Genomic DNA, 508,360 nt, shown 5'->3' on the forward strand with positions numbered 1-508,360 from the left:
AAAGTGCTGCTAATGAAGTACATACTTTCAAGCCCATCAATCATAAAAATAAAGCTTTAGCGTAAGTTCTGCCAGGAAGACTCCATTGTTACGTCACTTATTACCTTCTCATCTAACCAATCGTGTTCTAATACTCGTAGTATAAAAGATCGGTACTTACACGTCTGAGTTCGCAGATTCTGACGCCAACGTTCACCTCCATCCTCCCCACCACCACCAGGATGGTCCCTTCCCATAGCTCCCAGGGGGTCGGCTGCGCCCCGCCTTCGTCTTCAGGCAGGATATGCAGAATCCGTTACCCTCGGATTGCGATCTAAGGACGGGGCCTACTTCAAAGAACTTTATAACTCCATATTTATATATCAATATTCAGAAGTCAAAAAATGTGGCCTTTAGTGTCAAAGTAACATGTTTTTACCTTGTGACCGAATCACAATGAGCCCTTTATTTTTTGTCTGGCAGTGCAATGCCCTGCTGGGTGCTTTTAAAGTCATGTCTTTCACAGAGAGCACAACAGGGTTTTGATCAGACAACAGCCCCTCATGTTAAACATGCCCTTCCCTGGTTTAAAGCGCTGTCATCTCTTTCAAAGAATGCTTTCATGATGTCATGGCAAATATTTCAGTAAGGCCATCATTGCCATTTATAGCAGCTAATGGAATAATCAGTAGTACAGTTATGGTGAAACAGGCCTCTAATAGTTCTCAAGGACTGGGTTATCCATTTATGGCTCAAATGAGGAGCAAAGAGGAAAAAGCATCATCTTGGAGAACATTGATAGAGGTAAAACTAATATGAGAAATGATATTCATGGTTGTCAACTAAAATGATAAGACATCCGTAGCATAGGGCCGTATTAATATGACTTCTCTAAAAAGTGATTCAGTAATACAACCATAAGAATAAGTTGAATCATTGGTAGTACTTAAATGTACTTATATTTCAAATTATTTATACAAAGAGTTTTATATTGCTGTACATTATTCATATATTTTGCATCCATAAACCGACTAGGAAAATAAGTAATCATCGAATGAAGCAATTGAAAAACATAATAAAAAATTGGAAACATATATATATTTTTTAATTCTCAATAGAAATACAAGTTTGCAAAGTTTACGGAACAACTTAAAATATTATTACTCTATTACATTCCATTCATCAAGGTTGCAGAGAAATATCACTCCCTCCATGCAGTTGTAAATCATTTTATGGGAAAAAAAAAATCCTTTATAATTTTCTTTCAACTGTGGGATTTTCTGTGCCAGTGCCCTTCAGATTCTTTGAAGAAATTTGCCTCCCACTTCACGTTCTTCAACGAAAACATATTTCCTGCATTTGGATTCAAAGCTATTCACTATTTTGTTGAGCCACTGGGCATCTGGCACACTTTCCCCCACAGCTTTGAGGAAAATGCTTCATTTAATAATTAATGCTAATCTTTAGCCACATAATTATACATTGGCAGTTCACCAACATGCATATTTTTAGATCTTTATACATTTCCATTGCCATAAAATTCATTTTATGAATTTTGATTCAAATTTACTTTGACTTGCAAAAAGGTTTAAGCCTGAAAAAAATTATCATCATCACTTTCTTCATGTATCTGTCAGTTACAGGCAGTTGTGACTCTTTCTAAATAGTACCAAAATTCACCCAGTTTTCTTAGATTAAGCAGTGACACATCTTAACTCCACATAGGAGTTCTACATACAACTCACACCACACAGTTAAATTTAATTCATTTGACAGCATACACTAATGAACTGTGAGTCCTTGTTTTCTAGATTACTTGATGGATGAATAATTGTAAATGTTCTGTTGTAGTTGGGAAACTCAATACACCTTTGCATTGTGTCTCATCTTTAATGAGGCGATAGCAACAGACCTGGATGAGCATGACTGGCCTTGACCGACACCAAAGTGTGTTTCACCCTAGCTAAGTGAGTGAGTGAAATCTATACATCATATTGATCCTTACCTCTGGGTCATAGTGGTTTAGCTCGAAACCAAAAGGTCTGACACTACTGTAACAACAAACCAACAGTGCCGCCACGTAATTGCTCCAGTCAGAAGCTACATTTTCACAATCAATTCTGCAGTGACTTCATCAATATGGATACATTTCGTCAACGTTATGTCATAAAAGCTGTCCTTGATAACCACAGAAATCGGATATTTTATTCAAGGAGTGCTATGGGAATGAAGCACAATATACACTATATACTGTAACCAGTTTGTACTGATAACTGATAACCACAGAAAGCTGATGACATTTACACTACCGTTCAAAAGTTTGGGGTCAGAAGTTTTATTTATTGATGTATATATTTATTTTGGTAAAGACATTTTTTTATTCAGCAAGGATGCATTAGGTTGATCAAAAGCTACACTAATGACTTTTACATTATTAGATACAAATTCAAAATAAAATATTCATCAAAGTATCTTGAAAATAATCTATTGTATCACAAATATTAAGCAGCACAACTGTTCTCAACACTGATTATAATAAGAAATGTTGGTAACATGGGTCCAATTCTCACTATAGTTTCTTATTAGCATGCATATTACTGATAGTGTCTGTTTATTACTTATATAACACATATTAATGCCTTTTTCTGCATGACCATATTCTACTAGCCTGGTAATACCAGACTCTGCTACTTCGCTTTGCTTCGTAGAGAGAGTCTGGAGTTCCGTAATAGAAAAACGTTTTCTTTACCGACTGGGGGCGCTAGTCTGAAGCTTAAAATCATTGGTTACCTGTAAGCCAATCACATAACGTTTGGTTATGGCGTGTGTTATGCGCATGCTCAGCCGCATCTAACTTCCACTGTAAACACATGTATGATGCGAAAACAAAACCATCGAGCGAAATACCGGAGTGAACATGGCTGTGAACGACTTTTGCAGATTATGTGAAGTAAATCTACACATCCACGGTACAATCAGCGTCTACGTCACGGCTCTCAGCCCGCCCTCTGTTCGTTGATTGGCCGGCTGTTTTCAGGCCGGAGAAAAACGGAAAGCTCTGACGCGGTCTCAGACTGAGTACAGAAGCGAAATGAAATTGAGCGGAAGTACGAAGTCTGACGTAGTCAGGCTAATATTCTACATTCCTTAATCCCTAAACTTAAATTACTGGTAAGTTTGAACTTTAACTTTCACAGCTTTATTTAGACTATAAACAGTTAATGAGGTAGGAAGTGCCACACCCAACAGATGAGCTATTGCGTGACTGAAAGCAGGTGGTTATATAATTACATACACAGTATATGTTCTCAGCTACTTTTCAACTCCCTAATGACCCAAAATATGTTGGGTGGGAGAGCACTTGTCTCCTCGCCTCATTTGTGTTTATTGCCAAGTTCAGCAAATTTATTCACTGACCTTATTTCCTGCTACATTTGTTTATCCGATGATTTTCGCTTCAAATAATGATGGCCTTACTCGCATCTTCTAATTTCGAATTTGTTAATACCGAAGAGCAGATGCTCCGGCAGGTAGCCACAAAGAACGGTTACAATCTACCCGCTCGTTTGAAAATGTAGGACGTCTCGGTTCGCTTCAAATCATTTTAAATACACCATATTATCCCCTTTGAAAATCCAGCCACACACTGTGAAATGGCAGCGCCAGTGAATTGCAGCAGAGGATTTTCTATAATCATATGGTGTTCTAAAACAAACACAGATGAGATTGAAGAGTCCTAATGACATTTTAGACACATTTAACAAGAGGGCTGTGAATTGGAAAGGATCTCTCTAACCTGATTTGCAGAGATGAGCCTTCCTTGTTAAGAGGTAATGGTCCCATTTGTAATACAATAAAGGGAATATGAGATTGCTCTCCAAAAAGCTGGGGCTTAATTATATGTAATTAGGCACGTTGCTTTGGGTTGCTTCTATGAGGGGCCAACCCCTGGGTAAAAATGATGTTGTAATAACTCCGAACGTGACAATATTAACATCCAAAATAAAATGCAGCGTTGTCTATTCCTATGGGTTATGAATGCTTAATGAGGAAAGGAATGTTGTAGAAAGAGGCAGAATTGTGAAAATATGTTTTTGTCACTGTGAAAATGGAAATTTTGGCATTAATTGAGGACAAATACAGACCTGTTGGGCCCTGACTTTAGATTTAGAGTTTAGTTTCAACGATGATGTGGCAACGAGTCTCTTGATGCATTTTACGCTGATAAACTGCAAATAGACTAGACTAGACTAGACTTCATACACTAGAATATTCCACACGCAAAGCGTTGGAAAAGCATGTTAGAAGCAGTTTTTCTTTCATATCTACTTAAGGAGATTTTCCTTTCCTCAGTTGGGGGCTTTTAAAAAACACTATTGTAAAGCTGGAGCAATATGCATTATGAACAGTGCTGTATAAATAAATTCAATTAATTTGTGTATTCATGTGTGTTCTCAGGAGATATTTAACATGCTTGACCTGAAGAGCACCACTATGTTCATGGCTGCTTTATTTTAATTGTCACTAGGCCTTATTGAAAACATACTTTAACCTACTTTTTGCTTGTCATGCACTCACATGAATAAATATTTGCATCTCTGGAGAACAGAGCCTCAGGGATTATCCTAGCAAGTGCAGTACAGCATGTAAGGGTAGAAGTAACACTTGATGTTAAGTGCGTAATCCCTGATCACAGGTGCACTGTGCTTCATCAGGTCTCCGAAGAGAGAAACAGGAAAAGAAAGTGAAAGAGAGTAAATTAGAGAGAGATAGAGGCGGAAAGAAACAGGGATACAGTGAATGTGAATAAGCCAGACTGACAGCTGTTAGTTCCAGAAAGGCACAGCATGCAAATGTTTCCCTAGGCGGAGAGGTATGGAGTCATATAGGACAGTCTATTGCTTTGACTTTAGCACTGCACTGTTCACTCAAAAATGAAATTATGTCATCATTTACTCACCCTCGTGTCGTTCCAAAGCCTATAAATTTCTTCCTTCTGTGGATCAACAAAGGAGAAAATTTGAACAGGTACTGGCTGTTCTCTGCCATGCAGTTACAATAAACTAAACGAACTACACTGTAAAAAAAATTGAAATGAAAGTTGTGATAGTCTTTTCTTCCCTATTGTGACGTATATCCAGTTGAACCGGCTTCTTGAAAAAAAAAAAAAAGAAAAAAAAATGTTGAGCGTGACTTAATTTTGTCCATCAGGAATTGCTTGGATGTTTGTGGTTTGGCATTGCTGTCATGTAGGTGACAATTACTATTGTTTTACATGCTTGTAATTTATTGTTTGCTGTCTGAACTTATGATGTTACTTTATAGTATAACATCAATAAAGCTACTCTAAAGAAATAGGTGATGTAGAATATTATACTGTTATAAAGGTAATCCATATGATTTTGTTGAAGCCATTCAGAAACTTTGTTTAAGGGACAGTCCAAAAGTCATTATTTATGGAAAATTGTGGCATTCAATCTACTTTGCAAGAGAAGTAGTAATGCCCAATTCAAGAGCGAATCAGATATGATTCACTAAACTGTCTGAAGGATTTATTCACAAACTGACAGATTCAGTTCTCGAGTTCACTCATTGATATAATGATCTTGTCACAGAGGTTATCAGCTCACTGATAGGAGACATTATAAGAGAATAACAACTTAAAAGCTGTCGATATAGTTCACTTATTATATAGACAACATTTTTGCTGCTTTTTTGTCTTTTTGAAACTATGATTATATATTAATGAATAGGTCTGGGTGAGTAAATGATGACAGAACTTTTACTTCATGGCTGAAGTTTTCCTTGCTTTACCCAGGCCAAAAAGCCATTAGTTGGCTGTGAAACAGTGGACTTGAATTCTAAGCATTTATAGTAAAATACATTTTGACTACATTACTGCATCTGCACTTCACTGCAGAGTGAATGCTCCAACCTTCTAACATGCACTGTAAAAAATTATCGTGATTTTAACGGTAAAAATGCTACAGTGAAAAACTGTTAATTGGTTAACAGAAAGTTTCCGTACTATATACGGTAAATAACTGTGATAGATCTAATGGTACATTTAATGTAATTTTACTGTAAAATACCGTTAAATTTACAGTTTTTGAAAGTGAAAAAAACAACAACTCATTATATAATTTACAGTGAAAAAACGTAAATTGACATTCCCACAATTCTTCACAGTTTTCTTAGTTTGTTCTAATCAGTTATGTACATTAGGGTTTTATGTTACATTTAATGTTGTTAAATTAATTTTTATTCCATTTTTAAAATTTCATGTGTGTTACCATGATGGTGTTTAATGTTTGTGTGAATGACACTGTGCAGCTTCTATTATATTAGTATTACATTTCTTGTGGAAGAGCTGCTTGTGATGAGCTTTGATTGATCATGTGACTCTCATCACTGCTGTGATTGTTGGTTATCAGTGTATTACAATGATACAAAACAGATATTAATATTTCAATAGGACGTTAAATTCACATTATATCAGATAATGAATTACGGTTTATTACTGTAAATTTTAAGACCAATAACGTTGCTACCATATTTTTGACGGTAAAGTACTGGCAACCACAGCCGCCGTTTTTTTACCGTAAAAATCACGGTTTAATTTTTTACAGTGTAGGCACTGATACAAATACAGTACGTACCGCATACATAGTTGAATGCAGCTGTCATTGCGATGAATGTGAATGCTAACAGATAGCACTTTTCAGGTATTATAGATCTCCTTGTCATCAGTTCAGACAGTAATTAACTTTCATTGCTACCAGAGTGCTCACAATTACCCCTAGCAGCTAGCAGTTTATTTCATTAGACGCAGCTACATTTCACTTTGATACTATGCTACATCCTGCCTGGATGATAATCCAGTACAATATCTTATGTGAGATGTGATTTATCCATTAATAAATGTTCCAGGTGACTGTACATATCAACGAATTTAAGGTAATTTCCATCCTGGAGTAGCCAGTGATTGAATTGAATTGAATTCATTGAGAAAGAGAGATAAAAGTCCTGTGAGAAATGTATTCAGTGTTTTATAGATACTTTATGCAAATGAGGCTGTGACTGACGTGAAATATAATGACAGGATGTTTTACATCAGAATGTGGACATATGGTGTTTAATTTGAAGTCATGGGCTGTTGATTGTAGAACAGCCTTCATGTAAGCGTTGGCATAAGAGCTGTCAAAATCGATGTACTCCAAACCTTGTTAAAAAAGTTTCTGTGAGAAGGCTAGGCTCTTTCATCCAGATTCTTATTTTCGATGGTTACAGAATAAAAATCTTCGCAGCCTTCTGAAATACTTTTTCTAAGTAAAGAGGTTCCCTGCACAAAGATTACAAAGAAAAGTTTCAAAACTGAAGCTTTGTGTGATTTTACTGCTAGATATCTCAGCATTGATTTTTCTATTGTGGGGAAAGAAATTAATAATGCATGCTGTTTACACATTATCAATATAATGTTACGGTGGAGGGAGAGGTAAAACCTTTCACTTAAACGAATTGATTGTTATAGTTATTTGCTCGTTGCAAGCTTAAAACAGTGTTGGAAGAATTAGCTTGTAAAAAGATAGCCGGATCATCGGTTACACAAAGGAAGCGACAAGAACAAAAAGCAACAGAACACAGTCCTTTATCTAACATGGTAACATGGTCTAGTATTTGTCTCAGTATGTCACTGCAGAACAGCGCTGTTTATGAACTGCTTAACCTCTTAGTGAACAGAATCTAGTTGTTTGAGACAACAAAGAAATAGCTGAGCAAATAAAGAAGAAGCATCATCATTTAAAAAAAGAGAAAACAACTACACATTTCCTCACATTTAGAAAAACAAGGCAACGTAATGGATGGCACATGTGTGTTCTTGGAGGTGATGTATGAGCCGCAGGATTTCTTATATGAAGTTTTAAATGCAAAGGCCATCATAGAAAGTCGACTGTTTGAATGGATGGTAAGTTTTAATTTAACCCTTGTGCTGTTGAAAATCCTTTACCTATTTTGGTGTTCACGGTCAAAAATAACAGGCCTTTCAAATTGCTTATAAATCTCTCATGCTATCACCAAATATTGGATCAACTCTTTTTCTTTCAGTTAGCACAGGTTTTGTATTTCTTTTTAGAACTGATAGATCATAGTTCTCATTGACCTGAGCTTATGCACCTCAGTTTAAGAAATTCACTCAAGCTCATTCACTCATACTGTGTAAAGAACTGAAAACGCATTTGCAGTACCGCACACGGACTGACATAATGCAAACAGATGATATGTGAAACGGGCGTTATAATGTATTTGCGTATGATTTATTATAAAAAATGCAAAAAAAACAAAACATTTTGAAATCAGATTTTGAATAGCCACTAATGGAGAAATATCATTTTTGCCCCATAACGGTGATGTTGGGGGCAACTGCTGGCAAGGGCTAACTTTACCTTTCCAACCATCTAGATCTTGACCTTTGACTGAGGAGTGTGCATGTCATCATTAGTGTGGAATACTTGTGGAAATGTTGGACTGAGGGACAGCTCATTTCACTTTAAGAGGGAAGGGCTGACAGGAAAACAAGACACATTAGCCTTGGTCATTAAAAAGATTTTGCGGTTCAGATTTTCAGAGGAAGTTGAGTTGGCATTAGTGGTTACTTCATAATAATAATAACAACATTAAAAATACATTATGTAATGTTTCATACATCTTAATGTGCATTAATACAGATGGAAATGTCATAAAACTTTGAGACATATGTATGGCATTCTGGGGTAAATTCTAGTAATTTAGAATATGAATGACACTATTAATGTTTCTCATTTCCTGGCTGTACGATCCTTGGTGCTTAAAACCTAGCAAGTATTTCATTATTATTGTAATCGAATATATGCCATTGTGAATTATGAAACATCCATTTTATCTATATTTTTAAAATCTATGTAATGCCTTTCTGAGAGCAAGAAAATGACAACTATCTCATATAATGTTTTCCCCCAGTTCAACCTCAAAATCAATCAACTAAATTGACCAAAATTGATTTCAGACCAGGTAATTATCAAAGGACTGTCCAGATACTGTGATTTAAAATGTGATGAATTAAAGAAGCATTACACTTGTGGGTTCCCTTTCAAGGGAACTCGCGTTGCGTCGAGATTGACGCTAGGGGAACGCTACGCGTGATGATGTCTTGAAGCACATGTAAAATCAGCCCAATGGCGTGGCGGAACGTCAGATGCGGGTGACGTCACGTACCAGGAAACTATAAAGCCTGCTTGAAAACCAGAGAACAACAGCTTCTGTGTCTTCAGTAGCGCTCTATGTGAAATCTGTCTCTGTCTATTTATTGTTGTCTTGTCACTGAAAGCAATTATGTCCAGCGAACAGTTCAGAATGTGTGTGCATCCCTGCCCGCGTTTTATTACGGGTAGGGACACTCACGTTCTGTGCATTGTTTGTTTGGGAGAGGAGCATGCCCAGTCAGCACTCGAGGGTGCTGGCTGTGTGCATTGCGAGGCGCTGTCCATGCGCTCGCTCCGATCCCGGCTGAGTTTCTTCCGGGAAGCTCGCGTCCCCCAGGGCTCTGGTCCCGCTGCTGCCGAGGCACAGCGGCGATCTCAGTCCTGGGGTTCGCAAATGGATCTATCAGCGGGGTCTGAGACGGGCTCTGCCCTATCTCAGCCCTTACCTGATAGACCTGATGTCTGTCATCAGGGTTCGGAAGCACGCGCTGCGGTTTCTTCCGCCCCGATGATAGAACAAACACTGCAATTGTCCAGTTCTGAGGAACTGGATGTTGTTAGTGTTGAGGCTGAGTCTGAGGAAGCCCCACCTCAGTCTCATGCATTTGAAGAATTGCTGGATGTAGTGACGAGAGCAGTTGATAGATTATGTATTGAATGGCCATCTGATAAACAGGACGTTCGTTCAAAAAGTAAACTTGATGAACGCTTCCTGCCCTCACGTGCACAACCTGAACACCGAAATCTGCCGTTTTTCCCCGATCTCCACACCGAGGTGTCGAGATCGTGGGGGAGACCAGTTTCTTATAGAGTTTTTAATTCACAAACCACGAATTATTCTGCTATATCTGGGTATAAAGAGCATGGTTATGGGGAGATGCCGAAGGTGGAAGAGACGCTTGCGAGCTATCTCTCTCCAGCGACGGCATCTTCACTAAAAGCTCCGGCGTTGCCTAATAAGCCCCTCAGAGTAACATCTTCTCTGGTGGGCAAGGCTTATTCAGCTTCTGGTCAGGCTGCAGCGTGTCTTCATACTATGTCACTGCTGCAGGCTTATCAGGCTGAATTATTGAGTGATGTGGATGAGGGCGGGGGTATTAGTCCTGAGGCTGTTGCTGAACTACGCAGAGCCACAGATCTGTCTCTCAGGGCCACCAAGGAGACCGCTAAATCAATCGGGCGGTCTATGGCAGCCCTGGTGGCCACTGAGAGGCATCTGTGGCTCAACCTCAGTGATATTAAGGACAAAGAGAAAAATGTTCTGTTAGATTCTCCTGTTTCTACGCATGGTCTCTTTGGCAACGCTGTTACTGCTGCTGTTGATAAGCTTCAGGAAGCATCTAAGCAGGGAGCTGCTTTGCAAAAACTTCTCCCCCGCCGATCTTTTCATGAGGCTGCTGAGCGGGAGCAGCCTCACTCATCTAAAAAGAGCACTGAACATCGTGCAACTCAAAAACAGAGCGTGTCCGCCCGCGCTCCCCCACATAAACCACGGGGACACGGAGGGCACGCTCAAACCCAGCAGCCTTCGAGGGGTAGAACGGATCTGAGGACCGTTATTACCGCCAAGAAGGCTGCTGGGAAAAAGTCCTGACGTCCGAGGGCTCAGGACAAATGAGGGTAGCCCCCCCCGAAGTGCAGCGGTCAACACCTCTTTTTACGGTGCCCGTCTCCCTTCGGTACCCTCAGGGGAGCGTTCTGCCAACCCTGCCACCTCCGGTGTTTCAGGGCGCAGCGGTCTCCGGCGAGCACATATCTCAAGGACCACCCGGAAACGTAGTGGTCCGCCCCCTCTGAGGAGGGTGTTAGAGCAGTCCGTTCAGTCGTTCCCTGCCGGTGCGCCGCTACAGGGCGACGAGCCGACTACTCAACAGCAACAAAATCCAGAAACCAGTCTCGAGAGACTGGTACCTCTAGTAGAATCTTTGACAGCGTGGAAGCTACTGTCAAATGTGTCTCGTTGGGTCCTGCAGACCGTGGAAAAAGGGTATCAAATACAATTCAAGAAACGCCCACCTCGGTTTATGGGGGTTCTACCCACAGTGGTGGGCCCCGAGCAGGTTCTGGTTATGGAACAGGAAGTAAACACTCTGTTAGAGAAAGGGGCCATAGAATATGTACCTCCCTCCAGCAGGGAAACCGTGTTTTACAGCCGGTACTTCATAGTTCTAAAGAAGGACGGGGGATTGCGTCCCATTTTAGATCTTCGAGTTCTGAACGAGTCAGTCATGCAGCTCAAGTTCAAAATGTTAACATTGAGACAGATCGTGCCACAGATCAGGTCCGAGGACTGGTTTGTCACGATAGATCTCAAGGACGCATATTTCCACATTTCCATCCGTCCATGTCACTGGAAGTTCCTGAGGTTTGCTTTCGGGGGCAAAGCATACCAATATCGAGTTCTTCCATTCGGCCTAGCTTTATCACCCCGCACTTTCACGAAATGCGTAGATGCAGCTCTGGCGCCTCTGCGCCTCCAGGGCATTCGCATAATGAACTACATCGACGATTGGTTGATTTTAGCTCAGTCGCATCAGTTGGCGGTTCGACATCGAGATGTCGTTCTCGCCCATATGAAAGAGTTGGGGTTACGGTTGAACGCCAAGAAGAGTGTGCTTTCTCCACTACAGAGGACCACTTTCTTAGGCGTGGTTTGGGATTCTGTGTCGATGCAGGCGCGCCTGTCACCGCCACGTATAGAGTCCATCCTTGCAGCTGTGAAAAGTGTAAAGCTAGGCCAGCTACTCACTGTCAAACAGTTCCAGAGACTGTTGGGTCTCATGGCAGCAGCTTCCAATGTGATACCTTTTGGACTGCTACACATGAGGCCCCTGCAGTGGTGGCTCAGGACCAGGGGGTTTTCCCCAAGGGGCAACCCATTTCGCACAATCAAGGTCACGTGGCGATGCCTACGTGCCTTGGTTATGTGGAAGAAACCTTGGTTCCTGTCCCAAGGCCCAGTGCTGGGAGCTCCTTGTCGTCGCAAACTGCTAACGACGGATGCTTCCCTCACGGGCTGGGGAGCGATCCTAGAGGGTCGCTCATCTCAAGGTCTGTGGGAAGACCATCATCGTTCCTGGCATATCAATCGCCTAGAGATGTTAGCTGTCTTCCGGGCTCTGAGGAGCTTTATCACAGATCTCAGGGGACACCATGTGCTAGTACATACGGACAACACTTCGGTAGTCTCCTATATAAATCACCAAGGGGGTTTGCGCTCGCGCCCATTATCCAATCTGGCACGCCATATCCTCTTGTGGTCCCAGGGGAAGTTGCTGTCTCTCAGGGCAGCCTACATCCCCGGGGTCCAGAATTTAGGAGCAGACACTCTGTCGAGACAGGGGCTGAGGCCCGGGGAATGGAGGCTCCACCCCAAGGTGGTGGAGCTGATATGGAGGGAGTTTGGCCAAGCACAAGTGGATCTGTTTGCGTCTCGAGAGACGTCTTACTGTCCACTTTGGTTCTCCCTCACGCACCCAGCTCCTCTGGGACTGGATGCTATGGTGCAGACGTGGCCGAGGCTACGTCTGTACGCTTTTCCCCCAGTTGCTCTGCTCCCGGGAGTTCTGGAGAGAGTTCGCAGGGACCGGGTTTGCCTGCTTCTTATAGCCCCGCGCTGGCCGGGCAGAGTATGGTTTCCCGATCTTGTGTCGCTCCTCGACGGGCCTCCTCTGGAGCTACCCGTCAGGAGGGACCTTCTGTCCCAGGCGGAGGGCTCGATATTTCACCCTCGGCCAGAACTGTGGAACCTGTGGGCTTGGCCTCTGAGGGGGCCCAGCTCATAGAGTCAGGTCTCTCAACTGAGGTTGTTGAGACCATTCTACAGTCCAGAGCTCCCTCCACGAGGAAACTTTATGCCCTGAAGTGGAGAGTATTCACTTCTTGGTGTAGTGACCGTCGGCTGGACCCAGTTCACTGCCCAGTTGGTACAGTGATGGAATTCCTGCAAGAACGGTTCACTGCAGGTCTGACCCCGTCCACTTTAAAGGTTTATGTGGCGGCCATAGGTGCTTACCAAATTCCTTTGGGTGGAATGTCTGTGGGGAAGGACCCTCTGGTATCTCGTTTCCTTCGTGGCACCTGGAGGCTGAGGCCTGCAGTTCGCTCTAGGGTGCCACCGTGGTATTTGTCCATTGCCCTGCAAGGCCTTTCCCTGGCCCCCTTTGAGCCTATTGAGGAGGTTCCTGAGAAGTTTTTAACATTGAAAGCTCTGTTCCTCCTAGCCATTTCCTCTCTTAAGAGGATAGGGGACCTCCAAGCACTGTCGGTTGCCCCGTCATGCTTGGAGTTTGCTCCGGGTATGGTGAAAGCTTTTCTGCATCCAAGACCGGGCTATATCCCCAAGGTCCCCACTAACGTGGCCAGACCTATTATATTGCAGGCCTTCTGTCCTCCTCCCTTTCAGAATGCGGACCAGGAGACTAATAATTTGCTTTGCCCAGTCCGGGCATTAGACGCTTATGTCCACAGAGCTGCCCTGTGGCGTAAAAGTGATCAATTATTTGTGTGCTTTGGGTCCCCTAACAAGGGATCTCCAGTGTCTAAGCAAAGGATGAGCAAGTGGGTGGTTGAGGCCATTTCGCTTGCTTATGAGGCAGCCGGACAGCCTTCTCCTATGGCTGTCCGGTCGCACTCTACTAGGAGTATGGCGGCCTCCAAGGCCCTTATATCAGGAGTGTCCTTACAGGACGTTTGTGATGCGGCAGGCTGGTCCTCACCGCACACTTTCGTCAGATTTTACTCCTTGGACCTGGACTCTACTCCAGGGTCTCATGTTCTGTCTTCCTAGTGCTGCTCTTCGTGATTTCACACAGGACAGACATTTGTAGCTATGGTGGCGTTGGTATAAACGTTCCCCTAGCGTCAATCTCGACGCAACGCGAGTTCCCTTGAAAGGGAACGCCTCAGTTACGACTGTAACCTCGGTTCCCTTAAGAGGGAACGAGCGTTGCGTCACCTTGCCATATCTCCTTCATGCTGTCAGTGGCTACTTCAGACTTTCAGAGCTGTTGTTCTCTGGTTTTCAAGCAGGCTTTATAGTTTCCTGGTACGTGACGTCACCCGCATCTGACGTTCCGCCACGCCATTGGGCTGATTTTACATGTGCTTCAAGACATCATCACGCGAAGCGTTCCCCTAGCGTCAATCTCGACGCAACGCTCGTTCCCTCTTCAGGGAACCGAGGTTACAGTCGTAACCGAGGCGTTTTGTTGAGTCGCAATCCAAAAATGGATCACAGATATGTTCTTATAGACTCGAAAAGCAATGTTAAATGCAACTAACTATGGAATGGTGCATAGTAAGGATAGCAAAATAAACTTCCTATATCTTTTAGTGTGAAACATACAGTATCAGCAGAAGCTAATGGGACCATGCTAACTAGCAAAACTTTGATGTCTAATGTAAAATCTGGGACCCAAAGCAAAATTACAATTAAAGTGCCCCCATGCTATTTTAAATGTTACTAATTTAGTTTTGGAGGTCTCCTACAGCAGGGTTACATGCATCAAAGGTCGGAAAACACTTACATTTTCTCAACACCACATTTTTCAATGATTCTCAAACAACTCGTCAGATACTGTGAGAGGAGGAGCAAGTTGGTCCAAAAATACTGGGTACTGTCCCATCTTTTAAGAGCAAGCATTTTGCGAATCCCGTGTTGAAGGGCGAGTCAAGTTGTTTGTGACACGAGCGGACAACGTAGAACATAGGCGGGCATTATGCAAATGTATTAGCTAGTAACGTGTAGCCGTAACTGATTGGGATTTGAATTCCAGACGACTCGTGTAGGTGGTTCAGAGTTGATTCTTTCTTTTGGGAAACAATAACTTTATTTATCGTGCACTTTCGACTTACAAATTTGCAGACCATTTACATTCACAGACAGCTATATTTCACACTGCATGAAAGGAAATATTCTGGGGGGAAAACATAATAGGGGCCCTTTTATAATTAGTTAAAACCACTGCATAAAACCTCATGTGACATAAAAGTACTTTCTGTTTTTGTGCTTCTCCTATCTGCTTATTCGAAGGCCTACAAGGGTGTGCCTGATCACACAGTACAAATGAGTCACAACAGTACTAATTGGAAATATAAAATGGAATGCACGGCTCGAAAAGGTCATTACAAGGCATTCTTACTATTACAGAGCATTCACAACACAAGCACACAAATAATGAGCTGAATCCTATTGAGGGTCTCCGTGCAGCTCTGTCATTATCAGATGAATGCACAACAGAAACATGGGCCAGAAACAGAAGGGAATGCAGGGGACCATGGAAAGACTTCATTAATAATCGGCGTCACCTTTTGCTATTTAATTGATTTGTTTAATTAATTCAGCTGCACATATCGAGAGAGCACACAACTGTCGCATTGCTCTTTAGGACTATTAAATGGCAAATGGTTTGTTTGCCGTCACGGAGGAAAATTGTGCCGTATGCTAATGCAGAAGGCAGATCATTTGTTTCGGGCTTTTAATGAAAAGAGCTCATCATGAGGAGCCAAGGAGTCTGTTAATTATCCCCTGTCCATTTTTTATTCATGTTTGAGCATGCAAGTGCACAGAAAAAATTATCTACATCATTATGATTGGTATGGCTAGTTTATGAAGTGCTAGCTGCTTCTTTTATATAAATGGTGTACAGTATTAGCAAGGGTTAAATTTTGAACATGGGGGAACTAGGCTCTGTATATGAATAAAATATACTGTCACTGAAGACTATAAACCATAGGCAGGGTAGCGCCATTCATTTCCGACAGGAAAGAAAACAAGGCTGTGAGGGACAGAAGTTCAGTGTGTTCAATGGATCGTACTGTACAGCAGTTGTTCAGCTGACGAAACATCTTTCAAAAAAACTTGACGAAAACATTCTGAAAGTGTGATTTTTGCAAATTGCATGTGATCTAGAACCTTTAAACAGCTCATCTACTGTAAAGACTGTAAGTCTATCCCTCACAGCCTCGTTTTCATCTGTGTTAACAGAATGTTACAGACAGTTAACCTGTCATAACTTGATTTTTATTTATTTTTAGTTTTCAGTTTTCATTTCGCCGTTTGTAGAGAAACACAATTTTAAGAAAATAAAAAAAGTCTCAGCTTTCAAAGTGTAAATTTTATTACAAAAATCATACAGCAAATGTCATTTTAATGCGCTTTAATGCACAGTAAACTAAAACTGTAGAACTAAACACACTTAATTTGTCAGAAAACAAAACCTAATATAAGACTTAAAAAGTCATTGTGCTTCTCAAGTAAATGTATCTTGATGTAAGAATGTTTAGATATTTGTAATGGTAAACATAAGAAAATCATTTATTGCAATGCGTGAACAAGTGTCACATCACATTCACCTCAAGGAAGTAAATAAATGGCATTAGCACATTAGTTAGTTAGTTAGTTAGTTAGAACTTTAGAGAAGTGCATGCCGCTACAACTGTAAATATATTGTTATACACTATGATGTCTAATTATGTTAATGTATGCATCAAATACAAGTTCTTATAACAGCCACTATTTACAGTAAATTATATGGCGGTTTAAAGTAGAGTAGTAGAAGCAGAGACTTTCTCTTTTTATTCAGTCTATAAAAAATGTCTAATGGGCCCAAATGACTCAGGTCATGAAAGGTCTGTGATGCTCATCCGGATCAATCCTGGCCAGTTTAACGACTGTGTACTAGCTTGTTTTGATATTTAAAAAAAAGAAGCAGAGAGTGGTTTGTTGGAAGGAAGACGGAGGGAGAGGAAAATGACGTGGTGGAGGAACAGATGGGTGTACTCACACTTCCCACAGAGAATCCAAATCAAAGGAAAATAACGCCGCCAACATCCTTTAGTGCTGAATCATCACACTTCAAACTGTGGACAGAAAAAGAGAACACAAAATCTGGAACTTCTCCTCCATCCAGATCAAAATGTCCTTGTTGGACAGCTCATTTTGTTCAATTTGATTTTTTTTTGTTCGCCAGCTGACTATGAAATAACAGATCTACCATGTGACCCATTAATTCCCAGAAGTATTGTTAGCATGACTAGCTTTCCCTCACAAACCAATCATCGAAGTTTAATTATGCAGTGCTGTCTCAAACCACCTCTCAGGCATATCAAACTTATTTTCTGACCTAATTGTCACTTTGATGACATGTTTAAGGTGAAGAATTTCATTGTTTGACATTTCATTAGCTGCGTAATTGGAGCGGTTGATTAGACTGACTTTGATACTCAGTGGATTTGCACTGATCTTGTTCTCCTAGTAACACTTTTAGACACCTTTTCACCAGCTCTCTAGCACTGGTGGGAACTTGTCATCTGGAGGAGCTGAAGTGTCAAAACACTGCCTTTTTTATCAATGCTCTTTGTGCATTTTACGTAGTCATATCCTCCAGGCCTGTAGCTGGAAGTACATTATTCATGTTGCCCAAAAGCCCTCTCAGAACTCTGACAAGTTCTTTCTTAGCCTGCGAGGAGCATGACAGTGTTAAAATTCATTGTCCTTGTTAAAGCAGAGCTTTCGGTTAACAGGGTTCGCTCATTACAAATTTCATTAGATACGTACAACCTTTTAGGAAAAAACAGGGTTAAGTAGCATCATATATAGTTCCTGTCACCGCATGTACAATATACTATATCCTCATAACCTTTAGGCTCAGAGAGTCTTTACTGCACATGATATATAACTTACAGTAGACAAATAATTATGGTGCAGTTATGAAAGATTGCGGTGGTCACATTTTCCTGAACTTTCCTTTCAAGGTACAACTGTATTGGAGTCATGAAACAATCAGCGGCGACTTCTCACTTCAATCGCAGATGTTAAAAACAACCACAGAGCTTCTGAAATGAAACTGTTGTGAGGGATTCAGGTAGACCAGACATTTATATGGCTCTGCATGGTGCTATCCTTTGGACATGATGTACCTAGGCACATGCCAAAATACCCATATGGTTAAAATAGCCTTGAGAGGACCACATGAGAAAATTGGTACATTAAAATGTGCTTTTTGCATATCAAAGTACATTTTTACATCAAGTAAAATGCCATGAGAAAATATTTTGAATGTTACGCTTTTTGATCACAAAGGGAATAAATTGCATACCCAAATTAAAATGGTTGCAGAATAACTTAAAGAAAACACTTGGGTGTTTGGAATCCAAAAGTAGGAATTAATTAAAACCATAAAGAAAAGTAGATAGAAAAGCAAAGATTTATTGGAAAGTGATAAGAAATAGATATTTGTATCTCTTTGTAGGCATGTCAAAGCCTCTTTGTTCTGACTGCTTTATACTGTAGATATATTGTGTATTGTGTTTATTTATTTATTATAACAAAGATACTGACTTAGTTTTTTTGGCTGCATTCAGCTAGTACTTTTTTGGGGATATTTTATGTAAAATGAGCAGAAACCATGTGGACTTTGCATTGAGAAAAGATTTTTGCTCTGTTGTGCTGCTGGCACAGATTTCCTGCTGGCTTCTGTGTGATTTGAAGGTGATCAATTCACACTGCAATAGGAAAGAGAAATCTGACAGGAAGAATGCTGCCTGCTCAGCTGAGACTCTGATAGTCATTGAGTGGACACTGACAAATACATCTGACATATCTGATATAAAACATATCTGCCTCTACTTGCTCTATATTATGTGTATATTTTACATGGGAATGTGTATTTTATATAAAAATTCATCATTCTGTTGTCTGAAAACATTACCTCAGTGTCTCTGGCTGAACATGCTTTTAAATAGAGTATGAATATCAAAGGGTCGGCACAGGTAGACACGTGTGTGTAACAGGGCGAAGGAAACTACATGTAGTTGTGGCTGCCTCACTGTGTATAATTGGATATGACAAAGTTCAGCGTTCCTGGAGGGGGAGATTAAAAACACATCAGCGAATGTAGCCCCCCTTGGAAATGAATTGATTATGACAGAAACCTTGATGAATAATAAATTTGGACATTATCCTGGGAAATACGCCTAAGGTGCCCAATGCACTGGTGAGAGATCCTGGACAGTAAGAAAAGAGAAATCAAAACACAAGGCCGACACTGTTTTTTTTTTGTTTTTTTTTGGCAAGAAGCACAAATACATGCTGTATGATTATTTATGTCCTACTAAAACGGAATACACATTTTATCCTGTATTTCTACTGAGGAGCAAAGGTTGATTCTGGAGAATGAGCAATACATATGTTACAGTACTTATTGATATTATTTAAAAATACAAGTGTCATGTTAGCTCATGTGCATTAAATAATATTAAAAGATACAAGTTTTGATTTTAATAATGTATTAGTGAATGATAAGTATACGATTAATAAATGCTTTAAAAGTATTTTTCACTGTTAGTTCATGTTAACTAATGTAGTTATCCAATGTTAATAAACGGGGCCTTATTGTTAAATGTTACCGAAAAAATATTTACGGTCCAATTGAAAAACAAAACAAAAAAAACCCTTCAAATATTCAAAATTAGTCTTAATTAGTCAAAATATGTTACAGATAAAGTGTGAAAAAAGATAGTCAGGTATAGTTCAATTAGGACATTTAAGTAGCTTAAGTCTTTATGAGTGAGTCATTGAATCATTTTAACAGCTTCAAAAAAAACTGCTTCATTCACCCAACAAAACAAGTGACTCTTGCTGCGTCCCAATTCGCCTATATACTTCGCCCTAAAAGTATGTACTGTTTTTGTGATGAAAAAGAACATACTTTTGAGTGTGTAGCAAAAGAGTACACAAGCTTTTGGACATACTATCACGTCATACAATTGCATCTTTAACGGTTGTTCTATGTCGCATCCTTGTACCATAAACTGGCCTGTCAATCATCTTATCACAGTTACAATCCTCCAAATTTCATTTAATTTCATATCCTACTGTATCGGAGAGAAATGCAGTATCACGTTGATCTGCAGTCGCGGGTCTTTCATGCGGAAAAGTCTCCTCATATTAATACATGATGCATTTAAAAGTTAATGGCCAAACAGTTCACATTGTTATTGCAGATGAAATATAACATGGATAACGTTAAACAATTAAACTTTGATATTAGTCACTCAAACCTTTATTTAAACCTCTTACCGTCAGTCGTGCATACCGTCGGTCACGCATATCTGCCATGTTTTGTAGTTTTTTTAACACTTTTTACTCTTGTTTGTAGTTCTGAACTAAATCCTCCTCCAAAGCGCAATGGGTTGTGAGCAATTTTAGCCTTTAGAGTGTGCACGGATCCACACTTCGAAAATATACCGGAAATAGTAGACCATCCGGGGACTTTTGACATTTACTTTTCAACGTACTATGCTTTGGGACACACTTATTCTAATCTCACATACTATTTAGGATGGATAGTATTGACATTGGGATGCAGGGTGACTGTACGGGTGGGCCACAGGGGTCATTCGCTCAACTGATTCATTCAAAACACGGATTCATTCAGGACCAAAACAAGAGAATACCTTTATGACCGAGTCACTGAATCGTTCACTCAAATGTTTCGTTCAAAAACACAGAATCGTTGCTCGGAGACATGGTGCAACTATAAATATTGTCTAAAATGAAAGTCACTAAATATTGTCTTCTTGTTTATTTAACAGTGGTATAAAAAAACAACAATGTCAGACTAGCAATCATGCTTTAGGGAAAATCATCCAGTGAATTGCTTACTCATAATTTTCTCTTCATAGTAAGCTGGAATGTAAAAACTGTGTTAACATCGAATTTCCAAACTTCTGCTTTAAGAGATTAAACTTACTGTTCTGAAATTGATGCTGCCAGGAAAAAGCTTAAAAATAGCCTAAGATAGGACAAAGTACTTCATTAGAATGACAACAACTTACAGCATTTCTTGAGCAATGTATGAAGATGAAAGACCTAAGCTTGTCATCTCAATGACCCAACAACTTGCTTTTCAATTTGCCTTTCTGTGCCAAATGGAGTTGATTCCAGCTCAGATTCCAGATGAATAGCCCCAGTCGTCTCTCTCTCTCTTTGGTGTTTTTTCTGCTCCTCCCTGACCCTGAAGATTCATGAGTGATGTGAGTGAGCTGGATCACTCCATTTATAACAGAGACACAGCCTGACTTACTGATTTATGAACAGTCATGTTCTCACAGGAATCCATTAACTGCAAGGGTCATGGTGGCTTTGAGACAGATAAATACGTAAATGAAGAGAAGGTTCTTTCGCAGCCCAATGCAAGGTGGGAGAGGGGTAATGTATAAACTTGCATAAATGAGATCAAAACATGATGTTGAATCATTTAACATCTCACAAACTTGATTAGCAAATGTACAGGGCAGGTCTTAGGGGGCTGGGGGCCCCTGGGTTTGAGATTATGTTTGCAAACAACCTCAACTAACATCATTATGGAGTAGAACAAAATACACAACAGTAATACTTTTAATACTTAAGTACATTAAAAATCAAGTACTTTCACACTTTTCCTCAAGTAAAATCGAAAACGAGTACTTAAAAAAAAAAAAATTAACTGTAGTTTTACTCAAGTACCAAAATACCACAAGTTTTACTTGTTACCAAAATAAATGAAGAAATACCTAGCATATTCCTAGAATTACCAATTTACAGGATGTTAAAATCTGCTCAAACCAGAATTTAAAATCATTAAAATAATTTTTTCTCTTAATTGCGATATTGTTATAAAAGAAAACAAATATATTTGATTGGGACACGTTTTTCCATTGAGATGACCTGTGTCCCAATCAACCTGAATTCACCATAATTATTATTATTCTTTTAATATTGGGAGTTAATTATAAGAATATTTTATTCAACATAATAAGTCACGTGCATGTGATGCAGATGTGAAAATGTACTTCATAGTAGAAATGACCTCCTAACCTGATGACTCAAATGTGTTTGTAAGTTGCATTACTATGCAACACTATGAAACCAAACTGCCTGTGCGCAGCATATTTAACTATAGCATCATGGAAGAATAGCATTTGTATGCTATTCTAATATAGAATATGGCTCCATTAGACCCCATCATTGCTGCTAATCCTTAACTATATGTTCTTTATTTCAACAGGGATATGAGATTCATGTTTTTAAATAAACTGCAACACTGCTCAGGGGTCTTTTAACCGGAAAAGCACAGCAGGGCCTGTAACACAACTCCCCTCTGAAATGTGTTGCAATTTAAATGCTTTGACAGATACAAGCACTCTGTGACAGAGGAAGGCTATTACAATAAGTCTGTGATTCATTATGCAGCTAAGAGGAGACAGCTTTGCGGGTTACCCTCACAGACGATCCTTTTCAGTCAAGATCAACCCCCCCGCCCCCCCACCTCTGGAACCTCACCTGTCTCATTGCATCTGCTCAAGCAAACTCAGTTAGATGGTTACAACTCTATCTTCTGTCTTTGAGGTGGACCTGTGCGACTGGTGTTAGTGTCTGGTTGGGAATAGTACAGGCTGAAGACACAGGATGGCACAGAAATCAAAAAGATAAAACACTGCTTATTATTCACCCAGCGAGAGGTAATTAAGCCTGGTAGCGGTAATATCCAGCAATGAGAGAAGTAATGTATCTCTAAATGATCAGATGTCAAGCAAGTCCTGACAGGAGAGTGATAACAAACATTTCTCATGCAGTTTTACTCTTTTTTTCAACTATTATCAGAGATAATCAAAGCAATTATCCTAACTTAATGTCTTGGCATAAGCAATTCATTACCTTTAAAAACACTGAAATTAAAATTCTTAACTAATTACCACCAGCTAAATACATGATTTCTGTATTTACTTCAACAGTTTGATGTCTTGTCATTATTGATGCTTTCCCCTCCTCTATTATAATGCATTTCTAGGCCAGGCTGCTGAAGAAAATGTTTTCACATTTAATTTCCTTCCAGATAATACCACTTTTCATGAGGTCTCTGGGGTCAAAGTCACGCTCGTCTTTATTTAACAGCAAAGATATTCACTTGTCCAATAGGATAACCCTTCCCTCCCTGAGGGGTTGTGTTTACTCTTCTAAATGACCTGCGAAAAGAAAAGAGTTGTTTTTTTTGTCGATAAAAAGGCGAAGAGCACAATAGGCGTGAGAAAATAATACATTATGTTTTAAATATTCCATTTCTTCACATCTGCCATACATAGCCAGGGATAAAAGCCGATCAAAATGCAAAAGAACTGTGATTAAAACAGTTTACTTACTTTTAAAGCAGTGAAAGGGGCAAAGGGCAGAGCTGAATGCATTTCATCCATTCCACTTTCACCGCCCTCCTTTTCTCATCAAGCATTTGCTGCGAACGCCCAATGAATACTTCAGATCAAATAAAACCTCTGGAAATCTCTGGCTGATGGGGTGTATTATACATTTTCATTCTGCTCATTAGGTTAAGGTTTACAATGTATTGTAAGGCCATCAATACAGGGTTTAAAATCCACTCTCGATCCATTCATAACTGCATTTACAATATCAAAAAAAGTCTTCATTACAGCTCAATAGTAATATAATGGCATCAAATTAGATTCCACTGTCTCCGGTAGCACTATCCATATCTGACTGGCGGCTAAATATGCAGCCACAAATGATTCATAACAGCTCTTTATGCGTCATGGCACTGACAGAGAAAATGTAAGACAGATAAAAGGAGACAATGGGATTATTTGATTAGATGGACAACTGAACTTAGTGGTTCACTCCAAGTTTCAGCTTTAGTTGAGAAGTGAAATCAACAGAAATGTTTTGTGCTCGATTTCAATTCCATTATCTGTTTCCATATTTTTCTCTCCTAAAAATTTAAATGACTTGAAGAAGGCTTTGAAGAGGACATCTGGTCCCTTGGCGAGCCCAGTTTTCATAGCTGTGATATAGGCCGCCACATTAGTCCTTGACAGGAAAGGGTTGTTTTTGATGAACTGCAGTGCTTTGGTGACAGCGTCTACTCTCATGAAGAATATTTACACTAGCACAAGTAGAGGGCTGTAAATAAATGGCTTTGTGGTACACCGCCAGACCACACCACAGAACAGCTCTTCCCTTGCAAGACTGATGGAAAGAAAGAGAGTGATACAGAGAGAGTATCTATACTGTACATACATTGTAGTAGTTCATATACGAGTAAAGCCTTTATTGATATATTTTGTAATGACTAAATTATCTGCTACTGTATCTGCATTGAGTTGGAATGGGGTATGGGCAGGGCTTAAGTGTCAATTCTAAATTAAAGATTTTTTATTATTATAATTTTTTTATTTTTAGTTTCACTATAAGCATATAGGCCTTGTATAGTTCATAAAACTATTTATATTTATTACAAATGTAACGGACATAGGCCAGTAAGAGTTGTGCGTGTAAACCTCACTTCCCTGGCCTCGAGAGGCACGACAGATGCTATAGGCTGCAGTATTTGGCGTCATTGCTAGCGCGCCAGCCTCCCATTCCAGAGACCTTGGTTTGAATCCTGCTCAGAGCACATTTCCCACTCTGTTACATTTGGTGCCGTGACCCGGGTGGGAGGTGGACGGTTTAGGGGTGTGTGTAATGGCGCTTTTCCACTGCATGGTACGGTACAGCTCAGTTCGGTACGGCTCACTTATGGCGCATTTCCACTGCATGGTACGGTACGGTACGGCTCGCTTCAGCTCGCTTTAAATGGTACCACCTCTGTTGAGGTTCCAAGCGTACCGTACCAGAGAATGTCTAATAGGACGTGAAAACACTGCAGATCACTGATTGGTCAGACAGAATCATCACTACCAGCGTCACTGTATTTACGACACGAGACACTAAACCCGCTAGATTTAAATAGCCAGTAGACAACAGCCAACACTGTAGCGCCTGTTTTAAAAGTATTTGCTTTAAAAAAAAAGAGTATAAACTTCAAAAAAGAAATGGCTGAATCGTGGTCAGTGGACGAGGTGCAGACGTGCCTCTCGTTGGTTACCGAGGAGTGGATAGGGAAACACGGAATGAAAAATTCGCTTTTAAAATGATGTCATGGCAGTAGAGACGGCAACTATAAAACGATCAGTCACACCCACTTTGAAGCGGTACTAACTGCAGTGGAAAAGCAACCGAGCTAAAGCGAACCGAACCGTGCCGTACCGAGTCGAGTCGTACCACGCAGAGGAAAAGCGAAGCGAGCCGAACCGTTCCGCGCCGAGTCGAACCGTACCGAGCCAAACCGAGCCGTACCATGCAGTGGAAAAGCGCCATAATGAACAGTAAGAGCTGTGGCATGTAAACCTCACTCCCTTGGCCTCAAGAGGCGCACTTGCAGCTGCGGTCTTTAGCATCCTTCTCAGCACGCCCGCTAGAGGTCTGCGCGGGACTGTTTTTTAAGTCCCGCTCCCGCCCGCTCCCGCTGGGGTTATATCCCGCACCCACCCGTTCCCGCTATATATACACTATTTGTTCACCCGCTGTCTGCTTAGAATAATTTTCTTCCCGACCCGACCATCCCGCTTAATATAGATCTCCCAGAATTTCACATGTACATTTTCACAGAGAAAATAAAAATGTAGTCTGCACAAACATTTTTTATTATTATTTTATTCGCCTTGTCAATATACAAAATTTAACATTTTGCTGCAGACAGTAGGGGAAAAAATGTCGCAGCGAAAAAAAAAAGTTTAGGCTATTATTTTTATTCGTATTATCAAAATTCGTAACATTTTGCTGTCAACACAGGAAAAGTGTCAGAGAAAGAAAGAAAATATGACATGTCATTAAGCAAAATATGTAGGCCTTAACCGAACAATATGTAGGCCTTAACCTTCTCATCCCTGAGAAGAATGTGCTGACGTACGTCTCTCCAACAAAATATATAAATTCAACAATAACTAAAAAAAATATTAACAACTCAAAATTGTAGGCAAAATATGTAGGCCTTCCATCGCGAAATTAAATCACTTTTTAACCAAACAATTTAAGAAAAGAATATGCCGACATCGATTTCAACGTCTCCCCTACAAACGAAATAAATTCAACAATAACTAATAATAAATTAACAACTCAAAATTGTAGGCCTTCCATCGCGAAATTAAACCACTTTAAAACAATTTAACATCCCTGGGAATGTGCCGACATCGGTTTCAAGTCTCTCCTACAAACAAAACATAAATTAAATTCAACAATAACTAATAATAAATTAACATCTCAAAATTGTAGGCAATATGAAATGAACGAAAGCCGTTTACTTACTTGGAAAAATCAGCTTTTTCCAGACTATTTTAAATATCCATGCAAGAAAAGAATGTCATTGACAAATGATCCAGCAAATACAATCAATGAGAAAGAACCGTTACTGGTCCGTGCGTGCAGCGCGTGCATAACGGTCCTGAGTAGCTACAGGGCAGACTGTAGCCTATACCGGGTGGTCGTTAAGATTAAGATTAGGTAAAGCGAAGATATGCTGTTCTGAAAGAACGTCGGCGTCGGGAACGTGATATTGAATGACCGACCGCTCCCGTTCAAATTACACCAGAGTTACCGACCGCTACCGTTTTTTAGTCGGAAATTTAATCCCGCGGCGCAAAATATCTGGTCGGGTCCCGCGGGTCCCGCGGGACAGCCGCGGGAATGCAGACCTCTAACGCCCGCCTCCCACGCCAGAGACCCCGGTTCGAATTCTGCTCGGAGCGAATCGAGTTAGACCGGTTACATTTGGTGCCGTGACCCGGATGGAAGTGCGATTTATGGGGTGAGTGTAATGGATGTAGGCCAGTAAGAGCTGTACGTGTAAACCTCACTCCCCTGGCCTCAAGAGACATGCTAGTGGAGCGAGTTGAGTAGGACCGGTTACATAAACTATATGTAAAATGTCAAGAAACGTTCCTTGAACTGATTCTTTTAAATATGTTAGCCAAAAAATCTTGCATTCACCCCCCTAAACCTCACTCCCACCCGGGTCACGCCATTAAATGTAACCGGTCCTACTCGACCCGCTCTGAGCGGGATTCGAACCGGGGTGTCTGGCGTGGGAGGCGGGCACGCTAACAAAGATGCCAATGACCACAGCTGCAAGTGCGCCTCTTGAGGCCAAGGGAGTGAGGTTTACATGCACAGCTCTTACTGGCCTATAGTATGTCCTTTACACACGGAAACAATAGACAGCCCGTTACAGGTTTGGGATGAGATGTGGGTGAGTAAATGAATTTTCGTTTTTGGGTGAACTATTCCTTTAGGGCCTCTAACATTGGTCTTTTGGTTTTTCAATTCACTGTGAGAGACACCATAATCGGCCACAGGCTAGCTCCAGTCACCTAGAAAAGTAACACGTATAATAAGAATGCAGATAGTGCATTGAATTTCTGACTGGTTCACCGTATTACTAAGAGAGAACAATTGCCAGCCCCTGACAGCAATGGCTGGGGAGTCTGCTCCTTCAGGGGAGGACACTCTTCCCTTTCATTACTGTTTGTTCAATGAGATGTTGCCCTTGGCTGTCAGATGTGTGTTAAGGACTTTGTGCGCTAAGGACTTTGAGTGGTCACCCTGAAAACACGGCAGTAACTGAAGCGCCCTCTAATCTGCATGCTGACTGTCACGATGATTTAGGCGGATTCTTTAACTGTCTGGCTTGTACCGTTATTTAATTAAACAAAAAGTAACTTCTGGTGGGTTGTCAATCCAAAGTAGGAGTTCACTTGTGTTATCCAGCCTGTGGTAATTTAGGACTTTCAAACTGTGGTGTGTGAGAAAGTCTACATTGAGTTCACACTTTTATCATTTTTCTATGATGTCTTTTTTCCTCATTGCTGTCATGGATAAATATAGAATACATTATTTGGTGTTTGCACTTCTTTCTAGCCAATTATGAGGAAAAAAAGAAAGAAAGTGAAGACAGAAGAGAAAAAGATGCAATATATCTGTAATGGAACATAGAATGCTTCTTAATATCGTATATATTTATGGCAGTTCTTAGTGCAGACTTTTCTACAGTGTCACATTGGTATAATATTTGATTCTATTTATTTTCATGCTTTTGTTTTTGGACAAAAACTTTTTTTCCCCTGAAAGTCATGTCCACTTCTGTCACAATGTAATTTCCACAGCACCTCAAAGTATGCATTTTTGATAACATTCTGTTGTGGAAATTAAACTTTACACATTTTTAGAATAAAATGGCCAACTCCATGCTTAGCATTTTATGGATACTAAATACACACGATTAAGTAATATTTTCAAATTATTTGGACACTTTCACAAAATGCCGCTTAATTGTAAAATTACACAATAAACACATTATGTTTAAAAGAGATATTTTCTGTGATGTTTCATTGTTTTCTTCACACATCACATACTATTTCACTTCACTGACCATGTTGTCTCCTTGGTTTCCACACTCGTGCTGTTGGGGTAAACTTGTTTGTTGTGGTAGAAATGAGGCCATAACTGTAAAACTGTGAGAAAATGGTTTATACAGTATATGTAATATTACATAATATATGTAATGTAATATTTTCATAACAAATTTTCATAGTTTAAGATAAAAAGTCTGAGTCTGGAACAAGGGTAAAACAAAATCTAATAGACATTAAAAATGTATTAGTAGTAAAAACAAATGCTCAAATTAAGTGTGATTAGGTGATCCATGCATCTCATTATGCTTATTTTATACAAGGCCCAGTATAGCTATAAAGTTTGTGAGGATTGCTCATTTTATAATGCAAGATAAGTCCCTTGTGTATCCATGTCTCCACGGCCAATCTAACATGCTGGCTATGTCCTCTTTTCTATTTGCATCTCTCTGAGTCATGTATTTAATGTGGTTCTTTCCTTCTCGCTTTTATCTCTCATCTAGTTGGAGATAGCATCGGTTAGTGTCAAGCAAAATAACGATGAACAGTGAATCTCTCCATGCATGATTACATACGCACAAACCCTGATGAACATCGACACACACACACACACACACACACGTGTGGAACTACACAAGTGCGCACAATGCCGATCCAGACATCTCATTAAAAACACTCCAGTTATCAAAGGTCTGCTTTTGTTTTCCATTTCCAGAGTGTGGTCACTGAACACTGACGCTTGTGATCTTTCAGTTGGAATTTGTTTATTCGTTCTTGGGGTAATCTTGTTTGTTAAACCTGATCAAACCTTTAAACTATAATTCATGCTTTCTGAGGGCATACTTCAGGCCCCCTGTGTTAAATGAAGCGTTTCTCTACTATACACACGGGTTCAGGAACACAATCCAGGCCAAGCACTGTTTCGCACTGTTTGGCTGTAGGTCATGCATCACTGCTGTGCCCACATTGTGAGCTCTTCTTCACAAGATCCTCCAGTCCTCAGCATGGGCCCATCTTCCTGTCTCTATACGGGCCGCAGTTATCATACGGCCCAGAAAATGAGCTTGGCCTCCGATTCAGCCCATCACCGCTGCTCTCCTGGGGCTTCCCAGCATTCTTTTGAGAAACAGATGGGCAGGTTAATACCTGGGCTGTTTTTCGATGCTTCATACTATCTTATCGCAGGCTGGCAATACCCAGGGCAAAGGGATTTTATTGTCCAGCCATACCGCAAAAGCCTTAACTGTGTCATGGTGGAGGGCTTATCATGGTCTCAGCAGCCACACTCTCTACCTGGCCCTGTGAAGCTCAGGGAGGTCTGCTTCTGATTTACAAATGCTTCGTACTGCTGGCACCATCTTGGCTCCAATGAATAGGCATCATTACCATCATTATTACTGGTTATGTTGTTGATGGAGGAAGACAATCGCTGTTGTGGGGTTGTTTTACCAGGGTGTAAGTGGAAGGTTCATGAGGTTCCAAGGGAGAGAATAATCTATTCAGCACCCTGTCGGGATGCAGAGCCTTCCTTTGTAGTTTTTTTTTTTTTTTTTTGGATGGGCACAAGAGAGAATGGCGAATAATGGTTTCAGATGAGCTTGATTCTTGCCAACCGCTGTCTGTTTAGTTTTGAATGATGCCAAATGCAATATAAAGCCACTATAATTTATTTATTTCAAAGGCTATTTGCCTGAACCAAATCACTAAGTGCCAGACTGGCATGATTATTATTAAAAATGATGAACATCCTGTCATGTTTTTGTATCAAAACTTGGACAAAAGAAATTTTGATGTCAAACTGAATTTTCTGTTTCAAGAGCTTGACATTTTCTATCACAAACTATTTTAGACCATAAGTGAGAATTGAGATGTAATTTTGGCCTGAGGGTGGTTTCTTAGACATTTATTTTTCACAATATTCCCTACCTGCAATTCACATTACAAAGGAGTGTTCACATAAAAATTTAAAAATCTAAATTCTAAGCACACCTCATGCATCGGTAAAAATATATGAGAAAAAACAACAACAGGCATCTTTACTGAATTTGCTTGTATTTAAAGGCATAATTTGAACTATTCCCATGTTAACTTGAGAATGTTTTTGGACCACATTTTAGTTGAAACTCAAGCCACTCTGAAGGATGAAAATCATTTAATTAAGTCCCCATAGTTCATTAACATTCATACTAGGCCCCAGCCACAGATTATGTACACAACACTGAAAAGCTGACAAGTGCTTTAATTCATAAGTTATTAACTTTTTAAGCACCCAATTACACCAACCGCATAACTTAAACTATTCCAAATCCACTGGGCTTTGTCAATAAATGTGTGTGGTCAATTCTAAGCTTCTTAAGCTGACAGTATAGATGAGAGAATGTGTTGGTTCAAATAACATTTTATTCAAGACAAACTGACACAACTGCCGTACTGTTGCAAACTGGCAGAAATATGCTTATGCTGAGCAAAATAAATTTCATTTTTTTGATGCAGATGATTTCTGAGACACTGTGGAATATATCCAGAAGCTGAAACATGGAAATTCGCTTTACAGACATTCTGTCTGGCTGTGTTTGGTGCATATTGCTGATATTGTTTGTCCCACACAACTCATCATGGGTCAGTGAAAATGCTGGACAGCATTTGTTTTTCATGCTCACATGGAGATCTATAACAGTGAAGAGAAAATTGGGAATGTTAAGCTGCGCCTGCTTTGACAGATATGACAAACGGCGAAAAAGAGGTTTAGATTAAGTGCAGGTTTTATATTGATCTCTGCATCAATTTGAAATTATATCTAAACAACATAGCACTGAAATGATCTGAGAGTCTAAGGGGCCATTTACACGACATTGTTTACAACTAAAAATGGAAAACTTTGTATGTGTTTGTGACAAAGGCGTTTTGGCAGCCTGAAAATGCAAGCTTTTGAAATAGGGTTTCAAAGTGCACGTTTTTGAAAAACGTTACCATTATATTCTCCATGTAAATAACAAAAATTTGTTGAAACAAATTTGTGAAAACGGTGACGTCATGCGCATGTGTATTATGTGTTCATTCTATGGGTGCATAATGTTTCTTTACAAAATTACATTGCCGACTACTGGCCTGGCAGACATAACAGTGTTTTTTTGTAATTTTTTGCGGATCCATGTGAATGGGGATAGTTTTGACAACACTGTCATCTGTACGCGAAACAAATCATCAGGCGCGTTTTTATCGAGGAGGAAAGAGAGGCAATGCCTCCTCAAAAAATTGAATGAGAAAATAATCCATATTAGAACAATTAAACAACGCAAATATTACAAAATGTGATATGAAAAAGTGTATAGATCACTCGTTTTTCTGAAGTAACACTGTCCAACAGCAATACCAGCAGTTACAGCGGGAGTTCCATTGAGTTTTAATAGACCCCCTAAAGCATGTGGTGGGTTTGATGGGGGGTAAAAAAAAAAGAAAACTGGCAGGGAAAGAGTTAATGAAGATTAATTAAAAAGCAAGTAAACAACTCAGCAATTTAGATATCACCACTTTATGTCACGTCAAAATCAAAGTTGAAATGGACTGAAAACATGATGACTGTGGGGGGTATTTAGTGAGCAATCAGCATGGTAAAATTAAAGGTACATCTTTGCCTGTGATCAGTGTTTACCGAGCTGGTGAAAATAAGTTGACTAATAAAAAGAACAGCTGAACATCATTATGTAATGTTTATTTAACCAGGAAGATGTGACAACATTAAGTGTAACTGGGACATGAATTTACATTTGAGATATAAATATTCACAATTTTGTGAACTGCATCAACTGATTTATTGAAAAGTTCTGACTCTGAAGAATGATTCATTCACCAATTGGACATCACTTCCTTTAAGAGGTCTCCAAGCAAAGGGTGAATGTTTCCTTTACCACCCCATCTATCATACATAGCATTTACTAAACGTGTTCTACCATACTCCACTCACATCATGTTGATTCCACACGCAGTGTTACAAGAGATGAAAATGAGTCTAAAAACTTCACCTGCCTTTCTCCTTTGATCTGCTAATTCTTACCAAACTTGCCTGATGTGTCTTAATTTCCCCTCTTTCATGTTTGCTGGTTCTGTCACTAACGCACAACCCCCAGCATTCCCGAAACGTATGAGCAGCACAGACACTTTGTTTGTTATTCCCAACCCTTTCTCTGTTCGCCCACAGTTAGTAATGTGCAGTAGTGTGATAAAAGACAGCGAGGCACGTTGGCATTTCAAATGCATCGCATACGCTCACACTCTGCAGCAGAGCATTTGAAGAAGTGTTTCCTTTTAACAATGTCTCCCGAAGAGAGGGGTGGATAGTTAAAACGCAGCTTTACAAAATTTTCTCCATGGGGTCTTCTGTACCATCTGAAAACCTTCTAAATGTGTTAAGTTGGTGTATTTATTGATCCATGTGAATGGAACCATATGGCACATTTCTCATATGGCAGAAAATCATTCAATACCTTGACCTTTTCAGAACGAGGACCCTCTAGCCTGTGGCCCTTTGAGGCCACTCTGAGGTTACTAATCTTTATTAAGGGTTTAATCACATTTAATGTCAAAAGAGTTATGTAAAATCTTATATATAATTTATTAGAGACAAAATGGGTGTGGAATGAATTTTGAATGCAACACATAATGTGACAAAATCCCTAAGCAATGTGATCATCTACAGGAAACTTGTCATAAAGTGACATTACACAATATATATATACATACACACACACACACACACACACACACATACATACACACACCGGTTTAGTCACCCGAATGAGTGGTTTAAAAGAATGGAAATATCTGAATGCCACGACTGACCAATATGAAATCAAGTATCCCAAAGCACTGTGTAATAAAGTGTTATATATTATAGAACACTTAATGTAAGATCAAAATAAGAACAGAAAATTTAAGAGAAACTCTTTGTAACAAACATTCAATATACTTGAAATTGTCATGAATTCCTAAATATATATCATCAGAGGCATAATCATTGCTTTACTTCCATATTTACATACTTATGACATGATTTTTAAGCAAAGCAGGAACTGAAAAAAATAGGAAACTGATGTAATGGAGTGGTTAATTGCAACATGAAAAAGATAAAGATAAAAAAAAAAAATACAAAGATATTACAGTGTATTACAGTGATATTAGGTGTATTAGTCATATATATGCACTGAAGTGCTATTATACAGCCTGCATGTGTTTTCTTACACAGTTCTCACATAATGTCAGATTTAAAGTGATTCTTTAGGACAGTGGTAAGTTGCAGCAAAAGAGACTTAAATCCCACTCTAAGCCTGCGCCCAGCCCCGACAAGAGTCCAGAGCCCTAGACTTAAATCTGACGTGCAAGTGAATGGCCATCAGCCGAGCTCCTACTTTGACACAAATTTATTTGCTTTTAATCCTCTTAGGGAGTCCGAAAACTAGCCATTTCAAAGACAGGCCGAAAAGAATTTAAATTGCATACAAATGAGGCCTAATTCAGATTTCTCAGTCTGCTTGTCCCTCAGTGACCACATCCAATTTTCACCGTAATTTTATCAACTTGGGTGAAGCAAGTCATAGATGGAAAGAGCTAATATCTAGAAGACTAGCCACTCAGTTGAGCCAATAGGAGGATATTATTATACATTTACTTTTACAGATATAGAATACATTATGTTTCATTCATGGCAAATGATTATATTTACAGCTTATATTTAGTCATTGGCCATATATAAAGCTCCCTGAAGGGCTCTACCTTTATACAGCATGTGTCGATTCAAAATACTTTTTTAAAAAACAAATTAAGGTCTCAAATCCCAAAGGGATTTTTTTTTTTGTATTATGAAGCTAAGTACAGAGACTGACTTGCCTTTACAGAAACAGCCTTGACCTGTACTGTACAGCACTATTATTATCCCCCGCCCACATTTACTGTAGCACTGAAGACATTTGTTTATGAGCAGAATGCTTAGACTATTTCTATGGAAAGCGGACAGACAGCAGCCAAAGATTGAGACCAGAGACTGGGTGGAAAATGTAAAAATAACAGTGAGATTCATAATTCCTTTTTAGCGAGAGGGCTGAGTGAAACAAAGAGAGCGGGCACAATCCAATAAAAGCCCCAAATATGAGGTGTGGGTCTGAGAGCTGTCTCCATTCTCAAAGGAAGCTGCTTCCCTAAAGGCCTTTATCACCTATGCTCAAATTATTGTTTCCCTATTAATTTGAACATTTATTCATTTTATAATGCAGTCCCATATCATAGCTATTAAAAAGAGAAAAACACAAAAATATAGTTTGGGCAAATGTGCATTTTTGTGCATGATGCTAGGCTTGCTCGGCCTTCGGAACTAAATAAAGAATGACTTTCAAATTTCAATTCAACTCCTGAATTTCAGTTAAATAGAATTAATATTCAAATTTGGATATAAGGGAAGGGATTTCAAATTCATTTAAATTCAAACTATAAAAAGCAAAGTTCATCCAGACAATCTTTGAAAGTTGGCTTGACAAGTTTAAAAAAAAAGAAAAGTTTTTAAAAGCCTTTATGTCTGAAGGTTTATAGGCCTTACTCTAACTATAACCCCACGAACACTCCATTTGCACTCCATCTCATTCAGTGGCTTCAAAGCTTGTGAATTTTGAATAAAATAATTCGCAGACCTTTCCATCACGCCACATTTTCACAGAAAGCACACTCCCACTTAGACACAGCCATGGAAATTAAATTATAAATTATTAGAGATGAATAACCCCATAGCTTCCTCAACATAATTTCTATTTCGGGGCAACTCATTGAAAGAACTGACTCCACACTCGTTTTTGTAATCACAGTCTTTTCTACTTGAGATAGTTATTTGGTAACTTGCCACTGAAGAATTGTAATAACTGATAAATGCCCTACTGAATTCAAAGAGCAAACTTAAAGCTATCAATAAAAAAGAAGTACAAGCTTGCCTTGACCTTTTTCTTCTATGATTTATACACACTTTTATACCAAGGGGAGGTTACAGTACATTTTGTTCCGTAAGTCTTGACAGTGGATTGAACTACAGATACTCTTCACAGAGCCACGATGCCTTATAAGCCTTTATAAGAAAAGCGGAAAAAAAACACCTGCTCATTCTCATAAGCACATGCCCCGAACATGATTGAGACGCACAGATTAATGTCAAGATGAGTGCGGCGGAGACATTTAGAGATGAAAGTGCCCCGACTTAAATGTTGGCCGTGATTTCTAAGCACTTATTCAAGGCTAATGGAGGAGTGAAAAAAGAAGAAATACAGTGCACTACATTCTTTATGATTGCAAGAATAGCGATGATTGGTGGAATAGTCCTTTTGACAGGCCTGCGCTCTCGATCTTCGCATCGCGGTTCGAATCCAAAGATCACCAATCCTGGAAAAAGGCATCCTGTCAGCCATTATCACAAACAGCATTATCTCAGCTGGGTGGCACTTGTAGAGAAATCCTAGCAGCCATTTTCACATCTAAATGACCTGCCATTCCCTTGTCATATTTAAGTTAAACTGATTCTCCATTAATCAGCTTAGCCCCTCATCCCAAAGGACAGGGAGATAAAGGGAATCTTCTGGAATCCTTGTCATTACTCATAATGATTTTGGAATCCATAACATTTGTTAGAGGTTGTTTGACTTGCTGTACATGTTAATAAAAAGGTGCTGACTCTTGAGTGATGGCTTATTCCTTGTAATATATTTTCCAGGAAATGACAGAGTCTGTGTTGCATCCATCAGCATATCCAATATGCATGGGGGGCGAATGGAGAGTCTGATGGGCCTAATGTATTATTTTGGTGGAAGCCTTCAGGCAGTAACGATTGACGGTTCTGAGGAAAGTTTAAATATGTAATTACACAGATGGATGGGTATTCTAACTTGCACAAGCTAATCTTAAGTCCTAGTAATTAATGGCTTCTTTTCCATCTCATGCTTTTTTAATGTGACATTCTGATGTAAACAAGTGTTCTGCATTTAGTAGATTTTGCACCATGTACATCTGCTTCTGTTCGGAGATAACTAATGTTAACAATTTGAACCTTATTGTAAAATGTTACCACATGACATTAATATGGGACAATTTAACAACAAGCATGGAATCATGCATTAAAAAGCAACCGTGCATGTAGAGGGCGCTCTTAGGAGTGATGGTTCATCGGGAAACATGGGCCTGGACATGAAGCACCTGCTAAATGCTAATAAGTGCTCTTAAATTTCTTCAAATACAAGCCAGAAAAGCTAGTGAAATATTTTTTTTTCAATGCAGAAACACAGTCAAGCCTGAATAGATCTAGAAATGGATGACAATATATCTTCAGAAGTATCACTTTATCTTCTGAACTGGGATGTCAGAATAATTCAAGGCATGCTAAGAAAATGTTCTTGCTCAGGATCTTACAGGCAGGGGCATGCAAGTGTTTCATCAATTTTACCCTTGTTATTTTTAGCCTCACAGCCTACTAGAGAGCCCTTTGTCACAGCATTTATCTATTCCAATGTGACTGATGTCCATGTTTGATGACAGCCTGAAAAATACGTCCATCAAAAGCCGTACGCCACAGTTTCGCTCTGTCACTTGTTGATGGTTTGCTTGCCCAGGCAGCCTCCTTCTGTCTTTCTGTCACTGAGTCGCCAGCATGCCACGATGACTTAGTAAATCACATTTCTGCATGCAAGGACACAGAAGCAGTCTCAACCTTCCATTCAACATGACACCTTTTCACTGCAGTAGTAACCAATAGTAACCATTCTTTCATTAGGTTCGTCATATCTGCTAACATTCAATGTTACATGACTCTCTTCTCTTCTCTTCTCTTCTCTTCTCTTCTCTTCTCTTCTCTTCTCTTCTCTATTGTGATGGGAAAAGTAGTAAAATTAGTAAACATAAGAATGATCTATCAGCTTGATGCATGTTCCACATGTACAGAAAGACATTTATTCAGATGATGTAGGCAGTTTATACACTTGGGTTTGGTTAGCATTCCATAAAGATTAATTAACAATTGGATGTACATGGTTTCTATTCATTTTCAAACACTGACTCACTGATTGCTCTTCAGAACAACCAGCGCAGATGTAAAAAAAAGAACAGATAAACATGTTTCTGATGCATGCTTGGTTAAATCAGTGCAATCAGATTTTATGTCTTAGTTTAAATGACATTTAGTTTTCAGGTTTGGAGTTCGATGTAATTTGCTGGATAAAAAGATTTCTTCTTTATTTGGAGTCATGATCCTTGGCCTCATACAGTTGTGCTTGAAGTATTTCATCTTTGTGTCCCTATTATTCTAGAGCAAACACTGGGAGAAATTCAATCTGGCAGTTCAAACACTATACTTCTAAAAGTCTGATTTCTTGGAAGTATGTTTACATTGGGCCTATTCTGGATTGATTGCAAACTGTGAAGGGCTGTAATTTTAAAATGAAGTCAGATTTTGTGCTCATGACAATTTGTTCTATTGTTTGTTTGATTCCCGTTCCCGTCACTGTCAACAAATACTTACTATGATTGTTTTGAATAAAAAACGTCATTATTGAAAGATACGTATACTACTACGAGGAAACATTTTGAGAATGTTTAAAGTGATTGTATCCTTTAGTATAAAAGCAGTGAGGCAGGTTCTGTGTATGTCACTGATCTAATTTTGTGTAAAACATAAGCTGTTTGATCATAAGAGCCATAATTATCAAATTCCTTTTATACATTAGACTCTCATTAATTAGTACATTGTGTCTTCAGTGAATCGACAGACACAGCAAGAAGTCCATTTGCATAAACTACATTCATTTCAAAGGGACTCACAAAAAACTCAACAACAACTAATTTAATGAGAGAAAGTTTGTGAATCCTTTGATTAATTAATTAATTTGCCTGAAATGGGAGCTGATCCTCATTTATGTTGTAATATTTGATTAAATAACTAAAAGAAAATATTTTCCAAGCATTCTTAATTTTGCTGGGAAAACTGTATGTGAACTTTTTGAAAAATTAGCTGCAATTATTCCTCCACAGGCTGTAAACCCATCTAGTAACCATTAGATTCATTAGGGTTCATATCTGCTCACTTTGTTTTCCAAGCTCGTATGCAACTGAAGCATGCATCATCAGAAGCATCTGGACATTTAAAGGGCTTGAAAGGAAAATCATCCAAAAAGGTTAGCAAGAAAGAAAACTTTGTCCACATCTGTTTTATCTAATATAATAAAGTTCTCAGCCTCTTCATTTCACTTTTTAACAGCCATCACCTTCCTCTCTTTCTTGTTAAAATTTTCCTTCCTCATATTTTAGATGTCAAATAATTTTTTTGTGAACATTTCAATGTTTGCACACTCAATTCAAATGTATTAGTTTTGCAATTTTAACACTGAAAACCCTTTATAAAACTACTGACAGTCTTCTGAAGTCATTTCGATAGCTTTGTGTGAGAAACACACTGAAATTAAAGTCAAATCTTTATAATCACTTCAGTCAGTCCACAAAATCAGTCCACTCTAAATGATTTGTTCATGAATCAGATTGATCCAGTTCTCAAGTTCTGACTCTGGGTGAGTAAATTATGACATAATTTACATTTTTGGATGAGCTATCCCTTGAATAATTCAGTTTGAAGCAGATCATTTCAAGTAAACAAGATATCTCAGCATGTTCACCAATCAACCATTTTTTTAAACAATTTTTTGCACAGCATGCTGGTCTGTTACCCCCCACTAAACATCACATAAAACATGACAGTCAGACTGCCTGAATGAAAAGAATGTTAACTCTAAAAATAATTTCACAAATATCTAAATAAGGTATCTGGGCAGTAAGCTTTAAAAACATTACAAAACAAATAGGTTTTTATTTTTGAAAGTTCATAATTGAGTATATGTGGCTGGAACTGAGCCATAATGAATAGACATTGGTTGAAATTCAAGTGACGTTCTCCGTGCTCCTTCTGCCCTTGTGAAGTACAGTACGTAAACGTGTCAGTGGTATAATGCCGAAACGTCTTCCTCTGCGCCTCATTAGTTTACCATACAGAACCTGCTCTTTTAAACCTCTCATTAAACCCTGTTGATTAGTCTTTTACTCCCTATAGGGTGAATGCAGAAACTCATTAAAATCCCCAGTCAGGACGGAATGCAGTGTCACATTACGTAATGCTTATCTATATCTGAACTGGACAGTGATGTGTTCGGGGATGTGGAGACTGTGACACTTCGTTTCCAGCAGGTAGTGATTATTTTCCAGGCATCAGGATTTAATGGTGTTTGGCTTGCTCCAAGCGGGATGGGTTTCCGCACCCCTCTGACCTTTCCTGGTAAAAACAAATGGCACGCATCTGCTTCTGTGTCAGTTTACTGCTGATAGAGATGTTCTGTTAAGGGAACCTGAATCACCTATGAGCTTGTCCCCCAGGTCACACAGTTTAGATGCGACCTTCTCGTTGCCCCGAACCGATGGGTGCAGCTCCTCTCTTACATATACTGACCTTGGGAACTAGAATAGATGCTGGCCATAATTGGCCAGCTGATGTTTCATGGCTCTCTATATATGGGCGTTTTAAAAAGACTTAAGTAGATGTTTCTCTCAACTGTCCTTGAAATGAAATATAAAAGTGTGCAGGAGCTTGACACTATAATTAATATGCAGCCTGAAAACAAGATGAATTCAAGAGTGTTATGAATGAGAATATTTACAGATGTTCTGTTCACTGACATATACCGAGGCCAGATACAAATTCGTTCTTGCAACCCTTTAATATTTCCAAAGAACATGGCTCATGAATTTATATGTTGATGCTCGATAAATCAAATTAAACTGATTTGCTTCAAGACAGCCAAATGCACTTGTGGTAAAGTCAGCTATTTTTGAAACACATTTTGACTCCTGCATGGATTTTTTTCTTGGTTTTATTATTTTATTTTTGAGAATAGAGCAGTTTAGTCATGACATCTACACTCTAAAAAGTAATGGTCCTTTATTGGCATTAATCATTCCACGGAGAACCTTTAACAATCATGAAACCTTTGCATTGGACAAAAGGTTCTTTATAGTGGATAAAAAAGGTTCTTTAGATTATTAAAATGCATTTTTAAGATGCATAATAGGTTTGCGGCTGTTGAAGGTTGTTTGCTTGAAGACATTTTGTGTACCACTGATGAACAATAGAGGTTGTGCAACTAAACTATATTTTCCATTATCTGTGGCAACACAGAATGATAAAATGCATAGATAAATCATCAATATCTCACCTAATTACCATCTTTGGTTCTTCATTATGTCACAAATGATAAATCAGCCTGCTGTCTTTGGGAAGTGAAAGTGAGAAATACGAATTTGTGGAGCAATGACATCATGTCATAATTTTCCAAACTCACAAGTACTGTAGGAATTCCCAGGAGAAGTTAAATGCAGCAAAGTGCAGTGATATTTCAAACAAAAATTTAAATCCTGTCATTATTCACTCTCCCTTATACTGTTGTTTCAAAACTCTCTGAAACACAAAATAGATTTGGAAAAATATCTCAGTACTAATACTAATACTAATACTAATACTTTTATAAAGTGAATTTCCAAAGCTCAAGGTTGTCAGTGTTTTTTTGTGTGTGTTTTTTTGCTCCATACAATTAAAGTCAATGGGGTCCAAAACTTCATTTTATGGACAAAAACAACTGACAAATTCTTCAAAATAACTTATTTTATGTTCCACAGAAGAAAGACATACAGGTTTGAAATGACATGAGGGTGAGTAAATGATGACATAATTTTCATTTTCACTTAAGCAACTTAATTTTAAAACACATAATGTTTTTAAAACCATTTTTGTAATTTATATTGTACAACAAAATGTAAAGATCGCTTTAAACAACTTTAACAAAATACCTTATTTAATTCACAAATTGAAAACCAATATTTTAAAAACCCAAAGGATATTCCAGAGTGTCTTCTGGATTTTAGCACTGCAAACTGTACAGCTCTATTCCCAGACTGCTGCTTCCTTTAACATATTCCCGTGTCTTGTTACTCAGCCCACATGGTGAGAATCTCATTTCAATTATGTAGTCACCCAGAGAATGATAATGTCCTACAATCTTCGTTCTGAGCACGACACCTCTACTTTGCGACCTTTCTGTCTACTAAGCGCCCAAGGGTATAGATAATTACTGTACTTGTAATTGCAGCAGGTGTCAGTGCAATGCTTTTGCTGCTGAGGCAATATGCCTAAAAGGTCATTTGTTATAATGATGAACATTTAAATGTTTGGAAATACGCTGTGGCTTGAAAGCGCGTGTTGGAATTCCCTACAATTGCAGGCTTAATGGAGGTTATCCCTTTCACATTTATCTTTCGGAATTAATGTTAATTATGGAAACGATTGATTGGCACTGGTCCGTTATGGCTTATCATAATTGCTTTGCCATGTACATCTGACTGACAGCATTAGACAAATAGAAGGCAGTCCTGACGCAAAGTGCAACCGCAGCTGTATCTCGTAATTAATCACTAGACGTATCCAAAGAGTTAAGGAGACGCATGCTGTATGAGGAGGGCACTGAAGGGTCTGCTGCAATTAAACACGCATTTACAGTTTTGTGAAAGCACCAATTTTTATTTTATTTTATATAAACCAGAGTAATTGCACGGCAAGTGGCAGCAACTTTGTTTCAGAAGATTTAGCTTTAAATGGGAAATGAAAAGCCTCTGAAAGCCTAGCTTTTGACTTTCTCATTCTCTAATGACTCGGGCGCCCTTGCTGTTTATTGTATTTTACCACATGGGTCCTATTTGCTTCCCCTTTGAAAATTAAAACACTAATTAGTTCCCATTGCTTGTAATGCCAGAGGAAATGACATTAGAAGGATTATCAGATGGGGTAGAACATGCTTTGCCTCATGGAATCATAGCCACAGAACTTTCAAATGATTTGCATTCATTTAGATCCTCCATTCACCTGGAGCAAGTTTTCTGGAAGATTATCGTTGTTACAATGGTCTACTAATGAACAAACCTTGCCGTGGGATCTTATTTAAGAAGATGAGACATTTTTCTGATACTTGATTATCACAAATGGTCGCCTACCCAGAGCCAACATAATAAGTCAGTTCTTCGGAGATTTTATCAAAGAATGGTTTGCGCTAGGCGTACCGTGGCACATAGAGGTTAAATAAAAAGAGAGATAAAAAAAAGTGCCACTGGTTTGTCTTGTTACTTTAATTGGGTCACAAATTTGATGTGTGTAACATTTACAATTTGTTAAAAAAGAAAATTGAAAATGTTTACAATAGTAAAATCCGATTCATTTGTTATCTGTCAGTAATCTTAGTCATCCATAAGCATCCAAAATAGTCTTCTCTAGCAACCCATTCTCACTCCCAAGGCGTCAAACACTGAAGCATGGTCAAGCGCCCCCGGCGTCACAACGAAGACGCCAAAGGCGTCCCTTGGCGTCACTCTATGGACGAATTTGGAACTCCGTTGCTTTCAATGGGAAACCTGTGGCATCAACAACAGACGCAAATTTTTTCAGTAGAAAATCGCGCTGATATTTGGCATCAGTTCACGTGTGCCAGATGTTGGTAAGTAGTTGTAAATACTGTCCTAATAATGTTTGATATAATGTCTTTTCTGTTTTTTGATATTAATCAGATTAGCTCATGTTCAGTCTCTGCATTAGGCTATATCTGTCATCTGCACGGAGGCTTTGGTTTCATTGCTTTCTAATTCAAAACAGGGTGATTAAACACTGTCTGTCACGTGACGTGCTATAGGTCTAGACCTTCAATCAGTTAATCATATTCATATCAGGTTTAAAGTAGTAGAATTAGTTCCAAAGTGGTATTTGTAGTAAAAGCACAGTAAAAACAACACCATGCGCTTTTACCACAGTAACCTTAGTTTTACTGTGATAAGTGTAGTATAAAGACAGTAATCACAAAACTTTTACCACACTATTGGTAGTTTTAATGTGATACTTATTATAAATGCACAGTAACCACAACACTTACCATGCTTTTAATGCCTAATCCAATATTTGTAAGGTAAATCAGTACTTTTTCCTATAATCCTATATATAATATTTTCTTTTTTCTTTTTTCTCCTGAAAAGAACAAAAGGGCCTTTCGGGACTCAGCCAGCCCATTATTGTTTGAGGAGAAGTAAACGGAGGAGATGGAAAGCTGCAAAGGAAAATATTCGCAATGGTATGTGTTGGTTTTAACCCTAAATCAAACATTTTATCAAGCATTTGTTGTTTCTTAAACCTTTTATTACAAAACCAATAGGCCAATCAGTATACGAACATAGTCTCAGAGTCTTAATCATTTACAAGATTTAACATCAAATTCGTATGATACTCGTACATATTTGTACTCGTACATAAGCGACTAGTATGGAAGTAAAATAATGCCAAATGTTTTTGAAACAAAAAAGCCTGTTGAATTGCACTACATGAAAAATTACAAGATTTAACGTCAAATTTGTATGATACTCTTACATATTTGTATACTCGTACATAATCGACTAGTATGGAAGTAAAATAATGCCAAATGTTTTTGAAACAAAAAAGCCTGTTGAATTGCACTACTTGAAAAAATATGCATTGCATTAACCATGCTTGCATTTTAATTAGGGCTGTCAATCGATTCAATTTTTTAATCGATTAATCGCATGATTGTCGTGAGTTAACTCGTGATTAATCGCATTTAATCGCACATTTTTTTATTTGTTCTAAATATACCTTAAATTAATACTTTTCAAGTTTGTAATACTCTAATCAACGTGGGCATGGATAAATATAGATGCTTTATGCAAATGTATGTTTATTATTGAAACCATAGTCAATATAGAGCATGAAAACGAGACATGTTTCAAAGGTCATAGCCTAGATGTTTTTTCAAAGAACTTGTTCATGTCTATTACTAGACACATGTAGAAAGAACAAAGAAATACCATGTTCCCATTACTTCTCTTTCTTTGCACTGAGCAATTTACTAACTCTTTCTTTGCACTGAGCAATTTACTAACAAATTTTTTTTTAGATTTTTGCATGACAGGGCAGTCAAATGTACATTTAGCATTTATTATTACATTGTAGTTTGTCTCTCTCTGTGCCCATTTTGATGAAGCTAAATTCTCAATAAAACTTTTTTCATTGGTATATTTTACTGTTTCTCTTGTCAAACAACGGAATGAATTTGAAATGGTGACTGAAACGCCACCCAATAAACATAACCAGCTCTCCCTTCCAAGACGTTAATCTGCACAAAAATTCTGATAATCGAGCCGTCGTCTGGTGAAATCAAATACACATAAGCTAAAGACAATATCCGTGTATATTTGTAAAACTAGAGAAGCAACATAATATCTGTTTAACTGAATTAAAGCGCTGCTCCTCCACGCGAGACGCAGAGAGAGAGAGAGAGAGAGAGAGAGAGAGAGAGGCGCGCGCGCGCGCGTGCGTGCTGAGAGAGCAGTACCGGCGGTACCGGTAGATTCTCAGAAACTAAATAAGGTTTGGGCGCTTTGTTGAAGGAAAAAAAATCGCTAAAGGGGTCTGCAATGTGGCTAAGTTGCCAACACTGTGTATCTCCATTTCTCTAACTAGGGGTTGGGCCACGGGTCAAACAGAAAATATGTGCTGCGTTAATCGCCCGTTAAAAAAATTTGTGCCGTTAATATGATTTTGCGTTAACGCGTTATTAACATGCTAACTTTGACAGCCCTAATTTTAATGCATTGTATTTTTAGAGCTTGCATTTTTATGGGCTGAAATTCAGCATGGTTGAATATTTAAGCTGTGAATATTTCAATTCAAAACATTTCAAACACATTTTCATTATTAAAAATTCAATAATCCATATTCACCATTCATATTTCACTTCCAAAATATTCAAACTTTTAAAAATACAACCTATAATATTCAACAGGCAATTTTCGGTCCATTTTATTTCGCTTTGAAAATTCACTTCCACAAATTCAGTGGTTCAAATTCGACAGAAAATTCAACATTGACATCCATATCTTTTTTTTTCAAGTAGTGCAATTCAACTGGCTTTTTTGTTTCAAAAACATTTGGCATTTTTTTACTTCCATAGACTAGGCTGCACCTGACAATAAACACTTCCCTTTCCAGGGTTCATTTTAATCAGAAACGGCAGTCTGGGGACATACTGAGCTGCGTTTAATAGGCATCATTTTCCATATACATCCCTCTTCAATCAGTAGAGCACCACTGCAGGGTGGCTGAACAGCCTTGTGTTTTTTAAGTAGCCATCAGTATATGGCACGATACTCAAAACTCAAGAAAGGCGTACAGCACAAAGTTTAAATGACTTTCCACAGACGTTACATAATTACGTGCTTGAAATCACAACTCAATGTTGTCTATAATTTACTGTAGTGATGCACCGTTTCAGGGATGCTAACTTTTTCCGTGTGGTTATGGACATGTTTTGGTGGACTCCAAACACAAGGCTTAATTGCGTATTGACAATTAAAGACCATTTAAATGGTCATAGCGGTTATTTTTGACTGACAAGGTCTTACAAAGTTGAACTTTAAGGATTTTTGTAATAAACAGCAAAAACAAAGAAACAAAAAAAAATGAGATCATGAAGCAAATTTCAGATCTCTCAAGATTAATCCCATAACTGACAGAGTCAGTGGAATACATGGATAAATCACATTTTAAAGCTCCACCCAAATGCCAGCAAATTCTTCAAACCATAGTATTTCTGTTTTTTATCTAGCAAGCCTCAATGCATTTAAATAGGATGTTTAACTTTGCTGTATCAGGCTTCAGTCTCTGGTGTGGTGGGATGTGTAATTTACAGCCATCATGGTAACATTTTCACTTAGTCACTCAAATATTTCCAATTACTTTCCCCTGTATGCTGCCTACAAGGTAAAACACACAAATGATCCACTACATTACTGCATTTAGTCTAAATAATAATTATAATACAAATAATAATTGGATAAACATGAAGAATTGTTGCATGAACTCGGCCCTAAATTCATTTATTTGTTTACTAAAACTTGTCTGAGAGGAATAAAATATATTATGTGTGCAGACAGTCTTGAATGAATACAAACTTAAAGTCACAGTGGAATTTAAATGGTCAATTCTTTTTGCAGAGTTTATTATAAATGGTTTATATATAATACTAATTTGACAATAATAATAATAATAACAATATATGACCTGGCTCTTTTTAATGAGTCAGTCAAAAAGATTGACAAACTGTTTTGAACTATTGAGCTAGTTAAAGGAATAGTTCACTTTAAAATGAAAATTCTGTCATCATATACTCACCCTCATGTTATTTCAAACCTGTATGCATTTCTTTCTTCTGCTGAACACAAAGGAAGATATTTAGAAGAATGTCAGTAACCAGACAGTTTCTGGGTCCCATTGACTTCCATAGTATATTTTTTTGTCTGGTTACTGACATTCTTCTAAATATCTTCCTTTCTGTTCAGCAGAAGAAAGAAATTCATACAGGTTTGAAACAACATGAGGGTGAGTATATGATGACAGAATTTTCATTTTAAAGTGAACTATTCCTTTAAGGGTTTGAATCAGACTCACTCAGTCAGAGAATCATTTAAAGCCATTGCAGAGATCACAACTAACTCCCTCACTGAAACAGAAAGCCACTTTCAGTTATGTCTGATGGTTGTTTACTGATTAAAGATATGTACAGTATTAACAACATAGTTTTGTTATTGTAATAAATGAATAATGGTATATCAAACATTTATTTCATGTTTCATTTTCAGTTAATCACACACTCATCATTGAACAGAAGCCATGCACAGGCACTGCACTGTCAACACAAAATAAATTAATTGGGAAAAAGTAAATAAAAACAACTTCCTCTATCAATAAATGTTTTGCAAGGGAAATAAAGTCATAAATATAATTTCCCCTATTGTTATCATCAACAGTTCTTGTAATATTTTGCTGTTCTCCAAACCCTGATTCATACCAACTGCCTTTCGCAGCACAGATATACTGTACCACCGTACAAAGACAAATGTGTATTTTATATCAGTGCATAGTATAAGTTTATAAGTTTATATGTAATCTCTAAAGTCTGGAATCTACACACAATAAATATACCCTTCACATAATTTATGGAAAATGCCTAAATAAATCTTCAAAAACATTTGCTACTCAATCATGTCTACTGAGAGGTGAATCTTGCAAACATTCTGAAAAATAAATAAATAAATAAATAAACAAATAAATCTGTTTGCAAGGCATGACATGAAATTAAAACGTCAGCATCAGAGGACACTCCTCTTGACTCCTGTACTTTTGCATTGTGAATTTCATTTCCCAGTGTCCTTTGCCTGTGCTCATGATTGTTGTGATCATGTTCAGCTGTTTCTTGTTATCTGGTTAATGTTTCTCAAGCCCTTGTGTTTCCTGTGTTCTTTGTTTGGTCTTTTCCTTTGCATGATGTTGCATTGCTGTTTCTCAGTTCTGCTCCCTGGTTCTCTGGATTTGCTTGTATTTATTTATTTTATTTGTTTGATATAATTCTAATAATTTTCTCTGAGAGCTCGATGTGACAATATATAAAAAAAGATAAGTAACTAGATTAGCCATATAAAACAATTAATTATGAAAATAACATATTTCAGAAAGAGAAGTCAGAAAAGACTATAATCATCGTTTGGACAAATGATAGTCATTACTGAAAACTGTTTGTAAAATATATTGTGTCAAAGCATTATAACAACTAGAAATCATTTGAGAGACTTCTCTAGTGGCAGCTGTTGAAAATAATCTATTATAACAATGAAAGTCCAAAATAAATGGTCTCCACGCCCTCGTTTAGTGGCCATGGCGATAAAATGACCTCTAATAAGAAAACACTGACTGTGGGCTATTCGGGTAATAGTTTTTAAAGGACTTGTTACTGCAGGTGTATTACTGCTATGAGAAGTAATTGCACCTGAATTAATTTCTTTCTTTTTTTTTTCGTCACGCAACGACACCACTAATTAAGACTTGAACTCTTCACAGAATTCAAAGAAAAAAGGTTTGTAAAATAAAGTAAAACAAAATAGAAATAAAATTTATAAGCTTACAGCATGTTATATTAAACCTTAGATAAGTCAGCAAATATTATACAAATTTACACACACAATATCTAATTACTATCTTATATGTATTGTTTACTACTGTCATTCAGGATATACTGCATTACATATTAAAAAGGGTTTGCTGGCTCTAAGCCTCTAGACGCTAGAAGTCATATGACCTAAAATATACCACAATTACAAGTCCAAAAGCAAGTTTTCATCTGTCACTGTCCACAAACCCCCTGTGACACTGACAAAAGAGACTAAACAGCTGAGCTAGGTGTTGCAGCCCCGTTCGGCTCAGCTAACTTCAGCTTGTGGTAGACCAACAGATAGAACCCCACCACCTCCCTCCCTGTTGTCAGCTAATGGCCTTACGGGGATGTAGCTATCTCACAGTGCCACGGACAATAATGTTCCCATTTCTTCTTTAGCCTCCAAAAGGGACTCGGCTAGTAAAGTTTCTAAACCTCCCTGGCCATCCACACAATAGTGTCATCCATCACAAACAGTCCCTTTGATGCAACGCATTCTGTTGCACTGTAGTCATCCAGAGAGCTATTGTAGCGATAGAGTCTTTTAAATATTTCTTCTCGAAAATTGGAAGGCAAATAAAAACCTGTATACTGTGAATACATCTGTAGGTTGGAGAAAAAATTTATTTAAAAGGATGTCTGTGAACTATCATCTTTATTTATGCTGAACAAATGTAACCGTATACATGTCTCGTTATCCCGGCTGATCAGCGCTAGCTGATCCTCATCGAGTACCCTATTTATTGTCTGTGATTTCGCCCTGTCTTTGTCAGATCGTTGTGAGGCTTCACTAGAGCACTGAGCACCCGTCACTCCTGTTTCCGCTGGTTTTCCTCGAGTGGATCGCCTTCCCGGATCTACCGCTTCCTGTCTGGATTCTGCCTGGATTTATCTGCCCATTGCGTCCCTGCGTTGCCAGTGCCTCATCAACTCTGTTCGATCAACGCTGACCAGCTTTACTGCTTTTCCTGTTTATAATAAACATTGCTGTTTTCTCGCAATTGGATTCTACTCTCGTTCTTTCTATACGGAGTGTGACAACCTGCCACTTTGGCGGGTGGAATTTTATGCATAATACATTTTTCAATTGAAACTAAGTGCAATGTAGTTTTGTCAAAAATATAGATTTTTCAATACATATCGACACTGAAATATCTGAAACTCTTCCAATACTCATTTTCCACAGAATAGATACACGATTCCAGCTGATACACGGTCCGGAGATATTTAACTCGGCGAAGAAAGTGCATGGATACTTTTTGGGGATTTCTAAGAGTTGTATTACTTTTAATTAATCTTGATTTCTCACAACTTGTGAGCTTCTTCTGCAAGTCGGAGTGAACCGTAGCGCTAATAGATTGTCATGAACGTGCGCCGTGCACAGAAGACCATTGGCTATGGTCAAGATTTTTGTTAAATAAAACATTACATTTTGGTTTATTTTTCACCAAACCCTATAATATACCCCCATAATACTTTTAATTTACGACATGTGTCACATGGGACCTTTTGGATACTTTTGCATATATTTTTAAAAAACTTGATGTTGGTTGCTCTTCACTGCCATTAAATGGACTAACATGAGCAGGAGATTTTATTTTTATTTCTCTTTTTTGTGGTCTTGGTAGCCAAGAAAGTGTGAAACTTTGGAACACACTGGAATTTTACATACTTGCAGAACTTTCCAGACCACAAGCAAGGCACAAATACCACAGGCGTTGACTTTAATTCTGATACTGGGAGTCATTTTAAGCGGATCTAAATGGAGTGAGGCATATTAACATTTGAAAGACATCTAAACGACTAACCCAGGGAATCAAATCCAATGAACTGTAGCGATGCTGTTAAATGTTACGTTACGAAACACAAACCCATCAGAATAACGATGAGTATATTGGTTAATATAGGTCGGTAATCATGCAATGGGTTCGTAATTGGAATGTATCTGACATTGATAAAGGACAAATAAAATGGTCATGCTTGACCTGTAGCTGCTGATAAAAAAGCAAATGTTCAAATAGCAGTTAAAGGTTATCTATTCTTCCCAGATCTTTTCATTTGGATAATCATAAAGTTTCAGTCAAAATAATTTTTTTTTATTGTGTAATAGCTGATTCCAAAACCTCAAATTCTTTCTTTCTTTCTTTCTTTCTTTCTTTCTTTCTTTCTTTCTTTCTTTCTTTCTTTCTTAAAATAAATCAATTTGATGTGGTCACTACAGTAATAGGGAACCATGTCAATTTATTTAGGTTGCAAAAATTCCATAACAAAACATTCTAATAATTAAAAGGATAACGGCGAGTTTAATGGCTGAGGTGTTTATTCCTGACTGCACAAAGATTCCAGCATTTAATGGGCAATTCCACTTCAACACTTCATCATATTTGGCGATCAGATATCTGAATATTGCATCTGTTATGTTAATTGGGGTCATTTAATATACAATAACAAATGTGTGTTGATAATCTGGTTCTGAGGGCACTTTTGAGTGAAACAAACAGCTAAGTAGAGCTTTGAAACAACACAATTATAAGTATAATTCGTCAGGCAAAAGTAATTTATTGTACTAACTACAGCAGTACTGGGATATTTCATTACCTGTGTTTGCAGCACTCCTGGTCAGAACACATGCAACTGAGAGTAATTTTAGAGCAACTTTGCTTTGGCATCTTTTGATACTATCTGCATTAGAGGAGGAAAACAAATACAAACTAACCAGCAAAACTGTGCTCTGCAGATTCTATAAAAACCTTGTTTGGTACTATGGGTTTACCTAATCAGTACATGCTGATAACAGACGAGACAGCACACTCCTTGCACAGCTGAAACCGAAATGGATCAATAAGCAGCACCAAGGAACAGGACAAAATGGAGCCATTGCAATTTTGAAATCTCATCAATGTTTAGTTTCCAAGGGCACATCTACCGAAGATGGGCACATCAGGCAAATGCTGTTTCTCTTAGTGATCAGCAATCACTGATGTGATATGGGAGAAATCTTCATAGGAAGGCTCAATTGAGTCTTTCCATAAACTGTTTAGCATGTTTCTCGGTTTGAAATCCAATTCATTCAGTGACAAAAGTTTATCTAATGAGACCTTGTTTCATTCATCATATAGTGTTGACTGCATGAGCTTTATTTTTTTGCTCAAGGCAATATCAGCAATGGGCTGAATCAGGTTTCATTACTTCTAATTATCTCCAGTGTTTATTACATTCAACAATGCTATACCTAGGGTACAACAGGGCTAAAGGACACCGGTATATAGACGCATTTGATTTTATTTTCTTCTAAACCATTATATGGCACAAAACTCACCTCACATGTTATAGATTTATGAAGCAAATGAGAATCATTAAAATGATCACATTTTACAGACAATGGTCTTGTTAATGATTTTTTGTTTTGTTCAATGTAATTAAATGATTTTTTTTTTTTTTTTTCATAACAGGAATATGTGAAAGAATGGGAAAGTATTGGGGTAAAAAGCACCAGTATTGTTGCGACTAAAGGTACAATAATTGATGTGATGATAAAAATTCAAATGGTTAACACCAGTTATTTAGTTTGATATCTACTGTAGATTGGAGATAAATCACCATCTTTACAATAAAACCATCAAATTTAAAAGTGTGCAAAGTTCTGTCATGAAACTCTAGAAGGCGAATGCTAATATGTCCTTTAACTCCACCTGCTTGTAATCACATCGTTATCTATAGGAAACAGCTGAATCAGTAGCCAATGAGCTTGCATGCTCAACCTTTAAATACTGGGTCGCATTTGCCTTAGCAGTGCAGCACGCTTTCAGAAACCCTCCAACTTCCCCAGCTCCACCTTTATAGATCTGCTACGGGTAATTCATGTATGCTATATTGTACAGTAGCAGCATGTCTTACTTGCTCACAGCAGCGTGCCATGTGTGTATTGGCAGTAGCAAGTCCAGTACTTGTTCTGCAGCAGCAATAACCTACAGCAGCAGCATAGCAGATCTATTCCGCCAAGACCAGACATATCAACATTGGCATATCCATTACCATCCCAAACACTACGAGAGTTGTCATGACAGAAATTAAATTAATTATATCTTCCAAAAATCATGTTATGTTAAAGGTACTCTATGTGCTGTAACTATACTCTAGCGGTTAAAAAAGGGTTACTTCAGACAGTAGTGCAGGTCACCTGAGGACAGTGAGCGCGCTTCCTCGAGGAACCAACCCCCTAGGAACCCTCATCCCTCCCACGCTCCGCAGCCAGTAGAGCCGCCAACGGAACGCGCTGGACCATCCACGAGGTGTGTACCAGCTGTATCCAAGTCAGACCCGGAGATGATGGCTAAAAAACTGGCTTTACCTTCACATTATAGATCACAGCACCGTCTTCTTAACTTGATGCTATCCAGTATCCACAGAAATCTGCTGCTGGTTTAAGGTTGAAGTTTTCCCTGGTGTGTGCGCATGCAATAAGTGGGCAAACACATTTTCCTAAGCCTGTCATTTTTTCCATTGATGTGCACACTCCTAAGTAAAACAGAAGGCACATTAATATATTTCTGTATTTGATTTTGTATTTCTTCTTTTTTTAAATGAATACTCAGCATGGTAGAGCCTGCTATTGTGACAAAACCGCCTGATGCACAGGGAAGATATTACCCAACACCTCAGATTTATGATAATTTGCGTGGTATCAACCCATCACGTTCATTCATGCTAAATTTAGATTAAATTGTGCAGATACAACGCAAGGGGATAGGACTGACTTACGCTTTATGCATCTTTAATTTTCTCATTTGATAACTAATTACTGAAACCTATGCTGGCGATCAACCTGTCAGTCATTTACTTTTTGCTTTGTATGTTACATAATATGTCAATGAATTTCACTCATGAGTTGATAATGGCTGGTTTATCAATCTTTTGTCCTATTCATCTCATGAAAACACATCTCATTATAGTGAGTCTGATGCAATTAGGATGACAATTCCTGCAGAAAGTTAACAGTTTAGCATTCCCATTCATCTCAATAGTCAGTTACTTGACTGGGGAAGAAATCTGCCATCTTTTCCAATTCCACAGGGAAATGACTCCTGTCAATGGAGAAAGACTTTAGAATTCAGGGGCTGGGATTGCGAAATTCTTTTTAAGAAAGAAGTTTATTTTCTTAATTTTCTTAATATATTTTTCTTAAGAAAATAATGACCCAAGACAAACCTAACTTTAATATGTTATTTACAATGATTTTTAAAAATAATATTTTCAAGAATTTAAATTCTACTTAAGTTTTGTCTCAAGAACAATCTTAAGAAAAAAAGATAACATTCTTTGTAATAAAAATATGGTAACACTTTACAATAAGGCCTGATTAGTTTACGTTAGTTAATGCATCAAGTTAATGCAAAAACTAACAATGTACAACACATAGTATTTATTAATCTTTAATAACGTTGGTTAATACAAATATAACTGCTCATTGTTAGGTCATGTGAACTCAGGTCAATTAAATAATATTAACAGATATAACTTTTGATTTTAATAATATATTAGTAAATGCTGAAATTAACATTAACTGAGATTAATGAATGCTTTACAAGAATTTTTCATTGTTAGTTCATGTTAACTAATGTAGTTAACTAATGTTCTGTCATGACAACTCTGAGTGTTTGGCATGGTAATGAATATGACAATGTTAATGTGATATATATATATATATATATATATATATATATATATATATATATATATACCAGTTATATACCAATTATTAATAAATGGCTATTACTAATAAATGGATATTAAAATTAAATTCTATTTAGTTTAAAAAAGAAAGTAATAAAAAAAACTGAAATCAGTCATTTTAAATGCTACAAGTGGATTTAGGCATCACAAAATTACAAAGTACAGTAAGAAAAATATAGATTCATTTTGAGATTTGCTAAAGATTACATTTATGTTATTCAATAATTAGTGTTTTAAAAATTAACTTTGAGTGAGATTTAGATGACAGTAAGTGTAATCTAAATGTAAATACATTACTTAAATGTAAAAAATACTGTACAATGTCAACCAATATTGAAAAAATCTCCATTACTACACGGTATAATTTATTGTTGTGTATCTCTAAATGTATTTTAATAACATCTATGTATAATGTATCCATTCAATGCAAGAAAAATACTCTCATATTCAGGGGAAAACAAGCCAAATGATTTGGCACCAGATGTGTTGCGTGTGAACGAAGCTTTCCTCTCATTGGACTGATGGACGTGGTCGGTTTCTTGGCAGCGGACTGCCGCACACACTCTCTTCATGCAGTGGAACACAAGCCCCCGCTGAGCACAGATCAATAACACCGACTGAGATTATTGCTAAAGTGGGTCTCCTGTCAAGTGTAACAAACACTTTGCAATTATACTTCACACAGACGTATCGACTGGAGAGGTGCTGTTGCGTATCACTTGTTAGCAGAAATCAGAAGCTGATGATCATTAGACAGTTTAATGACCTCTATTAAAACAGCATAATACGATGGCCTGGTTCATGGGTAAATGATGAACATAGATGCTGCATCTGAAATGGAACCCTTCAAAAGAGTTGTATGTCCGTGTGTGCATAGCATTTGGGAATGGCGGTGAAGGAAGGCGGATTTGGGAATGGCGGTGAAGGAACACAAATGATGCTGGCCACGTGACAGTAGCAACATGGCGGACGTAGTACATCCGAATATTATTCATACTAACCATATTCATACTATATAGAATGTAAATTTTTAACTGTCAAAAAGTAAATTCAAATTCAAATGTAATACCTACTAAGAAAGTATGTGATTTCAGACGCAGCAAGAGTCTTTACCACATCAATGAGATGTGAGTCATCGAGAGTCTTACCTTGATCACAAGCTTGATCACAAGCAGCTTGACATCAAGGTCAACGCACACTTTCTCAAACGCCTTAAAGCTGAATGTTAACCCACCTCATCTTTCTCCAGACCATATTTCCTCTGTTTGTTCCAAGTGATTTACATGTCACTGCAGATTTCTGGACATCCACATAATTTATCCATAAGTCATTGTGGCACTGTGAGGGGAAATAAACAGAACTCTCTGTAAAATTGTCACAAGAATCTGCTGAAATGTTGACAGAAATGGATATGACACACTCATTATCGTGTTAGGACAATGTGCCTTTAGCGTGGGGACTTGGAAGACAGAAAATCCCACAATTCGCTCTTTGCACATAAGAATCAAATCTTCATTTCCAGGTTTTCATGCTCGGTGCTTATGGATTCCATCATTTTGGCAGCTCAGCTGTACTTGCAGTGATTGCAATAGTCCACATATATTCCCCTCATGCCTGTACTATTTAGAAATTCCATTTGATTGACAGCCAATAGTTTCTTGTGAGTCTGCATGCTAGTAGGGGATGAGGAGGCAGCTGTCATGCTGCTCAGTGGCCAATCTGTCAAGACTGCCTTATATACCGTTTCAGTCTCTGCAAAAGTTCCTTTTCCTGTAAGTACAAGTAATATCATTCATTTATTTGAATTTCAACGGTTTCCAAAATTTGTTCCAGCATGAAAGCACATCATTATTTGTAAATGCAAACCCTAACTTCAGTGCACATATAACTTATTCTTTGGTTGAATTGCCCAGTGACCTAGAAGAGTATTTTTTTATTTATTTTTTATAAAATGTGCACTCAACAGTTTTGTCTATATATCACTGTTAATCTTTGCTGTTCACCTCCATTTCAAAGATAATATACACACATATTTTACATTGATGTTTTTCACAATATCAAAAACAGTAAAATAAAAAAAGTACCAAGACGGTACATATAAGACTATTCAAAAGTTTGGGGCCAGTAATTTATATAGAAATTAATACTTTTATACAACAAGGAGAAAAAAAAGTATGAATTGCAAGTTTATATCACACAATTCTGACTTTTTTTCCATAATTGCGAGATATAATCTTTGACTTTATAACTCATTAGAATTGTGAGATGTAAACTTGCAGTTGTGAGAGAAAAAAAGTCAGAATTTCAAGATTTAAAGTCACAACTACTTTATTTTACTTATTTTGTGTCATCAGTCTTCTGTGTCATAATCAGCCAGTCTCAAGTCCTTCAGTGACTTCTCTTCACTATCTGCAATAAGACTTTCATTCACATGCCAGTATCACCAGAACTATCTGGAATCAAGAGACTCACCTGCTAATCACCTGTGTCATTCAATAAACTCCATTCATATTTTACCTGTGTTTGCTATCTTCTGTTCCATGACAGTGATATTTTTTCACACTGTATTTTTTTACTTTTTATTAGTCCATCTGTAAGGTAATTTGTGTTAATAAAGTACTGGTTGCAGTACATTGGTTTGAGACAATTTGTATAGCATATCTTTATATTCCTTTATGTATTATAAAGATTATATGAAAAAAAGTGAAATAATGAATACTTTTTTGGTTTGGACAGATATAAAAGTCTATTACTATTTGAACACAATAATTAGATTCATCCACGCTGGTCTGTTATTGGGGCATTATGTTTTTCAAATATAACCTTTTCCCTAAACATTACATAAAAAACGAAATGAATGGTCGCTTGACGTTCACTTTATACAAAAAAGAGTGAGACTTTACTTTACTCAAAGTAACTCACAGCTCATCCACAAGTTTCTGACTTATACATCGCACACTCTAACTTTAGACGTGTTTCAGAGAAAACCTTGACCACAATTGATTTTCTCCTGATGGACATTTGATCCCTCCCGGTCAGCGTCAAGTTACGACTGATAAGACAATGATGAGGAGACAGTGTCTTCACATTCAGACACATAAAGCAGAACCTGGCTGAATTGTAAAAGAGCACAAATTAATTTAGTGTATATGTAAGAGAGATAGTTGGTCAATGTATTTCAGCTCTTTTTTGCTTCATGGCTTGTTAAAAAAATCCTAGTGTAAGTTTGGAAAAAGAGTTTCAACAGTGATCATCAAAAAGTATATCTGATAAAAGATGGTCATGAAGGTTATTGTTTAGTTAGCCAACCAAAACAGAAAAGCCGAACTGAAAAAAAAAAAAAAAAAAAAAAAACTGAACAGTTTTTGTACTGAACATACAAAATAAATGCCATGATCACTAGATTTTATACAGGTGTTACTATAATGATTTTGTTAATGGTGATCAGCAACCAAATATTGAAAATGTGGAAGTTACTGCCTTTTGCCTTGGCATGACTTCTCACTTTTTGCTGACAATACAAAGGCAGAGTACAGTAATTTTAAAATGGTCAAAAGTCAAGTTTGAGCTCAATTTTTTTATGTGGATAATTTTCATTACTAAAACATCTAATTGCCAGATTTCCAGTGTCTAATTTGGCGGGACAACTACAAATCTTTAAAGTAATTTTTCTCAGTTCCACAAGTGGGTTAAGGTTTTTTGCCTTTGTAGGGCAGTATATGTCAGTGTCATTATTCTACCGTTATTTTCATAATTAATTAAAAAGTTTCTCACCTCAGAAAAATAACTTGTCTTGTCAATAGTCTTGACATACTTTATAGGCTACTGTTCATTTATACTTTTCAATTTCACATGCAAATGTGGAGGCGTGCCTTGTATATCACTTCACTATATATAAAGAGCAAGTGAAATCACGAGCATGCAACATCGTAGTTACGTTAAGTAAGTCATAAAATTTCCAAATAAAGTTACAATAAATGGTGTAATACGTTGTGTGTTAGCTGGGAAAGATTTGCATGCAGGTATGATGATCATATTCATCAGGATCATATGTTTCACTTCATGTTATGTTACGTATTTACTATGGTAACTGTAGTTGCAGAGTTTCCAAAATACCACTTTATTTTCACTTATTTTGTTATTTTTCTTCTGATGACTGTGGTGGCTCATTCTAACTTTATTGTATTTATACTAGTTTGGGACTGCTAGTCTTACCTTAAACTGTTTGTTCATCAGTGTTAGTGATATTCTTACAATGTATGTGTATGTTAAGTAAACAGGGACAGTACTTATGTGTTTTAACCATTGTTAAGACATAAATTTGGTTGGGTCAAATTCCTACAAATTTGGGTCACAGCTGACCATGGGGAAATGTGGGTCTCACGGCCAAACCAGTTGAGAACCACTGGTATAGAATAATGTGTAATAAGAATGAAACAGCATATAGTATAGACAGATATATAGTCTAAAACAGTAATAAATAGCATATAATCTAGACCTTATGTAGCCCCGCCCCTTTTCAGCACTGTGCTCGTTGTGTTTTGTCTTCCGGTTTGTACTTCCACAGCATGAAGGTAAGATCTTAAGGATTTATACTGTAAATGAACCGCTTACTTTAAAAGGTTATCTTGAGTGCTGTGATGACACTGAGCTCAACAGAGGGATATGTTGCGTATGCATTTCAGTGGTGAAAGTAACAATAACACAGCAACAGAAAGCAAGCATACGTCAGGAACAGACAGTTTAACTACTGCTAACTTTTGACCTTTAAAAAACGCAAGAGTGATTGTCACTTTGTGTGTCTTTATCAAATCCCAGTGACATACGTAGTTGATGAATGCCGTTCAGAATCTGCGACTTTGAAACAAGCCAGCCAAATTTGAAAGACCGGGGCATGTGACAGTCTAGTAAACATGAGATGACGCTTGACTGAGCTACAGGCCACAGAGAACAAATCAGAATAGCATGTCTGTGACAGGCTATGGGAACAGTGGTTTTTAAAACCCACAGAGGAATGTCTGTTGTGTGCTGCTAGATCAAGAGTGGAATGTGGATAGGTTTTAGATTTTCTGTTCAAATTACTCATACATCATGGTATGTTTTCCTCTGGGCTCTCTGACAGCCAGAGTGCAGTGTCCATTTCACAACCTTATAGGTCACGTCTGTTGTTGTTTGGACGCAGTGTAGAATTCAAATGGATTTTTGAAAACTGTGAGGGAAAACAAAGTAGAAGTTGAGGTGGTCGAAGTATTATTTTTTTTCAAATCCCAACAAAGCACTATCATTATGTTACTAATCTTTGATTGTTACGCTGATTGCATTTCCACATCTTTTTTTCTGGTCTATTCTAGTCTATTCAAAGACTGTTAAAATGAAAAGAGATGAAGAGCTCTCAAATGTATTTTGTGGATTCATTTTCTGTAGCAACTGTTGAGATGTTACTTTTTCTCATAACGTTTAAATACATTTACTGTATTAAAAGGCAGACATTTTTATGACTATTTAGCATAAGTGCACAGATACTTAAGATACACTGAAGTGAAGGACTCAATCACTCAATAAAAAAATGCAATCAAGTCACATTGAACTTCACCACTACACCACAAGCGTTCTAGTGTTGTAGTCAAGACACCTAAACCAAGACCAAGTCAAGACCAAAACCAGTGTGTGTTGAGATCAAGACAAGACCAAGACTTTGAGGGATTGAGACCAAGACAAGACCAGTATGTGTTAAAACCAAGACAAGACCAAGACTTTGAGGGGTTGAGACCAAGACAAGACCAGTATGTGTTAAAACCAAGACAAGACCAAGACTTTGAGGGGTTGAGACCAAGACCAAGACCAGCGTGTTTTGAGTCCAAGACAAGATCAAGACTTTGAGGGGTTGAGACCAAGACAAAACCAAGGCAGGGCAAGACGAAGATGAGACCAGCACTTTTTAAATTCATCTAAAAGATTCACATTTACTGCCTGAGAAATTTCTTATATTTAATCAATAAATACAATTCAAATAATAAGACCCTATACAGAGCTGTTACTAATCAAATAAAATCATTAACAACAAAATGCATCTTTGTACTGCAGAGGTGGCACAGAAGCTGCATCTGAGTTGGTACAATTACACCTGCATAAATAATATTGAGAATAATGCTTTAAAAATAAAATTCAGCATAATTGAACGTTTGTATAAAATCAATAATATGTTTGCAATTGTGCTTATATTTGTGAAAACAGCTTTCTTGTTCTTGTGATATTGCTTAAATCATAATATAAAAAACAAGATCTCATACAAGTACTTTTTTTCCATTCATATTTTGCATTTTGTGGCTATTTGTATTAATGTTGGTGACATTTTTTGACACAATCAGCTGTTAATTTCTGACACTGCACAACAGTACCAAAAAAAATCAGATTAGAAATAAGTTATTGATTGCATTTGAAGCAGGAACATCTGATCACATTAATGATGTTAACAAATAAATCAGACAATGCGTCGGCAATTCAGTGATATCCCCGCAGTTGTGGTCTTGAAATAAAATCCCAAATCCTCTTAGTCTGAGACAGAGACAAGACCAAGACCTTCAAAAATTGGTCTCAAGACCAAGACCAGTCTTGAGTCTACAACACTACCTAAAAGTATTCTGTTTTAGTTTATATCTGAAAAATGTTTTTGCTTTCTTATGCAGTAGGATTGGAAAAAAACAAGACATTTGTGTTTCATAGTCATAGAGTCAACAGAGGTTTTGAATGCCATGAGGGTGAGAAAATGATGACGAAACCTTGATTTTTGGATGAAATGAAAGCTTTAGCGTAAGTTCTGCTAGGAAGACTCAATTGTTACGTCACTTATTACTTTCTCATCTAACCAATCGTGTTCTAATACTCGTAGTATAAAAGATCGGTACTCATGTCTGAGTTCGCAGATGCTGACGCCAACGTTCACCTCCATCCTCCCCACCACTACCAGGATGGTCCCTTCCCATAGCTCCCAGGGGGTCGGCTGCGCCCCGCCTTCGTCTTCAGGCAGGATATGCAGAATCTGTTACCCTCGGATTGCGAGTTACGGACGGGGCCTACTTCAAAGAACTTTATATCACGATACTTGCTTGCTGGGCTGTTAATAAATGTATGCTTTGTTACGTCATTTTGCCTCCCGAGTCTTTCTGGTAGAACTGTTCCTTTAAGAGTTCAGAGAGTTTTGTTTAATGAACAAAATGCTGGTCAGCCAGTCTCTAAATAGTCTGACTTCCTCAATGACCTCTATTTCAATATTTCTCTGTGTTTGCTAAAAGCACTGAATCGTGGAATGCTTTTGAGGACATTAAGCAATGAGGTATGAAAATACATAAGTGTGTGAAAAACTGTTTTTTGAACTTTATTAACACCTTTTCCTTTGATGAAAATTGGTTTGCCAAATTTGTCAGTGGAGACTGTGGAAAGCATTGGGGGAAAAAACACTAACACTTTCTGCACAGTGATTTATAATCTGAAGCTTTGTGACCAAGTCAAACACTTTGTGTTATAAGCATAATAATGCTAGCCTGGTTACCAAGTTTTAAGGCTCCAACTAGTGGGATACTATTTGGAAAATCAAATTTAATTTTTCATAGTTTAACAAAATGCGCCTCATTTGTGAATCTCTGTCGGCTTCTGCTAATGGCAGACAGATGTGTGGAGAATAATTTTCATCAATAATAGATGAACAGCACGAGTTCTTATATTAAGATTTCTGTCTATGTACACTTACATTAAAATATGTTAAACAAACTAAATTTCACATTTCAGATGAGCGTGCAGTATAAAATCAAGGCGATCATGATTTTAAAACATCACACTAAATGAATATGGTTTTATTGTACACAAGTATCTGTCTGAGCATAGTTTTTTAGCTAGACAGCCTTGTAATACTACGACGACACATTGATGCAGCAAAAAAAGGACAAAGGTTGTGGATTAAAGTTCCTCTCCAACTTTTAGACCACATGTGTCTTCCTCTAAAATATAAGACATTTTGTGCCAAAAAACAAAAAACAAAAATTGCTCTGGCCTTGGTCCATGAAACCTGGCAACTCACCACATTGTCAAATACAACCAAAATGTTATCTTGAAAAAGGGCACTTGAAATACTTCCTGAGTGGGTGTAATAGGTTTATATAACTGGGTTTAATATGTCATGACGCACAATAAAAAGTCTGATGGGTTGAGAAAAAAAGTTTTATTAAATTACATAACCTCAGCAAATTTTCAGTGATTAATTAATGCACAAACATGCACTGTTGTTCTGATCCTAAACCTGATCTATACCTAGCATTTTTATGGCATTCAAACCAGAACGCAACCTCGTCATAAGTGGCTGATTTTGAATGCTCTATAGTCAGGAATTCCAAACACCAAGTGCACTCAAGACACCGACTCAAAATAGTTCTACCAGAAAGACTCGGGAGATAAAATGATGTAACAAAAGCATACATTTATTGACAGCCCAGCAAGCAAATATTTATAAAGTTCTTTGGCATAGCGCGTAATCCGAGGGTAACGGAATCTGCATTTCCTGCCTGAAGATGAAGGCAGGGGCGCAGCCGACCCCCTGGGAGCTATGGGAAGGGACTATGGTGGTGGTGGGGAGGATGGAGGTGAATGGTGGCGTCAGCATTTGTGAACTCAGACATGTGTAAGTACCGATCTTTTACTGCAAGTATTAGAACATGACTGGTTAGATGTGACGTAACAGTTGAGTCTTCCTGGCAGAACTTACGCTAAAGCTTTCATTTTTCAGCAAGCAAGAGGAACAGCACAATGTTACAAACATACATACTGTAACACAAACATTAGGAGTAAAACAGTTTTAAACAGTTTTCATTATTTTTATATTAAGATAAGACATTCAAATTTTAAAATGATATTAAAATATATATTTTTTAAATATTTTATTAATTAAGTTTGGGTTAGCATATTTGTAATACTTTTATTCAACAAAGACTTGTGGAATTGATTAAAAGTGATATTAAAGACATTAAAAGCCAAATTTGACATTTAAAAAGGCTGTTCTTTTGAACTTCTATTCATCAAGGAATCCTGAATAAGTGTATCACAGTTTCCACAAAAAAATATTAAGGAATGCAAAGGTTTTCTACACTGACTGTTTCTTGAACTCCAAATAAGCATATTAGAAAGATTTCTGAAGGATTGTGAAGACTGAAGACTGAATTAATGGCTGCTGAAAATTCAGATAAGCCATCACATTATACATTATATTTTAAAATATAATTAATTGTATTTTTGATCAAATAAACCCAGCCTTGGTGAGCACTTGGTGATTTTTATTTTATTTTATTTAAATCTTACCAATCCTAAACTTTTGAAAGGTAGTGTATAATTAACATTTTTCTCACTTTCCATCTTGGATTTTCCTCCTGATCTTGTTGCCGTGTATTTTGAGATTGTCTTCTCCACAACAAACACATGCAATGCTGCCTTAGTGGTGAAGATGAGGTATCATAAGAGACAGCTTACATAGTAGAAAAGCCTATTAAATATGCCTTAAATAGATACAGATTTTAACTGTAGACTGTACAGCGTGTAAACACACAGCCTATATTCAACAGGATGAACAAGGTGCTAGAAGGTAATAACTAATATATTTAAAATCCTGTAAGTGCAACAGTATAAGCAGTTAGCAGAGGTGCTCTTCTGTTGATAATGAAAGTCGCTGCCAATGAGTGTGTATTTACAAGCTCAAATGTTGTTGGACACACTGAAAAGGTGGGTTTATGGCATAAACCAAAAGTAACCCTTTTTCCACCCATGCTTTTCAAAACCATGCCGAAGATGCTTTCTAAACATATAAGCTGACATTTCCAAAGGTCATTTTGACACCAGAGTAAATATTAGTTTTTGGTGTCATGCTCAGCAGAGGTTATAGCAATTTATCCAGTTGATGTGTGCATAACGGCAGGTTTAGGAATGTGGAATGGTAGTGACATCCTATCTGTTAGTCAGGGATGTTTCTCCTTGTTCATGCTTTTTTGAGATCTAATAATGACTCCAATTACATGTGGAGGCAGACAGGCTTTCAAAAGTCCACCACTGGAGTGCCTTTTCACAGCCTTGGTGCAAGACTGCTTTTACTGCCAAGCAGTAATATCCACTCCTGTCATAGTGATGTCTCTCAAGTATGTGTGCTTTCATCTATCCACACTGGGGAGTTAGAAGCATAAAATCTCAATTCAAAGTAGGTATAAAGCCATAATTTTCTCTCTATCTGTCTTTCTTTTCCAAGCCATTCTGAAAGCCTTTATCTGATAAATATATTATATTTCAAGCTATGCCTTTTTTGGCCTTTGCCTTGTTTCATGGTAATAATATCTGATCAAATGTAATTTATGAGGCGCACTAGCACAGCTGTTGGCACCCCGTTGTTTTTGGCAGTATCATCATTTTTATCATTGCTGATGTTACAATTTCAGCTCTAAATTGGCTGTAACAAAGAATTATGGCATACTGCACACTTGCGGAAAACTATAGGTTATATAGGCTATAGGTTATGTCACTACCATTACATATTACACATATTACAGAAATTATATATATTATTTAAATATTATGTATGGGTATTTCATATATGTTTAATACATATAAATTTGGTAAATAATGTGGTTTTTGGTAAGTGTGCAATTCTTTGTTACAGCCTAGTTAGAGCTGAAATTGTAACAACATCAGCAATTTATATATATCAAATTTGAAAAACCTGTATAATAGTATTAGCATTGATCAAATCCTGTCATTTGTCATTATGAAAGAGTTGCTTAGGTTTTTTTTATTATTGTTGTTTCATCAGCCCACCTCCACCTTCAAGCTCCATGTTTTGATGTGCTCGCCTTGTGAACTGCATTGTTTTGAGCTGACAGAGCCTCTGTTGTGTTGGCTGGGGATGTCTCATGAATTATTTAGAATGAGGTATTATTACGCTAAATGAATTTACACACAGAACCTAATAAAGATTTGTATGTCCATCATCAGAACCTACATTAGAATATCTTATTATAGCCATTCATTTTGTCATTGTGTGTCATTGTTTTCTATTCTCTTAGGACCATAACACCTGTAACCATGATCCACTGCAAAATATAGACAGGGTCAAATGCTTTATAACCAGACATGATGTGACATAATGGCATATAAAAAGATTTGATCAATGATGATATATGTTTTCCTGCATTTATGCCAGACTTCAGTAAGCTAAGCTCAGGTTATTGCTAATAAAGTGTGCATTCTCATTACAGTTTTACTGTATTTTTGCTTAAAATAAATGCAGTCTGGGTGAGCATAAGAGTCTCCTTTCAAAAGCATACAAAAATATCAGCAAAAATAGCTCTTCGTCCACAAGGAAAACCATAAAAAGCATGCCATCTATTGAAGCATTACTGAAATCCTTATTCTCTTCAGATTGGTTGTGATTGTGTTCCATTATGCAGATTTTTTTCTTTTTCATTGTAGACGAAAACGAAAACCTTGACTGGTTGCGACAAACTACCGGTTAACCGTTAATAACCAATAATAAACGGCATTGTCTGAATGAGTGTAATGTTCCCTAGCACCGCAAGCTAGCACCCAAAAACTATATTCTCTGAATGAGAGAAATTGGCAGTTACCTTCATTGGTGCACAGTTTGTGTCAATTTAAGTAGACCATCAGAGTTACTGCTAAGGTTTTACATTACCCACACAACAATGAAGGCTCAATTTAAACAACAAAACTCCCTTGGCCAAAAGGGAGATTTTTCCTTTAGTCAAAAGTTTGAAGTAAACTTGTGGACCTCTGAGGAGACAATCTTTCACACAATTGCCTCTACGTTTGAATGTTCAATATTTGTCCTTGCATGGCTCCAATTAAGGTTAAATGACTGTGAAATTGCGGCTGGGTTGAAAAAAAAGCTCACAATGGCAACAATGATATCTGGGGTCTTGACTGGAAAGGTACAAGAAAGGAATTATACGGGCTGTCTGCAATCAAAATACCTGTCAAAAACAGTATTGCAATTGTGAAGGCTATGCTCTCAGCTGAAGCTGTAATTTAAGCAAAGACTTCCAAATTAGACACTGTACTTTGATTGTCATTTTAATGTCTTTTTAAATGCAATCTGCTTCAGCAAATGCAGGACAATGAGATTTTCGCCTAAAGCATTCAACTACTTCTTCATGACACTAGAAGCCATGATTTAATAAACCTCTCAAAAGGAACCCATGGAACCATGAGATTATTGCATAGCATTCTTTCATAGACTCCAGGAAAAAAGAAAAAGAAAAAAACACCTTAAAGACTTTTTGTGAGTGTTAGTATAGACCCTCTCTAAAACATTGCACTGAAAATCCCATATACAATAAGGTCTAGTTCAAAAGGGTGGTCAATAAACTGTCCCTGTTGTGTTCTCTTATTTTCTAGCTTCACACCTTCAAATTGTCAGCACACCTACTGTGGAATATATGAAACAAAGAGAATTCAGAGTGAATTCACAATGAGCTGCAGTTAAAACAATACCAGGACAGAGATTGAGAAAATACCCAATGCTCTGCATCTATTCTTTCTCCTACTTTTGATCATAATGCTCCACAAGTGTCTGACCTTAGTGACCTCCTCCCTGGTTTGACCTACCGGGACCCTCAAAGGGCAGTTGTCTGAAGTTGTCTGAACTACTTGAAATACAAAAGTGTAAACTACTTGATGTACAAAACTTAATCAAAAGTACTTAACCTGTGCTGACATTTAGTCCTGCATGACTTAGAGTTAAAAGATAAGTTGGTTTTGTACTGTTGGGTATTCTTCTGCAGTATTTGCCTTCTTTATATTCTCTTTACAGTAACTGTGGATAACTCAGAGGAGAAAAACAGGCTTTCATAGAGATGAGCATTCAACAGCAGTTTCAGGCAAAAGTAAAAGATTTCCTCTGAATGTTAAAAAAATATTTATGTTGCAAAAAAGATTCAGTAAAAAATTCCCAGCAGAAAACCTTTTGTCATTATAGGCAAACATAACTTTCCACAGACGTTGGGTAAAAACATAATCAAAGTGCATTACAGTGCTAATTTCATGCATCAGTAAAGAATGGGCGTGGGACCAATAAAAACATGGCTCTTGATTAAAGAAGGCCACATTCACTGCACATGAGCACACTGACCGACCTCACACACTTTCTCTGATACAAAATCATTTTTACTTCCACAGAAAAATTTCCCTTAGGTTCTTGACTAGATCTCGTGGGATGAATAGCCCCTGTGAGTTAGGCAGGGTTATCAGGACTGAAAATGAACTGTTCGCTGCCATATATATGAGCTGAATAGAATGGAAGAAGATAATAATTTGAAGAAGAAGAAGCATTGAATTTACAGGAACTGTCGAGTTGTAGAAGCAGCAGCCTCTGAGTTGAAAAGCACATCCCTGCTGAAAAGACCAGTTTATATCAGCATAATTTTCATCAATAAAACCATACATTTAAATTTGAACCCAGTTAACCGAGGTAGTCTGGTTTGTTAAAGAATCAAAACACCAGATATCCTGGTCTTTTTAGCAGGCATGTGGCGGATGTCAATATATTTTCTTTTAAATTATGATGAAAATTTGCAATAAACAGTACTGTTAAGCGTGTAAGCTATTAGTCAAATTTTTGTCACCACAGTAAATCCACGTCTCCTCAGAAGTGTGTTGATAGTGCCCTTGAATTATCGCCTCATTTATTTTGATTCATCAGCGTGCTTGAGCCCACTGTTCCAATCAAGGGTGGGGCGCATTAGTTTCAAGGGAATTATTAGACTTCAAAAGTTTGCCTTGAAACCACTTTGGCACTTTTTTGATCTCATGGAGTCCTGATAAGACAAGAAATCTAATAGTTTTTGAAGACTGATAAGAAGAGCTTGTCACCGCTAGTTGCCGGAGTGGAGCGAACCACGGCTTCAAAAACAGCTCATCTCCACCCTCTTTTATAAAGAAATGAACAGGCAGCCATGCGTTTGATGTACATGGTCATCAGGGACATCAACTGTTTGTAATTTTACACTGACTGAACTAATTTTGACTTTAGTTCAGAACAAGAAAAAAAACTAAACTGTTTAGTAGGGCTGCTCGATTTTGGGAAAAAAATTTATTTTTCTGATACAAAAAAAAAAAAAAATTGGCCAAATTTTGTTAATATATGTCAATATGGCTACAAAAAATAAATAACAATAACACTATATTATTTTACTTATTTTAGTAAATATTAGATTATTATTATTATATAATAATATAAAAAATAATAATAATGTCAATTGCTTTTGTGTTATATTATTATTATTATATTATCACTAAATAAAAATATAAAATAATTACTAAATAAAAACTATTATAATAAAATCAAATATTATAAAGAAAAATAATACAATCATTTTATTTTACAGTACAACTGTAAAATTATAATACTAATATTAATGGCTTAAATGATTCATTTTCAAACATTAAACCATCAAACTTTGACGCTCTGAGACGCTGCAAACATCGGCAGATAATGAGCTACTCACATGTGAGAACCCATTGTCGTGCTTCAATCTGAAACACACAGCGCATATATTTATTTGCGATTTGATAACTGCACCAAGCCATATTGCATTTTCTTTTTATTTCAATTACTCATGCAGCCCTACTGTTTAAAGACTTGACACCGAGCTAAATTTAAAGAAAGACACTTTTAGCAAAGATACTAATAAAAGAAAAGAAAAACAGTAATACACAAAAGAGGTTCGGTTGATTACATTTTGTCCCTTAGGTATGAATGTCTGATTCATTTGCTCACTGCCACATGGTGAAAAGCACGCGCATCATCTTAGATACTAATTAGAAGCCACAAGCTACTCATGATTCAGAGGTTTGAAATGATTGCATGATTCCAAAGGGAACAACAACACGACACAACGACTGACTCACTGGTACCGACTCTCAAGATCAGCTCTCTTAATACCTACTTGCGATACTTTCACTAGGGGTAACGTAACGTAGCCATTTACATTTATTCATTTAGCAAACGCTTTTATCCAAAGCGACTTACAAATGAGAACAACAGAAGCAGTTAAACTAACAATAGGACAAGATATGCAAGTGCTATGACCCAGTATAAAAAGATGCGTCCTCAGCCGTTTCTTGAAAATGGCTACGGACTCAGCAGCTCTGGTTGAGTTAGGCAGATCATTCCACCAGCAGGGAACAGACCAGAAAAAGGTCAGAGAAAGAGATTTTGTGCCTCTGAGATGGCACCACAAGACGACGTTCACTTGCAGAGCGCAAGTTTCTGGATGGCACATAAGTCTGAAGTAATGAGTTTAGGTAAAAGGGAGCAGAACCAGTGGTTGTTGTGTAGGCAAACGTCAGTGACTTGAATTTGATGCGAGCGGCAACTGGCAACCAGTGCAATTTTGTGAGGAGAGGAGTGACGTGTGCCCTCTTCGGCTCGTTAAAGACCACTCTAGCTGCAGCATTCTGGATCAGTTGCAGAGGTTTGACAGTACAAGCTGGAAGACCAGCCAGGAGAGCATTACAATAGTCCAGTCTGGATAGAACAAGCGCATTTGAGGATGTTGAAAGAAATTGCATGATTAGTATGTTTCTGCTTGTTTGGTCTTTGACGAGGTTGTTTCTTATTGAGACTGTTTGCATTTTTTGGGCCATGACAAACAGTGTGCACATTTAAGATTTTTCTTCTTTTTTTTTTTGGATGGCTTTATCTTGGAATTCAAGGAAGTAATTAAGTTGGGTCTTACTCAGGGAACTGGCATTGAGGCATCTTACATCCATCAAACCTGCTTGTTGTTTTGACGTCCATCAAAAATGTTGTTCTTTCTGTACAATATCCAAGTGCACTTACACTACCTGTGGGAAAGCAAAACCTGTAAAATCATTCTTTTCTTCATTTATTGCGGACAGCCAGTGAAAAATGTTATTGTTCAGGGATTGCTCTAGCTCATGAGAGTTTTATTTTTAAGCATCAAATTTGTCTTAACATTCTTTAATAACATTTCCTGAGAAGCAATAAAAATAGAAACAAATGATATCTACAAAGAGTAGCTAAATATGAATCTGGATAGCATTGTCATTTTGTCTTGAATTTAATGAGAAAGGTTTCAGATTGTTTTGAAATTAAGGTTTCACCAATAATACAATTCTGGCTGATGTGGTTGAGCAGATCACTTTTTATTATTATTTTCATGTTATGGACAATAACATGATAACTGGTAAATGGCCAATATTACAATTTTGTACTGTTTTTGTCAAAAAAAAAAAAAAACGTTAAATGCAATTTTTAGTTAATCTAAAAATGAATATGAATATTTCATCCATACATATAAAAAAACCTAGAGATTTTAAATATTGACATACAATGGGTGTTTATGACAGCAAGAAAATCATAGACCAATACATTGTTCCTTTAGTTATTTATTTATTTATTTATTTATTTTTGTCGATAACAATAGCATCTCTAGTTGAAATAGACAACTCCAGAAGAAAAGAAAAATTCTAGGACACAGAAGTTTACATTTGCTTTCCATTTAGCTTTTCCGCTGTCTGTCAGAAACTATCGAACTATTAAAGAGACCAAATTTGTGATTCTTCATTCTTAAAATGATGTGAATTTTGAAGTGAAATGAATTTTCTCCTTTTGTGGTTGTCACTTCCCCAAAACGTTTAAAGCTAAAAAACAAAGAGAATTGACACAGTTATTTGCAGTGGACAGATTACAGCCAGGAGGCTTGTCAGTCAGAGCGTTTCATTAACTTCTCCAGAGCAGCTTGTTTATAACAGCATTGTACTGTAAGTATTTACAGTCAGGCACCCCGGAGACTAGAGAGTCCCCAGTCAAGGCCTTTATGTCTCTTATCTGTCCTTCAAATACACATTTGGTGGAAAGGGCAAATTGGATTACACTGCATACCAATCACACTAGAGATCCACCAGCAGGGCAGATGCCAATAATGCAACCTTAAAATAAAATTCATGATGCTATACATGTACATCCATAGATGCAGAAACTTCTGTGGTATTATTAGAAAAGTTAACTTTTAGTATTTGTAAAGAATTAATTAGAAATAACAGGCTCATAAGAGGTGTACACATTCATACGGTTTACTGCACTTTACTACACAAAGAACATTACAGAAAATGCCAACACGTGAGGCCTTGAGCTCGTGGACTTAAAGACAGGGTCTGTTTTATTTCATTTAAATTGCTGGCTATGAATGATATCTGATGAGGTTGAAGCAGATAATGGATTTATGTGGAGCTGGATTTGAACACTACTCTCCCTTGCATGTGCTCTGGAGTCCCGGGCCAAGGTTCTTGGTGAGGTAAAATTTACATCTGAATGGCCACTTTCATTGTGTTCACCACATGTAATCCTCTGTTTGCATGGTTAAGCATTATTCATTCCCTACAGCATCTGAATGTCACTGGCATGTACTGACAGTGCTGCAGCTTATTATTTATCATAATGCAACAATCACAACAATGACCATGATAAACACTGTATCTATGCTCCTTTGAAATATTACTTCAAATGCATATCCAAACAAGTATTCATTCAGTTTCTGACCTTTCTTAATTAAAATCTCTTTAGGCACAAGCTACCTGAATTTTTGTGTTTCGGTATTATGCACGTGGCGTAATTAAACAGAAATATGTTCGCCGGAGCAGATGTTCAAATGACTGTATTCAAAGAAGAGAGCAAAAGACAAGGAGAAAAATAAGACAGCCATCTGTTACAGAAGGTTGTCATTTTCTGTGCCATTTACATCCGCCGTTCAGCATTCATTTTGGCAGGCTGTGTTTTGAACAAGCAATTTGAGAATGTTTGCACACAGACCATCTTAAGAACTGGAATTCACAGTTGATCATTGTTTACATGCAGAAAACATTTTATGGCCTCATTCAAGTTTACCAATAAAATAATGATAATAATAAAAAATTTCATTCTGCAGATCTACTTAAGCCACTTTATTGCCCTGTCCATCTGAAATAAAATTATTCTTTATTTTACATTAATTTCTTTATATATATATATATATATATATATATATATATATATATATATATATATAGCCTATATATATATATATATATATATATATATATATATATATATATATATATATATATACATACTCTGAATATTTTAAAGTCTTTTAAAAATCTAAAATAAAATGAGGTGACAAGCAGCTTCACGGCTTCCAGTGCAGTGAAGCCTCATCGGTCACTGAGTTCATAGACACAATATAACAGTACAGAAAAGAGTGTCTTTGATCAACTCGGTGTGAACAGATGGAAGTTCTCACTGCAAACTTCACAGGTAAAAATAATCTAGTCAATCATTCCAATTCATGAGCACTAGAGAAAACAGTAGATTAAGAATGTACTTCTATGTAGCTGTGATTAATGCTTATGCTGTCACTTTAATTCCAACAACCAAACTATTTCGAGCAGTTCTGTTAATACGCATTTAAAATAAGCAAAGGTTGCCCCAGTGATGACAAAACGCCTACAAAATGTTCCTTCATGAACATTATTATTGACATTATTATTAACAAATATGAAGTTGCGGTTTATTCTGGCTATAAAGATTTCAAATCGATGTAGCGTTGTCATTGACGAAACTCACAGGGGTCATAAAATGATGTTGTGCAATGTCACGGAAGAGAATTCAATATTATGGTAATATAGAGGGGGGGAAACACTGTAAAGGTCATCACAGTGAATAGAGGCATTCTTATGACACTGTTGACAGTCAGACTTACTTTGCTGTCAGCAGGCAAATGCCACTAAACCGCAGGGTGTTTCACATCGCCCTGCTCCTTCAAATCTTCCCCTCACGAAAGCCTACCAGGCAGGTACATTGCTGGCATGTGGTGTGTAAAAAACAAAAGTCAGCGCTGGGAAAAAATGGCATACAATTTCCAACCATTCAATTGATTCTAATGACTAATTTGTACCTCAAAACCATTTTTTCCGTGTCATCTTGAAATACTCTGACTTTCACCATTATCGCTTCAACTGTAATTGCTTCTTCATTAATTAAGTACTTACTCGAGCACAAAAATAGTTCACCATTAAGTGGTGCGGTTTTTAAATATATTCTGCACTTCAAACTGTGCCAGATATGAAAGAATTTTTTTTTAATGCACTCTCTCACAGCCTCAACAATGGGCTGAAAAGAGAAGAATTTTTGGAAAAGAAAGTGGGATGATCCATAACGTGGCCTACAACACTGCTGTGGATGGGAAGAATGAAGACCAACGTGTCACAAGCTTTGATTCAATATAGAGGATGACACACAGGTGCTAACACATAGACCAACGTCTGCTCCACTCAGGCAAACATGCATGTCCACTAAAGTGGTTTCTTGAGAAAACGACGAGAGACATCTTTTTCCGCGAGGCATGCAATTACTGACTCGTGCCTCCTAGCTAAGATTAGCATATAATTGACAATAATGTCAGTGCTTTCACGGCATGAAACTGGTATAAGACGCCTGCTTTTAGTATCAATGAGGTGGATGAAGTCTTTTTATATATTAAATTAGGACTGTATGGGAGGGAAAGCTGTTGTAACCTGGTCAACCAACTTCTGTTCGGTTTTTAGGTACACAGTAAAAAATGATCGTGATTTTAACGGTCAAAGACTATAGTAATGCTGCAATGAAAAACTGTTAACTGGTTAACAGAAAGTTTACAGAAAGTTTCCCTACTATATACGGTAAATTATTGTGATAGATCTAACGGTACATTTAATTACACAGTTTTTGGAAGTGAAAAACCATAAATTGATATTCCCACAATTCCCTGCCTGACACTTCCATGTTTATTGCACACTATGCAGTTTCTGTTTTTCTCAAACAGCGATGGAGTACTTGTATTTAACGTTACTGTCGTAAATACCACTCACGCAGAGCCGTCTCTGCACTCTTTCGACCGCGTTTTCTTCGTCGACTCCACCATGATTCACGTCTGAAATGCGTGCTAGTGTCTTCCATAGATGCTGCTTCATATGTTGTTGATGTATGCGACGTCGTGCCGTAAAGCAAGTCATGATTCTCGCAAGATTTGTCGGGGTGCCTCCTCTCAAACTTGCATTGCTGGTCTTTCCAGCGGTAAATTTCTGGCAACCACAGCTACCATTTTTTTACCGTAAATTTAACGGATTTTTATTTTTTTTTACACTGTAGGCTACTGTATGGCTACGTTCACACTGTCAGTTTTTGGGGATTGACAACCACATTTTCTTACAAGTTTAAGTCTCGAAATGTCCCGTTCAAACAGTAACTTACAGTAGCATTTCAAATACGGTCTGTATAAACATGCAACGGGAATCAAGTGTTCTCTTACCAATAACCATAGTGAAAGTGACCAAAGTAATATCAAAGATGGTGACGTCCATAAAACTGAAGTCTTATCTCTTTTGATATGACAAGAGTCCAATAATTAAAGTTAATCCGTCAAACCGACAGCAGCTTTTATGGGTGGAGAGCGGAGCATTTGAGTTGCACGTTGAACACGAAACTGACGGGAGCAGCTCCGGTGGAGAACATTGACTGGATCTAAAAAAAACCTTCAGATGACACTGCTCATTCGCTGTAAGTTACTGAAACCAGACATGAAAACCCATAACACACGACACTCTCTCGCACTATGACGTGACACAACTAGTTGTCCAGTCCGGTTGCATTCACACAGCACAGGTTTTCAGAGAATGCGGTTGTGAGCCCTGAAGATGAACAGGTGCGAGTTCAGTTACAGAATGCGTTTGTCACTCCCGTAAATGACTGAATTATGTGTGCGAACATAACCATATTAAGGACTTGAATACATGACTGACAACCGGATATGTATATATTAAGGAATACATATATGTCACCTCTGCTTTATTTTCTTCTCTGAAAACAGAAATGAAAAGACATTCACCGATTACTTATTTCAAGGTCTCGCTGAGTAACAAAGAGTCTAATAATACTTTTACTAAAAAATAAAGAAAGGCAAAAAAGTTGAATCAGCAACAGCAAATTCGTGAGCTCCTTTCTCAGACTTATATAATGTACATATGTTTTAGCATACAGTCATAGTATTGTACTGTAATGCATAATGGCAACAGTATTGTTGAAATTGCTGTTGTAGAATGATTCTCAGTATCAGTATTGTTCATGTTCCATTTAATCATATAAATAGTTTTCTGTTTGGCCTTGAAGTCAAGCTTGTTGAGGAATTTAATAATGTAAAAATGGTCAGAAACATTTCACTTTCACTGTCCTGGTTGCAACAGATTATTAATCTAACTCTGTCATAAAGCACATAAAACAATACATAGGCCGTAAGCTGTGTGTTTCTTAAATTGTATATACAAGCCGAACACTGACCTTATTTGCCAAGATATCATGACTGACACACATATTTATAGCTCTCTCTACAAATCTATCATGGATCTGAAACGCATGTATTTTCCTGTTTATAAAAAAAAAAACATTATACATCTGAATAACCTGCCCTAGATTACAGCTATTTCATACCTAAAACTGGATATTACTAAACTGTCTTCCAAAGTGCACTGTTAGAGCCGTTGTACTGTTCTGTAAAGTGGGCAATTTTTTTAACGAATTATGAACTACAACAAAAGCTGGTACTGTATGCAGTCTAGCTCTGACTGGCTGAGTTTCCGCAGTAAAATAATATGATCGATTGCAAAAATAGTTTAGACTCCTCAGCTGACTCATTTTCAGACTAATTTTTACAATATATAAGCCTGCGTTTTCTTTTGTGAGGTAGCAACTCACAATTCATAACAATTAATGTTTTGCTGTTGCAGTTTCTCAATAAAAAATGCCAGTGCAAGGGGTCTGGTAAAATAAGCTGTTAAGAGACATCCGAAGGTCTCCTCACTTATGAATCTTCTCAGTGGTATTGGTTTTTCTACAGTTTGCGCGGTCCCATGATTCAATAGCAGTCTCTTTGCAAGGCTGGCATTACATTGTGACAGGCTCACGAAACAATCCACCCTGAAAAGTGCCACGCAAACAGTTCTTTCTGGGAAAATCATGGATAAAATGTCCCAACTACCTGACAGATCTCAGTGAAATGGGTGTCCAGAGGATAGGTGTCTCTTTGACAGTCAGAGGAGCAGCCCACATGATCAGCTAGTTTTCGGATGATCCAAATAGGTAAAATCGAACCTTCCACTTTAGTTCTAAGGCAAAAAGTGTGAGGCATTCGGTTACAAGACACACAAGAACCCATGATGCCAAAAGGAGGAACGGCTTATCTGTGGAAGCCAACAAATCCTGGTTACCATAGTTAAAAATTAATTTCTAAGAAAAAAAAAAAAAAAGAAGAGAGATTTTGGTTATTTATAGACCGGTAAACACACATGCGGATGTCATTTATGTCTAGTGATGCCCCAGATAATATCAATCTCATTCAGTTGCAGATGTTAATAATGAGATGTCTTTGCTACTAAATAAAAAAAATAATAATAATTATAATAATATTTTTCAAAAAAATCTAAAAATTCAATTTAGTATCTATTCAATATTATTGACTAATATTTACTTATCTAATTTGTAGTCAAAATATAAAATCAGAGGTCCTGTTGTTTGATAAGCCTCATATTTCTAAAAAGAAAATCTTCATGGTCAGTACCAGTTGATCTATTGGCCAGAGGAACAGCTGATATGACAAGGTGAAAGTCTGCCTTTATATTACAGCAGACCTTTTATGAAGCTTATATGCTTGCAGAAGTGAGAAAAATCGATCAACAGTCTGACCCTATTGCACAAGGGCAGCTTTTCTTTTCCTCGACTGTGTAAACAGATAAAATGTTACTGAGTGAGAAGAGCCAAAAATAAACTAGAACAACCAGTTTTAAATGTACACAACAGTATAGCAACCATAAATTCAGCATGACTGAAGTTTAAACTTCTTAAACAAGCTCTTGGAGCAATACCAAGAGCCATACCGTCTGTACTTTCACAGGTCCTCTCAACCAATGAGGAGCAAGACAGGAGCATCTTCACCGAGGGACAAACTCTTGTTCCTGAGATTTATTACGCAATGCTTCCAAACTTAAAATTAATTCCTCGTACTTTCCTTGCATATCGGTAACATCTGTTTAGCTGCCTCATTGACTACACACACCTAAGGATTACTAAACTATGAGCCTGAGCCAAAAGTGATTTTTCTTTCCAAGCTTGATTTGAAGAGACCGGGGATATTTCTGCCGAGGAATCTCTAGAGACATGAGCCTGTTCATTAATAAAATGTGTCATTGGCCAACACCCTAATGAGCGCTAGTGCATTACATTCCAAAGCCCCTCATTGTTTTAATTACAGGCCCAAAAGCATTTTTATTTTCAATCATCAAAAAATCTTGTTTCTCTGCTACCTGCAACACCTTCTGATATGTCCAGAGAGTGTGCTTACCCTATAAAGTACTGGGTGACATAAGGTTAACAACATGGGTTAAGGTTAGGTTTAGGGGTAGGTTCAGGGTTATCACTTAGTTATTACCCAGTTATTGCAATTACTATAGACCTTATGTAGCCCAGCCCCTTTTCACCGCTGCGCTTGTCTTTTGACTTCCGGACTGTATTTTCACAGCGATTCTGCGTGTTTATTAATGAATGGCTCGTTTTAAAATATTCCCGGTCGACTGAGATTTGTTAAGACATCTGCTTTAAACATTACAGTCCTCATGATAACTTTCGTTAACTTTACATTAAGTAAATCCACTTCAAAAGCTAATTACTCATGGACAGCAATGCCATAGAAATATACAGAGTGACCGCAAAAACGGAAGTTAAAAGACAATATTCTAAAGATGGCGGCGCCCTCGTTTCTCTGGCGCATAAGTACATAGTATGTACAGGTACATGGGTAACAAGACAGTATAATAAACTAACGATAATTTAATTTAATTTTTAAATAAAAAATACAGTAAAACAATAATATTGTGAAATATTATTTCAAATGTAAAACTGTTTTCTATTTGAATATATTTTAAAATATATTTTATTCCTGTCATGGCAAAGCTGAATTTTCAGCAGCCATTACTCAATTACTCTAGTCTTTAGTGTCATAAGAGTTACAGAAATCATTCTAATATGCTAATTTGGTGCTCAAGTAAAATGTCTTATTTTTATTGTTATGTTAATTTTTGAATAAGTATGTTTTTAATAAGTAGATAACTAGACAAGACAGCTAAGGGTGTGAGTGTGTGGATTTTACATTGTAGAACAAAACGTTAAAGTATAGTCAAGTTATGTTTACCACAAGCTTTATTTTATACATAAATAGAAAAACTCCATTATCTTGAAGGATCCAGCGGTGAATTAGACTGCCGGGTTCTGACGTCATACCTGCACCACTCTATAGTGAGTTATCGGCATTTTGACCTTGGGTTCTATTCACACATTACCTTTAAATGGAAAAATGTTACAAAATTTACATAAAATGGCTGTATATGCTGAATGTGAAAGTACCTACTGATAAGCATGACACATAATCTAAAACCACAATACCATGCTTTTTAAAGACAATATTCTAAAGATGGCGGCGCCCTCATTTCTCTGGCGGATAAGGTCTATACAGCACTATAGTTTATACTTTCCAGTTCTGTTTTAATCCTCAAAGGCAATTCTGTCTGAACACTCTTTTATTGTGTAATAATATTTTCAAATCTGCCATCGTAGGTGAGACAGTCTGTTATTCAGCACGTCTGTCAAGAGGACAGCGCAATGCCAAACAACAAGGCTCTCAGGGCCAGTTTCAATCAAAGAGACAATGACGCGTCTACACGGCACATCTGCTGAAACTTCGCCGAACAGGCGAGCTTTCACAAATAATAATGAGGTAAGTTTTCAAAAGAGACATGAAGGAGAGAAAAGTCAAAGCAAAACACGACAGGCCTACTGTGCATGCAGTTTGCACCACTAATAGCTTATTTTCCTAAGGAAACCCATAACTAATCCGTTTCTACTCAATCACAAATATGTGGATTATTGGAGACTAGCTCGAGCTGGGTTTGCCGAGATGGGAGTCATTTTTTCTGGTGATGCATTCCACCGCCGCACCACTTGTCTTTGGCCCAGGCATCAGGATATCAGTCTCTTTTGCCAACATTTAATGGAATTTCACTGCCATCCAGAGCAATCTGTCTGGATCCAGATGGATTTGCTCATTTCATTAACGTTCAACTTGTTCGGAGACCACCTTGAGCAACCCAAAAATTAGCACATGAACGATTGGGTGGCAGAAATTACCAGCCGCCCTGAGATTTGATAATAGAGATTGACTGACCGACCACAAATTTTCATACATAAACATAAATTGAAAGGAACAAGCTATATAGCATTAAAATGGAAGACTGAAGTGTACTGTTCTTTTCGTAACCAAACTGCACACAGTAACAAAATGTCAGTGTCACAAGTCTGTTTTGTTGTTAGACTGAACAGTCTCTTAATTTGGTCATGAAAAAGGGACATGAAGTGTAAATGAAGTAATTAAGTATTGCTATGTGCAGCGACAGAAAAAAGGAACCTGATATCGATTTTATATTCTTGTAGTGTAAAGTAGTGAAATACTGTTTTGCCAGGATGACAGACAACAGATTTAGATGACATTTATTGATTTACTGTAGCTATATTCATACACTTATCAAACAATGCACGCATGCAAAGTAATACTTCTGTAGAATTGAAAATAATCCAAGATATTTGAAATGAACCAAGACATTTGCTTTACTGTTTCCACCCCCTCTTTCTACCAGAAGGACCATTTGGAGTTCCTAAAGACAGAGGGGCTGATAGTGATCAAGGCCTGTAGGCCAAGATGTGTGTACTTTGGGGGTCGATGAATTGTCACACCTTTAGTATGGTGGGGGAAGTTGTAATTATCTGATTGGTCAGTTTGAATGTCTCACATTTGGGTTTTAGTCACATGGTCAGGAAAGGATAAAATAATATTGAAACTGCTGCTCTGTTTCTTTGGTGCTCTGGCTCTCTTTTTCTCTGGGTCCCTTTCTTGGGGCATATCATCTCATACATATATTTTGTAACTATTTTAAGTATAACTTAACCCCCTGAGGTCGGCTATCGCGCCGGCGCGATAGGCTCGTTTTTTTCCTTATCAGTGAAAAAAATAAATAAAATATATATATATATATATATATATATATATTTATCTTATATGCTTGTGTTATACATTAATCGATCCTGTTAAGTGTGTATTATTTTTGTGTATACTCACAATAAAAACAAAGTGTTGTGCTTTTCGCCAAATAAAGAAAAATAAACATGATGCGAGTTCTGCCTCCTCTCTGTCAGTGAAGTCCATTCTGAAACACGTCCGAAAATGAACCATAACTCAGCGAATACTCAGTCAAACAGACATACAGACACACAGGCATGCAGCTTGAATTCTCTTCTTTTAAATGAAGTCATTTTTATAAAAAACAAATATTCTCTGTTTATGTAATCTTTATGAAAAGAGAGAGATGTCAGTCGTTCTCATCTCAGCTAATTATTTTTAATGTGACTCCGCCCACGGAGAGCGCGCGCTATTCAAACGCAAATGACTGAGGCTAGAGGTCTTCACGGGTCCAAAAATTCGTGCCCGAACCCGAAAGAGACCCGTAATGTGCTACACCGAACCGACCCGGACCCGTCTATTATTTGAAAGCTGGACCCAAAACCGCCGGGAAGACACAGACCCGACTGGACCCGATTGTCACATATTCCACCTTAAACTGCTATTACAAGTCAATAAACCTGTTGCGAAAAATACAACTTTTTGTCTTACCTAATTTAAGGAGCCGAGGTAGTGTAGTCTCCCTTCCTTATAACGCTAACGTTACCTGACTGGCTGTGATCATGCATTACAATCCTCCGACAAGAAAGTTATCCATGTTATTCCTCTCGTTATTTCAAGTCCAAGCTTAATCCACTCATTATTTCAGCTTCAAAAATCCACTTGATGTCACGGTGACGGATGACAAATGCAACTTTGCACATGTAACTTACATTCTGACTCGAGTTAACTCGCATAATAACTTTGACTGTTTGCCCTTTTGAACTATAATAACGATTGCTCGTTCAGTGCCATGGCCGCTGACGTTATTTATTTGCTATCATCTCCGTGCTCTCTGCTCTGCATCGAGTCTGAATCTGACCACTAAAACTTTAAGATTAAACAAGACGGTTAATTTATATTGTAAAATCTAAAGCGCGGTTTGGCGGTCCCTCACTGAAGCTCTGGTAACTGGTTGCCATAGAAACATGACACGCGGTTGAGACTGCACATGCGCGCTAGCTGGATCAACCTAAAATATGCTTTTTAACGCAATTTATTTTGAGTGTTCTAATTTTACAAGTTGCAAGTTAAAAAACAAAACAAAAAAAACACAAACAGTGTCTAATCACGGCTTGGTTTTCTCCGAGTCTGATCTGATGACTCCGATCGGACGGGTATTACCATAGACTGTAAAAATTGATGGACGACGCCCCTTCGCTCTCGTCCATTGATGAGAACTGAAGCCGCCAGTGTCCCGATATGGCGCTGACATATTGGAACTTGAGTGCGCAGTAGCGATCTCGGGACCAGACCTGCGCAGTAGTGAGCAGGAAGTAAAGCCGCAAAATCAAGGCTCCGCCCTCACTCTCGCAGAATGCACTCAGGGAGAGTGGATTCTACACACTTTTTTAAAAATTGATTGCAGTATGACAAGAGGCTTGTTAAAATAAAGTAAATACAATCTCCTCAGTCCTCCGAAGATCCCGAAAAAATGTCCGTTGGTGCTTCAGTGACTACTTCGCTCAGAGAACCTGTCAATCACAGCTGTCAATCATGACGTTACACCACCGCATCACGTAACTAACTAAAAAACAACTTATTTTTGAAACAGACACTTGAACTCACATCAGCGTGATAAAAACGACAGCAAATGAAAGAAACCACGTTTGGAAAAAAGATATTTGAAGTGTATTTTATTTGTTTAGTTGGTCTCACGTCCCGTTGAATAACACGGGGAGGCGGGGCTTATGACCTATACTAGGACCAGTCACCGGGGGGCGATCGAGACGTTTTGGCTTCACTTTTCAGGGCTTGTGCGGCACGCTTGGGTATTACACACAATGTTAAACAGACCCGGGACCTGAAGTAATAGATTCGGACCCGACCCGGACCCGGCTGATCATTTAAAATATAGACCCGAACCCGTAGGGGTCCCGGGTCGGGTCCCGGGTCGACTGTGAAGACCTCTAACTGAGGCGATCCGTGCAAACTGTGAACGCCCCCATATCAGCTCGAGTAAACACATCAAGCTTATACAGACATAGGCGTAATTTGCAGGTGGGACGTGTCCCCACCACTTTTTTCTAAGTTCGATATTGTCCCCACCACTTTTGAAACATCTCGCGGCATGAATGTACCAATACAAATAAACAAAACATCTCCAGTTAACTACCAGAGCATTAATTTCATTCGTTTGTCAAATAAGAGGCGATCTAGCGGTGAAATGTGTTGTTTTTGAAATCAAGTGATCAAAGTGCTCGTTGCCGCTGCGATCAGTGGCGCGGATAATGTGTTTGTTTGTGGCTCGCGCACAGTCTTCACTCGGACGCGAGTGAATGAATGAACGGCAGAGATGCGCTGTTTACCACAGCTCGCACACTCGCGTTTGTGTGTGAATGAATGATCTGCTTTTAGCAAACTGTATTGCTATACTGAGATGAGTAAAAATTGACTGAAATATGTTGAAATAAAATGTATTTGTATAAGCAACGTATTAAACTGCAAATTAACATTTATATTCCTTATAATAAAAACGAAAGACCTATGTTACAGACATATGAAAGACAACATTTCATTGACTAGTTTTGGATAGATTATATATTTTTACTGTAAAATATCTGCCACCTCAAATAAGCTTTTGTTTGCCAATTTTTGCTAATATGTTAAATATAGTATGTTTTGTCAATGTAGGCTATATTCAAAGTAATGAAATATGTATGATAAAATGTATACTTAAACCACTGAAAATACAGTATGAGAATTAACTGCACAATTACTAGACATGTTTTCCTTGGATATTATACAATTTGCAAGCACAATTTGTGGAAAAATAAAATAAAATTGTAATGCTTCCAACTGTGAACCATGCTCTTGCATTCTTTCTTGTGGCTATAGGTGACACACCTGAATGAATGGCTCATTAAGTATGTGGGCCCCATTGTCTCCTGAGGTGTGAACCACTAAATATGCATGATCGTTGACGCCCTTTGCGCATATTGCCTTTCCAAACAAAAAGTGTTTTACAAGATTTAAATCAATGTTTTGTGTTATGTGAATGATTAGGCAGGATGATTTTCACATAATTTTGAAGAAAAAACTCTAGGCAAACGACATCCATTAGTCAAAAGTCTTATTGACACATATTTAGTATGTGTTTTGTAGCCTTATTTCAGAAACTTTAGTTTTTAGTTTTTTCAATAACCATGCATAAACATTATTCTCTCAAAAATACAAACATGTACATGCGCGTTGCTCACATATCATGGTAACCCTGTTTGTGCTAAATATAGTGTAATTACACCTTTTCCATTAATATGTTTATAAGCAACTGAAAAAAGCACAAATGCAGGGATTAAAGTTCTCCGTCACTACGACGGATTTCCGTTAATTGCGGCAAGTCTATGACGGATTTCCGTCAATATGGTTCCAGTCTGTCCTTAATGTCTTAAATTCACTTTTCATAATTTTAAGGCCGTAAATAGGCTTTCATTTCTCAAATAGTGTAATAAATGTCTTAATTTTAGTTTGAATAGGTCTTAAATTAAGGAAAGACGAGGTGTATTCACCCTGCTGAGGGGGATGTGATCAAAGCCTGGAGTGGAGCAAAAGCAGGTTCCTCTCTCCACTCTAAGCATTCTGTAATCACTTCGCTGATGGTCCACTCCGGATTTTCAATTACTGCTCACGGAAAGTGCATGTCAGGCTACAGTTGAGCGCTGTAACCATGGACACACTTATAATGCAGGTAGGGTTGGGCGATATATCGATATAAAAAAATATATCGATATATTTTTGAAATGCGATATGGAATTAGACCATATCATATATATCGATATAGTTCAAATTTGCGCTGTGATCTTTGCTCCCCGCGCCCCCGCTCCTCCTATTCCACTCTGCGTGCGTGTTTAGAGCATGTTATGTTATGAGAGGCGAATCATGACTACTTCAGAAAACCCAGCACAATAGGAACTACCAGGCAGTGACATAAGTGTACGCTGAAATAAAGTTTTTCACCTCAGAAAAACGGACTTTCTTGTCCTGTCAGCCATTATACTGTTCTCGTAGCGCACACTCAATTGCACGCGCAAATGCAGCGGCGCGCGCTGTATCGCCTCACTGATCAAGCTAGTGCAAAAGAAACTACGAGCATGCAACGCCGTTACGTTGTAAATTACCCGAAATAAAAGCAATGCAGGGATGATCACCAGGAGGAGTAGTTTCCATGTTTCATTAACAGTTATTGTGTAGTCACCATCGTAACTGTCGTTTCCATATTAACCCCAAAATGCCACTATTTTTCTTTGTATTATTTTTTATATTTTTAAATGACTGTAGTGGCTCATACCAACATTGTATTAACAAAAACTAGTTTGGGACTGCTATTTAATAGCTTTAGCATAGGCATAATGTTTATTTATTAGTACTAGTCTTTACATTCTTACAATTTATGTTAAGTAAAGGGGAAAAGTACTTGTGTGTGTTAACAAATTTTGTGTAAACATGTTATAATTTGCCTATATATAATATATATTTTCCCCTTTACTTAACGAAAGTTTAAGTAAAGGGGAAGGCTTAGCGAAATGGGGGGAAAATGGCAAGCCTTTTAGTTCGTGGACTAAAAAAATCTAACAGCCAGGTATGTGTCTTTGCACAGTATGTCACAGGAGACTTCAATATGGCAATAATGGTAAAAAAGTGCTAGGTCACCATCAATCAGAAGCTAGTCACAATGCTGCCATTCGTGCTCTACAGTAGCCTACATGCTCCCTGCCTGGTTTTCATAGATTAAAATAGCTTTTAAAATACGCCTACTGGCAATATTAAAGCGGTTTAAAACATCTCCCCTTAAAACGCTATTGGTCTCGACTATGTAAAAAGTTAAAGGAATGACTTGGCCTAAAAAAAAGAAAGAAAATAGAATAGAAAAAAAAATAAAAAAAATAATTTTTTTCACTTTAATCCCTGCAAATGTCAGGGCATGTCAGAACATCTCAAGGACCCCAAAAACCCCTTAGACCCCAGAGGGTTAAGTCAACTAAGTCATTAAACCTTTTCAATTACAACTAATGTGCTAAATAGTTTTGATTTGGAATTGACTTTGAAGTGCTACCTATTGCAATACAATATTGTCACTCTCTAAAGCAACGCTCTCCCACATATTAAGCTATTATAACTGTGCTTATTTCTGTCATTGGTATAAGTGGCAGTGGGTGGAATAGACAAGAAATGTACAGTTTTCTACCATCTTGCTAATAACATTTCTTTAGTCATTCAGCAATCTTGCAGCTTGAACCCCTGCAGGAAATCCGCCTTTACACTTCAGAGCCAGAGGTGAACATATATCTAAAACAGCATTTGGCTATCAAAATTAATTTGCATGCAGTTTTATGAGCTCATTTTAATTGAGAAACTACATGGAATATTTGTACTTTTAAAAACGGATTTGCCACACTGCAGGAATAATTAAAGGAGGAAAAGGTTGCTTAAAATTGTGATAAACCTAACTAAGACTTCAAACACATTTTCCCTTATACATTCACATATATTTTAATCCAAAATCTTGATTTTAAAAAGGTCCAGTTAATTACCCATCTCCAGAAAACTAGAAGAATATTCCCTACTCATTTTAGTAAAATTCTTGCCATTTCCAAGGTGATTTCTGTTTATTAAAAGTTAAATATCTGACAGAGTAAAATCATACATATCCTAAAATACTAAACAAATAACAGAAAATCCTCACATCAAAACCATCTGTCATCTGTCAGATTGATTTTGAAAAAGACATTAAAGATTTACATGAGGATAAATTATTTGTGACCAGTAAGCTTGAGGAATATATTTTGTCAAAGGACAACATTAAAGGTGGAATAGGTCCTCTGGAAAATGCTAACTTTAGCCTGCTAGCATTGAAAGCATATGATCCCACCCCACAGACCAGAAGCTAGACGACCAGTGACAACTTCATTGGATTACATCATGTCATTCGCTTGCTTGCATAGATAAGTATGTGATTGTGAAATGACTCCAGTTCAGAAGATGACCAGTTGACATAAAGGAAAGAATGCACTGTATTTCAGCTTTATTCATATGCAATTTCAGGACAAAGCGGCAACACAGTCGAATCTCATTTATCTGCATAGGGCAAAGTCAGCGGTACATAGAACTGTACCGTCAAACACACGTTGACTGACAGGGAACACATGGTACATCGGTCCGAATGAAATGATTGAACAAACATTTTATAGTCCTACGCCTTCCACAGACGATATATATTTATAAAAATACATTTTATACAGCTTAACATAGTGATTGCTATGCAGGATATGAGGAAAATTTCAACCAGCATAAAAAAACATTTTTCTGTAATCACCTATTGCACCTTTAACGACAGATATTTTTTTCAATCATCATTGCAGTCCAAAATGACCAAATTTGACGTTTCGTTGCTCAGAATGCTATAATTTGTTTGCTGCATTTTTTGATATTTTGCCTTTAGAACGCACCATCATTATGTGAGTGTGTAATTAGTGTCAGTAACTGTAGGAGAATAACTGCATGTAAATATTTTAGAGCATCGACCAAATATGCAGTAAGCAAGCAAATACTTGGCTATTTTTCAGTCACTGACATACATGTTATGAGGGCAATTACGGTTGCTGCATTTTGAACTCGACACAACCAGCTGCATGATCTACACAAATACACACAAACTTACTAAAGGAAAATTGTTTAGTCGATAAATGAGAATGTTAAGAAAGCAGTGCCTTTTCTGTGTGATTTTAACGTAAAGATCAAGAGCTGAATTCCAGATACTGTAGCACTTTCCCAAACAAAAACTGCACATCCAGTCTTATCCCAGCTGTAGCTAACTCAGTGGCTGTGATTAAATGTCAACTCAGAGCAACATTGAGGAGTGTCCAGGTTAACCTCGGGCCACCTAACAAGTGAACACATAATAAGAGGATTCTTTAGGGACCTGTCTTCTATGATGCCCTGATTCTGAAGACTTGGGGCCCTATTTTAACGATCTGAAACGCAAGTGTCAAAGCGCAAAGCGCAAGTAACTTTGTGGGCGGGTCTCGGCGCTGTTGCTATTTTCCCAGCGGGATAAATGGCTCTTGCGCCCGGCGCAAATCTAAAAGGGGTTGGTCTTTTCATTATTCATATGTGTGGTTTGGGCGTAACGTGAAATAAACCAATCAGAGCGTCATCTCACATTCCCTTTAAGAGCAGACGCGCTTTTTCCTTGGTGTATTGCTATTATAACGGCGGATTTGCCAGGCGCGCGCCAGGAGCGGTTCACAGCCGAGGAGAGCAACGCTCTCGTCATGGCCGTAAAAGAGAGAGAAGTGACATTGGGGATGGAGAAACACACCCAAATTAAACAGGCATATAATAATGTGGGAAATTGGGAAAGCTAGATGTATGCTTATAATAAACTATCTATCTATCTATCTATCTATCTATCTATCTATCTATCTATCTATCTATCTATCTATCTATCTATCTATCTATCTATCTATCGTTTGTAATAATATGATTTGCAAAAATGAAAACTGCTGCTTCTGTGTAGATTAGAGAATCAAAGTGTATGCGCGTTGTGCACGCTATACATTATGGTCAAGCATGCACCCTTAAAATAGCATAATGCGCGACGCGCCACTGACTTTAGACTAGGTTTTTTCTGGCCAGTGGCGCAATTGTTTTATGGAACAGTAAAATAGCACCAGGGATTGTTTGCGCCGGGATACGCCTCCTTTTTTGCGCTGAACCGCCCAGGGAGCGCAAGTTCATTCCCTAGTTTAGTGACGTGCTTCTGTGGAGGGAAAAGCGCGCTTTGCGCGGGTGCAAAATAGGAATGAAACATGCGTCGGTGTACAAAGTCAATTGCGCTGGGTGCAAGATAGGGCCCTTGGTCTGTAACGACTAAATTGTTTAAAGCTCTGCTGTTTACACTATATTTCTTCATCAACACTAGCCAGAGGGCATAGAAAAGGATCAAACCGCTTTGTTTGCCTGTGAAAACCTGTGCCCTCTTTACTTGCTTGAAATAGGAAGCACTTTATATTACCTGTCCATAAGTTTTATTTTACTCTTTTCCATTTTTAGATCTTCTGTGAAGGATTTTTTACAAATTTCGCCTCATGCTAGTAAGAATATGTAACCTAAACAGTAAGTTAAACTGCACTATGTATCTCTATTACGGCTTAAATTCGCTAGGTTGGGGGAGAAATTCTCATGTGCAATGAGACATAACTAAAGGACATATTTACATGCTTCTTACAAGAGCACCATCTGCTCAACAGCTCTTATGTTTTGATCATAATGTATTTACCCTGAAGTGTGTAGGACTGTGCCAGTGAGATCAGGTGGGCTTTAACTCAGGTGGTGATGGAGCAAAAGGTCAATATGCCAGGCTATGGATCACACCATATGGTACTGAACGGCGGGGGAAGATGATCTTCTGACTGAGCCTTTTCTTATCGGGCCAATAAAAGCATGTTTAACAGAGCTGTTGTACCTTGCCTTGTTTTACTTTTTGGAGAGATGACAGATCTTCCTAAGCTATCTTCTCAATCTTCAGTGAAAATGTTCCTCACTTTTTTTTCTACCTTGAAAAAAAAAAAAAAAATAAATAAATAAATAAATGTTTGGTTTTCATCAAAACAATTTTAATTAATTTATCCTTTATAGATCCATGACAGAAGAATTTTACCCATCTAAACAAATATAATATCCACCACATAATCAATGGTTGATTGATTCTATGGTTTAAAATGCAGTTCGTGTTATTTGAGAATTAAAAAAATTTTCTTACTTGTTTGTTTTGCTAAATCTACCTTCATAGTTAACATTTTACAGTATGTATGCTAAATACACACAATTCAATCATTTTAATCTTTTTGCATGAATTTGACAAAATTACAGCTTTATTTGTAATGATGCACACAACACACATCTTTGTTTTCCTCACACAACACATATTTATTTCAGTATGCTCTTCACTTAGTTACCCTTGGTAAACAAGTATGGGAAAAACAAACAAAACATTAGTGGCTGGTTATGATGTAAATGTTGAAACACACAGTTCACATAATGCTATAAAGAAGGTTTATGCTATCTACACTACCATTCATATTATATATTTTTATATTAATTAATTAATTTAAAATATTAATTAATATTTTTGAAATAAATTTAGAAATGTATTCAGCAAGAATGCATTAGATTGATTAACATTAAAGATTTACATTGTTGCAAAATTTCTATTTCAAATAAATCCTATTCATTTGGAATTTCTTTTCACCAAACAAAAAATCATCATGATTTCTACAAAAAATAAATTTAAGCAGCACAATTGATAATTTGTGATAATCATTGATAATAATAAAAAAAGAGCACTAAATCTGCATATTAGAATGATTTCTGAAGGATCATGTGAGACTGAAGTAATGATGCTGAAAATGCATCTTTGCCATCAGGAATGAATTACATTTTAAAATAAATTCAAATAGAAAGGTTATTTTAAATTATAGTAATATTTCACAACATTACTGTTTTATTGTTTGATCAAATAATTGCAACCTTGGTGAGCATAAGAGACTTCTTTCAAAAACATTTAAAAAAAATACTGAGCATAAACTTGAACCATATAGTGTACTTTTTTTTAGAAAAACCTTCATGTCGTGCTTGAAGTTCTACTCCACTTTTAAAGCAGTCAGCCCACTCTGACTGTTTAACATACTATTTTGCATGATCATCCATCCATCCTTGTGCCACTGGCCTCTGAATATCCCATGGAACAGGTCACAGACTGTCAGGATAGCTAATCAATCATCCCTCAGACTGGCCATGGGCACTGGGAGCCTCAGGGTTTTGTCCTCTACTCCCTGCTCCTCTCACTTTTCACATATGATACAACCTTCTCAAAATTCCTGATGCATGGCTGTCTCCTTGCATTTCACTCCTTAGTTAACTATTACACAAATCAGTATACCATGAAAACTGCTAGCAAGGGCAATGACTAAGAGGTTGTGCATTAAAACAGACCTGGCATTTTTCAACATCACTGACTGATATCTGACTTCTTCAAACTACTTGGCATACACATCAACAGATCATTAAAATGGGATATAAACTCTTTTTACAGGAAAGGTTCTGATATAATCATGGCAAAGTTCTTTTTCGTTCTTCGCTTAGGGGTAAAAATAAGTTTGAAACATGTGACCAGCGATATACTGTTAGTGAACATCTTGTTTAGATGAATATGTGCTGTGTGCTTTCCTCTCAATAACAAAATAGAAAAAAAAAAAAAATGACAGCAGTGAGAAAACAGCAGTTAAGAAAGCATCTGATCATAGCACATTGGACATGTTTGCACATTCTCTGCAATTCGGCTCTCCAGTTAAGTCACGTCACATTTATTTATAGAATTTTATAAAATGGATTGAAATTAAAATAGATTAAAATATTAGATTAGAAAATAGATTAGAATAAATCGATTAGATTAAAATCGATTTTTTTTTTTTTAAATAACAGTGACACTTTCAATTAACTTCATTTTGTACTATAAAGTGTTTTTTCAGTGTGTTCATGTTTTTACTCTTGTGGACGATCGACCTTGACAGACTGAACAGTAATTAATCGGAGAAGATTTCCAAATCAAAGAAGGCGGGGCCTTAGCAGACACCAACCTATTACATTATCACCATGGATAAATGGTGTGCGAAGGTGTTTACCAGCGAAGTGTACTTTGAGAGGCTGCTCACTGCAGAGCCAATGGGTGAAGCTTGACGTCCAGCTCCCCCTCGCTGGACGTAATGGGTGGAGCTAGATGGCCCAACCACCTTTTAACCCTACCCATAAACCTTTTGTCCATTGATGGGCAGCTGGATGTAATTTGGCTCTGCAGTAAGAACCATTTTAACCATTTTCCGGAAAGTTTGCTTTGGAATGCGGTTTTAAACTCCCGAAACAATCTCCAAACAAACTTATTTTGCCTGATTTTGATAGAAATTGTTCAAGTTTTTTTTTTTCTGAAAGAAGTCTCTTACACTCATTGAGGCTCCATTTAATTGATTAAAAAAAAAAAAACATTAAAAACAATATAAATGAAAAGTTTAAAGGAACCGTATGTAAGATTGTGGCCAAAACTGGTACTGCAATCACTTTCACTCCCCCTCCCCAGGCTGCAGGATCCAGCAGGAACGTAGACTGCTACAAGGAGCTTCCAATGGCAAGTGACGAGTCCTACACAGTAATTTTTTTTTCTGTTAATTATGTTTATGCTTCATGAGAGTTTTGCTCACGAGGTCTTTTAGGTTTCGTAACGTTAGACATTTTTTATCCGACACGTTTGTAGCTGCAGCTGTGTTAACTAGAGCAGAGCTGGCAACCCGGATGCCGAAACACTACTGACTTCGTGATTGGTAGATAGGTGGAGGGTGGAGCATCAGGCCAAAACACAACTTGACAACATCAACATCAGTTGAGGGCTGCAACTTCACTTTTAAATGACAATATCCTGTCCGGACTACTGTTGTCAGTGATATAAGTATTTGAAATGAACATGATTTCTTAATGTCTAGTGACATATCAGGGCCATTTTATGATTAATTGAAATACATTTCTTACATACGGTTCCTTTAAAAGATCAGCTTTTATTTGAAACAGAAATATTATGTAACATTACAAATGTCTTTACTGTCACTTTTTACTAGTGTGTTCTTCGTGAATAAAGGTTTTTTATTATTTTTTACAAGAAATTATACTTTCTCAGGGAAGTTAGGGAACAGTAGCCTTCGATCCGACCATCATTAGACAGTTTCTTGTCAACATCAATAATCATCTGGTCTAGTATCTCTGGCATGAGTCTAGCGGTACTGGAACAGAGTATTCAGCAGAAAATCCAAGATGCAGACTTTCAATACATTTGTTTTTCTCAAACTTTTGCCCAGGGTAAGCCAAACCCATCTCTCGGATGAATTCTTTACCCCAGCCCATTTGTTCTTCCAGCCTTTACCCTCTGGAAAATTCCACAGGTCTCTTTCCTCAATGAGCTGCTGTGTAATAAACAGCATCTTTCCCACTGCAATCAGGGTCCTTAACTCACAATATTAATCGCTAATGACCTCCTCAGAGCTTCTGTTCATTGTTTTATACACTGACGTGTCATTTATCTACTGTATTTATTGGTGTACTTCCTTGCACTCTCGCCTCAGCGCCGTACAAGACTGTTTTCCTCCTTCCACGGCACACAATCATCCACAACACGGCAATAAAAAAACCATGAATGCTGAATTTTAAATGTTGTTTGGGTGTGTGAGAAACACAGTCCTCAAATCAATGAGTTCCTGCCAGCTAGCTAGTTGTAATAGACAGGATAGTATTAGCTTCTAATTTAAGACAATCAAAATATTGCAAAGCGAAATGCTCACTTATAATCTTCAACTGGATGAGTGTTATGCATTCTGATACTGAACATCAATTGAAATTTTACAGCTGTTCAAACTCTCAGTGTGGCTTCCCATCAAGAAAACAAACAGTGGTGATGCATAGGCTTATTAATGGTAGCTGTGCCATGGAAACAAACACGTTTTTCCTAATGCTCCTTTCTGATAGGGTTTAATGTACTGTGACTCATATGCATGAAAGAAAAACGCCAGGCTTAACCTCTCACCACAGATGCCAGAGATTGCTAAAATGTCATTTTTGATTAAAAAAAAAACTTGTGTCCTTGTAACTACAAAAAGAACACCATGCGGTAGCATTCATGTGACACTGAATTGTGACAAAGTGAGACCCTTTGACCCCCCCAAAATATTTGGACACTGAAGTCACAAAAAAACCTGAGCATTAGCAAACTTGTCAGAACTATTTGCACTTTTATGCTATGTTTGGAACTTATTTGGTAGATGTGTGTCACCATTATGTTCAGTTTAGTTTTGTTTTCATGGACTTGCAGTTTGTTGTCATTTGTCACGTGTCTTTGTTCAGATTCCTGCCACTCATCTGTCTCCTTGGTTACAGTCATTATTAGTTCATCCGTATCAGCTGTGTTCTATTAATTATCCTTGTTTGTGTTTGCTTTATAAGTTCAGTTTTGGTCTATGTTACCGTTAGTGTGTGTTGCCCAGCCTGTCTTTGTGTTATTTGTATTATCCTCATTAAAGTTCGTATTGGAACTTTATTCATAATCTTCGTCTGCCTTCCTGCAACCACCCATGACAGTATGAAGGTACCTCCTAAGAAAACAGACAAAGGCATAATGTCACATTTATGAATCTAGAAAAAAATTCAAGTAAGTTTTAGATCCAACCGAGTGAATACTAAGGACTACAATGATTATTTCTTGCTTTAATACGTTGAAAATATTTAATAATTAAACAAACTATTATCAGAAAATATTTTATTCCCTCCACCAACCTCCAAACCACACACAGGTTTGTGGTATGGTATATCATATCAGTGAAGGATACATTTACGCTGTCTTTATCTTAAGATGAAGACACCTAATGCTATATGACAGAATATTATGAGGATATTGAATTTGGATGTGCATTGATGTCTTTCTACCTCTGAAATTCAGACCCAGCTTAATTAGACAAATAAAAGTGTCCAGACTTGGTCTTTTTGGATAGTACATTGATTGTGTTCATTTTAAAGGGGTGTTATAATGCCCTTTTCACAAGATGTAAAATAAGTCTTTGATGTCCCCAGAGTGTGTACTGTATGTGAAGTTTAATTCAAAATACCCCACAGATATTTGTATGCGTGTTAAAATGGTCACTTTTTGAGGGTGAGCAAAAACGCACCATTTTTGTGTCCCTTTAAATGCAAATGAGCTGCTGCTCCCGGCACAGAGGGCGGAGCTTCAAGAGCTTATTTTACCTCACACAGACATGCACTGAAAATATCAAACTTTTAGCCTTTTATGTTCAAACCGGAGTCAGCCAAAGATGGAGAAGTGACATGTAGAATGCAACAGGACATTTCTGAATGGTTAGTTGATGAATTTATGTAGCTTATGTGTAGTTATATTTTAATCATTGATTAGCATATTCTGTCATACGATGTAACATTTGTCCCTCTAGAAGTTAATAAACAAAACTGCATGCATTTTGCAGAAGAACATTGTTTTGGTTGTGCTTCGGCCCTGTGCTGATGAATATGGTTATCCTACTGCTCATAAAACATTCACTACTATGGCTTAAGAGATATAACCAGTTTAGATGGAAAGGATCTCAAGCTGACTAGCTAAAGACGTTACTGCTATACCCATTTATAGACATAGTACTTCCTTTAAAACAAATTCAAGCATAACTACAACAACCATATATTTTAATGACCCTTCACAATAGTTAATACTTTACAATGAGCTCTGTTTGGGAGCTTCATGTGGCAATTTATCTGTTAAATAAAATACCTTACTCACCTTTTAAGTAATAAAAATGCCATCTCCACATAATTTCTACAACTTTTCAAACCTCTCAGTTCTCACCATCTCCGAACAGCCACGCCAATAGGCTTGTTTGAGATGCGCCTTGCCTCGCCTGAAATGTATGCGAGAGTCGGCGGCTGCAGTGAGGGGAGGAGGGAAAAAAGTGCAGGCAAGACGGACAGTTCACTGAACTTCACTTCTCGCAGTGGATCAGACACCTGCGAGATCAAAGACAGATATCGCGGGATTCACGCTCGTGTACGGTGTTGCTAATAAACTGACACATTTCTAACCGGCATGCATCTCGCAGTGATCACCGGTGATCGGTTCTGTGCGGATTTTGCTAATCTCAAACAAGCCTAATGTTAACTCACTCGTTGTGACAACTAACCTATGCCACTCCCCAGGGATGGGCAGTATTTCAGATACATGTATTTAAAATACGTATTTGAAATACAAAATACTATTTTGTATTTTAATGCCTTTGGAAAAAATCTAATGTAATTTGTATTTAAATACATTTAAGATGAGTATTTTTGTATTTTTAAAATACATAAAATACTTTTTGCCAGTCAACCTCTTTATCAGGGTACATTTGTGCATTCACTAGCTCAGCATTGGATTAGAGATTTTTTTTCTCTTTTTTTTCTTTCTTTTTTTTATATAAGGTGAGAATGTCATGATCAATTCTACTTGTTGATTAAAGTTAAAATAGTGCATTATTCACTTCAGTTAACATGAAAGAATAAAAGAAAGAATAGTTGATTTTTATCAACTAGCTTGTCAAATGTGTTTAAAGCATTACTGCATGTTAGGGCTGGGTGATATGACACTACATATCATAGCAATGATATAAAGTGTGAATTGATGGAACTTTTTCTAAATCGTTTACATAGATGAGCCTATTTGTGGGGTGAGCAAATTTATCCGTGCAGCTTTTAGTGGGCAGGAATTATTGGAACGTTGGAGTGGAAAAAGAAACACTGATGAATGATACTCCACAAACATCTTCAGCTTTTAGTTTTATTGTACATAAAAAATAATAATCAAAAAGGGGTAAATAGTGTCAAATGAATCTAAATGAATTCTAATTTACAATTTTAGATACACTTTCTAATTTTAATAAAGTTATAGAAACAAATAAACTTTACATAAAATAAACATAAAATTACTTAAAAAGCATTGGACTACAACAACAACAACAACAACAAAAAAACAACAACAAAAAACTCAAAAGAGTTTGAAATTCAGTTTATTCTGTGGAATCAAAACTGATATTGAGAATTGTGAAACCATGATATTGTTACTGTGAAGTAAAATTGAGATTTTGGTCATATTCTTCAAAGAAAGAAAGAAAGGGCAGAGATGAGGTTAGGAATGAATGTAGTTTCTTATGCCTATGTAGTTTCTTCATTCACTGTGACCTATACCTGCACTGGATGGACAATTTCACATGTATTTAGTGTATTTTCAAAATACAAAATACTGTATTTGTATTTAAATACATTTTTTCACACAGTATTTTGTATTTGTATTTAAATAAATTTTTTCACACAGTATTTTGTATTTGTATTTAAATACATTTTTTTCACACAGTATTTTGTATTTGTATTTTAAATACATTTCCATGTATTTATGCCCATCTCTGCCACTCCCACATCAAAGTAGCTGGAGCAACTTTTCTCTATTTACGTATATAACGAGACAAGCACGTATGTACACAATTTCCCCCCAAAAAATTATTCCGCTAGGTCTAAAATATAGGCTTACCATAGTGAATCAGGGTAAGACAAAAACATGTTTTGGAAGAAGGATTGATAATGTATTGACTCATTATTTAAATTTTGTTCATTTTGAACCATTACAAGTTACATAGTATACCTTTAAGCAAACACTGATTTGCTTCTTTCTTTAATATAAAATCCACCCAGTATTCTGTGTCTATTGCAATGACTTTTAGAAAGTTTAGAATAAGTTTCAAAATATTTTATGGGCCACTGTTACTAAAGAAAAGTTATTTAGAGATTTTTCATAAGCTTACAGTTTCTGTGCAAGTGGCAGATCCTTCACACATTGGAAAAACAATCTTTTTTTCAGTACAATACATACTTTTCTCATCCTGCAGTCTTTCACTCGAGGGAGGAACATACAATAGTTCTCTCTCTCAGTGCGCTGAACTGAACTTTGATTCCCAACCTTTGAATTAAACAAAGTGTAAGAAATCTCCGGACGATACGTGTTTTTTGTTTTAATTCATGTCAGCAATGTTTCTATTTGCAATATGCCCTAGAAAGGTTGGCAGTAAAACATTCAACGCATTCCAGTACTAAGCAGTATTCGTATTTACCCCTTCTTCATCAGTCAATAGGCAACAACTTAAAGATTAAAAGAAGAAATTGGTTTGCTAACCCTGTCAGCTACATTAGCCGCTTTCCGACCAAGTAGTTACAGGAACTTAGTTCTAGGAACTGTCCACTTCTAAACAGTTCTAAGAACTACTCTCCCCCAAACTCGGTTTTGCTGTTTGCGTTTGCACTGGCCAAGTGGCCATAGGAACTGGTAGGAGGGGTAAGGGAGTGACGCAAGCACGGTGACTTTTATTTTGACGGCGTAACGGACCTTTATTTTGGCGGCGCTGAGAACGCCAGAGCAAATAATGCTTGCATTCTCTGTGTTTATTAGTTAGTGATCTGTCTAACAGTACTGTTTAACATGTTATTAGATAGAACTGTTATAGAAAGTAGACAGTATATGACAAAAAGGTTATTAGCCTATGCCGTGTGGTTGATGTCCAGTGTTGCTAGCTGGGCAGATAAACATAATCATGTTTGACTTGGTCCCCTCAAAGTTGCGTTGGATTTTCTCTTCAGCATAAAGGTTTAGAGACCCATCTATCACTGTTTTCCATGTTTTATAGTTAGTTTATGGAGTAAATATATAGGCTATAATCTGTGTGTTTACATTCTAGCCGTTTTAAAAATGGCGGGTGCTGGTGCTCCGTGTGCGTTCGGTCAATCAGCGAACACTAACGTCACGGGTAGTTCCTATAGTGCTGGTTTAGACCCTACTCTGAAGTAGGACCTAAATTAGTTCCTCCAAATGGAGTTCCTAGAACTAAAATCGTTCCTAGTTCCTGCGGTGCGAACACGCCGACATCCGGGTACTTTAGCCAATAGTTCTAGGAACTGTGAAAAGGTTCCTCCGGTCGGAAAGCGGCTATTGACACAGTCTGCACTTTGGGGTTTCAGCACTTTTTGTGTTTGACGGATAATGTTTATGCATTACTAAACGACAAAGCTTTTAATGCACTGAGAAAAACAATAAGTAGAATTTACTCAATTTTTATAAGGCAAGTTTTTGCACGAATTTTTTTCAAGTAAATTTCACAATGATGGAAATTAAGTAAATCTACTTAACTAAGCCGAGTAAAATTCACAAAGTGAATAAGTACAAATAACTTGGCCTGTTAAATTATATTGAGTAATTTTTACTTACAAATCTGATGTAATTAATATAATTAAGTAAAACCACTTGATATTTTAAATAAATTTTACTTGTTTTATGCAGTGCTGGAAATTATTTTAAATTAAATGTTACTTGTATAATCTGACAAAATAATACTGTGACAATGTGCTGTTAAGATTAATTTATTAAGCAATAAGCATACTGAAACATTTCAGTGATACATTAAATGCAAAATACAATTAGCAGGTTTTTCCTCAAGGGTACAGTTCTGCAGTCACAAAATGAGTGAGTCAACAAAGCAGATAAATGCCTATGAACATCCACTGTACAAAAACATGCAAATTAAGTCCATTTTAAATTTCAGTATCAAAACATGACATTAACAAACTGCTGTCACAAATTAAACCTGCTAACCAAGCCTTATCCTTAAAAAGGAAACTCATAAAAGTCCTTACCCACTACATTTAGAAAGCCGTTTAAGATAATAAAAAACCTGAAATACAAATCCTGCAATTTGTAAATGTAAAAATTTTTGTACAAAACAGTTTTCTCAAATGATGGCAACCATTATCAACTCGGTTGCATGCACATCTGTTATGTTAAAAACAAATACAAATATAAATGTAAAGGTTGCACACAAAGAACATTTTGGAGCAAGAGTCAACAAGGCAGATAAATGCCTATTAACATCCACAGTACAAAAACATGTAAATTAAATCGAGATCAATCTAAATTTCAGTATCAAAACATGACATTAACAAACTGCTGTCACAAATTGCTAACCAAGCCCCTACCCTTAAAAAGAAAACTCATAAAGTCCTTACCCAATACATTTAGAAAGCCGTTTAAGCTAATAAAAAAACTGAAATACAAATCCTGCAATTTGTAAATGTAAAAACATTTGTACAAAACAGTTTTCTCAAATGATGGCAACCATTGTCATCTCAGTTGAATGCACATCTGTTATGTAAACAACAAATACAAATATAAATGTAAAGGCAGCACACAATGAACATTATGGATCAAGAGTCAAAAAGGCAGATAAATGCCATATGAACATCCAGGGAAACATTTCAAGCAAGCAGCTTGTTTTTCAAAGATCGCACTTTCGGAGAGAGCTTCAGACCATCAAGATCCAGAAACAGCTTCTGGAAAACCTCAAATGTGTACTTTAGCTTGGAGGGATATTGAAGATTTAAGGCATAAATCAGTCCCATCAGAAGAGCACAAGCTTTCACAGTATTTCCACATTTAGTTAGGACATTTCTTCCTTCAAGCACAATGGACACCACTGGCTCTCCGTCTCCATTTCCATGGACAAGAATCTTCAGGACATCTTCCGCGAAGTTTTCTTGATTGCCATCCTTAAGCAATCCAGGAGGATGAGGGGAAAAGCACATTTAAAAGGTTAATACCCTCATAAGCTGTAATGTTGTATAAACATTAAAGAAAAAATGTCCTTCTTTGCACATGACAGGCTGGAGCAGCCTACCAGGCTTTGCAGTCTTGTGTCACCAATATGAGAATGACTGGTCTTCAGTGATTGGGAAATTAGTCATTTTTACTTAAGTTCCAAATTTATATTTTTGGATGAAATATTTGATGGCTTATTTACCCAAACTTGTATTGTTTGAACATCCGAACCAATAAACATCCCAATATCCAGTGTGTTGTGTGGAGTCAGCATCTACCCCTCACAAGGATCACTGAGTTTCTTGGGCCGGTTGCCTTGATGACTGTTGCCAGGGGTGACACTGACCACATGCAACACACACTTGAGGAGAATGGTTTAAATTTATTAATTCATTTACTCAACCTCATTTCATTCCAAACCTATAAGACCTTTTCTCATCTTCAAAACACAAATGAAGATAATTTTGATGAAAGCCGAGCTAAAAATCTGAACTAAAATTTTAACAGTAAATATTTACTCTTTTCATTTTTGGGTGTACTATCTTCATAAATATTTTTCATTTCTAACACTTTGAATATCTTATGTGGCAGATTGGATAGAAATGATTAGCATAACATGTCTGGGACTTACACTGCAGTCTTTGAAAAGATTCTCCTCCACCTCACCCAGATATTCAATGAGACTGCGGATCACGGTATCTCGTTTTTTCTCAATGGTGTGGCCCTGTGAAGAGATTTATTTATAATAATCAATACTAAAGAATTGTCATTTGACAACCTTTTTTCAATTTTTAAGATTTCATAAAAGTAAACATTTTAAAAATGTTTGTTTGTTTGAAGGGTTTCAGTTAGTAAAATAGACAGAAAGACAGATGGAGGGACAGATAGAAGAGTGTGGAGGAATGGGTGTCATCGAGCAGCATTTGTAATTGATGACCACCACATTTTAGCAGCCATTACACAAATCAACATAACAGAATATTAACAGAGGTGTAAAGTCCAGGGATCAGAAAGTAAAAGTCCTGCCATGTTTATTCCACCCATGAACTCAGCCAGCTGATTTCACTAATTAGTTCTCTCTCCTGGCTGAAAAACTGTGCTAATAGGTTGGTTTTACGTGACGTCACGCTGCTGCAATGGAGAGCACGAAATTCAGTTGGAGGGCAGGAAGTGAAATAGCTGAGGATCTGCCGTCTGAAAAAGGCCAATGTTTTGTGTAGTTTACAGCTGCTCCAATCGTTCTAACCAAGAAAAGGGAAAGGGTTTTTATAGAGTACTGAAGATTGTCACTCATAAAGGTGAGAAATGTAAAAAGCTCACAGAACAACACCGTAAAAAGTGGATTTTTAACACAAGTTACGTCTGCGGTCGGGAGGAGCAGAGTCTGTTAAAGGGATAGTTCACACAAAAATGAAAATTCTGTCATCATTTACAAGTTCCAAACTTGTGTGAGTTTCTTTGTTCTGCTCAACACAAAGGAAGATGTTTGGAAGAATGTTTGTAACCAAACAGATCTCGGTCCCCATTGACTATAATAGACTATGGTAGTCAATGGGGACCGAGATCTGTTGATTACAAACATTCTTCCAAACATCTTCCTTTGTGTTGAGCAGAACAAAGAAACTCACACAAGTTTGGAACTTGTAAATGATGACAGAATTTTCATTTTTGTGTGAACTATCCCTTTAACAGACTCTGCTCCTCCCGACCGCAGACGTAACTTGTGTTAAAAATCCACTTTTTACGGTGTTGTTCTGTGAGCTTTTTACATTTCTCACCTTTATGAGTGACAATCTTCAGTACTCTATAAAAACCCTTTCCCTTTTCTTGGTTAGAACGATTGGAGCAGCCGTAAACTACACAACACATTGGCATTTTTTCAGACGGCAGATCCTCAGCTATTTCACTTCCTGCCCTCCATCTGAATTCCGCGCTCTCGCGATACAGCAGCGTGACGTCACGTAAAACCAACCTATGGGAAGAGGTATATATGAAGAGTTCAGATGCAAAAGCCTTTAAATGCCATCTGAAATTTTCTTATAGAATGATCATTTTTATCAAGCTCGTATATTTAAATTCAATAATTTCACTTAAATGGAAATAAAGATTACCTATTAATTATCATTTAAGTGAAATTACTGAACTTAAATAATACAAGCTTGATAAAAATTATCATTCTAGAAGAAAATTTCAAATGGCATTTAGAGGCTTTTGCATCTGAACTCTTCATATACACACAGCAGTCTCACCTCAATCCATTGACCGTTTTGCAGCATCCTCCCACCACCCCTTCTCCACACTTCTAGTCCTAAACACTTACATACGGGGGGAGTACTCTGGGTTCGGTCCGAACTCGGAGCCCTCCCACCGGACAGCACGCCAAATACGCATTAAACTTTACCCCCCCAAATTGTATGTAAGTGTGAACTCGTGAATTAAACACAATATGCTCCCACCAGTCCTGAGATCTCTCACACACAATAACTGAAGCATATGTGCAATGATGACACTTTTCATCCTCCTTTGCCTCAAAATCATGGTGATGTTTGGCAAACTTCTCATACATCGCAGAGCTAGGATCAAGCATATTTCGCGTCCGCCCATCTGTGCAAGAGAATTTAACCCTTTAAGCATGCGCGATGTTTCAGATAGTATGGCAAGTGTAAACACATGAATCGGATATAAGAATGTGTAAACGGACGGTCAAAAAAAAAAAAAAAAACTCTGATAAAGGTACAATACGGACACTCCGCAACAGTTTACTCAATAGACGTATTCTCCATGTTTACTTCCTGCCCTCCATCTGAAATCGCCCTGCCTTCGTGCACGTGACTGAAACCCAGCTATTAGCAAATCCAGGTGATTGGAACAAATTACCAGCCCGTTCTCATCCCAAGGCGTCATAATACTGACGCTGTTGACATTTCGTCTGCATCAAACGCACATTGCACCCTTTATCGTCAATATGAGACGCAGATAGAAATGAGCCAGGAGGCGCCTCCTAGCGGTCTAACCCTAAACCTACCCCAGAACTAAACCTACCCATATCCTGTGCGTGTCATATTGACGCTAAAGGGTGCCATGTGCGTTCGATGTAGACGAAATGTCACAAGGGTCAGTATGTGACGTCCAAGGATGAGAATGCGTTGAAATTACTGAGGACTTTTACTTTCTGACCCTGGACTTTACACCTCTGTTCATACAGCTACTTTTTTTGCATACCTGAAGCAATGCACTGAGCCGTGGCTGTATCTTGACTCCTGCAACACCTCCCTTAGCTTTCAAAAGCTCCAAGATTTTTGGTGTGTAGCCATCTAGTTTGTACATAAAGGTTTGCTCCAGGGGTACAGCAGTAATTCTTCGGAATTCCTCCTTAATCTGTAAAGAGTTAAATAATTCATACAGAAAAAAATCCTTATATGGATATCAAACAATCAAAATATAACACCTACAATAATGTAACTTACCTGTGCTTCTGTGAATAAAGCAGGCCATCTCTCCTGGCAATCTTTAATTGGTGGGCTGAGATTGACAAATTCATGTCGTCTGTATGAGAATGTTTTAGACATTTTCTCTGCAATGACTCTCTGATTGTCTTTCTTTTTGATTTCCTCCAGCAAAGTTTGATGTTCATTTTCTAGACTCTCAAGGGATTCCCCGTTAGGGTGTGGTGGAAGATAATTCAGTTCAGCTTTTTTTGGTTTTTTGACATTCTTGCTAGGAACTCTTTCATTTGGATGCTTCGTTTTCAAGGTGTTAACTGCAAGCTCTGGGTAGGCTAGCTCTCGGTTTCTTAACTTAGAACGATAGTTGCCCATTTTGTATTTCAGACTCTGTTGCCAGCCGTACATCCCTGAAAAACATCCAGGTTCCTTCAGGCATGGATTCTTTTCTATCAAAGCCTCTATGACTGACTGTATTTGGAGATTTGTGGGATATGCAGTGTATTTAAATATGGATTCAGCAAGCTTCTGCAGGATGTCAGATTTCACACTATGATTTTGAAGGAGAGTACCATCTTCAAAATATGTTTGATTTCCAGTTTGTAGAACTCTTTCAATATCAAAGGAAAACTCTGGAACTTCAAATTTTTCTGGCCACTTTTCCGTGCGACCCTCAGATGGTGCCAATCGCAATGTCTCTCTAGAACTGGTTGAGGCTTGGTCATCTGTAGAATGCTGATCCAAATCTCTTGGAGTTAAGATGTCAGAGTCACAAACCGGTGTCAGTGTCAAAATTACTGATGGCTCTTCTACTTTTCGAACGATTTTGATTGAGCCCTTGTTCATAATGTCATCAGTAGAGGTCAGAGTAAAAAACTGACCAAAATCAGTGTCCATGTACATGAGACTGAAATGTCCATCCAATTGAAAAGTCTCTTTTACAATTGTCAGAAGATCATCGACTGTGTTTGGAATCCCATTTGGAAGGAACAATTTCCGTACGTCATGGTCCTGTAGAATTACTCGTAGTACAGCTGGGCTAGGTGAGGACATTGTTGGTTTTTCACAATCTCAACCTAAAAGGAAAAACAAAGTAAAGAAATGGATTTAGCTGCTTAATTTTAATTTCATAACTGCTACCACAGTCTCTCTTACTTTCTCTTGCATATATTTTACACGACATGCACCTGCACACACACACACTTCATTACATTAATACAATCTTTTCATCATCATCATCATTAACAAAATACTACACAATAGGGTTGGGCGGCATTACGGTAATATCGGATACCGCGGGATCTTAAAATAGCACCGTTATCAGTTTCAATACCGTCATAACCGGCACTTATATAGCCTATAATATATATAATTTATTTATTGCCTAAAAAATGCTTATGTGTGGTTGCAGTTTGGCAATATTTCTGGTTCCAACCGAATGAGAAGGGAGAGGCGGTAAATACTGACGAGGCAATTTGTAAATTAAATTTGTAAAAAGGTGACCAAGAGAGATGTAAACACCTCTAACCTAATGTCGCATCTCCGAAACAACTGCTGCCAGGATGCATTTTGTTCTAGAGTTCATTAAATAAGCGCATTAATTTTCGTATTTGTTAAAATATTATAATGTTATTTTTTCCATCTTTGTTGATTATGAAAAGTGAACTGCACAAATAAGATAGGATGCATCGGGAGTCAGACGATTTGACTACTTCAATAAATTTCGTTTTGTAAAAGGTCTCTTTAAAACGAATTTTGTTTTGTATAAATTGTATCTTAATTTAATAAATTTTTCATCAATCAATTGCCTGGATTTAATATAATCATGACATGATGGGCGCTGGCATGCCGCGGTCACTTGCATTGAAATCTCATAAATTAACCGAAACTCGGAGATGGCGATCGTCAATTTCTTTAAACAAAACAATTCAAAACGAAAAGAAATATACGGTAGCCTACTCTGATTAATCCATGATGTGCATTTCTCTCTATAGCGTTCACAGAAGATGGCTATCGTCAATTTCTTTAAACGAAACAATTCAAAACGAAAAGAAAAAGGCCACTCTGATTATTTAATCCATGATGTGCATTTCACTCTAGGCACGTTCATACGGAGATGCGATCATCAATTTCATTAAACGAAACCATACAAAACGAAAAGAAATAAACTAGCCTACTCTCTGTAATCCATGATGTGCATTTCTCTCTATTGTTCACTATGGAGATGGCGATCGTCAATTTCTTTAAATGAAACATTTCAAAACGAATAGAAATATAGTCTTAAATAATCAATAATGTGCATTTCTCTCTATAGGCGCGTTCACTACAGAGATGGCGATCGTCAACTTCCATCTTTGCAGAAAAGTTTTATTAATAAAAATCAATGGACACGCGTCACCGGATTACAAAGGCACTTCTTGCTTGTTGCACGCACACAGATATGTTGAATAATGGTGGGCTCGGGCTCATAATAACAGTTAATGCCGTCGGCCGGACTCAGACACAACGTGCACGGCTTGAATTTTTTTTTTTTTTTTTTTTTTTTTTGCCCAATCTGGCATTCAGTTTCTGAACGGTGTAGGCACAAGCCAACAGTTTGGTGATGCCGTCTGAGCCCATTATGTCATATTTTTTAATTAGTCACGGTAATACCGTATACCCCGGTAAAATAGGGAGGAGGTTTGACGGTATCAAAATTCGAATACCGCCCAAGCCTACTACACAAGCACACTCTTATTGAGAAAAAAAAATATCATAGCAGTTTTGTATAATGAAAATGACTCGTAATAATGTAATATAATTTTGGGTACATAACCTTTTAATTAATGCAAATGTAGTGTTTTAGAGACACCATCGATTTTCCTCCCATGGTGTAAGCTGCCAGTGGATAAACGTCCGTTAGCTGGGCTTGTTGGAGGACTTTAATATTACGAGTGGGTTCTAACATAAAAACCCTGAGATGTTCATTGTACCAGGCACTTTGCAGCCTGACAACAAAAATTAGGTCATCTTGAACAACAGCCATTTGAATAATTTCTGCGAAGTCAGGTAATCCTCCAGTTGAGCCAAATGCTAACATCATTCCAACAGTGTAGTCTGTACCCAAATACTCCACCTTATTTGTCACGTGTACTGCAGTGGCATTGGGCAATTGTTTTCTCACGGTTTCTTTTATTCCTTCATTTAGCAGTTCAAGTGGCACTTTGGACATTTTTGTCACAGAAATGGCAGGCCTTGCATGATCAGAGTCATACAAATGGAACGCAATCATTGTTTGATGCTTTCTTGCCAGAGACATCAAAACATTCCTGAAGCAACCAGTTTGCCGAAGAACCTTCTTAAAGAAGCGGTGTTTGGCCTCGAACCTCATAGTCCATAATGCCACCAGGGGGCCGAAGTCTTTAATAAGCTGAGGGTAGTGCTCAAGAAAGTGATGTTTGGGAAGCAGCCTCTTTTGGGGAAAAAGTTCAAGAAACCTATGTCGATGTTCAGATATCTTGCTGTCAAGAAAACCGATGCTTGCATCTGAAAAGACAGGTGATAGAGCAAGATCAACAACATCTTTTAGAGTCATTATCAACTGCCATGCCTTTTCATCCTCTGGTATTTTATCTCCAATCATTAGTGACAGCAACCTCAGTAAACACCAGTTTTCGTGGGCGTTGCCACCGATGCTGGTTTTACTTGTAGACACAAAGTTTGGTGCAACAACTTGAGGTGAGTTTGTTCTGTCGCTCCATTTGTATGGGAATGTTTTGATTCGATGGTTGAGCTCAGCAAGAGTGAAATACTTCTTCTTGATCAATACATCCAAACACAGCGCCAATTCAACTGGTACAATTCCCTCAAGCAAGTCATGAAGCACATCAGGAGGATAACCTGATATTACATGAAAGTGATTCAGTCTGTTGCTAATTGGACATTGGGCTTTCACCCCAAAGCAATGGGTTCCAGTCCTTAAAGCTGTCTGAACATGTGTTTCGTGTTTTTGTTTATTTCTTGGGGAAAATGCACCAGATCTGACCTCGAACTCTTGGAATTGGGAACGTGACCCCGTACAAAATCTGCAGATGTATGACCCGGTAAAGTTTTCAAGAAAACCTCCAACTGCATGAGCACCAAGATTGTCAGCAATCACACAGAACACTGTGCCCTTGATAAATCTCCCAAAAGAGGACACAAAAACACCATCTTGCTCCAAGCTCTTGAGATCAGTCAACAATGGTTCAAGTACACGAGAATATCCATATTTCTTTGCATCATTTGCTTTACAAAGCAAAGCCAGATAGATGGATGTCAATGAGGAGCGTGAGATACTTCGAATGTTTCCCAGCACCCAATAAACGGCAGTAACTTTGTGTTTTTTTCTAGATGTCCCGAGAGGATTACACACCTCAAAATCATCAATGTAGAGTATAATAGGGATTTTTACACCATCTCCAGAAAAAAAGATACTTTCTTTGAAATGTGAACCATCACAAAAGGATTCATAAGTACTTTTAGAGCTTTGTGTATTCCTAAGCGCCTCATCGTTCCTTTCTAAAATCTGTGACAACAATTGCAAAAGGGGAACATACTGGAATGTGCTGTTTTCATCTAGTATGTACTCTACAGGTTCAACAATAGAGAATTGCTCCTTCAGAAATCTCTCTCTTTTGTATGAGGTGTGGAAAGGTCCATCCACCCCAAGAGCTGCATTTAGCGGATTAAGGGAGGTAAGATTTTCCACCAAGTCTAAGACTACCGACTCATCAACATGGCAACAATTACTTTTTAAAGTCGTCTCAATAATCTGTTTGATAACTGGACTTGAAGCAGTTGATGTTATAAATTGTAATTCATCTATTATTTCATCAATGCACTTATTAGAAACATTAAAAACACTTTCTAATTTAATAAAAAGACAACCCAACTTTTTGTTGATTATTTTGACAAAATCTAGTTCTTCCTCAACAGGTTCACAGAAATTACTATTATCAACAATCAATTCAGTATCTTCAGGTGTTTGACAAGTGTAATTTTGAAGGATTGATGGTTTGAAATGTTCAAGTGAGTGGGGAGTATGCTTCCTGCTTTTATGAGATGCAAAAGTTGAATATATATTTGTACTGTACTCACAATTATTGAAAACACAGGTCACTGTTTCATATTTTTTTAGATGACCTCGAATGTGCTCAAAGTATTGTTTTTCTGAATGGTTAGTAACTGAATTACAAACCAGACACCTAAACGATAAGGCCTGTGTAGAGTCCAATGACTCTCTGTGATTTTTGGACAAATGAGAGTGAAGTGCACTCCAGGTCCTTAAGCAACAAGGACAATCTGAGTAAGGGCAAGGAATTGAGCGGTTTTGTGTGCTGTGCCAGTGCTTCAGTCTGTAATGTTTTAAAAGTTCAGATCTTTTCAATGTAGCAAAGTTACATGTTTTGCACAACCACCTCATGTGAAAATTAATGAAGATTTGATTGAAGAAAGTTCATTCTGAAATGCTTGAATCAATACAAAAAAAAACACTGTACCCCTGTGGACTTAAGGGAGTGTGTTCGGTCTCTCACTTTGTCCCTTTCAAATGGTTTACAGCAGCGGAAAAATACCCGAGAAATATCCTGCAATTAAGAAAAGAAAGAGAAAAATTACTTTTTAATTAAAGTTAATTAATTTGTATTAACATTATTAATTTCACTTATACCAAATCAAATTAAAAACATTAAAACATCCTGCATGACCTTATCTCATAGTCATTTCCTCACATTAAAGCTAACATGTACTAGGCTAACACACAGCATGCAGATATCATGGCTACGAATTAGGAATTTGGGAGTACATATTTTTCATTCGTTTTGATTTGTTTTTGTAACTTATTAAGGCACCTAATTATTGTCATTTAAAACGTCACGATTTAGTAAAAGCAGGGACCATTTAATAGATAGTATGCACGATTTAGCAAATGAATGAGGGAATGAATTATATTGTGCACGATGAGGGAACGAGAACATTCTCGCTTAGGCCTATTGTTAATTCGTGGCCAATATTTGTCACCTATAAAGAAAATTGCACACATATTAACAAATATTAAACAAAAAGATCATGATTTAAGTATCATATTCATGGTTTTTAGGTGTAATTACTGATAAATCGTGTAAAACGTAAAGTTTAAAACTGAGAAAAAAATATGGCTAACGTCTTACAAAGCTAACTCGTCATTAACCCTCTTGGGTCGACAAACGCGTCCGCGCGTTTTGCTCGATTTTTTTTTCACATAGGCCTACATAGCAGCAAAAACTTAAAATACTCATTTTTGGTCATGATGAAGATTACAGACGTGAGAAATATGAAAAAATAAACTGTTAAATGACTACTTTTCCCACTTACAATCGAAATAAAACATTGTGCTTTTGTAAAAGGAAGGAAATAAAAAGGGTGCTGCCTCTCCATCTCCGTGAATTTTTTTTCTGGAGCACATCTCTAAACTTAAGAACACTAAACTTTTCAAATGTATAATGAAGTGATGACAAGACAATCGTTGAATTAATCAAAAAATCCGTAAAATAATGCAGTTTTTAACTGTTGCTTACCTGTCGAGAGCAGTCCGGTCGAGATGGTCGAGACTCGAGACCCGTTGAAGTGGAGATTCGAAATCCCTCAATCATCGCGTGTGTTCTTCTTGCCGCGCATGCGCAGATTCCTTTCTTCAAGGACTAAATTTTACTTGATTTTTTTAAATTTCCTTCAAGTACTTAATTAATGCATGTAAATATGCTAGAGAGTCAGAAGTCAATTTTACTTGTCTGTTGAATGTCTAATATTTACAAGTAAAAAATGAGTATATAATTAGGATTTACTTAATATACTGTAGTTTTCATTTTTACAAAATGATTCTTAGCAAAAGATACATGATTTTTCCTGTTTTATTTACTTTGACATAAAATCATTTTTTACAGTGTGCAAAAGCTTTGTAGATACATTAAACAGGAGTTCTATATAAAACAATGTTGGTTTAATGATATTATATAAAAAATAAAATTATATCAAATAAAATGTCAAGTAAAATCAAGATTATAAAATTATATGAATCATAATAAATTTAATTTAATCCTAATTTAATCCCTTCAGGTTTTTATTCAGTTTATGTTCAGGTCTTCGAGTTTCAGGAAACCAATTATTTTAAAAGGAAATTCTGTGAAACTAAATGGTAATTTTCTGGGCGCAATATTTCTTTCATGCAATACAAATCATAATTTGGCACTATTAGCACAGTTAGCTAAATGTTGATCATTCAAAAAACCAAAAAACATTATTTTTGTGACTTGTCCATTTATCATAAAGAAACACATAATCTGATAAATTATTTGCAAGAAAGCATGCAAGTAGCGTACTTTTGCTGTGTTTCCCTCCTCTAGTGAATGTCACTATGTTAGCTAATGTCTAGTTCGGAAAAAATGAAAATACACACTCTGACTAACTTTAAATCAAACTTGTGTCATTATTGAAACATTATTGAAAACTTTTACTATGTTCATGTCTTAGTTTGCAAAGTCAGAATCCCAACAAACCCCACCATAATTAGCACTCTATCCCAGAATAACAGGTAAACCAGGACCGCAATTTCCTATATGGCTGACAAATCTGACAGGCAATTTAAACATTCCGGATCAGACATATCTGAGAAATAATGGTTTACCTTTAATAAATCCATGGAACTTTGTATCTTTGCAGCCAATTATTCCTGAACCAAACTTCTGTCAAAGGTCTCCCTGCAATTTGGAGGTCTCAGTGTTTCATATGATAGGAAGGAGAAAATAGTTTCTTCCTCAACTTTTGTCCATTAGCATGAAACTTTAATTCAATATTTTTTTTTAATTAAAATGTACAGCACTGTGTTATACGGCATGAAAGTTTGCTAGCAATAATTATATATCTCAATGCATGTCCAGGTGTCTTGTAGTTTTATGAACACACTGGTTAATCTGGATAAAAGAGCATGTATTTTTGTGAAGGTTCCAAGCCTAGTTAATGGAGCTGCGAATAGACAGTGTTATCTTCAATAAGCACTAGATAATTGGCATTTCTCTTTGCCTTGCATGGAAATTTCCCATTTGTTTACATTGGTCCAGAAAGAAGAAAATGCAGTAGCTATGAAAATTACCTGATAAATTCTCTGCCTTGATTCTCTATCTCCCTCCACCAGACACAGGAGGAAAGGAGAGAGAATTAAAGAGAGAGTGACAAAGGGGAGAAGAGAGAAAAATTGAGAATGTGTGTGTGTGCCAGTGGGTCGAAGTTTGGCTAGTTAGCTAGCTAACTACATCATTCTGCATATGAAAAAACCTCATACTCTACTGATGGCCATATCAATGTGTTTTTATTATTATTATTATTATTATTATTATTATTGTATTAAATAAATAATTTTGCACATTTTTTTTCAACATAGATACATGTATATTGATACATTTATATTAACATTTGTAATCGATTGACAGCCCAAATGCGCTATATAAAATTCCTCTTCCTGACAGTAGTGAATCTGTAATAAGAATAGAATATGCCAAGGTATATTGCATTCAATAAAGTACAGTTCAAAGAGCCATTTTTAGCCAATTTCTTACAGTTTGAAAAGTCATACTCCTAGACATTTCTTATACTGGTAGAAAATAGTTTTTTTTTTTTTTATTGCATGCAATTTAAAAAAAATAACTGGGTTACTGGAATAATTTCATGCTGATTCTACTATCGTTCTAATTATTTGATTTCTCAGTTTTGCTCAAATGATTTGTGCACTGGATTTCCAATCTACCAGTTAATGTATGCAGTTCCATTACTGGTAATATTTGTGACCATTAACAGGCAGAATTGGATTCAGTGATGGGTGCATCATTCATTCCTTTCACAGAACATATACATACAGAAATGGTGCAGCTGGTAATGGGTTAACCGTAAATGTAATGCTTCCAGATTACATACAGGGCCCTGCTGCACTGTTAGGGGTATTAGTGATGCGATATACTGTATCTGGTGTGGGTTTTGGTAGAACAGTTGTTCCACTTTCAGTAACTGGTTTAATCTCTACTCTTACTTGTCCCAGATTAATCCTGACAAGGCTGGCATTATCAGCTCTCTGACACAGGACACAGCAGGAAACCAGTTTCCTCACATTCTGGCTACAGGGCCCTATGGAGACCCCCACAGCATCATGATCGTCCATAAAGGGCAGATGATACAGAACTATACCTATATCTATGCTACACACAACTGGTCAAAAGTTTGGAATAATTGTGTTTTTTCCATGTAAAAAAAAGCCTGCATTCGTTTGATGAAAAATTCAGTAAAAACAGTCATATTCTGAAACATCCCAATGTAAAATAACTGTTTTCTATTTTAATATATTTTAAAATGTATTTTATGGCAATGCTACATTTTTAGCAGCCATTACTAGTCTTCAGTGTCACATGATCCATCTGAAATAAGCATGAGCATGTACAAATTCATATCCACTATATCCAAAACTGACAGATACATTAAAATACAAAAATAAATAAATAAATTAGAATGTACATACAAAATCTGAAATATCTCCCAATAATCATATGGTACTGATATATAAGTGCATACTTGAAACAAGTATAAAAATCACCCTGTGTAAGGTGATGTGATGGTCTCATATTTGAAAACAAGGAGCCTGGAGGTGCTCTGTGCTCTGACAAACACATGCGATTAATTATCTTTATAATTTAGAAGCAAATGCTGTTTGATGTAGCGTGACAGATTGATGTAATACAGGCAGAGTGTTGCAGCCGTGGCTGTTCTTAATAAAGCAAACGGAGGCCTCTCTCATCTCAATAGCAACTTCAAAGGCAACATCAAGAACTTTTTTAAAAGTAGACAAATTACCGAGGGGCAATTACTACTTTCCCCCCGTACTGAGAGATGTTGTATTTGCCAGACAATTTGGGCTTTAAGTACTGCTACAATTACAGCAAGACAAGAAAATAACATAGGAGCCATTTGGAGTGGCCACTTGCGGTCACATCAGGACAAGGAAAAGGACTTCCGAGTACTCATGGATATGCATTAGGACTGTGATGATTGAGTAGGACAACCACAAAAGAGATCTGGCAGAGCGATGGAAAGCCAGAGTGTCAGTAGTTCCTCTGTCGTAAAATGACATGCAGTGGCGATAAGAAAAATTTAGACACTTTTCAGCCAACTGCACAGTTTGATGGGATCAAAAAATAAGCCAATTTTCGCTTTAAGTGGAGAGTACATTCAAAGACCCCCTTCGAAAAACCTCCCCATGAAGTTTTTCAATCTTGTCTGACTCTCTGCAACAGTACGCCAACAGTTGGACGCTGCACTCTCTCCTTTATACCCCCTGGACCAAACTGCTTAAGAGCTGTCACTGGTCTCGGAGATAAACCGGCTCACTAAGACCTCTCTTTTATGTGAATGTCAAAGGCCGCATGCTAAGGCTAGTAAGAGCTACTGAAGTCTGCAAATAAACCCTGCCTCCGCAGTGACTGTAGATGGAGACCTTTTAACCCACACTGGGACAAAGCAGGGCCGCTGACACCTCCGCAGCCTCACTCCGCAAGTTTTAGGACACAGTAACTCCTGCTGGTTCCTTTCTTTCAGCTTTATATTACAGCATCCTGGGTTAAAGTTGGCACTTAATCATTTTCTCAGGACACGAAAACAGCAGGCTTCTGCACCCATCGATCACTGCTCTTATCACATTAAACCCAGGTTTCCGACGTCAAACTGCGTGGATCTCTGGGTCCTGGCATGTGTCACTTTACTCGGTTCTTTACAGCTGTTAAACAATTGGGCCACCGGGGATGAACTCAGACTCTAGATGGCAAATGTATTCTTTAAACGTAACATCCTGGCGCTTGACCAGACACAGAATATACACACTTTCTCACAAACAAGGGTGATCAAAATATACTTCTGAGACTAATTTGGGCCTTTTCTTCAATGTATTGTAATATTAGTCTTGCAATTATTGTTTATATCAAATATTTTTTAATGCCTTTGTCTTGCTCAGTGATTCAGTTTACTGATTAGTAGTGGTCCATTTCTGTCCCCCAAGGTACATTCTACACTAACGTACCCCATAGGGCTTATTATTGGACCTCAAGGTACATATATGTACCTTTTTGAGGGCCAAAAAGCATTAAAAGGTACATATATGTTTTGACCTTTTAAAGGTTAAGGTACAATATTGTACCCTTGAGGGTACAGCCCCAGTGACAAGCCATTGTACCCCTAAAGGTACAATTATGTATTTTATTTTCTGAGAGTGTATTATGTAAACTCCATTTATGACATTTGCTCCGTTTCTTTGTATTGCAACAATAGTCTCGCAGTCTTTGTTTAAATCTTAAAGAGGACATTGTGTTGCTCAATGATTTTTTTTAAAACTCAGAAGTATGGGTGTGACAATACACTCATATCACGATTCAATACAAATCGCAATACTGAACTCACGACATGATACTATCGCGATATTATAAGCCAAAATAAAGAGAGGTTTATATCACTATCTAGAAGATATATATGTAGCATCATAAAAGCAAAGAAATAAAATGGAAAGACAGCCTTTGAAAAAAAAAAATAATAAAGAAAAGAAAAGAATCAAATCCACGCATATTTGTAAAAATGGCCAAGAAGACATTGAGGTATTTAGGCTTATTGGAAAACAAAAAGGAAATGACAAAAAAGACAAACTGAGCAGAATAATGCAGCTTGGCATTTCCTCGACTGCTTGCAATTTACCTCAGAAGCAAAGATTTATGGCTTGTCTACATACTGAAATTATTTTATTCTCACCAATGCAAAATATATTAAAGATGTGACAAGAAGCTGGGCCACCGCTAACTTTCTAATGAGATATCACATAAGGCAAAGGTTTGGAGAAAATCATTGACAGGGCCGGCCCGAGGCATAAGCGAACTAAGCGGCTGCTGGCGGCCCCCTCACCACCAGGGGGCCCCCAAGCGAGTTTTTTTTATTTTTTTTATACATATTAATTAAATTAAACAAGTGACATAAATGAATGAATGGATTAATAATTCAAGACAAGAATATTCTGATTTCATGATCAATATACCTGCCTACAACTGCTGCTGTGTTTGCCTGTGTTTGAGTCATGCGCATAACCTCGCGTGCATAGACAATTCGTGTGCAAAGTCACGGTAATGTTAAGCCATGTCACAAAAATTTTATTTGATCAATGATTTATCTTTTAAATTTAATGATATTCAGAACAGAACAAGAATAAAAAATAACTATAAACAAGCCAAAACGAAATAATTTAAAGCTAAAGTGAAAGCGGCGTTGGGCTCACGTATCTCTCTCATTAGAATCAAAATATTTCAACATTCGCGATGGATTTGGATGGTAAACTATTCTTTATTATAGGCTTCTTTGTACTTCACCCACGTTCCAATATTGAGGGAACAAAATCATTCTCTTCACATGCGCAAAAATGTGCTTGAAATCCAATATCGAGGGAAAAAATCATTCTCTTCACATGCGCAAAAATGTGCTTGGAAACATCACAGTGGAGTGGTGCTTAGGCTACGCAGCTCTGAATGGTACGAATTGTAGGCTACTACTAACTATTTAAACAGAGCAGTGTAATTTTTATATGTTAGGTTGACTATTTTATTATTATAATTTATTACGGCTATAACGAACAGGCTGCGATGTCAAGATTGCAATGCTGGAATATGTTGTGTGTGTGTGTGTGTGTGAGGCGCGGGCGCGATCGAACAGTGGAAACATAAAAACATACTCCGTCATGTTCATACAAGACATCATTCAAACTGCAAAGTGTTGCAAAACGTTGGAGGATATTTTGCAAATATTTTTTTTAATATGTTTTGTGACAATTTGTTTTCAGAAGTTTCAAAGAGTAAGTAAAAGAGTAAAGAAAAAGTTAAAACATTTTTATTTAAGTATCTATTTTTTATTAAGTATTTATTTTGTATTAATGCATAACCTCATTGTATTAATTTATAATGTAACATTATAGAGTGACATTGTGTCAATAATCGTCAAGCACAGGTGACTCCGCGTGGTGGGAGGGGGCCCCCAAATCAAATTCTGCTTAGGGCCCCCAAAAGGCTCGAGCCGGCACTGATCATTGATTCAGAGCTGTGTGTGACAATTTACAGTAGGGGTGCGCCAAAATATCGATATGGCGATATCTCGCGATATTTTCTCCCGCAATCGATTCTCGATGCGCTCTTGCCAAGTATCGATATTAAAAGCCGTTAGGGCGGGCGTACACGGTGCGAGTTCGGACACTCGAGAGGTCGTGAGATCAGTTTAACTGATAATCGCATCAAAGCAGCTGGTACAAGGCACGACTGTCCTGCATGAATTTTATCCCGAGCCGGCAGCTATATGTGTCATTACATATTCGGCAAATGTGGCAATAAAGCCACTCCCCCAGTTGCTCTTGCTCCAGATTAAAGGTCAACATATAGTAACATATTTTTAAGGGCAAAATTGTCTGGCTATAGCGATTATTATTTATTCACGAGTTCACACTTACGAATGATCAGAGAATAAATAGTTATGCGTATTTGGCGTGCTGTCCAGGGGGAGGTCTCCGAGCTCGGAAATTGGAACTGGAATTAGAAACTAATTAGTCACCTGTGTGTATTTATAGGCCTTTAATCATGCTGATTGAGTGGACCTGTTGATTACTGATTGCTGACAGCTGGTTGGAATGACTTGATTGTTTGATCATTAGAACGTGTTCCTCCCGAACCTTGTAAATAAAACATCATTTAAAATTATTTTATATGATTTATATTTTATTTGTAGAAATATTATACCCCTTATCCATTACAAATGAACAATTTAATTTAACAATTATTATTAAGCATTTAGTTTAAATTAATATAAATATATACAGATAATATGTAATATAAATAAGATTTGAAATCAGTAGATGAAGCTTTAAAAATGACTACATGTGAGCATATGTTCGAGTCTCTGTATACCTAATACAAAAAATAGATATATTAAAAATAATATTAATATTACCATATCACCATTTAAAATTTTGTTACAAAAAATAGAACATTTCATACAGCTGCGTTCACTCCTATGTAGAAGTAAACTAGATGAAGTGTACAAAAAATCTGATTGGTTTTACTGACAGTGATGCTTAGGGTACAGCTTGAAGAAATCGCAGTTGAACAATTTTGACAAGTTGTGACCCTGCCACTCAGAGAACCCACTGTGACAGACTCAATATCACTCTGAAGGCCCAAACCCCCATTGCTTAAATGACCCAGCTTTCCTCCGTTAAATATTTCAGCTGCTAGCAGGGAAGGTCAGTCTCTGTATGTGACATCTCAAACAAGCCTCGCAGTGTCCACGGTTTGGACCCAGTATTGAATGAGTTCCGCATTCATATACCATGGTATTTACAGTACAGATCAGTCCAAACATGATACTTTGTTTTTGTACTTCAAGTGCATTCATGTAGGCTACTGACAGTGTAATTGCTATTTGTTTTGCATATGCATTTACCTTAAGCACAATGTTCTACAGAAGCCCACGCGTAGATGTTGGAAATAATAAATACCTTCTTCATTGCTGACAGACGAAGGATGCATAGGTTGGTTTCAAATGATGTTTGTCCTTAAGCTTTTTGTATTCTGTTTCTTTAAATGTTGACTGAGTGAGAAACCGCTATGAAAAGTATGAAAAGTATGAATGATTCAGACTAAATAGCGAACCAATTCAGTTTTCATAATCCGTTCGACCAATTAATTTAAAATAAACTATTCAAAACTGTGTCCAAATCCCTCCTATACACTAAACCAATGGATAACAAGTGTACTACCGATGCACGCTCAACCATTGACATAAAATATTCGCTCAACGGCAAAAGAATGAGTCGCGCGCCGAATAAATTCCCGCGTCTCGTCAGAAGATGGCGCCAGCATCTGTATAGCGTAACATCACACAGGTATAAATTATTTTTAATTGATTATTAAATTGTTTCATTAAGGTTTATACATAGTTTCCAAGACAGAGTTCAAGATAAATCTTTTCATCTTACTATTGGAGCGGAGCTGCCAGTTTGCTAGTTTCAAATGATATTAAACAGCAAGCACAAACTGCAAAAATGACAGCCCTTCTAGCGCAGTGTCCGGAATTTACTCGCTTGTTTTCATTCACTCCTTCAAGTGGACTATATTGGTGGAGCAATGTAGTGAATTAGTACTAGTGACGATTTCAAACTCAGTCATTCATTCACGAATCGGGCTTCGCTGGTTCTGATACCAAACAGCGAAAATTCAGACACAACTTGATTACTGAAATATTGTGAGGGGTAATGTCATCTGCTCGGGGTTATACCGTTAGATAGATTTATATAGGTTATGGAACATATTCAAAGAGTGATTATATAAATCGTGAGTCGCGAAACCTATAGCTACTATAAACAACTGACAGAAAACACGTAGGCCTACTGTACACTACTTACTTGCTGAAAATATTTATCTCAGGTCGGTTCGGTTGCAGACAGTTATGATAACCGTTTGAATGATTCATTGGAAAGAAACGACTCAAAGAATTATTCACTGGCGAATTGGGAATCGTTCTGAACAGTAGTCAGAGATCCACGACTCGGTTGCTCAGTGAATGGGGATCCGTAGATATTCGCTACTGTGCTCATAGGATCGCACGTACGATTGTGCTAAAATTGGCTTGGTAAATTGCAGCTCTAGTTGGCCTGCATCAAGTCAACCTACATATGTACGTTTACTGCAATTGTCTTCGCACATTAAAATAGGATAGGAAAATATTTTATCATTAAAAAATACTAGGCTAAAAAAGGCACCTAGGCCTACATCACCTTTAAATGTATATATAGGCCTATAGGCTACTATATCCATACAGTTGTCTATGTCAAATGCGGAAACAGACTATTGGCAAGCTGTATAATAGAGTGTATCTGTATCTGTATTGAAGATAAATAGCATTCTAAATGTGTAGTAGATAACAAAACAACTTCGTGTGGTGTCTGGCATTGTAGTCCCAAAAATGGTTGCAACAGAGGTAATGACTTTTTAAATGGCCCTTAACTAAAGGCTACAAAAGCACTGCCTACAAGCAAATAATTGTTTTGGAGAGAAAAGGAATGACTCAGGAATTCTTTTGCAAACATTTCTGCTGCACATGTTTATCTACTAAGTGTTCACTAGGGGCCAGTGAAGAAAAAAAAAAACAAAGCCCGGTACTAGGTGGGAGGATTCTCATCCCAGTGTTAATTTGGCATCTCTCTGTGCCAACTTTAGATTAATCCAATTTAAAGGCTTATATCGAATTGACTTGAGCTAATCCAAATTCCATCCACATGCCTGCATAGATACAGCATGATTCATGCCACTGATGCACTCTCTTCTATGATGAGCTCACCCGGGTTCTGGCCACATCCTATGAATACTGATGTCCCACAAAAACACACACACATTTGCAGTCTCAATCAACAGTGACCCCAGAGGATATTTTAACGGATTGAGGAGGCCGACCCCCTCGTGGTACTCTGACGTTATACTGATCCTGACGTATGGCTTCACTAAATTAAAAGGAATGGTGGAGTTCATTAATCTGACGATCTAAAACAGCGTTTCCTCTTCATGGCCCGCAGACTGTACAGTTTATCTGGACTTTGCATCTGCAATCTCTCAGGCTGTGGAAAACATCTCACCAGTAGTCAATAATAGTTAGACATGATGGACTATTCGTATTGCACCTACAAATTGAATTGCGCAAAGTGGCCATTAGATACATTTCCGTCTTGATCCTACCAGTTCGTGTTGGATTTCATACAATGATAGGAAATGTACATAAGATATCCGCACTTTGCTGCATGAGACAGACAGATACTTTACATGGATACTTTGTGATCTAATTAAAGGGATGGTTGACCCAAAAATGGAAATCTGCTGTCTCACCCTCATGTCGTTCCAACCCTGTATGAATTTGTTTTTTTGAAGAGCAAAAAGGGAGAATCTTATGAAAATTGTACTGGCTGAGCTTTTCCATGTAATTATAATGAAAGTATATCAGAGCTTTTAAGCTTCAAATCTTGGCGAATTCATTGGAGAAGCAGACACCTTCAGAAAAGTGAACACATCAACTGATTAATTGAAAAGATCCAAATCAAAAGAACCATTCTTTAACATGAACAGTAAATGACGTGGGTTTTGCAGCAATGAAAGAAATGACCGTTATTGTGAGGTGACCAGGATCAGTACTGAATGATTCATATCCTAAATGGTGATAATATGCTTGCATTCCATGCAGGTTATATATTTGTCAAGGCTATTATGTGGGTCATTGTCAGATAGTTAATGGAGGATCAGGCAGAGTATATTCTTCCCATTACTGACATTAATATCACCCTTAAGCACTATTTGTGGGCTGTGTTGTTGATTATCGAATGTTTTTTTATATATTTTTTTTATCCCTTCTGTTGTCGCAATACAGAGAAAAGCTGAAGAACATCTTTGAAGCAACTGGCAATTATCCTTATTTTTTCCTCACATTTTTTGCAAACGAAGAAAAGTAAAATAAATCCCTCCTCATCACTGTTATTAAAAGAAGCAGACTTCCAATTGACTTTGTTGCCTAAATTAATGAGGCTTGTAATTAATTGAACTGCAGCTGTGCTCTGTTAATAGATAAATTTTACCCTCTTTATTTGCCACAGATTAATAACTGAATTTAATCTGATGTGTCCCAGACCTTATTCTTATTCTCGTTGTAGGTCATTGCTTCATAGGACGTTAGCTGTGTCACCTCTGGCAGCACAAAAATGCAGATGGACATCAAAACATGCAAAGCACAAGGAGTCCTAAAAACTGTGAAAATTCCCATTCATCTCAACTGCAGTTGCTCGGCTAGTGCAGGACTCCCGTAAATAGTGGTCACATTGACATAGACGGGCAACAGTGCCCATCCCCTTTTTCAGCGTCACTGGTTCCAGAAGTATTTTTTTCAATATATTTTAAGTTTATTGCAAAATATGCATATATATATATATAAACTTAAGTATTTTTAGAGCATAGAGAGATTGACATGTTCCTTTTTTTCTTTCTTTTCTTTTTTCAACCTTCTGATTGATGTAATCTATACAGCATCAATCGTAATGTAGTTTTACGTCCGGTACCCGCCTGTTACACTCTATTGTTTCAATACCAGAAAAGTTAGTAGTTTAGCTAATGCTAATAAACAGGTTTCTGTTGTGTTCCATATATGAAATATGTGTCATAATTGAGGGCATTTTCATTGATAGGTATTCACATAAACATTTGCATATTGAATACAATATACTATATCAGTGTATTGACAGAAATTGGCAGATTGTACAATTGGCAAATTGTACAATGTAAACAATGTTACAGATTTAGAGATGTACAAATATGTATGAATTCTTTAAGTTATGTGTACTAAAATTTAAAGAACTTTTGAAAGGCACCCTAATTATCAGTCAAATAGTTATCTAACCAAACAAACACCACTTTATGAATGAATACTTACAAATACTAATGAGATAACTTTGCATAATCAACTAGGGTATAGAGGAAGCCTCAAATGCTTTAATAATGTCTCACTGAAAAGCTTGTATGTGTTCATGAAGTTGTTAACGTAAAATACAACCTTAAGAAACGTGCACACTGACCTAATTGTGAATTGTGATTTAATTTCTCACCTCTCCAGAGCTAGAAACTATTTGACAGGCTCAAGAAGCTTTTCTAAGCCACGCTGCATTCTGATTGATAGTAAAATTCTGAGCACTTGACAATTAATCTTTCAAAGAGAGAGTCATTAATAATGCATAGTGTAATTCCCCTGAGTACAGAGAGCAATAAGACATAAACGTTTTTTTTAAGTGAAATGTGGAGCAGTGGCTGGATTTCAGATTCATCATTTACACTGGATATGGCCAACATCTGGTTTGGTGACTATAAACAAGATTGTTTAATTTCCAAAGCAATGCGGTTGCAGCTGTTATACAGATACCATTAATGCAGAGTGGCGTTTAAGAGGTTGTTGTACAGTTTATACAAAGATAGGATCATATCTCACATAATTCACAATTGAAAAGAATAATTCAAGTGGAGTTTTATGCAGTTGTGAAGGTCATGTGGTATCAGTCTGTTTTTGCATATTTAAAGTTCGTTAATTTTATCATAGCTGGTTTTGATAACATGCTATTGCATATGTTGGTTTTAATTTGTGTTTTTCAGATGTAATTGAATTATGTATTTATGTATTTATTGATTTATATTTTTATTTTTATTTTTTTAAAGATATCTGCATCCTGCACTCTCTAAATAAAACATTAAAGGGTTCAGTCAAGCGTTTCATATATATAAAACCTTTTAGGGGCTCCCATCATGGGATTATTTTATGGAATTAGTTTTATTTGTTAACAATTTTTATTTTTTATGAAACTGTATGAATTAAACGGCTTATATTTTTGCCATCATAAGTGATTTACAAAATTTCGAAGATCAAGACAGGTAGATAAACAGATAAACAGGCAGAAATACAGAAGAAAAAAATGTCTAGGCACTACAGTAAACAAATTGTATTAAATTCACAATGATGTATCACTGAAATGACACAGGCCATTGCTTTAGGATCAGATGTGCAATTAAATTGGCTATTTGTGACGCTATGCATGCATGTAACCCCAATACAGACAGAGTGTCGAGAAGCTTCACACATATCTTTTATTTGAAGAAACCCAAGGTCTTCTTTTTATTCAGATCAGTTATGTGACCTCTATTACCCATACTATTACTCATGACTGTTTTGTACTTCATGGAAACAACAACATTAAAATGAACAAAACAGATTACATTGTCATACAGCCATTGTACGATGTTACTTTGAACAGCAATTCAAATTTAAAGCCTTAACTTTTCCTTAAGATATACATTTTCACATAATATCTCTCTTTTAGTCACTTACGCTGCTGAATCTGAACTTAAGTGTGTTTTGCAATGGTCATTGCATTAATTTCTGACTTTCATATTGAAACTCTTATACTTGAATAGCAGTTCTCAGAACACAAATTCCTAAAAAAAAGTTATTAAGTGCAGAGTGTTCATAATGTGCCTTTTCACAAACATACTGTGATTGTGAATATATGCTATATCTAAAGAATCATTAAGTGAATGAGTTCTTAAATTGAATTTTATGAAAGCAAGAACATAATTGATTAACTTTTTTAATGGGTTACTAAATCGTGCCAGTCTTACACTAGGCATGTTCCTTCCAGTCAAATGTATTATACTTTTCCCCCCTTTAATTAGAAGTGAGTTTTTAATTAGAAAATAGTTATTTTCCAAAGAGAGATGAAGTCATCACACAAAAGCGATTCTGATAAATTTGCTTGGCGTACAATAATATTGCATGGTCAGGATAATGCATTTCAGAACTAATTAAATCAAACACCCTTATGAAATACCCATGTGCTTCCGGCTTTCTAACTTGTCGGCACTCCTGGTAAGAGCAAAAGCTGTGCCATTACATTGTTTTTTGCAGTAACTGACTGTTGTATAGAGTACTTTGAGTTTTCCAGGTCTTTCAAGAGATACTTCTGCCATCATTTACACTCCCTCATGTTCCAAACCCATATGACTTTCCTTTTTTTGCATAAAAAACACAAACGCAAAATTAGATGTTTTGAAAAATTTACACACTGCTCTTTCCCATACAATGAAAGTGAATAGTGACCAAGCGTTTTTAAGCATCATAAAAAACGTGTGTGCATGTGTGAATGCGTAAAATGTGTGCATTTTCCTCCAAGTCCAAGTGAAGTCTGGTTTAGCTGTAGACATGCAAGTCTTTGGTCACTAACAATCTTGTTGTGGTTACCATTCGCTTTCATTGTATGGAAAATAGCAGTGTGGAAAACTAAATATCAATAACTTCTGTGTTCCACAGAAGAAAGAAATTCATGTGGGCTTCAAAACTACATGAGGGTGAGTAAATGATGACAGAACTTCATTTTTGCTTGAACATTGACTGCAGGCTCTCACTATTAAAGTCTAAGTGGGAGCAGTTGTACGAGAGATCGATCAACAACATTTCTCTGTGAAGTGCCTCTGCCATACATTTGTATAAGTGCGTAATTGATTATACAACTCAAGCTTCACATCCCTCCGGCTACTCCTTCCAGCTATTTGCTTTTCATCCATGTCCAAATTTTCCGTAATGGCTGCTAACACGGTTAGCTTGAACCTGGATTTTTCAACTTGACCCCTAAAGGACTTTGCCTAATTAGTTCTTAAGAAAAGCACAATTAATCTTTCTTAGTGGGTGTAGGTGGGGTCCAGCTCTTTCCAGCAGACTTCCATAGAAAACCAAGGAACCATTTCCACCTGATTTGTGGTTTAATATATTCAAATCCTCGTGACTTTCCCTGCAGCTTGTTTGTTTGTGTGTATACCATTTTTTTTTTTTTTAAATCTGTTTGGATTTATGATAGTTGAATGTTTTTTTTTTTAAATGTGATTACAAGCAAATTCAATTTGATTGGTAATAAATTGTGCAGCATGCCATCTGCAATTTTGTCCCGGTTGATCAGAACACACAGGCCATCTGATGTAGCTTTCAAGGTATTTATGCATCTCCCTGCTCTGTCTCAACTAGATGGGGGATAAATATATTGATTGGCCAAATAATACTTAAAGGACTATTAAGGATTAATATTAAAAATTAAAATACAACATCATTTACTCACCCTCTTATTTTTCGAAGCCTGTAACGTGTGTTAACGTTCGAAGCCACGCGTGTGTAGCGGTTTCACTCGGATATACATCTTAATAGGGAAGAATAATCAATAATCTAATAATCATCTCAAATATTGAAAAAAAAAAAAAGAAGAAAAATAGTGCACACGTTTTATAATGTTGTTATTGTGCATTTTTTTGGAGCTTGACAGCCCCTGGTACATTCTTCAAAACTTACTTTGTGTTCCACAGAAGAAAGAAGGATGAGATTTGAGCAATATGAGGGTGAGTAAATTCTGACAGAATTTAATTTTTTTTTGTGTGTACTATTCCTTTACTATTCCAAACTGAACTCCTTGCGACCAGCTACTGGTCCATTTTTGGAAATTTTGGGCTGGTTGATGTTCCCCTGAAAATGTCAATGTAGCATCTCACTTTTGTAAAGGTTAAGCTACTTAAATATCCATTCATATCCCTCCATTGACAGAGGTCATAATATAAAGTATGTCCTTTGTTATTATAGTCTGTGGTAGCTAGAGACATTTTGTATTCCTGGAAGGCACTTGACTTAAAGATCAAAGATAAGAATTCCATGGATGTTCGTGCTCAAATACTTTGAGAGTGTCTGTCTTCAAGTGCTGAATTCGTAAAGGCTTTTTATGTGACTTCTGCTATCCTCTTCAATATTCTGTTGTGCTGGCCTGATTCTGGCTGAGTGTGAGCGCTAGAGTTGTTGAAGATGAGATCAGCCTCTGGTTACTTTTAAACTTCATCTAAACTTAGGGGTGCATTTCCTTAGCCAACTATGGTCGCAAGTTCTGTCATTATCAGCATAGTTCAACAAGTCGATGTTTCTCGAAACCATAGTTCCAATAAACATTCGCAAACAGCATCGCAAAGTTGTGTGGAAGGAACGACAGAGCTGTGGTTAGAAGCATATTTTCTTGTTTGCATGACATGTGGACATAATCAACCCTTATCTTGAGCAAAATAAACAAGCTGACATTCAGTACAATCTATATCTTTCATTTCGAGTATATACAAATTGAATTTGTCTTTTAGTTTGTCAAGAGATTTAAAGAGTTTTGAAGAGTGCGCATGTGCATAGTACGTACGAAGGAGCCTATGATTAAAAATGGAAATAACGGAGAAAATGAGAATCAGTCTTCAGATGACATGTCCGTAATTTATAACAAAAATATGGCATTAATTCGATCTCAAATGGATTAATTAAAAGAAGTTATAACTCCACCAACTGCGTGATGTCATTAACCAACATGGTTCTGGAATCAGTTATAACTAGCTAGTTGATTTCTTCAGCGATACCTACAATTGTAGTTAAGCAGTGAGTTACATTGTTGTATGGGAAACACACCCCAGATTGATCTAGTAATTAAAGAACTGATGGGATATTGTACCACATACAGGTATGTGATTATATATTTTTCTTGTTTAAGTCTAATTTGACTAATTTGGTGCAGTGCTGACATGACACCTCTCAAAACTAACCATTTGGCATAAGCAAATCATCTGTCACTTTAACTCTCAAGCTGTAACAAGAGGTTGATTTCCTACCCTCTTCTCCTTGGTAGAATCATGTGTGGCTCAAAGAAGTAGACTGACAGTTGTGTTTATCTAAAATGCTTCAGGTGTATTTGCACCAAGATATTGGGGAATTAATTTTTAAAGTCAATTAATCCGCCTCTGATTCCTTCTTAGGCACAAAACCTGAACATTTCACAGAACTGTTATGCATCAGCTCGAAAACAATCCTCTGAGATTGGAGACATATTTCATAGTTGACCGTTCCAAAGGTCCTCGGGAAAATTGGTAGTGGCTAGCAAACAAGAAAACATGAAAATCTCTTACCTAAATTACCCTTGAGAAGAGGAAGCAGTATTGGATTATCAAATTAATGCTTTATGATATGGAGCCATTTTGAGCTATTTTCTGTCTTTGCTTCAAAGAGCTGAAATGGTTATGAGGCAAGCAGTGAAACTAGGCTTCCAACAGCTTGACATTAAGATAGAAAGCTGTTGAAAGGAGGAGAACAGCAAACCTCCTTATGAATATCTGTGTTGTATCTCTGTAGGATGCTGATCTGAAAGAGTTTTGCAGTTTTGCTTAATTGCTGTCAGGCTCAGTTTGTGATCGTATTCCTAAACCAGTACAAAAGGACATGCTTTTGCTGACTCAGCACAGTAATATAGTATAGGGTATTTACATATATAGTACTTTAAATCCATCTTATCCAGGGAGAGATATGGAATTCAAAGCGAGTTAGATGTATGCTTTATTTCGAAAACCCTGAAATAATTCACATACAGTAACGTAAAACCTTGTACAATATGCAATGCAACTGTTGTTGTTTTTTCTCATCGATATTTCATTTCTGTTCAAATAACACTGTATAAGAAGAACTCAATTTAATGTGAGAATAAGCTTTAGACCCATTCTGTATGACTTTCCATTATCTCAATTTGTCAGTAGTGGAAAATTAAAGAAGCATGCTGAATTTGCAGAACACTTTTTTGGAATTAATGGTGTTGCAGGCCACTGCACACATTCATATACTGTTATTGCTTACTATCAACATAAAATGGAGAGGAGCTGGGTGACAAGGTCTGTTCCCTGCAGTGAAGGGAGCCTGATAGAATACAGGGGAGAAAATGGCAAGCCCACTAATATAGTTATGATGACAGAGAGTGAGAGCAAGAAAGAGAGAGAGATCAAAGTCAGCTAGATCTGACGCAGGCAAAGCACTTATAGAAAGGGGAAAAGGGCCATCTGATCTTGAGGCGTCCCCACAGCTCAGCAATCTGCATAGCATTGCACTATACTTTAGTTTTTGCCATTATTTTAAACCATTGAAAAGATTTACGAGTGTCCAATGGTGTTCCTAGTGTGCATATTCTTATTCCAAGGAGGTTGAGGGAAACATGTTGGGGAGGGGGTGGATGGTGGAGGGTGTTGGATGAGAAAAAGAATAAAAGCTCAACTTGTAATGTTTTAAGAAAAGTGTTTGGAAGCTAGTTTTCATTAGCGTGTAAAGCAGTTTTTCTGGCGCAAAAAGGATTGGCTGTAAAATAATATTTATTAATGGAATGTGGCCACTATTCTGTATTCCTGCCAAGATACCTGGAACAAATATATAAAAAAGATAAAAATAAAAAAATAGACATTGCCCAGTCCAGAGGGAGATAACACATATTAAAAAAGGACCCCTCGGGTTTGGTTCAAGCTGTGCTTTTGTAAGTATTGTACAGTACAATTTCTCAAAGGATCTTCTCTCTCATGAAACTTGCCCTAAAACATTTTTGATTTTTTTTTTTTTTTTTAGAAAATAAGAATTTTTCAGATAATAAAAAGACTTAACAGTTGGAAACTGAATCAAACTGAAGATTGTCTCTGACAGACAAAAAAAAAAAAAAAAAAAGGGAGGGGAGGGGGGGTGGGGGGGTTTGTTGGTGGAGAGGTAATTTTGACTCTCCACAAATGCTGTTGAATTTAATATCTCAAAATATAAAACTATTTACTTTTCACTGTTTTATAATTTACTCGATGTGAAAACTATGTGTCCTCAATAGGATCATCAGTGTGACATTTAAAAAAATGGAGTAAAGAAAATATGGCCTTATGTGATCTTTCTTTTCTTCAATTCTACATGCCATTTTTTGCTCACATTTGCACTCTTCCCTGCTATTATCCCGGATAAACTTCATAGCATCCCTCACACAACTTTCAGCAGTAGCTGTACTAATCGACTGTGGCAGCTAGTAAATGATGTTAAAAGCAACTTGAATCACTTGGTGAAGGGCCAGTTAGTGCCTTTCTGTCTGACCGAAGATTCTACGAGGAGTAATAACAGTAAACATCCAGTAATATACCGTTCCAATGAAGCTTGTAAGGCAATGTCATGACAAAATATTACTTTCATTACTTTACTGTTTGGGTATGTGGTCTAGCAAGTAAGCTATCCAGACATCCTGTTGTTAGAGTTTATAAAATGCCAATTATTTAGTGTTATGGACGGTAGAATTTGTTGCACTTTAGCTCACTTTAAATCCTAAGTTTATGACTGTTTTGTTTAATTTGCCTTATTATCTTACAAATATTATTCATAGATATTACCATAATGGATGTTATGCTCATATAGTGGCAAGACTATTGTGACTCAGGCAATAATGCAGTTCTTTTCATTCAGTGATTCAAAGCTCAATGGCATTTTTAATTTAGTTGTATTTGCACCAATTGGTCAGTTCAGTAGTCTTGTTTGATCTTGGGTGGTCTGCCAAAATATCAGTTAATTAGAACAAACTAATTTGAATTAACTCAAAGTTTGATATGAGGTTTGAATATCATTGCATAAGTAGTATGTGTGTTATTCGTGTAACCTGCAAATGATTAATTTGAAATGCACTGCAAAACTATGTGTTGAGTACATACGATCCATCCATTATACATTCAGTTTATTCGGATTTAAAAGCAGTGTCATCAATCGGAACGGTTTTCTGCGCGGTAGATGGATGTCTGCATGATGTAAATTGTTGCAACCTCACCACTGCTGCTGCCGACTCAACCTGGTCACACCCTGGAGCTGGGAAACGTCCCATTTTCCAAAGTTGCTCCTAATCTGGAGTGATAGTGCGGACTTGCTGCAACATTTTTCCTGCTGGCGCTGTTACAAGCCTGCCTTCCACATGCATAATATCCATGCAATACTGCCCCTGACAGATCCTATAATCCCTTTGAAAACCAGCATTTGCACAATGGGAAAGTCTTGGAGCTGCTGCTTTGACTAACATGGAGAAATAGAGAGGAGCTTAACTTCCTGGATGTATATGTTGAGGTACACCTGGATAGGTGGCACTTGTATATTTCCACTTATTTTATTAGGTTGGAAAACTTTATATGCGTGTATGTATCACATCTCCGAAAATGTCTAAAGAAATTTTCAAACAGGTGCGATGTGAATATATTCACCTCAATTTAGTTTAATGTCTATTCAGTTTAGTTCAATAACAGTGCCAGCTATGATGCAAAGTTCATTAGTAATGAAGCGTAGTAGTCAATTCAACTGTAATGCACCTCTTCAGAAGATAATAGTGTATTACTCAGCTTAAGTCAGCTCAGTGTTGATTCGCTTCAGTTTAATAATAGTCTTGAGTTGTGGCTTTGACTAAAATGGAGAAATAGAGAGGGGCTTAATTTTTTGGACGTCTATGTAGAGGAACACCTGGACAAGTGTATACGCTATATTATGGTTAGTAAACCTATTGACTGAAAGATCTTGATTTTGTATTAGGTTGCACACCTTTATACATTACATATAATGTGTTTAAAGTGCCATATTTCCCCCACTCTACATACTCTTTTACAGACAATATGCAATTTGTGATGCCATGTTCAGATTTTTCTCACAGGAATATCCTTGCTGAATGATGCAGGAGCACCAGGGCTGTTGGAAAGGCCTCATTTGCATATTATATTATGTGTTTGTTTGTTAGGCTTGTTTTTTGTGAGACATGTTCTGGTTGACTGATGCTGTGACAGCCCTTGTTTGCAAGGTAAGAAAGTTCAATAGGCGTCCTGTGAGAAGCATGAGGGAATCCTTAAGCAGGTTCGTCCACACTTGGATGATCCTGCTTCTCCTGTATGAGGTCTGGGCTTTAGCTCTCTAGATGCGTAAGGCTCTGTAAAAACCACAGCTTAGATCTACAGCAGCTTGTTGGGATTGAGGTTGTGCTCCACCCTACATCACATTTCAATTAACAGAGCTGGAGTTCGAGACATGGAGAGATACTTTTTTTAGTTTTGTTAATAGCATGAAAGATGTGGGGGGTTTTTTATTTATTTTTTTATGTGTTTGCACTGGAGACACAATTATTACATTTAAAACTAAAGAGTAGATTTTTTATTCTAATTCATTGGTTTTTTTTGTGTTTTTTTGTTTGTTTGTTTTTAATTCTTTATTGAATGGCTATGATGTAGTTCCAGGATTGTTAAAAGCATTTGCATGTAAATTTGCTTCCATTGCATATATTTTTACATATTTAATTGTTAGGTGAACACACACACACACACACACACACACTGACTATCTGACTATGTATGTACGCACATCCATCCATCCATCCATCCATCCATCCATCCATCCATCCATCCATCCATCCATCCATCCATCCAAAACTTCTCATTGCCTGTGACTAATTAAACCACATATATTGTTATAGCACTTATACCTGGTAGAATTAATTAAGTATTAATTATTGAATTAGCTACTTTTTTTTACTCTACTACAATAATGAGCATCTAATTTGAAACACCATTTATGATAATGGGAATTAAAAAAAACGGAATTGAGAAATGTGCGGGGAAATATGCTTATTTATCATGTAAATGTAAAAGTATGAACATCAGTTTTTATTGTCTTGAAATAGGCTTAATATTCATGATGTAAAATAATAAATAATTTCTTATTTGGAGTAAAATGTGTTAAACGAGTCAAATGTATTTCATGCCAGAGTTTCTATATTGTGGCTTGAATTGTGTGTAAGGAATATTCTTATTAGAATAATATACTCCAGATAGTGTACTCCATCTCCTAAAGCACAATTTGGTCTCATTACTGTCTGTTGTCATCTATTCTATTCTATTCTATTCTATTCTATTCTATTCTATTCTATTCTATTCTATTCAGTGGCGGTATTGGTTTGTTTCAGAGCATTTCTGCTTCCATGTCTCTACACATGCATGCGTGATGATCAAAAATGAGTCATCCTAAAATGCAAATAAAGTCACCTAGAAGAATTCGAATACGTTTTGTTTTGACAGCAATTTTGTATAGGACTACCACACAAGCTTTCCTTCACTGAATTTTGCAGCTTAAACTGCAAGTCTAGCTAAGTGTGATAAAAGACTGCAGGCACCAAGAACGACAGCTGATGGAAATGTATCTGGTACGCAAAGAGAATGTTTACTGATGTCAATGAGAATCGGAAATTTCATCTGTCCAGCCCTCTTTTCCCTGCCTGCTGAGTTAACTCCAGGCAGTTTAGAGGACAGAAAGTGTCAAGTGTTCAAAAAAAGGACAAGAAAAATGTAAGTGGAAGAAAATGGGATTTGTTCTTCCGCCTGCATGTCTGTCTCTTTTTGTCCGAGGAACTCTCCTCAGCTGTCAGTCAGACCAACAATCAGAATGCAAATACCATTTAGGATTTATCGAACCAAGAGCCTAGTCTTAAATTAAACTTAAAGAGATTGTCATCGTTTACTCAACCCCATGTTGTTCCAAACCCACCCATAAGACTTTGATTAATCTTCGACACACAAATTAAGATATTTTTAATAAAAACCTGTTTCTGTCCCTCCAGGTAAACAAAACTGAAAAGATCCAAAAAAGGTTATAAAGGCATCGTAAAACAAGAGGTTTAATCTGAGTCTTGTGAAGACATTAATTCGCTTGATACGATGCACAGAGATTTGATTTAAGATTTTATCCACATATAAACACACACATAGGCTACATATAGTGCATCAAATATGGTAAACACAGAAGCTTGTGTGTGCGTCTTTCGGTAGAACAAACCTCATTGGTTCTCGTGAGTGTATGAAGCAAGAAAACCAATTAATTTGTTCTAGTGCGTGACGCGCACACAAGCTTCCGTATTTATGTTTATTTCTGTCATGACAACTCCCGGAGTGTTTGGCATGGTAATGGATATAACAGTGTTGATAAGTTTGGTCTTGGCAGAATAGATCTGCTACACTGCTGCTTCTTTTATTGCTGCTGCTGCGAGTACGGGACTTGCTACTGCCAATACATACATGACACTCTGCTGTGAGCAAGTAAGACATGCTGCTGCTTTACAATAAATCATACATGAATTAGAAGATCTATTCAGGTGGAGCTGGGGAAGTTGGAGGGTTTCTGAAAGCGCGCTGCCCTGCTAAGGCAAATGCTACGCATGTATTTGAAGGTTGAGCATGTGAGCTCATTGGCTACTGATACAGCAGGAACCAATCAGCTGCGCCCTACAGATAATGATGTGATTACGAGCGATTACGTTTTTCGTGTACTGTCGACAATGTTGTCAAAACGATCCCTGTTCACACAGATCCGCAAAAACGATTAAAACCACTGTTTTACGCTGCCAGGCCAGTAGTTGGTGATGTCACTTTGTAAATAAACAGTTTATACACGCCTATAGACTGAACACGTAATACGAATGATATCACAAATTCACCGTTTTTTTTTTTTTTTTTTAACGTGCACTTTGAAACCCGTTTTCAAAACCAAAGCCAAAGCACGTAAAAAGTTTTCCGATTTTAGTTGAAAACGGTGTCGTGTAAACGGCCCCTGAATTTATTTCAAATTTTCATTTTTAGGTGAACTATCACTTTAACATCTACAGGACTAAAGTCAGACAACTGGAGAAGGTGCAGCTGCTTCTGAAGAGGTCTGTCAGTGTCCAAGGGGCAGGTGCCAAATGGACAGGAACATGTTGAGCTGTGTTGCTTCAATAAATTGTTGTTGACACTGCCCTCTAGAGATGCACGATATCGCATTAGTATTGTAGGTCCCTGCCCAGGCGTCAGCACTACCCAGACCAGAAGCTCCGCAGCCTCTTCATCTTGAGCAGAGTGCTTACATGCTCTAGAGAGGTGCTGTCTTTGTCCATTAATGAGGCCTCACATTTTGTTTTTCCTTTCCTCCCGTGTGTTCATTCCCTTACGTCACAGCACCGCCATCTCATAAATCATCAGAGAGACTTACCAAGGGTCTTGTCATGACTCCACAAGCACGTGTGAGTATCACAGAGTATCCAACTGACACCAAGCTCTGTCTGGCATAGCTCAGACAATAAATATGCAGTATAGGAGCATTTGCAAGCAAGAGTGTCAGTCAGGTATCACTGGATGGCTTTGTCATTCTCTTTTCAAGTTTCTTCAGCACATAAAAACAAATACACATTCAAATGAGCCAAATGCAGGCTATACGATATATATTTTTCCAAGCTCCCCAGACTCCCAACAAGATTGCACAAGAACTTGTCATCTGTGGTGTGTGTGTAGGTGAATACAAAGTGTTCGGCACAATGGAGTTCAACATCAGGAAGACCTTAAACTGCCTCAGGTATGTGCAAGTACACCCACATTTCTTTAATTAGGACTTGTGGCAGGTTCTCTTGGAGAGTTCAGAAATATATTTCTAATTTGTGCCTTTGATTGAATTTCAGAGCGCCTGGAACGAGGTCTTGACCCCAGAGTATTGCATAATATTCTCATCCTTGCTTCCCTCCTTCCTTGTGGGTGTTGTCGGAAGCAAGATTAGCATTTCATTAATGTACTCTCGGGTGCAGGTAAAGTGCTAGACTGTATGCATCGTGTGGGAGCTCACCAAAACTGCCTCATTCATGGTAAAGACCCATATGGCCACATTAACCTTTGCAATGATTAAACAATACTCTTGCCACACTAATCTATTTGTCTACCAGCATGCATAGCAATGCCTGCTAAATTGTGGTACATTATCCTTTGTCAGCATGCAATGTTGTATAATTTTATGAGGCCAATAAAATATTTCTCACTATTTTTATGATAATAGCATCATCATCCAGGGGCGAGATGGTGGCCCTATAGGCAGCCCTACAATTTGATTGGCTATCTGAGATGCCACTCCAAATGTACTATAAACTATGATTGGCCAACTTCTACATCAAAGGAGGGAAAATTACACCAAATATAACCTTTTTGGTTATATAAAGTGCAAATTTTACCTTGTGATTCAATTCATTAACCATCAATTTGTTCTTGGCTAATTTATATTATTATATGTCATATTCAAATGAATGAATTAATGAATTGTTGTAACATTTTTAAACCCTTAATCCATTTTGTTGTCATGTGACCAGAATCACAAGAACTAAATGTGTGTTTTTTTGTGTGTGTTTTTTACTGTAGTGATAATTACCTTGAAAAATGTCTGAAATAATCATTTAGTACTTTTAAATGATGTATCTACCATTTTCAGAGTAATTCAATCAAAATATTTGTTTAGAACAGGCTTTTCAAAAAATGTTTGAAACCCACATGAATGCAAAGACTACATTTCTAATAACCTGACGCGTGTATTTTAGCCTATGATTTTTTTTTTTTTTTTTTTAAAGAATTTGTCTTTTTTTTAATCTTTACAGACATCCCATTTGACCCTCATGCACGAAAACTTACTGAAACACGAAAACTCACTGATGCTGAGTGGGGTTCATTTGCAGATACCCTAGGTGACGCTGTTCGTAGAAACATTTCCAGCGCTTGATCTTTCCAGGTTCTATGCAGTTAATGCAGAGTAAGGCATCTCACCACGTATGCCTATAATGATCTTTCAAAACCTTTTCAGTCTGGGGAAAAAATCCAGCACGAATAAATCGGCTTAGTGGACAGAATTAGAGGGGAAGGGTTTGGAGCCAGAGTAGGATTAAGGAAAATTGTGTGAAATAAAAAGCGAGTGATCACGAGTGACTCTGTTCGTGTGTGTTTCGGGAGGGAGGGAGAGAGAGAGAAAGAGGGAGAGAGATTTTCATCCAAATCCATATCTATTTTTTAATCCTCGTCTGTGCGTAAACGTTGTTTGCTGCCTTCGCGAGGAGACTATTTCACAATGCAACGCTTTTAATTATCTTTACTTAATATTCAACAACCTTATATCTTTTGAAGTGCGCATTTGTTTTAAACTTCAATCTTCCCTCCGACACTTGGACAGCATCATGACCAGTTTGTGGAATCGCATCCCTTTGGAATGGTGGGAATTACGCAGCGAGCTGCCGGAGAGCATGTAAACGCAAATGGAGTTTGGGATTTATTGCAAAATATGGGAAAGATGACCGTCCTGTCTTTGTGTTTTCTCTTGTGCGCTGATCTACTGCAAGTAGCTGTTGGTAAGTAGCCTAATTGTTGTGTTTTGTATTATCATACTCGTATGCGCTTTTTAGTAGAACACACTCATTCTGCACAGCGCTTCGAATCCCGCACACACATATTCTCATCAGAAACCGCTGCACGCACATTTTGAGACATCTTTCATATTGACTTAGATCAAGTTTGTCCGTTTTGTGCGAGACCCCGCTTAGTTTGGATTCTCCGAGAATAGCCAGGCTTCAGTCGCGGTACTTTGGGCTATAGTGTTTGCTGGGTAAGAGCACAGACACTGGGTGAATGTCATTTTTCATACAGTACATTGTGAAACAGCAGTAGGCTACGTTTGAACATTCTGACGCCCAGGAATAAATTAGGCTGAAAGCATTAGTGCCAAGAGCTATTGACTTTCACCCTGACCATATTTATTATTTCATAGTCAAATCTCATGATTACATAGCCTATCCATAATTCGATGACTTTTATTGTAAATGTGAAAAGAGGCACACATTTGGCTTTTTGTTTTAGATGAACCGAGACATACCTTAACCATGGGATCATCCTCTCTCTCTCTCTCTCTCTCTCTCTCTCTCTCTCTCTCTCTCTCTCTCTCTCTCTCTCTCTCTCGGCTAAATAATAACCGTGTTGTATTATGGTATAATGGAGTCATTTACCATTTTCTTATTCTTTTTGTTAATTATTTTCTCTTTTTCATAGCGAATTTGACCCCCATAAATAAGGTTTGGACGTCACTAAATTAAGTTGGTAGAATTCCAAAGTATATTCCTTTTACAAGTATGTTTCATCAGCATTTCTAGTAACCAAAAAAGTTAGATTACAAGTTAGTCAGAATGGGCTATTGATGCTCATGAACTGAAATCATTGTGAGAAGGTAACCATGACAACAGTAAACGCATGTTCTCTTTCCTTTACAATGCGGTACATCGACGAAAACCTGCATTATTTGTGGGGTTTTTTATATGCATTTGGAAAAAAAATACATTTGACATTTGGTTAACTGTACATAGCCTACTGTGACGCCATTATACAGTTGTACATGTCCCGGAAATTACTAAAATATTTTCTTTAAGAAAAGTAACCCCCATGAAAGTCATTGAATAATTCACACACTGACCCTATGTAGCCTAATAGTACTGAATGCAGTTGGTTGCACTGTATTCTTACTTTCTGTAGTTTAATCTAATGTAAAACTGCAAACATGACTGTCATTTCACAGCAAAAATAAAAAAAAGAAGAAAAAAACTACTGTGGAAGTACTAGGAACATTGTAAATTCACACTGAATAGCTTTCCCTTCATTCGACTCTGAACCAAGATGTTCTTCCACCCCCCAATCTTTCTATGCCTTGATTTACAAAATGCACAGACCATGTACTGTATGTTGTAACAGCCTGATACCTGGAGGAAAATTTATATTTACTGAGAAAAGTGTTACTGCTGTGTTGATGGCATTTTTCATTGCTGACAGTGATCTCTTGTAAACAGTGGGGGAAAAAAATGTAATAAACACTGTTTGAACCATTGTGATATGCTGTGAATTTGTCTATTGCGGTCCCTGAGTTGACTGAAAGTCTGTATGGGGTGTCCCTGGGTCTGTAAAGGTTGAAATCCCCAGTTACTTGATGATTGATGTGTGAAGGTTCTAATCTCTGGGCGACATCTGGCACGTTTACAATAATCATCTTGACTCCCACCCAGCTGTTTTCATTCTCTCTGTACTGGAAGATTACATGTCCTCATGCAAAAACCCTACAAAGAAATTTAAATCAAGACAAAGTCAGTGATATAACACCAGCGATGTCCTGCAAATAATGCCTTACAGAGTGAAGTGATCATTCATAATTTCTGACTGCACTGGTGGTTGGCGTGTCCCATATTTTAATACAGGCCACCGGAGCATAATGCAGTCTGGTGAGTGAGCGAGAGACAGAGAGAATCATTTATTGTTGCATAAACCATCAGGTCACAAAGTTCAGCTGAGGTTGTGGTCACAAACTGCGGTATGGACAGTCTACAGCCACAATTAATGGACAGGAGATGGTTTTTATGGGTCGAATGCCATTGTCATCCACCTGTTTCATTTCATCATCATTTCAGCGTCCTGCTGCCTGGCTGGTGTACAATTTTGCACATAATTTTGTGATCAGCGTTTTCGATGAGAGCAATAAAATAAGGACTGACAAATGCATAGCTTTGCAATCTTATGCTGCCATTCAATTATCTGATACAAATGATTTACATCATTTATTTACTGTCATGTCGTTCGAAACTAGGGTTATTACTTAACCAAGCCAAACTAAAATGAAAATAGGAAATAGGAAAATAAAAATGAATTCAAAATATTAATAAAACAATAATAGTAACAATGACACTAAATTAACACTGTTCAAAACCTGTATGAATATCTTTGATCTCGATTATGCATTTTTGGCAAACTATGCCCTTTAAATCTTGGAAACACTACCAAAATATTATCTTTTATGCAAATCCTCAACTATGATCTCTTTCAGTAGACGAGGACGACTGACTGTACATGAAGATTTGAAATCACGACCAATCCAAATAAACAACTTCCCTTTCTGTTTCTTTTAATAGTTAAAGACAACATTTCATCCTTTAAAAAATGAACCCATCTTTCATCGAGGAGCTGTTTTGCCCTACTGACATTACGACTACCTCAGACTTTGGAAAAATCTTCTAGAAATATAACTTGTCTGGAGGTGCTGTTACTCCTAATGACCTTTAACTCCAGGACTGACCCACAACATCACCCTCAACACACCTCAGAGCTCAGGGCAGTGCAGGCTCTCCACAACTGAGCCATTCAACCCCCCATGTGGATTCCTCCATTTCCCCTTCTTAAGAGACTTCTTCCCTAACAGATCCATCTTGATCAAGTGCACTAGCTGCAGTCAGAGACAGGTGTTGGCAATTCCTGCTTTAGTCTTCAATAATCACTCTTTGATTTCCTGCCTCCTTTAGAAGACATAAATGTGACCTTCAGGAGCTTCTTTGTCACCCAATACAAACTTGAATCTTCCAAATGAAGAATTCAAATGAGTTCTCTTTATGCTAACAGTTTAAATGCACACTTACTTCTTGGCTCAGTTCAGTTGCATTGGGGTGAATTGAGATGAATCTGAATCAACTGCTTTTAATTTTTAGATGTTACAAAGGAGCATTTCATCTGATCATGCAGTTACAGTACAAAAATATGATACATCAATTTCATTTTGATCTGATAATGTCTTTTGATGATGAAACATCAAAGCAAGTACATTCAAATGCTGATCTCTTTTAGCCAGAACTGAGTGTAGTGAGTCTTCTCTTTCAACAGTTTCATCATCCACATGTTAGAGGTTCATAGAGCAGCTGTTCTCAACTGGTGGTTCGTGGAGCAGTAAAAATTGGTCACAGGTCTGTTTTAGTTACTTTTATGCATTTAGAAGAAGCATCTTAAATTGCACTCACTGTATACATTTTACCAACTCATGCTTTCCAAGGGAATTGAACCCAAGAGCTTGCCGTTGCTAGTGTTATGATCTACTGTTTGAGCAACAGGAATGCTGTTATAAGTGGCAAATAAATAAATAAATAAATAAATAAATAAATAAAATAAAATAACAAAAACAACTAACCATATAATAATTTTTTTTTAAAGGATTAGTTCACCCAAAAATTTAAATCCTGTCATCAATTACTCACTCTCGTCGTTCCAAACCCATGACTTGCATTCATCTTCAGATCACAAATAAAGTTTTTTTTTTTTTTTTTTTTTTTGAAATCTGAGAGATTTCTGTACCAGTGTCCCCACATTTAAAGTCTGTTCACCCAAAGCTCTGATGGTTCAAAACATCCGTAAAGAGATTGTATGATGTAAAATAAATCCATATGAATCAAGCGATTCAATCCAAGTCTTCTGAAGAGACATGATCGATGGAATGATGTGAGGGTGAGTAATTGATGACAGAATTCAATTTTTTGGGTGAACTAACCCTTTAACATAGCAAAATCAATAGAAACTAAAAACAGGAGGCAATGCTTCCCATATCATTTTGCTGTTGATGTCCAAGTGTGTCTAACTCAACTAAAATGTTCGGGGGAAATTGTCTCCAATCAATCTGTCACCGTTTTAAAAAAAGTGTATTTGAGTAGATATCTTGACATCAAACGTGTAGATTATGTAAATACAGGTTCACTTTGCAGCAAAGATAAATATATGGCTGGTGACATTTAGACATTTAGAACCAAAATTGATAATTTTCCTTTTCAGCCAATGTCATGTTAAAGCCAAACTAAGTAGAAATTGTGTTTTTGTCAAACAGCGACCCCTAGAGTCGCTGTGGAATACTTGCACTGTCGTAAATATATTATATTATAACGTTTTTACATGATTGCAGCTAGCCTAAATCAAAAGTAAATAGTCTATAGTCTAGGCCTATTGTATAATTTAATTTGTGTTGTTTTTATTGGAATGTAAACATTACAAAATGCCAGATAACATCAATTAAGTTAAATGTACGTCGCATTATTTCATAACATTGGCCGTTATGATGTCATTAGACATGATTATTGCAACTTATCATAATAGTTTGCAAATTGTGCCCGTTTACACTATTTACAACCTCTATGTTAGGCTTATTCATGTCCTGATAATTATGTGAGATATTGAAAGCTGTTCTCATGATAATCGCAGGAATCAACGTCAACAGCGTCGTCTGATATCCCTCAGGACTACGTGATAAATACACCTCACAACACCTGAGTACAGCTGGCAAACTAATTCGTGAGGCATAGCTATCTGATTTATCAAAACGATTCCATTTACACCTGGTCACATAAATGTATTTTTGTGAAACGGATTTAAATTCGATCTTCAATTCTCGCGCTATATGAAGATTTAATGGAGTGCACGTCACCGAAAGCAACAGATATGAGCTGCATTTTATAGATCATCAGCTAAAATTTCTAAATCAAAGACCGCAATAAGAGATAGCAGTAACAGCCCTGGTAAGATCATTTCATTTCTTTACTTTTAATGATGAAGATTGTGTGTTAAGCGTCTGCGACTTACTTTCACTTTGATTTGTGATAGTTTGCACGTTGGCTTGATGCAGTTGCTCATCTGCGGTGATGCGTGTTCCAGTAGCGTCGTCATATCTGGATATAACATATAGCCTATAACACGCTCTCACACGTTGTTTTTGGGTTTTTTTTTTGCATTTTTGGGAGGAGTACAATTTACATATGTGGTTTCAACAACCATATGCATTTACACTTGTCCAGTTTCGTCTGGAATGCGTCTCAGATCTCCTCCTGAAGTGGTTTGAGGGATCGGATTCAAATCCGTCTCAAATGTTTCGGAGGGCATTTAAACCTGGACTTTTCACGATCGGATAGCTATCCGATCTGAGAAAACGCATGAAGTGGCCAGGTGTAAACAGCCCCCATGACAAAAACATACGCACGAAAGCCGAAAACAAACGCGGTTGGCCTCTCACGTCCAAATTTGACGAAGTGGTGGGGGAAGTGACGTATGCCGTAAAGCAGTCGAATTTTGTAGTTCTTTTTGTGCTCTGGTTACTACCCGAACCCGAGCTGAACACGCAGCAACATTGAAAGCACGAGTCCTGATTGTTCTGGTAGTGGTGATCTAGTAGTGTATCTTGTCTCTGATCTATTACCCACAGTAGATGGCGGTAATGCTCTTTTTAAGAATGCGAACCGCCAAATAAGCACAAAGAAGAAGAAGAAGAAGAAGACTACCCGAACCCCGAAGTTACATAGTGCCAGTAAAAGCGATACAGACCCTGTCAGGCTATGGCAGACGTGTCATTCAACCTATTGTAAGTCGATGTACCATCACAAGGATCTTGGAAATATATTATGAAGGTTGAAAAGTTACATAGTGTTGCTTTAACAATTTTGCATATTGTTTCCGAGTCTGTGCGGTTCATGGTAATATTTATGAATGTTCTATTGTTCCTGCTTCTGCTGTTCGCGTTGTAAATGTAACAGAGCTTAGGGCTTCCCAAGCCAATGCTGCCATGTCTTAACAGCAAATGAAAACAAACATAATCCATATGAATATTGACGGATGTACCATACCGGCTGTGTTCTCTTCCCACACTCCATGTCATACAAAGAACATAATGCTTTCTGCAAACTGTGTTCTCCAACTTACTGGTGTAAGCAGGTCACTGTATTGTGTAAAAAGCTTTAAGGGCTTCAGTCAGAAGGGGAAGAATAGAAGAGCACATATAAACTGCAATGTGGCTGTGCTTGTAAAAATTCTTGTTTACAGAAGGCTGGCATAGTTCATCAATACTGTACTTACAGTACTGCACTTTTGTGTGTATGTTTATAATGGATGAAGGGAGGCAGGGTAAAGGGAACAACTTCTGATAGCCAATGGAAAAAGTTGGACTGGCATGTTCGGTGCAACCACAGAAAACACTATAAATTCATTACACTGTCATTTCATGATCAAAGGACAGAGTTAAAGGGATTAATTTCAGCTATATTCTCATCAGAACCATTCATTAGAATTGAAGATACTAGGTGCAGACTTCAGAGCTGTTAACTAATAGCATTGCAATGTTTATTTGTGTTTGGATGCTCGTATCTGTGCACCTGCGAAAATGATTCTGATTAATGAGCAGGCTGGGGTGATCTTTACTGGCATGCCTGTCCTTTGACATGGAAATTTGCTCAAGTTGGGCAGCTTTGTCTTTTGTTTTTGCAAGCATAAATTAAATGATTACATGGTTATGCGCTGAGCTGTGGATTTGGCAGCCCTGTACTGAAAATTGATTACCTTTGACAATTTCTAGTTTGCAGACAAAGCTATCGTCAACTCTGGGATAGATGTTTTGAAACTACAGTCAAATGAATTGAGATTTAATTCATCTAGCTGCGTTTCTCAAAAAGTCAAGGTGAGTGGTGGACCAGATGACCCCTGTGACGCTTACATTTCAATCCAGCTTTATTTGAAACATAATAGGACATTTTTGAAATTCAAATTCAAAACTATGAATGGGAAGGAAATGTTTTTTTTTTTTTTTGCATTTCTTTTAGAAAAAGTTTCACTGGCCTTCGATCACATTTAGGACTAATAACTAGGACTACTGTCCCAAGAATTTTTTTATATTTCATTTAACGTGTCATATCTCTATTGTAGAGTTTACTGTATGTATATTATAAATGTATATAATTATGAAATAAAATCATAGGTAACACTTTACAATAATTTTTCATTTGTTAACATTATTTAACTACATTAGTTGAACTAAAAATAACTATTTCTAAAGCATTATAGTTAAAGGGATAGTTCACCCCAAAATGAAAATTCTGTCATTGTTTACTTATTCTCTCGTTGTTCCAAACTTGGATTCATTTCTTTCCACTACTGAACACAAAGGAAGATATTTTGAAGAATGTTTGTTACCAAACAGTTGTGGGGCACCATTCCCCCATACTATGGAAGTCAATGGTGCCCCAGATCTGTGTGGTTACAAACATTCGGTTTCACTTTATTTTGATGGTCCCTTTAACACGTTCTGTTGACTATAAGTAATGCTGCACCTACATGTCTACTAACTCTCATTACAGTGTTAGTTAAGTATTAGTAGACTGGTAGGGTTAGGGTTAGATTAAGTTGACATGTAGTTGCAAAATTACTTACAGTCAGTAGAGTGTCTGTTGGAGGACCATCACAATAAAGTGTTTGCAGATATTAAGCAGACAGTCTACTTATACTCCAATTAAAGTTAGTTGACATATAGTTGCAAAGTTACTTGTTACCCATTCTTCTAATGTTAAGTTGTATCTGTTAATATTAGTTAATGGACCTGAGCTAACATGAACTAATAATGATCAGCTGTATTTTTTTAACTAACGTAAAAAATAAATAATAATAATACTGTAACAAAAGCATTGCTCATTGTTAGTTAAGTTATTTTATGCATTAACTAATGTTAACCAATAGAAGCTTATTATAAACTGTTACCATAATATATAATTATTGTTGTGATTTCAATAATTATAATGTATAGGCTACAATCAAAAGTATTAAATGTTAATCGTAATATTTTTTTTTACCATTTAATAAAGTTAATTTCTCGGGGGAATTTTGTTTTGTTTTGGCGAGAGGCTCAATGCTCCATGGTCGGTTCAGGGGCAGCAGTGTTTCCTGTCTCTTCTTTAGATATGTGGTTGTGTAAATAAATGCTTTTAATTGCAGACAATTGCAGAGAGTAGAAACAATCTGAAGCTCTTCACCCATCTCCTCTGAGCTCATCATCAAGTCTCTAATGCAAAGGATGTGCATCTCTTCAGATGAATCATGTTATGAAGGGCTCTCATCATGACATACATACAGACAGACAAAAAAAAAAAAAGTTAAGATGTGTTTTATGGCTGTACATGATATGGCTGCGACATCAGATTAGCTGATTGAGTTAATATTTTCCATAATAATATATACAGCACAGCATCACTGCAGGGATTCAATAAGGCAATAGCACCATTGGGCTGTTGGTGGGCGTCGGTCGGGCTAGTTTTTGCAGTGTGTTCCACAAGTCAGTAGCAGTATGTTGAATCTGCATCAGGGCCGCCTGTGAGAGATCACTCTGATTGGCTGTTCAGTTTTGCTAATGAGTCAGTGCATGAGAATAAAAGCAAGCACATAAGTCAACACAACACAGACAGAAGGCTATTCTAATTTTATTCCATATCTGAGCATTCCAAACTGTGATATTTTCATAACAACATGAGCCTCCTGGAATGAAGAAAGTGATCAACATGAGTGATATTCAAAATGGCAAGCAAGCGCTATACTTTATTAACAGTTTGTATATCTGCAGTCCTAGTTTTGGTTTCTCTTTTTAAATGACTAATGTAGACTATTGATACCTGCTGATATAGACAGTTATTTCCTTACACACAGGCACAGAACACATGTGCTATAGTTGGCAGTCAGCTGTAGTCTTTGCGGTGTGTTAAAGTGCAGCTTTATATCCAAGATGCAGCCAAAGCGAGGTAACAACACAGTCGCCTTGTGCATTTCTTGGACATTGAACCCATGACCTTGGCATTGTTAAAAGCCACACTCTATAGGATCCCACTTTGGCATTTGAATGAAACCACAGTGGGATTAATCGTTCTGTATTGTGACTAAATTAAAATTTTGAGGATACAATATTGTGTCCCGTGCAACATGGTGGCTCAGTTGGTAGCATTTAAGTTGCTGGTCCGTTTTGCATCCATAGTTTCAAGCTCAGTAACATGCAAACTCTACATCTCCTAGATTTTAGCAGTAAATGTTGGAATTAAATGTTATGTTATGTTTTTGTGAGCAAATGAAATGGCTGTTTAGTGCTTAATGTTCATTTATGATGGAGATTTAATTTCCCCTACAGTCCAAAGACATGTAGGATAGGTGAATTTTAGAAACTAAATTGTCTGTTAGTGAGAGTGTGAATGGCGATGCGTAAGTGCTGCGACAGACTGGCCCGAGATGTTGGGATAGGCTTCATCATCCCAACATTGCGGTTTAGAAAATGGATGGATATTCTGGATAATCCAACATATAGACTATAGTAACATGTCTGCTGATACATTTTGCAGTAATATGCATTGTTCTCCAGCAGTGTCACTGGCTTTCCCCTGCAAAGATTCACACACTCCTTTAAATTCCACCTGCAGTGGAATCTGTGGCATTTCCCTTGCCACAGATTCAGGATGCTGCATGCCTCATATATATTTTTCTTGTCCGTGTACTTTGTCATTTATATCACTAAATTCACTTTTTTGTGCCATTGTACGGATTGTTGTTTTCACACTATGATATAGTTATTTAAAAATCTGTCCAAATGACTTGCGTCTTAGTCTCCCGCTTGCTCTTAATAAGGTGTAAAAGGAGTTTATGCATCGATTTCTCAAGGTTATTGTGCTGTATATTGATTTTAATCCCCGGGAGGTCAAAGTTCAGACTTGAGCTTCTCAGTAATGAACCTCTAATAATCTTGATTCTAATCTTGCTTGGAAGTCCCTCTGTTGCAGGAGTGGACGCAGCGCTGGCACAAACTCATAGACATTTACTGACTGATGTTCTTCAGTGCGTTTTCAAGATTACTTTTCCTTTTATCTCCGTACTTGTGAAGATCATTCAAGCTGTGCTGCCCAGTGAATGAGAAATTCAAGAACGCATACTGTAGTAACAAAATTGTAACAAATATAAACAAAATTTTAGGAGACCTCCAAAACAAAATTAGGAACTTTTAAAATCGTATAATTGGGGCACTTTAATCTCAAGGGGATTGTTTTGAACCCGGACACATCATAAAAAGTCCTACATTTGATGGCCATGTACAGTATAGGATGTCACAGCATCTCAAGAGATTTTCGTGACCACCTGATCTGACCCTGAATTCACAGAACTGGAAGTGGAGCCGTAATTATAGGCCACATTAACCTTAAAATAAAGGAAGAATGGTGCTGCATTTTATCACAAGCACCCACTGTAGCCTCTTGTTTTTCCACCATTCTCATCTAAACAGGCCTTGTTCTCTATGTATTGACCCCTGAAACTGCTTCCAACTGTTAATATTAATGATATTCTTTTGGCTTGTGTTCACTACTTTATCTTTCGAGCACTTTGTTAGTGACCCTTAAATATGTATAATCGTCTTCTTTTTTAAGAGTACAAGAACAATTAGATCCAATATGTTAAGATATTCAAGGTAAAAAAAAAAAAAACACTTTATTTTTTCACAGTAGTATATAGATTGCAACATCAACTCTTTCCTCACAGTGTCAGAAACGGTTCGATCAAGGATTCAGTCTCTCTAAACTCCTTTTTGAGAGCCAACTCTGCTCTGATTGGTCAGATGGCCCAGTCTGTTGTGATTGGTCAACTGTTTACAGTGTCGAAAAACAAAACGCCCATTACCATATTTGAATTTCAGCTCAGGAGGGTTTCTTGGCATTTGTTCACACAGTGTTAAGAACGGTAAAGATGGCCTGAGTTCTCATCCTTTGAAAATGCGTGCAAAGTGGATTTGCTTTCACAGTGCAAAAAATATATATATATATTTTTTCGACATTTCGACAACACAAACCAAAGTCCTCCAGGCCTCAGCTAAAACCACAGTGTTTGAGGGCCGGGTTAAGGTAGATTGATGCCAATGGCAGCCAATGAAGACCATAGGCAGGCATTATGCAAATTCTTTACAAACGTAGGTTCGAGTAAGGCTGGAATTACTGATGACTTGTTTCAGGCAGCCCAGAATCATTTCTTTCCTTTGGGAGACAATAACTCCCATTTATCGTGCATTTTGATCTTTGAAACTTTGCAGACCTTTGACATTCACAACTACAGTATGTTACACCATAATACCCGAAAAAGCGTAATAGAGGCACTTTAAAGCTCTAGGTTGCTACATTAGAAAGCGTAAGAAACAGCTCTTTTTCTTGACTTCCATCTCACCAAGTTAAGGTGGTGAGAATTTAAGGATTGTGATCCGTGAGCTGATCTGAGGCTTTCCTCTCTCTGTTTCGGTCTGCCTGTGACAGCTGGGCTCGACTCAGAGGAAGTGAGAATAGATATTGGCAGGGAAGAAGAATGTGCCAACTTTTGTCTACCAATCATTGGCCATTGGCATGGTGCCTCAATCGCTACTTGCATTTAATGATTAGACAAGAAAAAAGGGAAATCATTAGGGTATGCATGATTTATAGTTTATATATTTAAATTAACAGTTTCTTTATGCTACATATGATTTGCTAGATACCATGTGGGTTTTTCTCTCTTAATTCAGGTTAGTGGAGACACATCCACACCCTCTACAGTGACTCTGAATGCCCCGAAACCCTTGTATTAATACAGGAGTGACAACAGCACAAACATAAAACGATCTTGCAAATTGTGGTTTCTATTGAAGATTTTCAGCCTTTACAGTAAAAGTAATGGACTGCAAGTGATTGGCCAATTTTAGAAGAATAAAATCTTTCTGGCTTTAGATTTTGTGTTCACAGTATGCTGGCCTTTATCATTACATTTGTTTTTGTTCTGTTGACAGGGCTGTTATTGCCCTTCCATTTCTATTTTTGCTTGAAGAGTGATCATTCCCTTTTCCAAGCCTGTGTAATAATCAAACACCAGTTCATTGCAATTAACCAAACAAAAATGAAAGGTTTAATGAATTGCTTTTGCATGAATGTTTCATTTTCAACTCTGCCATACCATGTGTCATGAAACAGGATTCACACAGGTAAAGTAATCAACAGGTTTATGTGCAGAAATATGTGATCACAACAATGGAAGCAGGTGAGTAACTGATGAATATAGTGTTAAGGATGGATATCTGGATGAGTAAGGGTCTTATCTGTTGCAGGTTCGGAAATGGAGATCGATGTAGATGACTGAAGACAAATCGTTCTGGTAGGTATCGTGCAGGTAAGGAGTCAGGTAAGTTTTCTTTGAGGGAACGACGAGACCAGACAATGGTGAACTGCATTGGGAAGAGTTATATAGTGCTGGGTGATGATCAGTGAAGATTGGTGGCATGTGATGGTGATTAGTACTCTGGTGATTGGGAACGAGTGGGTGGAGTGTAGAGGTCTGGTGCTGTCGATGTTGTTGACTATGTGACAGTACCCCCTCCTCCACGGCCAGGTCCTGATGGCTGAAGTGGACAGTGACGGGGACGGCCTCTGCCTCTCAGGGTTGGACGGTTGGGATAAGCGTTACGGAAGTCGTGCAGCAGTGAAGGGTCCAGAATGTCATCACGAGCGACCCATGACCTCTCCTCTGGGACAAATCCCTCCCAGTCGACGAGGTATTCCAATAGGCCGCCCCGTCGCCGGGAGTCTAGGATGATGTTGACTCGATTAGATGTTCTCCTCTGACGGGTCCACAGGAGGATGAGGCATGTCCTCCGCACCAGACCCTGGGGAAGAAGGAACCGGAGGATTAGTGAATGGTTTGAGTAGGGAAACATGAAATGAAGGAGAAATTTTGTAGTGAGAAGGAAGGGTTAACCGGTACGTGACATCATTGATCTGCCTCTGTATTGTGAAGGGACCGATATAGCGGGGACTCAGCTTACAGCAGGGCAGTCGAAGACGGATATCCCTGGTTTAGAGCCAGACCTTTTGCCCGGGATGGTCTCGGGGTGTTGCTGATCTTCTTGCGTTGGCTCTTGTGTCTCCAAACTGCCTGCTGTAGATGAATGTGCGCTGAGAACCAGACCCTCTCGCTCGCTTGGAACCAGTGGTGGACAGCTGGAATGTCCGAAGGCTCTCCTGACCAGGGAAACAGGGGCGGTTGGTAGCCAAATATGCACTGGAAGGGAGTAAGTCCTGTGGTGGCTTGTCACAGGGAGTTTTGTGCATACTCGGCCCAGGGAAGAAAACGGCTCCAGCTGTCCTGATGGTCGTGACAATATGACCGCAGGTACCTCCTGATCTCTTGTATCTTCTGCTCAGTCTGGCCGTTGGACTGCGGATGATATCCAGGGGCCCTATCTTGCACCCAGTGCAATTGACTTTGTACACCGACGCATGTATCATTCCTATTTTGCACCCGCGCAAAGCGTGCTTTTCCCTCCACTGAAGCATGTCGCTAAACTAGGGAATGAACTTGCGCTCCCTGGGCGGTTCTGCGCAAAAAAAGGAGGCGTGTTCCGGCGCAAACGTTTTTGCAGGTTTAGAAAACAATTGCGCCACTTACCAGGAAAAAATTGTTTAAAGTCAGTGGCGCGTTGCGCATGTTATTCATATGCTATTTTAAGGGCGCATGCTTGGCCATAATCAATGTAGCGTGTGCACAACGCGCATACACTTTGATTCTCTCATCTACACAGAAGCAGCAGTTTTCATTTTTGCAAATCATACATTATTACGATGGATAGATAGATAGATAGATAGATAGATAGATAGATAGATAGATAGATAGATAGATAGACAATTTATAATTTTAATTTTATAAAGTTAATTTGGGTGGGTTTCTCCATTTCAATGTAACTTCTCTCTTTTATGGCCGTGACGAGAGCGTTGCTCTCCTTGGCTGTGAACCGCTCCTGGCGTGCGCCTGGCAAATCCGCCGTTACAAAAGCAATCCGCTATGGAAAAAGCGCATCTGCTCTTAAAGGGAATGTGAGATGACGCTCTGATTGGTTTATTTTACGTTACGCCCAAACCACACCTATGAATAATGAAGCTACTTCAGACCAACCCATTTTAGATTTGCGCCTGGCGCAAGAGTCATTTATCCCGCCAGGAAAATAGCAACAGCGCCCAAGACCCGCCCACAAAGTTACTTGCGCTTTGCGCTTGACACTTGCGTTTCAGATCGTTAAAATAGGGCCCCAGATGTGAGACTGACAGTGACTTCGAGTAGTTTGAAGAAGGCTCGCCATACACGGGAGATAAACTGAGGGCCGCGGTCTGAGACGATGTCTTCGGGAATTCCAAGGTGATGAAAGAGTTGCTGGAAGAGGGTTTCAGCCGTCTCGAAGGCAGTGGGAAGTCCCTGCAGCGGGATTAATTTACAGGCTTTGGAGAAGTGATCCACTATGACGAGGATGCAGGTGTGAGAATTAGAAGATGGGAGGTCGGTGATGAAGTCCACTCCAATATGCGACCAGTGTTGGTTAGGAACGGGGAGAGGGACTAGTTTGCCTTTCCGGAAGGTGACGGGGAACTTTGGATATGGCACAGACTGAGCATCCCTGAACATATCGGGATACTTCCTGGGTCATATTGGGCCACCAGTAGCGATTGCTGATGAGCGAGAGGGTTTGCTGGCTGCCTGGGTGTCCAGAGCCCAGTGATGTGTGGACTGAGTCCATGAGGGACAGACGGAGACAAGTGGGCACATAGGTCCGTCCTTCAGGACCTCCTGGCAGAGCAGGCTCTGACTGTGTGGCTTCGGCGATTTGGTGTTGAAGGGGTGTTGAGCTCCCTCCAGCTAATGTCTCCACTCTTCTAGAGCCAGTCTGATCGCCAGTAGTTCCCAGTTACCAATATCATAGTGTTTCTCCACCGGGGACAGTTTTTTAGAATAGAAGGCGCATGGATGGAGTTTGGGAGGCTCACCCTGCCGCTGCGATAGTACAGCTCCTACTCGTCTGGTGTAGACGTCCACCTCGACGATGAAGGGGAGATCCAGATTGGGATGAACAAGGGTAGGAGGTGTACTGAAGGTTTTCTTAAATTGGTAGAAGGCGGTGCTAGCTTCCGAGTTCCAGGACAGAGACTTGGCCCCATTGCTCAGTAAGGAGGTGAGTGATGAGCTGAGTTTACTGAAGCCATTGATGAATCAACGGTAGAAGTTGGCGAACCCCAGGAAGCGTTGGAGTTCCTTGATGGAAGTGGGTTGTGGCCAGTTTTCCACCGTCTTTACCTTCCTCAGGTCCATCTTTATGCAGTGTTGATCGATGATGTACCCGAGGAAGTGGACTGTGTCACGGTGGAACTCACATTTTTTGAGTTTCAAGAAGAGGTGGAACTTTCAAAGCTTCTGTAGGACCTGCGTTTCGTGGTGGCGGTGGTCAGCCAGGTTTCCGGGAATAGATGAGAATATCATTTATATACACGATGACAAAGCGGTGAAGGAATTCCCGGAACACCTCGTTCATGAACCCTTAGAAGACGGAAGGTGCGTTGGAAAGCCTGTACGGCATAACCTGTTACTTGTAGTGCCCTGATGGAGTGACGAAAGCCGTCTTCCACTCGTTACCTTTGCGGATTTGAACATGGTTATATGCACTCTGCAGGTCCAACTTTGTGAAAATACGAGCACCACGTAACTGCTCTAGGGTGGCTGGAACTAAAGGAAGAGAGCAGCGAAATTTGACGGTTTGAGAGTTGAGAACACGATAATCGATGCAGGGGCGCAAGCCTCCGTCCTTTTTACACACAAAGAAGAAATTCGAAGCGGCAGGGGAAGTAGATGGATGGATGAACTCCTGCTGAAGAACCTCCTCGATGTACTCCTCCATGGCCTTCTGTTCTGGGATGACAGTGGATAGATCTTACCACGTGGTAGGGTGGCCCCAGGCAGCAGGTCGATCGCACAGTCCCATGGCCGATGAGGTGGTGGTGTGGTCGCCAACTGCTTGCTGAAGACATCCTTGAACGCCCGGTATGCAAGGGAAATTTCGTGCTGCGTTGTGGTGGTCGGACTCTCGATGGAAGTGGAACAAAGATTCACTTTGGGTGAATATGAAGGTTGATGGCAGGTAGAACGCTGGTAGGTGAAATTCTTAATGGATTGCAGGCAGTGGTTAAAGCAGTTTTCCCCCTACTGTTGGATCTCACCAGTGCTCCAGCAGATGAGAGGCGAATGTTGTAACCACGGGTGTCCCAGGATGATGTCAGCCGTTGAGCCCTCCAGCACCAAGAACGATAACTTCTCCTGATGGAGACATCCGATGCACAGAGTCAGTGATGGGGTACAGTGCCGAATGTGCCCACGGCCCAGTGGTTTTCCCAGGATCGAATGTACATGAAGAGCTTGAGAAAAGGGTCTCTGACGGAGATGAAGCTTTTGAAAGAAGTTGAGTGACGTGAAGTTACCAGCAGCACCTGAGTCTATGAGGGCTTTCGCTGAAAGAGATCATTGATGGGAGATTAACATTACATAAGGGCTTTTTAGTGAAGATATCGGAGGTGGTAATTGGAGGGCACTCAACGCTGGATGTGGAGGTCGCACCGGACAGCTGGGCAGGAGATGTCCTTCCACTCCGCAGTATAAGCAGAGACGATTTACTATGCGACGCTGACGCTCAACATTAGACAGGTGAGTGGAGTCAAGTTGCATGGGCTCTGGTGCTGGAGGGGCGGCAGATGTTGAAGTGGGTGGAGGATGCAGCACGGGTTGATCCAAGGTACAGGCTGTGAGCCATTGGGATATCCTGATGGCACGTTGAATGAAGTTCTCTAGGCCAATGACATCAAAGATAGCCATCTATTGACGGATGTTAATGGTGAGTCCCTGGTGAAATGCCGTGATCAACGCGGTCTCATCCCACCCGCTGACGGCAGCCAGAATGCGGAATTGAAGAGCATATTCGTTCACTGAAGACTTCCCTTGACGAAGACGGAACAGCTGGTCATGAACAGAAATGGAACTGGCGGTTTGGCCAAATACCTCTATAAAATGCATGGTGAATGCCACCAGCGAGTGAATGACCAGTCCATTAGTGTCCCACATGGCACGCGCCCACTGAAGTGCACGTCCTGTCAGCAATGAAATGATGTAGGCGATCATCGCACAATCATTGGTAAACTGCTGCGGCTGCATTTCAAAGAAGAGAGAGCATTGTAACATGAACCCGCTGCATTCCTCCGCCTCACCTGAATATGTCGCTGGTCGGGCCATGATACTGACAGAGGCAGATGGTGAAGGACTGATGATTGATGACTAATGGTTGGTGAAGGGCATGTCGAAGGGCTTGAACGAGATCGGAAAAGGGATCCGGTGGAGGAGTTCTTGCATCGCTGGGATCGGTAGTACTTTGCATGTTGGTCTAGTCTTCTGTCATGAAACAGAAGGATTCACACAGGTAAAGTAATCAATAGGTTTATTTGCAGAAGTATGTGATCACAATGATGGAAGCAGGTGAGTAACAGATGAATATAGTGTTCAGGATGGATATCTGGATGAGTAAGGGTCTTATCTGTTGCAGGTTTGGAAATGGAGATCGATGCAGATGACTGAAGACGGATGAAGGAAGCAGATGACTGAAGACAAATCATTCTGGTAGGTATCGTGTAGGTATCGTGCAGGTATCATGCAGGTATCATGCAGGTAAGTGTTCTTTGAGGGAACGACGAGACCAGACAATGGTGAACTGCATTGGGAAGTGTTATATAGTGCTGGGTGATGATCAGTGAAGATTGGTGACAGATGATTAGTACTCTGGTGACTGGGAACGAGTGGGTGGAGTGTAGAGGTCTGGTGCTATCGATGTTGTTGAGACTGTGACACCATGATGTGATGCTCATTTTTGTCAGGATTTTTTAAACTGTTAAAAAAATGCACAAAATAATAATATGACTATTTTATTTATATATTTATGTATTATTTGTAATAAATCTTTAAAAAAAACCTGTTCATATTTAAATATTTCTGAAATTATTTGAAAGGCCTAGTTTGGCTCAACCTTTTTTCTTTTATTTACACATTTCTTATATATTTCTATAAAAACATGTTTTAACTAATACAATTTAAATATTGATCATATTTTGCTATTTCATATTTGTTCACCAAATCAAGGTCAGTGTACTCATCACAGAAGACCAACATAAAGGCAGCCATTTTGATGTAATTTGACATAACCAAGTAGTAATAACACAGAGAAGACACCTGCAGGCATTGGGTGCTTCTTAAACAGAAGGCTGCATCCTAGTAATGCTGCATATCTCGGCTGCCACGTCATCAAGCGCTGCCGAAGGCCATATAAATTTAAAGAATCCTCGGAAGGCAGACTTTGTTTCACATCCTTTATTCATCTGCTTTTGAAGGATGCATCAAGTATATTCTTTGCACCCTTCACTCACCGACAATCATTTGCACACATTCCAATTCACGAAAAAGAACTGATGGAAAACAAGTTGGCACCGAGCTCATCTGAGTTCATTTTGAAATGTAAGACAAAAACAATGTTTTCAGTGTGTCACAACAATGTTATAAAAACATAAATCTCTGATATTTTGTTTTGGTGTAAATTAATCACTTAACACTAAACTTCTCATAATGTAAGCCACTGGGAGAGCACAGACGGGTTGTCATTTACTGTATTGCATTAATAGAAAGGTAGTTAATATAAAGATTTTTAATATAAAGTATTTTTCCAAAATGAGTTCATTTTGACTCCTTTTAATCGTTTAAAGCCTTCCACAAATCGTTATTTAGCTAAAAACTGAACTCTAGACAGGAACATTTTGATAAACATATGCACTATATTACATTCATTATATTTTACTTAACCTGTTCTTCAATATGTAGTGAATGTTTGAATACATCAATTATGAAAACAAGGGTTTATGACAGCCATTGTGTAGTTTCAATTTCACAAACGGAGTAGAAACATAATGTCATTAAAAAAGTTGTTGTGGTTATGTTGTTAGCGGTTAGGCTACATGATTACTAGTGTATGATGCTTTACATAGGTTTCCATTACACAAGAACTTCAATTAAGTTTGTTCAGCAAAGCATTCTTTGTGTAAATGCAGTTGTTCTAGTCATGTGATACCAACTTGCATTAATTGTGTGGAAAAGTTATCTTTTTTTTGCAAGATACTTTATGATATAATATAGATAGGCTACTGTAGGCATTTAACAATTTGAGAGGTTTGTTCTGAAGGTGTGATGTATGCTATCCTGTTACGTGCTTAAAATGATACAAATCTATGTGTTTTTCCATCTCAGCCTCATTATGCTTTTTTTGTTTTATCATATTGTCCATTCAGGAAACAATTCCCTTAGTAAAAACTTATTTTTTTAGTTGTTGTCTCCATAGGCACATATAACATTCACAAGATTAAGCTCACAGGTAACAGATAAACCTAAAATTAAAATATTTGTTTATTGTCTTTGGAGAGTTGTTTTGGTGCTAAGTAAAAGAAATTAAAAATGGTGAGAGGCTATTACCATATTTTATTAACACAAGAAAATGTCTTGACTTCTTCCTGCTTGGCTGGTTCGGATTCCTGAGAGAGAAGCTCAGAGGACTTAAGGCTCCCTCAGTACAAATAATAGAGTGGGTCTCAGCCCATTATCCCAAATGCCCTGTTCTTTATGTGTCTTGAGAGTGATGCAGATGAGAGGGAATCCAGAGGGTGTGCATAATAGCAACTGAACTTACTTTGGCCTTTACGATTTTGGCGGTGTGTTATCACATGCTGCATAGGCATGTCTCTAGAGTGGGTAATTTTTAAAGGCAAGACAAATGCCATGGGTAAAAAAAAAAAAAAAAAAAGAGAAAGTTGTCCAAGAAGAAGGCTTTTTCTAGACCCTGAGCACTCTAATGGCGCTTTTCCATTACCAGTACCAGCTCAACTCGACTCGCCTCGCCTCGCTTTTCGCTCCATTTTCCATTGCAGATAGTACCTCCACAATAGTACCTGGTCGTCATAGCGCCGCCGCAGTAAACTGCCATGACATAATCTTGCCGTAGACTCTCTGACCAATCAGCAGTCTGCCGTGTTTTCACGTCACATTTTAGTATCGCCTCAGCTCGCTTAGAACCTCGCCGGAGTTGATACGAAAAAAAGTACAGGTACAACTTTTACACAGTGGAAAACCAAACAAAGGCGAGTCGAGTCGAGTCGAGCTGGTACTGTGTAGTGGAAAAGCGCCATAAGGTTTGTGGCAGGCATGCAGTGGCAGGGTTTTCACATGGTCCTGAGAGAAGCGGCTTTGTTTGCTTTATTTGATTCACCATTATATAAAACTAATATAAATAGTAACCTGCTTTAAAGAGGCTTTACTGTATTATTTAGGTCAGGTCATTTTAGGACCTATTTCATATCTAGGATCAAATTACACTTAAGGGAGTTGCATTATTTGTAGCATTAGCATATAATGCCTTTATTTCCATTTATAATTTCTGAGATTAAAAATTCTACAAAGTGTTATTTTGTATTATTTTCTTTGTTCGAGTATAAGTAATGAGAAGGATCATGTGTTGCTTCTTCTCAGACGCCCTGTAGACCATCGTCTCTTGCGGTGACAGACAAGTATTGATGACACTTTAGTCCCTAGCTTCACTTTTTTGGAAGGATCATCAGTAGACGACTGGTTTTTGCTTAGACAGGCATCGTAAGAAATTTCTCCGCTGCATTTCCTCGTGTTATGCTGTAAATATGGATTGTGTGACTTGTTTATCATCGTTAAACGGTACTAGACATATAAAATGCATTCTGTCGCTATCAATGTATATTACTGTTGGACAGACTGTCAGCAGCTTTGCTTACGCAATCATGAGATGTTAAGAGTAGAACATCTCATGATTCACTCCATCACAATTTGGGATTTTTGGCACTGTTGGCCCTCAGAAGCATCAAGCATATGAGATTTGAGTCAAGTGGGTTTTTAAATCAACTTAAAAAACAAAATGAATTGTATCTTTGATAACTGAAGTGTATGATGCTTGTTTTGGTCCTTATCTTCTTGCTAGCGATGCACAATATATGCAGGTACCATACCGGTTATTGGCCAATATTAGAAAAAAATATTGGCTTAAGGGCACATAATGTGAGTTTCGCCACTAGAGGTCGCTTATTCAAAACAATAACAAAGGTGTAGCTTGATGATGCCATGAATGAGTGTGGATTCACCTTCACAACCGATGGAAAGCAATCCGACGGTACTCATTATTATGTTCATGGGTGAGCTAATGTAAAGTTTTTTTTTTTTTTATGTTACTGTGGTATGAAGCAGGGCGGGGCCAAAAGCCTGGGATATATGAACTCCCTTTTTATTTTATCTGTTCCAAGAAAGTACATTTTCTGAATGTAGTCAAACAAAACTGAAGTCTGATCACAGCAAATACTAAAAACGTAGTGTACTTAAGTTTCAATAATGCACGTTCACACACACGCACGCACATGCTCACACGCACTCAAACACTTGCTCGCTTACACGCACACACACATGCTCACACGCTGTAAATGTTAAAATTGTGGGTGTATTTTTTATGACTTGCTTTTGTTTTGCCTCCCTTGTTTTGCCGCCATTTTACACTAGCGAGACGAGCATGTATGCGACAAATGACGTCAGAGAAACGTCAGTAGGCTATAACGGCTATAATCTATTATGCATCAATGCAGAATCGCCCACTTTTGCATCGCGATGCATTGTAGAAACGATTATTTTAACACCCCTAGTTTTTATTATTCTGACTCGCTGCCGGTCCTTATTGTGTTTATTTTACAATTAAAGATACATTTAATGTCCGCCTCCTTTTTCCCTGAACTTTATTACAGTTACGTTTGATTACTTAAATTAAACATTTTTTATTTAATTCTAATGAAACAGCTGCAAGTGCTGAATTTCTACTCGTACATGTCACTTTATTAGACAGATTAAAATTGTGGGGTGACGCAGCACTGTTTTACTTGGTCAAAACAATCTTAATAAAATGCATTTGAATGTGTTGAAAGCAATGTTATAACATTAGAAAAAAAAGAAAAAAAACTACAATAGAACAAATCATGTTTATTAGGCTGCTGTCACTTTAAGATCGAATGCACTGATCTAATATACTGATCCACATGCACTTTCTTTCTCAAGCATTTACGTTCACTTTAGCCACAAACTACTGTGATTATGAGGATACTCGCAAAGACGGGCATTTTGACATACAAGTGTGTGTATTTGACTGTTCAAGCCCAGCAAGGCACTAAAAATAACTCTAGGCGCTAAGTTCAGTACTCATATGCTGTATGAGCAGCGGATCATATAATATAACATATAATGAAATGAGGCTGCTTACTGCACTTCAATGGTTTAAAATCACTTGTTTTTTTAACTGCAAAGCTTAAAAACTGATTAAAACGATAAGCTTTCAAGACTGCACAGAACGGCATCGTCACGTGAGCGTAACTGCGATAGAGATGATAGTCCAAAATCTCTACCGGTTTATAAATTTCTACTGGTTAATCGTTTCTACCGGTATATCGGTATACCCACCCCTAATAATAATAATAATAATAATAATAATTTTGTAAATCTTCTTACAATGGTTTACAATGAATAGGTGATGAACACATTGGAAATATATTGAATAATTGAAAGGAAGCATTAGGAGCAGAGATGCATCTCACTCCTCTTCCTGCAACACCTTTTTTTATGTAAATAAATGTGGGAATAATAGAGTTACACTATTACAAAGATGCAGATAAAAAAAAAAATCATTCTCTCTCTGGCTCAGGGATTTTCGATCTTTGTTACACATGTCGCTGTTTTGCTTCCTGGGAAAGCAGCTTTTAGATTATTAATAAGGGAGGAGGGAGTGAAAGAGATGAAAACATTCTAATCCACATATTGACGTCATGCTGGATGGACCAAGGCGGAGGAAAGGGAGAGAGCGTTTCAAGAAAAACTATCGCCATTTTATACACACAGAAACTTCAGGACAACATCAAAATAAAAGTTTGATTTAACATGAAGAAATTATAACAGGAATATATTAATATAGCACAGTATTGTACTTCCTAAAATAATTATTATAATAATATCATTTATTAAAATTATTATTAAGGATAATTTACATTTTCATTTGATTACATTTTAAAAGTTTTTTTCAAATTGATTTTATAAATTTTTGTTTTGTTTTATACATTGAATTTGATTTAGTTAGGGACAGGAAGACCTCAATATTTAACTGACTGGCTATTATAGCTAACCTCTTTCCATGTGAAACAAAGCAAAACATGTCTAAAGGTTGAGATGTTAAATGGCAGTTGTATTTTAGGGTGCATGTTGTTGTTTTTAACCCATTTTTGCTGTTTACTGAACACTGAAACTGAAAAATAGTAAAGTATTTTGAATATTAAAATGTATTTTGTACAAGCATGGAGAATCCAGATTTTAATTGGTCTGTCCTCTTGAAGGAGTTCATTGGTGAGATTTGAAAAGGATGCTGCTGGGTAGCCTAGATGCTGGTGGTCTTTGGCAGGGCAGCAGTTAATTTGAACAATAGAGTAGAGGTCTGGGTTGATGTTTACCATAGAAAAGCTTGCCAGCCTCACACTTTTCAATAAATATGCATGGTCACGCACCCCTCTGATAGTTGTAAATAATGTATGGAATAGTACGTGTTTGCACAGCTTTGATAAAATCCAGTACAACTTCAGCGCTTCTAGACATAATCCTTTCTTTGAGAAAGAAAATAACAACAAATGCAAGGCAATGCAATGAGCAATCAACACCACACTTGAGTGTTTTCCCAATATTCTAATGCAGAGCAGGCACTCTGGATTTGGGTTAGAAACAGCGTGAGTCAGATGCTTGAGGCTTATCTGTTCAGTGTGGGACATGGCCTAATTTTGGCTGAAGGAGGCAGATCATAGGTCACCGACCTATAAACAGGACATATGATATAAAGAGTTTGATTAACCAAATGTCCTAAAATTAACAAGCAAATTAACCAGTGTACCGTTTAAAAGTCAGTTGCCAGAAGGAAAAACCAGATGATTAAACATGATGTAAAGACACAGCAAGTTTTAATCACATATTAGTCATTCCAAAACTGTATGCTATTATTATTATTATTATTATTATTATTATTATTATTTTCAGTGGAAAATATCATTCTATATATTTTTTTTTAATTTTTTTTAGATACACTTTTCCTTTAATTTCTGGATGGAGTTTTTAAGGTTTTATTCAGTTGTTATCAATAATGGATGATATTGGAACAGGTCATTAACAATTTAGTACAACAAATCGCTTTGTGGCGAAATGGAGGGTTACATTTATAATCTAGCTCACCCTGTAAAACCTAGACACCCTTTTTACAGTGTTTACTGTACCATTACTTTGTAGATCTGACGTTAAAGACGAGACTCTCACAACTGTTGATCTAAAATTCAGATTGATTTTAAGGGGTGTTAATCAGAATCACAATACAATTTAATATTGATTCTCATGATATTTGCCAATACCCTTAAAAACGATTACGTTTTGATCTGATTCAGGCATATATTAATCAATATATTTGATATTATGATAGTATGTGCCTATTTTACACAACCAGTTACATTTTTATTATCTCACAAATAAAAATAAAAAAAGTATAACAAACATTTCTCTGAAAATGGCACATCCTTTACCCCTATTGGGACATCCACACACACACACACAAAAAATAATGGGGGTAAAAATCAAGTCACACATGAGATCAATAATCTGATGACAGCTTGTGACATGATAACAGTCAAGTCTGTCAGGCTTCTGTGCTAAAATGTGCAATGTGTAAATTTTAGTGCAAATCCTCAACAAAAATTTGCTATTCCAGTTGTAGAAAAAAATACATTAATTTAGAAAAATGTATATTTTTATTTGTATTTTTATTTGAGACTATTTTTTGGCTGCTACTATACATCGCAATCTGGGGCAGATGCAGACATGATGCTAAGAATATTTTCTACAGATAACCAAATTACAAGCAATAGCACAAATACATACAGTAGAACAAAGACACAAATTAAATAGCCTAGCGGTTTTCAGGTTTTTCAGATAGATCTTTCAGGTACAGAAAATTTAATAGAGTAGTCAAATGTAAAATAACACGGCATAGTCTTCACTATGTAAATTAAATGTAGATTAATCCTTATTAAAGTCACAAAAGTTATTCAGTCAAGAATAAGACTTTGTCTTTTGTTGTTTGATTAACATTAATGACACAGACACCAGCAGGTATATTAGGCTACTGTCACTTTAAGACCAAATGCACAGATCTAATATACTGATACAAATTCATTTTTTTTTTCTCAACTGTTTTTGTTCACTTAAGAAATAACTGGCTGTGTTTATGAGGATATTCGCCAAGATGGGCATTTTTAACATATTTGTCCGCTCAAGGACAAAAAGTGAAAGAGAACTCTCTCTCTGTGTGCGCTATGGATGTACAGAAAACCTCTCACACAGCGCGCAAGTCCAAAAGTGAGTTATCTGTCGCGTCTTTTTACACTTGAATGCTTAATTGACAAGGATTAAAAACATGTGCCACTCATCAACTAATAAACCCATACAGAGAAAATCTGAATTTGGACTCCAGCCAGCTGACATTTTATTAGTTTGCCGTTTAAGTAGAGCTGCTTTTTGTTGTTATTGTTGTTGTTGTTGTATTTAATTTAATTTAATTTTTTAAGTTATCGAACATCTGGTTGAAAGATGTGGTAGACATCTGTCATCTGATCCAAAAGCAGATTCTGTCTCCTCTCTCTCTTTCTCTCTCGAGTATCCCTGACACACTCTGTTTGGAAATTAAGTAAGCCATGCTGTTACACGTGAAAACATCAATAGGTATTTCTCAGATTTGGACATTTTTGGAATAAAATGTCAGACTCCTTTGTTTAGCCAAGGCTAGAATGTTGTTTTTTCCAGTCTTTCACATAATTATATTGGACATGAATCATGATACACATGAAATATTCTGCTCACCATTACTTTTTACCTTAATTATAATTTGTTTTAATTGATCTCAGTTATCCCTGTTACAGGTAAATCACTACAGTTTTAAACAAACAAAAAAAAAAAACTTAATTGATATTAGCATAGGTAGTCATGGTGAAAATGGCAATTTAGCTATATAAATTTGTACATAATTTGTGTAAAAATGTAAATTTCCGTTAAAAAGTTATGGGGTTGGTAAGATTTTTTTAATGTTTTTGAAAGTCTAATAATTCATACTAATTAATAAGATTAATGAGAAGTCTTATCAAGAACAAGGCTAAAACCGCAAAAATAAATTATAAACAGTGTCTTGATAAAAAGTGTTTAATTCTAATAAAATTGCACATGAAAGTGCCTGTAGTTGAAGAAACACCCTACATGGAGGACCTGACGGATTGTTTGATATGATCAGGGTCAGGTCATCTTAAGTAACTCACGCAACTAGCTTGTGTTTTAAATTTTGTGATTGAAAAGTTGATTGCTATTTCATAGAAATGGTGAAAGTCATCATTGTCGAATTATGCAGCCCCACTGAGATCTTCACTTGAATTCTGTGCTGTGTAAAGTAAAAACAAAACTTACATCTAAGCTACAAAAGGAACTGTCTAAAAACATTTAAAACCTTTGAAACAAAGTAATCTAGATTCTGCAGCCTCTACGCATTTGTTTTCAGGAGCAACTCTAATAAAAACTTTGAACTGTTCTCTATTAATGATCTCTGTTCACAGCTGGACGCTTCAGTTCACCTCGCTTTTTAAAAAGTAAGCTACGTGCAGGAAGAATACAATTGCTGACTGACTTGACTTCAACTTTTCTTTAACTTTCATGCTGGTACAAAGGGGATTTTGATTGAGAGACAGACACTTTGCATCTTTTTTTTCACTCTTTCTTTCAAGATGTCAGTTTGAAATCACACAGGAGCATCTGAGGCGCAAGGCAGAATGGCTTCTCGTCCTTACTGTGCCGGATGGCACCGCTTTTTTCTAGCAGAATATGACACATTTTACACTTTCAAGCGCACCTGATAAGAGGAAAGAGCATTTCTGTGAGAAGATTGCTTCATGACAATTCTTAATTTTGCTTTCACACCTTATGCCGGTCTGAAAGAATTGAATAGACTCTGTTGGGGAGAGAAAATAGAGTAGCAAGACTTCAGACTGAAATGAGACGACTCTAACCCACTCACAGTGCCAATGCATTTCCCCCAAGGTCAAACGGGCAGGATATTTTTGTTTTAGGCTTGGATTTCTAACATTTCTTTCTCTGTTAATAATGTTCAATTCCTCCATTCATTCTTTGTTCACACTTATCATTGTTTTGTGTAAACTAACTTTCAGTTACCTTGTGTTAAAGATACTGTTTGTTAAATTAGACACACTCTTCAGACATTTACTCCATTATACTGTTGCGACTATAATAATCCTAGATGGGGCAGTAGAGCATCAGCACATCATCTTAGTTGTCAAAGTTGTCAAATGCATTTTCAACCAACTTCTCATATAGAAGAAAATTGCATTTATAGAGTTGACCTTAAAATTGACATTTTGCGATCGTTTACTCACCTTCCTGTCACTCAAAACCTGTATGACTTCTGTAGGACACAAGGGAAGTTTTTTTTTTTTTTTAAGTCTCAGAGTTTTGGACCCCATTGAGTTTCATTGTATGAACAAAAACTTAGTCTTCAAAATATCTTTTGTGTTCTGCAGACAAAATTAAGTCATGTAGGTTTGGAACATAAGGTTTGGGATCTATGGAAGTTAATGGTACCCCAAGACTGTTTGGTTACAAACATTCTTCAAAATATCATCCTTTTTGTTCAGCAGAAGAGATACATTTATGAAGGTTTGGAACAACTTGAGGGTGAGTAAATGATGACAGAATTTTCATTTTTGGGTGAACTATCACTTTAAAATCATTCCAATCCTCCAATCATTCTTTGCTACTTCAATTAAAGTTACTACATTCAAACTACTTGCATTTCAAGGTTACCTTATGTTAAACAGTTTTAAAACTGATTCATGCGATTTATAAATAGATCTTTTTTGAACTTAAAATGAATGCATTTCTGTTCTTAGGCAGACTCTGTAAGAAAAAAAGAGAAATCATTTAGGAAAGAAAATGGCGCCTCAGATGAACTTGAAGGGAGAAGTGATGCAAAGATTCTGAATAGACTGCAAAAAGGCTTATTAGATCACTTAGTGGTTTCTAATAAAGAGTTGTCTAAAACAATGTCTTGGACTAATTAAGGAGAGTGCTGAACAGACCCCAGCATGGCATCATGATTTTTATTTTATTTTATGCTATTCAGGCTCTGATAAAAGCCCGACACGTTTTCTTCTGTGCGGACATCTTGACTGGAAATGTCTGTTTTTACAGGGAAAGACCTTGTAGATAATTAGTTTCGGGATGCAGCAGAAATTACGTTACAATTGAGACTGAGAATGATTCTGTGGTTCGACTTTATGTAAAACGTCTTACCAGACATGCATGTATTCACATTGTATGTGAATGTTTAAGATGTTTAAACACATTTTATGCCAGAAAATCAGTGTGGTTGGTATACAGTGGCCTTAAAAATGGTTTTCACATGTATATCACGTTAAATGTCATTGATATTGTGTATCAACAAATATGCAAACCTATTCAAATGACTTCTCAGCCATTTTTCTGAAATGTGTGTTAAAAGCACAATACACTACCATTCAAAAGTTTTGGGGTTAAGATTTTTCTATTATTTTTGAAAGAAGTCTCTTCTGTAATTATTTGATCAAACATAGTAGCATTTCACAATATTACTGTTTTATTTTATTTTTATGTTTGTGTGTTTTTTAAGTTTTCAGTAATGGACTGAAACAACTTTATCAACTTTTCTATTAAGGCCAAATTAGATGTTGTCCAGTCAATGATGGACTGTCTCTATGCTAAATGTGTTCCTTGCATAACAGACTGTGTGATGGCTGAGCTTGAGAAATTAGGAATGAAGTTTTGAGTGGCTTTGCGGATTGCCAAAGATTCCCCCTTTGATCGCTTGCCTTGCTCACACAAAGGAACGTATGCTGATGACTGCTTGGTACAAACAGTAACACAGCACAAGTGTTACATTGTGGCCACGGTGGACAGGGACCTAAAAAGGGGGATTCGGAAGATCCCAGGAGTCCCAATCATGTACATCTCCAATCACAGGTATAACATTGAGAGAATGCCCGATGATTATGGCGCACCACGTTTGTAGTACACAGAAGTGTTTCAGTTATTCAGTAATAAAATATATAATTTTTCTTTTTGGAAATAGAAACTTTTTGTAATATTAGCTGTAGCTAAATATATATATATATATATATACGGATCCCAACTTTTTTCAACATTAGTGCATGTTATTAAAATAAATTCTGCTTGGTTTAATATTTTGTTATATAATGCTTTTGTTATAAAGTGTCTTATGAACCTCATATTCTTCCATGAATGTGAGCCATAATACGACCCAGCTGTACTTGATACACCAATATTATTTATCACTGTACAATATCATAAAACCAACATACTTTTGTCTCTATATATAGCCTGAATGCAGATTATCTTCTGAGTGCAATTATGGCTGCTTTATGAGTGTTTGTATTTTCATTAGTGGTACAGTCTTGTTCATCATTATGCAAAAATAGAGCATGTCTCCCAACTGGCGTAATATGAAAATAGGTCAGTGAATGTTCTCTCACTAAAGTTCTGAAATGACTGAGCAATCATTCTCTGAGAAACTGAAAGACAGGGATGTGAGCGGCAATATCACAGACATATTTGCTCTCTTCGCATTTATATCAAACATGTAAGCAGGTGACAGATCTGAAATTGAACATTGATTGTTTTTCTATACTGTGTGGATTCAGCATTTTAATTGTAATTCATCACCTGTCTCGATACATCCCTCAGCTGTGCCTGTTCTTTGGCTCTGCTCTTTTGATATTTTTGAACACAGAGGTGCATGTGTACAAAATAATAAATACACCCAGGGTTATTGTGTGATAAAAAATTATTGATTTAAAAGCATTTTTGTGAACTCAAATAAAAAAATCTTTTTGCAGTTATCAATCTCTCTTTTCAAAGTGTTATTGTAGTGGTTTGGGAGAAGACATTCCGCCTGCAGATGGCAATATGGTTTGTGACACAAGGATTGCCAATAATGTTATAAAGTTCATCTCGCAAGTTAGGGTTAGAGTGAGTTCAGCTGATTTGGTCTGACAGTAAGTCTTGTTTTCAGATTCTTGCTTTAGAATGAAGAAGTGGCAGATGTATTGAGCTTAAATAGTTTCCAGTGGTTGTGCTTTAAATGTAAATGCATTTTAATTAGTGGTGGAACGGATCACAAAATTCACAGTTCAGATCATTTACGGTTTTTGAGCCATGGATCGGATCATTTTTCGGATCAGCCCAAAAAAAAAAAAAAATAGGGGTGGATGTAACTTTGCTTTTCATTCATTACTTAAAGCTCACTTGAAGTTCTTTGATACTACTTCAAAAACTACTTGCCAAACTGATAAAGTTCAAACATTATTAAATTTAACTGAACAGTCGGTAATAAAATAAGAACAAATACACAAATTACAAGCAGAGATGAATACTAAATAACAAAGTTACAAAGTCTAACAGTAGTATTCAGGTCCAGAAATGAATAATTAAGCCTAAATGCAAAATAACACTATTTGTTCACTTAAAGCTGTATTTTGTTGTTTTATTAACATTAATGACACTGACAACAGTAGGAATATTAGGTGTGTGCTGTCACTTTAAGACCGACTGCACAGACCGAAAAAACTGACAAACATCCAGTTTCTTTCTCGACTGTTCACCTATGACATAACCGAGAGAATGCTTGCCGAGACGGGTATTTTGTCATAATTTTGTGTTTGTGTCCGTTCAAGGGCAAGGAAACGCGAAAGAGGAATCAATTCAGTATTCGAGCGCTATCTGAAACGCATCTCTTTCTCTCTCTCTCTTTGGGTGTGTGTGGCTGTGCACACAGATAACGCGCGAGTCCTGATTTTCGCCTCTTCTTCTGCGTTTAAAATAGTTTGAATGTATAAATTGGCGAGACAAAACACGTCCAAATGATAAACTTTCACTTTATGATGGTTAAATTTAGCAGTTAATCCGCGAATCACATGCGTGCCGAACCATGGGGCCTGATCCGTACGACACACGGATCAACTGCGATCTGTTCCACCCCTAATTTTAATGCATTATTGATTAATGCATACAAATAAACAGCATAATTTATGTACTATCGTTCGAAACTTTGGGCCTTTGGGGTCATTAAGATTTCAGCAAGGATACATTAGATGCTAAAGTGACAGACTGTTACATTGTTACAAAATATTTCTATTTCTGATAAATGCTTTTGTTTTGAACTTTCTATTAATTAAAGAATTTTTACCAACCTGTTAAGCTTGTTAGCACAGGGATGGGCAACTGGCGGCCCGTGGGCCTCATATGGCCCACTGATCCATATTATACTCGGATTATAAATTTTAAAACATTTTGAAAAGTCAGTCACGAAAGATAGCTTTTAGATTATGATGTTGATACTAACTCCAACTAGGAGAGATCGCTAGTTTCCAGCCGATTCCCGTAATTTCTTCTGGGGGACGATGCCCCCAGACCCCGCTACAAGGATTACATTCACACACGTCACCTTTTTCACCTCTTCTGGGTGTGCAGGTATGATTAAAGTAAAAGCTGAAAGTGAACCTACTGCTTTATATGTTGTTAATATGAATCAAACAACAAAAGAAAAACGGGAAATCACTCAGTGCTCTTGATTGAATAATTTAGTAGCTTTAATTAGAATAAAATACTGCTGTTAAATGCTCTGGAGAGGAGATAAACATGGCTGACCGTGTGTACAGCTCACTCAGGGCGGGTGAGCCCATAGACTCTATAGGGTCCATAATAACTCTTAATAGGTTAGAGTCTATCAGCAGTCGTGGGCGGGGCCTAAGCATTTGTGATGTCACAAAAGCTACAATCTGCAGACGGCTCGTTCTGAGACACTGCTTATGATTTATGGGGATTAAAAAAAGAGAGTGTGTGGATTTTTACCATTATAGGGTGGTTGTGTACACACACTGCCGACACACATTTATGTTCAAATTTTGCCTAATAGGTATCAACTCTACAATTGCATAACTCCACAAATAACTCTGTGTATATATAACTCAAATAAATTGGTCTAATGACATGGCCTTATTGGCGAAATAGAAAACACATTGCTGAATTTAAATTTTTGCTTAAGTTTATATTGCAAGTAAAATTATTGTGAATAATGTGAATATTGGATATCGCTAGTTCACAGGTAAAGACAAACACAAAACCCAGAGGACTGTCTGATGAAAGGAGAGGAACACATTATAATATTCTGTGTGTCTCTATTGTGAGCGTTGAATACACCCTATAGATGAGATCGAGCTTCTGGCAGAATGTCTGGCGCATGCTCATTAACTCGCAGGATGCATGCTCTTTGTAATTAGTGTCTGACACTTGTCTAAGCCCGGATCCGAGCCTCATGAAAGGAGAAGGCAACGCCAACAGAACAATCCACAATTATACCGACATTCCAAACACGTTCGTTCTCATCTTTTCAATGGCTGTCAATAATTAAAAATCACATCAGGGACTGTTAGCTTTGAGATGCTCAATGCTAATCATTACTCTGGCACTTCTGAATGTTTCACTGTTTATGTACCTGAGACTTTTTTAGAAATTCAATTTAATTAGAGATGGGTATTTTGGTAATTTGTACAGTGCGAGATGGACATATTTAGCTCCGCAGTGCATGCAAAAGGGTTTACAGTCACTGAGATCCATTAGCATTCCCATTAATCTCAATGGCAACTGCTTGACTGCCCAGGTACATGGTTTAAAACAAAACCTTTCTTTATCGACTATCCCAACATATTTGTTACGGTTGATGAACATTGTTATTGTGTTTTCATGAGCGATGGCCATAGATACTTTCTCATTCCAATTTTTAATAATTTTGCACCTAAACCACTGTAAAAATGTAATTTTCATAATTTATGTTACATATTTCAAAACTTGCAGTTGGTTTTCAATTGCCCGGAGGGTTTGAAGCCAGCGGTTTAAAATGAGAAGTGTTATTGTGGTGTTTCATTTGCTTAAGGATGCAAACACTGAGTCACAGAGTTGTGGCTCTTCATCAATGTGATGAGTGTGCTTTCAAAGTCCCACATTTGGCCACAGTATTTATATCGAGTTCCAGTTCTTTGCCAGAACAGGCAGACAGAATTAGCCTGAACTATTTACTAGATCTTTTTGAGAGTGTATTCAGGTTTTAATAGAGAGTGCCAGAGTGAAACATCATGTTTTTGGAACACAGCTGCTTCGACAATATTATATGAAGCAGCTCAACTAATTTTTGGTATTTTCAGTGTAGTGCACTTATGAAAGTGTAGGAGACATTTTGTTGAATGTTTTAAGGAGCCGAATGGGTAAGATTTGCCATTATAAGCATGTCTGCAACTGGTGTTTAGCAAAAACTGAAAGCTCCTAAAGCATTATGAAATATGATATTGAACTTTATTAATCCTTTTTTTAAAATCAGGCTTCATTATAGGAGGAGGACATATCAATGCATTTCAAATAGTGTGTGGCTAAGTCATAAAGTATGCCCATGTGCATAAGATAACTAAAAAGGATTTTAATAAAAGTCATGCAAGCTTAAAAAAACTTTATATGATTTATAATCACTGGGTGTTGATTCATTAGAATTTTTTTATTTTTATATATAGCTGATTCTATTTGCACGTTGAACATGTACAATACAGCATAGTTCGCTTTCTAGCAGATTCATGTGGGTATGCTAACTGGCTAAAATAATATCTTTAAAAATTGCTTAAATCTAGTATCATATATTTACGTGTGTTAAAATACTGTACATGTAAAGTTGTCATATACTAATTCTGCTACTTCAGAAAGTCAACTTAACTGTAGCTATTATTATACCGAAAATTACAATAGGACTCTACAGTAAAGTTCCTATATTAAGGGAGGTCATTCATTCTATGTTCAAAGTTTTCAAGTTGAGAGAAATGTTGTTTCAATCACACATGATGTGTTGCTGCTAGCTTTAACACGTTTAGCTTCTTCCCTGCCATTAAGAAGGGAAAATGGCAATTGTTGAGTGTCCAGTATTCCACACTTTTTCCATTTTTTTTTTTTTTTCAGTTTAAAAAGTAGCAGGAGTATGTTTACATTGCAAAACGCAGTATGATATGGTGCACTTCATACACACAAATTATATATACTTGTATTGCACTTCATCATGCTACCTTTTGCAGTGTAAAAATACTCCTAGAAGTATGTTAAAGGACAAATCCAGTGAAAAATGAACCTAGGGGTAATTAACACATGGTTACCGAGTCGATCGTTCCCTGCGATGCGTTTTCATGAAAATCGAATGTAAAGAGTTTTATCTTTAAAAACAGATTAGCTCATAACACTAGTATATGGGGCACAGAGTAAGTAAAAATAAATCGCTAGTTAATACCACTAACAAGGCTCAAAATAGCCTCACACTAACACGGTAACATAATGAGGGTCCCTACATGCAAACCGAAGCATTGAGAACTTTGTAAGTGTACAGACAGTTTAATAAGAAGATACTTTATAAAGACAGTACATTACTCGTTGACATGCAGGATCCATCTTGGAAAACAGTCTCGACTAATCGAGTCACGAACGCCGTCGATAGGATAGCTGGTCGATAGGATAGCTGGTCGATAGGAATTACGTTTGTGAAATCTAACGTAGCACGGCGTTCGTGGCTCGATTAGTCGAGACTGTTTTCCAAGATGGCTCCTGCATGTCAACGCGTAATGTACTGTCTTTATAAAGTATCTTCTTATTAAACTGTCTGTACACTTACAAAGTTCTCAATGCTTCGGTTTGCATGTAGGGACCCTCATTATGTTACCGTGTTAGTGTGAGGCTATTTTGAGCCTTGTTAGTGGTATTAACTAGCGATTTATTTTTACTTACTCTGTGCCCCATATACTACTGTTATGAGCTAATCTGTTTTTAAAGATAAAACTCTATACATTCGATTTTCATGAAAACGCATCGCAGGGAACGATCGACTCGGTAACCATGTGTTAATTACCCCTAGGTTAATTTTTCACTGGATTTGTCCTTTAAGGGCGTGATCTCAGAAGAGGGATGGGGTGCGTGCAGTTCACGGGAGGTTGTGGCGGGGTCAGATGTGAGTTTTGGATTTGGACTTTGGCTATTTGAACCTGGTTTAATGGAAATGTGTGAAATAAAATGTGTGCAGTATAACAGAATATTTTAAAATATACTTTGAAATATTAACAGAGGTAAACAACCTCATCCAACACAATCTCTTCTGATTTCATGTCCACGCTCTTCGCTGCATTCGTCTTGAGATTTTTCAGCTAAGGAATTAAACTTCAGAATTTTTAGTGTGGGATGATTTGGCCGGCTGTTTTTGCTGAAATATTGCCCAAAGAGGGACAGTTTTTATTTCTCTTTCGTAACTCCCTGCAGTGCCAGCTTGGGTGGAATGACCAAAAGATGGGCAGCTCTTTGTGGACGTGTCCTCCAGGCTTGGCTGCTTGTTTTGGGGATGTGTGGAGAGACGAGAGAGCAACGCAGAAGCAATGGGAGACTGCCAAGCCTCCCACTGGGTGTTTATGGTCCTCATCAGTTTGAAATGTCAGCCTGACTTGAGAAGTTACACTAGGCTCTTCTATAAACGCCGTTCTTTTCACTCAAGTGATTTGGACGAAATCAACCTCCTGCCAGTCTTGGCTATAAAAGTCAGGAGGTCAATCATTCTGCCCGAAACAGTTGTAGTGCACATCCTTAAAATGGCAGGTTCAGACTGCACAATGTCAGCCCGAATTTGGAACGATCTGTTTGATGTAGGGTCTCGTGGTGATTTGTCAATGACAATGGGCGTCGGGATGCAAGGATTGATCATTTTATCTCGTATAGTGTAAAGCAGCACGATTCTGGAAAAATTAAGAATCAAGATTTTTTGGGTGCAAACAGAGATCATGATTCTTCCACTATTCTGAACAGACAACTAAACAAAATAACGTAATTTACAAGAGGTTCTGACAAATGTTAATTGTTGCAGTCAATTTGCTGCAGTCAAAAATCTAGGTGGAATTACAATATGCAATAGAGGAAAGGTTCGTGGAGCTGTGGCAGCGATACTCCTGCCTTTATGATGTTTCCTTGAGTGTTTACAATGACAAAGTGAAAACAGATAAATGCAATGAATACTGCAATTAGCATTAAGCTAGCAAATCATTCATCGCTTTGGTAGTCATTGTTTGTTTACGCTCTTGTTTCCGGAAGTCAGTTACTAGTTCTCGATGACATCACGCACGTCCTTTAAGATGGCAAGCGATGATTGGTCGGAAAGCAACATTTAGTCTGACATGTTTCTTGTCCATGACGCAGCAAGAATTCAGGAGTCAAAATCGCATAATCTGACAGTCACTAGCATAACAGACAAAAATATTGTGCATAAGACACTGCAACACAAAACTTATTTTTCAAATCCCCTCTATGTCATCATCTAAAATCCGAAGATCCTTTATTTGCGTACAAGTGCGATTGAGAATTTTTTCTACTCCTGGAGACCAGGTAGAATGATAACAGAATTTATATTTTTGGGTGAACTATTCCTTTAACAACATCAAGAGTGCAGAAAAACATGTCTAGATGTGTCTAATTATTCGCATTTAAATCCCCTAGTGAACAACATGCTAATTTCACTCCCTCCTCCATTTCCTACTATTCTTCTGGAGGCTTTTCAGCAATCGGCATGTGACCAAGCCATTGATCGGATCTTCTGCGCTTAAACAAACAGATGCAAATGGATTTTATATGCATCTTCCACTCAGCCCTTGAATGTTTTTTTCCCCCTTATATTACAGACGCCACACTACACAAGTAAACAATCTGTGTTAAAAGGAGTGAAATAAGTGCTATGGCTGTGCTGTTCTAGTTCAAAATCCCAAATTTTTCATCCACGTGTAGGGCTGAAATGTGAAACAGCCTCCACAGCTGTATGATATGAATTGATTAAATGGACGATTAAACGCTAGACCGAGCAGGATGGCTGTTTAATTCAAAGGCATATGCAAATAATCTTGCTGTGTAGATTGTTAGCCTACTACACACACACATACACACTCGTACACACTCTCACTTCAGGATAATATGAACAGGAGCCCGGGAGAGCGTACTAAAGAGGATTACAACTCTCACAGACACCGTTTTCTATATGCAGCCTCAGAGATATGCATTTGTAGTATAGATGGCTCAGCAGACTCATAACCTGTATGCATGTTGGCAAGTTTCTTTCTGATCTCGAACAACAACATTGCTTCGTTTGCGTCAGATTTTTCTCACTAGTGCTATTTCGGTTGTTACATCCATGATTAAGCTGGCAAATCCTTCCAACACTGACTGTTGTTGCTTGTGCTTGGACGTGGCAGTGGTTCTCAGGAGGTTTTGCTTCTGAACGCGTCAAGTGTTTAATAGAGTAGGCTATTGTGACAATCATCTAAAACTTCCTTGTATTGGAGAGTATAAAGAATATTCATTTCTATTTCACTGTAAATTTTATGTTTCAATTGATTAGTTTGTTTTATTTTACCTCATTGTGTATATCGTCTTTGCAACTGGTTTCTACCATAATCTGGCTACAGTATCTGGCTTTGGTTTCTGCATCTGTCTAATTTATCTAGCTTTTCCATGTGACAGATGCATATGTGGCAGAATATTGAGTGTTAATGGTTGCATGGCATTTGATGTCAACAACATTTGATGCGTTTCTCTTCCATCTAAAATTGATAAGCTTAATTAATTTCTCTAATATAATTATTCATGATTATTCACCTTATTCCGGAAGTAGCACTGGGTGGCGCCATCCGCGTAATCTCACTTCCTGGTTTAGCTACTTAGCGCTTTGTTTGCCCTGGTCCAATCTGTTATCTGTCTTGATATAAGTAGATAGACTATAATATTATAGCCAAATGCGTTGGCCTATGGTTATTAACAACTGCTGCAACGTACTAAAGTACATTTCACTTGAAGCTTTTGAAACAATGCCACAATCAAATTATTTAATAGATGTGTCTTTCTAATAGCTATTACTTAGTTATGAAGATGTGCACAAACACTACTACATGTAAAGTTTGAAACATTATTACACCACAGTTTGTTTGCTTAATCACCAGATACATTTGCAGTGTATAGCCAACAGATGAGAAAAAAAATAGCCACGAACTGGTGTAGAAAGAAAGTAGAGCCTCAACTAGATGAACAAGAGGGTAACGTTAGCTTAGCTAACTGCTAGCTGCAATTTCTTATGGTTTGATCTCTAACACAAGTAATGGCTGTAAAATAAATCCAGCGACTGAATTCTAGAGGACCATAGCTTTCAAACAAGGTATAGCATGCGTATGTGTCCTGTAGTGAGACCATTACAACATTAGATGTTTGTGGCTAATGTAGGCTAAACACTACACATCGGCCGGGCTGCGATCAGACAGGCAGACGGGTCATATAAACACCTAAAAGTCATTTAAAAATTACCCCGAGAAACAGTGCATTGCTGTGCTGTTGGTACACACGTACATAGCACATTTGGCACAAATTAGCTCATCTTTTTTGACATTTTATCAGTGAGACTTCTCTGCAGTTCTCCTCGAAATTGAATGAGGGTCCGCTAAACCGGAAGGTGGTTTACAACGGAAGTACTGGACAGAAGTAAAAGTGGGCGGGGCGGAATAAGGTGAATACCATTAGCCTACATTTTTAGCTGCATTTTTGCCTTTAGCACATTTTTCTCCCTGCTGTTTGCGGCCTTATCAGAACAGACCTGCAACCCACCAGTTGAGGACTGGTCTAAATGACATGTCCCTGAAAGAACCCTTTGAAAGCGTCCTAAAAAACAAATCTATTCCGCACACCTGCAGCATTATCACAGCAAATGAGCACGGGTGATCTTCCTCATATTACTTCCACATTTATCACCACATCTTTCTCGCTCTGCACTAAAAATCACAATGCGCCCCATGCATGTTCTGACATGCCTGTATATCCACCAACATTTCACACTTGACAAAACCCACAAGCCCACCTGTCACTACCTGTGCCAGCAGGTGATATGGAAACTCATAGCGGCGTGGTGTCGGGCTCCACACTGACCCAGTTAGCTGTGGACTCGGTAATGAGGCAGTAACTCGCTTCAGCTCTTGCGATCCATGCGTGCCAGTGCCCTGCGGCTGCACAGCATCTGGACCTCAGCTGCATCTTGTCAGGTTCAGCAAACATGCCCAGGACCATGACAGAACAGCCAATATGTGCAGTCCGCCGCATACATCATATGCTACCTGAGTGCTGTTTTCCAGGAAATCGCTATTATCTAGAGCGCATAGATGAGTCTTTAGGGACCTGTTAGATACAGCAACAGTTCAATATGTTTGTTATTTGGACGGGTGGATATGTAGTCTATGTTGGATTTACGTTTACTGTAGTTTCAATGTAAATTTCACATTAGCTTAGCAGATTTACACCACATCTCTGAGATATAATGTCTGTATTGTCCATGTATAGCTCTAATTAAATGTAGAATTCTCTATTGTACATCTTGTTAGGCATGACTGTGGTGGACACAGTATAAAGATGCTTTTGAGCTTCAGATTGGTACAATACTCAAGTCAGACAGCTGTACTTATTGCATTTCTCCATAAGTTCTCTCCAAAAACAAATTTGAAGATGCTTTGTGGGCAGGATTGCATCATGCTTATAAAACTAGAAGCAACTTTGGCTTGAACATTAACTTCTTTTCTGTCTCCAAGATCTCAGTTTTTAGATGAATTATTATGAAGAACTCTTGGACTAACTTGTTTACGTTACCTCACACAGCAATGAAGCAGCCAGAATACCGCATGTGCAGTAATTGCTTCAACTAATGGGATCTGAAAATCGAAGAGGATGGATAGATTAAGGAAAAGCCAGTCTTTTTAAAACAATCACCCACTGCTGCGTATTGTGATCTACAGGCTATTATACTCTGAATATAATCAAGAAATCTTGAAAGAGTAATAGAGGAGCTTTGTTTATTTAAATGGTCCTATTATTTCCAAATCCATAAAAGCAGTACATAGTTGTATACATTCATTGCTGCTTCGGGTTGTTGGCAGTAATGAAGGTAGTTAGGCGGCATTGGAACTGTTCTGTGTAGTGAACCCCAAGAGAATCATTACCCCTTTTTTTGCAGTCTTTAGCCATTGTATTTAAAGACATACAAAACTGAAGAGCTCAGCTCTCAGTGGAACTGCTTAAACCAATAGAAAATCCCCTTGTTTAAAAAAATCCATGCTCTTAATTTACATTGAGCTGATACAACTCTGCACTTTTTGCGGTCTTGGTGAGCAGGTGAAGAATATAGAAACTGCTAAAGGGTCAGTCGCTATTTTTATTGTATTTCTTATAGAAAAACAAGCAAACCCACAAATAAACTTTCTGAAAGTGAGGAGAACATAACATTTGCTCAAACAAGTGACTTCAGACTTGAATCTTTTACCTTATACAGTATGCCTCTAATGAGATTTATAACTTGATGTACACATGTTTCATTAAAAATAAAGTATACTAATAATATTATTTAGGACCACATGATACATTGGTAACATATCAGTAATGATCCGATATGAACTGGTTAATATTGTGTGTGTGGCATATGAATATTGAGTTATGGCAAAGGCAATCTAAATGTGACCCTGGATCACAAAACCAGTCATATGTCGCACGGGTATATTTGTGGCAATAGCGAAAAAATACATTGTATGGATCAAAATTATCGATTTTTCTTTTATGCCAAAAATCATTAGGATATTAAGTAAAGATCATGTTCCATGAAAATATTTTGTAAATTTCCTACCGTAAATATATAAAACATGTATTTTTGTGAGTGAATGCAGCACAATCACAAACATAAATGGAAAACTTTAAAGGAGATTTTCTCAATGTTTCGATTTTTTTGCACCCTCAGATTCCAGATTTTCAGTAGTTGTATCTTGGCCAAATATTGTTATTTATAAACAAACCATACATCATTGGAAAGCTTATTTATCAGCTTTCGGGTGATGTATAAATCTCAAATAAAAAAAAACTGACCCATGTGACTGGTTTTGTGGTCCAGGGTCACAAATGTAAAAATAGGGGAAACTGGTGACATTATATTTGTCGTTATATTTGATAATTAAATAAGTAATTTAATGAAATATTCATCACATCGACTCATTTTACAATCCTACTAGCCCTTTATTTAGACTAAAAACCCTTCTCATTCATTTGGTGAGGAACATAGCATTTTGAGCAGCATTTGCACAGCCTGCCATGCTGTTGGCTATATGCCACTGCAGTAGACGCATATGCCGTATTAATGCTAATGATTAATTGATCGTTAATTTTAAAATGATGCTCGATCATGGGAATTTGTGTAAATTGACACACCTAGTCCAGCTCAATCCAGATAAAATCAACAGCGCTGGCTTGCAGCCCCAGTGCAACCTTTCAGATCTCGCATCACTGATTATATTACTTCTTGTGTGGATACAACATCAGGGTGTGTTTATTTGTGTGTGATTGTTTGACATGATGATAATGTGCGTTCCTAATGCATCCGGTACATGAAACTCTCTATATTCAGTATGCAGACGGGAATAAATGAAGCACAATATGGCCTGTAGTTAATACGCCTCAATGAGGAAGTCTGCAGAAAATAACGATCTGCCCATCAGCGCTCTTGATTGGCAGGCATATGATTAATCTCAAACTGTGATTAGGCACTTTGGGTCCAGGGCAGCCGAGGTGAAAGGGTATTTTCATTAGGGCCTCATGGATAGTGAAGATGAAAATATTACCATGATTATTAACTATTGTTCTGAATTTGATTACTTTTGATTGCATGGATGAAATTTAAAGCCGCAACAGTGGAAATCTGGACTCGTTCGAAGGTCATCATTGACTTCATCTCACACTTCATGATGATTTATTTATTTTTTTGTCTGGTAGAAGCATGTTTCCAAAAGATGTTTTCTAATCATGTGTCTGGGATATCAGCCCGTAGAATATGTTAATTTGGCCAGATTCATACACGTACAGAGCCCGTACCAAAACAAATGAAATCAGGCAATCCGGTTTCATTCTTGGAGTCGAGCCAGGACAGTTCTGAAAATTATTTCTAGTGAGTCTTAAGGGATACTCATTAGTTCCGGCAGGAGCATAACATTTCTACACGCTCTTTTTGAATAAATGCAAGCAGGTAACATCCTGCCAAAGGCCATTTAATTCTCTCGTTTATCAAATTGCGAGCCGAGTTTCAGAGCACTTTTTGGTCCCCACCAAGACATTCAGTGAGCGCACTAATCATTTAAAGCACTGAAATGCAATTTCAAACCTGCATTTTTGCACTATAATTACAAGCTTTTGTTCTTGTATGATTTCCCTCTACTTTTTTATGTCCTTGCTTGTCCCTGAGAGTTAGCAGACGAGAGCTTGTCTAATCCGAGATGGGACTTGCTGGCTTGGTGTTTGGGATTGAGAATTCTATGTTTATTTACAGACCTGTGACCTCTTCATGTAACAGCTTAGTAGCAGCTTGAATTCTGATGAATAACAGCATGAATATAACCTCTGTAAGTAACTATACTGACAGTGTTTAAAATACCTATAAAAGATGGTGACCTCTGAAAAGTCTCATCACAGTGGACATGACGTTATTTAATATCATTAAATCAAACTGGATAGTGTTTGGGGGTTCTCAGAAAATTTTAACAATGTATTTTTTATGGTTGTCAAAGTTAAAACGCTAAATTAAGATATGAATTAATGCATTTTTTATTCTATATTTATTCAATTTAATTTTACAGTTTATTTTACTTCAGACTGGTTGAATTATTTTGTTTATATTTATTTTTAATTGTATTTATAATTCTTTATTATAATTTATATTTTTTGTTCTATTGACAGTCATTATTACTTTAAACTAAATATGCAGTTATTCTACTGATTCTAACATTTACTATAATAGTGGGCAGAAAAAAAATCTTAGTCTTAATGTAATTAATACAAAGTAAATATTTTCCAGATTCTATTTTAATTTTGCTTCAGTAAGCTAGTTAAATAATTTTGCTTTGACATTGTGACAATGCTAAAGCCAATTATTTCATTTTGCAAACAATGTGCTATCTTTATAATGTGACTTGTAATAGTTTTACAAACAGTTTATATGGGTCTTTTACATGAAAATATGTAACTGCCTTTATATTTTAGGAAGGGTGACCCTTGCAAGGGGATCATCATATTTGGTGGTCCTCTGGGCCAAAAAGTTTGAAAACCCCCGATTTAACAATCCAGTTCACACAATTCAAACAATTCACCAGTCAATTCTCAGTTAACCATCAGCAGCTTCTAAGTGAATGGAGAGCGTGGCAATTGGGACCACAAAACTTATGAGAGCAGCTCCGATGGAAGACAGTGATTTAAAACCTTCGGATGACATACAGCTCATATCTCCATCTCTGTGAATTACCAGAACCCCACATAAAAAAACACTCTTGAGACAGGCATGTGTGCAGTGTAGAGTAGCGATTGTGACAAACAACTCGCTGTCCACTGGAAGATTTAAAAAGAAAGTATTTGGCAGCTGCTCATGAGGCATAGGCCTAATGACAATTGTAATTTTGCAGTTTCATCAGTTTTTTCATATTTACTATAAGTTCACCAGGAATTCTTAATTATAGCCGTCTGTCTTTGCTTGCGTTATGACAAAGGAAAGAAACACAACTGTAGTTTGATCATATACATGATAATAGGACCATCTGTGTATATTCCTAAGGATTTATTATTATTATTATTATTATTATTATTATTATTTAGCCTTTTCCAGGGAGGTTTTGGAGTCCAATTTTTCCTTATTTATGAAAATATAGTGCACATAATTATGTACTCATACATTTGTGTAATGATGACCAGATGCTTATTTATTTTATAGATATATTATGTGCATATGTACTTTAAGATGAAAATGTACTTGCACTCTCTGCTATTGCATGATTCGTGTCTACGCCTATCTCAGTTCCATCTGGGATGAGCTCTGCCACGGTGACTGTGAAATCACATGGAAATCCAGATGAATAATAAAGTGACTTACAGTTTAGAGTGGTTTGTATTATGCCAGGAATGTTGTTGCCATTTTCAGATATTGTGGGTGGGAGGACTGGCAGAAGAGATATCACAAAATTGAACACCCCTTAATTAGTAATGAACATTAAATTCATGCATTTGCATAAAACAGGTCTTTGGCTTTGTCTCCTGTAGTCCTATAGAGGCTAAACATAAAGCTAGTTTGCTGTAGGCTGTAGGATTATTTTGTGAAATGTTCTTTCTGTTAAGCTTTGAACAAGGAAAAGCTGGGTCGAATTGAAAGAAAGTAGCATCTACACATTTTTTTATCCTCATAAATATATAAAAGGAATACGCTAACAAATTAGCCAGTAGCAACGTTGTCATTAGCACTTCGAATATAACGGCTTTTCCAAACTCTATGATCTACCTCATAACTTGGTGATTTCTTTGTTCTTTTCTTCTGTGACTATTGACAAAATCACCCCATTTATTATGAATTATCATATTGTGTTGACATCACTCCCTGAGATGAACCAATTAAGAACCATTAATGCAGCACTAATACTCAATATCGACAGAACGATAAGCTTTAAAATGTGCTAAAGAACCTTTCTGTCTAACAATGGGGAATCATTCCTTCCTGGGGTAAAGTGGAAGTATAAATGGACCATTTTTCAATTTGAAAGTCTCTCTTTTTCTGCAATGTGAGCAATTAAGTTGAGCTCTTGTGGAAGTCACTCACAGCACTCACCGCAGCCTTCGGCAGAAAGAGATCTTGAAAATCCTCTCGTCCGCTCATTTTTCATTTTCCCTTTTACCCTGTCACCCAGAATGATAGCATGAATATTCACAACACAGTATGGCATACTATGTCTTAATCCAAGTTATTATCTAAAAATGCATTCACACAAGAAAGAAAAGATAGATGGTTGAAAATACAAGATATTAGCCTTTTAAAGGGAAAGTTCTCCAAAAATCTTTATTTACTTACCCTCAAGTTGTTCCAAACCTGTATGTCTATCATGGAACACATAAAATGGACTTTGCCTTCATGTCATTAAAATAGAATAGTCACTCATTGCCATCATGACATTAAAAGTTATCCTTTTGTGTTTACTGAAAACAATTAATGTCATATCTTATTGGAATGACATGAGGGTGAGTAAAGGATGACAGAATGTTCCCTTTTGGGTCAACTAATCCTTTAGATCAGTGAAGTTGCTTCACTGTATGTGGATAAATCATATATTTATTTAATTAAAAATCGTGATGCTATTTCATAATCGCACTATGCCAAATTGCTATTTCAGTTAGATTCCGATTAATCGTGCAGGCCTAGTATGAAATATCTAATATCCTAATATTCCTGGGAGAAGAAATATCACAGGAGTAAAGTTCGTTTGCCCTTTTTAGATTCATAAAAAAGGTCTTTAAAAGGGATATTATGACAGGAAAATAGGCCTTAATGGCCTCGTCCTCTGATGGGTTTCATAACACATTTATTTGAACTTTGAATCTTTTCTGGGTCAATCTCCCTCAAACATTTTTATTGGAATTTATGTTCTTTCTGCTGAGTGAGGGTGTTGTATAAAGACTGTCGGTTTCTTTTCAGGGAGTGATGGAGACAGATTTCACTTAAACACAATGCTTAATGACTCATTAATGCGGTCAGCCATTGAAAATTGATGAGATAGACATTTTATCCCGATTAGCTCCGTTAATGGGCATGCCTGTAAAACCAAACTGTCATTTTAATGATGCATGCACATTCCCAGGGCCTCTTATTTTTAGATCAATAATGCGTTTAGTAATCCATCAAGATTGACAGCGATCATTAAAATAATAAGGAAAGTGGATATTTGATATGAGGCGCTCCTGGTGGCTGCTTTTCGTGGAGGCTAATTGTCTGAGGCTGAACAAGGCAAGCTGCCCTGACAAGCTAAGCATCACCACAATGCCAAATCAATGGTGATTCTACCAAGAAAGTGTTTACCCCCATGTTCTATTGAGATTGACTTTACTGCTTTTGTCTGGGGTCCCAGAGATCATTCATCTCTTATTTTCTATTATTTTCCAGTTCTAGACATGGACATGTCAGAAATGTGACTGGCATCCATTTTGGTAGTATGACATCTTTTCGGGGATAATTTCATCTCAGCAAAAATACAATAAATCAAAATAAAGAACTGTGGAGTGTGTGAAACCAATCTGAAAATCTTATCCTGTGAAAAATCATTGAATTTAATTCATATTTTATGTCTGGGGTCTCTGAGATTCCAAACAGAACTACTGTAAACTGTTTAATGGACAGTGGTTGCAGGGTGTTATCAAATTGATATTTTGTTGACATTTAGTAGAAATCATGTATGTAGAAATGACTCAATGTAAAAATGGTCTTTCAGGCCCCAATCAAAACAGTCAGTATGAATGAGATGTTGAATTTTTCTCTGTAAGGATATGTTACATTATGCACCACACATTTTGAATGCCAGAAAAAGCCTATATTATGTAAATTGCATGTTGGATTGTTGGTAAATGCTGTTCTGTCTTGGCTGACATATTTTTATGCTGAACTTAGTTGGAGACTCTCAAATGGCTTCCATGTTGCCTGGTAATACAAGGCTGTTGGAGTTTGTTATGGATGTCTAAAACGGATTTAAAAGCAGACTCGATGTGTCAGTGTTACAGTCACAATTGGACTGAGAGTCATTGCTTTGAGTTGTCCATTAGGAGCATTTCCAGGATTGTAGAGAACGCTTGTGCCACTTCCTGTCACTTTCCATTTACATCATATTTATTCATTTTGGCAGACTGCTTGACCAAAGCTACGTCCAATTGCTGTATACAATTTATGGCTGATACAAATACAAGTGGAGGTTACAATGAAGAAACAGAGTGGCGCAAAACAAACAATAACCTTGATTTTGTGGTCATGCTGCTGAGATTAGCCTGGTTCTACCAGACTCTCGTACATTTCATTTGTACAGAGAGTCTGGCCTCTCTCCATTGACAAGCGTTAACTTCCTTGTAGGCGGGTATTCTGTTGAAGTTTAAAACTATTGGATCTGTCCAGAGTCACTCTGGATCTGCCATAACCAATCGCTAACCTTTGGTCGTGACGTAACCCTACAACTCAAACTAACGCACGACATCAATGTCATCGTTCTCAGCCACTCCCTCTGTTCGCTGATTGGGCCGCCAAAAATTTGGCCGGAGAAAACCAAAGAATACACCACAATCCCAGACGTGGTACTGAAGGGAAATAAAATTGAGCGGAATTACGCAGGAGGGCGGAGCCAGACTAGAGATATATAGTTGACTTGAAGTAAGTTATCCAGTAGTCTCGCTTGTGACAAAGTCTGGTCCCCATTGCAGCTTAAACTGGGTAGCAGAATTGGTGAATAATCATTATTATTATTATTATTATTATTATTATTCCAATGTGACCACCCATTAAGAACAGACTATCCTATAAAGCATGATGAAATACAGTGTGATTTGTCATTTGTACATTTCTACCAGTTATTGACCAGTTTTGAAACAAGATTCCTACTTATCAGCATTTCAAAGCTCTAAAAATGAGATGTAAGACTCATAAAGGTCATTTTTGTAAATGAGTTTGATTGAAGATATCTCAATTTTCATTCTGCTTTTAGAAATTAACATAACAAAGTAAGTTTTTAATAGGAGTAATAGGGTGTTTCTTCAACCTTGGGCACTTATCTCTCAGGGTTTTACCTTTTTTATTATTTAATTTTTATAACTTTATATTATATGAAGGTCACATTAAAACTGTCTTGGAAACTTTTTACCATGCTTTCTTGGTATGGAGGCAGTCGTGGCCTAATTGTTAGAGAGTCAGACGGGAAACCTGAAGGTTGCGGGTTTGATTCTTAATACTGGCAAGAAATGAGTGAGGTGCCCTTGAGCAAGGCACCTAACCCCCAAACGCTCCCCAGGGTGCCACAGCAAAAATGGCTGAGTATTGTAAGTTAGTGTAAGTGGTTACCAAGTAAATAACAGTGTCAGTAAAGAGCATACTCAAGATATGAGAATATGTGATGTGTGAAGATAACAAATAAGTCTGAAAATATTTGAAATGATGTGTCTGGTTTTATATTTTATTTTATAAAAATAAAAAAATCTATAGACTGCTATTAAACATACTATGAAATTTGAGATGTGATAGCAATGACAGTGCAGTGGAAATGCTGAATGAAATCTCCTATACATGTATAATCCACTTTTGGAGAGTTAGAAAATAAACTCACTTAAAACACTCTTCCAAAAAAAGTGCCCAGGGTTGAAGAAACACCCAATGATCACTGAGAGCTCTGTTAAGAGGATTTTTGTTGTACATCCCTAGTGAAAAATAAATATACTAAATGTATTTGAAATGTATTTATTTTATGCTAAGTATACTACAAATACATTATGTACTTTAAAGGCATGAAAATGACCTTTCATGTAGTGTGTAACATAGCTCTAAGTGAATGAAAACATCCTGCAAAGTTTTAAATCTGAAAGTGTACCATATATAAAGTTATTGTCTTTCAAAAGTAATTGTCGACTCTGAGTCAATGAAATTAATCGTTTTTCAAATGAGTCATAAGCCGTTTCGTTGAGACATCAAGACGAAACTTTAACATATTGCCCGCCCACTTATTGCACGCAGACACCAGGGAAAACTTCAACCTCATGTCGAGAAGACTGTGCTCTACAATGTGAAGGTAAAGCACATTATTACTGTCTTACTGAAATACTTCTGCTAATCAGTTGGGGGCCACTATTACCCAAAATTCTGTCTATTAATGCAGATTGTCTGTCGTTCTCACTACTTTGAGGAAAGATTAAAGGTGCAATGTGTAATATTTCTGAGGATATATTGACAGAAATGCAATATAAGATCCATTACTATGTTTTCAGTGGTGTATAAAGACCTTATTTAATGAACCGTTATGTTTTTATTACCTTAGAATGAGTCATTTATATCTACATAACCGCGGGCACCCCCCTTCTATGAAGGTCAACATATTGTGACGTCATGTTTCTACCGTAGCCGACAGCGAACAAACATCGCTACAGAGCGCGTTTCGTCACTAACTTGAATGAGAAGCAGCAGAAAAAGACGCAGCAGAATACTCAGGTTGTCCCTGACTCCGCAAACGTGGAGAAAAACATGATGTGTGAACGACGCCTCGGACATCGTAACGTTAGCTATTTCCCCTTACCCAGCTGCTTTGATGCTCTTATCCATAGCTCTTATCTTATACTAACTAGCATGGAAACAACAAGCTATGGTAAAGTCAGTGAATCAAAGACTAACACAATGATGAACATGTAAAAATAACAATCGCAATAACATGTGGTTTTACTGAACAATTAAGTAAATATAATTTAATATAAAATATAATATAAAGAAACCTCATTGCTTGACTTGCTACTCTCTGCTGACTCAAACTCAGATGACGACATCTTCCGATCCTACATCGGCCACCGTAGCTTCTCCTTAGAGTTTGCAAACGGAGGGATAGGCCGTGAGTGACTAGCTGTTTGCAATTCGCAAACCTCACCACTAGATGCCGCTAAAAATTACACACTGCACCTTTTTAGCATGGAGCAAGATTTGTTTTACCAACATTTGTTACATCAGTCATTCACGCTAGAGTTCGGCTAATGTATACATTGCATACATGCACTGTTATTGGTACAGTTTCCACATGTTCACCGCAATATATTAGAAAAATACTCGGCAAATAAATTAGTAGAAGTAAAATAATCGGTTTGTTGATGGACATGCACTTGTTAATGCTGATGGTGAGGAATTACAGTTGCAACATCTCATAATGTACCTCAAACTGAGTAGAGTATCACTGAGAAACACTGAGTCCTGCTTGAGTCGTCCTTGCGATGGAGGTTCAGTTTGAATAACTAGTTCTTCCAATGTTTCATCGTCAGACTCGCGCTCGGATTGATATGGTAAAATCGACGTCATTGTTCGTTACTGTCTTTAGTTTACGGTGTAGGAAGTCTTAGGACAGCTGACGTTGTTATGGCAATGGGCGTTTTTGTTTTCAATGCGCGCTGTACGCGGTAAACCAATCACAACAAACTGAGCTGTCTGGCCAATCAGAGCAGAGTAGCTCGCGGAAAGGCGGGATATAGAGAGATTGATTCATTTGACGAGTCATTTGAGAATCATTAAAAATGTGATGATATGCAAATGCATATTATGAGAAAATGAAACAGTTTTTTTACCTTTGATGCATGTAAACCTGTTGTAGGAGACTCCAAAACAACATTAGGAGACTTTAAAATAGCATAATAGAGGCACTTTAATATAAATGTCCTACAATTGTACTTTTGGTATTCTAAATTGATATACTTAAAGTCTGCTAAATTGGAACAAGTAGGCTAATTGTATACTTAATGTACTTGAGTATATCTTTAGTTGGACCTCAGCACTGTTTCTGAATAACTAAAGTATATTTGATTTTGCTTAAGTGGAACTATTGCAAGAATAATTTAGGTACATATGAAATATTTTGCATTTAAAGATATTATATAGAGATCACACTATCCTTACTAATAGTGATATAAACACATTTTAGGCTTAATATTTAGAAATGTGCATTGTGCAATAAAGAAGTAGACCACATATAGTTTCATTATAATATTCTCAAGTCTCAAACGATATGTCAGTAAATATGTTAATGGTTTTGTAGTATACTTAGTATGAAATAAATGTACTTTAAATACATTTTGGTATAGGTTTTTTCACTAGGGATATCCTGAAATTATATTCTAGAGCAGTTACAGATTTCATAACCTAAACCCAAAGAATGACAGATTTTATTCTGTTTGCTATGAGAAGAGACACATTAATTAATTTCCTAGGCACTAATTGCAATAAGCCAATGAACTAATGTGTCATGCATTTAGTTAATTGATTTAATTTACTTACTGTAATTAATAGTCACTGACTCTGCTGTTCTCTTGTAAATTGATAGTGAGTAAATGTATTGGAAAGCATGGCATCAGTGCACATTTTGAATAATGGTGTCTGTGCTTTGCTCACTGTTTACAGTATGTGGACCATTTTGAATAGATGCTTAGCAAGAGATACATTTTGGTCAGAGGAGGAATGCTACAATAAAAACCATACTGGATATATTATCATCAGAGTGCTACTTCAATCAGGCCCAAAAAAGACTCTTGTGAATGTTCTCCTCATATGCACTGACCGGGCCGCCTTGAACTCCAGCGAATTTTTACTTTAAAATGAAATCTCATTGAATCTTGTGATAATGCTTTATTCTTGCAGCCAAATCTTGCTCAGTCAAGGGCATTTGAGTTGCAACCTCACTGTTCTCGCAGGGAGGAGAAAGATTCATCTTCACAGCATCCAATATGGTTCCAGGCTGAGCTGATTAGCCGTTTAATAAAATGTCTAGATGAATTTAGCACTGATGTGCGCTCGTATGCGGCATGGCTGAAGATATTGGACTTGCCCTCCCACCGTGTCCTTTTCAGAAGAACAGTTACAGCGGGCTCCTTTGAGATGGGCACTTCCACCTGTCGTCCTCGTCAGGAGCAGATGAATCTTATTAGAGATGCATTTTGTCAAAAAGACCGTCACCTCTGCTTTTCTTCACACGCTCTTTTTCTGCGTGGAGAGAAAACGATATTGAAATGGATTTTTGCTTCTCATTGCATCCAACATATTAATATTGTGCATGGCAAATGTTCCACTTGCAAAAGCCAAATTTCCGACTGAAGCGCACCTGATCAATAATTTTCACGCAGTGCAATGTGAACTCCAGGCCGTGAAAGTACGGAGACGCATACCAAGCAGAGCCTCTAAGGTATACTGTGGTCAGCATAGCATGAGTCGCTTGCTTTTCTTACCATAGAAGAACCATCATTTACATCCATATGAAAAGAAGGTGCATAAAATGTGGCCTTCTGAACATTGTGAGGGCAGGTAATTTCTTCACTGTGTGTGTCTGTTGGATCCAATTTGAAATATAATTTTGTATTCTATTTTAAAGTGTACTTTTTCTAAACAATAAGGGTCTTAAGCTAACGAAGAGCACACTACACTAAATGCAACCAATAAAAAAGATTTATGTGAAGTTAAGACATAGTAATGAACAGCAGCATTTGCGAAATATTTTTCTAATAACAGATGACATAAAAATACAGTGACTGAATAATTTTTTATTCATCCATCATGGCCTCCTAATCATCCCCATATACTGATTGACTTCATCACTGTAAGCGGGGCGTTCTGCCGCAATATGGCTGCCGTTGCATCATCCAAGTGGATGCTGCACATTGGTGGTGGCTGAGGAGATTCCCCCTTCCATTTAAAGCGCTTTGACGTAGTGTAATAGCGCAGCGCTTCTGTGTTGTGTAAGTATATTAAGATTTTTTTTTTTACTAACATTTGTAGGAGTACTGACCACAAAACTATGACTCCGACAAGAACATTTATTTGTTAATGACCCTGGATGTAGCTCTATCTCTCCACACTGTTTATTAGGAAGTAGATTGATACTGCAGCTATTTTGAAAACCAATGAACTACTATCTACTGAAGACAGTAGTTATTTTAGCAGTTAATACTGCTGCTTTTAGTTAGTTACTCACCAACACTGCTGTCTTCCTGTCTCTGTCCATCGGCCTGTGTCCATATGGCTTGTAGCCTATTCCATGCTGAACATTAATGGGCTATAGTTTTCTATGGCCCTACATTGGCTGGCCTCTGCAAGCTCCTCATTAAATGATATGAATGGCATATCTGTCAGGCCTCATGTTCTTTTGGCTGTTGAGAGAAAATATGTGCTACCATTGGCACCCAGTACGGGCTCACCAAGGCACCCATTTTGAGGTGCAAATAAATAAAAAACGCCCTCTCGGAATGCTAGCACCTCTGCTAACGCTTGTCAGTCCTGTTCGGAGGTGTCAACAGCTGTGTACCAGCCTGGACGGCTCACCTTTACTTTTTCTCCTCCAATGCCAGACCGTGCTTAGCATGACAGAGTGATTGGCAGACTGATATTTATGTGTGCTTTCAAACCCTTGACATCTAAACAACATGAATCTAATGGTGCAAGTGCAAAGTTATTTCCTATGGAAATGGTGGAAGGGGGTTCTTCATTCCTCTGATTTGGCAAGTGAACATGCCCATAAAATCAGATCGTTAATCAATTCCCGTGCCAAATTGAAGCCGTTTAAGAGATGTTGTGTCGTTGTGGCTTTCCTGCTGTTTTTCATTACATACCCCTTTCGGCACTGAGTTATATAAACTGAATGTTGATGATTAGATGTGGCTTTATTTTCCAAATGCATTTATGTGCAGTTCTTGCTAACCTCTGTCTCTCTGTTTTTCATCATTGTTCTGCATTACCACGCTGCGTCTAGCTAGTAGAGATGCTATGATGTGGGAGTCTGAACTGCATGACCCGAATGACCGATTGTCATTGTTTTTTTTTCTCTCTTTTAAAGGGATAGTTCACCTAAAAATAAAAATGATGTCATGTCATTCCAAACACATATGACCTTGCTTCTATGGAACACAAATGTGAATATTTTATGAAGTAAAGCTGCACGATTCTGGGTAAATTGAGAATCATGATATTTTGATTTAATGGATGCGATTTAATGCGCTAATGTATCCTAGGCTGTATCTCGTAAATTACCCCACTAATAATGCCCGGAATCGTACCAAACTTCTACAGTAGTACAAATAGGTTCTGTACTCATAAAACGAGGCATTGGAAAGTTTGTAAGTATACATCAGAAGTTTATTTAAATAACACTTGCCTGATGGCTAATGCTACTGCTAACCCGGGCGTCGAGGTCACTTCAGTGATTAGGGAAAAGCACGTAAAAGTCCTGGCAGAAAGCCAGTATATCCAACTTTTTTTTTTTTTTTTTTTTTTCGAAGTTAGTGTTAACTAACAATTGTTGCAAACTGGTACTACCAACAAAATATTAGTGCATTCCTGGAACTGGGCGTCGTTACACTACATCCATATGCATCGCTTTCTGCCAGGACTTTTACGTGATCCCTAATCACTGAAGTGACCTTGACGGTTCAAAAGACTGTTTGTGAAGCTGTTTCATATCTATACATGACAACTGCTCTTTCTCTGTCAGTGGCAGGGCCAACGCAGATCTGAATCACTGTGGTCGTACTTTTAAAAAGTTTAATAGACTTGAATTTAGGAATAAGGTCACGTGGGTGTTTGAATCAAGATCACAATCTTTTAACGATTAATCATGCAGCTTTATGACGGCGAGTAAAGAATTTACATGTTTGAAAGTAACCTTATAACGCATTCTGAGATTTGTCGTTTACTTTTTAAAAGGTTTTTTTTTTTCTTACTAAAACATCTTGCACCTCATTGTATTCAGACTCTGATCTATTATATCATGATTGTATACATCTGTCCACTTCTAAATAAGCATTTAGGACATTAGGACTGTAGCTCATTTATTTAAAATGAATGCAATTTGTAATTATGCAGATTTCAAGCCATGAATTAGTTCATAGCATGTGTGCAAGTGCAGAATAAAAAACATATATATGTATTCAAAGTAATGTAACAATAAGTGTGTGTTAACCTTTAGAATGGTATTCAATGTGACATGAATACAAAATGGAGGGAGCATTATGAAAAAGAACATGGCATTACGTTCTACATACTTTTTATACAAAAGGTTATTAATATATTTTTCATTGTGCCTCTGTAATTATTGAACATACCGTTTTTTTTTGTTTTTTTTTGTCTCCTGAATGTCTTACTGATTACTTCACTGGATCCAAACACTGCACTTTTGTATCTGCTCTCACAGAAAGAAAAGCTGAGGGGTCACAACCACTCTCATTCACAATCAGTTTGTGTGAAGTTTGAGCTACACTCTATGGTACAGAGTGTCTACAACACAACTCTGTTGGAGCACATGCTGAATGAGGCCTGCCATTGTCTTGCTTCCCAGGAAAGATGTCATCTTGATGCCATTAAATGTCTCTGTACAATCTAAGGTTATTACAGTTCTGCATTTTTAAATTAGTTTTAATTAGAAAATTTTAATATCATTTTCAAATTTCCTATACATTTCAGTTTAGTCTTAGTTGGTTTCATCAATTTTTTGTTTTGTTTAGTTTAGTTTTTATTTTGTGTACACATTTTATATTTAGATTTTATATATTTAGTTTTAGTTTAAATTTTAGTAATTATAGTTTAGCAGAGTTAACAGAACACTTCCAGGTAAAGACATTTCATTTCAGCAATTTATTTAATGTTTACAGCTATAAAAATAAAATAAAAAAAAATAAAATAAAATAATGGTTTGAGATTGAACAAAAAAACAAACAAATGCAACTTAAAAGTAAAAATTATTCATTCATGCTCATTCATGTGGTGTATAAGGAAAATAAAGAAATATGCGTATGATTATTTTGATTATTATGGTTATTTCTATGATTAATCCTTTCAAACATTATTATTGTATTGATACATTTATGCTTTTTGTCTATTGCATATTTTAATATCATATACTCATATTTATACTCAGATTCATGTGTTCTATTCAGACCAGACATTTAGTTTACTTCTACTCTGACAAATTGTACGTCTATTTGTGGGCTAGACATGCTATTTGTTTTTTTTCCGTTTTCTGCTCAGTGTGGTTTCCCTTTTCTAATAATGTGCTATATCTTGTTTCATTTCACATGAGATGGTTACTTGGAATTAAGGTACAGCTGTATCTGCATAAGGTCTAGACATAATGGAAATACTTATTTGGCCATTTCTGCTTCTTAGATCTGGTTCACACAAAAAGCGGTTTTGCTTTGAAACGTTTGAAGACGGGCAATGGAATGGGAAAAAAGCACAAGGTCTCGAGATGTGTCTTTTAAAAGTTGAACTTATTTTAACTTGAGTGCTGCGTTTTTAGAACGTTGTGTCATGCATGAGACGCTGCAAAAGACGCAAGCTCACCCATTCCGTTTGCATGGATGAACCCTCATACCATGACAGATGTTTGCTTTTCCACCTGTAGCTGATGAGTCTGGACCCTTTCGTCTTTGTATTCCCAAGCACACGTGGCTGTATTTTAACACAGTAGCTTGATGATTTCTCATGTAATGCCGTCTGTGGGCTCGAAGGTCACACACATTCAACAGAGGTTTTCTGCCTTGCCCTGCACAGACTGAGATTTCTCTGGATTCCCTGAATCTTTTAACAATATTATGTATGGTAGATGGTGAAAGACCTAAATACTTTACAATCTTGCGTTGAGAAATGTGATTTGTTTTTAATAGTTTGACAATTATCGCATGATATTTGGCACAAAGTGATGAACCATGACTCATCTTTGCTTGCAAAGTCTGAGATGCTCCTTTTACACTCAATCACAATATTACCAATTCACCTACTTATTGTTAAACTTGGATATTTTATAAGCTTTTTTCTTTTATTTTGCCTCGGTCCCAACTTTTTTGGAGTGTGTTGCAGTCATCAATATCAAAATCTCTTTATATTTACAAAATACAATTAAGATATTCAGTGAAAACATTAGAAATCTTTTCTTTGTTCTTTTGGCAGTTAAATAAAGTTGAAAGTGAATTCTTCATTTTTTGCATTTAACTTTTCTTGAGTTGGGGTTGTATTTTACCACAAATTATAAAATAATTTTTACTTGCACAAAAACATTTTAAATATATTTCACAGGTTAAATAATCTATTTTCCTCTAATTCTCTTAAAAAAAATTGTTTAAAAAAAAAAAAAAACTCTGATTAACAGGTGCAGTAATGTAAAATATGCCGAAAATACAAAATAGCATTTTAAATGTAGAGCAGAGACCTGGATTTCCATATGGAGCTTTGTGATTAGCAATAATTCTGTCTGTGGGGCCACAAACATAACTCAGCAAAAGCCAGGATGTCACCTGGTTATTATGTATGTTTATCAAAGGTTTTTGCATTCCCAGCTGTATATTAGCATGGACGTTTGCTTCAGTAGCATGCATAGGTTTGCTCAATTCTCAACTTTACTTCAAGATCCCCCCCCCCCCCCCCCATTTATCTTTTTATTTTTTATTTTTTAGCTATCCAGAGTCATTTTAATTTATATGCGCTAAACATCTAATGAAAAGTATCTATAAAGCAGTATGATTTGCCAACTCAGTCTTTGTAGTATGATTGGTATTCTTTAGCCTATTTTAAAATGGACTATTGGGATGAACTGAAGTATGTACTGGTGTCAAGCCTGGGACAAGCCAACATACCTTATGCAATATACGTAACTATCCATAATTAATGTCATTTCCCGCTCCAGACTCCCTCTGGTTCTGCAGTTTAGCGCCACTGGCTAAAAGGTCAACCTCAGCAAATTAGTCTTGTCATTCCATGAGACCACCTGCATGCTTCAAATAGGAACATTTCAAACCACAGGTATAGTGTCACTTTGAGTTATCGCCAGTTGCAGAGTAGCTCTGGGTTTTTGGCACAAAGCTTGGCTGTCGCAGCAGAACAGAGGAAGCTAGGAACTCTGAAGGAAGGTTGTCAAAAACATTCTCACAAGAGAGCCAGAAAACGGATCTGCATCTCACCCCCCGTGTCCTTTCCTGTGAGTCCCACTTGGATTACCCATCATCATGTGAATCATTACCTGCTCTTGACCTGGCGGAGATAGACACTGAATGGGCTTCCGTGGTAATGGTTATGTGAATAATTAGTTTAATCACTGAATTAGGGGCTCATGGGGCTTTGTCAGCCCTTGGGGACTCGCATCAAGGATCCCACTCAAGTGCAGTGAAACACAGAAGCTTCAGCACTTCAGACAGAAGTCTACAGAGCTGCTTTTGTGTAGATCCATTCATCTTGCACAAAACAGAGGCTAACGCAGGCTTTTTGTCCTACTCATTAGAGGTGCACTTAAGAGCTAATGAGGGAAGAGGAGGGATGGCAGCCTTGGCATGGAGATGCACAGCGGTCACCCCATTTAAACTTGAAGAAGAGCTTGTTTTGTGTGTTTGTATTCGGCTGCACACTGTAGATCCTCCTCTACGGGGGTTATTTAAAGCTTGTGTGTGTGTTTGTTTGTGTGGTTTCTTTCTTTTTCCCCTGTCCCAGTTTATTATGCAGAGACGTAGGTTGCTTTCCGTGAAAAGTGTTAACACTGTGGCTCTGTGGTTCTGTCAAATCATTGCTAGTTTGTTAGTGCAGCAACATTTTGTAGCAACATTAATGTAACCAATAGCATGAGTTTGAGGGTGGGATTATCTCTATGAACAATGGCAGATGGATGAAATCACATAGTCGTCCATTGAAGGAGGGACTCAAGCAATATGTGGAACCAGAATATAGACTTTTTTTTTTTCTTAAAGGGATTCACCCAGAAAGGAAATTTCTATCACAATTTACTCACCCTCATGCCATTGCAAACCCATAAGTCTTTCGTTCATCTTCAGAACACAGACATTTTTAAGAAAATCTGAGGCCTTTGGAATGACATGAAAGTGAACTAGGTGAACTAGTTTTTAGGTGAACTAACCCTTTAAGAAAACCATAATAGAAACTGCTTAGCAACACCCTAGCAATCAGAATACCCTAACAACTGCATATAATTTCATTGGAAACCATCCAGAACACCTGGCATTGCTCTTCAGAAAACTTTAGCTGTTTTTGCTGTTGCGTTTGTTGCCGCTAGTGACATATAAATTGCACACAGCATCAGTGTACTCTGACATTAAGCTCTCAGTGTAAATGTTCTTGTTGTTGTGTAGTTTTAGGATGCACACTCTCTTGTGTATAAGGGACGTCAGCAGTAAAGGCTTGTCAAAAAAAGTGACTGCTTTAAAACCTTGCTGCGTCCTATAACCACAAATGAATGTTGAGAAACGCAATGTCAAAACCATCTCTTTGCCTTTCACTCTGTGCGTACACCGGTCAACAATCCCGGTGTCATTTTCCCCTTCAGCCAGGCAGAAAGCTACCGCGGTTCGTCTGTAGGTCAAACATCTATATACAGCGTTTACCTTTTGGAAATGCAATGAATGACAGCTAAATGTGGCCTTAAAGTGTCAACATTCAGGGATGCATATCGCTTCAATGATAATGTTTATTGTATCTGTCTCTATGACATTGACTGACATTGACTTCTTCCCCCCTGTGTTTATGATGCATGTTAAACCTTTTAGTTTGTTTAACTCAATATCAAACAGGTGCAACCGGTTATTCAGACCACCAGTTGATCTGGCTGGCTTTATTTTTCTTTTCTCAAGGTTTTTATCTAGCTTCCTATGCATGTTATGCTGTATTCTCAGATGCATCAGCAGTCAGGGCGAACCGTTTCCCCTTCAGTGTTTAATACAATAACATACACAACACAGAGTTGAGGCTCAAATTGCACCCTGTTAAAAGTCAGTGAGGCATTGCTCAGATGTTTTAGGCTGCTGTTAGGCAGTTCAAAGTATAATTTAACATGCATCAAGAGTCACAATCTAATATTTGAGGAACAAAATTAGAGTAATCCTTAAAAGGGGGTTTTAACATATATGTATATATAAATAATTAATATATATAATGAATAATGAATAAATAAATAAATAAATAAATAAATAAAAAAAAAATTAAAAAAAAATATATATATATATTTATTTATTTATTCATTATTCATTATATATATTATTTATATATATATATATATATATACACACTCACCTAAAGGATTATTAGGAACACCATACTAATACTGTGTTTGACCCCCTTTCGCCTTCAGAACTGCCTTAATTCTACGTGGCATTGATTCAACAAGGTGCTGAAAGCATTCTTTAGAAATGTTGGCCCATATTGATAGGATAGCATCTTGCAGTTGATGGAGATTTGTGGGATGCACATCCAGGGCACGAAGCTCCCGTTCCACCACATCCCAAAGATGCTCTATTGGGTTGAGATCTGGTGACTGTGGGGGCCATTTTAGTACAGTGAACTTATTGTCATGTTCAAGAAACCAATTTGAAATGATTCGAGCTTTGTGACATGGTGCATTATCCTGCTGGAAGTAGCCATCAGAGGATGGGTACATGGTGGTCATAAAGGGATGGACATGGTCAGAAACAATGCTCAGGTAGGCCGTGGCATTTAAACGATGCCAAGTGTGCCAAGAAAACATCCCCCACACAATTACACCACCACCACCAACCTGCACAGTGGTAACAAGGCATGATGGATCCATGTTCTCATTCTGTTTACGCCAAATTCTGACTCTACCATCTGAATGTCTCAACAGAAATCGAGACTCATCAGACCAGGCAACATTTTTCCAGTCTTCAACTGTCCAATTTTGGTGAGCTTGTGCAAATTGTAGCCTCTTTTTCCTATTTGTAGTGGAGATGAGTGGTACCCGGTGGGGTCTTCTGCTGTTGTAGCCCATCCGCCTCAAGGTTGTGCGTGTTGTGGCTTCACAAATGCTTTGCTGCATACCTCGGTTGTAACGAGTGGTTATTTCAGTCAAAGTTGCTCTTCTATCAGCTTGAATCAGTCGGCCCATTCTCCTCTGACCTCTAGCATCAACAAGGCATTTTCGCCCACAGGACTGCCGCATACTGGATGTTTTTCCCTTTTCACACCATTCTTTGTAAACCCTAGAAATGGTTGTGCGTGAAAATCCCAGTAACTGAGCAGATTGTGAAATACTCAGACCGGCTTGTCTGGCACCAACAACCATGCCTCGCTCAAAATTGCTTAAATCACCTTTCTTTCCCATTCTGACATTCAGTTTGGAGTTCAGGAGATTGTCTTGACCAGGACCACACCCCTAAATGCATTGAAGCAACTGCCATGTGATTGGTTGATTAGATAATTGCATTAATGAGAAATTGAACAGGTGTTCCTAATAATCCTTTAGGTGAGTGTATATATATATAAAAAGGTGGTAACACAGGCCCGGGCCTCTCTGTCAAAAAATTAACAGAGAAGATAAAAAAAAACCAGTAGATGCCCTAACTGGCAAGCATTTGTGTGAGAGGGATTAGGAGATACCCACAACTCTAGTTTAAATGAGTACAAAGACATTATTTTGCAAATCCACGGACAACTAACAGCATTAGGACGAACGTAAAGAGGGCGCTTGAGACACGCTCAAGTCAGCAATATTTCTGATGATTTACTGGCGTGAAGTTTTGTGCACAATGACAAACAGAAGTGCAACATTCTCGAAAAACAATAAGCCAACGGGGAAGTCATATAAGATCATAGGTCATATAACAATAAGCCAACAATATGGAAGTCAACAGGGCCCATCAACTGTCTGGTTCAAATAGTATTATTTTGTGTTCAGCAGAAGAAAGAAACTCATACAGGTTTGGAACAACTTGAGGGTAAGTAAATTGTTTGATTTTCCCAAAGAATTGATTTTTGGGTGAACTAACCATTTAAGCTGTTTTCAAAATAAAGTAGCATTTCCAACAATCGAGAAGTGATATTGTAACGTCTAGGTCCATATAATAAAAATGAATAGTTCAAAAGGTTCAATAAAACAACAGATTTATTAAAATTAAAACAAACTCTGGTAATCCACCTGAAGAAAGAAAACTTGACAGCGTGTAGAACAACAGTACCAGATCACTGAATGGAGGACAAAAAGGAACATAAATGCACAGTGATGATGACAAAATAACAAACAGTTGTGATGATTGAATGAGTTTCCATGACAACTAATGACTGGTGAGAAACTAGGAACTAAGGAAACACAGGAAATAGGTAACTGAGGAATACAAACTAAAAGTCCATGAACATGAAACTAGACACACTGATCTTGACATGTATAACATATGACAAAAATATTGTTGTATTTTGATCACATTGTTTTCACGGCTGAAGCTTTTAGTGATGGGAAGTTCGGATCATTTTACCTGACTCGGATCTTTGAATTATGTTCAGCAAAAATAATGAATAATTTTTCACACCATTTAGTTCATTTCAGCAGAAAATAATTAAAATGTTGTTTTAATAGCCAAATTCCCCAACACATCTACGTATACAAATGTTGATCAGATTTTGACTAAGAAAAAAAATATGATTCATTGATTCATTGATGATTGAAATGATTCATTCATTGCTTAGCTGCTATGCAGTCTGTTAGTTCACCTCACCTCCTGATCCAAGTCTTTTGTTAAGTCACATCCCCATATACTGAAGCTATGTACCGGAAAATATATTATTCGTTTACCTCCCGAGTCTTCGAGTCTTCGAGTCTGAATCGTTCATTCATCACGTGACAGCCATCTCTTTATTACCACATTCTATGTCATGGGAAAATAACCATCATGACAAAAATTCACAAATTGTAAGAAATTTGAGACCAGAAACGCATCACGTAAAAGAAAAACTATGCACTTGTAAAGATTTGTTCAAAATCAACATTCATGATTGACCCATCACTAGAAGCTTTACAGTTGAACGAGCTGATAAACACGTTCTGTCCTAATTTTCGTGTGCACTGTAGCATTGGGAAGTCCTATTAAATCAGTACGTTCACATGAACAAATCAAAATACTGTAACTTGACTCTACATAAACATTAGTCTGTAGCTTGGGAAGCTAGCTGTAGCTTTCCCAGTTCTCTTCAGGATAATGTGAGCGAATGGGAGGCTTGAAATAAAAACAAAACAGTCTGCAAGACAAAGAACTGTACTGTAGATGGGAGGCTGTGTGAAATGCCTGGGGTGGGTTTGATGTAGTCCCAGTGTATTCCTCCTCAAGAACTTGACTAACTGTGGTTTGCCAAATGACAACTGAGAATGACAGTCAATTGGTGTGCCAAATAATGGTCTTTCCACGCTACCATACAGGAATGTGTCTCCATCGGCCCCAGCCAGGCGTGGACTTGAAATGGAGAGACAAAATGATGTATTGATTTATCCATTCTCTTTAGAACCGTTGTGCGTGTGTTCGTGGGCACGTCTGGTTCTGTGTTTGATTGTGAGAGTGAGAGAGAGAAAGAGGGTGAAATTGCTTATTGAATGATGGAGATAATCTCCCATTGTAGTGTCAAGATTGTCTGGAACGCAGATTTAGGATATGTAGAATACCAAGAATTTCCTTGCTGCTGTTCTTAGCAATTCCGACTGGACATTTTTCATTTTGCCGTAGCCGCTAGTTAGACAAGTAGGACTCCATCAACCCTGCAGCAGTTCCCCATGATTAGATAACTGCTGCTTCGCTGCGATTCCTCAACTAGTCACGTGAACCTCAGAACCCCCCATAAAATTAATTCCCCAGGGCAGCAGTGGTTGGGTGTACGTGCATGTTGAATGGCGGGGGGATTTGCTCTTCCTGAGCAGATGTACACACCTGATTGCTTCAGACTCCCCTGACAGTAGCCCAGAGCCCCGCTGAGATGGGTGACCTTGTAGAGACACGCAGGCAAACCACGACTGCCTCCTGTGTTACCTTATTTAGGAAGCTTTTGACACAGCTCGCCAGAGACAAACGAGCATCCTCTGTGTCTCTGTGGCTGGGTCACATCGTGACCTACGGAGCACTCCACGGATTCCCCACTGCAATGCCTCATTGATCTGGTGGTTTTTTGGGAGGGGGGCGGAGGGGGGGATCTACTCACTTACTTCAAACATCATGTTATTCAGACTTTCACATTCCTCTTGACATATCTTTTTTATTTTGTTTATTTATTTCATTTTATTTTAGTCTTTCACTTCTGTTTTATATAATTTCATTTGACTATTTAATTTAATTTAAAATATTTTATTTTAGTCTTTTTATATTTAATTATTTGACTATTTACATTTATATTTTGTTTATATTTATATATTATTACATTTTAAGTTTTCTATTTAGGTTTTTAATACTTTGTTTCATTTTTTATATATATTTTATATTTTATTTTAATAATAGTTTTTCATTTATTTTATTGCATTTTATTTTTCATGACTTTTTTCCACTGTCTCTTTGTCCCTTAGAATTAAAGTTTTTTTTCTTTACTTTTTTTTTTCTTCTTTTTTGCTACTGCACCTTTAAGAAATGCCCTTTTCAAAAGCACACTGAATTACTGAAGTTATCTGGGTGCTACAGAAACACAATGTTCTCCTTATTATCTCTCCGTAACTTGATTAGTCGTGTTGATGCATCAGTTATTCATGGTCTGATGTTAGAAAGTTGTGGAATGAATCATTTTTCCAGGTTATTTTTCCTGATTTTTCAGCTTCTTTTTCCTGATTTCCAAACCTGTAAGACATTCATTCATCTTCAGAACACACATGAAGATCTTTTTGATCAAATCTGAGCTTTTTCTGTCCCTTCATTGATAGACTACGCACCTACCACTTTCACAAGAGCTCCATGACGCATGCATGCTGTGTTGATGCGAGAGCAGACGTTGTTGCGTGAATGCACGTGGAAGATTAATATTTTGTAAATAAAGTAGTAAATTATGCTTTTTGCGCAAAGAAAGCTCTCAGATTTCATCAAAAAGATCTTCATTTGTGTCCCTAAGATGAACAAATGTTTTAAGGGTTTGGAAAGACATGAAAGTGAGTATTTAATAACAGAATTGTCATTTTTCTGTGAATTCACCCTTTACAGACTTGTTTAATGAAAGCGTGTTTTGTTGCATATGCAAATTCAATTAGTTCTAGACACAGACGAAAACAGACACGCACCCATTCTCACAGTGGCTTTGTTATGCAGCATATCAACAAAACAAACCAGGAAACCGTGCCACAGTACAGCGGCAACAATACCTAGTGAAGCGTTGAGCCACTTGTATCTCTTTTGAAACATGTACTGTAGCTGTCCTCGGCTGAAATCCATTCTCTGTACTCGCCACCCACAATTATTGCCTTCTCTAAGGCGTGAAACGAGCTGTCAAAACATCATATTGTTTTCCATGTCGCTGTAAAGAAAACTTTTAAGCTGTTTTTATTGATCAGCTCAGCTGTTTCGCCCAGACGTGTTATTTGCTTATAATGGTATGATGTCAATGGCACAAAGTCAAATCATATTGAGAATCATGTTCTACCATCTGGTTATAATTTTCATTAAAAAATAAATAAATAATAAAAAAAATCCTTTCTGTTTGCATTTTGCTTCCCATATTGTTTGAATATTATTATGACTGACAATGTTGTCTTGAGCTGATTGTGAATGTATACATGTTGAATATTAAAGAATATTAAGCAAATAACAGAACATTTTAAGCAGCCTAACCAAGCTTTTGTCCACCATACGGCACTAGAGAGCATTTAATCCAGTGCAATGTGCTTTAGTTCTTCCAGTAAGTGCCTCTGTGAAAAAAAAACAGAAAAAAAAGATGATTGGATAATGTTTGCTGTGTCCTGGCAGAGATATTGATCACACTTTGATCCCAGGCTGGAAGTGAAACTCAAGATATTCTTAAAAGTGAGATTTAATTACATTTCAAATATGCGCTCTCTCTTTGCTTTCTAGAATTTCCCCCAATGCAAGAAAAAGTGCTTAGAATTTTTAAGTGGCATATTTATTTCTCAGTAACATCTAAGTTTGTAGTCTTTTACTAAGCATTAGAAACATGATTATTCTCAACATGACCATTCATTTCAGGCCATTTTGTGTGCGTGTGGGTGTTTTTTTTTTTTTTTTTGCTTTGAGATATTTAGTCCATTTCAATTTCAAAGAGTATGATGATACCATAAATAATTTCAGATGGTAATACCATGGTAAATATATTATGGGACTGAATATTGGTGTTTATATAATCTGTGGGCCAGATTAACTAACAGCTTGTGCCAACGCAAACCCTCTTTTGGCGTTAAAAACTACTGTCAGGATTTAGGATGCATTTATAGAAGTTTCCCTTTCAGATGCAACATTTATGGGAGGAGAATATTTAAATGAATCATGCAAGGTGATTTAGGTTTGCGCTCGTCAATTTACTGGTATTTGCACCATTATTTACCTCCCAAAATAAGTCTTAAAACAGATGCTAATTTGCGCTGCTCTAAGTAGATTGTGTTGGTCATTATGGAAATGATCTGGCTGCGTCTGTGTTTTTTTATTTGCTCGTCTTCAGTTGCTCACGCGCAGAACTTTCCACTCCCATCTGCGCTTTTATGGAATTTCGCTCTCACGCTAATTTGTCTTGTTTAGTAAATCTGGCCCTTAGTGTCTTAAAGTCCCACTGTAGTCAATTAATTTATCCCTTAAAACTCATCTTTGATCACCAAAATAACATATTTAAATGCATTAAAATAGCTTGAATGTAATGTTCAGTTAGTATACACGGATCCATGAAATTAGCCCCGCCTCCACTCACTTACACCAGCTCAGAGATCCACTCGCTAAACTTTATTGTAGTAAACGCTGCACGATGGCATCGCTCTTTACAACGCCGGACACATAACTGTAATTAATATGAGTAGATTTTGCTTGACTACGTTATCAAACAGCTAATAATGTGTTGGTGATATTGCACAAACCATGTTGCCGCTCACCATCTCAGAGTCAGACAGCTGCCTTCCAAGAATCAGCATAGAAACGCTTTGAACATCATTGAACTTAGCATCGTAATATACATCATATTCATCATTCACCCGCTATATTGCTAAAAGTTCCTGATTTTTCACATCAACAGAAAAATATACTGGGATAACCTGGATTCTCTTGAGGCTCCACTGCTTCAGAGTGGTCATAGTTAATGATATGCTAAAGCCCGCCCGTACGTTGATGTGATTGGTTACAAGGTAGTTTGAGACGTAAGGAACACCAGTGATTTCAAAACAGTGAGTTTTAAGGAGAAAATACTCAGCAATGGTGCTGACTTATGAATTTGCACATGGTTTGTCTTAAAGGATATTAAAATATCACATAGACACATCAACAACATTAAAAACGTAACTTTTTCACCACAGGGAGTCTTTAAAAACCAGGGTGCTTTTTGCTTGGTCAGAGTGCGTGAGTTGGGTACCAGCAACAACATTTTATTATTTGTGTTGCATTATTTTGTTTATTTGACCTTCTGCCATTTGGCTTGACTTGTTTGATTTGGTACACGCATATCTTGAAGTGTCAGCTTCAGAGTTACTGTACCTCCCGCTCAAGACTTCAACATTAATTTAACATGTTAATCTATTTAAATCCACTATATCTGGAGTAATTAATTCTATTAACACAACCTGTACTCATGCAGATCATTTCTCCCCAGGTGTCCATGGGTTACTTTAATTATAATCATAATTGCACTGATAATTACACTGATTGGCTTTGTGAAACTATCAGTGAACGTTGTGAAGCGAAAAGCAATATGATTAACTTACAGTCAGAGATGGGTCGCGCTATTTAAAGGCAGTCGCGCATGGGTGAATTCAGTGCCTGTCAGAACGCTGATGATTCTGTCCTAGCTCAAGTCCACTAGAATCATTTATTTGCTGTGAGAGTGATCTATGCGTTTGTGCTGAATTACCACCTGGTGAATTGCATCCAGAGAAGTATGCCATGCTCCAGGGAGATCGTAATCATTTGTGCAATGCTGCCGCTATATCATGACAACATAATATGTAAACAGAGCTCTCAAATACATTCTTCAAGTCAATATATTGTTACGATTTTACCATCAGCCAGAGTTGACAGATTTAGATCTGAGATGAGGTAATCGCCATACTTTAGTTGAAATGTGAACATGTACTGTGAGAAATATTTCACCTGTATTTGTACATAAAATTTACAAAATCTCTAGGCTGAGTTCTGACTTGAGAACATTTCTTGGCAAGACTAGTGTGAGTAGAGCAGAGATAATTGTAGAGCAGAGATAATTGTATCTCAGAAAATGTAATAAATGTATCAGTAATAACTTAATGCACAATCAGCACTCACTTTGGGCATATCCGGTATGTGCATGTACAATTTAATCCTCTACCTTTTTTCGAAATAATTGATAGTATCAGTAATGATGGGAAACCGTTTTAAGTGGTAGAAATATAAACTGCTTTACAAAAAAGTCCTATTATTTAAAGATGTTATTGTGTTGTTTTTAACCCTGATTTAATAGCAGTTTTACAAAACATTTATGATGTATCCTGTTTGCATTAATAATAATAAAAATTGGTGATGCACAAATTATTGCTACCACATTGGTTTTCGGCTGATATATATATATATATATATAAAAAAAAAATAATAATAATAATATATTTTGTAGCATTTAGTAATTAATAATTATTATTAATAATAATTAATACTTATTTGTTTTAATTGTTTTTTAATATTGGCCATTTATCAGTTATTGGCAATATGTGCATATCTGTATCTGCCAGAATGTTAATATTGGTGGACATTTTATGTCAGGTTAAATATAATTTACATGGATAATGTAGCCTATGAGACATTTTGTGAATGAGTGAGCAAAAACCTAAATTATATCCTCTGTACTGTATAGGCCTATCTCATTTTAGAGCATTTTGGCTTTTTTTGATGAAAACAAAGAACTGCCAGCTTTGCTTGGCAGTTTAGATAATTTCTTCAATATGCACGCGAAGGAATAAAATACTGAAGACACATTGCCCTGTGTGCCGTCTTTGATCTCATAAACCTGACAGATGCAATTCCTCTACCACTTAGAGCTGTGCAGTAATTCTAACTCTATCCGACTAATACACTTTAGTCCAATTAACACTCCTGCCTCCTCGCCATCAAAACAGGAACCCGTAGTTGTCCATAGTGCCCGAATGCTGAAGGAGCTCCAGACGGGCCTAAATGAATGCCAATGTTGCCTCTCATTCCCTTACTGCTTGAACTAGAAAAAGACTGCGAAGCCGATGGACCAAAAAAGGTGACCGGGAACAGAGAGGTGTGGAAGCAGGAAAAGGGCGTAATGGAGGTCGGCAATAAAGGACAGCAAAAATAGAAGCAACAAAGCTTTTCTGCAATAGAGGAAGAAAAAAAAAAAACAGAATACAAAGAGCAAAGGGTGAGAGGGATGGAAAAGTGAAAGAGAGAAGTTTGCGTAGGGAATAATGCTTACCATTTCACTCGTGCTATCAGAGGGAACAACAAATAGAACTGTCAGCCGCTAAGATTCTCCTCTCTATCTTAATGAAATACACTGAGGGTAATATGATGGTGGCGATAGAGATCTCCCAAGGCTATTGTCAGATTGGGCTCCACTCAACTGAGAACGGTGCACTTTGTCCCCCCCACCCATTCCATTCTCCGTCCTGTTCCTGCAGATGTGGGCTGACGCATGTTCTCCATCCTGTGAAAGGTATAATAGCGGCGGGAAGATGACACGAGGGGAGCTCAGCTTAGTTGCTCTCACACCTGCTCTATGACAGGCCGGAACGCAAGGATGAATCGGGCGTGTGACAGCGCATAGACACAGCTGAGACGGTGAGGATAATAAAGGCTGATTAATACTGGGCCGTCATCGTGGCGATACAGTGAAATTTGCGGGGAGTTGATTGCTCCAGCATTGCGGCTAATCGCGCCGGACGCCCTTGACTCATCACAAGCAAATGTGTTTGCGTGCGAGTGTGTGTGCACATGCACGGAGACAGCTGTAAGGGAAAGGAGGAGGTGGCAGCGTTGACGTCTGACGGCAGAAAGGGGAAAGTGAAAGTCAAAAGAGTGCTGTAATCACCTCACAACGCCAGCAACCATTAGCTCAAGTTAATGGCAAGATTTATACCGATGTTTACCCTTTCTGAGTGCGTGCATCTCCGTCTGTGGATCTCCGCTGGTAATGACTTCTTCTGGAGCGAGAGGAGTCAAATTTGTTCTCTGAACCGACGTCACACGTGGAGATGGAGGTCGAAGGAAATTGTCATTCCGCTCTTGATGCAGCCTGTCCCTATTCGACATGCTATAATTAATTGCTGGAAAAATGTTGTCCCTAAAATTGTCTCCTTGAAAGAGGCAATTGCATCATTGTGGCTCCGGCAGTAATGGATAAATGGCGGAGTGCTTACCTCTCACCAAAAGAATATACAATAAAAATGGCAATGAATGCATTCTGTGGAAAAACTGCTGGTGAAAAGTATTGTTCGGCTTGCTCACTTTGTCACGTCACGTCTAAGACAAATGTGCAACACTGTTGGTAATCGAATTGTCCTATGCTGGAGACGTACGTTTGTTTATTCTCAGCATAACTGCCAAGTTATTTCAGTCAAACAGAAAAGTTCTAACTAGATTGATGTGATGAAAACATTTTTGATGTAAGCATATAAGAAAACATCTCATGCTTTGTTTTTTTATGTTTTCCACATTCTTTAAAAAATATGAGGTGCTGTAGCAAATTAGCTCAAGGGAAATATGAATAATTAATTATCACTCGTTATAATTAATTATTCATATTTGGATCAGTTAATAGAATTAACTTGATATAGCAGAATTAATACCACAATCAACTAACCTGGTCGTCCAGCGAACCCTCAGTATTAATTATTTATTAATTCTAAGAGATGTTAATTTCCAGGGTAAGGGAAATAACTTACTGTACAGTACTACTCAGAGCGTGTAGCCAAAATCTGCATGATTAGGGACTCCAGTATATGAGCATAAACCACAAATGACTTTATGTAACATGAACAAGACTTTAACACACACACATACATGCATACAGTTAAGCAATGGAAAGAGAACTGAAGCAGAATGCAGGAAAGCAAGAATTTATATAAATTCAGCAGATCAACAGCCTTGAGCAAACCATCAGTTTCTTAGTTCTTTAAAAGGGGTAGGGATACTTAATGCATCAAATAATGAGACTAAGTTTGATACTTGCATGTCTCGTCCATTTGAATAAAACTGTCCTGATGCAATTTGTTGAGGCTCCAGCTGATCTTTGCCGATGTTGTCTTGAGAGAGAACCAGTTGGAGTCAGAGGATCTTTGGTGAATGGAAAGACAAGCCCACAGCCTGACACAAACTTAGGGGTCCTTAGAAGACTTATCTGGGGGGCATATCATGAAAATCAGACTTTTTCCGTGTTTAGTCCCTGGTGCATCTACCAACCCAGATTCCGCTCCCCTTCTGACGTAGGGAGGGGATCTTATTATGATATTTCCACCGCTTAATCTGCCCGTTTCCACCCACGCCACCCGCCATTTGGTTTTCGCAAATGACAACAGTGTAACCAGTTCTAACGCAATGGCAAAACTTAAAGCAAAGCATGCTATCTCTTGCTCAGGCTTCATCCTTGTGGTATTTTGACCACAAAATGTCACAGCTGTCTGCGGTCTAAAGACCTCAGGGAACTGTATCAACTTGTGTAAAAGTTAAACATGATGATACATGCACAAACTCTATGTAAATCTACAACAACTACATAAATGTATCCATTAACCATTCAGAAACGTCCAGGTGCGTCTAATAGTTGCAACCTCTTCCTGAGTCTCTCTGTAAGGCTCTACTCCGCTACTGGTTATTTCTGAGATTTTGGATGATTGAGATTTGAGTGTTTTGTTATTGCTGGAGTATCTGAAGCTCGTGTAAACGATCGGCCTTCTTCTGAACCGGGGCATGGAGCAGCAGATCATTTGCATTTAAAGGGACACACAAAAATTTGCGTAAATTTGACAAGCTATAATAAATGATCTGGGAGGTATTTTTGAGCTGAAATTTCACAGACACATTCTGGGGACACCATCGATTTATATTACATCTTGTGAAAAGGGGCATAATATGTCACCTTTAAAGTGTGAAGATGTCACACACTCTGGAGGTGTGTGAGCCAATAAGAAGTTGTTCCTTTGGAGGGAAACTTTAAGACTCTTTGTGTTCTAGCAAGGCATTTGCATGTAATTTGATTGGGTGTTTAAGAGAATAAGTTAAACATTAGTATTTCTTATAATACTAATGTGTAACAGTGTTATAAGGAATGAAAATTAGAGTTCATAGATACCATTGCAATTTTAGTTAACCTAAACCTAGTTTAGGTATATTATGGATTATTTGTTAAATATTACAAATAATTGTGTCTGATCCGTCTCAGTCGCTACAGTGCAAATTCATATATCCAATTTTAAGATGAGAAATGACATGACAGCAAACTTTACAACAGGACATCCAGTGACATTACTTGTGTCTCATATATAAAAATGACATGAAATGACATGAGAGTTGACATTACAAAGTGGCATTTCTGTAACAACCCAGTTTCTAGTTATGGATATCAAAATAAACATGCAAAAGGTCACTATGGTGGACACCAGGCGGATCTGTGCCATTCCTAGAACAGCATAAAGCACTAGCTTCAGTGCCAAGCTGTAATCCGCTTTAATTTGTTTTCAGATCAGGCTTTGGAAACAGCAGCCCGCTCTCAGTACCGCGCTCTCTGAAGAATGTGGGCAGGGACAGCTGTCTTCTCTTCCGGCGCTGTTTAATACAGGTTTTCTCCCTGCTTTGCCACCTCAGGCCTCCGCTCTGATGAATAATTCTTACTGGGGTGGAAAGAGTATTCCTTACCAGTTATTTTGAGAGGGCTACTTTGCAATCACACAGCATTCAGTGGTCCACTCTGGCTTGTTATTTGCAATCGGAAGAGAGGGGTCTGCGGCCACCCGGATTAGTATGCGTGCGAGCTGCCTTTCACGTAAAAAAAATAAATAAATAACATAAAAAGCAGCAATTGAGTTTGAGGCTCGCTTGTCTGTCCTTCATTTGATAGTTAAGGTTGAGCTATAAAAAGACAGAAAAGATTAAAAAAGCCCCCTTCCGTTTTGCTTCTGACCGTGTTGTGCTAGATGTAGGTGATTTGTATCCATGAACGCTGGCTCTCCATACAACATTATTTTAATATTGCTTTTTGTTCCCCCGAATGTTCGAACGAAGGCATAATTCTATTGAAATGATGAAGCACATCTTGAGAGACAGAGGGGGTTTAAAATGCACTGAAACAAAGCATGCAGGCAGAAGGTTGGCAACGCAGGCAGGGCGGCTGGCAGTCTTTTAATCCGTGGCGCTGCACTGATAAATCGCCACACGTGTTTCATTTTTATCCTTCTCACCAGTTGTCTGGCCCCTGAGTAATGAGCAGCCCTGGGTCTTCTCTCAGACCCTTAGATATAATGTCCAAACAGTGGGATTAGTGACTCGCCTGTGCAGTGAATTGAGTGGGAAAGTGCTGCTCGAGGTGCCAGGTGAATGTTTAGGAGGCCGCTCTCCCACAGATCCCAGGCACGGCTACAAAGCGATGGGGGGAAAGTAGTATACTATGGTGAGCTGGTGCAAAGACATGGAGGCTCAGCCCATGGGCCAGAATGCTTCGGCACACAAGGACGCTGTGTCCTTTGCTAAGTGTGGGGTTACACTGAGCCCTGAAATCCTGTGCATTTCATATGGACTTCCAGCCTCTTAAACAATGGGAGACAGATTAGCTGTTGTTAGGCAGCTGAACTTAGCCTGACCCAGCTCAGTTGCTGGCACAAGCACATCTTTTTACTTGCCGATGAAAAGCCTTCAAAAGTTAAAACGGGTCAGTGGCAGAGTCCTGCACGGGTCCGATTTTATAAATCCGCACCCGCCCGTACCCGCAGTGCTTAAAACCGCATCCGACCCATTATCCGTCAACAGCACTAATTAAAATCCGTACCCGACCCGACCCGCACCCGAAATAAAATAAGTTTAGCCAATCACATTAGATACACTTACAAAAATGTTACATACAGAAGTTATTACACGACAATTAACACAAGGACAACTTCAGCCGAAGCTGTCAAAAGGCCGGTACATGAAGAACATGGCTAACGTTACCACAAAACTGAGTAGCCTTATAACATTTTACCAATCAAACAGACGCGGCTACAACATCTGCCACGCAATTTCGTCTAGCCTACATCAGACAATTTTGGGTTCAAACACGCCCTGCACACCACACATACTTAACAGTGTTACATTTGAAAAATACTGTTCGATAGAACTGCTTGGTTACCACAGTTATCTGCGTGCTTCCTCAGCGATGAAGTTCCACATCTGCGGCTATCCAACACGAAAATGCAGCAAGCCTTTCACAATATTTTCTTCAGATAACTCCAAATTTCTCCCACACACTGGACTTGATTTTTGATGACGTACTGTCGACAACTTTACAATCTCCACTAGCTGTTCTTTTCTTCAACTCCTCAGCATCCATCTCGACGACTGCAAGCAGATCGCGCGCTCGCGGTAATGATGAATTTTTAAAAGTGAAAGTAGCCTAGGTAACGTTATAGATCCTGGGAGGGCGTGGGCACAAATAAACTGATATGGATTTTAAATTATTTTATTAACTTGAAAAAAAGGCATATTTTTGTAGATGTGTTCCTAAAAATATGCATTATTTTTACGTTTGCATGTGATTGTTTTAAACCCGTGTTTAGACCCGTGTTTTCCCCGTGTCCGACCCGACCCGCACCCGTATCCGACACGGCTGGATATTTTTCACCCGTTTGAGCAAAATTTGCGGGTCATCCGTCGGGTACCCGGGGGTACCCGCACCCGTGCAGGACTCTAGTCAGTGGTGCAGAGAATTTAATTCTGATGTTGTTTACTCTGTTGTTTAGAAAAGTCTCACTGTGGAGATGGTGAAAATGGCTTGTCATGCATTACAAAAATACTTTCTGTTATTGTAATTTAGTTCCTATTTGTCTGATATAACTAAAAACATATTGAGATTCTCAGAGAGTGCTATTTGGAATTCCAAAATGTGGAGTTATGATTTTTTTGTATGTCTGAAAGGAATCTCTTATGCTCACCAAGGCTGCATTTTATTTGATCAAACAGGTAAAAATAGTAATATTCTGAAATACAATTTCTCAATTTTTCAATTTTAATAGATTTTAAAATGAAAAAGAGCAGCATTTATTTGACATAATATTTTTGTAAGATAATGATTTTACTGCCATATATATGGCAGTAAAATCATTATTATATATGCCTGCATTACTTATATGTGTGTGTATATATATATATATATATATATATATATATATATATATATATATATATATATATAATATTATTATTATTATTATTATTATTATTATTTATTTATTTATTTTTTGAAAAGTACAACACTATAAATGCACAGCATAATATATCTGCAAAAATTGGTAATAGGTTCTCTGTTTTGTCTTCGGACATTGTTGGCAGTTTTTTCCCAATGATCGGATAAAATTCATAATTTATCTGTTCCAATCTGTATGACAAATATAGGCTAGCTTTTAGATATTAAGATTCCTTGTAAAGAAAAACCTTTAAACGCAGCCATGGTTAAAAACTAGAGCACAGAAGGATTTCTGCTTCAGCCTGTCCGTATTTCCTGTCATTTAACAGATCGATGGAAGCAGCGCTGTCAGTAATCTTTTCCTGTGTGTGTGGGTGTAGACAGCAGATTATATGCTCCAGTGTTTGGTTACGTCAGTGTCCTACCTCCCCTTTCTTTTTTAAATGTGTAATGGTGTTCTGATTTAAAGAATGAGTGTACTACTGACAGTACCTTAACAGACTTTTAGCAAGAAGCTTTTTTATTGTATTTTTGAGCTTTTGATAGAGAAAGAGGGAAAATGAAAATTATGGGTATTGAGGTTGGGAATGAGTTGGATTCAAAGCGGTTTTCCTGGATGAGTACCAAAGCACAACATTTCTGTTACATGTGCAGTAGTAGTAGTAGTAGTAGTAATAGACCACAGATCTTATATTAGGAAAACCACTGTACTGACAGACTTTGTGAAAGCCTTCATTGCTGAATGGTATTGAAAAAATGATATTGCACAAGTCACATATTACATTGCTTCTTTATTGTTTCATGGCATGTTTAGTTTTATCCAAAACAGATGAATGTGATTCTGGCATAATTTATGTTGGTGGTTGTATGTATCACGGCAGTTCTGCATGAACTGCATGAAAATGTCTGCATGAAAAAAGTCTTTTTTTTTAATCTATTGTCTTCCCCTGTAAGTTGTAACCATAATTTATATTAAAATTAATCAAAGTTAGAGGCATTTTACCGCCACTAGCGTTCATTTCAGCTGAAAATTGTAGTGAATTGGATGTTTAAGTATGTTTATGGAGTTTTACAAAAATGTAGGTAAAGGCACTTTTTTTCCCTAGAATGGCTGAGCCTCAGCTCTGATATAAAAAAGCTTGTTTGAGCTTCTGTACTAAAAGACTTTTTGAAACCCTTCCCTGCAGAATAGGATCAGGGTTTGGTCCACATGTAGCAATTATGCTAACTGTTTAGCCACAGTTACTGTACAATACTGTATGTGGAAAGTTGTTTAGACTGCTGAAAGAGTCTGTCTTCCCTAAATAACGAATTCCCTGAAGAACAAAATGAGCTCCATCAACCAATCATAATGCTTGGGGGCGCTGTTGTGCTTTGAGAATGTAAGACGTGTTTTCGATCGCTCACGGAAAAGGTATCAGATTTACTCATATATTGAAGAGCACAATCACTTTTTGTTGTTGCATGGCTTAAAACTAGCTTCCTAAACCCTGGTACTATTCTTACACTGATTATAAGTTATAAATATGCTGTCGTCTCGGTCCAAAGGCGACACGGGTAAAGGAGGCCGCAACAAAGCCCCTCTCTCTTCAGGCGACGCTAACGGGTCCACGGCTTGTCTTCAGACAACATTGGACTCTTGTCAATCATAATGCTTTTTGATATCTTTTGTGCATTAACTGTGACACAGTTTCTGATCATGTGAAAGGGGTTTCATGCCTGGAGTGTCAGTCAGTCGTCTGTCTTTCTGTCTTTGTATTTTGATGAAGGGGATATTTTATTTTGAGGGACGCTTGACAGAGACAAGAGGCTGTGGATAGAGAGAGGACAATGCAAAGGACCACTCACTGGACAGGCTCACTCCACCAAGATCAGAGAAGCGCTTGTTTGACTTTGATAAATGAACTCTGCTATTTATACTCTCGGATTCACTGGGAACTCTCTCTTGATTGACATGAAGCAGCCACTTCTTCATTGCATCCTTGTCTCGTTCCGTATCGGGCAGTGTTGCACATGTGACCTGCAGCGGTGCTGGGGTCTCCTGATTAAACATACAAACCATGATTGATCATAGGGGTTAGTCAAACAACTGCCTCGCTCTGCTACAAGGACCTTCCACCTGGCTGGTAGTCCGATTTAGCTGGCAGCAAAGGTTGTATTTACCTTATTAAAACAGATTGAAATATCTATTTGCTAGCCACCGTGCTATTTAATCTTTATCTGGGTTTCTTTTGAGAGCTTTTGGATGTCCTTGGTTTGACTAAAACAAATAAACGAGGAAATATTGTCTAACATTTGAGTCACTATAGGCTATACATTTGAAAGTAGTTCCCTGGTTTCCTAGTACTGAGATACCTTTTACAACACTTTACTATTCAGCATTACATAACTTTAGATTGGTGTTTATCAGGACACTTTGTTTGCACATTACAACTGAGTGAACCAATTATCAGCCATTTTTCTCTTAAACTTGAACTTTCAGATTCATTCTAGTGAATCCGTTTATTTGGATAGTTTGTTTAAATGAATCCAAATGATAATTCTCTAATTGCTCGACATTTCAAGTTGTTGCTGCTTTTGACCAAAGTACATCACAGACTTAAAATTTAAGACTAAATGAGACTAAAAGATGAATATGTGCTATTTTAGTTGAAATAGTCAAAATCAGTGATACTGTAGCAGTTTACTCCAAGATTATTTGTGGTTGTTTGTACGTGTGCCTGTTTCTTTTTACTGTGCACTGGCTTTCAAAAACAAGGCTCAGTTATCATGAATATAGGCATGAATGTGTGTTAATGAATACAGATGATCCATCAGTTGATGCTGAGGAGCCTGTATCATCACAATCCACAGGGAAACGAGAGTGGATTTTGCTTCATTTACATCGATTATGTGATCATAATTGCATAACCTATAAATCAATTTGTACTGTGTAGGCTGCATGCATGATGCACATGCGGATGCCATCTCCTCTCACAGATGGGTTCTCTAAAAATGTCTTTGTCTGTTCATGATGGAATGCAGAAATGTCAAACACATTTCAAAATTGCCTACCTACCATCACATTCATGGTAAAGGAGTATTTCTGAAACTACTGACCTAAGATATGATGTTTTTTATATAATAGCAGTGCAGTTATTGTAATAATTTGCAGATCTGGAGTTTTGACTCGACTTGTATAAGTCATAAAAAAAGGTCTGGAAATCAAGTACACTTATATATATACAGTACTTGTTAACATTTTATGAATTTTTTATTATTATTTGATTTGCATTTATGCAGTTTTTTTTTTTTTTTTTTTTTACTGAAATCATGGATTTAATTTGTCTTTAAGGCATATATTTCTATATATATGGGCAGTACATGTTTGTTATCTGAACTGAAATTTTATAGGTCATGTAGAAATCCATACACAAGATAAATCCTGTTCAAATATAGCCTGAAACAGCTGTTTAATTCCCTAAAGTCCTGATTTTAACTAAGCTGTATGACTCATGACCAGTGACGAGAGCTCAAGGCCACATTCAAGTTAGGTTAAATTTTATCTTGTTAACTTCTCTTGCCAGTGATTATTTCGCCTACAGGCTTTTTTCGCCATAATTTAAAGATATTGTAGGCTGGATTTTGAACCAATCGAACAAGAAACTGGCCTTGAGCCGAATGGTTTGTGAACTGCTCTTAAAACATAATAAATGCGAGGGCATTACTGTTTGCATGTCACTTGAACGCTCTAACTTTAAATTAACAGCGTACAAACATGCTGACTTCCCCTTTTTAGGACCTTGGCAGAGCTCAGCATATTTATGTCCAACTTGCATTTTGTGAGGAATAAAAAAAAGACAGAATCTGGAACACAGAAGTAACAACTGCTGTCTCGCTCTTACTGCATGTTTGCAATAGGTTGTTTATCTGACTGGGAATACAGACTCCGAAACCTCCCCGTCTGTGACTTATGCCAAAAACAGAAAGACTGATTGATTTAGGGGATATATATTGAATATGCAGGTTTGTAGCTCTTAATTTCTTTTTATTAATTAACCACTTGTAAACTTATGTTCACTTTCTTTTTATTTTATTTTATAAATATAGGATTTGTATTAAATGTATATTCATTGAGTCGAATCGAAATCGAATTTAGAATCGAAATCGAAATCGAAAATCGAATCGAAATCGAATAGAATTGAGAGCCGAATTGGAACATCTGAATCGATACCCAGCCCATATATATATATATATATATATATATATATATATAAGGGCTGGGTAACCTGCTTATGTCACGTAGTAGTACCGTTTACGTCACGCAGCACCGCAAACATCCAATAGTAAAATTAAACTGCAGTTGCCACCGTTCAACCTGAAGAGGGCAGCACTCAGACGTTTTTACACCATATATTGTAGAATTAAAACACTTTATACCCAAATGTCAAAAAAGTTACTTGAATCAATGAACAGCACTAATAAAGCCCCATCCTTAGAGATCATTAACTAAAAAAAGTTGGTTTAGGGTTTAGTTACCCTTTAAGAACTAGAGAATAAAAGTTATTTGTGGAACTTTCTATCACTATCAAGCTCTAAACCTTTTAGGAGTATTTCTGAAGAGTTTGAGGCTCATCCTCTTCTTCATGGTAGTATATGAGATCTAAAAATCAGATGTAGCCATGTAAACCTGATCCAGCTGCATCAGGTGCTTCGGTACCAGGGCATCTGGTCACACTTAGATGGGTTCCCCCCCGTCCATCAGACTTAGCACTCCAATCGGCAGAGAAGTGAGATAATGTCGACAGCCCACAGCAATTAAAACCCTTGAGTCTAGAAGCAGCTGATTTGGGCTCCTGATTGCTGTCTATTCTGTCGTGCATGGGGAGGAGGTAGATTAGATATGTGTCATGCATCCCTAAGCCTAATACTCTCTGGGCTCGAGCTTGTCATTAAACAGTAAATCATTCTGATTGAACATGCATCATCTCGTAGCAACTTCACGACAAACCCAGTCCCAGCTCCAGAAGGCAGATCATCTTTTTAAGCGGCATAAATCAGCTGCCATCCACGTTCATCATTCACAAATCCGCTCTTAATGCTCACAGTTCCCACTCACTTTTTCCTAAATCTTTGAATATTAAAGCCTATTCAACACATGGGGCCCGGGCTCCTGGCTTCATCAACCATTAAGGTGCTACATTCGGTTTGCTGCTTTGCCTAAAATTATCTTAAAGGAATGTTTCAGGTTCAATAAAAGCTCTATTGACAGCTTTTGTGGCATAATGTTAAAGGGGTGATGAACTGAGAAATCAAATTTTCCTTGAGCTTTTGGCAGAGGTCAAGAGGTCATCATACTATAAGAATATCCTGTAAGTTTCAGAACTGAAAACTTCCTTGTTAGTCCAATAAAAGCTTTTATTGACACCAGGCACAGCGAACGACAGGTTTTTCAAAGTGGGGATCTATGACATCAAAGGGTATAAAATACCGCCTCCGCAGAAGAAGATCAATGCCTACTTCAACAATTCCTATTTAGCCCCGCCCACCGATTCACGCATTAAATGAAACTCATTATAATATGCAAAACTGTTATCCCATCATAGCAGTGGGCGTTTACTTCCAAGTCTTCAATGCGTGCGAGCGTTTCAGGAGCTAGGCTCAAAACCAGGGTAGAACATAGCCTATTACTTATTCATTCTGATGTTTTTGAATGTAAAAACCAAGCGAACGCTGACCTCAGACAACAATATAAAAAAATTTAAAAAGCCAATTCATGACCCCTTTAATTATTTCAGAAAATAATTTCAAAAACATCTCTCCGATTTTTTATTTTATTTTTATTACTTTATCTGAGGTGAGATTTATTATTTATAAATAGTTGAATGTATATATATTATTATATTATAATTTAATTTATATTCAAATCATATATAATGTGTGTTTTAATTCTGTACTTAAGACAGTTTATTTTAATGTTTACTGCCTTTTCCTTTGCAATGTAAGTCTGTTTCTGTAACCGTTTTGCTTTTATTAAAAACTCATAAATGATGCTCTGTGGTAATCAACATTGTGCCACAAAAGAGCATGACTTTAAGAAGTGGAATTGTCTTGGACGCAATATCATATTTAGAGGAGTCGGCATCACAATATTTATTAAAAAACAAGATTTTTTCTCAAATGTTGTTTATTGTGGCAAAGAAACAGCTATTCTCTATGCCTGAATGATGCTTGGCATGATTACATTGATTGCACATTTTTGTTCTGGGTCTCTAATTGGCTGCTGCTCAATCTGAAGTGCAGTAATGTGTAGATTGTGTGGGCATCTGAAATCTGATGTATTTCAAAAATAAATCTTTGATTTGTTTTAGTTTGTTTGACTTGTGGTGTTACATATAGAACATCACTACAAGCAACCTATGATAATGCACTGAATACAATCAACATTACAAGAACAGAAAAGCTGAAACATTTAACAAACATGGTTAGCCTTCTAGGAACTAATTAATGTCAATCACTGATATGATTAATTGGTTTTAATTATTAATAACCTTAGATAAATAACAATTTCCCAGGTGCACATTGGTTCATAATCTTGAAATGTAATGGCTAAATTTATATAAGTGCTAGAAATCGCAGGGATTGTGGTTATCTTCATTACCAATCTTGATTAAAGGGCTTTATATTTATGAGGCGACTATAATCACTTCATTACGTTGGAATACATTGTGCATAATTGCTGGTCTCTTGAATCATTGTAGAAAAATATCCATTGTTACCTAATAATGGAAAAGTATCAATTGTCTCTGCAAACTTTGCAAAGTAACTAGTTTGCCTGTTGTTTCCTCGTACTGCTTAAAGGTGTGTGTTTATGAAGTTGGTGTTTTCTGCCAAACGCCAACCGAACAAGAGGCAATCAAGAAATATTTACTGTACGCTTCTGCTCTTTTGAAGGGTTTTAATTGCCCAGTGAGACAAATTATCTCCTATTCTTGAATTAAGTATGAAATCTGAAGAGGGACACTTAGTGTTAAAATGGCTCAATCTATGTTTTGTGAACATGCTGATTGTTTTGTTTGCTTTTAAAAGTGTTTTCCATGATTCGTCCATGGTCCATTATGGTTGCCAACAGTAACGTTTTTTTTTTTTCCTCTGTAAAATATAATATAATATGGGGGGGGGGGGGGGATAAATAAAATAATATATATAATTAGGCTGCATGTATTTATTTGACAAAAATAATACAGTAAAAACAGTACTATTGTAATCTCAATCTTGAGTTTGGTCTCTCTTCCTTATCTTCTCTCTCACAGCAGTTTCTTGGCTCAACAGGACACCATTTGCTGAATTAGATTTAAAATGCACGGTTGCCAGAGCACCTGCTTCTAAAATACATTGAGGAACAAGGAGCATCTCTAAATCTTCTCTAGAACAACATGTCTGAGCTTTAAGCACCATGTGGCCTTGCTGCTTAATGTGTCTCAAGGCTTTGTTCCAGAGATGCTTTCTCAGCATAAACACACACATTTCATCTACTCCTTTTTTTTTTCCCTGAGGAACAACAGGACTGCTTTGTTCCACCCTATTTTCTCCTGCGAGGTACCATGAAAGTGCTTAAAAATGTCCGTGACACCACAAATCAGTGGACTGTTTATCCCACTTATGATAAAGTATAGAGTAATGCTTGTAGACAACAAAGTCGGCAATTCCTCTCTTCCTGGAGACATTTGCTTCGCCATTGATGCCTAGGAAAGCCATTACCATTAATCACACCAAAGAATTACACAGTGCGCAGTCCAGCCCGGTCCATCTCGGAGTTGTTTAGATTTCTTATTGTGCCTTTGGCAGATTACTGTTATTAATGGCAGAAAGGGCACTTTGCAAACGCTCATTAGATGTTATTTTAATGGTGAGACTGATGGATTAAGATGTGGAAGAGACCATGCTTGCTTCTACAACCAGTTAATATGAACCAATTACTGTGGCACGTTCGTAGCCTCAACATTTTTTATTTTTTCAATGATTGTCAACTTGGTTCAAGTTCATTTCAGAATGATTTTAGCACTGGTGTACTCAGCATTTTGCTACGTAGTCCGTGCTATACTTAGCCATCCCTTCAGATCCCAACTGCTTCCTGAGGCGATCCATGAGCAGTGCTGGATTTTTTTTAATGCATTTGTTACTCAGTAGTTGGTGATGTGTTTTTTATGAGACATTGCAGCAGCTTCATGTCAGCCCCGCGCTCCATCTCTCCAGACATTTAAGGCACCGTTTTAACATTGACATACCAGGCGGCACAAGAACTGCATTAATAAATGTTAGGAGCACAGTGGAGATGTCTCACTGACATTTAACAGTAATATCCAGCCTGGCAGAGTCTCCGAAACATGTGGTGGTTGAAGGTGAGGAGTGGATGGAGAGCTGGAGGCTATAAACAGGTCTGTCTGACTTCCTCTGGGCGAAGGCTTATGCCATAGGGCGGATCAATACAACACTGCAACGAGCCAGAGTAACGGAATGTACTGGAAGCCTGTTTAGTGGATTTAGGCTTGGTCAAAGCTCAGCTCAACACATGAGTGGGCATAGTAGTCCAGCTGTATTAGATATGTTCAGCCTTCAAATCTTTAGTTATTCTGATCACAATCTCTGAAGAGAAGGCTCTGAAGTTGGTGCAGAAGGTCCTGAACATTGGAGGGCACACACCTGGCCGTTGTTGCTGTTGCAGTTTCCAAACTCCCAAAAATTCCTTTCTTGCAGAACTCTTGATTCTCTTTAAGAGCTTCAGAGTCGCCGACTTAAAACAACAACTTAGTTACTGAGTTGCTACCTGTTTTTCACAGAGATAACCTTTTTATCCTTTCTGAGAAGGAGGTATTTGCAAATTGGAGCCTTTCCAATCCAGCACTGATTGGCTGTTGTTGTCAGAGGTGGCCACAGTATGGCTCCTCAGGTTATTTGCATATTTTAACATTTACTTTTCTGTGACAGTGAAGGTTTTTCCTATGTCATGTCAAAGTCATTTTGAGAAAACGGTATTTTCACCACAAGTCTGAAAGAAGACAAAAATCTCAAAATTGACCAGTGAAAAAAAAAAAAAAAAAACGATGTTTTTGCCTGCTGTGTCTCGCCTTAATAAGTAGGTTTGTACACATTGTTTAAGTGTATATGGATTTGGAGATGATCTGCTCCATTTTGTGTCCATAGAAGTATGTGTGAAGTCTGTGAAGATCTGTCCTTCCTTTGTGGCTTCACCCATGTGGCAACCTCTTTTTTTCCTGGGAGTCCTAATGAGTTTATGATCATTCACATTTGTGGATAAGAATGAGGGAGAACAAAGGAGTTGATTGAGGTTGTCACTCTGAGTTGATAAATCCCCTCCTCCTGCTCTCCACAAGAAGTTGTTATCTGAAGGCAAAAGGGATCTGTTTTTGTTGTCCACATAAATCCAATCAGATTAAAGTGAAACTCGTTCCACACGAGGGGTGGAAAGGTGTTGCCATTCTTTTCTCCTGCTGTTCCCTACATACTCATTAGGGGTGTGAACCGACACTGGTCTCACGGTTCGGTTCGATTACGATTATCATGTCATCGATTCAGTTCAATTCGATATCACAATGCATCGCGATGCACCGCATCCTCAATTAAAAAATTTTCTTCAAAAGTAATGTGTGCGCGCGTGTGTGTGCTCGCCTGTTCAAACAGTAACATTCCAGTTTAAGTTTCAAGGGAGTAAAGCTTGTTTATGCCATTAAGAAAAGGAAAATCTGTCAAATAAATTTTGTTTTAAAGAAATGTTCATTTAAAAGCAGCGCTCATTAATCAGTGTATTATGTTACCATTAAAGATGCGCGCATCAACCGTCGCCGAATCTGCCGTTGAAGGTGACGATCATCCATTTATAATCACGCATGCATAACAACACAGAATAATTGTAATTTGACCATCGGGTGTGGATACTTAAATCAGAGAAAGTTATTGGGACGGGTGGATGATTTATTTTTGGGTACGGATTCGGGAGACGTTGGAGCTCATCCGCTTACTCTAAAGCAGTCAGACTCTGCCAGGCGTTAACAGCTCGGGGTAAAAACGGCTAATGTGGTTTATCAAGTTAGTGGTATTACCTCCTGCATATTCTATTTGTGCGTGACATGAGCGCACACAGCGCGTGTCTTCTGCAAGTCGTGCTTACCAGGTTGTTCATAAAAGCCGAAATGTGCCCAGATGTAGGCTTTAAAAGTAGTTGGAGCATTTTTAATTACTCGCACTCGCGCCTCACCTCCCTCTGCCATTGTATGCTACCGCGACAAAGCACGTACGCGACAAATGATGTCAGAAAAGCGTCAGTACATTATAATCGGTTATGGTCTATTACTGAACCGATACCGAATCGTCCTCGTCTGCATCGCGATGCATCGTAGAAACGATAAATTTTGACACCCCTAATACTCATTGACTTATACACATTCATGAGGGGTCTACTCCATTATATAATTTTCTCTTTTTTTCTTTTTTCCCTTTGCATGTCCCCCCACCACAAATATATAAAATAATATTAATACAGAAATTAAAAATGCTTGTCATAGATATATGCAAATCATTGTATGTATGAAGTGCATTAGTAATGTATTTTTAATACAATAATAGAGAGAATATAAATAGAGTGATAAAGTGAAGTCAGGTTTTCATAGGTTTGAAATCATAAATAGCACATAAACACAAAATGAAATGTGGTCGGTCTCTTTAAATGTTGTTCAGATGTTCTCTTCCTGTCTAAGTGGGCGATTCTTGGGCAGAATAAGCTGTGAAGTGACTCCCTACCAATCAAAATCTGACTATGTGAGACTACTGGGACTGGCATCAGAAACTTCTGAAAGTTTTTAATGTGTTTTGAGGAGGTGGACACTGTTAGAATGATGGTGACAGGCTCTTTAAAAAAAGAGCAAATTAATAGGCAGAAAATGTTGTGGCAGAAGTGTTATAAAATAGGGGGCGTGGTGTCCTTATTGTGCCAAGAGAAGTGAAGGTCAGGCTGTAAAGGAGGGATGTGCATCCAGAGGCCCAGGAACGTCGTCATCGTCTTATACTTAGACCTCAAGGACACCTTGTGCATGCAGGGACGTCTGGACCTTTGCAAAGGAGTGACATAATGCTGAATTTATGGTAGTGGTGACAGGCATAATTAGCATCAGGTGCTAATAAGTTGCCAGCAGCGGTACATTGTCATTCCCGCTCTTGTCCATCCTTTTATTAGCTTGGATATTTAGTGTTCTTGAAATAAAAGATCCATGAATTAAAATTAAAGTTTTGTGGCTTTTTAGTCCATGTCTGTTGCATAATATACTGAAAAACACATATACGGTATGTATTTTACTCATATATATGTATGTTTTTTGTGTGTCTGTGTATAGATAGATAGATAGATAGATAGATAGATAGATAGATAAATAGAAGAAAATTATAATTAAAATATAATTCTGTGAGAAAAATGTAATCTAGATGACATACAAATGTTCAATGTACAAGTGACTAATCAAATGCTCTCTAGTATGAGAAGTCTCTCTCCCTAATAACATCTGCCTTTGACTAGCAATAGCAACAAGTAAAACCTAGTTCACAGACTCATGTTGACTCAAGGCTATTGGTTATTTTGAAGAAAAAAAAAACAACCTTTTAATATGTTTCAACAATAAATAAAACCTTTTTTTTTTTTTTTTTTACTGATTGCAATTGTTAACACTTAGAAATCTGTCATGATGATGAAGTTTGTGTAAATCACATTAGCTGATTCCATTTTACCTGCTTAGCTAAGGTCTATTTACATTCTGATTGTTGTATCCGTCCCTCAACTTAACACTGACAGGCTGAATCCTTCCGCCCATGGGAGCGCATACCCGGATTGGCAGCAGACATTTATGTGATGTGAGTTTATGCTGGTTAGGGCATGATGCTTACAGTTTGTTGACATCAAAAGGATTGAGCATTGGGGAGACCCAGGTGTGACGGGATACAGGATGTGTCATCTGTCAGAGGTTCACTGGATTGGGCTGATTTCCCAACAGTCCAGAGCAGGTGTGAACGTATGCCCTCCTTAGTGATATGGAGACGGCGTGAAAGGGATTTAGATGGAGGTATGTGCCAAGAATAGTTTGGTTTTAAATCATTTAGCTTTACCTCACAGAATTCCAATGCTGCCTTGGGCTAAACGCTAAATGTGTCCTTTATTTGGCTGTAGACAATATGCTACCCGGAGTTATCGTGAACACCCTTGTTTAGTCGTCCTTCCTACCAACCTCATTAGTATTTTCATTCAGTATTCAACAAATATGAAGACAAATCATATCGGAGGAAATTCCGGACTATTAGTCCCCAGCACAAAAAATGACGGATGGCATTTCTGCTAGAAGGTGCAATGAGGTTATTCAATTACAGCTGAGTTGTAGGCTGACTCGTATGATGTAACGTGTAGCAGCGAAGTAGAAATTGAACTGCCTGTGTGGTTAACAGCTACGCCGATACCGAAGTGAACTTCTTGGCCAACTCTCTCATCATTGCTCCGTGTAATTGGGTAATCCGGCCGTGGTCTTTCCTTAAGCTAGCTCTAGCAGAGACTTCATGGCTTAGCCAAGCCTGACCGCTTGCCCATAGGCGAAGTTATTGGAGAATCAGTGAGTCCCTCCAAAAACTCCCCTTCTCGCTGTGGCCGTTTGCCCTATCATTAAAAGATTTTGTTTGTCGGCTGTCATTTCTTTTGAAGGCTTATGAAACCTGGACCTTTTTCGGTTGGACATCAGTTTGGGGGGTGTGGGGAGTGTTTGAAATATGTACTGCTCAGACTCAAGTGCACAAGTCCATGTAATGAGCTATTTTAAAGTCGCTGCTCATGGCTCTTTCCGTATCAGTAAGTCACGCAATATCACACAATTCTGCTCATAGCCCTTTTTCGCCCCTAAATTAGCATGCAAACACAAAGGCATATGTAGCCTCACGCTAAGGAGGCCGCTACCGTAGCCGTGATTGGGTGGGAAACTGTCTCTCATTTGAATTTCAAAAGCGGAACGATTAACAATGCAGGAAGAAAAGATCGGACAAAAGAAGTATTTTACATCAACGTGATTTGTACAACGCTGGTTCCAATTTACAACTTGTAATTTTTCTTTAGTCGCTATTGTTTAAGCAGTGACCCTATAAGGATGCTATTAAAATGCAGGCAGAAGTTAAGTTAGTTATTCTAGAAAGTAGACTTTCTAGATTTTAAAAAAAATATTTTCAGTGTATTATTATTATTATTATTTTATTTATGTGGATTGTAAAAAAAAAAAAAAAAGAGTGGATGGATTTTTACCATAGGCTGGTTGTTTACATACATTACATGTTTGTACATCAGTGTTCAAACATCATGTAAAAGTGAATTTTACATAAGTCTCTCTCTCTCTCTCTCTCTCTCTCTCTCTCTCTCTCTGTGTGTATACATATCCATCCATCCATCCATCCATCCATCCATCCATCTATATCTATATATACTGTGTTTATATATGCATACTGTTCATACACTGTTTTTACCCACACAAAGTAAATCTCTTTCAGCTAGAATAAATTGCTCTGTTTCTTTAAGTAGTGATTTTCTCACTCTTTAAGTATCTTATTTTTTTTACCCTACTTAATGATTTGACATTTAAATAAAAATACCACATATGAACATAATGCTTCCCTTGCACCAATTTCTCGAGACTTTCAAAGCTCTTTATGGATGTATGGGTGCTAAGTGGAAGGGATTTTATTTGAGAGCTTCAGCTCCTTTTAATGACCTGTAGCTCTCGAGGCTTATCCATTCAAATCTCCTCCGGCGTAAAGATCCCTCGAGCGTGATGATTAAATTAAGATTCTTTAACAAGCACATCAAGGTGCAGCTAGATCTCAGAGAGAATGCTTCGCGTGTTGCATTGGCAGGCCACCGAACGTAACATTTCAGAACGACTCTTTCCGACAGAGGACTGATATAAATCAGTCTTCATAATTTAAAAGAAAAGGCCATCTGACTGTGTCAATGTCTTCATGTGTATATGTTTTCAGCAATCTAGCTGTGCTCAATACGTCTTGCTTTAGGACCCAGGAACCGACTCAATTTCTAGAGGGCAAAGTTTGGGAGAAAGTGATTTCTTGGGGTTCAGGCTCCATCACAGTTTGGGAATTTTGAAACGAGGTGAGGTCGCAGATCTGCTGGAATTTGTTCCTATCCTTGCTCCCTTATTTCCCTCGAGGCTTAGAGAGAGCTGCTCAGTCTTCCACCGAGATAAACGTACAGAATTGCAAGTCAATTCTGTCAGTCTGACACAGTGATAAGGCCTTGGACGATGCGGTGAGCAATTGAGCTGTTTTGTCTGACAAGAGCTAATTGAGACCTCAAGATGGACAGATTATTGAAAAGCACGGAATTGGTCCGGCGAATCATTTCATTTTACGTTCCTAGATTACGCTGAGGCATAACGATTCATGCTCACATACTTGTTTGAGCACTTGACAACAATTGTTGTTTTGGGTGCAATGCATAATTCATTCAGAGACTTAAAAACATTAAATGGGTTTTAAAAGTAATGTTGGTCTAAAAACGCTGTGGAATCTTGGGGAAATTCTTGTGTGTTGCTGTTTGTGGTCCTGAAATTGTATTACAGCATTGTTGAAATGAAGAGTAGTATCTAATGTGACACATCACTATTAGGTGGAATGTAAATACGATGTAAATGTAAAAGATATTTGATTGTAAAACAGCACGTCAAGGCTGTAATCACATGAACGTCAACTGAGATTTTCGGTTGAAAATGGCAATGGATATAGATTTGGCTATTATAATATTTAATTCTCCAGGTAATAATCACTCCCCTAGGGAGCTTTCAAAACACCATGTTTTTAATTTTACATCAATATTCAATAAATCTGCTGTAGTCTATAGTCTTCAATTAAATGTCTTATCTCTTAAGGTAAATGAGCAGATTGGCAGAGAGCGCTAAGGAGTTTTATTTTAATTTGTCCCCCACGATGAGGGACTTAATTTCCCAGCATGCATTATCATGTAAGATTGGATATCTCCTTATGAAGTGATGTTCCAGATGAATATGAAACATATGCAATTATTATTCCCTCCTGTAATAGGAAATGAATGCTTAGGGGCATACTAAGATTTGGTATTAATAAAAATAAACAAAAAAACATCCATCTATATATCGTCTGTCTATCTGTCTATCTATCTGTCTATCTATACACAGACACAGAAACACACACACACACACACACACACACACACACACAAACACATATATATAAGTTTAGTTCATACCGATATTTGTTTTTAATAAATTAAGTTTCCTCACATTGATGATGTGGCTCTCCCTCCTCTTTCACTGTGGTAAGAGGAGTATTGACTGGTTAGATGGATAGACTGTGCAGTCAGTAGGATCCAGGCCACCTGCTAGGCAGCTAGAGAGAGCACTCACTAGAGCAGGACATTCCCATCTTTATCCTTAAGAGGCGAGAGCTCTTCCATTTGTCATTCATGTCTGCACCCAAGCATTTTGATAAATGTGTTTTCAGTGTGTCGAAAATGTGATCAACTTTGTAATTGCGCTCATTAACTCCCTAAACCGAGAGCACGTATTTGGTTAATCAGAAATTATCCAGAGATCCGCATATGTGAATTAGGTGCACAGTCTAATGTGGAAGAATTTGTTTCCCATAGAATTCTTATGAAATGATGCAAAACTTGTTACAAAGCATTTTAGAACAAGAAAAAAAGCGTTTATATAGCATGCATAAAAAGGTCGGCCATATGCCATGATGAAGTGCAGGTCCTCAAAAGGCTGTATATAAAGACGCAGGCTAATTGTTATAGTGGTGGCTAGCAGGAGTTAGCCGAAGCGTCAGTTTATTTGTGGGGTGGGACTGCAATAGCCAAGCTGATTTGGAGACTAAATTAAACAGATGGCAAAGTGTCCATGGCTTAAGTGTAATTAATGAAGCAAATGAAACTCTCCTTCACACTTCTGAGTGTGTGTGATGTGCTGTTGAGAAGGTCTGAGTTTGAGAATGTGGCTCTAATGAAAAAAAAAAAAAAAAAAAAAAGTTTTCACATTGTACTTTTTAATTTTTTTGATACTAGGGAAATGCAGATCCACTTGAAGAGCCGGTCAAGAGTTGTGGGGCCTTTTTGTTTCGTGTTCATATCTTTGAATATTAGAACAGAATAAATTATATGATTTCTCATTTAATTTTTGATTACACAAAATTAGCATAACTTAAAGATTAAAGATTTACATGTAATTTACATAACTAATTTGTCAAAAACATTACATAACATTTACTTCTTTTTTTATCAACAAATGCATACCATAGTTAATGTGCAATTTTATATAAAACTGAAGGTACATCTCAGAAGTGGATGTGATGTTAAACACTTTTACAGCAAAGTACTGCAAAAAAAACTGTTACACTGTAAAATGTGGTAACCTGCAGTTATTACTTTAAAGAGCTATTTCTATCTGATTTCACCCATAAAAATTCATTTTGTTGGTATACATGAATATACAGTATGTTTAGGTTGATTCTGCGATCTTAATATTTTTGTCTTGAATAAACCCAGTTTATTTCGATTTTTTTTTTTTTTTTTTCAGTGTGTTATTCTTTGTTTGTTTACTTGTGCAAATGTGTTTGTGGCCTTGTTATATTCATGATCATAAAACGTGTCTCTTTGAGCAAGTCTCATTTTACAGACTTCAGATTCAGCATGACAGACATGCTTTAGTTATTTTGAAGTGAAAGTCTTAGTTTCCCTAGAAACAAAGGTGTTTTAATTAGTTTCAGTTCATTCTGTAATAATTCTGAATAATTTAAATTGTATCATGGAGTGGTATGGTTGTTAATCTTTTCAACCTGCACCCCGTGTATTACCATCTGGTCATCATTTGGCTCTTTTTTAAATGTGTGAAAATGAACATGGTTCCAGTGATGTCTCACTTTGCCTCTGCAGGATATCTGACTGTAACGATAGAACCCTTGCTACCAGTTGTTGTGGGAGAAACGGTGACTCTAAAGTGCAACTTCAAGACAGATGGAAGATTGAGAGAGATCGTTTGGTACAGGGTAAGTTGCTGTTTTCTGCATATGTGCTAATATTTCATCATTAATGTACTGTTTAAGTTCATAATCTGTTCTTTTCTTCTCTGATTTGACCTGTTATTGCAATATAACTTGTTAAAGTTCTGCCTTTTAAACTGTGTGATCTTGAGGCCATAGAGACGTTTATTATTAAACGTCTCTGTGAAATACTTGCTTCTTATTGGTCAGCTGCAGATAGGCCTATACATTAATATTCACTGTTGTCCATGGAAACACTGTATATCTGACTGATCAACACAACCCACCGCTACTTTCATGTTTTGGGCACCGCACTGTTGACTTGCTCAAGTGATCGCTGTTGTTTCATACAAATTCAACTGCCACCAATCTATCTTCTCATTTATGGAGTGAAAATGGCCTTAGAGGCTGATTGTTTTGTTGACTGTTTTAAATTTAGCATAAGCTATAAGGTAAAATTATATTTCAAATTTTTATTTCATGTCAACATATTTATTTATTTGGTTAAAACATTGCTTTGTATGTTTTGACCATAGAGTGGTTTTCCTAATAGGGATTATGATAAGGTCTTTAAAGAGTTAAAAGCCATGAGCCAATCCAACCAGTTACAAGGTGAATCACAACATTACAAACTTTAATTTGAAGGAAATAAGTATTTGAAAATCAGACAAAAATACAAAGGTACAAGATTGTGTACTTAATGACTTTAAAGGGATAGTTCACACAAAATGTTTAATTCTGTAATAATTATTTACTCACCCTCAGACCTGTATGAGTTTGTTTCTTCTGTTGGACACAAAAGAAGATATTTTGAAGAATGTTAACCAGACAGTTGACTGTAGTCGTTGACTTTCATAGATGCCGTTGCCGTTGTGATTCTCTGATTGGTAAAGATTTATCTGCAAAATCATGGGCAATGTAGTTTTTCCCCAGGAGTATTGTTAAACATGATTTCTTTTAAAGGGGACATATCATGCCAAATGCACTTTTTTAGCCCTTAAATGCATTTTGTTGTATATTGGAGTGTTACAGAAAATATGAAATTATTCTCCTCAGGTGCTTCGTTGATATCTTTATATTCTGTTTTGGTCATATTTTTCAACCTGTTCCTATTTTTCTGTTATCTATGACGTTTTTTGAACTATTACGTCACAGTATTTGCATCGGAACTGCCAAATAAGGACATTGACTTCCGGCCCAACACTTCGAGCAATCCGCCATTTTTATTTCTCGCTGCAATTTTGTAGTCCAAGCTAAAGGATGCAGAAGTTACGAGAGGGTAAGTTAAAATGTTCGGTTGTTGGATGTAGTAACTCACACGCTTCATTACACCGTCTAATGTAGATGAACTGCCGCGCTTGTTACAGGACGCATGTTTAACTTAAAGAACAAGCAGAGAGAGAGACCCGGTCGCGCGCGCGCTCACTCTCTCTCGGAGCCAGGCGAAAGTGTAAACAAGACATCACCGTCTCCAAACTAGACGCTGTCTTGCTCTCTCTCCCTCGCACATATTAATCAAAATAAATCGGCACGGTGGTAAAAGGTCGGAAGACCAAAGTTTCATGTGTAAATACAGTACACACCATTGCGATACATCCATATGAAGACGTTGTTCTACAGGTTCGTTGTCTTCATTTTCATCTCGCTCCTGCTCCGACTCTGGCTCGAACATGTAAGGCTGGCTGGACAAGTCTTCCGTTGTTGACATTTTGTTAATAACGTGTGAATAAAAAGTTTCTGTGCCGCTAGATAATCGTATCTCTGCTATCAAACTACAAAAATGGCCGAACGGGGTGGAGTTGAACCGAATGTGGGCGGGGTATGAAGTGTCTCAATTGTATTTAAAGAGACCACACCAAAACGAGTGGCTCTCAGACGCACATCAGAAAAGGGGTAGAAAAGGGGCCTGTGGAGCTATAATAATGAGGAATTCAGACCCAAGCATTGCAGTTCCGCTTTATATAGACTACAAATGTATGATTTATATGTAAAAAGGAACAATTTAAAAGCATGATATGTCTCCTTTAAGTTGAGATAATAAAGGCTGATTGCTTCGACAAAAGCATATACCACTGCTTAACAAACTTGTAGCTCACAGTAGGTCTGTCTTTAACAGCTAATAAGTTATCATTAAAAATCAATTCCTATATGGAGAAAATTAATGGGAATGTTACTTCCAAAACCAGACTGTTGCACTGTCTATTTCGACCAGCAACATTGGCTCAACCAATGATGTGCATTTGGGGAGGGACTGTCTGTTTGTTTGACCAATGGCAGACCGGGGAGTGTTTAGGAATCATTTTTACAATTCTGTTTGTTGATGATAGTGGCACAGAAATACTTAATCTTCAATTTTCATCTGGTCATGATGGACCTGTCTTAATGGATCCCAGCTGGATGCTTCACATTTTACCACCCACTATTAGCTCTTTGCCTAGCAATAAGCGAATGGATTATTTAAGAATTTTTTGCAAGAGACATTTCTGAATAAATTTTACAGTACATAGCTGTATAAATCACATATGCAATATATATGAACTGACTGCCCTAGAGTAAAATCTGTATAATGTAGTAAAACCAATATGGACGAATCTCTTAGCTCGGCTGTGGATGTACCGTATATCAATACACAGTCAAAATCTGTGATCTGATCATGTTCAGACAGATGGTTGAGGCCATATCTTTTTAAGACCTAAACAGTCTTTGATTCAACCTTCTGTTCACAAATGCAACACATCTACTGTCTCCATACTTGTCTTTGCAAATGCTGACCTTTCCAGACAGAACAAAAAGAGATTAATAGCACTTTACATATTAGCTATAGTCTCATACATCATACTGAACGGTTAGACAGTCCCACTGAATCAGTACAGGTTCCAGGAAGCTTGTTTGTTTGCACAAGGTCTCTTCCCTGCATGATTGGCTGTTTATTGCTCAGATGAAAGTTAACTTTGTTGGGGGGGTTTTGACAGAAAAAAAGAATACATAAATTTTTTATGAAGATAATATTCAAATCCTAATTCATATCCTCAGAGTTCTGTGCCTGTGAAAATAGCAAAAAGCACAGCCCTTTTTTTTTTGCAACAGAACACATTCGTGTGACAATGAACGGATGCAAAGCACGCACTTCTGATTGACTTAACAGCTGAGAAGAAATGTCTATTTTGCACATTGACAACCGCAATTTAAGGGAAATGCCTCTGCGGGCATTTGGCGTATGATCAAAACCACAAGGTGGTAAAATGAACCAACTCGCTCTCCTATGACTGCTGATCAGCACAGGGCTTAATACATAATAAATCAATTATCTGCACTTGGTTGATAAAGTTTCTTAAATCTCAGGTTTTTATTTGACTGAACTGTCGACTTCTCAGTTTTTGCTTTTGTTCGAAATGTAACCCTGGTTGATATCCACCTTTGGGATTTACAATATCTAATCAACAGCTCTGGCAGATGACACAGAGGCTGTTTGAATAAAAGATCGCAGCTGTGGGTTGTTCATTACGGGGATGCTGTTATCTTGACGGGCCCAGTTTGAGGGTTTTGTAATGCACACCACAGCCCGACTTCTCCTTTAAGATTCTCTGTCGGGCTGAGGCGCTTCCTCTGCTGCTCAGATAAAGGATATTACTATGGAGAGGCTCTTTAACCAGCGCTGCCAAAAAGCACTCATGCCAAATTGAGGCTTGTTGCCTGATTGGAGGATTCGTTTTCTTCTTAATAGCTGCCTCTGCTTCAGGTCCATGACAACAGCAAATCAAGTTTTGAGTGGAGTGTGCATTTCAATATCCTCTGGTGTTTTACATGCATAATATGTGATGAATGAAAGCTAGTTCACACTTCTCCAACAAAACAACAATTGTTGGATTATGGCATTTGTTGAGGCAATGCAAAAAAATTATGTCACAGACTGTTGTAGAATATTAGTAGCACAGTCAACATTTGAAGTGGATCAAAAAAGTTAATCAAAGTTATATATATATATATATATATATATATATATATATGGGGTGTAACGGTACACAAACATTACAGTTTGGTACGTACCTCATATTGAAGTCATGGTTTGGTACAGGTTCGGTACATCAGGGGGGACAAATGTGTTTTTAACAAATGTGTATATGTTTAAATAAATTCTATTCTAATTACTTTTCTTAAAGGAACACTCCGACTTTTTGGGACTTTAGCTTATTCACAGTATCCCCCAGAGTTAGATAAGTCCATACATACCTTTTTCATTTCTGTGCGTTCTGTAAGTGTTATTTGACGCACCCACCGCTAGCCTAGCTTAGCACAAAGACTGGATGTAAATGGATAATGGTAGCATACTAATCCCAATAAGTGACAAAATAATGCAAACATTTTCCTATTTACATGTTGTGATCTGTATAGTCACAGCGTGTACAAATAACAAGGCTATATGAGACAGAGACCATTTTTAATCGTATAAATACTGGGAACTATATTCACACTAGGCGTAGGAGCACAGCTAACGTTACTTGGGCGGAGTGGCTACTTGGGCGGAGTGATTAGCGCCGCACACGAGACGCCCTGTTGATGGTTCCGTAAACAAAACAAACGTGACTAACTAGCTAGACGTGACTCGTGATCATGGCTGACTTTGAGGAATTGTCAGAGGAATTTTACTGTGTATCAAACCAAGATCCAGAACCATATACAGTGAGGAAAATAAGTATTTGAACACCCTGCTATTTTCCAAGTTCTCCCACTTGGAAATCATGGAGGGGTCTGAAATTGTCATCGTAGGTGCATGTCCACTGTGAGAGACATAATCTAAAAAACAAAATCCAGAAATCACAATGTATGATTTTTTAACTATTTATTTGTATGATACAGCTGCAAATAAGTATTTGAACACCTGAGAAAATCAATGTTAATATTTGGTACAGTAGCCTTTGTTTGCAATTACAGAGGTCAAACGTTTCCTGTAGTTTTTCACCAGGTTTGCACACACTGCAGGAGGGATTTTGGCCCACTCCTCCACACAGATCTTCTCTAGATCAGTCAGGTTTCTGGGCTGTCGCTGAGAAACATGGAGTTTGAGCTCCCTCCAAAGATTCTCTATTGGGTTTAGGTCTGGAGACTGGCTAGGCCACGCCAGAACCTTGATATGCTTTTTACAGAGCCACTCCTTGGTTATCCTGGCTATGTGCTTCGGGTCATTGTCATGTTGGAAGACCCAGCCTCGACCCATCTTCAATGCTCTAACTGAGGGAAGGAGGTTGTTCCCCAAAATCTCGCAATACATGGCCCCGGTCATCCTCTCCTTAATACAGTGCAGTCGCCCTGTCCCATGTGCAGAAAAACACCCCCAAAGCATGATGCTACCACCCCCATGCTTCACAGTAGGGATGGTGTTCTTGGGATGGTACTCATCATTCTTCTTCCTCCAAACACGTTTAGTGGAATTATGACCAAAAAGTTCTATTTTGGTCTCATCTGACCACATGACTTTCTCCCATGACTCCTCTGGATCATCCAAATGGTCATTGGCAAACTTAAGACGGGCCTTGACATGTGCTGGTTTAAGCAGGGGAACCTTCCGTGCCATGCATGATTTCAAACCATGACGTCTTAGTGTATTACCAACAGTAACCTTCGAAACGGTGGTCCCAGCTCTTTTCAGGTCATTGACCAGCTCCCCCCGTGTAGTTCTGGGCTGATTTCTCACCTTTCTTAGGATCATTGAGACCCCACGAGGTGAGATCTTGCATGGAGCCCCAGTCCGAGGGAGATTGACAGTCATGTTTAGCTTCTTCCATTTTCTAATGATTGCTCCAACAGTGGACCTTTTTTCACCAAGCTGCTTGGCAATTTCCCCGTAGCCCTTTCCAGCCTTGTGGAGGTGTACAATTTTGTCTCTAGTGTCTTTGGACAGCTCTTTGGTCTTGGCCATGTTAGTAGTTGGATTCTTACTGATTGTATGGGGTGGACAGGTGTCTTTATGCAGCTAACGACCTCAAACAGGTGCATCTAATTTAGGATAATAAATGGAGTGGAGGTGGACATTTTAAAGGCAGACTAACAGGTCTTTGAGGGTCAGAATTCTAGCTGATAGACAGGTGTTCAAATACTTATTTGCAGCTGTATCATACAAATAAATAGTTAAAAAATCATATATTGTGATTTCTGGATTTTTTTTTTTAGATTATGTCTCTCACAGTGGACATGCACCTACGATGACAATTTCAGACCCCTCCATGATTTCCAAGTGGGAGAACTTGGAAAATAGCAGGGTGTTCAAATACTTATTTTCCTCACTGTAGTTTTGAGCCAGAATACACAGACGAGGAGTTACAAACTTTGGAAGCTGTAAGACAAGATGCCGAACAGATTGATGTCGAAGGGAGAATCAGAACGAACACGGACTGGTGGTGTAAATGTGGAACATGCCAACCTATGCCGACAGAAACCGAGTGCCTTTGTTGTAATGAATGGGACCGGGTATTGCCATCAATGTCAAGGCTTGATGACAATCAAAATATTTGCGTCACTACCACGGAAGATTTCTCTGCCCTAATACACCCGGCAGTTGTAACTTAGTTTTTTTCCCCCATTGTGACAAGATCAACTGGAAGAAACGCCCCATGCAGAGTGAACCTAATGGTCAGCTGTCCACCAAGTAAGTTATTTTGTTATAATGATCATTCATAGTTCAGTGAAATTGTAGTATAGCCATTGCATATAGTGTGGTCATGACAACACAATAATAACAATAAAGGGGATACACGGAGCCCCTATTCACGTAATAGTGTCACTACTAAGGTTACATTACATTAGCATGGCACTGTTACAGTATGGCTAATGTTAGTCATCTCAAAACATAACGGAACACTTACCGCAGCAACAGGTGGTCCAATTTGTCCTGTCTTTATTATCGATGGGATGGCTGTATCCTTTAGCACACGTTTCATGGTCCGTGTGGCAACTTGCATTTTTACAAAATAGTCGTCTATAGTAAAATGTTCAGAGCAAACGAAATACTTCGTGATGCTGTTTACAGGTGTGTTTAGTAGCCATCGATTCATCAGGTCAGCGTTTTTGGTTGGAATTCTATGAAACATCATTGTATTACCTGGTCTCCCCTGTTTATTGTCGCAGCTCTTTACAATACAGCGAACACCCATGATTGTAAACTATAAATTTACTATCTAGTAATTGCTGACTCTATTACTCCAACTCTGAGCGAACTCTCTGCTCCTCACCACAGGGCGTCTCTGGTGCTGCGCTAATCACTCCGCCCAAGTAGCTGTGCTCCTACGCCTAGTGAGATAGTTCCCAGTATAAATACGATTAAAAATGGTCTCTGTCTCATATAGCCTTGTTATTTGTACACGCTGTGACTATACAGATCACAACATGTAAATAGGAAAATGTTTGCATTATTTTGTCACTTATTGGGATTAGTATGCTACCATTATCCATTTACATCCAGTCTTTGTGCTAAGCTAGGCTAGCGGTGGGTGCGTCAAACAACACTTACAGAACGCACAGAAATGAAAAAGGTATGTATGGACTTATCTAACTCTGGGGGATACTGTGAATAAGCTAAAGTCCCAAAAAGTCGGAGTGTTCCTTTAAGGATGAAAAAATCTATCTTAGCTAATGCTGTAAACTATATGGGGAGCCCTTAATTACACATTGCTATAATATTAAAGGTTACAATTGACAACAGAGCCCAAATTATTATATTTAGTTGCTATTTTAATAATCATCACTCAAAAAGAAAAAAAGAAAAAAAAAAGTTTACTGTAAATTGCACATAAGGCAGGTTTTGCATTAACTTCTAAATCTAGAGTTAATTTCTCGAGCGAACTAACCTGCTGTCGAGACTAAATGCTTGAGGGAAATGTAATGCTACGTGAGATATTTTCTCAGGCTGTTTTGATATCTTTCCGCAGTTGAAACACTGGTTAAGAGATGTAAACATCGCGTAATCGCCTCTTCTTCTGCGCTTTTTACTGGTAGAAAACAGCGTTGCATTGCTGTGCGCACCCCCTTCTGGACTGGAGTGTGGATCGCCTGTGACTGAATGTATTCGCCGTGCGACTGTATGCACCGAACAAGCGTGCCGCACAAGCGTGCCCTAGTATAGGTCATAAGCCCCGCCTCCCCGTGTTATTCAACGGGACGTGAGACCAACTAAACAATTAAATTACACTTCAAATATCTTTTTTACAAAGGTGGTTTCTTTCATTTGCTGTCGTTTTTATCACGCTGATGTATGTCTGTTTCAAAAATAAGTTGGTTTTTTAGTTAGTTACGTGATGCTATAAAAACGGTGGTGTAACGTCATGATTGACAGCTGTGATTGACAGGTTCTCCGAGCGAAGTAGTCACTGAAGCACCAACGGACATTTTTTTCGGGATCTTCGGAGGACTGAGGAGATTGTATTTACTTTATTTTAACAAGCCTCTTGTCGTACTGCAATCAATTTTTTAAAAAGTGCACTCAGGGAGAGTGCATTCTGCGAGAGTGAGGGCGGAGCGTTGATTTCGCGGCTTTACTTCCTGCTTACTACTGCGCAGGTCTGGTCCCGAGATCGCTACTGCGCAGACTCAAGCCCCAAGATGTCAGCGCCATATCGGGACACTGGCGGCTTCAGTTCTCACCAATGGAAGAGAGCGAAGGGGCGTCGTCCATATTTTTTTACAGTCTATGGTTCGGGATAAATACATGTACCGTTACACCACTAATGGAACCTGAGGATGGAAAATGTGAACAGATCAAGTGCTGCATGATGCAAGCTGAAAAGGTTTTTCTTTTATTAATTTAAATGGATTCCTTGTCCTGAGGTTTATAATGTTCTTGAGCACAGATGTTAAAGTCATGGAGGAGCCCACCTATCACATTCACCATATCTTTAGAAGTTAAAGTATTAATGCAAATAGTAGTCCAAATGCATTAAAGCATCCTGAGTAAGTGCAATGTTGCAAAACATCTTTAATTATCACATACATGTCCCTGTTTCCCAGTGAGACCGTTAGAATGGTCTTATATTAAACTACAGACAAACCATTGATGCCTTGATAATGCACCATGGGTGTTGCTAAAAATAGACTTAGAAATCACTTTGAAGCCGTTTTATAATACGCCCATGGAGTTGGGCGCGAGCTTAGAATCCTGGGAAGGCCCATGGAGAATTTTCCTCAATGAAACGCCTGGCAGTTCATCTCACATTGTGCTTGTACTGATTATGTCATTCTAATGAAGAGATAGCCTCGGCCCCGTCCCACCGGGCAGCTCGACGGTGACGGCTGCTAACACTGAGTTTCCGCCTGACTGCCTGTTGAGTGCCACTCTGAATTACCTATGATCTCACCAGATTAACCCTCTCCTGCTCATTACTCTTCACAGAGTGCTGGTTTACACATGCTGGGCAGCGGTTTGCACCCAATAGAGGGAGTTTAACACCGGGACCGGATTTGCCCTCAGGACTCATGCAGCTTGTAACATTATTTTTCACTGAAAGGTTTGCTGCAATAGGCCATGCAGATTAGACAGGCTAGCATTAGATAAAGCTTCTTTTTTCCCATTTTTTCTTTATGAAAGTTCTTAATATACACTGTAATAAAATGATTTTTCGAAGTTGTAAATAAAACAGATTATTGGAGTACGTTTTACAAAAAAATGCTTTTTTTTACGTTTAATTGTGTTACTTGCCATTTCTTTGTAATTCAATGTAAAATTTTCTGAGTAAAAAATAGTTTCTACACCAAATTTTTGAAAAAAAGTATTTTTTGATAAAGGAACAAGGCTTCACTGAAATAGTGGTTGAAAAATGTCTGATATTGCAGAGTCATCAACATAATGCTATTTCAAGGTGAGCCTTCATTGAAAAGATGTGAATATCACCCAGCAACATCTCAGAAAGCTCATTTTATGTTTTTCAAAGTAAGGTCAACCTTTAACTCTCATGTGCACATCTTCGGCATTCTGGCTCCCACTCAGCTCTAATATTCCGGACACTTTGGTTGTTTCCCCGGCTTAGTTTGTAGCCCACGTCTTCGCAAATCTCATTACCAGTATTGACACTGAAGCACACCATTACAGTATGCAAATGACTTTGCTCTTGGCAAGATAATGCAGCTTTAAGGAGTGGAGGAGTGTGCAGATTAACACGCCTGTCTTTCGGACCACCATAACGGAATGCTACCTCAACCACTTTCTTTTTGTTTGTTAGTGCTATGTGTACTGTCAACTTCAGAAGACCTCTTGACCCAGAGGTGGTGATCTCAGACTGAATAACAAAACAGTTTCTTAACATTAAACCTGCGAGGCACCGCATTCCGATTCCTGGTTTGAGAAATTCCTACACTTGGTTGCTATAGTAACAGAAGTGTTGGATGGAGTCTGTGCATTCTCACTTTGTATAGTTGCTACACTCCTGTGGGGCTCCCACATGCCACTCTTTCTGCTATTTTAGAAGCCCTTGTGTAATTGTGTCATGCAAATTTTCTTCCCAGGCGGGAAAAAAAGCTCTTTAGTCTTCGCCGAGAGTTGCACTGCGTAGCTAAAAATATTGTTTTCTGGATATTTTTACCCTCCCACGACTCTAAAGAATCTAGATTGCTTTCTGAAGGCGATGCTTTATGCTGTGTAGGCTGTCTGAGGTGAAGACTGTGAAAACAATGTGATTATTAGGGTTTTCGTTAAAGCTTCAGATTAAGGCACTGAGGTGAGATGACCTACAAAATGATGGGAAACATGCGGTTTTAATAATTTAACAAGGGTTTAAATACCCTGGATGTTGCACAAGGAGCAAATTATTGCCAAGCAACTCTGGCTTATAAGGGTAATACAGCATATAATAATAATCAAACAAATGGTCCACGTAATTGTTTGATGTCCTCTGATATTTACGCTGAATGTGGCTCTGAAAAGCTTTGAATCAATATTCAGATGTAAAAATAAAAAGCAAAGATTCTAACTTCTTTATATCCACACAAGCAAACTCTCCAGAGCAAATGATGCTCTAAATGTAATGTTGCTGTTTAATGAGCCCCTAAAAGACCGATTTTGCTTAGAGAATTACTGCCATTGAGAGTGTTATCTCTGAAATGAAAAAAAAAAAAAAAAATGAAATGCTAAAATTTCTTCTCAATTAGTTTTTAAAGGCCTCTACCTTCGTTCATTAAACGTACTGTGGTTTTTGCAGAATAAATGGTGTGAAAATAAAGAAATGAATTACGAAAATCAAACAAACTAGACTTGTTAGTATTTCTTACCAGTATTTCGAGCTGCACTCCATACTAAGACTGTTTAATATTCCTCACAGAAGCTGTGTCCCATTAAATTACATGGGTTTTTAAAGGAAAATGATGAGTTGTTTTTTCGAAAGGAATCTGCATCTGATTGTCCCAGAATGTCTTGTGTGTGCGGTGTGCAAAAGTGGAACAACATGCAAAATACATTTATTAAGAGACACTGAATACCATTTATGCATTGACTGTTTTCATTATGTTGAGTGTGTATAATACAGTATGCTATTAAAATACTGTGTACACATTAAGAAAAGCTATTGTTTGTTAAATAGTTGAAGTGTTGCTGTTATTAGTGAAGGGTCATGATGATTGACTCTAGTTAATTAGTGGGGTCGATTAGTGAGCTTTGAGTTTTGTCATTTTCTTTATGTAATTTGGTGGTTCTTTATTTTGCAGGCTGACAGCATGGTGCACTTACCACCATACATTTGCAAACAGGCATATTTGGACAGTTTTTAGAGCGTCTTGCACCATGAGTGTTGTTTTTTGACAGCATTTCAAATTAAAAATAGTGCCACTTTTTAAAACCCTTCTCAAGACCCGTACCATTTTTTGAATGTAAGAATGTGTGTTATGTGAACGCACTCCAAGAAATGTGTCTGATCAATCTGGAATCCAGCCTAATGATTTTGTGCTTCTTTAAGACCAATTTGTTGACTAATTATTCAAGGCAGTGGTTTTCAACCCAGTTGATTCCAAGGACCCCCAAATTCGCTGATTCCAGTGGGACCCCCTTTTAAAATATAAATGCAGGTACACTACCTTTCAAAAGTTTGGGGCTACCTTTCAATTTATTTTGTTGATGCCATTTATTTTCTTCTGAATTTTCAGCATCATTACTCCAGTCTTTAGTGTCTCATAATCCTTCAGAAATTATTCTAATTTGCTGATTTGATGTTCAGGAAACATTTATTATTATCACAGCTTGAAAACTGTTGTACTGCTTAATATTTTTGTGGAAATCCAAAGAAACTCAAAGTTTTGAATGGTAGTGTATACATTTTCATGTAAAGACCTATTTATAGTGTATATCAAAACATATTAAATGTTAAAATATAAAGACAGCATGTTGTTTGCTAAATTAAATTTTAAAGCTGCAGTCTGTAACTTTTTTGGGTTAAAAATGATCCAAAATAAATTTAAGCAAATATATAACCAGCCAGTGTTCAAAACTATCTGCTTGCCTTAGCTCGATTCAAAACGGTAAGCTTGTAGTCATGTTTTTAATTCCAGTGTTACTGGTGGACTTCCGAGGGGAAATTCGAGCATGTCTTTGCGCCATTACGTCACATCTATACACATAAAGAAGGTGTCTCGGCTAGTAGGCTATGTTGCGTGTGAGGATGTTGGAGGTGGAGATTTATAGCCTTTTCTCACAGCACTTGATATAATTAAACTTATCAATTTGATGGCGGATCCAGAAAGGTTCAAATGACAATCACCAGTGACAACTGGAGATTCACCCGTTGTAAAACGCAAAAGACTTTGGACTTCGGAGAAAAACAAAGAGACTGCATCCGGGCCCCATGCGAAAACAAGGATAAATATCGGAAGGGTTAAATGTAGTCACGCAATGCTGATGTTGTTAACATTAACAATTTGAGAACAAAGTATAATTTGCACGGTTTGATGTGATATGATAAGCGATCGTTAGATTTAATCAGAGCGATTTACTGCAATGCTTTTTTCCCTTAGTTGGTCAGAACAAAAGTGGATGTTACTTGTTCAGATGACATTTTCCGGCGAAAATTCTTATGTTGGTCATACTTACAAAAAGTAGAATCTGTGATTCCGAATGACAGTATCCACACCGGCGCGGTGACTGACAGCCGCACATTCTCCTCAAAACATGCCGAGGCACAGCGCACGTAAAGTTGATAATTCCGCGAATAACTGCAATTGCAGATTTCGAACAGAGATGAGGAAAAACTACGTACTGCAGCTTTAAATATTTTATATTGTTTATTTAAAATGTTCTAAAGCCAAAATTAGTGAAAGAAACCCCCACTTCTTGACAACTTTTGAAAATATGCACTCTTAAAATCTGCATGGATTCTGAGTGTTCATTTCTATTGTATCACTAGAAATCAGTCACCAATCTTAGAATAGCAGCAATACTCTGTATAAAGAAAGCAAAACCTCTTTAGGACACTTTAAGTAATAAGGTTTTTCTCATGACATTGAGGACATCGTTGGTCTCAAAACAGATTTTCTAAATCTATCTTGCTATCACAGGATGATCAAACAAGGCTGTGTTTATTGAGCGATTAGGAGTGGATCAAAGGCTGATTGTGACATTTGCATTAGAATAGGAAAGAGATTTTAATTCGGGCGACATTGGCATAGCCCCCTGCCAAAAGCGTGTTGTCTTTAGGAATATGAAAATAATGTGGAGAATAAAAAATAAAAAAAGGCCAATTCACCTTGAGTTTTTTTTTTTGTTTTTTTTGCTTTGTCACGCTGCAGTTTAGGGAGAAAGTTTTCTCAGCAGAAAGCACGTCCGGGAGAGACAATGCCTGTCTTTGTTCAGAAGAATCAAATGTTCTTGCTGCCCATTGCTGCCATCCAGATATTTTCTATTCCTCTTTTTTGAAGCACTCAGAACAAACTGGCTGGACTTGATGTATGTCTGAAAGGTTCAGTGATGTGGCCTTTGCCATTTGAAAGAGGCAAAATCTTGGAGAGGGCTGATTGTGCCAGAAAAGTGTACCCTTGAGTTGATTTTAGAAAGGGGTGTACGTGGGCACGCTGCACTCTGAAACACATTTTTCCAACAGATGCCAGCAGGTGCCAAACTGCGCGTTGAAATGGTAGGGAAAATACAACACGAGAGAATGGTAGGGAAAACACGAGAGAAGTTCTCTATCCAGCTAAAGCAACATTGCAACAAGGCAAAATATAGTGGAGGAAATGTAGCACATTTAAAAAGCTGTCAGCATACAAAGAAAAAAAAAAGTTTAAAATCACTTTAGCAACTTCATGCGGGAATAGCTGATTTTTCCACAGTTGGCACAAATTGTGGTAACTCTAAGTGGTTTTGACAACTGTAAATCAGTCGTGGAACATGGTCATTACTGTCAAAATGAAGCGTCTCTCTTGCCCTTTCAATCCTCCAGTGGCTGAAGTTTTGAGCTAGATCAATGGCCACTGCTTCTCATCCTGCGCTTATCTTTGCGCTGCGGACCACAGCTATTTGGGTCAGCTGTGTGGCAGAGGAGAAACAATTAAAGAAACCTCCCTCTCCTCCTCTGGGTATAACTCTTTGTGCGGAAAGATGGGTTTTGTAATAGATTTTTGTCGGTGTAAAATGAGACGCTGACCTCTGAGTCCGCCAAGCTCAAAGGCATCTGGAGAGGCGAGGGCAGCGTTGTCCCTGTGGGCTCGGAGCAATTTTAATTCTACCCATCACTCAGTGATGATGTTAGTCATGCTTCTGATAATGAAAAAACACATTCATGCCATCACTGAAAAAGCACTTTTAAAAGCACGATTGTATCCAAACAATTATGGTTTATATTATACTTTGTCTGTGTTTGTTTTGGCTTTTATATGTCCTCAGCAATGTTTAATTGTGTCTTGATTGATATAATTTTTTTTTTTTTTTTTTTTTTTTTTTTGCATCCACTCATCATGGACTGACTCATATCGAAATTGGATTCATGAAGTAGAATGTTTTGTTAATTTTGTCTGGGGCTTTTTCCCCTTGTTGCAGTTTGCTCCAACATGAACTGCTTGTGGACATATTGTTCTTCCACTCTTATTCTGTTTAGAGTAATGAATTGCAGACATGCTGATCTATACAATTTATCTGGACTATGCTGTTGACTCAGGCTCGACTTATGTTGGGTGTTAAATATGTGTGTGTTTGTTGTTAAGTTGTTTGGCATGCTTGTTTTGTTTAATGTACTTTTATATTTATGCATTTTTTATTGTTATTATACATTGTGTTACGTGTTGTGGTAGATTTTTCCCTAAAGCTAACGGTAACTACGTACCTGGGTCTCATCTACAATCAACGTTCCCTAACGTCTACAGTCGACGTTTAGTCTATCTGGGTCTCGTCTACAATCGACGTCCCCGTTCAATAATACTCTAGTCTAGCGCGTCTACAGTTGACGTCGACCGAGTCACCTAACTAACTTGTTCCCCTAACTAGCTTGCTGTGCAGCAAAAAAACGACAAACAGACTTCTGCAAATGTCCTTTAAATGCTTTAATCACGGCCGAAGGAGATCCCGAGCATTTCTCAAAGAATCTCCCCCAAGAAGAGAGAAATAAGGTTAGGGTCCCTATTTTAACGATCTGAAACGCAAGTATCAAACGTGAAACGCAAGTAACTTTGTGGGCAGATCTCGGGCGCTGTTGCTATTATGGGGATGGGAGAAACCCACCCAAATTAGCTTCGGTTAAACAGGTGTATAATAATTTGGGTAAATGTGTAAGCTAGATTTATGCATATTTTTTCACATCTTCATGGACACCACAATGATTTCCCTCATGTGGAATATTTTTCCTTTGTTTTGTATATTTAGATATTTTGTTCATAAAAATATCAACAAAACACTTCAAATGTATGAAAAACAAACACAATGCACAACATGTATTGTTCATAAGATATATGGAATATATTTAAAAAACATACAAAATATATAAACAATAAAATGCATAATGTAAAATGTTGTGCATATTTTAGTTTACATAATTTGTGTTATACATTATTATGATTTATATATTTTATATGATGCAGTTTGTAAAGCATCCTGAGCACTGGGGTAGCACTATATAAAGTAAGCTTATTCTTATTGGTGGTTGTAGAAACAAGGCTGGTCATGTGATCTCAACATGATGGCATGACCCACTATACTGTATGTACAGATATGAGTGATCTTGTGTGAATTTACATCATTTTAATCATATTTGTTAAAAAAATGCTATTAATTTTTGTGTAAATCGTTTTTAATGAGGAAAATATGACCGAGTGCCACTTTAAGCAGTGGCATTTGTACAGATGGGTCACTCTCAGCCTCACTCTGCATTTAAAAGGCTGACTTTCAGCCGTACAGAACTGGGATAAAAACCCTTCTCCACTTATCTTTCCATAAAGTGACACATCTCACCCTCTCTTCCTCCCTAACCACTCAAACCCTCTATCTTTGTTATAATTCATCCTTCCAAGGGCTGTTCATTTCACTTCTAATCTGTACCCAACCTTGCCTCGCCCTTCTCCAATCTGTTCGTCTCTTGTGACCAGTCGTGGTTTAAGTCACATTGTGTTATCATTCAATTTTGGCTTCCTGACAGATGTGTTGATGCACCATGTTATCCTTGGTATAGCATAGTGTGCCACTTAATGTTCATGTAAGAGTAGATTTTATTACAGATGATGGTGTTGACAACTGTGTGTGTGTGTGTGTGTGTGTGTGTGTGTGTGTGTGTGTGTGTGTGTGTGTGTGTGTGTGTGTGTACCTGTTTTTCTATCCCGGTGGGGACTTCAACCTGAATGCACACAGACTCATGGGGACTCGTGTCACAGTGGGGACCTAAATAGAGGTCCCCATGGGTAAACAAGCTTATAAATCATACAGAATGAGTTTTTTTGGAAATGTAAAAATGCAGAATGTCTCCTGTGATGGGTAGGTTTAGGGGTAGGGTTAGTGTAAGGAGATAGAATATACCGTTTGTACAGTATAAAAACCATTAAGTCTATGGAGAGTCCCCACAAAGATAGTAAACCAGACATGTGTGTGTGTGTGTGTGTGTGTGTGTGTGTGTGTGAGTGAGTGAGTGAGTGAGTGAGTGTGTGTGTGTGTGTGAGAGTTTTATTAAATGGTCACTGAAAGAAGGTGTTTTAGGAGCTTGAACTAAATATTAGATGAGCTTTTAGTTTGTATTCATTTTATATGTGGCTTTACATTTTTGCAATCCAGTTATCTAAAGTTAAAACGTGTCTAATTTTATTTATATACAGTCATGGCCGAAAGTGATGTCCGGCCTAGGAAAATTTACATCTTAACCCTTTATCCAAATATTATAAAACATTTGTTAAAGGTTTTGTGTAGTTGTGCTTGGAGTCAATTGTTTTATTTGTGATACTGCAATGACATTTTTGGCCAGGCTGTCATACAAAGAAAATTGGAACCCATGCAAAAACAAGAGGGAACCAATTAAATATAATTTACTGATTATGCTGTAGTTTACTTTTTTCCTGCAAACTTTTTGTTTTCTATGTTTTTTTGTTTTTTTGGGGTTTTTTTGCATAGTAAAATTAAACCTGTAGATGTAGTTTGCCATTTTTGGGCCTTGTTTCATTCTTCCCTCATATTGCAAATATAATTTTTTTTTTTAATTAAATATTTTCCTCCAATTTCGATTATTTAATCGAAACTGTAGGGTCATTAAAAACAAATATCGACGTCACTTTTGGCCACTACTGTAATATATACTACTAGTCCGACTACTACTACTACTACTACTAATAATAATAATGAGGTTGCACGCATGACAGGGTTGCAAATATTTTATCACTGTTTTTCTGCCAACTTGCACACGTGAGATCACATGACCCACTCTGGGCTGCTTACATAAATAAAGCTGGTTAAGTAGGAACTGAAGAATTACTAGGATCACAGTCCCGCTCCATGAATGTTGTGCCCTTGAGCATGTTTTAAGTCTACAGACTTGACTGTTTGCCAGTATGTTTGCTAAATACACCATTCAAGAAAGAATTTGTGATTTACATTGGTGGAGTTGATGGATAGGGCTGGAATGTTGCAGAGAGAGCATTGTGCAGAGGTTGCATTCCTGGTGCTGTTCCCATCTGGAGCATTTATATTTTTTATGTTCCTCATCTTTGATGTTCACTCACATTTCCATCTTATGATTCATCTGATGTATAAAGGATAGTTATGGGTAATCCCCGAAGCGTAGAGAATATACGTTAGTCTGTTTCAAAGAAAACAGACATAAATTTGATCTTTTATTTATTTATTTTCCACTGGACAGCTAACTCAAAACTAAGCCTTTCCTCTAGAGCCAGGGTTTTTAGCTTAGGGGATCCAAGGTTCAGCAGGTGGTCTATGGGTTGATAAATACAGCATTTTATATATATACAGTATATAGCTCGTTAACACAAATATCTAATCAGCCAATCACATGGCAGCAACTCAATGCATTTAGGCATGTAGACATTGTCAAGAAAATCTGCTGAAGTTCAAACTGAGCGTCAGAATGAGGAAGAAAGGTGATTTAAGAGACTTTGAATGTGGCCTGGTTGTTGGTGCCAGACGGGCTTTGAGTGTTTCAGAAACTGCTGGCAGACTGGCAAAAACGTTGCCTGGTCTGATGAGTCTAGATTTCTGCTGCAACATTTAGATGGTAAGATTAAAATTTGGCGTAAACAAAATGAAAGCATGGATCCATCCTGCCTCGTGTCAATGTTTCAGGCTGCTGCTGGTTGTGTAATGATGTGTTGGATATTTCCTTGCCACACTTTCAGCCCCTTAGTACCAATTGTGTATCATTTAAACACCACAGCCTACATGAGGATGGTTGCTGACCATGTCCATCCCTTTACGACCACAGTGTATCCATCTTCTGATGACTACTGCCAGCAGGATAATGCACATGTCACAAAAGGGGCTTTCGCACCGGAGGAACCTTTACATAGTTCCTAGAACTATTGGCGGAAGTACCCGGATTTTGGCATGTTTGCACCGCAGGAACTAGGAATGATTTTAGTTCTAGGAACTCCTTTTGGAAGAACAAATTTAGCTCCTACTTCAGAGTATAGGGTCTAAACCAGCACTATAGGACCAGTGATGTTCGTGTACGCTGATTGGCACACGAAACACCAGCTGCCACATTTAAAAAAAAAAAAAAGCTGTGTAAACACACAGATTATAGCCTATATATTCACTCCACAAACTAACTCATGGAAAACAGTGATAGATGGGCCTCTATATTTCCCCCTCCAAAATTCCCTGCTCGTGAGGTAGTACTTTTTCAAAGTTCAGGAACTTTCAGGGGTGGGACTTGGGCGCTGAACATGCTGATTGGTCGAGTTCATGCCGCATTTTGATTGGTTGACTCCACGTAGCATTTTATTCAACCACCATCTGTTGCGGTGCGTGTAGTAACAGCCGTCTGCTATTCGAATCAACAATGGAGTTTAAAAAATTACAACCGATAGACCAACGACGAGGTTCAGGCTTTTTTAAGCTTAAATTCAGTGGATGAAATCCAGTGGGAACTGTAAAGTCGCGCACAGTCCTACGTCACCGGACTATTTGCCTAATCTTCACGGTACTTTAGACCGCGGTGGAAATGCGGCTAGCAACAGGTCTGGGGGAAAAAAAAGATCCTGGGACAAATTGTTCCGGTTAATTTCGGTGGAAAAGCGGCTAATGTATTTCTGCTCAGCTAGCAACACTGGACATCAACCACAAGCCATATGCTAATACCTTTTCATATACTGTCTATTTTCTATGTATAACAGTTCTATCTAATAACATATTAGACAGGACTGTTAGACAGATCGTAAAATAATGAACTTGGAGAATGCCAGCACTATATGCCCAGCCTCTTCTCAACGGTGTCAAAATAAAAGTCACGACAACAAGCGTGGCTGACGTCACTTCAGAGTTCCTACTGGCGGTGCAAATGCAACCAGGAAAATGTTCCTAAGGGAACTGTTAGTTCTCGGTGGCTAGTTCTTAGAACTACCCGTTGCGAAAGCCCCTAAAGCTCAAATCATCTCAATGTTTTTTTTGTTTGTTTTTTTTAATCATGACAGTGAGTTCACTATACTCAAATAGCCTCCACAGTCACCAGATCTAAATCCAATAGAGCACCTTTGGGATGTGGAGGAACGGGAGTTTCGCATCATTGATGTGCAGCCAACAAATCTGCAGCAACTGCGTATTGCAATCATGTCAATAAGGACCAAAATCTCTAAGGAATGTTTCCAGCGCTTTGTTGAATCTATGCCATGAATGATTTAAGCAGTTCTGAAAACAAAAATGGGTCCAACCCAGTACTAGAAAGGTGTATCTAATAAAGTGGTCGGTGAGTGTATATGTTTAGCTACACTACCATTCAAAAGTTTTGGATTGGTACGTTTTTTTTTTTTTTTTTTAGGTTTCTGAAAGAAGTCGATGTTCATCAAGACTGTAAAATGCAGTAAAATTTAAAAATACAACAAAAACACTTCTTTGCTCAAACATGAAGTACCTGAAATATCCATAAACACTCACTCCAAGTCATTAAACATCATTGACTTTTGTGACATGGGTTTAATACAAAAGTCAAATTTACCAAAAAGAAGATAAAAACATCCTCAAGGTAAAGAAAAATCTGCCAGTTTTCTTGAAGCCTGTCTATAGTGAGGCAAATAGGAAAAGATAAGTATCTTCCTTTCTTTTGTTGACCAGAACAAACAAAACGTATAATCCGAGGGTCAAATTGATCCCTTGTCGGATTTCGACCAGCACCACTTATCAGGTGTGATTTTAGAGAACAAAGTTACACTGGATAGCATTGTATTTGAGGAACAAAGAGCGGAAAAGATATGAGATTTGGAGCAGTTTCATTGAGTACACTGTTATGGTGGCTATGACAGTTATGAGATTGTATCTAAAGCAATAACTCAACAAGTGCTAATAACACATAGCCATGCTATTTCCCATAAGTCACTGCTCGCTTAATGCCAATGGCACAGTGCTGTTCAACTCCCAGATAAAATTACATCATTTCAGCAACTAATGCTGATGACAATTCTCGTCTTTCTTACCTTCGTTGTGAAATAGGAGATACTGATGGCATACTAGGGAAACCAAGATGAGGATTTCAACTTAGACGTTAGAGTGCTGCAGTCTTGATCTACAATATAATATTATGCCACCTTCAAAGACACATTCTTTTAGAATTATGACTCAATTCTAAGGAAGCATTGAAGTGAAAAAGTAATAGTAATACCTTACTGAAATTTCTAATTTGGGTTGCTGGTCTTAGCTGGTCTCATCATCAATCATATTTGTATTTGTTTTAATAGGTTTTTATTTATTTATATCAATGAAATAATATTCATATTCATTATTATTACTATTTTTACAAATTTGTTCTCGAAATAATTTCCAAATCAGTCACTTATGAAGTTCCATGATGGTTAGGATGCTTTCTTTGAAGGCAGTGTGGCATCTTAGTTATTGGAACAGAGTTTTAGTCTTTCCAGGCCGTTGTCCTCTGCTAATGCTGCCCATGTTTACATGCTAATAATCAATTGTCTGAAAAGACAAAGCATTAGGTTTGCATGCAGATTGTCACGGTCGGAGGATATCGACAGTCTGCTCAGCACTTCTGTGCTTTGCTTTCTCTGTCAGTATCAGTGACTTGCTCAAGGGAAGTGTTGGACCTCGCAGACCGCTGGCAAGAAAATAAATTATGTCAAGACTTGACTTGAATGCTGGGAATTATAGACATGAGATCCAAATGAGAGGTGTGAATGAAAATGGCGGCTGACTAATGCCTGTAATTTGATCCAATAGTGCTGATGACAATTTCTCTAAATTGCAAATTGATTTGGAAAACAATTTTGTCCCTATAGCATTGCATTGCACAGACAGGCAGATAATCAAAGGGTAGACAAGAAAAATCACATCCAACATGCACAACACATACAGTACATAGAGTGAGCTCCAAATGTCTGAGACCACAAAATCAGGCATTCAAAATCGATTTTAACCTTATATAAACTGAACATTTTAGAAATATAAAATAAAACAAGAAATGTGGTGACATAAATTCAATAAGATAATGTTTTATAAGGTTATGCAGTATTTTTAGGTCACTATTCTATTAAGAATATTTGTGACATTAAACGTGAACATTCTGAAAATTGTAAATTTTCCAAGGTAACTTTTAATTCAAAGTATTTATAATATAATATAATATAATATAATATAATATAATATAATATAATATAATATAATATAATATAATATAATATGGAAATTCATTTTAATTTATTAAGGTTTATTCAGATATTATTGTATTATATTATTTTATATTATATTATTATACATCATTTTCTTACATTAGAAAATTGAAAAATAGCATTTTCACTACTAGTATAATATATAGTCTTTTAGACACAGTGGTACACAAAGGGTCGGTTCATGCTCGATTGTGACCATACAGTGTATTTGTGTTGGTGTTTTGTCTTGTCATATTGTATGCTGAGATAACACAGAGTATGGACTTTAGGCTGGTGTTTTATTCAACAGCTTGGCCCTGTGGGCAGTGCTGCAGGGTGGTGATGTAATGCAGTGTTGCTGTCAGTGTGTCACTGTGAGTTTTACCAATACATCATCTCATCACACATGGCTCCCTTGCTAAGACCAACCGTTATTGAGCTAGGTCACCTGTGTTCCAGGGAAATGATGTAACATGGTCAGAAAGTGTTCTTATCAGTCTAAGTGTTTATCCCCCCCGTCCTGTATATTAATGTTTATTTATTTTATTTTATTTTATTTTATTTTATTTTTTACTGCAAAATGCTTGCCCCAAGTGGAATGAAAAGCCAGAGAGGTCTAGCATCTGTCAGTTTTAATACGGTGTCATCAGGATTCTCTCAGCATTCTTCTGAAAATAATAAGGTGTCTCGGTGCTCTTTTAATGAAAGCATATTTTAATGATTTATGTTGTTTGTTTTTGAGGGTAAAAAAACCCCATCACCCACTGAGGAGGAGGGGGGATAATGAACTGATAAAGACGTTAACAAACTAAAGATGAATTTCAAGTTTCCTGCTGCTAGCATTTAGCTAATTAGGACCAAGCCAGGAACTTAATAAATAAAAATGTAACAATTAAAATGTGTCCCAGTTAAGATGAAAGACTGCTGTTAGCCTTGAATTTGTATGATTTTGTTTGTCTTCAAGTATGTTTGACTGTACAAAGGGCTCAAGTTTTGGCTGGTTAGATGGCCTTGTTAGCCCCTGCTGGTTGATGGCGTAACTACACCATTTGACTGCAAAAAAAACAACAACAAAACGTCTTGCTCTATTGACAACCATTCAGAATAACTTTCTCAAGTGCTAGTTAGGAGGAGGAATCCTTTTGGCAGTTGATTTAAACTAATCTAAAGGTTATCGGGTAAAATTAAGGCATATCCATTCAATAAAGACAGTGTTCTTTATTATTCAATTATTCTGTAATTCAAGTTTTAATCTAAAATAGAACATGAATGAAAATATGCAATATTTTGCAATATTCAATATATCCTACAATGTTTTCTTAACATAATTATAATTATCTGCTGTCTTTAGCTACACATTTTGTGCCTGTTAGTTTCAAGATATGCTTAAATCACAGGGGGACACTAAAAAGTCAAACAACACCTCCCAAAATCTTTCCAATCTATTTCAAGGCTATAATTATGCTTCCATTGAACTATAATAAGAATAAACCAGATGCTTTCATCTCTTTCTGCTTTTATTTTTCAAAGATATAGCCTCTTTCTCTCTGAGAAATCCACATATTTTGCCATAATAGCACCGCAGGATGGAATCCAGGCTGGCTTCTCCTGGTCTGGATTATCTATGGTCTAGTTAAACCATTTTCTCATTGGACTAATGACTGAACCACCATAAGCCAAGTGGCATCAGAGAAAATGGAAATGTCCCTCATTTTCCTCTTTTCTGCCAAACATATCCAAATTACGAGCACCCTGTGTTTCTTCACAGCTTTAATTGTTGACAATAATTCATACTGTGTTGTACACATGCCATATTATTGGGAATAAGTGCTCGGGTGTCATCTGAGGGCTGTCCCATATCTCACTTCATTATATATATTGTTGGCAATGCAAATGACAGTTGTTGTTTTTTTCCCCATAATATATTTTGCATGCTTTCTTAGTGTGCATAGAAAATAATTGATTTTAGATGTATAGATGGCCTTGATGACTTCATAACAGCTTTGTTCACATTTTCAGAAAAGCTGTGGAGAGGCAGGAAGATTAAGATTCAACATAATTAAATTCAGAGGAAATGGTGATTTTCTGTCTCTCAAGCCTTTCTCATAAAATCCGTTTCACATTTGAATGCATTTTGTCCCTTTCTAGACACTAAAGCGCTGTCTTTAATGATCTGCCATTCTCTTGATATGAAAGGATTGGAGCAGACTGACATGCAACCTATGACACTAATGCAATTATTCATTAATTCCAGAAAGATTCCCAAGAGGCTTTGATGTTATTGCCAGGCAGTGAGGGCATCGCTAACCAAGGGGCTCATCCATAAACGTGACGTTTTTGGTCTTTTCAGCGACAGGCCCCCAGTTGCAGCGTTTAATGCATTTTTGATGGTCTTGTAATCTGTGACAAAATCAGCCTGTTAGCTGAAACAGACCCTTTTTCATTAAATCGGCTGCCCGAGTTGTGTTTGATCACATTGATCTGCAAATGCTCTTGCCAAGCATGAATGAGATTTATAAGAGCAGCCAACTGCCAGCCTCATCACCAGAGTTTTCTCAATTAAAAAAGTTGCATGTCCTAATCTCATTCCAGACCTCCTTGACACAAAAGTCTTGACATGTACACTGATGCGCTAAATCAGTCAGCTGCAGATGTGGGTGAGGAGACTATCTGTGCTGGTCCCAGCTCCCAGATCACATTGTTATCGCTGTAATAGGTCTGATCAAATCAAGCTACTCCAGCTAATACTGTCAACTGGATGTCTCATATCACAGCCGAGCGCTGCTTCCAAGTAAAGCACATATACCATTTGATGGGGGGTTGTGGGGTGGTCGAATCCAGCAGTGCTTAAAATAATAGTTTGGATGTCAGAGATATGCAGTTGTTTGCTTGAGGGTTTGACTTCTTCTATAGTATTTTTTTTCCATACTATGGAAGTCAATGGGGCCCATCAACTGTTTGCTTACTTGTATTCTTCAAAATATCTTCTTTTGTGTTCAGCAGAAGAAAGAAATTCATAGGTTTGGAACAACGTGAGGGTGAGTAAATGATGACAGAATTTTTATTTTTGTATGATTTATCCCTTTAACCCGTCAGAAGAGCCACTTGTTTTAAAATTGTGCTGCACTGGTTGAGTGTTTTTGATTCACACAAAAAAAGAATTGGAACATAAGAGCCATTCTCAAGGGAATCGTCCACACTGGTCGAGCTGTGCATTTTATTTTTTTCACTATAAAGGACCGTATCATACAAGTTATTCGTTCGGGTGTCAGTCTAGACTCAGTAAGTCAGGCTGTATGTTTTTGGTTCATTAAGACGACCCGCATCGTAAAAGTCATTAGTTCGTTAACCAGAGACAACACTGGTTGTGCTGTAGGTTTTTGATTCTGTAAATAACCGGTTCATATAAGTGTGCTGTACAAGAATAAAACTCATTCAAAATTTCTGGCCATTATTTTGTGGTACATATATGGCTTTATATTTTTTTATTACATGACATCTAGTACAGATGGCACAATTACATTCACAGCTTTTATTTTTATGGCGCTGCATTTTCAGTGCAGGAAAAAATGTCATCAGTAGCTGTTGAAAGTTAAATCCAATAGTAGACAATGTTAGAGTATACAGAGCTTTCCAAATGGTCTTTGAAACAAACCAAACAAACCGAACTCTGACACCAAAAGCTTAAGCATAAAAGCGCCTTTATTCTGCTTTTTACTTGCATGCCCTGATTTATTGTTTCAATCAGGTATGGTAAACACATCATTTTGATTTATAATGCTCCTGTCCTCATGAAAGGGCTGCTGTGGAATGAGAATACGAGCATTCACTGTAGCGCGCCGTTTACCGATTCAATTACCTCATTCACATCCTCGCATAAAAGCCAGAGATACATAAACATCAGAGAAAATTCATAGTATCGGATAAATCTGTCAAAGGCCTCCTTTAAGCCGTTTTTACAGGCTGTTAAAGTATCTTAGACGCAAGCCATTTTTCCCTCGCTATCAGGCTGGAGCGATAAATGAATGGTAACATCCAAAAAAACCCTGATGAATCAAATTCAGAGAAGTGACAGGAAGATGAGCTGAGATGAAGAGCAGCTGGGATATGAAGATAGGGCCGTGTCATCAGCCTCTCCTGGTGAAGAAAAGCTTGATTGATTTGTTGTTGAGGCCTGTGTGTTCCAAGGCCCCCGTATCCCCAAAGGTACCTGTTGGAACACAATGCCACCACCATCAAAGACACTCTTGGATAAAATTGATTAGATGAGAGTGCTTAATGTGTATTCAGGGCATTGTGGTGGAGGCTATTTGAAAACCCTTCTCCATACATTGTTCTGATGGTGCACAAGTCCTCAAGATAGAAAAAGCTCTCAGGAGAGACTTAAACAGCTGATGTTAATGTGCTCCTTATTATTGGCATACCTGTGTTTTAGCAAAAAAATATGAGAGTAAGGTGCGATCAAGGATTCTTTAAAACAACTTCAAAGTGCTGCACAGATGGAGGAGAAGAGTCTTAGCTTGTGTGGCTTTTCTGTTTCCTAACCATTTTTTCCGTACCAATAGTCCTTGAAAAAAGTAACATGGTGAGGTGCTCATTTGAACATTCAGGAATATCTATTGTGCCATCTGTTGTGTGTGTGTGTGGCAGATGCACATTTCATGTTTTACCCCATGTGTTGACCAGACACACTTGAAGTATTGATATACTCTGTATAGCACAGAAACACACATATTTATAAAGGTGAGTTTTATATATCACAAACCCAACTCACAAGAACATTGTTGTTTTACTTTTGCATTGCACAGTTAAATACCAGCAATAGGGGGATTTTTAGACTATTTTTTGAGGGGGTCTTTCATGTCTTTCTGAGTGTGAGTTTTTTTCTTAACTTTTGATCCTGTTTGAGAGATTTCTCTAAAGAGAATTAGTTGCAGTTGACCTTTGTTAGAGGCCACAGTAAGGTGCAAAGGAGCCAAGCAGAGTTTTATTCACTCAGTCCATGCTACAAGACTGAGGATAATCATTCTTTGATGTTTTAAGTCTGTACTAGTCTGGGAACAAAAAGCAGAGCGTGATCATCGCTGGCGTTCTTTTAGTGTACAGTACGTACCTGTGCAAAACATTGAGAGTAGTTGCAGATGAAAGAAACGAAAAGAAAAGTAAAGACTCAGAAACCGAAAGTGTGTGTCACAAGAGATTGATTCAGTCTCCCCAGTTTCCCCCAAGAGCAGGCACACATTCTCTGAAAGCAGCTAAGGTCAATGATGTCTTACTCTGCAAACAAAGTACATCTTTGCATCTATTTCTGCCTATCAGCCTTGGCACTCGGCATGAAATCTGACTCACCGGCACTGACTCTCTCTAGAAGACATTATTTCTTGATTCACTCAAGCATGTAAGTGTGTGATGTAAAACATGCTTTGCGAGATGGCAGTTTGTCCTATCTAGGCTGGCTTTGTCATTGTTTTTTTCTTTTCACTGGTTCAGTGAAATTAATTGCTTCAACACTGGGAGGATAAGAACTATAAAGTGCAGGTATAAATAGCATTAGCCACTCCAATGTAACCTGGACAGCTCCTATGGCCTTGAGCTCTGTACATTTTTATTATAGGCTAACCATCAACAATAGCCTGACTGTTTGTTGGCTAAATAAAAAAAAATAATAATAATAATTTTCTGTATAGTCTTGAAAGTGATCACTTTTTTCAGTTTAGATATAAATATCACTTGTTTAATATTTGTTTGCTTCCTTAGCCATTCTGAAGTCATTTAGAAGTCATTGTATTGCGTAAACTTCTATAAGGAATATTCTATACAATATAATAATTAGTTCCCTCGTTTTACTAAATCGTGGCCAATCAAAACGAGGGAACGAATTAGTACAACGTTAACACGATTTACTAAATCGAGGGAACGAATGAAAAACTCATGGGAACGTATTCTTAAAGGGGTGGTTGATTATGATTTCACTTTTCTAACTTTAGTTAGTGTGTAATGTTGCTGATTGAGCATAAACAACATCTGCAAAGTAACAACGCTCAAAGTTTTTAAAGAAATAGTTTTTTAAGGACTACAACAAACGGCTGGTAGGGACTACACAACATTTTTCCCGGGTTAGTGACATCACTAACCCTAAAATTTACATAAACCCTGCCCCCGGGAACACACAGTCCATGTTGAGAAGAGGAAGAGTTGTTCTATACAGCACATTTGTGAGTCTGCTCAAGCTGGCTTCTGTCTTTTCACATGCAATACAGTACGCAACACAAATGCAATACCATGTCACTCTGTAGGCATCTTACAACATTTCCTGCACAAGCAATTTTATAGATTATCATGACAGAATATGCTAATCAAAGTCTAGATGATAGTTAACTCCACATCAGCAACATAAATTCATCAACTAACCATTCAGAAACGTCCTGTTGCATTCTAGATGCTGTCACTTCTTGAGTCTCCATCATTGTCTGACTCCAGTTTAAACATAAAAGGCAGAACAGTTTCTGACATTTTAGTGCTTGTCTACATGAGGTAATTGGAGCTGCTAACACACACAAGCTCTCGAAGCTCCGCCCTCTGTGCCGGGAGCAGCAGTTCATTTGCATTTAAAGGAACACTTCGACTTTTTGGGACTTTAGCTTATTCACCGTATCCCCCAGAGTTAGATAAGTCCATACATAGCTTTTTCATCTACGTGCGTGCTGTAAGTCTGTTTGACGCACCCACCGCTAGCCTAGCTTAGCACAAAGACTGGATGTAAATGGCTACAGCTAGCATACTAATCCCAATAAGTGACAAAATAACGCCAACATTTTCCTATTTACATGTTGTGATTTGTATAGTCACAGTGTGTACAAATAACAAGGTCATATGAGACACAGACATTTTTTTAAACATTTAAATACTGGGAACTATTTTCTCAGTTAGGCGAAGCACTGCTACTTGGGCGGAGTGATTAGCGCAGCACCCGAGAAGCGCCGTGGTGAGGAGCAGAGAGTTCACTCAGAGTTGGAGTAATAGAGTCAGCAATTACTAGATAGTAAATGCAAAGTTTACAATCATGGGTGTTCGCTGTATCTGTAGCTATCAGCTTCCAAAGTTTGTAACTCCTCGTCTGTGTATTCTGGCTCAAAACGATATGGTTCTGGATCTTGGTTTGATACCAAATAAAAATCCTCTGACAATTCCTCAAAGTTAGCCATGATCACGAATCACGTTCGCTACTAGCTAGTTAGTCACGTTGGTTTTGTTGACGGAACGGCGCTTCTCAGGTGCTGCGCTAATCACTCCGCCCAAGTAGCAGTGCTTCGCCTTCTGAGAAAATAGTTCCCAGTATTTAAACGTTTAAAAAATGTCTGTGTCTCATATGACCTTGTTATTTTTACACACTGTGACTATACAAATCACAACATGTAAATAGGAAAATGTTGGCGTTATTTTGTCACTTATTGGGATTAGTATGCTAGCTGCAGCCATTTACATCCAGTCTTTGTGCTAAGCTAGGCTAGCGGTGGGTGCGTCAAACAGACTTACAGCACGCACGGAGATGAAAAAGGTATGTATGGACTTATCTGACTCTGGGGGATACGGTGAATAAGCTAAAGTCCCAAAAAGTCGAAGTGTTCCTTTAAAGGGACACACACAAAACATTTTTGCTCACCCTCAAAAGGGGACAGTTTTAACATGCTGTAAAATATTATCTGTGGGGTATTTTGAGCTAAAACTTCACATACACACTCTGGGGACATCCGAGACTTATTTTACATCTTGTGAAAAGGGGCATTATACCACCCCTTTAATTCGTGGCCACGGTTTAACTAAAACGTGGGAATGACTTTTAAAAACTTTTAAAAAACCTGGATTTTAAAAAAAATAATATTCATAATTCAATGACCTTGCACACTGTAAAATCGTATGAATTGAAGATAATTCCTCCAAATCTGCTGTTTAAATGAGAAAAAATATATTCACTGACTACAGTACAGTGACTTCACTGACCGTGCAAGGTGTTGCAGAGTGTCAAAAGGAAAAGAGCGGGCAAGACTGTTTCTGTTCTCATATAACAAGTAGAAAAAAATACTATCTGTTATACTTCAGCTGCAACGGCAATACAGTTGAATTTTCTCATGGGAAAAAAAAGTTTGTTTAAGGGATCTTTTTACATGTCTGATTTGATTTAGCTGTGAAACTGCGGCTGTGCCACTTAAGACATCTGACATGGCATAATAGAATAGCGGTCATCCTCCCTGAACTTGTTCTGGAAGATAAACAAAGACAGTAACATCTGAATTCTCAAGTGCAGAGCACATTTAGCCATATATCTCTATTCCTCTCCCGTTTCCCGCTCTCCCACAGCTTCCTCAGTGTTCTACATTTGGCATAGCACAATGCAGCTGAAACAGATCCAGGGCAGGGAAAAGCAGTTGATATTGCAGTTTCTGTTGGTAAATAATGCACGTCTCCCCCTTTCTCTCTCCCTCTGGGCCGGCGTGGTGCCTCGTCGTAGTAGTGAGAGTGATTTATTTAGTGTCTTAGAGGGGCACTCAGGATAGCTTTTCATTATTGCTGCAAGCCTTGCAAGGGACAGTTAGTTAGTCCCATTCCTTGAGGGTCATGTTTCTTTTGTTTCTGTATCTTCCGGATTGTGCACTTTATCACATATCACCCAGATGCTTTACGTATCGATTCTTCATAGATCCATTAACCTTTGAGAAAACAACAAAGCTTGAGCTGTTATGAGTGATGTCTCAATGACAAGCGACATGTTAAATCTTATCACGCCGCTGCCTTTTTAAGGCATCATGCTAACTGCAATGGAGCCTCAAAAGTGATTGATTTAGAATGGTATATAGAATAAGGGACAAAACACACAAAAACCCTCTATGTTAAAAAATAAAGAAATTTATCAAAATAAAAATACTTAATAAGTACATCTAAAGGAAATCGGGATACTCATGACATTTATTGCTTTTAATTTTACATTTATTTAGTATTATTTTAAATACATGTTCTATACTCAGCATGAAGTCAATGTAAAACTGACAAACAAAATGCAGCAAATTCAAAAATATACATTTAAATTGAAAGGATTTTGATTTTGATAATCTTTTGTCTGGTGAAAGAAATACATAGATTAAGAAGACAGCCAAAATGTTAAATGTCATGGATGTATATTTACTAAATAATCCACTATTTTGTAGGTCAAAATGACCTTTTTTTTTTTACCTGAGATTTGGAGCCAATTTACTGGGGGTAGAAATGACTTTAGAAAGATGGCAGCATCCTTATTTTATTTTTACACAGAGATTGGTAGGTCTATTTGTTAAATCTGTTGACTTTTAGCAACAAATCTTTGTTGCATTATATGCCAACAGTGAAAGTAAAAAAAAATGCCTGTAACTTGAGAATTATTAAAGATACCTTAATATCCTTTTAGATTCTGGTTCTTAACAAACATTTATTTTGGTATCTTCATTTTAAAGGCCCTATTTGGTTCGTTCCCAGAGATATGGAGATTTGAATGCAGCTTCATGAGTAAATTGGTAAGTTATTAAAAAAATGTAGTGGTCAAAAAACAAATGTGGGTCACTTTGCATACAGTTGATATTTGATTTCTTTTAAAGAGGAATATCTGCAAATAATGTTGAACAACGAATAATGTTGAAACTAGAAATGTATCTTGTTTTTTTTTTAAACACAATTGCATAGAAACATACCTGTCTGAGTGCCATATTATTTTTCCAAAGTTTGCATGCCTGAAACTCTAAAAGTATTAAATATATCTCAATAGGATTTTAGATTCTGGTTCTTAACAAACTTTTATTTTGTAATCTTCATTTTTAAGGCCCTAAATGATTCAATCGCATAGATATTAGGATCCCATTGCAACTCCATGTTTTAATTGTTTAATTTTAACCAGTTTCAACTAATAGACGAATAATGATGCTACCATCTTTCTAAAGTAATTTTTACCCCCCTATAATTTGGCTCCAAATCGCAGGTGAAAATGGTCTTTTTGACCCCCCCTCTACAAAATAGTGGATTACTTATTAAATATGCATCCATGACATTTCATATTTTGGCTTTCATCACTATTTATCTTTGTCCTTCTTCAGAAAAAATATGACCAAAATCTAAAATTTTACGGTTTACGGCTACAACTGAGGAAGAAAACAAAATTGCTCCACTGTACAAACGTGTTTCAGTTTTGTCAACCCTATATGTATGTGTGTATAGATATGTATGTATATGTATATACACACACACACACACACACACACACATATATATATATATATATATATATATATATATATATATATATATATATATATATATATATACATACATACATACATTTAAACATGCGTGTGTGTGTGTATATTTATGTATATATTCAATATACACATACACACACACACACACACATATATATATATATATATATATATATATATATATATAATGTATATGTGTGTGTGTGTGTGTGTATATATATATATATATATATATTGAGTGGTCATTTTGTACTGTATTATTAATACAATATTGCAATATTATTACAATATTAGCTTAGCAACATTTATGCCTCGACATGCTCCCTAGTGTTCCCCAATCCAACCAGAATCCATTAGCCCACATTTTTCTCAGCAGCTTTCCACACCACAACTGCTTAAACAGGCGTTCCCAGAGAGTTTCGTGTCTGGACAACAAATTAGCTGCCGCAAAGAGACAGTGGGGGGTTTGGAAGCAGAATGACACAAAATATTTAAGATTGTGGGGTTTGATGAGATATAACAAGCGTCTTTTTGTCAAAGTGTCCGATGAAAACGAGATCCTTGTACCAGCTTTTGTTGCATTGTTTGGTGTGAATGTGACCGGCAGCATTCTAAATCATCCTTGGTCAGAAATTCAATAGACATGGACCATTCTGACCCAAGATATCCTGTGTGCTTCAGATTCTGTGAGCATCATGTTCCTGTTGTGTTTTTGTTCTTTTAATGGTGAAATTGAAGTTGGTGACAGAATGGAGTAAACAATTTGGGAGAAACCAGGCTCAGTCGGGGAGTTCTCCTCTGGCCAACAAACGAACAGTGCATGATTATGATTCAGGCAACATTACAGGTCAGAAGCCAGATTGGATCTGAACATTCAAAATATTTAATCCGGTTTCATTAGATTATCAACATTTTACGGTAATTAGTTTTTATTTTATTTTAACAAACACCTTAATATTCTCATAAGTAGAAAACATACAGTTTGTCAGTTTCATGTAAAGCAACGCTCATAAACGCTGCTTTATCAGGAAATATAAAGAAAGATTCAATCGTAATAACAAAGCTTTTCTAAAGACTGTCAGTTCACTTCACATACATTCATATAAAAACACCCGCGCTTTGATTTTGAAATGTGCAGTGCTCATGTTTATTCAATGATGTCAATGCCAACCACAAACAGATTTTCCAAAAGGCTGTGTTGATATTGTGAACCAATGTATGGGAAACACTGTAATATAATTTGACAGATATCAATTATAGTTTAACCTAGCCATCTTCAAAGTCACGCTTAGGGGCTGTTTACACCTGGCCACTTCATGCGTTTTCTGTGACCGGATAGCTATCCGATCGTGAAAAGACCAGGTGTAAATGCCCTCTGAAAACGCATTCGAGACGGATTTGAATCCGATCGCTCAAACCACTTCAGCAGGAGGTGTGAGACGCATTCCAGACGAAACTGGAAAAGTGTAAATGCATCTGGTTGTTGAAACCACATATGTAAATTGTACTCCTCCCAGAAATGCTAAAAAAATAAACGTCTGAGAGCGTGTTATAGGTTATATGTAATGTTATAGCCAGTTATGACGATGGTACTGGAACACGCATCACCACAGATGAGAAGCTGAGCATCTATTCATTAAGCCAACGTGCAAACTATCACAAATCAAAAGTGAAAGTGAGACGCTTAACACACAATCATCATCATTAAAAGTAGAGAAACGAAATGATCTTACCAGGGCTGTTGCTGCTCTCTCTTATTGCAGTCTTTGATTTTGAAATTTTAGCTGATGATCAATAAAACACAGCTCATATCTGTTGCTTTCGGTGACGTGCACTCCATTAAATCTGCATATAGCACGGGAATTGAAGATCGGATTAAATCCGTTTCGCAAAAACACATTTATGTGACCAGGTGTAAATGGAATCGTTTTGATAAATCAGATAGTTATCCGATCTGAGAAAACGCATGAAGTGGCAAGGTGTAAACAGCCCCTTAGTAACACGTGCGTCACCACAGTGCTTGAAAGGACCCTCTCAAACAGTGTTGCCCCGCGCCGCGTTCCGATCGTTATTAAACCGACATACACCGGTATTGCGGTATTTTAAAAATTCATATGATAACAAAAATAAACACCAGTATTCGGTATGAACCGGTACACCGCCCAGCACTACTTCTTGGCTTTGGGTCTTTCTCTTCCCTCTTTTCTAAACCCTCTTCTCTCTCTCTCTGTGCTAACTACTTTTGATTTGCTATTGACTTTGAAGTGCTACCTATTGCAATACAATATCGTCACTCTACATAGCAACGCTCTCCCACATATTTAGCTATTGTAACTGCGCTTATTTCCGTCGTTGGTATAAGTAGCAATGGGTGGTAATAGACAAGAAATGTACAGTTTTCTACCATCTTGCTGACAACGTTTCTTTGGTTATGCGGCAGTCTTGCAGCCTGAACCCCTGTGGGAAATCCACCCTTACACTGTTATGTTTTTGTACTTCTGTGATGCATGTATTTTGGTTTATCTTCTTTGTTTTGTTTATTAGTTAAGTTTAATCTGCTGATATTAACATCCACCTCTCCCTGCTCCTCCATCATCTTCGTATGCCTTGACAAATGTGACAACAGTGATTTGTGTTTATGTTTGTATATATTTTTGTATTATGTGTTAACATAAATACAAAGTTCTATCATGAAACTCTAGATGATGCAGGCTAATATGCTCTTAACTCAACCTGCTTGCAATTACATTGTTACCTATAGGGTACAGCTGATGAGAGTAGCCAATGAGCTTGCATGCTTAACTTTCAAATACTCGGTTAGCATGTGCCTTAGCAGTGCACCGCTTTCAGAAACCCCCCACCCTCCCCAGCTCCACCTGTATAGATCTACCACGAGTAATTCGCGTACGCTACAATAGCAGCATGTCTAATTAAAATAAAGTGGTTTTTGTAACAGTCTAGCTGCAGTGTATTCTGGGATTATCCATGAGTTGTACTACATGCAATGTTGCCTTTTGATGATTGCCTTGGGCAATAAAAAAAGGTATCTTAGAAGACAGCATAATTATTCCTTTAAACACAGCCAATGTTGGCAAGTTTTGGAACAGAGCCCTGGTGTGTGGGGTTGAAGATGTAGGCCAGTAGAAGCCCAACAGCACGTAACACTTAAATAACACCCATTTTTTGATGGCATGCTTTTTATTTTTCCTTCCTATACTTCCTCTCTTTTTTATGTGGGTTTTCACTCTTTTAGGCTGTGATTCTTGCATGTACAAGTATCTATTCCCTGGGCATGTGCACAGCGAGGAAACAATAGCTTTCTTCATGCTTTCCCTTTGACAGCCCCCTTGCCTAGTCCGCTGCAGACTCCAAAAGAGGCATTCTACATGAAGACGCAGAATAACGAGAAAAGATGTGGAAGTAGGGAGATTTAGAATGGAGTATCTGTGTACCCTGTGCCTCTGTCCCTCTTCTACGCCACCATGCAATGCCACCGTCGCTTGGTTTATTAAGCCACGGCATCTGATCACAGGGCCTTGAAATCCCCTCAGCCCAGAAGCTTTGTTTAAATGTGCCTCATGTTTCACTCCATCGTCAGAACGATAATGAGAGTTTTGTGGTGAGCTTGTCTGGTTTTTAAGCACTTCACAAGTTGCAAGCATCAAGGCCGTGTCCTCTGTCTCCAATGCCACGAGAACGTAAACATTTATGCCTCGACATGCTCCCTAGTGTTCCCCACTCCAACCAGAATCCATTAGCCCACATTTTTTCTCAGCAGCTTTCCACACCACAACTGCTTAAACAAGTGTTCCCAGAAAGTTTCGTGTCTGGACAACAAATTAGCTGCCGCAAAGAGACAGTGGGGGGTTTGGAAGCAGAGCGACACAAAATATTTAAGATTGTGGGGTTTGATGAGTCTTTTTGTCAAAGTGTCAGATGAAAACGAGTTCCTTGTACCAGCTTTTGTTGCATTGTTTGGTGTGAATGTGACCGGCAGCATTCTAAATCATCCTTGGTCAGAAATTCAATAGACATGAACCTTTCTGACCCAAGATATCTTGTGTGCTTCTAATTCTGTGAGTTCCTGTTGTTGTTGTTTTTTTTTTTTTGTTTTTTTTTGCCGTTTAATGGCCAAGCACTTTTACTCTCTAGACTCCTTAGTCCAAAGGGTGTTATGTTTTTTCCTCATTATTGACAACTCTTTTCTCTCTCTCTTTTTCCTCTCTCTTTTTCATTTACTTATATTTTCACGAGAAAAGGAGGAACATAAATTATGCGTGCTGAGGAAAATGCCAAGCATGCCACATGTCTCCTTGGAGACTTTAATATAAAGCATGCCTCAGAAAATCCAACATATTATATGTACGTGCAAATACGCTACAAACACACAAGTAAATTTACATAAATAGGGGAAATGTGCTGGCAGAAAGCGAAAGCAAAGACAATAGAAATAGAATACAATGTTTTATTGACAAAGATACAAATTAATCAAATGGAATTCAAGGTGAAATAAATAAAGCACATAAAAACAGTCCGAGTCAAAAGAGACGCTCTTCTTGTGAAGGACATCAAGACAGCACTTCTTCGGCTGTGACTAAGGACTCATTATGCGTTTCTGACAGCAGCATGGCTGAAGCTCTATCTGCAGGCTATGGCATTTCCTTCTTTTTTTCCATAGTGTGGCTATAGGACATTAAGTCAAGCCCCGTAGGGAAATTACTGTGTGAGGCTACAAACCCATATCACAGAATGCAAATACACCACATGTCTCAAACGTGAAGGGACAACAAATTTGACTGGCACATTGAATGGTGCACCTGAAATAATCTCAATAGTGTTAGCCTGACAGTGCCAATTAACAGCGCCTGGGTAAACGTCCGAGTTTCATTGGTTAACGTGTTAGATTGCTCAATCTGTACTCATGTAAACTGCCTCAAACAATTAATATTCTGTTAAACCTGTCAAGCTTGTGTGCGCTGAGAAGTCATCACACTCAAGTCCAATATTGTTAATTAGCGTCTTGCCACCAGAGAACTATTATTTTAATCAAGGCAAAGTCTATAATAGAGGTAAATTGGGAGGAGCGGTAGTGCTCTAGGTGCTGTGTTAGTTGTCAGAGAACACATTTACTCAATCCTACCTGCAAAACAGCCATTTTATTAGCTGCTAAAGTGTCCAACTAAGTGCTCAAATTTGGGTGCCATTTACAGAATTTACCTGTATGTTACAGGAAGCTGTGATGTTTTATCAACTGCCAGGTAACATACTTAATTTTAACATTGTCAAAAATGTCTGTACGCTGCTGTAATACCTTCTGAGAAAAAGAGCTGAAAAACATGGCGCCTGTACTTCTGAGAACTCCAGCACAACAAGCTTTGTATAAGAAGTCACAAAGGGTGAATGCAATGTTTGTATTGAAGTTCGGAATGGCAAAGGTCAATTAGGCTGTGTGTCCACCAAAGTGTTTTTTTGCCAGCTGAAAACGCTAGGCGCTCTGCTGAAACCGCCTAGCTGTAGGCGCTTGAGAGCGCTTCAGCAGCACAGCGTTTGTTTTTTAAATGTATTGATTTGTTTATTTTTTCAGTTGAGACGCATCTAATATGGAATATCTGTGGAAGTGTTACTAGTATCTCAGTTCAATGATAGTTTATTTCTGTATGGTTTCTATATAAAAATGTCGATACAATGTAAAGTATTTGCTCTGGGTCTTGTTTTAAATCATTTTGTTTTTTTGTTATGCTTTTTGTTGTCGTCTGTTGACGTTGTACAAGCAGAATGTGGCGGTTGGTCAGTGTTGTATTTGTCCTGCCCCTCCTCCACTGTGATTGGAAGGCTGGGTAAAAAGTGACAGTAATGAGCCCTGTGTTTTACCCAAAGTTGAACATTCTTCAACTCTCAGTGACTGGTAAAAAACATTGAAGCGCTCAGCGTGAAATAGACGCTCAGCGCCTCGCTGTGCTGCTGCCATTTTAAACACGCAGCGCTCCCATTGAAAACAATTGGAAAAATACGCTAGCCTCAGGGGAAAAAAAATGCTTTGGTGGACACACGGCAGTATACAAATGTCGATAGATGCTGCTGACATATAGAAAGTAAACTGTTGATTTAGCTTTCCTTCGTTTGCTTTTGTAACACCTCCGGTTCTATTTGCGCCACTCCAAGTGGGATTCGAACCAGCATGGAAGGTATGGGAGGCAGGCGCGCTAACAAGGACTGCATGCTGTGTATTTATACATAAATACATTTAATTTATAAATGTATAAACGCATTTCATTTGTATAAATAATTATAATGTAAATTAAATATATTAGTAAATGTCAATTAATTTAGCTTTATTTCTTTATTTATTGATCGATTTGATGCTGTTGAATCCCTAAAAGAGCAGAGGTATATTTTTGTGATTGTTTTAATGTAAACAGTCAGCTACAGTATCTTTCAAGTAGGGTTGGAAATCGAAAATTGATTCCAATTCTGGAATTGATTGCTTAAGGTCAGGAATCGGATACTTGTTTAATATATATATATATATTTTTTTTTTGATTATTCGATTATCGATTCCTTTGTGTGCATTTTAATATGACTTTAAACCATTCAAGCGCAAGAAGACCCGTGTGCTGTTATCTGTGCTGCACCCACATCCAAAGCGTGCGCACAGAGAGCCGCCTCTCATACTATAGTGCGCAATACTGAAATATTTAAAATATTAAATCTTTACAGCATGCAGTGTTAAAGCAGCCTCATAGACCCACTGTTGTCTATTATGTTGCTAATATTATTCAAACTACAATATTGACAAGAAAAAGGAGGAAACCACTCATGGCTCTTGGCTGGATAAATGTAATAAGTGTTTTAGGATCAAACATGAACACAAAATTAGGCCTAGAAAAATAAAAGGAAAATGGTACAGCTCATTTTAATTATAAAGAGCCGGCCTCTCTGCATTGAATCAGGGGGCTATTAATCTATTATATCTAAAATCATGAGGTAAAGACTGAGAAATGCTTGAAGGCCAAATGCCTTTGTTTTAATTTCATTTTAACTTTTTAACGAAAGGAATATGTTAAGTAGCTTACAGCATTAGTTTTATGAATCAAAATGAAATTTAAGTGGTAAAATTAGCGGTTATTAGAGAATCACATTTGAAAACTTGACTTCTGGTCATGACTGTATCCTTAAAAAAAAGTTTTGATCAAATTCAACATGACACCTCATGGCCTCTTTGTAAAGAGAAGTCTTAAGGAAGCCGTTCATGACGGAAGCTTTTTTCACACGCTCTTTGAATATGGGTGACGTTTTTGGTTTATCTTTGAAAGCTGCCCTCTTACACTCCCTTTTAGAAGTTCCCTTTGAAGCCTCCCTTCAGCTGCCATTACACATTACGATCCAGCTAGTGCATCGACGTCGGTACCACATGACAAACAGAGAAACGCTGGAAAACCAGATTTGACACATGGCGGAAAACTTGCATCAAAAGACAAGGAGAGGTTTAATATTGAATGAAGGTTTTTGTTCTGTAATTAACTGTGTCAAGCGCAGTTCAGTTGGCAGAGACTGAGTCACACTGCAAACCTAAATGATTTGTAAGTAATGGGCCATCATCTGTTCCCTCTGTGAGTTTTGTTAGTAAAATTTGAAGTAAATAAATAAGTAATATCACACCACACTTGGTATTAAGAGAAGTATAAAATAAGCCTCATTGCTCAGTATGAGATTGATGAATATTTGAAGGCTTCGTCGCAGGATAAACACTTTTTTTATTATTAATCTATTTTTTCACCGTTATCCAGAAAACAAGAGGACTGATTACTTCAAATCTGTAGGTTAATCCTTGGTAACCTGCCTGACACCTCGTCATCAGAAAATAAAGGCCAAATCCCTCCTCTGGATTACGAGCATCTCTGAATGATGCCTCTGTCGTCTCAGTAATAGGTGGAACATACAACTGGGATGGTACACATCAAGTTCATGGTGGAGCTGGAAATGGCTTCTGTCTCTTGTTTAACATGGAATTACGGGGCTGTTTTAGCACGTTAGAGAGATGTTACACACTAAAAGATGTAATTTGAATAGTGCAGTTGAAAAAAGATGTATAACAAATAAACTGGAAACGCACACTAGATGGAGAACTATGCAGAGCTTTTTGTCTTAAAGTCAACATGAAATGCCACTTGCAGTGCTTTTGTAATGTTTTTGAAAGAAGTCTCTTATGCTCCAAGGCTGCATTTATTTAATAAAAACTACAGCAATAACTGTAATATTGTGAAATGTTATTATATTTTAAAATGTAATTTATTCCTGTCATGGCAAAGCTGAATTTTTAGCAACCATTAATTCAGTCTTCAGTGTCACATGATTCTTCAGAAATCCTTCTAATATGCTGATTTGGTAGAAACATTTCTTAAAAAAACAGTTGTGAAAACAGTTGTGCTGCTTAGTATTTTTGTGAAAACCAAAAACTACTTTTTTTTCAGGATTATTTTGATAAATAGAATATGTAATGTTTAATTTTAGCATTTACTCTCCCTTTTGAGTGCCATTACAGAGCATGCTGGGAAATAGAACTCCCAGCCCAGTTTCAGTTAAATTTAAGTTAGTCTAAATTAAAAGAAACTAGTTCATTAAACTCAAAACAATTAAACCATTCAGATTACTTAATATGTGTAGGTTTCGTGAACTCAAAAAAGAAAGTTATAAATACTTAGAAATGTTAACTAGTTTGAACTATTTTGTTTAATTTAAGTTTTCTCTACTCAAACCAATTATATTTTTTGAGTGTTAGGGTTTATAGAAATTACATTATGAATGTCACTTTTGATCAATTTAATGCCATTGTTGCCAAACCTTTGAACAATAGTGTACGTTTACCCAAATTGTCTTTTTCTTTGGATTAACATGCATAAATTGTTTACAGTAAGACCAGGAACATGTAAAGACTGTCAGTTTTGATGTCATGATATATAGCAAATAATGTATTTGTAAACAGTAAACAAAAATAATGTAAACATCATTTCTATAATCACAAATATTTCAGTTTCTATATTATATACAGTATATCTAATACTATTTAGCACTATCATTGCTAAAATAAGTGCAGTATTTTCACTTGCAGCTGAGACTGACAATTTTAAAGTTAATATTATCGTACTTGCGCTAGCTTTGCATAATTCACACAGTCTCTCCTTATTTAGCAATGCCACCACCAGATCCAGATGGTGAGAGTCTCTGTCTAAAGGGGCAGGTGTAGTGCAAAGAGACAGTCTCTTCTGGAACGCTCTGAACATATACAGACACACAGGATCTGCTGTGGCCCATAATGTCTTCTGGACCATCTGTCTGCCGGCACTCGCACCCACCCCTGCCTGTTCGCATCTGTAGATGGATAAAATGAAATATTCAAATGACAGATCAACTTTAAAATTATTGTCTTGATGCTGTGGTTTGTGTGTGTGTGTGTGTGTGTGTGTGTGTGTGTGTGTGTGTGTGTGTTTTTATTTTATTTTTTATGAAGATTACTAGCTTATTGTAAAATAATATCATGGTAGGAAATCCCTTATTTCCAATCCATTAGTTCCTACCTTGGTGCAAAGTATGCATAGTACAGTACACTCAAATATGAATTTAATTTCTGGAAATCTAGATTACATGTACTCAAATAACCTATGCTTATCTCTCTCTGGCCCACATGATTAAGGGTGAACTCTCCCAGAGGTCTTTGTGTCCTCTTTTTGTATCCCATTGTCACATTGTCCTTCAGTTAAAGAACTGCTTTCTACTGCCGAGTGAGGCTTTACATAACATGTGTTATTGTCTCTTCATTGACTAAAACTTACATAACATGTTTTAGTGGATATGGGTGGGGAAATGGATGAGTAGGTTTGTTGTTTGGTGTGTATAGTTGAGTTTTCCTAGAGGTGTTCTAGTGTTGTCAAGCCCTATGGCACTTCAGTTGACAGGAAATGAGTGAAAGTCTCTGTAAGGAAGTCCCCAATTACTGTTAACATGGGGCCAGGGAATGCTTCCTGCCTCCTTTGTTTTGTGGGAAATTGGACCTCATGTGTAATGTCTTTCTGGCAGAGCAAGACAACCTCTCCTAGTCCTCCCCTTGGTATTTATTGTCCTTAAGCAGTAGGTTAATGTATGCCCCAGACAGCAAATCCCCAGCATTATAAGCATCATGGATGTTTTCCCTATTAAATTCACCCTTCCTGTTTATTTTTCTGATTTTTAGAAGACAAGAAGCCTCACACCATTGCTTTATCTAAAGCAGTTTTGTGTTGTAGCAACTAGAAATAACTGTGTCTATGTCACTGCCATATATATATATATATATATATATATATATATATATATATATATAAATATAAAATTCATTAATTAATTTCATATACACACAATATCACAGCAAGTCGCATCTCTAAAACATTGCGAATAAACTCGCTTGACACATTTTTGCCATTACTTTTCACCAGCTGGTCCCAAAGTCATTTCAAGTGGCTGTAAGCTGTCTTTCTTTCAAATAATTGTTACTTGGGTTGATATTTAATACATTGACATTCATAAATTTTTAAGTGTGGCTTAGGCGTCCAAATACTTTTTGGGACCACTATCTGGCCTTTGACTTGACGTTGTGAATCCAGAGCCGTTCAGATGTTCTCCTCTGCCCTGATTTGGGTTCAACTGGAGCTGGAACATGTCTGGCAGCATGAGTTTTAATCCCAGAGCAATCTGCCAGAGAATGCCTTATCCAATCACTGCTCTGTCCTCCCTTGTGGTCTTGGAATGGAAATGAGTGACAGCATGCCTAGAGCATGTGACACTCACATCGGGGCAGAGGAATATATATCACCCCAATGGCCATCTTGTTTTTTTTTTTTTTTTTTTTTTTTTTTTCGTACATACACATCACTTCCTCATTACGGTTTTGGGTTTTACCTTTTCAGGCAGATATCAAGCTATCCAGAGACCTTTTTGGCAAGTGTTAACAGGGTGGGCGCCCTGAATAGATATACATATACATATATGAAATGTGTACTTTTGACTGCTTATGTGCCTCATTACTGTAGTGACACAAAATAAACAGAGCCTGTCACAAATATTATTATGCAAGACATGCACATGACAGCGCTGCACCTTGAAGAAAGTGATTTATGTAATGGCACCTATCAGCCGCATGAGGTTGGATGGTTGTGTGTCTGTTTAACTGGATAACCCGTCCCATGGCATCTGCGAAAGCCCTGCAGAGAGGCAGATCCCTTTCATTGTCATAGCCGGGAGGGAGGAGACATCTGACGTGCAGTGTGAAATTCATTCAGCACACCTCTCACTGTACTCGGCACAGCGGGGACCTCGGCTCACCATGGGTTCCCAGGTGAGCAGGTAGAGCAGTTTAAGCTCACAGCTGCGTCCTGTGGAGACATAGCGGAAATATCATAGGGAGCTACTGGAGAAACACTGGAGGCTGTGATTTAGTTACAGTTATTACAGCGCAGCTTTGAATTAGATTTTTTGTGTTGTTTAGAATGAAGAGCCCCTGGTGTTGAGGAAACGGCCACACTTCCAGTGGTACAGTGGTCCTGTTTCGTGTTCCTTTCAGAGCGCCCATTGTTCCCATTGTGGGAGCACAATATTAAACCAATTGCCATGCAGATGAGCTGTTCTCTAACACTCAGATCAGTACAATGCGCCGATCACGTCTTTTTTGTTAGAATTTCATCAACACGTCAGCTCATACTAAGAACTGCAATAAATCTTATTAAATCCGAGTTCCACCGTCTTCCAGTCTGCAAAGTTTAACAATGGGACTTTGGTAAAACATCACGCTTTAATGAGTCAGTCTCTGTAGATGTACATTTACATAAGAGTGATTTTACATGTTAATTTACTGCAATTAATAAATAAATTAACTCCTTGCTCACTGTCAGCAATACGTAGTACAGTATACCAGTACCTTTTTTTTTTTTCTTTCTTTTTTTTTTAAGTCTCTTATTTAACTTAAGTCTGCATTTATTTGATAAAAATAAATAGTTATAAAAATATAGTTCAAATATATTTTATTCCTGTGATGGCAAAGCTGAATTTTCAGCAGCCATTATTCCAGTCTCCAGTGTCACATGATCCTTCAGAAATCATTCTAATATGCTGATTTGGTGCTCAAGAAACATTTATTATTATTATCAATGCTGTAAACAGTTGTGCTGGTGAATATTTTTGTGTAAACCATGAAAAAAAAAAAAAATCTGGATTCTATGATGAATAAAAATTCAGTAGAATAGTAAATGTGTTTACTGTCATATTGGATTAATTTAATGCATCCTTGGTGAGTGTATATACAAAAGTACTGATTTTGTAAATTTACTGACCCCACAAAAAAAGCTTTTTCTTTTTCTTCTTATCCCTTTTTTAATATTTATTTTTTCAGTATACTGTATGTTCCCTGGGAATCACACACATGACATTGATGGTGTTAGGGCCATGTTCTACACGTTGGGCTAAAATGCTCCTTCAGTTTACACAACGCCTGTTTCTATGTAGTCTGGTCACCATTCACTAGATTAAAGCAGTCGATGGCAAATAAAAGTTGTTTACAAAAGCTTTCTTACCCAGGGTGAGACACCATATTTTGCCGGGTTTGTATACTTTGCACACAGAACTAGATTGAGCTGGTCGCGCAATATTTGAGAACATACAAAGGAAGACACAGGAGTGTGGCTGTAAATATTACTACAGGGACTGTGCACCCCATATGGCTATATTTGTTTAGAGTGCTGAATACGCCTCATGCATTTTCAAGAGAGTGACATCCACATTGTATATCCAGAGTGACTATACCTTAAATCTTCAGAAGACACAAGGTGAGAGCAAGTTTATTGATATGTGCTGCTGTATGAGCCGATAAATAGTTGTCTGTCACACCATTGACATACGTATGACATAAGTATGTGCTTTGCGGGTTGTTATTTTGCTGTCAAATCGCTAATATGAGGCCTGTCAACATTTCTCAGGTTATGAAATAATGACTTAGAATGGGGTGGTCGTAGAGCGAGACAAAACTCCTGTTAAGTGATGGGCGGAGGAGGGAATAGAAGAAAAATAACGAAGTTGGAGAGTTTTTGACCACATATCTGAAAGGATGACAGCCGTGGGTGTCTCCTGAAATGCCAAAAAGTGAAGAAAAAGAAGAAAAAAAAACATGGAATTTATTTATATGTACATATACTGTACACTACCGTTCAAAAGTTTGGGGTTTGTAGGATTTTTTATATTTTTGATGTCTTTAATGCTTTTTAAATATTGGAATTTATTCACTCTGATTATATCATCATAGTTTTAAATAATAGTTTTATTTGTTTGTTTGTTTGAGTTCAGTCTGATCTTTTTGTCTCTGTTCAACTAAACATTAAGTTAATTGGTGTCCATACAGTATGTTGACAAGGGCTGCTTCTACTTGAAGCCTCATTTTCAGCATGACTGTTACAGTGATCTAAGGTCATGATCGGATTAAGCCATTGAATCACAATCTATGTGAGAGTGTGTGTGTGTGCCTGTGTGTATCCTCAGGCTGCAGGAAGTGATTCAGGAGTGCTCTATAAATAACCACAGCTCAGTTAGGCCCGAGGGATGGGGTGCCACTCTGCTGAAGTGAGCTGAGTGAAGGTAGGGAGAAGGCCAGGGCCTCCATGTGGAACCGCAGCAGACGGCGTGCATTGTTTACACTCTGTAGGGATCCTCCACCTTACTCGCTCATACACTTGTAGATTGCACCCCTCTCCAACCCCTCTTGATCCTGTTTGCCTGCTTGGATGCACTCCTCTATAATGTGCCACTGATCAAATTTGACTGATTAAAGCTCAGGCATGCTTGTCATATAATGAATTTGAGTAGATTTCTGATATCTGAGGCTGGTTGGAACGTAAAAAGTGAGGAAAATACAGACTTAGTGCAGACATAGGAATACATAGGAATTACGCCAAAAAATAATATACTGTAACACAATAATATATATATAGTTAGTTGATATCTAAGTGGGTGAGTTGTTACTTATTTGTAATTTGTCTTCCCATTGACACCATTATTTGTTTATTCTGACTCATTTGTGGACATGGAATGCGCACAAAACTATATAGATCAGACAAAAAGATCAGACTGAACTCAAACAAACAAACAAATAAATAAAACTATTATTTAAAACTATGATACTATAATCAGAGTGAATAAATTCCAATATTTAAAAAAGATTTATAAAATACTTTAAAAAAAAAAAAAAAAAAAAAACATTAAAAAACATTTTTAAAAAAATCGTACAGACTCCAAACGTTTGAATGGTAGTATAGAGTATATGTACATAGAAATAAATAGCATGTTTATATTGCATGTTTGTATATATAAATTCAGTCTGATCTTTTTTTCTGATCTTTTTTATAGTTCCATGTCCATGAATGAGTCAGAATAAACAAATAATGGTGTCAATGGGAAGAGAAATACTCACCCACTTAGATATCAACTAACTCACTTAGATATCACTGCATTGTCACATCAAAATCAAACCTGAAATGACTTGAAAGCACAATCATTTAAGGTTTTTAGTGAGCATTCAGCTTTGTGAAATTAAAGGTAATTTCTGTCTGTGACTATCAATGCAGTGTTTACCAAGTTTTGATGACTGATGATTCAAAAATAAGTTCACTGTTAAAAAGAACAGCTGGACATAAGTTCACAAATAAAGGTCACACTTTAGTTTAGGGTCCAATTCTCACTAGCTATTAACTAAGACTTTTGCCTAAATAAACTTCTAATTACTGCTTTAATAGTTATTTAGTTATTAAGTTTAGGTATTGCAGAATAAGGCATTAATATGTACTAATAAACATATGCTAATATATATGCTAATAAGCAAATAGTTAATAGTAAGAATTAGACCCTAAACTAAAGTGTTACTCAAATAAAATATAGATCTAAAATTTGTTACTGTGGTGTTCTAGTTATTAATTTGGAGTAAATGGTAAAAGGCACTACCTTGATGAGAAAGACTTTTTTTTTTAAATAAATGTAACATTAATTATACTGTTAATGTCAAAATGCAAAATCAAATAATTTTATTTTTTTACAGTAAGTAATGTATGTCAAATTTAAGTGGTATTGGAACATGAATTTACATTGTTTTTTAAAATAATAATAATAATAATAATAATAATAATAATAATAATAATAATAAACAACAATACTCAGTGAGGACTTTGCCTCCTCATTTCAGAACATCACTGTTGTCACGGACAGAAGAGAGAGACAACAGGGAATGCAGGTAAGTAGATGTTTATTAGAATTATGGAGACAGGAGATGGTATCACACAAGCTTGCAGAGGAATAGTTGAACTGAGTGGGATGTAACGAGGAAGACTTGAGGATACTTGCTGTACAGACGAAGGGTGGACACAGGAGGAACTGACCGGACACGGATGACCGATGGTGGTAGGTATAAGCAGGATGATCAAACATTCAGGTATTCAGACGAGTCAAAGTATAGTACAGAGAGTAGAGTCGGTGTTTCTCTGACGAGACCAGACAGAGAGTGAAGGGAAGTGTGGGCTTATGAAGTGGTGGTGATGAGCGGGTGCAGGTGTGGTGACTTCAGTAATCTGGTGATAACGAGCGGATGGGCGGAGTCGGGTGATTGGACTCTGATGGTGTGGCAGGTGTTACTGGTGACTCCGTGACAACTTTACACCACTGTTACAAGGTACGGTATCCTACTGTTACGGGCAGCAAGGTTTGTTGTGGGTACATAGACAGACTTAGGAGGAGGAGATGGTTCTCGCCCACCCAGATCCTCTTCCTCCTCTCCAGATGGTAGACTCTGTTGTACTCCAGTGTCTTGGCGGTAATATGTGGAACAGATTCAATAAACTACCCTGAGCTGGATGTGTGTTTCCCCCATGTGGCCTTTTTCCTTAATAAAAGCACATTTATCTGGTTTCCTGTCTCTTTCCATATTCTCATAGCAGAGGTAGTCGTCAAGACAACAGGGCGGACAAATGGGAGTTCAGGTCCATTTTGATTAGGAGGTAAAATCATTATAGGCCCACATGTGTGTGCCATGCCAGCTGAATGTCTCATTTCCTTCATCACCACAGCGATATGCATGGCCTTCTTCAATAGTGCATTTTAAATAAATGGCCTACAAGAATAAATGACAATATATACAAAATGCATACACTATATGTATTAGGAAAATGTATTTTGAATTTTTTTGTTTTCGGCTTCAAAGAAAACAGCACCTTAAAGGGGGTCGCACACCGGACAAGAAGCGCAGCGCCAAGTCTTTAAAATTCGAACACATTATTCTCTATGAGTGTGATGTCCATCACCCTGCGGATTACGCCATTTTACAGAGAGTAAATTGCTATTATTTTAGTAGTCATGGAATGGGAAACGTGACATTAACCTATTAACGGGGTGCGTTCATATATTTAATAAAGGATGATTATTAAGAACCCCGTTTTCTTTACTCATCTTATTTTTGTATTTGCACTTGATTATTTTGTTCAAATCTGCTATCTGCATTACTTTATTGGCGCCGGCGCAACAATAGGTTTAAGAGCTTTTCAGTTCTTCAGGAAACCTTCAGACAGTGTTTCGCTTCAGTTTGAAACTAGATAAACTTCACATGCTTGTCTTCCTTCACAAACATTTGCCATAGATTGAGTACGCAAGAAGTAAAAATGCATGTGCCTTGTGTTTTTGTATATATAATTTTGGATAATTGTATGTATTTACAGTGCTATGCATAATAACATTTAAAATATATTATGAAGTATTGAGTGAACAGAGAAAGACCACATGAAACCATGATCTGAAATGGTTATGGGATGTTCTATCAAACATCTGTATGAGAAGAGAATTCCCATCATACTCATTAATTTGTTCACTTCATTTTTTCCTTTTATTAAATTCCATTGTACAGTGGCACCTTGTGTTTCCCACTATGCGCTTGATGTTCTCATTACTGTCCTCTTCTCGTCATGATGACAAAGTGGGTGACAGTGTCTATTTTTTCGAAAGGCCCATTTCGCGTTTGTATTTATCGGAGAGAATGTCAGAACCTTTACTCTGCTTCTCCCACTAATCATGTACTCTGCGTTTTTAGCATGCGCTCGCTGCTTATCGAATATTTTCATATGTGCTTGAATAAACACAAGCACCCTCTCATTTCATAATGCATGTAAACAGAGCAAACCCTTCACATTGTGTTTCCACAATTATAGATTTTTGCTCCATTCTCCATTAGGAGTAAAAAGCAGTTTCAGTAAAAAAAAAAAAAAAAAAAAAGAGTCCTCATATCTTCTCATTCTCCTTTCTTCTGTGGTTCTCTAATACAGTTCACTGTGATTTATGAAACAAGATACAGGTGATTTCACATTATGGTTGTACATTAAAGGTCAGAATTCAGTTTTTCATAAATCTTTTGAATGGTGGCTGGATTGCACTTGAAGAAATACCTCAAGCTGTCCATAACAATGCTGCAACAATTTGAGTCAAGAACCGAAACCACCAAAGGAATCTGTATTCAGCTACCGGGAGCACTTTACGTTTTCTAAGACATGTCAGACAGAAACCTTCTTGCATCTCACCTTTTAAAGGAATTTGAAAGCATTATTGGAGTCAACTACAAAAGCAACCAGGATCAACCTGAGGGGAAAACACAACTATCAAACACAGGTTTGCTTTTAGCGACTGACCTTTCAATGTCACCACTTCCCTGTGAACCTGTAGCAAAATGTATCGGGCCCTGTAGCAGCCGCATCGCCGGATGCTTGCAAGATGGTCAGTGTGATCTTCGTGCTCAGAGTGCAATGCTGAAACATTTCTTGGATGCGTTTTAAATGGTGTCACAAGTGGTTGACAATATGAGCACTTTGCTGACCTGTTTCTGAGACTCTTGATTGGCAATAAGTGTTTGTTTATGAAAAGATATATTCACCATTCATTAGTTGCTAAGTTCACAGCAGTTTTTTGTTTAGTACAGTTTGTTTCGTCATAGTCATCATATTTGTTCCCAAAAGAATATATAAAATGTGGACAAACTTTTAAAAAGTGTGTGTAAATTAACGACTATTTTTTATCTCTTTTTGGTGTTTTTTTTTTCAAAAAAAAAAAAAAAATACATTGCAGCAAATAATATTTTCTGGTACATCAACATGTATCAACATTCACGTTGTATCTGCGTTATGAGGAAGAGATGGAAGGGCTAGAAAATATACTTAACCCACACAATTTTACACTGTTTCAGGTGTATTAAATCAAATCATGTTAAAATTGCTCTGGAATGCTTTGCTGTTATTGTGAGTTTTAGATATGCATTATGTAAACATTATCCTATACGCTTGAATTGTTTATCCCCTATATTCATTGTGCCCATAATTCCTTTCTAAAAGAGAATTCAAGCAATTATGAATCATTGTGTGTTGTAGTAGCTGCAGGCATTTAGTGTGAATCTCTAGAGGACTAGAGGTTATTGTGGCTGTCCTACACTCATTTGTGAGGGCAGCGTGAATTGTTTGTTCAAATCAAACCAATTTAACATTGTCCCCGTGTCGCTGTTGTTCTCCACACTGAGGAAAACCAATCGCAAATCCACCTAGGCCTGATTTACAGCGCCTGGGGACCAGATTAAGAGGCCATAGATAGCATCTCAAGTGTTCGCCGAAAGAAAGACACCTGTCCCGCCAACAATTCCACCGCTTCAAAAGCAGGCATTAACACTTCCATTAAAATCTGTCACCCCTCTTTCTCCTTCTTCTCTCTGTGCTCTGAAGAGAAATCGCAGTCATTCAAATGCTAAGCGACTTTCTCTCCCCTGTGGATATTAGCGCCAAAAGAGGAGCGCTCCATCATTTGCCAAGAACGTCAGGGAGGGGAAAAAGACACAAAATGAGCCAATGGTGCTGCGAATATCCCTCACCTCTGCAATATCTCTTCACATTTCATTACCTTTCCTGTGCCGCAGACCAACAAAATGCAGCAAAAACGTCAGTCATCATTAAATCGCTCTCTTATAGTGCACTTAATTCCTAATGCCATATATGTAAGTGTCTCGCTGAGTTCATCATGCTCGGCAGGTTTCTGAGCGCTCATTTAAATTCATCTCTTCACAAGCTCTTAAATAATATACCAATAATAACTCTAAATGGATCATTGGGATCGTTTTAAAGTGTGAGAACTAACTTTGCCTGTGGGCATCGAGCTCTTGTACTTGCTCTTGTCTCATCTCATTATTTATGTATTGGGGTCTATGGAATATCCACTTCATTATAAGACACATCTTTTTATTAATGTTTTATTCTTATTTCTTTACAGGTTACTGACGGAGGTACTATTAAGCAGAAGATTTTTACGTACGATGCTATGTTCAATACCAATTACTCCCATATGGAGGATTACCGCAGACGGGAAGATCTGGTGTATCAATCGACGGTCCGGTAAGAGTCATTAATTGATTTTCAAAACATAGAATATTTATGTGATCTGATCACTGGAGGTGCCAAATTTTGTCAGTGACAGATTAATCGTTGTTTAAAATATTGATGCATATTTTCTGAGCCATAGCGCATTGGACTCTGGTGCTAATGTGGCCAATATGACTTCTCGTTTATTTCCTATTGGTTTTCAACATTTATATAAAGAGCAATTCCTTGTTCCTTCTGAATTATGAACTTTCTTATGTGTGCATCAGAAGAGCGTCTTTGTCAATGCATTTCACAGTATTTGCAGTGTCTTGCATCATAAGTGTTACATTTTTAAGATATCTTGTCATGTTAAAATTATATCATCATTTGACACTCAGATCAGTGCACCTTTTATTTTAAAGACCAATTGGACAAATGTGTGAGTGGGATTACCATCTCAGGTGTGTTGAGTATTAATTAGAATACTGTATATGCTAATGACCTTTTGTTTAATTCTGTTGCGCTCCATCTAGTGGTTCTGTGTCCTGTGTACTATAAACTGGTCCCATAAAGGCCTAAAAAAGTTACACTCTGTAAGTAAATCTGTATCATTGACCTGATTAAGAGACTTTTCCTCACTATCCAGTACGTTCTGGTATTTTCACTCACTGAGCCCCTAGCCAAGCTTTTCAAGCTTTGGTCCCTCAGTTGCAGTTTCCCTGCTCCCCATTCAGAAAGTGTCATCTTTAGCCTCCCCTTTCTGAACATCTGCTTTAGTGTTCCATAGGCCCGCTGAGGAACAGACGTGTTCCCCAAGTCACCCCTGATACCTGAGGCTCAGCTTCAGGCAGAAAAGCAAGAGCAAGACCCAGAAATACTTTGTCATACCCACTCTGCTCCTCACCAAAACACAAGTTTCTTGTCAGACCAAAAGCTGGTACAAACTATTAGATGGTGAGGAGAAAAAGGAAGGTTTTGTCTGCTGCAAGACTAGCTGCACTTATCTGTGCGCAGATACAGTATCTGCACGTGTGTAATAACTCCATCAGAGTTTTTCAGGTAACAGGCTACACTGCCTCCTTGCTTTGCCTGGAAAGTGGGACAGTGTATGCTGTGTGCACACGCACAGAAACAAACACTCCTACCCAGCAGGAAGTAAATTGACTGTCACACTATAAACAGCAGTAGAGATCACATGTATTGACCTCGCAGTCTCACATAATGCTCGGGAAGGAAGATGGCAACTGCAGAGACCATCAAGCTTCATGTGCAGTCGCCTAAGTATAAATGCACACACATTGTTTCAAAAATCTTTTTCTTAAACAGTATTTTGTTTTACGGTAAAAAAAAGAAAATCTACTTAAGTCAAGATTTATTCTCTGAAATGCTAAAAAAAAAATTAAGCATAGATGGGTAACATTTGTCAATACTTGTCTGTAACTGAAAGTAAACAATACTATTTTCATAAGGTTTTAAAGTCCATACGGTGTGACAGAGTGATGGATGGATGGATGGATGGATGGATGGATGGATGGATGGATGGATGGATGGATGGCAACAATTTTATGAAGCACAGACACTTGAATGACACACACAATGACACACAAGCATACACACTTCTCAAATCCTTTTTCCTGTAGCCTCTGACACAGCATTCAGTGGGAGATCTAGAGCACCCGAACAGGATATTTCACAGGTATTATCTCTCATTTTCATTCCAGAGTGGCAAAACACCACACCAGCAGGCCTTGCCACTCTAATTCAGATCTCACCCTTTCGCCTGTAAATAAAGGCACAAGCAAGGATCTTTCTGAAAATGAAAGCAGAGAGATAGACATGTCTGCCTCTAGCTGGGCCATAGAAGTTGACTTGTTTTCACATTAAACTGAGAAAGCAGTGATTCTTGTCTGCATGCTGCTCAGAAGTATGCACACATTTTAGAGTAATGGAAAATAATAACATCATTTTGAACTGCTTATGTCTAATCATTTTCCATGACAGTTTGAATTCCCTGGAAAACTCAACACAACACATGGTGTCAAATTATTACAGGCCAAATTGAAATTCTGTGTCTTTTCTTAACGTTATCCTCACAACCACCCTTAATGATGATATGTTGTTGAAGGTGTTTGAAAAATTAATTCTGTTTCTCTTTAATATTTAATATAAGTCATAATGTTAGGTCTTTCTTCTTGTTCTTCACTAGCTTCTCCTTGTCACTAAGCTGTCAATTTATTAAGATGGTGAGTTTGAGCTGCCAATCAAATCTCGAACAGGTTCACAGGACCTTCCCCTTGCACTCTGACCTGGCCCTCTTCTCTCATTATCATGGACACCTCAATTCTCCACCTGTTCCTATGAGACCCAAATGCTCTTGGCAAAACTTTTGACTTTATACTCCGAAACAAAAGCACTTACGCCCACCGGGCCCTCCGGGGCCCTTCAGGAGAAGCCCGTTCTTCAATAAAAGCCCCTGATTATCATGCACATCTATCAGAATTTTTTTTTTTCATGCCTCTTCACTGAAACGTGACAACAGTGTTAAAAGAGAGACATGAAATATGCTGTGTGTCTTTGAGGCATGTGATTTCTCTTTTAGTCTTGAAGTAAGGATACTCTGTTGTGGGATTTGTATATCACTATGTATTTTACACATTTTTTTTTTATTTTTTTTTTATTATTATTATTTAAACATATATTTAGTATAATCTACAGTAAAGATTAATGTATCAGTCAGGCCAATTAATTTGCTAAAATTTTGCCATTTGGTTATCATCGGTCTTGTCAGTGAGTACATTTGAGACCCCCCGAGTGGCATTTTAATTAATGTTTTGATTTGTTTTTTTTGTTTTGTTTTGCTTTGCTTTGCTTTGCTTGTTCATCCATCTTGCTGACCCTTTGAAAGTTTGCAGAGGCCCCTGAGTGGCATTATAATTCAGTTTTTTTTTTAAAGAGTTTTCAGAGATGTAATTTCAGCTGCCATGCACATGGCTCTTTATATATCGACATCTGCCATTGAAAAGCATGTATTGGTTGACCACTACTATGAGTGTACTCACAATGAATCTCATTCAAGCAACAAACAATGGATTTTTTGAAAAATTGTGTTATGTGTAAATCATTCACAAATCCTTTCATGCATAAATGGCAACATTTAATGTAATTGTGTTTTTGTTTTGTTTTTAACTGATGTTCAAGGCCCTATGAGTGAATATACAAGTAAGAGATCACCTCAGCTGACCTCTGTGTTTGATGACTCATGAAATCATGAGCTATTGTGAATATTCCAACACCATAAATTCAGCCTTGGACATATTCTAACATCATACGCCCACAACGCCAATAAGAACAGGCCTCAGCTGAGAAATTCATGGCACATTTCTGTAATTACAGAATGTTATATTCCTGGCAGCGAGCGCTCTGTCCCTCTCAGCATACACACACACTTAAACACACTGCAGAGTGGCAGGACCTGGCTAGGCAAATCCCTCCTTGCCTCGGTGTGATTTAGTGCTAATCGGCTTTTTATTACTCTCTGATTAACAATCCATCTACATTTTTAGAGCACAGTGAGAGAGAGAGAGAGAGAGAGAGAGAGAGAGAGAGAGAGAGAGAGAGAGAGAGAGAGAGAGAGAGAGAATACAGAGGGGGTGAAACTGAGAAAGACTGTGAAGGAGCTGGAGTTTCAGTCCCATGCCAGAGCGAGCCAGACTATTGTGCAACATTGCCGGCATTTCAGCAATCCAAAGAGGAAGTATGCAACAGAGGGGAGAGAATGAGCAAATAAGAGACAGAGGGAAAAGCAGAGGGAAGGAGAGGTGGAGAGCTAAGAGGGTAAGATAGACAGGAATTGAGAAATATGCTGGCCGGGATTCAGAGACCCGGGCAGTAAACCTCATCCAGAGAGAGGACACTTGCAGGGTAGAACGTGAGACCAATGCCAATGTACAAAGCCGGAGCCAAACCTCTCATCCAATCATCACAGTCTGTGCATGTCAAGCAGCCCCGGAAGTAGGGGAGTAAACTAACAACAACAACAATAAAAACAAAAAAAACTGCCAATAGATTAGGTTAAAATTATAGACATCTGTGAGGAGAAATGGGAGAGTGGTTTTATTTACAGCCACTGTATCGTTGCCATCACTATCGCCATGATGGTGAACACTGCAATTAATTGCCTGTGTTTCTACTCATCAAGCCTAAGTGAGCTATCTGAGGTGCAGGGGGAAAGAAAGCCACGGTGGGGAGGCGTACATGAAAGGAATGCTTATTCGCTTGTGCTGAGAACTCACCCGCTGCCCTCATTCAATATAAATGAGTTTGGTTTCAGTCAATCTAGCTGTTTTCTGCTTGTTTTAAAGGGGCTGAGCAGCAGGACTTTGTCGACTGGCGCCAAGCACATGCAGATGATGTTGGGATTGTTAAAGAATCGCTTGACTGAAGCGAAAAGAGAGGCTGAGATTTTTTTTTTTTTTTATGAGACTTTTAGAAAATTATGATATCCAGAATGTGGAACATGAGCTGAAAGAAGATTTGCAAACAAAGATAGACCAGAAGTGTTTTGTAACCCAGAAACAGGGCAATATAATAGCTGTCTTTTCAGAGCTGTGAAAACGTCTAGGTTATGGCTGTAACCTCTGTTCCATGAGAACAGGTAACGAGATACTGCGTCAATGACGCTATTGGGGAATGCACTCCATGTTGAACTGGTGTCTGAAAATCTATCCAATCACGGCAATCGAAATTGACCGGCGAAATATAAAAGGGGCGCCTAGAGAACATGTCATCCACTTTCGTCTGAAGGGACTGTTCAGCAGGCATCCCCAAGGCATGGCTAACGATGAAGTGTCTCGTTCCCTGTTCTCAGGGAACAGAGGTTACAGTCGTAACCTAGACATTCCCTTTCGAAAGGGAACTCGCACTGCGTTGATGACGCTATTGGGGAATGAAGTACAATCCCACCATGCTGAGGGAAGTGCATGCCAATTATGGCTTGTGACAAAAATGTCAGAACTGGCAGTTTCAACCTGAAATGCCAAGAACACACTCCCCCTTCGGGTCACATACAGGCTGTCAGTGACATTATTCCCTGCGGTCACTGACCAAGTTATAAGCCTCAAAGTGGCCTCCCAACAACGGAAGGCCTACCAAGGCCGCTCAAAGGCTTGGAACCAACAGCTTCCATGGAAGGTGTTCCTTTAAGGGAATATGGAAAGGGGGTCCAAAAGGAGTCCCGTCCAGTCACTTTCTGAGGGGAACATAAAGTCAACCCTACATGCCACCAGGGAGGCTGACCATCAAATTTACTGACCGACCTAGTCTTGCCAACAACCTGTCTGTTTCCTAAACAGAGTCTCTCACAAAATCAAGGGCCTTCAAGGAGGCCTGTTAAGGCCTAAATACTTGATAGTGCGGATGTATGCAGAGCCATCAAAAGCCTAGGTGCTCTCACAGACATATCTGTGTGCCTGGTTATACTTATTTAACATTCCCAACGGGCAGTGTACACAGCAGAAGTGCTATCAATCCTTTAAAGCAAGGAGAGTACAATCTTACGCTACCAGATTATCGAGGAGGCCTACGGAAAGGCCTACAGCTTCGAAAGTCACGGGCGTCAGCCCGGGCAGTGCTTTGGCTCTAAGGGAGCATACTCAACCATCCCAAGTGGGAGTGAGTCACTAATCTGTCTCTACCTGAGCCTAGGTGGTGAAGGGTGATAACATACGAGCTATGGGTAGCAAAGTACTCTAATTAATGACCCTATCAAGGGAAGCACTATCGGCATGACCCTGAAGGATGTATCATGTACCTATTATCTTGTAATTTTACAAGACAGATTTTATATTCTCTACTAAACCCAAGGGAATTGAGGCCTCAGTAGGTGGCCAACGACATTCGACCTTATGACTTGAATTCTTATATTCAAGGGGCTCAGAAGAAAAAACCTACACTCAGATATTGAGAGGCTTGAGGCGAGAATGCTTAGCAGACCAGCACCAAAAATCCTTGATACTAAGCCTAAGCCACACACGAATATTATATGTCTGAAGTTCAGAGCTATAATCTCAAAATGACTCTCAAAATTGAGAGAAGAACTACTGCTCTAGTATAAGGTGGCTATCAAGGTGGCCTGACGAGGGCCAACGCTTGATATTGTAGTTTTATCTGGAGCTTGACCGAGCGGTGGCCTCAGTAGAAGAACTCCCGATAGGAAGGAAGCCATCTCATGCAGAAAATGTCTGTTTGATGCTCGGATGAACGGTGGCCTGACTAGAAAATTTTCGTATAATACGGCCAACCTGTTCACTACCACAGATCGACACTACCCTCTATATAAGCCTGACGACTCTAAATCAGAGGAGGCCTATGGGAAGGGTATGCATAGCCTACCTATATATGGGGACTTCAGGGCCCTATTTCTACTCCTATAAAAAACCCTTCCAAACTGAAGGAATCACTCATCACAGGTCCAGCCTCAGGGCTTATGCAAGAAGCGCCTGGGGTGTAGGAAGTGTGCAGATACGGACTGTAGTGTTATGCAAGATTTAATGCAGCTGAGCGTGCCTTCGCCTCTCTGAACTTTCCCATCACTGTCTCGACAGAGGTGCCAAAAAGTTCAGAATGTGACAATGGTGCATCGAGAAGAAAAGCTTTCTTTCTCCCCAATGTCATCCCAGTTCAACCACAGATGCCTATCCCTGGCCACCATCGCCGTCATCGAGTTCATCCGATCGCGGCAGCTGTTAGTTTGGTGGCCCGGAGAGCTAATCTGTAGTGCGGCGCAGCTCGTCCCCTGCGTCAGGTCCAAATCTTTCAGCAAATCAGCGTGGTGTGCTTGCAGCACAGCCATTGTGTGCAAGGCATCACCAGCCAGACCAACCATCGTGTATGCCCTGCCATTTAAGCACAATGTTTGTTTAAAATGCAGGGCTAGAGCACTTAGTGTCGATGCCTCAAAAACCACAAGATAGTTTGCGAACCTCTCGATAATTGAGGCATCGACACATACCTGTGTTCGCGCATCCCCTCAACATCAGCGTAGTTTGCTCACTGATGGCGATGGATGCGTGCTGAAAACAGGTTTTTACATACCTTTTCGATCTCATTGTGTAGATCGGGCAGGAATGGAAGGCTCACGGGAGCTAGAGCGTTATGGCTGGAAAGAAACCTTTCGTAAAGTCTGCCACGAGTGGTCTCTTCCCTCACGCGCTCCTACGGCAGCAAAGCCTCGCTGAGCGCGTTTCATAACACTCACAACTCATCATACACGGGGCAGGGTGGCTGTGAGGGTGTTGTAAATCCTCTTCACCCTCATCAGCCATCTCCTGCTTTCTTGGGCTGTCCAGCAGAGCATTCGCTGCCAGATCAGAGGATGTTAGTGACAACACATGCTCATTCGGCAGCTCAAACTCGTGAGCCTCCGAGGGGCATGAGAGAAAAAATAACTCTCAAACTCCTCGGCGAGCTCCCTCTGAAACCCAACGATTCTAGTCTCTGCTCTGCCTTAGCGCGAACGGGACCTGAATCGGCTGGCACAGATGTCTGTCCCTCTTCCCTCGAGAAGAGGGCGACGAGAGTTAAGTTTTCTCAAGGGAAAAAAAAAACACAGTTGGCACAAGCTGTTCCCTCAAGAACTAATCATGCTTGCTCTGAGCCCAAACAGTAAACGCACAAGTTGTGTGTGTCATCTGGTGTCAATATCTTAGACACGGATCCACACTACTTCTTGAAACACTTATTTTTCACTTGCCGTAATTGTTCTTACCTTTTTCAGGTGATTGCAAATCAGACAAAACATTCCCTGAAGACGAAAAGAGATGACATGTTCTCTAGGCACCCCTTTATACTTCCGGATCGCACTAGTAGTGGCGTCATAGGCTGTCGCCGGTCAATTTCGATTGCCGTGATTGGATAGTTTTTCAGACACGGTTCACGTGGAGGGCGTTCCCCAATAGTGTCATTGGGAAGTCTGTATTTTGTTTTTAAAATAAATTATACTCCCGTTCAAAAGTTTGGAAAAAAATACTTTTATTCAGCATGTATACATTAAATTTAGCACCAAATCAGAATGATTTCTGAAAGATCATGTGACACTGAAGACTGGAGTAATTCAGCTTTGCCATCAAAGAATAAATTACATTTCAAAATGCATTAAAATAGAAATCAATTCTTTTAAATTATAATAATATTTCACAATATTTTTATTTTTATTTTTTGATCAAATAAAATTAACTTGGTGAGCATAAGAGACTTCTTTCACAAACATTAAAAAAATCTTACTGACCCCAAACTTTTGAATGGTCTGCATCTTTGAAAAATAATAATTATTTGCCAATTGGGTATAAGTTCAAGATGTATTTTCTGAAAACAATGTCTGATGCGGTTTTACTTTTTAACTAAATGCACCTGCATGGTTTAAATTTATAATATATATATTGGAAAACAAGACAAAAAAAGACTTTTGTAGTCTAGTGCTCAAAATTAGGCATCATTATAGTTTTTAAGATGAAACTTGGCCCAAATTTTCTAATCCATTTTTATGGTTTTCAGCAACAGCCATTTTTACCCAGCCAGTTTGTCTCCTATTTGTTTTATTTGGGGCCCTGAGAGAGAAAGATACAAAGATAATGAGAGGAATAGAATGATATGGGTAAAAGCTACAAAAATGGACCACAGGGTCGAGCATCTGTGTATCTCTATCAGCCATTAGCCGCTTTCCGACCAAGTAGTTACAGGAACTTAGTTCTAGGAACTGTCCACTTCTAAACAGTTCTAAGAACTACTCTCCCCCAAACTCGGTTTTGCTGTTTGCGTTCGCACTGGCCAAGTGGCCATAGGAACTGGTAGGAGGGGTAAGGGAGTGACGCAAGCACCGGTGACTTTTATTTTGGCGGCGCTGAGAACGCCAGAGCAAATAATGCTCGCATTCTCTGTGTTTATTAGTTAGCGATCTGTCTAACAGTACTGTTTAACATGTTATTAGATAGAACTGTTATAAAAAGTAGACAGTATATGAAAAAAAGGTTATTAGCCTATGCCGTGTGGTTGATGTCCAGTGTTGCTAGCTGGGCAGATAAACATAATCATGTTTGACTTGGTCCCTTCAAAGTTGCGTTGGATTTTCTCTTCAGCATAAAGGTTTAGAGACCCATCTATCACTGTTTTCCATGTTTTATAGTTAGTTTATGGAGTAAATATATAGGCTATAATCTGTGTGTTTACATTCTAGCCGTTTTAAAAATGGCGGGTGCTGGTGCTCCGCGTGCGTTCGGTCAATCAGCGAACACTAACGTCACGGGTAGTTCCTATAGTGCTGGTTTAGACCCTACTCTGAAGTAGGACCCAAATTAGTTCCTCCAAATGGAGTTCCTAGAACTAAAATCGTTCCTAGTTCCTGCGGTGCGAACACGCCGACATCCGGGTACTTTAGCCAATAGTTCTAGGAACTGTGAAAAGGTTCCTCCGGTCGGAAAGCGGCTATTGTCAGCAGTCTACCCCTTTCTGTGGGCTCCAGGGATAACAGAAATGGATGGATGGAGTGAGGCATTATATGAATTTGCTGAGCCAGCAGACAGGCAACTGTTTTCTTAGGCAGTGGTCTCTCTTTTCCTTCGTCTGGCACATTAGTATGACAGCACGCCCAGTTTCTTCAGCTTCACTGCAGTCTCTCTTCTTCTACGGGGTGCCAGGAAGGACAATTGTCCTCAATTTTGATGTGCTACCTGCAGCTGAAAATCTCACTTTGATTTGCATTGTAGTCCGTGTTCAGAATAAAGAATAAATCATTCGACTCTTTGGAGAAGTCTGTATTATAATAAACACTTATTTTGTATACTTTATCATTTCCTTTGGAGTCGAGTAGAGATGTGATATTACTTTTCTAAACAAATGGATTTCCCCCCAAAAAAATTCACTTTGCAGATAAAAAAGGACTGTAGTATAATTTGAGGGTAGAACCAAAACCATATATAGAGCCCATAATATCACATAGTCTTGAGGGCAGGACTTGAAAAACTAAATAACTGCCTGGCAACCATCTAACAATGTGATAACCATTTAGAACACCTTAGCATAATGATATGGAATTTTACATGAGCAAACACTGCTCGGATTTGCTATAAAAAATGTTAAAATCTAGCTTCAGTGTCTGTATACTGTAAAAAAGTTTATTGGAGTATGTTTTACAAGAAAATTATATTTTTGTCATTGTACTTATTTATTTATTTTTTACATTTATTCAGTGTGTTACTTGCTGATTCTTTATAATTATTGGTGTAATATTTTTTTTCTGAGTAGATCTATTATGGGAGCTTGGCACACACACACACACACACACACACACACACACACGCACACACACAAACAAATCATATTCAGTCTTTGAGTCACTGAAAATGTCTTACAGTAAATACATTTTTATATTTTTTCCATAGGCTCCCAGAGGTCCGGATCTCAGACAACGGACCTTATGAATGCCATGTAGGAATCTATGACCGAGCAACACGGGAGAAGGTCGTCCTGGCATCAGGGAACGTTTTGCTCACGGTCATGTGTGAGTATAAATGCACTGCAGAAATGTTCCGTTCTGTATTTTCTCTCCATTGAGGGTGTGGAACAGTGTGTGCTGATTTGAAGCCATCTTCAATTGGGATAAACACGGATGGAACCGTATGTTCAGGATTAAGTAGACCATAATTTGCACAGATAAACTTTTGGCATTATGTAGTTGGCAGAAATGTTGACCCAAGGGTGGTGTTGCACCCAGAGGCTGACCTACAATATTTTGCGTTGTCCTTTAACTCGTCGCCCGTGGCTTTGAAGTGCTTTATCCTGTGTTTGTTATTTTGAAGTCTGCTGTATTTTCTCTGTTAGAGCTTGAGAATTTGATCATTACGGCTGACTGTCTCCATGTGATAAGGACCTTTGAATGGGAGGTAGAGTAGTGTGTGTGTGTGTGTGTGTGTGATTCATGGCACTTAACTTTGAACTTCCCCACTCGCTGCTTATATTCATGCTGTGCTGTAAAGCATCATTTGGGAAACTCTGAGGCGATGAGAAGGCAAAGATTACAAAGAGAGCTGATTTGCTTTTAATCGTTGTACGCATGTTCCTATCTCTTATTTTATTTTTTTGTAATACTTTATAAGAGCTTCCCTAATGTTCATAAATAAGACAAACAAAACCTTATTTGAACATTATTTAATGCTTTGCAGATCATAAATGTATATAGTTTAAAATGTAAAACATTTGTATCAGTGTTATTTTAGTATCATTGATATACTATTATAGTTTTTGTAAATATTTTGAATCAGATTTTATTTTTGCTTTTTCATCTGTTTGATATATATATTTTTTATTAGTTTTAGTTTTTTATTTTAGTACTTTTTAAAGGTGCACTGTGTAATTTTTAGCGGCTTCTAGTGAGGTTGTGAATAGCAACCAACAGAAGTTAAGGTGGCCGACAGGAAAAGATGTCGTCGTCTGAGACAGCAGAGAGCTCATTAGCAATTCTCTCTGTCTCCAAATCAGCCGCGACAGAGAGATTGTTATAATTGTTCGAAGATGTTCCCTTTCATCTCTTGCTTTAACCTCCGTGTCCGTCTAAAACAAGGACCCCAGACATTTATGTACACTCTACACTCTCCCTATAGCCATTATCCAGGCACTAGCCTAATGACAGCCAGCCTATCTGAGTATGTCAGCGTTCATCCACCAGTCTGAGATGCAGCTTGGCGTTAATAAGGAACCTCATCATTCGGCCCATTGTTAAAATGAACAAATAAGAAAGTGTGTGGTCCTTAGGCTGATAGTTCTGTCCTGGAAAGCTGCTGAACTCTCTGATAAGACAGACTGGAAGTCGGTGAAAAGCCCCAGAAGGGGTGACGTGAATAAACATGCCCCTGAATAAAGAACGCCACTTCCAGTCGCTTCAGCTGGAGAACACAACCCCGTATGAATGAACTACACTGCCAGTCGGAAACCATGTCGATGGATAGCATTAATGTTAATGGACTGCTCTTTATCAATATGAGATGTTTTGAAGAATTTAGCTTGTAATTACTTAGGAACCAAAAGAAAGTGTGTGTGCCTTGTCTAGCTGACACACGTAAATCCCTACACCTCTACAGGGGAAGAAGGATAGCCTCTAGCATTGTGGCTAATTGATATCTTAGCTGAAACAGAATTATTCATAACCTATTAGTGTGGCAAGTTCAATGGGTAAAGGAGAGAAGAAGAAAAAAACATGACGAGCAAGAGAATAAAAATAAGTGAAAAAAAGTTCATTATTAGGAAGCCTTGCGCAGATGGTATTTTAATTTGCTATAGGACGTCATAAATAAGAATGTCCATTTTAATTAATTTTTGCCTAGAAATTCAATAATTTGCTTTTTAAGCCTAGACTTCAAATTATTGGGGGTGATTCACAAGTCTAGGGTGACTCTACCATGAACTTCAACTTTAGGAATGGTTTATGTGAGTATTTAAGTCAAATTGAAGGCTGAATTTGAATGTACGAAATGAGACTGAAAGCGTGAAAGTGAACACTAATACGCTGATGATGAAAGTTACATCACATGCACTGTACGTGTAACGGCTACCATGCCGGAAACGCTGGTTGGAATCCCGCTCGGTGTAGTGCGAGTACATCCGGAGGGGTTACATTGGTGCCGTGACCCGGATGGGAGTGAGGTTTAGGAGGATGAGTGTAACGGAGGCCAGCTAGTAAGAGCTGTGCTGGTAAACCTCACTTCACCCTGGCCTCAAGAGACGCATAGAGACTGATGCTAGAGGCTGTGGTGTTTAACGTCCATGTTAGCAAGCCCGCCTCCCATGCCGAAAACACCCACTCGGGGCGGTGCAAGTAGAACTGGATGGGTTACATTTGCAAGCCCTGTACTATGAAAAACAAACTATACTTTAGCCTTAAGAATCAATAATAATTAATAATTTAAACATAATTTGAAGAATTAGTCCATGATCAATAGGAAAAATACACAAATATGTTTGCTTTCAAGTAGTGTTACTACTTGTTTGTTTTAGTAGTTTGTTAGTCAGTGTTGAAAATGTGCTCTGTTCTCTCACTGCTTATGTTTGTCCTGTCATTCGCGGCTGTGAGGCCATCGATTGCCTTATCATCGACAAACAGAGATGTCCTCATCTCATTATAATGATGATGTTTGTACTCGCTCATTTCATAATAAGTCTGGTCCACATATCTCCAACTGCATTTGTCGACACATTTCAGGCTGACAGGCCACCAATGTCAGCATTTACTCGTCTATACTTCTAGCCACTTATTTATTTGAAATTGATGCATACAATTCCTTTCTTGAGGCTAAACGTTGTGCTAAACTGCAGCACTTAAAGTAGCATTTAATACCAGAGGAGATGACCTAAGACAAACCTGTGAAGTAAGTCCGCTGAGCAAGTAATTAGTTCAATTAAATGCTATATTCAGTAAAAGCAGTCCCTCTGGCTGTAAAGGCTTAAAGTTGAAAAAAGCTCATCTGAATTAAGCCTAATTAATTTATTTTGTCCACTACCACCTTTTAACTGACATGAAGTTAATTTAATGAACCAAGAGTAATTGAGGAGAAGACAATGTAAACTAAGGGCGTTTTCACACTTGAAAGTCCGCACCAAGGTCCGAACCAAAGTTCATGTTTTGATGCATTTTATACATTCGGGAAGTTTTGGTTTGGTTTCACATTGCAATTATGTGAGCGCAGTAAAGAACTTTACATGACATACTTGCGTCCTATCGTCATCATCTATGTGGGCTGCATCTTGACATTGATTGGTTTGTAAACGGACGTGCGTCTGACGTCAGCATGTAGTCAATTTGGCGGGTAACTTTGACAAGAATGAATGAACAGACGCATATCGTTGCCACTATACTGTTATTATTACGGCATTACTACCTGCAGCACCAACTATACTCGAGGCTAGTTCAAATTCGCCAAATGAACATCCTCGTTGTGCAAACATTTTATCATCGCCGGCAGGAAAGGAGGAGGTTTAGCATAGTATGCTAAATTGTGGTGGCTTCTTTTGTAATCTAGCACTCTGGTCTGCAAAATGGAGATTGTGGAGTGCAGATTGTGTTCACGCAAAATTTCTGGGTGTGTTTGCACAATGATCTGATTTACATAATTCCTTTAGTGAAGCGGGCATTAAAACATCACGGACAGAGCATAAAAACAAACAACACTATCAGTGAGTGCGCAACTCATTCTTAGTGAATTCCCCCCTAGGGCACAAAAGTAATTAGTACTCAAGGATCATCCCATGCTAATTCAAAACTTTTGGTTACCAATAAAGATCTTTAACCAGCGGAACTAGGTTACACTACCCCTCCTGTTAGCAAACATGTCTGTAGAAAGGAGATTGCAATTACCAACTGATTTTGCTTTTCAGTTCAGTTTAGTAAAGACTGTAAAATATTCACAGCACTAAACCTGCTTAGACCATCTTGCCCAAAACATCTCTATATGTCGACTTTGTGTTCACATCACGCAAGCGTGCGAATACTTTGTTTTAACCTTTGAAAAGTGCAAGGAGGTAATTGAGAGGACATCCTTCATAAGAAGGAGGGCCCTATATGTATATACACACCCAAAAAAGCGAAAACGAGAGAGCTGGAGGCAAAGAGAAAGATGAGCCATGGGGTGCTTGGGGAGCAGTTACTGCTTTATCCCATAAACGGGTATTCACTTCAATTACGGCGCCCAACTTTAATCAAGCAGTGTGTATATATAGCCGTGCAGCTTTTATAAATGGAGGGATTAATGACACCTTGCTGCAGCACAAACATGAAGGAGTTTGGAGACTGCGTTTGGTGCGGGAGCAGATGCAGTGCAGGTGGGGAAGGTTGATGGATAGCCGTAGAGCATTTATGAGAGTTTTTGTTTGTGTGTGCACAGTGATCCTCATATGTTTGGGCCCAGACCAAGAGTACCAGTGCCTTGTCCTGAGACCGTGGAAGCATGTCGGTGCCAAAAGGCCAGGTTATTGTTTTTGAGAACGTTGCATTCATCATATCCATCTCCACGCAGCAGAATGTATGCAAGGTTAACGTGGAGTTTTAGTCTTCTGTCTTCATCTGTCTTCTGAGCAAAACTCATTATTCTAAATCCATGTGCTTCAATCCCCATTTCCTTGTAAGGCCGTCCGGGCTTTCCGGCTGGATCCTACTTGTTGTTTTGTACTTCTTTTTCATTATAAAATCATTATAAAATCAAGTATCATTTTAGACATGATGTCTGACCTGCTGCCATTAGTTCTTTGATGGTGAAAGGATCATTCTGGTAGTTGTTTTGCCAAACAGCATAGCAGGAGTCTCATTGAAAAGAAAGACAGATGGTTTTGTAAAACGGATGAATTATTAAATCTGTCTGAGGGAGAACAGAAAAAAAGGAGTGATAATCGTAGTGGAAAATACACAACCATCAACTTCTCGAAGGATTTCCAAACTAAATATGTTGTGGTCTGTTCTCGTCTCCTTGAGGTCTTCAGAGAACCATGCTTGGTGTCTTGTCAGATTGAAGCCTCTGAAATAGTGAAGAGGTGAGCTTTAATAATTTGTGTTTTTGCTACACTTTGCCCTGTCACCTCTCTGAGTCCACATAGAACATTTGGCTTTTGTGTTGCTGAGAGAGAAAGCATGAGGAGAACTGAGAGGTATAAACATCAGCTGCGACCCAGAGGTCACATTATGAGGGTCCTCGCACCTCTGAATAGACAATCAATATGTCTTCCCTTTGCAAGTAGTTGATGTTTTTGTAGAGAACGGATTATGTTGCAGATTTCAGCAATAATTTTATTATCCCTTGATTATTGTCTAGTAGATTAGTTTCTGCAGTAGTTGTTTGCCAGAAACAAAGATTAAATGAAAAAAGGAATAAAATAAGAAAGCATTCTAGAATATAAAGTGACTGAATATGTTGTTATCCTATTTTTTTTTTGTATCGGCCGACATTGAATATTTAATTGTTTAAATATGCTAATTTCCACATTTTTATCTATACCGTCATATAGGCACTGTTTACACCTGGTATTAAGAAGCGTTTTTGTCAATCCAATCACAAGTGGACGACTTTGACATTGTAAACAGATTGATTTCATAGTGTAGATGCTCATGTGTTCGAATGTGTTCAAACAACCACAAAAGACCTCCTACTTTCCGTCTGCTGACCTAATCCATAAACAAAATGGGAAGCATGCCAGCCGTACGGGGTTTAAACTTTGCAAAGCTGAAGACCTAAGTTTGGTTTAGTTAAGACAAAAAACATACCGAACACAATGTTCTCTCACCATTCCTGATTTCTAACATGCACTCAGTGTTCAGCGTGGTCGTGCGGCTATCAGAGTGGAAACGAAAACTGCTGCTCTCTGTTTGTTTTTCCATCATCTCCTTTCACGTTCATATGTAAACTGTCAAGCTTATTTCATCCATTAGATTGAAAGATCTGACCCGCCATATAGACCCTCCCCTCGAAGAAATCAGGACAGATGTGGTTGAAAGTGGACAAAAGAGACAGATTAAAACAAAAGGTGTTAACGGGAATGTGTCTCCCTTGTCTACTTGTGATTCAATCGACCAAAACGCATCTTAATTCCAGGTGTAAAAAGGGTCTTTATGGTCACTTAAAGTGAATGAATATGGTTACCCTATATTTTTTCCTCATTTATCTGTACTAGTCAATAGTGGATATTTAGTTGTTTAAATATGCTAATTTCTTATGTTTATGTTTAGATATTATTACGACCCCTGAGATAGTTTTGGGTACAGGGGTCTAACATTTAAATTTGACATTTAAAAAGAAATACATATGATTGGTGTGCTGTACAAAGAACCACAAGTCCAGATGAATAAGCGGATACATTTATTCAGTACAAAAAGGTTATATAGGTAAAACTGAAGCAAAAACACCCACAAAGAATCTAAATATATGTACAGTGGTTATTTACATAATTTTGTTGGGTTAACAATACTACAAGGAGGAAGAGGGGACGCGAGTGGCGCCAAAGAAAAGAAAACAACAAAACCAAATGAAGTCTAAATTTTAAATAACCTCTAAACCTAACTAAGAAAAATTAAGAAAGAAAAGAAAAATTCTTCAGCGTCTGTGATGCCCTAACTGATCTTCACTGACTACTCCAAAACCAGAAGTACATGGAGTGGCACTCACCCCTGACCTAATGTACTAACACAAATCAGTGCAGTGTGTCACGTGACATTCTTACCTGTCCGCCTCTTCCAGGCCTAGTAACATACAGTGTGACCAAACTATGTTACATACAAAGGGGAAGAAACGAATACAAGAATGGCTTTAAACATACACTCAAGTCAAGCAACACAAACAAAAGGGTTTACAACAATAAACATCAGGATAATTTGGGCAAATAGCAGACATCGACAAAAAGCAACGTGTCAAGAGAGAGATCTGGCGTGCTCTTTTATCTGTTTCTATCTTTCCCATTGGCACTAGATAGGATGGATGACGTCAGCGGCTGATGAAGATTGACAAACTACTGGACCAATCACGGGTACCTAAGAAAGTGAAAGTAAACAAGAAAAGCGGGGAGAGAAACAAAGAAAACACGCGCGCACACACAACACAAGGACGTAACAGATTCCACTGTTAAATGTAATCTTTAGCAAATCTCAAAATAAGCATACATTTTTCATACACTGTAAAACAAAATATTTTCATGATTTGTTATCACGGCATTTTTTGATTTTTTAAAATCAACTTATATCATTTGTATGGTTCAGATAAGATAATTTTTTGAGTTTCTGTTGATTAAACCAATCTCTTTAATTGTATTAACTATTTTTATTTTTATTTCAATGAACTTAAAATTTTAATGCAACCAGGTTACTGTCACATCTTCAGCCCATCTTCAGCCCATCTTCAGCCCATCTTCAGCCCATCTTCAGCCCATCTTCAGCCCATCTTCAGCCCATCTTCAGCCCATCTTCAGCCCATCTTCAGCCCATCTTCAGCCCATCTTCAGCCCATCTTCAGCCCATCTTCAGCCCATCTTCAGCCCATCTTCAGCCCATCTTCAGCCCATCTTCAGCCCATCTTCAGCCCATCTTCAGCCCATCTTCAGCCCATCTTCAGCCCATCTTCAGCCCATCTTCAGCCCATCTTCAGCCCATCTTCAGCCCATCTTCAGCCCAGATGGCAGGTCTATAGAAGCATACATGGAGGAATCCCTGCTCTACAGCCACCTTTCCACCTTGAGTGAGGTTCAATTAATGGACTTGTTTTGGAGTGGGTTAGATCCACACGTTGCCCCATGGATACCAGTAGGTGATTTCTAGTTTCAACCTCGAGAGTTATCTTGAATTGGTGTTCAGTTCGTGTGGGTCTTCCTATACTGTTGGTGTGCCCTCCTCGTCTAAGGTCTCTTTATGTCCCAAATCGAACCAAGGGGTTACCATACCCAGCACACTTAAGATAATTTTCAATAGTTCTGATCTGACATCGAAATTGTTCGACCCCTCTCTGATATCCGTCAGAGGGGCTCTCCAGTATGTTTCACACAAAATCTGCCCAGCCAAACCCGCTCATCCTACCTGCCTGCCAGAGCCAGCCGCCTGCCCAGTCGAGCCAGAGCCTGCAAGCGTCTGCCCAGTCGAGCCAGAGCCAGCAAGCGTCTGCCCAGTCGATATCGCACACGACGACTGCCCAGCCGAGACAGCTCACAGCGACTGCCCAGCCGAGACAGCTCACGGTGACTGCCCAGTAAAGCCCTCATCGCGGGTTCCGTCCAGCTCGACGTTCTCTTCATCGCTGGTCCAGTCCAGCTCAGAGCCCTCTTCGCCGCTGGTCCCGTCCAGCACAGAGCCCTCTTCAGCATTCAGTCACTCACTCTTTGTCTGATCTCGTCAATATGTCTATACACGTCATTCCATGACACACAGACTCTCTTCATTACATGCCTGCATACCTACCATTCCCGATCCTCTTCAGCCCATCTTCAGTCCATCTTCAGAGAATCTTCATCTGCATCTGCAAGAGAAAGAGAGACTTTGTTATCATTCAGTTAAGCTTCATCCAATGTTCTACTTCCTGTTTACCCACCTATCACGCTGCGTCCGATCCATTCTGCTATTAAAATATCAAACTTACCATCTTGCCTGCTTCGTTTGTACGAAACCTGACAGTTACTTTAAGTTAAACCAACAATATATTGTTTTACAGTGTACTGTACATTATAATAGTGTGTTTAAATTCAAGATTAAAATGTTAGTTATTTATTTTGAGAAATTAGCATCATAAAAAAAATCAATCTTGAGCAGTTTCTTGGATGTAAAGTGTAGGACCATATTAACACCGTTTCTTACCATCTGTTACATATAAATCCTTTTTTTTTTTTTTTTTTAAACTACCCGGGCAAGCTAAATTTGACAGCTACATGTTGTAGCACCGCCTACAGTGCTGTTTCATTGGACCAAAATCCAGCTCCACATAATTGTAAATTTCACACTAATTGAATTGGGATTGGCTGCCATTGTGTCACAGTTTTGCATTCATGTAAACAGACAAATACACTCACCTAAAGGATTATTAGGAACACCATACTAATACTGTGTTTGACCCCCTTTTGCCTTCAGAACTGCCTTAATTATACGTGGCATTGATTCAACAAGGTGCTGAAAGCATTCTTTAGAAATGTTGGCCCATATTGATAGGATAGCATCTTGCAGTTGATGGAGATTTGTGGGATGCACATCCAGGGCACGAAGCTCCCGTTCCACCACATCCCAAAGATGCTCTATTGGGTTGAGATCTGGTGACTGTGGGGGCCATTTTAGTACAGTGAACTCATTGTCATGTTCAAGAAACCAATTTGAAATGATTCGAGCTTTGTGACATGGTGCATTATGCTGCTGGAAGTAGCCATCAGAGGATGGGTACATGGTGGTCATAAAGGGATGGACATGGTCAGAAACAATGCTCAGGTAGGCCGTGGCATTTAAACGATGCCCAATTGGCACTAAGGGGCCTAAAGTGTGCCAAGAAAACATCCCCCACATCGTTACACCACCACCACCAGCCTGCACAGTGGTAACAAGGCATGATGGATCCATGTTCTCATTCTGTTTACGCCAAATTCTGACTCTACCATCTGAATGTCTCAACAGAAATCGAGACTCATCAGACCAGGCAACATTTTTCCAGTCTTCAACTGTCCAATTTTGGTGAGCTCGTGCAAATTGTAGCCTCTTTTTCCTATTTGTAGTGGAGATGAGTGGTACCCGGTGGGGTCTTCTGCTGTTGTAGCCCATCCACCTCAAGGTTGTGCGTGTTGTGGCTTCACAAATGCTTTGCTGCATACCTCGGTTGTAACGAGTGGCTATTTCAGTCAAAGTTGCTCTTCTATCAGCTTGAATCAGTCGGCCCATTCTCCTCTGACCTCTAGCATCAACAAGGCATTTTCGCCCACAGGACTGCCGCATACTGGATGTTTTTCCCTTTTCACACCATTCTTTGTAAACCCTAGAAATGGTTGTGCGTGAAAATCCCAGTAACTGAGCAGATTGTGAAAACAACCATGCCACGCTCAAAATTGCTTAAATCACCTTTCTTTCCCATTCTGACATTCAGTTTGGAGTTCAGGAGATTGTCTTGACCAGGACCACACCCCTAAATGCATTAAAACACCAATGTGATTGCATTAATGAGAAATTGAACAGGTGTTCCTAATAATCCTTTAGGTGAGTGTATAAACCCTTCATGTAAACCTGCTTTGCATTTGGAGGCCAGAGGTGTTAATTGACCTTTGATCATCTGAGACCATCAAGGGCAGAATGAACCCGGGGAACGTTCAGTAGTCGTTATCCACCTGGCAGTATGGGTATATAAAGTGATGTCAACCCATCTTTCTGTTTTAATTAGAAAATGATTAATTAACCTCCAATTACAGCACTATAGAGAATTGCATGATGGGTTTATATGTAAAGGATAATGTAAGCCAAGAGTCAATTGATGTAAAATAACCCCAAAGAGGCTCAAGGTTTATAATTATCCTGAAGGGGATTTTTTTATTACCCTGAACATGTACATCCTCTACTTTAACTCTTTTATTCCAGGATTGCAAGCCAAATAAATGCGTGTTTCAGTTTTTTCATGCATTATAACTAATTAGTAATTGAAAACAGCTAAAATGTGCGCATAGGTTATAATTATTGAGCAGTATAAGGGCGCATCTGTACATTTTATGCCATGACCGCATTTCGTCCAGTGGACCGTAAACTACAGACATTATGCAGAGAGCAACACTTACAAGCAATCAAAGTTAAGTAATGGCCTCTATTTGGGCTCTATTCTATGGGTTTTGTTTAAACCTGAATGCCCATCTAACATACAAGAAAGTTAAAAGTGTTCAGATTCTCATGACAAAGTACAGAAATCATCCCCTCAACAAGCACAACAGCTTAATGAGCAAACACTATGCTCTCACAAAAGCATGTATAAATAGGCCAGCAGGCCCCGAAGTGCTCGCAGATGTCGGAACAACGCAGCACTTTTCTGGTCGTGGCCCCCATGTCATTTTATGCCATGCATTCAAAGTGTTCACTTGACTTCTCACTTTAAGTATAGAGGAGCCAAAGGAATGACACACTGTGTTTGCTCTCCCATGCTGTGCTATTGCGTAGATTACATTAGAATTGAGTGTGCAATAATCTGCTCTTATTTTCCCTGCATGAACCAAGAGCTGTTTATTAGAGCCTAGACGAATGCACTCCTGTAGAGGACTGGTTGTTGCTCAGCAAATGATGCCCTGCATGGTAAAGGCATGTGACCAGTAATGTGCATTTGGACTTTATCAGATAGGGCCTTTGAATGGGATCGTTTCTTTATTTTGTAACCCTGAGTTGTCTGGATAATGGATGTTTTAGAAAATTACAGCTGCTGCCATGCACAGCAGGAAGGGTACTTGAGTTTTTTGCGAAATATTAGAGGGGACTGTTTCACACATATTGTAGCCTTCATTGAAATTTGAACTTTAGGACATCACTGCATGCATGCAAGCTAAAACTAGGCTTTTATTTTTATAGACAAAGAATCTTAGTTGCCACTCAAAAGCATAATTAGCCAATTCAGTAATGGAAATGTGATTTACTGAGGGCTCCAGACTGTGACTGAAATTGTCATAAATATGAATTAGTTGGTTGGTTGGTTGGTTGGTTGGTTGGTTGGTTAGTTGGTTAGTTAGTTAGCCTAAATAAATAAATGCTGTAAAAATGGTTTTATTCAAACTGAATAAAACATTGTGTTGCTGTTTTATAATAATAATAATAATAATAATAATAATAATAATGGTAATTCAAATTTGAATATGTGGCCTGAAAATAGCATTGGTTATTATTGAAAATAAACTGTAACCAAACATTTTTGCCAGTAACTTTGTTGACAAGATCAGCGTTGCTGTTTTCACTTTGTTTTTGGGTGAACTCACTTCTGCTCCATATAGACCATCTTCTAAGCTCTCCCCTGTTGTGGTTAGATGCTTTCACTCTCTCCTCATGTTGGCCTCTCTTGATGGAGGAAGAACATCACCTCCCAAGAGAGTTGCTGATTGAAACAGATGATGAGCTGGAAAAATCCTATTCCCCTCTCCCACTGTGGTGACACAAGTTATTGAAAATACACCTTATTCAAAGCTCTTTGTTACTTTTCAACCCCCAAGACAAATGCAAGCATATATAATGTAAAACATATAGAGAGTACATCAGTCCTTGATTTTAGCTATGTGCATTGGGAATGTATTATATGCATGAGTGCTTTAGCTTAGTTTTTTTGTTTCCCTCGAGTCTGCTCGCATGCATGCACTCGATGCATAATGTGAAACACAAAACATCAGACCCTGCCTAATCTCTGCCAAGTCTCGACCCCAAAAGTTCCCACCGCATCACATCACAGCTCGACAAAGTCCAGATTTTGTCTCTCAAAGGGAGCGTGTCAACCTTCCGCGGCCGACGCTTGAAATTAATATGTGTGAGGCAGACGTATTTTTGGAGTCAGTCCCATTGCATCTTTCACAGGGGCAGCTGTTGCCTGGCGGTGACACACAAACATTCGCAAACACATGGCGATATGGGTTCAAGGACTCATGGATGCCGCCCATAGGCATGTAGCTAATGGATTTGTTTTCACTCTGCCAGCTTTCCTGAAGTTTGAATACAAATTAGAGAAGAGGAGCTGGAATCCACACTGGATTTGGCATATCTCCTCCCACAACTCCGTCAGGTTTGCTCCTGAACAACTCTCCCCCACCAGGCTGGTGTTTTTTAATTGACTAAATGGAAAAGCCATGTGTACCGTCTGGATGCTGAGGCAGTGGCTGATAGTGTGTGGAGGCACATTTGTAATGGGCCTCCTTTAGAATGTATTATAAACCAACTTGTTTGTTTTTTTAAGCTTCTCCTGTGGAAATGTACCTTCATGTCACTCCATCTCAGACTCTCAATTTATTGAACAGTCAGAAAGTGTGATACGTTGTATATCAGGCTTTCTGCAGAATAAATTAAAACATGGCGCACATGTACATTTGTGTCATTCCAGCATAAGAAAGCAGTCAGCTCATGTAATTGATCTAATTTAAAGGGGCAGTTAAAATATAAAACATTTAATATTTAAAAACATGATACCATGATGGAAAGACAAAGTAAAAAATAAATTCAACAGAGTTGCATCCATCTTGGTGGCTCCAGTGATCTTTTTTCCAAGACAAAGATTTTTTAACAGGTTTTAACAGTTATATAATAACAGTTTTATTTCTGAAAGTTTAATAAAGCACTTTGCTCACAAACAATAGAAATAATATTTAAATAAATAAAAAATACACCCACAGAGCTAAGGCAAAATTCAAATCAGAACAAATGGAATCAAGGACTCATAACCATAATTCATAATTTTTCATAATTCATGTTTGTTTGTTTTTTTGTCATATTTGATCCACATAGAGTGACAGAAAAACAGTGTTCTGGCAACTATTTGAAACTAACTGTTTTGTTTTCTACATATTAAAGGGATCACCCATAAATGATTGTCTTTACTCAACTTTGTGTCATTCCAAACCTGTATGATATTCTTTGACTTTCTTTTTAATGGACAAAGCTGTTCTTATTTTGTGTTCTGCAAAATGATTTTTGGGTATCCATGTAACAGAAAAGTGTACTATAAAATGACACCTTGTACTCCAAAACGAAGGCTCCATCATTTCGTTCCGTTGAATGTGACTTTGCCCGAAAGCTCTAAGTCACTTCATCTAACCTATTGTGACTTAGCGATTGTAAAATGGAAACGAGGTCTCCACCTGAGTTACAATTATAGCAGGACTATTTCTGTTGGAACATGGGAGGTTATCTCTGGACAGTTTCTGTGGTCTGTTCAACTGAAAAGACAAAGCACAACGTCTGTTTAGCTCTGTCTGTGATTAATGCTCTGGAATCTGTGTCCTTATGGCGGAATTTGGATATGCATCTACTGTATACAGCCTGGTGTTATTTTAAGTCTCTGAAGTGGCTGATGGTGTTGTAAAAAGGTAGATGGTGATACATTATGCCCCCAGTTTTTTCTCTCTCTGGCAGGACTCAGGAAGTGCTTCATGAATTATTGTTGCCAAACCTGTTATCTATTCATGACAGGTAATTACTCAACAGAAATATGGCTAGCTTAACACCATTTGTACTTTGTCAGAATCGCTCACTTCATATGTACGGCACATTAATCGATAGACCGTTAATAGCGTGGTCAAAGAGGATAGACAATGAGAACACACTTCAGTTCGCACGATTAGTTTTACGCAATCAAGCTTTTTTTCATTAGCATGACCTTCTAACCATGTGCTTGACTCCCATTTGTTATTTTGCACTGCTGAGCCTGGGGGCAAACTTGGATAGCGGCCTCAGCTACATTTGGCTGTAAACAAATAAACAAACAGCATAATGTGCACATCATCACCCTTTTAAATCAACTAAATGATACTTGGCACCTGCCAGAGTACGTCCTTTTAGTGGCAGGACAAGATGCGAACGAGTCGTGTCAGAAATAGCATGGTGCAATTAGGGTGTCAGCATGTTTTATGATGTTTGGTGACAGAGACATTTCGGTCTCTGTCAAATAGAGTTGTAAACGCATGTGCGATATCCATGTATGCGGATTGCATTATCAAGGACAACAATGGAAGTATCTTGGTCATCTTATATCCTGCTGAAAACAATGTGCTGTTCTGCTGTCAGGAGTCTAGGTATGGAGCGATCTCATTTAAACCCTGCAGGATGAGATGTTAATAGCAGTAAACAGCTTGAGTGACAGCATTAAATAACCCTGAAGTGAAGCCCTACAGCTAGCAGAGCTGTCGGCAAAAGCCTTCGGCTGTAAAAAAACAAAGTTGCCTATGTCTGGATAATTTGCTGGAAAAGATGCATATAGATGCATCCTTAAAATTGTACTGTTTTTTGCTTGAATCAAGATTATTGCAGCTAAAACGATATTAGAGGATGTGATTGCTGATGAATATATTGCATAATAATTAAAAAGACCAAATATGAAAATTTTCATAATTTACATCATTCCAAAACTGTACGATTCAACTGCTATTCAAACTCACACACACACACACACACACACACACACACACACACACACACACACACACACACACACACAAAATAGACTTCATATATTGTTTTGTGTATTCCACGGAAGAAAGAAACTTGTACATGTTAGAAATGACGGGTCAGAATAATGAAAGAATTGTTGTTGTTTTTTGGTAAACTATTCCTTTAAAGGTTTGTTTTTGATGCTACAATCGTTTCTCCTATATTTTGATTCAAATATTCATTATTGATCATATATTCAGAGATGACTGTAATCCATTTATAGGTTGATATCCCAAAAGGTGGTACCATCTCTGAACAGTAACTTTGCTTTGTTGTTTGTTTGAGCACCGCATTGTTGGTTCAACCAATAGCTTTGATTTTTTTGTATTCCTCCGATTCTAGTGGTGATGGAATTTTGCAATCTTGCTTTAATAAGTAGTCATTTAGCACAGTCTTTTCAGGGTGTGCAGAACATTCCAGAATAGTGCACAGTGAGATAATGAACAGTCCGGGCTTGAAGTATTTTGCCATTCATTTTGTCCGTTAGCATTCCAAAAAGCATCCCTGTAGCTCAAACAGTTTTTTTTGTTTGTTTGTTTGTTTTTTGCAAGAAATGAATGCTTTAATTCGCCAAGGGTGCATTAAATTTAGCAAAAATGACACTGAAGACACAGGATTTATATTTAAAATTAATGCTGTTCTTTTGAACTTGTATTATGAAAAATATTTATATTATTCTTTCCTCACAAATATTAAGCAGCACAACTGTTTCCAACGTTGATAATAATAAGAAATGTTGAATGAGCACCAAATCAGCTTATTAGAATGATTTATGAAGGATCATGTGACACTTGAGGTAATGATGCTGAAAATTCAGCTTTGCCAACACAGAAATAAATTACATTTTAAAATACAGTAGTCAACATTTGAAGTGGATCAAAACCTTTCATCAAAGTTATACATGGATTTTGAACAATATCCATTATTGTCTTAGGACAACTTTAATGAACTTTTTTGATCCACTTCAAATGTTGACTACTGTATTGTAAAATACAAAGGAGTTATTTTAAATTGTGTGCTTTTTACTGTATTTTTTTTTTTTTTTTTTTAATCAAATTTCATGGTAACTGACTTTTATGGGGCCTGTAAATAATTTGGGATTATGAAAGGGGTCCTTGATTCGATATTGATTGAATCAAAATATTAAGAAACCTTTATTTAGTAGGCAATTAATTTGGCTGAGACAGTCATAAAAACAGTATGTAGATCTTGTTATAGGGTTGATCTGGTTTTAAACCTGGACCCTATAAAAGCAGGTCTGTTTTGCACTTTCACAGCCTCTTGAGCTTCTGTGTTTGTTTGAGATTCCCTTGTTGTCTCTTAATATATGGAGATAAGTATGAATTATTCTTTTAATGTTCTATGCAAATAAGACATCACTGGAAGCACGTTGACCTGCTGATGAAAAGATTCTTGCCATTTAATGAGTTACAAATAACTACACTTAGTAAATGTCAGTGTTTCAGCGTCTGCCCACTGAGTAGCAGTCTGGACAGTCTAATTATGGCTCATGTGAGCATGTGTTGGCTGGACACTAAAGAAACCTGGGCTACAGATATTTATACAGTCTCTCCGGAGCCTAAAGTGGCCTTGAGATGCAGGCTCATGTTTTATAATATCTGGAGAGCGATACTTGCGGATGTCAGGTCAGCCTGTGAAGTGTATTTGCTTCCATTGTTCACTTTGAGTGACTAAATGTGAGGTTTTTTTCAATCTCCTCGAATCATCCACACTTAATGAATCTGTCATCATGGCCACAGGACTGTCTTAAAGGGACAGTTCACCCAATAATAAAATTCAGGTATTATTTACTCACCCCTGATGAGAGAAAATGTTACAAAAGCACTATACAAGAATCATTAACCCTATAAAGCGTACTGTATCGTATTTGATACACGCATTTCTAAGGTCTCTAAATTATCAACAGACCAGAAAACAGTAGCAAGTAAAAGGCCTTTTAGTTCACATGTCTTTTTGCTGTGTCAGACCTTTTCTACTGATTTTTATGAAGTAAATGTAAGTGTTACGAACTGCTCTGAAACACGGGGCAAAGGGCAAATAATACAAATATCCATCAGAGTCCGAAACACAGGCAAACAGGGAAATCCATGAAACTAGGCAGAAGATCAGAACCATAATACGGGAAGCCAGAGAATGCACTCAGAAATGCAGTATAAACACAAACAAGACTTTGCCAAGTGAGAGTGAAAACACAGGGTTTGTCGGTATATAGGCAAGCATCACACCATAATGAGCACAGGCAATAGTTTATTGGAGTACAGTACAGTAAGAATAATTTTTATATTATTAGTGATATTGGACTGAAGCAACTATTTTTATTCCTCCAATTATAGTAGTGATGAAAATCTGCACTCTTGCTTTAATAAGTATTCATTTAGCACAGTCTTTCCAGGGTGTGCAGAAAATTTCAGAATAGTGCACAGTGAGATCATTTACATTTTACATTTATTCATTTAGCAGACACTTTTATCCAAAGCGACTTACAAATGAGAACAATAGAAGCAGTTAAACTAACAATAGGATAACAATATGCAAGTGCTATGACCCTTCCCAGTTTAATATAACGCAGTACGTGTACTTTAATTTTTTTATAATATATATTTATTTTATAAAGATAATAGATATAGAATAGAAGATAAAGTGTTAGTTTTAATGGATCAAGTGAAAAAGATGCGTCCTCAGCCGTTTCTTGAAAATGGCTACGGACTCAGCAGCTCTGGTTGAGTTAGGCAGATCATTCCACCAGCAGGGAACAGACCAGAAAAAGGTCAGGGAAAGAGATTTTGTGCCTCTGAGATGGCACCACAAGACGACGTTCACTTGCAGAGTGCAAGTTTCTGGATGGCTCGTAAGTCTGAAATAATGAGTTTGGGTAGGAGGGAGCAGAACCAGTGGTTGTTCTGTAAAAGTCAGTGACTTGAATTTGATGCGAGTGGCAACTGGCAACCAGTGCAATTTTGACGTGTGCCCTCTTCGGCTCGTTAAAGCCGATAAAGTCCATTAGCATTCCAAAAAAGCATTCCTGTAGCTCAAACAGTAGTTTTGTTGTTGTTGTTGTTGTTTTTTATAAGAAATTAATACTTTCATTCAGCATGGGTGTTAATAGATTCTAAATTGAGCAAAAGTAACAGTGAAGACATGTACAGTAAAAATAAAAATAAAAAAACAAAAGCACCATACAAACATCATTAACCCTCATTAAAGCGCACTGTATTATATTTAATGCACACATTTCTAAGGTTTAATTCATAATCGATACATATTTTTTTAGAAAAATCATGTTAAAGCATGAGTACCAATATGAAACATCAGGCTTTTGAGGAACGTTAACGCTCACTCATCATTGTATTGTATTGCATTGCATTATATGTTTGACCCCTACAACAAAATCTACAGCACTTTGATCATTAAGCTAAGCATTTAAATATCGTCTTATTAAGACCACTGATATGTATATGCATTTTATGTAAGTAGTCTGCTAGACCTCTTACATAAAATGCAATATCTCAATGATTTACATTACAAGCTATAAGAATTTCTTACTTTTTGGCCAAATAAATATAGCAATTACACCAAATTGCATAATTTGCTTAGTTTGGGCCTCTGCATCTTTCTCCTATATGAGCTCCATATTCTCCTATATCATACTATCATATGAGCTATAAAGCCTGATGTACCATGATACTCAACAAAAACCACATATGCAAAGAGTATATATATATTATGTATATGTATGTATGTATATGTGTGTATGAATGTAGGTTCAATAAACTGTTCCGTTTCAAATCAATGAGATTTTAATTACATATTAGGCTTTACAGAAATACTGGACCAAATGACTTAAGTGGTGTAAGTCTTCCAAGTATCTTCCAAGAAACCATACAACAGCTTTACGTGAAGAATAGACTGACATTTGAGCTGGGGTTGTGTCTTTAGCAGAAGGTATTTTAATAATGGTAATTATTGGTTCATCATTCCTTTTGAAATGTACACTGTAAAAAATTTCTAACCCTCCCAAATCAAAAATTTCAAGTGACCGATAACATCTAAATTTTTCAATTGGCCCAAGTGAAATTATTGTTGCAATAGTCTGTTAACATTGGCTCAATGAGAAATAATACGTCAGACTAATTGAAAAATTTAGATGTTATCGGTCACTTGAAATTTTTGACTTGGGGATGGCTGTGTCATTGCTGAGTTATGATAGACGGTATTAGAAAAAAAAAATGACTCATGTCCAGAGGCAACCTCTCAGATTTAATTTAGCCTATTTGGCAATCCACTGCATTCAGAATATCCCATGTGGAAAATAGCTTTTTTTTTTTGCTCCCTCCATTCTATGAAGCGCTCAAATAGATGATGTTTACAGACTCCTGAGCTTTGGACTAAGTCATTTTTAATACAATCCCTGTGACTGTTTCCAAATAGCATGGGACCCATCGGGAAATGAAACATGTGAAGCTCTATACTGATATATACGTAGTGTGGTGGTTCAAGTGGATGTAAACAATTGTTTTTTATATTGCTTCAGTGTTGTTTTTTAACAAATGTTGTAAACAACAATATCCCCTCTCAAATTCTTTACAGGTACTAAAATTACACTTTATAATGATATGCAACGCTTGGTATCTCGTATGAAAATTGATAGAAAATTCGGAGCTGGCACAGAACACATTGTTTTAATTGGAAACCAGGAATCAAGTTTGAAATATCCATGTTTATTCATTCAAATTTTAGAGCCGCAGAAAAGAGGAAGAGATCCTGCCCATCGGTGTGTTTATTAGAGGTTGGAATGGAGATTTGATCTGCTTTCAGTCCCCATGCTGATAGCTTATTTGCAGCATAACAGAGCAAACACATGCTCACACAACTGCATAATCAATGAGAAAAACACAAATTTAGGTATAAATTAGTATTCACATCAGTTTCTGCATAGTATACTGTTATTAGAGGTCTTGAATAAAAAAAAATAATAAAAAAATGTGAAAACCATACATTTAAACAACAGCTCAGCTTGTTAGTACAGCATTGACTCCACTGCAGTGGTGTTTCAAGCAGGCCAACAGTGGGCACCATGTGGCCGGTCTCACAGTAGTAGTGGTTCTGGCAGAGACTGAGGTCCACACTGCCAAAAACACCTGCGGCGGCTCAGATCTGCACAGTATAGAGCCCTGATCACCTTCCCTCACATTGTTCAAAACTCAAGAACCACGTTTATCACACAAAGCTGGACAAACCTTCACTTCTCATGCATCTTTGGTGTGCCACTAGTAATTATGTCCCCTGCTACGTGCTGTTCCGTGGTACGAGCTCGGGTCAGCCTTTCTTTGAAATGAGGAACAATGAGGAAATAATGAGGGAAGGTGCCATGTGAACGTGTACCCGATTCAGAATGATTTTATAAAGGAATAATTAGTTTCAAAGACACCTTTTTTTGTTGCTTTTTTCGGTTGAATGTCTCATAATGTTGGTATAACAAGATACACAGCGTTTAATAATGCCATTTTCCAAGACAGCTTCCAATTTCAGAAGTTTTACGCAAACCACGAAAATTCTGCATTTTATTCACCATCATGTTGTTATCACAAACTCTCTCATGAACTATCATATAAATAACTTAAAATGCATTGTGTTTCTCACACAAAGCTATTGTATTGCTTCAGAAGTTTTGGAATGGAATGCAGAAGTTGTATTGGCCACCTTTGCATCTTTTTTTTTTTTTTTACGTTTGAAAGCCTCATTATTTGTAATTGCATGACCAGTGCATTCTTTAAAAGTTGTCCTTTTGTGTAATACAGGTTTAGAGACATGAGGATGAGTACATAATGTCAGTGAATTGCTCCATTGTGCGTTATCCACCAACTGATCATTTCCATCAAAGAATGGAACCTAAAGCTGCCAACCTTATCTACTCCTCCTTTTTCAGTTGTTCCTGAAGTCAACTGTTGTCTTTTTGCCCTGCTGATAAAATGCAGGATGGTTTTTCTACTACATCAACATTGACCTTGCAGAGATTATTCCTATACATACTGCAGATACACCGTACAGACACTTTGCCAGCATGAATGCCAACTGGCACAGTACTCATCAGTTGGAAAAAGGAATGTCTCGGTATAGACATATTGTCATGCTAAAGTTTATGATGCATTATTAAGTCTCAGCATGACAGAGACAAAGTTTAGATCAAGATGGAGCTGTGTTCTTCTGAGGCGGCAGTTAACTCGAGTTTGTTAAATGAAAACATCCAATTTGCAGTTTTCTTGGAATCAAAGTGGAAATAACAAAAAATCATATTTTCCATGGAGATAATGAACTGTTTTTTAGTGCCATTAAGATTTGTTGATGAGATAATTTAAATGAGAATTAAGCACATTTTATTTGTATAATTGTAATTGTAATAATGTGTGTGGGTGTTCTACTGCTGATTTTTTAAAATGTAATTCCAATTATTGTCAATAGTGATTCTTATTACTGATTCTAATATAATAGATTCTAAATGATTCTGAATAGTGATTCTTAAGTGTTTTTATTTAAAATCATTATAAATTAATGCTAGTACAACTTGTTTACAAATCAAATAATATATAATTATTTTTTATTTTATTTTTATTTGTTTTTATTTATATATCCATGCATTCATTTTTTCATATTTTCATTTGATGAAAATGTCACAATGTTTGCTTAAAATTGAGAAAATTGTCACCCACAGCCACATATATTTTTTAACATTTAACTTCAAATATTTTTTGTATTTATTATAAAATGATGAAACCATTATAAAATTATTATGTAACTCTTCCAAGAAGATCCCACTTAAACATACTTTTGAAAAACAGCTCTGGGAAAAGTATTTACTAGCAAGGCTTGTATTTGTTTTGTCATGCTGGCCCTAGAGTTGAAACGTCTAACCCGTACTCCCCTGCTCTCGACTAGAAAAACTGGGTCTGTGCTCTGGGGCAAGCAAATGGAGCTTTCTGGTGGTTGGAAGCTTTCAGAAAAGCATCATTCTCCATCTGTCTAAATCCTGTGTGGGCCACACCAAGCCTCTTGGCGTGGTGCTCTAAAATATGGAAGTTCAGCTGTACCACTAAAGCTTTGCTTACATGCTGACAGGTCGGGGGCTTGGAAGCGTCTGTCATCTGGTATGTGATGTCACTCCTCTGTAGGGCCGTGAAGGGCATCGTTCATATGGTGTGTGTTGCTATAGGACAGCACTGAGAATTGAATGATGGATACCGGCGGCTCCAACTCTTTTTGACCTCGTATAAGTTTATGGCCCCATTTTTCTTTGGTCAGTAAATTTGGTGATATAAAAAAGATATCTGGATCATGTCTACTGATCAACCAATTTGAACCTCAGGGGAACCATAAAGGGACTGGACTTTAGGGGCTCTGTAAACTGCCCAGCTGCCTTTAAGGAAGGGTTTGAGAGGCCAAATCCAAGCAGATTGTGACGGGGGCACCCAGCAGATATGCACCGACTTTAGGGCTACGGGTGCCAGTCGTGGCATTACAGAAGCTGTGACGGGCACTGGGTGCCCATCTGCTGCTTTCCTGCGCTCTTTCAGCAAAAACCCTCTTCTTTGTCCCCTCGCTCCGTCGGTTTTCTTCTAAATCCTCTCTTACGTCCCACTCGTCTCCATTAAAGCTGGTGCGTTCCAAGTCCAAGCCTGCTTTTAGCAGCCAGGGGCTTCAAAGACGACGGGAAAAATGACAGTTAAAGCCGCCTATACCCATGACGCATCTTATTTTCTATCATTCGCGAGTCGCAATTGTGTGGCCAAGCTTAAGTTTAAGGGAAGCCGAGAAACAAATCGACCCAACTCATAAAAGAAAGTTGGAAGAAAGTTTGGGAAGAATTGTATCTGTTTAACATGACATTTAAATAACAATAGCCGTGGGCCTTGAAGTTCAGTTCTGCGTCAGAGACTTTTGATGATTCCTAAGCATCTACAGAAGCGCAGCTCGAACAAAAGAGCCACACAGATGACAGCTTTCACCACAGGGTGATGTGTGAACGAAACCATACGGCGGCAAATGGACGAATGGGTCCAGAAGGGAGCATGCATGGGCCCACATGGAAACCAACATCGCTTAATGACATCAGTGTGATTAATGAGCTCTGTAACTGGTGAACTTGTACAAAGTGACACCAGCGTTTGGCACGGTCTGTCAGTCCCATCTCCCACCCAACAGACAAAGTTCTTTTTGAAGCCCCTGCAATCTCATGGCACTGCAAAGGCCCACTTTCAACGTCAAGCTGCTCCCTTCCTCCCCTAAGAGGAAGTATAGAGCGACCCCGATAAGAGCTGACAGCACAGTAATGACGAATGCAAATGAAAAGGGCGTGGGGCAAATGCAAATGCTAAAAGCACAATGGGCTTTGCGATTAAAATGCGCTCTAGAGCCTTTTATCTCGTGGCACTGCTCGTCCTGGGAACACTATTTCAAAGAGCTGACTCCAGTCTCCGAGCTTCTTTCTACTGCCTTTTCTGTCTTTCCCAAAGACTGCCCTCTTGCTAACGTAATGACGGGTAGCAGTGGAGCCTGCATCAATACAGGCTCAACAAGACAATGCAAAGGGACGGTCAAGTACACATCAAGTGTGTCATTTGAGATTACACCATAGCTAGTGCGGCATAAAGGTAGTTTACCGACATTCAAAAGAGCCATTTTTTAAATCTACAGTACCAATGTACTTTGCATGTCAATCTTTGTTGAACAATACTTAAATGAACAAAAACAAATTTAGATTTCAATATTTAAATAGCATCTTTATTAAAGGGGTGGTATAATGCCCTTTTCACAAGTTGTAAAATAAGTCTCTGATGTCCCCAGAGTGTGTATGTTGAGTTTTAGCTCAAAATTCCCTACAGATATTCTTATATAGCATGTTAAAATGGTCACTTTTTGAGGGTGAGCAAAAACGCACCGTTTTTGTGTGTTTCCCTTTAAATGCAAATGAGCTGCTGCTCTCAGCACAGGGGGCGGAGCTTCAAGAGCTCCTGTCCTTTTACCTCACACAGACATGCACTGGAAATGTCAGTGTTTATGTTCAAACTGGAGTCAGACAATGATGGAGAGACTCAAGAAGAAGTGACAACATGTAGAATGCAACAGGACGTTTCTGAATGGTTAGCTGATGAATTTATGTAGCTTATGTGTAGTTATCTTCTAGTTATTGATTAGCATATTCTGTCATGATAATCTATAAATTGTGTTCCAGGGGCTGGGTTATGTAAATTATAGGGTTAGTGATGTCACTAACCCGGGAGGAAGCTTGTGTAGTCCCTACCAGCCGTTTGCTGTAGTCCTTAAAAAGCAATTTCTTTAAAAGCAAATATCTTCCTTTGCTTTGAACTTTGAGCGTTGTAACTTTGCAGATGTTGTTTATGCTCAAACAGCAACATTACACACTAACTAAAGTTAGAAAAGTGAAATCATAATCAACCACCCCTTTAATGAATTGTGGTAATAAATTATTGGGGATCATTTGCAATGTGCTGACATTATGAAAATGTTTGCTTGATGTTAGAACGTTGTGTCATCCACATCATGTAGTTTTTATTCAGAAAGTTATATTCATCTCTTTGTATAAATTAAATTATTAATTTAAATTAAAAAGTAGACATTAAAAAAAATTATATATATTGATAAATATTTAAAATTCAATGTTTATTCATTTTAGCGAACTTTAAAGAGAGATTTTTTTTTTTTTTTTATGATGGTCATGAACTTCTCAATTGTCAAGTTTGAGCAGACATTATGAAATTTTTTTATTTTTTTTATGTTGTTTAATGTTTGTTTTTTAAAACTTATTTTTAAATCTACCAATCCATACCTACTGTATATCTGCCTTCTTTCTTGTTGCAGTAATGCCTAACACTGTATACTTTTTATTAGGCTACATACCTGCAGGTGAATTGTACATTACCACATTTGGTAAACATTCCAGCAATCGAGTTATGTATGTACCACCACTTTTTGAAGAGATTACTCACGGCAAGGATGTATCTCATAAAGATAAGTTGTAGAGCTGGAGTTTTGTTGCATATTCGCTGCGGTTGTCATCAGTGGTGGATCCTGTTAGAGCGGCAATGTTCTCCTGCACAGCTCTCATCTGCAATCCGCTCTCCGTTCCCGTGATATCACAAAATAAAGTGCATCACTCCTGATGTACATCCACTGAAATTTTGTTTTATTAAAAATATTGTATCGTCCTTACAATCAGGACTCTATTGAAATCCAGAATTGTTTAAGAATTAATTTAGAAATGCCTGATAAATTTGATTAGTGTACTTGGCTAGTAATCCCAATGACTTAGACATTAAATTATTTAACTATTCACAGTCATTATCACTGTATCACCGACTAGACTTTTTTTGTGTGCATTGTCAAATTTCAGATCCATCAAATTGATTAGTTGTGTCTTAAAGTACCTGATGATATCCACAATGGATACAGATCAGCAGGCTGGTTGTCTACACCGTAGGATATGATTAATACCATTGACTTCTGTACATGGCATTGAAACCTTTGTAGTGCATCTGAAAGAGAGCAATGCTATTTTCCCATTGTATGTTATTAGCTTCTTCAGAATCAGTTATGGAGTTTTCTGATGCCTGGTCTGTAGACTAGTTTAAAGTCAGAGCAGAATCTTGCGGTCTCTCAGAGCAAGTCTGTGTGTCTAGGTTCAAACTGAATGAAAGTATCTGTTCTGCCTCATTTCAAAGTATGAACGGTTATGTCATTCAAGACTGTGAATAATACATTGCTGTTCAGATGATCCTATGCTAGTGTTTACTTCACAGGGAGGATACATCAAGAATGAAGCCTTTTTATTTGCCATACCATAGTGGAGTGCAGAAAATACCTTGAATACATAATCCGCCTTTACAAGTTCTGCATCTATAAGAAGAACATAGCTAGACAAGTCCAGTTTAAGCATATCACAATAAGAAGCATACATAAAAAGACTTGATTATTTTAAATCGACCTAATAGTATTACAGCATTCATTTGCAATTCACACTATTGCACACAGCAGGGAGAAGCAATGCTAAATGCAAATAATAAAATGTGACTAACCATTTAATCATACATGGGTAGCAAATTAAATAGGCTTACCAGCTTTTGAAAGGAAGATGAGAACGCTTCCTGTATCTTTAGTGCCGTGTGCCCAATCAAACTCAACAGTATTTAGCTGCAAATTCATCTGCCACTTGGTAGAAACTATCATCCTGGAAAACCATGAAAGAAATGTGATGCAAGGTAAAAGAAAATATGACTCAGATCACATTTAATACCATCTGAAATGAGGATAAAGATGGTTTGCACTGACCACAATGTTTTCTGTACAGTGAATTATTGGCTCCTGAGAGCATATAACCATTGAAATCCATTGAAAGTGACATTTAGAAACTAAACATTAAAAAAACAGTTGTTGTTTTATTATTATTAGTTGGCATTTATTATTTTATTCTATTTAATTTTATTTGAAGTTGAACTTCCATTTTACTTTATTTAAAAAAAAAAAATTATCATTTTTTTTATTTCAGAAATTCTACTATATATAAAATATGATTAATATTGTATTTATTATATACAATGTAGTTACTTTTAAAGGTAATTTTCTGAGGTTAATAGTTTAATATTCACTTCTAATTCCAAGTGGCTCATAATACATTAATTTCATGGTGAGTCCCTCTTGAGTAACTTTGGGTTAAATGTCAATGGTGATACAGAAGGACTATATTTGTAACTGTTTAAATCCCAGATCTCTGAACCCAAAAACTTAGTCATACCTATCCAATTCTTGACTGTTAGACCTGAAGAACCTTCCCACATATTTCTGAATAAGTTGTTTGATTTGTGCCAGCATAAATTTCAACCAAAGTTAGATAATGTGATTGCTTGTTGATAAGTGCTCTTTAAGGCAGTTCATTGAATTAATCAGGAAGGTTTTTAATCAAATGCATCAGTGGTTTTGTATGATTATCTGTCATTACCTTTATTCTACTCCTATTAAAACTGTTGATAAACTGTTTGATGAAACCTAGTCTGACACCTCTAAGTTGTAGTCAGACTCAAATGTATGAAGACCTCTACAAACACTGGCTGATTAGTCTCAAGATGCAAAATGTGGCTCACCACTAAAGAGACACCTAAATAATTCATTAGGAAAGTTATGAGTATATGATTTCCCCTGAAAAAGAGAAAGATTTGATCGGCGTCCCCTGCGTTTTGACTGAGAACCCAATAGATCTTAGTAACAGATGTCAGAGGAGGGTGAGAAGGGATGTAGACCCCTCCTTTCCCTGTCTCATAGGGCCACTAAATCCTTTAATTACCAGGCCAACGAGATATGTCTACTGGGAACTTACGGATAAATGTCCCTGTTCCTCAAATAAAGGGAAAAAAGTATTTGCAGTTATTTTTTAAAGAGAGCAATGTAATGGTGCTTCAGGCTATCATACTGCAAAAAGAACATGGCTGCTCCTATTAGGATCAGTGGTTTGATGGTGTGGCTTATGAGAATATTCACACACTTTTTCAAAGAGGGGAATGGGTTGGAAACATGATAGTGGAGTGGTGAAACATTTATTGTTTGCTTTTTTATAAAGAGCTTTTTTTTTTTTTTTTTTTTTTTCTGTGCAATTACCAAATAAAATCGCAAAAATTACTGTTATATTACAAAGGACCAATCTCTCCATTTGCTGTTGGTCAGTCAAGCAGGTAGCCCCGCCCTCAACTCACGTCATTGGTTGAGCCACTGTTGCTATGTGTGGCTGATTGGGATGTTCAAACAAATAGAGCAGTGTTTTGTTGGTATTGCACAGTGTTTGTACTTTTCAGAGAATTGATTACAAAGGGCTTACTTATTGTTGTCTGAGCAATATTAAAGGGATATTTTACCCAGAAATTAACATTTTTATCGTCATGTGCTCACCTTCATGGCATTCCAAACCTGTAAGACTGTCTATCTTTTGTTGTGTAAGACTGTGTTGGTTGATGTTACAATGCAATTACATTAACTGAGGACCCAAGATTTCAAGTATGAAGGTAAAAGAGTAGCAAAACAGAGAGAGCGCGTAGATGTGAATTTGAGAACTTGTACAATAAATATTCGTACTTGTACGTGAACATTTACACTCACAGTTCCAGTGTGAAAACCTGTCAAATAAAAATCTGAAGTCAAATGTTGAAATTTGCACTCGCAGACAATAGTCACAAACCTGTGTTCTGAATTTGAAGCTGCAGACAAGTAGTCACAAATGTGTAAAATGCCATTCACAGAAATACAATGACAGTCACAAACTTGTAATATTTGCATTTAATCTTACATTCACATTCGCAGTACAACCTCAATTAGGCACGTGCAACTTCTCAAATCTGTCACTGCAATTTCAAATTTCGTGCCTTGACTTTTGCTACTCTTTTCGCAATATATTAGGTGCAAAACTAACTTGTGCACTTGAAACTCAGTGGTGGCCAGAAAGAAAGGGGGGCGGGAGCGGGGGTGTTCAAAGGAGCCGTTTTATTGGTTGGCGCCTAGCCAATGAAATGGGACTTCTATTGTACGTGATGTCACGAAACCCACGTGCACTGAAACGCTAACATGGCTTAATGCATTAGACTGATATTAAAAGAAATAAATGATATTATCAAACTCAGTAAACACCATACTAATAATGCATACTACAGAAAAGCAGATGAGCACAGAATTTGACGAAAGAAAGCAGATTTGTGATCAGTGCAAATAAACATGCTGCCTGTGTTTTATTAATGTTTACATGGCTTGGTTGAATTCTAATGTAGAATGCGGTCTGTTATTTCTTGATAACAGACCGCTGCTAAGTATAACACACCGTTGCCATGAAAAACAGAGCGTTGCTATGGACGCAGGATTCTAACCATAGAGACGGAACGGACTATTTTCTTTAGCGGAAGCAATACAATCGTTTTTAAATCAATAAACTCCTTTTTAAATCAATATTTTGTGTCAAATTCTTGATTTATTTGGTAGGTATCCATGTAATAAGTGGGATAATGTAGAGCGTGGCGGTTGTTATAGCGAATACAACCCCTTCAGGCTGATTCAAGACCCCTCCGCTTCACGTTGGGGTTGTATTTGCTATAACAACCGCCTCGCCCTACATTATCCCTTACATAACGAATTGTGTGTTTTTTCATTTTTATAACTGTTGGTCCATTAAGCGTTTTCTTAAGTTTCTTAAGAGGAAAATGCTTAACGTGCAATTAAATGCGTTGCGTTCATATTCTGTGCTCAATTGCTTTTCTGTAAGCTTTATTTGTATCGTGTTTCCTGAGTTTGGTCTTTTCCTGAGTTTGGTCTTTTAATAACACTGTCTTAATTAAACGCGTTGCGTTCATATTCTGTCCTCATTTGCTTTTCTGTAGTATGCATTATTAGTATGGTGTTTATGGAGTATGATAATATAATTTATTTTTTTTAATATCAGTCTAATGCGTTAAGCCATGTTAGCGTTTCAGAGTGTCCCCAAGGACGCGGGTTTCGTGACATCATCGCGTACAATAGAAGTCCCATTTCAGTCCCGCTATGTTTCAACCTTGCGCTATGTTTCAATTTATTAAGTCATAAGACAGATTTGTGTGAAGAACAGACCAAACTGAAAATATTGCACATCCATGAGAGTTCACCAGAAAAGTAGTGATGTCTGCATCATGAATTAATTGTTCATTTGAATCTTTTTAATGAATTGGTTGTTTCAGCTAAATGACTCTTCTCACTCAACACTATCATGTAATTCCAGAAGAATTTAATTTTTTTGTGAAATATTCCTTCAAACTAAAATTGGCACAAAATTACACACTTTACATTACTTTTAACAGCTGCCAGATGGACATTCACAGAAACATGCCAGGACTGACTTTGGTTATGAGTTCTGTTGTCATCATGTCCTCGAGTTCAGATTTGAGTTAACAGTAACATTGTGCCATTCACATATAATAATTCATCTTAAGAGCCACCAAGGAACAACTATATCTGCCAACCAACCAACCAATCAATCAGATTTACTGAGAATTGTTTAAGGCTTAATCTCAGTGCCTGTGGCAGATTTAGGAGAGTTGTGCAATGAAATGAAAAAGATTTACTTTAGGGTCAGTGAGGAGACCAGTGAACCAACTCTGGTGATTCTTATTTTATATACATCACAACAAAACCTATAGGTTTATAGTGACCTTCCTAGTGTGTTTCTGTTTTGGAAATTGCAAGTGGTCACAACAGCAGTGATTATTTTCCAACTTCATCATCTGAGAATAAAAATGACTCATTCAATAAACATTCAATCATGTTTTTTTTTTGTTTTTTTATAAATAGATCAGCTTTTTCTTTGACTGTGATGTTGAAACTTGATCAAATAAGACATAACTTACACCAACGGGAGACGAGTGTGACGAAGTTGACAAAATGGGCTCCTCTTTGAAAATACCATGTGTTTTCTGTCTTTGCCTTCAAGAATTTGCCATAGTATTATTTATTGATAATATTGCATATATTTCTTCAGTGCCTTCACCCATATGTTAAAAAGTGTAAAGCTAATTATTTCGGTACAATTAGTAGCCTATTGTGTCTGTGATTATAACATGGATGTTAAAATACCGTACTTTCTTCCAGTTTAATGTGCAGATACAACTATATGTATGTATGCATGTATGTATGTATGTATGTTTATGTAATATAAAGTACACAGGCTTGTAGTGGTGGGGTTTTTCTGTGACACTTTCAGCAAGTTACAACATTACGCCAATAGATGGCAGCAAATTACTTATGAGTGAGTAAAAAACGCATATTAATTTAAGAACAAAGCAAGTTACTGTCTTTATGAGAGAATGAATAAATAAATAAATTATTTAACCTATTCATTCAAAAACGCTGATTTTCACAAATGAAACTGGTTGAATTTGAAATTATGTACTACTCTTACTGTATCTGCTATATATTTCTATGGCAGAAATAGTAAGAGTAGAATTCTAGTATGCTACTCAGCCATTGTCTTTGAGGGAGTCATTGAATCATTTGTTCAACTAATTTGTTCAAAAAGAGATTCATTCATGGAATTAAACACCACCTCACTTTGTTGCTTAGAGATGCATAATGGTTTCGTCATCACTGGAGCAAAAACAGACAAGTAATACGGCGTCTAAATTGTTGTTCCATATTAACTTGTTGACTGAAAGGAGACCTGCCATCACAGCAGGAGAGAATTTATCAGAATTACCTTGCACAGTAGGCTAAGCATATATCTAATCATTTTGGCATCAAATCTATGATTAATTGAGTGTTGATTATCAGGTAAAATTTAGTAAAAGGGTTAGCAGAAATCTAGTCTGGCTTATTCAGATGATAAGGCCAATAGATTTTTTTGACTGGCAATGGTTTGTATCGGTATGCTTGGCTCATTTCGTGAAGCAGTTGTGAGAGCACATGGTTAATTAGCCTTGACTAGCCACTGCTATAAACAGACACCACGGGGTCTCATCCATCAAGACCACTGTGAGCATTTAACAAACAGAACATTTAACATTCTCTTTTATGGCTCTGGGACGCCATCAATTCAGCAGCGTTCTGCGTCCTGGTTGTGCGTGCAGGTGCGTATTATAGTCCCCTCCACAATATCAAGTGACAGCATATCATTCTCCAATTTAGGACAAGTCTCAGTTTCCCAGAGAGCTAATAGTGTTCGCTAAGGTTAATTTCCTGCCATACATCTGCCATCAATAAGCAATTAGGTGGTGAGGAAACAAAAGCTCTCAAACCTTCACACAGTCTTCCATCCTTTTTCTTTTAATCAATTAATTTCAATTGCACATTTATTGGAGAATGGCACATGGATTTAGACTTAAAGTGACACTCTGAAAAAACTTTATTACCCTTGGCCTCCTGATATGCAATCTTAATTTTATCCTCTGCCTGCTTAGTATGCAAGGGTTATTGATCAAGTGATTCATAGCAGATGTCCTAAAGGGCTCTTCTTTAAAGGAATAGTTCACCCAAAATGAAACTACTGTCAGACATGTATGGCTTTCTCTCTTTTCTTTTTCTTTTTCTTTGTCTTTGTCTTTTTCTATTTCCTTTTTTTTTTTTTTTTTTTTGGAGCACAAAATACTTTTTTGAAGAATGCTAGTATGATCAATATGATGAAAGTGAACAATAACTGGCACTGTCGAGTTCCAAAATGACAAAAAAAACCTCCATAAAAGTATCATAACTTCTATATTCCAAGTATATTCCATACAGTAGTTTTGCATAAGTAGCAAACCAAAAATGAATCATTATTTACTGAAAACCTCTCTGTGCCCATTCACAAATACATGGAAAAAGTAGTTATGTCTGATTTGTAAAGTACTTGAGTCTGATCATTTTGATGAACCGGTTGATCCAGTTCACCAAAACATCTGAATGATTGATTAACATACCAAAGTGATGTGGTTCTTGAGTTCAGGAAGGGAAAAATTATCAGTAAATAAGAGCAAAATTGTCAGTCTATTTGTCCCTCAAACTATCATGGTTTCAGTCATGTAGACCACTTTAGTTTAGTTTTATAACACTTCTGCATCCTTTTTGAAGCTTGAAAGCCAATTGCATGGAAAAAGCGACCTTTCTTTCTTTTGTGTTCTGTTTGGTGAATAAATTGACACAATTTTCATTTTTTTGGGGGGTGAACTAACACTCTAATCCCTTGCTGATATCACATGCCTTTTGTCATCCTTTCAACATGCAAAAAATAAATAAAATAAAAACACTCAACACTGGTCCTAACTGAGCAAAGCAACATCCAATTGTCTCAGCAGGGTGTGAAAGTGAATTTGCAGGAAGTGTTTTATGTGATAATGCAGCTGCCTGAATAGTCAATGCCCACCTACGCTGGCGCGTTGACAGGGGATCATTAATCGCTTGGTGCTTGTAAAAAAAAAAAATGCAGATGTGATAAACCCCCACACCCCTTTTCATCCCTGAACAGCTGATAAAGTCAGCTCATTCCGGCTGACAGGTTGGCTTAAATTAAGGCTATTCAAATGGAGAACTGGGAAGGGGTTTGTTTTCTAGCCTTCCAGCGTCATATCCTTTCTACGTTAAGTACCAGGAAGTCCGTCTTTGTCTTCCCCATGGATCTCCACAGGCGGTAAAGATATACGCTCCTGCTTTTCCGATGTCATGACATGCTCGTATGGCTCCCCAGTGGAGCTTAGCAGGAGTTGGTTGATATTATATGCATAAAGCTTTGCACATCGTCTTAAACAACTCCGGTTTCACACACACAGCCTTTATGACCGGTGCTTTTTATGTTTCAGATAGCTGCTGGAATGCTGAGCACTATAACAGCACCCAGAGGACCGTACATTTGCGGTTCTGCATCGTAGGTGGTTGTATCTCATTTCAATGCGATGGGTCAGAGTCTTCGCAGACTAAGAACCCCAGCTTTGAAACTCCCTGTGGCCCCACCACGATCCTCTCATCTTCCAGACTTCCGCTTCCTTCCTCTTTTGCCTTAAGAGTTTTCTGTACAACACTGCTTCTTTACTCTGAACTGGCCCATATGAGAAGTCGGGCTCCCATTGACAGAATAAAGTTACACTGACATGCTCCAAAACCCCCAACCATGCACAACCACATCTCCACTTGAAAGTGCATTAGATATACACAAGATTTCAGAATCTGTTTCAAAGACCAAAGAATGTTAAAGCTGGTATGGAGATTTAGCGTTCAAACACTTAATAGGGAATAACTATGCATGTCATTATGAAGGAAATGTAGCTCTGAAATGCAGTTCAGAATCATTTATACAAATGGAATTTACAGTATAATGTGGGATGTCACAGAATTTGGCAAATTTTCAGATGAAGAAATCAAAAGTAGGGCTGTACAATTAATCAAAATGCAATATGGACTAGTGTCTTTGAATATTAAACTGCAATAAGACTGATATTTAAATCTGAAGCCTGCTTGTTCTATGTGTCTGTGTGAATGAACGTGGCAGTTTCGTCTACTGCACATACTTAAACACGTGTGATGCTTGTGTTGTTTTCAATGTCTGCCGACTCACTATATGAGGCCGCTCTATAAACTTCACTCTCCAGAGATCTCCAGAGCTGTTCTAAGAGTTCACTTTACAAGAATTTAATTTCAAATAAAAGTTTGGTTTAACTTGAATAAATTGTGTCAAAAATCTATTACAATAAATGACAGAAATTCTATGTACAATATAATGTACCCAGAATATACAATAGATTGTACAGTATCAGTTCATTTAATTAAATTTTAAAAGATTAATTTAATTTAATTGTATTGTATTGTGCATTCATTTAATTACCGTCTGTTTGGAATAAAGTTGTATTAAAATGTAAAAATGTAACATTTAACTAAACCATTAAAATGGAACTCCGAAAAAATTCAATTACACAGAAATTGGGAAAAAATAAATAAAACGGATTTCATAGGTCCTTAAATATATATATATATATATATATATATTTTTTTTTTTTTTTTGTTAAATTGTATAAGTTTCATGATTTATGTGGATTATACATTATTTTGGATTACTAAAATTTAAATCTCAAACGGAATCCAGAAAAATTAACACAGGAAAAAACGGAATCCTGAATTTAGTTAAAAAAAACTAAATTTTAACAAAAAAAAAAAAAGAGAACAGATTTCATAGGGCGCTGCAGAATGTTTATCAATGTCTTTCTCTATCCCACAGCTCCACCCAACAACATCTCAGTGGTGGCAGAGAACACGCCAGCACCATTCAGCCGCTACCAGGCCCAGAACCTCACTCTGGTCTGCATTGCCAAAGGAGGCAAACCAGCTCCATCGGTGAGTCCCTGGCAATGTTATTCACAAACACATGCTGTTTATAAATAGGCATCATTTACAGGTGAAAGATGTCCCTAAGACTTTTTTTGCCATGGTCGATTATGTTCCAGTTCTGGCACTGAAATGTGTTATTTACATTTTTTTACTGATTTTCACATTTTCAGTCACTGTTTCGCAGCTTGTTAAATATTCATAACCACAAACCAAAATGCTTGCAAATATGTCCCCACTTGTAATGTGTCAATAGGTCACAATTGTTTCTTGAGCCCTTGAATTGTTTAGCAAGATTAATTAGCAGTGTTTGCACTGTCAGGCCAAAAGTTAGCGTGCTAGTGCGTGCCAGGGCCAGTCGCGTTTCCACTGTCACTTGCAGGGCTTAATCGGGCCTCATCGGCGCTCCCTCTGGGCCAACAGCCAGGGTTTTTTTGCCCGTCGAGTACCTTAGTCCAAAGCGGGCCAACTGGTGCTTGAGGAGTGGTCATGAACAGAGGCGGAGTTTACCTGAGTCAGGAGTCGGTCAACACCTCTGCTTATTTCCCATGTTTTTATATCTGGCTGCCAGCTAACTAAACATTTAAGACATTTTTAAAAAAAAAATCAGCTCAAAACTCACTTTTAGACACCAGCGAGTGTTTAAAAATAACCTCCATGTGATCCAATGGGGATTCTGATCACTGGATGAAGCAGACATATATTTATATGCGATGCAAAAGGCTACTTATGCTAACCATTGCGATAATAAATACACATATGTTTATGGAAAATATCAGAGACTGCTTGCAGAACGTAGACAAATCATATATGATTATAATCATGTATTTATTTAGTTTTATGTCTTATCTGTCTCTTCCATGTGCCTTTGTTGACACTGGACTAATGCATCTGCATATGTCATAAAAAACATGCACTCTGCTTAACTCGTATACATAAAAACTCCTGTAACAGTTTAGAGAGACGGGAGAGATCCCTCAAACCTCATCAGATCACATAATTCATAGAAATGTTTAGTCTTTCTTTCTAAATGTGTAAGCCTTTAAAAATGGAGTTAAGGCGCAAGCGAATAGGTATGTATTCTCTTTTTATATGAAATGGTAAATACCAGTTTGATTCAGCATGATTGATGTGCACTCCTGACACAAATGAATAAATTACTGTCACTGTAACATTTTTTACTGTAAAATATTGGTCAAATATCGAAGCTGGAATCTCAAGTCTTTAAGTAAAGACCAAGCGTTCGCTTTTGTCATGCTCATTTTGCGATCTACTAGTTTGTGAAACTAGTTTTCAGTCAGCTGGTGAAACAGTGGAGTTGTGTGACGTTGTTCTATGGAGGTGTGTTAAGGTGGGTTTTAGGGCAGTGCTGCAGGGTTACTGGCCTGACAGTGGAAACACAACTTGATTTTGGGCTCGGTGCTTGAAGTCCGAGGCTACTGGCCCCACCCGGCACGTTGTTAGCCCTGGCTCGCACTGCCCCGACTGTGGAAAAGTGGCTATTGTTCCTTCAAACCATTTTGACGTACCTAGCAATAACATTGCTAACATAATTGGTTGTTCAATTGACAATTTCAATCTCAATGTCATTGTTGACTTTATATGGACTCTTTTATCAAAACAGTAGAAGATAATTTGTGCATAAACCTAAGATATAGTTTATCCAAAATTGTCATAATTTAATCGCCATCACGTTGTTCCAAATCTGGATGACTTTCTTTGTTCTGTGTAAGAGAACAATGTTTTGTCCATTCAATGAAGGTAAAACAACACTTTACCCCTACTTGAAATGTATGATTTTTTTTAAATATCTGCTTTTGTATTTCACAGAAGAAAGTCATACGACTCTTATTCACTGTTTGTACAGTGATTGTGTATAGGGTAGAGTGCAAAGACCCTATAACTTTGAGTCTTTTCATTGAAGTCAGTGGTGTTTTTTACGGCTCAACCTTATGAATGTCATCCACACCAGCTCCGCTTGAGTTCAACCAGCAGTTTGTGAAAATCCCATGAGCCCATTAATCACGCTCTGTGGGCACTCCGTAATGTATTCCGGATCTATCTTACCCCCATCTTCAGCAATTAAGAGCCCAGCGTGATAGGCATGTGGTGTAAAAATGATTTCCACCTCCCTACCTGAAGAGTCACATTGCTGAGCACTAGAGCTGACCAGCTCTGGCCTTCATTAGCACAAAACCCATGAGTGCAAGTCCCAAGGAGGGTTCAACCCGCCACTCCGCCTCTCATTACCAGCCAATCCACTGCCATTCATTCACACAAGACAGCCTGCGCTTCCTCATCAAACACCCAGGTAGACCCGCTAATGCAGACAAGCGACATGAGCCAAGAAACAGCAGTTAAATTAGAGCTGAAAAGATCTTTGTCAAAGGTTCCTGGATGTCTGGGAGGCTGATGAGGCTCTTGCAATAATATTTTTCAAAGGAGTTTCAAATCTGGGCTGGTGGTTGAATGTGGCTTGATTTGTGTCGTCCTCAATAGCGAATGAGCCGGTTCTTTTGGATGTGTGAAAGACAACTTATTCAGAGATATAAAGGTTGATTCTCACTTGCAATGTTTGACAGTATTTTCCACATTTCCAATAGCATGTGAATACACTTAGAAATAAATGTGTTTCTAAAACTTTTTGCTGTCAAAAAGATAAGTGATTTTTGTTTGTTCAGGTAAACAGTCTGTTAACCGCGATCTTCCTGATTCTCACATTATCATCAGTAATTTTGAATCTTTTTGAGATTATGGCAGGTGCACAGTCAAAATAAGGGACATACATATAGAAAATGTTATAAATAAGGTAAAACTTTACAAAAAAAGGTCACATTATTTCTGAATTGCATCAGAGATTATTTTAGTGTGTTACTCTTTTCTTTTTATTATTAACTCTTTCCCCACCAGCATTTTGAAAAAAAAGTTGCCAGTTACCGCCAATATTTTCATTGCCCCCAGAATATTTTGTTGTATGAATATATGAACATGCCTCTTTCTATATCAAAAGAAAGAAGAGCCTTTGCTTTATAAAACAAACAAACATCAATTTATTCTAGCTTTGTGCAATCTTCTTTTTTAATCAACACTTGAATGTGGGTAAGTTTCATAAAAAGCAACATTTTGGGCAAAAAACGTCTGGATCAGTTTCAGAATGATCAAAACATAGATGGAGTTGATCGAGTCCATCAACACCCCCAAAGCTTTACAGTCCTATAGCTTGTCCTGGGTCGACATTTAATTCGGTAACATTAGGCAGTTTTGATTTATATGCTGTTTAATGTTGATTATTGCATTATTTTAATGCAATTAAATGCGGTTGCATTATATCGCTTGTTTCTGCCTCTTCTTCGCCTGTGTTTTGATCAGGATATTCAGTACTCTTTCAGAAGATGTGTAATAGTGCCCCCTACCTTATAACAGTGAAAACACGGAAAGCCCGAAATTTCCGTTAATGGCAGGAAAGGTTGTCTCATAAATGACTGAAATTTCCCTCAGTGGCGGGGAAAGAGTTAATGTTGATAGCTGTTTGGGCTCTGAAAATAAGATTATTTTTATTTATTTTTTAAGTATTTGTCCTCATCAAAACAAAAACATTTTAAGGTTGTATCATACAGGATAGAATGTAATTAACTTTATTAAGTAGGCCTTTACTCTGGTATCGTGTGGTAATTAATTATGTGGTTGAAAAATAGGGAAAGGGTGGAGCAGTTTCATGGATTTTGATAAGGCTCAATGGGACCAGAACTGGATGGGGAAAAAATCTTTTGCCAAATTATATTACATCTCATGTGGATTTCTTCCTCTATTCTGTGTTCAAACCTTAGAAGCTCTGTAAAACAATGTTTTGAAATTAATTGTATTCAAGAAATAATTTGGTGTCTCTGGAACTGAAACGGCCCCATTAAGGGAGAACAATGATGTCAAAGTCCCCTTGTAATCGACTATATACTGTTAAATTAATAAATTAATAAATCAACAAAAAAGTCTCCACTGACCTAGACCTAGATACAACTTTAAATTGTTCTTTCTTTTACTGTCTAGTTGTTTAGTTCTACATACAAAAAGCAATATTCTGATCTGGATCAATAGCAGAAAATGACAAAGACGAATGATGAAAATGGCATGGAGTTAAAAAACAAATATATTTTTAAATCAGATAACCAAATATAAAATGCAATCTTAATGCTTTTAAGAGAATCAGAAAGCTAACAATAGTCACTAAGCAAGTTTTAAAACCGAACCAAACTAATATTTATCTTGAATTGCAGGACGATTATTCACTTGTTTGCCTCTTGCTTTACTACAGTAAGTATACAAATAAAATAATGTTATTCTCAACAGATACAGCTGTGCTCCTGGGCCTCAGAATCAGACTGCATTTCTCTTCTGCAACTTCAAATGCCTTTCTCCTTTACTGTCTTATGATTCATCTCATTTGGGCTTTACTGGTGTCATTGCCCCATGGCTTTCTTCTAAATCATCCAAAACATTTTCTATTTTCTTTTTCATGCGTTTACTCTCCTTTTTTTAACAATCTTTACTAAGTCAAATCAATGCCATGGCTTTGCAGTTTAACACCCTCTTGAAATCAATTTAACAGCCACCGTGCATAGCTTGGGGTTCAAAACATTGTATCATTCCCACAGTTGAGCTGAGTACCAGGCATGTTCATCATCTCTCTGCTTTTAGAACAGGCTGTCTTCATTTTGTCACCGTTCAGCTCTTTTCAAACTATTTTGTCTTTCATCAGGCAGACAGAATTCTTTTGACAGATTTGGATGTTGAATTTAAAGACATAGTGCATCCAAAAATGAAATGAGACCCTAAGCTGTTAAGTTTCACAAATTACATTAAAAAAAAATTTGTTCTCAGCTCAGTGAATAACTTACATTTTAGTATTTTCCTCACAAAGCTGTGTGACTTTTTTGTTTGGTTTTGCTTTGTTTTGATAAAATAACAGTCCATTATTCGAGCAACAAAAAGTTAATTTTACATTTAACTTTAAATGTTCACTAAGTATTTTTTTTCTCTCGTTCACTGGCCAAGGTGGTACTGAACTTTATTATACCTGTAGGATCACACGTTTTTTGTTACATTAGGGCAGTTACATTAAATGTACATCATGCAACTTTTGGCCCTCTAGCAGTTAAAAAACAAAACTGCATGCATTTTGCAGAAGAACATTGTTTTGGTTGTGCTTCAGTTGCATATATGACCCTTCACAATAGATAGTGCTTTACAATCAACTCTGAGAGCTACATATGGCAATTTATCTGTTCAATAAAATTGCTTACTCACCTGTTGAGTAATAAAAACGCCTCCATTTGCGTTTACAACAAATCCCTTAGTTCTCAAGCCAATGTTGATTCTCGTTTTATACAAGCTCTGTCGCACTTTCTTTTTGTCGGTATACTCTCCTCTTTTCTGCTCTTTTTAAAACAGGTGATTCCCTGGAGGTTCAAGATTTAGCTTGCTTAACATTTCTCACTTATTGTGACAGCTAACTTATGCCACTCCCACACCATATGTAAAGCCCTAAAATACACCTATAATAGGCTTACCATAGTGAATCAGGGCAAGACAAAAAAAAAAAAAAATTAAAAAAGGATTGATGATGTATTGTCTCATTGTTTAAATTTAGTTAATTTTGAATAGTTAATTTATATCAAAATAAAAAGTTACCTTTAAATATAACTGCTTTCTCTAGGCCAATGATTGACTTGATGTGAATGTACACAAACTTATTTTTCAAAAGTATTCTTTTTTTTTTAAAGTGTAACATTTTAAGCATTTTGTTTGTTAGTCTCCTCACATGGCAAATGGACTTGTTTGTCAAGGGTTGTTTCTTATCTTTAAATACCAGGACGAGCAGCATTCAAAAACACAGCAGTCCATCGGCTGAGGCCAGGCTGGTGTGTCCTCTGCACAATCTGATGCTGATTGAAAGAGGGCTAGATAATCATCCCCTATATTATCTGTCATTAAGTTCGCTCGGCTCTCACTCCCGCATTTTAACCACAGAAGTAAAGCCATCATTTCTTTGACAATCCAGTGATTAAATATGACAATGTTAGGAAGTAGAAAAGGAGGCCAAAGGAACAGGCACTATTGTAAAGTCTCTAAATGAGTTTTCCACTCAAAATAATGTGCTTGGCAATAGGCTGTATGCAGGTGCTTTCATTAGTGTCCATTCATGGGCAAATGGCTCCGCTGGCGGCGTGAAGCATTGTGCTGTGGCGAGCACGCGGAATTACATCGCTGTTTGTTTGCTGCGCTCATTCAAATCCGCAGAGGTGGGGGCGCACGCATGCATGTTTTGTGCGCTTCTATTGTGTGAAGCGTGCTGGAACACTGATGCATTCAAGACCTGAAACTATGGGTTTTTTTTTCTTTTGTAATGTGGTGGATCTAAAAACTGCCAAAAACACTTCAAGGGCAATGTACTACATGCCATTTTGGCTTATTTCAGCACTTACTGCATTATTGTGCAATATATCCTGCTTGGATAGACTCATTGGCTGCTGTGTAATTATTCTCCTTACTAAGGCGTGAGACATGAGCGCCGCATTCATGCGGAACTATTTATGGTTGTGTGGGAGTTAGACGTGTGACATCCCGACATCTCCCTAAAAGGGACTTCAGAAACTCTGCTTTTCCCCAGACAACAACCAATCAAAGACAGCCCATCAACAGTGCATCAAACATGTCTGATATCTAATTTGTATTGATGGAAATGAGCATTGTGACTACGGCTGTAGATACAAGGCAATTATTGAAGGCACATTAGAGAGAAATTAATATAAGGACAATTGATTATCCCCTGTGAAAAGAAACAATGAGCTTTTTCCTGCTCGTGGTGTGATAAGACATTACCAGTAATAAGCAATGCTCTGCTGGAATGATTAATGGAGCTTACTGTAATGTACAGTAGTTATTATAACCAAGGTTATTATTATAACTGAAACTAAAACTAAAACCATTAAAAAATATTATAATTAAAATAAATAAACTTTAACTGAAATAAAATAAAATTTTATTTTTAATAAAAAAAAATTATTATTTTACTAATTTTATTTCAGCTAGTTGGTAAGGCAACATTTCAAACTAAAACTAAAACCGTAATAAAAATTAATAAAAAATATATAGCCTTTTTTATTATATATTATAACATGGGACGTGTTTAAAGGGATACTTCAGGATTTAGCATTAAGCTTTGTATTAGTAGAAAACCTGTAGTATTTTCGAATTACCGTGCTTTCCACCCTCATATCCCCCTGAAACGAGAGATTTATATATTTTTTAAAAAAAATCGTCATTTTGCGTCATCTGAGGATTTTTTGGACAGAGGCTAAAGACTACAGCCAGTAGTAGGGGCTGTCCCGCATGTTTTCAACCCGCCCATAGAGGGTGGGATCTCACTCACAGAATGTACACATAGTGTCAGCCATCTTTTTTTGGAAGCTAAGCTAACAGGCTCTTGCTCTGTGGAGAAAGCTGAGTAGTAGGGGTTGCCATCCTCTTTTTCCCGGACATGTCCGGCCGTCGAGATCGTCCAAAATGTCCGGGATTCGGCTTTTGCTTTCTGCAGTCGCCATTCATTGTTTACATGTACACCTTTTGTTTCAATCTAACTGTATTCATTCCGATTGGTGAATCTGAATGTAGTGTTTACATGAACGCTAAACAAGTGATCGGTTGATGTGCGTTTTAACATTGAAGAAAATTCCCGCTCCTCCGTGAGAGATACGAGACCGGTGCGTCTCACAGGTGTCGCTCATCAGTAGGCTAATCACGCCACCGGCCTTGCGCCGTTCTCCCACGGCCCTCAGTCTGCTCGCCACAGTAAACATAATGAATGGCGACTGTAGAACGCAAAAGCCGAATCCCGGACATTTTGGCCGATCTCGAAATCCCGGGCAGACTCGTCACGGAGACTCACTGGTAGCCTAGTCTTGTTGTTTAACTGCGCGCTCTTACCAGTAGGCGTGGCTTGGGAGTGGCCTCATAGAGCAGCGAAGCAAGTGCATTCTGGGAGTTGTTGTCTTTCATCCACATAAGCCAAAAATACATTTTCTGGCTTTTCTCAGTCTAGAAAGCTCCAAATTCAAAAATAATTTCACATTTCTTCTACATAAATGACCCATTTTAAATACACATTCATCTTTCCAGCGGTGAAGTATCCCTTTAAGCAGTTTTAAACAAAACTTGCACATGCTGACTGTGGGAATCACATTTTGGTAACAATCTACAATAAGGTTTCATTTGTTAACAGTAGTTATAATATGTTATATATATATATAACAAACTATAATATGTGTGTGTGTGTGTGTGTGTGTGTATGTGTATATATATATATACATTGAAGTAAAATAATTGAAAGTGGGGGGAAAATCACATTATGAAATAAATGTTTTTCTGTCATTATGAAATAAATATATACCTGACACAGGCTGTATTACTATATTACATAGTTTGTTATACATATAACATATTGTAACTACTGTACTGCTGCAGACACACACATTTTTTGCAACCTAAAAATAACAGCTCTGAGTCTTCTCCTATATTGCCTGATGAGTTTGGAGAACACCTGACAAGAGATCAGAGACCATTACTCCATTCAGAATCTCTCCAGATCCTTCAGATTCCCAGATCCATGTTGGCTTCTCTTCAGTTCACTCCACTCATTTTCTATAGGGTTTAGGTCTGAGGACTGGGATGGCTATTGCAGATGCTTGGTTTTGTGCTCAGTGACCCATTTTTGTTTTGATTTTGATGTTTGCTTTTGGATCACTGTCCTGTTGGAAGATCTAAACATGGCCCGTTATAAGATTTCTAGCGCAGGCTGTCAGGTTTTGATTTTTTATCTGTTGGTATTTGATCGAATCCATGACGCCATGTATCTGAACAAGATGTCCAGGACCTCTGGCAGAAAATTAGGCCCACAGCATTAAAGATACAGCAGAGTATTTCATTTTACACATGGGGTACTTTTTTATCCCTGTATGAACCAAACCCATATTAAGTGTTTGCTGCCAAAAAGCTCTCTTTTTTTATTGTTTCTGTGGCAGTGATCCAAAAACAAACATCAAAATCAAACCAAAAATGGGTCACTGAGCACAAAACCAAGCATCTGCAATGGCCATCCCAGTCCCAGACCTGAACCCTATAGAAAATGAGTGGACTGAACTGAAGAGAAGAAGCGCCAACATGGATCTGGGAATCTGAAGGATCTGGAGAGATTCTGCATGGAGTAATGGTCTCTGATCTCTTGTCAGGTGTTCTCCAAACTCATCAGGCAATATAGGAGAAGACTCAGAGCTGTTATCTTGGAAAAAGGAGGTTGCAAAAAGTATTTAATAAAAGGTTCAAATAAAAAGGTTTATTTCAAATAATTGTTCCCAACGTGTTTTGGAGAAAAACATTTATTTCATAATGTGATTCTCCCCCCCCCCCCCATCATTTTACAGCCATCTTTGATCATATTTACCAAGGGGGCAAATAATTCTGACCAGCACTGCATATAACATTAATATCAATGAACAATATTTTTACAGCATTTATTTGTCTAATTTCAACATTTATCAATGCATTTTTCAAAACCAAAGTTGTATTTATTAACATTCATTAATAGAGTGTGAACTAACGTGAACGAATAATTTTTACTAATGTTATTTACTAATGTTAGTTTATTTATTGATTTTTACTAATGTTAAAAAAGATTAGTAAATGCTTTAAAAAATATATATTGCTCATTGTTAGTTCATGTTAGCTAAGGCATTAACAAATTTTAACAAATAAAACCTTATTGTAAAGTATTACCACATTTCTTTAGAAACATGTTGGTGAGAGCGTATGTTTAGAGTTTAGACTGTGTTGAAGACTGAAGTATGGCATCCGCAACTCACGAACGGCATTCTGTTCAAATTGCAGGGAGCTGTATTACAGTATGAATAATTGAAGAGACTGTGTTTGCAAAGAATGGGGCTTGGAATGAGTTGAGCATGTTGTGTGACCGTTACCTTGGTGATTAGCATGGCTATGAATAGGAGTTTTGTGCACTATTTGCAGAGGCAGGCTCTCTCTCTCTCTCTCTCTCTCTCTCTCTCTCTCTCTCTCTCTCTCTCTCATATTTAACCCAGATTGAGGAAGAGGATTTATAGCTCCACATGCTGGCGACATGTAGGTACTGCAGACACATTAAAGGGATAGTTCACCCAAAAATGAAAATTACCCCATGATTTACTCACTCTCAAGACATCCTTGGTGTACATGACTTTCTTCTTTTAGACGAATACAATCGGCTCTTCCAAGCTTTATAATGGCAGTAAATGGAGGACGAGATTTTGAAGCCCAAAAAAGTGCATCCATCCATCATACTTCTGAAGCGAAGCAATGCTTTTGTGTAAGAAAAATATCCATTTAAACCTTTACAAACTAAAATAACTAGCTTCAGACAGACGGCCGTACGCATCGATTTACGTAAAAAGAGTAACCCTTGACCTGACGCATGACGCATTGGCGAACATGGAAACGCAGAGGATATAGCAAATCAAAACACCAGTCACGAATTAGAAGTCTAAAATGAGAATTTTTAAAGAGAAATGTCGGAGGAGCTTGAGTTTTTTTGCCCAGCCCTATTTGTTTGAACCGCGAGAGGCATGAACTGCCGGAAGCTAGTTATTTTAGTTTTTAAAGTTTTAAATACAGTGTGTGCAGAATTATTAGGCACGTTGATTTTCTGATCATATTTTATTCCCAGGCACATTTTGCCAATTCCAAACCATATTAATCTTAATAACTACTATTCATTTTGTATTTAATAATTTATAAGTGATATATAATTGTTCATGAAGGCTGGAAATGAAAAACGCCTTATATTCAGGTGTGCAGAATTATTAGGCAAGTTTTCATTTACAGATAAAATAAGCCAAAAAAGAGATTTAACTAAGCCTGAAAAGTCAAAAAATTATTAAATGCCCATGAGAAGAATGCAATACTAATGCAAAACTAGAAATTTCAGTTAAGGCATGACCGTTGGACAGTGAAATGCTCATTAGGTCAGCAGGGTCAAACAAATACAGGTGGAGAAGAAAAGACACATGTTAACTGCAAAAGAATTAAGAATTAAGGTGAAGAATTAAGTGTGAAACCATCAGGAACCCTTAAGTCTTCAGCACCACCATTTTCCAGACCTGCAACCTACCTGGAGTCTCCAGAAGAGCAAGGTGTCAGGGTCTCAGAGACTTAGGATAGGTAAAGAATCCTAAAAATGAACCCCCTCTTAATAAGAATCACAAGCTGAAGTGTTGTGAAATACATGAAGACTGTTTTTTTATAGGCTTTATAGACAGACAGATTGAGAGTGACTCTTGAAGGACCAGCACCACATCCTCTTCTACCACTATTTGAAGAATTCATCTTCCAGAATACGTTTTAATAAGTTTTGGGAGTTTATTTTTAGTCCATCTCCTACCCTGAAGTCCGTTTTGCATTCTGATGAATTCTTCACGTCCAGACGCTTTACGGTCTTTGGATCTGTTTCTTGCAAACGTATGGATTCTAAAGATTTGGATTACATCAAGCTAATAAAATGGATGTCTTTTGCGAATTTATGCTGTGTTTTAGTGTATTATGGGTCTGTAGGAGAAAACGCCTTTTGTGTCTCACGGTAAATAAACCAAATATTACAAAATGTTTAAACGATTGAAGAAGGTATTTTAAGGTTTTAAAGTGTATTCTTGTTTAACACCATATAGGCTAATCCTCCGAAACGAGTTTGCAGCAGAAGGCACGAACAGAGCGAAATGTTATTATTTATGAGTAACGTTAATGTTATTATATGAGTAACGTTAACGTTAAACTGTATTAATAAATGCGACTGAAAATTTAATTGATAAGACAATTGAATGCAATAGAGTGAAAACATTAATGCCACGATTTTAATATGCATAAGTTAAGGAATACGTACAAATTTGTACGTCGGTAAAGTTGTTTATACGTAAATAAATTACGTTTTTGTTCTGTCAATACGTAAATATTATACGTTTTAGTGCTGTAAATACGTCACTAAATAAAACGTAAATACATGTACGTATCGTATAACTACACTTTACGTAAAAATACAAACGTATTCTCATGAGATCACGTTGCAGCACCACAACTTGAAGTTTGGCTAGATATTTTGTTTTCTTTTGTATGATGAATCAAAGTTCAGAAATAAGGCTAACATTATATCTTACATTTTTGATCATGTGTATGCATTTTTATGCTTTGCAAACTGAAAAAAGCGACCTTTGGTTGTGAATTCTGCTTGTCACACTTTATAACTTTAAAACATTTAATTTATGTACCATTTTTGTTTGTTTGTTTTTTTACTTTTTATTTATCAAAAAAAATCCTGAAAAAAAGGATCAGTGTTTTTACAGAAATATTAAGCAGCACAACTGACCAAACCGCTCAATCCATGTGGATTAGTTTTACTATCTCTTTATGAACTTTTTGAAACAACAAAGTGGTAGTTGCGTGGACTATCAATGAAGGGACAGAAATCTCTCAGATTTCATTTAAAATATCTTCATGTGTGTTTCGAAGATGAACGGAAGTCTTACAGATTTGCATCAACGGGAAGTAATTGATGATTTATTTTTATTTTTTTCATTTTTGGGTGAACTAACCCTTGCAATGGCTGCTGAAAATGTAGCTGTGTTAAAACATGAATAAATTACATTTTAGAATAGCCTATTCAAATAGAAAACAGTTATTTGCAATTGCAATAATATGTCACAATATTACTGTTTATACTGTATATTTCATCAGATAAATGCAGCCTTGTTGAGCATAAGAGACTTCTTCCAAAAACATTTTTTTTTTTTAAATGTACCAACCCCATATTGTGTGTTTACATGGCAAACAGGCATGTGACAAACTGGCATTTGCTCATATGCTTGCTTAGAAAACTCCCTCATTTCACTTGCCTATAGATCCTCCATACGTTGCAATTGAACTAGCCTCTGTTCAGCCGTAGCATGAATTATTGCATTGTCCTTTCTAAAAAGCCTCCGTAGTCAAGCCATTGTTTTGTTATCTCACACAGCCACTAATATTAGTCATTAGCTGTTGTCTGAAGCCTAAGCTATTAGCATGTGGTTTCCACTATGCATCTGCTTTTGTCTCCCCTTCCCTGTGGCTGCAGGGGCAAATAGTCCGATAATGCAAGTAAAAGCCACAGTGTGGTATATGCTGTTAACCTCTCTCAGCAGCAGAGATAAAGTGTGTACTTTAGAGCACATTAGCCGCAAAAACAGTCCTCGCGTGGAGGAAAAGAGCGCTGTCCCTTACAAGACTCTCACTTCCTATCTATCTAAATTCTTGTGATATTGCTACAGTAGCAGGAAACAAGACTTCTCAAGGACGTGAGCTTAATTCACCCTTGTTACATTGTTTATTTACCCTGCAGAGTGCGGGGCATAAATGGTGGGATCAAATCAAAGCCAGACTAAACCACACACATAAAGAAAGGGCAGAAAAGGGCTACAGTGCAAGGAAAGGTCTTGTGTAATGCAATGACACTTTGATCTTGTGCGAACGGAATTTAAAGAGTCCAAAGGTCCCTGAATGGACAAGCAGATTATATATAATATATCTATATAGCACACAGAGCATTTATAGCTTTATGCCGAATCCCTCTCTTTCTTTCTTGTGGAGCAGTGGAGGGTAAGGGAGGGATTGAGAGGAAAAGGGGTACAAGCAAAGCACTGTGCAAACATTAATGCTACAGGCATTAGGCCTACTGAATTTAATACACATATCTGGAGGTTGTGTGTTGAAGTGGGAACTTAATTCCCTGTCAAGTGATTTACCAGCCGGGAATCTTAATACCCAAATGCACTGTAGTGGAGAGAGGCTGTTACAGCAATGTGCTGGTGGAACATAAACACAAAGCAGAAACTGTGTCACGTTTATTTTCCATTCACCAGCGCTGAGGGGCTGAATGACGCTTAGCATTTTCCCAGATACATTTGCTTAGACTTGCCAATCACAAGCCAGGTAATTTCACAGTTTACTTTGATTGCAGCAGATACTTTCTATTCCTCATACCATTTTTATACCAAAATTATGCTGGTTTTAATGCTGGAGAGTGGAGACAGCAAAGCACTTTCAGAACCAGCCTGCATATCCAGGTGACAGTCAAGCACAGACTTACTGACTGTTGTACTAGTAGTAATACATGACCTGCCAACTAATCGTAGCACATCAGTGCGAGTCTTAAGAGTGTGAAGAACATATTTAAACATCTGAAGTCATTTGATTTGGATTCTCTATGAAGTCATGAGTTTCTGTTGATGCAACAGTTCACATCATTTTTAAATATAATAATATTATTTTAGATAGATAAGGAAAAGTATTTATTTATTTATAGCATATTTTAGGGGCTGGTATAAATAATAAATAAATAAAAAATAGTGGGGAAAAAACTGTCTTCAGCTGGCCCATAACCTATAGTTTACATATATGTTGGTATGAAGATAAATGATAAATAAAAATGATATGAAAACTGTTTCATACCATTTATTTATTTTATTTTTTTATACCAGCATATTTTATGGGCCGGTTTTGTTTGTTTGTTTATCAAAATATTTTATTTTATTTTATGCCATGAATATTTTAGGGGCCGATTGGAGTCTTTTTCCATCCCACTTTTATTTACTCATTTATTTATTTAAAACTGCATAGTTTATTTTGTCACGTTATGTTGGTGTTTTGGTTTCGTTTTTGTGGACTTTGTCGCATTATTTTCTTGTTTCCTTTCGTTGTCATGGTTTCTAGTTTGTGTTAATTTGTTGTTATGGTGATTCATTGTTACCTTTATTAGCTCACACCTGTTTCATATTAGTTCATTATCTTGTGTGTATAGTCTTTTGTTCTCTGAGTTGATTTTCTTGTGTTGGTTGTGTATGGCGCACCCTGTTTTGTTTTATTGTCGTGTTGGATGTCACTCTTTTGTTTTGTTATAATAAAGTTTTAAAGGGTTAGTTCACCCAAAAATGAAAATTCTGTCAGTAATTACTCACCCTCATGTTGTTCCAACCGCGTAAGACCTTCGTTCATCTTCGGAACACAAATTAAGATATTTTTGATTAAATCTGAGAGCTGATCACTCCTCCATAGGTTTCTATGTGATTGAAACTTGCTGGCCCAGAAAAGTTATTAAAGAGATCATTAATACAGTCCAAGTGACTACAGTGGCTCAATCTTAAGTATATCAAGCGACAAGAATACTTTTTGTGCGCAAAAACAAACAAAAATAACGACTTTATTCCACTATTCATTTCCTTCTCTCTGGGCCTCGTAGTGTTTTTGTGCTGCGCGTCTGTGTTACACGTCATCACGCATCACACACATGACCAGCGTCGGCCAATAGTGAGCCTACGTGGTGACGTGCAACACAGACGCGCAGCGCAAAACACTACGTGAACCAACTAGAGGCCCAGAGAGAAGGAAATGAATAGTGGAATAAAGTCGTTATTTTTGTTTGTTTTTGCGCACAAAAAGTATTCTCGTCGCTTGATATACTTAAGATTGAGCCACTGTAGTCACTTGGTGGACTATATTAACGATCTCTTTAATAACTTTTCTGGGCCAGCAAGTTTCAATCACATAGAAACCTATGGAGGAGTGATCAGCTCTCAGATTTAATCAAAAATATCTTAATTTGTGTTACGAAGATGAACGAAGGTCTTACGCGGTTGGAACAACATGAGGGTGAGTAATTACTGACAGAATTTTCATTTTTGGGTGAACTAACCCTTTAAGCTACATTTAGATCTGCTATGCTTCTTCGCATCTTCATCCTCATCATAATGTGACACATATACTGTTTTCCTAATATATTTATTTATTTGTTTATTTTATACCAGCATATTTTAGAAGCAGGTTGGACTTTGTTCATTTTCAGTCCTTCTGACACGTTTTCAGTTGGACTAAAAAGTTTACGTGGTGTTTTAAAAATTGTCTTAGTCTAATTGAAGTGCTAATAAACATACTGAAGGTGAGAAAACTTGCACACACTTTAACTTTCTGTGTGTCTTTCCAGGTATACTTCAAGCGGGACGGAGAGTTGATAGAGGTGATATCCTACGTTTCGCCCACTGTGGGTTACGAGGGCGCCGGCTCCGCTGGTGTGCGTGGAGCCAGACCTTTGATCAGCAGGGATCTGGATGACACTAAGCTGAGGAAGTCTCTATCTCTGCTGGGTCCGGATGGCAAGCCCGGACGCCTCAACACGGAGAGCCCTGGGCGGAGCTACATGGCCAGACAGCCCGGCCAAGAGCCCAGCCCGGCCACAGAGACCATCCCAGAGACAGTGGTCAGCCGGGAGTTCCCTCGCTGGGTTCAGAGTACAGACCCCCTGTACTTCTTCAGCAACACACACATTCCCCAGAGTGATGGGTCTGTGCTGGTTCAGGCCAAGCTTACCTGGACGCTGAATCCACAGTTGGACAACGATGCCCTGTTTAGCTGCGAGGTCACGCACCCGGCTCTCTCTATGCCTATGCAGACTGAGGTCATACTGGGTAAGTCTTGCTTTTGTTGGCTTTACCATTGATTTGGCAGGATATAGATCTTAAGATCGATTTGAAAAAAATGTTTTTGACCTTCATCCTAGTCATTCACCTCCTCTCGCCCAATCACGGGTAAATCCCTTTACATCCCCATCTGACAGATGCAGCGAGACCAACACTGGTTTCTATTTGTTGCTTAATTGCATTACAGGCAAGTAGATTGCAGTTGCTAATGCAGAATGCAAAATCTTCCAGTGAGTGACAGGCCAATTCATTGAGCTGTCCGTGCAGTAGATTGAGTTAACTTAACCATGTTATTGAAAAAGTCAACCTGAATTAAAGAAATCAAGGATAAAGGGAATCTCGCAGTGCACTAAAATGATGCTGGTTCTCACTGTTGCAACCCATTCTTAATTTTAAAAAAGCTTTACTGTCTGCTAATTAAGATACTAAGGCGAGGATATGTAAAAATGCATGTTGCGTTTTATATTTGTCAGTGAAATAAAAATTTTGCTTTCACTTGTCTGCATGTAATAAAAGTCATAAGAGCAATATCAAAAAAGAATGGGATGCTCGCATACCTTTGTATTTTCATGGATGAGAGGCTTTTTTGTGCATTTTTTTGCTTTTAAAGCTACAACAAAGATGGCCTTATGATCCCATTATCACTTCAAAGGCAGCACTCACTTGTATTCTCTGCTATCAGCCTCAGAAAAAGGCGAGTGATGAGACGCAAGACAAGATAAACAGAGACATTTCTCACACTTAATGGTAGAAGAGCAGTGCAGAAAGAGATGAACGAGGGGAAAGGACAAAAAAACGAGGGATAAGACGAAGAAAGGAAGGATGGTCTAGAAGTTCCATTCAATATTCCTCTCTCTTTCTCATTCTCACTTGTTCCGTCATTCGCATCTCATTCCAGCATGATCTCCCTCTGTGCGTTTCATGGCTGCTAAGACAGAAGTTTGCAATCCTATCGCAAGAGGATCTGCTTCTTTTACAAATGTTTGCCTCTTACCCTGAGAGATAGAGAGATGTGATTTTATTTTCTCTCAAACATGGTTCCCTGGTGTTTATGAAATAATCATTATAACCACAGGGGAAAATAACAGCAGAGGAAAATCTGATTGCATATAGCCACGATATACCAAAAATCATGGGATCTCTATGTTTGAGGAATTGGTTTGTGCTAAATGACAAAGACAGATCCCTTAGCTTAGCGAATAACACATCAATAAGTTGTTTTACTATATGCAGTTGGGCATAAACTGTGCAACAATAGAAATGCATCAACCGGGAGTTTTTGCTTCACTGTTTATACTGCTGGAGATGTATTTCACATCTCTCAGTGGGCAAGACTGCTTTGTTATTTACACATAATAATGATGCATGGATAAATGTGAAAATGTAGTGCGGGACATGTCCCAAAGCCAGTCAAGATAAACAAGAGCATGCTTTTCAAAGGGGTTTAATGCAAAGTGGTGATTAGTTGTTTACGCTTGCCAGGCAATGTTATAACAAGCAACATTAATACTTTTTTATATTATTAGATCTACATTTTTAAATATTTTGTTTTTAACTCTAGTCTTATGTAATGTGAAGCTGTTTTTGCACTGATGCCAGATCTGTTCATTGGTTTTGAATAAGCTTTTATTTTGTTTTGCATCCACTGAGTTCCAAATAAAACAAGAAGAAAATTGCTTTTATTTGTAACATATTTAGAATTTAGAATATAAACCATGTTTTCATTGAATTTCCTTAAAATTCCTGTGCAAATTTAACAAGTGCACAGTGTCAGCATCAAAGCGATATTTTTTTTTTAATGTCTGTCTTGAGAGCAGGAACGTTTGTTTCTGAAGCTGCACAAGGAAAGGAGGGTGTTGTATCATCGCTTGCATGGTAGTGAGAGCAAGAGAAGTAAATTCGCTAGAGTGCAGGCCTAGAAAAGCCTAACTTTCGATTTTTGTATTTTAACAAAGCCTTGTCTGTGCAACAGTTCGATCCATAAATTTAACAGCAGGTTTCTTAAGAAAAAAAGATGAAGAGCACTATTTCGGCTTCTCTTTGTTTTCACCCAAAGAATACAAAACCAATATATGCAGTTTATTGGTTTTAATTGTGTCTTATCTCATACATGCATACATACGGTAGTAAAAAAAAAAAAAAAAATTGTTAAAAAAATAAAGTAAAACCAGTAATATTGTGAAATGTTATTACAATTGAAATTACTGTTTTCTATTTTAATATATTTTTCAGCAGCCATTACTTTAGTCTTCAGTGTCACATGATCCTTCAGAAATCATTGTAACATGCTGATTTACTGCTCAAGAAACAATTTCTTATTATATTAATGTTGAAGTCAGTTATGCTGCTTAATATTTCTGTGAAAACTGTGATAAACTGTGATTATTTGACATATGGAAGTAAAGTCAATCGCAACTTCTGTTCCATTATGACTTTAAGGAACAAGGCTGTTTTATTTATTCCAGTTACTATCCTGATACTTCTGGTGCAGGTGATCCACTAACCTGTACTCAGAAAATGAAAGGCAAGTCATAAGAGCATTCACGAGTCATACATCTTTCACAGTTTTTAATATTTTCACATGAGACAGAAACATCTTTACAGTGACTCAAATTTGTGTTACATTCACTGAATATTCATGAGGCGAGTCTCACGCAGTGTCCTAAATGGATGCGGTTGGTCCATAGAGGCGGTGTTCTCAGAACGCTGTCCTCACCTCAGAGCATCACGGCTGGGCTTGTTGCCCTGACTTGGCTGTTTGTCAGTCATGTCCAAATATGCAGTGATTCAGTCAGTGCCTCTCCATAATTAAAGCTGAGCCAGGCTCAGCAGTGGGGATTTGCATGGGTGAAGGTGCTACTGATTCAGCAAAACACAGAAGGGGAATGAGTTATATTTTCACATCCAGAGGCTAGAGATGATCTATGCTACACGCCAAGTTTCTCTACCCAATAGACTGATAATAAGTACACAGATGTTTATTGTGGGTGGTTTGTGGGAGTGTGAACTAATCTGTGAACATTCAAACATCCTTATATTTCCATTTAGAGTTTCAGTGGCTTCAAGGTTTGGTGGACCATAGAAGCACGAGAGACGTTGTCATTTGAAGGTTTGGTCAAACAAGTCTGAGAAGAAAGCCAGGCTCAAGTATGACATCATTTATACATGGATAACAGACATCCTTTGGTTGGTCCTGTAACAACATTTCCTGTAAACCTAACTAAATAATTTGATTGGTTGATGAGAATGTTCCAGGAACATTCTTGGGTAAATTACATTAGCCCACAGCCACACTTGACATGGTAGCACAATCTTAGCTTACAGTATTTTCTCTTATTTCCCTCCATAGCAGCTCCTAAAGGTCCCAATTTCATACTCGGCTAATATTAAAACTAAATATTGAAACTTTTTGTAGTTCTCTAACCTAGTGAAGCCTGAAAAGTGGACAGCTATGTGGCCCTCAGTTACATTGTTTGGATCCTGGAGTTGGTTCCAGACATCTGGCCATCACTTTACTTCAACAGCGAGCTTTTTATAAGGCTTTTTCAGGGTAATTCTGTTAAAAATACAATTTAACCGGTGCAATTTTACCCTTTTTGTTTTCTTTAAAAAAGAGACTGAAATGGCAGAATCGTTACCTGGCATCATGGATAGGAAAATGTCCCAGCTCAGTGAATTTTTTATTTGTCTACTCCTGTGGTTAGGTTTTAGGTTAGGCAATCCAAGGTATTGATCCGTTAATTCATCCACTTGGTACAGAAAAGGCAGGGTCAGTCTTCAAGTGTCCATTGCTCTGTCAGAACACAGGCCCTATCAATGGTCTCCCTTTGTTTTCCAACTGTTTTCTTAGGGAATCGATGGAGTCGTTGAGTCATGATTCATGCCTTGACAAACTCTTAATCCCTCTTGTGTATTGCATTTCACATCTCTTTTTCCACTCTGCAGAGCCTGGCCGCTAATATCCCAAATCATTTCCATAATAAGAAAGCTGGCAAAAGAGGATTTCTATGTATTCAGTGTAGTGTCCTGCCATAACTTGATTTATGTGTGAAATGCACATTCACAGGACCCATTACAACTGTAAGAACGGAAATCATAATCCATTAAGCAGCACCAGGGGGTAATCATTAAACTGACTAAGACTGGCCTGATGCCTCATTAGCTTTTGCTGGACACTCTGTGGCTTGATTGATGGCTAAAAGCATGATTAGCCATTGTTTCACATAGTTCTCAGTAGTTGGATTATCTGTATGTGTTGTAGGAGCCAAAGCGTAGCATTAGTCGTAATGAGGGTTGAAAAAAGGCCACAGTGGGATGTATTTTTGAACAATTTCAAGTCTGATTTGCCTTTACTAAGCTTCACTCTGGAATTTTGTGTTAGTGCAAACATATGGCTCACAAAACTTGTTTTATGGTTCTCAGGGCTATGCAGAGTGGATGCTGGTAATCATAGTAAACGATGCAGAACCACTTAACATGGGACCATTCGGAGGCTTTTTCGCACTGCTATAAAGCGTCTTGCTTGTACTGCCAAATAGAGGAAGTTTCGCTTGAGAAACTTGTGGTCTCACTTTCCAGACGTACAAAATCACTTTCTTATCTTTCCCTTGAGTACACAAGAGAAATCCTCTGTGCCTGAGAAGGTCAAAATATGATGTTTTAACCTTCCTTTCCTTCATCACATCCCAGCCATTCTCTGAGACCAAATTAAACCCATCTGGGAGATTCGGTCCACACAAGACAAGGGAATTAGTTCTCTAAGTGTCTCTTATCTTACTTCCTCCACCGTTTGCCTTGCACGCTCTGTTTCTTCTTCAGTAATGAGTGTCTACCCAATTTAGGTCCTTGTCCCTCTTGGGAAATAAATACTCCTCAGCAATTTCAATGTAGGAAACCAAGAGTCTCCAAGTTGACCTCCAAGTCAAACACCATGTCTTTAGTCTGTTAATACTGTGCTATTGTTTTAATGTTACCCAACCAAAACTATGTTTTCTTGTTTCCCTTCATAGCGGCTCCTAAAGGCCCCAGGCTTGTGATATCCCCTACCAGGGCAAAGGTAGGGGATACGGTTCGCATCACCGTCCAAGGTTTCCAGGTAGGATCTCCAGTGGTAAGTGCATGGGGATTACGAAACCAGGGCCAAGTTCAGTTTTGGATACGAGGAGATTTGTCCCACATGTGCAGTTAAGCCTGTGTGATGTATAGATATAGTGACCATTCTTACAGAGTGTGCAATACAACACATGTATCTGTCAGCTCCTGACCCCACTGCTGCTATCCATGAGCTATCAATCCAAATGGTTCAGCCTGTCCGAGGAGGGTTGCACTGCATCTGACAAATTCAAACCGTTCAATCATTTAAGTTGCAATGAAATCAAAATAGAGGGTTTTCAAAGTCCTTTAAAGGTCACCAGAACAAAAAACTTTGAAAGTGATCTATTGAAAAACACTTAGGGCTGCAACTCAAAAAAAGACCTTGAGCACTCAAGGTTATTGGGAAGGACTGGGTTCATATCGACTGCGAGATAAGATAAGAGTCTAATAAAAGAATAAGGATGCTTTTGTAAATGGTCTATAGGCAAAAATGGATGAAATGCCATTTAAGTTGCGGTTATTTTCTAATTGATTTTTCTGTTGTTAGTGCTCTGTATTTCATTGTCATCTCCATGAACACAGAACAAAGGGAACAAAACTAATACGCTGTTGCATTTAATAAATCTCTTAAAATTCATAAATTCGCTAAATGATAACATTATAGACATTTGTTCCATTTAGACGTTTTTCCGGTTTGCCTGCTGTTGGCCGTTAATGGAAATAATTGGTGTTTCAGAGCACTGCAAAAGAAAAGAAAAAAATCTTAATTATTTGGTTTTGTTTTCCAATAAGTATATCTGGAAAAATTTAGGATGTAAAAACATCCTTAAAATAAGACACATTTACTTTTACTTCTAAATTCTGTGAGACTTTCAGAGAATAAGTAGCAATTAGGAAGTTAAGGTTATTTTCTCACCCCATTGTCAAATAGAGTTTTCCTATTTTTAAGCATACAATCTAACTAAATTGTGTTATATTTGTGCTTTAATTAAAACTGAGTTAAGAAGCATTATCAAAAATAAACTTAATTAGTATTACAGTGTGTTAGTTTAATTTAGTATAAAGTAGTATATTTTCTGAAAACAAGTCTTAATAACTTATGCCATTTTGCGTCTAATATAAATGTATCTTGTTTAAAGGATGTTTTCCAATAAAATGGTATAAACAAGACATGAAAACTGATCAGGAAAAAAAATAGTTTTTTTTATTTTATTTGTTTGCAGTGAAAAACATATGCTTGACAAGAATAGCCCCAGAAATAAGGCAGAGTGATTTATAATGCTAACATTTGGCTTCTCTTTGCTAGTGCTAAACTCCTCTCACTTGTGTTTGTGTTCTGTTTTGTATTCTCACCAGAAGGCATAAGAGCATCTGATTAAAAAACAAATCAGCTGTTTGTTGATGTATTTCACTGCAGCTTTTAGGGATTTTGTTGCTTTCGTTTGTTCTTGTCAAACTAGCTAGCAAAACAGGTGCGAGCACAGAGCTAGCCAGGAGCACTTTACTGTCAACGGCGCCAAATTTATACTTGCATCAATAGTCCGTCAGCTTCCACAGACCTAGTGAAGCAGGGAGATTGTCTCAGTGTAACTATCAGCGTCTGCCAAGAGGTAAAAAAAATCTTCCCCTAGCAGATAAACACAGGACAGTTTGGTGATGATCCACCCAATCTTTTTGACAGGTCTGACTAAGAGATGTGTCTAGCCAACAGCATTCAGGTGAAAAGAAATTAGACCCGATATGCTATCATCACTGAATCTACTTTACGCTATTTCATCGTTTGTGTCATGAATTTAAAGGAATGTTACTGTAGTTCTGTTTTATCCCTCCTGGAAAATCCAGGTAGCTTGGTGATGGTTAAAACAGACCATTTTCCTGTTGTTTTACTGGTCATTAGCAGATTTAGACTGGTAATTCCCAGATCTTAACTGTTTTTAGCAGATCTAAACTGGCCATTTGCAGGTTAACACTGCATGGGTGCACGGGCAGTTTGTCTGGCAGATCTGTGTGTTTATTTCACCCACAATTTACATATTTGAAGTACACCTTTAAATAATAGAAAGAATGGTCACCATAAACAGGCTTGACGGGGACATAAATCCAGTTTGGATCTTAATATTTACACAAAGGCTTTCAGAGGATTTTAAAGCCAATGAAGATTTATTTGGAAGAACGTCTCCCTTATCCCTAGCTGCTCCAGAGCCCTGGGTTTCACAAGTAGATGGATAAATGTTAACACAGAACACTAAATACTACCCTGCAGTTCAAATAAAAAAAAAATAATAATAATAAAAAAAACAGATTCAATATCCCCTTTGGTTTACTTTGACTCTAGTAAATTCACCAACAGGAGGGGTCACATTGGTGTTTCCTTCCTTTCTGATTTGAAAATTGTATTTGAATAGAGTACAAAAGCATTTATGCTCTCCAAGAGCTTGTCTTACCATTACAGTACATCCTGATATAAACCATGTGAGTGCCATGGGGGATATTTTTTATCTGGATCTGACCTAATTCCACCAGCAAGTGCAAACTCATTTCACTGCAGTCATGGTGTGAATGTTGGAAGTCCAGTGACACACAGCCAAGCCACACTCTCCAATGAGCCATTATCAAAGGTCACCCAGTGAAGCCACATGATTTTGTGAAGTTAGATGGATTGTGCCAGCCAGTCACTTATCACATCTAGAACATGGGTAGATTGGTTTGATCAGCAGGGGAAAGATGGATCTAAAAATGAATCGGGATGTAGCCCTGGCTTAGGCACTGAGATTTTCTACCTTGTTTCTGGGTTTCATCACACCTGTCCTTTTGTGTAGAATCAAACGATCTTATAGTGACTTTCACAAGTATTAAAATGCAAGGACTTATTCAAAATAGACATGAAAGAATTTAGTATTGTGTGAGTGGGCTTCCAGGCATACTGTAGTTGCAGACAATGCTATACACCATGGACCTCTGTAAAGGAGTGTATAAGAATATTTTATATTCTTTTGCCTCTTGTGGACTACCTGTTTGATATGGTATTTTTTTCATTGCCCCGCTAAAAACCATCAAAACCCTAACATTCCTCTTCCTGGATAAGTCTATAACAAGAAATGCCTAAATTGTTGATGAGTTGGTAACTTGGTACAAGATTTATATCTCTTATTTTTTGTCCTTTCTTCCAAACTGAAAAAGGTATTGATTATTGATTGTTTTTAAGTAAAAATGTTGGTGTTTTTCGAAATGAGTTTAAATTATTCATAAATTAACAAGTTTCTTAATGTCTTAAGATGCTTTTTTAAAATGCACTGTATTTTTAAGGGATGCACCGATATTAATATTCTGGTGATACCAATAAGCTGATAATTATTTAAAATTATATTTTTTTTATATTAAAATCTATATTATTTTAACTAAATAAATAAAAAATAAAACATTTTTAAAAAATCAATTTAAAATGCTACAAGTGAATTTATGCATCACAGTATTATAATTTACAGTATAAAAAATGGTTATTAATTTTTACAAATGTCTGTAAAAAAAACTAACTGTAGTTAGATGACAGGAAATGTAAAAATAGGAGAAGGAATTTAATATCCTAAATATTTATCTAATATTGGGCCGATAACTGATTCAGTAAAAATTTATTGTGCATCCCTTTCTGTATCTTGGGGTTCAACTGATTATTTTTCTCTTCATCTTTTTTCCTCAATGTACACATTCTTGTGTACTAAACACACATACACTCCTTCCAGAATGAGGTGTTTCCTGAGCCTCTGTTCACCTGGACTCGGGTGGGCGGCAGACTGCTGGACGGCAGTGCCGAGAGAGATGGGAAGGAACTGGTGTTGGAGCGAGTGCCTGCAGAACTCAATGGCTCCATGTACCGCTGCACGGCCCAGAATCCATTGGGTTCCACTGACACACATACGCGCCTCATTGTTTTTGGTGAGTCGCTCCAGCAGTAACTCCTTTTCCTATCATAAATACACTAAGTTCTTTGTTAGTTTTTGTCTATATTTTGTCTATGTAATATTAAAAGTCAATATATGTCATATTCATTCATTTTAGTAAAATTCACTCTAATTTTAGTCAAAATTGACATGACCATCAAATCTGCAGTACCTCTGAAATTTTTGGGTCACAGATGTCTTTCCTTAAGGGATATTGTCTTTTGTTAGCACAAATATCAAATTGCCAACATCTTGTTAAAAGAAAAATTGCCTCTTTTGTGTGATAGTTTCATTTCCTTGTGTTTTTGTCTAGCCATCTTTTGCTGCTGAAACAGATGCTGTGCCCACTAAGTCTTGGCTTTTGATTTCATTGATGTTAGAAAGAAATTGTTTGCTGACACTGTGCGTGCGTGCGTGTGTGCGTGCGTGTGCCCGCGCTTTGTCGCCCCTGGACTAATTTCCCCCCTGAGTTTTCAAGGCTGCCAGGGTTTATGAGAGATCTGCCTATAGCGTGAGCGCAGATCTAATCAAATATGTGCTTTGGAAGATAAAGGACAGTCGGTGCTCCTCTGGATAATCCGAATGACACCCAAGGCTGAGGACAGCTGCATATGGTTCATCATCAGCCGTGAACATACTACTGCACTTGTGATCTATTGAATCAGTTGTTTATAGCAGATTCAACCACATGCGAAAACTATTTTTTCTCACTCCTCAAAATAATGCGCAATCATGTACGACACATGCACAACCTTTGCTAAACTAAAAGGGATAGGGCACTCAAAATTTTTCTCATTATTCACCCATTATTCTCAATCAGTGAGTTTAGACTGGTTTTGTGAAAAATTGTATGCTTTTTGGACCCTTTAAGCTTCATTCCTAATTCACTGTAATTGCACGGAAATACTTTCTTCTTTTTTGTTTCACGGAAGGAATGTGGCTTTGAAAGAACATGAGGGTAAGTGAATAATGACATCATGTTCAATTTTAGATGAGCATGTGCTGTGCAATTCTTTACATTGAGACACATCTACAAATCATTGGGCTGAGCACAGGAGGCCATTTGGTGGAAAGTGGTTATTTGGAGAGGACGTAACCTGGGGAATGGTTCATGTGGAAGAGCATTAATGTCTATGTAACACCCAAGTGAGCCCTGCGTCATCCACCTCATTCAAATTACCTTTGTGCTTTTGAGTCTGAACACGGGTGGCAGAGAGTGGAGAACGGTGATTAGAGCCTTTGAACTGGGCTACTATTGACCTGTTTCAATAGCCATTCATTAAAGCTCATCAGCTGTATTAAAGAACAAAGATTAGCATTTAGGAGAAAGGAAGCTTGTTATAGATTTTTGCTGCTATGGTATCAGTCGAGGTGACGGTTGAGGATTCTTGGAAAAGATTTTGGTGGGGGTTTTTTTGTTTTTTTTTTGTTTTTTTTCTTCTTCTCCGTGCATTCACAGAGAACTCAAAGTTCAAAAGGTTCTAGTCTTTGGTGGATTTTACATTGAAGTCAGCCAAGAATAGGGCTGAACTTATGAACATTGGCTGCTGATAGCTCTTTGGCGGTATTCTAGTCTTGTTTCTGTGAGATTTGTGGTTTTTATCCTTCATTAGACCACAAACTTATGATGGTTATATATTGTATTATTTAATAATACACTCTTTCTCTCTCCCTCTCCACCTCTTTATCACCAACTCCCCCTCCTCTTCCTCTGTTCTGCAGAAAACCCAAGTATGATGAAAAACACACAGAATCCAAACAGTAAGTATTTGAACGCCTCTGTGATTATATTCATTGGCTGTGTGAGCCTTTTGCTTCCTCTTGTTTGAGAAGACTCTTTGATTAATTAAAAATGACAAAAGAGCAGCAGTGTTTTCTTCCTGAGTGCTAAACTAAAGTTTAAAAAAATATATACAGATATGCAGCGAGATGCAGCAAGGTCAGAATACTGCATCCCACAATGCACTGCACTCAACTTGATCTTTCATTTTGAACCAAAGCAATATCTCCTTGACTGAATATTCGCCAAAAAAAAAGTTTTTACACAAAATTGGATAACATTTTCCAAATAACTATTTATTTCTGAGATAATAACTAGACATCAATTGTTGAATTAAATAAGCAATACTGTAAGTTCATGTGCAGTGTTATTTTAGTATTTATATACTATTAAGTATTTATTAATATTTTGAATTAACTTTCATTTTATATTTTCCGTTTTCATTTTTAGTTTAAGTTTTGGAAATTTTGTTATGTGCTTTTGTCATTTATTACTTTTTTTAATATTTCTATTTAGCTTATTTTTCAGCTTTATTCCACATTTATTTCAATTAACAAGAACTATCTTTAATCGTTTTAGTTTAGTTTACGAGTGGTGTAATTTCAAAATTAATAAACACAATAATGAAGCAAGGCAATGTCAATATACAGCATCCCATTATGTCGTGCTCGACATGATCTTTCATTTCAACAGTGAATGGAATGAAAAGTTATTTCAACCTCAGAGATTGTCTTGACTGATTAAATTATAGGACTGCCAAAAGGTAAACTTGAATTAAATTTGGACTAAACTGCCAAACAATCAAATTTATTTTGTAACATAACTACACACCACTTGTTGTGTGCAACATGGGTCATGTCATGTGACGACTGTATTGCATGCTATTTTTTTTAAACGTGATTTAACTAAAACCATTGACTGAATTACACATCATATAGAGTATAGCCTACTTTGTCTTAGTGCTAGATGTTTCATAAACAGCGTTTCTTCCTACACATGGTATAATTGCGAAATTGCTAAACTGTGGTTTGATAAATTACAGTTATACAGCAGGTAAAAGTATAGACTTTTATCTATAATCATACTGAGAATAGCAGAATACAAGAGATCCAATAACCAGTTATTTTGTAGATTGAAAGGGTGCTAGAACACTGCTATTCAGATACTATCCAGGGAAAGGGAAATGCTGTAATGGTACAGTTTTATTTACTTTTTAATTCTTTCCCTGTCTGAGATTTTCTAAAGCTGTGTTTTTATTGTCTCTGGTCTCTCTCCGTCCTCTCCTCCTCTAAAGAGGCCATGTGTCTTGCGAAGGCTTGCTGCTTTCATCATTTGGAATCTAGAAGTGAGCCATCACTTACCAATGCACCAGCGCGTCCACAGCAAATATAAATCAGTGATGGATTGCAGTTGTTTTATACATTCAGTGCTGGCTCATTTACAGTTTCTTAGAGACTCATATGTAAAGATGAAGAACTGTCAGGCAGAGGGGTGGAAATGAGGCCTCTGCCCTTTTTTTTTTTACCACCTATGTTTTCTCTTATTCTTTTTTTCATTCTCTCTTTCGCCTCACCCAAAACCCTTCACCGCACCCCTTTCCTCTGCTCCGCCGCTTCTACGGATGTAAATTTGAATATGCAAATGCAGCAGGGCAGGTGTGTGAGAGCAAGGACAGAATCAGGTCAACGTGAGCGCTGGTCTTGAGTCGAGCCTCAGATGCCCCTCGTATGCAAGGCAAATGGCTTGTAGAAAAAGGCCTCGGGAGGTCGCCATGTCTGACGTGTGTCTGAATCTCAAACACCCTCTCGACTCACAAAATAACACCCTAAAGACTCTAGTGCTCACAAATGGCCAGAAGTCTGGAATTCTACTGCTGTATCCTTAGTTTAAATAAATAAATAAAATGCTGGGTCTGTTCAGAATGCTAAACTACCATACATATTTTAATATTTCGCACAGTGTGTTAATTTCTGTATGCATGGAGTTGGCAGATGGCCTAATGCATTTGCCAAAATATGCAGTAGCCTAACCTGTACATCTCGAGCACAGAGCACAAAACCGTGGATCTATTGATCTACTAAGAATAAATAATAACTTAAACATGAATTAAATGCATTACAAAATGATTCCCATCATTTGTAGAGAAGATATACGTGAGTTCTTTTAAATGTGACAGGTTGTTTAATTTCAAAGAGATGATGCATTTAAAAGTAAACTGTCCAGCAGACAGATAAGTGGTACTTATTTATTGGTTAAAACACTCGATAACACAAATAATATTTCATATGAATCAGACTTAATAGTTTTTGATTGTTACTTACAGCATCCAAAATAAATGCAAAGTTGTATTTTTCAGCATTGCAAGGTTTTTATTTGCATTATCCACTCGCAAACCCCCTGTACACGCATCAGTGATGCTGAGATTCATATCGTTACAGCACTGATGGTCATTTGGGCTCATATTTGGTTTTATACAGTGCAATGCATAAGTGAATACACCCATGCTAAAGTTGACTAAAAAGAGGAATAAAAAATCATATTTTGGAAACTGAACTTAATGCCTTAATTTAAAAAATTAGGAAAAATCCAACCTTTAAGGACACCAATTTTCTTTGTGAATGAATAATGTATCGTAAATAAATAAATGTTCTTCCTTAAAATACATGGTGCATAAGTGAGTACACCCCTATGTTAAATTCCCATAGAGGCAGGCAGATTTTTATTTTTAAGTATTTTTTAAAAAAAAAATTTAGGATACTATGTATCCTGATAAAGTTCCCTTGGCCTTTGGAATTTGGCACAGCACCGCATCCAGTGTAGACAGTATCACTGATTATAATGCGTTCTATTTGCTTCTGACGTGCCGCACTGCGCTGCGCTTCATGCATTAAGTAGAGAGGGTGTTATAGCTCAGGATCTGTGAATAATCATCATTTGTGTATAATCCTGTGTTTGTTCTGATTCACTGATCCTGTTGGAAATATAAAGAAGCATTAAACTCCAACAATCTTTTGTAAAGTATTAACCACGCAAACAGCTCTTCAGCTCAATTCGAAGTGCCCGTAGAATGCAGTTCCTTTCAGGGGTGCAAAACTAATCTGTTCCAGCCCCGAGTGTAAAGCAAAACACGATTGGTTGTAGTGAGAACATTCTACGATCGGTCAGCACAATGTGGCTGTTATCTGATTGGCTTGAGTAGATAGTGGGTGGAGTCCATCTATTTGTGGATTTGTCTGAACATCAAGAAATGTTTCGAAATCCACAAATGCGTGCGTTGATCTACAAATGCAGAGAAAGCCATCCACAAATACTCAGGAAGCGATTCACAATTAATTTAATTAATTTGAACCACATTTATTTGTGGTTCATAATATATTTATTTGGAATAAAGGAACGATTCTACCCCCATACTTGTAGGTGACGTAGTTAAAACCAGCCTGATCTCATGAAATGCGTCTCTACAGCACGCATTGTGTTTATCGTGCAATTTATATGCTAAAATTAGTTTTTACGTGCATATGACACGCAGTTTTCGGTGCGTATGATACGCACTCTATTGCGTGTAATACGCACGTACCCCACACCTCTAATCCTACCCAAATGTATAATGCGCACGTTACTCACATCACTAATCCTACCCAAGGGGTTTACAGTGCGTATCATCATATGCACATAAAAACTAATTTCCACGTATAAATTGCACAATAAACACAATGCGTGCTATAGAGACGCATCTAATGAGAACGGGTTGTTAAAACATTACTTATAGTTAGTAGAACGTCTAAAGAGGACTGTTGAAATAAAGTATTAATCTGTTTACAGTATATACTGTGCTGCGGTATGCTAGTATTCCTTTCTGAACATAACCACTGAGTTTTAACCATAAAAGAAAAAATCAAATTCATATTGTGGATATGAAGTGGTACTCATGTTATATTAATTGTAGCACTAACACCCAATATAAGCCATAAATGTATAAGTAATGTTATATATTACCACTTGTTTTGTCAATGAAAATGAGAGAGATGGTAATAAAATTACTTTAGCTCTGAAGAAATATTGCTCATAATACTTATGACAGCCATCATCATTTTGTGCATATTGAACATTGTGTAGTATGCATGAAGGTCTGGCCCCGCTGATCCACCACCACTCTACAGCTTGTTCAAACCTTTTAGAGTGCATTAGACAATTATACCGAAGTACCTGAGAAAACTAGCTAGCTCATACAGCTTTCAGACAGCCCACTGTATCTCAGCTAGAGAAAGTGAGGAACTCTGCTTTCTCCTTTATAAGCCAGATCCTTTACATTTGGTATAGATCACCCAAAAATGAAAAGTCTGTCATTATTTACTCACCCTCGCCTCCAAAAAAATCACTATAGAACTTGTCCATTTGACTATGCAGGTCTTGATCAATCAGTAACATCAAATGTTATGACATCCAATGTTTTGCATATTTAATTTGAGATCTGCATAATGATTTGTATGAATTATTCAATTTAAGATTGAATAATGAATAAATGTTAGTCTGTTTTTTTCTTACACTAATCTATAGCACACAAATCATATACACTTTCTTTTGTCCTTTTTGAACTAGATGAGCATAAAGACTTCTCAAAACTCTCTCTTGTGTTACACACACACACACACAAAAACATCATAAAGTTTTAAAATGACGTGTGTTAGTAAATAATGACAGATAAATTTTGTTTGTGGGTGAACTAACCCATTAAGACAGGGCTGTGTGTTTGTTTCAAACCTAACAAACCAAGTATTTAGACCAAGGTTAGATGATCGCCTTCCTGCCAAATACTAATTACTTTTATTTTTTTATTTTTTCTTTCAGATGGAGCTCCTGGTTTGCACAAGTTTGGACTGATATGCCTACCACTTATTCTCACAGTGACTGTTGAATTGACGTGAATGCCCATGATTCAGCCGCACACAAACACGCTCCTCTCCGGTCAGGCACACACACACACACACACTCATGCACACACTTCACACACAGGCACACAAGCCTTCTCCAGACCATGACTAAACCTACCTTGCTTTCATCTGTGGGAGAACCTGAACCCCCCAACAGGGGGCACACCATCCTATATTTGTGAACACAAAAAAAAGATCCAAATGGAGATGATGATAATATCACTGATTAAAAAATAAGATGAAATGAAAATAACATGCTGAATATGAGAAAAAGCACCACCTTACCATCTGCCCCTTTCCACACAAAGTTTTTTGTCCCCTTAAACTTGCCTGTCAATCAACAGAGACCAGTCGTTTGGAAAAGCAAAAAGGCATTTGGGGATTGAACAAATATCGAGCTGAACAAAAATCTAATGCGTGTGGAGAAAAGACATTAAGGAATTGTGGGTTGCTGACAATGCTGTCACTTCAACTCCAACTAGCCGTCCTTGAGTTGCCTCCATAGAATTACTGCACACTGACACAAACAGGACTCGGAACACACCCCCCTTTTTAAGGACCATGTTTTACGCCATTTGTGTTTTTTGGTCACAATATTTTTCCGTTTTGTTTTCTTGAATGGCTCGTGGCTGGAATGTAACAAAAAAGAGACAATACTAAACGTCCTGTGACATTTTATTGCAAAGAAATGGAAGATCCTCTTTTTAAGTGTATTTTGTGTACATCCTTGTAAATAATGAAAAGTATATTACAGAGCAGAAAATAAAAAATAATAATTAATACGGGTTTGGGAGAAAGATGCAAGGGGATATAGCAGATAATAGCTTTATTGCGTGCATCTGGTCATCCCCAACCGAAATCCAACCCAGGCTTTTAGAAAAACTGTGAAATCAGTGGCCTTTCTATGATCTGATTTCATGCGTTCAGTATCTATGACATCCGTGTGACTGTGTTCAACCGCAGAGGAAAGGCGACAGCTTTTCTCTGGGGTTGTTGGTGCATGTGACGTTCAAAGAGGATTTCCCCTCCTCATCTGTTTGTCGCCTACCTGTCCTTAAGTTTTTTGTCGCATATTCAGTGACCTGCATTGTGTACAGTCCTTCTCTCTAATCTAACAGTTACTGCTAGGATCATGTTAGCCACCATTATGGCCCCTCCATCCCCCAAAGGAAGCTCAAGTGAAGCCAAGTGTAAACGGTTGTTGCATTTGTTTCATATCACCTGTATTAAAAATGGAGATGATCAATTAAAATGACTGGAGTGTGATTGTCCGTTTGTCTTTTTTTGAGTCAATACTATGTGGTGATATAATGAAATAATAATCGTCATTATAAGTTATGTGACCAATTTGACGCTGCTTTTGTGAATTTTGAAAATCTCAATGACTGTGTTCCTCCGTTATATCAGGTTCAGCTTTAGTGACAGTCTCCCAGAGTCATGTAAGGGCCTTTCAGCAGCTGCATTGTGGAAGACAGGACCTGTATATCACAAAAGCACAATGATCCACCCCATCACTTTTATATTAACCTATTCAGTATCTAATGAATTTGTTTGCCCACATTTTAAATGTATGTATAATTTAAAATGAAAAATTATTTACATTTGGGAGAAACAAATACAAAAAAAGAAAACAGTATATTCTCTAGTAGTCTCAGACTGTTGGATCTCACTGTATGTGATTCCAAAATGGATGATGGAAGGATAGGGTGTAACACAATATTATGCATGTTCTTACACCCTTCATTTGATTAGCGCTCTCTCTCTCTCTCTCTCTCTCTCTCTCTCTCTCTCTCTCTCTCTCTCTCTCTCTCTCTCTCTCTCTCTCTCTCATGTTGTATATAACATGCAATGGTAAATAGTCTTGATTGCCTTTATAAACCAAAAACTTTTTCCCAAGCTTCATGAGATGGAAGTCATTAGAGAAAAATATTTCAGCTATGAATGTGGCTCAGCCCTTGATGGTCTTGTTTAGGTTTGTCCTCTGCCACCCTGACTTACTCTGGATGTTCTCATGCAAAGTAATCTCTTTCCTTTTTTACATTCACATGAATTGCAATTCAAGCTTTTCTAGGCACACCATGTATTAAAGGATTAGGTCTAAATCCTAGGTGGGACAGGTGGTAATAAAATCAGGAAGATAGGCCCTTACTTTTAGGTCTCACTTCCCATGTTTATTGGAAAAATTATTATAACACAACTACTTTTAAAATAATAATAATAATGTTTATATTGATTTTGTAAGAATGTTTCATTCATGATCATTTGAAATGAATATTATATATTCAGCTGCTTCTGACTGATTTAATCTTCAGGAATTTCTGGAACTTTTCTTTGATTAAAAAAAAATTATAATGAATATGTCAGTTATAGTAATGAAAGTTTATAAACTGGATTTTAATATCTCTCTTTTTTCTTTTTCTTTTTCTTTTTTTTGCCTGAAGACTCATTCTCATGCTGTTAAAAATTGGAAGGAAATAGTAGTGATTTACGGATGTCTTGGCATAGTCTATTATATCTTCTGTAATTCATATGTTTAGGTTGCAATAGTTGTGCTGTAACAAGCCAGGAAGGTGTCTCCCTTGAGTACAAATTAATTTGGCACAGACTATCAAAAACAAGGCTAAAGTACATCTGGATTAGCTTGGTCTTACATTAACTTGACACTCACTATGAGTTTCAGTCTATTATTTATTTCACAATTCTTTTCCACAGCATGTTGCCAAATCTATTGCGTCTGCGGATCCAAAACTCTTCACTTGACACATGATAGAAGGGGCAGAGGGGTAGTGGACCTTTGTGACTTTTCTGTCAATTATTCAGGAGTAAGCTTGCTGGTTCATGTTTCCTTAGTGCAGCTACAAGACAGCTATCACATAGCAAAACAAAGTCTGTGTCTCACAAGAACAGCATTCAGTCTAGGAAAGTGTTTATGGCTATTCTGATAATTTTCTCTGATGGCAAGTCAACCACATTACAGTTGTTGGCATTACAGGTTATGATATCTTACATTTTACATAGTGTTTTTTTTAAGAGCATGCAAATAATGCCTTTGGCGAATGCAAAGCTACTTCACATCATCTCTCAAAGCCTTGCTAATCAGCAACACTGTTGTCATGTGTTCATGGAAAAGAACTTTGATCCTCAGCATTTACTGTACAAACAGCAGCATCCTGGTCATATAGTCTTATGATTGTAATTTGTGTAGTATATCAGCCAACTCCACCTCTTAAGTAAATTACATTGACCATTCTCACTGATTATGTTTGCAATAGCCAGGGTATGGTATCTATTTCCATAGTTATATAGACATATCACCAATTAAAACAAGATATTCTGGTATTAACACAGTCATCACTCCATTTGCAATGTAATTTGCATGTCTTATGTTTTGTTTTGGTGGGTTGTACTTTTTTTTCTGCACTGGAAAAAATGAAAATGATAACATTTTGAAAGTTTGTATTGCTTACTGTCAATAGTTCTTGGAGCAAAGTAGGGGGTTAGATAAACTTCCAAAACCTTAGTCTGAAGATGTGTTTTCATAGCGATCACCTGCACCAGGTGGAATGATACTGGTCCCCGCCCTTAGAGAACACAGGATGCAAATGCTCTTGTTGTACATATCAGGTTTTTAGTCACTCTGAGGGAGGAGAGAAAGCTGACAGTGTGCTTCTGCTTGCAGATACTAAACTACAACCTACACTGGCTGGGATACGCTAGGGAAGAGGCTTCAAATAAAATCCAATGTCCAGCGGACCACCATAGATTTCACTACAGAGATGCAAATTGCAGAATTGCTCGGAGTGCACTTTGACATGCAGCTCCTGGGCAAATTGACTCTGTCTGTGGCCACCATGCTATTTGTTTCCTTGATTTTTAGATTCTACAATTCCAGGGCACGAAACAGAAGGCGGGGAAGTGAAAGAATTCAAGAAAAGGGTGTGCAAGCTACCCGAGGAAGCTACAGCGCCTGCATTACTGGGCAAGAACCACAGAGTGAATCGGCAAAAGTGTCTGACAGGGAAAATCATTTTCAACCATCTCCAGAGAAAACCTCGCAAGAAAGCCTTAAATATGTTGCATTGGAAAGGGCTCGCCCTGAAATCATGCACAATTGTGCAAAGGAGGAACCTGCAGGTACAAGCAACACAACTGAGGCTATAATTGAGGCAAAGAATGTCAAACCGAGGTTAACTTTACAACTTCCTGATCGAACCGAAAAAGGTCCTGAAAGTCCAAGTGGTCGGCGATCCCCGTGCCTGGTCAAGAAGCTGGAAGCTGGTACAGGTGTTGGCAGGGTGTTGAGGCAGGACCTTGATCACCAGGGTATGTTCTCGAGTTTTCAGTCAAAAGCAGAAATCAAAGTAGAGAATGCTGACCTTATCTTGGATGGGAAAGAGAATTGTAGGGCAGGCATCCATGGAAAGATCTATGAGTACTACATAGAGTCCTCTTCTCATTTCATCTCAGATTTAAGCCGCACCCGGTCTGCCAGTCCAGTCTATTGTCAAAATGAAAGCAGCACTTTGTTTAAATCACAATCATTGGATTTCCCCAATTTCAAGTACCGTTCCCGATCACCAAGTCCTCAACCTTCTAGATTCATGATGAGAGATCTTGAAATGACTCCACGTTTTACTAACGAGCCTGCCTCAACTTTCAAACCGGAGACTGTGAGGTACCGCAGGCAAGTAGTCATCCGCCAAGACAGCTATCTTGCTGCTGCCGTTGACTCAGAGCTTCCAATCCCCTTGCCCACAAAGAGGGCTTTAACACCTCGCAGCTGTTCTCCAGCACAACCCAGTGACATCCCTTCAAGCCTGTTAGATTCTGATATAGCAAACCTGGATGCGCCAGAGGAACCACAAGTCGAAACTGTTGCCGGAGCAAAATTCTTACACTTTCCAGAGAACATGGGGAATGCAGAACTCGAGAGTCTAGCAGGAAAGCTCGATTTAGGCAACTGCTTGGAGACTTTAACACTTGCTAAAAAACACGGTCACATTGCCCTTCAGCAAGCTGCTCTCCGTGTCATGTCTGATAATTACCTCCAGGTCCTCAGAGACCCAGGCCTCTTTGGCAGGCTGAAAGCAGGGGAGCGTGATGACATCCAAACACAACGCATGAGAGGAAGGAAGTGGTTAGTGGTTGCAGATATGGAGTCCCCGGACTGGAGTAAATGTCTGTCACAGTCTACAGATTTAGAGTCTGAATCAGTTAAGAAATCCAGTGGTATGTATTACTATGATGATTATAAGGACATATGGCATCTTCATTCCCACATTCCCCAGGAGGTGTTATCTAAAGGTTGTGCCATGTGCACCATGGATAATTATCTGTTTATCGCTGTGGGTTTCCAAGGGCTGGACCGTGAAGCGACCCCTTCAAAGAAAGTGTACTGTTACAATCCAATGACTTCAATTTGGAGTGAAATAAGCCCCATGAATGAGGCAAGGCCTCACTGCAAACTCGTGGCTTTGCAGGGCCATCTTTATGCCATTGGAGGGGAATGCCTATCAACAGTTGAGCGCTATGACCCCAGGACAAACCGATGGACCTTTGTTGCACCCCTTCCTAATGAGACGTTTGCCGTAGCTCACCGAGCCACAGCTTGCAATGATGAACTGTTTGTTGCAGGGGGCACATTGAGGTACACCCTCTTGCGCTACAATCCCAAAACAAACACATGGCGAGAGAGCATGATTGTGGGTAGTAAGGACAAGACCGCAGAAATTGTGGCTGTGAGAAACTTCTTGTACCGTTTCGACATCAGTCCTCTGGGTATCAGTGTGTATCGTTTCCACGCGGTGGCCCGACTGTGGTACGAATGCTCTTCGATACGTCTCCCCCATTGCACTGCCTTTCAATGTGTGACTATGGACAACATTATCTACTGCGTAAGCCGTCAATTTACCTTGAGGTTTCTTGCAGATGAGGTATCTCCTAGCTTTGTTGCACAAGATTTGAAAGTACTATCTCCGGCTAAAGGAATTTTGTTTCCAATCATCCTTGTGCTGCCTGACAGGACCACTCAACAAACTCATGTTTAAATAAGGTCAGACCTTTCGAGTCAGAAGTTGTCTGGTAAGAGCAAACAATCAGGATCATATTATGCACATGCTAGAGGAATGTACTTTCCCCCAATTAGTGGCAATTGAGATAAAATATCAAGGCTATTACATTGAATTATTGTTCAGCTAGAATTACACAGCGCTTACTGATCAATAAATCTGCTGTCGCAGTAAAGGCTATTTGTTTGTTTTGGGCCTGATGTCTAAATCAACCTTTAAATCATGGAAATGTCTTGTGCAAGTGCTTAAAATGTTTCAGTAAATATACCGCTTTTGAAACACTGGCTAATTTTAACTAATCAATACTGTGTGTAGAATAAAGCCGAACTGCAATTGCGGAGATGGCATCATAAACAATATGAATGGCTGCCATTACTACAATTTATGTAAGCTGGATAATTATATGCATAGCTTTTTCTTTTTCTTTCTTTTTTAAATTTTTTTTTTGTTTTTGTTTTTTTGACATTGATGTTGACGTTTTTTTCTCTGCATATCACACTGGATTAATCTTACATGATACCAGCATATTTTTTAGATAAGATGTAATGTCAATTATTGGTTGTATTATATTTAGTTTTACTGTATTTTTTCATGACATTTCCACAAATCTTGTAGTCATGAGAATAGGATTTATGGTTCTTTGCAAATCACAGAAACACTTTGGACAGTCCACAGGAAAAGTTTATCTTTTTTTGTGCGTATACCATTAAACATTATAGGGAGAACTAATGACTTAATGGGTAAGGAAAGAAGAACCTAATGCTTTGCCTCTTCAAACACATTTCTGTATCTTCTGAAGAACTAGGAATAAAATTCCTTCATCTATAATAAGTCTTGGTTCTTGTGTTAGACTTCAATAAGTAATGAGTTCTGACAAAATGTGCAGCAGGAGGTGCTTGTATGACCAGGATCTTAATTAAATTTAAATGCAATTATGCTGTCAAAAACAAAGTATTCAATACAATCACCATGACAATCGAGAATACATATGTGATCAAAGAAGGTGGCATGCAGAGGAGAGTGTGCTGTGATGCAATTCCCTGTGATGTATCGTTGCTCTCAATATGTAACTCTAGCACCATCATGTGGGGGAGATTTCAAGGTCTGATGGAATCTCAACAGAACTAATACGCCACAAAAACAGTCAGTGACAAACACAAAAAGACACATAGTTGGAACGTTCCAAAGGCTAGCAGAAGAACACAGTGGGATAAAACCTACACAGCAGGAGAAGTGTGAACACAGATGGTTGGACGTCAAATATAGCATCTGATTCTGTGTAATTAAACACTTTGATTCAACATAATTAAACACTTAATGAGATAGGAGTTATGAAAGTCCCCTTAGAATGTTGATAAATGACTCGGCTATCTGAACTAGTGCTGTGGTCCAAATGAACTGTTGATTCTGCGTGCGCATGATAATGGAGCACGTCGTGTACTGTGAAAAAAATATATAATTTGCAGGGTTTTTATTAACATGGCAAAAGCTGTTTTTTCTCTCAAGTGCACAGTGAATTGTGCTAGTGTGCATAAAAATAGACCTGCAAATACACACCAACAAGTAGTAAGCAGAGAAAGAACAGTCTGTCAGATGGACAAATCTATGAAGGTCTTAAATATTGATAGACCATTATTATTTCAGTGGGGTTCAAAAGTTTGAGACCATGTAAACTCAGATGTTCTTTCTTCCACGGAAGCACAAGATGCTCTTTAGATCAATCTCAAATCATGCTGGAAAACAGGATCCTCAGGTCTTACACTAACTTGCTGCTGTCATTCAAATATAAAAATGGGACAAACCAAATACTAAGACACTTTGAAATTAATGTTAATGTTTCTGTTCAGCTTTTCACTTTAATTGACATGCAGAAAATATAATGTAATATAAAACTAATGCATTAAATGGGGAAGTCATGGCCTAATGGTTAGAAAGTCTAGTAACCTGAAGGTTGCGGGTTCGATTCTCAATAGCGGTAGGAAATGACTGAGGTGCCCTTGGGCAAGGCACCTAACCCCCAATCGCTCCCCGGGTGCCACAGCAAACTGGTTAAATGCAAAGGACAAATTCCTAGTATGGGTTACCATACTTGGCCTTTGGATGTCACTTTCACTTAAATTCTAAACATATTTGAATTGTAACGTTTGGACTACATTGCAGTATTGTATATTTTTTATTTGTCTTGGTTCAAAAACACCAAAATGCTCCTATTCATTCAGTTTTTAAGAGTCACCGATCAATAAAATATTCATGAAGCCCTCTCCTGGTGGAGTCCAGTCTGTGTGGTACTGGAGGGCTGAAGGTGGTGAGAGACAAAGGGTAAGGGTCACAGCAGGCTGGCTGGATTACTGGAGACCTGCCTGCAGGGTCTGTGTTTCAGTGCCAGGTCCATGTTGCTGTGGTTGGCATGGTGCTGACTGCTGGAGAGCCGCTTGGGCATGCTGACGTGGCGAGAATGACAGAAGGTGCTGATGGGGTGCAGAGGGTATGAAGCCTTATACACACTTAGTGTGGGCACAACTGCTTGCTGTTGTTGCATGTGAGCCCGCCAAGATTCCGCCAAGCCAAACTTAGTTGGGGGGCCTGTGTGTAAAAAAATAACAGAGAGAGGCAGAGAGAAAAAAGAGAGGCATGGAAAATAAAACATGCAGGCTGTATGTCGTTTATGTGCCACTAGCGTCACCAAACAGTAGTAGAAATGACTCAATAAAAAGAGCAATGTTGAAGGGTTATTATCAATAACTTAAACAAAAAAACATTTGTATTTATTAAAATATAAATATTAGATGAAAAACAAACTCAAAATGTGTAATGTAGCCTTAACTGAAGTTTAAGCACTAATACGATTACTAACTGGAGATAAACATAAACTGAACTAAAACTGAAATAAAAATAAACCTAAATAGTAACCTAATATTTAATGACAAATGAGAAAATGTATAAATAATAGGCTACTAAAATAACACTCTTTGGGAAATCAGCTGATGAATGGCTTAATTATATATATATATATATATATATATATATATATATATATATATATATTTATTTTTTTTATTTTTTTTTTTATTATTTTTTTTAATTACATAATCTGTTAATTGCTGCAACTGGATCGACTCAGCAACTTGACTTGGCCAGTACGATTCATTTTTGTGGATCAATTGATTCATTGAAAAGATGACTCAAAAGAAAGATAAGAACATAATAACAGTGATCATTTTGAGTAAATCACCTTTATTTTCAATCATTTCCTCACACAGAGCTATGAGTCATGAGAATCACTTTTATGATAGGCCTACTCAAATTACTTAAGTACATTTTTTCAAGTAAGCCTATATGTACTTAATCAGACATATCATTCCTCGTTATTTCGAACTGAAGAAATTGCCACCTCTAATATAATATTAGAGGTATAATAATATCCACCGCCATATCCAATTCATGAACGAGCTGATTCTTTCCAATGAACCTGATGAATTGGCTCACAAATTACACTGAACAATTCATTTGTAAATCTGACTGATCTGATTGCAGCTGTTCTTGAGTCAACAACTCACTGATTCAATGATCCGGTCAAAATGAGCCAAGAACCGGGATATCAGATCGTACAACTGATGGCGCAAAATGTAAGTTACTATTTAGTATTGATTATTGTAAATGAAATAAAAATCATGACTGCACATTTGTACACTTGAATTATAAGTGACTTAAATTTATATTTTAGTATATTGAAGTGTAATGTTTTGATATTGTAAAATACGTTTTGGTAATAAAAAAAAGTTTGATTATGTGCAGATCAATAGCCTGCATAGAACACGGTTAAAACACGGTTCATTGATCAGTAGCCTACGTTTTAAGTACATTCTAAAGCAAGTACTTTTGTACTTTTGCTCAAGTAAAATTGAAAATGAGTACTTTTACTGGAGTAATATTTTATTAGGGTATCATACTTTTACTCAAGTACTTGATTTCTGTTCTTCATCCTCCACTAGGCTTTAAAAAACCGGGAAAGCATTAAAGCTCGAAAGCCTCATTAGTAGAAATAGCAGTCGGTAACTACAAATCTCCTTATAAGAAATTAAGTCATACAGGTTTGAAACAACATGAGACAAGAGTAAGTAAATGATGACAATTTTAATTTTTTATTTAAACTGTTGATTTAAATCACCCACTGAAAAATATCAGTCATCAATTTCTCATGCACATTTGCCACTGTTATTTTCTCTCTGTGCTCAAAAAAATAATAATAAAAGCCAACGTATTAAAATAACTGATATCCACAATGATTTAGAGATGGTCTCCAACATTAATTCAAAACGCTGGCCGAACTGCATTAAACCCCATCTGGAGTGAAAGGAATGCTTAATACCTTGGACTGGATGGTCTGACCTCTCCGGGACCCAGGCCAGTTTGTCAGAATGCCAGGAGCGCAGTGTGGGCAGAGAGGAGGAGGCCTGCCGCCCGTACGACTCATCATAGAGTGTCACCAGGTAGTGGGAGGAGGGGACATCATGATGAGAAAGTAACAGCCTTGTGGGAACACCCTAATGCATGGATTAAACCCATGGACACGGTTTATCAGACCAGTGAAGGACAGGACGAATCATTTACAACGTACAGCTAACTACAATGCTTAAAATAGGTATAGCATGTTTAATATTTAGTCAAATTCAAAGTGAAATTTGCATTAGCATGCAAAGAAGTGTCTCCCTCAACCACTATTGTTTTTGCAACTTAGTTTAAAAGTGAAATCATTCTTTATGGTTTTGTAATCTCTTCAAGTGACTTTTAAAGAATCACAATTATTACAGAGTAACAGAGTTTTACAGTGATAGTTCAAAGCTCCAATATGCAGTGGACTGATATTTTGGAGTTTCACATCTATGCCTGCCGTCTGTCATCAAAACCGAACATGATTTGCCCACTGGTGTGTTTATGATGTTTGGTAAATGATGCATGAACTGATGGATTTGTCCCAAACCTCAGATCTGTGAAGAGCCTTTCGCCGCATGGCAACATCAGGCCTGTGCAACATGTGGGGCGTGTAGTCCAGCCTGTTGGTGCTGTTTGCTGTCTTGCATTCTCGAGCGAACTGTCTCACCACACACACATACATTGAAACACTCAGTAAACAAATCCCACGCTCAGCAGAGCTCACGGTCCCTTATTGATCGCAGATGTGCTCTCTCAGGTCTGTTCCTGACTAGGGGACTGCAGCACGACTTGCATCAATCCCATTTGTCTCCTCCAGTCTGTGCTGACCAAGCTGATCAGCGGCGCTAATCACTTTTGCATAGATCTGAGCACTGTCTAAAGAACTGCATCCCTTTCAGGGTTTAAACATTGCAGTCTGACAAGTGCTTAAGTAGTGTGTTAACTACTCGAAACGAGAGTGATTAGAAATTGTCTCTAAATAATCACCAGTATATGTTATAAAAAAATGTAATATTAAAATAAATCGGCAACTTTTAATAAAAAAATGTTGGATTTGAATTGCCTAGAAACTAAATTATTGGTTTCAATTTCAAACCAACTAACGTAATGTTATTTAGAATTTTTTTAACTCGGCCAACAGTTTTCATGAGATCCTCACTAAGGGTACGTTTACGACAACGATGTACTAAACGATGTACTTTTCACGTACAGATGACGTTTTCAAAACGATCCCCGTTTACACGGATCCATGAAAACGACTAAAGACAATGTATTATATGGAAGGCCAATAGGGCCAAAACGTATAAGGCCAAAACGTGTGAAACTAACGTGTTAGGCGTAATCACGTGTTTAGTTAGTTTCACACGTTTTGGCCTTATACGTTTTGGCCAGTAGACTGAACATGTAATACGCATGAGCATGACGTCACCGTTTTCACAAATTGTGAAACCGTGTTTTTGTAGTTTACACTGATATGATAATGGTATCGTTTTCAAAAACTTGGATCCTATTTTAAAAATGTTGTGTTTTCAGGGCCCCAAAATGCCATTGTCGTGTAAATGAACGACCAAAACGCATAAAAAGTTTCCCGTTTTTAGCTGAAGACGGTGTTGTGTAAACGGCCCCTAAATCATTGCATTTATTGCGAGTATTTGATGATGTAGTCGCTCAGTAGGAAGTTAGGTTCGATATTTGCAGCTTTTGGGGTTTTTAAAGTGACTCTTGGTAAGATATATATCATTGCAGACTTTTAAAGTCACCAGTGTTTAGAGCATTAGATCACAGCAATTAACAAAAGATCCAGACAATATTCATGATGGACAAAATTGAGTACTGCCGTACACCATTTCTCATTCACAATGCTGTTTTTCTCAGATACAAGTCACAACAATGGAAGAAAATATGATCGCAACTTCCGTTTAATGTCGACTTTAAAATAGTTGGGCCTTTGGTCAAGAACCCCTATGCAATGTTCCTGGATCAGATCTACTGTCCATCAGGCATTTTGAATTTTAATTTGCATGTGCCTTGGTGTATCGAGATGAAACTTAATTCAAAGAACTAAATTCAGAATAGAATACTAGTTAATAGTTAGACTATAAATTATGAATAGTAAAAGTAATGCATACTAGTGCATAAAGATATTTAGCATCAGTTAAGAATACCCACACAACACAATAATGTTATAAAAAATACACCTACTTGTAATTTCTCCTCCACCCAATTACCAATGAGTACTTTGTTGCTATACTTCTGCTCTATTCTCCAACCAGGCTGGCTCCACTTGTCATGAGAGTTTTCCATTTTTTGCATGCCGTAGTTACTTCAAATACAACACTACTTCACACTCTGCAAACCTCCAACATGGTTAGATGGTCAGTTCTGATGCAGGCTTCCTTCATGACATCATCAAAGCAGGAGACATTCTAGAGTTCCGTTGCCATGGACACACCAAACACCACTGCTGCCACATACAAAGGAGCAGCTGCTGCAAAAGAAGTTTCATCAGATTCCTTTAAACGCACCACGCAAATGCTGACTAACACTCTGAATGATGATAATTAGCTTCACTTGTAGCACCAAAGGAGACTGCAGTCTCATACAAATGAGGCTGTACAAGGGACATGCGATGTGGGAGGAATGTTAAGTGTGTCACATACTGAAATAGCATTCATGATTCAATGGACAAATTGAGCATTGTTTGTACATAACAAAAGCAGTTTAACACTTACATCAATCAAAAACATTGCAATCAAATACAAAATTATTTGATAAATCTAATGTGACTGCTTTTTCTTACTAGGTTTAGTCACAGAATATTGCTAGATGACAATGAATCTTTCAAGGAGAAAATTGGTATAGAGTGCAACACTTTATCAGCGGCCATTGTTACAGAAGTATTTTCCCTATTCATTGTTCCCATAGGGATTTAAAAAAAAAAAACGAATAAACCAAACCAACCAGCTACGAGGTGAATCACATTACAAACTTTGATATGAAGAAAAAAGTATACAAGACAAAGGTAAGATTGTGTAATTAATGGATTTAATGATGAAAAAGAAGAGAACTACAATCAAATTACATTTTTTTTTTAACAGGCCATATTCTAAATCATTCTGACAAATCTTTTGACTTCCCAGTCAGAGAGTCTTTACATATCTTACAACGCTGTCCATACCCCTTTGAGAGGATTCAAATGTCAACCAGCCTTGGTTGAAGAAGCTGATGATCCCATGGAAGCCATCAGATAGATGCTCCCACTTGACATCCACTCCTACATCCTTCAGTCGCTTCTGGAACAGAATGCCATCGTCTCTCAGCACATCATACTCACAGGTCAGGACGAAGGTGGGCGGATTGAGGCGAAGAACATCGTCCTCGGCTAGTAAAGGGGAGATCTCTGGATCTAGGCCCTGTTTGATGATGTGATAGACGTCAGCATCGTGGCTTGCGATAACTGGCGGACTTATGGCTCCCTTTCTAAACTGTGGTGGAAGATTATCTGGATCCAGCCATTTCTTATAGTGACGTTTTAGCTCGGCAGGAACATGCTTGCCTTCCAGAATCTGCTGGCTCACAGAAGTATTCCCGTTGAGGTACTGCAGGAAAAAGAACACCGTTCGGCCTCTGAACAATATGGGCACTGAGTGGTTCTGCTGGTATGAGGGCAGGTGGAAATCTGCCATCTGCAGAGCCGGGTAGATGAGAACCTGGGCACAGGGAGATGGCAGATGACCATCCTGTGTTTTTGACAGCCTCTGGCAGAGAGCGGCTGCCAGGTTCCCCCCTGCACTGTCCCCACCAACTGCCACCCTGCGTGGATCCACCCCGAAATCGGTTGCCGCTATTGACAGGAAGTGGCGAGTCACAACCTCACAGTCATCCAAGTGGGCAGGGTACCTGTGCTCGGGGGCCAGACGGTAACTAAATATGGGAAACAGAGAAGGAAAACGACAGAACAAGATTATGAAATTCAACCGGACAGAATTTATAAATAAAACTGAGTATGTCAAGTCAGCTAACCCAACAGACACAACTGTGGTGTCACTCTCCAGTGATATATACTGACACACTTCATCGTAATCATCTGTGGAAGGACAAACAATTAAAACATCAGTACTTAAAACATCAACACAACAGTATTTTACTGTGTCTATGCATGAATATAGAGTTTTACCAATACAGCCAAACATCCAGCCGCCACCATGAAAGTAAACCAGGCCCCTTTTTTTCTCTCCCGAGGCAGCTGTAGGCTCATACAGCCTTACTGGAACTCCACTGAAGGTCAAGTCCTTAATACAAAGCCCGTGGGGCACTGGCCCTTTTCTGGCCATGATAAAAAATCTGCACCATCGTGTAAAATTCATCTGATGACACAGCCCCAATCGCTCCAGAATTTGGCCCTACAAAAGAGATTCGTTGACAATGATATGCCAATTCATAATATTCACATGTCATTAAATGAGCCACTCAGGGGGTAAAGAACTCAACTTGGCCTTTTGAATGAGGTAAACATGTTCTGAGATAAGCAGAATGGCTCTATTTTGCCCTTGAGAGAATATCAAGTTAGTGATTACAGAAAAACATTATTTTGAACTTGTGAAGTTATTAAATAACTGAGATGGACTTTGTATTGAGCACTTTAATATGACTAAAAAAGGCTTTGTGCTAAAATATTCAGAATAAAAACCAGAATCAGAGTATATCCTACATAACAATCGTTAGTCCTTTTTTAGAAATAAGGAATTAAGAATTTGACAAGAAATGGGTCAATATGATTGGATTTGCCTGCGAATGCAACACAAACAGCATGAACACTCACCACAACGTTTATCCCAACATACGTACAATGAATCGCATGTAGTTTCCCAGGATTAGAAACTCCAGGAGGAATATTTGAATTTCTCAGCTCAAAGTATACTAGGACAACTACCAACAAACAAAAAGCAGCAAAAAAAGCTGCAAACACAATGATCAGAATTGCAGTTGCAGTGTACATGGCTGTTTGAATATGCTGCACACAAAGCAATAAATGTTCAAGATACATGTTATGACACACTTTTATTGCAAGTGAAGGAGAGTCAAGGTTGCCAAGTCTACAGGTTTCTCACAGAACTGGGATGGGTCAAGTGTTGATTTTTTTAGCCAGAAGTTTGAGACAGTTTTGCACAAATTTTTATGGCTAATTAAATGATAGTATAGCATAATGGCACTGTACACATTTATATCCTAACAAATATTATGCCTAGCCAGTCAACAAATAAAAGGAAATCTAATCTGGCGATCCTGACAAATGCCTTATCCCCAAAATCCAACTGAACAGATAACACATCAGCTAATTAGTAATATCAAAAACGAACAAGAAAATATGCTGGCTGATTGTTTACATAGAGATAATTGATGGTGACATGGATTTAGAGAAGACAAAACACTGCATATTCACCAACTGGAAAATAACTTAGTTCCTTTAATCCTGTTACTATGCAAATGAGAATTAATGATACAACTATTTTCCATGACAGGCAATGTTAGTACTTTGGCTCCCACTGAGAATACATTCGATTTATTTAGTGAACTTTCACTATTGATCTGTAGATGGCAGTGACACTCTAACTGAAAAGAAAAAGCCATTGTGTTGAGCATCATCGTGCTGTTATATTTCCACAACAAAATGTGGAAGATGAAATAAAGCCTCATAATCAAATAAAAACAGAGGATAATAGTTTTACAGTATACTGCGATACAGTAAATCAAATCAGCATCTGTGATTTTGGCCTGTGTTTGATCAATAGATCCAGAAATGGACCAATTTAAGTGGAACATGCTTTTTCTCCCATCAGACAACCATTAAGCCTTCTCTGAGAGTTGCTGGGCCATTACTAAGAGGCACATCATAGCACAAAGCAGTCTTTGTGAGGCTGCATTTCAACCGGTCCGGTCTGAGCAGCCCTCTATTCAGCTTTTAAGCAGTAGAAGCAGAGGCCAGGCCAAAAATCACAGTCTGGAATCTCCACAACGGCTCCTGGGTTTACTGCTTGAATTTAAGAGCCGTTTACAAAGGTCTCGATGTTCTGGAGGTGCACTGGTCTGCAGGAATCCTTCCAGTTTGAGCACTGTGGACTGAAACCAGCAACAGGAGACCCAAGTGTAACAACATTTAGGGCAAACAGTACCAAACACCTGTTCACACACCACACTGAAAAAGTTGTGGACTTTGAAACTCTAGGAGTTTGAATTGAGAAAGAAAAAATAGGGAACAAATAACATTTATTTTACAAACCAACCTTTACAAACGTTACCAACAGTTTAATTGATCTCATAACCCACACAGTATTGCAACCAAAATACAGTCATCATTATTACAATAAAGGTAGCTTGACACTATCAATGGCATAAAAAAATAACTAAATATAATAACTAAAATAAAAATAAATTACAGGAATATTAAGTATCAAAAAAAAAAAAAAAAAAAAATTAGTTTTAGGACCATTCTTTTTCTTTTCTTTTTTTATAAATTACAATAGGCCTACACTATAATATCCGTAGGCACGCCCATTGTTTACCACCATGCGTTTAAGGTAAGGAATGCCTCACTCGCATTTATAGGCCATGCTATAGCCTACTGAAATATATTTTCTGTTCATACAAACATGTCTTGACAAACTGGTTAATTTTTTCCTAGACAGTTCAACAAGTCCTCTGTCGTGTTGACACTTGTGTTAGCTGGCAGCGTTTTGAATTGAAACAGTGTCAAATTCGGTCACAAGAAAATAAAGCACTTTAAAAACTAGGCTGTTAAACTGAAAAAGCCAAACCAGTGATTCTTGCAATCACATATAACAATACAAATCGATAAAAAAAAGAGCATTAATTATCGCGTTTCGATATGTTTTGAATTAATCTTTCATGTCAAGGAATCGTTTTACTCAAAAACTTGTTCGTGAACGAACCGAACTAGATCATCTCGTTCCTGTATATCTGCTGACCGATTGAAGGAGTCGTTCGTCCAGTTCGTTAAGTTTACGTCGAAAGAAGAAGAGAATATGAATGTATGCACAATTAAAATGACGTAAGTTCATTATTTATTCTTTATCAAATGATTAAAGTCATGCCCAGTAACTGATAAAATAGAGGAAAATTACTGGCTTTCTTTTCCCGGGAAGAGCAGAAGTAGGCCTGCATGCAAAATTATTAGAAAATGACACGTTTCGTTGTTTTATTTATTTATTTTGTAAGAGTCAAATCTAGCTGCAGTCCGTAGCTTTTTTGGGTTACAAATGATCCAAAATAAATTTTTAAGCAAGTAGCCTACATAACCACCCAGTGTTCAAAACTATCTGCTTGCCTTAATAATGTTTTTAATTCCAGTGGTACTGGTGGATTTCCGCAGGAAATTCGAGCATGTCTTTGCGCCATTACGTCACATCTATACACATAAAGAAGGAGTCTCGGCTAGTAGGCTATGTTGCGTGTGTGGATGTTGTAGGTGGAGATTTATATCCTTTTCTCACAGCACTTGATATAATTAAACTTAGCAATTTGATGGCGGATCCAGAAAGGTTCAAACGACAATCACCAGTGACAACTGGAGATTCACCCGTTGTAAAACGCGAAAGACTTCGGACTTCGGAGGAAAAAAGAGACTGCAACCGGGCCCATGCGAAAACAAGAATAAATATAGGAAGGGCATTAAATGTAGTCATGCAATGCTGATGTTGTTAACATTAACAATTTGAGAACAAAGTATAATTTGCACGGTTTGATGTGATATGACAAGCGATCGTTAGATTTAATCGGCGCGATTTACTGCAATGCTTTTTTCCCCTTAGTTGGTCAGAACAAAAGTGGATGTTACTTACTTGTTCCGGTGAAAATTCTTATGTTGGTCATACTTCCAAAAAGTAGCATCTGTAAATGACAGTATCCACACCACCAGCGCGGTGATTGACAGCCGCACATTCTCCTCAAAAACATTGGATCAGTGTTGCCAGATGTACGATAATTATCGTATTTGTACGATAATTTTGACCTCTGTACGATGTACGATCAATAATGGAAAAAAATCCTATAATGTACGATAATTTCAGACCTGTGTGACACTTCAAATGATGGTCGTTGTAATCATAGGGTTTCTCATTGATCTAGCTGTGGATTCTATGTCTACCGGGGAAAGAACGTGTAGAGACTTGCGTGTGTGTGCTAGTGTGCCTCACGAAGCGCATGTAAGGACGTTGGAGATTTCTTGACTGTCTGTCATTTTCATGCTGTATTCTGTACAGGTTTGACTTGTGTACAATCATTTTCTTCCAAATATGATAATTTTGAGCTTCTGGTACGATACTTGGACATTTCCAATCTGGCAACACTGCATTGGATTCATCCGCGCTCTGCCCTGCGAGGCACAACAACCCACGTAAAGTTGATAACTCCGCGAATAACTGCAATTGCAGATTTCGAACAGAGATGGCGACAAAGAGGAAAAACTGCGGACTGCAGCTTTACATAAAGTGAATGATAATTGTAATTTTAGTGAACCGATTCAAAAGGTCTGAATCACTGGTATGAATCAAAATCCCCACGACTAGTTACAATAAGCACAGGTTGAGAGGCAACGAAATTGCCTGTGGTACCACTTCTGGGGGAGGGGACTTAACGTCATAAAGAAACGAACCCTCACGTCGCCAACGTTTGATAATACTTCTGTCAGTCCTCCAGTTGTCAATCAAGATAAATGGTCTCTTTAAAACCCCTATCAGACCTGAGGTATCATCATAGTTGGGTTCTGGCCGCTGTCAGTCGCGACAGGGCTCCGTCTCCGGTTCAAAGCAGCAGCGCACACTTGTCGCAGCAAGAAAACCGCTCCGTGGATAAAGAGTTTATGTGGAATTAAGGTGCGCAAAATGACAGATATTCCGCCGAGGCACACATTAACTGAGTTGGATTGTGGTAGATAGATGCATTTCAATCTATTTAGTGTGCGTCAGCGCTGCAAAATAAGGCACATTGTCTTATCCACTCATATAAATAGGAGTAAAGGTAATCGCTCCGAGCAAGGATTCAATTAGTTCAGCAATTGTTCCATGCGAGAACTGAGATAAGCGGATACTGAGACGGAGTGAAATGGATCTGAAGGCGCTGGGCTGCGTGGTGCTCTTACCTATTCAGATACTCTACTATATTGTCAAGGCGACCGTTTGCTGGGTCTTACCGAGCAGGCGGAGAGATCTGACCGGAGATGTGGTGCTTATCACGGGTGGCGGACGGGGCATTGGCCGTCACCTGGCTAAGGAGTTCGCCGTGCGTGGAGCTAAAAAGGTAAAAACATGATGTATCATTCCTCTTGGTCATATTGCTGCGTAATAATTCTATTCAACACTTTTTATAAATAGTGCCAATTAGTAGATAGCCCATAGTTTCAACATCAGGTGGTCTGACTCTTTCTCTTTCTGGCAGTATGACTGATAATTTTAATCATCTAATTTAATATTTTAATCATTTAATAATAAGCAGTTTCATCACTGTGGTATTTGGCAAAAACATAAAATAATTAATAAAAAAAAAACTACTATCAATATAAACATTATTTATATTTAATGATGTTACTATCAAGAAATCGTAATTGTCATTTATATGCACATATCGGCCTATAGTAGCCTAAAAATAAATAAATTTATTTCAAATCAAATAAAAAGTTAAATCTAAATGATGCAAGTACATTGCACTTCCCTGAATTTAATTATACTGATGAAGAATATCAATAAAAAAAATTAAGTAATGGAACAAAAACGATGAAAACAATTGTACAGTGTAGCTTTATTGTAAAAATCATAACTGTACAAACTATGTTTAAGTAGGCTATGCTGTGTTTAAGTAAGTAACTGTGGTTATCATGGTAAGCTATTAACACAAATCACTAGCCTAGTAATGGATGAGTTTTCTTTTTTTTTTTTTCACTGAGCTACTCCTCTCCCTAGAGACATTATAATGTCCTCTTCATAAACCCATTGTCTTAACAGTGCATAGGTCATGACCCCTACGGTCAACAGACCAATCGAAATGTAGAGCTGGATTCCAATGTCTGGTTCAACTTGTACAACAAACTGGGTCAACTAACAAACAGCTATTTTTGGGAAAAACAGCGTTCTTTCAAACTTTGTTAGCTCTCATGTTCAAATTATTAGACTGGTCTGGGTGGAAACCCCTCTACAGATGCCAGTGACCCAAGAAATTCATGGTGCCAGCAACTTTGACCTTGGCTAAACGCTTTAAAGATTAGATGTCTGACCTTTCTTATGAATTTTTACTGTATTACGAGCTCTATCAGCAGTATGTAATGGCTTTATTAAATATCTCACATTGGCAGTAGTGTAAGCTAATGTTTTTGTGTCTCAGCAGTAAGATTGCAAATAAGAGTGATGTGTGCTGAAAGTCAAGAGCTGGGAAGAAATGTCTCAGCTGCCTCACCCACACAAGACATTGCATTATAAATAGACCCAGTGGCCCAACTGCAATAAACAGAGCTTAATAACTTCTGTAACCACAGTGACAGGGGCCCCAATGCTTTACATTGGGCGTTACACCCAAGGCTTTGATTTAAACGCATTTTCCCCCTAGACAAGCTTGTGTGTATGGGGCTAAATAAAAACCCAGTGTAAAAGTCACAGCGCAAACCTCACACGGCAAACAGCTCGGAGACCTCAGATCCCTGAATGCTCGCTGACACAAGTCACCTTTTACATCATCACAGGGCAAAGGTCTTTGAAAGAAGCAGCTTTGCAGCAGTATGCTAAAGGAAGCCACCGTGCTTGTCAACACCCCGTTGTTAGCCATTGTCAAGGTGTGAAGACTCTGGAAAAGACACCTGCAGTGGCAATCTTCACAGTTAGCCCATTCTTAAGGAATGCTAAAAAGGCATGAATCATAAATGAACAGGGTAGGAGTTAACTTGACCACCCTTGCCTCTAAGCGGGGGTTGTAATTTTCCAGAAAGCAGGCCGTTATTATGGCATCCAAGAGGTCAGCAAGTCCTTACTGCATGGTAATTCAACACTGGAAATATTCTGCAAAGGTTACATCATCGCCCACTAACCAAACCCTAAACGATGATTTGAAGAACCAAGAAAAATAATTCTGGACGTTACAGAAGCACCATCATCGGTGACCATCCATGTGGTCCCATGGCTGATGGCTTAAGGAAGTGTGAAGGAAGTGAGCTCTATGTAAATTACTTTCTGTATGTGTATGGGTTCGGGGGAGGGTGGCAGGGACCATACAGCTCCCAGCTGGGCAGTGCCCTGTGGCTGACCCTTCTGTCTCCACACTAATTAGACAGCGGCAGGCGACTGCCTCCTGAACTCCTTGTGCCCCCATGCACATACAGACCCTTTCCGATGGGAGCAAAGTGGATTACTTAGGCTACGTCTACACTATTCCATTTGAAAACGCATCTTTTTCTTTATATTTTGGCCTTCTGTTCTCACTGAGACTGTGTTTTTGAGCTTTTTAAGACGCTCTTGCAACTGGATAAATTTTGCGTTGTAGTGTGGACTGTGAAAACAGAAGTATTTGAAAACAATGACGTTTAGTCATGTGACACATATTGTACCGATTGATAACTATGTTTATACCAGTATGTTTCTGCTATGTGCTGTTCACTTTCACAATGTTGCTTCATAATACATTCTTGCAAAGTTGACAGAAAATGTACTCGCAATTTCTGTCCTGCAGCAAAACCTAGACGTGTTTGTTCATGCACAGTACGATGATTTTAGCATTTTTCGACATTTCAGTGTGGAATATAAACTAGAATGCAAACTTGTAGGAAACGCTTGAAAATGATTGTGTACGGAGAGTGTTTTGAAATGAAAACACCATTTTCATATGTATTTCGGATTAATGTAGATGTTGCCTTAATATAGCAATAAAGATATATGTTAAAACATCTTTCTAAATATAAAAGAACAGCAGAGTCCATACCACAATTATAACAATAACACCTCACTTTCAGAATGATTTTTTCCAGCTGATGAATGATAAAAACATTGACAGCCAATCAGAATCCATCCTGCTTTAAAGAGCTCGAGCATTTAAAGCGGCAGACACCAAAACTGCAGTGTGCTTAAATTAACAGAATGGTATTTCCCACTGATGTGGACACTATTATAGTTATCATTGGTGTGAACAGGCCTTTAGTGTGCAAATCGGTGAAACTACTGGTCTTTTATCATGCATTTCACCTAAACAATAGATTTTATGCTCCTTCATAAGCGTTTCATACACAGTGTGTTTATCTCAACGGAAACACAATATGTGTCCTCACAGGACCGGATTAAGCACGGTTTGTTTGCTCCTTATTTTCGCATATTATATGCTAATGCGGTGCACTCAACCATTGCTACTCTAAGGACTTTAGTGATAAGACTTGTAAATGTGATGTGTGCAGATGAAGCTCATAGTGTGATCGTATGGGAGACCACCTTGTGAGCTCTTGTTCTCTGACAGAAATATCAAGATTGTTGTGAAATCCTATTATAAGCTTAATCAAGACCTTCCCAGTAATTAGCTCAAAGGCCATGCATATAAAGCAGACCCATACAAACATACAGGCAGGTTTATCAAATAAACGTCCATTAGGCCAAAGAGGTGAAACCACCTGCAGATCAGACCATCTTTGGCCTAATTCATCAGCAAACACCACTGATAGAGATTTCTTTAGGTTAATTAGGATGGCTAGCATTACATTGTTATCTGAGTAGAAAGAATTTAGCTAGAAAAACACTGAGTACAGTAGTCTTACATTTTTGTTGAATAATAATATCTTCACATTTCAGATTGACCCTACTTTTCCACATAGGAGTTGGCTGAAATGCATACTTAATGAAACGAACACACCACATGCTCAGAGAGACTGGAAATTTCCACAAACCCTTTTAAAAAGAGAAAAACATAATTGGACCAATTACAGGCACCCGTGCAAATTAACGTGTATCATTCTTCACAATCAGCCAGCAGTGTGAACAAGGTTACTGTCCACTTCAGTATTTTTCAGTCAGTTTTTGCTGTTAAACACAAGGCTTTTTAAGAGTAAAAGCTTCAAAATAGACCCTGGGTTTAGCTGACAACAATATTTCGGCTCTAATCAAATTTAATGTTAATGGAAGGCAAGGTCAAGTCCCCTTCACAGGCTGTTGTTAAAATATCACAATAATGGCACTCTGGAGCTTGTTAGCTCTCCACAAGTCTGTGATATATTCACAGATTTCACACATATTTTTACTTATGTGTGGAATCATATTGTGTACAACACAATAGACCTCTATTGTTGTTATATAAAGTTAATTATAATTACTCTGGACATGTTTTTGTTAAAGTTAAAAATATATAATAAAAAATTGTTTTTGTTAATTGAAATAAAGCTAAAATAAAATAACATGAAATATAAATATAATATAAATAAAAATCATAAAAATGGCAAAGGCACATAATAAAATTACTAAAACTTAAAAAAAAAAGGCAAATATAAAAATAAAACTAATTCAACATATTAATCATAGTATATAAATATACAAATAGCACTTTAACTATAACCGAGCTAATAATAAATATTTATCATAAATCATTTTTCTAAATGAGCATGCCCCCAAAGAGAGGTTTGTCATATTTAGCTAACTTCTGCAGCCAAACATGTACAGAAAGGATAGCCAAGATAACCAACACACTATTGTGCACACACTATTATGTGGTTGTTGAAGCAGAAAATGGCCGGGTCTGTACGCCCAGCAGGCTGTGTAATCTTTATGAGAATTTGTCTGTGAGAGATGAGGCAGCATCACTGATTTCATTACCTTCTCTTGACCTCTCAGACTGAAAAATCTAATTGACCAATCACTGCCCCCCATGTTCCCTGTCCCAGCCAATCCATTGTAGTCCATACAGTCATCTCTCTTAATCCTTTCCCAAACTAATAGTGGCCTGTGAAAAATAGCCCCACTGTTCCTTCAATGAAATGGCCTCTTCTGTTCTTACTATAACTACTATGTTTCACGTGTTGATGGTGTGGTATATATTCCTCAGAAATGGATCAAGTTTTTGGGGTAAAACTTGCATAATTCTGATTTAAAATATAATTAAAAAATTTCTGTGGAGTACTATATTTCTGTTATTCCTCATATTGAGTTATAAGTAAATGTGTTTTTAATTTAAAAGGGACATAATGAAATACAAAAAACAGATTATATTCTGACTCATGCTTTTTGTGTCAAAAGTTTTGGCATGAATATAGGCCACATAGCCTCTTGTGTTTACAAGTATACACCCAAATTGAAGAACAAGACTTGATAAATTAGGTAAGACACCATTCAAGCACAAGAACTGACAATATGAAATAATTTCAGGCAAATTAAATCTACTTTGAGACACTAATTCATGACTAAGCACTTATCTGCGCTATTGAACAGTGACCTAGTATGGTTTTGCTTCCAGAAAGATGATTTACTGCCAGTGTGGCAGATCACATTATGTTTTGTAAACCTTTATATTTCTGGTCGGTTTTCTGTTCTGTTTCACCTTTGACCTTTGGTCCCTATCTCCAAACAGCTAATCCTGTGGGGCCGGACGGAAAAATGTCTGAAGGAGGCGTGCGAGGAGATCGCCCTCATGGGGACAGAATGCCATTACTTTGTTTGCGATGTGGCCAACAGAGAAGAAGTTTACAAGCAAGCCAAGGTTGTCAGAGAAAAGGTATGCCCCATAATATCATACCCTGAGGAGTTTCTTAATATGATTATAATAAGATTAGTTCAAACTGGTTGACTCTAATAACCTCTAATAACCCCAGTGCTGGCTTCTTCTCAGCTCTGCTGCCTTCCACCCCCATAGTCTGGATAGAGATTACACCTCGCATGAAATGTCTGGGTTAGATAAGGCCCAGCAGAATGGCTGAGCTAACTAGCCATAAAGGAAAACGAATAATCTGCTTTGGAAAGAATGTCTCACAGTGGGTATTTTTTTCTGATGGTAGGTGGGAGATGTTACCATTCTAGTGAATAATGCTGCAGTGGTGCATGGGAAGAGTTTGCTGGACAGTGATGATGATGCTCTTCTGAAGTCACAGCACATCAATACAATGGGACAGTTTTGGGTAAGTACAAAAATCAAGTCCCGTCCTAATTGTTTTTTTCTCATTCGAGAAGCAGTTTTGCTTGGATATGCGTTACAATAGGGAAGAAAAGATGATTGCAAACTTCCGGTTTCATGCAGACATTTACATATTATGTTCAGTAATGAACAATTTTCAGCATTTTCTTCCAAGTGCCTCACCTTTTAATAATCCTTTCATCCACAGACCACAAAAGCCTTCCTGCCTCGTATGCTGGAACTGCAAAACGGCCATGTTGTGTGTGTCAACTCCATCCTGTCTCTGTCACCCATCCCTGGTGCTATAGACTACTGCACCTCGAAAGCATCATCACTAGCCTTCATGGAAAGCCTCACTCTGGGGTTGCTGGACTGCCCGGGCGTGGGCTGTACCACTGTCCTCCCGTTCCACACCAACACTGAAATGTTTCAGGGCATGAGAGTCAGGTGAGCTGAAGTTTTAAATTGCAGAGCACATGGGTACAGCACAACTGGATTAACTATTAAAAACACCACTCATATAGCCAGCTTTTCCACAATCATGTAAAATGGTTGATGGCTAAAATAAAATTCCGCCCCATATTTTTTCTTGATTATTCTGTTTCAGTTGGCAGTAAGTAAAATGGGCTGGAACATCATTTCAAGTATTTTTACGTCAATGTGACATCTATTTACTTTGCTAATGCGTGGTTGTGGTCTTATTTTGAATGATTTCTCATTATCCCAAAACAATTTTCTTCATAATCTTTAATCATAATGCAATAATTTGCTTTTCCTCCAAAGCAACTTTAGTTTTCACATAGTCAGACTTTTTTTTTATAATATTGACCAAAAGCCAAATCGCTTTTAAGCCTTTGTTTTAGCAAACTAACATTTGGTCTGGCTTCATTCTGGTGTGTAACGCCCACTTTTCATGATCCAATCAATTCCCAATGGATGAAGTCCTGGACCACCTACCTTTAAATGTAATACAATGGTACAAATACAATATTTGTAAGTGTGACAACCAACAAACACAAGTGTATTTAACTGGGGGTTTTCTCTGCAGGTTTCCCCAACTCTTCCCTCCTCTAAAGCCAGAGGTGGTAGCGCAGAGAACAGTGGATGCTGTTAGGACCAATACAGCTTTTGTTTACTTACCCTGGACCATGCATGCACTCGTTATCCTCAAAAGGTACAGTCTGATTAATTTTACAAATAAAATTGTATTTCAAAAGCAAATTATTTCAGCAAATATGCTTCGGAAACCCTCATTCATTACATTTAATCACTTTGTTTTACCCATCAAACAGTATGCTACCGCAGAGTGCCCTTGAAGAAATCCACAAGTTCTCAGGAAGCTACACCTGCATGAATACTTTCAAGGGACGGACATGAGAGGTCTGGAAACGACACGTTCCAAGTGTTACATGTTTTTATAGTCAAACAGCTATGGAGTTCTTATGGAGTATTCCAGAAGCAATGAGTTAGAAGAAACAGGCGGCACGCCAGAGCACATAGTGCCTTATTTCCAGGACCATTTTAAGGTTATCAATGACCTGTGGGTTGAATTGTTGGATAAACACGGAATGGACAGAAAAAGCCTCAATCGAACGCTGTACTGTATGCGTACTTTAAAGTTTTTATCAATCACCTTTTAATTACTGTCACTGTAAATACAGCATCTGAATAAAAAGCAGTTTTAAATACAAAAGTCTTCTATTGGGATGTTTTAAAATCAGCGAATAAGGTAAAGCTGTAGTTAGACTAGCCCTGGGCATTATACAGTTGGAAAGTCTGTGTTGTCCCACAAGTGGTGAATGCCTCTTCAGCACTTCATTCTCACCAGCACAACAGGCTTGACCTGGTGCTCTAACACGTGCGCTGACTCGTTCCCCTGTCAGAAACATTCACCGTGCTGCTGCTGGAAAGAAATGAAATAAGGCAGATATGTTTTGCTTCATTTTTCTTAGTCTTGTCTCTATTGAGAAGATACAACAAAGATGTGAGCTTGGGTTATTTTCAAAGCAGGGCTTGAGTTACCTCAGACTTTATCTTTGTGTTGAAGGTTTGGCTTGATTGTAACTGTTCTAAGAACAAAGTACAACATTTTGAAAGCACAAAGTTACAGGGAGACCAGGGAAAAATCACAGGGCTTGCTTTATGGCAAGCTGGAAATATTTAACCACAAATCCATCCCACTGTTGCTCTTGTGTTATGTAAAAATACACATGCGCCTTGCTAAAATTACTCCTGCAGTGAAAGCACTGCACTCATGATGTGATCTGAGAGGCTATTTAGTAAAGGCTGTTGATTTAGAAACATTTAAATTACAGTGTTTTTTTTCAATTCAACATGCTAATTAAAAAGAAATATTGAAAAGGGTGCAAATTAATCATACCTTCCCATACAATGTCTATTCAATGAATTAATTTAATTTTAATATATTTATTTACATATTTAACATAGATCAATTGTATTTATTAATTACATTAATTAAATCAATAAAGGCCCTTTCCCACGCGGTAAGCGGTGGAATCGCCCAGCTGATGCTTTCTCTCTCAGTGAATTTGTATTTACTAAAAACAAAATAAATAAATCATATTTATTTATCATTTTATGGAAATATGACTAGTGTAGATTTCATGTCAGTTAACTGTGACAACTGTTACATGACATTTTGCACGTAATTTGTATTTTTACCTGGTAAACCAACTTTCATTATACATTTAAAACGATCTTCATCATGTTTTCAACACTGATATGAGCTCAGTGAAATGTTGTTGTATGATTGGTTGTTAATAACCTGTTAATTGGTTAAAACAAAAATATCAAATATGTTTATCTTCAGCAGTGGCTTCCACAAAGAGCTGTGCTTGTGGAAGCAGCAGGACTTTGGGTGAGCGCTTGTGCACCGACAGCAAAACCGCCGACATTTTACCGTTTTCCGCATGTCTCCCATGGAAAATGAACTAGACACTTATTTAACTGACCAATGGTTTTATTATTGACAAAAACTAAATCAATAACACTTTAGAATACTGTATCTTACTTACTGCATAACTTATCAGGAATTATTGAAGTACTAATAGGTATTCTTCATTAACTACTTCTTCACTATTGTTAACTACTAAGGAAGTTGTGTTAACTAATCAGTATGTAATATAATTTTATTGTTGTGATAAGTAACAGTTAGTTAATCAATAACTAATGAATTCTGTCATACCTCCCTATGAGCTATTATTAATTATCTACTAATTAAGGTTCAAGAAAAATAACTAAGAAGTAACTAACATACAATGCCGATATGGTGCATTTCTTCAGCGAAATAAAGGTTTGTGTACGTTTTAATGAATCTATAAAATCATTACTGTGCTGTAAATCATGTTATTTTATGCAAGGCAACATACAAGGACACAATGTCAGTTAGCTAGCTAACGAGTCTGTCTTTTTTGTGTGATGGAAACGCCTGATTCCTTGCATAAAACAAATGTTTTTATTTCTAAAGATCCTAAAACATCAGATGTTAAAAAGCTGTGCACTGTTTGTTTATGGGCAAGTTATGGAGTCAGTAACAGCATATTTTGGCTATGAGTGAAACGTAGGGCGGCGGTCTGGTAATTCTTTATTAATTACTAATGAGTTCCCTATATTTTCACTTTAGAATACTGTATCAGGTTCTAAGTAATTCCTGAAGAATGATCTAATAATTCTATATTAATTACTAATGAGTTCCCTATATTTTCACTTTAGAATATGGTTTCAGGTTAAAAGTAGCCTAATTCCTGGATAATTATTTGATAGTTCTTTATTAATTACTAATGGGTTCCCTATATTTTCACTTTAGAATACTGTATCAGGTTCTAAGTAATTCATGAAGAATTATCTAATAATTCTTTATTAATTACTAATAAGTTCCCTATATTTTAACTTTAGAATACTGTTTCAGGTTAAAAGTAGCCCAGTTCCTGGATAATTATTTGATAGTTCTTTATTAATTACTAATCAGGTTATAAGTAATTCCTGCAGAATTATTTGACAATTATTTATGAATTACTAATAAGCTCCCTTTCAGTTTCCCTCAGTCGTTGCCTCAAATACATGAATTTACTCAATGGCATATGCTGAGGAAAACAGACACACACAGTACTTTACAGGTATATTAAATATAAAAAACTAATCTGAGGTAAGTTGATTGGGGTTCCTTTCTGAAGTTGATTTCTTACAGAACACACTCAAAAAACCACACAGGTAAAACCCTCTTTAACATTGTATGCATTTGTATTTTCATAATACTGCTTCTATTAATAACATTAGTAAATAAGGAAGGTCACAACTCAATGTAGTTTGTATGACTGTTCATTAGTTACTTCTTAATTATTCTTCTTGAACCTTAATTAGTAGATAATTAATAGTAGTTCTTCAGGCGGTATGACAGAGTTAATTAGTTATTGATTAACTAACTGTTACTTAACACAATCATAAAATTATTTTACATACTGATTAGTTAACACATCTTCCTTAGTAGTTAACAGTAGTGAATAACTAGTTAATGAAGAATTACCTATTAGTTCTTCAATAATTCCTTATAAGTTATGCAGTAAGTAAGATACAGTATTCTAAAGTGTTACCACTAAATCTATTAAAAATCATTTTCATCAATAAAGCTGAAATCAAATCAAATATAAATATTAGATGAAAAATGAAGAAAAAAGAAAAAATTGGCAGCCTAATGAAATAAAAATAACTTTTAAGTACTAAGACTACTAAAACTGAAATAAAGCAGAAATATTTAGAAAAAGAAATAAAAAAAGCTATTAAAATGGCAAAAACACAAAATAACTAAAACTTAAACTAAAATAAAAACGAAAACTGAAATTATAAAAATGAAAGCTAATTCTAAATATATTCTAAATATGTATGCTAAAATAACACTGCGATTGGCATTCCCTCAATGTGTTAAGTACTGTGCAAACATCAAGTTTGAGCAAGATAGCATATGAATTCACCCACATCTGAAGTGCAAAAACTAAGTTCAACCCTCTGTGCAAGTAACAATGAAAAATAAATAAAAATGTGGAATCTTTCTGACCTCTGGCTGCCAGATAAACCACATAAAGCATTCATATGAATTACAATGAACCATGCAAGCACCTTCCCCATCAATTACAGCAATGCTGCACATCCTGATTTTGAGTAGAAAATAAATTAGAACATGCTCAGTTAAAGGATAAATAGGACTCTCTTGTGGGACTGTTTTTTATTGCCCCAGAGTGGGCCGTTAGAAATGCTGCAAGAAGAACGTGAAGTTGGATAAGAGTCATGAAATTGGGGAGCTGTATGCAAGAAGAGAGAAGGGTTCAGACCCTAGCGGGAAGGTTCAGACCAGAGTTAGTTAAATACAAGATAAATAAGACCACAACATAAATCATAGACGTATCATGCAGTTCTCACTGTATTCATACTCGCTTGCAAAGCCTGCTTGAAATCCTTAAACCATGTTTGCAATCCATCCTCAGTGATCAGACTTTGATCAGAATCCCTATGAGATGTAAAAAGACACATGTGGAACAGAAAAACAAAACAACAAAAAAGACAATGACTTTTTCCCCACCCGCAGATTTATTATTCCCAAACACAGACAGACATTTCTTCACAAAACACTGCTTATTAATTACTCCTCATATGTGAATCTCCCTCAGAGAAGCCTCATAAACCATTGCGGTGAGAGTAAGAGTACTGATAATTCAATTCAGAGCTCTTGTACATGTTTCACGATGTCTCCGATCGACTCAGTCCCTGCGGATTCATGAGTGGGAATCTTAATGTTGCAGGTCTGTGGTTATGCATTTATAACCGCGGTACTTTATTCTGCCAAATCTGTTTTCCATATTAGTCTGTAATCCCATTTTTTTCTTTCAATCCATATTTCCTGGCTCACGGATCAAGGCGGCTTATGAGGAAATTCAAAAAGCCACAGAAATCCTAAAAATGCACTTTAAAAGAGCAATGTCATGGTTGATTGAATGAGAGAAAACAAATCATCTAGGCAAATACTTGAATCTCAACTAGCTTTAAATATATTAACATACACGATTTATAGATTTTTTTTCTTTCAAACTGTCTTAAAATAAGTTTAAAAAAATATTTAGTTGTAATTATTGTGTTCATTGTATTGGACAATTATGGCTAATCCTATCAGCTCCCTTTAGGACGTTCCTGACACCTGGAACTGGATGTAAATGGTTCTTTAGTGTTGCTACACTCCTGATTAGCACTGTTGCTAGTTCAGCATGTCATTCATCCATCATTCAGCAGCTGATCTGACAAAATGAGACTTTGCTGACCCCCAGCAAGGGGCTGAACTCCATGCCTCAGTTGCCCTGTCTGCTGAGAATTATGGGCAACTGAGGCATGAGGTTAAAGGTCATGCATAGTGAGAGTGCTAACAGCAAGTTCTTTGCAAGGCACTGTTTTTATGCCAAGACAGAAAAGTAGGGTTTTTTTATCTAATGTTATAAAGCTGCTCAATACAACTGAATTCACCAAATCCAACATTTATATTGTATCATTTTAAAGGCATAGTGTTGGGATAAATTACATTTCAATCAACATGTAAGTCATATAACAGCTTTGCGTGACACAATTTAATTTGTTAGTTATACAGTACATGACTGACAACTTCTCCAATGGGCAAAACAATGCAAATAAATAGTTGATTCAGGAATCAAATCAGTTGTGAACAAATCATTGAGACCAATGATTTGAGAACTGGATCCTCTGATTCACTTAAAAGATCCGACTCAGGATGATTCGCTCACAAATTAGACTCATGAAATTCATGAACATGCCAAGTAATAACTAATGTCAAGGTTTTAAATAAATAATGGTTTAAGTGTACATTTACACGACAATGGTGTGCTAAAAATGGAAACATTTTTAAAATGTTTTGCGTACAGACGACAACGATCCCCATTCACACGGATCCGCAAAAATGACTAGAAATGATATGCAGAACAGTATGAGGATCAGTATATCCAGGCATAATTTTTCATTTTTTTGGGCAAACTATCCCTTTAAGATGAATATTCCTAATCTATATCCTGATGTGTGGTTGTAGCAGAGAATGAACAGTTGCATGTTCCCATATCAGACACTACACCTGGTAATACCAGAGTACACAATGCTACGCTAATGCTTCCTCTATAGATGAAGCATACAGAAGAGCAGTGTTCTTATCAGCAAGCATCTTTCCTGTGAGCTGTGGTGAACTTCCACTCCCGCTATATCTTTTTTCATTAGCGTCGCTTTCTGAAACACCGTTATCACTGTGGTAGATCAAAGCAGGAACAACAACAGAACCACGAACATCACAGCCAGGCGAGAAATTACATAAGGGCTGCGCAGCCATGCCAGATCACCTCGCCTTTATGACCAGGCTGTTTATTACACTCACGCTTTCATCTAGCTGCTAAGGGCCTACACCTCTGATATTGAGATTACAGTGGAGACAAAAACAAAGACTTGACATTGATTATGCAAACTGATCTCTGCATGTAGTCACTTTTAATGGAATAGGCATGCGCGTTTTGCAAATTAGTAAAATGGGTAGTTCACTCAAACAATTAAATTTCTGCCATCATTTACTCACCATGTCTTGACAAACATGTATGACTTCTGCAAATCACAAAAGAAGATATTTTGTAGAATGTTATAACTATTTGTATCCTTATAATGAAAGTCAGTGGTGTCCAAACAAAATTGGACACCACTGACTTGCACAGTATGGACCACTTCTTTTTCAAAAATATCTTCTTTGTGTGTTTCAAAAAAGAAAGAAAAGCATAAAGGTTTGGAACAACATCAAGGTGAGTAAATTATGACTTTTTATTATTTTTTTTATCTTTTTTTGGTGAAATGCACCCATTATAGTGTTTTAGGGGCCTCTATGTTATCATACCCATGAGTTTAGCCGGCCGACAGGGGAAGAAAGAGACATCCTACATGCTTGGAAACAGAACGAAAGCCAGTGGAAAATGCAAACAGACAGAGGGAGTGGGGTGCATGGGTTAAACACAGTTTATGATTTGGCAATGTATTCTGGGGTCTTTATGAAGGCCACCAGGCTGCAAATTAGGAGCCTCCACTAAAAGTGCCGCTCCCAGATGGATCATTTCAGGCACGTTATTTACGACCCAGGCCACTTCCTTGTCAGTTATGCAACTGTGCTCTGTTCTCAGGCATTGCACCAGAAAAAAAATATCCCCCTTACTGCCAGAGTCCGGAGTTAATCAAGCTAGGACCATTAGTGGGTCATGAAAAGGATACAAGCTCTTCATAGCACCCCAAGCTAATGGGGGAAACAGCTTAAAGAGCTTATGCACACTTTAAACACGCAGATCGAGTCATGACTAAGTGAGAGACCAGATGTGTTTGAACGCCTTCGGCCATTAATAAACACAGACTCAGAGGTCTTCCAGAGGAGACAAATAGAGTTACCTTTCTGTGACCCTGTTGCACTGTGTTTGCTCCCGTTGGATTTATGGGCCCGTTTGATGTCAGTGTAAGAACCCATGTGGGAACTAAATCAAAAAATGTGACAGAGTTCTCACTCAGGGTTGCGCTCACCAGATCAATAAATCTGTCAGATCAGACATCATTGATCCTTTGGGGAAGACTTCTTCACTAGCAATTGCTTTGAGATTACTGGCTTGACATGCAAGGATGTGTGGCAGCTCTGGTAATCAAATTGTCTGAGGTCGGGCTTGCAAAAGAATATAGGGATGTTACAACAGAGGTACTCTGAATATGGCCCGAGTTACAACAAAGCATTGATCACAAAGCTGTTTAGCAGTAAGGAATAAAAGATGTAGCCTATGGAACAATGTGGGAGATTGACAAAATACAAAATAACACTTGTGAGCTAGAAAGAGGTAGGCACTTACAGTTCTAATAATGGATTTAAAGCAATAGTTCACCCAAAAATATTTATGTTTTGTCATCATTTGCTTACCCTCATGTTGTTCAAAACTTGACTTCTGCAGAACACAAAATAAGTTACTTCTAGTTACTACTAATAAGTTACTACTAAAATGTCAGTCAATGGGGTTCTACAAAATATCTAAATGAAGACAGAACGTTCATTTTTTATTTCAACTATCCCATTTAACAAACCCAAGAATTATGCTACTCATGGAAAGACTGAAAGCTTATGTCTCAAAGCCCAAACACATGCAAGGAACTGAGAAGGTGAAAATAATGGATTTGGAGGGCAGCATTTAAAAAATGAATACATGTATTAATATTAATTTAATAAATTTGAAACTAGACATCTCAATAAACAAACTGTTAAAAATACAGCTGGGATTTCAAATTAAAGCACTGGATTTTCAAGAGGCCAGGCCCAAAATAAAAATGTCTTTAACAGGCTTATTGTTGAACATGGCCCAAAACTAACAGATGCCCTTGTTATGAATCATAATAGTACTTACCCCACAAATTACAACACCACCCCAATTTTCACTCAAAGAAACCTTTTTTTAATGGATGGCTTAGAGACCGCAGGCAGACCAGACTATGTAAAGTCTAATATTTCTAGTAATCTGCATCTATCGTAAAAATCTATATACTTGTTCCTGTATCTCAAAGAGTAGATTGTGGCACTAGCACTGCCAATGCCATGGATTCGATATTCAGGGAGTGCATGAGCTGATAATGTACATCTTGAATGCATTGTAAGTTGCTTTGGGTGAAAACATTGTCAAATGCATAAACACTGTGCTTTGTGACAATACACGCTTCATCCTGAGTTTATTGGTAGAGCTGCAAATGATGGTCAGGTCATGAGGGCTACTATAGTCGTGAAATTAAGCAATTGACAAATCCCTAACCCTAACCCTAAATCCGACAACCAGAAAGTGTTTTTGTTTTTTTTAAGTCATGATGTCATGCATCAAAAGATATTGGCCTAGTTTGGACTTTTTAAAAACAGAAATTCCATCACATTTTGACCTATTAAGCCAAAATTATGTTTGAACAACAGTCCAAAAGAAACCAAATGAAGTAAATGGCGCAATGATTGAGTGTATTTTGAAACTCCCCTTAATTCACAGTATGATGGTTTCTTAACACTGCTGTAATCTTTTGGCTGTCGATTTTCATCGGAATCAAATATAAATCTACACGTCAGGGTGGAGCTTCTGACTCCTATCGTTACAAGCGCAGTAAATTCAGAAATATTGCACTCGTTAAAGAAGGAAATGACTTTTGGAAATTGTACAAATTTGTATCAAAGCAAGGACCTGTAAACCGAAAAGAGTCCTGAAACCATGACCTTGCTCTAGTGAGTCTACAAAGAGCTCAGCTCTTGGCAGCTCATGGCTCCATATTTCCGAGTTGTCATGGTTCGAGTGATGTGAACTGAAGATGAAGACAAGCATGTCATTTGCTGGAGCAACACAATACCCGCTGCATGACCCTTTTTCCCTGGCTGCCACCGCCAGGCTGGATGGGGATGAGCATAGCTGGGCTGGGGCTTGCTGGAACAGAGTCTTGGAATCCCCACATCTGGCTTATATCTGTGGCTTACGGTCATTTGATTTTTGGCTGATGGCTTCCAGCAGTTCCACAAAGGCTGGATTGTTCTGAAGACTCAGGGCTTTTCTTCTCCACTCAGCACTGGCGCCGGTGACCACAGCTGGGGCTGCTTTTCGCAGACGCGGTTTCAGCCCCGCAAGGACTGGAGACAGGGAGGAGATGAGCACAGCCCACTCAATGGGGACACCAAGCTCCTATAGACCCTTCCAGCATTTACTGTCAAGAAAGACTGTAATGTCAAGTTATTTTCTGGACGTCCACCCCACTTTGATTCACGACGGTTGTGATGTTCCAGTAAGTGGAGCATCACACGGATTTCATGGAGAGAAACTGTTGTGAGGGGCTTAGACTAAGTTCCATTGCTCTGGTACATTCCACCTCTTCAGACCCATCCTCCCCTGTTTTTCTGCAGCGCATTGCAGGGCTGACAACTGGGTTCAACTTCAGGTCAAGCTCTCTGCTTGACAATGGGCAACCCAGTCTTGAATTGGAGCAGATCAGGCAGTTTTCCCATAGGGTCCTCACACACACTCAGATGGGACTTAGCTTAGTGGCCTTTCCCGTTTCAACCATGCCATTGGAGATCTCAGCATTCTATCTCTCTTTAGACCTTTGCAGGCTCCATCCGTCAGTGTTCTTTCTTAACGGCATTTGATCCAGGGCTACGTGTCCATTCAGTGGAAAACAAGCTTAACCAATCTCTGAATTCAAATGATTTTTCATTGTGCTGTTAATGTAATTCAAGCTTTTTAGCACAAGTTGTCCCATTAGCACACTGAAAAAATTCAATACAAAAGTATTTTTGTCTTGTTGTTCAGTACTAATGTCTAAGAAATATTTTTAAAAGAATACATTAATACTTTTATTCAGCAAGCATAAAATTGACAAAGAGTGGCAGAAAATACTTTTATATTGTTAAAAATATCTATATATTTTTTACTTTCTATTCATTAAGAAATCCTGAAAAAAACGTATCACGGTTTCTACAAAAATCCATAATGCAGCGTAATGACATCCATAATACAGCGTACAGTCGTTTTCACTGATCGTTTTGACAAGTTATCTTTGACAACTTTTCCTTTTTTAAGTACATAGTTGTCGTGTAAACTGTAATAAAGTAAATTGTAATAATATTTCACAATTTTTCTGTTTTACTCTATTTCTGATCAATTTAATATTCAAAAACATTTCAAATCCTTCCAAACCCAAATTCATAATACTATAATATAATTTTATTATCTGAAACTTGTTTTCTTATAAATAATTACATATTCAATATATATTAAAAAGAAATATAAACACAATACATAAAGAAAAGACATGTTATATTTTTTGCATGTACATTCATCTTTTTTTAAGGATGATATTTACTCTGGAAAAGAAAAAATACAGATTAACAAACTGGAAAACTATACCATGACTTTTTCTCCCCATGATATCAATTTCCCTGGGAAATAAAGTGATGAGTTTGACACTTACTATAGTAACTGTAGCAATACAGATTGGCAGTAAACAATTTTTTTTTTGAAGAAATGTTGTTTCTTGAGCTCTTTTGGTGACAGGGCTGTAGGTATCTGCAGAACAGAATGTGCTGGTGCGGTCGAGCCAGCAGAGGACATGGATCCTACACATTTTGTGTGTGAACTCTGGCTGAACCCCTGGGTTACTGTTTCAGGCACGCTCTGACAGCCTCACCCCAATGACCCGGCTCGCGACTACGCAGTTCACCAAGAGGTCCCCTGTTCATGCACACCAGTCCCATCAACCCCCCGTGCTACCCCTCCATTATGCCCCACTCTACCCTCTGCCCTGCTCTTCAGTTCCACTTCTCCCCCCTTCAGTTTGACACAGTCAAGGAGATGGGTTGGGAATCTGTCTTTGTTGAGTCTTTTAAATATGGACACAAATGTAAAACAATTTGTTTTGCATACCAGACATGCTGGTAACACAAACTCTTGCTGGGAAAAAGCGAGTTCAATGAAAGTTTAGATGTCAGCTAAAGTGCAACATTTGCATACACATAGAGCTTTTAGTCCAGGATGTACTTGTACAATAATATCAACAGATTTCAAAGGCTTGTCTTGCTATAAATGGATAGGAGAAAGAAATAAAAACCTTGACCTTCATTTTAGCAAATCAGGGTATGCTATAAATCAAGTCTTTTATCTTTTCCTTGGAAATAGTAAGATAACAACAATTTGGTCACAAGAATGCCTTAGAGGTAAACTTTTAGTACAACAGCATGCAAGTAAAAATCTGATCTCAGCATCTGCAATTAAGAGAGGTATCACAGTTCAAAACCATTTTTAAACAAATATTTTAGGGTTAACTTGATCTTTCTTTTTGATGCGCTTGTTAAAATCTGAATTATCAAATGGGATTACGATGCTGGCAACAGAAAAGTAAAAGGTTGAGTTTCAAAAAAAAAGAACAAACTTATTGTCGTACATGCATAAATGAAAATCAAGATGAAGGAACAACACTTTCAGCTCAACCAGTGAAGGCAGAACTCCATGTAATACCAGTCAACACATAAATCGACAACAATTGGGTTCCACAACACTAATGGCAGATAAAACAGCAAGAGAGCTCAACTTCACCACTCACATCTTGAATGATGTCTTGCAAGTTCACACTTTATAACGTCATGACAATCTGTCTTCCGCAATAACTTAACTTAGGCAAAGGAACTTCTTATAAATAATATATATATATATATATATATATATATATATATATATATATATATATATATATATATATATATATATATATATATATATATATATATATATATATATATATATATATATAAAAGAAAATTCTTAAAATTCTACTAAAAATTATATTATAATTCTATAAATATAACAGATTTTAAATTCAAATAGATTCCTATGTCATCAGTTTTTGCTGTGCATCCTAAAACATATTTTAGCAGGTTCTACTGTGGGGTGGTGCCTAGAAAAGCATTTCAACAAAGTCCCCCATGCCACACCTCATGAAATGTTTTCTTTTCTTCTTCAGTTTCTTTAATCACAGACATCCAGTTTTGAGCCCCAGGGTTCAGCCTTTGTCAACAAACACCTGCTCACTTCAGAAACATGAGTTTCATTTGCAGTGTCACTACATTAACTCACTTCTCTGTGTAAGCCAACTCCTCATCTCATTATCTCCCAGCCAACACCCTCCATTACTGTCCCGGGCGTGACATAATGGTACGGTCTACTTATTCAATCAAAAGACTCCTGCTGGTGCTGTCTGTGCAAAGTGCCAGAGAACTGAGGCCACCCCTGACTCCTGAAGAATCCAGTGACTGACTGTCTCCTCTCTGTCTTAACCCAGGGCAATATCTGTCTCCATCAACATATGGTCAAACAGACTCTCACCTGGAATCAACAACCTTTTAATATCATGTCACAGACGGTGCTTTAATGATGTGCCTGCTGTAAGAAGCTGCTCAGGGTTCATCTGTTCTCTTTTGAGGTGAGACGTTTGGTAATTAATTAGTTGAGGTGCCAAGGGATTCATCACCAATATTAAAAATAATTATTTCATTTTATTGATAAATGAATAATTCTATACTAGTGCATCTAAATTAATGATCAATGCAAGTCAATGCAATCCTACACTCTCCCAGCTGATTTAAGTGCTAAGGCCAAAATGTCTATCAAAAACACAAAGAAGGTCTGCGTCTGCACTCTAAAAAAATGTCCTTTTTGAGATGTTTATTTAGTCAATAGACATTTCAACTAACAGCCTCCAATATTTGATCTCCTGTTATGAATTAATAAATATCTCAAAAGGGAAAGACCTCATTTTCTAAATAAATTCTGAAAAAAAACAAAGGCAACTAGTAAATGTAAGCATCACAACATTATAATGTACAGAATGAAAAATGAATATTATTTTTGAGTTCTGCTAAAGATTGCATTCAACAGTGCTTTTAAATTATTAGTGTTTTTAATGCTTAACTTTTTTGAGAGCGCTAAATATTGCATAATGCATTCTGAAAAAAAGGTGGAAATTAGCATTCACAATTAAAATAACCAATAATAATAAATGAAACTAATATCTAATATCGACCAATAATGAATATATTGTGAATCGCGAGAGGTATCCCAAGAAGACAAAATGCTGTACTATAAATGTCATGCTAAGGAAAATTTCAGCTCTTAAAAAAGGTCAAATTCTTTAAAATTAAAATTAAAACGTAAAAATTCTCAAGATGCTTTCCCAGCATTCTCAATTCAGAGAAGTTCTACCATAACATTTTTGCACTAGAGGGTCCTGAGAGACTCCCTTCCAGGTCTCACGGCCTCCATGAGCAGCCCCTTCCACCATGTCGCTCTTCCAGTCAGCCAGGGAAAGACCTGAACTTGAGATGACCCTGCTGAGCGAAGTCCCCATTGGGTTCATCTACAGGCCACTGCACCGTTCCCTCCCATCCTTCCCCCAGCCCCACTATCATTCCTTAAATTTCCTATTTCCTTTGGTCTTGGAGTTGGATTCAATAGACATCTGCATAGAGAACAGCCCCCTCCGCCTCACCGCTATCACGCTATAACCCCCACCCATCTAAACACTGTCACAGGAGGATGAGATCTTATGTGTTTGCCACACCCCCCTGACATCACCGATTCTCTTCCCTGACTGCAAGTCTCCTGTACTGACACATGTACACAATAGTGTTTGTTATTGTCAGTGCAGGCATGCATGCATACATGCACTCCTGTCAGTAGAAAGCTCAGAGTCAGTGCTGTGTATGAGGGCGAGCGTTTGCACCTCATTAAAAGAAGGGCAAAGGCTGCTGGAAAATCAAGAGTCAACAGAGAGGAACTTCTCTCTTTATGTGCTCTTTGCATGTGCTTCAAGTTAACAGTTTCCAAAGTCTTTTTCATCATCACACCAAAAAGAGATGTCAGAGGGTTTACTAAAGTAAGAACTATATTAATATTACTTAATATTAGCAAATTAGCAGAAAATGAATATTTGATGTTAAAAGAATGTTTTGGGTTTCAAAGTTTCAAAAGGTCTGTTATGTTTATTTGTTTTTGAAAAAAAGGTCACTTCTGCTCACTAAGGCTGCATTTAATTAATGAAAAATACTGTAACAACAGTAATATTGTGAAATATTATTACAATTTATTTTAATACAATTTTAATATATTTTAAAATGTAACTTATTCTTATGCTGACAAAGATGAATTTGGAGTAATCAGCCATTTTTGTGTGTTTTAATTTCTTAAAAATAAATCTTAATGACCCCATATTTTTGAATGGTAATGCATAATACACATATAAACTTTTGAAACTGTGTAATGTTTATTGGCTGGCCTGTTCCACTGTAAATGCAGTGAATGTAACCATGATTTCTGTTTTAAAAAATAAATAAAAAACTGAAGAGTGAGTTAATATTTTTTATCCGAGTTTTTATTTTATTTATTATCTGTGGTAATTTTTTTATCTTAACTTCTTTTGAACCTGGAACATTTCTTTAAGCATCGCTTGAAGCCCTCTTAATCATTTGCATATGTGGCTTTGAAGAAATGCTTTTTTTTTATTCTCTTTTAAATCGATATGAGAAATCTGTGGCAAATCACTTTGAAAGTCTGGAGTTTGATTCAACATCAGAGCACCCATTAAGCGAGGATGCTGCAGTTAGGGAAGCCATAGCCATGTTCTGATTTCCTCTTGCTCAGATGAGGGTGTGGGCCATGAGATGATTAAAGACAGAGCCAGCCGAGACCTGGGAATGCCATTAATGGAGAGTGCCAAGCAAACGGCCAGAATAATGCTGCAGACTTTTCCAGTTAGCTCATAAAAGACCCATCACAAAGCAAAGCCTGGTAGGAACAGTCCCAGAGAATGGACTTTCAAGGAAAAGCAAGAACATGCTACCCAAGAGTCCTTCAAAATCCAAACCCCTCGGAGAGAAGAATATAGGCAAGGATAGGGATATTTTAGTTACCTTCTCAAGATTAAATTTCTGCTGGAGAGCAGAGTGAATTAAAACATCTTAAAATGGCCCTTATGAAAATTGGATTTCCATTAAGTACCGTAGCAAGGAATTTTAACAAGGTAAAGGGCCAATGTCTTGGCAGCCAATTCATGCTTTTTCCTGCCATTAAAAAGTATAATGCTCATAATAGGTGCAAATTAGAATGTTTTCACAAAATTAACCTCATGGCTGTTGTTAATTTAAAGCAGATAAGACATGGCTATTAAACGCCACAGTAATGGGAAACATCTCAGTATAAGAACAGCAAGAGACTCACAGGATAAGAGAGGACAAATTGATTACAAAGTTCTTAAATGTCAACGGACAGAAAATTTTATTTTAAGTAACACTTGGATTTACACATTAATTTTGTCCATTAGCATTTTTTATAATCCAACTCTCTATAAAATGTTTAAACATGATAAAAAGCCAGACAGAGGACATAAACTGTCTTCAACACTAGCTTGGATCAGCAGATGTTCTAACTTCCTTCATTATGTGATTGCCACATGTGTTTTTTGTTTGCAAGGAAGGTTAATTAAACTTTATTCATGAAATAGGCCTACATAAATAGTATGACATAAGTATAAGTAGGTATAAGTATAGGTATAAGTAATTTGCTTAATAATATTATTTATATTATTAATAATAGATGTATTAATATTGTTGTTGTTAGTATTATTATCCCATCCACTTTTTTTTTTTTTTTAAATGTATAACACTTCTTCTTGTTCACAGGTCATGAACTGAAACCTCTCTTGTGCTTTGCTGCCACTTTGTGGCGACATTGTGTTTCGCATTCTTATTATTCGACCTACAACTGATGAAAATGAATCGAAGATTTAAAGAAATCTAATAAAAAATGTAGTCCTATCACCTAAAGGCCTATAGAGCACGGTGATCCCCAAGGCTAACTTAGTAATCGCTTTAATCGTTTTTAAGTCTGCAGTTACTTAACTTAAAGGTGTACTGTCAATGTAAAGTAGAACTCCAGAGAATGTTTTGAAAATGGTGTTGGAAATGGTCTCCCTGTGATAGCTGTTAACTTTATGTGCACTTGTTACCAGCTGTCACTGGTCACGTACACACTGTAAAGTTTCAGGAGTGTAACCACATTAAATACGGGAGTGAGACCCCTAATTTTTCCTTCCATGTCTGTATGGAACATGACTCACTCCGGAAACTGCAATGATTGACACAATGGTAACCTTAACAATGTTCCGCCATCTGGGGTGTTTGGTATCCACTATTCTGACTAAAGTAAATACATTGACAAAGACTCATGTGTTCAGCAATTTTAACTAAAGCAGAGTCTTCTCCTTCTTCTTGTTTTGTTTTTTTATGGTGGTTGGCAAACAACTTTAAAGTGCATTACCGCCACCTGCTGGTTAGGAGTGCGGGCCAATAGTCTTAGAATGGAAATTACGGTGGATATTATAGAGATTGTCAGATTTAAGAGTAGAATGCTAGTACGAACTACTAAACTTGCCTAATTAGGTCAGCAGTTTCAGTTTCTGCAGAACCATATGTCGCAGCAGTTTCAGGCCAAACATTGTTTCTGCAGAACCATATGTAAAAGCAGTTTAAGTCTGGACGTTGGTTCTGTGGAACCATATGTGAAAGAAATTTCAGGCCAGCAGTTTCAGACAGGTTCTACTGAACCATATGTAACAGCAGTTTCAGACCAGCAGTTTCAGACCAGACATTGGTTCTGCAGAACCATATGCAACAGCAGTTTCAGGCCAGCAGATTCGGGCCAGATGTTGGTTCTGCAGAACCAAATGAAACAGCAGTTTCAGGCCAGACATTGGTTCTTCAGAACCATATGAAACAGCAGTTTCAGGCCAGCAGGTTCTGACCAGATGTTGGTTCTGCTGAACCATACGTAACAGCAGTTTCAGGCCAGACGTTGGTTCTGAAGAACCATATGTAACAGCAGTTTCAGACGAGATATTGTTGATTTGCAGATATTGGTTCTGCAGAATCTCATATGTAACAGCAGTTTCAGGCCACACATTGGTTCTGCTGAACCATATGTAACAGCAGTTTCAGGCCAGCAGATTCAGACCATATGTTGGTTCTGCAGAACCATATGCAACAGGAGTTTCAGGCCAGCAGTTTCAGGCCAGACGTTGGTTCTGCAGAACCATATGTAACTGCTCCATATGTAAACATATGCCACACATTGGTTCTGCAGAACCATATGTAACAGCTGTTTCAGGCCAGCAGATTCAGACCATATGTTGGTTCTGCAGAAATTTCCTTTGTCTCATGTTATATATATATATATATATATATATATATATATATATATATATATATATATATATAGCTAAGTATATATGTATACGTGTATGTATATATATATATAAGTTTATATGCTGATGTACCAGACAGAAAAACAGGTCAGAGCAGGTCAGAGGGTTTGTGCAGGTGGAAAAGTACCCGAAAACCTGTAGGAGGGATGCAGGTGTTGGGAAGCACTGGAAGAAAAACATGTTATATAAGATGTTTGAGATTTTCAGCCAATAGAAGAAGGCCCAGAGAGAGATGTTTTTAATGGTGGCGATAACATGAGGAGGGGTAAAAAAGAAAAATAGATATGAGGAACCCCATTGGGTACCTAGCGATAAGAAAAAGGTATAAGACATGAAGTCTGGCAATGGTAACTTCAGATGAACAGCTGGCATCTCACTTTGTTTGTTCAATAAAGCTAATTCTTCTGAGACCTGGAACTTCGACTCTGAGAGCTTCCTTTAAGACCCAAACCAAAAAGACTTTGCTAATTAAAACATGCTAATTCTTGCAATGTCTTTCTTTCCTTTTCCACCTCACTAAATTTAAAGCTTCTAAAACTTTCAAACTTTTTCAAACCGACAAGCTTTACTTTCTAGTTATTATTATTATTATTATTATTATTATTATTATTCTGAGACTCAAATTTCTAAATGCATGTCCTCCTAGAGCTTTCAAGCTAGAACCACCGAACTCGGCTCAGACCTTACTGTTCGCGGGTTGCTATATCGTTACCAACTGATCAGACTTAAGGTTTTCCTAAAAAGGGCCATCAAAACCCAGAGAAAGACTAGTAAGTAAGAAGAAGAAGAAGAAGAAGAAAACTCTTGTTTGTTAGACTTCAGAATTATTAAAGTCAACTAAAGGTTCATGAGGTTTGAATATAAATGTGTGTTACATATAATTTCTTCCATAATTCTAATATGATAAAAAAAAATTTATTGAGTTTAATTGGTTAATTTAGTGATTGTATGCTTTGCGGGTTCACACTAACCGTGTCTGCCTACAGCCACAAGGTGTTGTCATTGTTAATTTGGCGCATCACACCACAAGGGGGAAACCTAACATAAAAACACTCCATCCAGCTATTTTCAAGATTAAATAATGACATATTTTTAATGCACAAATAAATAAAATAATTTCCTTGTCTGATATCCAAAAAGTTAGTGCTAAAAATTTGAACCTCGCCTTAATTAAAATCTGAGAAATGGTTGAGATATGACTGAAAAGACATTGTTTACTCAAAACTTAACACCCACACTCTCATACCACTCGTTCCTTATTTAAAAATCACATTTCCAAATGTTCTTACGCAGCTTTCAGTGCTGACTTTCATCCACACTCATTCCTCACAGAACCTCAATCTGTAGTCCTTGAATACATTTCCTCAACACATGGCCAGTGTGCTACTGATTTCCCATTGCTACTTATGTCTATGGGTTTAAGTGAATATGATTTTTTACCAAGGTTAAGATTGCTGTGGGTTTATAAGACCTCAGGCCCCTGATAATGGTGCATTCTGGCAGATATGATTAAGCTCTCTGACTCTGACATATGTAGTCTGACTAAGCATAAGTCTGTCTCTCTCTTACACCGTACACATTCTCATTTACACTTACATGCGCAGTATTTTGGTATGGATTACACTTCTTTATTTGATCTCTGTATATGCTGTGCTAAGCATTTATAGGGTAGTCGTAGGGTTTATTTCCATGAGAAAATAATGGAGAGTACAAAAATAAAACATCGAATACTATGAAATATGAGATTAAACTAAGTGAATGAACCAATTTTTAGTGACCACTCAGTTCAGGTTAAATTAAATGTGCATTTCTTAGGTTTAATGAGGTGCCTATGAGCTTCATTACAGCCAAGGATTTCACTGTCAAATGAATGTGGCTAATAATAACTACAGTTAGTAAATAAATATTTTTTGTTAAAGATACTAAAATATTCCTTTAAGTGCACAATACTATATATGTTATTATATCTTAAGCAATGTAAAAGCATAAAATGTTAAAGTGTAAGTCATTCTCCCTCAGTTCTAACAGCTCTGTGGCACAGCAATCTGTCAGTTTGATTGACAGCTGGGCTGATTCAGGGTTTTTGTCCCCATAGTCCCCATGTGGTGTGACATTCAGCTAGTCTGACAACACACTATCGAAGACAAGAGTCAGCAACATGATTTCTCTAGGTTAGATTGGCCTCTAGCATGCTTCTAATTCTTTTACTGTCACTACACAGGGAAAGTGATTGGCTGCATCCGAATTCCCATACTTCTTTACTATATAGTAGGCTAAAAACAGTATGTGACAAAAGTATATCCGAATTCACAGTACTCATAAAAAGAGCAAACAGTAACCTACTAGGCAAAAAGTAGCCGGATGACTTACTATTTCTGCAGAGATTCTGAAGTGTGCATACGATGGACACATTGGGCCTGTCAAAATACACACACTTGCAGTCTTGGCCACTTGAGAGCGTGTGCACGCGACAGGAAGTAAGTGTGCAAGACTGTCCCAGGTCTGAAAACTGCCAAAGAGCAGTACACTTAACGCACACTAAAGCAGACTTTGCATATCCTGTCATTCATCACGTTCAGGAACTTGCATGCCCCGATTTTGCGTCATATAGGAAAACTTTCCAGTGAATGTTAAATTAATTAGATACATTTGATTGTAAAACATAAAGTGTTGCACATTTTATTGGTGCAGAGACTTCAGAGATTATATGTAGTTTGTAAAACGATTGAAAATGAAGCACCACAATCACGCGGTGATTAAGTGTGTCCCATTGAGCAAACAAAAATATTAAAACTATCGTCTTCACGCCCAATTTAACATTTTGGCCAAACTCCGTAAATACTTCTATAGACAAGTGGTCGTGCAAAAACACAACTGTGGGGATTTGGACAGGCCCTTTACTATCTGGCCACGGGAGAAGATTTGTGAATGGCAGTGAATGGCAACAACGCTATAGTTCACATGATAATGACAACATGGTGAATGTAGTACATCCGGATTACATTAATACTACACACATTCATACTAGAACAGAATTTTTAGCAGCCATGAAATAATTACTTTTTCAAAATAAGTACCTACTCACGATTCCGGACGCACCCACTGTGAACTCAGACAGCAACATAGTGTCGCGCCAGATTCGGGCCACATCTGATACATGTGGATTCCACATGGCCCAAATGTGGGCCGGACAGACACAATGTTGCTGTCTGGGAATATGCCTTAGCTTCTGAGAGACTTCAAGAGTCTAAAGCAGGGATGGGCAACTTCGGTCCTGGAGGGCCACTGTCCTACAGAGTTTAGCTCCAACCCTGAAAAAATCACCTGCCTGTAATTTTCTAGTAATCCTGAGGACCTTGATTAGCTTGTTCAGGTGTGTTTGATTAGGGTTGAAGCTAAACTCTGTAGGACAGTGGCCCTCCAGGACCGAAGTTGCCCATCCCTGGTCTAAAGGGACATGGTGATGGCAAAAAAAATATATATTTCAATGCTTTTGCATTTAATTTAGTTTAATTGGTTAATTTAGTTTACTTGTTCTAATATGACCCAATAAACCTAGTGATTGTATGCTTTGCAGGTTCATACTAACCGTGTCTGCCTACAACCACAAGGTGCTGTCATATAGTACAGTTCATTTGGTGCATCACACCACAAGGGGGAAACCTAACATAAAAACACTCCATCCAGCTATTTTCAAGATTAAATAATGACATATTTTTAATGCACAAATAAATAAAATAATTTCCTTGTCTGATATCCATAAAGTTAGTGCTAAAATATTTGAACCTCGCCTTAATTAAAATCTGAGAAATGGTTGAGATATGACTGAAAAGACATTGTTTACTCAAAACTTAACACCCACACTCTCATACCGCTCGTTCCTTATTTAAAAATCACATTTCCAAAAGTTCTTAAGCAGCTTTCAGTGCTGACTTTCATCCACACTCATTCCTCACAGAACCTCATGGCCAGTGTGCTACTGATTTCCCATTGGCAAAATGCTAAGTTTCTTGGGGGAAAACAATACTTTTGGGAGAGAACGCAAAAGTTGTGCAAGTGGACTCAAAAGCATTGAAATATATATTTTTTTCTTGTATCTCATTTTTCTCCATCACCATGTCCCCTTAGGCGTTTGATACAGCCCTCTGTTAATGTGATGAAGTTCAAAAGACCCAACCAGAAAGATGATTTCCTGCCTAATGACACTGAGGGATTTAATTATCATGGGTCAGGAAATGAACAAGATCTGGACCAGTTTTTTCACTGTTAATTTGCTACCAAACTATGGTCTACCACCAGATCTATCAGATGAAAAACAGGAAATAAAAAAATAAAATAGAAACAATATAAAACATGTTGAAAATTGCACCCTTACAAGTTGAAGTGTACGCCAAGTCTTACTGTAGTTGTACTTTGCAGCTCAACCTATTTCTGTCTCTTCCTACTTTTCTTACACACTCTCTTAGATACACTCAGAGGGGACATGCGACTTTGCATCATGTGCTAATTAGCTCAGACAGGCCTCTGAAGAGAGCCAGAGAATGCTGAGTGAGACAGGAGCACAGTCAAAGCCAGGCTACTCGCCCATGTGTAGTTTTCACTCCCATTGCAACAAATCAAACAAATGTTGCATACCTTTTTGCGCAGCAACATTATCAGCCTAATGGTTTTGCTACGTGCAATAAACTAAATGTTTATTTCCTCATCAAATAGGAACACCTTGTTCCCAGCAGCAAGCAACTAACTGAGACCTCACAGATTGCATCCACTTAAAACTTAATCAGAGAACATTAAAATAGTAACTTAGTCCGAATATATCCATTTGTACAGTTCATATATGTATTTGGCTTGTAGCCTAAAGGGCTTCCAGGCATGGCACATTAACTGCCATAAAGTTATTTCGTTCTCAGTTCATTTGCCTGAGTTTGTTCCTCTCGCTTTCAAGCATGCTCACGCCACCCGCCCACTGCTTGTTATTTACTTTATTTCATATTTACCAATTATTCTCTTCTCTTGCTTCGGGCCACTGTAGCAGAGTCCTAATTACATCAGATTCATGTGCACTGAGGTGAGCAAAACAAGGCTGACCTTTTCAGGTATATGCACACCTTAACATGCTTTGTAACTTATTTTAAGGCTCAGGGGAAGAAAGTAAAAAGGTGTAGATGATATTAGATTACATCTTGGAGACCTTGAATATTTGCGGTGTAAAAGGATCCCAAAACAAAAACAAAGTTTATACAAATGTGCTATTAGTATAGCTACTTTTAAACTAAAAATAAGTATATTTTATGTAAACAGAAATATACTTAAAAACACTTAAATACTTGACTTATACTGACAGAAAAGTCTAAGTATATTTGGCCTATATACTCAATCAACTAAATCTTAAGTAGGCTATAATTAAGTATTCAAAGTATACTTGGCTTGTAGTTGTATTTACTCATTTGATTGAGTAGCTTATTAAATTCTCACAGTTTTACATATAGGCTATATTGTTTCCAATTCTGAGTATCTGAATATGTGTAGGCTATAGGCTAGTCCACATATGATTTTACTTCAAATCTACTTCACCCTTTCCCCGCCACTGACGGAATTTTCTGGCTATTCATGTTTTCACTGTTATATGGTAGGGGGCGCTATTATATCTTCTGAAATAGTACAGAATCTCCTGATCAAAACACAGTTGAAGCAAAACAAGTGGTAGCAGATAAGGGTTAAGAAAGAAAGAAAGGGTTAACGACTAAATCTTTGGGGGTGTTGATGGACTATCTACTCCATCTGTATTTTGATCATCGTTCTGAATCCGAACAGGACATAGTCTTTGAGGACAAATGCGTTTGTTTAAAATGCTGCTTTTTTTTCAATTAAACTATTATTGCAGAGATGGGGTTTGGGGCTGGGTCCGTGGGACTGTTTCTGGGGGATGAGTCTGAGGGAAGAACAGGAGACAAGGGTAAGGAGAATGCAGAAGACAAAAGGTAGGTAAAATAAAAAGTGAACCCCCAGAAACAGTCTCACGGACCCAGCCCCAAACCCCATCTCTGCAATAATAATTAATAAAGGCTGGTTTAAAGTACTTCTTCCTGCCTCTATGTATTAATGCTCATGGGTAGCCTAAATGGGTTCCATTCAGACCTTAAAATTAAGTCTTTTACTGTTATATGTCAACAAGATTCAACAAGACATTTTCAACTGGCTATACCCAATGTTTAGATCTGTTGTGGTATTTATGCAAATTAACACATACGTAATTAGATTATGCACCATTTGACCATGTTAACAAACAATTTAAAAAAACTTGTAATACATTTTTTGTTTGTCTTGATTTAAGTAATCAACTCAGTAATTTTCATGGTGATATCTAAAGGTTAAAATTTTTACCCAATTAACGTGAGAAAAAGAATGAATAGGCATATAATTAGGCTATATTTGGGTCTTTTTCTAAACTTTCCCCTAATGGGATTCTTCTGGGCTTTTTTTCCATTACTCAGGACATATTGAGGACACAAAATCAGTTGAGTTTGCTTCTGTTGCAATTTGTCCTACCTTTTTTCATAAAATGACTGGATTAATAACAAGACACACCAGAAAGCAATGAACACAATGAACCGAGCAAAAGGGGCACATGACAGGATCACATGATGGGATAAGGGAATCACATGCCAAAACCAGGAACATGACATTGGGAAAACTTCAAAATAAGAGACATGAAACCATGGACATGAATACAAAACCAAATGTGACAGTAGTATATGCATAATGTGCAAAAGTATATTGTGTAAACTATTAGTATGCTGTTTTAAAAAAAAAAATAATGCTGTTTTTTTTTTTTTTTTTTTTTTGCTTGTTAGCTTTTTTTATTCTTCACAGGATCCTGAAAAAAAAGCCAAAAATTTCCACAAAAATATTAAGCAGCTGTTTTCAACATTGATATTGGCGTTGATAACATGTTTCTTGAGCACCAAATCATCATAATTTAGAATAATATCTGAAGGATCATGCGACACTGAAGACTGGAGTAATGATGCAGAAAATTGATAAATTAGATTTTATAATATATTAAAAATTGATTATTTAACAGTTATTTTAAATTATAATAATCCTTCACAATAATACTGATTTTACTATATTTACTGATCAAATACATGCAGCCTTTGAGAGCATAATAGACTTTCTTTTAAAACATAAAAAAATATTACGACCTCAAACTTTTCAATGGGGTTATATTTACGTCAAAAATGTAAAAAAAAAAAACCTTAAAATTAATTTGACTTTTATTGTATTTTAATGTGGGAAACATGTAACTAAATTGTAGCTTCTTAACTTTAGCTTTGGTTGACTGAAGTTATCTTCATATTGTATTTTTGTTTTAATGCATATTTTCCTTTTTTCACCATAATTAGTTTGCGATCAAAATTATCGCAGTACCTTTCCTGGACCCCCTGCTGGATAGCACTGTAAAATCAACACCTGTCTTCATTATGCAGTTACTCTGCTTAATTTCACATGAAAACCTCTGTAAGTGTATACACATTTAAGTGTCTTTAATAGCACATAATTACAGTACTGAATGATTAAATTACACATTGCTGTAACACATTCAAATGTATAGTGGGGATTAGTTTCATAGCTCACTGAGTGAGGGTAATTTCTGAAAGAAAAATCATTAGACAGTATGTAACAGAACAAGAGCTTCTGACCAGTTCGCAATGTTCCATTTACCTGTACTTTACTGCAGACTCAACACTTCTTATCTGAGTTTAAATAGGCCATATGGATATGCTCTATTTTCAAAAGCTTTGGGAATCAAAGCTGTTTGCTTGCACACTCTAACAAGTTTGCTTAGTTAATAAGAAACACTTTATGATGTAGGTGATCTATACATTTCAGATCTGCAAAGGCAGCTGTATTTCAATCGTCAACTTTAGACATTCTACTAACTATATGTAATTACATGCCAACTAACTCTAATCAGTAGGGGGAAAGGGGGAAGATAAGGGGAATGTTCAGTTTTAGCACTTATTTTATATGGGACAAGAACAAATAGGAAACAATCACATTTTTTAAAGTCACCCCAGTTTATCTGATTCAAATGAGCGTAGCATCCTTTTATTCAATATGTTCTTTGTGATTGAGCAGAAGGCTTGTGAAAGGACATCCTTTTGATGAATGGCTAATAGATCGACCTCATTAAGAATGACAGTTGTGATTGTGAATGTGGTTTGTCTCCCTCTCTCTGTCTTGCTGTCCGTCTCCCTCCCTGTTTTCCTGTCCAATCAGTTTTGCCACACTGGATTAATCTGAGAAAGACGAGTAGACATCAATCACATCAGAGGGATGTGGCCTTGGAGGAACATCCTATTAAAGCTCATTCACATTGTACAAGGCCACATCCACCATTTCCAAGCCAGACACAATACTGTCAAGGCTGGATAGATGATTACAGCGAAAACCAGACGCGGAAATTAAAATCTGATGATTACCCACAATCTGCCCGTTGTTGTTTGTACAGGCTTTGTTTCCTAAAGGCATGTGAAATGCGCTGATTGATTCTTTCTTTTTTCCCCTTCAAATGTCAGGTTTGTCAGGGGTCAGAATGCCAGGTTGTTGAAAGGTAAGTGTCAACTTCTGCCCTGCACACGCATGATTCAGGTCACATGCGCCTTTTGCATCATAATATCAAAGCTGTCCATACGCCCTCAATCTGTCAGGAGCGAACGGTAAGTCTGCTCTCTGGCGCTGCTAGACATCTGTAATCCATCTTCTCCATGCAAATGTGAGAATATCATAGAGTAAATTTAATGAAAGTCTTTAGGTTATTATTCACAAGGAGTCACTGTATATGTAATTCTGCTGTCGTTTTAGTGGTGTGATAGTGTACAGATGGCCACTGTGGAGAGCATGTGCAATGCATATTATATACACTAATGTATTTTTCGTGTGATATTTTGATGGCACTATGTACAATATGTTATGCTGTGTGTGATCAGATTTTGGTTTGAGGTCAGTTAAAGTTGTCCTTTTACTCACTTGTGCATCTCTAGTGGTCTGTAGCTTTAGACACACACACGTTTTCTGTTTTAATGTATTTTAACATGTAATTTATATATTTATGATGGCAAAGCTGAATTTTCAGCATCATTTCTCCAGTCTTCAGTATCACACGCTCCTTCAGAAATCATTATAATATGATTTGATGCTCAAGAAACATTTCTTATTATTATCAATGTTGAAAACATTTGTGCTGCTTAATATGTCTGTGGAAACCATGATAATTTTTTTTCCAGGATTCTATGATGCATAGAAAGTTAAAAAAAAAAACAGCATTTATTTAAGACACGTATTGTAACATTATAAATGTTTTACTGTTACTTTTTTATTAATTTAATGCATTCTTGCAGAATAAAAGTAGTATTTTCTTTAAAAAAAAAAAAACTTTCTGACCCCAAACTTTGTAACAGTAAATAAATATGACAAAAAGAAAAAAGAAAAGAAAAAAAAATAATCTTACTATTTTCAAGCATTCTCTACTGTAAATGAATCCTCTTTTTTTTTAAACCAATTGTCATGTTAGTAAAAAAATAAAAAAGTTTCGGCCCCAGAGGCTGCCGTACAGTAACTTGAGAAACCTACTTTACCACAAGTTTAAGTTCAGACCAGCAAGCTTTCGCACAAAGATCTCTCTAGAGGTGTCCGCTTCTTTCTTCAGCATTCCTCTGTTTCTCTCTCAGGTTTCTAGGTCATCTTACTTCTAATTCACTTCACATTGTTTGCTGGCGGTAAACATGTATAATGTATATATATACACATATAGTATTTAAAATATTTTATAATATAAATGAATAATATAAAGGAAAACTATAAACTATATTTTTTATAGTCTTTTTTGTATTTTATTTTATTTCTGCTTTGCTCAAAGATCTTATGCTTTGCTAAGTTTTCTGTCTATATTGCCGTGGTTCAGAAATGTGCTACACTGAATACTGCAACTAATAGTCAATATTATTGCTAAGCGCCTGTTGCTGCTCAAATATTTCTGGACTTTTTTGTTGTTGTTGTTGTTCTGGCAAAAGTGGGGACATTATTGTAAACAGACTTACAGGCTTAGTGTATTTATTGTTCTAAGAAAACGCTCGCTGTGCCTCTGTACAGAGAGAATAGGGTTTAATTTCCATCTCATGTCTCTGGCTACTCTTGCACATAAAATCCTGGGAGTATTAGACCTACGTTCTTAGAGAGTTTGAGTGTGAGTGTGTGAGTGAAAAATAGAGGTCACGCCATCTTAATCGGAATAGACTTCTCTGTAGTGCGTTGTGTGAACCACAACTAATGAGAAGAGACTGAGCTCTAAGCTTAAAGTGACCCTGTGAACCTCCTACCTTAGCACTGAATCTAGAATCAGAGGATGGGACCTGGTAACATAGTCAGACACGGATCTCCCGAAAATGGCACTTCCTCTTAGTGTGAGCAGGACAGACAAGTGTTCCCGCCTCTCCCTCCTAGCTCACGCTTCGGCATCCCACCGTGCAAGCCTCAGGCCCTGTAGCCATGGTAACCAAATGAAGTAAATGCTTGCAGGAGGGCTCTCTATTTCCACCCTTCATTGCCTGAGTGTTCTCACCATAGATTTTCTAACACCAAGTTTATGGAGAACGGCATTACCGTTTCTCTTGCACACTTGCGTCACTGTCCACCTATTACTTTATGGTGCTTTTTGGAGTCATTAAAGAATCATGTGGACAAAATCCAAACAGTGAAATCAGGGGCTGACCATCTGCTCTATTATAAAACAGCAATGTGGGCAAACACCTGTCACATGACCCAACTAGATGCCACTTCTCTCCACAGCTGTAATATCAAAAATGATAATTTGTGAATGCAAACACCGACTTGGAAATGACGTTAATCATTAAAAGAAAAGTGGGTTTGAACTGCTAGGTACATATACTGACTAAATTAATATCATATTCATATTCATATAATGGAATAGGTCACCTAAAAAAAAATTTAAATGTCCTTCATGTTTTTTTCCCCCCCACTGAAAATCTTGACTTCTGATGCAATTGATTTCATCATATTTGATTTGAGAGCAACAATAAACAATAAAAGGGATTATTTTCAGCCAATCATGACATATTTCAGTCTGTTCAGATTCATTGCATTAGAAGATTTGTAATGGGCATTAGTCATATAGGTTACTTTAACATATGCATTTTTGTTATTATAGTTTATTTATTGTTGTCCTTTTTGGAGCCTGACAGATGTGATCTGCTGTTATATGGAAGGGCTCCATGAAGATGATTCTGCATTAAAAAATAAAATCATACAGGTTCAAAAAGACATGAAGGTGAGTAAATGATGCAAATTATATTATATCTTTTATTATTTCTGAGTGAATTATCTCTTTAAGATTTAAAGGGAAAGTAAAAAAAAAGTGGTCAGTGGTCACCAAAACTTTTTGATTATAAACATTCTTTAAAAGATCTACTTTTGTGGTCTTCACAAGAAAGAAATGCATACAGATTTGGAACGACATGAGGGTGAGCAAATGATGACAGAGTTTTCATTTTGAGTGAACTAACTCTTTAATGAAAGTTCTGAATCAATATTAATGTCAACACCTATCAGGTAACAGGTGCATTTTTGACAGTTTATAACTTCCCTAAATATATTGCTTTCATCGTTTGATTCTTCAGATCTATAAAAGTATCTAGCCAAACATGCTGTTATTGATTACTGAGACTCAAGTCCCTTAGAAGTCTCTTTCACAGAGATGTACATTGCTATTTAAAGAAATGGTAAGGAAAATGAAGAAAATCAATGTAAAGAAAAAAAGATCAGTCGAAAATAGTTTACTGTTTAATATATTGTACAGTATTTCATCAACAGTGCACTGCCATATGGAGTAAAAAACAAAGTACTGAATGATGTCACCATTGGGTCATGCAGGAAAAAACCTTCATTTCATTTCTTCCCTCTTTCTTTCTATTGTAACTACATAGTAGTTGGGTTTCTAGGTATATTGTGTTCAGTTAAGACTGAGAACAAATATACTCCATGTTATAATGCAACACACATCTTTACTACATCGCTCAGTGTGACAGTTGTGACGCAGGATAATAATGGGAGCTCTGGGCTCTTTTTAAATGACACACATACTGAATTATTGACAGATGGTACAGCAATGAACACACTATATTTTACTTGCTATTGTAGACAATGAAGCAAAAGTATTGATTTGATGCATTTTGTCATTGCACATATGAAATGATCCATGTAAAATCAGCTGCTGTAGTACTAAAAACTTCGAAGTCATGGGTTCCCTCAGGAATTTCAAATGAATTAGCACTTTTCAATTTATGATTTTAAAGAGGACCTATTATGCTTTTTACATTTTCAACTTTCTTTAGTGCATGACAAAGGTCCAGTGTGCACAAAGTCCACTCCAAAGGGTGACACTCTATATCAGTAAGCACTGTTTCTGAACTCCCTGAAACGCCTCATTTGTAGTCTTGTTTTCTTCCGAGAATGTACACGTCATAATATTCTTTATTTAAATAATTTCCGCCCTAGGTGTACGCAAAAAAAAAAGGGTGGGGGGCAGGGGGTGAGGCCTGGTTGAGTAGTTAGTTAGCGTTAGTAGTGTGTTGAAACTCATGGTTATGGTCAGCGTGACATTTCCAAAACACGCTCAAAGTTGTTGATCAATCACAACACACTGGTCCAACCAACCAATAAAAGCACATTTTTGCTTTTGAGACGGAGGGGCTTCATAGAGACCTGAAGTAAACAGGGCTGCGTTTCCCAAAAGCTTTGTAAGCCTAAGTTGATTTTAGAGACAATTGGTGGCATTTGTTCTAAGATCAGCTGATGCTTTTGGGAAACGCAGCCCAGAGCGTTACTGACCAACTGGGAAGAAGAGAGGTGCTGCAAAAATGTAAAATATGTTTTTTGAACATTCAAGCATGAATATGACCTATTCTAGTAGACCCCAAAAACAAATTCAAGACTTTGTTATAAGGCATAATATGGCCTCTTTAAATATTAAAAATAAGATGCTTAATCTAACAACTGATTGTCTTTATATAGCGACTTTTAAAACACATTTCAGGTTTGACTATGTATAATGTATGTTGCAGAACAAAACATGAATGGCCATTCATATTTTTTTTTACTCTTATTTTGTTTTTGTTTTTGTTTTGTTTTTTCTGATTTTATCCATAAAGCATAACCTGCTATTCAAAAACTTTGAAATTCCCATGGGAAACCATGCCGAGGTCGGCCTACAAACTGATGTCATGACTAAACAGCATGACTAATTGTCATGGCATATGAAGTGTCTATAACATTCTGAATTTTCAAGAAGACAATACCTCATTTCACTTGCAAATACATACAGCTAGCTATAAATATTTGGGTAAATATGTGTGTGTGTGGGGGGGGGGGGGGGGGGGCTTTTTTGCAGCAAAAAGCTGCAGGTTTGATTTATGCTGATGATACCATGCTACAGTCGAGCTTTGAAAGATTGTGCATATGGTCAACTGAGTCCTGACACTGGAACATTTACACTACATTGATATGCATTCATGCTTTCTTACATCCAACACAATATGATGGCTGAGGTTGTGTGACTGGAATAAAATTAATTTAAAATAAGACGGCTATTGAATCACAATGATTTCTTTTTCCATCCCCAACATTCTTGAAGACTAGCACACTGTCTGCCTCATTTCACAGATCCGATTAATTATTCATGCACTGCAAAAAATGAAGTTGTGATACCTGTCTGGAGAAAAGCTATATATTCTCAAAATAGCACATCCAGAGCATCTGCTAATGGACAGCAAAAGTGGAACAGTGGATGGTGAAAGATATTGGGATATTAATGAATGTGATTGTGCAAAAGACACAAATAAACCAATTCTTAAGACACATGAAGCCCTTTCAAATAAGGATATGAAAGAAGCAAGATGTTGAAGTAATAATAAAGGAAAACAAAAACAATCAAATGTCTTTTCCTGACATTCGAAAATCATTTGCCCCACACGGTCTACTGACAAAATAATTTTCTTTAAACAGACGGTATTGATGGAATTGACATCATTAACAAATTTAGTTATACACTGTATTATTAATATTATTAGTTGAGAGACACTAGACAGCAATCTGAAGACACATGTATGAATGTACAATGGCCTCAAAACATATTTGGACACTTAAGTCACACTTACAAATTCTGCAAAGAAAGGATGCTGTACTTAGAACATACTTCCCTTTTCTGCAATTGCTTTTGCAAACAGTCTCAAAGCAATTTTTTCTTCTGTATACATTTAATTGAATTATTCATTAACATACAAAATACATCATATAAGGCATTTTTTAATTAATCATTCATTTTTATTTAAACCGATCACAAATCTTTTGTTTGTTATTTTTGTGCTTTGCTTGGTTTAATCTTGCAATGGCAATATAGAAGTTTGACTTAAATATCCAAATACTGTTTAGGCCCACTGCATGCCTTTTTCAAATATACCTTTAAGACATGAATAATACAATGACATTTGTAGTATGTACTTATCTTTATCCCATAAATATTGTCTTCAGTCACATTAAGGGTAAATATGTGAGTAGTACCATAATTACGCTAAATAAATGTAATCTTGCTAAGATTACAGATTCTCTTTGAAGAAAAATAAATCTATATTTCAAAACACATTAACCTCAGTCCCTCAGTCGAAGCGTTCTTTGGCAGATCTGGGCTGAACCAGTATACCTGGTGCTTTGAGGGCAGGTGTAACTTAGCTAGAACCATTTTAAAGTGCGGCATTTGACACGGCTATTCACATTAAGCTCTATTCTAAACTTTCAATTTCAGGTAATGCTTTCTAAAATCTCTCTAAGCTCATGTTATTTTCCCCCATCCTTTCAAAATGGAAAGAAAATGGCTTCCATCACATATACTTGGCTGTATAAAGCTGGATCGTTTGACTTCTGACTCACCTTGCATGACTTCGTATAGCCATTTCATCAGTGCTTGTCTGAACCATTGCTGCCTACCTGTGCTAATTTGGCACAATCAACAAGTAGCACAGTTGAAATTTGCTAACTTTATATTGACTACATGAAGGGAAACTCTACGGACAATAACACTGAGCATTCTACTGCGGGTCAGGATCTCAAAGAATTTCCTTCAACCTGGAAGTTTGCATACTAAGGCTTACTTTCATACCAAAAATCCTTTGATTCTGAGGGTACTGCATCCGTACTAGCCACTATCAATCAGGCTATTTCTGCTCAAGTTCTACCTGGTGTCTGTTCAGTCACGCTGTTTGTTTGAACTCTGTCAAGAACTGGCAGCTCTGAATCATATTGAAGGTCGTTCGGCTCCCTCCTCATTCTTCACTCTCCTCCTCGTCCCCTTTAGTGCCCTTGCTCCAGCGCTGAAAACAGTGGACGGTGGATGCCAGGAAGAAGCTGGCCATGATGGCGGCCACCGAGACGGAGATGCCCGAGAAGATGATGATGAAGAAATCGGTGAGGGTGAGGGTGATCTGGCACTCCCGAAAACTGTCCTGGGAGAGCTGGCTGAGAGGCACACGGCGTCCATCAGTGGGCAAAGAGCACTCCATTCCTTCTATACCTGTATAAGAAACACAAAAACATAATATAGTTTTTAGTTATTATTGTATAGGCTTCACATTACAATGGTTAGATCAATGTACATGGTTTCCATTAAACAAACTGTGGTGTTTTTTTTATTAATGAAAAGCAGTTGCTTAAACAGATTTAGGCCTAAAAGCCCAAGTGGTCTTCCTCTGACTGTACACTTTCCTGCATGGGCTGTTGAGTAATAGTCTACTGTGGAGTGTAAGATTGTTAAAATTTTAACTAAGAAAGCAGGACAAAGTTTGAATGTGGCTTAACTGCCTATTTTGAAAGATTTAAAAAGTGTTTCTTGAGCAGTAGATCAGCACATTATAATGATTTCTGAAGGATCATGTGACACTGAAGACTGGAGTAATGATGCTGAATATTCAGCTTTGCCATCACAGGCATATTTGACATTTTAAAATATATTAAAAAAGAAAAGTTATTTTAGATTGTGATAAAATTTCAGTTTTACTGTTTCTACTGTATTTTTGCTCAAATAAATGCAGTCTTGGTGAGAATAAGAGACTTAATTCAAAGACAAAACTTTTGAATGGTATTATAATTTAGATTCAAGGTATTCAAGGCCTCTCTGGTATTATAATTTATTTTTTAATAAAATACAGTAAATTACTTTCCCTGTCATTCCAATGTAACTTCATGTGGGTTGTGATCAATTCACACTCACACTTAAACTTTAAATTTTGCACAACCCTAATATATAGACATGCATGTTGTCTGTATATCTGATATTTTAACAATGATATCATTGGTCTAAACTGGACTAAATACATAACAGACAAAATAACAATGACCATAATAGTACAGCTCTATTAGTTTACATACAAGGACTGTACAATTGCACTGTATGGACATTCAGATCAGATTCATCTGACACAAATGGAATTTGTGGACTCGGTTCAAGAACTTTTTGATTTTTTTTTCAGATGGAAATGAAATGGCAGGGGGCTTATGAGAAGGCCAAAAATAGCTCTCATGTTTATTTATGCCACTGTTTGACCAGGACAGAAGTCAGACTGTCAGCCCTCACTCATTTAAAACAGAAGTAAAAGACACACACACAAGCACACACTCTCAGTGTGACCCTGTTGACTCACTGCTGTGTGTTAATGAGACTGAATCAAGGGCATATGAGACTCAGGCACGTCTACCACACATAATCATGAAATCCACAGAGAAGAATATCCGACAACAGCTTTCAGCTGCGCGGAGAAATATAATCAACTCGCATTATATAAATGTAAATTATATATTTGTGTATGCGAGTAGATGTTAATAAGAGAGTGATTAGAGTTTACGCAGAGGAATCCGACAGAAAAGAACGCATCTTCATCTAAATGAGCAGAAAATAAAAAGAAATAAGAAAGAAAAGTAAATGATATCAAGGCTGGCTTGTTTTCTTCAATGGCTGAACGCTTAAACGCAAGAAATAAAACAGCAGGAGCATGTCATGAGATCTAAAGATGATAAAACAAGTATTGGGCTTTTTCACTCGTTTATCTCCCTCTCTCTCTCGCAGTCAGAACGTGCAGTCTCACTGAAGAATGGGAGTGATGACATGTTCGTTCTCATTGCTTTTAACTGCCAGGTCATCTGATGCACTGGAGCGTGAGGCTCTGTGTGGGAGATGTAACTATATCCAGAGCGAACTCACAGTTTGTGTGGGATAGCTGCACAACAGCAGAAGACGACAGAAGTGTGAATCTAGCATCTCTCATTTTCACTTGCTCTGTACTGTAAAACACTGCAAGCATTTTACATGCTTCAACTACTATTTTACAGTAAATTTCGAAATTTTGCATTTTACTGTGAAACAGATAACATAGTAGATAACATATTACAGTAGGGTGATACCTATAAGCCTGGAAATTATGTATAATGTAAAACAATTATTAACAATTAATATATAATAATGGGTAAACATTTTTAAAAATAAAATATTCTGAAACTTACAGTGAAACACTTTATACATTATTTTAAAATTGAATTAATCAAGTGCAAGGGCATATGGGTATTCCCCTATATATGGAATTTCACCATGCAACAAGATCTGGTTATTTTACAGTATTTTTTATTTTTAACCATATTGTGTTATTAGGGGAAAAAACTAGCTATTATGCATTGATTTCACTATGCATTTCTGTATTTATAGTATTTTTTTCTAAAAATAGCATGCTTAATTCTACATTATTAATTCAATATTATTCATTATTTTACATTATGCATAATTTTGAAATCATTCATGTAAAATAATGAATAAATAATCTACCAGTGATATACTATAAAATACTATATTCAGAAATTTACAGCAAACTCAATGCATGGTAGGTCATTTTCACTCATAACACAACATAAAAAAACAAAACAGGATTGTGTTGCATGCTGGATTCCCACATTGTTTGTGTGTGATGAAAGATTTGCTGTGATGAAAAAGTGATGAAGGATTTGCTGACTGTCATGGGAGTTCAATACTAATTTACCATAATAGCTCTGAAGTTAATTCCAATTCAATGAGGTACTGTTATTTTACATTATTACATGGCTTGGTTGAATTCCAAGGTCTGTTATTTCTTGATAACACATCGTTGCCATGAAAAACAGAGCGTTGCTATGGACGCGGAACAGACTATTTTCTTTAGCGGAAGCAACAATCGTTTTTAAATCAATAAACTCCTTTTTAAAATCAATAATTTGTGTCAATTTATTTATTTATTAGGTAGCCATGTAATAAGCGGGATAATGTATAGCGAGGCGGTTGTTATAGCGAATAACAACCCCGACAGGCTAGCAACGGGACTCCGAAGCGGAGGGGTCTTGAATCAGCCTGAAGGGGTTGTTATTCGCTATAACAACCGTCTCGCTATACATTATCCCGCACGTATGTACAAGCATGATAAGTGGTAGCCAGTAATATGCGGTCACATTCACAGTCAGTGTGTATTAGACGCACGTGTAATTTCATTTAACAGGATCTGATGTAACAATTAAAGCCTATGAAGACATTTTAAATATGGGTTGTCACAGTCATGGCCTCAGCCTCAGTCCTGACACCAGCCAGCCGTGTGCTTTTATTATGCTACTGAAACTCATGTTGGTTTCTGGCAACTCAGTCCAAAGGAAATGTTCATAAATGATCCTTTGAAAGAGGAAACCTGTTGGCTAAATCATGGACGGTTGTGGATTGATACACTCCGCAGGCCTTGAGGTTGTCAGGATATTATTTACAGGATGGTATTAGTCTGATACCTGTTCTCGTGGGATTAGTCACCAGTTCTCAGTTACTACCCAATGCCAATATGATGCGTAATGCGTCACCTGTCCTTTACAACAGAGCACCATCATCACAGGTCATGAGATTAAAGAGGCCATATGATGCTTTGTAATACGATTGTTTCAGACAGACTAGCAATGAGATTAAGGTACTGCAATAATGTACAATATGTGAAAAATAATGTTTTTTGAACATTAAAGCATTAACCTCTAGTGCACCCAATAAACAAAATAGCATCATAATTTACCCCTTTAACAACTGTGTCATGGCTGTAGACAGATATTTAGCAAGGAACTTAACATTGAAAATATTTCCACAGAAACTGGTATTTTTGTGTTAAATTACTGGCTTCCTAGATAAACAAGTTCAGTGGGCTAAATGTCCTGCAGGGATCAGGCATGACATGTTGATATGATTAACTCACAGGTGGAAGTATCGGGGGAAGTCGAGCAGGTGGGTGGATGATACTGGAGCCAAATGTAATGGAAAACCTCAAACACTGAAGTGGTGCAGTTGGAGTTTAGCTTGTGTTAAAAAATCAGTGTAATATACATAGTTTTAAGTCTAAAATAACAAAAAAAATTCAATTATTTGACAGCCTTGATTGTTTCTAAAATATTTTTCTAATGATAAACAATTAAGCTGGCATTAGCCAGCAAGTCTTTTTTTTTAATTTATGCATTATTATTTTCCACTTTTATTGATAGGGATAATACAGAGGAGGAGGACTCAAATTGTATGAGCACAAAGGCTCAACTGCAGCTCCGACTGTTGATTGTTTCAACATGATTTGATAACTGTATTTCTATAACTATAACATGCATTTATATATAAGTACATTTCAGAAAAAACAAATTTTGTACCTCACAGCATTTACATTACTTTCTCTTTCATCTCCAAGTAAGAGTCTATGTATCGACATATTGATTTTCACATTAGATTCAAGAACAAGTCTGAAATGTGAGCTTGGACAGTCCATATGTGTTTTAATGTCAGAATAACTCACTGGAGGATGAAGGAGACAAATGGCTTGCATTTATATTCACATAGCTTCGTCACACTCATCGCTCTGCTAACTCCAGACACTGGCCTTTGGCACTTTAAGAGGCGCTCTTTGATCATGTGATCCTCACCTGCCTCTCCAGGTTGATTAATGTTTCTTAACACTTCACATATACCTGCGCAAGGTATATTTCTTTCTTCTATTTTCATTCTTAGGAGATGGAGAGCACAGGCTGTGCTCAGAGAGAGATGAATTAATCAATACTCTGTGGCAGGAAATATTATTAACCTCAGCGCATCGTGACCTGGTTACGGTTTGCAAATGATTTATTTCCGTCACAGGTTACTGTACTTGAACTGGTGGCCTGGGCAGCCTGCTATATTGGAGCTATATTTTGCAGATATGAGGTTTCTGAAATTTCAATCATATTTATATGTCCGCAGGTGCACTGTGACACGGTTCAAGGAGATTTTGAACACTGTTTGAGATGTATGTGTTGTGTTCATTGAGGGCACTAACCAGGCAAAAAAAACAACTTGTCCTATAAAGAGCCTGTGGAAATTTTCAATATGTTTGTTTTCCGAATACAAAGGTCAAGTTTATTTAAAGGAACTGTTCTACTAAGGATGCTCTGATTGATACTGAGGTGTCAGTATGTTCCCCTACCATAAAAAAGTAAGCTGAAAAGTGGAGCAGCTAATATTAATCAGAGCCCATAAAGGGGAGTGTTTGAATTTATTTAGGAAGGGGAAGAATGAGTCAGAACAGTTGGTTCAGTCAACAGGGCAGAGGGTTTCAAATGTAAATTACTACATGTGGATAATGACTGTTTTTACAGAATTTTATTTTTATTTTTTTATTAATAGTATTTATGTTAGTATTTTGCAATTATAAAATTATAAAAAAAATTCAATATAATTTTCTTAACATAAATCTATACACTTTTCATTATTCATTTAATAATTTTGTTTATTATTTTTTGTTATTCCGTTTATTTCCGTTTACCAAGACTGCATTTATTTGAACAGAATACAGTAACAAGAGTAATATTATTACAATTTAAAATAACTCCTTTTTATTGTATTTTTTCCTGTGATATCAAAGGTGAATTTTCAGCATCATTACTCCAGTCTTCAGTGTCACATGATTCTTCAGAAATCATTCTAATATGCTGATTTGGTGTTTAAGAAACATGCTCAAAAAACATTATCAACGGTAATATTTTTATGGAGACCGTGATAAAAACTATTTCAGTATTTATTTATTTTATTTTTTTAAAACAACAACATTTATATTTAATAGAAAACTTTTGTAAGATTATAAATGTGTTTAGTGTCACTTTTGATCAATTTAATGCATCCTTGCTGAATAAAAGTACTAATAATTTTTTTTATATATATATAGGCTATATATATATAAAAATGTACCTTTTAATAAAAAAAACTCTTACTGACCCCAAATTTTTGAACAGTAGTTTACATAATTATGGAAGTGTTTAAAAAATATTTCTAAATATAGAGAATATATTCAGTTTAAAATGCATTAATATTCAAATAAATATGACCCATAAAACTTGCTAAATGGAATTTGTTCCTTGTTCATCCTGCCACAATGTCTTGTTAGAGGAACTATAAAATATATGAATCAATGATAGGATGAAGTTTTGCATTTTGGTTCAGGTGCATGTTAACACTGTAAACGCTGAAAACGATACTAGGTCTCTTCACACCCTCGGCTGTGAAAGCAGAGCTGTGAACACTCAGAGTGGTCAGATTCCAGTACAGCTCTAAGAGGCCCAGAGGAAAACTAACACACTCGCTTGCTTTTAATGAGGATCTGAGACAAGCTGTGCCTAGACAGTGTCAGGTTCTCTCTCTCGTGAGTGTCAAAAGATAGTCTTCTGTCAATGCGTCCAGGATAGCTGAGATTAATCACGCTGATTTTCTCTGACCTTTCAACCTAAATAAGTTTTGCTACAGGGAGTAAGCCTAATTCTGTCAATTTTAACATTTATTCTGACCCTGTTATATACCTGGGGTGCACGAGTACTACAAACCATGCCCCTCCAAGTTACACTTACAAGTTTCGAGTGGATGTCACTGACCTAAACAATCTTTGGGAGTAAGACTAGCAGTAGCTTATATTACTTTTGAATCTTATGAAGTATGAAATAACAGTAGTAAAACATAAAATAAACTATACTATCAAATTAATACACTCATGGTAATTAGGGGTATCACGATTTTTGATTTTTTCTGATGCGCTGTTCTAACATGCGCTTTACTGAGCGCATAAACCCGAAGCGCGCACACTAAAAGCCTGTCAAACAGAGCCTAGTTACTGGACTAAGTTATCTTACGAGTCTTGTTGCACTAATAGTGTCAAATACACACAAGGTTTACATAAACACAGTTGGTTAATTGTAAAATGAGAGCAAACATTTGAGAGAAATGGTGTGTGCCATGTGCGTTTATATTAGATGTGTCTCGCTGGTCTTAAAGTGACAGTATAGTAAACATGCTGCTGCTTGATAGTTCACCCAAAAATGAAAATTCTGTCCTTATTTACTCACTCTAATGCTCTTCCAAACCTGTATTCATTTCTTTCTTGTGCTGAACACAAAATAAGTTATTTTGAAGAATGTGGGTAACCAAACAGCTGCTGGTCCATATTGAATTCCATAGTAGGAAATGTATACTATGGAAATCATTGGGCATCAGCAACTGTTTGGTTACCCACATTCTTCAAAATAATTTTTATTTCCAACAGAAATAAAAAACTTATTCGGGTTTAAAACAACTTGGGAGAGTAAATGATGACAATTAGGCCTACATTTTTGGGGGGAAATGTTAATAAAACAACAAAACACAAAGAGAAAATCACTCACTGCTCTTGACTGAGAAATGTAATAGTAGCTTTAATAAGATTCAATGTATAATTGATCTAGTGTTTTATTTTCGCATTTGTTAATTTAATTACTTTCTTGAATGCTACTGTTAAATACACCTACTATAGCTGAAAAAATTAAGCACGGTTTATTTCATGTTTATATTAAGTTGTGTATCTTTGTTCTTATTTTTTAATAAAAAAGAAAATTATGAGAAAGATTTTTATCTTCGCCACTTTGGCCTAAATGTCTGCCATTCTTTTTTATTTTTTATTTTGTTACCTAAGGCTTTGTTTTTAAAATAGGGACATTAGCTTTGCTGTAATGCTCTGTCACTTTCAAAATAGTAAAACCAGCACGAAAAAGAATCGTGATAAAATCGTGAATCGTGAAATTATCTTTTTGCCATATCGCCCACCCCTAATGGTAATTATAGCTAAAAACCTACCCCCTAAACCTTACCCTAAACCTAGCCCTTCCATAAAATTAAAATACTTAAAGGTGAACTAAGTAACTTTTGTACCTTAACTGAACAGCTTCGGAGTCACTGGAATGGTTATATTACTTATTTCTGGTTGAATGGTGGTCGTTTCGCACCCCCCTGGTGCCCGTGAGCGGAAAATCCGCACTTGCAACTTTGAGCCGGCGGGCCGCCGGCCGCCGCATCAGGAAGTATCGCGTGATATCAGGTCTCGCGATGTAAACAATTGCTTTACGGCCAAAAGAAATCTGCTAAAATGCGGTCATTATTGCGCTCCCTCACGCTGTTCGAACCCGAATGAAGAAGACGTTTTAAAGAATGTCCCATCTGCTTTGATGTCGTTGATCTACTAGCCTCTGGTGTCTGAGAATCGCCAACGAGTTTTTACAACAGTGTTGTCAAATATCTATTCCGAAGCTGTGGGGGGAGCTCTAGAGAGAAACCTGCGAGCAAAAAGCGAGAATACAGCGAAGAAATCCCGGAACTACTGAGCCCAGCTTTAAAAAACTGATTAAATCAAACAGGATGACTTACAGCATCTGGTGATCTTATGTTACACGATCGGTATGTAATATCACTATGACGATAGTGAAGCGTAAAAAGTGAGGAAACTGAAGTAGAAGAAGAGCAGAACTAGTGACAACATCAGCAATTTCAGAGGAAGGGGCTTATTGCCCAGAGTCCGTATTGCCCAGCGACAGCCCCGAAACCTGAAGGATCTGGAGAAGGTCTGTATGGAGGAGTGGGCCAAAATCCCTGCTGCAGTGTGTGCAAACCTGGTCAAGAACTACAGGAAACGTATGATCTCTGTAATTGCAAACAAAGGTTTCTGTACCAAATATTACATTTCGTCTGCATCAAACGCACATGGCACCCTTTATCGTCAATATGAGACGCAGATAGATATGAGCCAGAAGGCGCCTCCTAGCGGTCTAACCCTAAACCTACCCCAGAACTAAACCTACCCATATCCTGTGCGTGTCATATTGACGCTAAAGGGTGCCATGTGCGTTCGATGTAGACGAAATGTCACAAGGGTCAGTATGTGACGTCCAAGGATGAGAATGCGTTGCAATACTTATGCCATGCAATAAAATGCAAATTAATTACTTAAAAATCATACAATGTGATTTTCTGGATTTTTGTTTTAGATTCCGTCACTCACAGTTGAAGAGTACCTATGATAAAAATTACAGACTTCTACATGCTTTGTAAGTGGGAAAACCTGCAAAATCGGCAGTGTATCAAATACTTGTTCTCCCCACTGTATATAGATAGAATTTATGTCTTCACTAAAATTCTCTAATTCATTGTCATTTACTTCTTCCCCATATAGTGAACCATGTGGCATTCACTATACAAGTTATATAGTGAACGAGTGAAGGATTCAAATGCCATCAAGCAAACAGCCAGGTGATTGTCGGCACTTGATGGATTACATTCAAAATTAGCGTCTGGTAAGAGGAATGAATGCTTCGGTGTAACGCACTCTCTCGCCAGTGATTGATTTACTTGCCCGACGTGAGCCTGATATTGGAGTCTGGCATCTTCCCCATCTCTAACTCCATTCAGGCCATTGATTGTAGGCGCATGAATAGTCGGTGTGCATTTCAGCGTATTGCCAACCTTGCCTGACCTCAGCTTAACTCTAGCTTTGCTCTCTACCTTGTATTACACTGCACAGGAACTCAAGGGCTCTCTTTGGAGGTACAAGTATAAGCTGTTTGATTGAGCTCTGAAATGGTACTGTTTTGCATGTATTAGCATTTAAACAGAAAATCACTGTTAAAGATGAAGCTCACATAAAGGTCAAGGGGAGGTAGAGAATTAGCAAGCGAGATATAGTAAAGAAGCTTTCGGTCCTGTGTCAGCAACAGCCGTGCGTGACTCATTCTAATCAGGAGGGGTTTCCCTCAAACAAGGGACTCAGTGATGTCACAGACACACAGGCTTGCTCTTAGTGGTGCAGTTAGACATACTCTGCATACCATTTGTGGCATGAAGCATACGGTGGAGTTATTTTAGCATGCAAAAAATACACACTATCGCACTTACGGAAACATGCCAGCAGTCAGAACCGCAGTGGAGGCAGAACATACCACATGCATTTAAAACAAACTATGTGCTGAGGATTTATTTGATCTCTATTACATAATAAGGATATATGCAGAAAGTTCAGCATGCCAGTCGATATGCAGCCTAGGACATGCCAGATGGTGGAATTTAATTTAATTATAATGTTTTTTTGTGTGTGTGTGTGTGCGTGCCATTTCTGTCCAACTGTTTACTTCATTAGCAGGTCATATTTTGATCATGTGATTAAAGACTAGACAGTAGACGGTAACATGATAAAAGCTTAGGAAAATATAGTCATAAATAGTCATCTAAGTCTTATTCAAGTGGTTTGTTCAACACTGACTGCGAATCAACTCGTAGAGGTCATGGGTTCCTAGGAAACATACTAATAAAATGTTTACCATAAATAAATTGTGTGTTGCTTTGGGGAAAAAAAGTGTTGGCCAACGATCAGCGACGTTCATCTCAATCTGAGGTCAGTTTAAAAGGTTTCTGTTGACATGTCTTGGTTAAACAGCTGGTTGCAAATCAGTTAAAATGAGCCCCTTCAGGCTACTTTTACACTGGTCAGGGCAGTCTGAGGTCACAGGTGATGTTAATTATAGATGCGCTTTGTTCTGTCTCAACCATGAGCAGTGATGACAGCGGTGGATCATGTTTACACTTGTTTCCCTCGTAAAAGATTCATAGCAGCGGCTGCTGGTAGACTGAGAAAGTCCACTGAACATATCCTCTCCTGAGGACACTTTGTGTGAGTGTCAAAAAAGAGAAAATTTTCACATTGATTTCATATGGTGAAACTATGTAGGGAATTCAAGTTCTCACAACCAATAAAAGCATAAACTGCCACATTTAACTTGTCTTCTAGGCAAAAAGCAAATTATTATATAATATACAATAATTATATTCATAATAATCTTAGAATAATGATAATGATGATTATAATAATTTTAATGATAATAACAATTATTATAATTATTATTAGTAGTAGTAGTAGTAGTAATAATATACATGCCATCTTCTCATATATATATCTCATGTGCATCTCTTAATCACAAGCAGCAGCATATGATGGGTCACTTCAAAATACATTAAGGATTAAGGAGGGCAACACTTCTTACCCCACTCTCCTGTATACAATTCATAAATTGATCTTGATCTTCATTAAAGTTATAGATTGATTTTTTATGTTGATTTTATTAAAAAGGCACTTTATTCTTATACGCATAGTACAACAGTTCAAGCCGAGTAGATAACGTCTGCTCACTTTCTGATCGGATTTAACTTCACCATATTAATCCATCTGTTAAATGGCACCCCTAGTGACTCTTTGCCTTCATCCACCAGGCATAGTTCAAAGGTCACACAGTACCTTAAATACTGTGGCCCATCAGTCCATTAAATCATTACATCAGCCATTATCCATTGCAGCCCACTCTGCCAGGCTGCCTAGTCTGTGTTCAGGGGCGTATGATCACATGTGCACATGGGAAATCAAAATGTGTGAAAGAGCACCAGCACAAACAAGCGCAGAGCAAGTCTGCACTAGCTACACACCAGACGCGATAAGCGTAGAATCAATGGTGTCAATAAAAACAGAGCCATCCATCCAGTATATATGTCTCTGTCTGTCTATCTGTCGATCTATGTGCGTGTGTGTGTGTATAGACTTAAAAAACTGTTTCCTGTGACCATTAGCTCAAGTGATTTGGTCTTGATATAAACCAGGCTTGGCAGTGATCGACTGTAATGGGCTCTCATTTATTCTGATTGTTGATGCTCACAGAGGATTATCTAGACACTCTCTATTTTCCAAACGAGTCTCCATCTGTCAAACATAGTGATGATGCCACATACTTGTGTATTGAACACACGCATACAGATTGCAAATACTATGCTATTGAACCTAAGTGCGTACTTAACATTTCGGCTGAACATATCAGTTTGCATGTGGTAGATAATTGCATCTGAAACTGAACTGCAATAGCAGAGAGATTGAGAATAAAATTGTCATTCTGGGATTCAGCAATGTTTCTTATGAATATGATTTATTTTTTTATTTTTTTTATATCTGGGTAAGACAAAGTCCAAAGACCATTACCAAAAATACATTTTAAGCATATACATATCAATAGCTCTTTGGCGGAATATAATGTCCATTTTCAGAAGCTCTAAGAAAATTTTATTGGACCTGACCCAAGAAATCTTCTTTCAGCCAGGCAATGCAGAGGACGACTCTAAATGAAAATGACCACAACCACAAAAGAGAACTTAGAAAGTGCAGAGTCACAAAAATAAATATATTTTTTTTTTAAAATGACTAGAAGGAATGCGTCCAGTACAAATGGCCCTCCCCAGTCTTAAGATAAAAAGTCCTCAAAGATATAAATAAATAAATAAATAAATAAATAAATATATATATATATGAAGAGTTCAGATGCAAAAGCCTCTAAGTGCCATCTGAAATTTTCTTCTAGAATGCTCATTTTTATCAAGCTCGTATATTTAAGTTCAATAATTTCACTTAAATGGCAATGCAAATTACCTATTCATTGTTATTTAAGTGAAATTACTTAAATATACAAGCTTTATAAAAAAAAAAAAATAAGAAAATTTCAGATGGCACTTAGAGGCTTTTGCATCTGAACTCTTCATATTGACTTCTAAAGGCACTTTTTGGAATTGAATAAACTGAATAAATCGATTAAATGCTTATAAATGCCACTATAATGACTTTGAATTATCAATAATATTTTCAATATTATTATTAATTTGGGAGTTGGGAATTCATTGTGATTCAATTATATAATACAGCTCATGTAATTAATTTGATTACAATTTTTAATTGTTTGACATTAAGGAAGTAAACAATGACGTAAATGACCCTTAAGTAGTTACTGTACCATCATTATCCAAACCAGCAGATGACTTAAGGAAAATGCTAGTGAATAACTCAACTTTGGGAATAATTTATTGCTGAAGCTCTGAGATCAAATCAAAACCAATGGTGAGAGGATAATCTACAGTAATATTTTCAGCTTCTAATCCAACAATTTCTTTCTCTTATCATTTTTCTCATGCAGCTAGAAATAGAAGGACTGATAGTTCCTGCTGCTGGGAAATCCATCTTCTCATTAAGGGGATAATCCACGGTGAGCTCTGATAACGCAGATATGCATTCGCGAATTGTGTTTGACCAACGCAAAGCATCTCGGGTAAGATCAGCAGTTCAACTGAAGAGTTTAAGAGGGTAATAAACCATTCCTCTGATAGGAGGAGAACAGCTACAACGTTTATTTGATTTAAAATTCCATTTTCCTAAACCTTGAGGCAGAATATACCATTTCTCTATAGACTACTCTTTCTCCTGAGAATTTACTATCACATTTCTTAGACTAGAAATGCAATGCACCAAGCATAATCTACTGTATTCAAATCAGTAATTGCAGCAGCAGTCGTTGATTAGATCACAACGCACCAGTCACTAAATCTAAATGAATTAGCATGATACTCTCATTCATCATATCATTGTAATTGAAGTCCATCTCTAGATAGATAAATAGCCTATTAGGACATGCTGTCCATGCACAGTCCAGTCATCTGTTTATGTCCGCTACAAAGGTCATTCTAGGCTGTTTGTAGTTATCACCAGCTGCTCTCCGACTTCCTCAAGTCATAAGAGCCCAGTGATGCAGAAATAAGTGGAAAACATGAGGTGAGATGTGCGCTCCTAACTCAATTTCAGAGTGCATCTACGGTGTGCCTGTTGGTGGGTATGCCGGAGGCTTGGCTCCACTTTTGGCTCCCCGTCTGCTGCTGACGCTGATGCTGATGTGAGCTTGGCTCCCTTCTCTCGTACAATTCATTATTACCCTCTAATAACTGCTTTGAAAGCCCACAGTAAATGTATTTGTCGGAGCCACTGAGGGATCTCATATTTCACCCAGTGCAACTTCTTTTCAATGACCAAACTGAAATGCACATTAGCATAGCAAATGTGAATGCAATGACAAATAATAGTCAAATGTGATTTTCTGTTCACTGTGGCTGCATTCTCAGATACTTTTAGAAAAGACTAGGGCCTGGTTTCACAGACAGGGCTTAGACTAAGCCAGGACCTAGGACTTAGTTAAATTAGGAAATTTAAGTAGCTTTTATAAACGTGCCTTATAACAAAACATCACTGGTGTGCATCTAGAGACAAAACAATGGCACTAACATATTTTAAGATATGTCAGTGCAAGTTGCTTTCAGTTAAAACAGCTCAAACATGTATTTAAGTCTGGGACTAGGCTTGAGCCTTGTCTGTGAACCCGGGCATATATGTTTCACAGTACTCATGAGGACTGCATTTTATTAGCCATTGTGTGGTTACTCCGCAAGAGAAGCTGTTAATTTCTCCTTGCGCTAAAGTAAGGTCATGTTCATATGTAAACAAACAGTGCAAGCAGCTCAGCTAAATGACACATAATGGAGCTCTGGGGCTGCATGGTGTTTGCCCATTTGATAATGTTTGTTCAGAGTTATCTATTTTCCATTTTATCCACAGGGAAATGATAACTAGGACGGTATATACAATTTCAAGTTGTAAATCTCCCTGTCCTCTTGCGGTAAAATCTAGCATGCAGATAGATAGAGGGAGATAGAGTCAATTTATTCACCATCTGATTTATGGGTTTATGCTGCTTGTGGGTTTTGTTGTAAACCATAAAAAGACACAGTGACCGTCATTTATCACAATGATATACAGGTTTGCTACATGTATAATATTTATTTAAACAGAATGAAATAACTTTCAAATGAAATGTTATAAACTATATGTCGAAGAAAATAAAAACAGATGATGACTGTATATGTTTGTGATCTATTTTTGCATTTTATTTCAGCTGTTTATTTGTAAGAAATACATACATACATATGTGTGTACTTTTCAGTCACTAGAAGAATTTATGTTTTGTTTTCAGTAAATATGCTTCTTTCTAATTTTGATATCGATGAATGTCAAATAAAGTGTCCAGTGGAAAATCTATTTCACGGAGCTGTATTTATCAAACAATGAACTGAACTCTGAATAAGCTGATTTTTTTTTTCTTCTTTTTTGCTATTGTGACCCTTCCCCTGAGAATGATACTCTTTAATTTTCTCTCTTTCTCAGTCTTGCAAAATATGTTTTTATGAGTCTGAATATTATACCTGAACATCTATTCTAAAACAAGTAGCTTTTTATACTGAACTTTACTTTAAAAACAGTACTATGGCTATACCATGGTACATTAAGGGTGTTAATATCTTACTTTCATGTATATTATGATACCGAATGATTGCCATATTCATGCATCATGGTTTTGTTATGGTACAATTATTATAGTCCAAAAAAACATGGTATTACCACAGAAAGTAAAACATACAGTAAAACACCTGAAAATTCGAATTCCATCATCATTACTAAACTTTGTTGTTCCAAACCTCTTTCTTCCAAGGAAAATAAAGGAGAAAAATGTTCCAACAGTTTTTGGCTATAAAATGAAAGTCAGTGGGTCCAAAACAACACGGAACCCCAGTGACTTTCAGTGTATAGACAAAAACGCAGAAACATCATTCAAAATTCTTATTCTTTAATGTTCCACACAAGAAAGAATGTTATATGTTTGGAACAACAAAAACTATGACAGAATTTATATTTTCGAGTATACTATCCTCTAACCTCTGTGAATACTACCACAAAGTAATCACAGATCAGAAAAAACAGGTTATTTCCATCACTGTAACCTCAATGAACAGCAGAACAATATCACAGCAAGAAGCAATTGATGCAAGTTCCCAGATAAATAGCATGTCCATAAATGACTGATATATCACACACACAACCACCCTGGCCTGGCGGGAATAAGCAGGTGTTCGGCATGCGTAGCATGTCCAATGATCACAAACCACATCCCCATATGGAATGTAAAATGTGAGCTCTGTAGAGGATAAGGGCATCACTGCATACTTAAACATCGCACAATGTTTTGGCGCTGTCCTCATTTATCTGTCATTACTCTGGAAATCCCTTGTAGTCATTGTAGAGGTGGGAGAGAGCTAAATTTAGATCAGAGGAAGAGGTCCCTTGTTTAATCTGGAGTAATATAAATAGCAAAGAATCTTGTCATACAGTAACGTTTATGCAACAGTAAGACAAGGCTCAACAAGCTACAATAGTTGATGTCAAATTCAAGGACTTACCATTGGGAAGCTTGTGATTGTTTTCCACCAGCCAGGTAAATAGGTTGGCAAAGTTGCAGTTGCACACCCAAGGGTTGCCCTCTAACCTAACCACCCGGAGGGAGGGCAGCTGGCTCAGGGCACTCACCTGTAGCCCGGACAGGGCATTGCGTTCTAGTTCTAGTTCACGCAAGGAGGTAAGACCCATGAAAGCATCTTCATTGACCATGCTCAGATATGGGTTGTTGCCCAAGCGCAACTTAATTAGGCTCCTCGACTCTCCAAAAGTCCCTTTGGGGATCTCGGTCAGGTTGTTGCTGCCGAGATCCAGGAAAACCAGCCTGGAAGAAGTGCTAAGGGTGCCCGGCTCAATGTGTGAGAGCGAGTTGTTGCGGAGGTCCAGGTAGACCAGGTCACTGTAGAGCACTAGGAAGTCCGAAGGAATCCGTGGGATCCAGTTGTCTGCCAAAAGTAGCCTCCGTACGTCCAGTGGGATCTCGTCCGGAAGACGGGTAAGTCCTCGGCCGCTACAGTCCACAGTGTGAGGGTCTGGGCAAAGGCAGGTGGCTGGACAATTTTCCCCTTGAGTCAACAAAGTGAAGGAGAGCAAGGCAAGGACAGGCTGGAGCCGGTAGACACATGGCAACATGGTCAAGAAAGAAGGGGAAAAGAGAGGGAATAGGGTTCTGGGGTGAAGGGGATCAGGGTCAGAGGGCAGGAGATTAGGAAAGGGGAGGGGGAGGGGAAATCGAGAAGAGAAATAGAGGAATCAGTGCCAGCGCAGGAGCATCCTGCTGTCCTGGGCAAGAAATCTTAAGGCTTGCACATAAAGCAGCTCAAGCAAGACGTGGACGCTGTTTTCCAAGAGATCATGTAGCAAGCAGCCCTGGAGTGATGAGCAGACTGCTGGCTTTGAAGGCACGAGGGGAGGAGAGATAGCGAGCTGTGGGAGGGAGCACGAAAGCATGAGAGACTGAGAGAAAGGGGTGGAGAAATCAGCAGACAGAGGTAAACAGAGAGCAGAGAGGTAGAATGAGTGGAAATTCAGAGGCACGGACAGATTGGCAACGAGGAAGAGGAGGTGGGGGGGGGGGATCTTCCAGCCGCTCTCTCGCAATTAACCCGCGCTTGATCGAAGTCTGACACAAAAGGATTCAGCATAGAGAGGCTCGGTCACGGTGAGCAAAGAGTGACATTTTTGCATCCCTCCATTTGTCTCTCAGCTGAGCGCAGGAATGAATGCTTGACCGCCGGCTGTTCTCATGAACCTTGGCACTTTGGATCCGTTGTAACTGAGCTGTCATGGTCCTAATTAGGAGAATTCCCACAGAGAATTAGGTGCAGGGCAGCGGTGCGCTCTTCCCTTCTCTTTCCTCTTCTTATCTCCCTTTCGTCTGGCTCCCGCGTGCCGTGCGATGCCAAGGCACGACTGTGTCTGATGAGAGGTTGTACAGCACGGTTTTGCAGCTCTGTTGCTATGGTGAGGAAATCCAAATATCCACATAGAAGTTGTCTGCATGCAGATTAGAGACCAGCGTGGGGAACGGGGGAAGTCTATCAGCATGCTGGCTCATGGACTCCACTGCTTTTGTCATGTGTTGTCTTTGCCGTTTAATATGGAGGGATGAGGCGACCATGCACTCAACACGTGATGTCATTTCCTAGTAAGATAAATGGTCACACAATTGCAACAGATTTTACATGCAATCATGTTCTTGTGCTCATATCATTATATAGCCTCTTCCACATTATAAAAATCTATTCTGTAGTTCTGTCAATAAATCTGTCAGAAAAGTATTTGGACCCACGTAACAGATTTTAGTAATTCTCTAGACTTGACCTTCATATGACATAAATTGATTTCAAACCAATCCCAGAGTTTTTTGTTGTTGTTGTTGTTATTATTAAACAAACATCAGTGCCAAAGGTAATTAGGGAAATTTCTAGAAAGCAAAGGGCACGTCTTCATTCATTTAGCTCTCGTCGGGCAGTTCATTCAATCATTGCTGCTTAAAGTAAAGGACAGCGAGCCGAGGAGGGGCTAGACAGCATAAGACACTCATACAGATCCTTCAGCATCTCCAGACAGGTAAATGGAATTAGGTAAGCAGACTTCGGTCACGACACAAAGTAAACCAGGAAATTACATTGTACAGGACAGGTGAAACATGCCATAATGGGGTCACAAACATATCAGTCTGCAATTTAATAGTGCATTTGAAAGAGACATGTCCCAGAGTGTCATACAGAAAAAAAGTGCATTGCATGTGAATACATGTATGTTTGTATGTATATAAATAAACAAGAAGGGTGGCTGGCCGCACACTGATCCACTCAAGACTGAAAGTCTACGAAAACAGATTTTATTTTTTAAATTGCATCGTGAAAAAAAGTGCAAAGTGCATGTGGGTTTAAAAACAGAATAGACACCAGCATGTGTGCATATGTATATAAATAAAATTAACTGTAGAATTTACTGTTTGAACTGCCACACTTTAATATATAGACTAGAGAGTGATTTGAGAAATCCATTTTTTGTCACCAATATTTATTACCCTAATATTTTTGACAGTATTGAACTTACTTCAGTGAAATATGTATAATCAGGTAAAAAAAAAAATTTTAATAAATAAGCAGTCAAAATGAATGATTGAATTGATGTCATTATTTATGTTTTGGACGGAATTCCTCTTTTGTGTAACTGCTGAATTTCTTAGCCTTCTTATCCTTCCATTTCAGCATCCTGTGGGCGTGACCAATTCAATATTCACATTCAATGGAGACATGATTCCTTTTTCACAGTAAAGTTGTGAGAAATATTTTTTGTACACAGATTCCATTTTCATGATTCCACTTTGGTTAAAAAATTCTTCAAAATGAATGAATATCAATTTATATAGCATTCAGTAGCTTGCTTACCTATAAATTATGTGCCTTTCTGGAAATACATACAGGATCTAAAAGTCAAAACAGGGCAGTTCATGCAATACAAGAAAAGTGAAGATGTATCTAGAACATCGCTCATGTCTTCATAATGGTGCATGCTCCCGAAGGTAAAGGTCTCTATTGAAGTTCCATAGTTAACTTTGCATGTGTAAAATTAAGTCTCCTCCTGGTCAATCCCCACAGACCCGGTCCAAGGAACTTTGAAAGATCACTCAAATTATGTTTGGAATGAGGCCATATTACCATAAAACTGCACAATTAATTAGATGCCCATGGAAAATATGTAGGGGGCATGTGTGTCTGTGACAGGGGATTGCAATCATGACTTTCCATTCCCTGTGAATAAATACCACACTTTATATGGGACAAGCAAACTCTTTTTTTATGACAGGCCATATAAAAAAAGAATGTCTTAGATGGAAGGATTTTTTTATATTAGGAGGACCATGTCAGAATATAAACCAATGAATTATGTTCCTCGTTATTGATTTCTGCAACTGGTTGCCACGTAAAATCAACAAAAGTAAAGTAAGTTAAATAAGTAAAGTTGTCCTCTCTTTCTTCACCTACTTCCGGGTCTGCATGTACTAGGCAAGACGTTTTTCATCTAAAGTTTCTCTTCTATTGAGAGAAACAGAGACACATATTAAAAACAATAGGGTGTGGTGGCATGACTCAAAACAACAGACATGGCAAACCTTAAAAATATAACACAAATGATAATTAGTTTAATTGTCTAAGAATGAAGTATAAAAATAATGTGAATGGGGCATTACAGATGTGTGCAGCAATATAATTATGGAGGAACTGATAAGAAGACTGTAGAGTACAAAGGGAATCAAAGTACCTTTTGTTTTTGTTCTTTCATTCAAAGCTGCAACAGACATATTTATTTTGGCTGACACGGTTTGCTCTATATAAAAGAGTTCCCAAAAGAATAAAAGAATTGCCAGTCTGCTCCGGTGTGCAGACAGCTGTAAATGTAGAACTAAATAACCAGCCCTGACCTCTCAGATCGATTCAGCTTGATTGTGTGTCCATCATACAAATCAGGCATGTTTGCACTTCTATTTTTAGTTGTTGTAACCGTTTATAATAAAACTAAAGACAGGGCACTTCTTGGTTTGTTCTTTGTTCTATGGCTCTATTCTCAAAAGGCAATGATAGGTCATAAAATATTACCTGCAGCCTGCAAGAGCAGTTCTTGCCTGCCTTATGTTTTATAGCTCTGGACCTGAGGTGCTACACATTGAGTGTGGATTTAGTGCCAGACGCTGCTAATGCAACTCAATAGCTTGATATTAAAACTGTTAACTATCTAGAAAATTTCAGAGGAAAGTGAAAACGGCAATATGTTATGCTAGATTAAATAAGATCAACTAAAATGGTAAATGGACTGCATTTATATAGCGCTTTCACAGACCTATGGCCACCAAAGCACTTTACATTGCCTCACATTCACCCATTCATACACCGACGGCGGTGTCAGCCATGCAAGGTGCCATTCAGCTCGTCAGGAGCAGCTGGGGTCAGGTGTCTTGCTCATGGACACCTTGACACTTGGTCAAGTGGAACCAGGGATTGAACCACCAACCTTTCGGTTTGTAGACAACCTACATGAACCACTGAGCCCCCTAAAACATTACTGGAATAAATTTGTAAAGACTGTTATTCTTAATTGATATTATAACTTGATGTTACAGCTTTTATTATGCATAAAAAGGTTAATGGCCACAACAACATACATATCTTTATAAATCTGTACTTATCTGAAGTATTGAAGATTGCCACTCTAAATATGCCAATTGATCTAATGATCTAAAATAAGTAATCTGACTTAAAATGTTAACATGCAGAAGTTAGAAGACACTGACTGACCGACCGATCGATCCAAAATTATCTTTACAGAGCGAACACTTTATGCATTCATTTATTTATTTTTGACGGAGACGAAGAATACTTATAGGAAATAAACCACTAACTCAGCAGACCCTTTGTATGGTTTATGCATTGCTAAAGGGCAAGTGAACCAGCACTGCCCAGCATGAGACGATGCAATTAAAGCCCTGCGCATCAATAAGTAATGAATGTCAAGTGCAGCGTGTTGTTTGGCTTGGCAGGGTGCTAGTGGCCCGTGGAGGCGGATGTCCAGTCCAGGATGGGCCGGAGGGTGGGGGGGTAACATAGAAACAACAGGTATTGGCGGATGTTGCCCTTTTACTCTGTTGCAAGAGCAGCTTTAAGGGTTATCTCACAATTGTTAACAATAAGCAACTGGACAGAACTAACCGGTCCTGGAACAGAGCAAAAGGGCAAACGTTTTCCCAGAGGAGGGAAACAGAGGCTTTGGAAATACTTGAAATGTCACCTCCCTTTGAGTCAATCTCGGAATGTGGTGGACATTCAAAACGCTCGGGCAGCTGTCGAGACTAAAGCTGTGGGCAGGGTGAAAGGATGCCAAGTTTGAGCCAAGTCGGGATAGCGCTTAGATATCAGGGATGAATGTGTTATCGTGGAGAAAAGCAGGTGACGGAAGCGGACACATCTGATCCTGAGCTGTGATAATGTTGATTCACAAGTGTGCCTCCTTTAATGCGTGTGTTACATAACTCTTCAGTTACAGACTATAAACAAGAGATATATTACCCAGCAAAAGTGAGAGCTTCTAAAAATACTTTTGACATTTTCATGTGAATAAGAACCCATAACTAACACAACAGCCACACACGATGCATGTCATGTACTGAGACAAATACATTGAGCTTCTTAAATACAATCTCTTCCATCTTCTGGCAATCCATTACAGTTCTCTAACTGTGGATACAAAACAGCAATAACCGAATGACCTAAAGCTGGCGTACTTATGTCACATCCATCAAGTGTGATATATACCTAAAAGATATTCTTATTCTTGAACGCTCTCTGAAGAGTTTTGTCTCAAGGTCAGCAGTGCATTGTGCAAATAAGCTCAGACAGGAGCAGATGCAATGAGAAAACAGAACAATTCCTGATAAAAATGCTTCACATTCAGAACAGATGTTCTTGCACTGAGTTTTAGTAGAATTGTCAGTGATTCTTCTCAAAGGGATAGTGCACCCAAAAATGACAGTTGTGTCAGTGTCGTTCCAAATCAGTATGACTTTATTCTGTGGAGCACAAAAGGAAAAATGTTATTTAAAGAAGTCTCTTATGATTACCAAGGCTGCATTTTTTTTTTATGATTCTTTGATGAAAAAAAATATATATATATATATTTGGAATGGAAATCTTTATTAACATTATATATGCGTTTACTGTCACTTTTTAGCAATATAAAGAGTCCTTTCTGAATAAATCGTGCTGACCCTGGTAGTGTATAACTGGTCCATATGATTCATGTGCTATAAGTCTTGTGAATTCATTCTAAAGCTTTGTGTGAAGAAAGACACATTTAAGTTGTTTATTAACTGATAATCTTACAATTCTGTGAGCTGTTAACACATCAGACCAGATCATTCAGACCAATTTTGTGAACAGGATCAACTGGTTAATTGAAAAGAGCGGATTCAAATGAATAATTTGTTCACAAATCAGTCACTTCATATAACTGGTTTAGACTATTTTGTGATACTTTAATGGTGCTTTTATGGTCACCATTAATAGCAAATATTAGAATTTCGATTAATTTCTCAATTTACACTCAACAGAAGAAAATCATGAGTGCGAGTAAACGACAGAATTGTTATTTTTTGCTGAACTATCCCTTTAACACTGGCTTCTAAATTTGTTTTGTCTGAAGCAAGCGCATGTATTCTGTTTATTGTGAGTCTTGTTAAACTTTTCCGCCCTTTTCGTCTTTGCTTCGTCACTAGCATCAAGCAGAGACTCTGCGGCTGTGCAAAGTCTTGTTCTGGGGTCACAGTGAAAGGAAATTAAAAGTATGGATTGTGAGGGGACCACATCGATTCCCTCGCAGTGGGGACGTACTGTCTCACTCTCTTTATCTGTGTCACGTCTCAGCAGGGGTAATGGGTGCAAATCACTCGCCTCCCTTCACCACAGGAACACCGTGAGGCGAGAATGACACAATCCGCCACGAGATAAAAAGTAAAAAAAGATAAAACAAACAGGGCAAGCTAGAGGTGACATCCATTTAGTTTCTCATTCCCTCATCACGTTGTTCGCCACCTGCCCCGTCGCCCGTCCCCTGAGCGTCCTCATCCCTCCGCCTGGCTGTGGTTCGCTAGTCGACGGCTTTAGCGTCGAATTGCTCGAGCCATCTCAGCATCCTTCACACTCGTGCTATTACAGGAGGCGTTTATGTGAGCGTGACAGCCAAATGATGACAGCGCTATCAAAGTGAGATCTGTGTTTTTCTCGGCTTCAGCAGATGTCAAGGTCTTCGTGACACTGTATTTTGCTTCGTAAAAAGGGATCTTAAGGTCACATTTATTTTATCCTACAATCAGTATTTTAAAAGAACAGTATTATATGAATGTGAAAACACGTATGTTTGATTGTTTAAGCCTCAACCTTTTTGAGAATGTTAACAGGCATTGTGTCACGGGTGCCACTGGCCCTCTAGTGGACAGAACCGGAATTGTTTTATCATTGTGCCTGTGAAATATTAATACATATATTTAGAAACAAATATGAAGACTTCAGATGCAAAAGCCTCTAAGTCTGTCTAAAGTTTTTGTTTAATATTAACATTTTTATCTGGCTCCTATGTATAGGTTTCTACCCAAGTACCGGCATTTCTGAATGGGCTGAGGCTGGGATTTAGTGAGTTTGAAGTGAAAGTATTACTATGTGCGGAGAGCATTCACTCAATATTATTATCTCATTTTTGACAGAGGTGGCTTTTAGAGGCTTTTGAATTGGAGGTCTTCATATATTATAATATAAATAAAATACTATATTTCTAATGCAGATACTATATTATTTATATTATAATAATATTTATGATATTATATTTTGAATTTGTTGTATTCATTTTAATGCATTATAATACAGTAGTCAACATTTGAAGTGGATCAAAAAAAGTTAATCAAAGTTGTCCTAAGACAAGAATGGGTATTGTTCAAAATTCATAAATAACTCTGATATTATTGATTGTGTGTTTAGTTTGGTGTTCTTATGACTAAACTAATATCTAATTTCTGTATCTTGAAAATATATTTAAAATAAATATGAAAACATAATATCCTTTAATTTTCAATTATTATTTAATTATTGTTTAATTTTATCATTAGCTTGTATTATTTTATTAGTTTTTTATATTTCTATTTAGCTTTCAGTTATTATTATTTTTTAAAGTTTTAGTAATTTTAGTAGCCTACTTCAATTACAAATATTTTATTTATGCCAAGGCAACATTTCTAAGTTTTTCATCTAATATTTATATATTATTTTATTGCAGCTTTATTTCAATTAACATTTTAATTGAAGTTTTAATTGTTGTAGTTAATGACAACACTGCAATTATTATTTATTCTTATTATTTATTTATTTTATTTTATTTCCAAAAGCACAACTGGACCTGCCTCTCTGAAGTACTGAATGCTACGGCTACGTGTGCTACGGCAAAAAATAAATAAAAATGAACACCTTTGGTCGCACGATTGACCATCATTTTTAACAAACCTCATCCCTGTGACACGTCATTCCCAATTAAATTAAGGCATTTGTCTGCTGAGAGGTGTCTGAAGGGTGTTGTGTATCTGAAATGAATATATAAAACATCATATTCTAAGTGTCAAGATGCTCTACCATCACGACCACATCTTCAGTTCAATGCAGCACTGTCATAGCGACTCTGTGAAAGCACTTTCTCCACCTAATAGAGCCCAATTAGTCTGCCATTAGCCTTGCCAGCAGAAAGTGATATATTCAGAGCAGCTCATTTTCCATCAAGGCCAAAGGGCATAAAGGTTCTCCTCCCTTCTATTAAATGTCAGCCGCAGAGGATAAATAGTATATTATACTTCATTGCGATAGCAGTAATTTCAGCAGTTTTATTTCATAGTAAAAGATATAAGGTCAGAAAGTACAGACTTGTTCCTGTTAATAGCCATGCGGCTGAAAGCTGAAGTGACAGAGCGTGAAATGGGGAAACGGACACCTTCGGATTCAGAGGATTTTCAAGACGGTCGTTTAAGGTATGGAAAGCCTTAGAGTTAACAAGTGATGGCCGCCTTAATGCGATGCAACAGTGAGCAGTGAGAGTGACAGGAGCATGCGGCAGCACCCGAGCAGACAGGTGTCGTCACACGTGCACATGTCCCATGAACCACTGCAGTAAGCCCACACTGGTCCGGGGCTTCACCTCGTCAGCACGGTGTGTCCCAGAGGTAGCTGCTGATGGACATGCTGGCTCTAGCTGCTAGCGATTTCTGTTTTGCTGAGAAGGACATTATGTGTGACAAAGTTAAAAAACTTTGTGATATGTTTAACAAGTCAATACTTGGATGTGCCTGAAAGAGAAGTTTATTGCTAAAGCGGTCCAGAAAACCCCTACAGCCACCCAGAAAATAGCAACATCTCAGCAACTGGCAGGACTCTGCTCAAGTCCCACACTTGGACTCTAGAGGCGAAAACACTGACGCCTCGTGGAGTTTGTTTTGACATGTGAGACTGTGCGCTGCACAGAGCGAGACACTTCAGATACAGATTTTAAAAAGACTGCAAAAAACGGTATACACAGTACAAGTGTTCTAAAAATAGAAGCAAATAACATGTGAGAGTATACATACAATATACATACAGTGGTGTGAAAAAGTGTTTGCCCCCTTGGTAAATATGATCAAATATGGCTGTAAAAAGTAAATCTGCATTTTTAATCCTTTTGATATTTTATTTAAAAAATGTGCAAAAATCTAACCTTTCATTGAAGTAAAATAATTGAAAGTGGGTGGGGGGGGGGGGATCACATTATGAAATAAATGTTTTTCTCCAAAACACGTTGGGAACAATTGTTTGCCCCCTTTTATTAAATACTTTTTGCAACCTCTTGCACATTTGCACAGATTTGTGCACATTTTTTAAATAAAATATCAGAAGGATTAAAAATGCAGATTTATTTTTTACAGCCATATTTGATCATATTTACCAAGGGGGCAAACACTTTTTCACACTGTAAGTGTCTAATTTCAATGCTTTGGCCTATGTGTAGATGTTTAAAGATGGCCATCCGTGGGCAGTTTTCGGAGCGCCTAGCGATAGCAAATTACGATAGCACGAGATCCCACCCTCCCTTCAGAGCGTCTCCAAAGTTCATCATATAAATGATAGTTTCTTCAGAAAATTTGAACTAAACCGCTCAATTCATATGGGTTAGTTTTATGAACTTTTTGAAGCATCAAAGTGTCAGTTGCATAGCTGTCTATTGAGGGATAGAAAGCTCTCAGATTTCATCAAAAATATCTTCATTTGTGTTCTGAAGATGAATGAAAGTCTTACAGGTTTGAAATGAGGGTGAGTAATTAATGACAGAATTTTCATTTTTGGGTGAACTATCCCTTTAAAGTTCTGCACCATTTTGTGTTATGTTTGTTTCATTCAGTATACATTTTAAAAACTATTGGTTGATTAATCAGTTATAGACCAGCGTGGTCCAAAAGTTATCGTTATTGGTAAAATCCACTATTGGTTGACCTCTACCCAGAACACCCTAGCAAATGCATAGCAACCCTAACAACAACACAGAACACCTTAGCAACATATTAATAACAGCCTAGAGCATTCTAGCAACCCCCCTACAACCTAGAAATCACCTAGAACACCCTAGCAACCGCATATCAACACACAACCCCTTCCATTGCGGAAGTGAGTTTTGCTGCTGGAAGCATCACAATTATTTAAGGCTGCACAATATATGAAAATAAAATGGATTTTGCAACATGGCTTACTGCAATATTCAAATCACAAAGGCTATTATTGCAATACATTTAATTTTTTCTGCTCTTAGCTGGTTTAAGATGGTCTCTCAACCAGACCAGGATAGGACATTAGCAAACCAGCTTAGGCTGGATGAAGTAGTTTTTTCAGTAAAGAGTTTGGTGGTGGGCTCTTTTAATTTGGGCCAGTATGCAACCACCTAGCAACACATTAAAAACCACTCTTAACACTTTTGGCAGCCACCCACAACACTCCAACATTGTGGTCGTGAGTTCTGCTCAGGCAAACACCCCTCACAATTTCATCAGGAAATGTAAAAGTCTAGTTCTGAATAATTATAGTAATTGAGCTGAGCTTGTAACGTCAAAACATTGGATCATGCCACGTTTAACAGATAATAACATACTAAATGCTGCAACTGCTGACAATGATGGCTATTGCACCTCACCTTCCTCAGCTCTGTCATACTATAGCAGCATCACACACACAAAGATAGCACAACCTGACCTACACACATGCACCCACACACGCATCCACTCCCATGGCTGCTCCGCTTCACTTGGTTAATCGAATTTGTCTCAGTTGCAGTCCTTTTGGTTCTGGGATTTGAGGTTTTTTGCCCATGAGCGGTGTGAGTGCCCCATGACATGTCATTATTCACTTTTAGTTATTTTACGTTTAGCTGCTCTCACTCATCCGACCCAAACTCTCTCTCTCTTTCACCCCCCCCCCCCCCCCTTTTCAAACTTTTTAATGCCACGAACCACAAATTATCATTATTCTTTTTATAGCCAGGGACTTTTCTAAAATATGAAAGCTGTTATATATTTTAATCAAAGAGCCATTTATACAGTAAAAAGTATATAGAGAAAAGTATATATGTGTATAGTATGACAGTGCTTAAATTTATTAGACCATCACCCAATATAAGGTTTGTGCCACAGCTCCAGCAAAATGAAGCCATCTGGTCACCCAAGCTCTGGGTCTCAGTAGACTACAGAAATACAAAGGGCATGCTAGGTAGCACAAGGCAAGCCACAGACGAGACCATGGTGTCAGGTGATGCACATGCAACAACAGCATCTGTTTTTCTTTGATTGCAGAACTTGGTACAAACACACTGAGTGTTAAATCGGTTCATGATAAACTGAAAGTGCATTTTGTGCAAAAATTTCAAATTTCTAATCATCTATAATGAGTTCCTTTGAATAGTGAGATTTGGCAATTGTAGTGCGAGTTTTGGGCCCAATATAACTTCAGAGAAGCAGGACAGTGCATGCAGCAATCCTGGCATGCAGTCTCGGTGGCTCGGCTCTGTCTGCGAGGGATCTGGCACTCAGCCTTCCAGCAGTGCCAGCATACCCTCCATACACAGACACACCGCTCTCCTAATGCAGGACAGAGAGGCTTTCAGCCCTGCTGTACAGGGCATCTTACATCACACACTCAGTAATGTGGCTCTTTGTACTCTTTAAGGACTTACTTCTATCTGTTCCAAGTAAGTGGTTTTCATCTGAACATCTGCTCGGCTTATGCAGTTTATTAACCCCATATGGTGAAAGGCTGTTTAAACTTCAATACACATTGGTTGTGGTCTATTATTTATGATTAATTAATGGTATTTTTGTAACATAACAATTGTTTAATTTAATTGTAATTCATTATATATTAATGATATTTAGCAACGTTTCATATTAGGCCTGCGCAATATATTGAAATTATCGAAATGTCGGCAATGTACACATCACGATATGCATATCGCAACGGCTTGCAATAACTGGGAGACAATGAACAAATGATAAAGACAGTCACTGCTCTTGACTGAATATTTTTTGTAGCTTTAATAAGAATCAGTGCACATTTAATTCATACAGTGAAGACTAAGCAGCGTTTTATTTTTACATTTGATTATTCAGTTTCTGTTGTTAAATAAACTTAAGGTAGGCCCTACCTGAAACCCTAACCCCCCTGGTTACACTGATGTTAAAATGACACTTACTTATGCTACAGTAAAACACTGCTGTTCACTTTCAGAAGTTGCAGGGATGCTTTCTACTGACAAAAAGAATGTGAAAAAATGTGTGTTGGTTATATAATTTTAAATACATTTTAAATATAATTTAAGCTTATTTTAACACACTTCAATCGTTATCATATCGCATAATTTATTGAGTTATTGCATTTCTCTTCAATATTGTGCAAATGGAGCATTCCTTAATTAAAAGAGCTGTGTGTGTATATTAGGGATGGGCATTTCAAGCAAAAAATAATGATCGATGATCTCTGGGAATTATTCGATTATTCAAAAATCGCACCCCTCCCACACATGCTCACCGGTAAAACGCTCAAATCCCGCTCCGACATAAAATTTATCTGTACTGTACTATAGGCTATGTGTTGTAGTCATTAAAGAAAACGCATTTAGTTTCATAATGATGTTTAAATAATATAATGTTATTTTTTTTATTTCATCTATGTTGATTATATGAAAAGGGAACATCATGAGTAAGATAGGATAGATGCACAATATATCGGGAGTCATGTGGAGTGGGTCAGACATGGTTTTGACCACTTCATTAAGTTTTGTTTTGTAGAAAGCCTTTCTTTAAGGTGAATTTCGTTTTGTATGTATATGAGGGGTAACCTCATATAAACTAAACAGAAAAGAATTTTCAGGTTTCAGGTCTAATATTTACCCTAAAAACTACTCCCTTTTTGTACCATAAACGTGTGAAAATTGCCTCCTAAAGCAATGCATCAGTGCTGCTGACAAGGTCAAAAGGTCAGCTGAAGAGATGGCTTGAAAGAATGACATCATTAACATGCCGCCACCAGCCAAGCAGGCAGAGGGCAAGCAGGGTGGGAGCTGCGGGGTACAGGCCAGAAATAAACCAGAAATGGAAATCTCCTGCTCTCTTTCTCCTTTATATCATCCCTCTCAACCATTTTCCTCTATGCCACAGCGACTTTACTGATTTAAAGCAATAAGATGTAACCTCAGAACACCACTTGCGTGTGTAATCTATCACAAATGACCTTGGTGACACAACATTCAAATGGACTTCAATTCCTCAAGACTAACCAAGTCACAATTTCGAAAGTCTTGCAACTAGAAAGGGCAAATGTGAATTATGCTCCCATTGAATAATTTCCATTAAATTGGTCTGGTTTAGGATCAGCCCTAGGACACCCTGGCATGTCAGTTGCCACGGAGATAAGTCCCCTGTGTGTGAGATGTGACGTAGACTGCTGCGATTTAGTATTCCGCTCCCTCCTTACATGGTAGTAAAGAATCCCTCTCTGGGAAGAGAGGCCACGTGACACGCACATCAAGTCAGTCGCTCTCTTTCAGAAAGGACACACAGACTTTTTATCCCTGTTATATGAAAGACGTCCTCTCATCTGGGAAAGAGACACCAGAGATGTCCATTCATCTAGCAGATAGGCTGCGGGTGAAAGGATGGGCTGTCAGTCATGGTGACTAAGCTGTGGTACACTTGATGAAAAATGTGACATTTGAGTGGTGTTTGGTACATCTTGACTGCACAGTGACACGAGTAGTGTTACCCTGCTGAAGAAAGCCATTTTTTCCAGGATAACTACAGTTTTGGGTGACTTTCAGCATATATTTAGACAGTATTATTTAACATAAAAAAAATTAACAGATTGATCTGGTATGGGGAGAAGGCTCGGGGCTGATAACCAGAGGGTTATTGGTTTGATTACCACAAGGAACAAGATATGAGCTATTACTGTACAGCTTCAGTTTTGGTTAATTAAAACAAAAATAGAACCAGAATCTACTCATACTCACAGAGTGAAAACATTGTCATTAGACCAATGAATCTTGGTATTTACACCGACCAACTAAATTCTGGGCCAAGAGTGTAGGGATGAAGTTGATAAATTGAATATGTTAATTTGACTATTTTTATTTTGTTATGCGCAATGGAAATTGACGTTTAATTTTTCTTTGACATTTCTCAGATCAATACATCACACCAAAGCATTTTCATAAACAGACGGTAAAATACCATGTTAAAGGTACACTATGTAATTTTTTTTGTTCAAAAGAATTTTTGATTTATTTTTTATACGCAATGGAAATTGACATTTAATTTTTCTTTGACATTTCTCAGATCAATACATCACATCACAGAATTTTCCTAAATAGATGGTAAAATACCATGTTAAAGGTACACTATGTAATTTTTTTTTGTTCAAAAGTAACTAAATTTAAATAACGAGTCAATACATCATCAATCCTTCTTCCAAAGCAATTTACCCACGTTGAGTAACCGGCAAAATAACGGAGGTGCATTCCGCGGAGAAGAATCAATGAAACGCATTATTAATCTGAGCATCTCAAACTCCATCTCTGCATATGCTGTGAGTTTGAGTTGCTTATAACATTCATCTGGAAACACAATGTGTGTCAACTCATAAGATTTGTAACATAAATGATTAATAAATCTAAGCCAACATGGGAAATACATCAATAACTTTCTAAATATGTGAACTGTTTATCACTATTTCAAAACAAAAGTTTAAACCCTCGCTCTTTGCATGTTTTGATGTCCACATATTCTTGTTAAAAAAATTACAGTGGCTGTAGGTAGCAATTCTATCGTAAAGAAGTGGTCAAATATTAAAGATTAAATGAACATTTGAATTAAATGTGGTTTGGCCAGTATTAAACAAGGATTTGATCTGCTATAAAGTGTAACAAAACCAGGCCACTGGCGCCCTCTGCAGGCATTTGTTATAATACATAATGTAGTCTACATTTGATGATTGTTTATATTATACAACTTTACTTTAGAAGGATGTCCTGTTACTTTATCCTCTACAGTAAAAGACCTGGGTGTTATATTAGACCGCAACTTGTCTTTCGAAAGTCATATTTCATATGTTACAAGAACAGCCATTTTCCACCTTAGAAACATTGCTAAGCTACGTAACATGCTATCAGTTTCTGATGCAGAAAAGTTAGTTCATGCATTCATGACCTCGAGACTAGATTACTGTAATGCTTTATTAGCTGGTTGTCCTGCATCCTCAATAAACAAGCTACAGTTAGTCCAAAATGCAGCCGCTAGAGTTCTTACTAGGTCAAGGAAATATGACCATATAACACCAATTCTATCATCTCTACACTGGTTACCTATAAAGTTCCGTATCAATTACAAAGTATTACTAATGACCTATAAAGCCCTAAATGGTTTAGCTCCTGGGTATTTAACGGAACTTCTAACGCCCTACAATCCATCGCGCTCTTTAAGATCACTAAATTCGAGGCTTCTGGTCATTCCTAGGATATCTAAGTCCACTAAAGGAGGGAGGGCATTTTCACATTTAGCTCCGAAACTGTGGAATAGCCTTCCTGATATTGTTCGAGGCTCAGACTCGCTGTCCCAGTTTAAAACTAGATTAAAGACGCATTTCTTTAGCCAAGCATTCACATAATACTACCTTTTATATTACAGTTGAATCAGATTGAATGCATTATTGTTATGAACAGCAGCTACGCTAATTATTTCCCATCTGCTTTTCTGTTGTTATCTCGGGACGCTAGTCCCGAGGTAAACACAGATTGTCAGTTCCAGTTTGTATCCAGCCTCCCATGGAAACTACAGATGCCCCCACACCCGTGCAGAGACGACTCGAAGCCTATGAAGAGACGACTCGACGCCTGTGAAGAGACGACTCGACGCTGGCGATATGTTTATGCCCTAAATTAATGTATGATTAACTAACTGTATTTTCTATGTACATTTCTGAAATGCACTTTCTGTAAAGCTGCTTTGAAACAATATGTATTGTGAAAAGCGCTATACAAATAAATTTGAATTGAATTGAATTATGTATTTTAACAGTGTTGTTCTATATAACCATATGATTACTTGCTTTTGATACTTTATTTTATAATATTATTGCCTCGTTATTATGCATTTTAAGTCATTTTAAAGGCTATTATTTGCTTAGGTCTATATTAATTACCACAAAAAATATCAGATTAATCGATTAATTGTCAAAATTACTGACCGATTGCTTAATTACCAAAATAATCGTTAGTGACCGGCCTAGTTGTCATGGAGCAGCTAAGTCTCGAACCTCCGGGTAATCACCCATTTTTAATAAACGCAGAACAGAGGAGAGTCTGCTGGTAAAAAGAGAACGCGACAGAGCTCGTAATAAAACAAGAATCAACATTGGCTTGTATTTTCGGAGATGCCGAGAACTGAGGGATTTAAAATGTTTTAAAAGTGACACAAATCTGGCGTTTTTATTATTCAACAGGTGAGTAAGGTATTTTATTGAACAAATAAATTGCTATACTTAGCTCCCTAACAGAGCTCATTGTAAAGCATTAACTATTGTGAAGGGTCATTAGAAGTACCATGTCTATCTGTGGGTATAGCTGCAGTTTTGTTTTTTTAAGGCTAGAGGGCTAAAACTTAGAGAGTGTGCCTTTAAATTATGTGTGCATGAGCATAATTGCATGAAAACAATCAAAAAGTATGCCTGTGAAACACACATTTTACCTAATCTTCTCAGGGAAAACCCTTTACACAAGACATAAATGTCACTAGATTTATGTCTATTAATGCAGATATGCCTTTGTACAAGTACCTGCAAACATGGTCTCTCCGGTAAATTGGTTGTGTGGATTCACAAAGTTGTTTGTGTTGGATTTCCCCACTGTAGGAACAGTAGGAACTGATAGTGCGAGTCGAGACTGGAGACACAGAAACAGCCTGTGAGGGCGAGAACTCACTGATATGTGACAGACATTTTACTGATGAAGGGAAGAGCACAGCTGTGTGCTCTCAGATAAGTCCAGTGAAACAGTGATGACAGACAGAGATGTGCAAGAGCAGGATGCTGTGTGGGATTCTGAGTTTTAAGTCCATATCAGATCGAACTGCATCAGATCTCCAGATTTCATTTTATTAAACAATTTTGTATCTAAACATCCATCAATCAAAACATGTTGGAATAGCCTATTTTTTGTCATTTCTTTAAGGTAACTTTTGTCGTCACTAGATAAGAATCATAGTATTATTAAAGGTGCTGTATGTAACTTTCTCACTCTACCAAAGCATGAAAATACCATAATATGTTTGCAGATAATTGCACATACTTTCTGTGAAAAACACTTCTACAGCCAGTTATTTTACTTTGAAATGTGCGTTCCGTGTGGGAATGTCTGTTTTTGTTTTGGTCTGTGTGATCTCGCCCACTGCCAGTTCACCCAATAGTACTTTCGACACCCCAGGATGCCAGTTGGCAGGAAACACAGCGTATTGCAGCCAGCAAACAAACTGGGTCAGAGATTGCAGAGTCTACCCAACCTAAAAACATGGATAAATCAACTCATCAACTTGTGTGTAAGTCTTCTCGGCTTTCATTGTCAATTGCGCTCGTTCCTGTTGCATGTCCTCAGACTGCTTACGTTTAAAAGTGTTGTTCAGTTGTTCTGTCATCACTGGAGCACAATGAATTCTGGGGTAGGCAAGGCCGCTAAGGATCCATCTGTTGTATCCTTCATTTCACAGGCAATGAAGGATGCATTCGGAGACCGCATTTAAAGGAGCCATCGAATTGGGACAGACTTCGTCACATTGCAGTGACGAAATTGGCCTTGAATGCGCCCTTCAAAGGATACAGTATGGAAATCTTTTTTTTCCGACAGGCAGGTAGGACATTGTATCATTGCATTCGGACCGAATGCTTGGGCGAATGGACGCAATGATTGGACGAAATGATTGGACGAACATATGTACTACGCCTTCCACAGACGATACATTTAGTGGTGGGCAGATCGAGGCTTCGTGAAACACTGAAACAGTTGAAGCAAATGTGCCATATTGTGTCAAGGCTTCGAAACAATCCGACACCCGTATCCACGGGTGACTAGATATTAGAACAGTGTAAATGCAACAAAAACACGGGCCAAACATGCAACACCTTTTACAAATCTATTGAATTTTTTTTATTGAAAGTAAAATCTTCAAATGCAATTATTTAATCATCTAATAAGATTATCAATTGTCCATATTTTCATCAATGGACTACTTGCATAACTACTTCCGCGTTCTACTTAGTACATATCGGGAGTTTTCTGGTTAGAGCGTTCAGCGCACCTACATGTAGGAGAATGCAGATTATCACTACGTTTTATGGCTGCCAATTGATTAAAACAATGGATAATGATCTCTGTATGAATTATCTTGAGCCAGCTGATTTTGGGCATAAACATGTAAATAGTAAAAAGATTGACATTGAAAAATGACACAGAACGATTAAATGGGGTCAGATTAAACCGTGTGAGTTTTTTAAGTGTTTTAAAAGATGAGACGACAACAGAAATAAAGTGAATAAATGAAGTGTATTTACAATTTCTACCAGGAACTTAAAACAACCCAATACAACAAAGAAGCCTTAGGCTGTTAAAAGCATAGATTCCATTGGTTCCATACCATAAAACAGTCCTTAAGAGTCCTTGCGTGCTGTAAGTCCCAATGTGTAAGTGTCCACCGGTGTATATACAATCCAACTGTAGTGATAATCCAATGAAAAGTGATGTGGTTTGCTAGAATAGTAAGTACTTAAAATAAACTGGACACAGCGACCCCATTGGATTCAACGGAGACAAGTGAAGTCATTTAGAAGCTTTCACTTCCTGGGGGTCGAGCGTACTGCGCAGACTCAAACTGAGCTTGACGACGTAGATGTGACGTGAGTAACCCGTCTGTCTTCTAATAGCTGTGCCAAGAGAAATCTGAATCATTCCCTTCCGAAACTTGCAGAGACGGAGAGTGTGAGTAGGAGGTGTCCATGAGCTAGGAGCAGGAGAAACTTTTAGTAGGTATTCTGATTAATTACTTTGTCATTTTGCCTCCATGTCCCCCCGATTGCCCGCGAGCGTCTCCTCCTGTCCATACGGTAATTTCCTACTGTGTGACAGAGAGTCGCGTGGTTATGGATCCATAACCGCAATCGTTAGCCTATTTTTACAAAAATTGCTTCTACGGGGCCATAACGTAAGCTACAAGGTAATGGAGCCTTTTATACATTGTTGTGTTTCTTTAGAAATAAATAATGGACAAATGGAGTCTTTAAACGCCTCAGATGTAAAGTTATTCGCTGTTAAAGTGACGCCAAAATGAATGTGAGTCAATGGGATGTTAACAGCAGGTGGGGGTCCGCTAGCCAATGGCGGCGCCCGGGGGTGGTACGGAAATCGAGCGCTCAATTACCCCCCTGGTCTTGACAGAGACCTCGTTTGTTTGCCATGCTGCTTCCTTTATGCTGGCTATTTCCTGTTTCCTGTCATGTGATTGCTCACACGAAGCTCAGTGGAAGTGGTCCATTGTCAGGGTTTGTTTTGTTTGTTCTATGAATGGCTCAGCTAAACAGGCCAATAAGAGAAAATTAATTATCATTATTCATTTTAATTATACTAATGTATAATTAAAACATCTACAAATGTATAAAACTGATCAGAGATCAGGTAAAACCCACAGACACTTGTTCATTGGATCTCAGTGACTCCTCATGATTCATGGGTTCTCAATGACTCCTCATGATTCATGGGTTGACAGAGATCATCGCCCCAGCGGTGAACTAGCCTGGAAATCCAGACCTAAATCTAAAAGATGAATGGTCTGGCGTCGACTAATGAAAATCGCCCAGCTCGAGGGAGCTAACCTTATTAGACATTCTCTGATTATACTCTTACCGTATCCGGTCAGCGAAACAGCAAAAACGTCCTTCTTGCAAAGGAACGATACGAGCGGCGTCTTCTGTTCCTGTTTTAGATAAAAAGCCAAGTCTAACTCGTTCATTGTAGCGGCCAAAGCCGTTTCAAACAACTGGTATTCATCCATAGCCATCTTGCAATGTTTACTAATGACTTCGACGTCACAGCGCTGTCGTCATCTGTTTAGCTCGCCTCTGGCCCGCCTATATCAGATAACCCAATGTGATCGGTGCAGCTCAGATCGAGGGGCATATTTAATGAGCATCATTACTCGACACCAGAGTAACTCGCTGAGCAAATTCAACTTGTGCTCTCGAGAGAACTCTGGATTACCAGGGTAGCGGTGAACCACTGTTTCGATACGTTTCGAAACATACGTTGATGTTTACGTTTATGGGACTTGTCTTTGTCGACAAAACCAGCTGCAATCGGTAAAGAATAATTGTGTTCCATAACGACTGCACGAAACAGGCTAACGTTTGTTGCTTGATAGACGCTACAACTACAACTTCCGCATTTGTCCAGGACTCCACGCAGCACGAGCGGAAACCGAGGGTAACGCGGATATGACGCCCTTGACTGGCGACTCCCAGCTCACCCCTGCTCACACGCCCCGTTTCCTTGGTTAGAATCGCAATTTTCTCACGATTTAAAAATAGTTGGAAACATTTGGGATATTGTAAGTAATCAGCTTAACAAAATATATAACACTGGCCTTGTGATTTTGGGATATTTTAATGCAAAAATCTTACATATTGTACCTTTAGTATTGTACCTAAGTTTTACATAGAAATTAGATAACATTTAGAATTTACAGGAAATTAAGTTTCAGTGTTGTTATAGCAATATAACACGAGCATTCACATGCACATTACAGCAAAAATACTAACCTTACGTCTCCTTCACGATGTTTGTAACTCTGTTGGGGTAAAGCACGTCGTGTCGTATTTACAATAGGCCCAATCACTATACTGCAGATTACAACTAACATTATAGGCTACCTAACTATAAAGGTAGAAGAACAAAGCTGTGTAGAAATAATTTCTCACGTCTGGTTACCCGCGTGCAACTAATACGAATACAAACAAAACACATAAGTGAACTTTTACAACAGCACGTAGGATAGCTACCACCCATCCATCCTCGCCATACAAAATAACAAAAAAAATCAGATTTACAAAACAAAGCAGCTTACCTGTTACAGTATGAGACGAAGACGACTGGGATTGTAACTGAAAAGTGTTGCTGTTACTTGCGGCCTGATGGAGTGGGTTTCTCTCCCGCGGCAATGCGAGTCAACACACAGGAACTCACAGGCCCGAAATGGCTAAGACAGCCTGGGTAAAATAACATGCAAACTGTCTAAAACAGATGTCAATTAAACTCATCAAGCATTATCCAATAACACATTTTATTTATTTAAGGACTTAAGATGTTAATCATGTTTGTAATATTACAATAATATAATAATACAATAGTTGTCTAATAACTGGGTGTGCCTATTCATTATAGTGGGCAGGTCAATGCCTGTTAGGCCCATCCATTGGCTACGCTGCTGCAATATTGCCAACTACTTGTTCATTTTTGCTCCACCAACAAAAATAGTTCCAAATGAAGTTCCAAATCTGTAAGAAAAGAGCGAGATGTCAGTCGTTCTCATCTCATCTAATTATTTTTAATGTGACCCCGCCCACGGAGAGCGCGCACTATTCAAACGCAAATGACTGAGGTAACCCATGCAAACCTGTGAACGCCCCCATATCAGCTCGAGAAAACACAAGTTTATTCAGATCATTACTTGTTTACACCGTCTCGCAGCGCTGTGAGGAATAATAATAATGGAAAATGTACCTCAGAAGTGTTGGTATTTCGAGGAGCAACAGATCCTGAGCTATGGAATACTGTAGTACGTTTTTTTTTCCTTCTCAAATGAATCGCGTTTCTGTTTGTGAATGAGTGAACGGCAGAGATGCGCGCTGTTTAAATTTGAATCGCGTTTCTGACTGTGTGTGAATGAATGATGATGTTTTAGCAAACTATATTGCTATACTTAGATGAGTAAAAATCGACTGAAATATGTTGAAATAAAATGTAGGCTATTTGTATTGCAACGTATTAAACTGCAAATTAACATTTATATGCCCTAATATTTCATAAAAACAACGTTACAGTCAGGCGAAATATGAAAGACAACATTTTGTTGACTATATTTGGGTACAGTTTGGGGTAAGTCATCAACTAAGATGTTAGCTGTTCCAATGTTGGCTATATTCAAACTAATGAATACATATGATAAAATGTAGGCCTATAATCTTTTTTTTTTTTTACAAAGAAAGAGTACACTTGAAATATTGTTGAAATTGTAATTATTGTTGTAATTGTAACCTTTTTAATAAAATAGCAAAACATATTTACAAGATAGATGTAAGCAAAATCTTAAATGGTCAATATAAGTCTTCTTCTAAATATATCTTTTGTCCTTGCATTGTGGCTCAGTCAGTGTCACACCTGAATGAATGGCTCATTATACAGAGTGGGTGGGACATTGTATTCTCAGTTGTAAACCACTCCTCGTTCACGCCCCCCTCGCATATTGGCTTTCCAAGCAAAACCTGTTTTACACAATTTAAATCAATGTATTGTTTTATGTGAACGATAAAGCAAGACTATTTTCACATAATTTTGAAGCCAGAACTCGAAGCGACAACATCCATTAGTCAAAAGTCTTGTGGACACATATTTAGTATGAGTTTTGTGGTCTTATTTCAGCAACTTTCATTTTAATTTTTTTCAATAACCACGCATAAACATTATTCTCTTAAAAATACAAACATCTACATACATGATGCTCACATATTATGGTAGCCCTGTTTGTGCTATATAGAGTGAATTTACACCTTTGCCATTATCATGTTTATAAATAACTGAAAAAAGCACAAATGTCAGGGCATGTCAAAACATCCCAAGGGCCCCAAAAACACCTTAGACCCCAGAGGGTTAAATAGGGCACTATTTGAGGGGACAGCCATTTTTAGTGATGTCCGAAACCATAGTGGGTATTATCGAGTGCACTCATTCAATCACACAACTGATGTACATTCAACAGCTAGAGAATACCCAAAAAGAAGATAGTTTAAAAAAAAAACAGCAAGCACAAACTACCCAAAAGCGGCAGCCCTTCTGGCACACTCAGTGTCTGAACTGACACACTCCTTCAAGTGGACTATAATAGTGGGGTAATGTAGAGAATAGTGAATTAGGGGATGGGGGTAATTTCGAACACAGCTTAAATTTGAATGAATTGGATGAGAGAATGATTCAATGACTCAGTCATAATACGGTCACTTTCGTTCATAAATAAATCTGTTGTTTGTTTGTTTGTTGTAGTGAGTAGGCTATGAGTTATTAATAATTGTAACTCAGTCTATAAGGGTTTATATTTCATATATGTTAGCTTGCAATGCTCTGTTAAAGTCTGAATGCAATACAAAATAATTTGAGCAAATCGGTCGAAGGAATGATTCAACCACACACTTATTGCCACCTACTGGCTCTAAAAGTGTGTTCGACTTGAAGCAGCGCTGCGCAGACCAATCGGTGTATGACATCAAAGAAAAGAGAGAGCGTTTCGCAAGCATAAGGAGCGGTCCGCTCTCTAATCGCTCTCACAGTACTTTGACGTCATACACCGATCAGTCTGCACAGCGCCACTTCAAGACAAACACACAATAAGAGTTGCAAAAAACAAGAAGCAGCTTTGAGTTACAAATACATGTTTTTTGTTTAAAACATAATTTGTTTAACTCCAAATAGTTTAGTCTATTTGGACAATATATATCCAAATAGTCAAAACATTGTCGTGATTTTATTGATATTTATTATAGCTATAAAACAAAATCCAGTGCTATACATTAGATAGAGGTTATTATAGTAATGATTTTTGTCTTGAAAGTCATTCCCGACCCAGTGGCTGTGCTTTCTGTGGGGAGGCAGCGCTGTAAGGCGCTCACAAATCTAGTGTTGTCCTCATAACTTCCCTGACCAATTGGCTTGCCGGGCTCTGCCAAATGACTCAGCTGTCCCCTCCAGGGTCCAGCCCATCGCTCTGCCAGAATAATGCCACAGTTCCAACAGGGGCCATTCCTCCACGGAAACCACTAGACGATCATTCACTCTACAAAAGGGATATAGAAAATATGATTTAGAAGAGGGGTGCAGATGGATTTGCCCTTCATCAACATAAAACTGATTAGTATAAGAGTGATTCAGGCTGTTATGGAAGGTTTCGGGATTGACGGATGAGGGACGGATTGTGACTGAAGCGAATAAAAGAAAAGATGCTGAAACCTCATCTCAACACAGTCCACCCTTCTGGAATCAATATTCAGCTAGCTCAGGGTATTGTGTTCTCACACAGCCACGGTTTTGTGCCCACTCAGCAAAGACAGTAACTGGAACACAGCATTACAAATGAAAGAACCAAACTATTAATCTTACAGTTCACATATAGCAAGGGAATTCATAGCAAACTGTAATTGATATTTTATATATTATAAAAAAGAAAATGCAAAAAAAGCAGACTTCTGCTTTGTGTGGCATCGCTTTAAAATAAACTGTGAATGACTGATGTCTCCGCTACGCTCTAGAGAACATCTATTCTGCTTCTGTGGATTCGATTAACTTAAATTTAAAAAGCAGGACTGGTTTTACATAAAGATGATGAGCTGGGCATTTTTACATTTTGAAACCCAACGGTTGGGTTTGTTCATATTTGACCCAAACATGGGTTGAAACAACCCAGCATTTTTTAGAGTTGTGAATGCCTATGCACAAATCCGTCCCTGCTTGAGCACATGACGATTTTTTTGGTGTTTGCAAAATCGCCAACATGCAGTGTGCATTTAAAGAGAATTATAAATGAAAGACATAAACATTTCACCACAAAACAAATAAAAAATTAAAGAAAAATGATAAACAATTGCTAATCTTAGTTTTGTGTGTTAGTTGTGTGTGTGTGTGTGTGTGTGTGTGTTGGGGGGGGGGGGGGGGGGCTCTTGGTGTACAATGAAGACAAGGCTGCCATCTGCTGGTCAGAGTAGCCATTGTTATTTCTTCTGCAAACACAGATTGACTAAATTTTAATATGTAATCATAAACTACGTAAACATAAACAATACGTTCATAAAGGATCAATTCACTGATCCTTACACACTAACTAGAAGACGTCTTTAATAAAATATGTTAATTTGTAATACTTTACGATGGCATAAAAACAGAATTTCGTGGTTCCCAACCCTGGTCCTGGAGGACCCAGAGCACTGCACATTTTTGGGTACGTTTACACGACAGCGATGTACTAAAATCAGAAAAGTTTTTCCTTTGCCTTTTTTTGCGAACAGACGACAACGTTGTCAAAACGATCCCAGTTCGCACGGATACAAAAAATAAATAAAATGTGATATTTTTAACCTACAAATTTCAGATTTCAAATCACCAACATGTACTCTTTCTAGCATTGTGATTTTTTTTTAGTATTACCACACAAAGCATGTAATTTTTCTTTATGATAGGCCTACTGCATTTTCTTATAATATATATACACATATGCATATATATATATATGTGTGTGTGTGTGTGTGTGTGTGTGTGTGTGTGTGTGTGTGTGCTTGTTTTGCATTTCCTTGCTATAAAAACTATGTAAAATTCTTAGATTCTTAGATTTAATGTATGCTTCAATAATAGACTGAATCAGACACAGTCCACGGTTAAAGAGTCCATCTGTTTAAAAAAGTCCACAAGTGAAATAACACCTAATGTGTGGCAGGAAAGGCTGCGCAGTTAGTGCGGTGTTTGTTTTGATCAATAGATGGCACTGTTGCTCACTTTAGCAGCTTCAAGTCGTGTTATTCGTCGTCCTTAAAGGAGTTCACTTTTAAAATGAAAATTCTGTCATCATATAATCACCCTCATGTTGTTTCAAACCTGTATGAATTTCTTTCTTCTGCTGAACAGAAAGGAAGATATTTAGAAGAATGTCAGTAACCAGACAGTTTTTGGGTCCCATTGACTTCCATAGTATATTTTTTTCCTACTATGGAAGTCAATGGGACCCAAAAACTGCCTGGTTACTGATATTCTTCTAAATATCTTCCTTTCTGTTCAGCAGAAGAAAGAAATTCATCCAGGTTTGAAACAACATGAGGGTGATTATATGATGACAGAATTTTCATTTTAAAAGTGAACTTCTCCTTTAACTAATTACTTACTCTTGAAGGTTTTGCTTGTTAACACAAAGGCTCAAGGTTTGGTTGGTTAACAACATCGCCTATATACAATAAACAAATATTCACCTAGTCCTAGAATGCTAAATCAATAAAAGAATGACCATTCTTAGCATCGTCACTAGATGGCGACAGAGTACCTTTTTTGCGCTGTGTTTTTTTTTTTTTTTTACGCACTACCACCAATTTATTTTTCTTTCAGGGTGGCAGATGGCACAGTGAAAACAATTTAGTGCCAGATAAGTATTTAATGAAGCTGTTGGGCATGTGTGCTGTGAATACATCTGAAGGGCATAACAGACCACACTAATGTGTCTGTGTTTCCCCCTCTGCAAGTCTCTCAGTGGAATGTGCGCATGTGCCCGGGCTGAGTTACCCAACGACCCAGAGATCATAGTGTTAAGTAGGTCATACTCAGCAGGTCAGACGTGACGCTCGCCTCTGGAGGAACGTTCTATCTTAGGCGCGCGCGCGCGTTTGAACCTCACACTCCATAGTTCACAATGTTAAATAGGTCAGTCACATGTGAGACACAGCGGGTCAGATACAACCATGTCGACCGTGGAGAAATTTGTTCTCTAAAGTGTCTAAGTGTAGGCTACGTGTGTGCTGTAAATATTAATGTAAAGTTATTTTCATACCGCAGTAAAACAATGAAATCTGGTGTTTGTGAATGAATGTCAGCTGTTTTCAATCATTTTGCATTTACATTTAAACATTTAGCAGACGCTTTTATCCAAAGTGACTTACAAATGAGGAGGAACAATAGAAGCAATCAAACCAACAATAGGACAACAATAGGCTATGCAATTGCCATGACTATTCCCAGTTACAGTTGTCTCGCACAGTACACATGCACAGTAGCCTACACGTAGCAAAAAAAAAAAATAATTAAAAAAAAAAAAAAAAAAAGGATATAGAATAGTATAGTGTAAGTTTTAATGGGTCAAGTGTTGACGAATTTTGGACTCCCAAATATGATCATCATAAGATCATATAATATTATAAGAGCCTATAATATTAATATTATACACAATATACATTTTTACAGAAGGCTATAAATAGTGTCTTTATACTATCTATCTATCTATCTATCTATCTATCTATCTATCTATCTATCTATCTAGTATAAAGACAACTTTTTATGAAAAAAAGTTTGTAAAAATATTGTTACCATGTTAAGTTTTTTTTTTTCGTTAGATGTATTTATTCTTTTATATTAAATATTTTATTATTTATCTAAATATTTTTAAATTTAGTTTAATATTATTTTTATTAATTTATTTCTTTTTTTACACTGTTTTTCATTCAAAACGTTAAGGGTAGCTTTATATTTACATGTGTAAAGACTCAATATACTGTAAAAATGTATAATTGTAAAATATTATTTGAAAGATATTTAGTTTCTATTGTTACATTATTACGTTTTTCCGTATTCACTATAGTAAATTACTGTTTTATATTCATTTAGATTAAATATTTTATTATTTATCTAAATCAAATTTTTAATTAATTTACATATCTTTTATAAATATTTTTTTTACACTGTCTTTAATTCCATCCTAAACATTTTAAAAGCATCTATATATTTTCATGCACGAGGACACAATTTATCCTACTGCAAAAATCAATATAATGTGTAAAATATTTTTTGAAATATTTAGTTTATTTTATGATGTTCTTTTCCCTTGCTATAGTGCTGTATTGTTTGATGTATTTATTTATTAACAATAACAATTTTGTTATTTATTTATTTTTTATTTTTTTTGGTTTAATCTTATTTTATTATTTATTTATTTTACACTGTTTCTCTCTAAATGTTTCCACGGACACTCTATAGCCCCCATTTCTGGCATTATATCTAATGCTATTGACTGTAATTATACAGACACTGACCTAAAATATGCATTTGAAGTCATCCTCAAATTACATTCTGTGTTCATTAATACACAAATCATGCAAGTCATTTTCTATTTTGTTTAATACCAACTGACATATTTCCATCCTTTTTAAAGCATTTATAATGCCTTACCTCAGTTTTTAATGTTTCACATGTGCTGAATACTAACATATTATCATTCTCAAATAGTTTCCATCCTTCACCAATTCTGCTTTAGAAAAAAGAAGATAATTCAGTTATTATGAACATCATCACTGTACTGTATCTCACTGCCTCCCTTTTTTTTCTGGCTGGCAAATGGTGTGTGTGTCTGGGACAAATTTTCAAAGCATTTGGATCTCTGTCTTGCATTAAGTTCATCCACAGACCTTCAAAAGCCTCAGGTCTTTGGTTAAAGTTAGAGAGATGTGCAAATGATCTCTGGTAATTGTGGGGTGGAAGAGCTCCAGATCATCTATCTCAGAGAACCATCAAAGATCTTTTAGGTTTTAAGTGTTTAAAAATGGTGGCTCTCAAAAGGAATGTGCTTTGAAACAGCAAACGGCAGACCTCTTTAAATACATCTTCATTTTCGCCTGTGCGTATCTTAATCCTATCCATGATGCTGTAAAATGGAAGCAAATACATTCCCTGTGGATCTGTTCCACATAAAGCCTGAAGAACATTTACTGCTTCTGTTGATGGCTGCTGCTACTGAAATGAGAACTGACCGTGCACAGATCTGGTAGTTGGTTGGAAATTGTTTGATTTTGCCTAAAACAATTACGAAAATACTTCCAACTGCTCAATAATTCACTTTAACTGGACTACTCAGAAAATAACATTATAAATAATTTATGCATTGAATGTTATATTACACAAATGATGACTAGTTCAGCTGTACTGCAGTGTATTATTACATGAATACATATTGCACTGAATTATATACTCAGAACATTATGACCTTTTAGCAAAACTATTCTGTTTCTTCTAATGGCAAATTATTGTACACCGCTGACATTTTTAATGCAAGCACTGCAATATTTAATGATCCTTGTGGTCAAAACATTAGTATTTTTCCATATTTGCGAATGCAAAGTTGATTGAAAATCTAATTCTAAAAACATTTAAATAATATCTTACTCTGCTGTCTTTTTGCTATATAATAATATTTAAAAATGTATTTCTAAAGTTTATATATATATTTTAAGAAAAGGTTAAAAATAGCATATCTAACTCTTGTATTAATTCAAACAAATAATACAAAAGAGAATGTTTGAAAGAGTTAGATATGCTATTAATAATAATAATAATAATAATAATAATGCTTCCAAAATGCTACACACAACAAATAATAAACAACAAAAAGAACAAGAACAACACCAAATAATAATAATAACAACGTGGCTTTCCAAAAGCTCAAGATCACTGTACAAATAAACAAATAAACAACAACAAATAATAATAATGATAATAATAATAATAATAATGTATAAATAGCTTTCCAAAAGTTCAAGGTCACTGCACACACAACAAATAAACAACAACAACAAAAAAATAATAATAATAAAATAATAATAATAATAATGAATCTATTTAGAGGAAAAGAGAAAACATTTTTTGGAGCATTTGTATCTTAACAGACAGCGTCAGGAATTTTAAAAATGATAAACATTTGGATAATCTGTCATCAAAAATATTTTAGAGAAAAAATAATAATAGTAATAATTAGTATAAGAATAATAACAATCACATTATTATTATTAATAATAATAATAATAATAAAACTTACCTCATGATGAGAGTCTTATATAAATATTTTGTATTTCAGGCAAATGTCCAAAGCAAAATGTGAACATTTCCAGTAGCCTATATGAATTTTAGACTCCAGTCTCCATATGTGAGGAACTGCTCTTTCACACACCGTCTCAAGGATTCTGAATCAACAATTTGACAGCAATCTGGCAAAAAGATTCCACACCTGTCATAACTGTCCCAATGCTGAGGAAATCTGTGGAAGTTAATGGTTTAAAAAGGTCTCATGAATCGAATATTTTCAAAATGTAATTACTAAGCTGAAATGTTCTTAATCAATTTATATCACAAACATCATCTGGCTAAATAGAACATTATTCATATTAGTTAAGTATTTCAGAAATATTAGTATTCTGTTTTTTTTCCAGAGAATTATCACAGAATTATGAAATATTATAAATAAAAAAAAATAAAAAAAAATCATTCCAGGTATACTGCAAGTATTTTCATCAGGTTTTCCAATAAAAATATCTAATAATCCTTAAAACAAAGATCCCTTTTCTGAGATTCAAATTTGAATGAGATAAAGATTATTTAGTAACGTTTGTTCTTGAAACATTGGCAGAAAGGGAATAAAATAAATAAATAAATATAAATATTTAAACAAATATTGAAAATAAATATTTTAACAAAACTAATATAAATTATATTTGCAGTGTATTTTCAAATCATTATTCTCTCTGCATATATTTTGCTATATTCTGTATGACTATAAATGTGATCCCCCTGCCTCCATATCTCTTTTTTTGATATATAAATATCAATATTTACATGAACTATTACTTTTACGCCATGAAATGAAAACTTAAAGTAACATCACGGGTCAGACTTTATTATCAAGACTATCATAGTTCTGTTTATATTTTCACACAACATGATTTAACATGAGTAATGTTTTCCCGATGTGAAAAGCTGTCATCGTGAGCTCAAGTGGTCTTTTTGAACTGCTCACACTGCAACCAATCTCTGTAATGGCTCACTTGAATGGCATTTCTAATATTTGACTGTATAATATTTGTACTGACAGAGTGCAAATATGAGAAATGTTAGGAAGTAAGTCTTCTCAGCATGGGATGATTCAACTAAAATATACACGACCAGAACAAAGCCAGAACAAACGATCCGCTCCAAATGGCTTCCACTAGTGATAGATGGATATTCACAGTACGACTCGGCCATCAGATTCAGCCAGTGTTTCAGTTATCTGCACACGCCACGACCTGGAAAGCTCACTGATTGCACTTTGATTGACCTGATACTCTTTTAAATATCTGCCGATCGCATATGTGGAACAATGAACATTAGCGGCCCTTCAAATAAGTGAATCGCACACATGGCCACTGTTTACATAGATTTGTAGTTTCCTTTTTTTTTTTTTTCTTAGCATGACCACATCATGATCTTTTAAAAATGTGATTCGAAAGCAATGATGTGTGAGTGCAAACTATTCCGGTCATCATCATCGTCATGACCATGAATGAAAAAGCAAGGGACGTTTCCATTAATCTAGATATTTCTGGGCATTCACGTCGAGTTTGATCACTTTCATGTGCATTTCCAGTGAAAGATGATTGTTGGGTTTTTGGTCCCGTTCTGTTGAGGGTCTGGCGCTGGTGCTATTCCCGCTGAGCCCGCGGTGGCAGTGGTTAACAGGGCGTAAAGGAGGGGGAAGCAAAGGCGGTCGGGATTAGATGAGAAGAACTGTTGGATTGACAGCGGGTTGTGCACTGAACTCCTGAACTCCAACTTCTCCTCGCAGGAGCCGCGTTTTTTTTCCGCCTGCCAGTCTCGGTGAGGTCAGCGAGAGGTCACGGGGCTTTCACACATTTGCCCGTTAACGAGGCCTCCGAAGCGGGGCGAGCTGTGAGGAGACACTGGGATCCGGTCGGAGAGAACAGCAGGAGGGGGAGTGCAGACTAGTGCACTTTGTGAAAACCCAAACACCCTACAGGAACATCAGCACAAAGGCTGTAACATAAAGGCCAGCACTATGAGGGGTGATTTGGGGCGTATAAATGCATTTAATGTGAACTTTTTAAGGAGATATTTCACTTTACTCCTGTCTTCGGGGTGATTTTACAACTGGGTCTTTAAAACATTGAAATAAATGTTCCAGGTTGAGTATAAATTAAGATCAGTAATGTAGATAAAAAATAATTTTGGCCAAAATTGAGGTGATGGTAAGGAACTTATAATGGAAGTGAATGGGGCAGCAAATGTGAAGCACTTACATTCATTCTTCTGATAAAATGTCTGTATTATTTTAGCTGTAATGCTGTTTTAAATAATCAGTATAAGGTGTATTGCATTGTTATTGTGAATAAGTTGTAAAGAAAATGTTACTGAGCCCCTTTTCTCTAACTAAAAATAATTTTAATGCACATATTGTTTATGTTTTGAAGCTATGCTCTTGAAACAGTGAGTATTTTAATTTTGACGGATTCACTATACGGACGGCACTATTCATTTCCATTGTAAGTGCTTTATTGTAACCCAGAATTATTATTTATTTATTTTAGAAAAGAAGGGACAAGTCACTTCATTTTTGTGGTTATCAACATGTGCCACAAACGCTGTTGATTAGACATTTTGTTCATCACATAATAGAAATATCATTGGACCATGTGAGGATAACTTGATGGGAACAAAAATATATATTGGTTTTTTAAACACCATTTAAGTTTACACTAATTTTTAAATCGTTTTTTAAGAAAAGGAGGGACAAGTGGAAATTTTAGTATTTTTTGTGGTAAACAACATTATGCCACGGCACTGTTGATTAGACATTTTGTTCATCACATAATATAAATATAATTGGTCCATGTGAAGATAGCTTAATTTGATCATGTAAATTATTATTTATTTTGATTATTTCGTTAGTTTACATTTTTTATTTTATTTTACTAATTACAACATTTTAAAATAAACTTTTTAAATCAATATATTTTTTAAGAAAATAAATAGAAATTATTTTTTCTGGTAATCAACATTAGGCCACAGATGTGTTGATTGAGCAAACATACTGAACCTGGAATATTTCTTTAAATATTTTGTTGCCAAATTACACTTCTTTCAAGCTATATATTTTTAGTATTATGCATTCAAATTCAACCCATGACTTTGGCATTGCTAACGCAATGTGCTATCAGGAAAACAAGAACTGAGGCTAACACAAAACACAGAACGTTGTAAAACAGATCTCATTTCATTTTTTAATGAGGAGAGTCAAGTTGGGCTTTTTTCAATTTTTAGAAAATAAACCAATAACAATATTACAAATAATGAAATTGTTACATCATTCACAGGGTTACAGTCAAATGTACATTTTATACAGCGAAACAGGACCTCAAATCTCTGTCACAGTGGTCCAGGTGTCCAGGTGCTAGCCAAGAGAGAGAGAAAGAGAGAGAGAGAGAGAGAAAGTCTGCTGCCCGTAATGCAAACCAGGGCTGAGACATGCGGAAGAATGCACTACTGTCTTCCTAACACCAGAGGGTGCTGCGGCCCTACAGGCACTACAGCTCGGTTCAGGAAGCCATTTTCTATCTGAGAACTTCCCACCATATTTGGAGGATGCAGGCAGAAATGTGGACCAATAAGAGCGGGCCAGACCAGCTTGTATTTACGTTCACAGTCGCACATAATCATCATAATAATGGTTTTGCATTGATATTATGCTGCGGCTGTAGCTGCGAGCATATGCTGTTCACAGCTTGCTGTCACCCAGCTTTCAACAAAAAGCTTTAAATGGTGCACGGTTCTGTGCTGATCACGTTTTAGCTTGCCAGAAGGAGCATTTGCAGTTCGCCTGTCCACATAATGGCAGCTTATTGGCTATTTTCTCAAGCCATCTGAGCAAAAAGGGTTCTCAGTTTTAAAAAATGTCTACGTACCATCTTTCCCAGCACTTTTAAAGGCCTAGAGCTGTGTTGTGGTAGAAACTATGTGTTTAAGGTGATAATCCATGAGAAAAAAACAATAAGAAGTGCTTAAATCACTCAGCGTGACATTCTTTCACACTCTTGACGCCACATCTCATTTGTCTGTGGTCTACGTAGTGTTCTGTTAAACGACAAATGAGGGAAGGAGACGTATGAAGTAATTAGTCCCCTACCGAGAAACAAACTTGAGCGGTTAAAGATGCAGTGGAAAAACAGAATTACATAAGATCGTTGTGATGAAATATTTCTGTGTAAATACAGGTTTGCTGAAGAAAATGCATAGCAAACGTCAAGCATGTCATAATCTTTCAACATATCAATATCTTAAAACAGAAAGGCTCATTGGCTGCTAATGTTCCTTCGGATCTCTCGATGCAAAGTGCCAGAAACTCATGTGATCATCATTGCCAAACTGCAAGAAAAACGTCTTTTTGCAAATAGCAGACCCATGAAACTATACTTATGAAACGACACATTTCACTGGAAGGAAACGGAGATGAGGATCAGGGATACAGGATATCCCTTCAACACTGGATTTCATTCAAAGCTCTGTTAATCTGGCGCTGTTAGGCAGATTTAAAACACGCCGTAACTTGCGGGCAGCACCTCTAAATATTGCTGAGCTACTGCCACGAAAACTAAACTTCTACATTTCTGTAGGACCAAGTTTTTTAGATATACAGCAGCAATGCGTGTGGATCATTGTGTTTCTGCTGCAGCTTTGAGTGACAGTGATTGTCCAAGGAGGGTGAAGCAGAAAACAGTGTTATTCTGAGGAAGATGAGGGATTCAAAACCTTAGTCTCACACTGCAGCAGTGACACTGAGAAACCATTAAATATTGAGAGGATGTGTGCTGGACAGACAGGTAAAGACGGCTGGTGGCACCATCGCTGGCAACGTTTTATAATGTGAGAATATTCTGTCTCTCACTTCCCAGGCTCACTCCCTGTCCTAACCAGCTGTTGAAAGCAACCAAGGTCCTGCATATGGCATTTATAACATGTTTACACAATTTTAAATGTATTACATAAACAATTTTACTAGTCTTTTTGTTTTTAAATCAATAGTTTATTTTTTCACCAAACGGGACATTTTTTTCAGACAGAAATAATGAAATTGACTTTATTTTCCTTATCTCTTATTTTATGTTAGTTAGTTAATTTTCATTTTTCTAGTGTATTTTATACAAATAATTATTTGTATATTATTTTTTTAGCCCTGCAAGTAATGGGACATTTTTCCAATTGCTTGATATTTATTTCCATAGTGGGCTTTATACTGTAGCTCTGCACACTGTGAAATCTCATTGGTCCCAAATCCACATCCAAATATTCACTACCGTTCAAAGGTTTTGGGTCAGTAAAGAGTATTTTTAAAGAAATTATTACTCTTATTCAGCAAGGACTGTGAGAGTTAAGAATTGTACATTGTTACAATTTTTTTTGGTAATTTAAATAAATGCTGTTCTTTTAAAATTTCTATTCATCATGTGATCCTAACAAAAATATGAATCAGCACAACCGTTGTCAATGATTTCTGAAGGATCATGTGACACTGAAGACTGGAGTAATGGCTGCTGAAATTTCAGCTTTGCATCACAGGAATAAATTACTAAAATATATAAAAATAGAAAAGAGTTATTTTAAAATGTATTGATATTTCAAAACATTGCTGCTTACTGTATTTTTTAACAAATAAATGCAGCTTTGGTGAGCATAAGAGACTTCTTTCAAAAGCATTAAAAAGTCTTACCGCCCCCAAACTTTAGAACAGTAGTGTAACTGAAACACTGGCAGTGATTGTGCTGCGCTGAATTTATCGCTTTCAGTGTGGACGGACAAATTACACGTTGCTGGTTAGGACAAGGTGTTAAGCCCAGATTCATTTCCTTTCTCCCTGTATCCTCCTGCTGGTGATGAAATAGTTACCAAGAACTGAGAGCTAAAACCACTTAGTTTGTCAAGCTCATAGGAAAGTTAGATCCTACCTCTTTCTGGACACAGAGGAAGGTAGACGTGGTTGTCTCTCAAGCCTTTAGATTTTTATCACTACACATCTCAAAAGTTCACACCTGGCATGGCCTGTCTGCTGGATGTAGTGTTTCCTGCCCAAACACTGCGCGACAGGATCTTCATTCTAATGGAAGCATTATGTAATGGGAAGAACAGAGAATGGTCAACACCATCTGATTAGAACTTCATCAGCACTCTGAGATTCAGCCTGTGGACCTTACCTACACTGAACTGACCTCACAGTACTGCATGCTTTTAACAGATGCATGTCAACCCTGAGGTTATGGAATAAAGCGAGCCCCTCGTCGACAGAGCGAGAAGTATATTGTTTACCACAGTGACCTTAATGCTGGTACATGGACGTACCTGCACGTGCACACACACAAACACACTCGCGCACACAGACACTCCTGCATGGATGAAGATGCCTCTGGCTCGTTCATCTCTCAGCCCATCCTAGTACAAAACGAAAAGGCCCAAAATAAACACTGACAATAGCGACTCTCCATTCAGTTTCAACAACACATAAAAAAATTAATCTGTACACTAAAATCCAACACAGCTTTGAGGAAAAACCTCTTTGAGGGGGGAGTTTATGCTTCAGAATATTATATACAGAGTTTTATTGTTCTTACGTCTATGACATGGAGGTGAAAAATCTCAGAGAGTACCGTGGAAGTACCTTACCATGGAGAACGGTAGGAATTACGGGTGTATTCTCTGCAAAAAATAAAACAAAACCTATACACACTCATTTACAGCCGTCATTGTTTGTGATTTGTTGTTTAAATGTCCTATGAAACTCCGGCTTAATATCATAAGCATTTTAGGTGTAAAATTTAAGCTTTGCCCCAATTGGTGAATGTAACCAGTTCAAATATGTCCTACAATAACAATATCCTCATATAAAACTATGCTTCACAATGAACAATCACTTCCCTGTTATGAAAATGTCCTCTAACGGCATACTTTATCAGATATTAAAACCCCTAAACACCTTATTATAAAACATCTTTTTTTTTTTTAAAGAAATGATTTTGGTGGCAAAAATATAAGCATATCAACACAGTGATCTCCAAAGTGTATCAAATCCAAGCTTCCTGTGAAATCAGTTTCCACCACACATGCTCTGCAGCTCCATGGGCTCCATACACACAGCGCACACATGCACACGCACACGGTAGGGATCCAAACATAAAAGGAGAGCATTGATGATGTGAAGACCACACCATACTGGCACTCGGGGTCCTTCTCTGTAAGCAGTTCACGCAAAGAGCACACAAAAAAATTGCAAAATGCAACTGTGGGGGAGAATATTGCATGCCGTCTTTCAAACTAAATAATCTTAGCCCATGACAAAAAGGAGGAAGAATATAAAAGATGACCCCCTCGAGCCATATACGCACACGCACACGAAAGAAAATCCATCAAATGTCAATGTAGATCCATCTAATACTGAAACTGGAACTAAATGTTGGACTACATCAGGCTCGTACTGATGACCTCACAACGTCAAGTGCATCTGATATGTACAGGACGAGGTACAAAGGGATGATGCTCTATTTGGCAGACTGTTATGACATCTGTAAAAGATTTCTTTTTTCTTCCCCCAAGAAATTCAACACTGTGATTACTACTTCGACTTTTTTTCTCCGTTTGTCTGTTTGTTTGTGTTGATGTAATTTAAATGGCAACATGACTGAAGTCTCAGATTTTCTTCAAGGCAGTATCAGCTGCCGAAATGAAGTCCCATTTCATGGTGTTCACATACTTTTCCCTCGGCGGTCAGCGAGGGGACAGGGATCAAGGTCCCGCAGGTTGTCCCGTGTGTATCCACTAATCAGACAGTCTTTTCTTTCTATTCAGAATTTTCTTAAAATATAAGAAAGAAAATCAGAAGCATGTATTGTGAGGTGAAGTTTTTTTTTTATCTCCTGTTTCTTCATTGCCCTTTTAAAGGGTAGCCTTTCGATTTAGTCCACATATTCAGTCAGCAAGTTTACACCAATCTATATATTTATATAGATTCCTTGTTTTCATAGCTTTAAAAATTCTTTACAAAAAAACTCTTTAAAAAAAGAAGACAATAAAAACAAAACAAAACAAAGCAAAAATGAATAAAAGAATAAAACTGGAAAAAGTAAGAGGAAAATTCAAGGGGGCGGAGCCAGTTGCTGGCAAACTGAACGGTCATCCTGTGATTGGTGGCGGCTAAAGCTAAACGATCAGGTGTTGTGACCATATTTTCCAGACGCAGCTTTCCCGAGTCGAGCCCATTAGGGTGTCTGGGGGTTAATGTGGGATTCAGATGTCACAGATGGAGAAGGAGAGTTTTTCGGAGGAGGGGGCAGGTGCATATCCTAGGTGGTCCAGAAGGAAAATCAGGCTTAGGGTCTGTGGTTGCCGCCCCATCCCTTCACGTTGGCTCTCAGCCGCCTCCTCTTGTCCTCCTCCCAGTCTTATCGTGGCATGTGGTCAAACCTCTACCGATTGGATCTGGTTCATCTGGGCCCTCATCATCTGAACGCTGTTGAGGATCTTCTTCTGATGACCTGCTAGTGTCACTCCGACCCTGAGAATATCCCTACGTACAAACACACAGAGAGAAAGAGGCGAGATTAAACGTGAGCACTCTGAAGGCAGATACCATAATGCTGTAGTAACACATTTTTATTCACTGGCTTCAGCACATTATGCCAAAGTAAACTTAGCATGTTAGTTCAAGACTGAGTAACCGGTAAATTCCTTTATCCCTATCATCCTGTTTGTTGCACAATCCAAGCGTCTCTGAAACAACAACACCTCCTTTGTTTTCACGGTGTGTCTGGTTTGGCTAGGTAACAGTTGAGGTGAGGAGAGGAGAGGAATCTAAGCGTGCATTTCTCTGGCTCCCATTTCCACTGTGATTGACAGCCAGCAACAAAGATGAGGAAATATACCTATATTTATTTCTGAATTTAAACCTAGACTGTGTCTAATCACTAAGAAATTATTTCAGACTGCATTTGATAATTCATTTTGAAAAAGGACAAAGGGGATAATAAGGAGATTGAACAGCTACACAATCAATCACATTGAAACTGAAATCATAATATGGCCTTGTGCATTTATCATTACACTGCAAAAGGCTATCACTTACATAAATGGTAACACTTTACAATAAGGTTCAATTCTTTAACTTTATTTAATGCATAAAATATTATGAATGAACAATGAACTACATTTTAACAGCATGTATTAATCTAGGTTAATGTATAAACTTTTTTATAGGTCAGTCAGTAAGATTGTTTGTTTCTGAAAGAGATCTCTTATGCTCACAAAGGCTGCATTTGTTTGATCAAAAATACAGTAAAAACAAAATTATTATCTATGTTGAAAACAGTTGTGTTGCTTAATTGTGGAAACCGTGATACATTTCAGGATTCTTTTATGAAAATTAAGTAAAAAAAAAAAAGCATTTATTCAGGATCTAAATCTCTTGTAACATTAAATATGTATTTACTGCCGCTAATAGTCAATTTATTGACTATTATTATTTATAGTATTTTTACTATTACTACTATTATTATTATCTTACTGACCCAAAACTACATGCATACTGTATATATACACATATTTGTATTTTATATACTATGAAATATTATATTTTATACCATATTGTGCAGTGAACTTAAAGCAATAAAGAGCCAAAATATGAATTGATAGTCAGCACTTATGGAGTAAAAGATCCCCTAGAGGTTCTGCTGACTTGGTGATCAAAGAATGGCTGTATTCCAGGCTGTTCTCTCTCATAGGTATAACACTTACTCCATGGTCATCTGGGAAACGAGGTCGAAGCTGGTGAAGTTGCCATTGGCAAAATTGTCTTTGTACTGGCCCATCTTAATAGCGTCCAGCCAATCATCCACAGTGCTAAAGCTAGAGAAGTCGGGCACACTGCGGTCAAGCAAGGGCAAATGCACACTGGAAGGCAATGAGAAAGAGAGAGAGACATGAGTTGCAGTAAAAATAGCCTTAGCCACCAAGTACACACTGAAATCCCCCTACTGTACATGGTACATTCCTAAACTACATGTGGTTCACATTTATTTGCCATATTATCATCAATGCAAAAAAAAAAAAAAATTAATCTTGTGCATATTTTTGGCAATTGTGACACGCTTGGGATTTTTGAGCTATATTATTTCTTGGGTCAATATAATTCAATCTCTGGAGAGGACAAAAAGATGTTAGGGAAGAATTTAAGTGCAAAATATCCTCTGCCCTGCTTAATTCTTCAAAAAAATGCAATTAATGTCCCCAGATGACTGTACTTTCTAGCAACATTACTGTAGCATATAAGCCTCGAGGCAAAAAGAGCTAGTGGGAATCGCGCAAAACCAAAGCCTCTCAACCATCAGTGTGATGACAGAAGAAACTGGGCCACTTTACATTTGTCCACAAGAAACTGACTAGAGTGTTGCCCACTGTTACTTCATCTACCAGCTTTACTATTGTTTGAAGTTCATGATCGCCTGAAGCTTTCAATAATGATTTGATCTATCACCCATCTATTTACCCAGTTGATTTTATTTATGTACTAGCAATTCAATTCCAAAAGAAATAACTGACAGCATTAATAAAGTCTACCACAGGTATCAGAACTTAAACCAAAGCATTGACCCCAGATTGAAAACAGTATGGTAATAATTTAGAAGGAGGCTGTTTAAAGACATTTCTATTAAGGTCATATTCCATTTCGTTTGTAAATATGCCTTGAATGATGCGAGCGAGACAGGTCTGGCAAAAGGTCAGGCGTAGAAAATTCCCCCTAATATATGAGACGCACACAAAAGGACACATGCAAACAGACATACACTTCAGTGTAATGGCGAGGGTGTAAGTACTAAATACCTTAAAAAAGAAACTTCAAAGCAAGTAATAAAGCTGTTTTTGTAGCCATATATCATATAACATGGATGGATCTGCACTCCTCTCCAAACAATACAGTATTATGTATGTGCAGCGGTTAGACTGAAAACGCCATTACGATCCCTTGATGCTGCCATGGCATACCACAGTGTAAAGTTTCACGTCTGTGTCTTTACTCTTTTACAAAAAGGCAATATGTCTCCATAAACTAAATACTGTAGAAACTTGTTTAAACATCTCTGTGACATTCTACATAAATGTGATTTATTGTAATGACTATTGCACACTACACTGCACAAGTTATGTCAGATGAGTCAAAGTGTTGAAAGTATGCCCCGTTTCAAAGCTTAGAGAGATGCAACCTTGCAGGTGACTGTTTTGGAACACACTACACGTGAATTTATTACAACAGAATATTATGTTAGCATGAAGCTCTAATATGCATTAACCACATTGCACAGATATATTTGGTAAAATATATTTAACTTTTGATATTTTTTCCTGAAAAGAGAAAAACACATTTAAAAAAATATTCACTCAGTCTGTTGCTTTCTCAAAATAAGGTATCTTCGAAGGTCTTAGAAGCATCATGTTGCTCTTAGAACTAGCTCTAATATGCTCTAGAACTAACAATTATTTTGATAATCGATTAATCTTGATTATTTATTCGATTCATCAATGAAAAAAAAAAAACCCAAAATAATTTTAATTAAAACCGTATAAATTTTTCCACTTGCATGACTAATATTTACAAATAAGGATAAAATTTAAGTTATGTGCTGAGGAAAACGTGTCTCAAACGCAATAAACGGCACACGGATACGTCGCATTAACCAATTTTTGAAGCCCCTAATATGACGCAATCTCGTGTTTAAGACAACTTCCCCACAGAAGTTCACAGAAGTTCACAATCACTTCTTTAATTTGAGTTGACTGGCAGATATTTTCCTTGTACAGTGTGCAGACACGATTAACCGATGATTAGCTGCATCCCTAGTATCTTTTGAAACACCCTTTACATCAGTGATGCACTAAAATGCTGTCAGACTGGGCAGCCCACTAGGTTTTACAACCACCGACTCATCTGCTTCTGATAATCCAAAAAAACTGAATTCTGCATGTTTTCTAACTCACCCTGATGACAGTGGAGTCATGGCCTTCAGGCTGTTGGGGTTACGGATCATCTTGTCCAGGTTGTTGACAATCTGGCTGAACTTGGGCCGGTTGTTGCGGTCTTTCTGCCAGCAGTCCAGCATGAGCTGGTGGAGGGCACTCGGGCAGTCCATGGGAGGGGGTAGCCGGTAGTCTTGCTCAATGGCGTTGATGACCTGTAGAGGGAGACACAGATCCGTAAGGGTCTCTAGCCTGTTATTAAGAGGGGCGGAGAAAGATACGCTTGATGCATCTCAAGCACTATATATTAAAATTTCAGTGGCAGGTGACAAACGATGGTGGGAAAGAGGGAGGGATGGTTTCGGGAAATGACATGAGGCAGATATGAACTCAGGGTGCCTGCACAAGCATCACTACGTAACATGCGGTCACGCTCTTAACATCTTTAATTGTTTCTCGGGCCTGGTGTTTGTTAATCAGTACGTTTAATTCTTGGAATTGTAACATTTAATGTAATACATTGAAATGAATTTAATTTAAATAAATGTAATGTATTGCCATAAAACATTGTTTTGATAGGAGCTGTCGGCATGGCGCAAGGCAGGTGGTGGTAGATACGAGCCAGCGTCTGGGCGGGGGGTTGTAACACTGCAGGAGACAGAGGATTGATCTGCAGTCTTCATAAATGCACTGTGATCATTATCTGGGTCTTAGGGGGACACAAGGAAGCCATTTGTCATTGGCCACAAACACACACACGATCACACTCACCGTTCACACTTACACAACCACACACACATACTATAAATAAGCGGTCACAGTCAGCTGCTATCTAAATACCTCCTAAAATCAGCTAATAGATCTTGATTATAAGGGTGCTGATAACAACAATTTGGCAGTGCATGCGTTTCCTCTCTGATCAAATGTGAAAAAAGAACAGTCGTAGAGTTACTAAGTTTTTTGGCAGCCTTCAGCCCGAGTCTGGCTCCCTCCCACCCTACTCATTTCCAATCATGCAACATCTGTCAGATTAAATATGATTAACACATGGCCTGTAATATACACGCTGACTAAATTGTACATTTGGAAAATGTGCTGCAAGTTGTTACAGGAAATTAGGAATGTCACTTAAATAAAACTTAAATACATCTCCAGCAAATTAACTGTGTAGCGTCACTAAATGTGCAAAACAGACATGGAGCGTTTATCTGAACTGAGCCGATGGATGTATCGTCACATTTGAATGGAACAGGATGCTTCAAGCGGCCTTGGTGGCCAGGAACGAGATGCACGGCCATGAAGCGAAAAGTGCGAGCAGGACCCGAGTGAGACCCGTCGTTCCCCAGCTCATTATCGTAGCCATTACGGCACTCCATTCAAGGCCTGATTAATCTCATTCAGGCGCCTCAAACGGCCAGCCCGATGGGAGGACTGCGACGCTATCTGGAGCTGCTAATAAGATAACAGGCGAGATCTGTGCTCCCTCTTAGCGCATTAGCGTTCACACTTTCAATTTGAAACTATTTTCATTATCTGGACCCATAATTTGACTTTTCGAAGCCACCCAGAGGGATGCTAGAAATGGGAGCTGTCTTCAAGGGCAGGGAATGTTTAGTGTGGCACCATGCTTTGCATGTGAAATCGTCTTTTTGTTCATCAGAAAGTGAGTGTGAAGTACAGGTGAATTTTTGTGGTAGCCTTTATGAGAGATGTATACAGAGACTAAATGATCCCCTTTGACACAATACAAGGACAATAGCTTGAAGACACTCTCAATGTCACATGATGTAGCCACGAAGATCATACGTTCCAAAACAAACACAAATACAGTCCAAACCTCTTATTTAAACCCCAAATCAAAAAAATTTGATTTCTTGACGCAAATCCTCATGTCTTCTGCAATCTGATGCCAATCTGCAAAGACTGATAGCGCTCATGCAGTGTTTGGGGTTTGAGGTTTGGCCTTGCATACAGCAGAGCAGCACATGGGCAGATTTACGACTTGCTCTCTCTGCTGTTTACCTTAGCCTCTGATTCAACATTTCAGCACAGTGCTCATCTATCACGCGCTAACACACAGCAACCGACCAATAGTCTCTGGCATGAGTTTTTGACTGCTTCTATTGAAAATTTGTTTTATAAGAAATTGGTGGTTATACTTAATAAAGATGGAGGATGTGGAGCTTTGAAAAGGTTATGAGGTTGGAACAGATATTGGAAGATTTGAATAACTAACTAAAGTAAAAAGAATTGTATGACTGTGTTTAAAACTAGGAATTCAAATTCCTTAACAATGAAACCACAGAATAAATGTACACAACCATTGAAAAGTTTGGGGTCAGTACGTTTTTTTTATTTATTTTTTAAGAAATAAATATTTTTATTCAGCTTATTAAGCAGCACAACTGTTTTCAACATTGATAATGAGAATTGTTACTTGAGCACCAAATCCAAGGATCATGTGACACTGAAGACTGGAGTAATGATGCTGAACATTCAGCTTTGCCATCACAGGAATAAATTGTGATAATTGTTCAGAATATTACTGAATTACTGTATTTTTGATCAAATAAATGCAGTCTTGTTGACCATAAAATACTTATTTCAAAAACATTAAATCTTACAGACCCCAAACTTTAGAACAGTAGTGTAGGTACTTACGTCCTGATTGGTCATGTCCCAATATGGCCGCTCTCCATACGACATCACTTCCCACATGACAATCCCATAGCTCCATACATCACTAGCAGAGGTGAACTTCCTATATTGGATGGCCTCTGGGGCAGTCCATCGAATAGGGATCTTCCCACCCTGTATAAACCCAAATCAAAAACATCATCTCAAATCAAAGCAGTATTTTACATGAAACTTGCAAAACAAATAAAACAAGAGTTTTCACCAGGGCACTGGTATAGGTGGGGTCAGATGTGTCATCCTCCAAGAAGCGGGAGAGGCCGAAATCAGACACCTTGCAAACAAGGTTACTGTTAACTAAGATGTTGCGGGCGGCCAGGTCCCTGTGCACGTAATTCATGTCTGCGAGATACTTCATCCCAGAGGCGATCCCTCGTAACATGCCCACCAGCTGAATCACAGTGAACTGCCCATCATTTTGCTGTAAACAAGTACAGAATAGAAATGGGTCAAGACATAAAGATAAGTGTTTTAAGTAGTGATTTAAATATTTATTTAGCATTTATTTACTCATAATCTGAGTTATTTCACACTAAATAAAAGCAGAGCCAAATGTGACTTTTTATAGTAAGTTATCTTATGATTGTTAGTGTACGTCTATGTATAGTTTATCTAAATTGCTATAATATTTACTAATAAGATTGATTATACAATTGATTTATTAATAAATGATGAACAAAAACAGTGATAATTTGAAGTTCAGACCTATTAAATGTTAAAAACGACTTTCTTATATTATTTTAAATGATGTAATTATTTTTATTTCAGCGATACTGGACTTGATAGTAAAAATATACCATTTATTATTTAAAACCTTCTTCTTTTATGTTGTTTCTACATTAATTTGATGTGTAAATATATTTATGATTACAAGTTCTAGTCTATTAATCACATTAAAAAACTGATTAATTAGATACAATCTTTTCTTAAAAACAATTCACAGCCCAACTTCTTAAACAAGGCTTTTGTAAAGGTGAAGTGCACAAAAAATATTATATGATTTTTTTTTATTTTTTTATTGTGCTACAGTTATCTCTCCTGGGCAACCTATAAATCCCAAACAACAGCACTAAGACAAGAATAAAGCTGTGGAAATCACAGTTAATGTCTAGTGTGCCCAGTCGGATAAGAGACCGAACACAATGCATTGAGTCAAGCCCGGATTGGGTTGGCTGTGCAAACACTCTGGTGAGGATTGGTAGAGTTTATGCTACGCAATGCTAGATCAGACATTCGATGATCAATGTGGGCCCGTGGCAAATCTTGCAGCTGTTGACCATGGTGGTCAAAAAGCCCTTTGCTCATTCGGAGGTCCAGCAGTTTCTGACCCAGCTGTGCTTGCAGCTGCCTTCATCTGCAGACCCTCCGCAGACAGCCATGAGGCAAGCAGCATTCAGCTTCTGATCAGAGACGACGAGTGCAGCCGGCACAGTGTGGACAGACACGCACGCGTCAAGTGGAGAGAGGCGGAAAGCATTAGACGGTGCATGAAAGAACCATACGATGTCTTCATTCTGTGTCGCATACAAACCATTCCTTCTCTAAACTGCTTGTGTCACGCTCAAACCCTTCCCCCATGTTAAGTCGACTTCATCGAACTTCTCCTCACCCTCCACAGCAATTAAGCGGCATCCATTATTCATAAAGCTGAAATCCTTCGCAAATACAGCCTGGCACTTTAATCTGCTCACAGTGTTTGCCTATAGTTTAATTGGAGGGATTCTTCACCCCAAAGTTATTTGGATCTGCAGTCTGAGCAAGCAAACATTCTTTTTATTCCGATTAAACGTGAATTATTCTATCCGTGCCATTTCTTCTCAGACATGTCTTTGCTGCCGGTTCTGTGAAGCTGTGCTTAACTTTTCAGTTTGACGTTTCTCAAATCTGTTTGAAAGTTTTGGCAGCATACCTTTTTGAATTTCTCTCTCTTCTCATGGTTCTTAATCCACCACAAAACAATATTGGAAGTTGGATCAATGCAAGAACGACAGGTTAGCGTAGAGTCCCCCCCCCCCCCACTGTCTTATAAGAGCTTCATCAGACTCATATTCTAGCGCTTCAGCACTAACACACAATGTTGTCATCTGCTGTCTTAGTGAGGTGCCACAACAGAGATGTGTTTTTTTCAAAGAATTCAGCGTTCTGTCAGAAATGGATGACAGTCTTGCAAAAACAACACAATTGTGCGGCTTCACAAAGATCTGAGGCGTTTCAAAGCTCCTGCACGCCACCAAACTGATGTTATCAGAGCAAAAACACATTAGCTGGTCTTTTTCAAATGTTTTAACAGAATTGTGATTTAAACCCAGAGTAAACATGATGTATGAGGTGTTAGTTGTAATTTTTCACTCTTACTTCTACTTTCATTACCAGATATCAATCTTTTCCTCACGCTATGGCACAGTGGGTCATGTGTGTTCTGTCATGGGGTGGGCTGTGCAAGTATAAACACGAGCGAAACAACTGGCTGGCCAAACAGCTAAAATAACATCAGAACCTCACAATTACAGAGGTTAGCGAGAGCTGGATCTGATTGTGGTGAGAAGAAATAAATTCATTTCAAATATCTAACAAATGGTGGGTCGTTTGGTTCCTGTTTACTCGCCTTCGTTTAAACTACATAAACATAGAGGTTTCATGTTTCAGATAATTACACTTCCTGAGCCTAACACCCCGAAAAGCAATGTGTCAAGGATAAAATAAGTTTTCTCTTATGATAGATCAGAGGCAAAGTCTTACTAATGAGCAAAATAAATCATTCCTTCCCCAAAGATTACATATTTACATAAATCAAAGGCATATTTCGACGCAATACACAGTGAGGCCAATTAGCAGCAATCAAGGCATCCGGACACCTATTTTATCCACATCAGCTCTGCGTTGAAATCAAATTGACGCGTGCCAGTCATAGGCTGACAGAGACATTTTCTTATCATCCCCCACGCTGTTCTGTAAGCGGGGATTTGGATGGTTTTTGCACTCGGTTAATCATCTAAATGCGTCTGCAGGGATGGATGCTGTTATGGGAAACTGCAGAGAGATGTTTCCCTAATGCTAAGAGTTTTCAAATTAAAACAATAAGGACAATTTCCTTATCATTCAGTGTGTTCTACGATATAGGATGGAAGTAAATATGGCGGCTCAGTTTATAAGACAAACCGCTCATCTGATGCTTGTAATGCAGAGAACGTGGCCGAGAGAGCGTGACCAATGCGAAATGAGGGCATGACTAACCACAGAGCAACGATTCAACGAATTCTTTAGAGAGACCATCTTAAAGCAAATGTTAGTGTGGCAACCCGTAGAGATGAATGGAAGAGTATTGAGCTTATTACAACAGTCCTACAGCTGGAATCAATACTGAGAGTAGATGTTTGCGGCAGGGGGAAGTTGGGTATTACAGAGAGACCCTGTGGAGAATTACCTGATGGACAGCATGAGAAATTAGGAGTGAACATTTGTATGATGTTCAGCATGGTGATGTGCATACACACCTGCTGATGTGAGATTATCACTTCAATGCAACCAGCATTTGAAGCATGTTTATGTTACTGAGCTCTTGTTTGCGTGGGGAAATCCACATTATTATAAAGAATCAGTTGATTCAGAAGGTCTGTTTCAAAGAAGTCATTGTCCATGAGTGTTCACACATATTGCCCTGCATATTTAGAATAGTATATTTTGTGAATTAAGTACTAGGGATGGACGATATTAAAATCCTAGACAACACTAATAAGATTATAATTATGTAATGGACAATAAATGATAAATGGCTGATATTAAAATTCAATACTATTTTGTCTAAATACATTAAAAATAAAACAAACAAAAATCAATTGTTTTAAATGCTAAAAAATTGTGAATTTAGGCAAAACAATATTATAATGTATATTATGACATTTTTTATTTTATATATATATATATATATATATATATATATATATATATATGTATATATGTATATATATGTATTCAATTAGGTTATATAGTTTGCATCACAACAATCCTCACCCTGAGGAAAGAGTCCAATGAGCCATTCTCCATAAACTCAGTGATGATCATGACGGGGCTGCTCTTGGTCACCACTCCCTCCAAATGGATGACATTGGGGTGATCAAACTGCCCCATGATGCTCGCTTCACTCAGGAAGTCTCGCCTCTGCTTCTCTGTGTAACCTGACTTCAGTGTTTTGATGGCCACAAACATCTCTCTCTTTCCTGGGAGCTTTAGGTTTCCACTGCACACCTCTCCAAACTCTCCTTTGGATAAAGACAAGTGGATTGCTATTTAGGTCAAGGCACAAGAAAAGCTTCATGGTAAAACACTGTTGGATGTTTGGAAGTTTGATTACCTGCTCCAATGACTTGCTCAATTTTCACACATGAGATATCAATCTCCTTTGCAAACTCCCTCACAGCTTCATTGGGGTCTTCGTATGTAAATGGATCAATGTAGATCTTCATTCCTGGTGACACTTGAAAAAAAACAAAACAGCTATAATATTTAAAACATACAATACTTCACGTCAGAATAGTGTGTGTAAATGTTTGAAAGCATTAGTGATGTGGGTCTTTGGAAATTTTGGGAATGGCTGGCTTTCCAGTAGCTTTGGATTCTGAGCCTGACATTGGAATAGTTCATGACTGCAGTCAGTGGAGTGTAACAGCGTTCGCTAGGAGAAAGATAAGGCATTTTAATGTATGTATCAGCTCTGGAGTGTCATAGTCCCTGATGGAGACCATTTATCAGCAATTTCCATTGCTGCCAATCAAATGGCTTTTGATTGCAGGTAAATTGGCTTAAGGTGAACTTAAATGTGTGGGGACTTATGTGTGTGTCATTCCTGCCTTAAATCAGATTATTCAGCCTCTCAGCTCCAAATCTACCCAAAGGCATTTTAATAGACATTGTGTTTTCTTGCAGCTGGAGTGTTTTTTTTTTGTGTTTTTTTATAATTGGTGATCTGGCTGCACAGACATTTTGGAATTGATAAATGTATTCTCACAACAGACAAGGAGAAGATAAATAGAGCGAGAGAAGTGAATGGCATCCAACGTCAAAGGATTTGTGAACGTTACAATATTACAAATTCATGAGGTTGTAGTGTATGTGCTATGCTGTAGTAGCACATACATGTTGTTCTTCTGAGTAGAGCTCGCTTTTAAAGGGATAGTTCACCCAAAAATGAAAATCTGTCATCATTTACTCACCCTCACTTTGTTCCAAACCCATGTAACTTTCTTTCCTCCATGGAGCACATAAGGACATTTTTAGCAGGATGTTGATGCTGCTCTTTTTCCCACTCCCTTTCATGATATGGACAAAAGCAGCACAAACATTCTGCATAGTATCACCCCCTTTTTTTTACAGATGAAAACAAAAATGGTGACAGAGTTTTCATTTTTAGCAAACTTTCCCTTTTTTAAGCTAAAAAAAAAAAAAAAAAAAAAACACTGGGTAAGCAAAAGAGAGAGAAAGCGTGAACAAGACAAGTACAGGTGAGAAGAGTGAGAATTAGAGCACTTTCTTCTCTTGAGCACTAATGGATGAATTCTGACCTTGATTTTCCTAGGTTTTACCAGCCCCACACTCTTCCAGAAATTATTTCAATAAATACAGCATTTACCAATGATTACACTGCGTAAAAGCTGTTTAAATTGATAAGGAAGGGCAAAGAGAAATAAAACTTGAGGAAAAGTGCCAGACCATTTTCATTCAGCAGAGTGAGCAAGAGAGAGATAAACTATAAGCCCTCAGAGAGAGAGTGAGCAAGAGCAAGCGAGCGAGCTTAGCTTTAAATTATTGCCTCGAGAGAATCTTAAAGATTTATTTCTATAAATGGAACAGCACTCCGAGGCTAAGATGGTATTTACTGAAGTATTGCTCATTTTCTGACTAATCTTTGATGGATCTTACTAACTTTGAAACACCTGGCACTGAGCTCTTTTTGCCTTAGATTTGTGTACTACTGTGATGGGAAAATAAACAAGTGGTGGAAAAAGAACTAAGCAAAAGAACAAAGACAAACAACGAAATCGCTCGTAGGGAAAGTGGATAATATGCTCTCTGATGAGATTTTTGAGGGAAACTGGGATTAATATTTCACAGATGAATCTTGAGAAACCAAGGTCCAACTTTGAGACAGTGTGTTTGACAGTGAAAGAGATACAGTAGAGGTGTCTGAAGTGGGTAAACGTAAGAGAGTGCTTTAGTAAGTGTTTGTATGTATGTAACAAAACAAAGTATGGAGAAAAAAATACACTGAAGTGGATTCATGTAAAATGTTGATGGTTTTACTGTCTTAATGACCTTCAGTTTATTTGTATGCCTGTTTGAGATTTTGCTAGCTTTCTGTTTGTGTAAATTATATACTACCATTCAAAAGATTAGGTTAATAAAGATTAGGGAAATAAATACTTGTATTCAGCAATGATGCACTAAATGTGATTTTTGCATGGCTACAAAAGATTTATATTTCAAATAAATCTGTTCTTTTGAATCTTTTGAATTTTCTATTCATCAAAGAACCCTGAAAAAAAGTATCCCGGTTTGAACAGAAACATGTTTTCAACATGTTTTTTTTTTAACACCATTACAGGAATAAATTACAATCATTGAAATTTAATTTCACATTATTACTGTTTTTACAGTATTTTTGATAAAATAAATGCAGCCTTGGTGAGCATAAGAGACTTTGTTCAAAAACAAAGTCTTAAACAAAAAATCTTACTGACCCCAAACTTTTGAATGACAGCGTACAAAGAAATGTATACATAGTGTGTGTATAGTACTGCCAAGTCCTAAGTACTCACTGTGGCCGCTTGTGTAGTGCTGCAACTTGTCTGTGTATTCTGAATCCGCTCTCTCGAACCCACGTCTGAAAGAACAAAGGCAAACAGCTCTACTTGTACTGTTTAAAAAGGTGCTAATGCCATGAAAACAACACTTACTACTGCCCACCATCATCTTGTTAACACAACCTCATCATTAGAGTTTTTACGAGCTATGTTGCTCTGTAAATGTCCACTAATGAAGCAAATGAGGACAAAGGCGTACGATTTTGACATGTTGTTGGTATAATTGGGGGAAAGCTATGCTAATGGTTTACATGTTTAAAACACACTGAGAGGAACTCACCGGTTGCAAACGATGATGATGACCACCACCGCAATGAGAAAGACCAGACCAGCAGCCGCCGAGCCAATGATGAGAGGCAGCTTCTCTTGAATGCTAGTGTTGTACTCCTCTGTAGGTACACACACACACACACACACACACACAAATCCAAAAGTTAGCACTTCCTGACAAACCCCACCAGTGTGTCTCTATATATGAAGCAGCCTGAAGCAAGTTCAGACTCCATTGAGGCACAGGAGTCCTGCAGTGTATGTCTACACAGGTGAGAGACCCTCACTTCCCCACTTTCACAGTGGGGAATCTGGGACAGGAAGCCCTGTGCAAGATACCTTCAGGCAGATGGGGATGTACACTTGGACTCCTTGGCTACAGCAGCATATGGGCAGGCAATAGAGGAAATGTGTTGGTGCAAAACAGACGGATTGGGATGTTGGGAAGGCCTGGGGAACTTTCTTTTCCCTTCCTTTCCTGCCTAGCTTTCTCGTTCTCCTCTAGTTGTTTATAATTACAGACTATTCGTTCACAACGCAGACAACCCCCTGCGCTCACTCTGCAACCCTAGAGGCTAAGTAAGCTGCTAGCGTGCTACCAGATTTTACCACATTTAAACACTTGCTCCGAGCTCCCAAAAGCTGATGTAGTAAGTAAACAAAAACCTGAACTTCATCGGGTCTCATGTGAATTCAACTGCACTGTAACTTCCTTTTTAATCGGTTTTAAAACTCTTGGTTAAATCACTCCAAATGAGCGCAACCTGCTGGCATGACACATCCGTGTTTGGATCACCTTGCTGAGTTGCTGTCTCTCATCATGCCAGGAGAGAGTTCGGGAGGATAGATCAGACTAATTCTGACTCTCCGCTCGTAATAAGCGGCTTAGAGAGTAAGGAGCCATGAGTGAGCAGCTGCCTCTGAATGAGGAGATCTGGGAAGGGCAAAACGATGGGCGGCCGTCCAATGGCATGTTTCAGCCACCATTCTTCCTCTGCAGAGTTTTGCGAACAGAATCTAAAAACGGGCCCAAACTATATAAGCAAAACAGTATTATTTATGTAACAAAATGTATGTATAAAATTGCACGTTTTCCCCCCAATATTATTTATATTATCAATAATATAAATAAGTATCTAAAATATGTAGTGTATCTTTAACTACAAATCTGTTCAAATTTAAATTTTTTGGTCCAAGATATCATTTATACTGAATCTAATCAGAAACATGCAGCAGAGAGAGGACAGGACATTTGGAGATGTAACATGGATCATCATTAGACGATTAGATTAGTAGATGAACTATCTGCTTCAGCAAGTCAATTACACACAGGCTTGCTCTTAAGATAAGAAGTGGGAAAATGATGGGCTAAATCATATGCATGTAATTTATTCCCATGAATGCCAGATTTGAAGAGGTGATTTTGTATTAAATAAACCACTGTTTTATCATAATTTTGATTAGATATTCACCCTCAGTCATGGTCTGGAAGTACATCTTGCCGCTGAAGCGTCCGAACCCCGCCACCGTACGGGCTCGGACCTGGAAGACGTAGATGCCTCCAGGTTTGAGGCCACGGATGACTGCAGTGTTGGTTTGACTCTTTACTATGGAAGAATTATGCTCCGTCTGGTCCTGAAACAGAGAAATGACAAAAAAGGGTAAAGACATTAATTTTATAAATCCAGTGGTGTTTTTGTTCAGTATTTCACACCAAAGGACATCACAAGAGACTCAGAAGAGTACATATGGCTCTCTAACAGGGCTATCTATCTCATCAAGCCCCATCAGGAGAGCCCAACTGAGGGTGCTGGGCACAGGAACGGTGGCTGACACTTTCAGGCCAGCCACGATTCATTAGTCTGGGTTGAAAGCTGTGGCCACTGTCGCGTCTGTTTGTGTAAGCAAAGAAGAGAAAGAGTGATAGCGAAGGAGAAGCAGATAATGTAGGACTCAGTGTGTGTCTATACATGTACTACTTGAGTGCTCCGTTTTTTTCCTGTCAGCTCTATTTCTGAGCTCTGTGATGTGAGCTTTGCTGCAGTGTTTTGCAGTGTTTTGACAGATGGTCCTCAGCACTGTCTGCGAAAGGAATTATACTGAGGAAAGACTAAGAACAGGAGCAGAGCCCATGGGACAGTCAGCTTGTGTGTGTGTGTATTACAAAGAAAGAAAAGACAGAAAGTATCTGTTAAACTAAGCGCGTTGTATTTAAGGGTGTGGTTGTCTTATGTGCGTCAACCAGCGCAACAAAGCGAGCGAAACGGGAGACTGAAAGAATATCGGCATACTATGTGGGTGTGCGTGTTTCTCAAGCACAAGTTAGCGTGTGTGATTTCTGCGGCCCGCGCTGACAGAGAGGAATCTGTAACTGAAATATTTGTTTTACTTCAGTGAAATCTCTATTATTTTAGCCACTGGTATCCGGATCGAACCACAACAGTCTTTTGCAGAGCAACTGCATTTGTAATAAAGTTCGACAGAAAAGGAATTTGCTATTCGATATGTCCGACAGCTGCCAAAACCCTCAATTAAACAGCAATCGAACATCAGCAACCTTTTTCACAAGAAACTTTAATACATTAACATTACTTGATATATATATTTTTTTCAGTTTAATTTATGTTAAGTAAAATATCAAAATAGTTTTGATCATTTTAATATGATACATATTAAATTACATTTATACAGTAAGTCACCCTCACATAACCAAAAATTAATAATGCATGCTTATGAACATGTTAAATGACACTGCATGCTTTAACTCACTAAAAGTGCATACATTACTCAAGTGTGCACTGCAAAAAATGCTTTTCTTACCTAGCATTTTTGTCTGGTTATCCAGTCCAAATATCTAAAAATTCTTAAATCAAGATGCATTTACTAGATAGGTAAAATTAGATAAGATATTATGTCTTGTTTTCCGGGGGAATTAATCAAAATTAAGTGAGTTTTTGCTTAAAACAAGCAAAATTATCTGTCCATGGTGTAAGAAAAATAATCTTATTTCAAACAGAAACAAGATTATTTTTCTTACCCCATGGACAGATAATTTTGCTTGTTTTAAGCAAAAACTCACTTAATTTTGATTTATTTCCCCAGAAAACAAGACATAATATCTTATGGCATTTTACTACTTTAGTAAATGCATCTTGATTTAAGAATTCTTTTGATATTTGGACTGGAAACCAGACAAAAATATGAAGTAAGAAAAGCATTTTTTTTTTTAAAAATTTTTGCAGTGTGTTTATGTGGTACCTTCTCATAATACTGCAGCTCATAGTCGAGAATGACTCCGTTGGGCTGGTCAGGCTGGGACCAGGAGAGAGTGATGCTGTCAATGGTGCGACTGACCTGATGCATGATAGACACCGTAGAAGGAGCTGGAAAACAAAACAGAGACATATTATATGCAGTATTTAAAGATTGATGCAAAACAAGTTGTGGACATGCTTTATATACAGCGATACAGGCTTTAAAGCACAGATCCTGGTGTGTGATTAAACAGATGCAAATTGCACAGCGCTGAACCACATAAACAAGGTGGGAAAGGGAATTTCCAGGCCAGGCTCTGTCTCTGTCTCACTCATTGGTCATGGTTCCTCAACGCGATGTAATCTAGCCTGAAATCTCTTCTCTTGTTATATTCTCCTGAAAAGGAAGGCGGACTAATTTTGTGGTGTGCTGAAAACACATAAAACCAGGTGCAGTTTCTACTCATGAAAACCACAAGTATGTTGAACACAACTGGCATTTTGTGTCTTTGAATTTGTGAATTATAGAGTTTATTTTTTATTAGCATGCCTGGTAATTATGCGGGAGAGTGTCAAACCCTATATTAGTAGCTCTGTTGTGTCGGACTTGTCCAACCTGACTGCTGTACAAAAGAATGCTTCCCTGTTCATTACTGAAATAAAAGTCCAGGGTGTTCCTAATGGCCATTAAGCATTAGAGCGTGGCATACTGGGTCAGAAAAACTCAATGGAGATGCTCGGGAACGCAGCTGAAGCAGTGTGGGCTTTGGAGAGGCGGGATTTATGACCCTTGCCGTCTCCAAGGCTCAGGCCCGTTAAGACACGGGCCTCTCCTCAGGCACACACTTCTCTACGAAAAAGCCACTCTTTGGGAAAGCCCGTCACTACTATCAGCTTGAGCTTTTGGTCTCCGGGGTTGAAGGAGAGCTTAAGTGGCTTATTCGTGTGCTTATTTCCCACTCTTGAGAGCCCAGAATGAGTTGTAAATCTGTCTCAAATGCACAGGTGATAGAGAAGCTCAGAGCAGCACTGCTCATTTTCAGCAGGTTTTCTCTCTAGGGGTATCACAAATATGAAATCTTATAACAAAATTAATTGTAATTAATGATTCAATTGTCTGTTAAAATAAAATAAAATAAATTACAAAAAAATACATAAAAATCTAATTTGTCCAACCTGACTTTTGTACAAAGGAAAGGTCCCCTGTTTATTACTGAAACAAAACAAAATATAAAAATAAAATTAATTAATTAATTTAATTTAATCTAACTTGTCATCACTTTTATTACTAAATATATAAAATGAAAAATGAATTACTAAAATAAATAAATAAATTTCAATTTATGATTGTAATTTACAGTGGACAATAATCTCAAATAATTGTGATCAGGCAATTATGATAATAATCTAATATGGGATATTATAATAATCACTACAGGCCGAGTCTGACCTAGTGGGCGTTCATTTATCCAAATGTACATGCTGAACAAGCTATGGTCTTGTTGTCCCTGCCAGTTAATAAATATATGTCAGACGATAATGAATGGCTTCCCAGAACCCTGAGCACTACGGGAGGGCTTGTGAATCCTCGGTCGGTATGCGCCACCGTGCTCGGTCCAACCAAGACCTGTGTTCTAAAAGGCAAGCAACTGGCAGCATCTTGTCTGCCTTAATGGTGGTATGCAGTATCAACAGAGGACTAATAAGAAAAGCAGTCAGGCTTCCTCTACAGGGAAGCATACAGGCATCATATTATACATGAATAAAATATATATATTTAAAGGCTGACATTATGTGCTTTTTTGCTGCATGTACATTGCGCCCAGCCTGTCGCTGGTAATCCAGTCTGGGCTAATGCAAACAAAGTCAGAGCATGTACAGCAGCTCATAAGAGTGAACATATGCTGATTTGAGAGAGTTGACAAGGCAGAATGTTGCGGTTTTCCAGTTACTGGGGGATGTTTTCCTCATGCCTGAATGACAGCCGTCTATCACAGAAAGTTAGCGGGCATAATAGTTCAATCTAAAGGAAAACAGTAGCATCATAGGTAAGAAAGCGACAACTTAAACATCTTAGCGAAGAAAATGCACTCTCAGAAATGATTATCACAGCTAGTAAAGTGTTTGTTCTGCTTTTGCAGAATTCTAGTGTTTCCACACAATTGCACTCCATGGTACAGCTGATGAGGACTATTTATCTGCAAGCCTAAGTGCTTAACTTTTTCCTGGCAGACTGAGTGTTCGGACACATTGGAACGATCACACTATGTGCCGCACGCGGTCTCTGTGCGTGAGGTGCAGAAAACATAAGCATGAGGAAGAGATAACGTTTGCATATGGCGCTGAGGAAAACAACCAGATGGAAGAGAACGGTCCTGTTTAAAAGTTGGATGGAATAAGGATGAGCTTATAGAATCATACATATCCAATCTATCTAATTTATTCATGGGCATTAACATTTATATGGGCTGTTCTTCTGGAACAATATGACAAACACCAGGGTTTGTGCACACTTTATGACTATTTTGCAATAGTTTCTGAAAACTAATTCGGTGCTATATGCCTGTATATCTTTACTTCAACGTCTAACAGATCCATAATATATAATATACACGGTTTACCAAGTTAATTCCACTCATATAAGTTTATTGGTCTGTAATGGGGCATGGACTTGCAAACACAAAAAAGCCAATTCTTGAGATCTGATCCAGTTGAAGTGCCTCTCAGCCATTATAACTACAGCAAGCCTGGATTCTGGATTCTTTCTTAGAATCCCAACAAATACTTTGCCCAAAATTCCAAACAATAAAAGAAACAAAAAAAGAAACGAAGATCATGCTGCTGAAAATCCAGCTTCGCCATTACAGGAATAAATTACATTTTAATATATATTATAAGAGTAAAGCGTTGAATTGCAATAATATGTCAGAATATTACTGTTTTTACTGAACTTTTGAACAAATAAATTCAGTCTTGTAAGCATAAGCATTTCAAAAACATTACCCCAAAAGAAATCATTCTCAGGTGACACTTATTCTGATATAATGTATATGCATATATGTGTGCATTTGTATGTAAATTAATAAATGTAAATGATCTCTATTAAAAAGATGCTTGATTGAATTAATATGTATGTGTGTGTGTGTGTGTGTGTGTGTGTGTGTGTGTGTGTGTGTGTGTGTGTGTAAAATACACAACATATATTCATATTAATTCAATCAAGCATCTTTTTAATAGAGATATTTTTTATTCATTTACATTATATCAGAGTAAGCGTCACCTGAGAATGATTTCTTAATTATAGGTGTTTAATGACTAATGAGTGATAATTAGGGACAGGGCGTATAGTGAGTGAGCAAAGAACCAAAAGCTCGGCCTAATAATCATATAAAAGGCTCTGAGTGTTGTGGAATGTTCTCTCAACTCCACTGGCTCTGCACTACGGGTCTATATAATAGGTTTGGAAGGCATGTGGATCTCATTTGGAGGCGAGTTGTGGTGTGGAAGAGCGACGTAGTGATTTGGTAAGGTTGGTAGAAGTAGCCCTTACAGGTCAGCGCTTATAAATTTCGTCCACCCCCGTCGACTCCCCGAGCCCCTTTTACGGTAAAACTTTTCCCCACAGCAAGCTTTTCCCAGCACAATCTGACAGCAGCTGCTGTTCCTCTACCACGCAGGACCGTACACTGCGAGTATTCCCTATTTACGAGACTCACGTCCAGAGAGAGCCAGAAAGGAGGGGAAGAACCCACTGCATTTGCATATAACATTTAGCAATGGTGTACGACCTAAAAAAAAAAAAAAAAGGCAGAGAGGAACAGTGAGTCTGGCAGGCGTCCCTATTTCCCATCTGTATTGGATTGAGGGTTTTATGTCTCCACAGAGTTTCCAGCGCCGTAAAGCAGCGCACCCCCTTTTCAGTTCATCAAGCTTTAAACCATCTGCACTGGAAAAGATTGAAGCATTAATGTACTCGTATACACACCATAAGCTAATTCAAAAAATAGGCACTTCAGCGTCTTAAGAAGATTGCAGACACTTACAGAGAGTTTGAGTCTAATCTGAAACCCTCAGCACGGTTTCACTGTTCAAGGTACTCTGGTGTTTAGTGAAAACCCAAGCAAGTCTGTAAATGGCAGCTGGCCAATGACGTGCATTAGCATTCCTTCTTTTATGCATAGACGCATAGTCAATATGATGTATGTCGACTGCCATCTCACAGATCTCACAATCTTCACAGACAATCAGAGGTCTGTTGGCACATCACATCTAAACAAGGGAACCTGTTCAACTCTTGTTCTTTTTGCTAACAGAGAGGAGGACAAATTATATTAGCGTTCATGATTTTGTTATCCTGCCATGATTTATTTGGATCAAGACTTAGGCACAAGGACAGTGAGCTAATCACATGATCCCAAGCCAGTACGTGATTTTAGCCTGGGACTTTGGACTAAAAAAAGAACCTAGGGAAATAGAAATACAGCAATACAGATACAAGCCCCACTAAAAATCTATACATTTATGTAACATTTTCATTTGCATATTATCTGCATGATACATTAAGATATCATCTCTAATAAACTTTTAGCTAGTATTCTTTTAGCAGAAGTGTAAATAGATGCTGAAATGTAAATTATGGATGTATTTACAACATCTAAAACGTAAACAGGGATATACTATATCGAGCTATTGCGATATAAAAATGTGACGATATGTATCGTTGATGCAAAATACATAATTCCCGATATAGTTTGTCAAAGACTCAGCTTACTGTATTTATAAGGTATAATTCACCCACAAATGTAAATTCTGTCTTCATGTACTCACTGTAGAACCACACTTTACATAACAATACATACGAATACTCATGAGATCATGTTGCATGATCATGTGATGCTGAGAGCTGACAGAGCATCCACAATACGGAGATCACTTGTGTCTGAGGGCTGCAAAACTAACCTTATTAGCTGTCTTTGTCATTGCTCATAGCTTTGACGTCTTCTTGTTCTGTACATCATCACTTCCGATACACTTTGTAGATGAATGCAAAGAAATGAAAAACAGAAAAATGCTATTTTTGTGCTTAATTTTATCGCTATTCAGAGTACTCATTCACCCTACTGGGTTTTGCTTTTTAATAAAATAAAACAAGGAACTCCTTTATTAGCAACTAATAAAATATTGTTAAATATTACAATTCGAATTAAAATTTTCAGCAGCCATTACTTCAGTGTGATGTTTTGATCTTGAAATCTATGTGCAAGGAGTAGAAAAGTAAATAAAAGAAATGCAGAGGAGGGACTTGGATATTTTAAAGCCTCGAATTTCAGGATCCTATCAAACAGCCGTTCCATACAAATTACACGGGACATTTGTTTATACTTCTAGGTCTTTTTTAAATATTTCACAAAAACACAAACTTTTCCACTTCCAGCAATAAATCAACATGTCTAATTGAGCCTTTGCACCTGTCACTGCAGTACTTTGTTAATCCAGGATGATTACAGCAAAACACACTGTTCTTTGTGAATATTATTGGCTTTGATTAAACAACAGTGATTTAAACACTAAATCCCTGTTGCATTGTATTTACTGTTGTTGGACGTATGAGCGGAATGTTTTCAATCATCAAAGCGTTCGTAATTGGCAAGACTTCAAACTTATGACAATAATGCACTTATATTGTAGTTTTCTTTTCTGTACACATACATAATGAAATGGATATTTTATGCACTGCTCACTGCATAGTCAACAGCTCCTGTGGCCAGTCCTGCATACTTATGAAGGCCTTTTCCCTGGCTAATGCAAATGAAACAACCCTTACTTTCCTCCGATGACACCTGATGTGATTAGTATGCAACAGCATGTGACAGGACGAGAGCTGTAATTTTGGACTTTGCCAGTGCTCCAGGTGTCCGGTGCAGTCTCCTGCCCGGCTGCCCCCTGACCCCACCTGGCACCTTCCATATGTGCCCTCTCTGCCACCTTCTGTCACAGTGCTCCCACATCAGCCACCCCCTTTATATTTGTGAGGGATGGCATGAAAAGGGCAGCCTTCTCGGGGAAAGATCCATGTCCGAGGTGGAAAAATCCCCTCCCTCCCCAGCTCTTCTGCATTACAGGTGGCAATCGACATCCATCTGAAAGCAACACTGAAGCGAGTCCATTTTGAATACCGAAATGGATGACTCTCTCTGCAATAAGGTCAAGACAGTAAAATACAAAAGTGCACTTCTCAATTACATGGCAATAGAATCATCTAGCTCTGTATCGCCACATTCTCCAGAGGCTGCCGGTGGCATCACTGTCTCTGGTGGCCCGACAGGAGTTCGCCAAAGCAATTCTGAAGATAATTAAGTCATAAATCTTCCACCAGCACCCGACAGCGCCCGAGCCAGATTACCAGACCCAACTCTGCATAATGTAATTCATTCACACAATGATTCCCCCATCTGATAAGGAACCAATTCATTTTCTCAGGTATTAAGGAAAGCCTGACACATGTGGTACTGCTCACCTTGGGCTAATGAAATGGATAAACAAACAGTAGCTGGAGTGTATTATGCTGAATGACGCAATAGAGTACATGTGAGCTGGCAGACGGAAACAGCATATGGGTCGGCCGTTTATCTGGGTGCGCCAGACTCTCACGCAGAAAGCTAATGGCCGGGAGCTAATGTTGCCAGGAGTTTTCTGTGATGGACAACAACTGTTATGCTCAAACAGTGCGTTAGACTGGAAACATGCTAAACAAAAATGGAATATAAAGAATAAAATACCATCTGTAATAACTTGGAGTGCACTAGAAGTCATTAAATATGTTTCACCAATTTATGTAACAAAGTAAAACCGTTTCAATTATTATACTCTATGTAAAAGTCTGACACAAAAAATTAATAACTCTTTTCACAAGTTAAATGTTCAAAGTTCAATTCATCAACAGTTAATGCATTAAGTATTATGAACTAACAACATACAACCTTTTGTTTTTACAGCATTTTATTCTAGGTTATTGTTGTTAATTACCATTAACCAAGATTAAGAAATGCTGATATTGTTCACTGTTAACCATAATATTAAGTGTATTTAAATTCTGCATATTACAACATTAATTTGTGTATTAATTTCTTATAAACCTTTTTTTAAATATACATTTATTAAATGTGGATAATTTGTTTTATAAAATGATGGAATATTTGGTTGATTCGTAAAACCATCCTCTCTGTTGCAATATACAGTGCTGCAATAAATTCAGGGAATGGCAAAGAATGTAAAGCTCAACCACGTGAGGCAGAATTGTTGATTTTTTTGTGTGTGTGTTACCATTCATCCATCTCTGCAGTGGGAAGAACAGCACTACGTATAAAGTGAAGCGGACTGAGCCATGTGGCTCTATTTCTCTCCATTCATGGGGAGAGGCAAGTTACAGTAAACGACCCCTTGAGTAGCACTTGCCCGACTTTAGGCAAATCACAAATTGCATGCGATCTGTCACACACTGCTCTAATAAAACTTTCAGAGAGAGGGACACCCGGGCGGACATTTTCTATCCTTGGCTTGATAAATGCTGGTCTCAAATGTGTGTGTTAGAGTAAAGTGAAGGGCCTGGAGTCAGTTTGGGTTTACTTGATGACTGATTAACCTTGCTTACCCTGTTGATGCAGAGCTGCAGGGGACAGGCGAGGAAAGCCAAGCAGAAAGGAAAGGTAAAAGCTGTCTTTGTGTCTCCAGCTGTCCGACACAGACGTGCACTATTACTGTAGCTCGACCAGAGCTCAAGGCCTTCATTCCAGTTTGCCTCTGTAAAATTGCCTCAATAACACATTGTGCCTTTCTTCAATACAGCTTTGTTAAGCTTTCTGGTGTGCCATAATTAAGACAAATCACTAAACTAATAAATGAAAAGCATGCTCTGTTTAGACCTCCAAGGGACACTGATCTAGATTGCTGCTTGGGCTTCAGTCAAAGATCAACAACTACCCTCAACAACACACTATGATGCAAGTAAATGGACGCTCAAGCTACTTGAATGCATGTCATTGCATTACAACAAAGTATCAAACCAAGTGAGGAATTAAACCACACGTCTATTACGCTAAATAAAAATAAATAAATAAACAGGTTAGGTTTTCAATGATAAAACAAGATAACATTTTCAAAAATAACACAAAAGGTCTGCAGAAATGAAATGTCCACATTTTAAGCATGGGTTAAGTGCATTTTTGGGCTCCACTGTATCAGTAATTCTCATTCAGGCTACTTCAAATTGAATTTTTATCCATTAAACTCAAAACCCTTGAAATAAGGGGGTTTTCAGATTTTTTTTCTTTCTGCTATTTGATTCACTGGTGGAAAAGTTTGAAGGCCTTCAAAAGATTAAAGGACCCTTGACACAGTTTTACAATGACCAAATTCATTTCAAAGGTTCTTCTCTGCTAACGTTTTGAAGCATGAAGTGTCAACATGTCTAAGTTGAAATGGCCTAGATTTTTTATACCAAGATTAGTGATTCTCATCTAGTTTTGCTTCAGGGCCCACATTATATAATAGACATCAAGTGGTTAATTAGCATGGTACTTATTATTATTACATAAAAAGTACAAACAAAGTGTTTATTTATACTGAAAGCAAATAGCCAACAGCTAACCTTTAATTGTTTTTTTTACAGGTTTTTTCCTGTAACTCTGCCCACCTATATTTATACTTTCTATCAGTATTTGCTGTAAACAACTGAAAAGTGTATTAACAAAAGGATATGGGAACTACTTTTTCCCTTTTTTAAAGGTTAATGAATTGCTCTCAGACAGCAAATGCAGTGAGTTTGCTTCCTTCTTCTCTGAGAAAATCAATAATATCAAAAAGGTGATCAGCACATCCTTGAGTCGCGCTGGGGTCAGACAGATCAGACCACAACCTATTACTATGTCTGATTTCGAAGAAATTGATGGCAAAATTTTGGAAGAAACCGTACAGCACCTTAAAACATCAACCTGCGCCCTTGACGCACTTCCCACATATTTTTTCAAAAGTGTGTTAAACTGTTTAGAAGCAGATCTCCTAGAAGGAGAATATCAACATATCACATCAATCCTCAGGTCTTTACACTGGCTCCCAGTCTCATTTAGGATTGATTTTAAAACATTATTACTGGTATATAAATCACTAAATGGCCTAGGACCTAAATACATTGCAGATATGCTCACTGAATATAAACCCAACAGATCACTCAGATCATTAGGATCACATCAACTAAAAATACCAAGGGTTCACTCTAAGCATGGCGAGTCTGCTTTTAGCTACTATGCCAGCCGCAGCTGGAACCAGCTTCCAGAAGTGATCAGATGTGCTCCTACAGTAGTCACATTCAAATCCAGACTCAAAGCACATCTGTTTAGCTGTGCATTTAATGAATGAGCACTGTGCCACTGTGCGTCCGACTGATTACACTGTATTTCATGTCTGCATTCTCCTTTTGATTCTAAACTACTGTATTCTTCTTTTTGAGTCTAAAATGAACTCAAATGGCACTGATTGATAAACGGTGTTTTGTTGAGAGGGATTGGCTCATGACGGTCAAGGGAACACTGTGGTGACTAGTACAGATTACTGGTCTGGATCGGTACAGATTACTAATCTGGTGGGCTCAGATAATCCATGGTACTGTAGTAGTGGGGGAAACCCCGATGGTCCTGATGACCAAATTTGTGAGCAAGTGCTCACCTTTTTCAACTGAGGTGAAAATTGATCTCTCTAGAGACGTCTAGAGTTATATATGCCAACTGAAAATTCCGAAAATTCACAGAAGAATACTGGCCGTCATAGGGAAATCTCAGAGTCAAAATAAGATACACCGGTGTTTTGCCAGATGAGAAATTTATTCTATGTATCATCTTTTTACTATTTTAATTCATTTTACTCTAATTCATTTTATAACTGTATCATTTATCTCTTTTAATTCCTTTAATAACTGTTTTAATTTCCCCTGCTTTTATTTTGTGTATTTTCTATGCAAAGCTCTATGAATTGCTATAATGTGATTATTATATTTCCTTTCTATGTAAAGATTTTGAATAACTGTTTGAATTTTCCTTGCTTTTATTTTGATTATTTTTATTCCTCTCTATGTAAAGCACTTTGAATTGCCATAGTGTATGAAATGTGCAATATAAATAAACTTGCCTTGCCTAATGAGTATATTTCGTTTTCTAACCAACCTATGTGCAATGGTTAGTTATTTAGTGTTATTTTTTTTGATGTTCACAACCCTATCGCACCCTCATTTTGGGTCGTGACCCACAAGTTGAGAACCACTGGCTTAGATAATAAAATCATCTTAAAAACTACAAATTTCTCTGCAGTGAAAAATGGCAGAAAAAAGTGAACCATAGGAACTTTTTGCAGCTTTACTCACTACTACATTCTGGGTCAATGCAGAGAACAACACCAACCTGATACTTAGTGGGCAGACTGGACATAATTCATCAAGATCTGGAAAAGAACTCTCCAAGGCCAAGATCATAACACTCTCCCCATAATAGCAGTGTTTATGAATTGTTCATCCCTTAATAAGTGTGCACGAGGACAGTTTAAGCCCATGATGTATCATCACGCATAAGTATAACTCGGGCTCTAAAGACCGTCCAGCATACAAACTTGCGCTCAGAGTTTTTCTTCCTTTGTCTGCTGTCCTTTCAGCCATTTGAGTCAAACTTCAACTGTATTGTGTGTGATAATGATGGACAGTGTAAAAAGGCCTGGGAGAGGATCATACCGGCAGCTGTGGAGAAACTTCATGAAAACAATGCTTGAGAAAATAGACAATTGACGCCTACTGCAAATCTCATCATCGAACCTAAAATCTAAAAGGGGGCCATTCGCATAAGAAAACAAAAACTTTTCACGACAATCACTTTTAATTTTCTAATTTGTTTTTCTCTTGCAGAACATACCTCACCTCTTGGGCAGCCAGGCTTAAAAACTTGTCTAATTAAAGCTTGCACATGGATACGGACAAAAATGCACACACACAATCTACTGCAAGCACAAAACGTGAAGGGGGAAGCTCGAAGCCGCCTTTGCTAATGAGGGGTGACAAGATGTTTATGTAACCCCAAAGCCCTCCAATCCAGACAAAATTAAAGGCCAGGACAGACTGACCCAGGCCCCTCAGTCCTAGTGCCCTGTCCCAGGGGGCCCGGTCTGCTAACAGGGAGCTGGAGTGAGTACTTTCACAGCTCCCCCTGATGGAGGTCCGGGGCTGCTAATCCAAAGTGACAGGCGGAGCGGGGGTAGAACGTCCCAATAGCAGGGAGGAACTCCAGAAGGAAGAAAGCACGGGTTAGAACAGGGCAATGCCAAATGAAAACATATGGAGAACAATCTTTCTATAAAAATATATATAAAAGCAATAGCAATTCATTACGTAAAAGGTATTAAAGGAGCCATATCATGGAAAATTGGATATTCCATGCTCTTTTGAAATAATAAAATGTACTAAGTAGACCTACTATACTCGGTTTTTATATATAATCCTGTCTGTAACTGTGATTTATGTTTACACCACAGTTTCACCCAGAGGACCAATACCTAACTATGATATCCTTGCTTAGACTAGTAAAATGCGCTTCTACAAAACTAAAACTTTCTTGTCAGTCCAAACAGAGCATTTACTGTATTGACGACACAGAGCTAAATCGCAAAACATGACCACCCATATTACACATCAGTGACTAATAGGAGATCAGAAAGCTGCTCTGCCCAGAATGTAAGCACCAAAGTACACCCAGGGCTGATACTCATTTCACATGCCAGGAGAATGTTTCTTAAAATCACTGCAACCAAAAAACAAAAAAAACAAAAAAACAAAAAAAACATGGATTGCCAGAGAGAATAACATAATTGTCACCCCCAACAACAACAGTTTTTGACATAACATTTTTTTAGTGACATTATAAGTGTACTAAAATAATAATATAATGATAATAATAATAAAAATGTATCATCTTTTAGAAAATAATGGGGTTGAATTAAATGAAAAATTAAATTACAAATACTGAAATATTCAACAAAGACTTTTATTTTTTATTTGCAGTCCCAGTATGCTTTTATGTGCAGTAATGTAACATAAATGTAATGTTTAAAAAAAAAAAACTGCACAAATTCTAGGCGATTCTCCAAGGAGAATATGTGGACTCATAAAGCTTGGGGGGAAAACGTTGGCTTTTGTTTTAAAGATGCTGTTCAGCAGACTCATATGAAGAGAATCTAACAATTCTTCTGTTTCCAGCAGATCAGTCATTTCTTGTTCAAAGAAACATTGAAAGCCTCATCATTCAGCTCCCATGGCAGTTTCACATACGTTCATAAGTCCCCTAAATGTCTCAAGTGCACTTAGTGTTACTGTTGAGAGACTGAATGTAAAAAGTTGAAGTCTTTACAGGATCCCCCTGTCAGTTTATGAGAGCGAGTTTGAATACGCCCTTTCGCCTCTAAGACCTGCTGCGTATGTATGTTTTTCAACTCGAGTTTCAATGACAATACTTAACGCATTGTCTCTACACTCAAATGTCTGTGATAATTGGATTTCAGCAGCTGACTGCATGAATGCGAGTGAACTTAGTTAGGAGAGAGTAAATAGTTTGAGTAGGTAATGTGTGCATGTAAACTAGTTGGTTATATACGTTTTATACTACAGGGCTGTTGAATGCTTGATTCTGATTGGTTGAAGAACGTTCTAAGTTGTGAAATTATTTTTAGGGAAACGCACGGCTAAAGAAGTTCCAGGCAGGTCTTGACCGCATTAGTTTCATATCACTTCGCCAAATGATTTTAGTTATTTCAAAGGTCTTTACAGCCCACAAAACTAAAACCCACAACGAGCAAATAAATATAGTAAACAATAGGATAAAAACAACCAATTATAAAAATAATTGCCACAAAATTACGTTTTATGATGTATTTAGCATTTATTAGTTATTATGGAAAAGCTGTATATCTCTTCCTCGCGCTCTCTCCCACTCAAATGCACATACATACAGCAAAGACACACACCCGCACAGAAACGTGTTATCAGCGCTGACGATTGCTATCTGACGATTTTATCAGTAAAATAGTTTAGAAACTTAAAAGCTACATGACATTTCTAACTAGCGAGATGCACTGCAGACAAACATATTTTCTCTATAAATAGACGTTGGTGCCAAACACTGTTGAGAGACGCACAGACTGAGGTAATTCACACACGCTTAATCTCTTTCTCTCTAATAACTGCATTAATAACTGCATTAGACTGCTAGCAGTTGCTTAAGTCTCCGTTACTAGCTTTAAAAATACATTTTGGAATTAGCAACAGAGGCTTGGGATAAGATGTGTAAAAACAAACTGACCCACACACAAGAGCGTTTTAAGGACAAAAACTTGGCAAAGGTTTCGAGATACATCATGTTTTGAGGTGTGGTAATCGTAGAATAAGCGGAATAATTGACTCTGGGCCGTGGAATTATTAAAAAAAATAATGAACACCCGAGGTGCATTACCACCTCGAGTGTGCATTATTTTTCGAATAATTCAACGGCCCGTCGTCAATTATTCCTTAAATGTGTGATGATGAGGACACAACATATGCACATCTACTCAATCACCTCTCTCATTTTGCTTTGGTCTCATCAGTTGTAAACACTCCAAGGATAAAAGATACATCTCTTCCAGCATGCTCTTTGCACAACAGATCGGTTAAAACCTCCCTTGAATGTTGCAAATGTCAGGAAATTGTTGAATTTTGAAGTAAGCGATGTCACAACCAATTAAAATACAGTCAACAATAGAACAAGGAGCTTTACTAGGCTAAAGCGGGGATGGGTTTGATGATCTGTCTGTAGCCAGCAGGATGAGGAACATAAAATAATGGCTCTCTGTTTGAGCCTCTAAGAGCTCCAAGTACCGATCTGGCACAATCAACCACACATTTCATACAGACACTTAAAAGTACAAATCAATGCTGCAGTCCCTCTGAAATAATTGGAACACAGTAATCTAAACCACAATGGCATCAGTGGAAAAAAAGCTGAATTCTGTTGCCTTTGCAATGGCAGCTTCTGATTGTACTATGTCTTGAAGGCATGGCTGTTGCTTCAGGAGGTGGAAGAACGGTTTGTCTAATCAGTAGCAAGAAGCTGTTTTTCATTAAAAGTCATCATTGGCTGGAGAGATCCTAGGCTCCGGATAATCTGTCTCACTATGGTTTGGGTCTGATTCAACGTGGATCACGTTGAGTTTCTGGGAATTATGTCTAACCTCATGGTGACATGGTGGGATGTGAGCCAAAAAGTGTAATTGGGATGTAATCTGGAGGTAACAAAGCGAGTTACAGAGTATTTTGAGATCTGTTTAACGCACTATTACACATAGTGAGTTTAGACTAGTGGGTAAATAAACAATGAAAGCATAGATGGTTATGTGGTAGAGATTACATTTTCTAAAATAACTGGTCAGTGGTTTACCTGAACAACTAATCGCCTAATCTTAAATAAGCCCTTAATAATTAGGCTGGTTTCAGATTCACCCTATACTGAACAGACATATTTCTTAAGAAATAAAAAACTTTTAGATGGAAACTTTAAAACTTGACAAAAGCAAAAAATAATAATAAAATGCAATGCAACGTCTTAAACAACAGCTAAAATTAAAATAAAATAAAGATAAAAATAACCAAATTAAATAAAACAAAACAAAGCACCATGACCATTGTGATCCATCCCTATTATGTGTTCAAACAGGTTAACAAAAATGAAAAGTTGAATTTATGAGTATGAGCATCCAACAAGGCAACTTCCTGTGGTACTAGTGTTCATTTTGTCAGCTATTTTTACATTTATTCTTAGTCTTAGTCCTGTGTCAAATGTACTTTTTTTTTTTAATCATATTTAGTCAACCTTGCCCTGTTTTCATTCAGTCAAGTTTTAGTCAACTACAAGCCTGGGCATTTTAGTCTAGTTTTAGTCAATGAAAAAGTCATATTTTCGTCATGCTACATAATGGTTAAATTGATAATAGGCTAACAATTATTTTGCTTAAAATTATAATCACAACAATTGTTTTCATTTTAGAAATTTATATTTGCATTTCATCAGAATTATTGCACTTTCATATACAAGTACAAATCTAGAGAATGTCTCATATAGTCTCATAATGTCTCATAGAACTCATATGCATAGTTTATTTTACCTAATCTAGTTTCATAGGCTATTTGTCATAAATTAACCCATTCTCTACATTATGAAAACAAGACATATCTCTAAAAATTAAACGGTGAAATTTCTAGCCTAATTCCAAATTACGTTCATGTTTTTTAATATAAAAAAAAGTAAAATAAAATAATAAAAAAAGACCTGCATAGGTGCATTTATTCATATAGTCGAAATTCATGTTTGGAATTATTACAGACGGTTTGATCGCAGTTTTAGTCACAAACCACCGCAAGCGGCTCTTGAAGGAACACAGACTGGCTGAATGACACCAAAAAGTTGAGACCAAAAAAAAAAAGTTAAAGTAAAAAAAATAAAAAACCTGTACAAGTGTAGACTTACCAGCCTGGTTAGTAGTGATGTTGACTGATGCATATTGGGGTGAATAAGGGCTCTGGTCTGATACACCGTTGACAGCCTGGACTTCGAATGTGTACTGGGTGTGAGCCAGAAGTTCACTTATAAAGACCCGGCTCTCCGTGAGTCCCAGCTGCCGTGGAACGAACTGCACATTGTCCCCACAACGCGTGCAGCCCCCTCTGCCACCTCCGCAACTCTTGCAGATGATGTTGTAGACCACGTCATCACGACCACCAGTCTCCCGCGGAGGATTCCACTCCAGCATCAGTGAAGTCTCATTCACACTGGAGATGACATTTTGAGGAGCCGATGGCACAGCTGGAAAAACAAACAAGAAAAATATTTTTACGAAAGTCTGAAAGAAAAATTAGGTTACCCATGTAAATGACTCAAAGAATTGTTATCTGCCCTTTGTTTGAAATATACTGTATATTAGGGGTATAACGGTTCTCTGTTCTCCACCCACAGTTCGGCACACACTTGCGCTGCGGGTCATTTAAAATCTGACGCCATATACACATATGGTTTGCTGAAAATAACAAGATGTAAAACAGACTAATAGGCTAATTAAGTTTCTGACGATGGATCCGCATTCTGGCTTCCCTTAAACTTTGTTCAATGAGAGTGCTGTATGCTCTAACATGACCAGTCATTTACGCCGTCATCACCTGGGTGTCGATAGTGTGCAAGTGCAGGTCAGACCTGAACAGCACACATTGCTATCAGTGTTTAAACTAAACTCATTTGGCAATTTAAACATTTAAAGAAGATGCAAAAGAGAACTTGCGCACGTTGTGAGAAGATTTGTGTGAGCACTCATCCGAAGCATGCACATGGAAAGCCTTGCACTCAAACAGTGCGCAAATATTGAGTTCTCGTGGACAATTTCACACACAAATTATGTCAACATGCCCATCTTGGCGAGTATCCTAGCAAACAGTATGTCTTAAGTGAACGTAAACAGTCGAGAAAGACAATGCATGTGTATCAGTATCAGTGTACTGGATCTGTGCATTATGGGCCCTATTTTAACGATCTGAAACAAGTATCAAACGCAAAACACAAGTAACTTTGTGGGCGAATCTCGCTATTTAATCGCTGTTGCTATTATACCGGCGGGATAAATGACTCTTGCACCCGACGCATATCTAAAATGGGTTGGTCTGAAGGAGCTACATTACTCATAGGTGTGGTTTGGGCGTAACGTGAAATAAACCAATCAGAGCATCATCTCACATTCCCTTTAAGAGCAGGCGCGCTTGTTCTATGGCGGATTGCTATTATAATGGTGGATTTGCCAGGTGCACACCAGGAGCGGTTCACAGCCGAGGAGACCGACGTTCTCGTCAGGGCCGTAAAAGACAGAAGTGACATTGTATGGGGATGGGAGAAACCCACCCAAATAAGCTTCGGTTAAACAGGCGTATAATAATTTTGGTAAATGTATAAGCTAGATTTATGCCTATTTTTTCACATCTTCATGGACACCACAATGATTTCCCTTGTGTGGAATATTTTTCCTTGTAATTATGTATGGTTTGCAAAAATGGCAACTGCTGCGTCTGTGTGTAGATAAGAGAAGTGTTTACGCGTTGTGCACACGCTACATTATGGCCAAGCATGCGCCCTTAAAACAGCATCTGAATAATGCGCCACTGACTTTAGACTAGGTTTTTCCTGGTCTGTGGCGGAATTGTTTTCTGGAACTGCAAAATAGCACCAGGGAACGTTTGCGCCGGAACACGCCTCCTCTTTTCGATGAACCGCCCCCGGGTGTGCAAGTTCATTCCCTAATTTACTGACGTGCATCTGTTGAGGGAAAAGTCCGCTATGCGTCAGGTGCAAAATAGGAATGATACATGCGTTGTTGTACAAAGTCAATTGCGCTGGGTGCAAGATAGGGCCCAATGTCTTAAAGTGACAGCAGCCTAATTTTCCTGCTGCTGTCTGTGTTTTTAATGTTAATCAAACAACAACAGACAAGGGAATTACTCACATACTTTTATCGAGAGGATAGTAGCGTGACAAATAAATGAAGGAAGGTGAAGGAGATGAAAGGATCAGTAAATGTGAAGTCGGACTTGAACTCCCAACACCCACTTAAACTTCCCAGCACAAATGTGTCAGAATGTGTGCTAAGCACACAAGAGGGGTAGACAGAATAATACAATGAAACAATGTACATTGTGTGCAATTCCATGTGTATTTCCTTGCATATTTCCATCATGCTAATTTGAATTATGATAACATCGCACAAATCACAGGCTTACTTGGGTCTACTGAGAATTTTTTTTTCGAGCTGTTCCTGTGTTTGTAAACATCATTTGCATTTGCTCATGCACACACAGCACATTTGAAGAAGAGTAAGAGCACACCAAACAAATACACCTCCGAGATCTCGTCCTGACTGACAGCCCAACTAAAGCTAACAAT

General features: G+C 37.7%; 8 protein-coding genes and 1 pseudogene across 11 annotated transcripts in view; 4 read left to right on the forward strand and 5 right to left on the reverse strand.

Moving 5' to 3' along the window:
• Nucleotides 1–99,412: 99,412 nt before the first annotated feature.
• LOC311074589 (sterile alpha motif domain-containing protein 3-like) lies at nucleotides 99,413–104,325 on the reverse strand (the record flags this gene model as incomplete). Its single annotated transcript, XM_084101295.1, has 4 exons — nucleotides 99,413–99,987; nucleotides 100,668–100,760; nucleotides 103,259–103,414; nucleotides 103,504–104,325. The coding sequence occupies 4 exons, from the start codon at nucleotides 104,323–104,325 to the stop codon at nucleotides 99,697–99,699; spliced, it is 1,362 nt and encodes a 453-aa protein (XP_083957421.1). The 3' UTR covers nucleotides 99,413–99,696.
• A 31,330-nt stretch (nucleotides 104,326–135,655) lies between these two features.
• Nucleotides 135,656–359,850, forward strand: igsf21a (immunoglobin superfamily, member 21a). Of its 2 annotated transcripts, none has more exons than XM_084100556.1 (10): nucleotides 135,656–136,195; nucleotides 228,608–228,720; nucleotides 280,599–280,720; nucleotides 291,121–291,239; nucleotides 326,143–326,258; nucleotides 342,349–342,829; nucleotides 347,851–347,951; nucleotides 351,676–351,868; nucleotides 353,596–353,634; nucleotides 358,502–359,850. In XM_084100556.1, exons 1-10 carry the CDS (start codon nucleotides 136,057–136,059, stop codon nucleotides 358,576–358,578), a joined length of 1,500 nt encoding a protein of 499 aa, XP_083956682.1. In that variant the 5' UTR covers nucleotides 135,656–136,056; the 3' UTR covers nucleotides 358,579–359,850. The 2 variants fall into 2 exon arrangements, with proteins under 2 accessions (XP_083956682.1, XP_083956683.1); XM_084100557.1 differs by having other exon boundaries at nucleotides 135,774–136,195; nucleotides 347,851–347,936.
• On the forward strand, nucleotides 165,241–165,617 carry LOC311074573 (rRNA-processing protein FCF1 homolog; annotated as a pseudogene). The gene has a single exon. The product of its transcript is annotated as an rRNA-processing protein FCF1 homolog (transcript).
• Nucleotides 359,851–362,196: 2,346 nt separating the features above from the next.
• klhdc7a (kelch domain containing 7A) lies at nucleotides 362,197–364,846 on the forward strand. The gene has a single exon (XM_084100731.1). The coding sequence runs from the start codon at nucleotides 362,361–362,363 to the stop codon at nucleotides 364,629–364,631; it is 2,271 nt and encodes a 756-aa protein (XP_083956857.1). The 5' UTR covers nucleotides 362,197–362,360; the 3' UTR covers nucleotides 364,632–364,846.
• Nucleotides 364,847–365,036: 190 nt separating this feature from the next.
• cfap107 (cilia and flagella associated protein 107) lies at nucleotides 365,037–371,685 on the reverse strand. Its single transcript, XM_084100732.1, has 4 exons — nucleotides 371,289–371,685; nucleotides 369,634–369,744; nucleotides 369,022–369,196; nucleotides 365,037–367,235 (listed from the first exon to the last, which is right to left on the reverse strand). The coding sequence occupies exons 1-4, from the start codon at nucleotides 371,397–371,399 to the stop codon at nucleotides 366,979–366,981; spliced, it is 654 nt and encodes a 217-aa protein (XP_083956858.1). The 5' UTR covers nucleotides 371,400–371,685; the 3' UTR covers nucleotides 365,037–366,978.
• Nucleotides 371,686–372,112: 427 nt separating this feature from the next.
• aadacl4 (arylacetamide deacetylase-like 4) lies at nucleotides 372,113–377,241 on the reverse strand. Of its 2 annotated transcripts, XM_084101819.1 has the most exons (4): nucleotides 373,909–374,176; nucleotides 373,264–373,489; nucleotides 373,110–373,173; nucleotides 372,113–373,010 (listed from the first exon to the last, which is right to left on the reverse strand). In XM_084101819.1, the coding sequence occupies exons 1-4, from the start codon at nucleotides 374,131–374,133 to the stop codon at nucleotides 372,227–372,229; spliced, it is 1,299 nt and encodes a 432-aa protein (XP_083957945.1). In that variant the 5' UTR covers nucleotides 374,134–374,176; the 3' UTR covers nucleotides 372,113–372,226. The 2 variants fall into 2 exon arrangements, with proteins under 2 accessions (XP_083957945.1, XP_083957944.1); XM_084101818.1 differs by lacking the exon at nucleotides 373,909–374,176 and adding an exon at nucleotides 376,946–377,241 and having other exon boundaries at nucleotides 372,113–373,173.
• On the forward strand, nucleotides 377,216–385,910 carry dhrs3b (dehydrogenase/reductase (SDR family) member 3b). The gene is made up of 6 exons (XM_084101820.1): nucleotides 377,216–378,401; nucleotides 383,682–383,825; nucleotides 384,106–384,225; nucleotides 384,430–384,668; nucleotides 385,270–385,395; nucleotides 385,514–385,910. Exons 1-6 carry the CDS (start codon nucleotides 378,207–378,209, stop codon nucleotides 385,596–385,598), a joined length of 909 nt encoding a protein of 302 aa, XP_083957946.1. The 5' UTR covers nucleotides 377,216–378,206; the 3' UTR covers nucleotides 385,599–385,910.
• A 29,048-nt stretch (nucleotides 385,911–414,958) lies between these two features.
• On the reverse strand, nucleotides 414,959–437,327 carry lrrc38b (leucine rich repeat containing 38b). The gene is made up of 2 exons (XM_084101633.1): nucleotides 434,728–437,327; nucleotides 414,959–418,755 (listed from the first exon to the last, which is right to left on the reverse strand). The coding sequence occupies exons 1-2, from the start codon at nucleotides 435,353–435,355 to the stop codon at nucleotides 418,508–418,510; spliced, it is 876 nt and encodes a 291-aa protein (XP_083957759.1). The 5' UTR covers nucleotides 435,356–437,327; the 3' UTR covers nucleotides 414,959–418,507.
• Nucleotides 437,328–470,665: 33,338 nt separating this feature from the next.
• ephb2b (eph receptor B2b) overlaps nucleotides 470,666–508,360 on the reverse strand; it is a gene marked incomplete at its 5' end in the record, with an annotated part of 138,446 nt that continues 100,751 nt past the window's right edge. The window contains 12 exons of the mRNA XM_084100489.1: nucleotides 470,666–473,810; nucleotides 475,034–475,189; nucleotides 477,272–477,465; nucleotides 479,912–480,061; nucleotides 480,150–480,365; nucleotides 483,956–484,203; nucleotides 484,296–484,418; nucleotides 486,757–486,821; nucleotides 487,082–487,190; nucleotides 488,544–488,706; nucleotides 490,330–490,454; nucleotides 505,910–506,245. Of these exons, the coding sequence (XP_083956615.1) occupies nucleotides 473,702–473,810; nucleotides 475,034–475,189; nucleotides 477,272–477,465; nucleotides 479,912–480,061; nucleotides 480,150–480,365; nucleotides 483,956–484,203; nucleotides 484,296–484,418; nucleotides 486,757–486,821; nucleotides 487,082–487,190; nucleotides 488,544–488,706; nucleotides 490,330–490,454; nucleotides 505,910–506,245 (1,994 nt within the window). The 3' untranslated portion in view covers nucleotides 470,666–473,701. The remainder of the gene's footprint in view (nucleotides 473,811–475,033; nucleotides 475,190–477,271; nucleotides 477,466–479,911; nucleotides 480,062–480,149; nucleotides 480,366–483,955; nucleotides 484,204–484,295; nucleotides 484,419–486,756; nucleotides 486,822–487,081; nucleotides 487,191–488,543; nucleotides 488,707–490,329; nucleotides 490,455–505,909; nucleotides 506,246–508,360) is intronic.

Source organism: Abramis brama (genome assembly GCF_963993115.1).
Source record: "Abramis brama genome assembly, chromosome: 23".
Classification (NCBI taxonomy): Eukaryota; Metazoa; Chordata; class Actinopteri; order Cypriniformes; family Leuciscidae; genus Abramis; species Abramis brama.

Bases quoted from the DNA above. Each gene is read 5' to 3' on its own strand.
- igsf21a (XM_084100556.1), top strand. From the start codon at position 136,057: ATGGTGGGAATTACGCAGCGAGCTGCCGGAGAGCATGTAAACGCAAAT. The intron at 228,721-280,598 runs GTAAGTTGCTGT...ATTTCTTTACAG, and splicing joins GAGAGATCGTTTGGTACAGG to GTTACTGACGGAGGTACTAT. The intron at 291,240-326,142 runs GTGAGTATAAAT...TCTATCCCACAG, and splicing joins CGTTTTGCTCACGGTCATGT to CTCCACCCAACAACATCTCA.
- klhdc7a (XM_084100731.1), top strand. From the start codon at position 362,361: ATGCAAATTGCAGAATTGCTCGGAGTGCACTTTGACATGCAGCTCCTG.
- cfap107 (XM_084100732.1), bottom strand. From the start codon at position 371,399: ATGCAAAAAATGGAAAACTCTCATGACAAGTGGAGCCAGCCTGGTTGG. The intron at 369,745-371,288 runs GTAGGTGTATTT...GTGGTGAGACAG, and splicing joins GGGTGGAGGAGAAATTACAA to TTCGCTCGAGAATGCAAGAC. The intron at 367,236-369,021 runs GTATTAAGCATT...TTTTACACACAG, and splicing joins GTCAGACCATCCAGTCCAAG to GCCCCCCAACTAAGTTTGGC.
- aadacl4 (XM_084101819.1), bottom strand. From the start codon at position 374,133: ATGTATCTTGAACATTTATTGCTTTGTGTGCAGCATATTCAAACAGCC. The intron at 373,490-373,908 runs GTGAGTGTTCAT...TCTCTTTTGTAG, and splicing joins ATGTTGGGATAAACGTTGTG to GGCCAAATTCTGGAGCGATT. The intron at 373,174-373,263 runs GTAAAACTCTAT...GTCCTTCCACAG, and splicing joins CTGGATGTTTGGCTGTATTG to ATGATTACGATGAAGTGTGT.
- dhrs3b (XM_084101820.1), top strand. From the start codon at position 378,207: ATGGATCTGAAGGCGCTGGGCTGCGTGGTGCTCTTACCTATTCAGATA. The intron at 384,226-384,429 runs GTAAGTACAAAA...TTTCATCCACAG, and splicing joins ATACAATGGGACAGTTTTGG to ACCACAAAAGCCTTCCTGCC. The intron at 384,669-385,269 runs GTGAGCTGAAGT...TTTTCTCTGCAG, and splicing joins TTTCAGGGCATGAGAGTCAG to GTTTCCCCAACTCTTCCCTC.
- lrrc38b (XM_084101633.1), bottom strand. From the start codon at position 435,355: ATGTTGCCATGTGTCTACCGGCTCCAGCCTGTCCTTGCCTTGCTCTCC. The intron at 418,756-434,727 runs GTAAGTCCTTGA...TTTCTTATACAG, and splicing joins CAATCACAAGCTTCCCAATG to GTATAGAAGGAATGGAGTGC.